A 571,830-nucleotide genomic window follows, 5' to 3' on the forward strand; every position below is an offset into this window, starting at 1 on the left:
AAAATGTAAAATTCACAAATTGATTTGTATATTTGTCAAGGGAAAATCTAAACTGGATAGCTATAAACAGCTTCTACAGTGTTGATACATTTTGAGAGAACATGAATAATTAATTATTACATTGTACTTCCCAAAATGGCAAAGTACACAGTAGAAACATGTTGGCTAGAAAATGCAAAAAACAAGTGTCCTCTGGTGGTCAGCACATGAGTTTGGCTTTCAGTTCACTAGAGCTCTTTTCCACAGTTGGTTTCTACTGTTAGCCCAGTACTGATGGGGTAGGCTACAGCACAACCCAACTTCAAATCGTGATAAACAGGTTCAGAATATGAAGGCATTGAGTTGATTGTATATTCAGTATTATGGGAACATGACAGAATAACCTGTCATTAAATCACAGCTCCATGGTCCTGGGCTTTTGTACATTTGTACATTTCGTATGTGTTTGTGTTAGTTTTTTATGATACTTCTTGAAGTTGTGTTTTAGTTTAATTGATGACTTTATACTATTGAATGAGTGGCTACTGTGGTGGACGTTTGCACACATCCAGAGTTCATTCTTGCCTTGATTCTAGTGCTGATTTACTTTGCTTTGGCTCCATGTGTTGTGAAAGTTTTCAGAAATAGGTTGACAACTTTATTGTGGATTTCCCTCAAATAATGGAAAACCTCAAGAACATGAACCAGGCTTACGGCCTGCTTCAGGATATTTTTTCATTCCAAACAAGGGCTCCATATAATAGACTGGTATAGGTGCTAGTTGGAAAAAGCACATAATTGTATTTTAAGTGTGTCCTTTACTGTGCCTTGAGAGTTGAAACAAAGCCCCCTGCAGAGTTATTTTTTTCCTTTTTCTGATGCTTCCAAAATAGTTTGCAGGCACCAGTAATCCAATGTCAAAGTAACAGGGTTCAGAAAATAAATAAATCAATGAAAATGTAGCTGGCTATGTTTACTAACCATACCCAAAAAGCAATTTTACTTTAGGGTTCGAATGGCTAAGCCTTAAGCAGGCATGATCAGGTTTACCAGATGCTTGACTCCTTGTGCCCCACCATCTTGAACAGTATGTAGTGCAGTTTGTAATATGCAAGACTAATTGCCTGTGTGAACCATGGAAACCATATATTTATTTGATACTTAAAAAATGTATATGAAATGATGCTTGCATGAAATAAAAATGTATTTTCTTAAACGTTTGTTGAATGTATTTAAAGCATGTAACATTCCATGCAACCAAGTCAAACTTAACAAAGCTAAATTCAATTCAACCCCCTAAAAATGTATATTTTTAACATTCTGTGTTCTTTAAGTCAGTTCCAATTTTGAATGAAAAGTGAATTCTTTCTTTATTCTTAATTGTTTGCATAACACCAATTTGTTCACTAGGTGAAAACTGAGTGTTTTTGTAATAATCTCTTCTCAAATAAAAAAAAAAAAAAATTACCATTTATTACTATCCCTTTAACTACATTATCAACTTTAGACTCTTTGCAGACTAATTGTGCCTCAGGGGAATAAAATGTGGTTGTTCATTTGCATATGAGGTGAAAAATAAAAAATAAATGTTAAAAAGTCGGCAAGCATGTTCAAGTAACTCAATTTATTTTTTGAATATAGTCAAGAAATAATCAGAACAGAGTGTAATGAAAGTTAATCAAACTATCAACTTGTAATTTGTCTTCACTGAATTTCTTTTTTTTTTTGTCATTTAGCATTGTTTGGAAGATTGTGAACATCCATTTTGTTGCCTGCTTTATGCTTGCTCTTTCATTTGTTTTGTTGTTTTCTTTATATAACCATTCTTACATAACCAGTCATGTCAGAGCCTAATGTTCTGTATTAAAGTGGTATATTTATAATTAAACTGCAGACCACAGGTGCTACTTGTTCATTTATATGTTCACAAATGAAATTCTGTAGGCTTTATGTTCATTGACCAGAAAAATCAATTAAATCTTCATACTTTTTGATACTAATTAAACATGAAAAAATATGTATCTGTAATACATGTGCCGTAAAAGAAAATAAAAATTCTTGTCATAGTTACAAGCTATAATTCTATTAAGATGTTAATGTTTGTCAGGAAGATACAGAGCCAACTTGTTCAACAAGCTTACATATAAAATCGACACATTCGGTCCTTAGGCTGACAAGCTTATTTTTTACAAAGCAGCTCTTTAGCTGTTCCTTTTCTGATTAAAAATATGAGCTGCTGTACTAAACAGAAGTGAACAAATGTTCATTGTCACAAGTGAAAAGAAATAGCTAATAAATTTACAAAAATAGATTTACAGTTGATAAAGCAATTAAACTTTACGCAACAATAGTTTTGCAAAGGTTTTTTTTTTTTCTTTTGTTTTTTTCAAATCAATGGGACAGATAATCACAGAACAAATTGGTTTTCAATTGCTTCTTAAATACATTGAGGGAGTCAGCAGTTCTACACAGGTAAAGAGTCTAGACTGAGACTTGATACTATGCAGAGGCAGCATAACCTGACATTGTTCCCTGGCAGACGTACATGGAAATTTATAAAGCAGATTTCTGTGAATAACCAGGTTATGGAAGCACAGACTGAAACATGAACACATTCCATGTTTGAACATTAAAAAGCCAAAACTACATTCTTTGCTGTTTGTCTTAGATTGTTACAAATTGAAATATGATTATTTACAATGGCAATTTAAGCAGAGATTGTGGTTTAATTGGTGGAAATAAAAATGATGGCCTCTGTCAGATTCTGCAAACAAGAGGTGTATATTCTTTATAAAGGTGTTCTTTAATCTGCTGGGGTATTTCACAGTTTGAATATGGCCATATATACAGTAAGTTCTATCCAGAATACCGTTGGAGTGACATAGGTCTACTGATACTCCGGTAGTTGCACAGATAGCACTTTATTCATGATTTCTGCTTTTTTTTATTTCCCATAACATAACTAAATATAAATGAACTATGGTCAGATGATTTCCAGCTGAGCAAAATTAGAATAAACGGCTTTAACCCTTAAAATTTGCTCTTAATTAAATTGTATTTGTCAGTTAAACAAACACATATGTTTATATTTTTGTTAATTTTTCTCCACTTAGGACCAGTATGGAAACTATGTCATTCAGCATGTTCTGGAGCATGGTCGTGCAGAAGATAAGAGCAAGATAGTAGCAGAAATCAGGGGAAATGTATTAGTTTTAAGCCAGCACAAATTTGCCAGGTAAATTTGTTCGCATTCCTATATAATATATGTTAACTGGTATGCAAGAAAATGTAAAGGAATATTTATATTGGTAATAAAACATATTCACTTGATAACCACACATTTAATGTACCTTTGATGAACATAGGTTTTTTTTCAAGGGACACTAAGCAAGAAATCATTGATTGCAAAAAAATATTTATCCTTCATTGAGTCAGTAATTTCTAGAAGCACATTTAACAGAAATGACATCCACATGTCATTAAGTGTGAGTCTCTAGCAGATTTGCCCACCTGAACACTCCAGGTTTTACCTTTACTTTGCAAACATTCTACTCAAACTTTCAGTCTGATGGTGAACAGCAATTTTAAACTGATATATTTTAGTTGAGCTAACTTGTGAGGTTTAAATGGCTTAATTTACTAAATAAACTTGAGGCATAAATCTAACCAAGCAAAACATCCTCTCCATTGTTTTTTTCCTGATATGGACCTTGTCTTGCACATCCAGGATCCTGGATTGGATTAAGCAGGTTTAAAAGTATTATGTTAAATTGAAATTAGTGTACATTAATGACATTGACCATAATATTTAATGCATAATATAATAATAATAGATAGATAGATAGATAGATATAGCTTCTGATGTAGGTGGCACAGTTGTACATTTCAGTTATTTACATAAAGACATCAAATATGGCCAGGTCTTGTTTTCATATAGCCATATACAGTTGAGGCTACAAGCTTATATGCATCTTGGCTAAAAATTTTCAAACTCAAAATTCCATAACATCACACTAACCTCTAAAATAATGATAAAGAGACAGATTTTATTCACATTTTTTACGCTTTTTTCAATAGGTCAGACATTTATCACGTAACGTTTGGTAAACTTTATTTACGTTTACCAACTTGACTGTCTCTTTAAACGGCATTGATGACTCTGGGAATTGATGTAATTATTTTTGGCATCTTCTGGGTTGGTAATTGTCATAGTGCTTTATTGGGACATAAATATGTATGTATGTATGTATATAAGGGCCTACAGTACCTGTAAAGTCAGTTCCATCTTGTAGTTAAGACAATGGAGAAATCAAATTCCTTACAGCAATGATGTGGATCTTCACAAGTTAGGTTCTTCCTTAGAAACCATCTTCATATGGCTCAAAGTATTACACGCAATTGCAATTGTACATAAATATGAAAAAATTTGGACCATACAGGCTTGACATCATTAAGGAATGAGGGACAAATTGACTACCGGGGTGAACAGAGTTTCTTTAGTAAGGTTCTACTGAACCCCAAGAAAACTAAGGACCTGGTGAAGGAGTTGAAAGCATCAGAAACACAAAGGGATGTTATCCACCATTTAAGAGACCACTTCATCGCCATGGCCTGAGATGATGATGACAAAGGAAGAAAATGTTACTTCAAAATTGACATAACAAATCTAGAGTACAGTTTGTACTTGCTCACCAGGATAAAGTTGTTGCTTTTTTGGAGGAGTGTTCTCTAGTTCAACAAAACACAATTTGAACAGTTTGGCCATAATCAAAAGTATGTATGGAGGCTGAAGGTTGAGGCTGTTAATCCAAAGAGCATCATCCCAACTGGCAAGCATGGGGGAGGAAGCATCATGTTGTGCAGATGTTTTCCTGGGAAACAGACTGGTGCAGTTCATAAAATAGATACCATCATGAATAAGGAGCATTAACTAAAAAATCAGAGGAAGCACCTCAAGGCCTCGACCAGAAAAGTAAAGCTTGGTTGCAAATGGGTGTTCCAATGAAACAATTATCCCAAGCATACTTCCAAAGTGGTAATGAAATTACTTGCATACAGCAGTGCGCCAGTACTGGAGTGATGGCCATCAAGTCATGACCTGAATCACATAGGAAAGCTGTGGACCAAACTGAAGAAATGTTTCTCAGCAAGTAGGTCCACGAACTTGACTCAATTACACCAGTTCTGTTAAGAGTAAAGGGCCAAAATTCCAGCCAGATAGCTCTCCACAAGTTTCTGAAGATATGCTAAGCATTTCATTTTTGTTTAAGCAATTTAAAGGTACACCACCAAATACTAGATGGATATAAATACACTTTTGACCCACTGAAAATCTGACATAGTAATTAAAAGATGAAATAAATCTGCCTCTTAATCTTTCTTGTGGAAATTAAGTAGATACACTAATTGACTATATCCATAAATTATTTTGTAACATGACATGTGAAGTTGGAGAGTTTTGAGTTTGAAAGTTTTTAGCCAAGGTGCTATGTAATCTTATGGCCTCAACTCTGTATATGATGCAAGATTCCATTGTGGTGAAATTGTGGGATTGTTCGACATGTAGTACTGTGTAGAAGCAGCTGGATTTAAATGCAGTTTTGATAATAGTGTATAAAATGTCATTAATCTCACACACACCCACACATATATATATGTATATGTACACATATGTATATGTAGCTTGTTAAGACTGCATTTTGTCTGCATCTAGTTTGTCAATGAAAGCTCGTTATGCCATTAAATAATAGGCCAACAGCCAATTATGAATTAATCCTTTAAAATACAGCTTAACACAAACATGGAACCTGTTGCCAAGCTTGACATTGAATGAACCCAACCCTTACTAACTACAAAATGAGTTTCTACCAGTAGATGGCAGTAGAGTTCTGTGTGTAATTGAAATATCTTCCCATCCAAAACGTCTAAATGCTTTCATTAAAGGTGGTAATCATGTATCCTGAATGCTCAAAAAGAATTGTAGGAAATGTTACGTTTTGTACTTGGTATGTGATGAAATCAGATATGTAACACTTTAGTTTTTCCCTTAGTGTGTTTACATCAAAAAGATGCATCTTTAATCTTTAATTTTAGTTAAATTATAATTGGATGATTAATTGGATTCTAGTTGAAATGCTCTAATGTAAAAGAGGTTATTTTAAGGGCTGTTTAGGGTTAAAGAGATTATAAGCAGGGGTAGTATGCTACATTGTCTGCATCCTTTCATTTAATGTTATCAAACTATCCACAGTAATGTTGTTGAGAAATGTGTCACCCATGCCTCCCGAGCTGAACGTGCAATGCTGATTGATGAAGTGTGCACTATGAACGATGGTCCTCACAGTGCCTTATACACTATGATGAAAGATCAATACGCCAACTACGTCGTACAAAAAATGATAGATGTTGCAGAGCCAACTCAACGCAAAATTGTCATGCACAAGGTAAGTGTTGTGACAGAAATAAAAAGTAATCTTTATAAGCATTGTTAGTTTTAATATGAAAATATTTGTGAGATAAATGTCTGTGATTTTTTTATGTAAATTTTATATTTGAAATGTTTACCTTATTAATGAGATCTTTTGTGTGTACCTAGTGGCTACAGTAAAGCACATACATATCTACTGTAAATTAATTATTAAGATTTGAATATTTCATATTAGCAATGAGTTTTTGTTTGCATATATTTTCAACTATGTATTAAAAATTGTGGTGCCCATGTGTGCTTTCCTATCATGTACATGACATGAGCAAGAAAACCATTCATGTTCTGTTTTCAAAATAAAGAAATTCCTCCCATGCATTTGTCAAACTATGTTAAATTGGCAAAATATGTTAAACAGTCTGGATATCAGTATTGATAAAAGTTAATTGATAACTAACCATTCTGCCATCTGTCTCAGGCTGATGTTTTTAATTGTTTTTGCTTGAAAGTGCTCCATATGTTTTACACAGGGGCTTCTTTCAACTGGTCTGGTCCAGGCTGATGACTGCTTTGGCAAACAAGAAGTGTTGATAGTTGGGGTTTGTCGCTTTGAGGATTAATATGAGCATTGCAATTCTGTTGAACCCTTTCATCAGCAATAAGCAGAACAGCTGTTGGTCACTTGTCATTACAGCGTGATTTATTTCCTTCATTTGTACTATTTGTGAAAAGACTAAGACTGCCTCTGTTTACAGTATATAAAATGTATGTCAGTGAAGGTAGTCATTCTAGTCTCTGGCATTGCAGAGCTGCAGTCTTTAAAAAAGTGATTAAGAGTTTGTGTAATGTTGTAGTCTGATTTAAAAAGAGAGAGAGAGAAAAACAAGCCCTTAATAAGTAATCGAACTACATTGCTGTAGAGCAGACCAACCAAACGGCCTTTAAATGTCACTTTAGCTCCAGGAGCTTGACTTTCTAATAACTGATAGTGGCACTAAACTGTATTTGGCACCAAGTGTGAAAGCCATAATTTCTACCAATTTGGTTGTGTGTGTTTTTTTTTTTTTTGTTTTTTTTAACTTAGCATTATGTGAATGTTTCCCTTGCATTGGAGTGATGTCCCATCATGTTGTATAGCCAGTGCTAACACAGTAGGCTTTGGGTCCTCACAAGCTAGTTGTGAAAATATTGCATTTTGCAGAAGATAAGATTGTAGAAGGATTTTGAAGCTGTATTCAGAGTGCTAATATGATATGATAAAAAAATCTTTCTGTACTGGGCAGTATGAGCTCAAATAGACATTGTGATTATTTTGACCCAGAATGCAATATTCAGTACATCTTGGTATGTTCGCAATCTGTAATCTGTAAGGGGGCACTTAAATTTCTGAGGAGGGCATTGATATTTTGGTGGAAATAGTGCTGTTTCAGTAACCCAAACAAACTTTACTTTAACATCTCCCCATTAAAATATGGCATTATAATTAAGATTTTTATTTTATTATCCTATTACTAAACTCTGCTTTCATAGTAGCATCATTGTAAATTTGACAGATTCAAATATCACCAGGCTAATGTGTATATATAAAGGTCAATTCAAACTTAATATGCAATAGATTGAGCTTCCAAACTACAATAATGGATTCAGTTTACCTTCCAAACAAAAATCATCATTTAAAATGAAAATAAATCATCCAGTAATACAATTTACCCCTTAACCGATACAGAAGCAGTGAATAATTGACATAAAAGGAATCTATGAAGGCTACTGTTGTTATTAATTTCCGACCCATATATGAACCTGACCAGAAACACATTTGATCACTTTCTTGTGTTTTATATCCTTCATGCTCCGTGAAGTAGTAACATCCATCCCCTTTTTCCATCCGCAATGCAAGCTCCCAACGAATCACGATGTGACTATTGCCTGCTGTGCCACAAGATGACACTTTTCTCCATATCTGTAGTAAATAGGTGGATCAGAACTGTCTATTGATAGGTTTTTGTTACTGAATTGCATGTGGCACACAATCTTTTCAGATTAGTTGTATGGTTGAGCCGTGCAGAGGACCGGCGTACTCTTCACTATGTTTGCTTGTGCTGCTACAGTAGTCATGGGCTCCCTGTGACCCTAAACTGGTCAGGTTAAATTTACTGCTCAGCAAATCCAGGGTTGAATGTATACCTATGACTTTTGTTAATTTCTTTTCTCTTGATTCTACACTATGCACATGCTTACCTCTTCCACAGCTGTCACCGCCACGGCTGGAGTGTGGGCTTGCATAAGGTGTCACCAACGAAATGGAAGGCAGCAGTACTTTTGTGAAATAACATGGCATTCCTTTTTAGTTATTTTGTGTGTGTTTGGTGTGTCAGGAATGACAGTCAGTAATGCTTATCATCTTTGTATTTTTTTTTTTCTTTTTAAGTAGCACAGGTATTTTTACTTTAATAAATTAAGTATTGCATTAGATTACTCGTTACTTTCAAAAGTAATCTGACTACACAATGCATGTTACATTTAATGCGTTACCCCCAACACATTTTTTTTTTTTTGGTTACCATGTCATGTCACATATCTTGTATTATGAAAATCTACCAAATCATAAATCACAAGCTTAATGGGTATCCACAGAAAGTGGACTTCAATACAGAAAAAGCTTACGTTCCAAATAGAGGTTTTGGGAAGGTAATCTACAGGCTGTCAGTGTTTATTATCTTCTCTGTTCTTTATTTTTAGATCAGACCACATATAGCAACTTTGCGGAAATATACTTATGGTAAGCACATTCTAGCCAAGTTGGAAAAGTACTACATGAAAAATGGAGTTGACCTCGGACCGATCTGTGGACCCCCCAATGGAATAATGTAAAGACCTGCATCAGCAACGACATATTTTGTTTTTGGTCACCTCTGACTAGAAACAGCCAACATCTGGGCCGTCTGGTCCATCAGCAACCTTCTCGATTCCACTGTTAATGCTAAAGAGTGTGAGTTTTCTTTCCCCCCTTTATTTTTAGGTTGCTATTTATTTTACTAGATGCCATTGTAAATGTATTTTAATTTGTTTTGCATACTGATAACTTGTAGTTTTTTTTTTAATTTAAATGACGCCAACTGCCCTGTTTTTTTTTTTTTTTTTTTTCTTTTTTTTAAATCTGTAACACTGGTGTATAGAATTATTGTACATAGGTTTCATGAAAAAAAAATGTACATGTGTTGAGCAGTGCATTTTCCTTCACTGTTGTATTTATAATCATTGTGAAGACTGCAGGGCAGCTTGGTAGAAATGACTTGCTTTGCTCAGTAATGTTGGTGGAAATTTTGTGGGGAGGGGGGCTACAAATCCTGACCTTTTCAAGAAATGTAATGTATAATAATTAGCATTCATAATAGGGGAAGAACAATCACTCTTAGATTCATCCTTTGCTGTGTGCTACTGCAATAGTCCAAGAAGTACATTTTTAAGTTGCTTTTTATGATAATGACATTTAAAAGCTTGCTAATTTAATTTATCTGTTGGTTTCTCTCCCATAATCATTGAGGAAGGGGTTGGCTTGGCGCATTTCTCATGTCTCTTCCTCGCTCTTGTGTTTGGGGTCGTGGGATGGGGAGATGAGCATTCAACCTAATCCTGAGAACACATTTTGATTATTTAGCATGGGAGACAAGTTAAACGAAAAAAAAATAAGTTTTGGTCTTGCTTCTATAAATATATAGTGTATACTTGGTGTAGACTTTTGCATATATATATAAAAATAAAATTTGTAGTTTTTTCTGGTTTTGATGTTAAATCTGTATCTATAATGTACCCTAGTAGTGAACACATACTTTTGATTGTATAATTGTACATTTGTAAACCTTCTGTAATGTAAATGTGGAAAACTTGGAATCAACTATACAACCCTTTTTGGTATAAAGAAAAAAAAATTCAAAAAAAATTAGAAAACTGTGCATTTCAGTGTATATTCACACTTTTTTTGGTCGTGGCATATAGTTGTTGTATATTGTAAATTGTAATATCTATCAAATATTTTTTTGTTTGGTTTTGAAGAAGCCCTTTATATACAGCGTAGTACTTGTAAAAAGAACTAAAGTTAATCAAAAAGTGTCATGATTTTAACCGCTCACTTTGTTGGTAAAACATGTTCTAAATGTGTTTAAACCCTGCATACTTCAGACTTATTTTTTACCCCAATACATCTTTTAAAAGTTACAAAGGTTTTTCTTTCAAGGTTATTTAAGGAAAAACTGACCGAACTGAAGCATTTTCCAGATTATCACCCAATGATTTCATCTTACACTGTGGGTTACACTTCCCTTTTGTACAGAAAATAAACTGTATTTTGCATTTTTGTCTACTTGTAAGTGATTGTAACATACTGTCAATTTTTTTTTCCTTGTTGAAATACAGAATTGTAACACTACGCGGTGTACATTTATGAAAGCCTTGTGTATATTTCCAAGAACTTTTTTGCAAGCACACTTGTAACCATATGTGTATAGTTAACAAAATCCTGTGTATGCTTATGCCTGGGCAACTATTTTTTGTAACTCTCTTGTTGTAGATTGTCTCTAAACAATGTGTGATCTTTATTTTGAAACAAAAAAACCCTAAAATTTCACATTTTTGTAAGAGTTTGTGTGTGTGTTTTTTAATTAGAATTTGTGTGGGTTTCATTGATTTCCTTTGAAAAGATGTATTATCGGTCTGTTGGACTTTTAACAAATGTCTCATTTAGCAAATGTGCGCCGGTCAAAGTGTGAAACTCCTGGGTCAACAGGGACTGCCCTGCCTGCTACCTGCGATGACAAGAGCTGAACATGATAGCTGATTGTAGTTTGACGTGCTTAGTCATTGTGTGTCCATTTTTATAAACAAAAGATAGTAATAAACTGGCACTATTTAACACTTACATCATTTAAATAGAGCTGCTAGAGACAGTCCAGAGAAGAATGACTACGTTAATTCCAGGACTATAAGGGATGAGTTACAAAGAGAGGCTGAAGGACTTGAGATCAAGAGAAAACATGACTGAAGTGTTTAAAATTATGAAAGGAATTAGTCCAGTGGGTTAAGACTGTTACTTTAAGACAAGTTTAACAAGAACATGGCGGTAGAGTCGGAGACTTGTTCAGGGTAAATTTTGCACTGACAGTAGAAGTTCTTTACACGGAGACCCACAGACGCATGGAATAAATGATTGAGTAGTGCGGTAGAGGCCTCGATGGCTTATTGTCATCTGTACGTTGATCTAAAGTTTAGGCTACCTTTTGGTAAATCTTTACTTCATTACAGATCTTGTAATATTGATTCCCCTTTTATGACTTCAGCTCGTCCGCTAAAGACATGTCCTCATAGAAGGTCTAAAACTTCATGGCAGAAGGTACAACACCTGAGATATTTACAAAGATAGGGTATACTGTGATGTATGTAGAGTCAGTGGAAATGTTTTTTTGTCCATAATTTACACCCGTGTGTGTGTGTGTGTGTGTGTGTGTGTGTGTGTGTGTGCGCGCGCGCGCGCAACTCCCTAAAGGTAGGTGTGCCCTACTGCTAACTTGGTGAATGAGTTGAAGGGTCAGGTGGCACTGCCACAGGTTTGACTCCCACACTTAGGCCTTGTCTGTTGTGGAGTTTGCAGATTCTCCCTGAAATATCCTTCATGTTATTCTTTCTGGTAATTCTAAATTGGCCCAACGTCAGTGTGCCCCCTGCTGTGGACTGGTGCTCTCTCCAGGGCTCGGCGTTCTGCCCATTGCTGCTGGCATAAGTAAACTTTGGGCTCCTGTGATCCTGTATTTAATTAGGCAGTTTTGAGACTGTTAAGTTTTATGCTGTTTTTCAAATAAACTTCATTAAAATAAGGTGTATGTTAACTTGGCTACATTTCTCCTCTATTATCTACAAATCATTTTAAAAAAGGAGCCAGAATGTAATTGTTGTATGTACTTTTAATCCACAAGAGGGCACTGATGCCTTCAGATTCAGCAGTTGAGTTGGCACTTGGCATGCCTGTGTTTGTATGTAGCGCAGACCCTGTTTGGGGGCTGTTTTAGGAAAAGCAAGTTTGAAATCATAGACTGGGATGGAATGGCTTAATGGACAAGTGTCTTCAATCATACTCGAGACCCCTGCTCTCTAATACTTGTGCGTATAGGCAGACACAGGTGGATGCTTTGTTTTGTTGAACTATTGTAAAACATTTTGGAATCCTGAAAATAAGTATTCATAATTGGTGCAATAGTTACTTTAAAAATATTGAAGAAGAAAATGAGCAGCTTACAACAGTTCTCAATTGAATCAATAATGCCATTGAATCCTAGACATTAAATAAATAAATGCAAGGGCGTTTGTTTGCTGCAGCTAATTTCAATCGTGAGTTCTCACGTGACCCCCACTGACTGGCCGGGGGGTCGCTTCGGCCTCACAGTGGATGCTCGTAACTTCTTCACCAGCCGTGATCCTTCCCTTCTTGGGCTGCGTGGCACCCATCATGTGACCCAGTAACCTCACGCCGGTCTCCTGACTAGGAGTGTACACAGCAGGCAGATATGAGGCTGTACCTTTGGGTTACCTGCTGCTTTGTATTTATTTGGACAGTTTAACTTCTGTTTTGCCATTGCTGTCTTTTGTTTGTGCCACATGCAGTTGGGTGTCACGTGATTGTGAGTGGCATTTTGTGTAGCTTCATCTGTTTAAAAGCCTTCTCGTCGATTTATCAAGGAGGCCGTAACGGCAGGTTTACTTCTGTTTCGATTTGCTTTTGTGTTTTGTTTGCTGCTTATTTACAGTCTTACAGGTCTGCGTGACATGACATCTCCTGGTCTGCTCCCACTTCACTGAAATATGGCAGACGCTTCTAGTAAATCCAAGGAATGAGGCTAAACTGTCGGCAGATTGACTGGGTGTGGACTCGGAGAAACAGTTCAAGTTCAAATCTACAGCCCAGAACTCTCCAAAGCCTGCTGATGTACGAAGAAAAAAAAGGTAAATCTTTTTAAAAAGTAAATTCCTTGTTTCTCCTCGCTGCAGTTTGCTTCACATCATTTCATCCTGCTTCACTGTAATATGGTTGAGGAGAATAAACTTTAAAAGAATGGCCTCCTTTCATCTGATCTGACTAGAGAGGATAAATGATCAACATTTACAGTGGACTGTGTTTTTTTTTTTTTTAGAGTTATATTTTCTTTTGGATAACAGATGAGGAAAAAGAGGGGCTTATTTAAAATATCTCTCTCTAGCAATCAGAAATGAACTCCAGAGGAGAGGACCACCCACGAAGTCAGGAATTGGCCACTGAATTTGAACTCGGGATGCGTCATGCCACCCCACAAAGACTCCAGGTGGGCACTGGCCAAAAAATGTCAACACTTTTCTTTAGAAGTTCAGGCAACTCTCGGCCAAGTGAAATTTATTTAGTGATGTTTCATTAAGCCACTTGTAAATGAACTGTGTATTCATCATGAAGATCATGTGTTCAGTCAGTGCTCAATGCTCAGCCTATTGAGATGTTTGCAGCTCTCCGTCACCACTGGATGAGAGCTTATCTGGCTTTTCGAGTGCTGTGGACTGGAGTTCTTTCAATCCTTAAAGTTGCATTTGCCATCTTTATGCTTTTTGAGCCACCTCTACTGCGCGGTCTGTTTTCACAGGACCAAAATTTTGCTTCCACTAACTACAGATGTTGCCAGACTTTATTATCTTCAGGCCATGGACTTCACAGTTCAAAAGCATTGATTTTTCTTTTCTTATCTTTGCTTCATTTTTGAATGCCTTTGCTTTGTGTTGCTACTGGCACGTTTGTTCTTGAACTGCAGTGTTTTTTTTGTCAGTTCAGCACCCCAATGCTATTCTTCTCTCATCATCTCCCTGTAATTCATTTAAAATTTAAGGAATGGCTGCACAAAAAGTACAACTTGCATCACGACGGCCACGGCCTGTGTGTGAAATACTGCATGGTAATGGGGGTCCCATTAGTGCTGCAGCGTTAAAGGAACACCGAACTCGTACTGTGAGTTTATATAACCCCCTTATGTCTCTGCTGAGAATTCGGAGTCCCAGGCACTCAAGAGTTCCAAAGTATGTAGTCTCAAACACTTCCAGTAATGCTCACTAGAGGGGGATATCACTGTGAAACCCTGGCTAGTAATGCTGTAAAGTCTGCTAACATAACGTGTTCTTCACATAACGAATACAACCACTAGAGAAGCACACACACAGGCACAATGGAATTACCTGTAAGAAGGCAATCTGAGTGGAACAAAGGCAGGAGCAAGAAATCCGAGATCCAGTGATTCACAATAAACGCAAGTACACTCGCCTGCTCCCTGGTGTATTCGCAGTGAACCACCAGGAGCTGTGAGAGACCCCCTGCAGTTACAGAATGGAGGGCACCTCCTGACGGTGACTGGCAGATGACCCCACCTCTTGAAGAACCACCCAGTAAATACGTGGAGCACAACAGCGACACCTACTTTAGGCACAGTACCTGTCAAAAGCCTTAGAACACCTCAGTTTTTATGGAAATGATGGCAGTTTAATGTCTTGGTGTTTCATGAAATCAAGGTATTGAACAAATAAAAAAAAGTCAAGGAATCATCAAGATTTCATTCAAATTTTTGATTCCTCAAAGTAGCCACCTTTTACTCAAATAGCAGTCTACCTGTTTTTATCAGAATGCCACTCACGATGCAAGTCACCAACTCAGACCATCACACTTCCTCCACCATGTTTGACAGTCGGTGTCGCACACTGAGGAACCCTCCATGCACCAACTGGACGGTGTACAAAAACCCTGCATGACGAAACAAAGATTTCAAATTTGGATTCATCAAACCATACGACTGTCTTCTTGTCTGCAGTGGTCCTCAGTTGATATTTCGAGGTCCTATTTCTCCTTTAAAGAATGGCTTTCTTACTGCCACTCGGCCTGTCAAGCCTGCAGCACAAAGTCTCCTCTTCACAGTAGAAGCTGTCGACCTGCACTGCTGATGTTGTTGGGCTGCGAGGCGCCTGTCACACAAGCTGGTGACCCTCACAAACTTGACTTTGGGTCTGCCAGATCTCTTCCTGTCCGAGTTTCCCATTGCCTTTAGATTGTGTAGGACGCCACTGTACTCAGTGATGATTTTATTTATTTTTTGCATTTTCCCCAAAACACTTCTAAGGGTAATAATACCGCTGTGTGCCATTTCTTTTGTTAATTGCAGTTTTCTCGCCCTCTTCACTGGACTTTACAACGTCCTACAGTGTAATATTGTCCAGTTAGTACTTCAGAGGGTGAGGTAAGACGAGACAGACTGAGGGGTTCAAGTAATCGACAGAAGTTGGGACACTCGAGCAGATTGTTTGCTCCAACTTGCAAGTCTTCATTTATTTTAATTGCTGCAGAACATCGGTGTGCTGTAACCTGTTAGTTGTTCCCTGAAGAGGGCCCATTTTGTAATATCCTGAAATTTGCTTTTTTTTTTCAGTTTCTGATAACTGAAACTTGACATTTAAACCTCTGGCGGTTTGCTGCTTACCTTGTTGCCATTTTAGGCCATTCATTGCATTTCAACTGATTACATTTGAAGAAAAACTGGAAAAGCTGAGCTGTTCTAAAGTGTAGACAAAACCAAAATGGAGGAAGAGAGAGACATAAAACTTACATTTGAACCCCAAGCCTTGCCTGAGACATGACAGTCTTAAAGAATCACACGTGTGACCAGCATCGTGCACAACAGCCGCAATTCACGACACGCGCAGACACACACACACAGACACCTAGGCGCCATCAACGGCTGACAGACTTTAGATTGAAAGTTCATTGGGACGTTTTCTTTGAATTATTAAAAAAAAATTTTCAGCCTATAACTTTTTCTTTTTTTTTTTTTCTTTTTCTTATTCATTTTGGAGCAGAGTTAACTACTAAATGAAACGTCACTGACTAGCGTGGCAGGCAGGCAGGCAGGCACTCACTTGTAGACGAGCGCAGACGGCTGAGGTGCGTCATGTCGAGTGTAAAGCCCTCTCCCAGGTTTATATCGGAGATGATTTTTCTTGCAAATCCAAAAATGTTTTATAACACCATACTTACTGTGTTTCTAAAATTTTATTTTCTGGGACTGCTTACAATTTTGATTATGACTCCCTCAGGGGGTCCCTTGTCGTAACTCATGTTTAGTGCATCGCTAATGTGTGTGAGCACAGCTATCTGGTGGCAGCTGCTCAATGATTTGCTTGTTCTGAGCGGAGTCACCGCGCCTCCTGGCAGCCGATGTGCTGCTCTGATGAAACAAACGGCATGCTGAAGCAGTTGGTGTGCCACAAAGTTGTTACGGTTTGCTGACATAATCATCTTTGGATACTGAAATGCTGCTAGAATTGATGGTAGATGCTTTTGATAAATCCATTTAAAAAATCTAAAGGGTTTAATAAAGGGAGTCTCTCCTGCGTCTCCGAGAGTTTCAGTTCAAATATACACTTGAGAAAACTAGAAAGAAAAGACGATAACAACTGCAAAAGGGAAATCGTGGGCTCATCTCGCGTCTCTTTACTTCTCTTGTGCTCCTCCTCTCTCTCTTATCCAGTGGGCTTCTTTCAGTTGGTCTGACCGGAGAGAGAAAGTAATCAATATTAAAAACAAAAAGAAGCTTTGTGCAGCCTTTCATTTTGATTTAGAAAGTTCTGTTTCCTCTTGACTGCGTTATGAAAAGTCCCAAAAATTTACAAAAATGCCCACTTTGTGCCGTAGCTAGTAATAAGGTCAAATACAGGACCCTAATAAAATTTTAAAAAAAAAGTTTATTTTCACAAAAAAATGCATTTTCACACAATGACACCGTGAAGAGCACAAAGGAGCTGCCAGCAAGGCAATCCAAGGTGACCAAAGTCCCAGCACAGGATCCAAAAAAAGGAACGCTGCAAATCCACAAATCCAAGAGTAACAAGAAACACACGTAACCCCACTGGCTGCCTGGCACATTCACAATGAACCGCCAGGTCTTATAGGGTGAGGGACCACCCACAAAACACATGGTGCTTAACAAAGGCAGCTTACATTAATAAAAAAATCTTGGGACGAGAGACGAGATGTGACTTTCATGTCCCGCGAGACGAGACTTTGTGCCAAGAGGTTTAACCAGCCCGGGGCCGGAAATAAAAGACAAAGAGTAGATGGCAACGTAGAACGTCGTAGAGAATTCAAACACATTGGTGCGATACACATGCAGAGCAGATTAGAGATAACGGAAGTCTCTAATTAAGGATAGTAAAGATCGCATTGGCGCAAACAAACAGAAATTATTACTCTGTGAAATTACGGAACAGTGAAAAGAGATCGAATATATTGTTTGGATTTAACTGTAAGTCGGAGACTTGTAGATCGTTTAAGTCGTGTTTCTTCCCAATGAAGAGGCTTATCCGTGAGAATTAAAAGATTTGTTGTTTGGTGAAAGTGAGATCCCGTGATAGAAAATTTCAAGCCCCCTGAGACAAGACTTTATGCAAAGAGATTTGAAAAAGTTCTGCGCACATCTAAAACATTTACAACCACGCACGCGGTTCAATCATTTCTCATTTGTGTGAATGCTATTGACAGACACAGATCGTGTAGAGAGGAAGAAATGATATTCACTCATGAGCAGTTACACATTGAGATGTCACGATGTAATTCCAAACATGGAATCTGAATTCAATGCGATATTGATGAAAAGGTAAAAGCGAAAAGAGATCGAATATATGAACGTAGGTGATATGACAGAAGTATGCAGAGGATGTCTGAGGAAGAAGAGAGACAAGGCAGTGAGACAAAGAGTAGGACGGCTGCTGTACAGACCTTTAAACGTTCAAAGTGCCGCACGAGGTGCAGATCACACAACACAGCAACAGCAACAAGCCAGCAGCTGATCGAGCAAAGAGGAGGTAAAAAATACTGTGTTTCCCATTGTATCACCGTTAAAGAGGGGGTGTCCGTGGGGCGACCGTGTCTCCCTGGGGTGCGCTCAGCTGGCACGTAGCGTAGGCGGAGGGGTTTGGCAAGCGAAGCGAGCAGGGGGCAAAGCCCCCTAGTATAAAAATAAAAATAAAGAATGATGCCAGTGCCATTTGGAGCCCTAGGCTGGCTTGACAGACATCAGCCCTCTTTGTCTGTAGTTGATATTTGTTATTATTAGACTTTGGTGAGCCGTGTTGCCCCCTTGTGTGCTTCATGGTGTTCGGAGCGGGTAACGGCACCCACTCAGTATTATCTGAGTTCAGTAGCTATGTGTCTGGAGCTGACGCGCCTTCAGAAACACAAACTGCACCCCTTTGTGTACATAACATGGAGACATTATAATCATACTTCTCATACACGGTGCCCCTCTGAAGATGGCGCCCTAGGTGGCTACCTATGGTCACCAATTGGATTGACCAGCTGTGCATGATGCACATAATCTACATCAGTTAAAGAATCAAAGAAAGAACAAAACAAAGCATGAATTTGAACCCCCCACGTGAAACATACCAGGCTGACAGATGGGGTGAAATATTTGCTCTTTTAAAACTTCTCTCTGACTAGTAATGGAAAACGAACTCCAAAGATAAGGCAGTGCTAGAGAAAGTCCAGGGAAGGACAATGACCAGGCAGCTTCTGGCTTAAGTGTTATGAGCTATGAGGAGAGACGGAAGGAGGGGAAGAGGTAAGATGCTAGAAGGGCACTGCCATGGACAAATATGTTTGGGGAGGGATGGTTGATCAAAGAGGGAGAAGGTTGGGAGTATGAATTGATTACAGTGCCATACAACACCCACCACATGACGAACCACCTGGACCGGGACCCGAGTGCAGCCGTGCAACACGCGATACCTCAGCACTACACTGAACAGTGGGAGGTTTTTTATGGTGGCTGGAGTGCCAATCCTGCCAGCAGCCCACGGGTTTTCCCTGTAACTTGGAGGACCTACTTTCAAGACGGGATGCAGATTAAAATCCCACCCAGGATGAGGCAATTGCAGGTTAAGGACCCTGCTCAAGAGTCACTTCTGGCGTTTACAGCATTCGAACTGGCAACCTTCTGATTGCTGATGCAGATCCCGCACCTCAAAGCCACCACAAAGTGTTTACAATTATATCAGGACCTCCCTGTCTCCTAGGTGAACTTCTGTGAAGAGCCAAACTTCTCCCTGCAAACAAATAAAATGATATCTATCGATTGTGAAAGAATACACAAAACAAAGTGAAAGGTTTGGGGAATCCACCATATATACTTGGAAAACAAGGTTTGATAGGCAGGTCCTTACAGATATGGGCTCAAAACAGAACTGAAGAAAAAATTAAACATGTCTGCCATACAGAGTTGGTAAACAGGAAGTGACGTAATGGGATAGTGGAATTCTGGGAACTGGAAATGACATCAGATGGAGGTGGGATTTTGAGGACTGGAAGAGGAAGTGATGTTGGTTGACTTCTAGGAAATGGAAGTGGCTTTAAGGTGAGGGAAGAGGAGAGTTACTGGGCAGCGGGGACATCCAGGTATTTGAGGCCATGAACTGTCTTCCAAGCACAAGTGTGTAACACTCTATCTATCTATCTATCTATCTATCTATCTATCTATCTTATAGTGTCTTTATCTATCTATCTATCTATCGTCCATAGCAGATTGGGGTGCCCACCACTGCTGCATCTTTTTGGGATTTACGAGCACATTTGTTAAAGATTGTGATCCTGAATAATCCCAAATGCAGCCTGATGCCTAACGGTTTCCCTAGTAAATGTGTTCATCATCCCCTCATTATGCAGACTCCATTCTATGTTAAAAATTCCCATTGGAAGTTTTGTTTCTGCACAAATTCCTGAACAATGCAAATAAAACCAGATAAATATTTTCCAATCTATGAAGGCACAAGGCAGTAAACTAATTAAGAGTGTACCTAATCAGCAAGCAATCCAAAAGTGGCCTGGCTGATGAGCTAAAGCAGACAGCAGCAATGCAAAGGCTCATTAGATTACTATGCTGTTGGCACCTAAGAAGTGCAGAAGAGAAGGGCACATTGCCATGGCGTGTGTGGGCACTGTCCATGGAAATGAAAGTTTTTGGCTTGGGGAGAGGATGGTGGCAGTAAGGATGTGGACATTCTTATCCTTGTCCCTCTAATTAGTTGGTCACTTCACTGGGCACTCTTGGCACGGAGATGCTGTTAGTATACCAGGTGCTTGCTTTCAAAACCACTCTATTAAATGGACTGGCTATGGCCCCTGGGATACAAGCCTGCCTGTTTTAGTTTTAGCTAAATTGAATCACCTCGTCCAATGCATTCTCTCCTAAAATGTCTGGCTCTGTTCAGTTAATTCCTCTGTGGCTTAGCAACACTTCACGCTGGCAGTTTAGACTGTGTCGCCACACTGCCATCAGCAAACTGCTATAGGCATCAGAGTTGACAATTTACACGACTACGCTTCTTCATGTATATTTTTTTTATAAAAGTAACTTACAAAGCACAAGCACACATTCTAATTGTTTTCTGATTTCCACAATGTGCTCATTGATAGAATAAACACAGGGCAGTAGGGGGCGCAGTGGGCTGTTTGTTCGTCCTTTTTACAGAAACAGAAGTTAATAAAATATTCACAAACTGCTACTAACCTTCCTCTGCTCTGTTTCTCTTCTCGTGTCTGGATGTGACACTTGGTGCCACTGCTCTACTGCCAGGCTGCTGTCCCAAATATGCGAAAGTCATCTCAGATAAATGGAGCGTTGGAATCATCGGATGGCAAGATTCTCTCATGGCCAGTTCAGACCCCACCATAGAAAACCCAGCAAAGGTAGGCGGTCAGATGGAGCAAAAGTATGTTTTTGCTTGAAATTTTACTTTAGTAAATATAAAACACGCTATTGTCAAAAAAGTGTTTTTTCTTTTCCAGAAGTTACTTATTAAATATGAGTAATTGAGTTAATGTAATATATTAGTGCACACCTCTGGTTAAGAGGCTGAAATATTGTCTGACCAAACTTTATAAAGGACAAGACGAGTGATCAGATTGATTTGGGTGACTGTGGTACGATCGTTGATGGTTCAATCAATCAATCAATCAACATTTATTTATATAGCACATATTCATACAAAACAATGTAGCTCAAAGTGCTTTACAAAATGAATAGAGAAATAGTAGACACAATAAAAGATAAACATAAGTCATATAATAAGAATAATAATAAGAACATAGAATAAGAGTAAGGTCCGATGGCCAGGGTGGACAGAAAAAACAAAAAAAAAAACTCCAAAGGCTGGAGAAAAAAATAAAATCTGTAGGGGTTCCAGACCAAGAGACCGCCCAGTCCCCTCTGGGCAATCTACCTAACATAAGTCAAACAGTCCTCTTTGTATTTAGGGTTTTCATGGAAGGACCTGATGATGATGGGCACGTAGACTTCTGGCTTTCAATCCATCACTGTTGGAGCATCATGATGCTTTGAGTAGGTGGAGGTGGCACAGGCCGCCACCACAAAGAAACCGGAAAAAGAAACAGAAGAGAGAGTAGGGGTCAGTATGGATTTTAGAGCCACTCTGAATAGTTATTATGATGAATTGAACATACAGAGTATCAGGATTAAGTTAAATTGAAGTTATAAAAAGGCCATGTTAAAGTAATGTGTTTTCAGCAGTGTTTTAAAGTTCTCTACTGTATTAGCCTGGCGAATTCCTATTGGCAGGCTATTCCAGATTTTAGGTGCATAACAGCAGAAGGCCACCTCACCACTTCTTTTAAGTTTAGCTTTTGGAATTCTAAGGAGACACTCATTTGAAGATCTAAGGTTACGATTTGGAATATAACGTGTCAGGCATTCCAATATATAAGATGGAGCGAGATTATTTAAGGTAACCAGTGTAGTGACATTAAAACTGGAGAAATGTGTTCGGATTTTCTTTTCCTAGTTAGGATTCTAGCAGCTGCATTCTGCACTCGTTGCAAATGATTTATGTCTTTTTTGGGTAGTCCTGAGAGGAGTGCGTTACAGTAATCTAGTCGACTGAAAACAAAAACGTGAATTAATTTCTCCGCATCTTTCAGTGATATAAGCCGTCTAACTTTAGCTATGTTTCTTAAGTGAAAAAATGCTGTCCTAGTGGTCTGATGAATATGCGATTTAAAATTCAGATTACAGTCAACGGTTACCCCTAAATTTTTTACTTCCGTCTTAACTTTCAATCCTAGTGCATTAAGTTTATTTCTGATAACCTCGCTGAATCCATTATTGCCAATTACCAAAATTTCAGTTTTCTCTTTATTTAGTTTGAGAAAATTACTATTCATCCATTCAGAAATACCAGTAAGACATTGTGTTAGTGTATCGAAAGAGTCAGAGTCATCAGGTGCTATAGATAAGTACAGCTGTGTGTCATCAGCATAGCTGTGGTAGCTCACGTTGTAACCTGAGATAATCTGACCTAACGGAAGCATGTAGATTGAGAAGAGCAGCGGACCCAGGATAGAGCCTTGTGGAACACCATATCGGATATCATGTGTCTTTGAGATTTGATTACCACAACTCACAAAGAATTTTCTCCCTGCCAGGTAGGATTCAAACCAATTTAAGACTGTGCCAGAGAGGCCCACCCATTGACTAAGGCGATTTCTAAGAATATTATGATCAATGGTGTCAAATGCAGCACTCAGATCTAAGAGGATGAGAACAGATAAATGGCCTCTGTCTGCATTCACCCACAAGTCATTTACTACTTTAACAAGTGCAGTTTCTGTGCTGTGATTTGTTCTGAAGCCTGACTGAAAAGTATCAAGAATAGCATGTTTATTGAGGTGGTCATTTAACTGCATAATGACTGCCTTCTCTAGAATTTTACTTAAGAAGGGCAGGTTAGAAATGGGTCTAAAATTTTCAAAGGCAGAGGGGTCGAGATTATGTTTCTTAAGTAGGGGTTTAACTACAGCAGTCTTAAGACAGTCTGGAAAGACCCCCGTATCTAATGATGAATTTACTATGTCCAGAATATTGTCAATTAGAACACCTGATATTTCTTTGAAAAAATGGTTCAGGCGTCTCGGAAACAAATCACCGTGTTGATGAGGGAGGTCAGTGAAGAACGGCCCGACTCGTTCAGACTAAACAAATCGCATAAACGGTGGTGTGCAGAGGGACATATCAGAACGTTCAGGGCCTGAGACCTGGAAGAGGATGGACAACACTAGCAGAAAGCTGCATCAGGTTCCACTCCTGTCAGCTAAGAACATTAAAATGAAGCTGCAGTGGGCAGCATGTGATCACCAAAACGTGACAACGTGATGCTTCTGGGTTTGCTGATCTCTGCTACAACTTTCAGATGGTAGTCAGAATTTGTTGGAAACAATATGGATCTGGCGCAGTGGTAGCGATGCTGCCTCACAGTTAGGAGACCCAGGTTCACTTCCCGGGTCCTCCCTGCGTGGAGTTTGGATGTCCTCCCCGTGTCTGCGTGGGTTTCCTGCCACAGTCCAAAGACATGCAGACATGGCGATTCGAAATTGTCTCTAGTGTGTGCTTGGTGTGTGTGTGTGTTTGCCTTGTGCCCTGTGTTGGCTGGGATTGGCTCCAGCGGACCCCTGTGACCCTGTGTTCGGATACAGTGGGTTGGACAATGACTGACTGACTGACAACATGGATCTGTTCTCCCATCCAGCCTTGAGTCAATGGTGCAGGCGGCTGGTGGTGGTGGTGGTGCACTGGTGGGACAAACGCTTTTTTGGGCAGCTTTACTCCTCTTAATGTAAATTAAAGGCCATCTGTTGCTGATCATGCATATTTCTTTATGGACAGACATGCTCAGCAGGTCTTCAGGTGAATAGTTTATAATATATAATATAATATCCCATATTACAAAGCTTGCATCATTTAAAGCCATAAATGTGACTGTGACTCCAATGGGCTACACTGGCCACAAATCTCAATCCTGTAGAGCACCTCGAGGTTGAAGTTGGACCAGGAGGTTCGCAAGATAAATATGTGGCCGAAGAAAGCAGCATGAGGTGCGTGGTGCGACTAAATCATGAGGTGTGCGTCTAGCACCTCAGTGAATTTGTACATTTGTGCTGACAAAGGGGGCATACGAGGAGCTTGGAGTTAGGCGGTGGATGGTGACAAGGGCTGAACAGGTGGGAGAAATGAAGAACTGGAGGAATGTGTGTGGTGAACTGAGTAAGGTGATGGTGGGTACAGGAACGAGACCCTCCATGGATTGGTCAGACGCTCTTCGTGTTCTTAGGGAGGCCAGTAGGGTTTTTATTTTTCCGCGTTTTTGTATTTGTCAAATTATTCACTTGATTTTTCTTAATAAAGTCCCTTTTCATTTCTTTACTTTGGTCTGGCTGGTCATCACGTGGGTTCAGGATTGGTGCCCCTAAAGTCCACACGACACGATACATATGGTTGTGTAACATCGCGTCATATTATTTGCGGCAGTTTACATGCCTGATCAGGACATTTTTGTGATTTTTTTTTCACATGCAAGTCTTTACCCAGAAATCATATTTGGTCTTAAATGGGGAAATCCATCCATCCATTTTCCAACCCGCTGAATCCGAACACAGGGTCACGGGGGTCTGCTGGAGCCAATCCCAGCCAACACAGTTCACAAGGCAGGAACCAATCCTGGGCAGGGTGCCAACCCACCGCAGGACACACACAAACACACCAAGCACACACACTAGGGCCAATTTAGAATCGCCAAAATGGGGAAATTGCTGGGTCAAATTTTCCATAGAATCAGGAGAGCATCCATCACACATTCACATCGAGGTGGCACACTGGGGAGTGTCAGGGAGTTACATCTAGCAAAGACATTTATGTGCTGAACCTGCATAATCCAATAATAGACTAGAACAGAACAGAAAGCCTTTATTGACATCTCTCTATTATAAAAAAAAAATCCTGGAAAGGAAAAGCAGGGCGACGAGACGCTTAAAAGACCTGCGAGATGCAAATAATATCAAATAAGAGAGCAGAGCCAGCAGACACTCAGTCGTGTAAAGTCACGTAGCACACACAGATCCTGTGCTTGCAGCACATATAAAGCGTATAAGGACAATACGTTCTAGAGATGAAACGTCAACGACTAAGCAAAGAAGAAAGAGCAACGCGGAGAAAAGAGACCCAAAAGCGTTGGAGAGAAAAAAAGGCAGATAAGAGATTATGAAAGCATTGGAATTCGAAAGGCTCAGACAAACGATGGCGCGATACACTTGCAGAGAAAGGTGCAGAATGTGAAAGCAGTAAAATTAGAAAGTATTTCAGTGTCCCAGCCAGGCTGAAGCCTTTTTTGTTTTACGTGACTGTTAGGTCCGATTGAGGGAGGGTGTACAGCACGGAAGACTGATAGTGGGTATTGATTGATGCGGTAAATTGGGCGAGACCCGGGGGATGAGGGGTTGGAGAGGTGCTAGAAAGTTGTGTTTGGGGTTCCGAAGTCAGCGATTGTTCAAATAAAACTTTTGTGACACTTTATTATGTCAGTCGCTACAGTATCAAAAAAAGATAGTAAAGATTGCATTAGCGCAAACAAACGGTGATTAATTATCAGGATCAGGTGTAATTGAAAAAATAGCAGGAGAAAGCGAAGTCAGAAATAAAAAGCAAAGAGCAGTAAACAAAGTCTTTCCACCTTTGCATCATTCAATGCACAAAAGGCAGATTTACACGATAATGGACCATACGCTATGAGAATCTGTGGTCACGCAACAGTTAAAGCAACGACAAGTTTCATTTCAAAGAAAACACAACTCGGTCAGGTGTAGATTTATGATCATGGAGAAGCGATCACAACACGAGCAGCAGAGACACGAAGAGGCAAAAAGGACAGCGGCTGTACAGGCTTTAAAATGATCGACGCGGCCCCCCTTCACACCGCGAGCAGCGTTATACACCCTGCAAGAAAGACATTTAACCACGCTCGGGGCCGAAAATAAAGGACAAGTATTGTTTTTACAACATCACGTGAGACAAGGCAGTGAGCCATCATTTAAAACAAATCCATGGACATCTAACCTAGCAGTTGTTGGATTACTTTTGGTAGACACACATCATGTGCTCCCGGCTCTTAAAACAATGACATGCGGCAAGCAGAACAGGCAGCTCGCCAGCAGCAAAAAGACACTTAGCTCGCGTTCAGGAGCGCCACTCCAACTTGGTACAACAAGCAAACAACACTACTTTTGTGAAGAAAAAAAAAACAATACTACAGCACAATCCACACAAGAAGAACAACATAAAATAATAAAAACAGGGTCTTTAGGTGCAATGAGGAGCGTAAGCCTGGGATGAACCGCGGACTGGACACAAGTGCACTCTTACACACACACACACACACACACACACACACACACACCGAGTCTCCGGTTTCCCTAATCTGTTTTCCTTTGGGATGCGTGAGAAAGCCCCACACAACATACAGTCGAGGTTTGACCAGTGGACTCTGGAGTTGGAGTTTCTACAGCTCAGTGACTGCCATTTTGTACCTTCTTTTATCACACAATAGACTCGTAATAAAAGACGCACTTCAGCTGACACATTAAAACTCAATGCAGTGGTGAGGGCTTTACTGACACCAAGCGTTTCCCACAGTAGTGAATTCCTGTTCAGTGTGGTCCCTGGGCCACTTTCATGTCTTGCATTCCTACCTCATAACAGGAACAGTAACCTTTATGGAAGATACTGTATGTGAGGTACTAAGAAGAGTGATGCGGTGTGAAGTGTGTGTGGCGTGTTCGGGACTTGCTTTATGGCATGGCACACCACGGTGGTGGCTATGAAGAGTGATGCAGTGCAGAATGTGGCACTCCGCGTTTGCTGATAACTCTCCAGACTCCTATCAGATTTGTAAGATGGCATCAGTGCTTGGGGTCCACCTATTTGTCACCCAGAGCAGGGGTCTCCAACTCCAGTCCTGGAGGACCACCATGGCTGCAGGTTTTCATTCTAACCCTTTTTTTTAATGAGTGCCCTGTGTGTGCTGCTCATTAACTTCTTGTGAATTCATTTTAATTGAATTCCTTTTTAAGATTTATTCCTCTTTATTGCTTCATTTCTTCCCTTAAATGGCACCCAAATAGAAATGAAATGTGAAGTGAGGGAGACAACAGAAGACCAACTAAGTCAGGGCCTCAAACTCCAACCAGTTTCACTCCAACCTGCTGCTTAATGAGGCGCCCATTCTTGTCATTAATTAAACCAGTTCTTTAATTCTGTGGCTTGTTGCTGCTCTCGTGGTGCATTAGCAGACATTTCTGAAATTGCTGATTTTCTCTTTCTAAGAGCACTGGTCAAATGTTTTGGGGACCTGAGCAGATCGACATTCCTGAGCCCTTCATCTTTCTTTATTTTCAGATATTATATGGTGGACACCGGTTGTTTTGGCTCATTTTGTATCTCATTATTGTTTGGCTGCTAATTATGGAACTAGAAACAACTAAGGGGTCTGAGTCTTCAAGAGCAAGTCAATTCAAATTAGTTAAAAATAAGTTGATTACCAGCAAAAACAGGTCACTCATTAAGAAAAGGGTTAGAATGAAAACCTGCAGCCACGGTGGTCCTCCAGGACCGGAGTTGGGGATCCCTGACCCAGAGACCCACACTCAATAGTTCCCAATAGACCGATAAGTACATAACCCTGGAGTAGGAGCTGCCTACCAGGAACTACAAATGGCCCGAGTTCCTACAGTGGGAATGCTACAAAACTATCTAAGTTTCTAAAAGGTCTCTGGTTCCTGAAAAAGGTTCCTGTGGTGGGAAAGTCCTAAGGGGGTCTGTGTAGAGGCTGTTGGGTTAGTCTGAACAGTCTGCATGTAAAGGCAGCCAGAAGGCCAGATTATCTGCCTGAACAGGCTCATCTGACCGTTTTTCCTCACTCTGGGATAGCTGGCATGGCACTCAAAGCTGAAATCCACTATCTTCCCACATATCTTCCTACATAGTCATGGATCAGAAGCCAGTGTTAGGGTTGGGGTTCAGACACCTAAATTCTTAATGTTGCTATAAATGAAAATTGAAATGAGCCTCCCCCTTTTCCTCCCCTGCTTGTAATTTTCCTGTCCAGGTAACCGGGACGCAAAAGCTCCGCTGACGCACACCAATGATGCATTCGGCTTTCCGAGGCTCCGCTTGGAATCGTCTCAACATTTCAGCACTGCTGCTATCTCCTGGGCAATCGGCAGCTTTAATTATTCGCATACATTATGAACGGGAATTAAAACTGCTTCGCCGCATTAGCAGTCCAAAAGCACTTTGAGTTTAGAATATTATGTTCCAGATTATTTTTAGCCACCTTTAAATCTTTGGGTATTTTCCCTTCATAATACCAGAACACTAACTATGCAAGTGATAGATATTGAAAGGTTGGACTGCGCCCGGGGAACACAGGACATCTTGTGGGTGTGATAAAGCTCAGTGACACAGATGGAGGCACAAATGGCTCCCCTCATTGGACTATTCGCACTTAAATAGCCCAAGACAAGGACTGTCGGCAGCTGCCCTCCCAATCTGCCGTGTCTTGTGCGTCGTCGGCTTGTCGGCAAAGCTACAGAATGAAGGCAGAGCCATCCTTTGGAGGCTCATTCAATATTTTCATTTGAGTGTTGGACACACATACAGTAGCCATCGGGTGCGCATCTGCCAGTCCATCACTAAGCATAACCTCTAGCAATTCTGCCCAAGGCTGTCTTGAGAGAATTCTGTATACAGGGGGCAGGATGTCCCAGGCTCCAGTTTCAGTTGCCACCTGGGCAGTGCACAAAACATGAACTACTGATGGCGCTCTACAGCAAATTGTTAATCTGTTAGCTTTTTGAGCCCACTTTTCCACTGCACAGCAGCAAGGAGCTGAGGACTATGGTGGCAGCGTGAGGTGCAAGGCTTGAAGCAACAATGCATAGAATGCCAGGCCACAGTATCAACTAAGAATCCCATATCAACGTCGTCCACATATCTTTGGGGTTCTCAACCCTGATAAAACTGATACAGGACTGGCAGCAGGAGGGGTGATAGGTTCACTCCATTTAGAAGTGCCCTGCCAGGTTTAGTTCAGATTGTCTAGTTAACCAAACACACACACACATAGAGACAGAGACACAGGGAGAGGATGAATATTCCACACAGAGAGTGACCAGGTCTCGGGAGCTATGAGGCAACTGCCCAAATCGCTGTGCTGCCATGATGCCCCCCAAATTATGTCTTACAATAGTTAGGACCATTACAGACCCACAGATCTTTAGACTTTAAGATAACTGGTCGATCATTCAATATGATGACCACTATTGACATGGTGAAAAATAACTCGCCTTCCTGAACTGAACTGATACCCTCCTTTACAGTTTAATAGAATATTTGTGTGTGTTTTTTTTTTTTTTAATATAAAATCAAACAAACAAACAATCTTGTATTGTCAGCTCAGGTAGTGTTCACATACAGATTTAAATCTAAGTTCTCTCTCTTTTTTTTTTCTTTTTTTCAGAGCTCATGGCGCTTACAGCAGCACTTACGTGGTGACCTTTGATATTCATTAGACCAGAGCTCGCTTTGCCTTGACCACTCAGACAAGATCAGCTATTATTTGCCTTTGCACCCTGCACTGGTCATTGTTCCTTGAAAACTTCAAACAGCTTTGATGTGGGAATGTCAGTCGTTGTCCAACCCACTATATCCTAACTACGGTTGGGGGGGTCTGCTGGAGCCAATCACAACTATCACAGGGCGCAAGGCAGTAACAAACTCTTGGCAGGGCGCCAGCCCACTGCAGGGCACACACACACACACTCACTCACACACACACACACACTCACTCACACACACACACACACACACGGGACAATTCAGGATCACCAGTGCACCTAACCTGCATGTCTTTGGACTGTGGGAGGAAACTGGAAACCCACGCAGACACGGGGAGAACATGCAAACTCCACGCAGGGAGGACCTGGGAAGCAAACTCAGGTCTCCTTACTGCGAGGCAGAAGCGCTACCACTGTGCCACCGTGCTGCCCATGTGGGAATGCTTGGGAGAAGAAGCATGCTCACGTGTGGTAATCTTCATGCCGATTTCGATGTTTAAAGGTGGGTTTCTAAAGAGACGTGCACGCCGAGTGTTTTATAAATCAAGAAATCCCTGAGTGCACACAGTTTGTCCATTTTGTTCTTATGCTCACATAGTGCATAAAATCCATGAACAGTTTTAGAAAGGAGGACCCTGGTCTTTAAAACGTCACCTGCTCCCTTCCATCTCTGCCACTCAATTTGTAGTGCCCCCTTCTGGTGTAACTGTACAAGTGCTTGTAGCCAGGCCTAGTTTACATGTGAGCTCAGCAAGATGTGCCAGAAAGAATGTTTGGTGGGCTGTGAAATGAGCATTTCTTTACCTTCTGATCAATTATTGATCATTTCTTACACATCTTCCTTTTGTATTTCTGGCTTTGCTTTAACTGCGTCCTTACTTTGGTGATGTCATCACAGTGCCACTTTGGGTATGCTGTGCCAAAGTCATCACCATGCTGTTTACTGCTACAACACCTGTTTGTTGGCCACTTGTTTTCCAGCGGCGTGATATTTGACATTATCAGTTTTTAAGTTCTGCTAGTTTTTCAACAGAAAAAGGTTTTACTGAACAAATTCCCTTGATTAACATCTTTAATGGTTTCTGAACCACTAGTTTTGACTTTTGACACACTTTTTCTAGTTCCAAAGCCTGTACTTTTCTGTCCAACCTGATTCCTTGACCTTTTGCTTTCTCAAGGACAGCTCCTTAGGATTTTTCATCTCCTGGTCATTCTTTACCATTTGAGTTCCTTTTTGCCTCTAACAAAATGAATCAATTTCTTTTCTAGCTAACACTGCAAAAATATGTCCCACAAATCTAAAATCTTTGTCACATGAGCTAGTGTTTAGCCATCTTCAATGCTGTGACAAAGAGAATGTTACCAGGTGCAACGGAGCCAGCAACAAAATGGCCGTGGCCAGCTAAAAACACACACCATGTAGCCATGACCACACCGACAATAAACAAGAACATAAATACAAATGACAATAAAAATGAGTGAATGAATAAGTAAAAAGCGAGAAAAAATCTATACTGTCCAAACTCCTAATTCATAACAAGCTTTCTCCTTTGCGATGTTCCATATAATTTATAAAATGTCCATGTCTGCACCTTTTCTCCCAAAATATTTTCAATTTGATATCTACCCTTTACATTTGATGTCAAACAGCTGCATAATCTTAACAAGCACTGGCTGATTATATCAGAAGGTTTTGTATATTCAAATAATTTCTATCCGTTACATCAATTCAAATATTAAATTGAATGCTCAAAAGCAGATGAACGGCTCCACGAGTTTCTTGGCAATCTGCCACTCCGTCTGCACTAATCCCACCTTTCAGCGATTGATTTGCCCTTTGCCGACTATCTCTCACCTTTATCCTTCCACGTTGCTCTCCATTGCTGCTACAAAGCCTTGGGCATTTCTTAGTGTCAGTTTCTCCGATGCAGCTCTGACATTTCCACAATCAATTTCTGATTTTGTTTGTCCCCGTGTATGTCAATAGACCATTAACTGGGGATTCAATGGTACGCTTCAAATCTGTCACTCGGCCTCAGAACACGTTTATAAACAAGTAGACGGTGCCTTTCTTTTGACAGCAGAGTCAAGGCCTCAATTTTGAATTCAATCATGAGACATATATCCCCTTCACCTGTCACCCAACACATAAGCACCTTCTTCATTCTTGTTGCTGTGAATAATGGTGTTATTCTAACTAGCACAAGTGCTTCAACACTCCTGGAGAGGACAAGTTCCAGGATAGCTGACCACAGATCAGTCTTTAAGAGGAGGGTGGCAGTTGTTGTTAACTGTTTCCTTGAGATAGACACAGACCATCTAGAATGTCTTCAAGAAATGTGGACAACATGGCAGCAAATGTAGGAGTTCTACCTAATGGGCCAGCGGTGGCACAGTTGTGTCTCGATCTTTGTGTGCGTGAAGATGACCTCTGTAGGAACTCAATGCTAATATTTTGATACTTGAAATTGTGATTTGCACTGTTGGAGCAAATGAAGAGGTGAGTTCCCAAACCTGCTAAGTACATTTTTTGGCAAATGTTAGGTGAAGCGTGGTTGTGACTCATCAAAGGGTCGGCTATGTGCGTGGTATTGAAGTGGGCTTCAAAACCTGCTAAGTACCAAAATATAGTGCTATAAATTTTGATGCGAGTTCCAAAACCTGTTAAATACATAACCATCTTAGTTCCAAAAGCTGCTAAGAACACCAGCCAATCATCTCAATATGCCACACTCACAGGTGCTTAACTACAAGTCTGCAACTGCAAAAGTCTGCAAAGAAAAGCTCCCATTTCACTTGACAAAAGTTCGAGTGGCGGAAATAACAAGAAGCGACATAAACATAAAGACCACGTATTTGGGCGACTTTTGCAGTCACACGATTGTGAAACGTGGCAGCAAAATAAATAAACTTGGCAGCTGACCCACTTCCACTGAGTTGTTGTGCTAATCCAGGAAAAGCAAAGGATGTCGAAATGTTGCTTAGCAAAATGGGAGTCAATATGGACAATCCACAATCAGAAAAAGTTAGAGTTCTACCTCCCAATCATTGGCACAGCCAACAAAAACACTAAACCAATGGCAGACAGTGAGACCGAAATATATGATGAAGTCGATGTAGAATATTGACATTCTAGAGATTGCTTATAACTTGTTTAATTTACTACTTAAATAATGCTTAACAGGAATTCATGACTTTTACCATTATTTTTTAGCTAAATAGTTTAGAGACTAAAAGCTCTGTATTTATTTTGTTATATAATAAAAAATATTTCAAGATCCAGAGCAGTTTCGATGAAAGTTTCTACTTATAGGTTTATGGAATAGCATTGATTTAGCGTCAAAACCTGCTAAGTACGTTTTTTTTCCTATTTTTTACAAAAATGTAAAATATTCAGATTTCTGAGATGTCCAGCAACTGACCTTCAGTAATGTAACAACCATCCATCCATCCATCCATTTTCTAACCCGCTGAATCCGAATAGGAGCCAATCCCGGCCAACACAGGGCACAAGGCAGGAACCAATCCTGTGCAGGGTGCCAACCCACCGCAGGACACACACAAACACACCCACACACCAAGCACACACTAGGGCCAATTTAGAATCGCCAATCCACCTAACCTGCATGTCTTTGGATTGTGGGAGGAAACATGTAACAACCAACATTCTGCAAAAAGAATTTTAAAAATATCATTTCAAATACTTAAAAATTATTTTTCTTCTTTTCACAAAAAGTTGTCTCCTGTACTTAGCTGATTTTGCAACTCAGCTCTTCAAATACACTTGACCTACTAGCATAAAACAAGAATAGCAAAAGACTGTGTGCTGGACCTGAAGCAAACATCATTTCATCTGAATTGGAAGTACAGGAAAGGTCTGGGAAGGCATGTTGGCACAGTGGTTACTGCTGCTGCCTTCAGGGACCCGAGTTCAGTTCCTGTCGGGGTCACTTTCTGTCTGCAATCCTGGTAGTTTTACTCCCACATCCCACACACATACATGTTAGGCTGATTTGCTACTCCGAATTGGCACAGCGTGTTCAATATGCCCTGCAAGGACAGGCACACTGTCAAATGTTGGCGTATCCCTTTAATATATTTTAGCCCCCATGATATCACAACAAAATTAGGCAGATAGAACAGATGGAGCTTGGATTCTGCCAAAGTGATGTACCACACCGGCACATTGTGGGTGGATAAGGAGTCTGAACAATGTACACAGTTATTCAGCAAAACAATCGGCAGGAAGCAGTCTGAAGACTGAAGACCCTAGTCACCATATGAGGAAGATGGAGGGGTGTGGAGTGGACTAGAGAAGGTTTCACCATGTACGCAGGACAAGTGGCCTTTAATGGACTGCTGCCTTCATGGGTGATTAGGACAAGTTAACTTTAGATATTAGCAGTTCTGGTGGTCTTCAGGTTTAAGCAGGATCCATAGCCTTTTGCAGTGGACACTTAAGCTGTACTCATATTTGAATACAACATATGTTTGCAGGGGACATTTGGCCTTGAGTATTGGGCAAACATCTGGTGTATAATTGTTAGCCAGTTAGGTGGTCTTCCTTTGTAATCAGGATGGGTGGCCTTTAGAATCAGGTTAGAGTAGAATGTCTGCCTTTCAGATGGACTTGTGACACTGAATTTCTCCTGGAGGCGTAATTGTCTGTGGCATGTTTAGGGTCAACTAAGCAAGCTTTATTAAATAGAGTTGGTAGAGACGACGATTCATGAGGACGTGCTGCTGGAATTAAAGAGAAAAGTGCCTCACGTTATTAACGTGTGCACACTTACTCAGCAAAGGCATTTCTAATTTTATCTTTTATTATGTTATTTTAAAACAATCTCCCTGAAGACAATTTGTTTGATTTTCACATTAATTCTCAACTTGTGATTTTATTAATTTATTTATTGGGTTTGACAGCAGCAAGATGAAATTTCAATAAGGAAGTGTAGACTTTTGTATATGTATTGTTGTTCGTGTGTGTTACGGGAATATAATGGACACTCTGCTCAAAAAGTAAAATGGGGGACAGGTTTGGGCAAAACGCAGTTACTGACCTCTCTTCCTCTTCCAGCCCTACAGTGTGAAAGGAAGTCCACAAACAAGCACTGACTTCATTTCTGGACCTTCTGGGAAGTCTTGCCCCTTCTGCTCCCTTCCCTATATAAGAAAAGAAAAGACTGAAAATCGGAGTTTATGAACACGAACATAATAGACTTGGAATCTTAATCATTTCCTTACCTTACCATTCTGATTTTCACCCTTCTGCCCATCCATTTTTGAAAACCTGAGTATCTGGTTAAAAAAAACAGCATGCACAGAGAAAACACATTCAGGCTTCACTCCACAAAAACATTTGTTGTGTCAGGAACTGAACCCGGTTTGCTACAGCTATGAGGTAAGCACAACACATAACATAAAATTCTCAAATGCACAATGCAGGAAACTAGCCTTGAAGAAGGCACCAGTCCATCACACGTTTCACTCGTGCAAATATCCACTCGGCCAATTTAGAACTGATAATTGACCTAAAAGTACATAGAAAATCCATGTATACACAGAATATACAAACTCAACAAAGACCGTGACCACCAATGAGATTTGAGCCCACAATTCTGGATGTGTAAGGCAAAGGAGTCAAAAAGTAATTGTTTTGTTCTGGTAGAATAATATATTACTCTACTTTCCCCTTTTGTATTATTAATATGTAGCCTTTGTCAGAATGCCTCAAATCTCCCAGACTTACGACTGTTTATAAGGTATTGTACCGTATAACTTCTCCCCACCTTCCCTTCTACATTTATAACCTCAGACAATTAGGTTTAGTAAAAGATAAGCAGGAGTTAAGTTAAACTTTAAATAATGTATTATTGATAATATTCATAAATAATAACAAAATGTAAAGTACATTTGAATACTGGCAACCATACAACCTGTTAAATGCTCATTGTAAATGTAAAGTCCTAATTTGCGGTCAGCTTTCTTCAGAACAGGCCGCATGCCTGTCTCAATATGGCTGCCGAGCTCTGCTCTTCATTGTGTTGTCCTTTTCAGTTCATGGTGTGTGAGATGGTCTTTCATCAGTTTGGTAAGAGAGAAAGTGAGGTAAAGCAAGCAAATTTATAGATTGTCTGTCTAACCCCTACAGCCAATAGGGTGTCACAGTACTTAAAGGCTTTTGATACAAGCCAATTCCAAACAGCCATACTTCAGACCAATGGGGGAACAGAATACCCTCATACCTGCCCTCCAAACCAAGTGTTAAGGTAAAGCTTGGCAGTTAGGCAGCCCAGCTTTCCTGAAGGGGTTGACTGAGAGACTCCAGCAGAGAAATATTGGCCAAACTTGTTCGAGGCAATTACCCCAACCCTGTCGTAAAATTCACTTTCCTGACTTAGTCCTAGGGGGCTAAACATGAACGCTTCTCACTAATGTAACACTAATATTACATTGCTTTGCCTAAGTTACAAATAAAGACATACAAAATATTTATCAACTTGTATGTAAAATTTCACATCACAACAGTCATGAAGCCTCAGCTGTTCATATCATATAAGGCTTAAGCGTCAGAACTGTTTTTGAACTTGTCTGGGCTTTGACGATGCTGTTTCTATAATGTACTGTGAGGCCAGGCACAGATATTACAAATGAGTTTATTTACGTCAAACTGTTCTTAGTGCTTTCCACTTTAACTTTTAAACAGAACTTAGTGGGAGTTTTTTTTTCATTTGATTCCTTTTATTTCGTAACAAGAAAATTATAACAGAACACAACTCAATCAAAAAATGGAAAGAATAGAGTAAGTACAACACTATGCATTGAAAGCAATCCATAAAGCTCAGCATTCAGCCCTCACCCAAAAGAAAGAGCTGAATGACTAGAAAGCCCAGGATGATGATTCTTTAAATAGGGTTAAAGCAACAAGTAAAATAAAAGGGTTGAGCACAGGCCCAGCATGCTTACTTTAAAATTAAATTTCATTAATTAGCTCTTCCCAGTTTCTCAAAACAAATCTACACAGATCATTATAAAGAATAATTGATTTCTTCCCAATTCAAGATAATTAAAACATTGCTGTACCATTGAGTTAGAGAAGGTGGATTGGGATTTTGCCAGTTTAGTAAAATTAAGCTTTCTCCAAGTAGTATGGTATTAGATATTGCAACTGATTTGTCATAGCACACTTTATTCCCATCTGGTATTGTTGCAGATATTACTCTTAATCCATTAGGAGTGATTTTAAATCCAAGTTATATGAGAAATATGCAAAAATGTTTGCCCAAAGTGCAGTACATCCCCAAAACATGTGACCTAATGATGCAGGCACTGATGGCATCTTGCCCTGGGTACATTTTAGACAATTTTAGATGAGACTGATGATGTGTGTGATTGATGAACACGTTTTAGTTGAATTAAGGAACAGTGCATTTAAGGAATGGCTGAATTCAGTTCTTTTCATTCAATTTTAATGGAGAGACTCCTTTCCTTTTGTTTCCTAAGATCATTAAGGGGTAAGCGCTGTCAAATGTTTGATATACTCTGGGCAGGCTGTCTGAATCTTCATCCACACTAGCCCAGTATTACACATAAGTGAAGGATGATGGAAGTCAGCAGGTTGCCTTTAATTAAGTTTCAAGCTTCTCTGACTTAAAATATGTTCAACATTGATTTTATATCTTTAATAAATTTAAGACTAAGGAGATCATAGATGCACATCCTGGGTCCTGCCTATGTGGGGAGTGCTTTGAGTAGTGTGAATGGCACAATATAAATATAAAGAATTATTACTAATATTATTACTATTATTAATAGTGCATATAAAGGAAACTTACAACAGAATATTCTTTACATTGCTTACCCAAAAAATAATTTCTGGAAGTTTCCAATATGTTACTGTATAACTATTTGCAGCCCAATAATGGAAATGAAAGTTAATAATACCATGACACCTTCTGCTTTATTTATTTATTTATTTTATTAATTTTATTACAATCCATACATAGCAATCAAGTTTTTACAAAAAAAAGAATTGAGTTAAGAACAGATCGATCCCCACCCCTGAGAGAGAGAGCAAGCCAAACAGCGTAAAATTTAAGGCTTGTAAACATACCTAAATTAATAAATTCTCTGTGCTTTATAAACTTATTTTAAAATATTACTGATTTGATCCTGCCATGTTTTGAAAAAAGTCTGTACAGATCCTCTAACTGAGTATTTGATTTTTTCCAATTTCAAATAATATAACACATCGGTTTCCCACTGACTTAAAAGAGGAGAGTTTGGGTTCTTCCAGTTTATCAGAATAAGTCTGCGTGCCAACAGTGTAGTGAATGCAATCACAATTTGTTTGTCCTTCTCCACTTTAAGACCCTCTGGAAGAACCCCAAACACAGCTGTTAATGGGTTAGGAGGGATTGTGAGTCCAAGGCTGTCTGAGAGGTAATTAAAAATTTTTGTCCAGAATAATGTTAATTTGGTGCAGGCCCAGAACATGTGACCCAGTGAGGCTGGGACTTGGTTGCAACGTTCGCAGGTTGGCTCATGTCCTGGAAACATTTTGGAGAGTTTTAGTCGAGACAGATGTGCTCGATATATAATTTTGAGTTGTATAATTGTATGCTTTGCGCATATGGAGCTCGAGTGAATTCTCTGCATTGCTACTTTCCACTCCTTTTCTGATATATTAATTGAGAGATCTTTTTCCCAGTGTCCTCTTGGATCTTTGAAAGGAAGGGATTGTGAAATGATTTTATATATTATAGAGATGGAGTCTAATTCCTTAAACTTGAGCAATATTTTTTCCGGCGTGGATGAGGGTGCAAGATGAGGAAAATCTGGAAGGTTCTGTTTAACAAAGTTCCTGATTTGAAGATAGTGAAAGAAATGTGTAGCTGGAATGTTAAATTTGGAATGTAATTGTTCATAGGATGCAAAGACGTTGTCTATATAAAGATCTCTAAGCAAGTTAATTCCAATTTTTTTCCAGATATTAAAAACTGCATATGTTTGTGAAGGTTGAAGGTTGACACCTTCTGCTTTAGATCAATGTACAGTCACCTTTTTAATGTGTGGCCACTTTACTTTCCAGAAAAACGATGTTACAATTAAATCTATCTTTTTAAAGAAGAATCTGTTGATGCATATCTGTGGATGCTTTGAATGAGATATTAGGAATTTTGGAAGAACAGTTATTGTGACAATACTAATTCTCTCAGCTAAAGCTTTTCTTCCAATAAACCATTTTGAAAAATGTTGCAGTGTACCTTAATCCGCCTTGAGCAGATAACTTTCTGAAAATTTTTTATGTAATTATGCTTTTTTATACTATCAGCAGCACATTCTGTCTACAATGAAATTATTATAATTGCTTTTGGAATATAAGAAAAATGTGGAGGTATAGTGAGTAATGCTGTCCCTTCACAGTGTTGGATACTAATTGGTTTCCTGCATAGGGTTCTTTCTGTGTGAAGTTTGTATGTTCCTCCTAAATTCTTCAGGGCTTCCTTCAGGAACTCTAGTCGATTAATGACTCCAAACTGACCATACAGAAATGTGTTGAATACAATACAATTGTACAAGCTACAAAGCAAAATGCAAGAATAGACTATATCACATATGAGGATTCGGACTTGTTCAGAGTCCTGGAGCCCTCAGCCAACAGGCTGCCTTTCCCCGACTTGCCATTTCACAGCTGAGTCAGTGCTGGGCTGGCCAATCAGACGAAAGGACCCTTCTACCCAATGATTCCAGTACTCCTTTATCAGAGATGACTTATCCAAGGCAGACAAACAACTTGGCAGTAGAGCAGTGGCACCAAATGCCACATGTGAGAACCGAGAAGAGAAAATGAGTACGTGAGTGTTAGTAGCAAATTGCAAATATCAGATTACTTATGTTTTACTACTAAGGACTAACAACAGAGATGCAATATGCATAGTTAATCAGGAGTTCTAGTCTGGGTATGCTAAACCAAAGCAGTCTTCAGCTGGGATTTAACAGCAGAGACTGAAGGGGCATATCTTATATTAGCAGGCAGACCATTCCACAGCTTCAGGGCCCTGTAACTAAAAGCTCAACCTCCGGCTGTTATTTTATTAATCCTTGGAATCATAAGCAGACCGGCATCTTGAGATCTTAATGTGCGCTCTGGTTTGTAAGTAATGATAAGCTCAGATAAGTAAGCGGGGCCTTGGCCATTTAAGGCTTTATATATTAAAAGGATAATTTCAGACCTAAACCTAACCAAAAGCCAGTGTTAGGGTTTAAGAACTGGAGTTATGTGTTTGTATTTTCTTGTTCTTGCAGTAGTAATTGCAGCAGCATTTTGAATTAACTGAAAGCTGTAGTGAGAAGTCAAGCAAAATGACGCCTTTTATTGGCTAACTAAAAAGATTACAATATGCAAGCTTGCGAGGCAACTCAGGCCCCTTCTTCAGGCAAGATGTAATCCATTATAATTACATCTGGCCTGAAGAAGGAGCCTGAGCTGCCTCGAAAACCTGCATATTGTAATCTTTTTAGTTAGCCAATAAAAGGTGTCATTTTGCTTGACTTCTCACTACCTCACTACTTCTCACTACATTCATAATGGCAAACACGGTACAACACCCTCGTACTGTATAGCTGTATAAAGAACAATTTGTACATCCAGTGAGCATTGAATTGCAGTAGTCTTTCCTACCAGAAATAGACGCATGAATTAATTTCTCAGTATCCTGCAGATTGCGGGCTGATTCAGTAAAACTAATGATGATTCCAACTGAGCTAAATAATAAGAAAATATTGTTGCAATCAGCATCAGGCCCTCCAATAATTAACATCTCTGTTTGATCTGTGTTTAAAGACAAGTAGTTTTCATCCACCCACTCTTTTAATTCAGTAACACATCTAGTTAAGGACAAACATCAGAGAAATGTCAATTTGGTCTAAAAGAAACGTATAACTGGGTATCATCTGCATATGAATGATGTTTTCTAATGATAGATCCTAGTGGAAGCATGTAAAGTTAAAACAGTAAAGGTCCCAGTACCGAGCCCCGCAAGACACCATATCTCATTTCTGTGTGTGGAATGGCCAACAGGGGGAGGCAGTTTGATGGCCAAGGTCTCCAAGACTCTGAACAATTCCAAATTATATTATGTGATATCATCTACTGTTGAATTCTGCTCTGTACTTGTAATATTTCTATATTTTGTTGAGGATTACTTGTGTTCTGTCCTGTGTATTGGATTGTAATTACCCCCTTTCTTTTGACACTACTGCATGCCCAAACCTACCTGCAAAGAGGTCTCTCTTTGAACTGCATTTCCCAAGGTGTCTTCCATTTTGTTTCCCTACTAGGGTTTTTTTGGGGATTTTTTTCTTGTCTTCTTAGAGAGTCAAGGCTGGGGGGCTGTCAAAAGGCAGGGCCTGTTAAAGCCCATTGCAGCACTCCTTGTGTGATTTTGGGCTATACAAAAATAAATTGTATTGTATTGTGTATAATGATGGCATACTGTCAGCACATTTCTGTATGTACTGGAATCGATTTGATAACCAGGCAAGAACAGTACCTGTAAGCCCAATTTCATTTTCCAGCCTGTGTAGTAAAATTGAATGGTCAATGGCATTAAATACAGCTCTTAGGTCTAACTTAATAATTACAGTGGAATTTCCTTCATCTGAGGATATCAGAATGTTATTTACAAAACACGTTAGTACCGCTTCTTTAATAAGACCAATGTGTAATTCAGACTGGAGTTACTCAAATAAATTGTGATGCGTAAGGTGTGACTGATGCTGATTGGAGACTACTTTTTCAAGTATTTTAGAGAGAAAGGGAAAATATGAAATAGGTCTATAATTAAGTATATGTGGTCTAGGTCTGACTTTTTAAGTAATGGTTTGATGACTGACACTTTTATTGCTTTACTAGTTTTGTTGGCACCACATCTAGGGAGTAGTAGGATTGATTCATTTTAAAATATAAAATTAAGATTTCCTGTTCTGTTACAGGACTAAAATTTCTGAAGTGGTGAATGCAAGTCAAGAACGGTTTGCCAAGCTAGTATGAGATTTGCAATATGATGTTGAGATCTGGAATCTTATGTTTTCAATTTTCTCATTCAAGACATTCATAAAGTCTGTACTGCTAACATCTGTTGGTATATTGCACTGTAGTTCTGAATTCCCATTTGTTACATTAGCCACCGTTCTAAACAGTACATGAGGATTATTATTGTTGTTTTCTATTATTTTAGAATAGTAGTCTGAGCGGGCTTTAAAAAAAGCTTTTTTATATTTTTAACACTTTTTGTCCATGTAATTTTAAAGACCTGCAGCTTTGTTGTTGTCCATCTACACCCCGGTTTTCTACATTCTAATTTAAAGGCTTGAGTGCTCTCATTAAACCAGGGTGAGTTTTTATGTGCTCTCATCACTTTTTGCTTTAACACTGTCTAGAACATATTTCAAGTTCATGTTATAAGTTGATGTTAGCTGATCTAAATTGTTTTACATGATTATACTTGACTTACCCAAAATATTTATACATTTTGAAGCAAAATTACAATCTGTCGCACTGTCTTTTTTAATCTGTGAATGTATTGGTAAGGGCAGAACCAAATCAAATATAATTAAACAGTGATCAGGGATAACTTCATTTAATGGAGTAATATTTCAATTTTGAATTTCTACCCTATGAGCTATAATTAAATCTAATGTGTAGTTATGCTTATGAGTTGGACCTTTGACAATCTGAGAAAATCCTACTGAATTTAAAAAATGTAAAACATTTGCTAAAGGTGCCCATTTCCACATCAGTGTGTATATTAAAATCCCCAATCAACACTACACGTTCATAATTTATAGCCAAATCAGATAAAAGGTTGCCAGATTCAGTCATGAACAATGAATATGGCCCTGGTGGACTGTAGACTAGCAGTACATTTGTGCTGGAATCTGTTTTAATATTTAAAATGAGTGTCTCAAAGGAAGTGAAGTTGCCTAAATTTTTAGAAGCTATTTGCATTTTGTTACAATGAATTATTCCAAGGCCTCCTCCTCGACCAGAATCTCTAGATTTATGAAGGAATGAGTATCCATCTGGTGACGCCTCAGCTCTGGGAGCAGTGTCAGTTTTACTAAGCCAGGTTTCAGTGAGAAGACACAAATCCGATTTTGTACTTAATATAATATCATTTACCAAAGCAGCTTTACTACCTAGAGAGTGAATGTTTAATAAGCAGCATTGAAATCTGCATAGTTATTTTTGAACTGGTCATATCTTTTTGTTTTAATTTAAGTTAAGTTACTATTAAAGGTGCCCCTGGTGGAGGATCTGCTTTTATCTGTTGGTCTCATTTTACACATTATTTTTTGGTTATCAAATAATTTAAGGCTTACATCAAGATTAAATTTATAATCCAACAACAGGGATTATGAGTTGCTATAAAAAGTGTGGCTATATGTTAATGTGCAGCATTGTGAGGGACAGACATTTTCTCCATGGCTGCTTTCCACCACAGGCTTATTGCAACAAGGATAGGCTTCAGCTGCTCATAACAATGTGACAGAAAGATCAGATTCAAGAAACAAATAAATTGTGTATATATATACATAAATGTAACAAAAACATTTTGAAGTCACTTAAAACTGTCTAATTTAAAAGAAACATGAGGGGAAAAGTTGAGGGATCATAGAAACTTAACAAACCTCCGCTTCTTCCTCCAGTCTGGAAGATCCTGAACAGCCAAAAGTGCTGTGAAGATGACCAGGCCTGATGTTCTAGCCCACCTCTTCTGGTCCCACCATAATATAAACCTGTTACTAATATCAGTGAGACATTATTAGACCAGTGATGAAGGAGCACTAGTGCTCTTAGCAATACCATTAACAAACCAATTAATTTGCTTAAGCAAAGAAAAGAACACCAACATTAAATGGGGTGCTCCACCTCTTTGAAAGCCTTTTTTGTGCCTTTTTGTAGGGAAATATCAATATTATAATAAATATAAGAATATGCATATACAAGGAATGGCTACTTTATTAGATTCACCACCTGTTATCATAACAGCCTGAATTAGTCAGAACATGGACTTGTCCGGGTATCCAAATTGTGGTGGCATGGGGATGTTGGGTCATGTGAACACTAATGTGTTCCACAGTTGCTGATGGATGTGTTTGCTGATTGGTGTGAGATCTGGTGATGAAAAGACCATCACATCAAGATGAATTCGCTGTCTATGTTGAAAAAGTAAAAGTTAGAAACACCATGTTCTGGCTGCACATGTAGAAGTGTGGCATAGTGGCTGAGGCTTTGGCCTCCAAACCCTGAGGTTGTGGGTTCAGATCTCGCTACTGACACTTTGTGACCATGAGTAAGTTACTTCACCTGCTTGTGTGGCAGATGGCAAATGCAAAATATATGTAACCAGTTACAAATAGCCTTGAATAAAGGTTTCAGGTAAATAATGATAGATGCAGGATACTAGTTGTGCCACCACTGCATGTGGTAAGAGAGTATGCACAGTAGATAATCTTTAGTGTATTTTGAAAAATGAGTAAGAAAAAACAGAAGGATTGATCTTTAGAGCATCAAGGATCTGCACTTGCAGCTTCTTGGAATTTACTGATTTATTTATTAAGACTTATACCAGTTTTGGCTATTTAGGGCATAACCTCTATGTAGGCTATTTAAACACCTGACACCTGGAGCAGGACTCTCCTTTAGGTATTAAAAATTTAGATGTGCCATGAAAAGTACAGCACATAGCTCTTTTAGATTAATCCAGATAAAATTTAAATTGCATATATACAGTATATAACCAGCTTTATTTTAAATGGTTTTATTTAATTGTGTTACTATTTGCGAATACATGCTATAATCAACCCTCTATATTTGAGGTAACCTGCCTTAGGGTGTGCGAGGCCGGTCACATCAAGCGCTGTTACAGGTATAAACTGTATAAACTTGCGCGGGAATTTAATAAAAATAAATGTTAACATATTTTCTCCTTACAGTAGTCAGCTAATTTTTTGAAAGATAACACGCAGACTTTATTCAGATATAATTAGGGAATATACCTTCACAAATGCGTTCGAACGGGACAGGCTGACCTCAAAAGCGGGGCCCCCTTAGGCGCGGGGCCTCTGGCGGTCGCCCCACTTGCCACCCCCCAAACGCCACTCTTGACCTGGGATCTGCATTACTATGGTGAAACTTCTTTTGCCGTCGCCTTATCCGAGTTACAGTTTAGTAATCCCCAGGATTTTAATTAGTTTGAAAGTTATAAATTAAAATTGACAGGTCTAGTTTTCGTTTACAGTTTGGACAACAAAAACTGGATGGATGTTGCAATTTCATCACTGCCACATCTAATTGATTTCTAAGAGTTATTTTAAAATTATAGTCGTTCATTCTCAGTGCAAGGAAGAAGCCAGTCCTGGGTGTGAGGCCCTGCTGTCTCATGCCACCTGCAATCACTCTGGTTCATATCCGGCCAACTGGATTAATTTGACAGAAGAAAAAATAGCTACGATTAAAACGCGTTTTAATTCCAAAAGTCCCGCACTGAGCGTGGTTTCTAAAAATTGTCCTGGCACATCCACGCTGTGAACGATTTCTTTAGATTTGTGAAGCTGTCGGGATTTGCGTTGATACGATCCAGGTGTTGCTGTTCACAGCGCCGGGCTGACGGTACAGCAGGGGGCATCACATCCACAGAAGGGAGAAGGGATCCTCGGCTGAATGGATGGAGGCGGATCTGCATTTTCTGCGCACTCGCACTCAAGTTCTCGTAGATCTCGATGAGAGGGAGAAGGGGGAGCGAGCGAGAGGCGGACTGCATCTTCTCACTCTCACTTAGAGGGAAACCCGCTTGTCAAGAATTACGAGAAAGTACACCGTAAGCGCAAAGGCAAGGCGCATACGAGCGGGAGCTGTTAAATAACGGGAATTTGCACGGGATCTGCAGGCTCACTGAACTTGGGAAGGGAAGAAAAAAAAAAAAAACACCGAGGAGCGATCACACCAAATCTTTCAACACGGCTCGATCGTCAGCTACTGCTCGATTACCATGAAACTGCCTTGTTTGATAGCTGTCGGCTCCCTCATGCTGATCCTCGGCGAAGCTGCAATGGTAAGTGCCAAATCTTGGGTTCAGGGGAGCGATTTCCCCTCGTGCACTGACGGCTGATGGTTTTTCTGGTACAGGAGGTGTTTATGAGTGAACCGCTCCCGCGAGCTGCTCCCAAGGGATTGCTCTCTGTGTTATTATTTTTTTTTTATAATGGATTCAGATTAACTTGTGAAAAAAGATCGTTCCTTTCGAGCCTGTGTCGGAGGCGGTTTGATTTTTATTCTGTATGGAAGACCAATTGGAATATATGTACAGATTTTGTAATTTAAAAAATATATATATGTATAATTTTGCGTGCTAAAGAAAGGCGTCGATAAATAATTCACATGGGCGTATAAATGCGTGTGGGGATTACCAGCCTGCGTTTTATTCGCTCCGGCGACAGTCAATTTGACTTATCCTTCAGGTGTGTGAGGTGGAAAGATTTAGCAAACACCTTCAGCCGGGTTATTAGCAATCCTGATGAAGCCGCCGTGCAATAACGAGTTATGTTTAACGCCCGAATTCTGCAGCAGGTTATTGTAAATGGCCGATACCGCCCTAAAAAAAGCCAATGGGAGAGATGTGTACCTGCTACCATGGACCCACGTTCCCTTGAGGGTAGCGATGTTGATAAGTACGCGTAACCCGTTGGGCTGTTTACAAGTGCGGGCTCAGTCTCTGAGGTCCCATACATAAAAGGAGGGGGGCGACTGAGCCAGTGTTAGAAGGCTGATGTCATGGTGCAGCTAATTAAAACACACCTCGGCTTTATCGGGATGCTGTGGCAACTGTCGTTCACATCTAACGGTGTTTAGTGCCTTGATCACTGCAGTGCTAAGGGTTCTGCCCGGCTTAATTTTGACCCTTTTTGTTTTAAGACTGATCGCACTTTGCTCATCGATGGAAACGTACTTAAACCAGCAACGGTGATTTAAAAAGAAGAGGTTAGCATTAGTACAATATCAACGAATAAATGGTACCGTATTACTAAGTGTCACTCTTCTAAAATAACATGGATGGCGAGTTAATAAAACAGCTTAATCCAATCAGGGTTATACTGTATATGGTATCTGAGCCTCGCCAGGTAGCGCTTATAGTCCCCTCATAACAGGATTCTTTTTATATCACCGGTTAACCTAGTTTATGACTTTGGGGTTGTGGATGGAGAAACTATACATAAACTACACGCGATCACAGCAGTAAAGACCAGAATGGTGGCTCAAGGAAGCGGCTGTGCTAATGACTGCGCTGCAGTGCTATCCCTTATTTACACATTATGATACAGTATCACCTAACTCCTACGTGAAGTGATGCGCAGCGCGACAATTCTTACATATTCACTACCCTAAAATGTGAAATAACTCGTGTGCATGGCACACGTTGTAAATGGATGCCCTTACCGTGGGAGTAAATGCACGTGTTCGACAATTGTAATCCGTAGGCTGAGGAAGTATGGAATTCATAATCTTAACAACTGAAGCATTGAATAACGCGAGTGCAAAAATGTCAGGCCAGCCTGCAACATGCAATATTTTTAACAGGGGACTTTTAAACGATGCCCACCATAACTTAACGTCGATTTCAAAAAAAGAAAATGTTAATCACATGCACATTGCCTTTCGCACTGCAGTTTCTACATCGTTTTCTTTCTTACTTCGGCTAAATCTACAGTGAGTCTCCCACGCGTTCCTGTGAGAGGAAATCTGTTTTTAATGTGTCTCCTTGTAAACAGAGGATGGATGATGTGATTGCAGGAAAGTGATTCGGCCACCCCTGTCAGCGACATTCTGGATGTCCGATTTGGGAAATTGGGAGGGGTGAGATAGGAGGCCCTGACCATTCTTCTCGAAGACTATGGAAATCAAAGCTGTCGCCAAAGGGGACTTGGTGTTGTCTAATTGAATGTAACGATACTGAACTGTTCAAGACGCGTGAAGCTGTGTGGTACTGTCATCTGGCTGTGGCTACAAATCCATTTTCTTGAAAATAATTTAGACTCTTTCTGTGCAAATAATCCGAGCCAATATAAGAGTGGATTTTGGCATTCTCACTGTACTATAAACACGTTCTCATTTATCCAGAAAAAAGGTCCAAATAATGAGTAAATTATAAATAACGGCTGCTAAATGTTTTAGTTTTGTATGAGACACCTAGCGACGCTCCCTCAGGATCAAATGTAGCTACTGGTTCCCAGTAATTTATTGTAAGGAATTATTTCGCGTATACTGTATTTTTTTCTTGTTTCTCCTAGATATTTATCAAATTCAGAAATTTAGCAAGCAAATTAAGTTTAAAATATAGAGTAGAAGGAAAAGGTTTAAAAAGCCTGAAGGTGAATGAAACGATTCATTTTGATTATAAATATAGTGTCGCTGTCAGAACGGAACATAACATTATGGAGCAAGTAAGCCAACGATAAAATAAAAGAAAGTTAAATACCTGATGAGAGCTGAATGGTTATTATTCGTTGTAGAACTGTTGGGCTCATCCATGTTATGAATGTTGTATTTATGATCATTTTAACGAATAAAGCAAGCCTGCATTGTGATACCGAAAGCAGTATACGTAAACTATAAGATGTAAGTGTAGACTGTGCAGAATACAAGATAGGCTGCAAGGAGACACGTCAGTTAGTGCAACCGCCTCTGCGTTAAAGATTTACGTCAACTTCGTGTTCACCCTGAAAAGGATTATGGGACGAGCGGGAAGCGCGAGTCGCGCAGAGCGGGAGTTTAGAAGAGAGGGTTGCTGGGTACGCGATGTGCGGACTGCTGCTTATCATCAAACGTCCTCTTAAACGTTTGTTTAGTTTGAGTTGCTGTACATTACTCTGATAAGTAAGGTATATTTATTTTTCTGTCTTTCTTTAACGTTTGATTATATTAATTGTTAAATGACCCGTAAGTAGTACTGTTATTTTAAAGTTCAGCAATTTAAAGTGACAAGAAAGCCTGACGTACCCAAATTCAGTCAATAAAATGGTAGGGAGGGTGAGAGAGAAACCTCCTTGTAATTGTTTCCCTGCTTCAGAAAATTCTGTCATCTCTCAGGCAGTCGCTGATGTATTAATGCATTAATATAACACCACATGCGGGTTATCTTTGTGGAATTTGCACAACATAGTTGATGAAGTTATGTAAAATGGTGGTTCCAAATTGTTCATGAAGTGGACTGATGCCATGCTAAGGGCAGGTCATTGTTTTTTGCCTGATGTTGCCAGGATAGACTAGAGACCTTTGCAACCCTGAATTGGGTTAAGTGGGATGGAGAATGTTATGCTATGGTAAAATATAGGATCATTCATTACAAGCAATGGTCTAAGCAAAAGTCACAACATCCTTTGTACAAAACTGGGCTAATTCCCACTGGGTGTATATATTGTTTTAAAATTGACATCAGTTAGTAAAGTGCATTTATGTTATGTGGCCAAGAATTGTACTGAAACGGTTCATTTGAGCAACATTAGTCCAGGATTATGTAGGATAATAAACATAAATCTTAGAATTTGTGCAAAGAGGGTTTATTCCAGCTTAATTCCAGTGAAGACAACAGGAGAATTAAGATCTACTGAGACCTCATGTGTGTCTAACAGCAAGGTAAAAAAGTTACATTGAATGGTCCATAGAGTACTTCCATGCAAATTACACTTTAGTGATACTGCAAGAAATTACTCAACAGAAGATTTTACAATTAAACAAAATACAACCGTTTGTACTTTACAGTAATATTGAAACAAATACGTACATTAACTTTTATCGTATTGATTATGTACAAAGATAAATGTAGACTAAAATGAAATGGAAAACTTAGATAATGTTTAATTTGAAACTAAACACATTGGATCAAATGAACTAAACAAGCCACGTAGTTAGACAGATTGGCACAGGGATGGCTTATTGCCACTGATCATGTCGACCTTTACACTGTATTGTGTGTGTTCATTTCTTTCACCTCATCATCAAGTATATGCACTGTAAGGGTAAATAAGTTGTCAGCCATCTTCACTTATAAATTTCTTTGAACGTCTGTGCATGCGTGAGCACGTTCATGATTGTGGTGTATCTGTGTGTGAGTACATGTATGTTTAAATAAATTATGTATCTCAAAACTACTTATGTAAATTTTTTGCAAATCAATAGGTCTGGATCAATGACTAAACAGAGCAGACTGCAAAAATCCTGGTAAAGTTAAGTTATTTTTGTGGCAGTTATTGTAGGGCATATGTCAAACTGTTTTTGAAAGATAAAGGAATAAGTACCAGACCAGTGGGATCAAAAGTAATAGTCCTTGGGCCTGTAACAAGACAAACATGGTGCAACATGTTTGAAGAACATAGATAAATTTTTTCAAAAGTTATCATTATGCACAGGTCTTGGGATCCAGGGTGAATATTTTGTAAACTAATACTCTAAAATGTTCTATCCTTGCTGGGATGTAGTCATCCAGGCGCTCTACGCAAGGAAAAATAACTCATCTTCTAAAGGAAAATTGCAGTTTTAAGATGTAAAAATCTATTTCAGTTTTCCCACACAAACAGATATTATGCTAAAGTCAGCTTTTCTTGAGTTTTTGAGCATTGTACAATAAGAATCCGAACTTAGCTCAACAATGAATTTTTTAAACCATCACCAGTCTTCCATTTACATGGAAGTAAAATGAAGATGCTGTACAGCATGAGTTGGGGTGAAGCTGTAATATTTAGCTACTGAAGGCACCTGATTACCTCTTTTGCAGACTGAATACATTTAGGGAGATGAATATGGCCTGTATTTTTAAGCTGTATTAATTTATGTATAGCACAGACAGAGGAAAGGCGTATTCTTAAGAGATTGTCTTCCCACTCACAATTTCAGGAAATAAATGTAAGAGTGTAGTGTCCACTTATTTGCTGCAGATACTTTTATATGGGGAATTGGAACTTTATAGGTTCCCAGAAATTATGGGTACAAACTGGATTTTGCTCAGGTGAGGATGCCATTCCAACACATCACACATTTCCCAGTTCATTTAATATGTAAGTCATTGGAACGTGGAAGGGAGACCAACTTGAGCATGGAGAGAACACGCAGGCTTTATTAATTTGTCCTTGAGGTGTAGACTGAGCAAGGGCATGTATGTTTCATCTTGTGTTTTGTTATTCTGGATTATTTGGCCTTCTCTACTTTGGGGACTATCACAAGTTTAAAATTTTAAGTTACATCTTTGGTATTAGGCACCCAAGTGAGCCTGATGTACAGGCTACCATTATTTGACTTGTAATATTTCAATCATGTTTTCAACATGACTTTCTCAAACCCACATGATCCAGATGAGGTTCCTGGGGTGTTGCCTATTCTTACAGCATTAGGTTCCAGGCAAGAATGGATCGTGGACCGGACAGCATTCCACCAAAGGGCCCATTTCTGTGCAACAAATACGAGACCAAATTAGAATGGTCAATTAACTTGACCTGCATGGCTTTAGGATTTGTCATGCTACATATTGTGTCCAATTAAATTGAATAATTGATAATAATTAATTACATACAGAAACTGTCTCTCTATGAAAGCCATTTTTCACATGCCATCATCAGGACAGAGTTTGTCACAGGGGAAGTTTTTAAAATGTCTGGTTGGCTGAGAAAATGGCAGTTTTACTCGGTGAAGTGGGAGGCTTTGGAGGCTGAAATGCAGAATGTAGTTGGGCACCAGGCAGGGTGAAGCTGCAGATTCTGTTTTAATGTTAGTGATAGCTGTTCTTGCTCCTACCCTGTTCAGTGCTTGCATGGACTGGGTGTTGGGCAAGGTCGTGGGGTCTAGTGGCTGTGGGGCATCTGTTGGTGATTCAAGGATCTTGACTTTGCTAACGATACTGTGATCTTCGCAGAGTCAATGGAGGCTCTGATTGGGGCTCTTTAGAGACAGAGAGAGGAGTCTGACTGTCTGGGCTTGCGAGTGTCCTGGATAAAAACCAGGATCCAGGCCTTTAATGACCTCTTGGGCACAGTCATCAGCAGTGTGTCTGTCTGCGGAGAGAGTGCTATGATTGCCCATTGAGAGATCATATTGGGGGCTCTGTTACCTTAGAATCCTCTACTGTTAAAATGGGTTCCGAAAACAAAAAAGAGAATTGAGAACTGTGTTCAGAGCACTTTAATAGATAACCAATAGCCTCCCTAGAGTTTACAATGTATGTGCCAACAACAGTCTGTGTTACCAAACTGGCATGGTGAGATGTCTGGGTGTTGACATTCTTGTTTTTCCATATATGCCCAAGATGGGGAGGTGTGGCTTTTTCATTTCTAGTTTCTTTTTCTTTCCTGAGATTAAGGATTTTGCTGATGGACTCTGTTTCTGTCCCTGTCGCTCTCCTCAAACAGTTGCGTGATTTGCTGACTCTTGGTTTCTCAAATCCCTGATTTGCCATGCCATCTGCCGGCACATTAAAAAAATAACAATAAACCCTTGTTGAGCAGGAAAGTCAGCAAACATAAATGACTTAGTGTTGAAACAACCCTAAAACCATGATCTGAGGAGAATTAATTTTTACACAACTGTCTGCCTCAAACCATCTCTCATTTGCAATGCTGAATGTTTTAATAACACAAATCACACATGGTGCTGGTGCTCATGTCTGGTGTCCCTGGAGCACAGCCTGGAGGCCTTTAAAAGCCTTAAGTGTTCATATTTGATGTCTCGTAATCACAAAACAGACTCTACGTACAATGAGTGGATGGCATGTATTTTAATCAATTGCACATAAATAATGCACTTAAGTACATATGCTCTTACATGTTTACCAGTTTAAACTCCTATTAAAGTGTTTTAGCTCAACATTTACTCAAGCACATTAACACAAACCTGAGACAATCAGCAGTTCATTCTTGACATTAGCTAACAGTTCTTGATTATCCATTTATCTGACAGCTGGCTAGAAGCATCCTTGGTATCTGTTAGTTCCATGCAGCACCTTTCATATCTATCTTTGTAGCTTTCTGTCTGTCTACTGCATTTAGTGACTTTCTTATCTGCCTTTTGTATATATTATCTTTTATGAGTCTGTCTCTTGTTGTCTTTGCAGACATGTTTTTCTCAGAGTATTGTGGATCCTGGTTTATTGCTGTTATTTGTGACTTAGACTGCCAACTAGTGGTTGGTGGCTTGCCTTGAAAAAGTACAATAAATTCTTCATACTTGCCTTTTCTCCTTTGTGTGTAGGAATCCCCTAATGAGTTGTGTGTTGTAAAGTTGGCATGGGTCATCTCAAGCAGCACCATTTATGAGTACACCAGTCTAACAACTAAGTCAATGAATTAACACTGCTTTCTGTTACCTGCCTGCCGCTGCCAACATCTAGTGGCTTTGTTTCTATCTCTGGACACCCTTTTCTATACATCAAAGCTGACACCAGTGAGCACAGCTGCTGTCTTGGCTTTTTTAATGCACATTTTCATCCTTTTGGACTCATTTGCACTGTTAATTGCACTTGGTTTATGCAAACACTGTTGTTCCATATGAACTGGAAAATTTTGGCAAGGAAGCAAATGCTAATTTTGTGTGTATGTTTCTTACACATTTTTTTGGGAAGATAAAAAAAACAAATTTACGTTTTGTGTTGAAAATTCATGTATATGTCAGTTCTTTTCCAAAGATGACTGAAGATCCACAAAACATGTATTTGCTTAATTAATGGGTTTATTGGTTTTCCCAATGCGGCACAGCTCATTGGACTTAGTGGCTTATGCTTTCCTTCATAGTAAGGTTGCAGGTATGTTGCCTTTCTATAGTTTGTAAGGTGCTAAGATATAAAGTGTATGAATATTGTTTCAGTTGCCTGCTGACTTGTGCAAGTCAGTTAACCTGACAGGAGGAATGAATATACTGTAGCTGTTTCATAAGGGATTCTCATGAATAAATGGACAATAATCCTCTTTAACCGTTTTTAGCTACACAGAGGCAGGTCCACCCTTTTTTTGTCTTTTTATATGATTATCCCAAAATTCCTCTGTGGTCTCCCCAATAATATTTTTGTTGTGTTTTGGGGTGCACAACATTTAAATATGCTTTCTTGACAGTTTATCTATTAAACTAATTATCATATTTGAGGTTTAGGTACTTTTTACTGTCTTTCTTAAGGCAAATTGTGTTCCAGAATTGTTTTGAGCTGTGGTTTTTTGAAATTTACTTTTTTTTTTGGTTTTGTGCTTAAAATACTGTAATTTTAGTGAGTTAATAGTGTTTATGAAATTTTTTTCATTGTGCTGGTTCTGAATTTCCATGAAATTTTCATGAAAGTTTATTAATTCATAGGTGAAATTATTCAACTTAGTGTTAGTATTTGTGTTAAATACTTATCATGTATGATTGGCAACACATGAACACTAACAGTTGGTAAGTTTGTTTTTTATTTTTACATGTTAATTTGTAAATGAAAGAAATTTGTTTTATCGGTAATTCCGGTGGTTGTTTGAACTAATTTAATAAATCATATTATGATCGATTAAATCATTTTTATAATTTTTCCAGTAAGAGATCATTTTTAATTATAGATATTCTTTAAAATTTTGAAATTTACATACCGTACCATTCTGATTTGCGCTACGCATTTACTTCTTTGTCCTTGCGTTTAATTCCATGAATTGTGTATAATTTATGTTTTGATCTTTCATCAGTTTTGTACTGTTTGTGAATCAATTGACATTTCTTCTTGTTTTTCGTATTTTTTGGATTACCTGAGCTTTTTTTTTATTATCCTCATTTAATTTTTTATTTGAAAATAAGAGTTAAAAATCAAACCGCTTCATAAAGGTAGAAGAAAATTAATCAGTTGCATACACGTTTATGCTCTGATTTTTCATATAAACAGAATGAAAGAGTTAAAGACAGGGCTAGAATAATATAGAATTTTAGGAATACCTAATTATTCATCTTATTTAGTAGTAGTTTATTAACTACGTTGCACATGTTATTTTCAACTGTTATTTAATTTATCGACAATGCAAAGAAATTACATGGTGCAAACACAAAATAACAACGTAAGTGGAAATTTATCAAATCAGGTAAAAGAACTATCAAATAAACTTGAAATTTGAATAGGTACATGTTATGGTTCACAAGTTGACATATCCATACAATTATTATATAATCTCTACTTATACGAGCAAGTTGAGTGGAGAACACTCCAGATTTTTTGCCAAGTAGTAGGCTGCAAACACACAAGCAAAAAAGAATCCTATTTTAAAAGGCTCAGTTTTATGAGCTAAACTGAAGGCTGCAGCCCATCAAACAACTTGTCACTTTGTCTTCTGAATTGCATTACAGTTTGGAATGTCTTGGTGGTTGCCAGTATTAATGGTGTCTAAGCCGAAGCAGTCCTCCTCCAGTACACTCACTCCCCACATTACATTGTTCCCATTAGTTGGGAGCTATGGGAGATGTGTGTGAAATTTCTTAAATTACATTTATTTAAGATCTCCATTCAAGCTCTGCCATATATGAACACAGATTCTTGTCCATACTCTACTAACACACTTACTGTAAGTGGATCTTAGATGTGGGTTCTAGATTTAGGACTAGAAATTTAAATATAGTTTGTCTAACCATCAATTATGACTCATAAAATCAGAATAGGGAAAGAATACATACGCAAGGAGATCAGAAAAGCAGTTTATTAACAGCTTCCACATCTCTACCTTACTCTTCCTTTCACTCTAAGAGCAACACCTTCATATATTATTCTTTAGAAGAAGTCACTTAGCCTCTTATCTTTTCTTTCAAGCATGGCCTACATGGATATATAGAGCTAGAGTTAAACAGTCTCATTGTTTTCATTTCAACTGACCTCTAAATCTCTGAGGAATAATAGTGTATTTTCTGAAGATTGTGCTGGGGAGAATAATAACATAAATTAAAATGTTTATCTGTGACTAAAATGTCATGGTGGAATCCTTCTTTGTCCAGGAAAGACAGGTAGCTTTAGTGCTGGAGAGTTGTAGACAATGGTTGTTGACATTTGATTTTAATCTTTTCATGTAAGTCATGCATGTTATTAAATTCTTGAAACTGTTTTTTAATCCATTTTCGTACTCACAAATAGCTGACAGCATTAAACTAGTTTACTGAATATTTGTGTTACTTATTTTTGATCACTAGTCTGTGTTCAATTTAAATTTCTTTGGGAATATTAAAAGATTGCACCTTAATATTTTTTTAGTATGTGAAATGTTAGACTAACAGTGTGACAAAGAGTACAACACTCCATATTTTCAACTTACTAAAGTATTTTTAGTGAGATATAAGTAACCAGCTGTTGTGTTAAGAGAGTGAACACTGCTTAAATATTTCAAATGGTAGAAAACAATATTGGTCAGTATCACCACAGTTTCTCTGAAAACAGTAACAGCAGAACAGGCAATCCAGTAAAAGACACTTGCCATAAATTGGTCTTTGATTGAGAGTTTTGTAGTAACAAAACATACATTTCCTATGTTCCTCAAGGACTGAATCTTCCTGAAGTGTTAAAGGTGTTATAATTGAAAAGGACTGCAGATGTTAGGACAATTATACTCCTGGTTTATTTAGCATGTGCTGATACAGCACATTACCTCTCCTCCTCTCTTTATTTAGCTGAACTGCCTTTATGGTTGTTGTAAGTTATCATAAGACACTATTCTTGGTAACCTCCAAAGTTGTGCCTGTGGTATGTAACATACTTTTCTTCTGTTCATGCATAAGGACTGTGATGGCACCCAGTATTTGTTTGTTCTTATCTTTGGTTTGCTGGATGATAGATTGTTCAGTATGTCTGGCTGCAGATTGAAGAGGATGGTTGGATGAATATAATTTGTTCTAAGATCCTAATCAGTCAGGCGACTGACTGCAGCTATATATCAATTGACTAGTTTTCCTTTTTATGGGTACATCCTGCCTTCTGCATGATGCTACCGGGATAGGTTCAGGAATGGGAGGTACAGATCCAAAAAATGGATGGATGGTACTGCATCAGAATATCCAAATATACTTTATATATATATATATATATATATTGTGAACTTGGACCCGGACACACACAGACGGACATCTTAAATTCACCACACACTGTTTATTTACAATATTTACACAAATAATTCACATGCACAAACCCCAGTGCCTCTTGCACCGATTCCCCCAATGTCCAGGCCACACAGTCCTGTGCCTCTTTTTCTCCTGGCTGCCTCCAGTCCTCACTCCAGCTCCGTCCTCTTCCACCCGACTTCTGCCAATGACTGGAGGGAGGCGGCCCCTTTTATAGGAACCCGGATGGGCTCCAGCTGCTTCCCGGCAATCTCCTGCGGACACACCCCTGTGTGGCGGAAGTGCCGGCTGCGCACCCGGAAGCCATCCGGGTGTCCCCTGTCGTCTTCCCCCCGGCACTTCCTGGTGTGGCGGAAGTGCTGGGCTCCCGGATAATAAGGCACTGGGCGCCGCCTGGCGGTGGCCACGGGCCCCTACAGGGCTGGGCTTCCAAGCCCTCTACCCGAGGCCTCCAGTATAACCAGGACGGACGCCCCCTCTCGGTCTGGAGGAGGCACAAGCCCTCCTCTGGTCTTCCTGGGAGCCCGGCCGGGGACCACACGGGATATACCGGCATCGGGGCGCCGCCTGCCGGTGGCCACGGGTCCCTACAAGGCTGGGCTTCCAAGGCTGGGCTTCTTGTCCTCCTGGGCCCCGGCCGGGCTCCAGCCCCAGCCGGGACCACAATATATATATATATATATATATATATATATATATATAATACACAGTTAGGTCCATAAATATTTGGACAGAGACAACTTTTTTCTAATTTTGGTTTTAATTTTGGTACCACAATGTGCAGACTTTCAGTTTTAATTCAGTGGGGTGAACAAAACGATTGCATAAAAATGTGAGGCAACTAAAGTCTATATACAGTATATATATCTATATATCTATATATATATATATATATCAGCACCTACTCATTTGGTGTTTGTGATCCTGATTTAAGCGTTCTAACTGTGTTTGCTGCTTGTTGTTTTGTAATTATGACTGCTTCTGCCTGTCTCTGTTGGCTCAGGCCAGTTCCCTTAGTCTCTCCAAATGACACCTATCCTTCAGCCTTATGGTGGCTCTGGTAGCATTTCTGTCTGGCCCTTTGTTTTTTAAGGAAGAACGTAATAGAAACAGATGACAGAAGTCCCATTAGTCTATTAAGCTTGTTTGGTTAAAATAGCTTAAATTAAATGAAAAAATGACAGTTGCTGAAGATCCCATTGCAGATTTTTCTTCTTTTTTCATTTTTAGGTTGCTAATGGAACATTACCTTTATACTTGCTTCTTGCCTCATTTGGTTTTAAGTGGTTTCATTTTATATGCACTACAATCCATATTCTCATTAGTTTATTTGTAAATATTGCTTTTCACTGAAGGCCGACTCCAGATTTTAGATTAATTGCATTTTTTCCTCTCAAACAAACCCCTTAAATACTGTAGTCTTACCTTGATTTGGACCCTTTTGTCACCTTTTACTCTTTCCAATAAATGGCATTTAGAGTATTTCAGTGAGCTCTCTTCAGATGGGATTTATCAAGTCTTATTGATTTTTGTCATTCCCATCCTCAAGATTAAATCACATGCAAGGAACAACACAATGCTTTTACACACGAGATTTTAGGAGAAACTTGCTGTCAACACCTCAGGAGTTATTGCCTTGATGTGGCAGACTGTGGGACATTGACAAGACGGGGCTGATTTGCCCTATATGACTTTATGACAGAATTTTAAAAAATGCTTTTTGGGACAGGTTTGGCAATGAATATGAGAAAAACCACGAGTTTGCATGTCTGTGAGTACTTTGGATGGACTCATTTTCCAGGGTTGATTCCTTCCTTGTGTCCAGTACTTTTAGGATGTGCTTTGTTGCTCTGTGACCCTGAAGTGGATTAAGAGAATCTGGCAATACTATGTCATATCTGATTTTTTTTATTACATTTTTATAAGGAGTTTTGTGACACCATATGTTCAAGATAAAGTGTAAAGTAAAGGTTAATGTTGATGGCTGTCAGTTGTTTCCAGTATTTCTTTTTGCGTACGTAACAAAGGGCAGGCCACACTTGCACAACCAGTTTGTCTCTTGCTGTGGACGCTGCCAAGTATTGATCAAGCAACTCAAACCTGACCCTTGGAACCTAATACTTATTTACCAATAGGTCAGTTCTCCTGACTGACCTACTGAAAATGCACTAAAATGAAATTGTCTCCATCCTTATTGTTGGGTTCAATTTAATATCACCATTTGTGTTATTTGCCTGCTGTCTACACTAACATGGAGTCACCCTGAAAGCTTTCTATTCAAGAGATATTTTTGTTAATTTATGCCTGCCCGCATACAAGTATAGGCTGTGCTAAGTTCTGTGTGTTCGGTTTAAGCTAGACATGCTTCCTCCCATCCATTGCCTTCTTCTTGCACTTCTTTGCTGTTCACCCTTCCTGTCTACTTTTGACCTGTCACTCTCTGTGTTTGAACTCTAGGCCTGCTGAAATTAGTTCTGGACGAAAGATCTTCCACAAAGATACTGATAGGTGCCACAGAGTACTGACTTTTAGGGACACAAACTAACTCTGTGCTCCTAAGTTCTTTAAAAGATAGCATGAGTAACATATTTATTTAACTAGCTCTGCACAATTTACTCTCCATGCATTTGTTTGCTTAAACTTTAGGTTCAGATGGAGCAAAGACCTTATTTTTCTGTCCTTATGCTTGACTGTGAATTGTGATATGGTCTTGAAAGTACATTGGACTAGTAGGCATAGCATAAAATGATGAGTGAAATCTAGGAGACCCCTGCTGCATAATTAGAGTTCTGTTCTCTTTTAGACATTACAGGAGCCCCATGGCATGTTTGCCTTCCTGTCTTTCAGAAGATGGATTAAATAAAAAGAATTCTGGCATGTGAAACTATAATGGGAGGCTTATGGTTTTTGAAGTTAACTTTGGAAATGTTTTTCTCCAATGTGCCTTGGTGCTTTCTCTCTCTCTCTCTCTCTGTTTTTTTATTTTTAAAGGCTTGGAATCTGAGTTGTTGCACAGAATGTTTTTTGATCTTTGCTACATAAAGAAAGAGATTCATTGGAAGCTTCACTTGTCACTGCTAGGGCCACAGAGGAACTTTTATTTCAGTTGTAAAGCCTGGGTGTTCATATGAAAAATCCACTTGCTGGATTTGGAACAATAAAATTCTTAGAGAGGAATTATAGAAGTATATTTTTATCTACCTCTCTCAGCTGGGGTGACAAATAAAAGGAATTTAAACCCTTTTCTGGATCACCTTTCATTGCACCTGCAGGGGTCTCTAAATTGAGTTTTTTTCATATAGTGCCTTTTGAGAACTGCAATGAAGTGTTATTCAGAAACACTGAAAAACTATTTCTGTTAGCTCACAAAGAAATTGTGCTCTAGAACATAAAGAATATTGCTGCTATATCACTATATCCTCTAGCTACAAAATAAAATATTACTTGTTGTGTTAAATTGACTTTTTAAAATGTAGCTATGGAAACATTGTGTTATGTACGCACTTTCAAGTGTTAATTGATTTACCATGTATATTCAGAATTCATTAAGACCTTTCGTCTTTATTTTATAATGGTCCTTTGTACTGACTCTTTGAATTTGTGATACTGCTGCCACATGTTTGCATTAGATGGTTTCATTTTGACTGTTTTAAGTAAGTTGCTTTGCAATGAGCTTTAATATTGGTTTAAGCTGAATAGTGTGTGACCTTGTTGTGCTGTGTTAAAGGAGTTTGAAAGAATAGATACTAGCCATGGACCAATGGGGTTGAATTATTTGTAAAACAAACATTGCTTTGTAGTTGTCATTTTATTTCCCAATGGCATGATTTCTGCCCAGATGAACTGATAAACTTAATTATGAATACATTATAATGAATGGAGATACTACAAGCAACCCCAATGATGAACCTGAGAGTTTATATGTAAAATATTCAGGTGTGTGTATTTATGTAAAATTGAAATATGATATTATTGCAACATAACCTAAGTGGAAGTTTATTACAAGAAATGCAGTGGTATTAAAGTCCTCCCGACACCCCCTGAAAAACCAACCGTAAAAACCTACTAAGCTTCAGAAGAATTCTTTTATTTCATCAGGATTTTGGTCCTAGAAAGACATTAAAGGGCTCAATGTATGAATTGGAGAGAAATCTGAGTAACCTGGAGTGAGATAGTTGAGAGTGACGGCAATGTGTATTAAAATTCCCTGTGTTAAATTAACACTTCAAAGTGTGGTTTCATATACAAAAAATGTTAACTTATGTGTGGAAAGGGAGAGAGAGAGGTGGCAAGCCCTCCTTACAGAGACAAGTGTTCTGCATAGATTGTCTTACCACAGCTAGGAAATCCTTGTGGAGAGTACAAATTTTTATTTGTTTATTTCAGGAGCAAGAAGGAGTGGACACTGCAGTTCAGATCTCTCTATACAGAGGCTAGCATACATGTATATTTATAAAGAAAGACAGAGTGTATGTTATGATAAGGAGAAGGTACCTTTTGAAAACTCGTCCATTAAAAAGGTGTAAATTTAAAAAGTCATGTGAAAGATACTTTATTTTTCTATTTATTATTTTCTCAATGATTTGTGTTATTTCTTTTCATTTGAATTATTACTTACAGCAGTACAAAATACATTCACCTACAGTGAAAAATGTTACATGTATCATAATCTGCATATATGATATGTAATATTTATATGCATATACAGTAGTACTGTGCAAAAATTGTAGGTCATCCAAAAAAATGATCTTTTTTTATCTATTTAGCTGTGCTGTTTATTTTCTCATTAAAACACATTGTAACATTAGAATGAACAGAAATAAACATTAATTCTATAAAATGTTTAGTTATGAAAATGGAAGCATTTTTTTGTCAATGTAAAACTGAAGGAGTTCTCTTTGGTACATTTTAACTGCTTTTTGTTCTTTTCCTTTTTATATTTTTGTATTTAAAGTCCAGCTATTTCCAAACCCATGGAGTCAATCATTTCAATTTGTTAAGGTTTTAGTATATCTGCTGTTGAAATTACCACTCCAGTTCAGCGATGTGGAGTAGTACAGGGAAGTACAGGGCCTGTCCTGATAGCACTGTGTGCAATGCAGGGTACAGTTCTATATACAGTTCTGCTTTCACATAATGATATAATGAGTGGTAATCTACTGACTGTGGATTTCACAGTTCTTACGCAATACAGCCATCCTTCCTAAAAAGTCCTAGTAAGTGGCCTGTAGTTTTATGTATTTTTAGGTGTTGCTCCAGAGGGTTGATTCGCAGAGCTAATGCCACTAAAGTGGCCAGCTTTGACTCAGGCCTTACATATACTGTCCCTGGTTCAGTGGTGCTACCAAGGAGACCCAGGGTGTCTAAGCAGTACTCGCTTGTCCGCTATTCCTCTGACAAATCGACAGTCTCCATGGCAACCAAGAAATGTGATTTGCACCTTTTGCACTGGAAGAAGTGCAGTAGAAAATCCTGGCAAAAAAGGCCTTGCCAATTTGAAACTGCCAGAGTGATGTATTGCAAAAGTAAAATCATCTTCTGGCTTATACGCAGAGGTATAGAAAAGAGCTATTTTTGCTCTCTTTCGTAGTGTGTAGTTCAGCACGTGCTATGAACAGAAACACACTTAAAAATGTTATGCTGCCAATTGGAGAATTCTTCCAGTATGCAAGTTGTCAAGTTGCAATATTATTTTAACTTCTGAATATGACTGTTCATCCATTTTCCAAATCAGTTTAATTCATTTGTAGTATTTCAAGACGCCAGTCCTTTCTGCCAGCATTGCTCACAAGTTAGGAACCAGAACTGGACTCTCACAAAGGATCATTGTGTGTGTGTGTCTAGGCTATATTTGAATTACCAAACTTGCTTCATCCACTTCAGGGTCATTGGGACTAAAAACAGCAGTGGGAGCAAGGTGGGAGGGCAGCCCTGGCAGGTGTTGTCTAGTCCATTCACTGGCATGCCCAAATGGCCAGTTTAGAATCTTTAGTTAATGGAAGAGGAGAGCCATATATGCCACACAAATACTGTAAATACCGAGCACTGGATTTGAACTTGACATGTGAGATGTATAAGTTAGCCACTATTATAAGGCAACTGTAAAATGCAAAGGAAAAAACCACTGACAGCTGCTCTGCCTTTAGCCACAGATTCTCTTATATTTTATTTAAAAAATGTAACATACTATTTCTTAAATGGTTACAATTAAACATTGGCATTATATTGTTTTAGATAATGCATTATAAATTTGATGTTCTTGTAGGTGTGTGTTTTGGAACCCTGAAGCTCCATACTTCTGAATTTTGCAACTCGAAAAGCCCAGCTGTTTGTCATTTTGCAAAACCAGTATAAGATTTAATTTTAGAAATGTACATAATTATAAAACTAACTAAATATATAAAGCATATGCCTGAGAATGCATGTTATTTAAATAAATATTTTTCACTTAGTCTGATGGCTTTCCCAGAATGACACATGTTAACACCAGTTCAAATGTGCTTTCATTAGTTTTATTTTATACTCATACAGCTGGCAGCTGGGAACAAGCAACCTGGTTCTATTTCTGGCTGTGATGCGATATACTGTACAGGTATATGCATTTTGTATGTGTCACCTGTGTTTACACTTTGTGGGATATGCTGCCAGATGTTTAAAAATGCCTTAGTGTGAGTGTAGGCATTGTGCTCAAGCACTTACAGTGATTGGCTGGCATCCAGCAATTAATGGATGGAAATGAATGGAAGGTTTCAAGGCTCACATGCTGCACAATTACTAGTAGTGCAACACAAAGATGGTGACTAGTGTATGAGGCTGGGTTTATTTGCTCATTCACCCCTAGTTGCTTGGAAAGTGCCAGTTAACTGTTATAGTTTGTCTCATCCCTTGAGGTGTGTGTGCACATGCCATGTTTGCCAATAAATTTAAGAAGGTGACCTGGCAAACTCAGAATATGGAATTTTTCTTTTTTGAATTACTTATTGTTGTGACATAGGGGTGCAGTTGTACCTCTGGTGCCATGCAGCAAGGAAACTGGAGTTCATATTCCAGGTGCTCCCAGCATGGAGTATACATGTTCCCCTCATGTATGCTTGCATTTCCTCTCGGGGGTCTGTTTTTCTTCCACAGTCCAAAGACATGCAGTTTAGGTGAACTGGTGGTGTTAAATTTTCCTCTGTGTGTTTTTGTGTTCACCTTGTGATGGACTAGTTCTCTGTATGGAGATTGCTCCTGCCTTGCACCTTATGCTTGCAGGGATAGGCTCCAGTTTCCTCATCATCCCTCCCTTGGATAATTGGGTTAAGAAGATGAATGGATAGAAAGATGGATTTGCTCAACATGCTTAATGACACAAATCAGTATCTATCTATCTATCTATCTATCTATCTATCTATCTATCTATCTATCTATCTATCTATCTGTCTGTCTGTCTGTCTGTCTGTCTGTCTGTCTGTCTGTGTATATATATACACACATATACTGTATATACTAATAAAAGGCAAAGCCCTCACTGGCTCACTCACTCATCACTAATTCTCCAACTTCCCGTGTAGGTAGAAGGCTGAAATTTGGCAGGCTCATTCCTTACAGCTTACTTACAAAAGTTGGGCAGGTTTCATTTCGAAATTCTACGCTTAATGGTCATAACTGGAACCTATTTTTCTCCATATACTGTAATGGACTTTAGCTCAATGGCTGTGGAGGGGCGGAGCTGCGTGTCACGTCATCACGCCTCCCACATAACCACGTGAACTGACTATGAACAAAGTACGTAGAAAAGAAGGAAGAGCTCCCAAAGAGCGCTGAAGAAAAACGCTGAATACTTTATTCGTGAGATACAAGTTTAATGAGAAGACATGAGGAATAAACAAGATTTTGGATCACTTTATAACGGAGTTAAAATTGCTGTAGCAAGAAACTTTTAAGTGCTGGGTCTTAGCTAACATTAAATAAAGCCGTGGACATCGCAACATCACACAAGAGAGCAGCTCACGTGAACTGACTGAACGCAGTACGAGTGATCACTTCCATGCATCAAACCTGTTCAAAAACGCATTACACAATTGACAAGGTAGGAAAAGAATATGCTCCGAGCTGAGCTCCACAGCTTACGCGGTCTTCGGAAGCAACTTCGTCACGCTGCCACCAAATACTCACAGAAAAATCCACAAGTTAATACACACGCTGTCTCTAGAGTTTCTCCAGACACTCAATGTATTCCTCGCATCCCCGTTATACCCTTTGATCTCCCATTTCAATTCAGATGCCTCCAATTTCCAGTAAGGCTCTGCTGCGCGATGACAAGTAATAAGTCTCAGGGACAGACCCTACAAAAGGTTGCCATTGATTTCAGGCAAGATTGCTTTTCTCCTGGACAACTATACATTGCATTCTCAAGAGTGAGCTCGCGCAGCTTCGTCATATTACAACCAGAGTGCTGAACTGACAACGTGATATATAAAGAGAAGTATAATAATCGTAATAAACGAACAATAAAACAGAGGAGAACCCGTGGATTAAATAAAAAGGCAGCTTCCTGGGCAAAGCAAGGAAAAAGGATGGCTTTATATGTCATTCGTTTATAAAACAGCGGAGAAGCTGTGTAAAGGCTGCTTCACAAAAAAACAGCGGAGCGCCTTATATGAGCAGGCAGTCAGCTAAAGAAGGGAATCAATAAATATCTATAATCGTAATAAACGAACAAAAAATAGTGTACAAGCCGCGGATTAAATAAAGGAAATGAGTACCTGAACAGTAAAGTAAGTCTTGAATAGCTACACAATAACTATAACAATTGTAAAAAATGAACAATAAAACAGTACAGAACCGCGAAGCAAGGAGAAATGACGGCCTTATATGGCGTTCGTTTATAAAGCAGCAGAGAAGCTGTGTGAAGGCAGCTACACAAAAAAACAGCAGAGCACCACACTCTGAATGTATTCCTCGCATCACCATTATACCCTCTGATATCCCATTTCAATTCAAATGCCTCAAATTTCCAGTAAGGCTCTGCTTCACGATGACAATTTATAAGTCTCAGGGACAGACCCTACAAAAGGTTGCCACTGATTTGAGGCAACATTGCTTTTCTCCTGGACAACTATACGTTGCATTCTCAAAAGTAATCTCAGTGCACAGCTTGGTCATATTACAACCGGACTGCTGAACTGACAATGTGGTATACAAAGAGATCCTTAACAGATAGTTATTGGTATATTTTCTCTCAGTGTAGAAAAGTTTTCTTTTCTTTTTAATAAATATTTAAAAGCAGTTCTTTGTCGCTGCGAAGCACGGGTATTTTGCTATATACAGTAGATTATATATATATATATATATATATATATATATATATATATATATATACTGTATATATACTGTATATATATGTGTATATGTATGTATGTATATATATATGTATATATATATATATATTTATATATATTTGTGTATATATATATATATATATGTAGATATGTATATATACAGTATGTGTATTTATATATGTGGATATGTGTGTGTATATATATATATATATATACGGTATATATGTGTGTGTGTGTGTGTGTGTATAAGTATATTTATCTGTATGTATGTATATACACTCACCTAAAGGATTATTAGGAACACCATACTAATACAGTGTTTGACCCCCTTTCGCCTTCAGAACTGCCTTAATTCTACGTGGCATTGATTCAACAAGGTGCTGAAAGCATTCTTTAGAAATGTTGGCCCATATTGATAGGATAGCATCTTGCAGTTGATGGAGATTTGTGGGATGCACATCCAGGGCACGAAGCTCCCGTTCCACCACATCCCAAAGATGCTCTATTGGGTTGACATCTGGTGACTGTGGGGGCCATTTTAGTACAGTGAACTCATTGTCATGTTCAAGAAACCAATTTGAAATGATTCGAGCTTTGTGACATGGTGCATTATCCTGCTGGAAGTAGCCATCAGAGGGTCATGAAGGGATGGACATGGTCAGAAACAATGCTCAGGTAGCCCGTGGCATTTAAATGATGCCCAATTGTCACTAAGGGGCATAAAGTGTGCCAAGAAAACATCCCGACACCATTACACCACCACCACCAGCCTGCACAGTGGTAACAAGGCATGATGGATCCATGTTCTCATTCTGTTTACGCCAAATTCTGACTCTACCATTTGAATATCTCAACAGAAATCGAGACTCATCAGACCAGGCAACATTTTTCTTCAACTGTCCAATTTTGGTGAGCTCGTGCAAATTGTAGCCTCTTTTTCCTATTTGTAGTGGAGATGAGTGGTACCCGGTGGGGTCTTCTGCTGTTGTAGCCCATCCGCCTCAAGGTTGTGCGTGTTGTGGCTTCACAAATGCTTTGCTGCATACCTCGGTTGTAACGAGTGGTTATTTCAGTCAAAGTTGCTTTTCTATCAGCTTGAATCAGTCGGCCCATTCTCCTCTGACGTCTAGCATCAACAAGGCATTTTCGCCCACAGGACTGCCGCATACTGGATGTTTTTCCCTTTTCACACCATTCTTTGTAAACCCTAGAAATGGTTGTGCGTGAAAATCCCAGTAACTGAGCAGATTGTGAAATACTCAGACTGGCCCGTCTGGCACCAACAACCATGCCACGCTCAAAATTGCTTAAATCACCTTTCTTTCCCATTCTGACATTCAGTTTGGAGTTCAGGAGATTGTCTTGACCAGGACCACACCCCTAAATGCATTGAAGCAACTGCCATGTGATTGGTTGATTAGATAATTGCATTAATGAGAAATTGAACAGGTGTTCCTAATAATCCTTTAGGTGAGTGTATGTATATGTGTGTGTGTGTATGTATGTATGTATATGTATGTGTATATATATATGTTGATATGTCTATATATATAACAGTGACAAAACAATTACATTGACAATCATGTTCCGCTATTTTTAAAATGTTTCCTTTTCTTTTTCATAACTTCTTTAACACACTACTTCTCTCAAGCTGGTATTTTGCTAGTATATATACTGTATATATGTATATGTATATATATATATATATATATATATATATATATATATATACACACAACACAATTTCCTTTCCTGTTGTTGCTTGTGAATAAGTAACCTCAGCCTCACCTTCAAAGTAAGCCTGACAAATCTGTGAAATATTTTGTTTTTATTTTTCTGACTTCTTTTTAGTTATGCAGGATGACTTTATATGCAGGGTGTTACTTGGGAACACTGTATGTACATTACTTGATATCTCTTTATTTTTCTCATTCAGGAATGATTTTAAGAGTTTGTTCCTCCTTCTCTATACATGTAAATTAAAAATCAAGCATCTACTCAGTCACATGATTTTCTTGTGTTCTATGGATCTTTATAACTAAGACTAGGGGGCTTTGCCCCCTGCTTGCTTCACTTGCTAACCCCCTGGCCTGTGCCATGCGCTAGCCTCTTTGCGGTTCTGCTGCTCGCGTATGGGGATGCGGATGTACAATTTAAACCGATTTTTATTTTCATGGGAATTGCTACATATGCATCACCGCAACGTATGACTGCCCGTGATTGAATTTCGTTTCTTTCTCTCTATTGAATAAAATGACTTTTTCGAATGTTTGGGTCTGAGATGTGTTAATTGTCTTTGCAAAAGCTATTCTAACCAGAAACTGTTAATGTTTTAATACAAATGGCATATCAAGATCTGCTTTGTTGTCTAATGTTATCAGCGGAAGATGTACTACATTACCTTTTTTGGATACATCCTTCATTCTACAGTAATTTGTGCGTTGTAAGACCAGATGTTGTTAACAGTTGTAGATATTCTTCGTGATATTGTAAACTGTTGTTTTCATCTTCCACACAATCACCACCACCTGTTTCAGCATAGTCTATTGATACACATATAACCAGTTTTCCGTGTAACCGTTTGACATTTTTGGACGTATTTAACCAGTTTGATGTGTAACCGATCAACATCTTTGAAGTTTTTCTGTTGATTCTTGATGAAATTCTTCGATGAGATTTGAACATAATATGACTTCTTTAATTGGGAACTTAAAGTGAGGAAAACATTAAAATCTATAAGAGCTGAGAGTGCAGGAAGTGTGTCTGACAAAAGCTTTCACACGAATGAGAGTTGAGAGGGCTGACTTGAAAAAAAATCTCAAGGAAAAAGTCTTGTTTTGCGGGACTTGAAAAAATCTCTTTTTTATAAAGTCTTGTCTCCAAAAAGTCTTGTTGCATCGAAGGATTTTTTTATATAATAGAGAGATTAATATAATTTTACAAGAAAGGTAGGCCCTGACACATTAACCTTATTTTGTATTGACCCAACCGCATAAATGTCAGTTTTTAATATATCCATCATCTTGACCTTTCATCACTCATTCTGTAACATCCTTCTTAATATTCACAATTGTAAAGAGCTTTATAAAGTACATTAAGTTCCATAGATCTGTGCTGCCAGTCTATGAGATGAATGCATTATGTTCCATATTTTTTGCTGGGAGTTAATTTTTCACCATATTCATGACCTTTGTATGGCATTTGTGAACAATCATGCCAGAGCACTGTCATGAACTGCTGAGCAGGTTTCATTAGTCTTTTTCATATTCCTTTTTCCCAAAATGTTTTGACATCTTTCCTGTTCACTCTTGTTTTTCACTTGTATGATTCAGTATTTACAAATACCACATTATATCTGTCAAAAGTGTACATGATGATATGATCGAATGTCTTTGTACTTCCATTCCTTGTGGATTGTCAAAATGTTAGTTTTGGAACAGAGCAGACTGGACTACTGTTTATTTTACACTTCATAATCTCAGTAGGAGAAATGTGCAGCTGGTCCTAACAGAAAAACCCACAATATTGGGCAAGTCTGACTTGACATGAAAAAAGTACCATGTGTTGATGCCCCTGCTGTTTGTCCTGCTGATTGTCATTAAGGATGAGGAAGGATACTCAAAAGTATCATTAACCTCTCTTAGTTAATAAAATTACACTTAACTCTGTATGATGTCCTCATGTTGTTTTGTTCACCTTGGTTGTGTAAACTTTTTGCCATGTTCAAATTACACATTCGGTATCAGTATTCTTCTTCCTATTCTGACTTCACAATGTTTGTAGCTTGATTTCAAGCTAAAATATTGGCATGGACTGGGGAAAAAAAAAATTAGTCTGCCCTAAAATTGCAGGTAAGCTAAGGTACTCTTCAATTAAAAAGCTCAGATTAGTGAGTTCATTTCTTTAAAACAGAAATGAGGTTTGTTTAATTGCACCCATTTCTATGTATTTAAAGCTATAAAACAACCATCTTTCTGACGTCTGTGCCTGGGCTTAAGGTCATCCTGCATCAACAAGCAGGCTGGAATGTCCAATGAACAATGGCAAGCACCATCAACAGCCCATTTCTTTTCTTTATGCTACAAGTTGGTAAGTGTAGAGGTGAGAGACAGATAACAAAGACCTGCTGGTGGACCTGCCAGCTGAATATATATAGAGAAGTTGTGCTGAGTCAATGTTAGAGACAAGTACTTTTACTGGCGCCCCTTTGTGTTTTTGGATGTGCTAAGAGAGAGTCAACATATGCAGCAAGAAGTATCTTATTCCCTCTAGCAGCTGGTTACCATTAAATACAATCATTCGAAATTATTGGACTAATTAGAAGAAAGATCCATAATTAGAGAGACATCAGCGTTTATTTTAGATTACTCCTTCTCTATTTAGTTCATGAAGGCCACATTTTGGTGGTCTGGTGAGTGCTGAAGGTGATTTCAGAATGTAACATGTATCTTTAAAAGTTTTTTTGTATTAGTTTTTTGCTTATACTTTGGATAAAACATGGAGAATATTTAGATAACTAATTTGTATGTGTTGGGGAATAGGCACTTCCTCCTTGTATCACTCCCTTTTAAGATCATAATATGGATATGAAGCCAAATAAAACCAACATAATATTCTCATATCCACTTAATCTAATTCAGAGGAGTGAGAAACAGAGCACTAGGTACAAAGCAGGAACAGTCTGTTTTCATACCCATACATTTGTGGTTTTATTATACTGTATATAGTGCTGAAGCAAACGCATTGTGTCATGGAAGTCCTGATCCTATCCTGATAGCACTTATGTACACTCTCACATGGGAGCCAGTTAGAAGCGATCAGTTAGTCTGGCATGCATTTTTTTAGGAATGTAAAAAGAAAACTCCTGCAGATGTATGGTGACCGTGCAAACTCTACATGGACAATGACTTGGCTAGATCCATAAGGCAGCAGTGCCAACTTCTCCAACACTATGATACCCTGTCAATCGTTTAAGCACAATTATGGCTATTGAAATCTATTATATAGTTTATAGTATATTCATATACACAGGACACCATTAAATAAACTACATAAAATAAATGGTCTGGGGAAGCACGAGATAGGCTAGAGGTTCAACTCATGGCTTGACCATTGCCTAAATAAAAATTTTAACTTTTTCCCCACATTAATTTACTGCAAATGGATATTGGATAATGGATATTTTTGTTGACTTTAAACTGTCATGGAATGACACCCCATTAAGGATTGATTTCAGGCTAGTGTGCCACTTGAGATATACTGAATGATCTCAAGTATAACAGAACATATAACAGTCTCAGAATCACTCAATTCAGTCCATGGTGGTAGATGGCTGGATCCTATCTTGAAAAAAAGTGATACACTCAATTGTAAGTATGTCCTTGTCTGTCCCTCATATTGGGTCCACTTCTGCCTTTTTGGTTACTTTGATTTGTGCATGTGATTTATAGAAAACATGCACTGCCCAGTCTCAGCTATGAAGATCATTCATAGATGTCTCAAGGGCGTTCTTCCCTGTGGTCCACACAACCAAACCAGCTATATTTTATACAGAGTCCTTTAATAGCCTGTGATAGGCTGGCAACTTATCCAGGATTGGTTCCTTCCTTGTGCTCAGTTAAAGTTACTGTACAGGCTGACAGATTTTGCACAGTTGTTTGTATGTAGGTTGGCATGTTTGCATAATAGGTAGCTTTGGTTTCTTATAGACCCAGCATCCTGGGTTCATATGCTGAACCCAGATGTGTGTGCAGTATAGCGTCATGCATGTTATCTCCATCTATATGTAGGTTTTCCTCAAACTAGTCTACATTTCCTTTCACATCCCTAAAGATGTGCTGGCTAGATCAGCAGGCGACTCCAAATTAACCCCTTGTGGTTGTATGTGAGTGGGTCTTACGATGAAATAGTTAGCTACCAGGGCAACTTCTTTCTTGCATTTAGGGCTGATAAGATATCTTCCAGTCCCCTGTCACCCTAATCTGTATAAAGCGGGTTGGCCAATGTTACGCTTATATGTATTTTGTATATTCATAGTTTCAACATGTGACTCATATTTGTGCACTGGTGGGGACTAAACCTGCAGGCCAGTGCTTTAGCAACCAGGCCACACTGCCTTGTGATACCTACAACCTCAGGACTGAGGATTGTTACTGACTGATCAATCAAGGGCTAGTAAGATCTACAGGAAGAAATTCAAAGATTATGTGCCATAAAGATAAACAGACTGGCTAAGAGTCAAATACCGTAAGTTGAGTTGTCTCATCCACTGACTCACCAACTGTTCAGTTTTCTGTAATTACATTTGCATTTTCATTTAATAAAACAAGCAGGATGCACATAGCAAACAGTCAACTCGCTAGGTGGATGAGGGGAAAAAAGAAATAAAACATAATTGAAATCGCCCACCCGCCCCTGGAGAGACGAGCTTTTGGAATGCATGTCTGACAGATCTCTCGCTTCATGTAAGTTCCTGGCTGTGATGCACAATAATTGGCCAGAAGGTTTCCATGACAACATGAAGTCTTGAAACGAATGATCTCTGTGTCTTTACCTCTGCAGCTGTCCTTCGAGTGCTGCTTCATATATTGACCACTCTTGTAAATTGTTGCCAACCTGACTCGGGCTCCTCAATATCCTGAATCCTTTTAACAAATAACAGGACATTTTCAATGTTTCTCTAGAATTGCCTGAAAGTATATGGAAGAAAAGCAGCAGGCTTGATCTTGTTGCTCTGTGTTTGTTCTGTAAAACACAAGGAGCAGTTGGGCGTGTGAACAGTTTGCCTCCCCTGTGTCTGGCCAGGTGCTTCTACAGGAATAACACTTGTAAATCAATGAATTTATGGACCTGGGGACTAGACACAATGCCAGCATGTGCTTTTCCCCGGGGCATTTTGGAATAGGCTATATGCACACTCTCTTCCGGGTTATGAGTCAGCCAGCTGCTTCACTTCCCATGTTGATATCAAAGCGTAATAGCTATGTCATTTTTCACCTGATCACTTGAAGATGTGCCCAGCCTTACAGTAAATGATGTAAGTTACATTATTCAAACATTATGCAAAACGTATGCTTAATACATATTAAAATGGGTCTGCAGGATATCTTACCTTGGAAAAAAGCGAAAGCCTCTGTCTGAGGCTGCAAAAGGGTGAATACCAAACTGCTGCTTCATTATAAGGTTCTCACTTTGTTTCCTCAGCTGGAAGATCTCCTGTTTGAGAGACATGTTTTCATCAAGCTCTACATAGGTTGACAACTGCTGGATCTGTAACTGAATTGTAGTCATGGTCCTCAAGGATTTAATCATCCTCTTTACCCAGTGTGTCATCCTCCATTGGTCGCTTTGTCCTCTTCCAAACATCTGGTCTTGAAAGTGGAATGGAGACATTTTCCACTTGAACAACGCAGAAAACACTACCATCTTCAGCTTCAGCTGAACCGGAGGGGCACCAATGTATTGAGGTGGCGTATGTGTAGGCTAGTCGAGGATTGTTTAAACTAGGGATTGGGGGGGCAGGGTGTTTAGGACAGGCCAGATTTAGATCTACTGTATACATGGAAGAACAAACAATGGTGTAGAAATAAAAATGCATAGTAATGTAAATTCTAAGCAAACCCGTAAATGTAGAGGGATTAACACATTAAAAATAGCTTGCCTTAATGCTAGAAGTATCAAAAATAATGTAAGTGAGTTGGAGTTGTATGTAGCAGAACATAATTATGATATTATAGCAATAACGGAAACCTGGCTAAATAACAAAGAGGGATACACATTTTTTAGGAAGGATAGACAGAACAGAAAAGGAGGTGGGGTTGCTGTTTATGCCAAACAGGGTTTAAATGTAAGACCTCTTCAGTTGGATGATGAGCCCCATCTTAGTGAGGACATGTGGTTTTGCCTGGAAAATATTAGGGAAAGAGGTCTTATTTTAGGAGTGTGTTATAGACCACCCAATTCAGACAGTACAGACAGTAATTTCAACACACATCTTTTTAGTAATATCAAAAAGACAAGTTTACAGGGGGATATTATAGTCATGGGGGACTTTAATTATCCAAATATTAACTGGGATAACCTTGCAGATGAAGGAGTTTTTAGAAGTAATCAGCGACTGTTTTTTAGCATAGCATGTTAAAGCACCAACATGGGGTGAAGCCTGTATGGATTTAGTATTCTGTAATAATCAGGATAGAATTGAGGGTGTAGAGGTGATTGAACCACTATGGTCAAGTGACCATAATGTAATACAATTCTCAGTATTTTGTAAGAGTACAGATGCAAAGACTAAAATTTTTATGTGGTCCTGATATTGGTCTTTTCTCATCAGTTTCTTCTATTTAAAAAAATGGAAACTCCATGTGTCTTCTTTTATCCATCCATCCCAAAAAATAGCTTGATCTGGTAACAGAACTGGTAGCTTGAAATGATAACTGAACAACCTCATACATACAACTCATTAAACTCCATGCAAACAGTGACTGGTTCTGACTGTCAAACCTAGTCTTCTTAACCCCTGTGGCAGCAGCTCTAACAATTGCTCCACCACATTGCCCAACAGTAAATCTGTAAGTGTGACTGGTAGATTGTGATGCTATTCAGATAATATTGACAAATTGGAGGAAAAAAAATCTGATTTTAGAATTTTAGTCCAGTCTTGATAGTAGATCGTAACTGAAAGCAAAGGCCCTGGAAAATTAATTTTACCCAGGTGCACTATTGCTCTTTTGATAGTAACCTGGAGGCTTCAATGAGTATTCAGTTCAAAGGTTACCTTCAGGTCAGTTCTGAACAAATAATCTCAGAAGTGCCTGGACAGAGAGGCAGGCAGTGTCCCTGCCGTAGATTGAAACCATATCAAAGAGCAGTTCCTGAGTTGTACCTGATGTTGCTGGGGTAGCCATTGACAACTGTGAACTTTATTAAGCGGATTTAAAATTGTAAATGTATTTACACAATGGCTTGGTTCTGGTCACATGACCACCGTTCTTGCACATGTGATATCATGCAATGCGATGCATAAATCTATACTAATAAAAGGCAAGCCCTGACTGACTGACTGACTGACTAACTCACTGACTCATCACTAATTCTCCAAGTTCCCACGTAGGTAGAAGGCTGAAATCTGGCAGGCTCATTCCTTACAGCTTCCTTACAAAAGTTGGGCAGGTTTCATTTTGAAATTCTATGCATAATGGTCATAACTAGAAGCTATTTTTCTCCATTTACTGTAATGGAGTTGAGCTCGAAAGCCGTGGGGGGCGGAGTTTTGTGTGACATCATCACGCCTCTCACGTAATCACGCATTACGTAGAAAACCAGGAAGAGCTACAAAAAGCACTGAAGAAAACATGCATTATATAATTAAGAAGGCAGCGAAACAATTAGAAGCGAGCGAGTGACATATAAAACCATATTCAGCGGCTCACGTGAACTGGCGAGTGCGCAGACAAAAAGCAACAGTTCCAAAGAGTGCTGAACAAAAACCGAATGACACTGCTATGCTCAAATAGACAAACCACGTGCCGTGGCGCAATAGTAGAGCCTTCGCCTGTAGCGCCGATGTCCGAGGTTCGATTCCCGAGAGGGGATGCACCAAGTATGTATGCGCGCTTCTCGATTCATTTTAGCCTCGCATCCCCTTGGTTTGAGGCGTATGAAAAATATGCGGTTAGCAGAAAGACAGATCACCAATTGAAGCTTTATGAATAATGGATACTTTATTAGCGATCAATGATTGTTTTGGTAAAGCCATACTCAGTGTATTCATTAGATGAATGGTAAAAAAGTAAGAGCGAGGGGAGGGTAACTTATTGAGGCACACAGGCAAAACCACAATAGCACGCGGGCTCGATGTACTGTACTGCGCGTCAACTCGATCTGAATTGCACGATCACATTCGAAAAAATATTTCTTTTCAAGTTCTATTTAGTCCATATGTGTCAAACTCAAGGCCCACGGGCCACATCCGGCCCGGCGTATAATTATATCCGCCCAAGATCATTTTATATACTGTATTATTGTTATTAATGGCCGGGGATATGAAGCGCTGGTAACACAATAAACTACAGATCCCATAATGCAGCGCTTGAACACTTACCGCGTTAATCAAGTCTAGCTTATGATGCTGCAAGTTATTGCGAAGCTAGCCCACACGATGCCAAGAGAAAAGGTGATTCTGAACATAGAGCCTTTAAAAACCGATGGGAGGCTGAGTATATGTTTACTGACATTGCCGGTAAACCCGTGTGTCTCATTTGTGGAGCTAATGTGGCTGTAATTACAGAATTTAATCTAAGGCGGCACTATGAGACAAAACATCAAGATAACCTGAAAGACCTGAATGCAATGCACAAGATACAGAAAGCAGAAGAGTTAAAGAAGAATCTGACACTTCAGCAGATGTTTTACCGTGCAAAATCACAAAGTGATTTCAAGTGAAGCTACTTTTATGGGAGACACAAATGCACCAGTGCAACTTGCCCCACTTTCCCTGTTGCCAAGTAATGTTGAACCAAGTCGGCACAACGGTGTTCCCAAATACGCACTTTGCTGATAAACTGAGCACACTGCGCACTGAGTTCGCATGGCACTTTGGTGACTTTGAAGAACAAAAAAAGAATTTTGAGTTGTTTCGCAACCCATTTGCCGTCGATGTGGAAACTGCACCTGTGCAGATTCAGATGGAGGTGATTGAGCTGCAGTGTAATGGCACACTGAAGGCAAAGTACGATACTGCACGGCCCGCACAGTTTATTCACTCCATTCCGCAGAAATGCTCCAGCTCCGTCTACATGCGGCTCGAACCTTGTGCATGTTTGGTAGCACATATCTGTGTGAGAAGCTCTTCTCAGTGATGAAGACTAACAAAACAGCACACAGGAGTCGCCTCACTGATGAGCACCTGCAGTCCATCCTGAGAATCTCCACAACACAGAACCTCACACCAAACAGAAACGAACTTGTTGCCAAAAAAAGATGCCAGGCATCCAGCTCTGATAAAATGACATAAGAGCAAAGACAACTGAATGATTTGATTTGTTATTGCTGAAAAGAACAAATTTTATTTATATTTCCAGGTTTTGTTATGCACCATGTTCATATTTGAATTTGTATAATTTTGACAGGATATATTTTTATGGAGAGCAAAATATTATAAGTTATTTAAGGTTTGAGTTGATTTATTCCGGAATAATATTCTGTCGACTAAATAAAAATTCCTTCTATTTAAAATTATCCATTTAATTATTTAGTGTATATATGTATGTATATATATATATATATACTGTATATATATATATATATATATATATATATATATATATATATATATATATATACTAGCAAAATACCAGCTTACAGCGGAGAAGTAGTGTGTTAAAGAAGTAATGAAAAAGAAAAGGAAACATCTTGAAAATAACGTAACATGATTGTCAATGTAATTGTTTTGTCACTGTTGTCACACACATTCACACATACATATATATATATATATATATCTATATACATATATATATATATATATATATATATATATATATATCTATATATCTATATATATCTATATATATATCTATATATATATATATATATATATATATATATATATATATATATATATATATATCTATCTCACACATACATATATACACACAAATACATATACAGTGGAACCTCGGTATACATCCTTAACCTGTTCCAGACCCTTTGACTTATACCAAACAGGACATATACCAAACAAATTTTTCCCATAAGAATTAATGGGAAAATGATTAATCCATTCCCATGGAAAAAAAAAAATCCTATTGCTATTGGCATATTATACATTGATGGGGTTGTATAAAATAATTTAAACACTGCTTAATACTAAAATACATAAATACAAAAGCAATTAGACAAAATAAATGAAAATTTTACCTAACTTTACTTTTTAATAACATCTTTGTTTTTCACAATCGTAGATACTGTCGTTCTCGGCAAATGGTATGCAACAGCCATGTCCCGGATACGCATGCCACCTTCATACTTTTCAACAATCAATTCAAATTTACATGAAAAAAACACAAAATCACGTTGTGACGATGCAGGTTTGCTGTATGCTCCCATCTGCTGCCAGGGGAACCCTTGAATCCTACACCGTCGGTAATGTGCCTCGCTGCTAACCTCATCGGTAACAACAAAGCAAGGGGATGGTGAAAAAGTGCAAAGTGCTTTTATTAAAAGAATTAACAAAACAATATATATATATACATACATACACACACATATATAAACATATATATACATATACATACATATCTACATATATACACAAACAGCTATTTCGTATCAGTGCAATACGCTGTTTGTTAAAACGGTTGACTCCCGCTCTTACGTGCAATAACAAATCAAATCATTCAGTTGTCTTTGCTCATATGTCATTTTAGAGCTGGACGCCTGGCATCTTTTTTTGGCCACAAGTTCGTTTCTGTTTGGTGTGAGGTTCTGTGTTGTGGAGATTCTCAGGATGGATTGCAGGTGCTCATCAGTGAGGCGACTCCTGTGTGCTGTTTTGTTAGTCTTTATCACTGAGAAGAGCTTCTCACACAGATATGTGCTACCAAACATGCACAAGGTTCGAGCCGCATGTAGACGGACTTTTTTTGTTCTTCAAAGTCACCAAAGCGCCGTGCAAACTCAGTGCGCAATAACTCTAGTAAGCTGTAAGTGTTCGGCAAGGCAGCTGAAGCGCTGCATTATGGGATCTGTAGTTTATTGTGTTACCAGCGCTTCATATACCCGGGCTTTAATAACAATAATACAGTATATAAAATGATCTCGGGCGGATATAATTACGCCGGGCGGATGTGGCCCTGCCCTTGAGTTTGACACATATGGACTAAATAGAACTTGAAAAGATATATTTTTCAAATGTGATCGCGCAATTCAGATAGAGTTGACGCAAGACTACAGCCTGCATGCCTCAATGAGTCATCCTCCCTCGCTCTTACTTTTTACCGTTCATCTAATGAATACACTGAGTATGGCTTTACCAAAACAATCATTGATGGCGAATAAAGTATCCATTATTCGAGTATGTAGAGCGGGATATATATATATACATATATATATATACCCGCGTATTGCAGCGGAGAAGTAGTGTGTTAAAAAAGGTAGAAAAAGAAAAGGGAACATTTTAAAAATAATGTAACATGACTTTCAATATACAGTATTTGTTTTGTGAGTGTTACTGAGTGTTGCTGTCATCAAGGATTTGATTATCATTATTTCTTTCAATCAGGTTCGTATTTGTAGGATGTGTTGTGTTCAAGTTACATTCCGTGTTTGTCAATCGTTGTAAAGATGACAGGTTTCATTCATCGATTCGATTCTTACTGCATCAATAAACAGCTCGTCTTCTTCTTTATCTGAGACCTGACACACTGCATGCACGGGTTTTTTACACTGTCTTCCTTTAGCGGGACATTGACTTTTTCCACCGTGTGCTTTGTTTCCACAGTAGCTGCATTTATGAATATGCTTATCAGGCGCTTCATATTTTTGCTGCCTTTTCAATTGTGTAATTCGGTTTTGTTCAGCTCTTTGGAACTGTTGCTTTTATCTGTGCACTGCGCCAGTTCACGTGAGCCACTCGGTGTACTTGCATCGAAGGTTCCCAGCTGTGCTGGTGCCATCTCGTGCTATGTCCATAGCTTTATTTAATGTTACCTTAGTCCTGGCACTTAAAACTTTCTCTCGCAGTTTCGCTGAGTTTGTGCCAAAAACCACCCTGACCATCTCATCTTCCTCTGCATAAGCACAGTCCTTAACCCGTGAATATTTAGTGGAGTTTGCTATTGGATTGCCGCTGACGGACGGCCTTATATGGGCAGGCACTAAATTACAAACGCCAGCGGCAGCCTGTCTATAAACTTAATTTAAAGTGTAGGTTTACATCGTGCTTTTTTTTCCGAAGTAGCAGAACTCATGAATATGGTTGTATATGTCACTCGCTCGCTTCTTATTGTTTCGCTGCCTTCTCAATTATATGTTTTCTTCAGCGCTTTTTTGAGGTCTTCCTGATTTTCTATGTGCTGCGTGATTACGTGGGAGGCGTGATGATGTCACATGAAACTCCGCCCCCACGGCGTTGAAGCTCATCTCCATTACAGTAAATGGAGAAAACTGCTTCCAGTTATGACCATTACGCGTAGAATTTCGATATAAAACCTGCCCAACTTTTGTAAGGAAGCTGTAAGGAATGAACCTGCCAAATTTCAGCCTTCCACCCACACGGGAAGTTGGAGAATTAGTGATGAGTCAGTGAGTGAGTCAGTGAGTGAGTGAGTGAGTGAGGGCTTTGCCTTTTATTAGTATAGATATATATATATGTATATATGTGTGTGTGTGTGTGTGTGTGTGTGTGTATATATATATATATATATATATATATATATATATATATATATATATATGTATATATGTATATATATATATATATATATGTATATATGTATATATATATATATATATATATATATATATATATATATATATATATATATATATATATATATGTGTATATATATATATATATATATATGTATATATATATATATATATATATATATGTATATATATATATATATATGTATATATATATGACAGAAACACTCATAACAGTGACAAAACAATTACATTGACAATCATGTTACGTTATTTTTAAAATGTTTCCTTTTCTTTTTCATTACTTCTTTAACACACTACTCCGCTGCGAAGCGCGGGTATTTTGCTAGTACAACAATATTTGGGTTAACCCTCTGCGGATACAAAACCCTTTTTTTATTAGCGGTAATTAGCATCAAAAAAAGTAAGCTCTAGTGTCTGGTTTTGAACTCTTTGCTCTTTGACTCTTGATCTTTGCTTTGCCCCCTTGATTTTGATTGCTTGTTTTCATTTTTGTTTGACGGTGTTATTGACCCTTATCTTCCCTTTTTTGACTATGATCCTTGTCTCTAATGTCATCTCCCTTTCCTTTTGCTGAGAATAATCCTTGACATCTTCAATGTCATAATACTTCTTTTAGTAATTTTCTTTAACAATGGAAAATTTTATGAAATGTCATTTTGCTAGCCAGTAGAATAGCAAGGGACATCAGAGCATCAATAAATCATTACATTTATGTTTGTTTTACTTTGCCTTTTTAATAATAGCTTTTCAATTCTTTTTTAATCTTGCTTATTTTCATTCAAGGGTTGCACTGTAGCACAGTGTTTAGCGAGATATGGTTATTGTGTGTGCTTTCTCTCACATCCCAAGAAACGTGTTAGTTTACCTGGGTAATCTTAAATGATCCATTGTAGGTAATGTGAGTAGACCTTGTAATGGACTGATTCTTTGTTTTTGTTTGTTTTTTGTGTTGCACCCATTGCTACAGAGCAGGCTGTGTCTCCCATTGACCTTTAACTGGATTAAGCATGTTTCTTTTTTGTTTTTTTTACTTCTCTAATGTAGGGGATAATGTAGGGTGGACGAAAAGTTGTATGACCCAAACAGAATAAAATATGAAAACAGCATTTTCTCATTGTTAGTATGAAGGCTAGCAGCCATCATTACATTTAATCTGCTGGCCTTGTTTAACAATGTACTAAATGTACAGGCCGGAGTGGTGGCTCTGAGGCTAAGGGTCTGCGCTGGTATCCAGAATGTTGCTGGTTCAAATCCCTGTCACTGCCAAAAAGAGATCCTACTCTGCTGGGCCTTTGACCAAGACCCTTAACCTGTCATTGGTCCAGGGGCGCTGTACAATAGCTGACTCTGCGCTCTGACCCCAAGTGGTATGCGAAAACTAACAAATTCCTAATTCAAGAAATTGTATAAGGTGAAATAAAGAACAAAAAAAAAAAAAATCAAGTAGCAAGACGGCATTAATCAGTGGTTATTTGATGAGAAGGTGATAGGGCCCTCTAGGAGTGCTTTTCAAATCTTCACCACTCAATTCTGACTGTGTGGAGTGAGGGTTGTTCTCACTACATGTGCTGGTACTCCCATTTCCATCCATCCATCCATTATACAACCCTCTATATCCTAACTATAGAGTAACGGGGGTCTGCTGGAGCCAATCCCATCCAACACAGGGTGCACCTCTTGAAGCTTGAATATTTGTAGTTTGAACTTAAAAATGCTACTTCTGGGCATTCAATGAAAAACACCCTCTGGAGTCAGAAGACTTTAAATTTTGGATTATTTATGTGAAATCTCAATAGTTAAAGCCAATGGGGTGCTGACGGTTACTTCAGGGACTACAAGTAGGAGGCTGACGCATGTTTTATCCTACTCATCACCATGGAATGAATACAGTATTTGAAAGGGCAGTACATAACAGTTAATCATTTGTGATGCAATCCTTTGTCATTACTATATTTGGTAGACAGAACAAGGGAGCTCATCCTATTAAATTTTTTCAACTGGAACTTTTTTAGGGCAATGTTAAAAATATTTGATCTTCTTGCGCTTGTTACACTCAACCTAGCTTTGTTGTGCAGGTTGATTTGTGTAAGTGTAAATAGTCTTGTCCAGAAACCATGGCCCAGTAATACCTTTCATAAAGTATTAGTGACAGATTGAGTAAAAATTATTTGATAACTTTTAAATGCAATAATGTACCATGACACTTTTCATCAAGCATTGTGCATCTGTACTCCATAGTGAAACTGAGGTACACAGGGGCTTATTGCTCGTATTGTGTAATGTCCTACACCAGTGTCAGAAACATTTATGGGAGATGGTAGTGTGTGGTGAAGCATTATCTCCCAAACAGACCTACCCTGCTATTAAAGGCCATACAGTGTCTAACTATTTCTCCTCAATTTACCATCATGAGTTCAAAATACTCTTAAAAAACAATGGAGACTATCATAGGAAATGACTTTTCACATACCCATGGCATTGTTTAGTTTAAGCATGATGGAAAATATTGTACTGCTGTCTGTGTCATCTTAGTGACAAAATTTATGCTGGGACTATGACCTGGCATTAGCAAGGCTATTCATGCTGCAGATTCGTTGGGGGAGGCACAAGTGGAAGGAAAAAAAGCATAGATGTCTGATAATGCCTGTTGCACAATCCACAGGTCATCCTGTTGTTTCATTTCTTTGGGCCTCACAGATTTTCCTGATGTGCAATCAGGGCCTAAGCCATCATTACCAGCATTATGTCACTATTACATTGGTACATACAACATGTGTTGTGATGCGTTGGGTGGAAAGAAGTGCAATTTAGACCCTTTCAACATGTATCAGTAACAAGTGGGTGTATTGTAAATCTTGTTTAAACATCTAGTTTTTATTGTTACAATTAACCAACTCTGTCTAGTTATTTTATTTTAGCAAGCTCAGAATGTACCTCTGTAGTGATGGTCATGAGGAAAAAAACTTGCACACCTGGCCAAACTGATCCCCCATGTTAGTTACACTACTCTTTGTGCGTGTGCAGTAAAACTCTTCACATCTTTTGGTAGGAGGTGCTGCAACAGTGTAGTGCTTGTAACAATGAGTATATCTTTATAGATTTATACACCTAGTTAAATGATATTGTGCATGTGGGTTTACGGGAGCCTGGGGCCTATCCTGACAATACCAGGAACAAATCCTGGTTGGAGATATCAGTCTATCACTGGGTGTGCACACATACCTACACTCACACAAACCCATCTGGAGGATTAGTATCTGGTGAAAGCTCATGCAGACATGTGGGAAAATATGCAAAACCAGCACAAACTAGTTGCAAGAATTGAACCCTGGATGGTGAATTGGCTAACCATTCTGCCATCATCTCAATTACTGCTTCACCTAATTATGATGAACAGGTCTTGGAGGATGGAGTATAAGTAAGAGTACCAAGGCATTCTGAAACCTTGGCATGGAGACAATGAATGTGACTCTGAGTGTGTAAACTTTGAACAGGGTTCCAAGCAATTTGGAATTCATTCTCTTCATGAAATGATTAATCAATGCAATCATGGCACAAGGAATTCTAGTTAGCTCTGCAGAATTAATTAGCAGAGTGCATTAGGAGAGAGAGGCTGCACTGTCAATCAGGCTCACAGACCCCCTGAGTCAGTAATTGCCAGATCAATCTGGGTTTGATATAATGAAGCTGTTGTCCAAACTGGGACCTGTGTGTTGCGGACATGGGCCTTACTCCCAACACTTTGACAAACTGTATAGGTTTCCTTTTTATTTCTGTTTGTACTCAGACTGTGCTCTAAATGCTTAGATTAATAAATTGCACACTTGCATTCATTTTTAATTGTTCAGTCTCAGATGTGCCTTTGAGTCTGGGTGCTCTTTGGAAAAGAAGCCAATGCTGGGTATGAAACTGTGAGGTTACTGCAAAGGGCCCCGACATTGGCTAGCCACTTGAGCATCCAAGTCATTGTGTAAGGATGCATGTACGCCCTCTTTTCAGTGTATTTGTAATCCTAATCCTAAACTCCCCAGACATGACACATCTGCACCATGATGTGTTTCCGGCATAATTCTGTCTACACGAAAGCCATTATGTCTTTAATGAAAAATCTAGTTTTACCTTTCATGTGCTGTTTAGTCTTCATCTATTCAGAAGTGGGTCTTTCAATGATGACCACTCTAAGGTTCACAACATGGATGAGTGAAAATGTTCTTGTGGTTTTAATATAAAAAATATTGATAACCACTGGACACCTATTCCCTCAAAACATAACTGTATTGATTGCACTGCCAATGAGCAGTGGCCTAATGTTCATTTACACTGTTCTATCCTCTTACCATCCACCTCTTATCTTATTTGTGTTTTTTAATACAGTTATACAGCATACAACCTTTGAGTGCCGGTTGACTAACAACATACTGCTTGAACCAGCAGCAAATGTGCCTGTTCTACACTGCCAGGAGTCAAAGTGGATCTCCCAGTAATGTAGAAAGAGGTGTGTACCCTTCTCAGTACAGGTTGAAGCAGTGTGTTTGAAAAGGGTGGTGAGGTTGGCCTCCCATGATCTCTGGTGTGAAGCCCCGATCTTCTGGATTCCCCCACCCTGCCCTCAAAATTTGATCAGTCATGCATGTATGACTTTTGTGAAACCTCTCGGACACACACTGGCTAAATCTCACAGTGGGCAGCTCCTCACCTTCCGACTCCCCCTGCTCTTCGATCTGACATATATGATCAACTCATGCAAGCACTGTGTTGCTTGTAATGGTCTCTTACTCATTAGTGTCTGATTTATCTTGTTCTTTAAATGCTACATTGTTCTTTTATTGCCCTGCATATCATCAGTTTAATTTGTTCCTTTCAAAAGTCACAATGGCATTTATTGCTGAAAGAGACAACTGCTGCCCCATATGGGCATTTGCAGACAAGGAAGCACTGCTGGGGGTCGTCTGCCATGTAAGTGACATACAGAGGTGCTGTAGACCTGGTCAGCATACAAGCTGCAGGTTTACAGTCTGTTTTTTAGGTATGTTATCCCAGTTAGTCTACAGGAAGACCCCCCTCTCACACACAGACTTTTTCACACTTTACACTTTAGAAAAAACTTCCAGAGACATGAGGAAAACCTGCAAACTTCACACAGACAATGACTGAAGTGGGAATAAAATTTGTGACTCAAAAGTTGGGAGACCGCACTAGTACACCACCATGCTTCCCTGTATGTGTATATGTATGTGTTTTTTTTTCTTTTTCTTCAAAATGTAAATTGTGTAAATTTTGATAATTTAAATTAATTTCAATTGTATGCAAATTATCATATGGGATACCAGTTGTCTGTTTCAGCGTTAACTGCCATTGTAACTTTAGAAAGTACCAAATTAAACTGATGATGTTATCACCAACTTGAGCACATCAGTGTGGCTACATGCAGGTTGAGGGTTTTTTCTAGATTACACAATGATCCTGCACCCTATCTCTGCTTGACCATCTCATTACCAATAAGGCAATTCCACCAAAGATAATGTTTGTATACATATAATATTGCTGATCGGATAGTGTGCTGAGTGATGGGAAGAACAATGAATGAAAGCCCATGTGAGGTGCATAGGTACTGCAATGCTGGCAATTACCTAATTATTGCATTGTCTTGCTGGTAGAGTTCAGGGGCCTCATGTATAAACGGTGCGTACGCACAGAAATGTTGCATAAGAACGTTTCCACGTTCAAATCGCGATGTATAAAACCTACACTTGGGGTAAAGCCACGCACATTTCCACGGTACCTCATACTTTGTTGTACGGAAGTTCTCCACTCAGTTTTGCAGACTGGTGGCACCCAGCATCAAAGCAGTGCTACTGTTCCTGTGTGGTTATCCTTTGCTTTCCTGATGTGGCTTTACAAATACACTGAAATTAATCGCATATTGTTTATTAGTGTAATGCATCTGATTGTAATTAACCTGTAACAATATAATGGTCCAGGGAATAGCCATAGTATTCCAAATAAAATAACTGCTTTAGCGTTGTTACTCTCATTGCACCTTCTTTTTCTTCTTCTTCTTCTTCTTTCAGCTGCTCTCGTTAGGAGTTACCACAGTGGATCATCTTTTTCCATATTACTCTCACTGCACCACTCGGAGTATTTACAGTATATCACTGTATCTGAGTGTGAATCACAGCAGCAGCTGATTGGAAAGAGAATTATCGGTATACAGCATCAAGCACATGCTGTCTCAGCCACGGCAAAACGTTTCAAAGCCTTTCCTGTACGGACCTCGCGGTTCAGAAACAGTTTCATTCCAAGAACTATAAATGCACTCAATCAGTTGCTCCTTGTAGAACTATCTGTACTTATACATAAAACTACCTCACTGTAAACTTGCACTACAGTTATAATATTGCACAACCTGAGCCACCTTATAAAGCGCGTATTTACATATGATGACGATATCATTTTTAAGATGAAATGCAGCAAAATATGTTTATTATATTATACAGATAAAACTTTAACTTCATTTAAATAATCTATATTCTTCACTGGGAGTGCCGTGAAGGATAGAATAATTAAACATGTACTACGAAGATATTTCAATGTTCCTTAAACGTTTTGAAGAATCAGCACTCTAAGCTTACAGATGGCTTAACTTCTATTACAGAGCTGATTGTATGGCAATCAGTTACTAGGAGGAAGAAAAGCAAGGACTGCAGGGGTGGCCACTCCAATATATATTGAATATAAAACAGAAAGAGAAAATAACGACACAGCTAAAAACGCAGCTGCAAATTTCGACAAAATTTAAATGCTTGTGTCATGAGCACGAGGCAGCTATGCAGTGTCCGCAACAGCCATGGCCATCCACCGTGCATAAGATACCATATTGACATTGGTGGGCGAAGGGGCCACCGATTCTTTCTCTGCCCAGGGCCGCCACAAGCCTAGAGCCGCCCATGAGTACTACTGCAATAAATAATTTCATTGACGCTCGTGCACAATCGCTGCGCTGTGAAACCCATGTTTAGTAACATGCTTTAACTTTTATCATCGTGAAAATTATATCACATATTCATCTCAGTATTTTAGTTATTCAGAGAGCTGTAATATCATAAATGTAATGGATTCTGTGTCCAGTCGGAGGAAGAGAGCCAGTTTAAGAAGCACTAGTGATTCACACACATAGAGCACATAGAAGATCACATACAAAACAAAGCATTTCATGTGCTACTTTAATTACAATGTGATTTGAGAAACTGGTTAATTAAACGATTTTAAGATGAAGTTTATGATGTTCTACTTTAATGACAATATAAACTACATGATTAAAGTGAAAATTTCAAGATTGAAGTTGACATTTTGTGCTTTTTCCCACTGTGTGCCTTTTTTTCTCTGTACCCTAATAAGCTTTCATATGAAACTCAGAAGGTGGGCTAAGACTTTTCACGGCGACTTTGATATCTGACAACTTCTTTTTTATTTCCGGCACTGTGCGACTTTGTGAACGTGAGCTTTCAAGTTTCTCCAACACACTATGTCACTCGATCAACTTCCTTTTGTTGATTATAACACAGTTTAAATCAACAAATAGTATGTTTTTCCTTTGCCTCCACTTGGTATTTGCTGAAATTCTGAAGGCTGAGCTTAAGGGCGATTTATATTGATTTGCATATTCAAAGAGGCGTAATTCTGGGAGGAATTGAAGCGGGACAGCACACGCGTGCACGAGCATTACTTTTCATGCTGACCGGGATTTATGTAGCGGAAGAACGCGGAAGTTGGAGTACGCACAGATTCCTGCAACTGGATTTTTCTGTGCGTAAGCGCATTTCGGCTTTTGTGCTTATGTCATGTTGTAGTGCAAATTCTACGCACGACGTTATGCATGTGGCCCTGGTCTTTGGGAGTTAGAGTAGTACAATAGCTTTTAAATTGAACTTCTAGAGTAGTGGTTTTTGAGTTCAGTCCTGGGATATTACTTTGTTTTTTGTTCCAACCAGTTTCATAAATCAATGTGTCACTCGTGCATCTAAATGATCTAATTGTTTAATCAGCTGTCTTTTTTTTTCTCTTTTATGCTGCATTCAAAAAAGTGAGCAGTATGATTATGTTTAGAAAAAAATCAGAAATGTGTATTTTTGGACATATTTTTCAACACTTAACTTTCTTCTTAACATATTCTTTAATTCACTTTTTTGTGTGGAGTTTGCTCCTTTAATTGTATATTCTGTGATTTGTAACCATACTATACATACTGTAGTGCATTGTATTCAATTTTTCTTCTTTAAACGTTTCTCTTGATACACTTACAATTCAATCTTACATTTTAAACTAATGTTCCCCACTAAAGTGGGTGAGAACAGCAACTTGTAAGTGTGAAGCTCCAAACTGATCACACAATCTGGTGCTACTTTTGTGGAAATTTTATAGGAGCCACTGGCTACATTTTTAACAAAATTTTCAGCAAAAAAAAAACTTCATAGGCAGTGGCACAGTGGTTAGCACTCCATCCTCACTAGATCTAAAAATTATGTCTGGTCTAGGGTTGGATTTAGAGTTTGGTAATTTCTTCTGTTCCCCATTTGGGTTTGGTTTTTTCTCCAGATATTCTGGTTTTCTGCCCATATCCCAAAGAATTTTGTTTGCTGGATTGTTGACTGTAAATTGGTTTGCCCTCAGAGAAACCGGTGTCCCATTCAGGCTTGGCTCCTGCCTAGTACTTAATGCAAGGAGTGGTTGCAGAAATTAGCTTTCCAAAAATGATAGATCAAATTTAAAATACCACAAGAAAGAATAACATATCTGTCCATATAATTCCTGTGCCTGATTAATCAACATTTGGGTTGAGGGAAGCCATCTTAGCAGTGGTAGATGGACAACAGGAGAAAGCCTTGAATGGGATGCCAGTTCATTGCAGGACACAAGTGTTTATATTAGGGCTAGTTGTAAACAGGTACAGAAATAAGAGTGTAGTAGACTAAAGTGGAATGAAAAAAAAAGAAATAAGGATTTATAGAAAAAAATAGAGATTAGACATGTCACAGCTCTGACCACTGTATTATTGTGTTGCCCATAAGTCATAATACAACAAAATAAAATTAGGTAGAGACATAATATAAAATTGCATACAAAAAAAACAAGCATTTAACATACAGACCCCAACCAGACTTGATTCCAGCATTGTGCCTAGTGCTAATGGGAAAGTCGCTACTCTTTTTTGACCATGGACTTGATACGTGGGCCACAAATGGACAGATGGAATTCATATCCTGATTAATAGAAAGATAGTTTTGTAATGGACAGGTGTCCTGTCTAACACTGGTCCATGACTTGTACCCTAAATAGGTAGGATAGACACCAGCCTTCTATGGCACTGAAGACACATGAATGAATGAATTTAATAGAAGGATTAAAATAACAAAAGTATTATCTTTTCCAGGGTTGATTCCTACAAAGAAGGACACTGGAAGGATATGCATTAGATAGATGCATTCAAATAACAAAGCTAATATAAGGCAAGAGCAAAAAAATAAAAACTACAGAAATGAATTTCCTAAACATATATATTGCAGTTTATTGAATATGTGCAATGTACTGTGTGGAATGTCATGCAAAGAAAGTAAAGTTTGCTATTTTTGTATCCTTTAATTATTTTTAATTTGCATCAATTTGCTCTGTGCTGATTGTTGCAAGTGTTTCTCTTGTCCTTAAAATTACTTTGAAGTTACCAAAAAAAGGAAAGTAGGAGGTTGTTTAAAAAAAGTGTCCTGCCACTTCCAGGACTTGATATACTTGTTAGCCAAGCACTCTTTGGGGTTATACATACTGTATATCCTTGCCCTAAATGCACCACTCCTGAGATTTAAACACAGTGGACCTTTCTGGGAGGCATACTTATTATGAGCATTGTCAAGCTCTCTAGAGGTGCCTTTGAACTCTTGGGATCGTCCTAGAAAAAAAAAATGTCACAAATTCACTGCATCAGCCTCAAGGTGTTCTTGGGCTGCCAAAACTTTATTACTGCCTGAGAATCTTGCTTTGGCTGTGAAAGGCACCTTGAATCTTGATGTACATAGAAAATGAGAAGAGACAGCATATTCTCGTGGAGGGCCTTGTGCATGAGTTGCACCAAAGAAGCTAGTGCTAAACTTAAATTAAAAATAAAATCAAAATCCTTAAAATTAAAGTGTCTTTGTTTACACTTTTCTCTTTAACATGTTACATGCATTTTGTAGAAAGACTCAGGAGTTAAAGGACCTTGACTTCAGAAAGTAAATGCTCATATCCCATATTTGATTTCTTTTTCCTCATTCTTTATTTTTCTTCTTCCTATGGGCTGAAAACTTCTTTTCTAGCTTCTCAGATATTCTTCAATCATCTCCATTTTAGTCATTCTATCACCTTTTTTCCTTTTCCTGGCCAACCTCCCAACCTAATCTCCTTATAAATGTTTTATTTCCTGTGTCATAAGATGACAAATAAATATGAATGAAGGCACCAAAAGAATTGTCAGCCAGTTTTATATGTTGGCCCACATGTGATGCAAGAAGACTCCACACTTATGTGGTAGTCATTCACAATGCCCAAGCACAGAAATGTGGACGCAGGAATTACCATGTCCACCTACAGTAAGTGAATTTTGGATCTGCAAAGGCCAGGGTGGGGATGAAGAATCAGATGCTTCTGGAATTACTGAGACCATGATTAAGATGAAGATTCAGATACTTCTGAATCTACAGAGTATAGCTTATGTCTGTTCACAACCCCTTTCACATACTGAGACAATTCCTACTGTCTAGTCAAGCTGCCTTAAATTTCTGGACCCCAGCTTTGTTTAATCAAAGTCTCAGTTGTGTATATGGTGTCTTTCTCATGGATAAGAGTCCTTAAGGTGCTTCACTGTTCATAGATATATGGAGATATCATATCCACAGGTCATTGGATCATCTTTCTCTTTCAACTCCCAGTCCTCAGCCCACTGGGCACCCTGTGTGAAGTTTAGGTTATTGGACTTTCTTTGTTGCTTTACTTATGTCTTAGAGGTGATAATTTTTACTGTGGCTAAAAGATGGTCTTCTCCTTTGTACGTCTTTTGCCTTGAAAAGGTTCTTGTAATAGTGTGCTTTAGAGAAATACCATGTAAAATTAGCATTATGCAATTTATTAAAGATAATTGAATGATTATTCTACAGATTGTTTCTCTCTTTTTTACCGTGAGGTGTGCCTGACCTTATGTTACTATTGATCCATCTCACACACTTTCGGATAAAGAATTGTTAAAGTGTAAATAAATTAGCATTAAATCAACATGAAATCATTTATCACTGTTAGCATTTATATAGGGTGATTGTAAAAATAAGAACACAGTAATAATAGTTTTAAAAATATGCATTGTAAACAACATTTTTTAAGAAAATTCCTAGGGATCTCATTTACAGCATAAAACAGAATCTCCTGGTATTAATCTATTAATAATTCATAATTACAAATGAGAGCATTAGATTCATTATTTTTATATGTTGAGATTTTAACCCATGGAAATTAGAAGCTGCATATTTAGAAGTCTGCACAATGTCAGCTGTATGATAGCTGAATACATGACTAGTGTTCACTTACTACCTACTTGTTCTTTCTGGAAATAAATGCACCAGGACATAGATTTGTATAACTGAATGTACCTCAAGGCATTTGTGGCTTTTGAAGGCTGTAACTTAAACTCTTTACTACTTCTAAAATGTCAGTGTGCTTTATTCATGTCACCCTCATTCATGGCAATTGAGCTTTTATACATGGGAATGCATTCAATGTGCATGTGTGTAATGGGAATACAGAGAAGCATGAAAAATGACAGTTGTTGCTCATAGCACATACACTTAGTGACTACTTTATTGGGTCTGCCTGTCCATTAATACAAACAACCTGCTTCATCCAAAGAGCAATAATCTGGCTACAACTCAGTATGTACAGAGTGTAAACAACCGTAGGAGGTTTAGTAGTTGCTCAGCCAAATAGTGGAAAGGGCAAAATGCATGATCTAAGTGCCTTTAACTATGGTGTTGTTGTTGGAGCCAGATATGAGATTTCTCTCATCTCTGAAATTGCTGCCCTCTAGGGATTTTCACACCCTAGTGTTTCTAGAGTTTGAAGAGAAATGCATAATGAACAAAAAACATCCAGTGAGTGGCAGTACTGTGGGGTAAAAACACCTTATCAATAAAAGAGGGCAGATGAAAATGGTCAAACACTTTTAAGCTAAGAGAAAGCCCTCTTTGTATAGGCTCTACTACCATGCTTTGCGTCCGTTGAAACTCATTCTTTAGTGTTTAACGCATTTACATGACATTGAACATATTTTTAAAAGTCATTTTTAAATTATATAGTATTATTCCTTAATGGTTAATTTCAGTTGAGTGATTTGCAAATAAAAAACTTTTGCTGAAAGTTAATTATGAAATCAATGTCAGTGAAAATGGATGGACAATGGATTTAAGAAACATTTGGTGAAACATTTAAAGGTTTCACATTGGTTAGCACTGCTGCCTCATAGCTCCTGTCCTAATGTCCTTGTTAGTCCATCAACACCCACATTTCAGACTCTTAAACTTTATATTGATTGAACTTTCTAAATTGATCCTAAGTAAGTGAGAATGTATCCTGTAATGGACAAGCTGCCCAAGATGCAGTGAACATGCTAAATTAATGAATGGTTCGGTGTATTGTAATCAAGGTATTACATTGGTGCCCCATTCAGAGTTACTTCCTGCCTTGTTCCCAATGTTACTGGGACAGGTACTGGCCCCTGACCATACAATATATTGGAATAAATTTGCTCAGTGAATAGTGTACATGGACATCTATTTATTCAGTGTGTGTAATTTTACTATATATTTTATACATAAGTTCAAACAAAAGCAGTACAACCTAGTGTGTATTTCTTCCATGAACATTTATCCACAAGTCCTTCCATTTTCTGTACTAATTTTTATTCATAACTAGGCTGCCGATTCTTGATGCCTGTCTTGACAGCATCAGATGCAAGGCATAGACAAACCCTGAATAGTATGTAATGCTGGACAGGTATTAAAGTTTTGAGTTTTGTATCAATACCAGCTTTCAGACCTTAGTATTGGTGCCCAAAAGGTTCAAAAACAAATAATGGATAACTCCAAACCCCCCGTCCTACTGCAGCCTCCCTGGTTCTGTGTGCAATAGCTTGCACACTGCTTCCCTTGCATCAAAGTGTTTACTTTTGTTTTGTGAACTCTACAAAATGGACCTTTTCCTACCATTGCAATAGTGAGTGTCAAGGAAAGGGGTGAGGTGTGAATAACAAGAAAGCTCATGTATTTTTCTTCCAATACTGAAAATCACGGAATGCTGATTGTGTAACATTTTAAAATCAGGGTTTTTCGTTACTTTTCCGATACCAGTATACTGTGCAACCCTAATAGGAGAGCATTCCATCACAGGATATGCTCATAAAGACTTTTACAGGAACAGCCTATGTGTTTCAATAACCTGATTATTCACAGAAACCTGATTTCTAAACTGCCATGTAAACCCTTATTCCTATTAGAGATATATCAGGTTATTAGCCTCTGAGAAACCTGATAAACTGAGTATATTTCTCTGCGAATAATCCAAGTATGTGGCCATGTAAACCCATCACCGGTTTACTGTTAAGGATTTTGTAGTCTGCAAATGTCCGTTGCACTCTTGTCAGCCTATGAATGTATTTGCTTCCCATACGCTTTCAGCAGCCTTGTGCAGAAGCATCCAGAAAATATATTTCAGAGACAAATATTTGAATGATTGTATTATTCCTTTTCTTGGCTGAAATAACCTGTCTCCATATTTCAGAAATCGCTAAATCTATGGTGATGAGCTGGATGTATAGGGGCTAAGCTCAGTAACAGTCTCGAGAGCAGTAGGGTAACACATTAAAAGTAATGTGTGTTAAGTAGTCTGATTACTTTTTAAAGTAACTAGTAACTTAATGCATATAATATTGATATAATGATACCTGCATTATTATTATTTCAGCAGCACTATTCCAGATCCTTTGCTGGGCTCAATCACATGACCAAGCAGAAAAGAGTTTGCAAAAACTCTATAAACTATAAATAAAGTGTCTATAACAAAAACCTATAAATAAAGTGTCAATTTAACTAAACATATTTGTTAAACACAAGAAAATTATCAGAGGCATCTTCTTATTTTCAGATTCACAGTGGCTGATGACTTTCACTCTTTTTTTCCACAGTTAAATGACATTGGAGCGTTTTGTCAAAGATAAACTACAGAAGAATTCTTGCGAGTATAAACATGGATTATTAGGAAGCCAGATTTCTGCCTTAACTGGGTTATTCACCTTAACCCAATTATACTGTATCTGCACATTTAAATGCTCTGAATGAAGCTCACAGAATGTATCTATATTTCACAAATACATAAAAAGCATAAGGACAGCCTAGAACTGGATTAGTACCCATTATTGCAGAAAACCAGAAGAGAGGGAGAGATCATGAGAATCGCCTAAATTGTAAGAGGAAATTGAAGCACCCATGTAGACCTCAGAACATGAGAACTCCAAGCAGACAGTGACCAGATTATAATGTTAACCAAGGTCACTGGACCTGTAAAGCAGTACTGCTAACCTCTGAGCCACCACATTTCTCATTTTCTTTAGTCATTTTTGAACATAGAATAAAACACAACCTTCATTATTATTTTTCTATTAAAGTGAAAAAAAGATATTTTTAATTCCTGCATGATGATAATTCTAAGAGAACTTGTTGCTTTCTTTGTAGCACCACCATAACATATCTTTACTGAGGAGGCAGCTCTGCATTTCAGTTAACTAATCTTGAAGCTCATTTCCCTCCTGTTAATATGGCTGAAAGGTTTTACTGCGGCTGCACATTAAAACAAAAGGCCTTAAAACATTCCCCCAGCCTGTAATAAGAAGTAGGCCACTAGGCCATAAACTCCATTAAGCCTGTAGTTGCTCATAACTCAAGCTGGCATGGAGTAACCCCTGACCTGAGTGGGGGTTGGGAGGTGGTGGTACTTCATTGGTTGCCTGGTGTATGAGCCAGCGTAAATCTGATTTCCACTTAGCAGATGCTTGCTGTGCTCAGGCCGCAGTACAAAATAAATAATCTAAACTCTCTTGGTGCACTGCAGTGTTGCAGCTCATTTCTGATGAGGTGTAAGCTACTAGCCTACAACCATTAACTGAAATGAGCACTGAAACAGCTTTTTACTCTGGTTGGCTTCAAAGTCCAACCCTTCTGTTTGCTACAGAGTTTTGCCACTGATGAGGTCTAACACAAATAAATTCACTTGTGATGCAGGTAATACAGGGGGTACCAAAGATGTGTCACTGTATTAGAGCCCAAAGTGCCACTGTAGGAGTGAATTAGCTCAGTGGCACTTTTAATCTCTTTTGATAAGTGGAGCAAGTAAGAGATTTCTCTAGTCAAGGTGGTGTTTCAGTGGTAGCCTAGCAGATTTTAAGCAGAGGATCTAGAATGGGGCTATCAGCACTGTTACAGATCCATTAATTCATTGTTTATCTGAGCAAACGTTTCAAACACCATTGTGGGGTTCAAAGCAGCAGCACTGGGTGCTAACAAACAATGGATGAGGTGCCATTTGATCACAGTATACACTCAAGTATGTACCCACTCTCATTAATAATAATAATTATTTCCTGTTGTCACAGTGCTCCTCCTGGCCAAGCAGGTATCCTACGAGTGCTATTAGACATACCTTGGAGCAGAACACATACTTTTTGGGTATTTTCTGTGCCACTAGCCATTTGATTCAAAGACTTTATCAAGCAAGTTAGAAAAATACCAAATTGATTAAATGTGTGCAGCCAGTGCTGCTCTGGTTTATCAAAGATTTCCTTGGGAGACAATATTGATATGCTGATAGGAGGTTGAATGCTTTTAAGAGTCTTTGATGTTGATTTCAAAAGAGGCCAGCCAGTGGTTTTACTTTAGTTTCATCTCAGGATTGATGTGTTGGACTTGATTAATTCATATAGGTGAAAATTAATTAAGTCTTCTGACCTGTCCACAAAGCTGTGAGTTGCTACTGATGTCTAGCTCAGAAAGGCCATGTGGGAGTGATAAACCTGGCTTCTGTGCAATGCAATCCATGATGTGCATGTCTCTTTTTCTGTCCTCCTCTTACAGCACACAGCTTCAAGTAAAACTCGTTCTTCTAAACCTAATGAAGTTGAGTGAAACACTTTGTAAAATAATTTGTTTCCCATTTGGAATGAATGATCCATTTGTTTCCTGGGCCTCAAATACATATTCAGATAGGGCACCTGTTTATTACATAAAACACTCACACACATAAACTTATAGTAACGAAAGTCACCAGTCAGCCTAATCTGCTCATCTTTGGAATGTGCAAGTAAACCAGTGTTCCCAGTGAAAGCCACATTAATACAGGGAGAATGTGCAAAATTCAACCCAGATAGTGGCTGGACTGTTATTTTTGACCTGGATTTCCTGAAGTTTGGGGCAGGAGCACTAGCCACTGTGCCACTATGCTACTAACCTGAGGGTATAATATAAATTGTGCCTTTAACATACAACAGAAGTACTGTGCCATTGTTTTAAAATGTGAGATTATAGGTTGTTCTAACTCCTGTCTCTCGTCTGATCAAGTAAGACACTACCTGGCCAACTGGCCTTGTCATTGTCAGGAGAGAAATATAGAATGCCTTGTCTAGGCTCCTTGATTCAAATGTAGTGCTCCCTGCTGTGATGATCTGGGATTTTCAGGTTGTCAACTCTTTTAAGATATTTTTCCTCAAACAAGCAGTGCCTTTTTTGTATTATTTTTTATTATCTTAATTAGGCAACTAATTAAGTAAGAAAAAATGTGCAAGCATCCGCAGAGGTTACAGCTATTAAAAGAAATTCACGCCTGAATTTCCGTTTCATTCTGAGCGGCAGGACAAATCTTTAGTGTAGCTTACGAGCATAATGGCAGAGGACAGGCTTTAAGAATCCCTCTGTCATCTGTTACTGTGCTGCACCTCCTTTGGCTTTACTTTTCACTCCAGGGTTTTTGTCCGGCTTATAGTGTAATGTGTACTTCACTTTTTAGGACACTCTTGTTCACTGGCTGACTTCCCTTTGCTGTTAACATTATCGTGTTCTCTTGCCTTAGTCTGTTCTTAGTCATTACCTCTTTCCTAATTTGACTGCTGCCCACTGGTAAGCAGTTTTTTTAGATATTCTGCTCCCACCCTATAATGTTGATGTGTTGCACGTTGGCCAGCCAACTTTCTCTGGTAGGCATGCAAATCAAAGCTTGTTTGTGTTCCTGTCTTTGGAATCCTTTATATTTAGAAATTGAATATGGGTCACCTTCAGATAGCTGTCAAGTCTGAAGTACTGTACTGAGATCAGAAGTTTGGCTTTCCTTTTCAACCTATTACATTGTAAATGTTTTATGTAATATGGGGTACCTTGGGAGAACTCCCGAGTATCCAGCACCAGCGGGGCTACATTTGTTTCCTTTGAAATCATTATATTGGAAAGGGAGATCAAAGATGGGTGAACCTCTGGCATCTCCCATGACTTGAGTAGCAGTATAGGCAGATGCTTGCACGTTGAGCCCATTATACTGTACCTAGTGAAACTGCATGGATTTTGGGTCCCAATTGGGTAGCTCATGTGTCTTGAGTATAAGGAGAGTCAGGTTTACTTTCTCTGGAACCTATCATTCTGGAGGTAGGAAGGATGGAAAATGAACATCCATTAGACAAATCCTCAATCTCAAGTACCAGAATAGACTGAATTGCTTTCCCAACTATTTTAAGAAATGTCATTTACTGCACATACCACTATATCAGGCAGGCTATTCCACTCTTCAGAACATCTAAAGGTTGACTCTTTTCTGCATACCTTTTGTTTAATACGACTGCATGGCTTGTATGATTTTTAGCTGTGGTCTCATTCTGCTGTATGCATTCATTTCCCCAGATAGGATGTACTGCTCTGAGAAATAAAAACAGAAAGACAGGATATTTTCTGTGAAGCTCAAAGTGGACTAAAGTAAGAAAGGAAGCAACAGTTGCTGAAATCCTTACATTTTTAAATGTTGCTCTATAGCCTTTCCTCATGTATTCACCAAAACATCTTCAGCTGTTTTTTTTTTATCATATTACATATGATTTTTCATACTATTTCCTAAGGAATATAAACTGCATTGATGAAGTGCATCACTATAGTATCTTTCAGGTTTCAGTAAACATAAACTGTAACATCCAGATTATTCTGTAATAGAGCAGCCCCACTGCTTTGACTTGGAGTCCTGGGCAGGAACTGGCCCTGGATCAAATGGGAGGAAAACTACATAACACAGGCAAGAATGAATAAAATAGTACATTTCACTTATACAAATTTTGAATTGGACACAGCATACTGAGTGCTACACCAAGGAAACCTTTTTATTGGAAATATTGGGCAGGTTTTGAAAAGCTTGGAATCCTCAATTTCTAACTCTCTTGAAATGACTGCAAAGAGCAGCTTTGGCGTAATATGCTGTAAATCAACCCTGTGCTTCCTTCTCTAAGTTTGAGTACTAAAGAACCCTGCTACAGTCCTCCATCACCACACCTGGTAAACAAGATTAGGTTACATCCAGATGATTATAACAAAGCAATGCTGAGGTCTGACAGGAGCTATTAAATGGAGGTGACGACATTTCTGCTTCTTCAGATATCCTTCCGTAAAAAGGTGAACAGGTGTTATGTTCAAAGGACATGTGGGGGATGGCAGATATTTTTGGGGGTCTCAGTCCCTAGGCACCTAATGTGGGAATAAATAGCAAACTAAACCTTCAGCAACAGTGCACTGCTTCTCCACCCACATTAGCTGTGATTTCATTACTTGGTTTCAAGTGTCTCAAAGTTGTGCAGTCTTTGCATTCAATTTCCTTTTTTCATTTTCATCCCTGCTTTTTCAAGAGCCTAAAGGAATACTATTAAGAATCTCATTCATAGGTTTATAGGGTCTTTACTGCCTAATCAGTGTTTTTCATTGTATGTGTGTGTGCATGTTTTTCAGTAACTTTTCAGTCTAAACAGAAGTCTCTTCAGTCCGTCTCATTTATTTGTCTGTTATGCTTGAACTGATATAATTGTATATATTGTGTTACTGAGGAAAAATGTTTTTTCCAATGGTACATATTGTGCATGTGTACATGCAATATGTTGGATTGGTTTGTCTATTGCTGAATAAGAATAAAGATGGCACAGGACAACAGAAGGGTCCACCAGACACCATTAAGAAAAACAGCTACTAATACCCTGCAGACACTGAAGTGAGAGAGGGGGTGTGAAGAGTGACCAGAACAATTTCTGTATCTTTTCATTCAGTAAGGTGCATCTCAGAGACTGGGATGCCTATTACAAAGGACAGACAGTGTGGCTACCATTTATGTCTTACATGTAAAGGCCTTAGGGATACAGGATCATGTCAGCATTCTTCTGGTTATCTCAGAGATGTTCTTGACCACAGAAATGATTCTGTGTATTCTGCTATAAGTGATTAGGGACAAAGGCACATCTAGCAGAGAGGCAGTGTTAAGAATAATCAAACTTTCAAGTATTTTTGTCCTTTCACATTGGGTGCTTGGTTACCATTCATGTCTACCATAAAACTCTTATCCTCTTCCTCCCAACTCTGGAATAAGACAGCCATTTTAAAGCCCACCTTAGACTAACATCTGGATTTCTCCCTGGAGTCTCTGGTTCTGCATGTGTGGTTTTTGAAAGCAATGGGGCAGCACCGTCACAGTGACTTGCAGTGGCCCCTGATATCCCCACACATTTGAGTCTCAGTATAAGGTTAAAGGACTGGAATCTTTGATTAATCCTGGACTACACTCCTTTGCCAGTGGACAACAGAATCTTAAGAGCTTTCCTTAGGAAAGGCTGCCTTTTAGAAGCATAGGCAAAGTAGATTTCCCTCTGGAAGATCCCTCCCCAGTTCTTCTAAACTTTGAACTTGGATATACTCTGAATAAAAATGAGATTATTACTCCAGGTGGATCCAGGGGATCTATCTACCCTGGCCTGAGATACACCCACATCAACATGAACCGTGGGACTTTGTTGCACTCATTCATTTACCAATGATCCCCCTTTCCAGGATTGATTTCTATCTTTCTTTCTCCCACTATACCTTGGTTATTTCCTCCTAGCAATCCACAGTGCTGTTTTTCCATGCCCTATAAATTGGCTGTACCTTGAACAATGTATATAGATGCCCCCTTATTTCCTGATCCTGCCGTTATCTGGTTTACAGTATAGTCTTGGTAACCAGAGACAGTGTTAGGTACAAGGCAAAAACTATCCCTTGATGGGATGCCAGTCCAGGGCAGAGCACATTCTCACACACAGTGAACCAATTTTGAGGTGTCTGTTACCATAATATAAATGTCTTTAGATGTGAGAGGAAATTCAAACGTACATTAGGAGAATATGAAAGCTTTGCACAGATATTGGGGAGTTGGGAGCTGGGAGTAGAACCTGGGCCCCTGAAGCTGTGGGGATACTAATACAGCAATATCTTCCTCTTTGTAAAATGTATTATATGTATGTATACTGCATATACGTAACTGAGTCCTATTGTCATTTACTTTCTAATGCTATTTATATTAATGGTAATTGTATTGATTCCCTTCAGACTCAATAAAAGCTTTCAAGGAAAAATAAATAGATCTTGTGCTCCTTGTGTGCAGGAGGTGGTAGTGCAACTGGAAGTTCACTTAACTGTTGTGAGTGAAATAAACATGTTCCTAAATGGATTAGGAGCTTTCTATTTATTGGCTTTTATGCTTTTATTTTTCTGAGTTCAGCAGTGTTTCAGTTAGGAGAGTGGGTGTCCCACCTTTCCTGTCTGCATTAAGAAAGAAAGAAGATTTAGTAAATATTGTGGAGTGTGCTATGTGCAGTGTATCAGCTGTTTTACAGTGCATAATTATATTTTATATAAATCATACAGTATATAAATGCATGTGCAAGTGTAAATTGCAAAAGTGTGGATGTGTCTACTGTTTTAGATAGGGAATCAGATATGGTTAAATAATTTTTTCTATGCATTAGAATTGAATTTTATGTCTTCAATGTGTTCAAAATGATACCTTGTATTGGCTAATTTGGGGCTATGGGCCCCTTCTTCAGTCAAGATTTGCATATTGTAATCTTTTTAGTTAGCCAATTAAAGGTGTAATTTTGCTTGACTCTCATTACTAAAATATGAACCATTTTTATTTTTCTTCCCCTTGTACAAGTTTTGTTTCTTAATTTATACTATATGTGTATAGGTGTGTGAAAGGGAAACGTTGCACCCAGACCAGTTAAATGATGACACACGCGCATAATAATTCATATCACCTAGCCAATATTATAATGTGTGTTAATGTGACAAACATATTACACCTCCAAAAAAGTGAGTATGTCATACAGATTCTATTTTTGTTCCTTTTTCTGAGGGATGTGTATTTGCATGGAAGAACTTTTTTGTTTTTTCTTCAGTTTATATTGGCTACCTCACTTCTCAGAGAACTGGCCGGCAGGTCATGAATATTTTCAGGTAAGTTTCACTCTGTCATGCCTGCTGTGCTAAAAGCCATTTGCACTACATCCAATTTTCGTGTTGTGTAGGTGCACATACATAAAACATAATTTGTTTTTGCCAATGTAAAAAGGCAATTTGCAGCAGTGTTTGGTCATTCTAATGCAATTAGTGCCATTTACTGCACTTATTTGCATTAATGGCACCTAGTGAAAACGAAGCTGCTTTTGTTAACCTTAAGCAGTGACATTCCATTAATGCGTGAGTCATCCGTTATGCCAAGATGAGACTGAGAAACGTCATGGCTCACTTGTCTGGGTCAATGTGTGATTCATTTATTTTGAGGCAAAGTAGGTTTGACAGACATGATGGTACTGTATGTGGTGCCTGACTTATTGGTTAGGTAACTGGCTGAACACTGCTTGTTTCGTATGGCCTGTACTATTCATTGTAACATTTGCCAGGTAATAGCGACTAGCCACTCAGACGCTGGTGCCTCAAGCCTTTTCCTGATCCCCAGAATGAAGAGGAGAGACACTATAATGCCACGCATAATCGTGTGCTCTCTGTTTTTTTCTGGCGTGCACATACTGTATTTTAACACTCTGTTTCAGGCAAAGTTTTAAGAATAAGGCTCCTGATCACTGTACATGACGAGTTTGCACATTTTCCCATAGCCTACATAGGTTTTCCTCTAGTTACTCAGGTCTTTCGATTGTTTGTGGAGAACCATATTTTTAGATTAATTGACAACTCCTGAGTTTGACCTGTGTGGATGTGTGCAGGACTGAGCCCTGTCCAGGGTTGGTTTGTGCTTTGCTCCCAAGAATGACTTGGGCTCCATGCAGATTCTGAATTGGTTTAAATAGGCTTGAGAATGGATAGGCAGATATGTAAGTGAATTTACCTGTCTGCGCTAGACAGAACTAGAACAGAATGGGTAAATGGGCAAATATGTTTAAAATTGGTCTTTTGATTGAAAAGCATGAAGGATGGATAATTGTAGGGTATAGCAAAAGTACACATTGACAAAACACTATCTGTTGAAATGTATAATTAATCTATAGGTACTCTGGCTAAGTAAAAAGATGATACTTTTGATATGTATTTCATTTACTTATTCAAGAACATTTTCAACACACCAGAGCCTATGTGAAAAAGGAATGACTGACTCCAATTACTATCTATAAACAGTGTTTTTCACCTATCTGTCTTGAATTTTTGCTGACTGGGAATTGTGACTATGGCTATCATTTTAAATTGGTGGAGACACAGAGTCTTGGAAATGAACTTGTAATTCGTTCTGACTGACATAAAGTAACAACAATTTTGGGAATTTGTAATAATACACTTTGGAAAAAATGCAAAAAATAAATATAAGATGCAGGAAATGCTTTCCAAGTCTATTATACTATATATACCCTTTTATAAAATATACAAATGAGGCTGGGAAAAATAATTTATAGAGTATGATACTTTCTGTGTCACAGAATATTGTGTATATTGATTCTTTTTTTCCAGTATCCTTTATTTCAGTATAATTGTTCTCTTAAATGCAACAGTTCTTTGCATGGCTTTTTCTGGAGTCCCAGGACATTTGAATGAAAAGGAGGAGTAAAGAACTACTGAGCAACCTTGCGGAAAAATGATTGAAAGAAACAAAGGAAAATAGGGATGGGACTGAATGTGCAAAAAAAAAAATAAGAGGAAGGGAGGGAAGGGTAAGCCATAGAATACGACAGAAAATGAAGAGAGGGGTTCAAACAACAAGCTGTGAAAGAAAGGCAGGAACATGTTTTAAGGAAGTATTTTGTTAGGCTTAGTATTCATGCAGAGCAGCACAGTACTTGTGCCTTTCTACAGAACCCGCACAAAAGACCAAGTGCAAGCTCAGACGACAAACAAAACAAAACACAGCAGTCAACTGCTTTTTTTTTTTCCCCGCCGCTGTGTCAATAGAAGCTCTGGTTGCAACTGAAGGAGCTCTTTCTTACTTTTCAAAAGCAGTGCAATTGTTACGGCAGGTTGTTGTGATCCAGCTATAATGCTAAGAAAGACTATGCTGCTTGCGTCACTCCATAAAAACTCGGGTTTCAATGACTGCATTCTCCTTCTTTGGATGAATCTCTCCTGCTGTGACATAGTCAGTGGACAACATCATTTCCTCTTGCCCAATTCATGTTTACCTGAGAATGCTACTGAACTTGGTGAGGCAACACAGACCACCAGCATCCATCTCACCTGATGAACTTGAGCCACATCTGGTCAAGACCACTCTCTCACCAAGGTGCCAACTCAGCTTGTTGTCATTCTCATAGTGATGCTTTCTGGTAATCGGGACTACATAGTTCTCCAGTCAAGGCTTACATCCAGTGTTCCAAAGGGAAAACAAATTTGTGTTTCAGAGCTCTTTATTTAAACACTTCCTTATAATGTGGCCTCTAGGTTCTCCCTAATTAAGGTGCCTTTGCAAAGAAGTGAGCTCCAAAAAAGGAAATTCAAGCAAAATGCATATTCTGACTTTTTAGCCTGGTACCCTGTGAAGGGGTTTTCACATTTCACTAAGTAGTGCTTCCTGTTAGTGAGGTGTCCACAGTGCTTTAGTGAAGACCCTTGCACTGTGTTGTCCAAAGTCCATGGGACTCACAAGTCCTTTGTTGACACACTGTTGTGATATAGGCTCCATAGTCCCCTAGTGAAGCTGCTTTGTAGTGATGTGGCCTCCAGCGTCTGACATGTTATCCATTTGATACTAGTGTGTTGTATCACCAGCAAACCACCCAACCCCTCCCCACCATGACCCTGATTTAGATGGAATAATGTTCAGTCATGTCATTTTATCCTGATATTCTTCTGTTTCCCTTCCTAATCCTGTTTCTTGGAAAATAATGTTTTACTCTCCCAGGATAATGAACCCATGATTAATGATTTACCATTGTGTGGCAACGTCAAGCCTTACTCAAACGTACTTTTGTTAAAATGAACAGATCAACCCCTTTAAGACATTTACAGACACTTTTCTCTTAATCTTTGCAGTTGCATCTTATAACCCAAAAAGCAGGTTTAAAGAGAGAACTTGGTTTTTGCTCTGTTGTTTAGAATAATGGCCACCTTTGCAACTACTTTTTTTTCTTACATCCTCGATTGATCTTAAAAAAAAAAAAAAAAAAGCCCTTTGACATATTTCATATCTAAAACAACTTCACTTGTCTGCATGATAATTACATGTATGGATCTTTGTGATCTTTTAAACGTCTCCCAAAGTGACTGCAGGGTAGAGGTTGATAGTCAGATAATGTGCTACATGTTTGTGAATGATTGTACCTTTTTCATTTCTTCAGGTAGGAAACAATAGTGTTAGGAGATCCTACTCCATTCCCACATGCTGCAGATATTCCAGTAAATGCCCTTCACATTGACTCATCCTGACATGCAGAGCCTCATCACTCCCCTTGCCCCCAAGTTCAGCACACTAGTTTAAATATTTGGCTTGTATGGAGCCCTGGAAGGCATTATGATAATGAAATGCTCCAAGGTGACCTTTAAACCAAAGCCCAACTAAATCAAAAAGCACAGGCTGGTGTGGAGGACTGGAAGGGGGTGGGGTGCAGTGCAGAGTTGTAGGGGCTGGGGTCAAGATTCAGAAAAGCACTTTTCAAGTCAAGGGGCTCCAGACATAGCAGCTGGCAAATAGACTGCTGACCTGCGTTCTCAACAGATGAAGTCGTCTGTGAAAATGGCGTGTGGTTCAAATGACAGATGGGTAGTAGAAGCTGAGTGGTGGGTCTCTGTTAGTTTAGTGATCACATGCTTTTGCTATAGTTATGTTTATATTCATTACTGCATCTGTTACCCCTGCTTTTGGGAAGTGTAATTGACATTAGCTTTCGTGTGTGGTATACTTCCCCTGCTTCAAGGATTGTATATGTAACTCATTTGGACTTTCTACCTGTAAGACGTTTCACATAGTGCCTTTCATATCTATCTATCTATCTATCTATCTATCTATCTATCTATCTATCTATCTATCTATCTATCTATCTATCTATCTATCTGTCTGTCTGTCTGTCTGTCTGTCTGTCTGTCTGTCTGTCTGTCTGTCTGAGATATCCATGTCTGATAGTTAGAGATATCCATAAGTATTACAATTGTGGCTATCTAGAACTTGTTAAACCCAGCTGTTCATCATCTATCTGTATGTTATATCCTTAAACAGCTTTATTCACTTGGCACTAGGTTCATGTTGTCAAATAATGAGAATAGTAATAATAGGAAGGATGATGGCGCACTAGTTAGATATAATGTCTCATGGATCCAACACCCTTTGTCATATCCTATGCCCAGTCATTGTGTGGAGTTTGCATATTTTCCCCAATACCTGTTTATAGTTTATTTGTGGGCACTTCATTGTTCCTCTTACAGACCCAAAGATATGTCTGTTCACTTAATTAGCAACTTTACATTTTCCCTGTCTGAGTCTGGATGTTTGCATTTGTGAGATATGATGTGGACATGCTTTTTATAGTTGTTTCTTGCCTTGTATCCAGTACTGCTAGGATAAGCACTACCCCCTGGCATCACTGATTTTAAAATTTACTGCATCTAAGTATTTGTGTATAGTGATTTTTATTTGTGTGTGTGTCTCAGTCTATCTGTTTCTGTACCTGAACCAGTGACTCTGTTCATGAACATCTTTATCTTGTTTACGGTAGGGATATGGCAACAGTGTACAGTAGTTCCTTTCTTCTTTCTTTGGCTGTTATAGTTAAGAGGGAGTCAACACCTATGCCAACAGCATTTGGCACACGGTGGAAATGAACCCAAGTTAGAATGTCACATGCCCATATTCTTTCATCTTGGGCCAGTTTAGATTCTCTATTTAACTTCCATCAGCAGCATTTCAATGGTACTGCTACAATTTATTTGCTATAAATATATAAAACAGAAGTTTCAAGTCACCCACAAGTAGCCCAGAATATCCACATCCACCCAGCATAATTTGTACTTGCACAATGATATCAAAACACACCCAAATGGATGGCATTTTTCTTGGTACTAAATTGCCTTTTAGTATGGCTGAGGACCTCGCCTTGGACCGCTATACTTTGGGTGTTTTTTGAACTGCAGCAATGTGTTGATATGCTGTTGGAATCGACCTACCTCTATCAAATGTCTTTTTGTAAGGATATGATACGGAAATCCATGAGAATGGATAACACTTTTGTAGTGAGGTATTTACTTGTAATGTTTAATGAGGTGGTGAAAAAAGATTGCAAGAGGTCTCCAAACCTGTGGCCACCTCAAAGCAAGCAGGCAGCTACTGTTTGTAAGACACGTTTTATCATTTAATCATCCGTTCAGAGGTTTGGGAGCGATTATGGATCATTTTAAGAGTGTGTAACAACATGGCTATTTGTAAAACAGATTGGCTAGCTCTCCTACTTCCCTCGGAGGTTGGTAGCTGACTGGTGATATCTTGCTAATGGGTCAGTGTTTCAACAATGTGTCAGATTATAGAAACCTGTGGCCTCACATTTTTTCACCTGTTTGAAGGGTTATAAAGTAAATGATAAAGGATTCCCTGCCTCCTAGTTGAGTGCTAATTGAAAACCACAGAAAATTTTAAAAGTGAGCTTGCAGCTTTTTGGAAGTGCTTTAAAATGAGGTAAACTAGAAGGCTATTACGGAAGGTTTTGTAATTTCTCCATTTTTCCATTTTTTGGAGGTGGTGTGTCATTGCAATTCAGTTGTTGGGTTACCTTGCCTCTTAATGATCAAATTCTTTTTAAAAAAGGCTATGGATTTCCTTCAAGGACAAAAAAGGTAGAAATGATTCACAAGTATAGAATACCTAATTGTGTTATCATTTTGAATATTATTCATAGCTAAGATAATTCATACCCAAATGCTGTTAGTGTTCTCTTTATTGAGATGCAGAAGTAGGCCAAGATATAGTACAATAAAGCTTTTGCTAGCAACTGGATAATGAGGATGGAATATTTTATCTATTCATTAAATGTTTGTTTTTGCATATTTATACCTGTAGGTAGTTGCCGTCTTTGAATCTACAGAGAACTCCAACAGGAAAGGGAATAAATTCAGAGAGTGCCACCCTTCCTATAAAGGGTGGTATACACCCTGTCTGCTGGCCAAACATAAACAAAAACAAACTTGGCTTTGGCAGCTGGAGAGCTGGCCTCACAAGAGGCCCTATGATGGGTCGCTCTGTGTTTGGCCATGTCTTATGTACGTGACAGACCTGGGAAAAAGGTAACAATTTTTGGCTTTGAAGGGGCAAGCTGTCTGTTGTTACCCTTTGCCATTGGTCAGGATAAACATCCAACCGTATCTAAACCTTCTTATTCTGTTACAGTGCTCAGGGGAACAAGACAGGAATTGAGTGTAGGCAAGATTCCCCTCTACTTCTGCTCACATATAGCCATATTTCCTAGTACCAGGTCAGCTTGAAGTCACCCATTATCTAATGTGCATGTCAATTGGATATTGGACAAAATGAAATCAACCAGGCAAAGAAAGGGAGAGCATACAAAGTTCACTAAGCCAGTGACTGTGCTTTGGATCCAAAACAGGTCTCAACCAACATCTGCCATTTTGTAATTGATAGGGTAATATAAATTTATATTATGTAGCATCTGTCTATCAATCCGTTATCCAACCCGCTATATCCTAACTACAGGGTCACGGGGGTCTGCTGGAGCCAATCCCAGCCAACAGAGGACGCAAGGCAGGAAACAACCAAACCTTATGTAGCATAAGGAACACTGTATGAATTTTCTTACTGTATTTTTCTTTTCATATTATTAAAACTAGATTCTGACAGAATCACACAGTATGTCAGGGCTGTGGAGTGAGACAGCAACCTAATAGTTTACTGTTCAACCCATTAACCACTAGTCTAAACCATATTGTTTCTGGAATTTATTTTTTCTTTAGCACCCTTTCTTCACTAGAGTGTTGCAAAGAGCTTGAAACACCAGGAGAAGGGCAAAAACACATCCTGGACAGGACAGGATGTTGGTGCATTACAATTAACTGGTTCACATGGGTCCTCAAGCGTCTTGAGATAATACAAAACAATGCCTCCCTTGGTGTGACACCATTCTCTAGTAAGTAAACTGTTTGTGATTGGCCAGAGTGGCAGGAATATAGTTAATAGAATGACGATATATTTGAGTTGTGAAGTTTACCTTACAGTACAGCGCATTTTAATTCAAGGTGGACCTGTGCTTTGTATTGGTGGGTGATGAAAGCACTGGCAGCTTGCTTTGGAGTAAGCTGTACTAGGCACTCAGGAGGAAATTCTCCCCTTCCGTCTCCTCTATCCTTTGTATCAGACTATTATTGTCCTGTGCCCTCATTTTTGAGCAGCAATTTTATTTACAGTTCTGAAAAGATAAGAAAAATAGTTGCCAGAGAAACATGTCAGTAGCTACATAGCTGAAGAAGTTGAGCTGCTGTATAACAGATTTTTGTTTTTAATTTCTAGAACAGAATAGAGTTGAGTAACTGCTGTCTACCAAGGCTGCTCAGCCACTAGATATGTCATTTTACAAGCAAGCTATACTGGCCTGCATTTGAATCTTTCTGAAAGCACAGATTTGCTCTTGATCTGCTTCATGCTGCTTTTGATCTGCTTCATGCTGAGTGTCTTTAAACCAGGTGGCTAAGAATGGCAGCATTCCCTTCTGAACACTTGAGGACATGGAGACCTTGTTTGTAAACTAGCAGTACTTGACTTTCAGACAGCAGGTATCAGAACAGGGAAAGAAAGAGTTACTGAAGATTGAACCCTGGAGCAGATTAACTGTGTGTTGCTAAGCATGATGGTTGTATGCAGCATTATGTGCAATATCATGATGTTCTTGTTAATTAAATTCTGGTCACAATTCAGTATTTGTCTAATTTTACATAAATAAAGGGAAGACATCACAAAGACAAATTAGTTTAAAATAAATTATTTTTCTTACAAAGTTTGTGATTTTGACTTCAAATGCTTCAAATTTAGCTTTGTCTCATGTATTTTGGTTGTTTCAGAATGTTTTTAAATCTCTGCCTACAAAAATTGTCTCAAAACCTTGCTAAGCATAACCATATCTAGTTAAAAGGAACTTTAAGCCCAGGCCAATAACTACTTAAAGGAGCACTATGGAGATAACTTTCTGAGTCAGGGCTTGTCTCTGGAAACCCTGGTGCCATTCTTATAGAACTCCGTATACTGGCACCATTTGTTGTGAGCCTGAGCTCCTAAATGAAGCTTATTCCATTATAATGAATTTGTAGAAAGGAGCCTCATTTTGTATATCAGATCTCCCTGCTGCCGCCTATTGGTGGTCTCCCAGCATATCCTAGAGCTTCCTTTAGTGGTCTCAGTTATTGCAGTTGTTCTGAGCCTTAGCCAATACATAAAGCACAAATTAAACTTCAGGAAACTTGTACAATACATGGGTAGAATCTTGGATAACAGGCCTCCCTGTTGTTGGACAGAGGGCCTCCTGCTCCTTTACTCATTGTCTACCAATGTCCTTGTATTTAATAATTTCTTCAAGTAAACAGTGTAGAGGCTCCTACACATCTTGGTCCAGTGCTGCATACATTGGTAAATGTGCAGTGTATTCTCCATCAAGTCATCGTACTAATCATAATTGCCTTCATCCATGATCCTCACTTGGTCCCTTTTCACAATGTACATTTATTGTATACAGTGGTGTGAAAAACTATTTGTCCCCTTCCTGATTTCTTATTCTTTTGCATGTTTGTCACACAAAATGTTTCTGATCATCAAACACATTTAACCATTAGTCAAATATAACACAAGTAAACACAAAATGCAGTTTTTAAATGATGGTTTTTATTATTTAGGGAGAAAAAATCCAAACCTACATGGCCCTGTGTGAAAAAGTAATTGCCCCCTTGTTAAAAAATAACCTAACTGTGGTGTATCACACCTGAGTTCAATTTCCATAGCCACCCCCAGGCCTGATTACTGCCACACCTGTTTCAATCAAGAAATCACTTAAATAGGAGCTGCCTGACACAGAGAAGTAGACCAAATGCACCTCAAAAGCTAGACATCATGCCAAGATCCAAAGAAATTCAGGAACAAATGAGAACAGAAGTAATTGAGATCTATCAGTCTGGTAAAGGTTATAAAGCCATTTCTAAAGCTTTGGGACTCCAGCGAACCAAAGTGAGAGCCATTATCCACAAATGGCAAAAACATGGAACAGTGGTGAACCTTCCCAGGAGTGGCCGGCCGACCAAAATTACCCCAAGAGCGCAGCGACGACTCATCCGAGAGGTCACAAAAGACCCCCAGGACAACGTCTAAAGAACTACAGGCCTCACTTGCCTCAATTAAGGTCAGTGTTCACGACTCCACCATAAGAAAGAGACTGGGCAAAAACGGCCTGCATGGCAGATTTCCAAGACGCAAACCACTGTTAAGCAAAAGAACATTAGGGCTCATCTCAATTTTGCTAAGAAACATCTCAATGATTGCCAAGACTTTTGGGAAAATACCTTGTGGACTGATGAGACAAAAGTTGAACTTTTTGGAAGGCAAATGCCCCGTTACATCTGGCATAAAAGGAACACAGCATTTCAGAAAAGAACATCATACCAACAGTAAAATATGGTGGTGGTAGTGTGATGGTCTGGGGTTGTTTTGCTGCTTCAGGACCTGGAAGGCTTGCTGTGATAGATAGAACCATGAATTCTACTGTCTACCAAAAAATCCTGAAGGAGAATGTCCGGCCATCTGTTCGTCAACTCAAGCTGAAGCGATCTTGGGTGCTGCAACAGGACAATGACCCAAAACACACCAGCAAATCCACCTCTGAATGGCTGAAGAAAAACAAAATGAAGACTTTGGAGTGGCCTAGTCAAAGTCCTGACCTGAATCCAATTGAGATGCTATGGCATGACCTTAAAAAGGTGGTTCATGCTAGAAAACCCTCAAATAAAGCTGAATTACAACAATTCTGCAAAGATGAGTGGGCCAAAATTCCTCCAGAGCGCTGTAAAAGACTCATTGCAAGTTATCGCAAACGCTTGATTGCAGTTATTGCTGCTAAGGGTGGCCCAACCAGTTATTAGGTTCAGGGGGCAATTACTTTTCACACAGGGCCATGTAGGTTTGGATTTTTTCTCCTAAATAATAAAACCATCATTTAAAAACTGCATTTTGTGTTTACTTGTGTTATATTTGACTAATGGTTAAATGTGTTTGATGATCAGAAACATTTTGTGTGACAAACATGCAAAAGAATAAGAAATCAGGAAGGGGGCAAATAGTTTTTCACACCACTGTATATTATATGTAGATAGGGAGTTGTTCTTGTTCAGTTGATTGATTTATTAAAGCTTTGCTTTATGCTGGACATTTAACCTAATGAAGCAGAATTATTCATTCATGCAATTCACCTTCCCATCTGCTGGCAAAGGTGCCTGCAGACAGCAGCAATCTGAGAGGCAGAAGGACAGTTTTCCAGGGTCACTGCTCTTGTAGACTGATTGAGATACAAAAATCTGCCTGTCAACAAGGCCCTTTCGTTTGGTCAAAGGTCAGATGCTCTGTCTTGGCATGTAGTTTGTTTCCCTTTGAAGTTACTCCCTGCCTTTAGGCTTCCTGCCGAGCATCAGGGGGTGTCATAGCAGGCAGTGGATTAGGAGGTGGGGGTAGCAGCTGCAAGACTGTGGACTTCTCACACTTCTATGGTCTCAATACTGGCCATTGAAATACCAGAGGCCCAAGTGTGGCAGGCATAAATAGCAGAACATTGACAGTTAACAAAGAACCTACTTAAAATTTTCCATTCTACTTGATATTTGAGGCAACCAAAAGCACAATTGTTAAACTAGAGGGGCAGATGGACACGTCTTTGAAATTACAAATTAATGTTTTCAGTTCTGTGGATGTCAAGTTATGTATATATGGTGGCAGACTTAAATTGTGGCCCACACACAAAAATCAGAATGGTAAATAATTGAAATCTTACATATTATATGTCATGAGTTTGACTGTTGATGTATTATAGATAATGGATACATTGTCTACATATTAGCTGAGTCAGAGGCTGGCATATTTATAGCCAATCATGAAGCCCTATTATGTGCCTCCTAGAATGTGAGCTGTGTCTATGCCACTAAGTGTGTTGCATTTTTAAGTTAATGCACTATTTTTAAAATTAAATAAGTTAAATGTTTTGTAGAAAGCAGGATGATAGTAAAACATGTTTGTCATTTTTTTTTAAACCTTTTGATCCACTCCCCCTTTTTCATGTCTAAATTTATTTATGTATTGCTCTATTGATTAATCACATAATATTCTCAAACCCATTTCAGGATATATTTTATATTTGAATATTTTACTGACTTAATTAAGTTTCACTATTCCAGAAGGCCAGAACCAAATTTGACTGAGTACATGTCAGGACCAATCCTGAATGGGCCACCAGCTCAGTTTTAAAAAATATTTGATTTATTTATTTGTTACTTTTTTTATGTAGTTTTAATATTTTTAGTTCTAATTTTGTAGTTGTTCACTTTTTGTTGATTTATTTTTACTTTTGTTGCTGTAGTTTTTTATGTGGGTTTAACTCAAAGGAAGCTGGCTGGACCATCAGTCATGACGATATGATGCAAGTAGAGCTGCTTAGAAATTAAATGAAAAATCAAGCTACTACACCAAGGAAAGCTGGCAACAGGCCAGAGCCGAGCAAACTCCGAAATCAGACCTTCTTACCATCTTATGGCTGCACATTTGTTAGGTATTAATTAAAAAAATTCATACATGTTTAATGTAACCATCAGGAAAAGTGGACACACACACACAAAACAAATCATTAGGGAAATGTTTTATACAGTGCCACCTTAAAGGCTTTTAAAGAAACTGGAATGTCATTTAGGCATGGGGACAAATGAAAGATATCAGATTTCTTGTATTAAGATTTTTTCTCTAGAAGTCGACTATAACACATAATGCTATTCGGACTGCATGAACAAATTTCCTGTTCTCATGTCACCCACTATCATTTTCTATTTTGTGATTAATTCCTCCCCTCTAAGCTAGTGACATTTTTGTTGTTTTTAAGTAACATACGCTACAGTCCTACAGTCTTCACTTGTATTTGTTTCTTTACTCTGCTGGGTTGTTTCTCAGATGCCCACATATTTTCAATGGAGACACCCAACTACAAAAGCAAGTCAGTGAAACTTTCTCATCAGCTGATTCACAGCAAAGTGTCAAAATAGAAATTTAACACCTTTATGTTGCAAGGTAAGCAGTATTGTGACCAGTTCAGCACCAGCATTAATAAATCTGTCTCAATGAATTCTGGCTCTGCGTTGACTTTGTCATTTTTATTGGAGATCTTTAAAGGTGTTTTAGGACCAAATCAATTGTTTTTACTTCCTACACCTGTTGGTAAAGGTTCCAGCGAATCATTAAACTGGAAACTAAGATGTGGTAAAATTACAGGTCTCAGGCTGGGAAATTAGGAACCCAATTTAAATAAATAAATAATTGAATGGCTGGCTTGATTTCCATGGGCTTGCATGCTCACGCAACTATGGGAGGTTGGTGAGGTTATTTAGGTGAGTCTCAGTTGCTTCATCAGCTTTCTGCATTGTGTGATTGAGGTGCTGCGCCAATGGAGGCATATAAGGGAGAGCCAGCACGATTAAAGAAGAAAAGGCGAGGAAGAAATAAATAGACTGGCCAGAGAGTGAAAGACTGTTGAAGGAGAGACAAAGGTTAAATGGAAGAGACAGAGAGAGCAAGTGAGTGAGGGCCTCTGTGCTACAGGGAACGAGAGGCTGGTGGTTGGGAGTGAGATTTCAGGGCTGAGGGAGCCTGAAGCTGAATAAAGGGCGCTCCTACTTAGTGATGGCCGGGCACTATGAGTGGCTAACATGCGGTGTCTCCCGCATGCGCCTTGGGATAGGCGGCAGGAGATTTGTTTGGTTTAGAGTGGCACGCCAGGATTGCTGAAGGCTGAGCAGTGGGGACCTGAGCCAAGATATGAAGGTTGACAACACCTGTCAGTGGGTGTCTCCTCCTTCTGTGTAGTCCAAACAGGATAAGGGGAGGGGGTGCCAGGTTTAAAAGGGCAGTATTCAGGGCTTACAGCTTTTAATCTCTGATTTTAATGGATGTTTATTGGAACTGTTTTTAACCTTCACTTTACACCATTTTTATGCATTATTTGTTTATTGACTTTTAATGTACTGCACTTTTTGAACATTTCAGTTTGGATTGATTTTAATAAAAGCACTTCTCACTTTCACACCTGCTCATTGCTTTGTGTGCTGTGTCCTCATCTGCTGGCTCATCCCTTGGGTATGTTATTGGCTGTGGCAGGTTCCTGAGGCTCCCGGGATGCAACTGGTAGTGTGCAGCCGACCCACACCATCATATAAGCTATCTTTAAATATCAGCGCAAGAGCAATTATGAATTCTGCTCTTCATTCTGTAGTTTGAAGATCATAGAATAGAAGCAAATACTCTGCAACATCAGCACTACTCAAGTAGGATTATTTTTATTTTTTTGGCACCTTTATCCAATATGATTGTTTGCATATTACGTCAATATCAGTTTATTTATATAGCACATTTAAAACAACATAGGAATGCTGTGGCCAAAGTGCTTTACAATAAAAGAAGAAAAAACATACAATTAACATAAATAACATAGAGATAAAGTAAATGAACATAAATAAAATAAATAATAAACAGAAGTCAGATTACATAATCACAATGAGGAAACCATCAGTATTACTGAAGGTCACGGAAAGCAAGTGAATAGAAATGAGTCTTTAATCTTGTTTTTAACAGTTCAGTTGAAGACGACTCCTTTATGTAATGAGGTAAAGAGTTCTACAGGCGAGGAGCAGCAGCTGTAAAAGCCCTGTCTGTCCCCCTTAGTTTTACACTTAGTACGAGGGACAACAAGAGACAACTGACCAGAAGATCTAAGCACTCTAGATGGCTGGTGTAAAGCACACAATTCAGATAAATAGGCAGGAGCAAGCCCATGTAAAGATTTAAAAACTAGCAATAAGATTTTAAAATCAATTTGAAAACTGACAGGTAGCCAGTGTAAAGAAGCTAATATTGGGGAAACAGAATCAGACTTTCTTGCCCCAACCAGAAAGTGAGCGGCAGCATTCTGGACCAACTATAACCTGCGTATCAGGGATTTGCTAATCCCAGAATGCAGCGAGTTGCAGTAACCAAGGCAAGAACAGATAAAAAAAAGCATGAGTAGCTTTCTCAAGATCCCTAGAAGATAAAAAAGGCTTGATCTTACCTAAAAGATGAAGCTAGAAAAAGCAACTCTTGACTACAGAATTAATCTGTTTCTCAAAAGAGAGGTTACTGTCAAAAATAACACCATGATTGCAGACTTGACGTTTGCAAAAGACAGAGAAAGAGCCGAGAAGTCCAAGACCAATTTGGGCTTTAGCTGATGGACCCACTATAAGCACCTCAGTTTTATTTTGATTCAGATCAATAAAATTATTAGCCATCCAGGATCTTAGTTCAAAAAGACAGTTGTGCAGTTGATTCATTGCAGAGTTGCAGACAGGAATATAGAGTATTAGAGTACAGTCAAACTAAGTCACAAAGTAAGTCCAGAGCATGAATTAAATTGGCATGCTAGTGGTGTAAAGTTTACTACCTTAGACACTACATCATGCTTCTTGTAGGTTAGTCTCCTTTGGAGGAATTTAACCTCACCACTAAAATTCAAGTGGACACAACACTAAAGTTAAACAGATTTTCTTACTTCTTATTCACAAATACTTTCAGCAGAGACAAGCTGTTCTATAACATAGTTTCTTTTTTTAAACACGTTGCTTTGACTATCTGAGTCAAAGCGTACTGAATTAAAATTTAACTCATTTTTTTATGCAGCACTGGTTAACACATGTTACCACATTAAAAGTAAATTATTAAATTATGTATCATTTATATACATAAACAGGGAGATTGTTATTTATACTAATAAAAGGCAAAGCCCTCACTAACTGACTGACTCACTCACTCATCACTAATTCTCCAACTTCCTGTGTAGGTAGAAGGCTGAAATTTGGCAGGCGCATTCCTTACAGCTTACTTACAAAAGTTAGGCAGGTTTCATTTCGAAATTCTATGCATAACGGTCATCACTGGAACCTACTTACGTGCATATATACGGCAATAGCCTGCTGCTCGGTCACCGTGTGAGGCAGAGTTGCGTCCCTCATCATCACGCCTCCCACGTAATTGAGTGCCTGCCCATATAAGGCCGTCCGTCAGCAGCAATCCAATAGACACGCTGTTGCTAAATATTCGCGGGTGAAGGACTGTGCTTATGCAAACAAAAATGAGATGGTCAGGGATAGACTAGTGTTTGGCACAAACTCAGCGAAAGTGCGAGAGAAACTTTTAAGAGCCGGATCTTAGCTAACATTAAATAAAGACGTGGACATCACAAGATCGCACGAGATAGCACAAGCACAGCTGAGAACCTTCAATGCATGTACTCCGAGCGGCTCCCGTGAACTGACTGTAGTACACAGAGAACAAGCAAGAGCTCCAAAGGGCGCTGAACACAAAACACATTACACAATTGAGAAGGCAGCAAAAGAATATAAAGCGAGTGACGTATACAAGTATATTCATAAATGCAGCTACTACGGAAACAAAGCACGGTGTAAACCTTAAGTTTAAATTAAGTTCATAGACACGCTGCCGCTGGCGTTTGTCATGCCTACGACGAATACGATATTTGCAAGATACAAGTTTAATGAGAAGATGCAGGGTATAAACGAGACTTTTGATCACTTTGTAACAGAGTTAAAATTGCTGTAATGGAGTTAAAATTGCTGGTGAAGGACTGTGCTTATGCAAACGAAGATGAGATGGTCAGGGATAGAATAGTGTTTGGCACAAACTGAGCAAACGTGCGAGAGAAACTTTTAAAAGCCAGGTCTGAGCTAACATTAAATAAAGCTGTGGACATCGGAAGATCGCACGAGATAGCACAAGCACAGCTGAGAACCTTCGATGTATGTACTCCGAGTGGCTCACGTGAACTGACTTTGCAGGGCTGGGAAAGGTAAACCCGTGCATGCAGTGTGTTATGTCTCAGATAAACAGGAAGACGAGCTGCTTATTGATGCAGTAGGAAAGGAACAACCCTCTGACGCTGAAAAAGCCTTTGTAGACATATCAATAGGAAAGCAAGGTGTAAAGCTTAAGTTTAAATTACGTTCATAGACATGCTGCCACTAAATATTCGCAGTCAAATCCACAACTTAATACCGGGAATGCCTGTTAAACATTTTAGATTCACGAGTACCGATTTGGGTAGTGATCACTTCGATGAATGAAACCTGTTATCTTTACAACGGTTGACAACGAAATTGAGATTGTCAGGGTTAGACTAGACAAACACGGAATGTAACTTGAACACAACACATCCTCCAAATACGAACCTGATTGAAAGAAATAATAATAATCAAATCCTTGACGACAGCAACACTCATAACAGTCACAAAACAATTACATTGACAATCATGTTACGTTATTTTTTAAATTTTTCCTTTTCATAACTTCTTTAACACACTACTTCTCCGCTGCGAAGTGCAGGTATTTTGCTAGGACAGATGATAAAACAGACTTCATCTCAATGAAGAGCAAACTATGCAAATATAAAGTTTGGTTAAAATCATAATTAACATATGACCAGTTGAGAACAGAGCAGAGGAAAACAAAAACTGCAGTTTAACAAAATTCCAGAGAAAATAAACATCTGTGAGGTCCACAGTTCATTATAACTGGCAAAATCACATCTCTGATGACCTAGGCTGACTGTGCAGGGATAGCAGCTTGGCAGTATACAGTATACCAAGTGCCACTGCAGGATATGGAAAGTGAAACAGAATAGGTGGGAATAAGTAACCTTTTATTATAATTTAAAAAGTTTTGTTTTGAAGCAAAGTACTAACAGAGTGACAACAAAAGAAGCTAATCTGCAGCTCTAATCAGGACATGCCAGTAGTAGTAGTACTGTTGAGTTTACAGAGTACAGTGAAATTCCTGTTTGCATCTCCAACCAACATATGAGTATGTACTCTTCATTATTTTGGCACTTGTATTCCTCAGGAATGGCAAAGACCATTTTATGACAGGATCTCATCTTGAATCTGGGATCAGCATGTTGTCTAAGCGGTCCAGATACTGGATACAAACTCCCATGCATCACAGCTCTTAAAATTAGCATTTTGGCCTGGTTCAGCTTTGTGCCCTGACCATGACTTCTCTCCCACTCAGCAAGTAGTCAAAGATCTTTAATTTTTAAATTTCTGTGAAGTGGAAGGAAGCCACATCTGAAACTAATTTTAGTGACATTTTCCAAAGCATGAGTATGATTACATCCCTGACATCTATCATTGGATTTTAATCATATATGTTCCTTCCTGATTTTGTTAGTCCCTTCTTCTTTAATTATTTGCTTCTTTATTGAAAAGTCCTTACATTACTTGATTTGTTTAATCTAATATTTAGTTATCTAGCTTGTTATAATGTATACACTATAATGGACTAGAGCATTGTCCAGGTTCACACCTGTTGCTGCAAGGATAGGTTATGGCACCCCGACCCTGAATTGGACTATGTGGGTTTGAGGATGTTAGCTTATGCTGTAAGCTATGTCTCAGTCAAGTTACAGTATGTAATTTCTTATACACATCATTACCATTACTGCGGTGGGCTGGCGCCCTGCCTGGAGTTTGTTTCCTGCCTTGCACCCTGTGTTGGCTGGGATTGGCTCCAGCAGACCCTCTTGACCCTCTAGTTCTGCTGGAAATCAGACGACATACGAGGTGTAGCAGAAAAGTAATGAGACTGATTTTTTATTTACCAAAGTTTTTATTTTTTTCAAACATCAATGTTATCCCCTTCAAAGTAGTTCCCTTGGGCAGCTACACACCAATGGAGATGTTGTTCCCGCTGTTGGTAGCAGCGCTGGAAGTCTTCAACCGGTATGGTCTTCAGCATGTACGTTACACTCTTTTGGATGTTTTCTAAAGTCCCAAAATGACGTCCTTTGAGGACATTTTTCAGTTTAGGAAAAAGGAAAAAGTCACACGGACTGAGGTCAGGTGAATAAGGGGGCTGGGGAACCACAGGAATGAGTTTTTTCGATTGTCCTTCTGCTCAACTGTGAGGTTTTTCGGCACCATTTTGGCACAGACCTTTCACATGTGCAAATGTTCAGTCAAAATTTGATGAATGGTAAATCTGTTCAAATTTAATTGTTCACTGAACATTCTTAATGTTAAACGACGGTCTGATCTCACAAGAGTGTACACACGTTCGATGTTTTCATTGGTTTTCGAAGTTGAAGGCCTCCCTGAAAAACTTGAGCTCGGGATAAAGAATGTTCCCCATAGGCCTGTTTTAACTTTTCAAACGTCACACTTGCCGATTCTCCAAGCTTAACACAAAATTTAATGGCACAACGTTGCTCCAAATTCGCTGTTCCATTTTGCGTGACGCACAACCAAAAACACAACTTCGCTAATAGCAGTCACAAAAATCATGTAGTTAACGGAAGGAGTTGAAACTCGCACTGAGCTATGGGAGGGTACTGATACACGTGCTCTTATCAAGGACAACAGCGCAGTGTTGCCAGATCGCTTGCAGTGTTGCCAGTCTCATTACTTTTCTGCCACACCTCATATTATACTGGGAAAATTTGTTATGAACGACCGCTCCAAAGTTTTAAAAATCACAGATGTGTCTTTAAGGACTGAAGTACATCTGACCCAAGCAATGGTATTTTAAGTCACCTCATATGGGTGCGAAAGCTGAACGATGAATAAGGAAGATCAATGAAGAATTGATGTTTTCGCGTTATGGTGCTGGTCAAGAATATTGAACATACCATGGTCTGCCAAAAGAACAAACAGATCTGTGTTGGAGGAAGTTCAATCAGAATGCTTGTTAGAAGCAAGGATGGCAAATCTTTGGCTCACATTCTTTGGACGCTTTGTCAGGAGGGAGCTATCTATGAAAAAGGACATCATGATCAGTAAAGTAGAAGGAAAGCAGAAGAGATGAAGGCCCTGCACATGGTTGGTTGGCACAGTGGTGAGAGCAATGGGTTCAAATATGGAAGAAATGGTGAGGATGGCTCAGGATCAGACAAGTTTTTGCTCTGTTGTACACAGGGTCACTATGATTCAGAACCGGCTCAATGGCACCTAACAGCAACAACACACTTCTTGTAAACAGTAAACAATTGTCCCATGTATTTTGATACTCTGTTTCATCCATGTCCTTTGAGTCTGTGCACATTTCTTCACACATCCTGATCTTGCTGCTCTAATCTCTCTCTTTAACTGTCCATCCTTTCTCTCTTGAACTCTCCACACTCCTGTTTTTCCCCTGTTGAATGTTTAAGTATTACCTACTTGTCTCCAGGTGGGAATCTCTATAATTGGTGTCCTTAAAGTTTTGTTGTACTCTATTTTGAAATTATAAGAACAAATTCTGGTTCTAGTGCTACCATTGATCTCTTGACTTGGTATGTTTGAATTTTTTCAACGGTGGTTTGCTTTTGTCACCTCACGAAGAGCAACACCACATATGTGGGTTTGTGGGTGGAAGACAGACTTGTTGATTGAGGCAGTGTCTTGTTTTCCTCTTTCTCTTGGGTTTAGACTTGCTGCTCCATGTTCTTGCCAGGAATCAATGAGACATGGAGGAATGCTTCAAACAGAGGTAGGAGAAGGTCTAGGTTTTCCTTGAAATTTACTGTTAAAATTTCAACTTTATTAATTAATGTGAATATGTACAGAATTACTTTGTTATAAAGTAATGATTAAACAATAAAAACAGCATCTTGGCAGGAAGTTTTTGTAATAAGAGCAAGAATAATTTAAGCTATTATCCCATGGAGTTTAAAGTTTTCTTTTTTTGTTTTTTTTATTCTAGTTTTTCTCTCAAACAGATATACATGTATTTTGAAAAATTGCTTACATTTATTAATATGGTTTACAATTTGGGGACCCAGGCAGGTTAAGTTTCTTGGTTAAGATAAAACAGTGGCTCAAAAGTAAGGATTAAACTAGCAACCTTGTTCCCTAACCACTGTGCTACACAATATATGTATGGCCTGATAGAAATTAGAACAATTTTGCAAATATCCAACTAGCATAGTGAATGTAGACCTAGAGAGGATGACACCATGACAGTCATTTCACCGAGATTTTCAGGTAACTTTCTAAATAATACTCTTGGGAAAGGACAATTTTAGAGCTTATAGTCTACTTTCAACTAGTAGGACTTGTCGTTCATGGTGCTGGAGAGAGATCATGTGTTGCAAGTTGGTCAGACAGGCATCTAAGAATTGCCCTGTACTCTGTACATGTAACAGTAAATTAGAACTTGCAGTCTTTAGCTTTTGTCATTTACCGAAAAAAGCGCAAAAAATTTGTTTCTTAAAATAACCCTTCAAGACTAAAGCATGCCACAAACTGAAAAGGTTTCAATTATACAGGCGACAGTGTCCTGGCACATTTTCTGACCTGACAGGGATACATTGTTATAAGGCCACTCCTGCTCAGTGACCCAGGCTCCATAAACTAAATAAACCCAGATGCTGACCCTGACAAATGAACCTTGACCAAAGTCTGGGCTCGCAGTACAATGCTGCGACCGCAGGGACATCCGGATATTGAGTTACATGAGCATGTGCTTAAAACTGACTGGAGGCTCCCACTAATACTGCTTTAAACATCCCCCTTGGAATGATGAGAAAGGGAGAACCAATAGTCTGGTGTATGATGGACATTTTTTGTTTTTAGAGTAGACTTTAATTCTGCCTGGCCGTCTCAGTGAATCAGTTAACCAAATTTATTTATGCTTTCTGCCCAAACCTAAAGCATTCTGAAAGGCTTTCCCAAATGCTCCCAAATTTGTTTTTGCCTAACGTTTTTTGTTGTACTGCCTTTAGTATTTGCCTATTTGACTTAAAGCCACTGGCTTTTAATAGTGCAGTCAGCAGAACCCTAGCCCTAACATCCACACTAAATGGCTGGCCTTTTCAAATAACACACATCTTCTGGACACACCAAGGCTTGGTTGTCATTTTTTTTGTCAAGTGAATATCTTCTCTTTGGGTGACACATACTATAGGGAGTTCCACTAAGCACCATGGCAGCTGAGCCTGTTCAGTGGACAGCTGAAAAAAGCTGAAAGTGGGAAGATGCCTTCCTCAGATGGTCCTTCACCTTTCTTCATTGGCGTGGCATAATTTCTGGCTTCTGTCTGTTGGCATAGGAACCTGGTAAAACAGCCACGCTGTATGTGTTGCCAGGGTCTGCTACTGTAGACTGGCAATTAAGACAGTTAATATCTGGGAGAAAGCTTTCTTTTGGTTAATCTTTGTAAACCACTGTAATAATAATCATAATAATTCTTTACATTTATATAGTGCTTTTCTCACTACTGAAAGTTCTGTCCACACAGGGAGGACCCAGGAAGAGAGCCCACAGCCTCCTTACTGCAAACCAGCAGCGCTACTACTGCACCACCACATTGTACCCCACGCTGGAACCTAAAAGTGTAAAGTAAAACCTTGGACTGATTTAGAGATTTACTGTAAAATATGTTCACATATTTTAGTCCTGTTCAGCGACGTTAACTTTTATGCACAGATGGTATTTCATTATGGGTTGATTTGCTTCATAGATTATGTTATCTTTACTTTAAGACAAAAATTTCAAAAAATTGGTAGGTACATCAAGAGAATGTGATACTTATATTTGTATGCATTTAAAATTTGTTGACTTTTATTTTTTTAATCTCTCTTGTTATAAAAAAAATCTTGGAAATAGACGAGGCGTGATTTTCTCAGAGAGATACTTTCACTTCCCGCGAGACGAGTCTTTGTGCCAAGAGATTTAACGATGCCCGTGGCCGAAAATAAAAGAAAAAGAGTAGATGACAAAGTGGAATGTCATAAAGAATTAAAAAATGTTGGCGCGGTACACATGCAGAGCAGGTTAGAGGTGATGGAAGTACAAAAATCCAAAGTCTCAAATAAAGGATGGTAAAGATCGCATTAGCGGAAACAAACACAAATTATTATCCTGTGAAATAATGGAACAGTGAAAAGAGATCAGATATATTGTTCAGATTTAAACTTTAAGTTGGAGACTTGTAGATCATCTAATTCGCGTTGCCAACAGATGGAAAAAAAGTAGTGTTTCTTCCCAATGAAGAGGCATATCCATGAGAATTAAAAGATTTGTTGTTTGGAGAAAGTGAAATCACGTGAGAGACAATTTCAAGCCCCGTGAGACAAAAGCTTATGCAAAGAGATTTGAAAAAGTCCTGCCCAAATAACCATGCACACAGTTCAATTATTTCTCATTTGTGTGAATGCTATTGTCAGACACTTTTCTTTTACAGAGAAAGAAATGATATTCATTCATGGGCAGTTACACGTTGCATTGTCAAGATGTAATTCCAAACATGGGATCAAAATTCAATGTGATATTGATGAAAAGGTAAAAGCGAAAAGAGATTGAATATATGGACATAGGTGATATGACAGAAGTATGTAGATATTGTTTGGCTTTAAACTTTAAGTTGGAGACTTGTAGATCGTCTAATTTGTGTTGCCATCAGGGAAAAGTAGTGTTTTTTTCTCAATGAAGAGGCGTAACTGTGAGAATTAAAAGTTTTGTTTGGTGAAAGTGAAATCCACATATGCGAGCGTCAGAGACACGAAGTTGCTGGCGCAAAGTGCAGGCGGCAGGGTTGGCAAGCGAAGCGAGCAGGGGGCAAAGCCCCCTAGGTTACAGTATTTTAAAGTTCAAAATACAGCATATGTACTGTACGGTACAGTTGTAGTTGATGATTTTATTAAGGGTAGGTGTTAGGAAAAGAGCAGCAGTTACACCCTTCAAAAACATATGCATATTTAGGATTTCAAGTTCTCCATTTATGTTTCTAGAGATCCTAGTGTCCTCAAGGGTGCAGCTCCAGTCCTAGCATTTCCAGCCCTCTCGTTACTCTGTGTTAAAATCCTGTGTGTAACCAAATACCTCTATGAAGATATTTTATCATCTAACAGAAGGAATTCTTCTGTAATTTGTCAGTCAACCAACCAGCTGACTGATTGACTAATTATTTTCACTTAATCAAAAAATTGATTGTTTAATTGATATTGATTGATTTGATTGATTTATTAGGTAATTCAAATTGAATCAATTTGTGTGATTTCATTTATGGATTTATTGGTCAATTTTAATTAACTACTTTACTACTATTAATTACTTTAAAAAATCAGTCAGTTCATTTAAATCTATCAAATAATTAATCAATAAGGAATTTCAGATCTGATTTATGTAAATTAAGTAACATCAATTTATTATAATAATTTGCTTAAATATAATCTTGTATTCTTACACAGAGTATCTTTGTAACTCCAAGTCTCCAAGTCTTTTTTTAAGTTACAGTATTGGTCATGTGCTTAACCATAAGGAAATGCACTACCTGGCCTTAAAAACTTATGCTGCACTAGATAATCTAATCACAATATATATAATTTATTGTTTACTAAAGTAATGCTATGGCATCTTCACATTTTTGTCTTCATTACATTTACAGGATGGTGTCTATACATAATTACCTACCTTTTGTTTCTCTTGTTTGTCTAAGTGGTAATAGTTCTTTTTTTCTGGAAATTCCACAAACAATTGCATCGCAAAGGTAATAGCAGATGCTGCTCCAGCATGCAACACTGTGAATGTGGGTCCTGAGTTGGCTGTTGCCTTGAGTCCATTGCTGCCAGAATAGACTCTTGCTTCCTGTAGCCTTGAATTAGTTTGCAAAGTAAAGCTATAATACAGTATTCATTTTTTGAGGCCAGTCCATTTCTTTTAGTAACTCAACTATGAAATAATCAAAAGTGTCATTTAGCCCGGCCTATCAGTTTTCCGAATTAATTGTAACCTGAATAAGTTGAATATGCCAACCCTAACTTATTAATGCTGATGTGTAGATATTCTTTCAAATGTTAGTTCTGCCAATCATAATCAACAAAATGCTTCTAGTTTTGATAGGCACAGAATTCAGAGTTTGGAGATGTAAATGCCAGAGTCAGAGTGGTGCTGAGATCAGGTTTTGCATGTACACAAATCAGTTACTGTTTTGGAACTTTATGTTTTCAAACCTAACCCTCTTCCATACCTTCTTTGGCATCACATGCTTAGCAGGCATAAGAGAAACACTAAACCACAGGTGAGCATTCTCCCCCTGTTTGGCACTTATATTTGAAAGCCATCATTTGTTTTCTTGAACAACATTCTTAGAAAGTGTTTGCTGGCAAGAGTGCTCTTGTAAATCATCCTCTGGTCAATTGAGTATATTAATTCTTTCATTACCCATGAAGAAGAGTGCTCCAATTACTATTTAAAAAAAAAAAAATTTTAGTGTGCAGCCAACCTTGCATAATGCTAGATCACAGAAAGTCAGAACAAAAATAGACATACAGAAAATGTGTTTTGCCTGTCACAATGCTATATTGCAGTCTTTTGGGTCGGTCGGTGGTCATTGGGAGTAATGCGCTTTGCTTTCATGTTATTTTTTGAAATATATATCATTAGTGCAAGAGCACTGTTATGAATGCTCAGCTTCTTGGAGCTCAATGCAATTATAGATTTATTGCTTTTCATTGGAACACGTTTTATATACAGAAAATGCAATTGACACATTGTATTGATGCTGCAGTTTTAGTGTCTTTCTTATTCTCATCAGAAACTCTTGCTTAAAGATTTAGAAGTAATGCTGTGTATAGGGGAAAAACAATTATAGCCTTAGGGATCTAATTCATTTCAAATGTAGAGTTTCTTCTGTGTGGAGTCTGTATGTTCTTCCTGTGTTTGTTTGGTTTGATTTTGCAATTGAATTACGTCTTCCTAGGTTGACTGGCCTAGGGTATGCAAGTGAGCTAGCAAACAAATGAGTGAAGGAGCTACTGAGTAAATAAACAAATGCGAGAAATAATAAGTGATCAGATAAGTGAACATCTTAGGAAAGTAGATTAATGTACAAGAATTAGTGGGTTTAATGGGCAAATTAGTGAATGAATGAGTGGAAGTGAATTAGTGGGCAAGTGAATGGATAAATGTGAGTGAGTGTGTGAATTGAGGTGTAAATGAAGCCTATGTGAGTGAGGAAATGAATCAGCAATTGAACAAATGAGTGAATTAATTAGTGAGAGAATGTGTGAATAAGTGAGAGTGAGTGAGTGAGTGAATGAATGAGCTTTTGAATGAGTAAGTGAAGAGGTGAGGCTGGAGGAATGAATTCATGAGCTAGTGAGCAAATCTGTGAGTGAATGAGCTAATGATAGGGTTAGTAAATGAACAAGCAATGGGTGAATTACTGAGAGAATGTATGAACGAAGAAGGATTATTGAATGAGAATAAGTGAATTAGTAAACGGATGTGTGAGATGGTGGGTAAATTACTTGAAGTGTGAATTAATGAATGGTGGGCTGGCGCCCTGCGCAGCGTTTGTTTCCTGCCTTGCGCCCTGTGTTGGCTGGGATTGGTTCCAGCAGACCCCTGTGACCCTGTAGTTAGGATATAGTGGGTTGGATAATGGATGGATGAATGAGTGTAATTAAGCAAGTGAGTGAGTGAGTGAATGCCAAAGAGTTAAATGACTGGGAAAATACGTAAGTGAAAGAGAAAATTATTGAGCAAATGAGAAATAAATGAATAATGAATATTACTGTTACTACATCCCTGTGACAGATTGGCATCCTGTCAAAGACTTCTTTCTGCCTTGAACCTTAGTTGTTACAATTGGCTTCAGAGAATAGATGATTTGCAGAAGGGATGGTTTATCCAATACAGTTTATGCAGGGAGATGACATCACAAACTGCCTCTGTGGAAGTGAATCAGTAAGTAAATGAGTGCCACAAGGTGGAATTCCATCGTGGAGGGCCTTCTATGACTCAAATATGAAAATAAATGGGCTTTCATACCAGTAACTGTAGAATCAAGCTGAGGTGAACATTACTTGTGAAGCATAGTCAGCCCACAAACATTTATATTCATATGTGTCTAATTGTTAAATTGATACTTTTAAAAATAGTATTTAGGACAGGACAGTGGCTCAGGTTAATGTTGTTACCACATACCTCTAAGGACCTGGGTATCAGCCTCAAACTTTTTGCTCTCTTTATAACATTTGAGTGTTCTGCTTGTGGTCAGCACTGCTAAATCACAGCTCCAGGGACCAGATTTAAACTACTGCATGTGCCACTGTCTTTTTGGCTTTTGCATCTTTCTTGTGTTCATATTTGGATTTTCTCAGTGTTCCAGTTATGCTGTTAGGTTGACTGTTGAATATAATATCCAAATGTGAGTGACTGAGTATGGATGGAATTCCCTTCATAGTTGATTCCCACCAAATGGCCGTTACCATTGTAATATATTCCTGTGCCTTGAATTCTTGAAACTAAGGTCCTAGTTTTGAAAATCAATAAGTTATTGAATGAACTAATTCAGAAGGCCCCCCAATGAACTGGTGCCCAGTCGAGGGCTGTTTTGTTCTATGGACTGAATCAACTAAGGTAGGCCCCAGCTCTCCATAACCCAAAACTGGACTTAGTAGACTTTGGAGGGAAAGAATGAATTAATACCAAAGTAGTGAAGAGTTCCTTTTTTGTATGCTTTTTAAATAAAATGTAGGAAATTAGCACTTTAAATAATTTCATCTTAACCTAACCTCTCTGAATCTAGTCTAAAATGATCAAACTTTCCGTCTGAACAGTCTGTGTCTTTTCTAATTAAAATTTCTTTAATTGTTGTTGTACAGCACGAGTTTACATTAGGACTTTTGTCACAGATTTGGCTAAACTTAGGAAGCTGGCCTTATGTACCGTAGCAGGTGGCCTCTCTAGCACTGCCTCTTATTGCTGACCAGATTTCCCTACATCATTGGAATTTGCCTTTGGTTGTCAGCATTGTCATTCACAAATTTCTGTTGAGTTAATACATTATGTGTGCTAGGCACCAAGGAGTGTACTGTATATTTGTATTTATTTAAAGCTGGGTTGAGCGATGAGTTTTGTTTGCTGTAATATCTCCATAGTGCACTAAGACTATATAGCCCTACTGACACACACATTCTTGAAGAAAAGGTCAAGTTAAGTTTGTCCCGGGCAGTAGCCTTGTTTTAGGTGATGATGTGTAAACTATCTCAATGGTTTCATTGTCATTGTTATTTTTATCAAATGGTAGGTCTTCAGAAATTCAATATATCTCGCTATAAATTCAAGTGAAGGCAGAGCTGTTCCGAATATTTGCTTGTCACTGCAGTCATTCTGTTTGCTTCAGTTTAATAGAATAAGTAGGGTTCTTGGTGAAAGCCACACAGTAATAGGCAATTAAGTACTGCTGTTAATTACACCTTCCAGACAAGAGACATAGAGCCAGCAAAAAAAGGAAAATGAAGACTGTTGTAAAAACAAGATTCACACGAGGTTAGCAAATAATTCATTTTGGAATGTTCTGAGTCTGTGGACATTAGTTCTCTTTATTCTGATGAATCTTTGAAACTAATTTCCTTCTGTCCATTTCCCTTTACACCTCCTGGGCTACCAAATTTCAGAAGAAAGATGTTTTCAAGTTTGAGTTGACAGCCAAACATAGAGGATAGAACATATGAATGTAGTATAATCAGGATAAAGTCATGGTCTTTGTAAGTTTAAAAGTAAACTAAATAACTTTTAGGCTTTTACATGTTGATAATTTCTGAATGTAACTGTTTATTTTTGTGATGCTTATGATATATGGCAGGTTGATGGAATTCATACCAAAATCCATCATTAATTTTAAATTTAAATAAATTAATTCCTTTATATGAATTTCATTGTGCATCACTCCATAATCTAAACCTGCTTATATAGCTCACCAGGGGCCTCATGTATAAACGGTGCTTAAGCACAAAAATGTTGGGTATTTGCGTTTCCACGCTCACTTCGAGATTTATAAAAACTAAACTTGGCGTAAAGCCAGGCACATTTTCACGCCAGCCTCCCCCCTTGCGTATGCAAGTTTCTACTCGGTTTTGCAAACTGCCAGCACCCAGAGTCAAAGCAGTGCTACTGTTTCTTTGGTCTGCTTTTCTTTTTTAGATTTACATCTGTGATGCAGGTTTTATAAAATATACCAAAATTAACTGCATATCATTTGCAAATTTAATTCACTTGATTGTAATCATTCTGTAACAATATAATGGTGCACAAAATGGCCAAACTATTCCAACTACCATGGCTGCTTCAGCATTGTTAGAAGACATCGCAAAAGGTAGAATAAGAAGAGAATGCGTATTTATAGGTGATGATGACTAGCTTCAAAGTTGATTTTGATTTCCAAGAGCTATCCTCTTGGAGCTGTTTGTTGAACCAGCGCCAGCTTTACAAAGGTGACTTTAAGGAATCGCTCTACCTGCTCCTTTGCAAGTTCTGTCCACTCTCTAGGTTTTTAGCCAATGGGGCTTTTCAACATGAATTTGCTGATGATCAGGTATTCCTCAGTCAACACTGAGTCGTGCCATGCCAGCTGTATAGAATGGCCTTATCCGCTTGTCATCCAGATATATAAGATTTCCTTACACTGTGATTGAAATGGGAAACATCAAAGTGCAATTCACAGCAACGTCCAGTTTCCCAAATGTAATTGGATCGGTCAACTGCACGTGCATTGCTATTGCAATGGCGCCAGACAAGTTACATCAGCCAAGGATGAATAACTAAAAGAATGAGCTGGCATTACATCATAAATAGCTGGAGATCGTATAAAAACTGCAACTCTGCATAGTCACATGTGCTTTTTCTAGTGCGGCAAAAGGCAAACGGTCCTTTTAAGATAAAGATCAGAGATATGATCTGTTATGGCACTCAGTGGTCGTAAAGACAACATCAGAGAATGAAATTGCTTATGTAAATAGAAAGCATTTCCACTCTATGTACTGCTCTATAGTGCGCAGAACATGTGTTGCATTGTGAAAGCTTGTAACATGCTTCATAATGTGGCACACGATCGTTGCTTGCCCATACCTGAAGAGCTGTGGTAGGATGAACCTGACCCACCAAATGATCTGCCAAATAGGACAGTGTTACAACTTCATTTGAATGTAATTAGCATTAGCAATTAGAATGTAAAAACAGGTTATCAGATTTAGCATTTATTTTTTAACCAATTCATTTGGTCAGTAGCACATAGTACAACCCTTATATTCCTTAGTTCATTGGCCACATCTCTACAGCATCTACCATTACATTTTGTGACTCCAGAACAGCATCTGTCAGCACAGAACCAGACAGTCTCCCAGTGGTTTCCAAGGCAGAGGTGTGTGAGCAGTCAGCGCCTGAAGATGTGCTTAGTAAAGCAGCACCATTACCACCTGACCATTGCACGGGGGTCAGCTTTTGTAATATTGTCTGAAACAGAATAAACAGACGGCAGGGTGCAACTTGCCTTTTCATGTCGACTGTGATATCTGACCACTTCTTTTTTTTTATTTTGGGCACTGTGCAATTTTCTGAACTTGAACTTTAGAGTGTCTCCACCACATTTTTGTTGCTTATACCACTGCGCAAGCCAACAAATAGTATGTTTTTCCTTGCCTCCACTTCACATGCACTGAAATTCATTTTTTCACTTGCTTTTACCATTGTCTTTTAACCAAACACTGAAAGGAAGGTGATATTTATATTGATTTGCATATTAAAATATGCACATTTCTAGGAGGAGTCATGGATGTGGCAGCAGGCACTTGCTTTACATTTCATGCTGACCTGGATTTATGTAACAGAAGTGCATAGAAGTTGGCGTGCGCACAGTTTTGTGCATCTGAATTTTTTTGTGCATACACACATTTCCACTTTTGTCTGTACACCATGTTTTAGTGTTAATTCTATGCACGGTGTTATACATGAGGCCCTAGATGATCCCAGCATCTTCAGTTATTAAGCATTCTGGAGTGGATCCTAGACCAACTCACACATGTACCCAGACAGTATGTCATACAGGGCCAATTCAGTGTTGACAACCTAGCTAATGTAAATCTTTGTTATATGGGATCGAAAGCAGACATGAGGAGAACATTCAGATGGTACACAGTGACCAGTCCTGGATTTGAATCCATTCTTTTGGAGCCATGAGACAGGTGTATACCTCCTCAAACTAAAGGGCAAGTTGAAGTGTTTTGCTGTTTGTCAAAGAAGTTGTCTTGTTTATTAGCGAGCGCTAATATTACATTAGGAAGAAGTTAATTGTGTACCATTGTAATGGAGTTTGGGAGGCCAACCTCTTGAACTGCTTTCACTACATGTTGGCATCACATGTGTTGCTATTGCTTGTTTCTTCCTTGTGAGGCCAGAGTCTCCACTGGGAGATGTAGACTCGATGACTTCCTTTGCAGACCACATGTCTCTGGGTAGTTTTGCTCACTGACCCCCGTGGCTGCTTTGGTGACTTGTGGCCTGCCCTTCTTGTTTTATCTCTTCTATTTAAGGATTTATTTGTTAATGGTTGCTTGGCATAAGTCACGGGAAGGCCGTGTGTGTTGTGGTGTTGGTGGGTAGGAGGGTTATGCTGTATTTTAACATCTGGTTACTGCTGTGGTCTTCAGAATTGCTGGGTTGGGGGATCACTGCCTTGTGCCACTTAATTACAGGAAAAAATACACAAGAGTTTGTTTCATATGGGCCAACAGTAATTGCTGCTGTTGATCTCTGAGCCTTCAACTTTTCTTCAGTGAAAGGGCAGCTATATACAGAATCAACATGCCCTTCATACCCAGCAAGACTATGAGAGGCCTAGTTTAACAAGCACAGAAGTTATTTATTTAAGAAATAACAGTCGTCATAAATACTCACAACACAGTATAATAATAAACAAGTAGCCTCCTTAAACCAACAAACTTAACTAAACCTGCATTAAGATCTCTATTTGATTTTGGAGGACAGATTGCTTATTTTCCCCATTAACTCCCAATCTTTTCTTACTTGTTTATCATCCCTATGTCTTTCCTTCCCCGACAATAAGTTGTTGCACTCTGAACGTAAAGTCACTAAAATATATTAAGCCGTTGTACTAGAATCAGTTGAGACAGTCACAAACACAGTGATAAGCTGCTGGTTCATCCAAATTATAGTTCCCTCTAGTGACTTGTGCTTTTTGTACACATAGCACCGATTTTAACACCAAGCACAAAGAAATGGTCCTGGGCTGTGTGTTGGCAACTGTTCTTATAAAAGAGACCTTTAATCCTTAGTTGGGAATAACTGGTGTCATCTGTATGGTCAAAGAAAGTAGTCAAATCCCTTCTGTAAAACATTTGTGTCATTGACTAGGATAAGCGAAAATCATCACTAGCATAGTTCCAATCATGCCAAAGTCAGATACTGGTAATGATGATTCCCTAATATTGCTAATGCTTATAAAAGGCACTATATGTCAATCTGTATCAAAGTACAGTACAGAATAAATATTTACAGATATTTGCTATGCTTGGCAACTCTCAATTGATCTTTTATGAACGAGTATGTTCTGTGAACTTGTGGCCCTTCTAGTTTTGGTTCCTGCTATGTAGCTAATGCTACTGGGATACACTGTGGACTCTCTGAACCTATAAACTATGGTAGGTCAGTCAGTCATTCTCCAACCCGCTATATTCTGTCACAGGGGTGTGCTGGAGCCAGTCCCCGCCAACACAGGTCACAAGGCAAGAACAAATCCCAGGTAGGGTGCCAGCCCACCGCAGACTATGGTAAGTGATGTCTTAAAATTAATGGAAGGATGGAGATAGATACGTACATATGCATACCACTTCTGACCTAGCTTGAATGATGAATGTTTATGCTTCCACAGCTGCCTTTAAGAAGCACTTAGAAATTTTACTGTTAACAAGTGTAGCTGTTTAAAATACTGTGAATAAATCTACCCATCTATCTACTGTATATACCTGTATCTACAGGTATCTATAAACTGGTGGAGCTGTCCTATTGAAGCAAATGGTCGAGGATTCAACTTGGGTCTGTGTTCTAGACAACAGGTTTTAATAATTATTGAAGATCACCACTTTCTGAGTTTCAAATCAATCACAGTTTTCCAAAAGACCTCTTTTATCGAGCCACATCTCCATCTATCATTCTTGACAGCAGTGCCTCTGATGGGCTATTATCTCCTACACATGGAAGTCAGCCCAGCTCATTGAAACTTCAGTGCTGTCACAATATTCACCTGAAATTTGGTAACCAGGATGTCATCTTGTGTCACTGTGTGAAAAGTGAAGGCCACGCTCTCTTCAATCTACTTGTCGCTTTGCCTCATTCGTCCGTGTTACTTCCTCAAATCTTCCTGTCTCCTTGGTCAGATCAATGAGGGTTATGCTGTGAAGCAAACATTGTGCTTTCTTTTAGTTCAGGGAAAATGATGCAGGACCTCTAGCTAAAAGCTCTTTTCCATTGTTGAAGCCTTGTAATCAAGTCTTTATTTGAAGGTGTACAAATCACTGCTTTTGTCTTCATTTTTTTTCAGTCACTTTAGATTTATTCATGCTTTATTATTTCTTGAAGATACAGATGGTTAGCTTGCTGTTCAAATGGAGATCATTATTTTTATAATTTAATCCATACAGTTATAAGAACCTAATATGGTTTATTGCTTCTTAACATTACTTGGACTCAAGTTTAAATTCTGGATGCTGTGTCTTCTGAGTGTCTTTTGTATGTTCTACCACAATCCAAACACATACTGCTTAGCTGACTGACACCTCTCTGGGATGTGTTTGAATTATTGTTTAAATCATCAGTTAGTCTGTGGTTTTTATCTTAAATCATCTGTCTCTTGAATTGCACTGCTTTTATATCAAACTGTCATTTGCCATTGCCTTAATATCAAGCACCACCTGAACGTCATGTCCTTTTAAATGTGTTATTGTGCTCATTCACTGTTTGTTGAAGTTTACATATTCTCCTCAGTTTCAACTTTGGTGTTCTTCAGTGACTCTCCCATACCTCAGAAATGTGCATACTTAGTCTGTGACTCCACATTGTTCTGGTGTGTAAGCAAGGCCTGTGTTCTATTCAGTTTGCTGCTGCTAAAAATGCACTCTTGCTCCCACTGATAGTGTAAATGTAATATGTGTTTGAAAGATTAATGTATGGGTGACATTACTATGATGACTAAATATTTTGCATAATATATTACTCAGTTTCGAAAATCTAACCTCACTTTGGAGACAGACGGATTTGGTATCCAAATCTCAGTTCCAATGTACTCCACCCATGTCCACAATTACAAATTAATTCTCTGTACAAGACATTACTTTTTCTATGTTCTCTGCTCTTGTCACTCTTTACTGTTCTTCTGAGGAATGAAATATTCAATAGTGAAGAAAATAATTACTTCAGGGTTGTTCTTGCCACCTGACAGAGCTATACTCTGACTAAATCAGGTCATTTGGATATCACTGCATAGCAACCATGACCTGGACGTGCAATGCGCTATTTTTAGTCCCGCAAGCAATAGTAATAAAGTAATATTCATCACAGCAATTCTTCAGATGTGATGTATATGTAACTCTTCACTGAAAAAATTACAGTGCACAATTTATTTTGTATGATACATCTTTTAATTATTTTAGGAAAACTGGTGATGCCAGGTGTAAGGAAGGAGCAATCTGTGGATGAAGCTTTTCTGTGTATTTTTGTAGTGTGTAGCAAATGGATGGTTTGCATGTTCTCTTTCCCTTTGTGTGTGTGTGTTTTTCTTCCACGTCCAATAGGCAGTTGCAAATTGGCCATGAGTGGTAGTATGCATGAATGGGCCATGTGATAGACTGGCACTCTGTCCAGTGCTGTCTTCTGCTTTCTGGCCAATATTGCTAGTACAGGCTTTGGCTCTCTGAAACCCTGAATATTATGTTATAAATTAATTTTTTAATCCCCTGCAATAGATTAGCCTCACACCCAGGACGGTTTCCTGCTTTGCACTTATTGCTATTGATCAGCATATATAAATTTTAGTATGTGAAGGGTGAATATTCCAAATTCTTCTACCCCATTGATACAGTACACTATGTGTCCCATTTTTACAAATTAAGAAATAAAGTTCAGATACCGCTGTATCAGTAACGTGTTTTGAGATGATGTTCTCTTTCCCTTTGTGTGTGTGTGTTTTTCTTCCACGTCCAATAGGCAGTTGCAAATTGGCCATGAGTGGTAGTATGCATGAATGGGCCATGTGATAGACTGGCACTCTGTCCAGTGCTGTCTTCTGCTTTCTGGCCAATATTGCTAGTACAGGCTTTGGCTCTCTGAAACCCTGAATATTATGTTATAAATTAATTTTTTAATCCCCTGCAATAGATTAGCCTCACACCCAGGACGGTTTCCTGCTTTGCACTTATTGCTATTGATCAGCATATATAAATTTTAGTATGTGAAGGGTGAATATTCCAAATTCTTCTACCCCATTGATACAGTACACTATGTGTCCCAATTTTACAAATTAAGAAATAAAGTTCAGATACCGCTGTATCAGTAACATGTTTTGAGATGATGTTCCCTTATTGAAAGTTTCTGAATAAAGTAAACTTTCTATTTGTATCGCTTGTTAAAGAATAAAAAAAAAGACAACAATTCTATTAAGTACTGTAATTTTTGTGATATCCATCTATTCTTTTCTAAAATACTTTTAATCCAGTTTTGGGTTGTGTCATGTGGTAAAGTGAAATTTCATAAATAGAGAAGTGTACCTTGTCACAGCTCACCTAGTCAAGTTGACATCTAAGAAGTCTAAAGCATGTCTGTTTATGCAGAATAAGTTATAACTAGTTTGGATACTGATTATAATTACTGATTTTAATGGTTATTATTAATAGTAATAATCAACATTCATGTATAGCAAACAATGGCCCAAGGCTGTTTGCAACTGCAGAAGAATAATACTGCTGTTTTCTTGTATTTAAATGATACCTTTCCATAGCAAAATCTATCTTATTGTGTTTTACAAGTACACACATATAATTCAATTGTTTCCTTGCATTTTATCTAGTCCTATTCTATAGCAAATGCCATTACAAAGTGAGTTACAAATACAGACACATAGTAAAATCATGTCCATGTATTTTTTTTCATTTGGAACACAGATAGGTTTAATGACTTGCTCAAGGTCACAAAGTGAGACAGAAGAGATACTCAGTGAGCAGCCATGAGATTTAAAGTCTAGTGCCTTAGCCACTACACAATACTGTCTGCGGTCACAGTATTCTTCTTTTTTTTTTTTTCTTTAAATTGCATTGATTTTATTGTAATCACTCCATACAAATAGATCAGTTTTTACGAAAAATAGGATTGAAAACAAATCAACCCCCACCCCTACACAGTACTCTTTTCTAATAACTTATTCATCCCTCTATTCATTCACTCTTTTATTGTTTTTTTATCCAAATCCATGTATTCCATTTCAGAGTCTTAGAGGTTTTTAACAACCACCATATTGAATTGCATAATCTTGATTCAACAGGTAAAACGAAAACACATTAAATAAAATCCCATCAGCTCCAGTTCTGATTTTGTTTATGCAGGTGATCATTATTTTGGTCTTCTGAGATAATCTTACTGTTTGTGGGTGATGCATAAGTATAGAAAGCCCAAATGTGGCAGACAAAATACATGGTAGTATGGAAAGCAGCCTTGAACCCTAGTAAGTAAGCATTACGGAGTAAGGATTTCCCCAGGAAGGCAGAACGTCCATCACCCACAATGCATTTCAGGCAGTTTAAAATCTGATTTAATTTTTGCCCATTTTTATAGATTGTGTTTAACGAGTATTTTCAAGCAATGTTTCATTTGAACAACTTATTGCCAGCAATCCTGATATTCTTGTCAGTTAATTATTTAGATAGAAATTTTGTTGGGATTTGCATTTGATGCTTTTATAGCTAAAAAATGGTTCTGGTAAGCAGTACCAGTGAGAGGGAGTTTTTTAATTTAAACATAATTTCTAGTTTTAATTTTGTGGTCATATTGGCTTACTCTTTTGGCTTATGTACAGGCCAGATGAAAGCATTTAATGTGATTTTATAACGTGCCACTTATTCAGAGTACAGTAGGTAAATGAAAACTTTGAATGAAACATGATGAAAGCGCAGGTTCAGAAGAGGAATCAAGAATTTATACTGAGTATCAATATGAAAGCTTTATTTTATGTGGTGCTACTTTTAGTGAAGACCGTCTCATTTCACTCCAGAAGTGCATAACTGTATGTATATGTATATATATATGTATATGTATATATGTGTGTGTGTGTGTGTGTGTATATATACAAGGTAGAGTTTACTTTGCTATGTCGTTTGCAGCAAATCTACACAGGTTTAGGACTCGCTGGCATGGCTTCTACTATGGGAAGAAAGGGTCAAATTCAAGTCTGGGAAAACCTAGCCTCTAACTCTAGACACAGGACCACCTTTTTTATGATTGACTGAAAGCAGTCGCAGCCTATCTGTAAATGGAAATGAAAGGTCAGGAAGGGGGAGATGATGTTCTGTGCACCCAGTTTACGTGATTATTTAGCTCCAAAATTATTGGTCAGTTTTTGAAGTCAGTGTGCAGAAAAAAAAACGAGCCGGGATGGGGAGTCATATTTAAAGTTATCATCCTTAAAATTGCACTAGCTTTACTGAAACCAAAACTGACATAGTAAAATCTATCCCTGGGGGTGTTTATGAACTATAAACACAAGATATTTAATGAGTTGTATCAGCTTCAGATCATAAATCCAAAATTACACATACTAAGTTTGTTTTGAAATACTGTGATTCCGTGCTGTCAGGACTGCATGTCCTTTAAAACAGACTGGCTTGCCACCTCAACACTCAGTATCAAAATATTATTTGGGAAAATTGTTAGCACTTTGACTAGCACATGCACACTGTCTATTTTCCAGTATTTATTTAACAAAAATAAACAAAGGGGTTAGTTTTAAGCATACTGCTTTGAAACAGGAAAGAGGACATTTCTTTTCTTTAGTGATCGTTTGATTGTAAGTTTGTGCAGTATTTAGTGCTGTTCCCCCATAGTGTTATGACCATGGCTTTTTTCCTGGCTAGACTACCTTCTTTGTGAAGGTTGCGTGCTTTCCCATGGTTTCCGTCACTTTCCTCCTACTTTCCTGCCTCTTGGTGAGTTGGGGTTACATCAAAGGTGGTTGCTGCCTTCAAGACAGTTAGGCTACCTCATAGTGTGCAGACCTCAGGTCAATTAATGGCTAGAGAGCCTTCTTTTTGGAATTTGCATTTCTGTCTGGTTTTAAGGATTGACTGCCTTCCTCCATATATATACTCTTAGTGTTTAAATTAGGCACAGTAAAAGGCTGTGCACCCTGTGGTAAACTGATGTCACATCCCTGGCTTGTCCCTTCTTTCAGGATAGCAGACGTCTGTCTGTTTGTCTGTATGTCTGCTTCTCACAAGAGAACTACTTAATAGGTTTAGATTGTTTTTTTTTCTATAATTTGCTTGAACATTCTGGCTGATTTTGCACTAAGTATTATAGTTCTCTTGCGTGAATCTGATAGACAGGCTGCAGGTGGAGGAGAGGGGGAAGGGGGGACTTCAAGAGTAGGGAGCCGGGCAGGGCCATCCTCACTCAGCCTCTGTTCAAGTTGCTCTAACTCTCACCACATGTTGGAGCATACCTGGCCTCCGTTTAGCTAGAGATACCTGTTTGTTCAGCAGACATCATCATCTAGAGATTGTTAAAGAGTAACGTTTGACATTTTTGAGAGAGAGATCATAGCTACGTGTGTTTTAGAGGGTAGGTGCTCATTGGCAGATATATCATGGCCACTTGCTCTTCTCCCCACGTGGGGGATGCTCTCCCATTAGAGCTGAACACGATCAGATACAGTGGCAATGTTTAATATTGGAGCGTATCTACCATCCGCCTGGCCAGAGATACCTTGCCAACTTTTTACATTTTTGGCAAAGAGATCTCAGCTACATTCTTGCCCCTGACATCAAAACCAAAAATATTATACATTAAGAGGCCCATGGATATGAAACCATTTCAGTATAGATTTATTTTTAAAGTTTGTCCTGTTTCACTATTACGCGGATGGAGCCACAGGGAACAACTAGTACAAATATATAACCTATTTAATCCAATTTAGCAGTTAAGGGACACGAAGCCCAGAGTATTCACAGCAGCATTAGGAAAGAACCAACACTGGATAGCGTGCCAGGCCATCTGTGGGCAAATGCATACATACATCCATACTCATCTGGGGAACAATGTAGAGCTGTCAGTGGGAGGAAAACCAAGAGTTCAGAGATTATTAAAAAAAAGAAAACAAAAGAATGTATAAGGTAGTAGTTCCAATCATTGTCCCTCTAAGTATCAGAGTATGATTTCTTTTTTAATCAAATGCTGGGGTCTTTTGAAACTTTAAAGAATGAAATATTTTATGTATAAGAATAGTATGTATTAGGCTGTTTTAGCCACAAAAATGGAGTTGGTACATTTTGGAACTTGCCAGTACGTTTATAATTGTTAACTAAATAAACAGTAAACGAAAATGTGCATGATTCTTTAGTCTCCAGTTGTTGGCTTCCCTGTGAGATGATGAGCTTGAGTTGGATACTCATATTTTTTAAGTCAAACCTGCCTCAGCTCCCTTGAGGTTCTGGGATACTGAATTGTATGTGTCTGTTGGGAAGGGTATGGTTCAATCACTCCTCATGCTAAACTGCTTACAAATTGATAATTAAGAATGGAAGTCTGGCTTGCCAGTCATTGCTGCAGCCCCCTCCAAGCACTTTCTCTGACTGGCCATCTGTTAGTGTCTCCTGACAGAGGAAAGTATGACTTTGAATACCCCTAGCGCTATGAGTTTTATCATTATTGAAATGTACCGTATATTCTTGCACGAGGTGTCATGATTGCACAGTAGTTGGCATTGGTTCTTTTTAAGCTCAGTGTTATGCGTTCCAATCCCTTGCCCAAGAATTCTTTCTGTGGAGTATGCATGTTCTCCCCATGTCTGCATTGTGTTTTCCTTTCACATTCTCAAAGATGGCAGTTCATTTTGAGTGCTTCTTGTGTTAACTGTGCCTTTTGCTTTTGCTTTGTGAATTCCTGGAGTTTTGAACCTGTGCTTTGTTTTCGACTTCTTCTTTGGATTCTGTTTTTGGACATTGTTTGCAGTGAATTGCCTTGCCTTTTCAGGAAATTCCTTTTTTGTGCTTGTAGGAGCTTTTTGGACTTTTAGATATTTTTTGTTTAAATAAACCTTTTATTTTATAAAGGTTTTTCAGTGCCCTTTATTCTCTGGTTTGGGGTTTTGATGGTATTCTCTCATGGGCAACCTTTGAAAGTGCTTTTGGGACTTCTGTGCTTTTGCGAGTCACAGCACTGCATACAAGTAGTCTTGCCTTGCCTGTGTGTGTGTGTGCTGAGCCACCTTCAATCCTGTTAGTTAGGTTACTTTCATGCTAGCTTGGAGTATATGTATTCAAGTGCTATTTATAATTCATGTAAGTCTTGTTTGTCAAGACTATATAAAAACAAGGAGATTGAAGAGGAAAACTGGGTGTGAACCCTGTAACGGCTGCCAAAATCACCCACCTTGTAAATTCAAACGTATCTGTAAAGGAAAAACAAAAATGTCTGCAAAGCAACAAGATATGTTATACAGCTAACAACCAGTCAATGGAACACAAAGTTGCTGCTGTCTTGTGATGTGAGCGAGAAACTAATTGACAGGTAGGGTGCTAATCCCTCTGAAGGCACTCTTTACATGAAGTATAAACAGTTGGGTAAAATAAGCATGCCTTCAAAGCCAAGGGCAATGAGAACATGAGAGAATGTGCCGTGCCAAGGCTGCAGCTTCAGGACTTCTCTTTGTATTGCTGAAGAACTGCTACTCATATAGCTCAGTGGTATCGGGCCAAATCTACTAGACTTCTTTAATTTCTTTTCTTCCCCTATATGTCAGTCTATTAACAATCCATCCATCTATTATCCAACCCGCTATATCCTAACTATGGGGTCACGGAGGTCTGCTGGAGCCAATCCTAGCCAACACAGGGTGCAAGGCAGGAAACAAACCCCGAGCAGGGCGCCAGCCCACCACAGTCCATTAACAGTTCAAGGTGATATACAAAAAGGGAGCCTTCTGTTTTGTGAAAGAAATAGCCTGCTTGCAGGACAAACTACCTACTCTCCATTCTCTGTCTCTAACCTGCAGCAAGCGACATTCAGCACATAGTAAATGGCCTGGCATTTCAATCATAAGTGACATTATGGGCATTTTTGTACATTTTATATTTATACTTAATGCACTGCATCATTTATGAAATGTTGCACTTTATTAATAAATTATTTAATATAGATACTGTTATAGTCAACACTATCATATATATTTGTGTTTGTTTTCAAGTTTGAGTGCTGCTATACTGAACATTCTTTTTCTAAAATGTTCGTCCAGGTCCGAGTCATAATGGGACATCTTTCTGTAAAGACATTATTGAGCATTAGAAGGGAACTAACCCTGAAAGAAATGTAAGTATATACCAAGGCACACTCACACACCCTCATTTGCATGTGAAAGCAAATCGGGAGCACCTCTGGCAAAAATTTATACAGGTAAAAGGAGGAGATGAAAGCTCAGCATAGACAATGACAAATTCAAAACTGGCACCCAGGGCTGTGGAGTTGAGAGGCAGTGATGCTGAACACTGTGCAATTCAGTACAGTATTGCTTAAATATAAAATTAAACGTTTACATTAAATCCTGGTTTAAAGTATCCTTATCTTGACAGTATTAAGAGCAAGGAAGGAAGCTTTCTTGAACAGGGTGCCAGTAATTAAAAAAAAAAAAGTGCCTCAATATTTATATTTAACTGTATAGTTTATAATTAAAACTAGCCAGTCAGTGTACAATGCATTGAATTTATATAGTGCCTTTTTCCTTTTGCCATACCTTAGAATGTTACATTATGTGCTATGTATGCAGTAGCCAAGTAGTTGTCTTATATAAAGGCAGGGTGCTTGCTTGCACTAGTGGATGGATGTTTGTAGAGGAAAAGAAGTCAAAGACTATCCAGTCATTTATTTCTTTAAAACAGTATATGTTTGTGCATTTGTATTTGAGGAAAGAGGAGGAACGACAACAAAAGTTTTTATTTCCTTACCAGTTGAGCACATAGAGGCCCAGCCTTCATTTGTAGAAATATCTTTTATTATTATACTGGATGTGCTTGTTTTCCTAACATCTCAAAAGCACACAGGTTAGTTTGATTGGTGATTCTGAACTGGAATGGTATGGATAGGGGTGTGTTTAGATGTCCTTTGTTATATTGACAGTCCATCCATGGTTGGGACTTGCTGAACATCACATGTTGCCAGGGTAGGCTCTTCCGATCCCTAAAACAGTATTAAACGGATAAGGAAGAATTACAGATTATGTTATATAGAAGTTATATAGAAATTATCTGGATTGGAATATAAGCAACAAGGTAGTTGCATTTGCCTGATGATACCAAGCTGGTGGAATAGTAAATAATCTAGAATCTGTTGAATCATTACAGAGAGATTTGTGTAGCATACAGGCTTGGGCAGATTTGTGGCAAATAAAATTTAATGTAATTGGATGTAAAGCAATACACTTAGGAAGTACATGTTAGATTAGAATACACAGTTGGAGGTCTAAACTTGAAAGTGCTTATGAGAAGGATTTTGGAGTTATAGTGAACTCATTACTATCAACTTCCATACAGTGTTCAGAAGCCATTACTAGTACTGCAGGGTATGAGTTATAAGGAGATATTAAAGGAGCTGAACCTCTTCAGTTTAAGCAAATAAAGATTAACAGTTGGCATGGTTGGAAGTGTTTAAAATTATGAAAGGATTTAGTACAGTGGATCCAGTCTGTTACATTAAAAAGACTTCAACAAAAACATGAGGGCACAGTTTTAAACGCTAGGAAGTTTTTCTTCAAACTGAGAAGCATAGACACGTAACAGCTTACCAAGTAGTGTGGTAGAAAGTAGGTCCTTAAGGATTTTCAATGCTCAACTTGATGTTATTTTAGAGGAAGCTGGTAGATAGGATTGGCAAGCTTTGTTGGGCTGAATTGTCTGTTCTCGTCAACATTTTTCTAATGTTCAAGCTTTTTTTAAAATTGGAGAAAAGTGAATCAAGGTGCAATCTATTAAAATGAAAAGATGCTAGGAGCTGCTGCATTCCTGATGCAGACATACAAAGGATTCATGCTAATAATATATTGATAAATAGTTTAAATGTAATCTCTTTTCAATCAGTCAATTGTACAGGGCCTTATTGTTAAGATTTGTGACAATACTTTATGACTTTGAAGCTTGTGTTGTGTGTCTGTGCTTTCCCGTACACTTTGACATTCATCAATTGGCATTTGGTGGCTTTCTTCTAGTTTGATATGTTGTTCCCTTAGCCATTCAATGAGAAGAACTCTACAAAAAACAGTATTTTATTTATTTTCAATTTATTCTACTATAAGTTAAACAAGGGATGCATGACAGGAACTGAAACCATCATACACACACATGTGAATTTAGTGTGTGCCAATTTAGAATTGCAAGTTAACCTAACCACAGCAGATTACTTGGAGAAGACCTACACAAGCACAGGGAGAATTTGGTTACAGAGTGGCAGAGCAGGCTTCCCAGTTAACATGTGTTTAATCATTTTCTGCATAAAGTGTTAAACACAAGTGGAAAGTAGATGAAAACTGACACCTTTTCTGTATATTTGATATCCTTAGAATCTATCTATCTAAATTTCACTTGGTGACTTATTTTTGTGGCAGCACCAATGCTATATATACAAAGAATGTAAGTACCACAATTGCCAAAAAGCCTGTTTTCATCTGGGTTGCTTGATGTGGTGAAGTCCTGAGTCACTGCAACGCACAATAAGTTATCCCTGGTGGTTAGTGACACAAATATATTGCACCCAGAGGTGCAGGATAAGAAAAACAAGTAGTTGTGTTGCAGTAGGCAGTTGCCCCAGTCTTTTAGTGATATACACTGAATTTATTGGGACAACAATATGTATTATGGTGCTCAGGTAATTTAGGTTTTGATTCCCAAGTCAGTGGGTGAGATGTTGGCATCCACAAACATTTTGTTCTTCTGGAATCTTGTCTGTAATTGGTTTTTGCCTTGTTTCTGATGAGCTCCAGCTCACCATGACACTATATTGGAATAAAGGTTTTAAGAAAGTTGGAAAAATTCATTTCTTTGAGAGATTGTTTAATTACATCTGTGCTAAAGCTCTGATATTTAGTCTACCTTAGGTGCTGACCTGTTCAGGTGTCTGTCTTATATGAAGTTCTCATCTAGAAATTAACTGGGTTTAATTTATCTCAATGGTTTAATGAAAAACTCACAGATCTGCAAACAAAACACCCAGACTGAAAAAGGATGGTGTATTTAGTATTTTGTAGGTAAATCCCCCATGTTTGATTTAATTAGTAAATGTAATAGAGGCGTGGAATAGCAATCTAGAAATGTCTTGCTGTAAATCAGTAAAAGGATCATTATTGAGATAATCTGCTGTGCCACATCCATGAAGCTGGACTTCCTCCACTTCATCATGAGGCCATAAATCATTTTCCATGTAAGCGTCATATCTAATAAAGCAATTTCCCTTTGAGAGCTGGAAAGTGTGAGGTTCAGCACATTTTGCTTGGAAATCATAAAGCCAGAATCATAACTCTTATCGGGTCAAAAGGAAATCGGTATCATTAAAAGATGAGCCTTCAGTACAGCTAAAGTCTTATTTCAAAGTCACAGAGTGTTCTGTTATGGCCTTGTGTTGATTAAGGCCACCAGCATGAAAGTTTGTTGTGTCTTTTAGTTGTGTGGTGGCATATTAGTTAGCACTGCTGCCTTGCAGCTCTGGAGTCTGTCATTCCCTGTGTGCAGTTTGTTTTTCACATTCATTTTTGCATGTGGTGGCTTACTGATCTGATAAATTTATAGGTTGTAGGCTGATGGTTCATGTATAGAAGCTAAAATAGGCTCCCTCTATTTTGGTAAACATACACACATACAAACCCGTTTAATCCAATTTTGAATTGCAGAAGCTTAAACTCATTTGAAGCAGTATTGGACTTTTTAATGTTGGACAACAATCAGCCCTACATTGGGCATCTGTCTATCACAAGACTCAAGGACGCAGGCCACCAACCCGTACATAGAGATTTTATAGTCACCATCTAACTTAACACACATCTTTTTGGATTTGGGAGGAAAATTATAGATCCTTGAGAACACCCATAAGATACAGGGAGAATGCCCAAGCTCCACACAGACAGTGACCGAACATGGAATTCAAACCTAGGCTGCTGAATCCTTGATGCAACAGTACCAACAACTGTGCTTCCATGTATATTCTTAGATTTTTTTTCCTTCAAATTACTCACAGCAACTACTTCAAATTTAACATCTAGAGGCAGAGATTGGCACAACCACCCTCAGTTTATTCGTGTCCATTTCAAGTTGTCTATCTGGGTAGACTAAGATTTTTGTGAGAACCTGGAGCTAAACTGTTGTCTTAATTTGTTTTTTTGTTTTTACATTTTTGTGAAAAAAATAATGCAGTGCAACTCACTTCCAGCCCATCTGCACCTGTGATTGAAATGAAAACATATATTTTTAGTCATGGATGCCAGTAGATGCCCAGCTCTTGAAAATGATACATGTTCCCTTTTGTCCTCATGAGACTAAGCTGAATTTTTATTCTTTATGGCTTTATGAATCAAAGTCCCAGCCTTTTGTCATCTTTATCTCTAGCACTATCTAAGACGCTTCTGCTCCCACAATGAAGCATGGTGTACATTCAATGCACTCCCATGTGGCTGAAAAGCAAATTAATTAATGTAGTTTGGAGAGGGAACTGTTCTTGGATTTGATAGAATGGCAGGAAGTGTTAGCCTGTACAGTAAGACTAGGAGTGCAACTAAACCATTTTTTATCATTGCATGGTCTTTAGCAGGGGTAGGCCAACTCTGGTCCTCGAGGACCACCGTGGCTGCAGGTTTTCATTCTAACCCTTTTCTTAATTAGTGTCCTGTTTTTGCTGCTAATTAACTTCTTTTGAACTAATTTGAATTGACTTGCTCTTGAAGATTCAGACCCCTTAATTGTTTCTTTTTCCTTAATTAGCAGCCAAACAATAGTGAGATACAAAGCAACTGGTATCCATCATACAATATCTGAAAATAAAGAAAGGTGAAGGTCCCCAAAACATTTGACCAGTGCTCTTAGAGAGAGAAAATCAACAATTTCAGAAATGTCTGCTAATGCACCACGAGAGCAGCAACAAGCCACAGAATTAAAGAATTGGTTTAATTAATGACAAGAATTGGCACCTCATTAAGCAGCTGGTTGGAATGAAATTAGTTGGAGTTTGAGGCCCTGACTTAGTTGGTCTTCTGTTGCCTCCCTCACTTCACATTTAATTTCTGTTTGGGTGCCATTTAAGGAAAGAAATGAAGCAATTCAGAGGAACAATGAAGAAATTCAGGGGAACAAATCTTAAAAGAGAAGTCAATTAAAATTAATTCACAAGAAGTTAATTAGTAGCACAAACAGGGCACTCATTAAAAAAAGGGTTAGAATGAAAACCTGCAGCCACAGTGGTCCCCCAGGACCGGACTTAGCGACCCCTGGTCTATAGTGACCACACATCCTCTCCTCCATTGCATTTTGACCCTCTGTTTGTTCTACAGAGATGTCATTTACAAAGTAGTAATATTTGTGTGCATGAAAGTGCTGTAGTCAACTGGCATCTCACATACTGTATGGTTGTTTCAAAATTGCATCCTGTGGAGGACTGGTGCACCATTAAAATTTAATTCTGAATGCTCCAATATTTGTGAGCATGTACCCTTTGATATTACAACGTTCCATTTAGGACTACTGGCAAATAGTGTATTATTTTTGCGAATGAGTGTGCACTGTGAAGAGCTGTCATCCAATCCACTGTTGTTTCCAGGCTGTGTGATATAGTGGTTAAGGAACTAGACTGTATATCACTAGGTAGTCAGTCCAGATTCTTCCTCTGACACACTTTGTGATCGCAAGTGTGTTGTTTCCTGCTTGGGCTCCAATTGTAGAAAATGCATATAAACAGTAAGACAATTTTTCTGTACTTGTAGAGTGCCTAGGAGTGATGTTCATTATAGCATGGCTTGTTTATTATGAACATTAGTGTGCACTGTAAATAATGGAGACCCATTCAGCATTGGTTCACATTGTCCTGTTGATTATGCCCATGAATATTTAGTATGACAGGATAGTGCCCCACCCCGGGTCCCAGCTCTCTGCAACAAACAAAATATGTTTTTGTTAATTATCAGGCATTGTGGACTACAAATGCCAAGGTTTGCAGTTAATGTCTTACAGCCTTACAGCATTTCTGTATGATACTGTGCAGATTAAGTGCATTTGTAGGACTTCAGCTTTAGAAATATGGCAACAACTGTTCTGTTGTGTTAAGTAGGTCTTTTTTGATTTAAAGCATCAGCTAGATAATAAGTACATAAATAAATAACAGATATGAAGTAAACTTACAAACCACATGAGCTCAGTCTCTTGGGTGGAAAATTTAATTGAAGGCAAATTCAAATTTGTACTCCAAAACATTGTCCAGACTCAAATCTCTGCTGAACACAAATTCATGGGGCTTGTGTGTGCTGTTTTTCTTCCTCTCTCAAATGGAGCTTGACATGTTCTGCCATAATAAATCACCTTCTGAGAAGCAGATGAACCTTTGTAAGGTTCACTACTTCCTTCTGCAGCAGACTTTGAGAAACATACTTTGCTTAGAACAAGGCCAACTGTTACAAGCGGTGAAATACCAAGTAGGGCTGTTGTCTTTGTTTGCTAGTACAGAGTTGTGGTCATTGTAGCCCAACATTTTGAGCTTGGAGGTGTTCATGGGTGACATTTAGCAGAGGCTGGTATGGAATGACAAATTCATTAGAGAGCTGTTACAGTAAGAGTGGTCTGAACTCCCATCTCCAAGCTCTTTGTAAAGGATGTAAGCACAGTCAAAACAACGAAGCATTGACTTTTTTAGGAGAATAGTATTGGGTTAAGAATTGTGAGAAGGCCTTCTGCTGAGATAAGCTAAAAGGTTAAAATAAGGTGAAGAGGAGTCAGAAAGTTAATCATCCACCAATCATCCAGTTTTCAATTGGTGGTAGTGGAGACTATTCAGGCAGCATTGAAAGGAAAGCCAAACCTGTATAGGACACCAATGAATTGCAGAAACACTTTCAATACTCTTATCATGGGGGAGGCAATGACCATTTCTGACAGGTCCATTATTCAAAGTGTTCTGATCTTCTTCATCACAATTTCAAATGGCAGCCTCTTGGCTGAGGACAGGAAGCTTCCAGAGGGGAGTGGAGTGTATTGCTTCTAAAATCTTTGGTTGCTGCTTCCTTAATGTTGATACACTTGACCTTTACAGCTGAAATGTAAAGCGATTAAGATATTTTCTGACGCATCCCTACCCATTCACCTTCTGCTCATTCTTCTTCCATTAGGTAAAGGTTTATGTCAATCAAGAACATGATTGCCAAATTAATCCACAGTTCTGACCAACAGGCTGTGTATGACTTAACTTAATATCTCACCCTGAGGAATTATCTGTAATAATTTCATGAATATTTCTTTATTGTGTTTGTGTTAAATTGGTAATTTGTGAGCAGTTATGGAATGGTGATTACTGTTGTCTATATATTGTGTGTACTGTATTTATGTGTTATTTGTATGAGCTTCAGCAATATACAGTAATTCCAAGCTGTTGACAAAACGCTAATTAACTCTTACTAACTAAGAGCATCTCAAATTGGGGGCTAATCATGACTGTAACTAAACTCCATTATTAGTCTTTTTTTCCACACAAATTGTCAACTTAATATTATACAGAAAAGTGATACATAGCAAAGCTGTGCATTGTTTATGTGGCAGGTTGGCCTATACGGTGATTTTATTCTATCCTGTACTGCTGGTAATGTGCATTTAACACACTCAGGTACTATTCACCATAAATATGCAGCTCCTCTAAAAGACTTGTTACGTGCTGCCTTTTCAGTTTATTGGAATTAGGCATTTTAAAATAAGTAAGCGTGCAAAATTCACAAAGGCACAACATACTTAAGTGAACTCTGTCTATTTATCTGTTTTCTATACTGTTTATCCAGTTGAGGGTGGCATGAAGCCTGAACCTATAACAGTGGCAAAATCTTAAATTTGACCAGTAAATACCATAGAATAATCAACTCCAGACTATATGCTCATTCAGAATCCTTTTAGTGAAATAAGAAACTGGGAAGCAAGGAATCTAATCAAGCATAGTATTAGGGTTACTGATTTCCTTTTGGGCTCTGTTTGCATTTGGAAGTATAAACCAAATGAGCTTCCTAAACAAAAGTAACCCCTCTAGTTAGTGGTAAATTCATGAGAATTTATTATTAATGTCGTTTATGTGGTAAAGCTAACTGATCACAATTTGTTGGAGGGTTTAGGGTGTTGGTCTTTTTAGTTGGTTATTAATTTGTTTTTTTTTAGTTATGATTTTAAGTTATGAATTTAGTTGTTTATTTTACCAGCCTTTTAAGCTACAGTTTTTACACCACTTAATCAGTGGTGGAACACAGTTGCAGATCTCATACTCTGAGTCCAATTTATTAGTAATATTTAACAATTACTTTTAATGTAAGTTATGAATTGATCATAAGTTATTATAATATCTGAGTTGGCGTTCACTTACTATTGTTTGTAAAGCTTTAACTTATAAACCATCTGAAAGAAATACAGTGGTGTGAAAAACTATTTGCCCCCTTCCTGATTTCTTATTCTTTTGCATGTTTGTCACACAAAATGTTTCTGATCATCAAACACATTTAACCATTAGTCAAATATAACACAAGTAAACACAAAATGCAGTTTTTAAATGATGGTTTTTATTATTTAGGGAGAAAAAAAATCCAAACCTACATGGCCCTGTGTGAAAAAGTAATTGCCCCCTTGTTAAAAAATCACCTAACTGTGGTGTATCACACCTGAGTTCAATTTCCGTAGCCACCCCCAGGCCTGATTACTGCCACACCTATTTCAATCAAGAAATCACTTAAATAGGAGCTGCCTGACACAGAGAAGTAGACCAAAAGCACCTCAAAAGCTAGACATCATGCCAAGATCCAAAGAAATTCAGGAACAAATGAGAACAGAAGTAATTGAGATCTATCAGTCTGGTAAAGGTTATAAAGCCATTTCTAAAGCTTTGGGACTCCAGTGAACCACAGTGAGAGCCATTATCCACAAATGGCAAAAACATGGAACAGTGGTGAACCTTCCCAGGAGTGGCCGGCCGACCAAAATTACCCCAAGAGCGCAGAGACGACTCATCTGAGAGGTCACAAAAGACCCCAGGACAACGTCTAAAGAACTGCAGGCCTCACTTGCCTCAATTAAGGTCAGTGTTCACAACTCCACCATAAGAAAGAGACTGGGCATAAACGGCCTGCATGGCAGATTTCCAAGACGCAAACCACTGTTAAGCAAAAAGAACATTAGGGCTCATCTCAATTTTGCTAAGAAACATCTCAATGATTGCCAAGACTTTTGGGAAAATACCTTGTGGACTGATGAGACAAAAGTTGAACTTTTGGAAGGCAAATGTCCCGTTACATCTGGAGTAAAAGGAACACAGCATTTCAGAAAAAGAACATCATCCCAACAGTAAAATATGGTGGTGGTAGTGTGATGGTTTGGGGTTGTTTTGCTGCTTCAGGACCTGGAAGGCTTGCTGTGATAGATGGAACCATGAATTCTACTGTCTACCAAAAAATCCTGAAGGAGAATGTCCGGCCATCTGTTCGTCAACTCAAGCTAAAGCGATCTTGGGTGCTGCAACAGGACAATGACCCAAAACACACCAGCAAATACACCTCTGAATGGCTGAAGATAAACAAAATAAAGACTTTGGAGTGGCCTAGTCAAAGTCCTGACCTGAATCCAATTGAGATGCTATGGCATGACCTTAAAAAGGCGGTTCATGCTAGAAAGCCCTCAAATAAAGCTGAATTACAACAATTCTGCAAAGATGAGTGGGCCAAAATTCCTCCAGAGCTCTGTAAAAGACTCATTGCAAGTTATCGCAAACGCTTGATTGCAGTTATTGCTGCTAAGGGTGGCCCAACCAGTTATTAGGTTCAGGGGCAATTACTTTTTCACACAGGGCCATGTAGGTTTGGATTTTTTTTTCTCCCTAAATAATAAAAACCATCATTTAAAAACTGCATTTTTTGTTTACTTGTGTTATATTTGACTAATGGTTAAATGCGTTTGATGATCAGAAACATTTTGTGTGACAAACATGCAAAAGAATAAGAAGTCAGGAAGGGGGCAAATAGTTTTTCACACCACTGTACATATACATACACACACACATATACATTTAACTAGCATGTGCTTGATAATGAAACTTCAGGAGCCAAGTATGTTTCTTGGTGTGTGTTGCACCAATTATAATTTCACATGCAACCTCAGAGGCTAAGTGCCATTCATTACTAAGTGGTTCATAATACAACCTCAGAGGCTAGGCAGCTTAACTTAACATGTGTTACATTTAATTCAAAGCCTAGCTATAAATGGAATACTCATCAATTATGAATATTCAATATGTCAATCTCAGAGGCTGAATTTTCAGCATGAGCCCACAGAGAGAAACCAGTATGCTTTAATCAGTGTAATTACTCTTTATAGTACAGTCAAAGGTCTGTCATAATTTACAGTAATTAAGAATTTATTAACTAATCAGCTCAAAATTATATACTGTATAATAACAGAAATAATACAGTATATAGTGAATAATTGCTAAAAACACAGAAGTGCATTCTAGGTGATTGCCTTAGAATCTTCAAAATTGCTCTTGGATTCCATACTTTTTATATTCTGTTGCACAGCCCAAGGCAAGTTACCCCACCAGTTATGTTGCACAATCTGGAAACAAAGGCAGTGATACAATTAGGTAAACCTTTGCAGATCAAGTTACCATGTGGAATGGGATGAGGACTCCTTGACTCCCAAGTAATGTGAAGCTGACATAACAGATTCAATCCTAATGTCAATAAACACCTAAAAGGTGATTTGTGTAACAAAATAGGTAATTGTCCTTGAGAAAGATTCAAAGGATAAACTAAACTTAGCTGATCTTCCGAGAAAGAGTTGGCTTTCTTAAGAGTCTTTTAAGGAATGATTACATGATTGTATTTAATTGTCCAGTCTCCTTTTTTGTAGCAGAAAAGAACTGTTTCTCCAATCAGATGGAAAGAAGTTCTGTCACTTTTAATAAATGACGTCAAAATAGACATCTGTATTCATTTCATTCATGGTGGATTAATTAATATAATATTTTCCTATACACTCTCACTCCAGTATACTAAATGGGTTTAAACCAATCATTTGACTCAGTTTATTGTGTGCTTCTATACATGGCTTGTTGTTTCTTTGATTGCCATCTTCAAATTGTTAAATTAATATGGAAATACACAAGTTTATGCAGCATTTTATAGTTTCTGTGTAAAACAAGCTGATGTTCATTTACTCACAGATTGCATAAGAACATTAAAAATAATCACACATGTGGCAGTCAGATTATTATGAGAGTTTAATGCTTGATGTATTGCCTGCAATTGAAAAGAAACTTTAATTTAACATATAACTCAAAGGGTAATTGCTTTATAGCTGCTGTTTAAGGTTTTAATATTTTTGGTTACTCTATTCAGTCCTCACCTCTTTAGTTATTATATAGGCTGTCAAATGTAAGAATTCTTAAGCCTTAATACTATTTAGAATTAGAATCTTTAAATGAGTCTAGAAGCAGTGGGATCACAACAGAAAATAGAATTAACAGCATCTATCCTAAACACAAACACTAAATGAACAGTGAACAGTAATGTTAATAGCAACTTTCTGAGTATCTATGTGAAGTTTGCATGTTTCCTTTGTATCTTAGGAGGTTTTACATGCAAACTCTGGTTTCCTGCCACATCTAGAAGATGATCATGTTAGGTTACTGTGCAACTATAAACTGGCCTAATGTGAGTGATGTCTGCTGTTTGCTGAAACCATATCCCTGCCTTGCAACTAATGCTGTTTCTACCTGTAGCCAAAAAAATGGATGAAACAGATTCAATAAATGAATGAATTTTAACTCTATTTTTACATTTGTAGTCTAATTTGCTTTCTAAAGTGCCTTGTTTTGGATTTCTGTAATCTACAGTATGCTGTATTAAATTAGGATTGCTTGATTGACTTCATGTGGGTGTGTAAATGAATAAATGCTACAATGGACTAATGTTCTATCCTAGGGTGATTCTTACCTTGCACTCTATGTGCTGGGATAAGCTGCCAATATGAGGTGCTGGGGCACTCTGTTAAGGGCATTACAAAAAATAAGGGTTTATAGATGTAGTGTGGATTTGTAAATGAGTGTGAGCAGTAGCGGACTAGTATACCATCCAGGGTTCAGTTCCTCTTTTGTATCTTATAAATTAAGATATAACAGAAAACATATAGACAGAAAGAATGAATTACCATATATACTCGTGGATGAGTTCTCCCGCGGATAAGTCGAGACTTGATTTTACTGTATAATTTCTGGTATTTTGTAATGTTGGTCATATAAGTCGAATGTGGAAAACTCACGCAATTCTTACAAGGGATTATGATATGCTAACGTCCACCTGAGAGAGTAACCACAGAGCACACTGCATGTTTATGAGGGTTGTGTGCTCCTAAACCCCCTCTCGTGCCTACGTGACCACACGGTAATACCCAAACTTTGTTTTCTGTTTTTTGTATCTCACACCCTCATACACCTTTATTGTAAGAGCATTCCTTATCTACGATGGAGCGTTTGATCAGAAGAAAATATGAAGCTGGTTTTAAATTAAATGTTGTTGAAGTAGAAGAACCAAACAAGATCTTCCATGAGTGGGTTGACTAGGTTTTTTTTAATTCATTTGCTCATACTGAATATGTATGGTTATCTAATGAAAGTTGTCATGGAGCCCTCTAGTGACAGAAGGTATTGCTTGTGACATTTACCTGTACATCCCTGTATGAAAGACCGCTTTGTGTGCTATCAGACCTGAAAACACACATCTTGAAATGGCAAGGCTTTTAGGGAGGACACAAATCTCAAGGCAAGTGCTGCCACTGCTTCTGTTCCCTTAGCAACGACTGCCAATTTCACCTTCTTTTGCCCCCTGCCTTTTAAGAGATGCGCTGAGCTCCATTGTTGAGAGACTGGCTATCACTGACAGAGTTGTCCTACATGTTTGCATTGTTTACCTACTCCCTTATTTCCTGGCATAATACATTAGATTTGCAGGAGGGTTGGACAGGCAGTGAAGAGGTGAAGATTATTTTAATTGTGAGTTCTCCTCAACAGGGGGAAGTTTTGTTTTGGTATTGAATAATAAAAGGATGACACATTTAACTTTGCTTGAATGACTTCCACTTTTAAATGTGTGCTAAGATCTCATGAATATTTTGTGATACCGTGGACTTCAGTTTACTTTGCTACTTGCTCTTTCTTTGTTCCCTTTGACTATTCTTCACAGAGTTTTAGTTAGGTGTATTCTGCCAAACGTCCTTCATTGTAATGATTTCTTTATATTGAAGTTGACTAAGATAAAAATTATTTTGCCTCACCTTTTTATGAGTAGAAAGTATTGTTTGACTTCTTATTGTGTCACAGAAGATGTGTTATGGTATAGCACCTTTTGTGATGTGTATGACAACACTGTTATCATGCAAAAATAATTAGAAAGGATTAGCATGCCCCAAAACATATAGGAAAGCTAAAGTGAGGACCCTAAAGAGAGAAGCCTTTATGAACAGTAAACAGTGGCATGCTTAAATTAATATAAATGTAATTATATTGTAATAAAGGATCCTAACTATCTTTAGATGGCTGGATGGGCACTGTTGTGGAGTTCATTCAGATTGTAAAAATATCCCACTGAATGTTTCCTGACCTTACTGAATTGAGTAAACTCCAGTACTCCCACAGCTCCTGATAAGTTCCTCTTAATGCAGCATCACTACTAGTAAGCAGCTGTCATTGTTTTTGCCAAGGATGCTGAAACTCCCCATATCCCAGTGCTTTCATTTGTAATCAGGCCCAATGAATGGTAACCTCGATGAAGGGTGGCACTCCCTCCAGACATGGTACAGGTGCACCTGACACCAGGGTTCGGCCTTTGTGGCCTATATTTAGAGAGACGATGTGTAATCTTATACACAGGAGCCTGAGAGCCGCACAAACAATGCTTCTGGAAGCAGCTGCTAGTTTCCAATGAAGGCACAACTTGCTTTGTGGCTCTCTGCTTTTTTTTCACTTATTTGAGTCCTAGAAGCTTAACAGGTAACAGAAAGTACCTGAAAAAAGTCCTTATTAATTTTGGATTTATTAATATATCAGTGTTTATATAGCAAACACTTTCACAGAACTCTTCACTTAAGCATCCAGTGGAATAAATACCTCCTAGTTGCACATGGTGGAAATGCGAGCTTTAAAAGGGGTATATAGAATGTGAAGAACTGTGCATCAATGCACTCTGAGATTTTTATATATTCTTTTAAAGCATATTCCTCTCTAATGATGTTCCTGTACCTCGGACTAATTTTTCCAGGAACCCCTTTAGATCGCCCAGTCAAGCTCCAGTGACTTTTGAAGCTTTTAAAAGCCACCCTTACATTCCAGCACAATTAGCATGTTTTTACTTTGATAGCTTCAGTCTGTTTCTCTCAGCCACAGGCCTTATCATTTACTCCTCCTGGGTTTATGGCCTGCTGACCACATCTGAACTACCTCTAGATCAGTACATTCTCTCTTAGTCAAGCACGTTTATTGTATTTATTTTGTTATATATACACACCATTCTTGGCTGCCATTACAGCCATAATCACACCTCAATTGAAGACAACACATACTGGCTTCAAAATACACAGAGGAATTCAGGTGGGGATCAGGGTTCTGATATTTTAGAGGTGAATAGCAGAGTCTAAATAATGGAATGGAATTAAAGTGCAGGTAGTCGAGGGGTTATATTCTCATTACACTTTAGGTGGCAAACTAATCCAAGGTGCTTATGAAGTGTTTATTCTTTGTTGTAGAACTGTTTGGTTGTAGTTTTCACTGAGGAGTCAGTCATCTTTTAATCCATTTTATGAATCTTCATTTTTAAGGCAGGAGCCACCACTTGATAGGACATTGATAAGGAGAGCTGTCTCAGGCTATAAAGACATGTGTTGGTTACACTCACACAAGCCCAGCAGGACAAAACTAACACACAAAGGCCAAATTTAGAGTTGATAATTAATAAAACATGCATCCTTTGTTTTCTGCTTGTACACAGGTGGAACATTCAGACTCCTCACAGGCGGTGTTGGTAATTCAACTCAAGTATTTGGTGGTATGAAGTAGCAGCTCAAACATTGTTTCGGCATGCTGCCCTTTTAAGGAATCATCCATTCATCCAGACTGTTTTTTATTTGAAGGCTGTACTAGTGTTTGCCACTATATTATGGGACACACTAACTCATGCATCTAGACAGTTGACAGTCAATCTAACATTAACAACCTTGGGCTATGAGAGAAAACCAGTCGCAAGAGAATGTTCATACATCACATTGAACCCCACAACTGAGGAATTTGGATAATACAATCCTAACCACTGCGTCACTGAGCCAACCACTTAAAAAAAGTTACTCTTCTTTGAGCAGTTAATTACTTCATTTTAACTTTGTAATGAATCTGGAATTAGATTATTTATGAATGTTTAAACTTCATCTTTGTCTTAACATGAATAATAAACGTAATGCTCATTTGAACAGATTTAAAAAATAAATAAGTAATGAAATTGCTAATTATCTAATGAGGGCATTGATCAGAGTACAAAAAAAAAATCCTGCAGCCCTCTAGGAAAACAGTAGAAGAAAGAGAGTTATCCTTTTGGAATGCAGCACTCAACATCCTACTAATGTCAACACTCTACATCCTACAACTAAATTGATTATTGTCTGTCAGCATTAGGCATTTTTACCATATACACATACCTATCAGGGTTTTCCTTCAGAAACTGCCATGGCAACTTAAAGAAGACTTACATTTGGGCACACTGTTATACTGAAAAAAAATGAATACTGATACTGAATGGAAGATGTTCAAGGAGTTTCAATGCATTTTGTGACAGAATAAAGTGGTTAACAAGGTTGTAGGGACACCAATGAAACCATTCATGGATAGGACACCGGTCCTTTACAAGACAAATTAATTAATAGATGCAACGGCATTAACTCGTACCAGGCCATCAACATAATCTATATGTCTATGGAAATGTAGGAGGACACTGGAGTACATTAAAAATAATACAGACAATATGCATTGTTTACATATGTTTATGGTTTAAGAATGTTTTTGTATAATATATTAATATAATAGTGTTATAGAGTGGCCACTAGGTTTCTGTATTTTAGCAACAGTCACTTTATTTCAAATTTTCCTTTCTTACTCTTCAGCAATTTACCAATCAGTGAACTATATGAAACGACAAACAACAATGCTAAAACAATAATTCTTTTCACCTATAAGAATATTGGGGGAGGAGATCTCCCATTATATAATTTACTGTAATTCACTAATTCATTAACTGTTTTGTGTCACTTTTAACATTTTAGGATGAATGAATTAGGTGTATTCACACTTTAAAAGGAGTAGTTTTATTTTATACAAATACATTTTTATTATAGTAATAATTTATGAAAGTAACTTTGTTTCCAAAATTAACCCAGAAATAGACATTTATTTAAGACCTTTACAAGTGCCCCAAAAACAAGGCTAACTGGGCAGAAAAATTGCTACATAAATAAAATTCTTCTTCTTCTTCTTATTATTATTATAAATACAATATATCCAGTGATTTCCTAGTTGCTACTTAGTAGGAAATAGCCATGAATGCTGAGTGGATGCCTAAAATGTCTATGTGCAAAATTCTATTTCAGTTTACTTAGCACCAAACAACCTTTAAACAGTGTGTGTGTGTGTGTATGTGTGTATGTATATATATATATATATATATATACTGTATATATATATACTGTATATATATATATATATATTATATAAAAACATCCTTCAACATGACAAGACTTTTTGGAAGAGAGATTTTTTTCAAGTCCCATAAGACAAGAAGTCGCACCTTCCTCTCAAACATTTTCAAACTCTCATTCATGTGAAAGCTTTTGTCAGTTACACTTCCTGCGCTCTCAGCTCTTATACATTTTAACATTTTCCTCACTTTAAGTTCCCTATTAAAGAAGACGTATTATGTCCAAATCTTATTGAAGAATTTCATCACGAAGGGTTACCAACAGAAAAAATGAGTACACGCACAATCCTAGCACAGAGAAACAAGAAAGTCAAATAAATTAACATCAAAAATGTCCATCAGTTACACATCCAATTGGATAAATGAGTCCAAAAACTGTAGAATGGTTACACAGTGAATTGATTAAATACGTATCAATAGACTATGCTGAAACAGCTAGTAGTGATCGTGCGGAAGATGAAAACAACAACTTACAATATCCCAAAGAATATCTGCAACCGTTAGCAACATCCGGTCTTACAACACACAAATTACTAATTACTGTAGAAAGAAGGATGTAGGAAAGTAATGTAGTACATCTTCCTTGTATAACATTAGACAACAAAGGAGATCTTGATATGCCATTCGCATTAAAACGTTAACAGTTTCTGGTCAGAATAGTTTTTTGCAAGGACAATTAACACATATCAGAGCCAAACATTTGAAAATGTAATTTAATTTAATAGAGAGAAAGAAACAAAATTCAATCATGGGCAATTGTATGTTATGTTGATGCATATGTAACAATTTCCATGAAAATGAAAATCTGTTTAAATTGTACATCCGCATCCCCATATGTGAGAGGCAGAACTGCAAAGAGGCTAGCGTGGAGCGTAGACTGGGGGGTTGGCGAGTAAAGCGAGCAGGGGCCGAAACCCCCTAGTATATATATAATATACTAGCAAAATACCGGCGCTTCGCAGCGGAGAAGTAATGTGTTAAAGAAGTAATGAAAAAGAAAAGAAAACATTTTGAAAATAATGGAACATAATTGTCAGTGTAATTGTTTTGTCACTGTTATGAGTGTTGCTGTCATATATATACACATACATACATACACACACACACACATTATATATATATCTATATCTATGTATATATATATATATATATATATACTGTGTATATCTATATATCTAATATCTATATCTATATATATCTATATCTCTCTCTCTATATATATACACATATATACAAACATACACACACATACACATTATATCTATCTATCTATCTATCTATATGCGTATATCTATATCTATATATATATAATTCACTAAGGCAAGACAACCATGGATTCACTAAGCCGCCGACAAGTGAGACACCTATGGCGCACACAGGAAGGAGCCACGCCCACCAAGTCCAAAACCATTGGATATGACAACAACTCGCAGGGCCACGCCCACCAACTCGGACGCGACGATACAGAAAAAATGGCATCATTTATGTTTGTCTGTCGTAGAGGCCACATGCAGTGCAGGTCAGGTTAATGTCATGTACCTCCGAGCTATGTTGACTGTTCATAGAGGCATGTTTCTCGCGGAGGTGAATCGCCATATGCAGCATGTGAAGCGGTTTGCGAGGGGTATCCCATGGGATCCTTAAAACAATCCTTTAAAACTGAGGTTAAAGCACAATGAAGGAATCAGTCTTTAAAAACCAATAAGCCCTGTGCCTCTGTTTCATTACCATCTCACCTGCTTCACCAATTCAGGCCCTGCAACAGTCGAGACGCTCTGTCAGCAGCTGACCTTCTCTGTGCCTGACCGGTTCACACAGAGGCAGCGCAAGAGAAAGCCGCGCCAGGAGACAGACAGAGGCACACAGGCAGCTGGTGGGCGGCTCTCCGTTAGTTTCTCTTGGGACCGGGCACATGAGCAGGCTTCGAGTGCGAGGGTGGACGCGATAGGACCATCTAGGAAAAATCATGTCGTGGATGTGATTCGCTGTATGCAATGTGTAAAACAGTTTGTTTGTCGCATATGTGAATCGCTGTATGCGGCGTGTAGAACAGTTTGCGAGGGTGTCCCTGTGTCTTTCCAGAAGTGTTCAACCATCAATAAATAATTATGCGGCGTTTGTTATGCCGCGGGTTCACTATTGTGTTATATTTTGCTCTCTCCAGAGTTCCATCTTTTCATTCACTTACTGTTGTATTCTCACACTAACCTGTTTTAGACAACCGTGTCTTTCCAGAGGGCGGCACGGTGGCGCAGTGGTAGCGCTGCTGCCTCGCAGTTAGGAGACCCGGGTTCGCTTCCCGGGTCCTCCCTGCGTGGAGTTTGCATGTTCTCCCGTGTCTGCGTGGGTTTCCTCCGGTCGCCTCGGTTTCCTCCCACAATCCAAAGACATGCAGGTTAGGTGGATTGGCGATTCTAAATTGGCCCTAGTGTGTGCTTGGTGTGTGGGTGTGTTTGTGTGTGTCCTGCGGTGGGTTGGCACCCTGCCCAGGATTGGTTCCTGCCTTGTGCCCTGTGTTGGCTGGGATTGGCTCCAGCAGACCCCCGTGACCCTGTATTCGGATTCAGCGGGTTAGAAAATGGATGGATGGATGTCTTTCCAGAAGTGTTTACCATTCAATAAATAATTATGCATGAGATTGAGAGTGTGTCTAGGCGTGGGTAAGCCGTTGAACCCCATTCGGGCTGCAAACCGTGGAATTGCCACTAAATGCGACTCATACGTTCCCAGTGTTTTCGTTCCTACCCTTTGTACACACCCCCCTCCCACACGTTGACTGTTAATAGAGGCATGTTTCTCACGGAGGTGAATCGCCATATGCAGCTTGTAAAACTGTTTGCGAGGGGTATCCCATGGGATCATTAAAACATTCCTTTACAACTGAGGTTAAAACACAATGAAGTGAGCAGTCTTTAAAAAACGAGTTTTCGGTTACGAGGCACGACCGCTGCAGCATAGCAAAGTGTTGTACACGCTGCATACAGCAATTCGCATCCGCGACAAACAAGCGTCTTCTTAGATACTCCTGCACTTTGTACACACCCCCCTCCTACCTCGCTACGCCGCACGGACGATTGTGTGTTGGTTCGTTCCGTGCATTGTTACAATGTTGCTTTTCTTGCTGATTTATTACATTACCGATTTTGCAAATGTAAAATTTTCTCCCTGTGCTTAAAAATTATTAAAAAACCTGCCTGATTATGCGGCGTATGGTACGCCGCGGGTTGGCTAGTATATATATATATATACTAGCAAAATACCCGCGCTTCACAGCGGCGAAGTACTGCCTTAAAATTTTTATTAAGAAGAAAAGTAAACCTTTTTAAACTGAGGGAAAATATACCAATAATTATTTGTTAAGAATCTCTTTGTATGCCACGTTGTCAGTTCGGCCCTCCATTTGTAATATGACAAAGCTGTGCGCTGAGCTTACTCTTGAGCATGCACGCACAGTTGGTCATGTGAAAAGCAATCTTGCCTCAAATCTCATAGCTTGGATTGCTGCTGTCATAATCAGTTTGAGTTTCATGGTTTATTTCAGTTACGTTAGTATTTGCTGGACTTGTTGTGTTGAAGTGACAATCGTCATCTGTCAAGCGTTGTAAGCATACAACTGGTGTCATCGATAACTTCGCATCCAGCTTTTGAGAGTTTATACATTCATAAACATCAAATGTCCACTACTCAAATTGTCACCTCTGAATCTAAGATGTTTAAGAGGCATTGGCGGTTGTCCAAAGGTGTAAAATATTTGGCCATTTCGGTACACTTGAAAGCGACAACCGAACAATTCAGCGGCAGCCATCAACTCACATGCAGATGCATAGGTGAAGGGCTTAAACATTTCACTCTTATAGTGCTCCTGTGTAGTATAATTATCTCCTGTACCATCATCAGTCCACGTCTTGAACCTGTCCCAGTCATTCAATACATAAGACACAATGTTCCTCCAGATATTAAGAGTTAGCCTGATATGGCCGTGCAATATGTAACACAGAGAATGGAAAAGGCAGGCGCCATCTCCGGTCATGGAAACCACTCGGTAAGTGACAGTTCTTTAATCGATGGTGATCACCTCGATAGACATGTTAATGGGGGTACGGTTGGAACGATAAAGGAAATGGGTACCTGAACAATGTAAAATAAGTCTAAAATACCTACAAATAACTATAATCGTAATAAACGAACAATAAAATAGCAGAGAAGCCATGGATTAAATAAAAAGGCTGTAGTTATCAGCAGGGAGACGTGCATCCCGTGGCGAAGCAAGGAAGGGAATGTAGAGACGGACGGCCTTATATAGGCAGGCAGCCAACAACGTGGGAGGCGTTGGGATAGGGGACCCAACGCCGCCTCACACGGTGACTGAGCTGCAGGCTATGGATGTACTGTATGTATGTGTGTGTGTGTGTATATGTGTGTATATATATATGTATATACAGTATATGTATGTATGTACTGTATGTATGTGTGTATATATATATACATACATATACATACATTATATACATATACAGTATATACATACATATACATATACATATATATATATAGCCTTTTTGTACGTTATTTTTTGTTCGTTTATTACGATTATAGATATTTATTGATTCCCTTCTTTAGCTGACTGCCTGCTCATATAAGACACTCCGCTGTTTTTTTGTGAAACAGCCTTTACACAGCTTCTCCGCTCTTTTATAAACGAACGACATACTAAAGCCATCACCTTGTCAATTGTGTAATGCGTTTTTTGAACAGGTTTGATGCATGGAAGTGATCACTCGTACTGCGTTCAGTCAGTTCACGTGAGCTGCTCTCTCGTGTGATGTTGCGATGTCCACAGCTTTATTTAATGATAGCTAAGACCCGGCACTTAAAAATTTCTGACTGCACTCCAGTTGTAATATGACGAAGCTGCGCGAGCTCACTCTTGAGAATGCAACGTATAGTTGTCCAGGAGAAAAGCAATCTTGCCTGAAATCATTTGGCAACGTTTTGTAGGGTCTGTCCCTGAAACTTATCACTTGTAATCACGCAGCAGAGCCTTACTGGAAATTGGAGGCATCTGAATTGAAATGGGAGATCAGAGGGTATAAAGGGGATGCGAGGAATACATTTAGTGTGGAGAAACTCTAGAGACAGCGTGTGTATTAACTTGTGTATTTTTCTGTGAGTATTTGGTGGCAGCGTGACGAAGCTGCTTCCGCAAGACCAGCTCGAAGCATATTCTTTTCCTGCCTTGTCAAATGTGTAATGTGTTTTTTAAACAGGTTTGATGCATGGAAGTGATCACTCGTACTGTGTTCAGTCAGTTCACGTGAGCTGCTCTCTTGTGTGATGTTGCGATGTCCACGACTTTATTTAATGTTAGCTAAGACCCGGCACTTAAAAGTTTCTCGCTACAGCAATTTTAACTCTGTTACAAAGTGATCCAAAGTCTCATTTATACCTCCACTATCCTCTGACCTTCTTCATTCCTCTCCTTGACACCATACCTACCCATCACCTCCTTGTCCCCACTGTTCCCTTCACCAACATGCCATTTGAAGTCCACTTCAATCACCAGTTTCTGTCCCTTGGGTACACTGTTCATCATTTCATCCAACTCACTCCAAAAATCTTCTTTCTCATCCATTGCACACCCAACTTGCGGTGCATATGCACTAACAATATTCATCATCACACCTCCAATTTCCAGCTTCATAATCATTACTCTGTCTGACACTCTTTTCACTTTCAAAACACTCTTGACATACTGTTCCTTCAGAATAACCGCTACTCCATTTCTCCTCCTATCCAAACCATGATAGAACAATTTGAATCCCCCTCCGATCCATCTGGCCTTAATCCCCTTCCGTTTAGTCTCTTGCACGCACAATATATAAACCTTCTTCTCTCCATCATATCGGCTAACTCTGTCCCCTTACCAGTCATACTGCCAACATTCAAAGTTCCTACCCTCAGTTCCACTCTCTTTACTTTCCTCCTGCCTCTGGACCGTCTCCCCCCCTTCTTCTCCTTCTTCTTCTTTGGCCAACTGCAGCCCAATTTCCGCCAGCACCCTGTTGGCTAACAGTACTGGTGGCGGTCATTGTTAACCCGGGGCTTGACCAATCCGGTATGGAAATTTGTATTGTTGTCCGCATATTGATTTGGCAAAGTTTTATATCGGATGCCCTCCCCATTTATCTGGGCTTGGAGCCAGCATGAAGAAACACACTGGTTTGTGCATCCCTACTGTTACTTAACTGGCTGTAGCTCATCTATTTTTGTGCCAGTCACATCAGTTGTTGACCACAGAATCACCATATTTGTTTTATGGTGGTCCAGTTTTGATATACCTGTTACATTTTCATACATCAGAATTCCTTCTGAATTGCTGATTCACTCAAAGCAGTGTATTTATTTTAAACCCACAAAGCTACTTAAATATTGGGTTTTGCAAAAATATTTGATTTTCTCTATAAATGTATAATATTGGAACAGTTATAACAAGAAAAGAGGCATTTCAGTCAAATAAGGGTACCAGTTCTGTTCACCTAACTGTACACACAGAAAATCTATTGCCATTTGCCTTTATGGTATTAAATAGTATATGATGCATGTCATGGCTTGAGTCTAGTAAAGTGAACACTCAGCATACAGTTAATTGCCATGTTAGTTAAAAATGAGCTGCAGGATTTTGATTTTGAGCTGCAAGAAAATGGTTTTGATCCCTGAGCTGGTTACTGTCTGTGTGAAGTCTGCATATTCTCCCACTGTCCACATACATTTTTTCTGGATACTTTGCTTTCCCCTTGCATCCCAAAAATGTGAACTGACATTTCTAGATTGATGTGATATTAGTGATTGTGCATAGGTAAACACTGTGAATGTGCCAAATGTCCCTGTGATCATGTACTACGAAAAAGCTGGTTAAGTAAATGTCACAAGTAACTTAAGAACAAAGTGAAATTAACTAATTAATTAAGTGAATAAAAAGCAAAAAAAGAGTAACTTTTCCAGCAAAACTAAAGAAAGACACCTGCCAACATGTTAAGCTATTATAGAAAATGCACTTTTTCAGCAAACTGTGCACTCTCTCTTACTTAGAAAGTCCTGTCAGCTTGAGAGGCCCTTAAATTCTTGGAGTTTTCTTCCTAATCTGCATTTTAATTAGAAATCAGCCTTTACTGTTAATTAAATTTGACATTCAAATTAGTTTTGATTGTCCTGGATCTCAGAATTTTTGGATTATAGTGTCTGTATGAGTTTTCCCCAGGAGCTCTCGCAAACTAAAAACACAAGTTCAGTTTCATGGTACTCACACTTGGTGTGCCTGAGGGTGTGCATTAATTTGCACTGAGATGGACTAGCAACCTATCCACAGCTAGTACTTGATGGAATAGACACAGAGCTCCTCACATACCAATAATGGAGTTGGCAGGTTAGGAATACAGTATTGATAAAATTAGGGAAGGATGTTTTTTGCTGTCACAACTTTTACAACAGAGAAGGTTCTTCTTTGATTCTTTTTACTTCATTTTACTTCAAAATCTTATTAATATTTTTATCTTTGTTAACAATCAGCCAAGTCAGCACTCGACCAACACATACTGTACTGTATAACTATTGTGGTGGACAGTAGTGTAACAGGCATCTTTAGTGCAATATTTGGCAAGAAATGCCCAGCATACTTTGGTAAATGACAATATGTCCAGCAAGGAAGTTGTAATGGTACAGACTTGAACCAGAGACATGCAGCATTGTTAAGTAAAAAGCTTTTCCTGGGATTAAAAACAGCAAGAACAGAGGAATACTAGAGTCGAACACCATACACATTATAACTTGTGCCATTCAAGGAGCCTCTTTTGACAAGCGCTTGCATGCTATATGTGAGTTATGCCTTTTTTACTGTCTGCATTCTGTGTGTAGTTTGCCCTCTGATGTGAATATAAAAGGATATTAATTCAGATGAGCCATCAGATCTACATCATTCCCTATCTTCTACTAGCACCGCAGTTAATGAAAAAATTTCTGATGAACAGTGGGAGAGTCATGTGAGGATGCTTTTGATGGGGCTTACCAGAGGGCCTCATTGCTTTTCCGCTTTAATGAAGTGATTGACACCTCTACATGACATTGTTTCTGAGATAATTGTAGTGTGCCACCAGAATTAGACTCTCTTGCTAGTTCATTAGCCCCCTTTTCTTCTGTTTCTTCAATAGTCACACTTAAAGCTGAACAGCTGAAGACCCAAAAAGTAGATCCGGGGCTTACTTTTGCCTGATTGGATTAATGTCCAATTTTCCATTTTTATGCTGTTGCTATTTTTGGGGGCTATCAATCTTGTGTTTCATCCTTAATATTCTTCTTCATCAAATTAATTATGGCTTCATTATCTCTCCCTCTCATTCCTGTCGGATGTTCTGCTGCTTCAAGACACAGTCATGAGATGTCCCCATGAAACTTTAATGAAATGGCCAAGACACTTTTTTTCTTCCTGTGCGAATCTGAGGTCCTTAAGACAAAAATTTGTTTGAAATTTGTTTCATTTACTTCCTTGAGACTGCTGTCTCTCTCTCCAAGAGAATATTCTGTTTCCCTTAAGAATGATCTTGTTTTTAAAAGTCAGTCTACTTTGTCCAACTTTTAGCTTATGCTTACTTATGCAGTTTTATTTGTACATTCATTAAGCAGGTTTGACAATGTTATACTGTATTGACTGAGTGTATAAAATATTTTAATTCAGGCAGTTTTGTTCCACGTTGTTGCAGCATACATGTGTTGCACAGATAGAATCTTGAAGCAAGTTGATGAACATTAAATAACCATTGATTCTGCATAAATCAAAGTGGAATTCATGGTTTATTAACTGTGCGCTCTTTATAGTGTTGTGGTTATTATTTTAAATATTTTTATTTATTTGCTTATGTTCTGAATAAATAGCATTTTTGCTCTAGAATACTCATTTCAAAGTGTTTAAAATATACTGAAATATCTTTAATTTACAGTGTACATGACAATGCGCTCAGTATTCCACATGAGATATACAAAATGTGTATTGTTAATAGTTTTATCAACATCTTTCAGAGTGTAGGGAAATTTCTTAATACAATGTCATAGCATCTGTCAGGAACAGGAAACTATTCTTGTGGGACTGCAGTCAACTATTAGACACACGCATGTTCACACCCACATGGTTAATCAGTGAAGACTATAAGCAAATCTTCTCAATACCAGGTTAACAATGTGTATAAAAACTGGGAGAATGTGTAGGCTCCACACAGCTTTTTGTTCATGGTTTGAACAGAGATCCAAGGAGCTGGGATGCAACAGCCCTTGAGACTGTGCTGGCTAATAAAAATAGTTATGCCTATGTGTAGGCCATAAAGTAAACATGCACACAGACATACACACACTTTGGCTTACTTTAGAATTCTTAATTAACGTAATACATGCATGACAAAACCAAGAGACCAGAAGAAAACCCTTGTAAACACAGAGTGGACAAGCAAACTCCACACAGATCGTGGATAGGGCGTAAATTAAACCCAGATCACTGGAGTTGTGATGCAGCAACAACACTAATATGCCACTAAGAAAAAAAGAGTAGGATTTTACCTAACATGCATGTCTTTAGAGTGGGGGTTTAACCCCATGCAAAAACAGAGCGATCATGCAAATATTAAACAGATGAAGAGCTTTGTCTCAAACTAGAACAATATATACACTTGGATATGGGTTGTTAAATGTATGGAAAAAGAAAACTTTTGAGCATGGCAAGAATCAGTTTTTTGTTTTGTTTGTTTTTATTTTTGATGTCAAAGTAGCCATTAATCTTATATATCAGCATCAAACAAAAATCTAAGTGACATTTACAACTTAGTACTGACTGTAGAATTTATAGCTGTATCCCATGCTTGTTTGGAGTATCTATCTATCTATCTATCTATCTATCTATCTATCTATCTATCTATCTATCTATCTATATATATATATATATATATATCTATATATCTATATATCTATATATATATATATAATCCTTATTTCTGTTATAAAAGAGTGAATAGGGTGTATTTCATTTACCCCCAAATCAAACAACAGCCTTTTTGGAGTATGGGAGTTTGGCAGCTTAGCTGAATTCCCACCAATTATCTGCCCCTACCACCTCCTGTGACTTTCACATAGCACTAGGTTTCTCTTGGAAGTTTTCCTGAATGCCTCAACCTAGCGGCAGGTTTATCATTCAGATGAGACATTAAAGCTGAAATACGCCTTTGTTTGTATGCATGGGCCTCTAAGCTCTCGGGTTTTTTTTGACTTGCCACAGTTTTAAAGGAAATCATGGCCTTGAAGGACAAAGAGTTTCATTGTTTGTGCTTAATTTGCAGAAGAGCCCAAGTCCTGCAGTTGCAAAGTTAAGGTTCTAAACCTGACCTACTCAAGGGATCATTTTAAAAATGAAATGGAAAAAGTAGCTTTCTGAAGAGTGAGCTGTCAAGTATTTATACTATGTAGTTCCTTTCATGCTGTCAGAGGCTGTATCACTGTTTATCTCCATAAGAGATGTTGGTAATTCCATTCTGTATCTACAGAGTGACAGATAATCTTTTTTCTTACAGTCACCCACTGGTATTATAAACAAAATTTAATTTATAAATTAGTAACAGTTATAAAATAATAATAAATCACATGCTCAGTGACATGGTGGTGCTTTGATTATCTTTGTTTAAATAAATGTGTTCTTTGATTGGCTGGCACCCAGTCAGAAGTTTGATCTTCCCATGTACTTATGGATGTTATGTTAGTTGTACATGGTCGGAGCCAACACTGAGCTGAATGCTTTTCCATTGAAGTGCATACTCGCACATCCCCACTCACTTACAGTGGATAAATTTATGGTTGATAACTACCCTCATTTTCCCAGTTAAGAGTAAGGGTTGCAAATTTAGTAGGACATGGCAAAAAATATTTGTGGGTACAAGATCATCGCCTGTATTGTAAGGAACACATTGAGATAAGGCTCCTCATATTAACCTTCCTCAATTTTGAAATTACAATTTGTGCTTTTGTGTTTGTATTCTCTACTTGATGACTTTTAATACACATATAGGTGGCATCATTAACTGGCAAATTATACAAGTTTTCATGAAATTCCTAGGCATAATAGCAAGAGAAATTAGCTCACTCTGAATGTATTGTATTGGTACTTTTTTTCAGGTTCTACTTCATTATAGGAGTGTCTATACTATTTTATATATGTTGCACATAACATCTGTTCAGTTAGAAAGTCTAGTTTGAAAAAGACCACACAAAATTCTTTTTTGGATTGTCATGCCATTGAGTGTGTGTGTGTGTGTGTGTGTGATATAATGGTGCCTTTTCCAGCAGTTTTTTTTTTGCCTTGTAATGGATGCTGCTAAGACAATCTGCAGCCACTACAGCATTAAATTAGAACAAGCTCAGAAAATACAGTAAATGGATGTTCAAATGGCAAGCTAGCAGTTTTGTTTTCGGTCCAGAATGGTAAAAAAAATCATCCACAGCCCATAAACAACAGCAGAAACTTAACATGCGTACTGCAGATACCTGTGTTTCTACAAGTATCTCAGCAAATAAAATGCATATTCTGAATTTGCCCATGACCATTATGCCTTGATCTTTCCTCTAAGCCAAATTTGATTGAGAGCCCAAGGAACAACGCTTCACTCCTTGATCCTACAAATTTGTTGTGCGTTTGTTTTCTTGCTATATTTGTACTTTGTGTGGTCCACATTCATATCTTACCTCAAGAATGTGGTGGTTGGAGAACAGAGAGACCAGAACAATGGAATCTCATAACTTGACAGGCTTCAACCTTCTCTTGACTTGAATGAAAAATAAAATCTGGTTTTCAATTCTGAAAAGAGGTATTTTTTTAGATTGTGTGTGTGTGTGCATGCTACTAAGATACATTCAGTGTGGGAGGATGCAAGTGATCTTTGTTCCTGGGTATGGACTTGGATGTGCTGCTTCTAGCTTACTGCACCGATCGATGTCTACAGATGGAGGAAGAGCTGGCAAAGTATTTTGCAGTGTAGTGGGAAGACAAACTAAGGGCCTGTTTCCTAATTTGTCTTTATTCAACAACCACTAATCTCTGTTATTCAAACACTGTCACAAAAAATAGTGGATTATATTTCAAAAGGAGCTCTCTCTAAATGATTAGCTGTAATGCTCATTACTAGTATATACCAAATAGTTCACGCAGCCAAGTGAAACACATCAAGATCACATTCTTGCAGGACATGCTGATGGTCTATAAATGTTAGATGAGGTAACAGTTGCATTGTATACTTATTGCACGCTCCTTGGATTTAGACTTTTTAGTCAATATAAATCCATTTAAATATTGAATATTTTACAAATACTTAAGTAAAAACTGTATTGACATGAAAAACTGTATTTCAAGTGTCACTGCTACATAAAGTAAACTGCAGTAAATGAAAACCATAGAAATAAACATGCCTTTAAAAAGAATAACTTTTTTGTACACACAGTTTTCAGTAATGCAACAACACCATGTTGAGAACAACATTAGACATGGAAAAAATGTTTATATATAATTGTAATAATAATGACAAATGTTATATGTATTATGTGGTCATAGGTCTATACAGCACCATTTAAGATTGATATCCTCTTCGTTTCAAACCATCGATGCTACTGCATGTCCTGCTGAGAAGCACCACTGGTGGGCATTCACTTTAAAAAAGGTGCTATGTAATATATGTTTGTGTGTATATGCTCTACATATACGCTTTGTATGTGAATCTGTGTACAGCTATTTTTGTACAGAGCTGTTCACTAATTGCATGCTCAGAGTACCTATACATACAGCATTAACAACTATATTGAACTAACAGTAAATTATAAAAAAAAATGCAACATTAATATACAGTTCATGAATACATATATTAAACACACAGCAAAACAGAAAGGATTTCAGTGATTACCATAATCAAATCAAGGCAATATACAGTAAAACCTATTAACATTTTAATTGAGATATAGCCAGAAGATAACGTAGGAGAAGACATCCCACAATATCATAAGTACATGTCCCAGTCTAGTTATTTTCTTTCTGGAGTGTGTATATTCTCTTGTGTCCAAGTGGGTTTGTGTTCAAGTTTAAATTGGCATAGCATGACTAAGTGAGAAGTGCATATAATTGATCTCTGTGATGACTTTTCACATAGTGTGGCCAGGATAGTCTATTTCCCCATTATGCTGAGCAATATTTAATAGAAGATTGGCAATAGTAAGGCTATACAAAAAAACCTTTTCTGTGCTGTTTATAGAGTAGTTAAATTCAGCAAATTCAAAGGAGACTTTTATGTAGGAAGAAATCCTAGTTGCAGATGCAAAAGGAGTGAAATAATGCTGCAGTATACAAATTTTTAAATTGATTATGAGAAACTATGGGATGCTGTTTTAAATAATGAATGATGTCTTCTTTAGATGACTTCTTTTTGTATATGATGGGAAAGTAAGCTGCAATAAAAGGCAGCTTTGGTGGGATTCATATATACAGTGAAGGTGTTCATTGTCAGTATGCTATTCTGAAGTACATACACTATAAATGTATGCTATTACTTGCAGACTATGGGGTAAAGACAGATCACATACTGTAATTCAGAAACATACATAACAGGATCTGTTGGACTAAGCAAAATTGAAATTTAAATAAACCTTAAGCAGAAGTAAATAAACATCAGGATATTTCAAACAAAAACCACCACACCATAGTATGGATTTTTGAGCATTGTAGATAGTAATAGACTAGCTGTGCAATCCTGCTGTGCCAATTGTGCTCTAACTGTGGGTAAGTCATTTGCTAGCACTGATGAAAAAAAATATAATTTGACAGCCCATGTTCATTTTCTTTCTGGTAAATATGGTATTGTGCCAAAGGCAGTGGACTGTAAAGTATTCAACTGCCATAGCTCACTGTGTCTCCCTGAGTGAGTTTCTTCACATGACAGTGATCCACTTGGAGAGACATGGAAGCAATTGTAATATAGTGGACCTAAATTTGGTAGAGTGTTTTCTATGAAAAGGCAGTATGAAAAGCAATGTTTAAAACTGGTAGCAGGGACCACTAGTGGCTAAAAGATTGAACTGTAAACTATATAAAATGTAGTTTCAGCTTCCACCTCAACCTCATTGTGTGGCCATTACTATAAATATAAGGGAGTTAGTGTGTTAGATTTGGTGTGGGAAGCAATGACATGACAGTCCTTCAGTGGAAAGGTTGATTGGAGAAGTAGAATATTGGCAGTGAAAAACAAAGGGAGTTTACATTTGTTTTTGGAATTGAGTTTGTGTCACAGGACCTAAATTACGTCACAATATTAATATAAAAAATGTATTGTAAGTATCAATTATTTTAACATACATAAAGCATCAATGCAATACTTTTATTTCAATGTACTGTACTGGCCACATTGAAAACTTTGCTTTGTAACAGCAGTCTTTTTTCAGTCATAAAAATACATTTGAAATTCTTATTCATAATTTTCTTATTTTGTTAATATGTATATTGCTGACAAGCAAGAAAGCGGAAATATAACATGATTGTAATGTAAATTCCTAAATTATTCCAAACAATTCCTAGCATCACAAAAATAGTGTTGTTTAGAGATATCCCCAGGAATCATTGAAAATGAGCATTTGATGGTAGTGCTAAACTAATAGTTCACTCTGCCTTTGAAGAACTAAAAGAATACCTACAAGTTCCAAGGTTTTTGCTGCTATTTAATGTATAATCCTTAAAATAACAAGCAAACATACTTTTATGTGGCAGCTTTATGTAATGAACACCATCCTGACACATAACTGCACTTACATTGGTGGTGATTGAACCAGCAACATTATGGTTTACACTTAAGAATATCTTACACACTATAACACACTGCCTAAAAAATTCTCAGCAATGAAAGTTATCTGACCCCAGCTAGAGGTTAAAGACATAGAAATGCTCCCTGAGGCTGCCTGGATGCTGCAGTTAAATTAGGTATTTTGAAAAGCAGTCTTTATTTTTTGAATGAGGTCACTTTCAGTTAATGGCTATGTTTCCTGTCTACGATCTGACACAGCATTCTGGAGATGGTACACTTGGGCAGGGTCTTTTTATAGCACCTCAAATGAGACAGCACACTTTGAATAATTTAAATCCCACCATTACCAGTGCTGCTTGGAGATACTCAGGCATTCATTTAATTTATGCAGCATTAATGTTGCCAGTTAGAATCAGTGAAGGATAACTGACAGATGCCTATAACAGTGCAACTTAGCATAAGTAAATACAGTAGTTTAGGTGGCTGATCATTTTGGAAAAAAAAAGAATCACAAAAAGAAGCTTCTGAATGAATACTGTTTCATCCATGACTGTTGCACAGCTTAAAGTGAACTACCTCAAGACCTTTTACCTATCACATTGGCCCATTTATCTATTAGACCTCATTTGATGGTGATGTACAGCCCCTGCTTCAGCATGCTTTATGGGATGTAAAAGTATTTCTGAAACATAAAAACTATAAGATACAATTACAAATTTCTGTGTATCACTGCTGTGTTTTCATTGCGTAGTGTAATTTACATCCATCTTCACACATGCCAGCAAGAATGTCCAACCATTTATATATTTTTTACATGTTTTAAACTTTATTTCTTCATAAATGATTAGAATTACGATAAACTATGATTGGGATTATAGATTAGTGCTCATAGGAAACATCTGCCTCCCCTTTCTCTCTGTTTCTTCACCCCTACAGCATCTGTCCTTATTTGGCACCTGTTCAAGGCCTAATCCTCACCTCATTAACCCTGGGAGAAAAATGTCTGAGATATTCATGTGGGAAGTTTGGGATGAATGAGGTTAGGTTTAATACAAGTGTGGTACAATGGATGGGATATGCCAGCCAGCGCAGGTCCTGAAAGTTACTCTGACTTAAAAGAGACAAGGAGGAGTCTGTATCTCACTCAGCACATCACGTAAAATGCTAAGGAAGAAGAAGGCATCAAGAGTTCAAATGGAATTTATCAACAGTAATTTTAATCGGCCTTCTTAGTTTTTCTTCTGGTATTAAGGAATTATGAAGTAATTCCAATACTATGTAGTTATGAAGGAATTCCAATGTTAAGAAAGAATAAAGGAATTCCAGAATTATCAGCATTTCAAAAATGCATATGCAAAATATAGTATTTCAGCTTTGATGGCATGGATTTATTTGCAGAAAGAAAGAAAGGAAAAATATTATTTAAATTGGTCATCAATAATTCAAGTGGATTAGCTAATTAGTTGAATAAGAGCAACATTTTGACATAGCAGTTAGAGTTGTTTCTCAGCAGTTGGATTTGTGGTTTGGTTCCTAGTAGGGATGCCTATTTTGTAAGGTTTCCATGTTCCACTCATGTCTGCATGAGTTTTTTATGGGTATTCCTGTTTCCTTCTGCAACGTAACAATTTGTGAAATGAATGTGTGACTGTATGTGTTTTTTTCTGTTTGTTTTGGATTCAAGGTGCTATAAAATGAAAAACTGTGAGATTGACAAGACAAGTGTAAGCCTAAATGTACATGGTTGCATGGTGGAGTCATTAGACATGGAGGAAAGTAAAGCTAGAGTTTCAGGTGGAAGCATATAGGTAAGAGGCAAGAAAATACAATGAGGCACATTAGTGGAAATTGGAGGGAACTGAAAGCATAGCAAATTGAGATCAAGTCACATACTCTTAAAGATTAAAATCTTAATTAGCAGGTATTCCTCCTACACCTCTGTCTGCTATTAAAAGTTTGTGTTGTGCCCGTGTTGGCTGAAAATGCCTCTAACACTTGCCTCTCATGCACTGCATTGTTGTGAAACTTGATGTTGAAGGGTACAGTATTCAGATAAAGAATCCACATGAACTCCATGTGGAGAACAGCCAGACACAGAATTAGAATCCATGAATTTATTACTTATTACTTGTACCTGATATTCTGACAATAGACAAGGAATAATCTCGGTCACAGTGACACAGCAGGTAGGGTTATATTCTGGATATCAGCCACTCGATAATACACTGTGTTTTTGGTCAGTAATATTTTATAGGTAGAGTAACTGTATTCCAAATCAATTCTAAGTTTCTGTTAAAAATTTTCATGTTTTCCCTGTGATTATATGGGTTTACTTTCCAGTTTACAGACATGGTGATAGATTAATTAGGATCTTTGATGAAGAGAAAGTCTGGAGTAAATTTTAATAAATACTGTAACTCCTGGCAACCCAGTAAATGTTCTTTTAGGATTTTCACCAGAAAGAGAACAAATGGAAAATTGTATGGAACAAAATGTGGTCTAATTCCTCTGCTCTATTGTCTTAATTGTGGGAAACACTGGATTTGTTATATTTACTGTATGCGAATAAAGCATTTTGGTTTCACTGTCCAACTGTAAATGGTTCTACATGTTAGAAGAACATCATGGCACTCAATATCAAGGAAAGTTTTTTTAGGACTGTGTATGAGCTCTGAGAGACCATATAATCTATTCAAATGAGCATTATTTAGTTACTTGACTCTTAGGTATAAAAGTTTCCACCTGTTACTTTAAAATCAGTTTTTCAGTGAGTATATGGGAGCAAAAATGGAAGTCAGTTAAGGGACATGTCCTCATAGATTATAGCTACACTAAGAACTAGAGATACAGTATCTGGAGCAAGCTCCTTGCCATGGACAAGACTCCATATCAAGTGTTTGTTCTTGCCTTGCACTTGATGCTTCCAGAACAGCTCCAGCTCTCTGTAATGTTGAAATGGAATAAGTGGGTCTGGTGCAGTTACAAGTTCAGGAAAGGTTGGTCTTTGCATCTATAAGTTGCATGTTGTATCAGTATGTTATGTAAGCAGCTGGTGGATTCCACCCCTATGGAAGTGTGTGAGAATAAGTGAAGATGTTTGGGATTTTCACAGACTGACTTCTTCCTCTTGTGATTGGTAGAAGGATATGCTGCTAAAGATGTAGAGCATAATGACATCTTCTTGGCATTTTTTAATTCTCTATTCTGTTTGAAAGTGCAGAAGAAAATCTTTCTGGGGGATTTGCTACACCACTGTCACAAGTCCTCCTTCATTGTTATATTAATGAATGTTCTGTGGGGGCTTCTTATCTGTTTTGCATTCAGTCCACACCCATTGTTTTGACATTGCCACTTGTGTAAAAGAAACCATCAACCTCAGCAAGATTTTCCAATTCATACAAAGGCACTTTTTAGTTTAGACTTTGGATTACAGCATTTTCTCTCGCTTTCCTCATTTCTTCTTGGTTTTAGGTGTACATCCATATCTTTTAACTGTTTGCTAATATTCTTCTGCTTGATTGATATTTCCAAGTTAATGTGGGTTTTTGTTTTCAAATTGCTAAGTGTACAATTCCACACATTAATTTACTGTGTAATGCTCAATCTGACACCTTAATTTTGAATGTCAACAAGCATTTGATTGCTGAATTAGCAGGCTTCAGATGTGCCAACATATAAAAAAGGGAGATACTTAAGAAAACCGGGATCAGAGTCCTTCATTAATGTTGAAACTCTGACATATTAACACTATGTTATTAAAAGATGGTTAAGTTGCAGAAAACTAGAAGACAACTGTATTTATTTTCTGCAAATAGTTGGATGTGTTTTTTTTACAAAATGTACTGTAAATAGCAATTGAAAAATGGCCATATCCACCATTAGCATTACCTACCAAAGATAATGTCACAGAAAAACAACTTATTCTTTCCCTGTAATTGTGTGTGTTCTCTTGACTCTTAGAATAAACTTTACTTTTGACTAAATTTTCAGTGGTGTGGAAAGTTGCATTGTATGATAAACTATAGCACTGGGCCTCAAAAGAATCTTCTATAGAACAAGTGCTATCAAAGAAGCCAAAGATGTGGTTAGGGATAGGCAAGGCCGATACACTGTTGGACAGATCCTAACATGGAGTCAAGAAAATTTAGTTGTTCAGATACATGGGAAAAGTCACGAAACATAGCTGGTAAGTTTGAGTCCAAGACATAGCTTTACGGCATGGGATATTTCAGGTTTCGATGTGCCTTTAACAAATGACTTTCCTAGAAAAAGTAAAAGTAACACATTCTTATGTTTCTAGCAGTATCCTGAACATTCAGTTGCACCTACAGTCTCATGATCACTTACTTGTTTGTTGGTGGCTTTAAAGCTCACGTTTAGATACTCTATTAAACTGTGACCGCCATTAAGAAACTTGTTAAGCAACAAAGTGTAACAAATACTATCTATATAGAAGAATAAACATGTTCTGCATTATTAAGTATAGTTTAGTTCACACTTGAGGAACTTAACAGTTAAGTTTCAAGTGCGGGGCTGACAGTGTTATTTTGGCCTTATGCATGAAGGAGAAACTGTTTGTGTGGCGCTTTCTCTCTGGCACATTCTCCATAGAAATATTCTGAGAGACTCTCATTCCTTCTTATCTGTTGTACTATGCATCGGGCTGGACTCCAGGGAAGTCATTTGGCAAGGAAGGAAGAACCAAAAAAAAACATCAGAAACAAAGTAAGTCTCTGTTCAGAGCAGTTCAGCGAGCTTGAGAATACTGAGCAATCCTCCCCCTCCACAAACAAACTTCATTTTCTTTTATATTCATATAGCCGTTAATGTCTGTTTTTTCCTCTTTCCAATCTGTTGCTTTCACGCTCTTTAATGTCCAAATGTTAATGATGTGATTTTCAATCTGCCCTCAGCCGACTCTTGTACTTTTTGTAATAAAAGTGTGATTTTTGTCCCTCACAGATGGCTGCAGAGCTGTAAGCGGAAGTGTGTCTTCACTCTTGGATCACATGTCCATGTTGGTTTACTCAGAAGGGCTCTATTTAAAAATTAAATGAATTAATTTCTTTTTCCTACCTCCTTACCCCTCCTCTTTGAAGATAGAACCCCCATGGGGTACTCAAGGTCAGCTCTCTGGGATGTGGTAAATTCCTTTTGCTGTCTCTGCCCATAGTGTTTGTCTCCAGAATGAGGGTGCTAACAGGCCACTTGAACTCGGATTGTCACCCTGAGGTGACAGATTCCATCTAGTCCTAGCCTGTTATTTAATGGATATGCAGTCCCATTGTGCCCATCACCACAAAACTATATGTGGTACTGTGTTGGAACTCTCTTGTGTCCAGCTTAACTCTGCACTAGAGAAAGTACTTCAACAACAAAGGCAGAAAGATTTCACATATTCTATTCTTCACATTCCAAGTATAGTACCACCTCTAAAATATAGGAGGGTTACAGAACTGCATATAAAGAGGAGAGAAAGTACAAAAAACAGCAATGAAGAGAATTAAACACTAATGTCAGAACATATATCTATCTAACCCACTTAATCGATTTCAGTTTTTTAGGTGCAAAAGCGTATCCTGACAGTGTCAGACAGAAATCAACTATACATGGCACAATCCATCACAAGGAAATTAAAAATCCAATCATGTTATTTATAAATATACAGTATATTTTTGAAATTGACACTGTGCTTCCCAGACAAATTACTTTCTCTGTATAGTTTGCATATCTGCATCATGTTTCCTGGATTACCCATTCTCCAACGTAATATAGTTACAAGTTTCTAAAGTGATTAGTGAGACTGTGGTTGTTGAAAATGAATGGATAGATTAATTTATAAGATATATTTTACTAAACTTACAGCTATATTTTTGGAAGAAAAAAAATCAGATTGAGGTATTACATGATCATTGCAATCTTCTAATTTAATCTGAATAGAGTATATGTTAGGTTAATGCTAACATACAGTAGTACACAGTACACCTCCCTGTGTTATGTATAAACTCTGAGAGAGACAGTAAGAGGTGACGTGGCATGCTTTCTAAAGCATTATATTGTAAACAACAGTAAAGTGGTTTAATCTCCACCACTAACCCTAACTCGGATTCTTCAACAGCAATTGAAAAAATAATTAAACAAATCTGTGATTTGTAAGCAACATTTTTCATGCATTAATGACCAGTTGCAGTCTCAGTGATGGTTGTAGTATATGTCACAGCATTAGGCACAAGGAAGGAATAAACTTTGTATAGGAGATTGGTTAACCTCAGGGAGAATACTCTCTTATCATGCTAATTTAAGATTGCTAATTAATCTAACTTTTACGTCTTAGGATAGGACTAAAAAAAAACGCTTTGCATGTGCAACATGTAAACCAAACAGCAAAAGTAACCATGATAGGACCTGAAGCCTGGTCCCTGGAGCTACAAGTCAACCTTGTTAATCACTGTTCTCATTTATAGATGCAAATGAAATGCTTGAATTTTAGTGTTCCATTTAGATGTCAACATTTTTTACTGGTAGATGCAGAAATATATATCACTTCTTATAAAATAAGTATTCATACACTGGATATATATGGGTTGAGGGAATTAATAAAACATGTTTAAATCAATTTAATCTATTTAAATGTACTAGAATTGTTTCAAATTTTTTTAACATTAAAAATATCAAACTTGGACTATTTACACCCTGACCTTCATGGGCCAGGTAGCTGTGACTTAAAAGATACAGATATAAGAACGAGATTCCAAACTACAAGGTTGTCAGTCCACTTCACACCTACAGTCCACTGTGTGATCCTAACCAAATGTTTTAACTATAGAAAAGTACACGTAAGTAGTTGTGTTGGATATCTGTAGTGCCTTTCGTATCTGTCTGTCTCAAACAGGAATATATGTTGAATTTTGGTATATATGAAGTCACATTTAATAGATTTGGCATAAGTTAAATTTGTCTTGTGTGGGGGTGTGGATGAACAGGGTTTGTGATGGACTGGTGCTTTGTCCTGGTTGTTTCCCAATTTGCACTCAGTGTTGCAATTAGGATAACTTTCAAGATAAAAACATAATGAACTGGTTGTTTTATTACTTTTTATGCCTAGGTGGGAGAGGTTTAAAATACAGTAATCCCTCGCTATATCGCGCTTCGACTTTCGCAGCTTCACTCTATCGCAGATTTTATATGTAAGCATAACTAAATATATAACGCAGATTTTTCGCTGCTTCACGGCTTCGTGGGTCTTTTTACTTCCAGTACATGCTTCCTCAGTTGGTTTGCCCAGTTGATTTCATACAAGGGACGCTATTGGCGGATGACTGAGAAGCTAACCAATCAGGCCATGCAGTTAAGTTCCTGTGTGCTGAATGCGATGTTAACCAGGAAGTCTCGTCTTGGTCATTCAGCATCAACGTGTTTCGCTGTGTAAAGAGTCAACTTTTGTGCTCTTTTGTGTTTATCTTTGTGCATAGTTAAGCCCTTCATTATGGCTCCAAAACGATCTGCTCCTGCTACTGCTTCAGGGGCCGTGCCTAAGCGCCAACGGAAGATGTTAACGATTGCTGAAAAGGTAAACGTTTTGGATTTGTTGAAGGAAGGGAAAAGCTACACCGCTGTAGGATGCCATTACAGCATCAATGAGGCTACGATTCTTTTTATTTAAAAAGTAGGAAAGGAATATAAGATCTACGGCCGCAGTGTCCTTTTAACCAGGGTGCAAAACGAGTTGTAAGTGGATGTAATAAGGCAGTAGTCTGGATGGAATTTGTTTTAGGGATTTGGATTGAAGACTGCCGGTTTGAAGAACAACGGCGGTGCTACACAGTCGCCTGAAGAGGCTCCTTTAGAAGGGCTGTAACACTCTCCTTTTGTTGTGCAGTAAAATTAAACTCATTGTTATCGGACAAGTCATCGTGTCATTGTTGGTGAGTAACCATAATTAATTTTCTACTTACAGTACTTAGTATATGTACGGACGTTTAGTGTCACTGTACACACATTTACTGTATACAATTTTTCTTGCATTGTACATATTTATTGCTGGTGTCTATCGTAATGGAAGTAACATATGTGATATTGGAGACACTCGATATCTTTAAAATAATATTTAGGTTTTACTGTATATAAACAGTGTGTTTACATACATAATTTCAATGAATCTTACCTAATATCTAAGAGAATACAAAGGGATTACGCTGTATAACTGTGCAGGGAATATTTATAAACAGTGTGGGAGAGTTTATAAGGGCATAAAATATATAAAAATAACCATACAAACATATGGTTTCTACTTTGCAGATTTTCACCTATCACGGGGGGGTCTGGAACACAACCCCCGCGATCGAGGAGGGATTACTGTAATAGCTGTTAGACTGGTAGTAGTCAATTGATGGGGCAAACCTTTGAAATAGGGCAAAGAAATCCTTGTTGAGAGCTAAACTGGAACCTGTAGTTCTTAATAAAAGGTATGCTTTTTATTCTTCTTTACAAAGGGTCCTTAATTTATTTTTTAAGTAAAGCTGAGACAATAAGTAGTGCCACCCCTCGGCCTTATGTAATGCAGCTTCTGACACATCATCAATCAACACATGCACCACCACAATAAAAAAAGACACAGCAAATGAAATGAAGTAATCAACATAGCAACAACAACACAAAAAACCTAAGCAATAAATAACAACAAATTCTTTAAAATAGGTTTTGTAAAAACATTTCAAAGCTCTAAAAAAGTATACCAAAGTAACTCAAGATCATGTGTCTGGGATTTGATTGAGTAGGTTTGAGTATGTATGTATTTATGTGTTGTATCTGTGATGTAAATTATGAAGTATAAAGAGTCAATTTTAACATGCAATTATTACATTTGACTCCATATAAACCAGTCTTCTATGAATTTCACCATTTGTCACCTTATAATATATTTTATACTCCCAACCATACATATAATACCTCTGTTATTTGACTTTGTGGCCTCATTAACGTTCCAGTAATTTCTTTTTCAGTTTCATTCATGTAATGTTAGATCAGCTTAAGCTTTTTTATTTGCTTTTCCTGGCAAAGTTTGGAAATATTTTTTTCCTTCCATCCTAAAGTTCAGCTGTATGCATACCATTTCAGTTAACTGTACTTGCAGAATTTGTTTTACAAGTGTTTCAAAGACTGACTGGGAAAATTAGACAGCTAAAGATTTTAAAGGTAAAAACTGTCTTCTGCAAAAAAAAAAAATCCACTTAAAATTTTTTGTGCTGCATATTTTTCCCTATGCACTTTTGGGTCATGAAAAAGAAGGCTTAGCTAAGAGAGCAACTAGTATCTGTTGTCCTGAACTCAGACAGAATGTATATTAATTCAGAGTTTGGGTGTTAGACATGGTAATTAGTCCCTGTACATTCCGCCATTTAAAAGCAGCTAAAATGTTCCTTTTTCATGGTGTTAATATTTTCTTATTAAGTGGGCTTTTTTTCTGTGGTGGGTTTTGTTTTGTTTGTCGGTTTTTGTGATTTCTTACTCCTTCTTAGTCCCAGCTGAAGACTATTAGTGACTGCAGTTGACTGAAGTGACCATGTTCAGTAGAGCTAGAGTCCTAACTGTTTGACTTTATTACATATACAAAGACAAGGGTGCAGTAGTATGCTGCTTCTGCACAAAAACATCTACAACAGGATTTCTTTCTTGTTTATTCTTATAATGATCTAATGGAGAGGCTTTAAGTGGCACATGTGCACATTGATTGGGAGCATATGTCTACAGCAGGGGTGTCAAATCAGCTCCTGAGGGGATACAGTGTCTGCTTGTTTTGTTCCACTGGCACTTGTAATCAGAGGCCATTTCCTGTTTCTAATTGAAATAATTTCTTGATTAGGCTATTTTTACTTGCTTCTTCCCCACATTGTGACTATCCTAGGAATTTGCCAGTATATTGCTGGTTCAAGACCATGGGTAAATGAAAGCTACGGTCAATACCCAATGACAATAGACCTGAACATTTTCAGATGAAGACCTAGTAAGACATGTCATAAAAAGTTAAAGGATTAAGCATTAAAAACAAAATAAAGTCAACCAGTCATAACACTTTCAGCCGATGACATAAGGCAGCCTAGCTCAGGAATGCAAAATATTTTCAGTAATTAAAGTTAGCTGAAAAATTTAAATTTGACATATTCCATAATAAGAGAGATGCTTCATATGTAACACAAGGAGGGAAAAATTATGTACATTTTAGGAACTGTAAGCAGTAAATCAATGACCAGATGGGTGAAAGAAATGTTTCCATTTTAAAGTAAAGGGATTATTTACAAACATTGGTGAGTGCTAACTTTATAGGGACCTCTATAGTCTCCTCCACCATGACTTGAGCCTCAATCATCATATACTTGGAAGTGTGAAGTAATAAATGACTTTAAATTAACAGGATAATTGATCCAGTATATTGACCTTGGTTGCATATGTGAAAGCATCTTAAGCTTCCAAATGCAATGGGTAGGTTTTAAGCAAGGGTGTTAAATTCAGTATGCTCTTAAATGAGAAATTTTCCCCACCTTTAATTAATTAACCAGACTTCTTTTTAACTTTGTTGGTAAGTGCCGTAACACTCAGTTTTGTGATATATATTGTATTAACTTGATGCATGATATTATGAATGCTCTCACAGGCTGTCTTTGATTAAAAGAACTTCTTTGTTTATGCTGAATTAGCCTTTGAAAGACAAATAACTCATGAATAGTAGAATGTCCTGTTACTTGCTAACAATTACGATGTTGCATTTTGTGTATGTGTGTATGTATGGCAAAAGTTGCCAAAAATCTAAGAAGCAACAATATATAAATAAAATTAGTGGGACAACCACTTTAACAAGAATGCTGAAGAGAGAAAGAGAGAGAATATGAATCTGTCTTCAAAAGTAAAACTTGTTAAGACATCTTTGGTTAAGAAAGGTGTTACGAGCTATTTTGAGCCCATCAGCTGAGATAAGAAGAAGATAAATAAAAATCACATTAAAAAAAAGATAATTTCACAATTAGCATTCAGAATCACCTACAGCAGGAAGTAAATTAAGGTGATATTAAGGCTGGTCCTCATGCTAGGAAGACTAAATTCAGAATGACTTAAGGGTTGCTCTACAACCCCCGTTTTAAAGGACAGGAGACACGTTTAGCTCTTTACAGTGACTAATTAATATGTAGTGCAGAAGTTGGTTGGCTCTGTGTTTCTTCCAATAAATAATGTTACTAGGGTGGAAATGAATAAATAAATTATATTCCAATAACAACTGCTGGTAGATAAAAGTAAATTCTTATCTTAAATTATACATAAGAAAAGGATTCGCCCATTTTAAAATTAGTTAAGCTAATTCAAAATTTGATCTTCATTTTGCCATTCTTGATTTTTTTAAATGCTGCAAAAAGTAACATTTTGGTTTAGATCAAACATGGAATTTTACCAATTAAACATTCCCAAGTATTTTTTATTTCACAACACCTATGCAGCTCTAACTTCCATTTCATAATTATTTAATTGTTGGAGAAAGTGACAGGAAGGTCATCTGTCTTGCCTGTGTGCCCACACACATCAGTTTACTGTTGGCTTCTAATCCACTTTGTTCTGTCCACATTTGCTGACCAATAAACCAGATGCTCTCAGCAAAACATTTAGAGGCTATCACAGTGTAAATGCTGGTTTCAGTCATCGAATAGAAAGTGAAATAATTATTTTGATGTGTTTCAGACCCTTCTGAAGGAGTATGCAAATATGAATCGGAAACTGTTTGAGATAAAGGAACATTCGTTTAGGTCCATGGGTGTGCGCTGCTTTTAACTGCTATTGTTTTAGTGTCACAGTTGCAGGCAGCACATACTAAACTGCCTCTTCCCTTGGGGCTGGGATGAGCCTAGGTTTCTCTATCTTCTTTAGTACCTAAAATATACCTCTTCATGCAGTAGTGGTGGAACAGTTGAAAAAAAGGTCTACGGTTGACCTTATGGTAGCCTGGACAAACAACACAAGACTTACTAGTGAGTGCTAAGGTTGTAGATCTTTTAAAAATGTTCTAGTAATATGTTCCTGTTTCCTTGTTTATGTTGTTATGTGGTAAACCTATGCTTGAATTAGTGTAGCGGGATGGTGGGTTGAGTTATTAAGTTTACATTTGATGGTCTTGGGTCAACATTCTGTGGGCAGCACATATCTGCTTCATAGCTGTCCAAATGATGAATGCACCTAGGATGAAGAGCAACACTATCATTCTCTTTTCCTCGACACAAATTGATGGGGGGTTGGTTAGCAGTTTAGCCACGATCATGTCCCCTGTCTTTCACTCATGATTTGTGGGCATGGACTTGAAAAGGGTGCTTTCAATGTGATACTTACTTGTTCTGGAATTTCTTTAGCTGGCAAGTGGTGAAATCTGTACACTGAAGGAAAGTTCTGTGGGCTTCTCTTTCCAAAGAAGGGCCCTGCTGTGTCACTCTTTCTAGTATAATACGCATTAAGAGAGATAAACAGAGAGAAGAGAGTGAGAGAGACACAGAGGGAAAATGCACCTATGTTGTTAACTGCAAAAGAGCCAGCAGGGGAAAGATGATTGATGTGGGAGTTTGCAAAGTGTGTTTTATATTTATTCCGTCTTAAAGAACCATCTCAGTCAGGAGCACAGCACTTTATATCATGTCAGGAATGGTGCATTTATTTCTTCATTTAGGTATATAGAGTAGGTAAAGTACAAAAGCTGCCAATCAACTGGTCCCATAGACTGCCTGTAAACTTGAAGTCCACCTGGGCTCCCAGTTATACGGGATTTCATTATTTCTCACCAGGCTTCAAAGAAATGCCAGGTTTATTAAATGCCATCTTTCTGATTAGACTATAATACTGGACTCTAGAACTGCTGCTTCATAATCGAAGTGCTTAGTGCCCACCATCACTTCATCTCTTTGTGACAGACTTTAGCAATTTCCTTTACTAAGTGACTATAGGTTTGTGCTGTCATAAGGACATATGTTCTTCTCATATCTGCTTTTTCCTGAAATAGGTCTTTTAGTCTGTGACTCCGATTTTTTATAATTGTTTTTTTTTAATTCTCCTGCCAAAACTGGACATCAAAAATAGTTGCCAGAATATCTCAATGGTGAACAGAATATCCAGCAGTGGGCAAGCCTAAACCAAACCTTTTACTTTCAATTACAATAATCTGACCTATACTTGATAGGCAGCAGACCAACAGCCTAGCTCACTCATTTGTTACATTTGTTACTGCTGTCAGCTATATTAAACCTAATGGTTTTGGTAGTGCTTCAATTCCTAGTCTAGGCACTACCTGTGTGGAATATGCATGCTCTCCTTGTCTCAGCATATGATTTTTATTTGGATACACTTGTTTTCCTTCTGATTCTCAAAGACATCCATTTTAGGCTAACTGGTATGTCTAAAGAGACACCTCTGGTTACTAGTGAGAGAAAGGCCGAGTGAGTCCGGGTGTTTTCATGGGTATGTGCAGTAATAATATGACACCCTGATTATGATGCTCCTGACATGATGTAGCCCCACATGAATATATAATTGGATTGAAGTGACTTGAAAATGTTTGAAAAATTTTTGATATTGTTCATATCATTTTGATTTAAACCTAGATGTCTGTTTTTTAAACATCATCCTCACCTGCTTCCTTTTTTCCTTATTATTTCTATCTGATGGCTACTGACCTTTACTTATCATGTTACCTATTCTGTCAGCTGTCTGCTTTATTAATATAAATCCATTGTTCAATATGTTTGAAAGTTCTGCTAACCCTCTTTAACATACTATGATCCCATGAGCAAATCTGACAAAGAAGACATGAACATCTAGTTTGGGCACAGGTTTCAGGCTTTATTTTTGATTACTGGCCTTTGGCATGGTTTTGAATTTTCAACAGTGGCTGGGTTGAATTCAAAATGGATATAACTTGCATGAAATTTGTTAGCTTTGAACATACAGTCTGACTGAACCCACTCCCCATTTGTCTTGATTGATCAGACCCTGACTACGTATAACATCCTTTGTAACAAGTTGCCTTTTCTGTATAGCTCATAGTATGCTTTGAAAGGGGTTGGATTTTGCATACCCTTTTCACCTGATCAATCTTAGATGTGTTGTATAACCAGAAGTCAATCAATCAATTTGCAGTCCATCAATGAATCTATTTGTAAAAACTGGGGCTGAAATCCTTCATAGTTGGACTCTAAATCCTACTCCCAAATATCACATGATTCAATCAAATGCATACCCACACTCTCATACTGGGCCTACTCACTTAACATGCCTATTATTAAGATGTGGAAGGAAACCAGAACCTTTGGAGAAAACCTGAATGGACATAGGAAAAACATTCAAAGAGCACATTATGACCTAACCAAGCATTAAACCCAGGACCCTGAAGCTGTGAGGCACTCTGATACTGCACAGTTCTGTCTTCTGAAGCCACAATAAATATGAAAGTTAATAGCATTTCTGATTTCTGAAAGCATTTTAGATACAGCATGGTCTGTTTTTGCTGAAAATACTTTAGTCGATCTATTTGGTTATGGGTGCCTGCTTGTCTTTATAGTGCTCTTAAGGGGTTCTTGGCCAAACTATGTGTTCAGTTAAGCTTATTATGATAATCACTCTAATTAAGCAGGCCTCACTGTCCAGATTGAAGTCCCAGTTGTTACAGTTTTTATAACTGCTGTTGTCTTGGCTATGTTGCTTGGCAGTTAGCATGGATCAAATAAAAGGTTTCAAGAGATGATGGATGGCAGAATAAATTGAGCTATTATTGGTAAAAGGAAAGGCAAAAAATATGTAAGCTTGACTTTACCATATTTTAAATGTCCCAGGGCTAGGGAAAAATGTACATTGTTACATGTGAAATATGGTTAAGTGTGCATTGATGCAACCTGTTTCTCAGCATTTCAGCTTTGGAGTACATCTGATACAACCTGTCTCACCTAATTGTTCATCAAAAACTCTTATTTTTACCACTGTTTGATTCTTTACCATTTTTTTGAACATAAGCGTAGGATTCCTCTGACTACTTGTTTTGAAATGCCTTCTTACTGAGTCAAATTAAAATATACTTGGTGGCAGGTTACTTTGATTTGTAACTTGATTTTTGTGTTCTTCCTTGTTTGATGCTGTCACACTGTAGACTAAATTATGTCACAGAGGCTGCTGGTTGGGAGTTGCTGAGTAAAACTTGTTTCCACACTGGGGGAAAAACAAAGCATAGCAATTATTAACCTAAACTTTAAGAGGCAGCTGACAGATGCTGAATGCGTGTGCAGAGTAATTTTTTTTTGTAATTGTTTGCTTCACTGAGGAATCTTGCATTTGCAAATTCACACACACACACACAATCTTGCCTGTAAATGTTGCCAAATTAAAAATAAGCTGTATTAATGAATTCAGAAGGTAAGAGGTTTATATGCTGCTCATTTACAATATGCAATCTTAGTGTTACTGTGATACAATCACCATACAATCAAAATAACTGTCAGAAGTGTTCAACATTTTCTTGGTTTAGAAAGTAGATTTTCTAAGAAGAGACAAGAGTGTTGAGGTTCTTGCAACTTTTTCGAAGGAGCTTATATTCCAAAGGCACTATAGCCATAGTCTTTATTCTTTATATTCATAAATGTTGTAAATCTGGAAAGAAGCAGACATTTTTGCCAGGTCCACAGAGACATGTTGTTCTTTAAAAATAAAACAAAATCAGGACCTTGGTTTAAAGCTGAGGGGAGGGGAGGAAAAAACCTTACTGCATCTGAAATGATTCAGGCTGGCAGGGCTAATGAATATATTCTACTGAAATGATTGTGCTGCAGTGTAAGCCAGAGGTCAACTTAATGCAAAAACAAGGCATCCTGTATATATGAGAAATCAATTGGTTGAAAAAATAATTACCTTTTGTAAATAAAATACTAAATAAGAGTGCGTGCAACTGTACCATATGTGCAGTATAAGCTCTGTTCTAGTGGACAGTGACTATTCAGTACAAAATGAAACTGGCCAATTAAACAACATCTCCAAAGTGTGCATTGGTGGGTACCATAAAAACAGAAACGAAGCAGGACAGCTGTGCCCATAACTCTTAAGTAAAAAAAGTAGAAATTCCTAATCCAGTTTTAACAAAACAACACCATTTTTTGCAATCTGTTAAAGAGTTTTTGAATCTCTATTTGGCTTTCCTATATTTATGGGCAAGCATAGTAGAGGCAACCTCTTTATTTAGTTGTTGCTATCTTGAAGATGTAATAATTTGTTTAACAATATGTGTTGCATCCAAGGATGTAGTGTTTCACTTGATAACATATCAGTTGTGGCCTATAGTCAAGGGATCTGCCTTTAATGGAAAAAAATAATGGAAAGGCTATTTTCAAATAGAATTTATAAGAAAGACTTTTTTTGTATTCTAGGGTTATAGACCTTAGACTATGATTTTGCCATTTAACCCTTACTTATCCTTGAGTAAGATTTCTGTTTTGCACTTTTCAATTCTCTAGAATCTAAGAAACATGTTTAGTAATGACTCACTCTTTATTTCATGGAAAGATGCTCTAACTGTGTTTGACCCACAATTTTGCAAGTCTGGGAGCAAGACTGAGCATATGGGGGATTTGCATTCTATAAGTCAGTAACTTGTACTGTTTGGTTGTCATTTGTCTTGCCGGATAAATATTACATTTTTAAATTTGATATTTATAACATTATTCAATGCTGTTTACTTGTTTATTGATATTTGTTACTAGTCACCATGAGGTTATTTCTAAATGAAGGTGGTGCAGGCAATGCTGTTCCTCCTACATGTGCATAATAATGTGTGTGGCCACCACCATTCTATGTTTACTTCTCTTGCTGGGCCTTCCTATGTAATCCTTTTTCCGCCTGCAGTCCTCATCAAAATATAGAAAGGGGCAAGACATTACATTACAAGACATTACATTACATTACATTATACCTACATACTAGGTATTTGTTTCATGTCATTCAATGCTTATTTCTAAGCCTACTGTGTGTGTTTTGTTTGATTTTTTAAAGAGCTGTTTTGTGTACATTACTTTTTGTATGTTTGTATTTTAAACATTCATATGACACTACAATCCATGTTCCTTTGGGGAAAATATACCCTTTTATATTATTTCTCAATTCCACCTAATCTGTTTCAGGGTTGTTGGAAGCCAGGATATATCACAGAGCCCACTCATGCTCAGGTTCTTACAGTAACTCATGGCCAGTTTTAATTTGCAGAATAGCTTAACATGGAAAACCATGATACTCAGAAAACAAAAACCATACAGACATGTGTAGGGTCTGCAAACTACACACAGACAACTAGCAGGTGCTATAATCAAATCCAGGGCACTGAATCTAAGAGGCCAGCTGTTCCTGCCCACTGTCTATTATAAAATATTTCATTTTTAGATGGGAAGTCATCGATGTGAAATGTGCATTTTCTCCTTGTGTTCACGCAAGTTTGTCAACTGAAAACTGACCTGGAGTGTAAGACAGTATGTCTTGTCCAGGAATGTGACCTTCCTTATATTAATTATTGCAGCCCGCTGTGAGTAGGGAGAAGGTCAATTAATCATTCAGTCTCATCTCATGTAGTGTCATTCACAGAGCACACTGTCATAAGGTGCTTTCCAAAGCAAACAATAGCATGTTTTAAAACTACAGGATATTTTCAATTTCATGCACAGAAAATAATTGTTTTAGTCAGTCCCTTGGAACAATTGTAGGGAGACAGGAATGGGACGAGTGAATAGAAAGAGGGGATTTGTAGGAGCTTGCATAGCACACTTTTAATAGTTCTCCTCTGGAATTACCCAAAGACAGTTTTAAAAAGAGAGAGGAAGCTGTTTAAGAGTGTTTTGAAATGAAACAAAAAAGTTGTTTATTGTGAGTGGAAATACAGGGTAGCACATGAGAACAAGGAATGCTGGCAGTATCCCCTGACAGATGTTTAAATTATGTATAACTGCTCCATGAGTGATTGCAATAGAGTCTCAGTGTGCACGTCTCATGGGACAGCTGGTATAGTGATTTGCTGGAGATTTCATACTAGTGAAAAAGGGACTGGACCATAATATAAACAGAAGAACCCATAAAAGCCAGCTCCTGAGGGAGTAATACAGTATTTTCATGACATTGGGTCCATCTGAGATGTTCTTAGTAACACAAGGCTTTAAGTAATTGTTTATACTCATTTTTGACTGTCTGTCCATGCAGTAGCTCTGGTTTGCCTAAGCTGTGTCTTTTTGGTACCTTTCAATAGCTGCATATCTGTGTACAACTGCCTATATCACAATGACTAAGAAAAGTATAAGAATGTTGATTTCTTCTTTTAATTAAGCCTATCCCAAGGCAGTTTACAAATTCAAAGCTGCATGATATTTTTTTACATACATGAGGTGCATTTGGAGCCCAAATAGGTCTTGTGACTCACTCAGGGACTACAGTGACATGTAGATGGGTATATAATTGGTAACCTAATGGATTCAAATCCAGTGCCTTCACAGGGCTCTTATGAAACTCTATGTAAAAAAGTCAAAGTTACATATATATTGTTAACCATGCAACAACTCTAGAGTACAGGAAGAAATAATCGTCTTTCAAAGCTTTTTGCCCATTATATTTTTATATTCATATATTAAATAATAAAAATGGGTCCTGGTTATAGACTGGGAATTATGCCAGATCTAAAGAGAAAGGAGAAGAGGTTAAATTAAATGAAACTGAATAGAAATAAACTGATAAGTAATAATAATAACAATAATAATTAAAAACCCTATGATTGACTGATGCCTGTCCAGGGTTAGTTCCAGCCTTACACACAGTGCCGATGGTATAAGCTCCACACTTCTGCATCCATGGACTTTATTATGTAGATTTGAAAATATTTTAATAATACAGTACTAAATTTTAAATATATCAAGTCACCAACATTATTTTAATATTTGTCCGGATGGCAGAACCTGTAGTTTGAATATAGCGGGTTGGATAATGGATGGATGGTATAGCATTTGAAAAGTGACACTGAAAAGTGCCAAAAGCAAACTCCAGAATGTCATTATTTCCAAGGTGTATTGCCTAGTTTTTATATATTGTGGATGGGTGAATAATTTCTGGTAGAGTCCAAAAATAATTGGGGAGCCAACAGGGTTAACCCTTTTAATCCTCTAATATATAAATCAAAATTCAGTGCTCAAGGGCACAAAAATGGAAACAAAATAAGCAGACTCTTGGATAGGAGAAAAAAACTTTGGCTCTTGAGAGCAGGTCTGTCACAGGGATTTCCGTCCTTCCACTAATACTGGGTCCAAATGAGACACCAACATCAGTAGGCATCGGACCTTTACAGTCCTGCTGCTGGAAGGGGTGGGGATTTTTCCCCGAAGGGGTGCCTTCTCACTGCTGCAATGGAGGAGAAAAAAAGATGAGGATATTAAAGACAGCACTCCTTCTTGTCCCAATGGGGAAATTGCATACCTGTGATGGGGAGGGAATGTTCCTCTGATGCACGTGTGTGAAGTATATATGTGAGTGTGTATATATATATATATATATATTATACTGTATATATACACACACATATATACTACACTACACTGAAGTCCTCTGGTGGGCCCTGTGCTTACTGCCCGGCACTGTGGAGCTCGATTGGCTTTTGCCATAGAATACCAGAATTGGCAGGTCCATCACTGGTGCCCTTGTGCTTCTCACATATGAGAGCAGGTTTACCCTGAGCATATGTGACAGACATGAAAGGGTCTGGAGAAGCCATGAAGAAGGTTATGCTGCCTATAATATCGTGCAGCATGCCTGGTTTGGTGGTGGATCAGTAGTGATGTGGAGAGGCATATACATGGAGGGACACACAGGCTAGACAATGGCACCTTGACTGCCATTAGATATCAGGATGAAATCCTTGGACCCATTGCCAGACCCTATGCTGGTGCAGTGGGTCCAGGGTTCATCCTGGTGCACGACAATGCCCAGCCTCATGTGGCAAGAGTTTGCAGGCAGTTCCTGGAGGAGGAAGGAATTGATACCACTGACTGGCCCCCATGCTCACATGTTCTAAATTCAATAGAACACCTCTGGAACATTATGTTTCGGTCCATCCGACGCCACCATGTTGCACCTCAAACTGTCCAGGAGCTCAATGATGCCCTGGTCCCGATCTGGGAGGAGACCATCCGTCATCTCATACGGAGCATACCCCGATGTTGTCAGGTATGCATACAAGCATTTGGAGGCCATACAAACTACTGAGTACGATTTTGAGTTGCTACAATGAAATTTCGGCTGTGCCGCATCATTTTTTCACTTTGATTTTCAGGGTGTCTTTGAATTCTGCCCTCTGTAGGCTGATAATTTTCATTTCCATCAAACAATGTGGTATCCTATCATACCTAACACATTACCCAGTCCATATCAGTAGAGATATCCAGCAGGATTTTTTTCCTTTTGAGATCTGATGTGTTTTCAAAGTGTTCCTTTAATTTTGTTGAGCAGTGATATATATATATATATTTCCTTGATTTTTCTGTCCTGTGACTGGCTTTATAAATGTATTTATTTAAGATCTTTAAATGTGTACAGCACAATAGCATGTTGGTTAGCACTCCTGCCTCACAGTGAGTTTTAATCCCAGTCTTGGCACGGTCTGTGTGGAGTTTGAATGTTCTCCTGTGTCTGCATAGGTGTCCCTCCTAGTACCCCGAAGACCTACAGATTAGGTTAATTGGTCACTCTTGTAAAGTGGTCCAGTATGTGTGCACTAATGGACTAGTGCCTTTTTTGGCACTGATTCCAGCATTGTGCTGAGTGAAACAAGGACAGACTCTGGCACTCATGAGCCTGGGTTGGATTAAACTAGTTTTAGAATGTTATTTTACTTTTTAATATGTCTTTAATGTCTGTATGAGATTTTTCCTGTGGCCACACCACTCACGTGGTGTTTCATAGTAGCAGCCATCATCATCATCACTATGGCCCATTTCTTTTCTGAGTGCTAGAATATGTTAGTATGCCCCTTACATTCCCAGACCCTCAATAATAGACTTTGCAGTATGCTTTTTCTTGTGGTCTTTGATCTCTCTCCAGCAATTTTTATTTTTTTTGTTGTTCTTTTTTTGTGTCTGTGTCCTCCAGCTACATGTCTTCCTAAATCAAATCCTCATTTAAACCCATGTCTCAGTTATCCTATGCTGGTCTTCTCATGCCTCATTTCTCCAGGATTAATGTTTCAGTATTCAATAGTATCAAAAATGGAAAAATTCAGAGATCCATTGGTATAAAAATGTGTGTCTTCTTTGCCCCCCAGTGTGTGTCGCATTTCTCTAGAGACTTGCAAAACGATAAGCCAGCAATAATATCCATTAGCAGACAGGAGAAGAGGGCATATTTGACCCACTGAGGTCAAGCTTGCAGAACAGTGAGTAAAATGAAGATGACTCAATGGAGCCCTTGACATGAGAGGCCTCATTGTCACTGGAAGAAGGCAGCTTGCCAGAAAACACCTGTCACTATGGTAACTGCGCTGTCTAGGGCGAGCTTCATGCCGTGCTCATGGTACCCTGGATGTCGGAATAAAACAGGCTGTTGCCTGCAATTCATGGAGGTTGTGACTTTTTCCTCAATGCTGTCTGATACATAAGCAATTATATCAAGAAAAAAATCAAATATAATTACAGGAAAGTAGTGCCTGTTTACTGTCAATGACCATTGTACTTTTTTTAACCTACTGATGTTTATATCAGGTGAATGGGTGACTATGAATTAGCTCTGAATGAGTGTGTGTTTGCCATGAGATGAACTGCACCCCAATCTGTATTGGTTCCTGCCTAGTTCCTTTTGTTGCCAGGCCAGGGTAGGTTCTGGTTTCCTGCCATCTCATAATAGAAACAAACATCTGGGAATGAACTGATAATCGAGCTATTCCTTATATTTCAGAAATACATTATAATAAAGGGAAAAGTGTTTAGTATACAGTATTTGAAGTGACCTCTATGGTAGGACACTGCCTTCCTCAACTGTATTAATTTGTGCTTGTTTTGGCAGCATGGTCTAGTGGTTAAAGCAAGTTGCTCTGATAAATAAGTCTTCTGGCTGAGTCCAAACTCTGAATAACAACCTTCAGCAAGTCACTTCAGCCGGTATTGTTTCAAGAGTAGAAATAATGAAAATGGCTTTACAGAGTCAGTTTGGGCAAAGGTGTCAACTAAATATCATTTCTAGTACCCCATAAACACCCTCACCATAAACAAACCTGTTTGTTTTCTAAACTCACTCTTTCCTTTGAAGAATTAAAAGATGCTTGATCCCATCTTGGCATCAACATGTTCTCATTCTGGATGAGATGCCATGTCATTGCACAGCACAAAAAGTCACAAACCCATGCTTACTCAAACTGACCCAACTGCAATACCTAAAGAAAAACCTATTCAGACATGGGCAAAATGTGTCAACGCCACACAGACCGTGACCAGCCTCTAAACTGAATCCTGGTCCTTGGAACTGTGAGGCAGTCAGTAACAACTTTCTGAAACACAGACGTTTGCAGCTTAGATGATGATCTGTTTAGATTCTTTAGAAATGCAAGGGCACAAATGGAACTCTGAATAGAATACAGTGGAAATGACATGCTCCTTTTTATTTCCCCTGTACTTCTCCTCATGTGACTGCTATGGTATGTAATTAGTTTTGCACAGCATTATACACAGTTAAGAGGTACCAGGTTAGACAGCATGAAAATGGGAGGGTTATAAATTGAGTCCCAGCTATGTCATGAGAGTATGGTGGAAATATAGGAATGCTGAATTTTATTTAAAAGTAGTATTTGTATTTATAAATCTATTTTGAATTTACAGATTTTTAATTTCTTATCATTTACACCTGCATTGCAGATATTAGAGGTCCCGGCTAGGGCTGGGTATTGGCACTGATGTCCTGATTTGATTTGATTCTAATGCATAATAACCCGATTTGATATCAATTTTATCTTTGTTTAATTAACATGCAGTGATATATTTGAAGTGCTGGCTTTTTAGAGATTACCTAACCATGCAGAGAGAACATTAAAATAATGTGACAAATTTCTGTAACACTTTATCTGAAGAGTGTCTTCATAACATATGCATAAGTATGGAATGACATTTAAGAAGAAATACTTGATTAATAATGAACAGTTAACATCAGTATTTGGAAACGATGTGGAACAAAATATCATTGCTCTTTAAGAAAAAAAAATGTTCACAGCACTGCACTTATTCAAAATTCACCATAATTTAACTACATATGTATTTGCCACACATATTATGGGGGTCTCCTTGTTTTAGTATAATGCAATGGCATCTACTTTATAAAACATCTATATCATCTTGTAAATAATATTTTTTAAGAATAATCAAATATTGCTTCTTAAGTAATAAATATTATTCAATAACCTATTTGTGTGTTATGAATCTCCATGTAGACACCCTTCAACTAAACTGTTAGCCGAATTTATTAACCTATTGGACATTTAAAATAATCTTGAATTAGTTGAAATGAAAGATACAGTACAAGTTACATAAGTGCCTTGAGCGTTCTATATAAATAAAATGTATGATTATTATTATTCTTACTACTGTATTTTTCAGTTACTTACCTGTGGCAGTCACATTAATTGGTCTCCTCAGACTAAAAGGAAATGTTTTAAAACGAGGATCTAGAGCTGATGCTTGTTGACAGCAGTGTTTGATGAATTTAATATGGAATATACTATCGTGACTGATAATGCCACTAATATGGTCTGCACCATACATCTTATGCAGTTACTTCATGTCGGCTGCTTTCTGCATATGCTTATTTTGGTATTGCAGGCTGGCCAGCTAAGGCGGGCTGGAAAATCTTTTCACCATAGCCGTATAGGGTGGTCCAGATCTAATTATGCAATTTTCATTACGCTATAACTTAAGTTTATTAAATAGAGAATTCACCAAAAATTCTTTTTGTTACCGATAGATGGCAGCACCTGCCCTGCATTCCAAAATGGCGGAGAGACGGTTCGTTTATTACCAGATATTCCGAACAATTCTATTGTCTTTTATTGTTTTCTTGCATTGCATTAAAAGTTGCCTAATTAGATCTGGAACACCCTGTACAGTTAGCTACAAGCCTAAGAGAAGTAATGTTTATTGGTCTTGCTAACACAAACACACAAACTTGTGATTGATGCGGTCATGCGATGGAACAGCATTTTGGAAATTCTAGGAAGGTTTTTGGAACAACAGCTATATATATATATATATATATATATATATATATATATATATATATATATATATATATATATATATACTGTATGTATACTGCATATGTAGTGAGGTTGCTCCTGGTGTGACTGGCATGCAGCACACTTGTCTGCAACACACCTGTCGCAATCTGCTGTCCTGGATGTTTAGCTGTCACAGGTTAGAGCCGCTGGAGCTCATGTTGAGGTGGGGCACACAGCTCAGAGGGATGGGGTACACAGCTTTGGGGGGCGTGCACATACACAGGCTTTCAGACTCACCCACATAACGTTATCTGCATTTGCATAATTAGATATCTGGGTTCACCCTTTTTTTCCATCTGATTAATATGATAAACGTAATAAGATCTAAACGAGGTTAATCAAATTAGCAGTCTAATAGCCTGTTTAACACCTCTGATAGCCACAGGCACCAAAACGTCTGAACATATTGCTTCTGGCTACCAAAAAGAGTAAAACTGAGCATTTTTAAGGAAGAATTGAATGATTTTTATAAGAAAAAATGTTCCCAGACTGTTTTATCCGTCCACTTCTTCCTTTATCCTAGTATCTAAATTTTCTTCAACATTAATTATTGTGTCTAATGTTCATTTATTTTTTTATGATCCTGATTTATAATGTAGGGATTTTTTGTTTTGCCCAGAGGCAAAGACTTTCCACAGATCTACTTTGTGACAAAACTGGATTACTGTGAAATTAATGCAGGGCAGAAGCACTCTTCTAAACATCTTTTACTCAAGTGTCAGGTTTATAGGATTAATAAGAAAGACTAATTTCTGGGTGTGGTTAATATTTTTTTCTTAGATCAGCTGTTAAAGTAGTAAAGATTATATTTTAGCAGCTTATTATTATGTGGAGGGCAGTGTAGCATGGCAGAGAAAACTGCTACATTTCAGTTCTTTTAATCCTACGTGATATATCCTATTATAATACATAAATTACATATCAAAAAGACATATATTACTACATTTTATTTGTATTAGAACCCCCATTTCCCAAATATCTAAAGGACATAAATTACTGACAGAAATATTGAAATACTAAAAATGCAACAATGGTTCATTATGGTCAAATAGTTGTGGACAATACCTTAGATTCTAAAAAATATTTTGGAATATAAATGTAGTTTTTCTTATTTTATATAAAATAGGCAATTTTTCCCCAGTTTGTTATAGTGGGTGGTGTACAATATTCCTCCAGTTGAGTGAGATAAGATGGCATACCAGCAGTACTGCATAAGTTGTCACAATAGATTGTTCACCAAGGCCGGTAGCACACTACACAATTTCAATTCATTGACCAAATGTCAAATGCAACAACTACAGGTGTTATGTCTCGTCAACTTGAGAATGTCAGATTACATCACTATGAATCACAGAGGACATTGGATTACGGGACTCATTCATGACTTCAGCACAGTTTCAAATTTCCAAAGTACTGGGAGATGCGGCATTTTGACAGCCAATTAACATGCTACCTGATACCACTGGTGGCTGTAGAAGTGTGCCTGAGGTATAGAGAGTTCAGCCACGGTCTTGGCCTGTCTTTTTCCTTTTTCCATTCTGTCATGGTATGAGAAACAAGAGACAGTGGATGGACAAGCCTTTCTTCTGTTTCCTTTTTTCACTGAGTTCATGTTGTATACATTGTACTGCTAGCTGGGTGTTCATTGGTTGTTGACTGTTGATTTCACAGGAGCCTTCCCCTATGACTTAATATATAATAAAACCTGTTTGATTTTTGCCATGGCAAGTTATTGAGTCGCTGGGGATATCATACTTGACTTGCAAATGCAAAATGCAAATGCTAAAATGAAAAAAATCTCTGAAAACGTTATGTAGTGTGACACCGGAATAAATAGTAATGTCCTTTGTCATTTTACCCCAAGCAGAGCTGTTGGGAGATGAAAAAAGCAGATATTTTATTCCAGTAGAATCTGGTGATTGGGGGGTGGGGGGGTTTGGGGTGGCATTATGTGTAAACAGTTGTCTAGCAACCTAGATTTTTTGAGTTTGAGTCAGAAGAAATGTGTGCAGTGGATAATTCTGAGTTGGATTAAACCATGTTTTAGATTGAGGCAGTGTATCTAAAGTGTTCTAATGTATTTAAGTGTATCCTGCATTCATTCAGCATCTTATACAGAAATAGGTCATGGAAGTTAGCCTGGTTGGCATTCAGGTTTTCTCCTTTACTAGCCTTTTGGGTGAAGATGAGTGCTACTAAATTCATGTTGTCATATTCTGGTCTTGACATTTGTGTTTTTTTCATCTTTAGCCTCAAATACGTCCAAAGAGTCTCAGGTATTCTACAGGTCTCATAATGATAAGCTGTGGTATAAATATATCACTTTCTAAAGTCATGCATGTTACCATAATTGTCACAATCATAATGTACAAAAACTATTGAATCTGATAGCTGGCTATATGACGTGTTGCAAGGTGTCTTCTGTAAGCCTCTCTCTGGATCTCACTGTACATGTTTGCCTGCTTGTTAAGTGATACAGTTGCATTAAAACTATACAGGGGGTCCTCAGGTAACGATACAGTTCCGTTCCTACAACAGTGATGTAACCCAAATTTTGGTGTAAGTCGAAACACACCCTAGCCTAAGTCACTTACCTATCCTAACACATTTGCAAAATTATAATCTAGAACATAAAAACACAACTAAGCCACAGAAAAAGGAAAAGTACATAAATATACTGTACTGTACACTGTACTGTAGTAGAAAAAATGTATAAATGGGGAATACTATATATATAGTAGCAGTAGGGGGCGCTATTGCTCCCTTGAACCCTTAGGTACCATGCCAAACAGCAGGAAGTGTTTCTCATCCTTCAGTCCATAATTCCTTATCACTTCCGGGTCAGATAAAAGTCCTTTTTTTCACCCTGGAAGTACATCATTCCTTCCGTTCATGTGACTTGGAAGTACTTCTGGGGCGTAGGGGAAATAGCAGTCCCTGGTTCTCCCTGGAGCGACCCCTGGTGGTCCCAATGTTATCGAGCAGGGCTTAACAGGAAAACTCCATAGTCCATGATGCCCTGCTGGAATCTGAAGCATCTCCATGTCGTTGGGATGGCTCCCTCTGGCGGCCTGGGGGTATTGATCGGGATAAAAGGCCGGCCATGGACCACAATATATATCTATCTATCTATCTATATATATATATATATATATATTGTAAAAGGCGCTATATAGCGCCCAACCCAGCACAGACTTACGCAGAGGCACGTGTAAAACAAATAGGCTTTTATTTTTCTCTTCAGCCGTGGGGCATGTCTTCCCCGTGTCCCACAGGCCCAACACAGTCCCACAAGCACAAAACACAGACTTTAAACAACCCTTTCTGGCACCACCACTCCTCCCAGGCAACCTTGTCCTCTTCCTCCCGATTCTGGCCCTTATTCATGATTCAGTGGTGGAGGCTGGCTCGTTTTATACCCCACCCGGAAGTGTTCCAGGTGCTTGACCACCTGGTCCTAATTGCACCTCAGGGTGAGGCTGAAGATCGTCCAGCCAGGCTCTTGAGTCGCAGCGCCCTAGCGCCACCCCTCTCCCAACCAGGCTGTATAGGACTCCATGTCCCATGGAGCCATGTGGGAGAGCGGGAAATGAACATTGGCCAGGGAGGCTGCCACCTAGCGTCCCGGGGGAGGTATTGAGCTGTCCATGATGGCTCCCCCGGAACATATGCAGCAGGGGCGTCCCGACCGGGCATGGGACCCAGCTGTCCGTCACAATATATATAAATATATATATATATATATATCTATATATATATATATCTATATATATATATATCTATATATATATCTATATCTCTATATATCTATATATATATCTATATATCCTCTTTAATAAAACCCCTGTGTACATCCAGGTGTCCGTCCAGGTGTCCGTGTTTGTGTGTCTTCTGGTTAAGTCTGCATGCGCGGGGCCACACGGCACGTTCAGTCTCTTCTTGTCCATTCTCTGTGCAGAGAGAGAGAGAGAGAGAGATGCACACAGGTGCATGCCCGCGAGAGACAGACACACACACACAGGCGCGTGCGACAGACACACACACACACACACACACACACACAGGCGCGCACGAGACAGACAGAGGTGCGCGTGTGAGACACACACACACACACAGGCGCGCGCTTTTCAGACAGACACACACACACACACACACACACATTGCATTGTTGCAATGTTACTTTTCTTTGTTGTTTATTAAGTCGTAAGGCTATAGCGTGAACTCCTGCAGTGTTAGTTTTCTCTGTTGTTCAAGGTTTTCTTAGTGTTATTCAGTGTTTTTACATTTAGTTTACTATTACACTGTGCATTCAATGGTATAATTAACTATATTTGTCATTAAAAACTTAAAAAAATATATATCTACATACAGTTCATACAGTCTGGAACGGATTAATCGTATTTACATACAATCGTATGGGGGAAATTACTTTGGTTCATGACCAAATCGGGTTACAACCAGAGTTTTGGCATGAATTATGTTTGTGAACTGAGGTTCCACTGTATTACTGTCAGACAAAATTACAGGCATTTTACGGAAATACAAACCAGTATTACTAAGAGAGAAAATTAAAGGCACACAATACAGTGACGCATATTACAGCCACATACAAGGTCCCTTGCCATTTAATATAGACTGTTCCTACTAATGTTTATGCACTACTGTTCTAGCACCCGTTATTGTAACAGGCTTAATGTGTAGTATATATATACTAGCCGAAGCCTGCTGTAGTTTACCTCTCTGTCAAGATGCTCATGTACCCTGTATGTGTGTGTGTGCTAGACCATCAATTGTGTTGTCTGTTAGGCTTTTCTCTGAATTTACTGTCATAATCTTCTTTATTTATTTATTTGGTTTGTACAATGCTATATACTGTATACCCTGCCGTTCTCTCTTAAACTCTGTGAAGTGCCTTGAGCATGGGAAAGGCGCTACATAAATAAAATGTATTATTATATTGTTATTATTATTATTATTATTATTATTATTATTATTATTATTATACGGCGGTGTAAGAATAGGAACGGAAAATGGTGAGAATGGAATTCAGAAATCACGAAGAAATAAATACTTCTTGAAAGAAGCAGGTGTGAATAGGTGTTTTGGTGGTGACGACAGATAATGAGTCGAAAGAGCTAACCCTTGAAAAAGCCACGTACAACTGACCGTGGCTGAAGACTGGTTATTAGAATTATTGTGAAGAGTAAACAGCATGTGGGTATGAGGAAGGCCGCGCTTCTGAAATTCGATTACGTAAATATAATCAATAACAACCTCAAAAAGATGTTGTTGTAGAATGTCTCTAAGTATTTCCTGCAGCTAAATCCAAAAGACTCGTACTGCAATATCAGGTCTGTGCTCCGGTCTTTGGGTATCCGACAGTGCATGTAGAATTTCCGGCCAAGCAGGATTACTTGTGAAAGTGATAAATAAATTGAGGCTGTCCGAATTTCCGTACTATGGCCATGGCATCTTGCTAGTTTTGTTGCATGTATCTTGGACTTCCTGGAAATGTGGAAGGTAATATAATCATTTTGCCTAGACGTACGTTATTTTCAGTGTTTGCTTGAAGTGCGTCTGACAGTCCTTTGTATTGTTCCACACGCAAATCTTGTTGATCTAATCTCAGATAGTTGAGACGTGTGCCCTCTGTTTTAACATACGCATCTATGACGTACTGTTGGAATAGTTCTCCGCTGGAGTGCAAAATACTAAATGTATTCCTCATTGCTAATCTGTACGCATAAAATTGGCATTGAATAAGCCTTATTCGCTTGGCAGTTCTTTTATCGGGAACATGTTGTAAATCTTTGTGCCAGCCAATGTCTCCGTAGGGAAATAAAACCATAGGATCGCAATTCATATTGAGCATGGAAATCTGTTTACAGAAGATGCCTATAGGACAGATGCAAATGTCCCTTTCGGCAGGCGGTTCACCATCTTCTCCGATGGAAATCGCTGCAACATTGGTGTGACATGTCGGGGCATTAATAATAATAATAATAATACATTTTATTTGAAGCGCCTTTCAAAAAACTCAAGGTCACTGTACAATCAGATAAAAATTAAACATTCAATAACTTAAAAATTTTAAATCCAAATAAAACAACACAAGTAACAATTACAGTGAATAAGCAATTTTGAACAGATGAGTTTTAAGATTAACCTGAAATTGGTGAAGGGTAGTCATGTTTCTAAGGTAGGTAGGTAATGAGTTCCATAAGAAGGGTGCCAATCTGCTAAATGCTCGATATCCCATCGTGACAAGACGTGCTGGTGGATTATTTAAGTTGATGGAAAAAGAGGATCTGAGCATGCGAGAGGGTTGAGTGACTTGTAGGAGCTGTGAGAGATATGTAGGGGCAAGATTATGAATAGCGTTATATGTAAGGACTAAAATTTTATAGTTGACCCTAAACTTTATTGGCAGCCAATGAAGCTGCTGAATAACAGGTGTAATGTGATCAGATTAGGGTGTTTTAGTAATTATACGAGCAGCCGAATTCTGAACAAGTTGAAGTTTATGTAGTAACTTTTGGGGCAGACCAAAGAGAAGTGAGTTGCAATAGTCCAGGCGGGAGGTGACCAAACTGTTGACTAAAATAGCAGTAGAGTGATTTGACAAAGATGGACGTAGGCAATTAATGTTACGCAGGTGGAAGTAAGCTGCTCGGGTAACAGAACTAATGTGAGACTGAAAAGACAACGTGCTATCCAGAATTATACTAAGGCTTTTTATCTGATCTGTACAGGTAACAGATGTGTTGTCTATTAATACTGAGATCTTTGATGCCTTCGCAATTGCAGATTTCGTGCCCATAAGAAGTACCTCAGTTTTATTAGAGTTCAACTGCAAGAAGTTAGAAGAAAACCAAGGCTTGATCTCAGCAAGGCAATCAGTAAGTGAGGATGGTGGAAGCGATGCAGATGGTGAAGTTGAGATATATAACTGGGTATAATCTGCGTAACAATGAAAGTTTATCTTCCATTTACGAAAAATGACACCCAAAGGGAGCAGATAAATGATAAACAGCAAGGGGCCAAGGACAGAACCTTGAGGAACCCCAGATACTACGGGAGTGGGAGTAGAGGTACATGTGTCCAGCTGAATGAATTGAGTTCTGTCTGTAAGATATGACTTAAACCAAGTTAACGGAATGTGAGAAATACCTAGTGCAGATAACCTTTTTAGTAAGGTGGAATGACAGACAGTGTTGAATGCAGCACTGAGGTCAAGAAGAACAAGGATTGTGATTAGGCCTGAGTCTGCAGCCACTAAAAGATCATTAGTGATCTTAATTAGTGCCGTCTCAGTGCTGTGAAAACGTCGAAAGCCTGACTGGAATGGTTCGTATAAACTGTTAGCAGATAAATGCTGGTGTAGTTGGGAAGCCACAGTTTTTTCAAGAACCTTTGAAATAAAAGGAAGAGTAGAAATTGGTCGAAAATTATTAACGTCAGTAAGGTCAGCCCCAGGCTTTTTCAGTAAGGGGTTAATCACTGCAGTTTTCATAGCCTGGTGAACAATTCCAGTGGAAAGTGACGAGTGAATAATTGAAACAACAAGAGGAGCTAGCAAGGAAAGGCAGGCTTTAACCAGAACAGTGGGAATTGGATCCAGGTGACAGGTCGAAGGCTTAGAGCTATTGATGAGATCCATGATTTCTGAGGTGGAGGGAAGCTCAAACATAGAAAATAAATGAGTAGGAGGAGGAAAATCATCAATGGTGGAGTCAGTAGCAGCAGAGCCTAAATTATAATTATAATGTATTGCCTGGATTTTATCATTAAAGAATGTCATTAAGGTGTTACAGAATTCGTTAGAAAGGCAGTGCAAGGAAAGAGAGTCTGGAGGACTTGTTAGCGATCGGAGCAGGGAAAAAAGTGTTCCAGAGTTCCCCTTGTTGGAAGAAATTAGGGCAGTAAAATAGGCAGCTTTAGCATGCAGTATGCTGTCCCTATAGTGATGCATATGGCTGAAATACATCTCTTTATGAACATTAAGACCTGTCTTCTTGTACAGCCGTTCTAACTGCCGACCTTTAGATTTTAAAATGCGCAAAGTTGGTGTAAACCATGGGCCAGTATGTGTAAATGAAACTGATCGGGTTTTGAGTGGGGCTACCGAATTCAACATGTCAAGAAGTCCTTCGTTATAAAAGTTAACTAAATCTGACGGAGAAATAGTTTGTAATGATTCCACAAATGTATCAATACCTAATTGAAAATTGTCCATGTTGATTTTTTTAAGATTCCTAAAAGTTATTACACGTTGAGGTTTGATGGTGTAGACAGTAAGAGTCATATTAAATGTAAGAAGAAAATGATCTGAAGAGGGAAATTCTTCCGCAGTACAATCATTCGGAGTGAGTCCAGTACAGCAAATCAAATCCAAAATATGTCCTTTGAAATGTGTCGGGGTTTCCATAAACTGCTGAAAGTCAAAGTTATCAAGGCAAGAAATAAAATCTCTGGTCGCCAAGGACTTACTGTTATCCAATTGAATGTTAAAATCACCCATTATTATTATGTTTGAAGATAACGAGGACAAATAAGCTAAAAAAGCAGAAAAGTCATTCAGAAACTCTTTGTTGAATTTAGGGGAACGGTAAATAGTTGCAACAATGGTGGGAACAGAGCCAGGTAGTTGACAAACAAGAGACTCAAATGAACCATAGGAAGAAACTGTCAGCGGCGTAACTCGCATTGTCTCGCGGTAGAGTATCGCGAGAACTCCTCCACGAGGTTGCGCCATGTAAACAAACCCAGGAGGTGTTGCTTCGTTGAGCAAAGTAAAGTCCTGGGGTTGCTGCCACGTCTCATTTAGAGAAAGAATGTCGATGTTACGATCCGTAAGAAGATCCTGAATGAGATGAGTCTTTCCTGTAAGGGAACGGATGTTAAGATGAGCAAAGTTGATGGTATCCTCGCTGAGATGAGCAGGAGCGCTAGCCACCGTAGCTAGGCTGGCTAACACACTCGAATCCGAGGCTCTGCCAGATGGCCTCAGCAGTGGACGAGAAGTGGACCAGTAAGAGGTTATTGGAGCTCGAGTATCCTGTTGAAAATTCTGGCGGGAGCCTCTGTGGATATATCTCCGTCGTGGCTGAAAAAGATGTCCGGGAAGGTTAACAGGACGTCCATAGGAGATCTAGTCAACCTTGATCGGAGTCGAAGAAGATCCGCTGCCGAATATTGATACAGGCCCAAAACCGGCTGAATCATTGTCGACAGGCGGCAAAGGGCTAGCACAAGACAGGTAAGAGCCTTGCATATCCAGTTTCCTTGCACTGATCCTGCCATCGTTAACCGCATGTTAACCGCATGTTAACCGCACCCAGCAATCCGATAAGATTTCAAATCGAGTTCAATTTGATCAAAAAGTTTAAAGCTTACTTGAAGAGTTCACAGAAAGTCCACAAAAGTTGTTATGAATTGTTCAAAATATGCTTAAAAGAAGTTAATTAAAAAGTATTTAAGAATTCAACCTTTAAAAAAAGGGGGGGGAGGCAGCGGCGAGCAGTCACGCCAGCGTTCACCACCACCATACAGAGTTCACTTCAATATTTAGTCGGTGTACCTCATTGTATCGTCGTAAATCCTGCCTTGGGTTTTCCTCGAAAAGCATTTGTACAGATGCTGTTGGATTGGACTGAGTGATTTCATGCATGTGTTTGTATGATTTAGCGAAGGGGTTGATGGTTCTGAGCATGGAATCTAGCTGGAGAAGTAAATTTTGCTTTATTTTGTAAGTGTACTTCAGTAGCTTGGCGAGAAATGCTGTGACGGCTGCGTGTGGGCGAGACCAGTTTTGAAGAGGAGCCGCTGGCAGCATGGGGAGGGGTTTGGAAGAGGATGAATAGGAATCGAGAAATGCCGTGTCGGCTGCGTGTGGGCGGGACCGGTTTTGAGGTGGAAGCAGGACGAACCAGAAAAGAAATATATATATATAATGTATAGTCAGTCAGTCAATCATTATCCAACCCGCTATATCCTAACACAGGGTCACGGGGGTCTGCTGGAGCCAATCCCTGCCAACACAGGGCGCAAGGCAGGAACAAATCCTGGGCAGGCCGCCCACCGCAGTATATATGTATATACTAGGCTGACCCGCCTTTTAAGGCAACCGACTTTTAAGTTGACCACTTCTTAAGGCAATTCAATATGTAGATCAATTTGATATTTTATACAAACTCATTAATTTGGTTATATTGCATTTGAGCGATATTACTTTAACACTCGTAGTTTCTGTTATTTTTGTGATGAAATGTAAACTTTTTTTCTATATTGAGATCACCCTTTTGAACCACCCTGATATTTATTACGCGGTACTCCATCAACATTAATTATTTCCAGAGACATAATTTTGTCTATTTTTCCAGCGCATCGCGTACAAAAGCAAGGGAACGATGGGAGCGCCAGAACTCTGCTCACATCATGTCGCTTCGTACCGCAAGCTGCAAATAGTAAGTCTGTGATAAGCGGAATACCGCTACGCTTTCCACTCACGGGACAGAAGGATAATCCCGACCACTTTTATATAGTAAGAAAGAAGAAGAAGAAGATATCGTATAGTCTGGAGTAGAAAATCATCTTTTACCTGGAAAAACGAAACTACAAATCCCATCGTGCATTGCAAAATGGACGGGGCGTGTGTGAAACTCCGCGCCTGCACTCACGGAAGGACACCCGACCGCTTTTATATAGAAGGATATGCACTATATAAAATATAGTGACCACCAGGGGGTGCCAGAGAACCCTAAAATTACAGACACAATAATATAGTATATGTTTATAGGAATAAAATAAGGGATTTTATTCACACAAGGCACTTTTTTTCTCCAACAATCTGCCAAAATTAACCAATAAATTAACAATCTATACTAATAAAAGGCAAAGCCCTCCTTCACTCACTCACTGACTCACTCACTCACTCATCACTAATTCTTCAACTTCCCGTGTAGGTAGAAGGCTGAAATTTGGCAGGCTCATTCCTTACAGCTTACTTACAAAAGTTGGGCAGGTTTCATTTCGAAATTCTACGCGTAATGGTCATAACTGGAAGCTATTTTTCTCCATATACTGTAATGGACATTAGCTTGATGGCCGTGGAGGGCGGAGCTGCGTGTGACATCATCACGCCTCCCACATAATCACATGAACTGACTGTGACTGCAGTACGTAGAAAAGAAGGAAGAGCTCCCAAAGAGCGCTGAAGAAAAATGCTGAATACTTTATTCGCGAGATACAAGTTTAATGAGAAGACACGAGGTATAAACAAGACTTTGGATCACTTTGTAACGGAGTTAAAATTGCTGTAATGAGAAACTTTTAAGTGCCGGGTCTTAGCTAACATTAAATAAAGCCGTGGACATCGCAACATCACCCAAGAGAGCAGCTCACGTGAACTGGCTGAACGCAGTATGAGTGATCACTTCCATGCATCAAACCTCCTCAAAAAATGCATTACACAATTGACAAGGTAGGAAAAGAATATGCTCCGAGTTGAGCTCCACAGCTAATGCGGTCTTGCGGAAGCAACTTCGTCACGCTGCCACCAAATACTCACAGAAAAATCCACAAGTTAATACACACGCTGTCTCTAGAGTTTCTCTACACTCAATGTATTCCTCGCATCCACTTTATACCCTCTGATCTCCCTTTTCAATTCAGATGCCTCCAATTTCCAGTAAGGCTCTGCTGCGCGATGACAAGTAATAAGTCTCAGAGACAGACCCTACAAAACGATGCCATTGATTTCAGGCAAGATTGCTTTTCTCCTGGACGTTGCATTCTCAAGAGTGAGCTCGCGCAGCTTCGTCATATTACAACCGGAGTGCAGCCAGAAACTTTTAAGTGCCAGGTCTTAGCTAACATTAAATAAAGCCGTGGACATCGCAACATCACACAAGAGAGCAGCTCACATGAACTGACTGAACGCAGTACGAGTGATCACTTCCATGCATCATACCTGTTCAAAAAACGCATTACACAATTAACAAGGTGATGGCTTTATCAGGGCCGTTAGAAGGAATTTGGGGGCCCCAAGCAAAATGGACATGGAGGCCCCCCGCACGCACGCACACACGCAAAGGAACCACAGCATAGCCATACTGTACATATTTCTGCTAGCCTACCTGCTGCAAAATTGCACCATTTGTACAAGACAAGTAGAGCTATTTTATGTGTGTAATTTATCACTTACCACTGTCTTGTTTTTTCTTATCCTCCTCTTCCTTTCTCTTCTTTCTTTTTTGGCTTCCTGAAGCATAATTCCGCTTCATGACTGCCGAGGAAGTTTTGTATTTTGCCGGCAGCAGAGATCGCGTGGTTGGCTGGCTGCTGTCAGCGAGGGGGGCCCCCTTGAGGGGGTTCCCGATAACAGTGTCATTGCACTTTACTGCATTCACTATCAATGGGGCGCTCACACAGTTTGTTGCTGCATTTTATTCTTAACCAGTCGTTATCTTGGGGCCCCAGGCCAGCTCGGGGCCCCAAGCAATTGCTTGGTTTGCCTGCCTTGTCGCGACGGGCCTGGGCTTTATATGTCATTCGTTTATAAAACAGCAGAGAAGCTGTGTAAAGGCTGTTTCAGAAAAAAACAGCGGAGCGTCTTATATGAGCAGGCAGTCAGCTAAAGAAGGGAATTAATAAATATCTATAATCGTAATAAACGAACAAAAAATAACGTACAAGCCACGGATTAAATAAAGGAAATGGGTACCTGAACAGTAAAGTAAGTCTCGAATAGCTACTTAATAACTATAAGAATCGTAATAAACGAAACGATGGCCTTATATGGCATTCATTTATAAAGCAGCGGAGAAGCTGTGTGAAGGCAGCTACACAAAAAAACAGCAGAGCGCCACACTCTGAATGTATTCCTGGCATCACCGTTATACCCTCTGATCTCCCATTTCAATTCAAATGCCTTAAATTTCCAGTAAGGCTCTGCTTCGCGATGACAATTAATAAGTCTCAGAGACACACCCTACAAAAGTTTGCCATTGATTTGAGGCAACATTGCTTTCCTCCTGGACAAAACTATACGTTGCATTCTCAAAAGTAATCTCAGTGCACAGCTTGGTCATATTACAACCGGACTGCTGAACTGACAATGTGGTATACAAAGAGATCCTTAACAGATAGTTATTGGTATATTTTCCCTCAGTTTAGAAAAGTTTTCTTTTCTTCTTAAAAATTTAAAAGCAGTTCTTCGTGGCTGCGAAGCGCAGGGATTTTGCTATATACAGTATATATATATATGTAGATATGTATGTATGTATGTATGTATGTTTATATATATATATATGTAGATATGTATATATATGTATATATGTTTCTGTGTATATATATATATATGTGTGTGTGTGTGTGTGTATATGTATGTGTGTATATATATGTGTATATGTGTATATATATGTACATATATGCAGATGTGTATATGTATATATATATATATATATATATATATAGACATGTGTATGTGTAGATATGTGTATATGTAGATATGTTTATATGTATATATGTATATATGTTTATATGTGTGTGTGTCTGTGTGTATATATATACATATATGACAGCAACACTCATAACAGTGACAAAACAATTGCATTGACAATCATGTTACGTTATTTTTAAAATGTTTCCTTTTCTTTTTTATAACTTCTTTATCACACTACTTCTCTGCTGCGAAGCGCGGGTATTTTGCTAGTAACCCTATAAATCTTCCTCTTCTGACATCCATTGAGAGCTGTCCGCTGCCACTCTGACTCAACTGAAGTGAGGCAGCAGACCCCTTTTACGCGTATATCAGACATGGAAATACTTCTGGTGTCATGACATGACTTTCAGGAGGCACTTCCAGGCCATAGGAAAAATTAGGTGGTCCACCCCTGGCAGTGCCCTCTAATTGTAGCCAGGGGTCCCACCAGGGCTGCACTTCCAGACTCCAAGTCCCAAGTATCCCTGTAGGTGTCCTGATTGGGTTCCCATACGAGGACCAGTGCCATCTAGCATATTGGGAATAGAACAACTCCTGATTCTCTGCTTTTGCTGGTCTGTCCATTATTTTATACCAGCCGGGAGCAAAATTATTTTCTCATACCACTAGTCAATCCATTCGTTGTTCTTCTCTGGCTTCCTGTCTGGTTAATAAACCATGCTCCTTCATGGCTGCGATGCCAGTTTTTATCATACTATATATATATATATATATATATATATATATATATATATATATATATATATATATATATATATATATATATTTTTTTTTACACAAACACAAACATGCTGTATGGTTTGAACACACACCAGAATGACTAAAAAGAATGAAAATTAAAAAATATATATATCATCTGACTTGGCTGTCCCAGTGAGGCATTATGCAGGCATATTGCTCTCGGTAAACAAGGAGCTCCCATAGTGTTTATTCACACACTCCTGCTGAATAATTTGTTGGCTGAAAGTACTCCGTGTTATTGTTTCATGGAGAGGATGTTCATCATTGTTCATAATGTCACTCAGTTTTGCTTTAATTCTCTTTGCTACCACCTCCAGGGGGTTGAGAATGCGTTCCATAACTGAGCCTGCCCTTTTAATTAGCTTGTTGATTTGGTGGGCCTCTCTTGAACTGATGCTACACATCAAGAGCACAGATGCTCTTTGGTACAGTGAAAGTCAATGACTAGTTTTTATGTTTTGCTGATGTTAAGATGTAAACAACTCTATTTACACCAGGAAATAAGTTCTCCACCTGACTGCTATACTCTGTCTCATACTGGGCCAATTTTGAATTGTTAGTTAACCTAATGTTAACTTGTTCAGGAGGACAAAAGAAACTGGAGTACCTAGAGTTAAATACAAGTGAACATGGGCAGAATGTCTGGACTCCACACACAGGTGGAGTGTGCACCTAGAAAGGTTAGACAGCATCACTGAGAGTGGCTTTGCATCACCATAAATATAGATACACACAAATTTTTTAAAAATGAAAAAAAGAAAAATCAGCAATGAAGGAAAAAATACATTCATAATTTATTCATAATTTGCATTTCTTTATTAACCAGTGCCAGCATCCCTCAGTTTTTCTAGGGAACAGCAGGCCTGCCAAACATCCCACCTCCTCCACCTGTTTGCCTTTGTTCTTTGCTTGTAAATTCTCATTTCTTTCTCAATGCTGTAGTTACCTGTTGTAAGTAGTTTTATGTACTAAAGCATTGGCTTGCTTATTAGATCTATATGCAAAATTAGTCCACTTCAACCTCCATTGGATAGTGCCCTCAATTATACACAAACTTCATGTTAGATCCCTGGTTATATTTTTTCAATGAGCCAGACACTCTGGTCTGATGGTCTTCATACTAAGCCGTTTCTCTGAGGCTTAAAAGAGGATATTGTCCACACTGAAGGAAGGTCTATATACATGTCCTCCTTTGCCCAAACTTGAGAACACTATGCCCTCAAGTTCATGGCCTATTTGCAATAATTATGCGTTTCTTCTGGAGCTACTTTGTAAATTATACCAGTTTTACTGGGATAAGCTGGTCATATGATTGGTGGATGGAAAAACAGAACAAAAGATATTGGAATTTGATCAGTATGTATGTAATTTGAACTTTTTTATACCCTCTGATTGGAATTGTCTTTGCCAGTAAGTTTGAGCTACACATTCTGAAATTGCCTCATAAACCCTTCAGGTCAATCCAGTTACTGACATGCTATGTAACCTTAAGTGTCCATGTAAGCTTCTAGCAAGAGAAGCTGCACGTGAATATATAGGAATATAACCATGTCACATGTTAACCCCTCTTTTTTTTTAAGGCATATGTAGCACATATCTTCCTGTGTTTCTGTCATTTGTTTGTCCATGTATACAATATACATGTGTGTACAGCATATACAGTATGCAAGTATATATTAGGGTGTAATACCTATGGTACTCGGTATTTATATAAATACTTGTGAAGTATAGTTACATTTATTTAACTCAGAAAATGTATTTGGTTGGTCTTTTGCATGTTCACCCCCCAAAAAAAACTATGATCTTGAGTAGTATCTATTTCTAATCATCTTAATACTTAATCTCTACATGGCATGAGTATGATTTTAACTGTTGGGATATATCTTGGACTGAGATCAATATATTAAAAAGTAGAAGTATACCAGTTGCATCAGCCATGCTTCAATTATTAAGAAATAATAAATACATCTGTAAGTCGGACAAAAAGGCTCAGCTAAGAACATAAATAAGCAATAAACATTTAGTAGACATGCTGATAATTTTGGGGACAGACAAGGGCTAAGTTAGACCAATGAATATTTAAAAATGGTAATATTTGAATTCAATGTAACGCAGTAGTGAGTTGTGCAGCCGAGTGCTTTATTTTAAACTGCAGCTCTGTGCACACAACAAAAGGGTAATAGTGTGCTTTAAAAGTAATACTTTCTAGAAGTTTTTTATTGCGTTTCTGAGAAAACAGAAGGCTCCTTTTAGGTTAAAGTGTCAGTCAAGCTTCAGTTAGTGTATTTGTCTGTTTATGTTTCTGCAATAGAATCAATACAACCTAATATGTCTTCATGTGCACAACTGGCACCTTCATTTATTAGTAACTAAGTATCTATCCAGGATCTTCATTAGTTCCCCAAGCCCCACTGTGGCTATTGCTGTTCTTTTTAACCAGTTTATTTATCCATTGTACTGGTGAATTGTACTCCTGCTTAACTTAGCTTAGTTCTGCTCTCAGTCTCAATATGAAATATGTCACAGGTGCTTATGCATACACCTCATTTAGTTTTTTATATTATTTGTTTTCATATGAATTATTTTTTATTCCTCGCATTCATTTTGTATTGGTAAATTATTTAAATTTTTTAAACTGCACAGCCCAGTCAATACTCTTAATGTGATTTACACAAGCTAATCTTGATTATGCCGTATAACAGGCTTATTTGCCAGAATGTATGTGAGAAATAATAGTAGGCTGACAGCAATCTCACTGCTATGTCCTTGTCATGCTGGCTTTTTTAATAGAATCACTATGAAGAAACTGCAAAAATGTATTTTCTTGTTCTGGTATATTTTGCTTTGAATATTATGACACAGACATCTATTTCCATTTACAAAATGCAGGGGCTTGAACTTGCAGAGTACTTAATTTAAAGATAAATATGTAAAAACCTATGTAGGCCTCACTAATGTGACCCTGTAAGATGATTGGATAATGGATCAATATATATCTTAAAAATGTATTTTGTTTAAAATCATATGATTTCATAAAATATTAGATGTTTACCAAACTGTTTCAGTTATATTATAAATTATGCTCCCAGTGTTATCTCTTAAAAACAGCTATTTTAAATGATGTCATGCTTATCCTTTAAGCTAAGTGATACTCTAACCTAGCTAACCCAGACTACTTCTGGTGATAAATTCACATGGGAGCCTGGCCCTAGTCTTAGCCTGAAAGACCCCACTCAGTCAAATAGCTTAGGAATGTGATGTTTCTGTACTTGATAAAATGAAAGAACTTTGGCAAGAGCAGCTGTTTGCTGAATGAATTATTGGAGAAGGTCCTAATGTGGGAGCATTCATTGTTCTAGATGTCGGAGCATTGCATTGAAAGACTGCCTTTGAGTTACTACAGTTGTCTTGAGTTAAACAGACATGGATGCCATACTCAACTTTATATCTGCATAGACAGTGTAGGCTGTGAATGCAGATGTGAAGCAACTGTATTCACTTTGCGTAATCTCTTCTTCACAGCCTGCCAGATGCTTGTTTGCACAATAATTGTCAGTTAGTTCTTAGTTTCCATCAAACCTTTCACTGGTGACCCTTTTATAAGGGGCTTTACAAAAGCATCAAAACAATCATACATCCACTAAAGAATAAAAATGCATTGAATACGCCAGTTTGTATATTAACTAGGTCACTGAATGAAAGCAGGTAGCACAAGTAAAGCCATAATATCCTTTATATCAGATGGGATGAGTTTCCTCTTACAACTTAGAATAAACTTTCTATTTCAGGGTGGTGTTTGGCATAAACTCAGCGAAACTGCGAGAGAAACTTTTAAGTGCCGGGTCTTAGCTAACATTAAATACAGCCGTGAACATCGCACAAGATGGCACCAGCACAGCTGGGAAACTTCGATGCATGTACACCGAGCGGCTCACATGAACTGACGCAGTGCACAGAGAAAAAGCAACAGTTCCAAAGAGTGCTGAACAAAAACCGAATTACACAATTGAGAAGGCAGCAAAAAAATATGAAGCATCTGATACATACAAGCACACGGTGGAAAAAGTCAATGTCCCGCTAAAGGAAGACAGTGTAAAAAAAAACCTGTGCATGCAGTGTGTCACGTCTCAGATAAAGAGGAAGACTAGCTGTTTATTGATGCAGTAAGAAACGAATCGATGAATGAAACCTGTTATCTGTACAACGATTGACAAACACGAAATGTAACTTGAACACATCACATCCTACAAATACAAACCTGATTGAAAGAAATAATGATAATCAAATCCTTGATGACAGCAACACTCATAACACTCAAAAAACAATTACTGTATATTGACAATCATGTTACGTTATTTTTAAAATGTTCCCTTTTCTTTTTCAAAACTTCTTTAACACACTACTTCTCGCTGCAAAGCGGTATATATATATATATATATATATATATGTATATATATATATATATGTATATATATATATATATATGTATATATATATATATGTATATATATATATATATACCCTGATCTACATACTCTGAAATAGACAAGCCACACGCCGTGGCGCAATGGTAGAGGCTTTGCCTCTAGCGCCGACATCCGAGGTTCGATTACTGAGAGAGGATGCACTGAGTATGTAAGTGCGCTAAACAATTCATTTTACCCTCGCATCCCCTTGGTTTGAGATGTATGAAAAAATATGCGGTTAACGCAGAATCATGTTACGTTATTTTTAAAATGTTTCCTTTTCTTAGCACAAGCACAGCTGACAAGCTTCGATACATGTACTCCATAACGCATTAAAAAAAATAACGCATTTAATCACACTTTCAATTCCAAGCAAAGGGGAACTTTTGTCAATGCATGATTTCTTGGTACATCGATTACATTGATGCACACATCAGAGCTACAAAAATGTTAGAGTCGGAATAAAGCGCGTTCCTACGAGTGATCGGAGGAAAATTTCATTTCAAAAGACTACCCAACGGAATCCTTGATAAAAGCGTGGTTTTGTGCAAACTGAAAAGAAAGCAAAATTAGATGCATTACAGAAAGCGGACTTTGTGGCTCTTACTGGGGATCATTGGACCGTTAGTAATTCTAATTACATCTAATTACAAAATGTTCAATGATCACACTGTTTTAGCCTAATGTACAAAATAATTTTGGCTAAGGTTACTCAGAGTTTAAAGATGAAGCTGGTCAAATTACCTTTTATGTTTCTGACTTATTTTTTTAAGAAGAAAAACTGCACTTTATGTTGAAATTTTGGTTATTATTATTTAACACTAGAATTACCAGAGCCTACGAAAAAACTCGTAATTCCGTCCCACCTTAAATCGCTTCTTAAATCCCTTCACACCTCTCCGCCAGCGTCCTTTGTCCTCTAAATGTGCTGATAAAGAGAAGCTAGCAGCAGCCGGCTATTCCATCCCCCCACCAATTTAGAACGTGCACGAACTTCAGCTCATGCCTTGATTGAGTATCTGGGAGTGAAGTGGAGTTTTAGAGTGGAAATAATAGATTGTTATTTGGAACACACGCATTTCATGTCTGTTCCGTTTCTACAGTAATCTGTGTCAACACATTGTTAAAACAGAAACGTTTTTTTATATTCTAGTACTAGATGACCAAATGTAGGCATAAACTATATAGTGTATGAAGCCTGAAGTCCAAATAGCAAAGAAACATTTTTATAAAAGGTTCAAATATAACACAACAATTGCGCTTTTATTCAAAAATATAACTGCAGAAACAAAAAGCCGCTTTAACATGCGACATTGACAGCAACTTATTGTAACTGCTTCCATGGTGCAATGGAATCAGTTCTCGCCTTGGAATCAAAAGGTCGTGAGTTTGATCCTGCACCACTCCGTTTTGAGAAGTAAACTGCTCTTAGTCTTACTATTTTAGAATAAAAGCATACATTTGATTTCAGTCTGTAACAGCCGGTGCAATTTATGATCCTTGTAAAGGTTAGCTTTTTTTTTAATTCACTTTTCATTCTCTCAGTCGCATTCAAAATCAATCCATACAACCCCATCTGACATGGCTGTTTTCACTAAAGACGCGCTATAGCTCTGCAGTGTACCACGATGCATACTAACGCCCCATAAGGGTTCTGACACACAAACGCTGGCGAAGCTGCCTTCTTCGTATCTCACCGTCACTTGATTTTCTTTTTATTCAGTTTTATTGAGTGTTCCTGCCAGTCCCCGCATGTTGCTGTATGCTGTTTTTTTTGTACTCCAGGACATGCAGAGGAAAGAATGGTAAAGAGGAGTAACTTCGGCGCTATGTGCAATAATCAGACACTCCCCATCTGCCCGAGTCGTTCAAACACAGGAACATATATTTGTGTAAAAGTATAACAAAAGTGCACTTTTATTCAAGTGCACTTTTTCCATCGCCTTTTCCTGTAAGAAGCAATGTACACACTTCTCTGTGCTGTGGTTTCTATTACACACCTGAAAGAAAGAGACAATATATATGAAAATATAATCGCACTAATGCAATATTATTTGAAAACGAACAGCGTCAGATCGGGTGTGAATTTATGCAGGAACTGGAAATTCTCTGATGCGGGACCTTCCCCCAGGGAAGAAAGTACAGTGTCAGGTACTCATTCAGTGTAATAGGAACCATAGCACAGAGAGTTGTGTGCACTGCAACAAGTACACGTGTTGTAAATGTAGGAAGGACGGTCCTTGGGTGTGTGGGAACTGTTAATATTTGAATGTGATGATTTTATATAGCACGGAATGAAAATAAGCACTTCTTAGCATTGCACCATGCAAGCTGTCGTATCAATCGCCTACTGTAACTTGCTTTCTTTTTTCTTCGGTTCTACAGGTAGTCTTGAATAAAAGTGCACTTGTTTTGTTTGCGAAATAAAGTGTCTGCGTGCACTTTTCGTGGCATTACACGTGTATTTTTTCAGCATGCCCGTTTGAGCATGCTCAAACACAGGAACATAAGTTGGTGTAAAAGTACTGTCTAACAAAACAATGGGCAGATGGGGAGTGTCTGATGATTGCATATAGCGCCGAAGTTACTGCTCTTTACCATTCTTTCCTGTGCATGTCCTGGAGTACAAAAGAAACAGAATACAGACGCACTATAGTTCTGCGTTGTACCACGATGCATACTAACGCACCCCCCACAAAGGGTTCTGACACACAAACGCTGGCGAAGCTGCCTTCTTCGTATCTCACCATCACTTGATTTTCTTTTTATTCAGTTTTATTTAATGTTCCTGCCAGTCCCCGCATGTTGCTATATGCTGTTTCTTTTGTACTCCAGGACATAATTATTTGTTAAGGATCTCTTTGTATACCATATTGTTAGTTCGGCCCTCCGGTTGTAATATGACCAATCTGTGCGCTGAGCTTACTCTTGAGCATGCAACGTACAGTTGGCCATATACACACACACACATATATATATATATATAAACACACACACACACACACATATATATATATATATACTAGCAAATACCAGCAGCAGCTAAGTACTGCCTTAAAATTTTTATTAAGAAGAAAATTAAACCTTTTTAAACTGAGAGAAAATATACCAATAATTATTTGTTAAGGATCTCTTTGTATACCACATTGTGAGTTCGGCCCTCTGGTTGTAATATGACCAAGCTGTGCGCTGAGCTTACTCTTGAGCATGCAATGTACAATTGGCCATGTGAACAGTAATCTTGTCTCAAATCTCACAGCTTGGATTGCTGCTGTCATAATCGGTTTGAGTTTCATGGTTTGTTTCAATTACGGCAGTATTTGCAGGACTTGTGTTGAAGTGACATTCGGCATCTGTCAAGCGTTGTAAGCATACAACCGGTTTCATCGATAACTTCACATCCAGCTTTTGAGAGTTTAAACATTCATAAACATCAAAGTGTTCACTACTGAAATCGTCATCTGTGAATCTAAGATGTTTAAGAGGCATTGGCGGTTGTCCAAAGGAAAATATTTGGCCATTTCGGTACACTTGAAAGCGACAACCGAACAATTCAGCAGCAGCCATCAACTCACGTGCAGAACCATAGGTGAAGGGCTTAAGCATTTCACTCTTCTAGTGCTCCTGTGTAGTCTAATTATCTCCTGTACCGTCATCAGTCCACACCTTGAACCTGTCCCAGTCATTCAATACATAAGACACAATGTTCCTCTGGATATCAAGAGTGAGCCTGATATGGCCGTGCAATATGTAACAAAGAGATTGGAAAAGGCAGGTGCCATCTCCGGGCATGGAAACCATTACGACTGTTACGTCATGACCGTTACGCGTAGAATTTCGAAATGAAACCTGCTTAACTTTTGTAAGTAAGCTGTAAGGAATGAGCCTGCCAAATTTCAGCCTTCTATCTGAATGTCACATGTTACATTCACTTACCCACTGACAGACAAGGGGTGTGCGGACGTCATTTCAATTTTTTTTTCTGATGATTTCAATAGTTTCTAGGAGTCCAGGCTTTTTTGTATTGCAGCTTGTTTTTCTTGTATACGTGATGCTGTTTTGATTATGCAGATTTAGGAAATGAAAAGATGAAAGCATATTTTATCTTCACAGCTTCTCTGCATCACTGAATGTTTCCATTGTTTGTTTGTTGGTCTATTTTACTTTTAAATTTCTAGTTTTTTTTTATTTCAAGTACCCCTTATGATAAAACATCAAAATGTGAGAAATTTGAGTTATACCACATGTACTGTACACAGGATTTCTAATCAGACATTATTTATATTACTGAGTATTAATTTATATTTGCTACTCAATTTCTCATATAATACATTACACACTCATCATAGGCAACTTTTTCACATGAAACATTTTCATTTTGAAAACAGATTATAGGTATTTTGAAATGAACTAAGAATCTATAACAATGTGTAGGCTATAAAGCTTTATTCTGATAATATTATGACTGCACCTTGTTGTGACACTCCTGTATGCACTTGAAAGTTTATAAGAAAATATATTTTTGACTAAAACACCTTAATAATGTTGTAAGTTTTGAACTAGATTACTATTTCAGAGCCATATAAATATTATACTGCACTTATTTTCTCTAGTATTTCCCATGTCATATGCTAGTTTAATTAAAAACTCATTAATCTACTGCATTTCTAGGATATTGGGGTCTGGACTCTACCCTAGCAGGTTTGAGCTCAACAACCCCCTATACAATGCCAGTCAATCAAAGGGAAAACTCATACACATACCCATACTATCTCATTTTGGGACAAATTAGAGTTACTTATCTGTCTATCATGTATGTCTTTGGGGTATGAAGAGACTGAAGGAAAAGATAGAGAACTATGGAAGAAATGCAGATTCCTGACTCTGCCATCATGGTCTCCAAACTACATATACTTAAATGTTACAGAATTATTGGTATACAGAAATAATTATAATATAAAAAAAATGACTATCATTTCAATGTGGCATCCTGATCAGAATTGTGAAACAGGCTGATAGATATTAAATTTGTGTCCCAGTATGTTTTATTGTGCTCAGTTTTGGCTTGGCTTCCCATTTAATTTGGCATTCCCAATTACCATATTAAACTAATCATGTTTAACAAATAAATGAATTACCCCTTCATTCTTACACAGAATGATACAAGTATTATTATTTTGTTTTGATTTGGTGCGTTGCCAGGTTCAACTTTATATCTCAGAAACTAAATACAAATTTAGAAATCACAATTTCTTTAGTGCTTGTCATGTTCATATTTGTTCATATATTGAAGAGATTTTAAAAGTTGAAAAATGTCTGCAACAGGGATCGTTAACAGAGCAATACTTGAAATTGCAGAATATGCTGTTTTATTCCTACGGGAGTCTGTGAAGGAAAAATCCTACATGTTAAAGAGGAGAATTGAGGGACAATTACATTTATTTACAATTAAGAGAGATCTATTTCAAGAGAAAATGAAAGAGTTCTTTGAGGATTAAAAATGCTTTCAAGTGATACATAGTTACAATAAAAAGTTATGAGAGGTCCTCCCTCTGAAGAAGTTCACAGTTTTTGTGAAATGTCCTCTTCCTCCTAAAACATCAGCAAAAGAAATAAAAAACTATCAGCTGAGCAGGAATAAAAAGACAAGGGTCCAGTGGCTTATTTACATAGATTTTGTATCTAAACAGTACTGTAATTCTTTATGCAACTAAAAGGCCAGTGCACTGTTTTGGTAAAGTTAAAAATGTTCTCTCTTTCAGACTTTGAATTCCACTAGGTAGTACACTTGCCAGCTGTTTATAGTTCTTTTTAATTGCTCTTGGATCCCTGTGAACTCTAGTAATTATGATGTAAATGTATGTATTGTGTACAGCCTCCTGCTGCAGTTTAAGTGACAATGCTATCTCAAAGAAAAGGCCTTTCAAGAAGGTACCCAGTGTAGGTTTTGTATATAATAGCAATGTGATGCTGTTGTTTATCTACTGAATTTTCTTTTGTCTAGTGGAAAGAACAGTTTTAGTTCATTAAACTTCAATACATTAAACTGACTTTACGATGCAGATATTCCTCAAAGCTAGTATTCCTATAGAAAGTTAGACTGATTTTTTCAGATATCTGAAAATGCAGTTACTCGTACAGACATAGGATTCTGTCCTATTTCCACTCTAACAGAGATGTTGGGATTTTTCTCCGAGTACACTGGCACAGGATAAGTTAATTAAGGACTCAGCCCTGGCCTGGTATAAATGTGTCTTATAATGGAATGGCATGTGAAATTACCAGCAGGATTGCTGTACTTGATATATTCATGCCAATGTATCAGGTGCCCACTACTATGTCATGTTCAAAGAACCCCAATTATTTGGTGTTTACCTCTGAACTGTGCACACATACACACATAATCCATTAACACCTGCCTACTCACATTGTCCAGAAATTGTGAGTTATAACTTAACAGAGTGATCACCCTATATATGCAGTATATGTATGTATGTATGCATGTACAATATACATGTTTATGTTTATATTTATATTCATTTACCATGTCCCATCATTACTTCCTTCACTATCAAGCATGGCTTCACAATATTTACTGAAAATTATATTTCAATAATATTTAAATCAAAAAATGTAATGAAGTAATGAAAATTGAGAGGCATTATCTTCTTCCTGTAAGAGACTGAAATAGATGATCAGACTGCAGCCATTAGCTTCCACAGTATAATTATATTAGTGGGAGCGGGTATTCATGCTCACATGTTCATTTATTTTCTCGAATTCTTTTTTCAAAAGGAGCTATGGTATGATGTTAATAGTTCTGATGAAAGCAAAAGCTGGCCTTATTCCATATTACTTTTTAGACTCTGTCAGAAAAGCTTTCACAGTGAGTTTTTTTTGCATTCTTCTTTTTTTTCTTAATTGCACTGAAAAGCACTGTGCTGCCGCAAATTTTGAACTTAAAAACTTCGCAAGGCAGCTCATATTCTGTAGTTAAAACAGAAATGGTTACAGCTATTTGACACTCTCAACAACATTACAAAAACAAGCATATGTGCAAGCATAACAGTCATTATCACAATTTAATGTATGTCCTCCAAGCCACTCCATGATTTTTATGGACACCATGAGAGAAACAGTGAATGCCTGGATGACACAGTTGATGGGCAGACACACACCTTTCTACTTAGAAAAACGTGAAGAATAACAATCTGTGTTCTATTTAAATGATCCTAAGTATGTCCTAATTTCCTAACTGCTCCCAGCTATTCTTGAAATATGTGTTAATGACAGCAAGATCGAGAGCCTCGGCAAAATTGAGGATTTGTGTACCTTCATCATTCCGAGTACCAAATCCGTATCCCCATGTATGGCATTGTATCCATCTCTCAAGGATTCATTAAGATCTCCTCAGACAAAAAGGTGTTCAGCTGCTGGATGCATTTCTACATGTACATCAAAGGCCGCCCAGAAGTAGTCTTTCTCATTATTGGGGCACCCCACTTGTGGGGCGAGGTGCATATGATCCACAAAGCTGGTTAAGCATTGATTTTGATTGACATGAGGCGATCATTGATTTGGGAGACTTCCAGAACAAGACTGTGCAGGTGATCACTGACTACATTGCCTTTGGTATTGGCCACTTGATCGTGGTAGAACAGCTTGTAGCCTGCACTGATCTCCCAGGCCTTACTATCTTCCCAGCACGTTTCTTGAATGCAGGCAATATCGACATGTTGGCGCATGAGGAGATGAGCCAGCACTCATTAACAGCCAGTTAAGGTGTTAATGTTGAAGTTGACGAGCTGGAGCAGGGGTAGTTGATGTTGGACCATTCCATCCATGAGTGGGGAGACCTTCCCTACTTCTTATGCCACTTAGGTAAAGGCGATGCACATCTTACATTGTGGGGGACACTCAGACATTATCCAATATCCGTACGTACAATGCCATTTGAGTTTGATACGACCAATGGGATGTTCTGTTGTAGGAGCTAACTGATGCACTGTATCTGTCTGACATTAGTGAGATGGAAGTGATTGCTGTTAGCCAAGGTCAGCCATTGATTGACCTGATCCCCGGTACCCAGTCGACAAAGTAAAATTTGATACTGATTATTAAGAATTTCACTTCTCTTGTTGCCAAAGGCATCAAATAATCTTTTTCAAGTCTTTGAATTTCATACAGTCAGACAATTTAACACCTAGTTTTTGCATTTGTAATAAATTAACGTGAGATTACAGGCTTTACCCTCATTACAAAAACACACTTTAACATGATGCATCAGAAAGAGCTAAATACAAGAGTGTTTACAGGAGATTGGTGCTTTTGTTAGGTAGAATATTCAATGTGAATGGAAGAGTTTAAAAAGCAACCAGCAAGCTCATGGAGTATGCAAAGGGCAAATGAATGTTGTCTAAAACTACATCAGTGCCTTCATTGTGAAGTACTATTTTTTTATGAATCTTGGTAACAAATTGGTTGTTTCAGAGAAACAAGGCATTTTACTGTTCCACATGCTCCAGGTATTTATGCATATTGTTTAGATCTACTGGTTATTTAGTATCTTCAGTGTACGCTATGCTTACCTGAATGTGCCTGTCATTTTATGAATTCCTCCTAGTGATAATTGAATTGAATGGCTGAAAAGTATGATTTATGGTTATGATGAACAGCTTTCATGAGGTACCCCCATTAGAATCTTCCTCTCCCTAACCAAAGACAGAGTCTCTACTTATGTTGATACTTTCATTGATTTCAAGCAAAAAGTGAATTCTTTTCATTTAGTAGCCCTGGGACAATTCCAACAGAGAACACCAGTACAGCCTCTTGATAACTTATCTTACTGCTTTTGGACTTGGCATATCTTAGCCTTCAAACAAATCCACTTCTTTATTTAAACTGTGAATTACTAATGGCATTCAAAGTTTTAAAGCACATGCAAAGCACTAGTTGAGTGTCTATCTTGATCAACTGCTGAGCAGAAATATTTCTGAAAATCCTTTTAAGCCATCTTGCCTCCAGCTAAGAAGGCTGCTCTAGCAATGCTTTTGCTCTCTTCTATAGTTTGATGATGATCACTTACATTTTCCTGGCAAGCACTTCTAATTTCTTGTTGCGGAATTGCGTTTTTTTTGCTACTTGAACATAATAGCTTAATGGGTGCCAAGTGCCTTTTAGTTCTTCTTGTTTAATTCATCTTTTATTTTTTTCAATCATGTTTTGTTAATTCCATTGTTTTTTCCTATCTCTCTCTCTCTCTGCTTCTGAGTGAGGCTAACGCAACTGATCCCCATAAATGTAACAATGTATGTGTTATGCAGGAACCAGCCTTGGAAGGAAAAAAAGTCCACTTCGCACAAACTGTCATATCTATACATCCATCCATCCCTTTTAGATTATGATCTTTTTTATTACACAGTCACACAAACATGGAACTTGCACCAGAAGAACAAAGCAAAAGCTTAACCTAGATGAGATTAAAGTCTCACACACATAAAAAACATATAATTTGAAAAACAAGAGGAGACTATTAAGTCACTCAGGCTTGTTTATTTAGCTAATATCCAAGTTCTTCCAAAAACCTCATCCAGATACTTATAAGATTTTCAAGGTTTCTACTTCAACTACATTTCTCTGTAGTTTATTTCAGATTCTCACAACTATTTGAATAAAGAGGTGCTTCTTTGCCTCAGACCTGAATGCACTTCACCTTAAATTCCACCAGTGTCTTTTAGCAGAATTCTTTAAACAACAGTGAATCATGTACTCAATCTACTTTGTACTTTATTAATACCTTTAGGAATTTTGAAGATCTGGATTAGGTTCTCATGCAGTTTCCTCTGCTTGAGACTAAATAGGCTTAATTCTCTGAGTATGTCAGTGTACGACATGTCTTTAAATCCTGGGATTCACTTAGTTGCTATTCTCTGTACAGCTTCAAGTGCTACTATGTCTTTTATCTAGCATGGTGACCAGAATTGCACAGAATACTACAGATTTGGTCTCACTAGTGCATTGATCAATTGATATTCCAGTTTTCATGACATAACCTAACATTTTGTTTGCCTTTTTAAAAGCTCCTGGGCATTGCTTAAATGATGAAATTACTGTGCCAACATAAACCCCCAAATCCTTTCCAACGACTGCTACCTTTAGGACAGTATTTTCCATCTTGTATTTATAAATGACATACTTGGCATTCCTTTTGCCAACATATGGTACTTTGTATTTTCCTACCTTAAACTGCATTTTCCAAGTATTCACCAAGATCTGAAGCTTATTGAAGTTTTCTTGAATTGTTTTTGCTGCTTCCTCAGTGTCTGCTGTTCCTCAAATGTTGGTATCATCTGTGAATTTCACAAGTTTACTAACTATACTTGTAAGAGCCAATCCTAGAAAGTTAAAGTTTTGAGTTAAACTCATATTAATGTTTGCTTAACTTGAATAGAATAGAAATTCCTTTCATAGTCATAACTTATGGTATAGTTTTTTCCCCCTATAGTTAACAAGAGATAGAACCTTCTTACTATAACTGAATAACAGTGTGATAATAAGCACAGTTTGTTTGGAACAGGTCCCATTAAAGAGGGACTTGAAAGATCCATTTTAAGCTTAGGAATGGGATAAGCATACAGTTTTATGACCGTTTTGAAATGGTTCAGAAATGTTAAGTAAGAAGTAACGATTTGAGATGTAACAAGATTAAGCTTAGAACTGAACTTTTCTTAACATTCATTTTTCCGTTTTTGTTATTTTAATTTTCCTTTTTTTTTGTGTGAACTGTTTTACTTCAAAACTTAACTAAACTTTCAAAAATCAAGATATTTTGTCTGTGGAATCATTTCTGCGCGTCAGGCTTTTGTTGAATGCCATTTTTTGAGTTGAAGCTGCAGAACTTTGGTAATTTTGGGAAAACGCAGCTACAATACTGAAATCTTTGCTATTAAAATAAATAAAGAAAAGTAACAAACCAAGGACAGACCCCTGAGGAACTTCACTGGTGACCTTACACCACGTGGAGCATTCACCTCTTCTCTGTACTCTTTGTCTCTTGCCAGTTAACCAACTTGAGATCTACTTTTGTAGGTTACTCCTGATGCCCACAGCTTCAGGGTCAATCTTCAATGTGGGACTGTATCAAATGATTTTTGTAAGTCTTAATAAATGATGTTGTATGTTTTGATTTTTGTCATCTATTGCAGTTGCCTGTTCAAAAAATCTAAAAGTTTGGTTTGACATAAAACTGTCAAACCTGTCATAAAACCTTGCTGTTTATTATTTGGTATATTATTTTCATATAGATACTTTTCTAACCTATTTATTATTTTAGTTTCCATATTTGTGTATGGTACTGAAGTAACACTTATTGGTCTGTAATTACCAGGATCCATTTTGTGTACCTTCTTGAAAATTAAAGTCACATTTGCAACTTTCCAGTCCTCCAGTACTTCTCTTTATTCAAGTGACTGCACAGGTATCTCTAATAAGGGTTTTAAATAATGTATTTCATTTCTTTCAATACAATTGGTAAAATTACATTAGGCCTGGGAATTGTATTAGGTTTTATTGTGTTGAGGGCTTGGAGCATTTCTGACTATTCTAATTCAAAATCTGTGAAATCTGAGTCTGTTTTGCTTCTGTATGGGGCATTCTATTTGTTTATTTCTTTATGAACACTAATTTGCAATTTCCTTTTCATTTTCAATGATTTCTTTTTTTGTGTCCCTGGTGTTTCCAAAATTATCTTTTATTATGTTTTTACTGGAGTAGTATTCAAAAAATTGCTTGATGTTTGTTTTGGCTTCATTGGCAATTTTTTTTGTTCCAGTTTCTCTTTTGACCTTGCACATTTTTTGCACATCTTTGGCTGTAGTATCCAGAATTCCCCTAAGTGAGAATCACTTGGTTTATACACCCTTACGTTCATTTTCCAAACCTGTTAACTCCAGTACAGATTCAAGGAGAGCTGAAGACTATCCAGGTAGCATTTAATGTAGTATATGAACCAATAGTGGATGTAACAAAAGCCCATCACAGGGCACATTTCCATTCATCCTTTCTGGACCAATCAACCTAACCTATATGTCTGCGTACACTGGGAGAAAATCTGTTTCCTCATATAAAAGCCTCATAGATGAATGCAGACTCCATTTAGACAGAAGCTGAGCCAGAAGAAAAAATGAAGTAAGTACTGCTACAAAGAAACCGTTCTAATCAGCACACTGTCTTAAAATTAATCTTATAGGACTTACAATGTGTAAAAATGAGCTTTTTGGCATCCTATGACGCCTGACATAAAATGTTTTAATTACATAATGAATAGACATTTAGCCATATTTTCACCATTTGTTAGGATCTGTGAGGACTAACCTAAAGTTTACAATTTTACAAGTACACGTGGTTCCTGCAGCTCTTTTGCACTTGATTGGTCCTTATATTATATCTAATATAGTTTATCTTTTTTTTTGATTAAAGTTAAATTATCCAGGAAGCAAGGGGATTTCTGCAAATGTAATTACTGCCTCAGTTGTAACCGAATTTTTCAAAAGCTTAATAATGCATTAAAAGTGAAACTGAATATGCTCTCCAGATGTATATTATACACTAGATTATGGAGAAGACAATTCCATACAAATCTCTTGGGAAAACAAATTGCAAAAATTGATCATCACAGGTTTGAACTAGGAGCCTTGTTTGTACAGAATTTAAACATGGGGGAACAGTTTTCAGCACTCCTTTATTAATCACTTGTATATGGCAGACATACTGTATAATAGTTATGGGTCATGTGACATTATCACTAAATGAGGCAATGAGTATTGAACTCATATTAAGACAAATATTAAATATTAAACTTTTCCAAGAAAAATCTTGTATTGTCTTCAGGATAAAACAGTGAATTATGGATTAGTAACATATCAAACTTCCTTCATGTTAGAAAAGTGCCATTTTATTTGGTGAATGCAGTGCAACTGTTGTTTTTATTTTACACAGATGGAACAGAGACTGGAGCTCCATCCATTTTTGTTTTTATTTTTTTAAATTCATTATTTCCATTTTTAGGCCACTGTGAACTAGTCCTGGGTGGAAATCACATAAATAATTTAGAATCATCATTCTTCCTAACCTGCCTGTAGGAGATTTTGGTGGAAATTGTAACAGGAGAAAACAAACATAGACAAGGGAAGATAAATAAACTACAGCGATGGGACTGGAAATCAAACTTGGGTCTGTGAGGCTGTAATGCAGAATATTAACCACTTTGCCACCTAACCATAAGTAATCCTATATTATATATTAAAAATCCAACCAATATTCTCAGTTGTAGTAGACAACAGTGCTTTACCATTGAGAGTTTATAAGAATGGATATCAACTCATTTTTTATGTGGCACACTAGAAGACGATATCAATACGTTATAATGACGGGGAGAGTTATTATGAGAGATGGAGGAGATAATATAAGATCAAAAATGCCTGTTGGGACAAAGATGCTTTATCATACATACCATTAAAACCTTCTTCAAATTTTTATAACCATCTGATTCTGAATCCTGAAATTGTAATTCTTGAGGCTCCTGAGAAAGAGTACCAACCATGTAATACCTGATAATGAAGATTTCTTATATCATAGTTTCTTGGCAGGGATGCACTGCACAGTTTAAAGGAAGTGTACTAAATTACAGATTTTTACGGTGATCAGAAAAGGTTTTGTGAATGATTCACAGCAAACAAATAATAGTATATTTCAAGAACCACACAAAGAGCATCTGGATATTTTCTGTTAAGATTTATGTGAATAAATAAATGCAGCAAAGCATGGCAGAACATGAGATCACAAGAGAGAGATGCAGCTGAGGCCAGAACCTTTGCCTTTATGGAGGGGTGGGGGCTTGCTCTTGGGGGAGTTTGGTTGGGTGTCTCATAGCAATGACAGGATTACTAAGCACTTAGACCTGAGTGCAAGGTACTACTTCCATTTCCATTCTCAGTGCAGTAGTCAACACATGCAGTGAATATTTTTGCATTTATTATATATGCATGTGTATTTATAATTTCTATTGTAATTCAAGCTGCCTCTACAGTTTGTTCACTTTAACTGTTATTGTCTAAATATTTTTCATAAGTGAAAGTGCTTAGTTCAGCTCCTTTTCTTCTAACAGTGATTATCATTTTTATCGTTTGCCTTGTTAATAGAACTATAACCCATAAGGTGGTTGGTTCAAATTTCAATGGATTGCTCATTTTGAATTTAGGAAAATGATATAGGGATATGTACAAGATTGCGAATACAAGCGGCCGAAATGAGTTTCCTCTGCAGGGTGACTAGGCTTTCCCTTAAAGATAGGGTGAGAAGCTCAGTCATCCGGGAGGGGCTCAGAGTTATGCTGCTGCTCCTCCACATTGAGAGGAGTCAGATGAGGTGGCTCGGGCATCTGATCAGGATGCCTCCTGGACGCCTTCTTGGTGAGGTGTTCCGGGCACGTCCAGCCGGGAGGAGGCCAAGGGGAAGACCCAGGACACGCTGGAGGGACTATGTATATATATATTGTTATGGTTTTACCTGGGTTTCCTCTCTGGCTTTAGTTTCTTTTGAACTATTTTATGTTACTGAATATGTTGTTGTTTTCTTTTTTATTGAATTGTCTTGTTTTTTTATTTGCCTGTTTCTTGATTTTTCATCATTTTGTAGATTTCTAGTTCCTGTTGTTTGTAGTTTTTATTTTTATTTATTACATTTATTGTTCTCTGTATGTTGAGTTTTTTAATTCTACTCGGAAACCTTTATACTCTTTTGGCAGTGACCTCAAGCAACACAATTTTAAGTTGTCTTCAGGCAGCAACCAGTCTGGCAATAAACTGTCAAAATGTAGGAGCTTATATGAAAAGCAAAATGATGGCACAAAAAGACATTAACAAAATTTAGCTTGCTTAAAACACTGTTCTACCTTAAAAATATTTAACAGATTTAAATCTATATATTAAAAAACCCAAGGGAAAAAAAATATGTACAAACATGAATTAAAGCCATTTTCTAACACAAAATCATGACCTTTTCATTATATCAAAACTAGGGGACTTTGCTCTCTGCTTGCTTCACTTGCCAACCCCTCCCCAGCCAGTGGTATGGGCCGTTGTGAGGAGGGGGACTGAACACACCCCAGGGAGATGTGGCCACCCCTCCGAAACCCCTCTTAAACATTGATGCAAAAGGAAACAAATAACAATTGTTTTTGTTACCTCCTCTTTGCTCGATCAGCTGCATGGGTTGCTGCTCCTGCCGTGTCGCGTGATCTGCATTTCGTGTGGTGCCATGATTGTTTAAAAGCCTGTAGAGCCCCTTCTTCTCCCCTAGACATCCTCAAACACTATGCAATCTCGTTTCGCTGTTACAATATTTTACCGAGTAATATTTTCTGTTTGTTTGCATTAATGTGATCTTTACTTTCATTGTTTTGAGACTTTCAAATTTTCCTACTTCCATTATCTCTAACCTGCTCTGCATATGTATCATGGGAATTTCTTACAAAGGTTGTAAGTATGACTTGACTTGTCCGTCTCATGGGGCATGAAAGTGTCTCTCTTCAAAAGATCTCTCTTCCAATGATTTTTTTTTTATAATAGAGTGATATTGTTATTACCCGTTAATTTAGGCACCAGATATGTGCCTATGAGCATAGGCTCAAGCACAAAAAAGTAGGTCATGATGTGAGGAGCTTCTTTTCTGAACTGGGTCATGTAAAAAGATGTGTTTAAAATTTACATAAATGACCCACCCTTCTGTCCATGCATTTTTAGAATCAACTTGATCCATTACAACATAATATGTCACACATCCAACCCTACCTGATATCTTTAGGTTGTTTTCTTCAAGGCAGATTTTACTGACACCAGAAATCTGGAATTTCACATAGTTTAGTGTTTTTTCTTTATTTTGTATGCAGGTTTTCTATATAGACAATCCATCCATCCATTATCCAAACCGCTATATCCTAACTACTGGGTCACGGGGGTCTGCTGGAGCCAATCCCAGCCAACACAGGGTGCAAGGAAGGAAACAAACATACACACACCCACACACCAAGCACAGAATGTACCTAACCTGCATGTCTTTGGACTGTGGGAGGAAACTGGAGTACCCGGAGGAAACCCATGCAGACACGGGGAGAACATGCAAACTACATGCAGGGGGAAGCAAACCCAGGTCTCCTAACTGTGAGGCGGCAGTGCTACCCACTGCGCCACCATGCCGCCCTATATAGGCAGTGTGACCCAAAACTGAATTAAAGAGGATCAAAAATTTGTTCACTGGGAATGTCTCTTGTGATGGTGATTAACTCTCGGCAATTCTTAAAATCTGTGTATATAGTCATTGGCTCTGTACACTACCACAACAGATTTAAGTTAAAACAGTCATTATGAGATTAAAGTGTAGACTTTCAGCTTTAATTTAAGGGGTTAAAGTGGGACAAGTGGTTCCATAGCTAGGTGGGAGTAGTTCCCTCATTATTTCATTAACTGTTTTGTAGGTGAAAGGTCTAGAATTGATTCCAAGTGTGGAATTTGCATTTGGAAGCTGTGACTGTGAACTCTCCATAGGGTAATTTCATGTGAAATCATCACACCATATTTTCTGGAGATGTTCATGACATTATAAGCTAGCTTTATAAAAAAAAAATGACCGTCTTCAAAATATATATTTTTTTTGTTATTCAAATTTTAATTTTACAATCACTCATGGTAATTTTCCATTTTCTGGATAGCATAGTATTTATGCAAAATATAGAGCTAGAAAAGAGCTCCATTTCTGGGCAACATATATTTACGGAGACACAGCCAGTCAAAGTCATAATCCTCAAAATAAGTTAAAACTTTGTCATTTGGTATATTTTTTAAAAAGAATGAATGCACTGGTGAACCCAGCAATATCTGAAGGTCTCTAAAACCACAGAAGAGAATTGTTCTGGATGATTGCAGAATTCTGTGCTTGGTGAAGAGAAACCCCTTCACAACATTTTGCTAAACTAAGAACACTCCCTGAGAGGGAGATCTACCATTGTCAAAGTCTACAATCAAGAGATGACTTTATGAATGTAAAGACCAACGGTTAACCACAACCTCAAGCACAGGAAGGATAGATTAGACTTTGGCAGAAACATTTTTTAAATGCCTCTCCAGTTCTTGCACAATTTACTTTGGACAACGAAAAGTAAGATCAATATACCAGAATGTTGGAAAGAGAAGAGTATGGAGAAGAAGAGAAGAAATGTCTCATGATACTATGAATACCACATCATTTGTGAAACATAGTGGAGGCTGTTTTATTGCATGATCATGTATGGCTGTGAATGGAAGACAGTCACTGGTGTGTACTGATGATACATATGACTGCTGGCAGAAGTAACAGGATGAATTCTGACGAGTCTAGGGCTATACTTATCTGTTCAGATTCTGCCAAATGCTGCAAAACTGATAGGACGATGCTGTACAGTATAGATGGACAATGATCCAAAGCATACTGTAAAAGCAAACCAAGTGCTTTTCAAGGCAAAATAGTGGAACATTCTTTAATGGCCAATTCAATCAGCTGACCTCAACCCACCTGGACATGCATTTCATTTACTAAAGACAAAACTGAAGGCAGAAAGTCCAACAAACAAGCAGCAACTGAAGACAGCTGCAGCAAAGGACTAACAAAGCATCACTAGAGTGGAAAGCCAGCACTTGGAGATGACGTGTGTTCCAGACTTTCAAGGATTTTCAACCAAGTATTGATAGATAGATAGATAGATAGATAGATAGATACTTTATTAATCCCAAGGGGAAATTCACACAATCCAGCAGCAGTACACTGACACAAAGAAACAATATTAAATTAAATAGTAATAGAAATGAAAAAATGAAAAAAAATGAAAAAAATAAAATTAATGTTAGCATTTACTCCCCCGGGTGGAATTGAAGAGTCGCATAGTGTGGAGGAGGAACGATCTCCTCAGTCTGTCAGTGGAGCAAGACAGTGACAAAAGTCTGTCACTGAAGCTACTCCTCTGCCTGGAGATGACACTGTTCAGTGGATGCAGTGGATTCTTCATGATTGACAGGAGTTTGCTTAGTGCCCGTCGCTCTGCCACAGATGTTAAACTGTCCAACTTTACTCCTACAATACAGCCTGCCTTCTTAACAAGTTTGTCCAGGCGTGAGGCATCTTTCATCTTTATGCTGCCACCCCAGCACACCACTGCGTAGAAGAGGGCACTCGCCACAACCGTCTGGTAGAACATCTGCAGCATCTTACTGCAGATGTTGAAGGATGCCAACCTTCGCAGAAAGTATAGTCGGCTCTGACCTTTCTTACATAGAGTATCAATATTGGCAGTCCAGTCCAATTTGTCATCCAGCTGCACTCCCAGATATTTATAGGTCTGTACCCTCTGCACACAGTCACCTCTGATGATCACAGGGTCCATGAGGGGCCTAGGCCTCCTAAAATTCACCACCAGCTCCTTGGTCTTGCTGGTGTTAAGGTGTAAGTGGTTTGAGTCGCACCATTTAACAAAGTCTTTGATTAACTTTCTGTACTCCTCCTCCTGCCCACACCTGATGCAGCCCACAATAGCAGTGTCATCAGCGAACTTTTGCATGTGGCAGGACTCCGAGTCATATTGGAAGTCTGATGTATATAGATTGAACAGGACCGGAGAAAGTACAGTCCCCTGCGGCGCCCCTGTATTGCTGAACACAATGTCAGACCTGCAGTTCCCAAGACGCACATATTGAGTTTTGTCTGTAAGATAGTTCATGATCCATGCCACCAGGTGTGAGTCTACTCCCATCTCAGTCAGCTTGTCTCTAAGGAGCAGAGGTTGGATGGTGTTGAAGGCGCTAGAGAAGTCCAAAAACATAATTCTTACTGCACCACTGCCTCTGTCCAGGTGGGAGAGGGATCGGTGTAGCATATAGATGATGGCATCCTCCGCTCCCACCTTCTCCTGGTATGCGAACTGCAGAGGGTCGAGGGCGTGGCGGACCTGTGGCCTCAGGTGGTGAAGCAGCAGCCGCTCCATGGTCTTCATCAGATGTGACGTCAGAGCAACAGGCCGGAAGTCATTCAGCTCACTAGGATGTGATACCTTTGGGACAGGGGTGATACAAGATGTTTTCCAAAGCCTTGGGACTCTCCCCTGTTCCAGGCTCAGGTTCAAAAAGCGCTGTAGAGGAGTCCCCAGTTCCAATGCTCAGGCCTTCAGCAGTCGTGGCGATACTCCATCTGGACCCGCTGCTTTGCTGGCATGAAGTCTTTTCAGCTCTCTGCTCACATGCGCTGCTGTAATTGTGGGTGGGGATGTCTCACCTATGCTGGTATCAGCAGAAGGATGGTTGGAGGATGCAGTACTCCGAGGTGAGAGTGGGTTAGGGTAATCAAACCTATTAAAGAAGGTGTTCATTTGGTTTGCTCTCTCCACGTCTGTCTCGATGGCGGCACCCTGCTTCGAGCTGCAGCCAGTGATAATCTTCATCCCATCCCACACTTCCTTCATGTTGAAAATGTTCACTATATTTATAATTATGTTAGTTTGTCGAAATACTTTTGATCCCCTGAAAATAAGGGGGCCATGTATATAAATGTCTGTCTTTTCTAAACAGCTCATATAATATTTTTGTTAAACCCCTTAAATTAAAGCTGAAAGTCTATGCTTCAGTCACATTTTGGTTGCTTTGTTTCAAATCCATTCTTGTGGTGTACAGAGCCAAAATTGTGTCACTGTCCAAATACTTATGGACCTGACTGTATTAATTAGTCTTTACCTCATATACCAGTCACCACCATTCACAGCATCTCAACTCCTTTTACAAAGCAGACAAGTTAAATTTAAACAAATGCCTGTACTCAAGTCAAGCTCTAGGAAGACCCAAGTGATGTAAAGACTTCCTAGTGTTTTGGTCTCACTCCTGGGACTTCTGATATTTCACACATCTGTAGTGATTTTATTGTACACTTCAAAGATATGCGACTCTAGCCATTTCACAAGGGCATTATCAGCACCAATTATAAGCGAGGTTTCGTTACAGTGTTCTCTGAAAAAATTTAGATTAGTAGTACATATAAAAATAGTGTTTGGTATTAAACGTAAGATTCATTTATTTGGAGATGCTGACATCTTTCACATGACTTACAAACTGAAAAGCTCTTTCCATCATCCTGGGATCTTTTCATATGTTATGGATTAATTGTAAACAACACTGTTTGTTTACAATTAAAAATGCTTGCACAGTGAAATGTCCTTATAAACTGAGGCTGATTTTATAAGTCCATATATTTGCAAATCAATTTACTTAGCATATGTATACTTTGACTTGGGAATGAGTGTGCCTGTTATGTTGAACAATATTGGGCAGTGTCTGGCTGTTGGTTGCTGTGAAGTCTGCTTTGTAAAAATGTCAGCCATGGTGACCTACATTTTATTGGTCTACACTAAAATGATTTCTCACCTCTTGGGAATTTATTCAGCTATATTGTTTTGTCGCTGTCTAAGTAATGCACAGACTATATGCAATTTTACAGTGCTGCCATTGATGGACAATTTGCATATTATTAGATATACTGTGTCATTAACAGTAATCCCTGGAGTATGCATCTTTACAAACTAATGCACTAAAAGAAAAATAATGCTGAAAAGACATAAGTGCTGTTTCTTTTTGCCATGATTTATAAAAAAATGACGCAATAACTGATTTTTAATTTTTATTGCAAAATGGAGATTCCAATGGCTAACTCTGATGGAAAGTGTCCAATCTACTGTATATGTTTAAAAAAAAAAACAACTTTATTGTTCTTAATATTATTATACCCATGCCTCCTGTAAACATTTCAAAAGCAACATAGTGTGCATCCAAATAAGCAGCTTAATAAAAATTGAAAGGCAATTGGTACCGAATGTAAAACTAACACCCCACTGTCTTCATTTCACCGAATGAAACATCCAGTACAATGTTAGCTCAGTATTTATGCATAAAAGATTTAAGTGGCAAAGACAGGACACTAAACTAAATGAAAACATTATGATTGAAAGAAGCAGTGGTCACTAAGGAGAATAGTAATTAAATCTACATACAGTATTTAACAAAACTGGCAAAACCAAAATCTAAGTTGCAAGGTCTTTCACTTTTTTGCACTGAATTTCTTTGCTTATATTGGTCTGTAAAACACAGTTAACACAATGCTGCAGATCTCAAATAATTATTCAAAATGAAGTAATTATTCAAGATGACACCTACCAGCACTCATACACATGTAAATAGCAATTGCATTACTGACAGTGGAATGTACTGCCTTTCTAATCACATCATTAACCATGACAAACTAGAAAAATTAACAAAAGTAAAAATGAGCCAAACTCATAGATGTGCAAAAAAAGATACAAAATAAATTTACATTTTTATGCTCATGTTAGATCATGCATCCTAAGTGATCATACCTACTACACCATTAGATAAAACCAGATGTGACATGTATCACCATTAAATTGCTTTATTTTTTATTGTGCTATTAAGCTTTACTCGTGTTAGCATTATTGTGCAGTTTTATTGTTAATTAATATAAGAACATAAGAAAAAGGTTCAACAAGAATGAGAACGCAGCTTTGTAATTGCATTCAGCCAATTAAAACTGTTTTTTCAGGTACAACCTTGGGAAATGCTGCACCCTACTGACAGGAGAAAACTAGTCCAAAACAGGATACCAGTCTATTACAGAGTGTACTGACATACACACATGTGCACACACTCATATCCACCAAATGGCCCTTTGAATTGTGGAAGGAAAGTCATTTAAACACCACACTAAAGGAACTGCTTTTGAAAATTAAGCTGGCCTTAGATTCCTTTGCAATGGAAATGCTACCAGCTCTTTTGGTGTGCCCCCTTTGACAAGCCCTTCTCACGTAATGGGTCCAAAATAATATCAAATCCAGACTTAACAATCCCTTAAGTTATGTAATGAAACTTAAGTGATAAAAATGGTGCAAACTGTCAGATCTACAACATGAATATAATATAAAAAAATGAAGAAAATTGTATTGGTGAAAAAAAAAACCCAAAACAAAACACAGAAGCATTACAATATAATAATAATAATAATAATAATAATAATAATAATAATAATAATAATAATAAGCAGTTATGATCATTAATGGCATTAGGAATCAGGTAGAATATTGGCTGAAGCTTTTAGAGAATCAGAGGTATTATTTTGGAAAATATGTTAAAGTTTTTTATATTCTTTTATTAAACTAATTTGCCTTTGATTTCCATTGAATACATTTTTTAGATTTTAAGGTCAGAATAGATTACAGAAATGATTTCCAGTAAATGTATAATTATGATTCAGGAATTGTTCTCTATATCCAAATGTCAAAATTGGGGTTCAAAAGAATAATGGGGGAAGAACTATCAAATATATTTTTAAAAAAATGTGTGAAATAAAGCTTGATGAATTTGGATAGAAATCTGACAAACTATTTAGCAGTATGCCTAGTCCCAGATCAGTATAGCTATGGCACCAGAGAAGGCATTGGGGCAGTAAAAATCACAGGCTCATGCTTTGTTTATTCATTCAAATAGATTTCAAACTAGCTGTTTGTCTTGAAAGCCAGCTTTGAAAGTGAAGCTCAGAGAATATCTGCTTTTTAAAGAACTAGAAATTACTTTCATGTGTATGATAATTTGATGATTTGAGCTTTCTGACTGCAAAACTTTTTTTGCCTGAAAGTGTTAAATTAGAAAACAATTTCCTTAAAAATACAACATTAAGGTGCAGCGGTTAACCCTGGTGCCCCATGGAAGCAACATCCTTGGTTCAAATCCCATGCATAATTTTCGTGTATATGGAGTCTGGTGATTCTCCCCATATCCACATGCGTTTTTCTCTGAGTACTCTGGTTTTCCTCATATGTTTTCCAAAGACATGTGTATTCGATTAACTGGTGTTTCTAAATTGCTCCCTTATATTCTGCTCAGTCTAAAGAAGACAAGACACAATCCAATGCATTACAGATATCACAGCTAGACACTCTCAGAGCAGGGGAGTTAGATAAACCTCTAACACTCTCAGAATTACTAGATGCTATAAACTCACTTCAGAGTTGGAAAGCAGTAGGCCCTGATGGTTACCCTACTAAATAAAAAAAATTCAATTAAGTTAGCTCCCCTTTTTTTAGCAACATTTATAGAAGCCAGAGACAATAAAATTCTATCTTAAACATTTTGCCAAGTATTAATTACCATCTTTCCTAAGAAAAACAAGGTCTTGTTACAATGTGCATCATACAGGCCAGTCTCACTTCTGAATAAATGATATTAAGATACTCTCCAAAGTTCTAGCTAGATGGATTGAGATAGTGCTTCCTTCTGTAATATCAAAAGACCAAACCAGATTTATTAAAGGCAGACACTTAGCTTCTGAGCTTCGACATCTGTTTAATGTAATATATTAACTGATAAAGTCTTAACACCCTGGAGATCTTATTATCTTTGGATGCAGAAGAACCATTTGATATGGTTGAATGGGATTACCTATCCACTACATTGCACAAATTTGGGTTCGGCCCAAACATATGTGCATGGATCAAACTATTGCATACCAGTCCAAGAGCTTCAGTTTGTCTTAACAACATTATTTCAGACTACTTCTAATTAGAACATGCTACTAGACAAGGAAGACCCCTGTCACCACTGCTATTAGTAACCGTCATTGAGCGATTGGCTTTTCACTTTCGAAATGCATCTGAGATAAAGGGGATTATCAGAGAATGACTTGAACAGAACAACAACTAGAAGAATCCTAGCCCTTTTAAGTCAGTGGGTAACCAATGTTCTATACTGTTCAAATTGGAAAAAATCTAATTCTCACTTAAAGGATGGGTTCAGAACTTTATTAAAAACATGTCAGGATCTAATCAGTAATTTTTTAGGATAAGATTTTAAATTAGGGAAAATAATTCTCTTCCCTCTTTTCTTCTCTTAAAGTTTTACTCTGGCTGTTGGTCTTCCTCTCCTAAAATAAATTGCCCCCATGTAAGAGTGGGTACTTCAACAATTGGGCCCCCTAATAGACTGGTACCCTGTCCACTATGCTCCCAGAGCTGCCAAGATAGGCTCCAGCACCTCATGACCATACATTGGATTAAGCATGTCTGAAAATATGAATTTGTTCAGCATTAAGAAAGTAAGGCAACCAGTTGTCCCTATTTACATGGCTTCTTATTATGCTCACCATGCTGCAGGTCGTCTCAAAGTAAACTCAGATTATTCTTCACCTATTCTGTCTAACCAATTTACTATTATTAACTCTAGACGTTATTTTGAGGTCACAATGGGGCAACCTTCAGGGCCATGTAAATATTTCATGCTGTTTACATTAAGTCATTTGTCTTGTAAAAGTCATTTTCAAGTCTCTGAAAGGATGTCTTGTAACTTGATCAGCATGAGAAGTTTTTATTGTGCTTAAAAATGCATAGCTGCCAATAGTCCATATGTTTAAAATGCTTTGAAGTGTGATTAAAAAGAGACAGAAAAAAACATTTTGTGACCTTTTTCAACTATAATGATCTGCTGCAGTAGGTTAAAATAAATTCTTTATTTTAAACTGCTTATTACAGAAAGTTCTGCTTTAATTAAGAATATAAAAATACATTTTAAAATGTTTCCGGATTGTTCTTAGATTTAAAATAACTGCTGTTCCATCACATATTTCATAAATGCTATATTACCCAAAAAACAATTATTTGCCTTTAGCAAAACCTTAATATATACAATGTACGTTGCATTCTAAAAAATAAATATATTTTATATATAATAAGAGATACCTTTAGGCAAATTCTGTAAAAGAATGGATGGATGTTATATAAAGGAGTTTAAGAGCATTAAATTCATATCTGCAAGATTCCTCCAACATAAGTAATCAAACAAACTTTTATATGATTATAAAATGTTACAAGTATTAGTGTGTTTGATAATATTTATTATGATATATTCTCATTTTTGGAAATGGTAGGTTTAAATGAACTTATTCCAAGAACTATAGACTTCCCAGATCCACAATTCTAGTTTGTTCAGGTACTTTCTAAGTAAAGTTTAGGATCCATTTTCCATATTTTCTGTTAAGGTAACTTAATTTATTGTATGTTAATACTGTTGCTTAATTTACTAAATTGCGTTGATATGTTGCCAACCTGCCAAGCGAAAAATCACCTCAGGTTCCCAAATTAGGACTTGAGTGCAGCCAGATCTATTTATTATAATATTACTGTTAATATTAATAAATATGAGAGCTTTTGCATGTAGACATAAATTTTTTTTTTTTTTCATTTCAGACTTACCGTTGGCCACGAGGCTCTGATAATGGAAATCCGGAAGATCAAGAAGGTTCTGCTGATGTCTCTGATGATGAAGACTATGGGTTCTCTGGCTCAGGCTCTGGTTGTAAGTTAAATCCTTTAATAAAACTTGACTCCCATCTCATCAACGTAACAATAAGTAGAACTGGTATTGTTCCACATCAATATTGCCATTGGTAAAGTAAGTCTTGTAAAAGAAAACAAAAAAATCCTCCACAGAAGAGGTGTTCATCCATTTTTTTGCTGATACAGCAAATTGATAATGAAATATATTTAATATAGCACACTTACTATCTATCTATGTCATATAATGTCTTTTTGTATCTGTCTAGCTATCAATTGTTTCAGATTGAAAATGCAGGCATATTGTGATCTAGATATCCATATGATGCTATGAGGTCCTTATTCCTGATGCAAGATATTGAAGAGGACCAGTTCTGAATATTTTTTGAGGCTCCATTGTTTCCAATGGCTGATAATTCAAGACACAAAAGTTTATAAAAGGAGTAATTCCACAGATTGAAAATATTTTCATCTAGAGGGTGCTAAAAGAGAGGAAAAAAGTTCCAAAACTATATATATACAAAGAAAGAACAGAATGTTTGTAGCCAGAATTGAGCAAACAGAAAGGGAAACATGAGATTAGTACTGAGCAATTGAAGGGCAGCTCCAGAACATGTGGAGAAACATACCAGGGATTTTGGAGGTGCAGAACATACAGAAAAGACCAGGAGATATTTCCATACAAAAGCACTTATGGGTAGGAGGGTTGATATATTATTGATGTACAAATTGAAATTGAGTGTGCAGATAATTTGTATTTCTATATATACGAATGCTATATTTTTAAAAATGGTGTCCCAAGGTGGCAATGAGAAAGGTATCATTGCCATATTGAGATTAAGGGAATGGGTCTTAAAGAGTTTGTGTAGCTCAGCATAAAGAAAGGAGGCAAGCATTTCAGAAGGGAAAAGAGAGGAAAAACCAATGAGAGGATGCGCAGGGTGAGGAGTCCTGAGAACTGACCTAAGCTGAAGAGTGCCATCAAAAATTTTTAAACAAATATTGCTACTCATTTATCAATCTAGGCAGAAAAATAAATTTGGTGCCCCCGTCTCCACTTGCAATTCAGAGGGCAACATTATGAAAAATTGGGGTGTTGGAATGCCAGACGAGAGCTGGAGAGTAGTTGAACTTTATTCTGTAGTTTATTTAGCATTAGGGAAGGAAAATAAAAACAACTGGACAACAAATAATTTGACCCACAGAAGGTGAAGTCTGTTAAAATGACATGATATTTAGGACTGCTGACAAAAACCATCAGGAATTTGAGTTCATCCTCTGGCCGGATCACTGTCTCTGTTGATTTTTGTCTGTATGACTTTTCTCAGAGGATTCTAGTTTTTGTCCCATTACAAAGACACTTGTTGGGTTAACTGTGGAGGCTGAATTTCTTTAATGTACTTGAATATTCCATCTAAGAATGGTTCATGTCTTGCACCTAAAGGTGCCAGAATAGACTTTTTGCAACCCAGTCATAAAAAATGAGGCCCTGAAAACAAATATCACAGAAGATTTGTATTAAAATAGAACAAGGCAATTCGCTTAGTGACAATTCTTATTTCCAGTTACATTGCAAAAACTGTAATAACAATCTAACACACATTGTATAAGCAAAATAAAACTTAAATAAAGTTAAATAAATATTCTTTATGAAATTGTTATTAGCTTAATGTTCATGTTATACTTGCAGCCTTTTCTAATTTATATAAGTTAAAAATATTTATTAACAATAATAAATAATACAATTATTGTCATTTTTCACATGGCTTCAAGTGTAGAACTGAAATTGCTATTTAAAAAAAAAAATCATGATATTAATATCTTGCTTATTGCAGTCAGGCCTCTGGCCTACTAATAGGCTGTTCCTCAGGTGAGAAGCATGCCATGGCGAGGCAGCATTTTAATTTGCTGAATTTGGATTAATCATCAGGCTGTCAGAAGGACATTGTGATAGAGCAGTTTAATTGTGGCAAACTGAATGAATTGCTTCAAATGTTGCTGGCATGTGTCCATGACTAATACGATTATCACAAATGTCAAGTTCTGTCATTTTTAACAAATACGGACTCATTCATCTTTTCCTTCTAGAAAATACATCTGTTTAAATGTCTAAGACTTTTCCTCCACCGCTAATGCAAGAGAAATCATTTTAGATTAGGAAAGCCATAATGTGCAGTAGTAGAAGTTAATGTGGAAACATAGCAAGATGCAATTTTATATGGAGCATTTGGCAAGTTTTACGTTCATGATGTCATTATTTAAAAGTCAGGTCATTGCTTGAACTAATTTAAAAGACTAGCTATAAAAATCAACATGAGAAAATTTTTGTGGCACAGCAGAAAATTAAATATTTTATATTACTTAAGGTAGTTTTAAGAGTTACTGTACAATTCACCCTAAACGAATACCAACAGCTATGTAGAAAATTATACTTACATTAATAATAATAATCTTCAGGTGTTAGAGCCTCTCAGACATGAAAAACTATGTTTTCACAACAAATTAGACATTAAAACCAATTGTATTGCTTTTTAAATGAGAAGTATTTAATGAGAGCTGATTATCCATAAGCTGAATTTGCAGTGATTTGTATGCCTTAAATAATTTGCTTTGTATCCTTAGATAGTGATCCTTTCCATTAAATCTGGAATAAATTTGGGCAAACCTGGAAATATGTCAGTTTCAACAAAAAAGCAAATATGCACATATGTAATATATATTTCAGTTTTTGACATTCTCAGTAAGATTCAATCATAAGAACCAATTTATTAACCTCAATTAAACTAAAATACACCTTTTTAATGATGTGGGATGAGACTGGATTACTTTCACTAAAAACAGAAAGAGAAGGTCCAGACTTCACTGCATCAAAAAGGGAACCTAGGTCTCTGGAGGTGTGAAGCATAAGTGCTAACGTCTGCATCACTTCTCTGCATAAAATGAATTTATGAGTATCTGAACAGTTTAATTGTTCATGCTGCAAAAAATGCTGCATTTTGGCATTCATAGAGGGATTATAATAATTAATTATATGGTGGATTATTAAATGTTACACTTCTGGCCAAGTGAGAATGAATGAAGTGTCATTTATACTGTAAAAGCTTCAACTGTTCCTTCCTACTCCCTAGTTCTTCCTCCAATTGCACCAAATTTAAGCAATGCAGAAATTTTCCCTAAAATGGGTAAGAGCTGAAGAATATATTTGACTTAAGCTAAAGTCAAACTGACCTTTACAGCATGCACAATCATAAAAGAAAATGTTTATACATAAGGCGAAAATTGCTTAACATTTATAAAGCTTTACTGTAGCAACAAAGCAGTAGCAAAGTATGCCAAGAATAGTTAAAACTATTCACATTTGATTAATAGGTACATTTTATTTTTCACACTGAGCATACACTGAGTGACCACTTTATTAGGCCCCATGCTTTCCCTATATGACCACCACATCACTGTGCAGACAATACTATTTAAAGCTTGTGGGCTGATACCAAATGATCATTTGTACATGCAATTGAGAGAGTGAATGGGCAAGGCTCAGCACATAACAGTTGTGCCAAAAGGGGCATACAAAATGCACACCTTGCTATAGTTTATGACACATGGTGTATGGACACTAGAGACATACCTAGCTTATGTTTTACAAGGTTATGGACAGACAAAGGCTATTCAGGGACCAATCAGAAAAGTTTTCTTAATTATCTGGATACTGTATAATCCTAATATGCATGCTTTAAGGAAGTGGGCAGAAACCAGAATACCCAAACCAAACCCTTGTGGGAACAGTGAAAACGTGTATGCTGTAAACTGTGATTTGTTGAGAAAGTTAACCCAAATCCTTAGAACTATAAAGCAGCACCCCTAAAATCTGGGCCACCATGAATTTTGCTAGGTTGCAGACATTTCAGAGTACTTTCAAGAATGACACAGGCTCTTGTTCCATTAAATATTTATAATAATTGTGAATACTACCAAGAATAATATGCATCCAGCTATACATGTTTGTAATTCCAAATTATAGTAAAATAAATTATAGTATTGTAGTATATTAAAAATACAGTAATTAAACCTTAATATATTATAATAATTTATTAATACAAAAATGTATAATTGTATTATTTTCTATCCGGTAGTCCAGGCTAAAATTAAGATTAGGCTATGATCTTATTTTCTGGACACAGATTCTTATGGTAGCACTTTTGTTAAACTTGTTTGCTACTTTGCAGGACGTTTAGGACATGTTTATAAATAAAACAGTCGACTGTAACCAGTAGGGATGTCACTTTATTTCCTGCCTTTGATTTCACTGTGTGACTTTGAGTGAGCCGGTTAACTCTCTTGTGTTCCAACTGTCAACATTATAAATTATACACTTGTACTAAAGTTATGTTCTTATATACTTTTGTGCCTTGAGATGTTACACTATATAAAGAAAGGTCATCTACTTAGTTTAGATAATCTTAATTAGATTATAAAATTTGAAAGCACATTGTGCTGAAAAGTTAATTACAGAGTTAAAGTGGGTCTGCAGAACATTTCTCGCCATCATGCATTCTTTATCAAACTGAATGACTTAGACTTATTCATGAATAGCACAGACTTCCTTGTATTTTGTTGAAATTGGGTATTAGTTTACATGTAGGGTGCCCACACTTTTTCAGCTTGCGAGCCACTTTTAAAATGACCAGGTCGAAATGATCTACCTACATTAAAAATGTTATATACAGTATATATATATATATATATATATATATATATATATATATATATATATATATATATATATATAACTGAATAACCTTTATGGCACAATAACAATTCAATACATTTATGGTCATTACAGTATTTGGACTTAATATTCTTCATGTGAGAAAAGGCTGACTCGCATAAATAAGTACCGTAGAGCCGAATAATGCAGTCAAGGAGGTAGCTCTTGGAAAGACTTCTTATGCTTAATGATCGAGTGATTCACCCGAAATGATCCTTCGGTGTGTCTGCCTTTGCTTTTGAATTCAGCCGAGTGAAAAATGACGGCAGTCTGATTAACTGTGTAATTTTAGTTCCCTCTCCTTTCTCTTTCTCAGGTCGCTTTTCGGAATGAAGTCAGTTCCGTAGTTTTTATGAACAGTTCGAAAGTGCCTTTCCACATTTTCCTTCTTTGGAATAGCAATGATAGATTGACAGATCAGACAAAAGAACTTCGATTGTGACATTGTGAGAAAAAAAAAAAAACTCTTCCAATTCCACATCCAGCCCATAAACAACAATTTTTTTTTTTAAAATCCCTTCTTTAGTTGATATAAATTGGAAGGTTAACTAGATCACTTAGATAGCCGGAGTTTTGCAGTAGCTTGCGCGTTTGATCGTGCGTGCGGGATGACCAGTGTGTTTGAAGAGAAGAGATCTCAGACTGGCCGCCCTGTATGTCAATCAAGTGGCAAATGCCATTGGGAGGATATATGATAGACTAACATTTAAAAAAAAATTTTTTGAATGCACGCGATGTTCCCTGCACTACCTTTCCGATCTACCGGTCGATCTCGATCGACGTATTGGGCACCCCTGGTATACATTGTTAACTGTACCACCATTTACAAAGAATTACGTTTGTTTGCTTCTAAAATTTACTGGATATCTCCAGATAGGTAACTTTATAAAGATCCTAACATATGCTGGCCTACTTGCTCCAGACTTTTTGCAGTGCTTGGCAAAACTGGTAGACAAAGCTAAATTAACCCTTTATAGCTTTTTTTTTCTTGAAAACCCAATTTTACTGAGTTGTTATTAATAAAACGATCACATGTCTTTTTGCAGACCCAGTGCAGGATATTGAGATAAGAAGCAAGGCACAATTCAGCACAGAGCCTCCTCCTTCTGTTTCTACAACTCAGGCCATGTCATCTGCTCCTTCAGTAGCACCAGCAGCAGTCCCAACGCAGCCTGCAATATCCACAGATGACTGGGAAGATGAAAAGGAAGAGGCCAGCACTGTCCGTCTTACCCCACCTCCTATCACTGAACCCGTTCACCGGAAGCCAACACCTGCTAGAGCCATTCCCATGGCAACAACTACCTCTCTAACTACAACTGTCCATCATGCCCTGCCTACAGTAGTAATGGCTACAGAAATGATTACCACAGAAGACGTTACAGAGGAGGATACAACAACAGAGCAAACAACAGTATTGCCAACTACTGAGTCCACAACGGCCACTACAACTACAGCCTCTGTTCCACGCAGACGCACCACAACTACAGCTATTACTTTACCAACTACAGCCATCACTGCCACCGCCAGACCCAGAGCTGTCTTCACTAGCCGAACAACCCCTGAAAGCAGTGCCACCACACAGAGCAAAAACATCTACATAGAACACACCACCAGCCAGCCTATGCCATTAGCACCTGAGGTATGTTCTTGACCTTCTTTTTTAATAGTTTTCTGACATAGTGTTATTCTTGTATTTTAGATCATTTAGTAAAGTGATTAAGTACATTTGTTTTATATATTGTGTATATTGGATCTTAAGCCATACTTGGAGGAAGAAGAAGTTGTTTTGGTTGAAATGTCTTCAGGGTTTAGCAAAATGATACTCCTTCTTCTCTATTGACTTATTCTAACCTATGGTCACGGGTAGCCAGTCTATCCATGCAGGATTGTATGCAAGTAACAAATCAGTGCTTGAAGTGGATTATGTAGGTTATGTCAAAAGTACACAAAAACAAACCTTACAGAACATAATCAGATTCGTATAAAATACATACATACGATACAGCTTATTGTGTCCTTTTCATTCTTTGTAAATATCTTCTTTCTTGGTGACATTTTCTGACTGGCTCTTTCAGCACTGCTGTGTGAGACAATATACACTCCAATCATTTGGCAGCTTAAGTCTTGTCATTGATGAGCCAAGCAAATTCAGTGATTTACGTATTTTTTGCTGCATTACAGTTTACCGTTAAGAACTAGTAATGACAGATTTTTTTTTTTTTAAATAAGTGAACTGCTCCTTTGTCCATTCCAGATGTTTGTCTTGCACAGGACAGGTAAGGTTGGGGAGCATGCACTGGTACAATGGGTTGTCGCACCCCCCACACAACAATCAGCTCGGGATCCCAGTTCACAACCCCCTAGGCAAATCACATGGTCCAGTCCCACCCTCCGGAAACAACCATCTATCCGCCTCAGCCAGGTGTTACGTGGGTGTCCCCCTGGCCTGGTCCAGCTGCTCAGATCCTCAACAATGGCTGTAATGCCGAAACTGACGCTGCCTCACAATGCAGGTAATGTGCCTAATTAAGGACTCTGTGAGCAACTGCTCATTCGACACTTGCACAGATATAATGTTATTTTTGTTGTGGCTTTCAGAATTTTCTGCATCCACACCATGATAAATTGTGAGATGGTGTGATAATGGGTATCTGTGGTTTGTGATAATATTGCAGCTTGGCTTATTAATGTGGTAATTAAAGGCTAATTTTTACTTTCATATCTCTATCATTTGAAAGACAGAAGAAAAGAGCTCATAATCATAAAATTGCAAAGGTACATGACCAGCATTCCGCTTACCATTGGAAGGTTATAAAGTAAAGTGACAATATTACATGTGAGGGAACTTGTAGGAAGTGGGTAGGAACCAAACCTGAAAAACTACAAATATAACCTTACCCATTCATATTTAGACTTAGTCTACAGTAAGATGAACACATTTGACAACTTTTGTTTTGTTTATTTCAACTTGGCCTTCCACTTGCACTAAAACCGTGTTTTCAACCACCAAAAATAAATAATTTTGAAAACGCTCATCAGTGTATAAATGTCAAAACATTGTGTTTCATGTAGCAGTGTGGATGGGGTAAACAAAGCTTTTCAAAAACCCTGATGTATGATTGTCATGTGCTTATCTCACTTTTTTCTACTGTGACCTCACCTTTACTGTGGACATAGGTCTTTTCTAATTTTTCTGCATTAGTTGATATGATTTGTGCCTTGAAACACTCAAATATCTCAGAGTTTATTTTGGTAGGACTTCCCATCTACAGTATATCAATTCACAGCAGTATGCCTTTCACAACAGTAAACATTTAAAAACAGTTATTTTGAATTGTCTGTCCACACAAAGAAGTCCATTTTGTTTTTACCTCATTCTTTTGGCATTTTTATTTACTTCAGGTTTGCTCGTAAACAAACAGCTTTCTTGCCTGATATTACACATGGCATAGGAAAGATGACCTAAAATGTGGGTGGAAAACTTAAAAACAAAAATAGTGTTTTGAAATGTACATATATGTTACAAACACAGGGGAAAACATGCAAACTCCACACAGGGAAGACCCAGGAAGCAAACCCAGGTCTCCTAACTGCGAGACAGCAGCGCTACCCACTGCGCCACTGTGCCGCCCTTAGAATCCAATTGTTTAAAAAAAAAGAGAGAGAGACAGCAACCGCATTAGAGATATGTACTTGTAAAGCATATATAAAAGCTATATAAAAATTAAGTTCATTATATTATTTAAAATATTTAGAAAACGAATGAATAAAAAATGTACATAAGAACATCATCAGCAAGTCAGACTTTGTAACTTTGTAGTAAGAATGAATCCTAAAAGATCTAAATTTGTATTAAATGTTTGATTGATTAATACAGTAGATTAATTAAATATGGACATCTTCAAATGTAATTCAGTTTACTCCTGGCTTTTGACTAATGGGTACAGGTTCTCGTATGCTAAACATCTGAAAAGAAGTGAAATAATCAGATTTAATATAACATAATCAGTCAAAGATATTTAAGCTTCTAAGATTATTAGAGGTTCAACATCCATAGTAAATAAATGGCAACCTTAATATATTTCTGCTAAATTTTAAAGATGTTTTTAAAGAAGTTCCTCATAAAATTCATCAACTTTTTCTAATTAGAAGTAAAATGGGACATCCTTTTTGCACTCATTATGGCAAATAGGTAAAAACTTTTCTATTCGATTAAGAGATGGCAAAGAGCAATTAGTGGAAGTTATCACAATATATTGGTCATTTAGCAAAGCTGGTCTCAACAGAACTGTTATAGTTTAAGGGATTATTTTGAAATGTTTATTCCTTTAAAGTCTAATAGTTGGATAATCCCAAAAACACATAACCTGTGAATTTTAGATCAAGGTATATCTTAGATAATATGAGTTCATGTTAAAACTCCAAAATGTGTTAGAACGACTTGGGGTTGTTAAGTTGATAAGCAGACATGGATCATCCAATTAGGCTGCAAGTTTGTTTATTAATATTTTTATATATGATAGTCATTCAAAATTAACAATGATAACAGGATGTGGTTAGTATTCATACAGCACGTAAAATACATATGTTCAAAAAATCTTTTGCACTTTCATGTCGTTAAAAATAGAACCTAACTGGGTGGTGGTAAAATTGCTTTCACAGACAGTAAATTCCAACTCAAGTAATGTACTGTACAACTGATGCAAAATTGTTAATTATGGAGGTTTATGATTAATTGTAGTTGGTATTTCTTAAACATAAAATTTTTGAAAGTGTTACCCCCATGGAGAGTAAAATCTACAATATGTAGCATAGTATGTTGAAGTCTCAAGCTAACATTGTTAGCAGCAGCAGTATTGACTGTGATGGAAAAGCAGTTCATTGTGGCATTTTCATAGAAAATTACAATATCAGTAAAATACTGAATCATTAAATCTGCAGTTAATAAAGTCATGAGGTTGTTTTAATGTCATGTAAATGAGACATATATGGATATTACTTTTTAAATAATGGCTTACAGAGCTACACTTAGGAAGCATCTTTCTTTTTCCATTCCTTTCTAGATTTAAGTATTTTGTTTTTTTTTTTGCTTTCCTTGGGTTTAGTTTTTACTTTTATGGTTACAAAGATAATTGAACTACCAGCACAACTTCAAGAAGTAGGTGAAGTGAGTTGGTGTGGATGGAGGTTTAGGGGGCATGTAAGCCTCAGATGCAAAAGCGAGATTGAATCCATGAGCAGGACTCTGCTGGTATTCAAAACTTGCACTGGAGATCAGATTTTCCATCTGGAAGCTTTTAGACATTGTCGCAGTAGGGGGCAGTAGTGCTCCCTTGAACCCTCAGGTACCACGCCAAACACCTGGTAAAAGTGCTACAATTATTCTTTTTATTATAACAATGTGCACTAAGCACCCTCCACTCCACACTATTCATAAACCACAACAACAATAATAAATCAATAATAATCACAATCCTCCAGTCCCAGACGCGTTGCCCTCCTACCACCCAGCTCAGCTCGTTGTCTGGGAGTTCCCAGAGTCCTTTTATTCCCCCTGACCCGGAAGTCTTTCTGCCCAACAGTTCCACAAGTCCTTATTCCTTCCGGGTCAGGGTAAACAGTACTTTTCTTCACCCCGGAAGCCCGTCGCTCTTCCTGTGACGAACTTCCGGGTCATGATGTCCAAATGAGTCTATTGGCCTCCCGACAGCGACTCCCAGTGGCCCCCAAGGTATCCAGCAGGGCTGTGTATAAAAACTACATAGTCCATGAGGCCCTGCTGGAATTGGCCCGTATATGCTCTCGGGAGAGCTCCTCCTAGCGGCCAGGGGGTGAGGGCCGGAGTAAAATGCCGGCAATCCACCACAACATGTAAAAGAAGGAATATACAAGATGAAATAAGTCCTCTGAAGGTAAATCTGAAACAGTAAATTAATTCATATTTGAGGTAACACAGAATGTTCTCTGTTTTAAGATATTGAGTTTAAGAAATTCACCAATGTTTTCAGATGAGAATTTTAGAAAAGCAATAATTTGTATGTGTGCTCTATTAAAGGTGTTTTCAATGAAATTGGACATTGCTGATAATTTCTTTGAAGAATATGTGTACTAAATTCCAATAAAATTGGTCCACTGGGAGCCAAGTTGTTTCAGACAGACAGACAGACAAGCCAATGTTTGATATTTGTAGCATTTTTTGCAAGCACACGTTTGAAAGTGTTGTATGGAATCAATCTTAAAATGCTCACCAGTGCCTTTCTATCACTTAGCTATGCTAAGAATGACTTTCGCCATATAGTATGTAATCTTTGGTCTTCACAAAGATAATGAAGGTGTGAACTACTAAATTAATTATAACTGGAAGAGGTTTAGAAAAAATGACATCTATTGAAAAAAACTAAACAAAAACACAATGGTATACTGCTTTTTTTTTTTTTTTTGCTTTCACATTACTAAGCCTTAGGCCTTAATAATTCACGGTCAAAGACTAAGAGGCGTCTGTTATCTGTAAAAGACCATTTATCTATTACATTGTATGCTCTTATTTATGTTTTCTGTGTTCAAATACTTATGACCTTCAGTTAGCTTCTGTCAAAGCTTAGCCTAACAATACATTTCTGAAAAATCAGTCATGCGTACAAAAGTTAAAAATCTCCCCTTGTATTTTCTTATTCATAAAATAGAGAGAATGTTAGCAGCAGAAAAATTGGTGACAGTTTGCTAAAGGCATTGAAAAGATATTATTTGTTATACCTAATCTGAAATAGTCAAGCTCCTGCCATTTACAAAGGTTAAAATTAAAAAAAAGGTTGCAAAATGGGTTACTAAGCCAATAAAGATGTTGCTGTTAATTTGTTACAATTCTCCCAAAATATGAAATTTTTCACAGCGAGAAAATGCAGATAAATCATTACATATAAATCTCATACTCCTATTAAAATTATATTTCTTAAACTTATAAAATTCAATATTTATTAAAAAAATCTTATTCTAAAAGAATAGCAGGTTCTACACTTCAGATGTCACTATAGTTAGCACTCTTCAATTTAAACGAGAGAAAAAATGATAACATTTTAAAATGGAAAATGACTAGCACTTCCTAATCCTGTTCACCCCTGATGGTTTTCATAACAAGACAGCTTTAATTCTGTTAATAGAAACAACAACTACATGGACAATATATGCATTTGACAATCAAGTAAATATCTTTAAGTAGCTGTCTACAACAGAGAACATGTTTAGCTTTACAAAGCACCTTGTAATTGTGTATGTTGTTAGTAGTGCATTATACTGTAGAATTACAAGCCACTGACTGAGACATTGATTAATTGATTAAATGTGTATGGAACCAGCTGTGTTTATATTAATTTTATGATGAACTGGTATTCCAACCTTGTGGATCCCTGTCTTGCACCTATCTTACCTACGTATAAACCTTCTGTTTCTGTGAATTGAAATAAAACAAAGCTGAAAATGGTTGAATTACCACTTTAATTGTTAAAGAAAAGCAGTTCATAGTATTAGCAATCATACAGTTTGTCTTTTTTTTCCTTTACCAATCCACTTCAGCAAACGGAGACTTTGGAAACCATAGTAGATACAACAGTCAGTACGGAGATGGGCGGTGTCGGACCCAGTGGAGACTTTGAGATTCGAGAAGAGGAGGAGTTGAAGAACAATGAGATCCTAATTCCAGCCACCAAGCCAACAGTTAGAAAGATAGAACCTGACTTAAATGGAAACACAATTGACTCGGGAAGTTCTGCTGCCCAACTACCACAGAAAAACATACTAGAAAGGAAGGAAGTCCTAATAGGTAAGATCTTGACAGTGATTTTTTTTAAGTCCACAGGAGACAAATGTACTATAAAAAAACAGAACTGACTTAAAATGTGTTGGCAAGAAATATTTTACAGTGGCTCTGTACTTACGTACATCTTGTCAAAACAAACTGCTGCATGTTTTTTATAAGATCATGTTCACTAATTTGTTTACTGCTGGGATAAGTTCTTGAATATTGTAATGTTACAGCATGCTGGTAGAATGAATGGTCAATGGTGCTTCTTCACAGCTCCAGGAGAATGTATTCAAATTCAGAATGCAACCTGCGTTTACACACTCTCCTCATGCCCTGGGTGGGTTTCTTATGGTTCCCCAGTTTTTTCCCATTTTCTAAAAGTGTGTGTGTGTGTGCGCGCGCATGTTAAGTTGATTGGTAGCTCTAAGTCTCAGTGTGGACATGTCCTTGCAGGTGCCATGGGATAAACTGGCATCCTACCCATAGATGGTTACTGCTTTGAGCATGATGCTGCTGATAGTTAACACTGGCTTTCATCAATCCTGAATTGGATTAAGCTGGTTTGGGGGTTAATGGATGGATATCAATTAAACTAAACATTCTCAACATCAGTTACAAAAATATTATTATTGTGTTAATTTGGATAATTGAATAAGCAAAACAGTGATGCAGGGACCTCTTGGCTGGACAACTGCTTAACACAAGCGCTTTTTCTTAATTGCTGTATTAATTAATTTTTATTTTAATCCGCGTACTTGCATACAGTAATAATGCATATTAAATCTTTGTATTACCAGTGATACCATTACATATTCAAACAGGTTTTTCCACACTTTTAAGTAACTTCATACATTTTTTTCCAAACAATGAAACAGTGATGACTATGCTTTCAGTGATTTTGTGGCAAGAGCACCACAACTGAAATGCATTTTTTTAGGTACAGATTTCAAACTAATACACAAAGACAAATCACTGTTCACTGTCCACATAATACAAGGTTGGAACAATGATTGTACAGTAGTTCTCAAGCTTGGCAAGTAAAGTTGCCACGTAAGAGCTTTGGCAGGTTGCTCTCTTTCAGTTTTCCTCACACACCAGTAAATCAATTCACTGATCAGACTTGTAATATCTAAATGACACCAATGAAGTCTTCTAGTTTCTTATTTATTGATTAGGGTTCACCTTTACGTAAAACGCAAAAACCATTACAAGAACCTTACAAATTACTGTATACTTATGTACCTGTTGTTTTAATGCATATCCTATATCTATACTATCTAGAAAAACCATCATAAATAAAACATTTCTGAATAGTTACTGAGTGACACATAAAAAATACTTGGGTCATTAAATAAGCAGGCATGGGAAGTGCTAAGGACCCCTCAAAACTATATTGTCAGAATATTAATATTATGATTTATTAAGTTGCATTAAGTATCACATTTTGATTATGTGAGAGAAAGCAACTCGTATCTGTTTTTTAATTTATTAAATATTAAATTAAATAGTAATCCTAATGGCAAAATGCTCATAGACAAACCTTTGAATATCAAAACCGCTTCCACATCAAGATTAAGAATATTCGATTAGGGCAACACACATTAGCTCACTGACTGAACTTAACTCTGTTGAGATGCATTCTCTCATAAGCCCTTACAGAGTACTGTATACTGTATGTGCAATGTTGCTTGGAGCCTTTATCTTCATACAGCAGTACTTACATGTTGCATTTTTCATGTCAATCTCTTTCACTATAGTAATGCAATGAAAACAAAAAAATCACCCTAAACACTTTGGACATAGCGTATATGGATCTTTTTTTATTGGAATTTCAGGTTATTGCTTTGATAAGAGTTGCTCTTTTACACAAAAACTCATTTGCTAAAAGAGAGAAAAAAAAGTTAAATGTGCTATTTAAAGGATTTTAAAAGCAATAAATGTTGTAAGTGCAAGCACAAAATTCCATTAAAAATGTTTATAACATCTTTAAAATCTGCTTAATTCAGTACAGGCGCCAAAGCTTAAATCAGCAGCATCAGGCTCAAGGCATGAATCAACAGTGGATGGGACATCATAACTGTAAAATGCAAAAATAAATCCTAAACCCTGATACTATACCATTAGTGTCATGAAGAAAAAACACTGTAATACTATACTGATTTTCCTGCAACCTGGTTTAATCAGTATACAAGTGCTATCCTATCAGAACTTTGTGAGGGGCAGCTGTCATCCTCTAAAACAATAGCAGCAAACCATGAAATCATAGCTAAAACATAGCATATCACATCCCAAAGGTCCAGTGTCCAGGATTCAAATGCCACAAGTGGACAATATCTGTATGGAGTTGGTGTGCTCTCTCCATGGATGTGTGGGTTTTTGATTAATTGTTGATTACAAATTGATATAATGTGAATATCGATGTGTGTGAATGGGTCCTGCAATGGCTGGACATCTTATCCAAGGCTATTTTCTGCTTTATACCCAGTGATGTAGGGTTTATGCTCTGCAATGGCAATCCTGAATTTGATTTAGTGGGTTATAGAATGATTGGAATAAGGAAACCTGACAGAGAGTATAGCAACCATAGCTTCAAGATTTATGCACACATACATTACCTGGAAGCTGGTATCACAAGTATTAGTTTTACATTTTCTTTTACAGGTATACCATATTTTGGAAAACTGCAAAATACTAAAAGTCAGTTTGCCTGTCTGTTCTGGATGTGATTTAATTGACATAATATTAAACTGTAGTACTGTAGCCCTCAAAATGTTACACTAAATTTGGAGAGCATTAATGACTTTGGAAATACAAAAGTTAGTGATTTAGGAAATCTTCATTTTTAGGCTACAGTGCATTTAAACAAAACGTCAGTCAAGGGTGCATGGTTATATTTATTCTCTATGTGTACTGCTTCAAGATTAAAAGTATTATGAAAGAGGGGTGAAAAATTCTTGACTGGGATTTCCAGCTTTCTTCCATGGTGCTGGTCCCTGTAAAGTTGTTACTTGTTAGTAAGGCTGCAGCCAGTTATGTTCTGTGCCAGATTCATGGCCCTTTGTATTCTGTAAAGAATAAACACTGTCAATATGCAGCGATATAAGTTAACCCATACAGCCATTCCCTGTTGCTTCAATTATGTCATAAAATAAAGGTGGTGCTAAACTTTTTTTTATGGAATCTGTGTTCCAGTACAAAGTTGTGTTTTTATTATTATTTTCCCAGAAACCTGAATCTGCTGTTTCCACCCTGATACCAAAGATGTAGTTTGTTCTGTGAGTGCCATTAGTTTTACTGAAGTTAACTATGAATTTATATTTCATCCCTGTACGTAGTTTTATCATTGCTGACCAGACTAATTATTGTAGTGTCATCTACAAATTTAATGATGCAATTATTGTTATACACTGCTGTGCAGTTAGTTGTGAGTGAACAAAGAATACAGTCATTAGCTTAGAAAGCATCCCTGCTGAGCCCCAGTATTTAGTTAAACTATGACAAGGTTTTATTTGCAATCCTTATAATCTGTGGTCTCCCTGTCAAGAATTTACCTGCCAATTACAAACAGAATTACAAGACTTTGGCTCCTGAGCTTTATCATCACCTGGCAGGTACGCTGGATAGTGAAGTGTAATACATAAGTACCTTCTGTCCAGATGCTTAAAGGCTACATACAGTATAGTGCTCAAGAAGTGGCATCACCTGCCAGTCTGTTGTGGTAGGCACATTGGAGAGGTGCCACTGGGTGTACTCATTCAAGCATGTCATCTTGTTTTCTTAGGTAGTGGCACTATGGTGGTTTTCTTAAAATATCCTGGAACTACAGCATTGCCTGTGATTCTAATCTTGATTTATAGCTCTATTTTGCATCCTTGAAAACCTTTTTAGTGGATACTTTGATTTATTGTATAAAAGTTTGTTCCACCGTTTGTATTCAGTGAAACTTCATTGATTTTACTGCAGCTCTTGTTATTAAATCATAGTTATTGGTTACAAAATATAATAATTTTCTTTTCTGAAAAACAGTATTTAATTGATTTTAATGCAACTGCAAACAGTACAGTAAATAAACAAGAATATTGTATGTTATTTTGTTTAAGCTGCAGAAGACAGGAAAAATACCTTAGAACAGCTGGTCTTGTAGCTGCTTGTAATTATGTGTGCACGCCTATTTTTAGGATTCAGCTTTTAAAATAGCAATAAAACAGCCCAAGTTTTGTACTGGGATGCTTTCTAGGCTCTCTACTAAAAGAGGGTTTTAAAAATGTAAATGTAATTCGTACTTAGCTATTGTCTGTGCCTAGGCTTCATCCCAGTCAACACCACTAAGAGGGTATCTCACTTTTTATATTTAAGCCTGGCAATTAGTACTTTTTTAAGAAAAGATTGGACAAAAAAAATCTTGGCTTCCATTTATTCCTTTTTTAGTACCTGTATTTCACAGCATATTTAAAGATAAGTATTATGTTAAGAATGTGCACTTGACTAATAACATAGCTCTCTTACACACAATTGCTTTTGAAAGAGAACATTGTATTACATCCATTTTTAAAATATAGCTGAGAGAAATTAAAATCATCCAGAAGAAATTAAGCTTAAGTTATTTTTGTATTGTTAAAATATTTGACATGAAGAGCTTGTTTTGCTACAATGCATATGCTTTTAATAGTGAGCTGTGGTTACATTTTTATGGACTTATTTTTGCATGAATTAAAATTTTTCAAATAGAAAATATAAATTTACTGCAGTTTACAAAAGATGGTTGTTTTGCTTGAAAGATAATAGATTGAAATAATTTCGCAGTGCTTTACAGAATTTTTAAAGAAATAAATTTCTTCAAACATTTTTTAGTAATAACTGCCCCTCACCTTATGCATAGCTGGTCCTGCCATCTTCTATTAGGTGCTAGCTTTTATTCCAACCAAAGCATAAATAAGGACCCTGACTTTCATTTTCTCTGTTTATGCAATTTATTGGTTTATTTCTGCTCTCATTCTTCTGAGTCAGCAGTAAATATCAGTGTGCAATTAAACTTCAAAGCAATGCTGACTGGTATTGTTGAAACACACCCCGTCTACACAAAAACAGGAATACAAAGAGACAAGTCACTGTTTTTCTGTTCTACAGTACATTTACTCAAGTAGGACTCTTTAGTTTCTATTCATTCCAATATTCTGCTTTTTTATTAAGTCTCCTCGTAATTCCTTCTACTGTACCCAATTTCCATGAAAACAGCAATTAACAACAACAAGTGCTGGTGCAAATTGAAATATCTTCTAAATGGAGGAACTTACTGAATTACATTCATATCCATGTGCTCATGATCCAACAGCTGCATTGATGACAGACTTATCAGAAAGAAACAGGAGAGGTTAACCAGAAATTAACCATACGCTCATCAAAATCTGTTGCAATGAGTGAGGCACACAACTTTCGGTAAATTCTTTAAAAAATCTACAAATTTTAAAAAAGTAGAAACCAGGAAACAGAAACACTTTATGAAGACAGAAATTCAGTTAAAGCTATGACCCTAATTAATCAATTGGTTTGAACAAATACCAGCATGTGGAGGGAGTCCCAAGACTACCGTTGGGATACAGTGCTTTTGAAGGAAGCAATACAATTTCAAACTGTTTTATGCTTCAAGAAAGGCATCACTGTTTAGGTAACTTCGGCGCAGCCAGCACCCCAGGTTCAAAGGTATGGTTTCATCTGTGTTTGAGCTTCATTTTCATGAAAGATTAAGGACTTATATGATGTTATAGGACTAAATAATAAGAAATCCACCCAGCTCCAAAGACTTTGATTTGATAGTCTTTATACTGACAATTGCTGTCTTTTTGACATACACATTTTCTGCTTGTCTTTAGATGAGGCCAACAGTGCTTAATTTCTTTCAGAGTGCTGTGCCTTCTTACCACCTCCAATTCAAGTTTAACTGGTATCTCTAAAGTGTCTTAGTATAAGAGAGTGTGTGTGATGTTTCTTCTATGATACACTATGGTGTCACTTGCAGGATTCAATCTTTCCATATTTTGAAATTTGTCATAATAGGTGTATGGTACCCCCAAGATGTTACAATGGAAAAAGTGGTTAAACATTGATGACTTGATAAACATAAATTAAAAAACAGAAGTTAAAATGTGTTTAACCACTGTACATGTTGTACATGTAAAGTGTACAGTATTGGTTCTTTTCTTAGCATTTTGCTCAGGAGGTTAGCTGTTCCCACTCAGGCCCTATTTTAACTGAATCTCCTCTTTCTTTCTCTTTCTCTCTCAGCTATAGTTGTGGGAGGAATGTTGGGCATCATCTTCGCAGATTTCCTGTTGATTGGTAAAAAAAAGAGCTGGAAAGCTAGGCTTGGAGCTAGATAGCTACTCTTTTTATAAGACAGAGTCCATCCCCGTCCCAAATGTAGTGCTCCTATGGATTCTTATGCAGAAACAAAGCAGATGAGGCCAAAACATCCTTCATTCTACTATTCATTCTGACCCTTACTTGGAAAGTGGTGAAATTTCAAATATTAATAACTAAATAATTTAACAATTACTTGAAATTAGAGGTAATTTGATGCATTCTATTATTGTATAACCAACACTCTTTCCTTCTGTTACAACCTTAGTAACTTTCATTCATACTCAAGTTCATATATAATTGATTCAGCCATAAAAAATATTCAATTACTGTTGTCTAAAACAATGTTTCTCAACCTTTTTGGTGTCATGACCCACTTTGTCACATGTAAGTGTCTTTGTGACCCACTTTGGTCCTCCTTAGTAGATTGAAGATGATCATCAGAGCATTTACCACTTGGTAAATCAAAAGGCAGTTATCAGACTTGGCGATCAAAAATGATCATCCCAGTGGAGGCGAGGGGTTTCAGCTGACAGAAAGCGTGGTGTGTGTCCAAAACGTTGGTGAACTGAGCGCATCTGAGATGTGAGCTGAAATATATCATGCAGCAATGACCATCATTTAGGCAACTCACTGAAACCCAATCCACGACCCACCACCATTATAAAGAAAATGGATCCTGACCAGGTGATTGGGAAACACTTCTCTAGAATGTGATTGTACTTTCTTTTCCAAGGACCAAGCCATATGGCAGACTATGCTTTTGCAAATTAGCTGTACACAATTTGAATGGAAAACACATGTGCTGATACTGTATTTCTTAGTCTCTGATGTTTGTAAGCAAAGCACAAATGCAAAAGAGAAAACATCAAAAAATATTTTTTAAAAATTCAGCTGGTGTCTAACACAGGGATATCAAGCTGATTTCTAAGTCTGTTAGATAACTCTAAAATAGCCCAAACTCCATTTTGCTTCCACTGTTTAATTTTCACATTGGTAGCTTAGTTGCCTAAACAAAAGAATTTTGAAAAAAATACGCCAATCACCTCCAACCTCCACCTCCTATTCACATGAAATATCCTAGAAGATATAAGGTGGTAACAAGGAACCACATCCAGCTTTACTACATGGTAACTTGCTTCATGTACTAAGACATACACTCAGTAACAAAACAGAATTGTACCCTGAATCAGTTGTCTGGTTTACATGAAAATTACATGGTAGATAAGCAGAGCCAACTGATCTGTTAATCTCATGGCTATTGTAAAGTAGCAAACTTGTTATACTAAAGATCATGACTGGACAGGGTTTAATCTTGGAATGGGTGTACTGTTGGTGCAGCCCATAAAATCTGTCTGAATTAAACATGTACACCAAGCTTAATGTGTGAAAGGATGTTACAGCACCATGTCAATATTTCCACCGGAGGAGGTGTCTTGCCTATATTGAGATGTAAAGACTCAGGTCTACGGTGAGATCTTACATTATATTAGTCACTGGCTGCATCTGAACAGAGGCTGGGTTCAAGGAAGTACAAATGGTGTGAACCGGCACTGGGTCATCTTCAGAAATAAATTTCACTTATTTCTTATGGATGATCACCACTTGATATACTTATGGAGACAATAATGCGTTCCAGGGAACAATCTAGAACAGCTGAAGAACAGTGGATGTCATGATGTAGCCACAATTACACTCAAGGATTTTTCATCTGTTCAACAGCATGACTATACACCATGGATATACTGTCACACACAAGCTGTCTTGCACTTTATGTTATCCTTTAGTACACATTATGGTATAGATTACTGTCTTGCTCTAAAACACTAAAGAGACTTTCTAAAACTAACCTGAAAAATGGCTACTAGTCCAGCAACCACTGAACCTGCAAGAAGACAAACAAAAACTGTAGGGTCAGATCAGCTGTTATTGGAGGCATTTTAAAGGCCCTTTATGACTTTTTCTCCAATTAAGATACAGTTAGCTCCATAAGTATTTGGACAGTGACACAATTTCCATAATTCTGGCTGTATATGCTACCACAAAGGATCTGAAATGAAGAAATAATTACATGATTGAAGTTTAGGCTTTCAGCACTAATTCAAACGGTTTGTCAGAAATATTGTATGAGCCATTTAGGAATGACAGACATTTTTATACATGGTCTCCCCATTTTCAGGGGCTCTAAAGTATTTGGGCAATTGACTGATAAACTATTCCATAGCCACTGCACTGGATACTTGTGGTATTCTTTCTTTGATGAAGAAGAACACCTTCATAACATTTTGCCAAACCAGAAACAGTCTGTGGGAGGTAGGCCTATCATTGCCAAAGGCTACAATCAAGAGAAAACTTCATGAAAGTAAAGACAGAGTTTACTTGGTGCAAACCATTTGTAATCCTCAAGCATAGAAAGGCCAGATTAGACTTTGCCAAGTAGATATTTATAAAAAAAAGTCCAGTTTTGGAACAGTTTTCTTTGGACAAATGCAATTAATATCAATATGTACCAGACTGATGGATGTAGATGAGTATGGAGAAGAGAAGGAACAGCTTGTGATCTGTAGCATACCACATCATTTGTGAAACATGGTGGTGGTGTTTATTGCAGGATGAATTCTGAAGTGTACAGGGCTGTACTGACAGGACAACACTTCATGTTATAGATGGACAATGAGCCAAAACATACTGTGATAGCAAACCCCAAAGCTTTTCAATGCAAAGAAGTGAAATATTCTTCAATGACCAACTCAATCAACTGACATCAACCCAATTGAACATGCATTTCACTTACTGAAGACAAAACTAAAGGCAGAAAGTCAACAAACAAGCAGCAACTGAAGACAGCTGCAGCAAAGGACTAAATGGCTCATACAATTTTTTGTTAAATGCCATGAATTAAAACTGCAAGTCTACAATCACATCTTGACTGCTTCATTTCAAATACGTTGCGGTGGCTCACAGAGTCAAAACTATGAAAATTGTATCACTGTACAAATACTTGAATCCAACTTCAACTGGAAGGTTCAAGATTACACACAGTGAAGAATATTATCTTTAATAAACTCATGGCTGTCATCAACAAGCTACATAGCAAATTTCTTAATTTATGTTTCAAATCTGCACAATCACAGTAGCCTCTTTACATGAAAATAAGCAATCTGTGCACTGCACCATAAAACATATAGGGAACAATCAATATACTGGTGTTTCTCATCTGCTCTGCTTCAGCATGAATGCTTTTTAGAACCTGCATGTCCTCTTTTTTGCAGTCTGTAATCCTGAACTGTTTCTACCCTTGAAGCTCTCACTGCTTCTCCTAAACACAAATTATAACATACTAAATAAATCATTACTAGAATGGGTATTGTGCAAGTATATTATTTTAGGAGTGTTAAGTGCTAGAAAAAATTGTTTGCTTAAGAAGAAAATTTCAGCAATACTCTTAATGTACAAGTTTGAAGAGGCTCACAAACAGCTGGGAGTGTTTTGATAGTCTGTACCTTGTTATTGTAGTTTATTTCTCGTGTATCATTTTTCTTTTTTGAGCTATGACAGAATGTAGTATAAAATGTATAATCTTTATAATCACATAATTCTACTATTGGGTGTGACTGTTTCTGTCAGAGTGACTATGGCCGGCTTATTCTCAAGTTAACCCACTTTCATCTCTTAGCCCAGAAACATGACAAATAGGTTGATTTGCTCTTCTGAACTGGCTAAACTTGTATAAATGTTCATGTTCTATATGAATGCCTTGCAATAAACTAGTGTGTTAGGTAGTGTTAATTGTTGCACCCTGAATATCCTCTTCTACAAAGAACAGTCCCCAAAAATTGGATTATATGTGTTTAGTAAATGGATGGGGCAGACCTATTATTTGTATGATGATATGCTATTCTGAAAATCCTAAATTACACATGTTGCAATTTGTGTTTCTCATTATTCTTCTTCACTTTTCCTCTCTCTTTTCACAGCTGTAATTGTGGGAGGAGTGGTTGGTGCTCTTTTTGCAGCTTTCCTGGTAATGCTCCTTATTTATCGTATGAAGAAGAAGGATGAGGGAAGCTATACCCTAGAAGAGCCCAAGCAGGCAACGGTCACTTACCAAAAGCCAGACAAGCAGGAGGAGTTCTATGCATAATGGAAGCCCATGTGACCAGAGTGCCTACCCGCTCAATGGACTGTGAATACGAGAGATCTTTCTTTTAAATTAAAACAATGAACAAATGAAAAAAACTAACTCTAAAACAAAACAAAAAAGGAAACTCAAAACCTTTTCCAGCACAATTTCAATCATCTTCCCAGCACTGAGACGACTTAAAAGAGGGAGGCTTTTTTATTTTGCTTTTCTGGCTGTGTGTTAAAAGCTTGCCAGCTCATCATTCTTCTGTAACTTGCATAGAAAAGAAGAGGAGAATCATAGTCATGTTGGAGACTGCGATAGAGCTCAATTATTTTGCAGATACTGACTGGTATATTAACATTTTACTTGGTATAGCAAATCTTTCACATGTGGTGAGGCAGTCCTCCAAAAAAAAAAAAAAGATACTGTAAAATTTGAGGCAGCATGCACATTCATGCTAAGGATACAAAATTTAGAAATAATCACAGAGCACTTTGAAACCTTTCTAGATGTAAAAATCAGTATGTCACAATAGATGGAATATGTCACTACTTATCCACATACAAACATTTAGTATCTACTCTAGCCAAGTTCTGTATTGTCATTTTTGACACATGATAATACCCACTTGTTTTAAGCTTTGACCCCTCAGTTTTACTACCAGTGCCATAGAACAGTCAATCCTACCTAGCCTGTCTTGTTTTTTGTTTGGAATAACTTGTAAAGTCATGAAGACTTTATAGCTGACATTTTTCTTCGATTTTAACTTTTTTCTAATGCTGTTTATTATAACTGCAATAGGCTGACCTCCCATGCACAGTTGGTTCCTGTCTTGAATCTGAAGCCACTGAAATAATATATGGCCATTCTTTAGTCAAAAAAAAAAACAGTTCAAGAAACAAATGAATGAATAATACGATATAGTAAGTTCAATGGCACAGCAGTTGCTGGATACTCTGCTTTCCTCCTACAGCCCCAAGATATAAAGGATAGGTGAATTGGCACCTCTAGATTGGTCAGACATGAGGGAGTATAGGTGTGTACAGCAAAGAAAGTGTGTCACATCCAGGTTTTTTCTTTCTTTCTTAAAGGTGCTTGAATTGTGTCTAACTTCTGAAGACCATGTGATAGAAAAATCAGGTTCAGAAAATAGATGGATGGATGGATACAATATTTAATACAGGGTGGTACAGTTTGCAAAACTGCCCAGTCACTGGGTGTGGAGTTTGCATGTTCTGTGTGTTTCTGTCAGCATCACAATTACATGCATGCCAGGTTAACTGGTATTTTTAATTAACTTAATATCTGTGAGTATGGGTGTGAGAGTTACTGTGCCTTTTAATGGACTGTTTGTTGTCCAAGCCGGGGCCAGTTCCTTTCTGCACCAAGTAGTGCCGGGTTTGCCTTTGTCTCCCAGCAACCATATGAAAGGAAGAAATTGGTCACATATCCATAGTGGTTCCGTATATCTGGTTTCAGTTATTAGGTTTTCTACTGTCTCTGTTGAGTTTCCATTTTTACCTGTCTCCCTTCTAGGTATCCTCCCAAAGTAAGGGTGTGTATGTGTGTGCTTCAAGATGGACCAGCCTCTCCTTACGGGTTTAAGCCAGGGTATTTTCTAACTCCCTCTTAGGTTATTCATTATACATACTGCCTGCATATGATGTTTTTTGAAATGAATGAAAGCAAACCAACACTTTGTTTGTGCTTTACTGACCCCTGCCTTTTTTAGTAGTCTCTCAGGTACAGAGTACTTAAACTATAAATTAGTGTGCATTTATACTCAGAGCAACATCATAGCTTAGCATAACTGATATCAGAAAACATAAGATATTTGCTCTGGATAGAAATAAAAAACAACAACAAATCTCTTTTCATCAGAAAAAGTATCTCTATGAGAACCATAAGTGGACAAAATGAAAAGAGACGTTAACTGAAAACTCACCTGAGTAGCCTGCAACATATACAAATAACTAAAATAGATTTTTTTTAAACCAGAAATTTACATTTTGGAACACAACTTTAAATTTGATTATGTAGTCAGTCATGTATGTAGCCTCAGGTTTAATCAATTTATTTATACATATAAAAAAATCAAGAATAATGAAACAAAGGTGTCTACCATTCACAATGATACCCATGCTTATATATTTTACTTTAGTGCACAATGAATGTAGACATGGAGCTCTAAGTACAGACGCGTAAGTCTCCAATTTATTTAGGTGAATGTTACTCACTCTCTCTCTCTGTGTAAATGTTCGCTGTGATGGGTTTGATTCTAACTGGCTGGGAAATGTTGAGAGATCTGTTATAGAACAAAAAGAGCTGTGTTGTTCCAATGTCTTGTAATGTGTAGATGGGGTGGGGGTGGGGTAGTAGGGTTGGGATAATGGGTTTAAAATTTTGTGCAGCATTTACACTTTTAAATTATATATTAAAAAATGCAAAGAGGGCCAAATGTGTATGCTGCTACTGTATCTCTCCCATATTTACTAATACTGTATACATTCTTGAAGGGAAACACACAAACTTTTTAAAGTATTTATTGATTGGGAAGCAAAACATTTTATTTCATATGCAGTAGGGCCCGCATGTGACATTGCAGTTAACTTTTAGGAGGTGCTGCATAATCCTAAAATTCTTTAAAAGCAGGGCTACCTCTTAAACCAACAATAAATACACATGATAGAATGAATTCTAAATGAATAATTCATATTACAGTCAGTTTCTTTTGTAAGTCTCTTTCCTCCTAGATTCAAACCTATAACCCAGCCAAATTAACCTGTAGAATTATGCTACCCAGCTCAGTTCTGTTGCACGGTGTTTACAGTATACTGTATATTACAGAGCTAGCTAACCTGGGATACATTTGGTACATTTTAAATGAAAAATCAATCTTAAAGTAATATAAGAGTAAGACTTTAAAAAAATGCATTAAGAAAGATGTGCCTTCTTCCCCACATGGGTGGTAAACAGGGCAAACCATGTAACCTTAAAACTACTCAAAAAATGTTTTACGTGCGGGCCTACTGTATTTGAAACATTGTTACAAGCATTTACAGATAAGTTTTTCTCCTCTTTTCTTTTGTAATATTTCTAGGGTTAAATTTTAAATATTAAAATTATTCTTAATGATAGACATTTAACATTCATGCAATTTAAAATACAGATATCCACTTCCTATACATAACTAATTCTGTTCTCCCTTTGTGCATTCTGTTTTTATTTTGACAATTCCATTATGAATTGATGTTTCAGAATAATATTGTCTCCCATCTTGTTTTATGTTTAAGTTATAAGAGGAAAAAAGTACTATTTTTATGGCAAATATCCCATACAGCTCTTTGAGGCCCATGAATGTATGCTATTTTTTCCCATCAAAGTTCTTCTAAAAAATAAAAGACATTATTGCTGCAGAATACCAAAGGATCTCCCACATTGCCTTTGGAGTACAATATTTCAGCGGTTTGAAAAATATGGAAATTGCATGTTGAACAACTATCACTTTTTTACTCCCATGTTATTTTTTTTTCATTTCGTTCCCACTTGCTGTACATATTCATATTTCCCATAAAATAGGAATAATAAAAAAAAAACAACTCCTGAGGCAAAAAATGAACACTTCTGCTTCTGTACAGTATATTCATGTCAGAACTTATTCATATAGGGAGAACATTCAAATATGTGCTTTTCTTATTAAACTGAATAATGCAGGTGATTATGTGAATGTTAATCAGTAATGTTTCAGCTACAAAATTAGTACTCTTTGTCAAATATTGTATGACCCTCTACAGGATAAACAGTTGCAGAAAATGGTTAGGAGGACAAATGAGTGGAATACTCTTCAGTTACAGTAGTAGCAGCTGCTTCTTCTTTCCAATGCCTATCACAGGAGAGAAAAAAAAAAGATAAAAAATAGAGAAGGATCAGTTGGTAAGCTTGAGTCTGACTTTAGGAGAACCACTTTATTTTTTGTCAAAAGATAATTAATCTTTAAAACTCACCTTTTACTTTTGTCATCTGCTTTTCCAGTAGGCTGTTACAGATACACTAACCCAGCGTGATTGAGCACATACCACACAGTAAAAATAGATGGGACTCGAGTCCATCGCAAGTTGTACTAACACTCAAGCAGCCACTGTAGAGTATGAAACCTGGGCAGCAAAGCCAGAGTGCCAGGAGAGAGGTCCTGCAAACACAAACAACATGCCAGCATCATAGTGGCCATCTAAGGATCAAACCCAGGTCCTCAGATCTTTGAGGCAGCATTGATTAAAAACCCTTCGCCTACCTAAATTCAGTTCTAGAACGTCTGTCGAAAACAAGAGTATCTTTATAATTTACAATAACTTTCTTAAATATCTGGAAAACTACAACTCTAATAGACAGGTTTAATTATAGGCTCAAAAAAATTATGAGGTATGGTTATACCTTGAAAAGATGTATTTAATTGCCTCAGGTATATTGTGAGAATTAGCTAAGATGCAGGTTATACCACAGTTCAATACCATAAATTATTTTTCTTTGCATAAAAACAATGGTGAGCTGCACACTGGCAATTAATTACATAAACACATGATAAATGCAGATATAATGTTTTAACAGTTGCACTCTAAGCTTAATTTGTTTTAAACATCACCTAATTGTTTTTGGACTGAATTTAGCATGTTTTTTTTGTTCTGTTTATCCAACTTTAGCTTCTGCTAGTGGCCTAGAGAAGAACAATGGAAAGGACCTCAGTGGCTCAGCTTCCTTCATTTTTAGTACTTGCCTTACATAAAAATAACATTGATATTTAAATAGATATTAAATAACCATGTTTCATGAAGCAATGCAACATACAGAAAAAGGGTAGAAAATGTGTTCAGCAGCAAGGACAGCCTTTAAAATACCTAAAAGTGCAAGCGTTTAATAGCCCAGCATCCAAGGATATTGAAAACAAATGGCTTGGCACAAATTGTTTGATAAACCATGATGAATAGTCTGTTAGCTATCAAAGTTTCAAGACAGGTTAACATAAGAGCTAAACATCATCTCAAAATATGTAAAATATGAATGAAAAAAATATACTGTATTATGTTATTATAGATAAAGAATAAATAAAAAATATTCTAGATGTAAAAATATACCTAAACCAGGCAAAAAAAGGCTTAAATTTAATGTTCCTAATTTCTAAACGAGTGAAAGGTAATTTATAGACTTCTAAAACAATCACTTGACTCATGAATATAATACCAGAGACAATTCTAAATTTCAGATTGAGGCCTCCTAGAGCTGTCATATCAGGGAAGGTTGAATTGTGGGTGTTTTCATGTTCTCCTCCCATACAGGTTTCCTCATGCATCCAGGAACAGATTGGTTACTGAAATTGACCCAGTATTAAAAAAGAGTGATGGTGCTCTGTGATGGGCCAACTGCACCTGCTGCGGCCACAACAGGTTTTGGCTAAGGCTTCCTAGAATTCACTCCTGGAAAATAAGTTATCGGATGGACATCGGATATCATCAGTCAAGATCCAACAGCAAATCTTTCTTCAGTAGTTTTTGCAGGTGCTTTAATCTAAAGTTGTGGGATTCAATTCCCAACAAATGACAGACATATTTATAAATATAGCCTGTAATTATGGCTTTAAATGCTTATTATTCTACGCAGTTTTTATATTTTTAAAATAATCTCCCTGCCCTTTTTACAATAATACTTAAGGCCATTCATTTTTCTTAATTTGTTCTGATAAACATTTTGTTGTTCTGTTATTTACGACAGGGAATACAGACTAATTGGGAATCTTGTTCTGAATTTTCTATCTTTTAAACAAGAATTACTTATGTATAGGAAAACACAGGAAGTACTGAATGAAAGACAGTAGCATATAAACGTTTTAAGCATTTCTCATTTTCTTTAGTACAGTTTTTTCCACTTCCCTGGTATCGTCTCATTAGTTAATGATTTTTTTGTTTAACAGGTGGAAATTTTAGAAGTACAGTCTTAAGTTATTGCAGGATTTTTGTTGTAACTTATTAAGATTCAGGTATCCTGGTGGCACAGTGACTAGTACTGTGTTTTTTTTAATACTAGGTACCTGGGCTATACTTCAGGCCCACTCACAATGTTTACACAATCTCCTCGTGTTTATATGGGTTTCTCGGGTTTCCTGCCCAATAGGTTTCACCTCCCTACAGTTACTGTTTAGAAAATGAAAAGTAGATAGATGGATAAAGAACTGCTGGGTTTTGTTTAAAAGCACAATAAATACACTGTTTTAAAGTAAGTGGGGTGTGAAATGATATGAAAACACAAACTGCACTAATAAATAAAGATGCTCATTTGCAAACCTGGAAGGTAGGTCACATCGAGGCTCAACTTAAGTTACAGTAAATATAGCCAAATATGTTTTATTTTCACCATCTATTACGAAGTCATGTTTTTCCGGTATTATCTGCCAATTCAAAAACAGAAAAGTTTGGCAGAGTCAGATTTTTAAGAATACTTGCAGCAAATTAATAAATAGCAACTAGAATAATTTCTTACAAGAAATATGTATGTTGTCACCTTTAAGTGTTTATTTCACTTTTACAACTTTTTAATGCTTTTACACCCACAACTACATTTAAGAAAGCATGGTGTAATAAATGCACATTGCCAACTGAATGTTTTTTAGCCTTTCTCTGTGACACATTTCTCACCATCATATACAGTTTAAGGAAAAAGATACACAGGTCTTGAATTTGTTCGTGTACTGATATAAAAAAGTCCCCTATAGTTAACTGCTTCCTTGAAATATGTCTGACTGAGAAGCATTAACACATATCATAACAAAAACTTGAACTAACGGACAGAAATGGTCATTTATTCAGATGCAAATATTTGCCCAACTATGTGATTAAAGGAATGCCACCTGCCAATTGATCTACAGTACATACATTAAATTAGGGAAGAGAAAAGGAGGAGGTGAGGAAGATGGGGAAGAATGTTGCAAATTGACAAATATACATATTATGTGAAAAACAATACATTGTCTTAAAGCACACAGGTTCATACTGTATTCCTAACAGATCCAATGTTTTGGATCTAAAGTTAAACATATAAAAAATGTAGGCATGGTCTGTTTTTCTTTTTTGTTTTGACTTTTTTAATAAAAAAATCTTTTAATATTATCTTTGCACAACCTGTGATTATTCAATTGTGTAATTTCTTTGCAATGGTGTCATTCTTATTCACACATGTCAGCCAACACTTTAGTGCCACAGATTGGTATCAAACACTTGAAAAATCCCTTTACATTAGTTAGTTCTAACTGACAAAAAGGGTAATAATTGTGAAATAACTTGAATAAAGTCAGCCTTATGTAACACACCCATGACACAGAATGTGTACTTTTCATACGTTTGTATCTCAATATTGAAATAGACAAACTTTACTTTTAAATCAGAAAAGCCAAGTAAGCAATTTTGGCAATTTTCAGTACAGTTTCATGCAGTCCTTAAAGTCCTTGAGTTATATTATTGATCATTCTCTAACATAGAGCGTCAATGCTTTATAAGAGCTGCGGTGGTTTGGCACCCTGCCCGGGATTGGTTCCTGCCTTGTGCCCTGTGTTGGCTAGGATTGGCTCCAGCAGACCCCCGTGACCCGGTGCTCGGATTCAGCGGGTTGGAAAATGGATGGATGGATGGCTTTATAAGAGCTGTTTACCTCTTTAAAATAAATAGATACTACAAATTTAAGAATAAAAGACTGTAAATTTACTAGCAGTAGAGTGTTGTACTGTGTTAGCCATAGATTGATACAGGAGAAAGTAGGGTGAAATGACACCTTTTATTGGCTAACTAAATAGATTACAAATGCAAGCTTTCGAGGCAGCTAAGGGCCCTTTAGCCCATCAGGCTAGATCTTTCGCTAATCTGTTTTATGGCATTTGCCACTTTGGACAATGCTTGAGTGAGATCATTTTTAAGTTATAGCAAAATTAATTATTTTAATAATATAATTGTAATGCTGTTCATATAAATTTCTTTGTACATGAGGTAACATTTGGAAATTGTTTTATGACAATAAAGTAGTAGTTTGGTTTGTGTGTCTTCATAACTGAACGAGACTGATTATCTGTCACTCAGTAGATGATGAGAATGTCTTAACAGATGTGGCACTCTGCATCTTTTAATTTGTGTGTTGACTGTTCAGGGTGTGTCTTTAATGATATACTTGTATTTGCTTTTTAAATAGAAAAAAAAATATTTGTTTAGTTCTAGATTCACTCCTTTGATAGAGAATCAAACTAGTTACTTTATTAAAAAAAAAACAATTACATACGAGTCATTTGAATGATGTAGGTTTAAAAATTGAATAAAATCACAATATTAAAAGAAATTAACTTGCAATAAAAAAAAAAATTCGGCATTCCAAATAATTTAGTAATAATGTTGTTACATAGTATTTTTCAACCCCAGTAAAAATATATTCTCAAAATATTTGACACCATGGCCAAATAAAGGAACATCAGTCATAGCCAATTACATAGAAAAATCAAATAAATTAATATTTACCCTTCAAATGCAATCTAAAGGAGAAAGTATTATCTGTATCTGATGGAGTTTTTTATTAGTAGGGAAAATATTAAAACCAACCCTTTTTGTATCGATATCGATAAGTATGTATGTGTATGTATGGTGTAGGTTGTTATTTATAAGCCTGGCACATGACACATTGGTAAGAATTCAACACCCATAATACAAAAACACGCAATGTAGGAGAATGTTTCAAAGTCTAATTTATTGACAAAAGCACTGTGCAGAAAATCTCAACAGAACACATCATAAAAGAATATTGTAAAACATCAACAGAAATCACGTACCTTTGCTGCATGTGCGATGTCCAAATCAGGTTTCCGGTCCAAATCGGATAGTGACAGTATTTATGTATATAATTAGATGGACAATCCGATTTCCTCCCACACCCTAGGAGACACATGTTACGTTGACTGGCGACACTGGTGGTCTGGTTTGAGATTGCTGCTTCCTTTGACAGACTTACTTCCTGTCCTGGGATTTGTGCCTGGTGCCAAATTTTATTGGGACAGCCTTCAACCCTCTAGAACAAACAAGTTCACAAAAAGAATGACTGAATTCTGGCTTTGGTTGCCAGTCTGCTCACTGTCTCTGTGAAGTCTGCATGTTCACCACGTATTCACTATTTCTTCTGGCTATTTTAAATGTACATATGTATTAAATGAACTGGTGTCTGTAAATTGGCCAAGTATATGCATGTGCGTGCCCTTTAAAATGCAGACATCTAGTCCAGATCTGATTTCTTCATTAATCCTGGAACATTTTAGGATAACCTTCAGCTGACAAAGACAAAAGAAATTTCAAATTGGACTCAAGAAATAGATGGGTAATCATATTTTTAACTGTATCCTTATAAAAGCAAACTATTGAAAATGAGAAAAACAAGATTTGTAGAGACTGTTCTTAGCAAAACAAATATATTAAATAAAGCCTTGATGAGGTGCCTATCTGTGACATTTTATAACATTGGGTGGCTGGTGCACGAACAGCAGCTATGCGATCTTAATGGGTCAATAACCTTGATCTGGTGAAAACAGGTGGCCACTACAACTGGAGGTCACTGTTCTGCAGCAACCTTCTTCCAGGACCACAGACGCTGAAATAATGTCCATCTCCCTCCACCTGTTCTGCCATTAAGATGCATGTTGGACAGCAGAATCTTCATAAACCACGAGTGACGCTACCAAAATAACAATCCAGGCAGTAGTGCTTTAGGGTTCATCAGCTGTCATGGGGCCCACAATTGCACCATGATCACAAAACAAGAAAGGACATTTTACATTACCTTACAAAAGCGAGCCCTTGTATTTAATAGCTAGTAGCCGCACCATTAGTGGCGAAATGAGGACTGAGCAGCCTTAGTGTTAAAGTGACATGGCATCTGTAGGTTTTCTTTGAAATCTGTGCCTTCATCTGAGATTAACCTTTGCTATTAAAGTTTTGTTTAGAAAGAGTCCCTCAACTACAATAAAAGAAACCTGTTGATTTTGTTCATCTTTAAATTTCTAAAAGTCGTGTGCCTACATGCACATTTGCAATTTTTTCCATATTTTTCAAATTATTTTAAAACTCATTAAGATTCCAAGTTTATATTTTTTTCTTAATAAGGTCTGTTTGTCAAGATGTTTTAAAGTACGTACAAAGAAATGTTGGAATGTTTACATTTATTCACCTAGCAGGTGCTTTTTTCCAAAAATGACTTACAGATGAGGTCAACATAATCAAATTAACATTAGTCCTGGGGGGCAGTTTTGAATCAAGTGTTGCAGGACAAGGGTACAAAACTGACCATCACAAGTGAAGAGCTCTAAAGCAAACTGAGCAACACAATAAGACCCCTTGAGCTACAAAAACCTTGCATCAAAACCATTCTTAATTAGAAGGATATTCACAAAAGTGAAACTTCAAACACTTTTTGAACAAAGTGATGGGGTCAGCAGTTCCGATGGAGGTGGGCTGCTCATTCCAAGGGCTACACATGAAGAGGCTTGATTGAGACTTGATGCCACGTGGAGTTAGTATCACCCGAAACCTTATATTAGTAGACCCGAGCGGGCGGGGAGGAGCGTAGGACTTCATGAGTGCCTCCATATACATGGATGTTGACTTATTGATTAAATTAAACTTCATGCATCTTACAACATGGGGCCAGTGTAGTGACCTGAAAAGAGGAGTGACAGACACCTATCATGGCTCACTGAACCTAAGATCTGTTACTGCATTTTGAATCACCTACAGTGGCTTAGTAGCACATGCAGATACCACTGCCAGTAAAGTGTTGCAGTATTTCAGACGTGACAAGCCTAGTGTCTGAGCCAAATGTTGTTCTGTATACTCCATATCTGGTAAGGGGCTGATCTTGTGGATGCTATAATGTGTAAATCTGCATGAGCAAAAGGCAGTTTGCAATGTGATCAGTGAAGTATAGCTGGTCACTGACCACCAACACAAGGTTGCATACTGACTTGGTTGGTGTTATTTATATTTAGCCAAGCTTTACAGAGATGTTATATTAACTGAACTGCTCCTATACAGTATAGAAAAAAAACAAGCCAGTGATTTACCCGATCTGACAGAGATCTTGGCATTTGGGAGTTGCTGGGAGCGTGCATTAAAAGCTATAAAATCCAGATGCTCTGAAATTCTGATTCCTGTCATTTTCACAAACCGTAAAAAGTACAAGTTAAACAAAATCGTTTGAGAATTCAAATTACATATGTTGCCACATTCTATACAACTTAAGTATTAAATTACTTTGAACTTATTTGCATAGTTTATGGCTTAATAAAAACCCAACCGTCTGGCATTTCCACACTACCTTTTTAAATAAACCACAAATGATAAAGATTTTTTTCTGGTTCATGTATTAAAAGCAAAGTAAACCTGCACTACCTCCGAATATACTTCCTAATCATCTTATGTACCCTGAGAAAGGCATGGCCGCGTTCTCTAACCGCAGATTGCAACCTTCACAAAAGGACTTTTTTTTTTGTCGTTCATGAACATTTTACGTACCTCTTCCTGACTGCATTTAGGACACAACACTATCGTTTTGTTTTTTTCTTTCCATTTCTCGTTACAACTCTTAAGCGGAGCTACCTACCTAACGTGCAGTCACGGTTGCAAAGCGCGAATGGCGTCCACTCGTAGCACTGCACACGACACACCTCACGCGTTCCCGCTCGCGCCTTCGCCTGATGCGCTGCAGGTGCGCCTGGGGTTGCAGGTGACCCCCAAATTGGAAGACACCACCTTTCCATCTCCTGTATTCTTTTTACCAACTTTTAAGCCGCCCTCCCCAAAAAAGTAAAAGCGTGCCACGTTTTTCTCGCGCGCGTCGTCGGTCCATATGATAATTCACATTTTCTAAATTGTTCGTTGAAAAATTAAGACAGATCAGTGGCCCCTTTCCCTCATCCCACCTTTCGGTGGATTATCCCACGACTTGTAACAGGTACATTCTCCAGATAGAAGAGAGAAAAATAAAGTTGTTAAAGGACCTCCTAAAAAGTTACGGCAATGGACTCCAGCGATGTAGAGCCTAGTGAAAATGCCGACGAGCCGGCCAATTTCGGTAAGACATGAAACCTTATTGTTTTACTCCATGTAATTATTGCATTAAGTTAATATAGAAGCCCATTTCGCTTTATCAGTGTTTTAAAATGAGGCCAATTTATCCTTGTTTTTAATCCGATAATAACCCATCAATCTTTTCGAATATGGCCATAGTTTAAAATACATAATTAGCCGGGATAATTTACGTGTTCTCTTTCTGTTCTACCTGCTTTTAAATGGAGGCATATTAAAATGTTGTTTTTTCAATTATTGTGTGCAATTTAAGAATATTGTTCATTTGCTTTGTTTTAATCCATTGCGAGTTAATGAAATTCGGCGAGAATTCTGCAGTCGGTGTTTTTTTAAGAGCGTTACTCTTAATTTTCGTGTTTAGTAAATGTTTATTATATATTTGCGTATAATAATTTGTAAATAATACGCGTATTTTTGTATAATTAACTCCGGTGAGATATTGTAATGGCGCAGACATTATATAGGGTGGTCCAGATCAAGTTATGCAATTTTCATTACGCTATCACTTTATAAGTTTATTACATAGAAAATCACCCGACCATTGAGAGGTGTGCGAACTGACGACATGAAGAATCGTCTTCGCGCCGAACTGGAATCGTCTCCACATAAATCAAAGTCATCCAGACGATCTGGATCTGCATAATTAGATGTGGACCACCCTGTAAACGTTAACAGTATTATCCTGTAAAGGCACATATGTCCACTCACTGCCTATGTACAGTATATTCGAATACATTTCTTCGTCACAATAACACTATAAACACGGATCTGCAGGAGTTATGGAACTTGAAAACCGGACTAGGCTGACCAGATTATCGATTCACTTCCTGAACCCCACTTAAACTTCAGGTCCCATAGACCCCACCTTGGGCTTTTATTTCAATTAGGCAAACTTGATTAACTGCTTTCTTGTTTCATGCCAGGGCTTATATGATTTATTCAATTTGTAGGAATTTAAAAAGTTTGAATAAGTTTTTATAATTTTACCTGTTTGATATTTTGCTCTTTAGTTCGTCTGAAATGGTTTGGTGATTTAACTCGTTGTTTGCTGCTGTTCACACAAATGTTTTTAACACTGTTGGGGTTTTTATAATTTACATTTATGACACACAAGTAGCCAAAGTGGTTAGCACTTAATCAGTACCAGCATGTACTATTGAAACGTATTTGATTATCTGACATTTTTCTGCTCTTATTCTGTAGACAGAATGGCTTCACAATTTGTGTTTTGTGTTTGCATTATGCATTTTAATAGGTTACACTTGTCTTCATTCTCATCTTTACAATTCACTTCTTTTCATGCATTTTGCTCCTTTAATTAAACAGCCACCATTTAACAAAGAGCTCACCCAGGTGCACACAGTGCTAGGAGATGGAGGAGCAGCTATTTCATTGATATATAACCTTGTTTGATCTTTAGCAAGATCTTTAAATTCATACAGTGTGAATACATTTTAATGAGAATTTTTGAATTGACATGATTAAAGGGTAAAACTATTGAAATAACTGTGTTTAGTTGACGTTGAAATAGGAACTGGCTACTGTAATGAACACTTGCAGCTACTCCAACCCTCTTTGAAAAGGATGGGCACCCAAACATGCACCATGCTGGATAAAGTTAATTGTCTTTTCCATTGTAAACTGGGATTTAGACACAATGAAGCGTTTATATGCACCATTGAAATAAATGCGCCATATGGCTGTAGCTTTTATCATTTTCTCCATCCCTATCCCCAGTGTGCTCTCAGTCCTTTTGACCTGCAGTTTAATAAAAACAGAATGTGAATGGGTAGATTTTCAAATTATATATGTGTTATTTAAACAACATTGCAGTGCTTACAGAGAATTTAAATGCGTTTTAATAAATGTTAATATCATGATTTTTATTAGTTTCTCTAAACTAGATAAGAGTGGGATCTTAAACAGTTGTCTCCGTGTTCTTTAATTTTAGTGCTATGAGGGTAGAAACTACACTTTTTGAAGAGATTTTTAAGTGTACATTTATAAATTAAATTTATGTAACAGTCCAAGGAAGTAGGCAAGTGTACTGGAATTAATGTTACCGTTTACAAAATGATCTTTGTGGAGTGAAATTGCATAGTAAATGGCAGATTCAAGAATGTCCGATTGAAAACATGGCAGTGGGAGTAGATGAGTAGAGTATGGAAGAGGAGTGTGTGGCAGCACTTCTGGAACTTGTCTGCAAGTGAGTTTTACAAAGTTGTATTGTTAATGGTGCTTATGGAGAGGCTATGCAGTACACCAATCTAATCTGTAAAGCTAATTATTTATTTTTGTGTGTGTTTGTTTGGGATGCAAATCCACATTGTTGAACCTTTCTCTGCCAGACTCTGCACAGATTCCCCATTTGTGCAGGTGATGACTGTTGGCTGTGTTTTGGTCCGATACTTCCTAACCCCCTGCCCCCCACCCGATTGGTTAACTTTATTTTTGTGACTTCACCTACTCTTTATGGGAAAATACTCCCAAGAGGAATTTTTGGCACTTGACACGGGTATGCAAAGTTGCTCTGCACGTTGTTGCTTACTCAGTGAAATTTTGGTTTGGGGCCGACATTTATCATCCTGGGGAATTTACTTAGTGACCCAAGTACTATTAAGTGTTAAATGCAACATTCGTTTATGTGCATATAGTACTTCCCAACATTTTCTCTTTACTTAGACTCTCAAGCATATTTAAAGGATCATGCACAATATATAGGCTCCATGATGGTTTCATCATTTTTTGCATGTTTTTCTTTTTTTCTTCCATTATCATATGTATTTAGTTTTAGAGATTTTAAAATGTTGCCTTCAGGCTCATTAAACAAAGGTATTAGTAATCCATTGAAATAAACAAAAAGAAACTGGACTGTGGCTTTTATTTTGCTGGTTGTACCCCTTGGAGGTTTCCCTTTTATCCTACAGCATTAAACTGACCCGGTCCACTGGCGAGTGGTTGCTGCACTTGTGCCACATTGATGCACTCTTGGGTGCAAGTCATTCACATTTTCTGCAACAACAAAACTACATGTTCAAAGGATACATGATGAAAAACACCCCAACTACTGCCTAGTGACAAAAGTAACCTACATTTTGGTACATCTCGCAGTATGAACATCATTTTTTGGGTTAATGGTCTTACTATATTATGCATTGCATATTATATTATACTCTTGTTATTCTTGTAAATAATTATTGACAAATGAAACTGTCCCTCTCAGTCAGAATTGATTGTAGGATTCTAGTTTGGATTGTTCATTAAACAATATATCTGTATTCCGGTAAATACAAACACATTTTATAGTTATGTCACTTTATGTGAAACTGGGAAAGGAATCTTCTTCAATTTAGACCATAAGTGAAAGTGTTAAAAGAAAATAATATTCTTTAAAGCACTTTGTGAGACGAAAAAATTGCTACAAGCAAATGTGGCAGCCATTGTATATATTGTATCTAGGGTCGGAGCTAAATGTGATGCCTCCTGAACAATTAAGCATTTTACCGCTGGTCTGCTACACTGCTGGTTGGGCTGAGTTGTGTTAGATCAGCTTGAGCTTGACAAGGCTGAGAAATATAATAACAAAATCACGATGGTGGCCATTTTGAATATGAAGTACATCCTCATCCAATGCTACTTTTGCAAGTGGAATTCTTACTGTAATCAAACATCTTAACCAATACAGGTGACTTGAGTTAGTAGACATTTGCAAAAACATTGGCTTTTTGTACTTCAATCATAAACGTCATTTCCATCTTACTCTGCTCTTATTTGCCAGTACTTGATGCCCCCAAAACACACAAGAAGGAGTAAACAGTTGATATTATAAGTTATTAGCAAGGAATCTGGTGATTTCAAAACAAATTTCAAGAGGACTCCTGAATCACTGCAGAGAATGAGGTAAAGGATTCTGTGACTACACAACAATTTGGAGTTGCTGAACGATACAACACATTTCCATGTGAGCAATCAGCAAATAGTTAGCTAACTGAGGTCTATATGGACATTGAGGAACTCCTTCCTTATTTGGGATATGATTGGAAATTCTTAAAATTCTATCTATTTCCATTACTGACTATTACATAAACCTCTGTGTTTTAGAACTGTTTATCTATCTATCTATCAATTAATGTGAAACAGCTTTTGTATGTGTTTCTTACATATAACATGTAATCACTGCATTCATTCATAAGTGAAATAATGTTCAGTTTTGATATCTATTTTTCTTTTAATATATCATCTGAATCTTTTTCTGTTTTCAGTGCCATTATTAATAACCATTTAAATCCCAGGTTCAATTATTGTTGACAAGGAGAAAAGAGAAATCAAACGGCAATATGTGTAATGTTTCTGTACTAATATAGTTATTTCCAAGTTATTGCATCACCATGCACAGCATCTCATTATAGAACAGACATTGACGTTATGGAAACATAACACCCCATAGCTGACCTGCCCTAGTGTGTGAAAACTCAGAAGCAGGTACATTTTTTTTGAGAAGAAGGAATCAGGGTTATCTTCAAACCCTGTTTCTAAAGAATATTTTAACACAAAAATACTGGTCCTGGATCTAAAGATTGCATTTTGACTGATAAGGTGGGGCCAGTACAGGGAGAAAGTCTTAAACAGGATTAACCTGAATAGCTTCTAGACTGCAGATATCTACATTGGATAAAACCGTTAGTTGTGATCAGCTCACATTAGTCTGTACTTTTTTAGGCTGGGTTTTCTAAAGCATTTGACTCTCAAAAACAGAATATCTGAAGTTTGTTAAAAAGACACTGTTAGTATTGACATTAAACCTCTTGAGTCATAGAAAACCCATCACTTCTCTGCTTACTTCCTGTCAGAACTCGTGGTTTGCCTCTGAGAAGCCTGTGGCAGACTGGTCTCAGTTCAAGAAGGTCTTCTTGGAGGCATTTCTCTCAACAAACTACAAGGCAGATAAGTGAAAGAACAAGCATCTTCATTATGTGTCCAAAATGGAAATCTGAAACGGTGAAAGAGAAGCTAGTTAAATGCTTCCTCAGTGCATGCAGTCTGAGACTAGCAGCAGGAATGCAAGGTTTTATGAAAGCCTTTTATGGAAAATTCTAAGAAGCTCTGACCATCCAACGAAGAGAGGAGCTACAAGAAAGACCAAAGCAGTTTTGGGCAGAATCCTCTCTGCTTTAACTGTCCCAATACGGCACAGTGATGATACTACAGTTGATCTTTGACTTGGATTCTATGTTTACATGAAAGCAATGGAGTCTGTGGACCGTTGTGGCTGGTAGTTCTAAGAAACTCCAAAAAAAGAAGGACCTTGCCATTCTGCTTGCACATAAGCTATAGGAGTGACCATATTTCTCTATAAGCAGAATTGCAGAATACAAAATCTAGTGAAATACATTCTGGAAGACTCCATTCTTGCCATATCTCTGTTACTGAGAGTGGACATCAGGGTACACACTGACAAGTACAAGGTAATTGACACTAGTCTCTTCCAGCAGCCAAAAAAGATATAACTGCTCTTTCAATGTTGGCCTGAGGTGCGAACCTTAAAGAAAAGTGCAATGGAAATAATCGGACAGATATGAGCAACTTCAAGTGCTTCAGTATGTCTATCAAGCTTGCATACTGCAGAGGCCAATCATTAGCAAATATACATAACCGATGAAAGAAGAGATCATCATTTGGTACACAAATTTCCAAAGGCTGCAGCCATGATCTTGATGATTCTCTTGTGTGGACTATTGGGAAGAAATGCCAAGATCTGCCACATTGCAGACCCAGTGTCTTGTGTTCTTGCAAGTTCCTTCAATTTTCAGCTCCTTGGACATATAAGTCATATATTGATAACTGAAAATGGGGAACAACAGTGTGGTGAAGACTTAAGTCATCACTTCCAAGGGACAGTTCCATTTCAAGGTCCTATGTTTTCAACTGGGGAATGCTGCTACTGCATTTCAAAAGCTAATAGTCCTTGGAGAGATAAAAGTCAAGATTTGAATATATTAATAAAACCATTGACTTTTATGGAACAATATCTGAAAGACCTGGAAAGTAGGTGTGCAGTGCTATATAAACCTTACAGTAAAGTAATATATATTTGGAGTTTTGGTTTCATTACAGTCATATAGCAAACACAATCAGGGTTTTAAAGGCATCATGAAAATTTTTCAGGCAAGCTGATTTTATACCTGAGCTTGACACTAATGTCCGTAATCATCCATCCATTTTCCTAACCTGCTTTATCCAGGGCAGGGTTGTTGGGCAGCTGGAGCCTATCCCAGCAATCACTGGGTGCAAGGCAGGAACATCACTTCAGCAGTGTGTCAGTCCATTGCTGGGTGAACCCACAGACACATTAGAGACAATTTAGCAACACCATTTCACCTAACTTGCATGTCTTTGGACTGTGACAGGAGAGCAGACCACCTGGAAGAAACCCACATGGACATGAGGAAAACATGTAAACTCCAGACCGGGAGCACGCAGCATGCTCCTTACCTCTCTGTCTGTATTCTGTGATTGTTTGTTTCTTTTTTTTTTTTTGTTTTTTATTTTATGGCCGACAATTATTGCTACTAATTTTATGATATGTATTGTGGTGTTTTATAAGTGAATTGGACCATTTGGTTCAGTTAAATGAAGATCTGGATTACTAACTTATTGATTGGTTGTGGGCTGGAGGTTCCAAAACATTTTAAACTTAAACATGGGCATTAGGTAAACTTGAGGGATTATCAAGTATGGGAAAAAAATTAACAGAACCGTCAAAACCATGATAGCACATCTTTGTCGGAGACCATTACCCAGAACAAGCAAATGGCTTCATCAGTTGTAGTTGATCAGTACTCTGGTGCAGGAGACTATATCACTACTAGTGCTACACGCTGGTAGTAGGTTGGTCAAAGAACCATTGCGTGCCTCTTATCCCCCCATGCACTCCACCCAACAATCATCAGTTAAGGTACTAAGAAAGTCAGCAATATGTTTAGAAAGGAGTAGTGGTTTGTAGTTGTAGATAAGTAAGATCTTGCAGGTGTTAAAGAATTAAAGCACACTTCTCTGAATCTGAGCTCATCATCTTTAGAGAACCTGTGAAAAAGTGGTGAGTGGCAATAGCTAGAGAATTGGGTCCCAGTGATTAGAGTTCCCTGGGAGAAGGCAGGAGAAACTTAAAGGGTAATGATGAACTCCTTCTAAACATGCAGAGTTTTTAGTCCCCATCTCAGACATGTCCTTTGAAAATCTGTTCTAATTTTTTACTTATACAAAATTACAACATTAGGACAACAGTATTCATCACATCCCAACAGCCCGGAAACAGACAAGTTAAACACTCATCAGTTTTAATTCAGAAAACTCTAAGATGAAAGTGTTAAGTTAATGAATCTTGCAAGTAACTATGTCTGAGAAACACAGTAGCCTTGAGTCTTGATGGATCTGAGCCATTTACCAGATAGACAATGAGCGACTTTTCAGACTTCACATTTCCGTTTGGAAGGTTAAAATGAGTCCACAGTTTGGAAATGACATCCTGGGATTCTAGACTCCACCTGCCACTCTATCTAGCTGCCTCTTGTCCACTGCTGAAATATTGCCATGCCACACAATGACAGTAAAGGTCACAACATGGTTTGCAACTTGTAAAACAGGGAGCCCTCTTGACCATAAGGAATGTGTTGATCTTACATGTTAGAGTGTTAAGAATGGTGGCACAAGTGAAATTTTAAACTTTTCACTAACTCTAAATTCTTCCCATTGATATACAAAGGAGTGAGTGTTTTTTTTTTTTTTTTGCTTACTTAAAGTTTATATACCACTACTTTTTATTTTTAGTTTCACATTGTTTAGGCTATACCATTTGATCAATATGACTGCCTGACTAATATATGCAAATTCATCACAAGTAATTTCAGATCAGCCCTATAATAACAGCGATGTTATTAATAAAATTAACCATTCTTGCAGCCTATTCGGTTAACCAAAAATCTTCATATTTGAGATATGGATTGAAAAAAAAAAATCCAGAGAAAAGTGGAATATGGAGAGAACATTCATGCCTGTTCCACATGACATACATAATATTCTCAAGTCTTCTTCACCCAATTTAGACACAACGTTGTTCGAGGGGGGTGGTTTGCTGGAGCTTTTCCTGTCAATATTGGGTTCAAGGCTGGAACCTCCTTGCACGGTCTGAGAAATCTGCTAGCCTTTTCCTTTATAGTTCTAAGACACTTACCAGTTCGATTGTGAGTAATGTTGCAAACAAACATTACCATTTTACTAAAAATATGTAAATATATTGATCATTTGCACCTTTTGAGATACACTGTTCAATGATTCTTAAATGTTTTCAGGATAGATTAAAGTAATGGCTTCTGCTTATCTAGACAAATACTGAATTTCTAAAATTCTTTAGTTGACAATGTAATATGATTATTCATTTGGGCAATATGTAATTGCTCATTAAATTAAATTATTAAAATGGCAGAGTATTTTAGAGCAGTTAATGCAGGCTAAGAAAATGAGCATTAGGGGGTATTCAGAAATGATGCTTTAATTATTGCTTAATTAGAGTGGTTTTCTGCAATTACCCATCTACTGTACATTCAAGCATTTATATCAGGAAGACCGAAGTTTCTAGGATAAGTGTGCTCTGTTTACTGTGCCAGAAGGTGCCTAGCCAATGAATGTTAATTAACACATGCAAATAAGAATGTTACTAGATTCTACACTTGACAATAATGAGTCTATAAATGTATACATGTATTTCCTATACATGTTTTATAAAACCACTTAGAATATATTTTTCATTGTAAATAAGATTTATTGCCACAGATATATATATGAACCTGAATACCTTTCTGCTATTTTTTAGAAAACAACGATAATATCCTTACAGAGCTTTAGATACTTAATGGTTTTTGCTGTTTTCTAGACAATCAAACATTGTTAGGCACCCTGGCTGTGTAATGCAAGTAACCAGCTCCTCTAAACAGCAAATCATGGGACTAAAAGTCAATATATACAGTATGCAGACATGGTAAAGAGTTTGTTTTATGAGCATTCTTTTGATTGGAGAAGATGTGAACTCGATGACTTTGGTGACATTAGTATGATTGTTGGTGCCAGGCGTGGTGGGTTTCAGCATCAGAGGCCACTGTGTTGACTGAGATACAGTATTCCTTCACTACAATCTCTAGAATTTACAGAGAATGGTGCAGTAAGCAAAAAACTTACAGTGATCAGCAAATTCAGAATTACCAGATTTGTTCAAAGAAACAAAGGCTATAAATACTCAAATAATTGAATTTTGCTATAGAAGTGTGATGATTACAATCTTAAACGTATAGCACATTGCACCTTACAGAATGCTTGGTCCTGTTCCTGTCACCTAAAAATGGGAGGATGAGGCCTCAATGGCCATGTTATTTGCAAAACTGGATGAGTGAAGTTTGGCAAAGTAATGCATTGCCTGTCAAACCTTTATTTATTTATGCTACACTTTGCAGATCCTGGAATTGGTGAAGGGTTGGCATAAGCAGCATGAACCAATGGATCCATCCTGCCTTGTGTCAATGGTATAGGTGGTTGATTATAGTGAAATCCATCCTTTTTTCCCAGTGTGGATCACAGGCATGATCATGTAATGGTGTAGGAAATGTTTTCTTCGTACACATTTGGCCTTTTCCTACAAATTGTGTATCATTTAAATGTCACCATGTTCCTAACCATTGTTGCTGACCACATGTATTCCTTCATAGCTTTTGTCAACCTTTTTGAACATAGGCACTTGCAGCAGGAAAATCCCATTTTCCATGTATGTATGTATGTATGTATGTATATATATGTGTATGTATGTATGTATGTATGTGTATAATAATTTCAGGTTAAAGTCATTCTAATTATATTTTGCTCTGGTTTTTCTGAAAGTTTCTCTGATTTCTTGTCTTGCTGTCATTCCTATTATGATGTGTTTTTTTCCCCTCTCTTTTTATAGGCCAAGGTGATTTACTTTGCAATGAGCAGCTGGAAAGTGAGGAGGAGAGTAGCAAAGTGAGAAATGAGGTCTTGCAAACATCATGTGAGGAACTGCAAGAGGATGAGGATAAGGAAGAGGTAGATGAGGAGGAGGAGGACGACGAAAGAGATGAGGAAGTGGAAGTAAATGAGGATGATGAATGTGAGGTTATACAGGATAAGGAAGAAGAGGCAGAACAGCTAAACCAACCTCAAAGGACTCCTGTCACAACTTTCCATACTGTCATTATTAATAGTGACCCCACTGAAGTTCTTGAGACAGGTGAGGAAGAGGAGCCTGCTATGGTTTCTTCAGAAGAAGGCTTTTGTGTACTTCAGGTTGAAGATCCAGCAACTCCTCCGGAAACTGAACAGTTTCAAGCACGAGAGACTGTTCCACCTGAGTGCCATTTAAATTATGTGACAGTTTGTAATCGCATGCAAGAGTTCTTTGACAGGAATGATTCTACAGAAGATGCATTTTCTCACTTGCCCACATCATACTCTTCACAGTCTTCTATAGGCCTGTACACTGAACAAAATGAAAAGCAGGAGATGATGCAAGGTGTCAAAAGAACCTACCAGAACTTAGAAAGTGAGCATGAACAGGAGGACGATAGTCAAAATGTTAAGCTGCAACCTCAAAGCACCACAAACAGCAGCTCTTTGATTATTCCTTCTAAAGTGATCAGCCTGGCAGAGTTTCAACCAGTGGACCTTAAAATTAACCCTGTTTATGCCACCCGTCGCTACACTCGCTATGCTAACAGAATTAAGGGTGGTTACTCCCACTATAGAGCCACAGGTGTTAACTCACTTTTAGAGGAAGGATCTCTTGATGAACAGAGTGACACAATAAAGCATGATGAAACAACAGAAGGTGTACCTATGCCTCCTGCACCAAAGAAGAAAACAAGAACATTATATTCACCTGGTAAGATTTTAAAATATATAACATGGGCATTGAGTTGCCCAGTTTTGTACTGGTACACTGTACTTTATTGGATTTTTAAGTGAAGTTTAAAGCAACTGTAAACTTTATTTATTGCTTTGATTTCCACCCCCCACCCCCAATTACTCTGACTATGTCGTGTTAGGTTTTTGTATGTTTAAATTTGTTTGGGGAATGAGGAAAGTTTTCTCACAATATCTTCAGGTTTGTTTTGAACATCTAACAATACTTGACAGTTTTTGCTTCTCTTTCTCTTGACCAAATCTTTTTGTGTAGAACAGTTAGAAGAGCTTGAACGGATGTTTCAGGAGGATCACTACCCAGATGGAGACAAGAGAAAACATATTGCTGCTTCCATAGGTGTTACACCACAAAGAATTATGGTAGGATTGTAAAAATCTCTACATGCCTATGCCTATTTCTTTCTCCTCTTATTAGGAATCATGAACTACAGTTACAAACTGTGCTGCTTACTAGTACATTTTGGTTTAAATCATATGCTAAATGGTGTCTTTTAAATGATAGCTGTTTTTTTTCTAGCAGATTAATAAAGCACTTCAGTATAGTGATCCTGGATTTCAGAGAGGACTGCACAATTTACATCATTTTTGGGGTGACTAAAGATTGTTTATGTTCGTGCATGTGTGGATACTGTGCTATCCGCTGCTGGTGTGGCAACAGACATGCCTCATTATAGTATCATCTGTGCATCGTTGAATTGTCACTGACTGTGTACCTCTACTAAACCTGCTCCAGTTTTGCAATATGCTTTCAGACTTTTAACATATTTATATGTTCACATATATTTAAAATCCTACTCTAATAATGTAATGTTAGTTCAATTTTAATATGACATGATTGAGTGGCTGGCTCAGCTGCATCACTGCTCCAGAATCCTAAATTCAGATTCTGGCTTAGACACTGTGTATGTGTGTGGAGTTCGCACATATCTTCCTGTGTCAACATAGGGATTCTCCAGATATCTGAGTGTCCTCCCACATCCCTAAGGTGCTAGTAACTGGTAACTGGTGACTCTGAATGGGCTCAGTAAATGGGAGTACTCATTATTAGGGCACATTGTCAAAAGAACCTACCAGAACTTAGAAACTGAATGAACAGGAACACACCAGTTAAAACATTTAAGCTTCAGCCTCAAAGCACCACAAACAGAAGCTTTTGATTATTCCTTCTAAAGTGATCAGCTTGGCAGAGTTTCAACCAGTAAACCTAAAAAGGAACGCAGTTTATGTAACTTATCAATAATCTAGCTAAGCTAATAGAATTAATGATGGATACTGTCACTATACAGTAGATCCATGGATGTTGCATTTATTGGAAGGCTTTTATTGAATAGAGTGATAGATTGAAGCCTGAGTATGCCTTGCAACCAACAGAAATGCCACCCTGGTTATTTACTTCTATATGGCCAATACAGCAAGGACAGCCTGTGACTTCACATGAATCTATAATGGAAAAAAGCAGGTCTGGAAAATAAATGTATGAATATATAATATATTAAGCATAGACAGTAGGTAAAATTAAATTGCAAAATATTTAGTACACTAACAATGAATAAGTGTCATGTGATGAAGGATGAGGCCAGTTTGTATATTTTGTATGTATCCAGCTTCCAGTAAGGTGCAACCATAAGTCTTATCCACCTTTTAACTTTAGGTGTGGTTTCAGAACCGGCGAGCAAAGTGGCGAAAAATTGAAAAGACCACATTGAAGCAAGAGAAGAAGTACTCTGGTAGTACCATAGTGTCTACTTTACCCACTAATGTCCTGCCAGCCCCTCAGATCTCAACTCACATTCAGCTAACTGCACCACCCAATGGGTAAGAACACAGTTTGTCTAATCTCAAAATATGTGTATATGGCATTTATTTATTTAATTTTGTATGTTCACCTGGTTTTTCAGGAAATTTGGACAAGAATGTAAAATTAGAATCTCATCATGCATAGAACTGTTTTTATTGGTTAAATATTCATAATTTATGTGTCTTTTTGTAGAACTATATTAAATTTGTGCAGTCTTACTGCAATTCTCAGTGTAGTGTCAAATAAAAAAATCTTTTTAATCTATTTCTTAAACCTGTATATTATACAAACCGTATTCCAAAAAAGTTGGGACACTATACAAATCGTGAATAAAAACTGAATGCAATGATGTGGAGGTGCCAACTTCTAATATTTTATTCAGAATAGAACATAAATCACGGAACAAAAGTTTAAACTGAGAAAATGTATCATTTTAAGGGAAAAATATGTTGATTCAGAATTTCATGGTGTCAACAAATCCCAAAAAAGTTGGGACAAGGCCATTTTCACCACTGTGTGGCATCTCCCCTTCTTACAACACTCAACAGACGTCTGGGGACCGAGGAGACCAGTTTCTCAAGTTTAGAAATAGGAATGCTCTCCCATTCTTGTCTAATACAGGCCTCTAACTGTTCAATCGTCTTGGGCCTTCTTCGTCGCACCTTCCTCTTTATGATGCGCCAAATGTTCTCTATAGGTGAAAGATCTGGACTGCAGACTGGCCATTTCAGTACCCGGATCCTTCTCCTACGCAGCCATGATGTTGTGATTGATGCAGAATGTGGTCTGGCATTATCTTGTTGAAAAATGCAGGGTCTTCCCTGAAAGAGATGACATCTGGATGGGAGCATATGTTGTTCTAGAACCTGAATATATTTTTCTGCATTGATGGTGCCTTTCCAGACATGCAAGCTGCCCATGCCACACGCACTCATGTGACCCCATACCATCAGAGATGCAGGCTTCTGAACTGAGCGTTGATAACAACTTGGGTTGTCCTTGTCCTCTTTGGTCCGGATGACATGGCGTCCCAGATTTCCAAAAGAACTTGAATCGTGACTCGTCTGACCACAGAACAGTCTTCCATTTTGCCACACTCCATTTTAAATGATCCCTGGCCCAGTGACAACGCCTGAGCTTGTGGATCTTGCTTAGAAATGGCTTCTTCTTTGCACTGTAGAGTTTCAGCTGGCAACGGCGGATGGCATGGTGGATTGTGTTCACTGACAATGGTTTCTGGAAGTATTCCTGAGCCCATTCTGTGATTTCCTTTACAGTAGCATTCCTGTTTGTGGTGCAGTGTCGTTTAAGGGCCCGGAGATCACGGGCATCCAGTATGGTTTTACGGCCTTGACCCTTACGCACAGAGATTGTTCCAGATTCTCTGAATCTTCGGATGATGTTATGCACAGTTGATGATGATAGATGCAAAGTCTTTGCAATTTTTCGCTGGGTAACACCTTTCTGATATTGCTCCACTATCTTTCTGCACAACATTGTGGGAATTGGTGATCCTCTACCCATCTTGGCTTCTGAGAGACACTGCCACTCTGAGAAGCTCTTTTTATACCCAATCATGTTGCCAATTGACCTAATTAGTGTTTATTGATCTTCCAGCTCTTCGTTATGCTCAAATTTACTTTTTCCAGCCTCTTATTGCTACTTGTCCCAACTTTTTTGGGATTTGTTGACACCGTGAAATTTTGAATCAACATATTTTTGTTTTAAAATGATACATTTACTCGGATTAAACGTTTGATCTGTCATCTATGTTCTATTACAAATAAAATATTGACATTTGCCATCTCCACATCATTGCATTCAGTTTTTATTCACAATTTGTTTAGTGTCCCAACTTTTTTGGAATCCGGTTTGTAATTAAATGTTGTAAAGAAGCAGAATCTATCTTGGTGGTATCAAGTGCACAGCAGGAATCAACACTGAATAAGCATTCATTACTGGACATGCTTACTTGCACACTCATACAGGTACAAATATGATATAGACTAAAAATAATTTGTTTCTACAAATAAACAAACACACACAAAATATTGACACTTTAGGTAAAGGAAGACATCAGAAATTATTTAGCATAATGAAAACCAAGACATCTGCCAGATGGGTTTAAAAATTATATCTCTTTGTATCTATCATATTCAATATAATGCTGTATATTTTATAACTAAAGTCTTCAATTAAGGCAAATAGCTTTAGTATTCTTTTTTACATTTATAGTTTGTTATTTTGATAGGGCTTTTTAAAATTAATTGTTGTCTGGCAGAAAATAAGTGTGTGGGTGTCTGAGGCTGGTTAGGAAAAATATATAGTATTAAAAATAACAGCTGAAAAAATAAATCTAATAACGAAAGAGCTTACTAAACTCGACAGACATTTTCTCTGCAGCACAGCAGAAGACATTTATTTGGCAGATAGCTTTCCTATAGGCAATTTACAAAATTAGGGTACATAGAGTAGATTAGAATGCTGGCCAAGAAAATGCAAAGTTAAGAGTTAATTGAAATAAATAATAGCCTTTTTATAATATGTTAGAATTATACTATTGCATTTACCACAGGATCTGTATGGTAGAGACACATACTATAACTGACTCTATGTTAAATTTAGCCCACAATTGAAAAGGGATCCAAAGTAGAGCCAAGTGACTAAAAGCTTAATCTGCCCTAAGGTATAAGGGCTTTCAAAGGGTACATAAAAATTCCTAGTCTAAGATCAACTTTTAGTAATGAGTGAACATGAGCTGAATTCATAGTTACTCCAAGATCTTTACGCCTATTGGGGGAAAACATCAAGTTGTACTGTACAAATTCTGGGATTCATTTTAAACAAGTATATGATCTTGTCAAATCTCCAGATTAGCAATGTAAGTATAAGAATATCATTTAAAAAGAGGAAAAAACAATGCTGTTTCACCAAGTACCTATCAAGAAACCTTGTAAAATCTCATGAGAACATTGGATAAAAATTGTGGCTCAACGTTAAATAAATATTAAGACCCACTATTTTCAGATTCTTGAGTGTCCATGCATTCACAAGCTTTTTTGCTTGTTTGTTTATTTTCTCTAGACCAAAGTTTATGTGTTTTTTTTTTTTTCAAAATACACCTATAATCAATAACGTATAAAGCAGTTTTACAAATGTGTCATAACACAAGACTAGTTTCACAGAGCACTTAATTGCTGCTGTTACATTCATGTGATTTCTTAACATAGATTCTTGAAATGTACATTTTTATGGTAATTATGATGAACTCTGTTATACTTGGTTATCTGAGGTCATACTTTATGTTTCATATAAATCATTTTAATGCAGGCCAACATGTTGAAACAGTGTTTACTAATGACCTTTTATACTCCTGAAATAAGGAGACATCACACAGTGAATAACTGCGTTGAGTATGCAGCCACTACCTGTGTTATACAAGCTTTCTTGGAATACTTTGTTTTTCTTCCATGTCCCAAATACTAGTGTGCATGTCTGTGTGTGTGGGCCCTTTAAACCAAGACCCCATGCATGACTGTCTCCCACCTTTCAACCAGTGCCCCTTTCATTTGACTCTGGCTGTATTCAATGCTTAATCAAAAACAGTTTAAGAAAAGAAAGTGTAATAATCTATATGGATCATTTAAAGGTATACAATATGTGTTTTGCTGTTAAACCGATCATATGCTTTTCCTTTCACTTCATTCAGAGGAGGAATACTAGCATCTGTCCATCCCCAGCCAGCTGTGTCACGATTGGCAGCTCCGCACAACCAGACGCATTTTTCCAACATGGTAAATCTGTCTTCTAGCCCCTCAGGTGAGCAAACTATTCAGAAATTATCACAGTTCCTTGTAGTATATAAAGTATATTTTCAAGATGTCTGACTGTTACATGCAATTAAAGTATACAAACGCAGAATATCTTGCAAAAATACTCACAATGTTATTTGTGGGACACAAATTTGAAAAATTATTTCTTTACATTTTTTTTTATGCAACACCTGAATTCTAATGTTGAGAGAGTTTGAAAAATTAGAAAAAAAATTTGCAAGCTAAACCTAAAGATAAAAACTTAAAATATGTTGAATACTTGAGTATTGACGCCTATGAACTTATTTAGCAGAGCCAACGTTGATAGTGTGCTGCAGACAGATTTAGGAAAGTCGACCAGTGGTGGTTTTTGCTGCCTTTTCCTGGCACTTTTTGGTCAGATTATTTGTGCCACTGAGAAACTGCTTACTTACAACAGTTTTCAAATCTTTCTACAGATTGATGAGCAAATTCAAACCAGAACTTCAACTTGGCTACTCAAGGACATTTATTGTCTCATGTTTAATCCAAAAAAGTATATACGAGTACCTTCGTAATCTTGAATTTCAGTCCTTGAATTTTCATACCTTTTTTAAAGTCTGACTGAATAAATTATTTTATTCAACCATGGTTACTTGTATTTCAGTCCAAATTCCCATCCTAACATGCTTTATAGACCTAATTAATGGGAATTCACTGCACACCCTATTGATACCACCACAATGGTTGACAATACTTGGTAACTGATTTCTTCGAGTGGAAAAGCATCTTCATTACATGTTGGAGAACGTCTAGAATTTCTTTTAAATTCCTCTATATTATACTTTTTAGAGTCCTATATCCAAAAATCTCTGAATTAGGTGTAAGTATTGTGTTACTGTTGGTAACAGGGCTTCTTTAACAGTTTGTTTATCCTATAATTTCCTTAATGAAGCAATATGTATCTATTCAAAAAGATCATGTTCACAATCTATAGCAACACTACAAACATCGTATCAACTGCCAGCTATGTCCACAAAAAATAACACTACACAAAAATTGATTGCAACATTGAATCTCTGCAATACGATTGATCTGTGAACAAAATTGTGATCATTCTGATGAGCTGTTACTCTAAGGAGGTAGAACATCTAGACAGACTGACCATCCGGAACATTTACCGTGTAGTGGAGTAATCTTCCTGATATGGAAAGTCTCTCCACCTCTTGACAACAAATATTAAGGTTGTATTTTGGGCAAGTGTACAATTTAGTATATCTGCCTAGGGGCAGACCAGTGGCATAGTGGTAGGACTGCTTTCTTGCAACAAGGAGGCCAGAGTTTATGTCCAGGCTGCTCCCTGTGTGGAGTTTTTTGTTCCCAAATGAGGTTCCTCTGGATGCTCCAATTTTCTCAAACAGTTCAAAGACACATAGGCTGGGTACATTGGCGATGTTAAATATTAGCTCGGGTATGTGTGTGCATTCAAGCTGTGATGGACTGAAATAACTCTTTCCAGGGATTTTTCCTGTCTTGTGCCTTATACTTGCTGTGATAGGCTGTATGGATGGATGGATGGAGATGTCTTTCCAGGCAGGTACATTATAGACCAAATAAATAAGGCTGATTGTAAAACTTTGCTCCAACCTTTTGAAGTAATTATGTTCAATCTTGATTCCCAGGAAAGAACTATATAAGTTAGAAACCTATATACTGTATTTGCTAATAGCAGAAACATTTCAGTTTAGACCAATGTGACATGTACATTGAAACAGTTACTCGCATGGCTGTTTTCCTCCCCAAAAAAATGTGATGAACATTTCTCTAGCTAATAATCCATATACTCGGTCCTTGATGAGCTACTGAATTGCCTGTATATACTGCTCTGGAGAACCTGTCATTTTACATCAGCCACAGCCATACTTCGGTCATTTGACTTGATTTTCCATCCACTGTATGCCAAAGGGTGATTTTAAAATGAAGCTGAAAAGTCCCTGCCCTCCAAAGCAGTCCCATCCCATGATAACAACTGGACCATCTATACACCACTTATTTTGGTTTTACTTCAAAATCTATTGTAGAAAACTGCCCCCTAAAATGTTCTTAACAGGTTGGGGAGTGATAAGTCTTTTCCCTTGCTGTGGTCTTCTTCTGTAAGCTCATCTTCCTTGCAGTTCTGCTTTTGCCAGCATATAGACTTGCACATCATTCTAATTGTGAGCAATTCCTGTACTTACTCTTAATTTATTAACCTACCCAAATGTCTATGAAAATTTCATGTGCTAGAGTCCAATAAGCACCAAGTAAGCATTTTTTAACAGCCTCAAAAACGAGCTAGTGTTTTTCTCGTAACTCAAAAATGCAATTATCTGTACCACATCAAGTGTCGATATGAGAATCATCATATGTGTTTGAGTTTATTCTTCATTACTTATAGCTGCAAGTTTCTGTGCTCAACTAACAACATTCTGTGTCATCTCTTTGTGTGGTTCTCGCAAAAACATTTTTTAAACCTGGTCCTTGTCCTTGTTCTTTATGCACAGACCACTCGCTTTTCTCCAATTGTATTATTAAGTTGTGTTTTACCGAATGCTGCTTGCCTGACAGCATTATGTCATCAAGACAATCGTAGCAGCAGGGATGTTCTGTTACTATGTTTAACAGGTATCAATGTATGTGACTTTGAAACCTCAAAGCTCTCGAATTTTCATTCATGCATACCAATCTATATTACATACACAAATCATACAGTATGTCATATGGTGACTTCTGGACAGAATCAATCCATTTTACAGTTGTATATTTTCTCTTTGTAATATTGTGACAAATCCTTTTTTTTTTTTTTTTTAGTTAGACCCAATAGGTTAAAATCCTAAACAACTTTAGATGACTATTTGTTTTTCTTTTTTTTTTTTTTTGTACCTTTCAACCCTTCATTTATATGTTCATAAGTCTGTCAATATCAGACAGTAAAAGTTGAAATTGGTGCTGTTTATTATCCTTGTTTTACACAAGAGTGGTTTGGTAAATCAGTGGATAACACAACATACAAATTTTATTTATGACTATGCAACACTTCACGGTTCTTATGATTAAAATATATGTTTCTGATTAGTTGCATGAATAAGTGACTCTTTTCAGCTTCAAATTGAATATTCACTATGCCATAACTTTCACCAGTTTGAAATACATTTTTTTTTTTTTCATTTTCCAAAAAAATAATTTTTACTTTACACCTACTATGGCAAGCATTTTGCAAAATGTCTGTGTGATAGAAAGTTACATTGCTGTGGGGCTTCCAGTTTAATTTTTTAACAGTAGCTGTTTGCTTCCTTAACAGATAAAAGCATCCCAGCTCCAGGGACAATGGTGGAGATGACACAAGCAGCCCTGAACCAACCAGTTTCACAGAGCTCCCAAGTGGAGTACTTGCTCACAATTCCCAGTCCACCTCCCCTGCGTCGTGCAAGCCTGCCAATGGGCACCTCCTTCAACCCCACTAACCATCTTGTCCCACTGATGCTTGACACTCCTGAAAGTACTTGTAACCAGTCTGGACAGGAGGGCTCTTCTCGTGAACTTCTCAATTACTCTGTGCAAAGTGATGGTTCTGGGTGAGTAAACCTTCTGCTCTTGATGGGGTTTGGAATGTCTAGCTCAAGTCAAATGTTGTTATTCACATGTTCAACTTATTAAAATTAACAATCGGTGTATTTAGTTAGCTAGGCATCACTGAAAAATGGATAGCTTTGCCACTACATATCACCAAAATTTTCATTAGAAAAACTGACTATTGTGGGACATAGAGCACTGATATTATAAGTACCTGTAGTTGGAGTCATTGCTTGCTAAATACTACAAGTGTTCTCTCCAAAGACTCATAGATTCCTTTACGCCTGTGCAGTCATTAGTAAATTTAGTGTGCATCCAATCATTAAGTTTTTTTTAAACATTTGACTTTGCAAAATTTGTCGTTTAGAAATTTGCTCACTGAAACATATCTACATATTCTGTGAAGTCTTTACATTAATAAAATCATGCACGTCTATTTTAAGACCTATAAGCTAAGCTGCACTACAATAGATTGTTGCCCCACAATGAAGAAAAGCTATATGAATCACTTTAAGGTGACTACAAAATAAAACATTTAGATTGAAATGAAGCAGGTTAAATACATTTAGCTGTACAGTATACAGGGCTGGTTCTGAAGTGCTGCAGTGGCTGCATATTTTCTTTTAAAATAGATTGTTGCAGTCAGTTACTGCTGTTGAACATGCATCTAATTTTTCTGGATGACGTGCCTCTGCCTTCAGTTGCTTTTTCAGAGGTTGCTAATATTGTATTTATCAACCTACAGAGAGCAGAATTCAAAGACACCCCGAAAATCAAAGTGAAAATATGATGCGGCAGGCTAGTCCATTTTGCCGAAATTTTGTTGCAGCAACTCAAAATCGTACTCAGTAGTTTGTATGGCCCCCACATGCATGTCTGACAATGTCCTAATGATGGTGTCTTGGGGGATCTCCTCCCAGATCTGGACCAAGGCATCACTGAGCTCCTGGACTGTCTGAGGTGCAACCTGGCAGTGTCGGGTGGACCGAAATATAATGTCACACACAGAGATGTTCTATTGAATTTAGGACAGGCGAGCATGGGGGCCAGTGAATGGTATCAGTTCCTTCATCCTCAAAGAACTGCTTGCATACTTTCGCCACATGAGGCCAGGCATTGTCATGCACCAGGAGGAACCTAAGACCCACTGCACCAGCATAAGGTCTGACGATGGGTCCAAGAATTTCATCCCGATACCTAAGGGCCGGGGTTATACTTCATGCATCGCATGCTGCAGTGGATGCTCCTGCTACGCAAGCATTGTACTGTTTATACTTGCGCGCATACTTTACGTAAATCTGGAGGAATCCACCAGGTGGCAGTGTGAGATATTATTACGGTGAGAACAGATTTGGCTTCGGTGTGTTGTGAATTGCCTGGAACACCTATTAAATTCCAATGACATTTTACCGCAATATCGCTAATAAGGATGTTTAATGATTAAGTCCATCACTCCAGGGATTTGTCCATTTCAGCTAGCATTGAATAAAAGGCAGAAGCAATCACTGGACAAGGCATCAGCTCATTGCAAGGTGAATACAGTAAACCCTTGTATATCGCGGTTAATCCGCTCCAGACTCTACCGCGATAAATGAATTTCCGCGAAGTAGGATTCTATATTTATAAATCTAATATTTTCGCAATTAGAGCAATAGAAAACCTGTTTACGACCTTCTAAATACGTGTTTTAACATTATTAGAGCCCTCTAGACATGAAGTAACACCCTTTAGTCAAAAGTTTAAACTGTGCTCCATGACAAGACAGAGATGGCAGTTCTTTCTCACAATTAAAAGAATGCAAACATATCTTCCTCGTCAAAGAAGTGTGCGTCAGGAGCAGAGAATGTCAGAGAGAGAGAGAAAAGTAAACAATCAAAAATCAATAGGGCTGTTGGGCTTTTAAGTTGAAGCACCGCGATAAAGTGGCTGCAAGTAAGGGATCAATGTGAAGGTAGTCTTTCAGCATTTTTTAGAGGAACGTCCGTATCTTCTAAGCAAACAGCCTCTGTGCTAACAGCCCCTCTGCTCACACCCCCTTTGTCAGGAGCAGAGAATGTCAGAGAGAGTGAGAGAGACAGAGAAAAGCAAACAATCAAAAATTAATACGTGCTGTTAGAGCTTTTAAGTGTACGGAGCACCTCGAGGGAAGCATATCGTATATCATTGAGGAGTTTTATTTAATACATAATATAGCTCTAATTGGGTAGCTTTTCAGCCATTCGCCAATAGCGTCCCTTGTATGAAATCAACTGGGCAAACAAACTGAGGAAGCATGTACAATAAATTAAAAGACCCATTGTCCGCAGAAATCCGCGAACCAGCGAAAAATCTGTGATATATATTTAGATTTGCTTACATTTAAAATCCGCGATGGAGTGAAGCCACGAAAGTCGAAGCGTGATATAGCGAGGGATTACTGTACAAGCACTCGCATACACTAGTGTCATTTTAGTGTAACCAAATCTGCATATCTTTGGAAGGAAACCGGAGCACACTGAGGACACCCAGCAGGAAAACGTGTAAACTCCAGGCAGAGAATATCAGCAATGTAACTCCCTGCAAGACAGTACCACTAACGCTCCCCGACCGTGTCACCCCCATGTGTGTAACTATTAACAGTATTCATTATTTAAACAAAATTACAGATTTATCTGTAACATACATACTTTAATGCATTTCATCATGAAAGTGATATCTTGTATAAATCTAAGGATTCTAAATGTGCAGAGAGTTGGAATATCATACATTTAATGTGCTCGATATGGTGATCTCTAGCTAGCGATTCGCTGCTGTCAGGACCAGATGGAAGCCCTAGAAGAAAAGACGGCACAGAAGACAGTATGTGAGACTTTTAAAATGTATCACGTCATTACAATCGGGAATATGCAACGCTGGAATATAAAAGCATCATGAATACATCTGTATGTTGGCATTTTGCTTCACCACATTGAACCATTCATCAAATATCAAAGCGCACACACCGATCTTGTAGGATCCGCAAAGCGGCTTTGTGTCACATGTAGATAGTAAACAGAGACTCTGACGTCACATTCCAACTTTTAGCACACTGCGCCCCCCGAATTTTTGCTGGTACTGCAACTTGCATACGCGTTAATTGCTGAGGACCTGGGGCCTCATGTATAACGCCGTGCGTAGAACTCTCACTATAACATGGCGTAAGCACAAAAGCCGAAATGTGCTTACGCACAGAAAAATCCAGATGCAGGAACTTCCACATTCTTCCGCTACATAAATCCCAATCAGCGTGAAAAGTAACGCTCGTGCACATGCTTTATGTAACGCCCCAACTCCTCCCAGAATTACGCCTCTTTGAATATGCAAATCACTATAAATCACCCTTAAGCTCAGCCTTCTGTGAAAAGACAATGGGAAAAGCACAGGGGGAAATATAAGAATTTCAGCGAATACCAAGTGGAAGCAAAGGAAAACATAGTATTTGTTCAAATAAACCGTGGTATAATCAACAAAAGGAAGTTGGTCGAGTGACATAGCGTGTTGGAGAAACTTGAAAGCTCACGTTCACGAAATTCACAAAAAGCTCACGTTCACAAAGTCGCCGTGAAAAGGCGAGTTGTAGCCCACTGTCAGAGTGTCATATGAAAGCTTATTAGAGTACAGAGAAAAAAGGCACACAGTGGGGAAAAAGCTCAAAATGTCAACTTCAATCTCGACATTTCCACTTTAATCACGTAGTTTATTTTGTCATTAAAGTAGAACATCATAAACTTCATCTTAAAATCGTTTAATTAACCAGTTTCTCAAATCACATCGTAATTAAAGTATCACGTTAAATGTTTTGTATTCGATCTTCTATGTGCTCTATGTGTGTGAATCACTACTTGCTTCTTAAACTGGCTCTCTTCCTCCAGCTGGACACAGAATCCATTACATTCGTGATATTACAGCTCTCTGAATAACTAAAATACTGAGATGTATACGTGATGTCATTTTTATGATGATAGGAGTTAAAGCACGTTATTAAACATGAGTTTCACGGCACAGTGGTTGTGTGCGACCTTCGATGAAATCATTTATTGCAGCAGTACTCAGGGGCGGCTCTAGGCTTTTGGTGGCACTGGGCAGAGGAAGAATCAGTGGCTCCTTTGCCCGCCAATGTCAGTAAGGTAGCTTATGCACGGTGGATGGCCACGTCCGTTGCAGACACTGCATAGCTGCCTCGTGCTCATGACATAAGCATTTAACTTTTGCTGAAATTTGTCGCTGTGTTTTTAGCTGTGTTATTTTCTCTTTCCGTTTTATATTCAATATATATTGGCGTAGCCACCACTGCAGTCCTTGCTTTTCTTTCCCCAAATACCCAATCACCACACAATCATCTCTGTAATAGAAAGGAAAGGCTTTGAAACGTTTTGCCGTGGCAGAGACAGCGTGTGCTTAATGCCGTATACCGATAATTCTCTTTCCGATCAGCTGCTGCTGTGATTCACACTCAGATACAGTGATATAAATACTCCGAGTGGTGCAATGAGAGTAATATGGAAAAAGATGATCCGCTGTGGCAACTCCTAACGGGAGGAGCTGAAAGAAGAAGAAGAAGGTGCATTGAGAGTAACAACGCTAAAGCAGTTATGGTATTTGGAATACTATGGCTGTTCCCTGGACCATTATATTGTTACAAGTTAATTACAATCAGATGTGTTACACTAATAAACAATATGTGGTTAGTTTCAGTGTATTTATAAAGCCGCGTCAGGAAAATAAGGTGTAACCACACAGAAACAGTAGCATTGCTTTGACGCTGGGTGCCGTCAGTCTGCAAAACCGAGCGGAGAACTTGCGTACGACAAGGTATGAGGTACCTTGAAAAAGTCTGTGACTTTACGCCAAGTGTAGGTTTTATACATCGCGATTTGAACGTGGAAAAGTTCTTACGCAACATTTCTGTGCATACGCAGCGTTTATACATGAGGCCCCCGCTCAGAGGACGCATCAAATGAACGGTGAGAACATGTGGCAGCCATGATGTGGGCACCTATGCGTTCTGAGCGTTAAGTATAAATGAGCCCTAATGGCAGTCAAAGTGCCTCTGTCTAGCCTGTAGAGGTCTGTGCATCCCTCCATGGATATGCCTCCTCAGACCATCACCATACCGGTCCTGCTGAATGATGTTGCTGGCTGTATAGCTAAATACATATTTTAAACCTCTCAAGAACAATGCTCACACCCCCAGAAAAGGTGTTTTTTTCCACTGCTGAGGCTGTATGCAGTCCAGGTTAAGAACAATCAATTTTAAACAATGATTCACAATAAGATAACATTTTTAAAATTTAAGGTTTTTTTTTTCATTTCATTCATTGTATCTGTAAAATATTCATAATTCAGATTTTATTTTACAAATGTACAACTTAGCAAATAAAATTTCCAAAAACATTTTAAGGTGAATGCAAAAAATATAGCTGATATTAGTTTCACTGCATTTTTAATTTTCATGCTTACTAGGTGATGGGATTTTTAAAGTGAAAATTTTAAAGATACAGTAATCCCTCCTCGATCGCGGGGGTTGCGTTCCAGACCCCCCCGCGATAGGTGAAAATCCGCGAAGTAGAAACCATATGTTTGTATGGTTATTTTTATATATTTTAAGCCCTTATAAACTCTCCCACACTGTTAACATTATTAGAGCCCTCTAGACATGAAATAACACCCTTTAGTCAAACGTTTAAACTGTGCTACATTACAAGACAGAGATGACAGTTCTTTCTCACAATTAAAAGAAAGCAAATATATCTTATCTTTAAAGGAGCGCCGTCAGGAGCAGAAAATGTCAGAGAGAGCGCTCGCAAAGAAAAGCAAACAATCAAAAAATCAATACATGCTTTTAAGTATACAGAAGCACCGATAAAGCGGCATTTTGTAGAGGAGCGTCCGTGTCCTCTGTGCAAACAGCCCCTCTGCTCACACCCCCTCCGTCAGGCAGAGAGAGTGAGAAAGACAGAGAGAAGCAAGCAAGCACCGCGCGGAAGCATATCTTATAGCATTGAGGAGTTTTAGTTAATATGTAATACATGCTCTGATTGGGTAGCTTCTAAGCCAACCGCCAATAGCATCCCTTGTATGAAATCAACTGGGCAATCAAACTGAGAAAGCATGTAACCTAAATTAAAAGACCCATTGTCCGCAGAAAGCGGCGAACCAGCAAAAAATCCATGATATATATTTAGATATGCTTACATTTAAAATCCGCGATAGAGTGAAACCGCGAAAGTCAAAGCGCGATATAGCGAGGGATTACTGTAATATCAAATTTGCTCCTGCTCAATGTGTTGCATCACATTGTGAATATTGGTCAGATCTTAACACTGAATTTTCCCCATAGTCACACTTTTTCCGTTCCTAGTTTACCTTTTCATCCATTACTAGAAACCATATACTTGTTCCAAGTCCATCCATCCATCCATTATCCAACCTGCTATATCCTAACTACAGAGTCACGGGAGTCTGCTGGAGCCAATCCCAGCCAACACAGGGCGCAAGGCAGGAAACAAACCCTGGGCAAGGCGCCAGCCCACCACAGGGCGCGCATACACACCCACACACCAAGCACAGAATGTACCTAACCTGCATGTCTTTGGACTGTGGGAGGAATCCGGAGTACCTTTTTCCAAGTCTCCTTACAAATTTTACATTTCAATTCTAAAGTAAGCAAAGGCAATATTCAGATGTAGGGTTGACTGAAAGTTGGTGATAAGGGAAGTGTAATATTCTTCTTTGTTTTTTACCTTAAATGTAGGTACCTTTTTGTATATAATTTTTATCTAATGTAGTAATGTCCTTTTACACAGCGAATTGTGTAGACTATTGTAAAAGTGTTTTTCTTGTACTTCTTACTAGCATGGATAAAAAATGTATTTATTTTTTCTTTCATAGCTCTCTTTGTGATTACACTGATCATCTCACCACTTCTATCAAGGTGGAACCGCAGCACTATATGCAAGGTCCACAGAATTCCACTCCAATGGCTTCTTACCAGCTAGGACAATTTGCACAGCAACATGCTGGGCTGCTGCCAGCCCATAGCTTAAATCATGGCCAGCTTTCACAATATCAGCGGTTCCCCTTCCTCAACACCAGCTATCAAGCTAATGTGAGCCTTGCACCAACACCTCCAGTTGATTCCACTGCATCTTTTCTTAACTTTGGAGCTTCAAATGCCATTACCAATTCTGGAATCCTGACATATACTGCTGGAAATGGCCGTGGATATTATCAAGGCCAATCTGGAAACCAAATTCTTTTGCAGCAAGGCATGCACGGTGGGTGTGTAATTTGAAAGTGCCTTTTAAGTTGCTTCTTAGGACTATTTGTGTCACATGAATTTTTCATGAAATACAGGTAAACCTATTGGAATGAAAAAATATACTGTATAGACCAATGAAAAGGTAAATGCCAAATTAACATGTTTTGGGCCATTGTACATTTCATATCCAATCCATGAGTGTCATGTCAACTCTAGATGATAATAGTATTTTAATATTTAATGTAAACATTCTAAAGTACTAGGGTGTTGTACCGTGTTAGCCATTATGAATGTAGAGAAAAGCCAAGCAAAATGACACCTTTTATTGGCTAACTAAAAAGATTACAATATGCAAGCTTTCGAGGCAACTCAGGCCCCTTCTTCAGGCAAGATTTGGCTTTTCTCTGTTATCATCTAAGTAATTAATGCTTTTACTTCTCAAACATGGTCTTAAGTTTCCACAGTATTCTCCTATATTCTGCACGTACATAAATTCTGAAACAACCGCATTGATCTTCCTGGTTTGCACTGACATAGTTTGGATTCTGATGTGCCCTTGTCACATGAAAAGGCATTATATAAAATACAAGCTAAGCTGATGGTCTGTTAAAAGTTGGCTACATTAGGGTACAAGGTTCTCAAATAATGATAATGCTTCTGAATAAGAATGAATTTTTAAGAGAAAAGCTTTATGCATTTAATATTAACAAGACTTTGGGGATACAGTTCTCCAGATTTGACATGGTTGTGTGTTTTTATTTTTCAAAAATATTTTCATTTTCTAGAGTACTGGCCTCTTTTTTTCAATTGTGTTCATCTGTACTTTTAAAAGCTCTTTGTAATGGAATGATATGTAAAGATGCTATGTAAAATAAAGTTTGAATAATTTTTTCAAACTTGTAAATAGGAAGTAGGATTCACAAATACAGGACAAACCTTGACATGTTCTCTAGTCCTCCTAACAGCATGTTTAATTGCTATGCTGAATTAAATTACAGGCAGAGAAAATTAGCGATTTAGGAGGCAAATAAACTGTTTATCAGTTAAGTACCTACCTCTCAGTCTGTGAACATGAGCAAGTCACTTAACTGGCCTGTATTGCAGTTTTCAAAGGAAATTTATACACTAGCTTTGTACTTCTAAAGTGCATTGAGATGGTTCTGTTATAGAAAGACTCAATGAAAGAAAAGTGTTAACATAGACAACTGATTAAGTCTATTTGTATTTGTTAATTAGACAGTAATTGTTGATCTCCATGTAACTTAACAAGTTAACTTGTTTACTAGTAGTAATAATAATAGTAACAACATTAATAATAATGATATGTGATTCTACAGACTGTTTAAAGAGGGGTTAAATAGATTATATTATTATATGTTTTATGCACTGAATATATCGGTTGTCATTTTTCTGTATTTTTATTCTTGTTTATGCATTGCTGCTCTAAATTTATAAAGAGATTTGGTTGCATTGGTACAAAGAGTAATTCAACCAAATATGATATGCTTTCAGAATATCCATACTTAAATTCTTATCCAAATCTGTCAAGACTATCATAATAGCACACTTGTCAACTGATGCAAATGAATACACAATCACATCTCTAACAACTCTGTACTTATTTGCCTTAAATCCACTAAATAAGATTAAGATATCTGTCCAAACAGCTGTGGCATGTTTGTGAAGACAGGCAGTAGAGAGGAATGGGGAAAAAAATAATATAGACACAAATTATTGTGTCCTGCTATAAGAAGTAAATTGTATTTGGCATAGTCAGCAATGCTTAATCAATTAGAATCACAATAGAAAATTGGCAAAATAATGCAAGTAACTATTGTTCTGACTGACCCCATAGTGATTACCGTATACAGTCTTAAAAAAACCTACAAACAAAAAATGAAAAACAATATTGCAGTTGTTGTTGTTATTATATTACACAAATGATTGCTGGATCATTGTCATAGAAAATTAAAATTCTACTTTAAATTATTAAATAAAAATATGTTAAAAAAAAAAAAAAAAATCCAAGACAAATATTAGTTTCAAAACTGACAATGTTTACTCAATAAATCTCGATTTCGTTTGTATTTAGTATGAATTATAATATTAAATAGACTTTAGTATTATGATTAAAACCTTTCTATTTCAACTATCTGTTATATAAGTTAACACATACTGGAAGCATTCCTCTATTTTATATACATAAATACATTATACTTCATGATCTCTGGAGTTTGCATACAGCTCTCCAGTTGTAAAAAGTTTTGTTACCGTGTTTTCACAAGGTTTATGTATATGAAGCTGACAATATTTCACCTTTCTTCAGTTTATGGTACAGTATTTGGAATCCACAAGGAAAAAAAATTATCAGCCCAGATGTAAATGTATTGAAAATAGTGTGTATTTGGCAACTACATTCTGATGTGTGTGGTACTACTCAAGGGGCATTTTTGTTTGTTTTTTATAAGCTAATAAGCACAAGTGTTTCTAGACAACAGTAATAAGTAACTACTGAATGCAACATTTTAGGCTAGTGAAAACTGGTGATTGTACAGATGAAGAGATAATGACACACTTGTAATAGTCCAGGTAAGGCTAGCTGACTCAATTGCAGTCCCTGTGGATAACACAGTGTTATCAAGCAGGCCTTTAAGGCCTTTAAAAGTCAGTAGAAATTACTGCTGGTTGTCCTTAACAGTCCCAGGCTGTGGTAAATCTGCTGTGTTTTCACTCTAAAATGTTCACCAAATGTTAGACTGATAAAACAAAAGCCTAATGTGCAAAAAGTATGTACATTTTTCCTGGCCCATTATCCATAAGATCAACATATGTATTAAGCTGCCTTTACATGTCAGCATCCTCTGATTTTAAAAGTGTCTTTTCTCTCTCTATACTTATTAACTTTCCTGTAAGTCTAATGTTTGATTAAACATGCAGACTAGCAACATCCAGAAGTAAACAGGAAAGAAAAAAAAATAACCAATCTGGTGCAAATTTTGAAGTTTATTAACACATTTAGTTTGAACATAAATTAAAATATCACTTTCGAAGATTTTTTTAATCAATTTTGGTCCATTAGTTGGGATGTTACCATATTTCTGGTCTTTAATAGTTGGATGACATCCACTTCAGCTGTGTAATATATTAGTATGTGTCAAAGGTTCTTTCACTACTTTATGTGAAGTATGGTTTTTCTGGTTTTGGGGAATACTAAACTTGTTTCACTATTTAGAGGGAAGAATTGTGCTGCCTCAGTGTTATCCATGCTTCTTGGAATTTTTAGATTCTCTCCTTTTAGTCTCCTGAAGTTGATTTAACCAGCATGATGTCTTCTGGCTTGTTGATGTGTTATTCTTTTTATTTATACTTCTTTTACAGCTATAATTGAAGTGTATTTTTGTTTTTGATGATGTTACAGCATTTCAGACATTTCCTTGGAGTGACATGTACAGCCAACCCAGCCAGTTTACTTCATCATTGTATCAAAGAGGTCTGTATCCAGGGCTAACCCGTCCTGCTGACCCAAGCCTGTACCAGCCCACATCCAGCCAACACTTCATTCAAGTCCAAAGACCTACCTCTTCAACTGCAGCCTCTCAGAGTTTATTCCAGGGGGCCCAGAGGATTGTTCCCCCACAAAATTTGTACCAGACTTCCCGGAGCTCACGAACAGAGTTCCAGTCAACTGAACACTCCGATTGCCAGGGTGGGAGTGGTGTTAAAAAGGAAGCTGACTCTAACAACAGTAAGTGTGATTATGATACAATAGAACATCCCTTAGCAGAGAGCACTGAATGTCAACCATCCCAAGAGTCAGACTGGCTAAAATGGAGTCCTGATTTTGAGGAAGACTTCTCTCCTATATGTTTTTAAGGTTTAATTTTTTTTCCCTTTTAATGTAAGTTAAAAATCCAAAGAAACACACCTTATTCTGTTTCTAATTGTGTCACACCTTCTGTGACTTAGTTAGGATTCTTGCTTTTTTTCCCCCCTCCTATTTCCAGAAATATTCTAATGCCAAGAAGAGTGTAAGAGTTAGGGGGATGGAAGGTGTTGTGAATTTAGTTCAATTTACAGTGCACACATAACAGAGGGAGCAGCTGATGTTAGAAAAATACTGAAAATGCAGTCATTGTCTTGGCACATTAACAGTATATGTTTATTCTAAGAGTTTAATCCGTCAGGTATTAAGCATCCACAAACTTGAACTGCGCAAATCAAAAAATGTATTTGTACATTTCTAAACCTGTTTATATATTTGTAACATAGTGTGTGTGTTTGTGTGCATGCGAGATATACAAATGTGTACATCTGTGCGTACATTGTGTGAGTGTGTGTAGTATGTAGTCTGTATATGTGCATAAAATGACCAATACAACACATGTGTATACATATTTCACATGTTCAAAAATTAATTTTCATTTGAAATATTATTTTATAGTAAATATATTTTTTTCAATCAGAAAAAATTATTTATTCCCCCTTAAATCTTGAGTGACACTAGCAAAATGCCAGTCCAATAGCAAGTATGGTCCTTTTCTTTTTTTTTAGGAACACATCTCTCTTACTTTAGACCTTTTCAGTTTGGTACAAGTATAGTTATGAAAGGTAGAAGATATTATGTGTTGGTGTGAGCAGATCCTGAAGCCATTAATCCTGAATATGGGCAGAGTATAGATGTGTCTGTGATTGAAGCACTCTTATCTTTTTATCTTTATAGTCTCTCAATTGAAATTTACACATTTTATTGAGTGTTTAAGTGGTGGGACTCTTGACCATTTTTTTTAAGTATGCTACCATTTTTCCTCAGTCATTTGCCAGATTTCAGGCTTGCTTGTGAAAGAGAACAGCTTTCTGGTAGATGTTTTTTTGATTTATAGTTTTTTTTTGTAAGGGACTGAAATGTATAACTTCTTCTATTTTCAGTTTAACAAAGTATACATCATGACTGATATTTCTTCACATTCTTAAATGTTATTAAAGTTAACTATTTTTGTCCTGTTGTTGAGAAGGATTTTCATAGAAATGCTAGTATTGTGAAGCAACATTGTTTCAGCAGAAGACACCTTAAGAGTTTACTTAACTTGGTCTCTCTTTTTCTTATCTTCACTTCTTTATTTTCTCAACAACACTTAACTAGACAAGGAGGCACTAGTCTGAGTACATTACTACTGTATCCCACTTTTTCCAACATTTAGATTACTTATTTTTTATGGTTCTTTTGTGCGATTTTCCTTTTCCTTTATCAAAATATATATATATATACTGTTTGTTCTCCTATTTGTTATTTTTTAACTTTGTTTGTGTATACCTGCAACATATTTATTAATTTCCTGCCATTCCTGCAAAGGAGCAAAGACGTTGACTGATAGCTGGTTGTGTTTTTGTTTTTTTTTGAATTGCTGTGTACTGGCTCATGCAGAGAAATAAATATGTGCATTTGGTTAGATGTTAACAGATGAGCTCATTATTTAACACACATTAAAGGGTCAAACATTAATTTTAATCCACAAACTGTATTTTTATTTAACATTTATACCACGGACTGAAGTGGGGCATTGCTTTTGCTTGTTGTTGTTTTTTTTTTTTTTTGGGGTTTAGTTCTGTGCGTGTGTGAGTAATCAAACCTCACTGATGTTTTGATAAAGCTAGTCCAGTATTTTAAATATGCTGGTAAATAATACTACGTGTATTCTAGTGGGTAATGGAATAATCTTAAAATTAATCTTTTCCTGAAAACATTTCAGATATACATTTATGTATTGCCCTGATTGATTATCAATTATCAGTAAAGGATGTGGGGAAAAGAGCATTCCCCATTAGATTTTTTTTTTTTTCAATAAAAGACAATTTCAAAAAATTTTTAATGATCAATGCATACTGCTGATGCGGTAAATATTTTGATATGGAGTGCAAAATGGCTTTTTTCACAGGTTGGTATTTGAAATAGCAACCTGCACATTTAGATTGTGGAGCAGTTTTTTATGTTCAGTTCAATATAGACTTTACCCAGAATTTAACACGTAGACATCGCCATATGTCATATGGTCTTGCAAGAGAGTACACTTAGCTAATCCTTTGTTTCTTTGTTTTTTTTGTGTATTTTTTAAAAATTGTTTATAGGAAGAATCATTTCTGCAAGCCTTGGCTACTGCATCTGTAGGCATTACATTCTAAATTGCAATTTCTGGGTGCTGAGCTATTTATATCTGAAAACAAAATTAAAATGTGTGTGCCTCTTCTTCCTTTTTATAATCTTTTTTTCCATTGAAGACTTTTATTTATTATGTAAATTTATACAATTGTTTGTTTTCTTGAAGCTCCTGTTTAGTGCTGCCTGAGTGTAAATGTAATGACAAATGTCAATGTGTTCTCTTGCATCAATAAATGCTAAATAATAAACTATACATGGTTAATATTTTTCCCCTTTATTATAAAGTACTTTTGAAATGTATTCCCTTTCTGTATACAGTTAGTTGTAGCTGAGGTTATAGTGAATTTCCAATGTAGGAAAGTTAATCTTTTATAATGTAGCTGGATTACTATTATTATATGCTTTACTTTATACTCTGAATAATACAGTATATTGGTAATACATTAACCACACTGTTCTCACAATGGGAAAATGCCATATCTGAAAGTTTGTTTCACCTAGTCCACCGTTTTAAGGAATCACTCCTGCTTTCCATTACATTTGTCCTTCGTAGCCTCCTTTAATTTGCTCATAAAAACTAAGCAGTTCCTCACTAAACTGTACTTCTGTAAAGTGACCAATATTTTGGCCCTCTAGTAGAGACAGATCTAAACAAAAATCAACTGTGCCTGTTTTTGTAGCTAAATCCATCTCTTTTACGGTCCTTATTCCATAGGCAGAGCTGCATAAGTGAATGTAGCTATGTAAGAACGCGTTTGGCATTGTGTAAAGGTTTCAAATAGTGCATTGAAATAATAAAGAAATGTTAGCAGTAATTGTGTTTGTATGCTACTGTAGCTCATACTTGAACTACATTAATTGCTTATTGTAAAAACATTTTTATGACTTCGCCACTTTGACATGCTGTTTATAAGAACAATTGACCATCTTTTTTTGACATCTTTATAGCTGCTCATTTTAAGTTCAGCTTGACAGAGCTGACAGACTAGAGGTTAACAATCATCAAAAATAAAGAAATGAGAACGCATACACAGAGTACATATTTTCGGCAGTGCAAACTGATCCGATTGTTACTTTTTCTCTCTTTCTCTCTCAGATTTCAATCAAGAAATGGACAAGTAAGTCCACTAGAGTGGTGGAGACGTACAAGCTGTGGAAGGCGATGGGCCATTGTCTTTGTAAAGATGCTTATTGTCTTTCTTTTGCGTTTGCTCACACGTTTAGCACTTGATGTGCAGGTTTATTTGTGTGTGTGTGTGTGTTTTTTTGTTTTGTTTTGTTTTGAATTGTTAAAAATGACTGACATTTATTTTGAAATTGTGACACCTGAAAACCAAATCATAGGCAGGATGTAGCTGATCTGAGATCTGACTACAGGAGAGTTGCACTGACACCCTGAACTTGCTGTTTTTGGAATAAAATATGTATGATTAAGTAAGGAAAATATTTTCTGAGTATTGTTTACTAAAGTGAACTGGAGCAATAACAAATAAAGCTTGGACATGGTTTCTTTGTTATGAATCTTAGTGGCAAAAGTGTCATTATTTTATACATTGTTAGAAGAATGAAATATATTGTTTTGTTGGAATATTGAAGTCTACTATGTGGTAAGAGTATTAGTCATTCATCTCCATTTTATTTTTTCTTAAAGTTGACAATTTATGAAGCTGTCACAGAATTATAAAAAATTGTGTCTTCATTTAGATACAAAATTATTGAAGATATACCTGCATGTTATAGGATGGCAAGATTGATTCAGTACGCTCTGCGCATGAAGCATCAAGAGCTTTGAATGTGAGTTAGATCTAATCATACATTTGAAAGATCACAAACTTGCATCATTTTTCCTTCCAGTTAGTCCTGGCATTGTCCTGAAATTAGGTAAATCTAACCTTGTTGACAAGCAACAATGAACTGAAATAAGTCGGTCAGAACTTGGGTGACAAAAGATAAATTGTGTTTCTGCTGTTAAGGGTGATTATACTGCATAAGGGGCCTGGGTCATGGTGAGAACTTTGTTTTTCACATGTTGGTATTTGTTGAATTTGAATAAATAATCATTTATTATTTAAAACATCATCTGTTATATGTTCTTTTTCATATGAGATAGGATTTATTTAATTTTAGAATATGGTGAAGAATTGATGTTTGTTTTTTCTATTACGGTAGGTTAAAGCATATAGTTACATTTTCATATGAGTAAACTCAGTAAAAGTAAAAACAGGCAAAAAGGCTGATGTTTTGTATGGCTTACAATTGCCATTCTTAATGTTGTCACAATTTGACCAGCCCAATAAACGTATATCCTATTTTATGAAGCTGTATGGCAAATCTGCTAAAAATTGCTGAAGTGTCTCAGTCCAGGGGTGCAGTTTGTCAGTAGAAGCAGAAATTGGCCCGTGTGCTTTATTTTGTAGTTTGCTGTTGGCTTTTGAGGGCTAAAAGCTGTTCTGAGTTACCGTGTGGTGTAATCCCCTGCTTGCTGTATGTGTGATATGGGAACCCCAGAGATGTTTTCATGATGTACACATGAGCCTTTATGCATGTTGTGGTGCTTTTAATGATCAGTGAAAATTGTCTCTAAGTTTTTGTTTTCAGCACTAGTGTTTTCTGCAGAACATGGAATCATAAATATGGCCTGGCAAGGTGTTCACAGAGAGCTGTTTTCAGAACCGTAAAGCTTGAATGGTTTGACTCGGCTGGGACTGGTTTTATGAAGTTATTTACTGCTTTCATTGTTTGTTATTGTTTTTATTATTTTTAAATAATGCTTATTTATTACATAGTTTACCATAGCTTAATATAGCCGTTAGATTCATCTTTATTTTTTGGCATACAGTTCTGTCCATGAGGTTAAATGTGCAAATGTGCTGAAGTAACTGATAATCTTGTCAGCTAAATGACTAGAAAGAACAAACCCTGCATACTCCATCCTGAATAACGGTTAAGATGTTAAAGCTGAGGTCCTAAGGACGTCTGTTTCAAGTCCTAAATTCTTGTTCACTACCTGGCCTAAATGTTACTGACATATCGGCTCATTGTACAAGGTAATGAATATCATCATGTACAGGTAGCAGTGAATTATTTTACAAAAATGTGCTGCTTAACCATATTTACTGTGAAGAACACTATATATATATATATACTAGCAAAATTGCGCAGCGGTGAAGTACTGCCTTAAAATTTTTATTAAGAAGAAAATTAAACCTTTTTAAACTGTGGGACAATATACCAATAATTATTTGTTAAGGATCTCTTTGTATACCACATTGTGAGTTCGGCCCTCTGGTTGTAATATGACCAAGCTGTGCGCTGAGCTTACTCTTGAGCATGCAACGTACACTTGGCCATGTGAACAGTAATCTTGTTTCAAATCTCACAGCTTGGATTGCTGCTGTCATAATCGGTTTGAGTTTCATGGTTTGTTTCAATTACGGCAGTATTTGTAGGACTTGTGTTGAAGTGACTTTCGGCATCTGTCAAGCGTTGTAAGTATACAACCAGTTTCATCGATAACTTCACATCCAACTTTTGAGAGTTTAAACATTCATAAACATCAAAGTGTCCACTACTGAAATCATCATCTGTGAATCTAAGATGTTTAAGAGGCATTGGCGGTTGTCCAAAGGTGTAAAATATTTGGCCATTTCAGTACACTTGAAAGCGACAACCGAACAATTCAGCGGCAGCCATCAATTCACATGCAGATGCATAGGTGAAGGACTTAAGCATTTCACTCTTCTAGTGCTCCTGTGTAGTATAATTATCTCCTGTACCGTCATCAGTCCATACCTTGAACCTGTCCCATCAATTCAATACATAAGACACAATGTTCCTCCGGATATCAAGAGTGAGCCTGATATGGCCGTGCAATATGTAACAAAGAGAATGGAAAAGGTAGGTCCCATCTCCGGGCATGAAAACCACTCGGTAAGTGACAGTTCTTTGATCGATGGTGATCACCTCGATAGACATGTTAATGGGGGTACGGTTGGAACGATAAAGGAAATGGGTACCTGAACAATGTAAAGTAAGTCTAAAATACCTACACAATAACTATAATCGTAATAAATGAACAATAAAACAGCGGAGAAGCCGTGGATTAAATTAAAAGGCTGTAGTTATTAGCAGGGTGACGTGAATCCCGTGGTGAAGCAAGGAAGGGAATGTAGAGACCGGAGCAAAGGATGGCCTTATATAGGCAGGCAGCCAACAACGTGGGAGGCGTTTGGATGGGGGACCCAACGCTGCCTCACACGGTGACCGAGCTGCAGACTATGGACGTATATATGTATGTAAGTAGGATTCTGTTAGCGTTGGGAACCCGCATACCAAATTTCTTGAAGATGGGCCCATAAGTAACAAAGACCGTTGAAAAGTTCAATATGACGGCCGACAGTGGCGTCATACCACCGAAATAAGTACGTACATCAGTTTTGGTTAGCGCAGGGAAGCCACCTACCAAATTTCGTGAAGATGGGGCCATAAATAAGAAAGTTCAACATGGCGGACGTAGTCGACTGTTATGACCGTTACGTGTAGAATATCGAAATGAAACCTGCTTAACTTTTGCAAGTAAACTGTAAGGAATGAGCCTGACAAATTTCAGCCTTCTACCTACACGGGAAGTTGGAGAATTAGTGATGAGTGAGTGAGTCAGTGAGTGAGTGAGGGCTTTGCCTTTTATTAGAATAGATGACTAAATTGACATTTAACAATTGGAAAAGTGATGTTTATTTCATTTTATTGCCTAATTTCATTGCATATGTTGACATCTGCTGTTATTTCATGTTACACCATAAAGTGTAGCCCCTTTCTCAACGAATGCTTCACTGACAGAGGTGTATAGATACATTCTGAAAACTGCTTAGTGCAGTCTGGGGTTGTATGTTCCCGAAGCAGTACAAGGCATAAGCTGGGAGACACCCTGGACAGATGCACAGCCACCCTGGAGTCTGTCATTTATCCTTATCTGAGTCTCTTTGGGAAGTAGGAGAAAAGCCCAAAGGTTCAGGATTTAAACCCAGAATGCCAAGTCTATGCCATAGCAGTCCCCTCTGTTTAGGACATACCATACACACCACTCGCTTCCTGCAAAGACAAACTTTATAATAAAAGACCTCTAAAACCCTGCATAGCCATTTTTCTCACTTCTTCTTTCTGGCAAACAGTTCAGGACTATCGACAGATTTATCTGAGTAGTCACCATAAAAATCACTGAACTGTACGTGTGTGTGTGTGTGTGTGTGTGTGTGTGTGTGTACGTGTGTGTGTGTGTGTGACACACACCAATCGGCCACAACATTAAAATCACCTGCCTAATATTGTATAGGACCCCCCTCCTGCCACCAAAACCGCTCTGGCCCATCGTGGCATGGACTTCAGAAGCCCTTGATGGGGTCTTGTGGTATCTGGCACCGATATACCTGACATTGCTTATAAAAATGAACGGGACTCTTAATCGTCACCGTCTAACACCAAGTCATTTAATTTTCAGGGATGTCAATCTGTCCAGTTAGAGAGTGTAAGTGATTCTGAGCCAACTTTATCTGCTTTGGCACAAACGAAAGCAACAGCCGGTACACTGGACAGGTAAATACAAGACAACCCTCAAAAGGGGAATAGTTTTGCATTCCACAGACAATTGCTCTTTCCTTATCCTTCCTGACTGACGATTTTCTAGATTTGAGTTGTGTTAGTGTCATTGTCACTACTAGTAGCATGAAGCAGTACCTGCAGCCAATTCAGGTTGCATAGGTAGTTCATATACTCCAGGATGGCATACCCATATGTGCCGTCACAAGAAGGTTTGAGGTATCTCCTGGCACAGTCTCAAGAGCATGGAGGAGATACCAGGAGACAGGCCGTTGCATGAGGAAATCTGAACAGGGCCATAGAAGGGCATCAACCCAGCAGCAGGACACTGGTATCTGCTCCTTTGTATGAGGAGGAGCACTGCTAGAGCCCTACAAAATTACCTCCAGCTGGCTACTGGTGTGCATGTTTCTGACCATACTGTCACAAACAGACTGCGTGAGGGCTTCACATCCTTTAGTTAGACCTGTGCTCACAGCCCATCACTATGCAGCTCGATTGGCATTTGCCAGAGAATACACGATTGGCAGCTCCGCGATCAGTGCCCCAGTCTTCTCACAGATACAGTATGTGTAGGTTCATATTGAGCACATGTGACGGATGTGAAAAAGCCTGGAGACGCTGTGGTGAATGTTATGCAGTCTGCTACTTCATCCGACATGACCGCTTTGATGGTGGGTCAATGTAGTCTGGGGAGGCCTCCCTTGGAGGGTTTCACAGACCTCCACGTGCTAAGCAACAGCACTGCGACTACTGTTAGGTATTGGGATGAAATCCTCAGACACATTATCAGACCTTAAACTAGCGCATTGGGCCCTGGGTTCCTCCTGGTCTAGGACAATGCCCGTCCTCATTGCCAGATTGTGCGTGCAGTTCCTGGATGACAAAGGCATTGATGCCATAGACTGGCCCTCCCGTTCCTCAGACCTGAATCCAAATGAGAACCTCTGGGACGTTGTGTATTGGTACATCTGATGCTGCCAAGTAGCTCCACAGACACAGCCCCAGGGGCTCACTGATGCCCTGGTCCAGGTCTTGGAGGAGACCCCCCAGGACACCATCCCATCAGGAGCATGCTCAGACATCAGGATGGGGGCCTTACACACTGCTGAGTCACTTTATGAGTTGCCGTGATGAAAATCAAGCAAGTTAGATTAGCCTGTGACTTCGGTTTTTGACTTTGATTTTCGGTGTAATGTTGAATCCAGACACCAGTGGGTTGGTGATTTTGGTTTCCAATGACTGTTATTACATTGGTTTGCTCTCAAAGAATTACACAGTATTACTCGGTAAATATTTTCCACCTGAATATTTTGTTCATTGAGATCCAATGTTTGATTTAAGTGTTCCTTTAATGTTTTTAAGCAGTATGTTAGCAGCAGATCCTTTAAGTGCTGTAAGTTGCGAGGTGCTGTCCCCATGGATTGGACTTGCTTTTCCAGGACATCCCACAGAAGCTTGATCAGACTGATATCTGGGAAATTTGGAGGCCAAGTCAACACTTTGAACTCCTTGTCATGTTCCTTAAACCGTTCCTGAACGTTTTTTTCCCCCAGTGTGGCAGGGTGTGTTATCCTGCTGAGAGAGGCCACTGCCACTCCCATCTCACTTGGGAATACTGTTGCCATGAAGGGGTGTCCGTCTTCTGCAACAATCCATAGAGAGGTGGTACATGTCAAAGTAACATCCACACAAATGCCAGGACCTGAGGTTTCCCAGCAGAACATTGCACAAAGCATCACACTGCCTCCGCCAGCTTGCCTTTTTCCCATAGTACATCCTGCTGCCAACATACAGACAACAGGCTATCCATGTCACCCCAAAAAAAACCAAAACGTGATTCATCAGATAAGGCCAACTTCCTTCATTGCTCCATTGTCCAGTTCTGACATTTTCAAGCCTGTTGTAGACACTTTTGGCAGTGGACAGCGTCAGCTTGGTCATTCTGACCGGTCTGCAGCTAAGCAGCCACATGCACAGCAAGCAGCAATGCACGGTGTGTTCTGGCTCCTTTCTCTCATGGCCAGCATTACGTTTTTCATCAATTTTATACTACAGTTGCTCGTGTGTGGGAATGGACCAGACAGGCCTGCCTTCTCTCGCCATGTGTATCAGTGAGCCTTTGGTACCCATAACCCCATTGCCAGTTCACCAGTTGTCCTTCCTTAGACCACTTTTGGCGGGTGCTAGCCACTGTGTACCAAGAACATCCCACAAGACCTGCCGTTTTGGAGATGCCCTGACCCAGTCATCTAACCTCCACAATCGGGCCCTTGTCAAAGTCGCTCAGATCCTAAGGCTTGTCCATTTTTCTTTCTTCCAATACATTACCTTCAAGAACTAACTGTTCTCTTACTGTCCAGTGTATCCCTGCCCCTAATGTGAGCTCCGCTTTCGCGAGGAGTTGAATTGGTTTAGAACTTCCAGAGTGAGTGAAACGTCTCATTGTTCTCTCCTACTCTTTAGTCAAATTTACTCATGGCTGTCTACAGATGTGTTTTATATGTCTGGCCCTGTGAGACTTTGGGCAGCCAGTAGTTGTTTGCCATTCCTTTACAGGAGCTTCATTCTCCATTTTGGTGAATAGCCTGCTCTTTAGGTTTGTGCATCCAGCTGTGCTCCACATTTCATTTCATTAAGATTAACACAACATTAAGGTGAACTTGTTCTTTATGTAACACTAGGGGGCTTCGCTCGCCTCTCCCCCGTGTTTGGTTTACCGGATATACAATACAATACAATTTGTTTTTGTATAGCCCAAAATCACACAAGACGTGCCACAATGGGCTTTAACAGGCCCTCCCTCTTGACAGCCCCCAGCCTTGACTCTCTAAGAAGACCAGAAAAAACTCCCAAAAAAAACCCTTGTAGGGAAAAAATCAAAGAAACCTCAGGAAAGGCAGAAAGAGAGACCCCTTTCAAGGGAGGTTGGGCGTGCAGTGGGTGTCAAAAAGCAGGGAGTCAACACAACACAACACAACACACAGAGCATACAAATCCTCAATACACTAGACCAGCGTTTGTCAACCTTTAAGTATTTACGACCGAGTGTTCATAACAGTTTTAATCGCGCGTCCCCCTAACATTGTTTTGAAATGTAGATGCGTATTTTATTACACCTACTTAACTTTTATCGACATTTATCTAACTCTATATTTATTGTCTGCGGTGGGTTGGCACCCTGCCCAGGATTGGTTCCTGCCTTGTGCCCTGTGTTGGCTGGGATTGGCTCCAGCAGACCCCCGTGACCCTGTATTCGGATTCAGCGGGTTAGCAAATGGATGGATGGATGGATGTATTTATTGTTCTAGTATCAGAATGTAGTTGAAGTTCATTTGTTTTGGTTTCAGCAGACGTTTTTTTTCATATTTTTGATTCTTGTTTTCTTTTTTTCACATCTTCGCGCCCCCCTTTTTGTTACTTCGCTCCCCCCATAGGCCTGCCCCACAGGTTGAGAACCACTGCAGTATACAAATAAAAATTGTAGAAGTACGGAGTAGAATTTCACATGAGATGATATCACATAATATGAGTTGGATTTGTTTAGAGTCCTGGAGACCTCATCCGTCAAGCTGCCTCCCCCATTTGGCCATTCCACAGCTGAAGTAGCGCTAATCCAATGAAAGGACCCCTCGTTCCCACAACTCCTGCGGTCCTCCATCAGGGATGACTTTAGCTTAGGCAGGCAACATACAATTTAAAGAGTTATTGTTACATACGCATTATTTTCACTTTTACTTTGAAAACTTTTGTAAAAACAATACTTGTCTTTTATTTACGACCCCGGGCGTGGTTAAATTCTTTCTTACTGGACGTAACAGGCTGCTCGCGCGCTGCGTGTGTCGGGTGGCTGGTTTTGGGGGCTGCTGTCGCGCTGCCCTTCGATCTTTTTAAAGGCTTTACAGCCGCGGTCCTTTTCCTACTCCGTGTCTCTGCTGCTCGCGTTGTGATCGCTTCTCCGTCATCATAAATCTACACCTGACCGAATTGTGTTTTCTTTGAAATTCAACTTGTCGTTGCTTGAACTGTTGCGGGTCCTCAGATTCCCACAGCGTGTGCTCCATTATTGGGTAGATGTACGTTTTGTGCATTGAATGACGTGCACTGAGACCCCTGTATCTGTCTGCCCCTTCCCTTTACACTACTGTGTTTTGTTTTTTTATTGCCCATTCTTTTTCATCTCGCGGTTCTTTTATTTGTCTTTCGTGATCTTAATGTGAAGATCACGTGTCGTCTACTCGTCATTCATTCCACAGGATTTTTTTTTATAATAGATAGATAGATAGGATACTTGGATACTGATTAGAATTTGCATACACTTTTTAACTTGTTTTGTTGGTGCTCATGATGTACCTGTGCCATATGCAACCTACAGGAGCCTTCCGTGCCAAGGCTTACCTCATTGAGGCACACAGTTGTGGTTCCTTATGCCAGGTGCTGGCAGCTTAGACTCTTCTTCTCCACAGCATTAAACTGAATGGTGCAGATGCAGAGAGTGGAACAGACGTAAAGGTGAGGCTAACAAGAAGACGGATCGAGAGATTACATTGTAATGTATTGTACATTTTTGAACAAAGACTGTTGACTAGCAAAAGGTTTAAAGAGGTTAGCACTTCTGATTAGCAGATCTTTGTGGCTGGAACACACCCTCTGGTCACATTAGTGAAACATGGGGACCACCATACCAGTCTGCTATCCCAAGGGTGCTCTACCCAGTTTCATGAGGGGTGGAAAAAGGGAACATGAAATCGATAAGCAGCTGTTCCGCGGGTGCCGTACTAAGTTGTGGTGGCACAACAGGACTGGAGTCTAAAGACAAAGCCTCATTTACTGGTCTATCTACATCCCTGTCTTCAGCTGCACATGTGGCAGAAACAAGAAAGGCGTATTCATATTGATGGTTGGCTGACGCTACTTAATGGAGTGATAAGTTCAGCAATTCATGAGAGCCTCAGAACAGAATCACTGCTCCTCCAGACCAAGAGAAGCCAATTGAGGTGGATGGGCATGTTGTAAGAATGCCCTCCTGGGTAGTTCCCCCTGGAGCTACTCTGGGCACATCCCACTTAAGGTGGAGACCCTCTGGCAGTCCCGGGATGTGTGAGAGTGGATAATATCCCTCAGCTGGCTCGGGGATGCCTGGGAACCCTCAGGAAGAGGGGCAATGTTTGACTGGGGACAGTGAAGTCCGGGCTGAACAGTTTGGCCTGCAGCCACCTTGACCCTCACCAGGTTAAAACAGTTTCAGAAAATAAGATGAGACTGTATGCTTCTTCTGGGCAAATCTGGTTCCCTTCCCATCACCCAAGTCAGATCAATCATGACTCCGAAGCGCATGTTTCAGATCGTTGCCATAGCCAGCTAGTCATAACTGGTGTGAAGTAAGGCTATTGTTATACTTTGACTGTACAATAACTTCATTGTTGCTCTTTCAGTTGTAATAAAACTACAAAGCACGTCATGGCTGCCCCATCAGGTGAATGATAACATCCCTCCTGGGGATCCCTGCTTATTTCCCTCATTCAGGCTGACCAGCTGTAACTTCTCCAGCCACGTCACCTTCAGGCTTACCACATGAGTCGCACCTTGTGAACAGGAATCACACAGTCGGCTCGATCTGTCGTCCTCAGACTGACAAACATATGTAGCTTGCTCTTTATTAGCACCATAGATCATCTGATGCCTTCATCTTTTAATAGTTAAAAGGTCAGTCTAAAAAAAGAAAAAAGAATCGTGGAGCCAATTCAAGTGGGCCACACTGACCTAAATGTCTTTAATAGCCCATGGGAATGAAGAAAATATTAAAGTCGTGGCCTGTCAAGAGGCAGTGCAGAGCAAATGGCTTAGAAGGCAAACTGAGACGCAAACGTACTGAAGGAGCTTGGCGAGGTACAGCCATATTACCAACACTAGCTCTCTTCTTCACCCTTGAACCTGGCGCAGTAAGTGCCACCTGAGGAAAAAAGCAGGCGGATTCTATCTATCTATCATATAGTGCCTTTCAATATCTATCTATCTATCTATTATATAGTGCCTTTCACATCTATCTATCTATCTATCTATTAAACTGTTATATAGTGCCTTTCATATCTATCTATCTATCTATCTATCTATCTATCTATCTATCTATCTATCTGTTATATAGTGCCTTTCACATCTATCTATCTATCTATCTATCTATCTATCTATCTATCTATCTATCTATCTATTATATAGTGCCTTTCACATCTATCTATCTATCTATTATATAGTGCCTTTCACATCTATCTATCTATCTATCTATCTGTTATATATAGTCCCTAGCGTGTTTTGTGATAATGAACAATAAAACCCGAGTACACCTGTGGATGCCATGCACATGTTCTCCTATAACTGCTAGTATAGTTTCACTATGGGTGTCTAGTTTTTAACTACTAGCTGATCCTTTCTCCTAATTTGCACCCGGTGTTGTTCTTTATAGCGCCTTCATGTTATACTCGTGCCCCGTTTTGACGATTCTTTAACAGATTTCAAGTAAACTGCTGAACCCTGAAGGTAATGTGAAGCTGAACAGAAGTGCAGTGTATTCTGGGAAGGCTGAAAGGCCAAACCATGTCCAGAGGATTTTGCTAACTGTAGCTTTTTAATGCTATGGAATTGAACCTTGAGCTTGTGTGATAAATTTATCTGCGCTGCTAGCAGAAAGAAACTCGGGTGCTGATGTTGGGCAGGAAGCGGCGGGAGGAAGTCGCTTTGGTTTATTGGAGATTTTCTCAACTTAGTTACATTTCTACTTTGTTGTAAAAACGGAGCATTTAAGGTTAGTTGCCTTCTGACACTTGTGTAAAGAGCTGAGCTCAGTTGCAAATATGGACACTTAAATGGAGCTGACATACTGTATGCAGTGCTGACCACTTGGCTTCAGGAAGTCTAATGGCTTGGTTGCTCTTATTCGTTTATTTTCTATTCCTGCTTACACAAGTCCGGGCATCACCAGGGCACTCTCACTGGTGCAGGAACCATTCTGTTCATTTAAACGGCAGGTCATCTTTGCTGGTTGTAGCAGTAGTATGGGTCTCCTGAGGTCACAATCATCTGACTCTGCCCTTTCATTGTTGTTTTGTCTGGCCTCGTAGTGGCAGTCATGAACGTAAACCCAAGTATGTGTTCACCTGTCCCTGCCAATGTCCCAGTCTGTTTTTCATGTATACTGGACCACCCAGGACCAAGCAGAAGCCTCCTGTTGCCTTCAGACCAATCCATGTTCAATAAGGTGCTAGAACCATTCATTGTGGATTTTGGACCATGCTGACTCCACTTATAGTGTCACAAGAGGGGCTGTGACCCTCCGGCTCTGCCTCACCTCAAAGGCGCTCTATGGTACTGAGAGCTGAGACCTGTGCAGGTCTTTGGAGTAAACTGAAGTTGCCATCATATTTGTGGAGCGATCTTTAGTGGAGGTGTACTTTGTAACATGACACTTGATACTGCATGAGGAACTGTTTACGGTCAGACAGTGGCCATAAGAAGGTGTCCATATGGCACTCACATGATGCTCATTTGGCATTAAGGGGCCTGAAGTGTCCCAAGAAAGCAGGCACCATGCCATCACACAGTCACTGGTGTTATGATGTCCAACTGTCCAAATGTTTTTTGTGTGAATCCGTGTGCAGTTCTTATTGATCTCGATCAGATAATTCCAATACCCGAGGAGTTCAAATATAGAGTTTGGTTTTGTTGAGAACCTGTTTTGAGAAAGTTCAAACCCATTTAGGAACCGTTAGGTGCTGTTAAGTTTCTGTTTCGACTTCCTCCATAGAGATCTTGACAAGAATTCCCCAGGATGCGCTCATTTGTGATTTTAATTTAGCGATAATACAAAGGTCACCCAGGCCCTCCAGGGATATCCAGCATTGTTTTGCTGCATTAAAGATCTATTCAGTCTTTCAGATTTTTCATATCCCTGCTGTTGCTTTTCACTCTGATCTGCCCAATTGTGTTTTGGCCTTGACAAAAGAACTCCTTGACTGCCTCTTTTGACCTTTAGCCCATTCTTTAACTTACAGTTGTCCTGGTCATTTTAATTTCCGTTTTACTGTCCCCTGAGTCCCAATACCAATGGCCTGTTAGGCTGACACAGGGCACGATTGATCCATGGAGTCCTGCTCCTTCCACCATCAGCACTTCATAGCTAAAATGGAGATTTGACAGACCAGGCAAATTCTGGTGATCACAATCCAACTTCTCTTCCTGTTCTCCACCGACAGGAGTGAAGCCTGATGTGGTCTTTGGCTACCCCTTCGACTTCATGCTGCAATGTGCTGTGCATTCACAGATGCCCCTCTGCATGCCACTTTCTGTCGCTCTGAACAAGTCTGGCCGCTCTCCTCATTAACGACATTTTTTCATCCACAGAACTGTCTCTCCTTGGATTTTGTTTTATTTAGCACTGCAGACTCCACAGATTAAAGGAACAACAGAAGCAACCATCATAACCACAGTCAGCGTGGCCATTCCGAGGTTTGGTCTCTTGGCCAGGCCTGCATGTGCTATAAGCTGACTTGCAGTCACATGATTGGCTGTTCCTGTTAATGAGCAGCTGGACCTAATGAAGTGGCCACTGAGGGATCACCTGACATGAAGATGGATACTCAAAGGAGCCTTCATTTTTTTTGGTATTTATTAAGGACAGAGGAATCCTCTAAAACGCTTTGCACTTCTCACGCTGGCTCTTTGTTCCATTTAACACCTGTGGCTGCTGTGGGCAAAGAGGCAATCGCATACACTTAGGTCCATAAATATATGGACAGAGACATCTTTTTTCTAATTTTGGTTCTGTACATTACCACAATGAATTTTAAATGAAACAACTCAGATGCAATTGAAGTGCAGACTTTCAGCTTTAATTCAGTGGGTTGAACAAAAACATTGCATAAAAATTTGAGGCAACTTAAAGCATTTTTTTAACACAATCCCTTCATTTCAGGGGCTCAAAAGTAATTGGACAATTGACTCAAAAGCTATTTCATGGGCAGGTGTGGGCAAGTCCGTCATTACGTCCTTATCAATTAAGCAGATAAAAGGCCTGGAGTTGATTTGAGGTGTGGTGCTTGCATGTGGAAGATTTTGCTGTGAACAGACAACATGCGGTCAAAGGAGCTCTCCATGCAGGTGAAAGAAGCCATCCTTAAGCTGCAAAAACAGAAAAAACCCATCCGAGAAACTGCTACAATATTACGAGTGGCAAAATCTACAGTTTGGTACATCCTGGAAAGAACCTGGTGACCTGGTGAAAAAAACACCTGGACGTCCATGGAAGACAACAGTGGTGGATGATCGCAGAATCATTTCCATGGTGAAGAGAAACCCCGTCACAACGGCCAACCAAGTGAACAGCACTCTCCAGGGGTGGATGATCGATATCCAAGTCTACCATAAAGAGAAGACTGCATGAAAGTAAATACAGAGGGTGCACTGCAAGGTGCAAGCCATTCATAAGCCTCAAGAATAGAAAGGCTAGATTGGACTTTGCTAAAGAACATCTAAAAAAGCCAGCACAGTTCTGGAAAAACATTCTTTGGACAGATGAAACCAAGATCAACCTCTACCAGAATGATGGCAAGAAAAAAGTATGGAGAAGGCATGGAACAGCTCATTATCCAAAGCATACCACATCATCTGTAAAACATGGTGGGGGCAGTGTGATAGCTTGGGCATGCATGGCTGCCAGTGGCACTGGGACACTAGTGTTTATTGATGATGTGACACAGGACAGAAGCAGCCGAATGAATTCTGAGGTGTTCAGAGACATACTGTCTGCTCAAATCCAGCTAAATGCAGTCAAATTGATTGGGCGGCTTCATGATACAGATGGACAATGACCCAAAACATACAGGCAAAGCAACCCAGGAGTTTATTAAAGCAAAGAAGTGGAAAATTCTTGAATGGCCAAGTCAGTCACCTGATCTTAACCCAATTGAGCATGCATTTCACTTGTTGAAGACTAAACTTCAGACAGAAAGGCCCACAAACAAACAGCAACTGAAAACCACTGCAGTAAAGGCCTGGCAGAGCATTAAAAAGGAGGAAAACCAGCATCTGGTGATGTCCAGGAGTTCAAGACTTCAGGCTGTCATTGCCAGCAAAGGGTTTTCAATCAAGTATTAGAAATGAACATTTTATTTCCAGTTATTTAATTTGTCCAATTACTTTTGTGCCCCTGAAATAAAGGGAATGTGTTAAAAAATGCTTTAGTTGCCTGACATTTTTATGCAATCTTTTTGTTCACCCACTGAATTAAAGCTGAAAGTTTGCACTTCAACTGCATCAGAGTTGTTTCATTTAAAATTCATTGTGGTCATGTACAGAACCAAAATTAGAAAAACGTTGTCTCTGTCCAAATATTTATGGACCTATTTATTTATTTGTGTGTGATGCACACTCAAGCTCCAGTGATGTGGAAACACAAAAAAATTGCAGAGCAGAGGAAGGTGCTGAGAAAACTCGAATCATCTGACGCATTTCATATCACGTTAAAAAGAGGGGGAAGCAAGCCGGACATCAGTCTCATCGCCAACTGACCTGGGGGGTGAAGTTCAGGCAGCAATGCCTCCCTTTGTTTCCCTTCAAGCATTTGAGAATGATGGTCCACATTTTGCTGACCATGCTGAAAATATGCCACATTTCAGTAAACCAAAAAATCAGACAAGCAGTGGGTGGCGAAATGAAGCAGAACCACAGTGCAACACTTCAATGGAGGTCCTGCAAGCCCTCAGATAATAACTGGGCCTTCACTGAACTTTTTGCTCCACAACCTGCAATAAAATTACCCAACCAAGCTGCAGCTCACTCTGGCAATGTCTCTACTGTCTCTTCCATCCATGAGTTAAAAAAAAACAAAAAAAAACCCCAAACATGAGAAAGGGATGGCCTGTATGAAGCTGCTGCCTTACAGCTCCACTGTCCCGGGCTGAAATCCTGGCCTGCTCAGTGTCTCTGTGCGGTCTGCACATTCTAGTTGTGTCAATGTGTGTATTACTCCTGAACACTTAGGTCTGTGCTTTAACCTCCTTGACATTAACCCCACGGATATCTTTGGCTCAGATTTCTGTGTAATTACGATTAAGTCCGACTCAGACTCAGGGAGGTAGCGTATGTAATGATCCGCTTTATAGTGTTAAGAGTGAATAACTCTCAAGACAGCATTCTGCTGCCACCAAATGGACAAAATAACATCACACTGCAAAAATCATGAATATTCAATGCATTTTGCCACTTTAAGGTAACTCATCAGTATTCATGAGTGGGGTGGAGCCTTCAGCCGAAACACAATAGCGTGTAAACAAGAAGCTGTAAAGCCAGTTTTAGAACAAACTGAAACAGAACCATTAGATGAATCAGGAGATAAAGGTGACGACGTGAAATGGTCCTCAGATGTAAACAGTGTGGAGGACCGCCGGCTTCATGCTCCAGCCCTCACCCCCAGGCCGCCAGGAGGAGCTCTCCCGACAGCAGGATCGTGCCCCGAGTTCCAGCAGAGCCTTATGGACTATGTAGTGTTTTTACACAGCCCTGCTGGATACCTTGGGGGCCACCAGGAGTCGCTGTGGGGGGGCTTATGGGCTCTTTGTGCCTTATGACCCAGGAGTACGTCACGGTCATGTGACGGGAAGGAACGACGTGTTCCCGGGTTGAAGTAAAGGACTAATTGCCCTGACCCGGAAGGAATAAGGAACTGTGGACTGTTGAGACAGGAACACCTTCGGGTCAGGGGCTATAAAAGGGCGGTGCCTCAGTCCAGACAACGAGCTGGGAGCTGGGAGGTAGAGGAGCAAGTGTCTGGGCGAGAAGGAGAGTTTATTGTTGGAGAGAATAGTGTTGTTTTGAATGAGTAGTGTGGAGGGTGCTTTGTGCACATTGTTATTAAACAATAAAGAGTCTTGGACTTTTACCTGGTGTCTTGAGTTATACCTGAGGGTTCCAGGGAGCACTAGCGCCCCCTACTGCCACAACAGAAATAGTGAAACTGATGAGAATGGCACTGTATGGCTGAACCACTGTCATATGCCCAGTTAAACTGGTCATGTGGAGCTTCAGCGTGGTGCAAGTAGCTGCGTGGCAGATTAAGAAGGAGGACAAGAAAGACATTAGCCCCCCAAGTACTGTTCACAATGCACCAACTGTCTTGGCAGCCTGCAATGACACAAATGACACGTCGATCATACAGATCAGACACTGACGTTCTGCCCTCTTGTGTGTGAAGAAAGGGAAAAATATAAGACAAGTGTACAAAGAAACTCTCTTCTACTGTCCCAACTGCAACATCAAGCTGTGTGTTTTAAATCACGTCACACAAAGTACTAAATGTGCATTGGTGCAGCAGCAGACACATGGCGGACCTTTCCCACTGTATTTATGTTGATGTTTTGGTATTTTCATGTTTCTATTCATGTTCAAAAAATTCCACGTTTCTTTTGTTCTGGGGATACACATAATGTTAAGGATGCAGCAGTGCTACCGGGCAGTAAAAACTCCCAGCAGTCCCTGTAGTTGATCTGATTGGACGCCTGCTAAGGGTGCTAGGGTTGCTGGGGACAAGAAGGCCAGCGTGAGTTATAAAAGGGAGTCCGTTCATACAGAGGGAGGAGAGGCTGTTTTGTGTCTAGAGTTATCCATCTGTTGTGTCTTCCCGTTCATGGCCTATGGATTATTGTTCTTGTCCTGGATTATTTACTGTTCATGTGTGTGGACTGTCTGGTGTCTGCCTGCTGCACGAGGACTGAATTGGATTGTTTGTCGACCTTCGGAGAAGGAGCGCTCCCGACCCCATCACTCTTCATCATCAGGATATACCGGTAGAACTGTTCTTTACATATACTTACAGAGAGCTGATCTCTGGAGTATTCAATCTCCGTCATTTCACTACATTGGTTGCCGTTTCCTGTGGACTTTGTTATGGACTTCATTGTGAGTGTTTTTTGTTAGTTGTTTGCTGTTGCTTAATTTGTGTTTATTGTGTATCACCAGAAAGTCAACTGGGGTGGGATTGTTTTGGTTTTCTTTATTATTGTTTAATACATTCATGAAGTTCTGTTTTAGTTCTGTTTTTGCTTTTTGTGAGGGAGTGTGTGTGAGTCGGGCCAAGGCTGGGTGCCTTCTTGGGATCCCCTCAGAAAAAAATAAATAAATCACCATCTTGTGAATCTTAGCTGGGTTTTAGACCTACAAGGAAGTTATGGGCAGGTGAGGCACTGACCCCTATCCCCCAGCAGATGGTGCTGTTGTGCACAAATTAAATAACTAACTAGCTCTCCTTAGTTTACAGCAAATTCAACTGTGGCTATATCCACACCAGTGCCTTTTCATTTCAAAATGGTGTTTTTAAATAAAAATAATCTCCATCCACAGTAGAGTTTTCATATCGTTTACGAAACTATCTCCATCCACAATAAAGCAACTAAAAACACATAGATATTCACCTATACTGGTCATGTGCATGATGGCAGAAAATTCCCTGAGGATGACAGCGCTGCTGACCACAGGATTTATTGTAAAACTGTAGGGAGCGGTAAATTGTTTGCCTTTTGTGCACGTAGGCAGCATTCAAAGTTTACAAAACAGATGCATAAGCAGCACAACAAGCACCATGGAAAGCCACTCTTCTTCATTTGCTGTGTTTGGTCTTCTTCCATGGCGAGTGACCAATCAGGGAGGAGGTGTTGTAATGAGCAGGATCCAATCAGGGGAGAGCTACGTAATCAATCCAAACAAGTCTGTGCTATTAGAAGTCTGCGTGTTTGCACGTCCACTTTATGGTGCTGAGCTGGCGTTGTCAGAAGTATGTGGTTCTAGACAGCATTTTCAAAAGTCTCTGTTTTCAGGCGTTAATATCGCCAGGTAGTGTACGTGAAAGGTGAAAATGGAGACTAATGTCTGTGTTTTCAAACAAAACCGTAGTAGTGTGGATGTAGTCTTGGTTGTCGTAATCTTTCCAATTTTATGTGATATGCTTGATGCCATTTCTTCTCTAGAAGTGTTTTTCTTTATGGAGTACATGGCATTCTCTTTGTTGCGATTGCTGCCAGCCTGATTTCAGGTGGCTTGGGCCTGGCCCTTTGACCCACCGGTGTCCTGCCTTACCTGTGTTCAGATGTGTCCTTGTGCACCTTCAAATGTTCAGCTCCATCCAGAGCCCTTTACAGTGTCCCATTGGCTGACTTTTGGCTGAACTTGTCTTCATCATTTTCATGGCTCTCATCAATTACTGATGTAAACACGATTTAGCACTTTGTCCACTGAAATAAAAATGAAAATTTCACCATTTGTTCATTCGTGGTTTTGCTTTTGGTGTCGAGTATTTGATGATGATATTGACATTTCCTTTAATAAAACCTCTGGTGGCCGTACTATGTGACAGTATCTTGATAGATTTTCATTTTGTGCTTTGTGGCATTATTTGGCTGACATTTCATGATCACCGCTGTTGGTAGCCTTACATATTTTTTCTTTCTTTCTCCCTCTCACCCTCATGCTGGGCTTACTGGGGTCCGTCTCCATGCTTGACCACCCTGCTGCCACTCACATCTTTGAGGGCTCGTTCTGCTCCGCTTCAGTGTTGTTTTCTACTGCTCCATTTTTTGACATTTATGTAACTCAGCGTTTTTCGACCTTTAAGTATTTGCGACCCGAGTTTTCATAACAGTTTTAATTGCGTCCCCCCTAACATTTTTTTGAAATGTAGATGCGTATTTTATTACACCTACTTAACTTTGATCAACATTTGTCTAACTCTGTGTTTATTGTTCTAGTATCAGAATGTAGTTGAAGTTCATTTGTTTTGGTATCAACAGATTTTTTTTCATATTTTTGATTCTTGTTTTCTTTTTTTCACATCTTCGCGCCCCCCTTTTTGTTACTTCGCACCCCCGTAGGGGGCCTGCCCCACAGGTTGAGAACCACTGATGTAACCCATTTTAGGAGTTTTCTGCCTAAAGAATTCATTTTTGGTATTAGTTTATTCCTAGAAGGTTGCTGTAAAAAGTTATCATTTTTTTTATTACATCACAACCAATTTTGCATTATTTTGGCCACTGTCATTTTTAGCACTATAGCTTCATGATTACCATGACGATCGTACCCAGAAGGCACTGGTACTGGGTGGCCTGTGATGTCACCAGAATGACCATATAAAGGAGAGCATTTGCATTCCTTAATTATCCAAAATTGCATCGATGCTGCATGGTTTAGCAATTCTTAAGGATTCACCATCTTTTGGTCTACAAAAAAAAATTCTGTTTTAACGACTTTGATTCTTGATTGTGGCTTTGAAATCATTGACTCCGCTTTTGACCGTTTAATATACTGACTTTCACGAGACAATAAAAGAAATAAAACTGACCAGGAGAATCAGAAGTCTAAAAACGGGCCAAAGATCAAAGCAGGGAGACAGTGAGATATTTCATCAAAGCCAATCAAAAATCCATAGTCAAAAACAATATTGAGCAGGGATTCAAAAAACAGGAAGGACTAAATAAGGAGGCAGTGAAACAAGGTTTACCATCAAGCATGGATACGCCAGACATGCCCACAGTGACCTTTATAGGTCGCCACAAATGAGTGCACCCCAGGGAATCCTGGGAAAGATCTAAATGGAGACAGCAGAAATAGAAACCCAATATAGTGGTGTCCAAAATGAAATTAAAATGGTGATGCAATAAAATGTAATTAAATAATAATGTACTTTTTCAGAACAGGTTCTAAACAAAAATAAATCCTGATTTTGAATTCCTTGACTCTCAAGACCTTATCAAGGATCTGCACAGGAATTTACACAAGAAATGTATAAAAGTTGGGATCATAGCGTATATGTCTCCCAGTCTTCTGACATTACACATCCTCTCTGCCTTGGTAACGAGTCTGCACTCACTACCCCAACTCCATGAGCCAAACCAAGATGGCCGCCTGGCGGTCACATGCCCAGGCCAATGGACTTAAACAGAGGGGTGGGTCTGGTAAGTGCTGCCCTTTAAATGCTTGAGTTCTCCTTCACACACACAAACTCTGCAGGGTTTCTCATGATGGCTCTCTTCTGCCCCACTAGAGTTTCTGTTCTAAAGACTCCGATGCTCTGGCCACTTCCATTTCCCTCCCACTTCCCAAAGACTTTGAATTAGTGGGCCCAGTATGAGTGAGTGTGCCATGTGATGAGTTGGCATTCTGTCCAGGGTGGGCTTTTCTCACATGCTCTCCATTCTCCACAGTTGCAATAAGCTCTGGCTTTATGTGACTCAGGGCGGCATGGTGGCGCAGTGGTAGCGCTGCTGCCTCGCAGTTAGGAGACCCGGGTTCGCTTCCCGGGTCCTCCCTGCGTGGAGTTTGCATGTTCTCCCCGTGTCTGTGTGGGTTTCCTCCCACAATCCAAAGACATGCAGGTTAGGTGGATTGGCGATTCTGAATTGGCCCTGGTGTGTGCTTGGTGTTTGTGTGTGTCCTGCTGGCACCCTGCCCAGGATTGGTTCCTGCCTTGTGCCCTGTGTTGGCTGGGATTGGCTCCAGCAGACCCCCGTGACCCTGTATTTGGATTCAGCAGGTTAGAAAATGGATGGATGGATGGATTTATGTGACTCTTGTGAAAATGCATGGTTGGATATCCCATGATGAGTCATTGAGGATGACCCTTCCATACTGGTTCCTCTTTTTTAGCCAGTAGTGCTGGAATGAGCTCCAAGCTTTAGGCTGCATGGAGTCTGAAGCCTTGTGGACTGTATAGTGACCTGTGTGAGTTGATCTATGAGGGCTTCAGGTCTAAAGCACACTTTGGTTATCTCACAGTCAAGATGTCCTGGTATCTTCATCTCCTCCAGCCCTCCTTTTCACTGTATTTCTCCTCTCTCTCCTCTAGGTTGTGCCAGTACAGCTTTCAGCTCTCACCTGCGTGCCTTGACTCTCCGGGTCACTTTGAGTTTTCTGTCATTTCTTTCAGGTATTCTTACTTACAGTAGATAACTGGCCGTGCTCAGTCTCACTCGGAGCTGTCATTCCCACTACAGTAGTCCAGCTTCAGCCTGCTAGGGTGCACTCGAGTTCACAGCTCTCCACTCAGGGATAAAGAGGTAAGGGACTAGGCACTGGATGAACGTCCTACATGATTAATTCTGCATTTTCTATCCCTTATAATCTCCTGCTTTTTTCTTTAATCCATTAAATTCCCTTCCATTACCACGTAACAAATAAGAAGCTCTGGTGTAGGTTTCAAATGTGGCTGTCGGCTAAAGCCAACAAATGTAAATAGAAAAAGCCTCCACTTACACAACTCTAGTGCCTTAGCAGATCTGTTTATCTTTCGCTTTTTATTTATATTTTATTTTTGCACTCAATCAGTTAGCCTTTATGTTACATAAAACTCTTAACTGGGTACCCTGTCACAAAGTGCTTTTCTAAAACAATGCACAGGTCAGGAAAACAGGATCTGGTAATCTATGACCTTGCTGTAGATGAAGCAGCCTAGGAAATGGACGAATTTATGCATAGAAGAAACCATGGACTGCATTGGAACAAGAGCACCAAAGGAGTACATGTGACTGCAAAAACAGAACAAACAGAGAGCAGGCGTTAGAGAGCAGAGAAGAAGATGGGACCTTAACATGGACTAACTGTATATAAGCACAGACCTGCTCGCCTGTGGAGCATGTCTGGGCAATCAGTGGACCAGCGAATCAACAAAGTGACGTCCCACTCAGGGTTTGCTCCTACCCTGTGCCTGGTGTTGCTCACTGCGTGATGTGGGATTAGAAAATGGAACAGAAAAAGACACTATGTCTGAAAATGCCATTGGGACAAATCAGCCAATTACTGTAAATAACAAAACATAACATAAGAGTCTCAGATCTGCTCCTTCCAATTCAGGCTTGCGATGGGTTGCAGCCCATCACAACAGCACTGGACCCAAGGCAGGAAACAGACATTTCATTCAGTCATTTAGCATTCTCTACAAACTAATGTGGAGTTAAGACTATGAGAAAACACTTTCCAAGAAAGGAAGAAGGAAAACAATTACTATCTAATACGTTCCTCTATTTATTTTCTAGATTTGCTTATTCCAGTATTGAGAGGTAGTGAAGTGCACAGGCCATCCCAGAAGCATCAGGTGTTTGGAGAGAGTTAACCCACCGCAGCACACCCCATCATAATACTCAAAGTCAGGCTCACAGAGACAGTAAAGGGCCACTAAAATCACCCAACAGCAACTGGGATAGGTTTTGAACCCAGGAGCTATGAGGTGGCAATGCTGGTCTATCCAGATCACGTCACACGCAAGAATTTAGGTGGCACCTTCAGGGCTTCAGTGAGGTAAGCTGATGCACCCACAAGGCGAGAGGGATGTCGACCACAGGATGACTGATATCACTTTTCATTATAAAGTATACAAAGTATCTGTCTATCTACTGCAAAGTGCCTTTCATGTCTGTCTGTCTGTCTGTCTGTCTGTCTTTGTCTCATGCCCATTGCTGCCCTCTTTGCTTGTGTTCAGTTTTGTTACAAAATAAATATTCATGGATTTTTTTTTCATTACAAATATCCTTTAAGGGCTGAGTTCCATCTGCACCATTATAGGTTAAGATTCTCTTTATAATAATACTGCATGTTTTCTGCATTTTTCCTTAGCATTCTCTTGCTAATTTCCCTGTGACCATTTTTAAAATTGGAGCTGCTGTTCAGTGACCCTGTGCCCACAAGTGAGGCCTCGCCTGTTGTGTGAGGACGTCTGAATAATGAAGTGTGGGGTCCCAGGAGGCAGCAGCCTGCACATCGCCTGTCCACTGGGGACAAATGTTAGGGCACAGCTGGTGGTGACCTTCATGTCAGTAAAGAGGAGATGCAGAATTTCTGCTGCTCATTGTAGGGCACTAAGTGCTGGAATATCATGAGCACACACACAATAGCATCTGTGCCAAGGCTTTGATGAAGGTTGTGTGTTCAGAAGAGTTTTTGTTGAAGTGATGTGAAGTGGGCGATGATGTAAATATCACAACCATTAGCACAGTGGGCACCGACGAGAAATGAGTAACCTCCTGTAAGACTGGACTGTGTACCGAAGGATGACATCTGCAAAAATCTTTCATATTTGTTCTTTGGTTTACCCAGGGTGAAGACCAAATCTGTCAACAGTAGTGAAAGCTGGCACTGGGAGAAGAAAGCAAGAGAAATCAAGGGGCTGTGTCTCTGTGTGTGCATCCAGGAGGACTGCAGGGGACCCTTGGTCCTGCAACAACACCTCACAAGATGAGAACCCAGTGCCATCCAGGTGATGATCTTGTAAAGTGACATTCTGCTCACATATTTTTAAATCATGTTATTATTATCGTTAATCAGTCCATCACCCTACAGTGCCAGTCACCGCCTGGGAAGTTATCACATTTTACTGTTTTACAACATTGACTCACAGTGGCTGTAGTTTCAGCTTTTTGGGTTCTGATTTTAACTCTTTGAGGGCTGAATATTTTTTCCAAAAAACAGTTTTCCGGAAAGCAATGGTTTCACACAGAAATCAACATAAAAGGTCTGTTGCTGCATGCTGTGGCTGCCAGTTTGCCAAGAATATGCGGCAGGCTTGCTGCCAGGCCGTCTTTGCGTGGCTGGGTCAAAGTCACAGTGCTTTGCAATCTGGTTTCTACCTCTTACCATTGTTAAGTGGCAGTCCTCCCTGGCGAACATTGTCAGTACAACGATTAGCTGGGGACCAGTGAACTGAAGCTGGAACCTCACATTCGTTTTCAATCATTTGTATCAAAATCTGAGTCCGACAAATCATAGTCCAGTTCAGAGATAACAGGAAAAACGTCGTCCACGCAGTGTTTTGCTTTACTTTATGCATTCACTTTGTTCTCTCGCCAGATGTCAGTGCCATTTTTGACATTGTTTGCGCCTTGCTACTCACACGAGCTCAGGAAATCTTGGTCAGACCAATAAATCTAACTTTGCTTCTAGCAACGAGTGTCCAACTAAAACAGAGCGGTTGGTTTTGTCAAAGTTTACAATCGATTACCGTCGTCAACTCCTCCTTTTGACAAAAGTCGACATCAGCCCTGAAAGAGTTAATATGACACCCCTAAATCTTCACTGGTGCAGCTAATTGGTTTAGAAGTCCCATCATTAGTTCATTGGAGACTGCCTGTCTGGAGTTTCAAATGATTGTTGTCAAAATGCTCCTGCATGTGGAAGATCCAGCTGGTGGTGAGTCAGTCTGGTGAGCTAACCCACACAATGAAGACAAAAGAACACTGCAAGCAACTCCATGAAAAAGTGAATGAAGAGATAAGAAAATATCCAAGTCATTGAATATTCCATTAAATCCAGTTGGAGATTTTCCACAAAAACTGAGTGATCATACAAGAAGACGAGTGATGAGGGCCTCCGAGAGACCTGTGAGGACTCTGAAAGAGTTACAAGCTACAGTGGGTAAGATCGGAGGGGCTGGCCTGTAAATCAAATAACTGGTTTTCAAGTACTTTTCCAATTGCAGCTTAATGGGTGAGAAAAAAAAAACCCAAAAATGCACATGACATTTCAGCTAGAGTTTGCCAAAAGGCAAAGGAGACTCTGAAGTCAACTGGAAGAAGGGTGTATGGTCTGATGAGACCAAAATGGAGCTTTGTTGGCCTTCAGGTTAAACACAATGTGTGGTGAAAGCCCAGCACTGCACATGATCAAAAACACACCTCCACCACCATGAAGCATAGTGGTGGTGGCACCAACATGCTGTAGGGGTGCTTCTCTGCAGCAAGCTCTGGAAGGCTTGTGAGGGTGGAAGGTAAAATGAATGGGAAAATCTTGAAGAAAACTTGATGTGGTCTGGGCCTCAGGGAAAAGATTTGTTTTCCAGCAAGATAAAAATGCCAAGCATAAAGCCTAAGCCAGACAGGAATGGCTTCAAAACAATGTTAATGTCCTGGAGAGGCCAAGTCGAGATCTCAGTCCAAATAAGAATTTCTGACTGGACCTAATAAAGGCTGTTCACTCACAATCAACATGCAGCCTGGGACATTTTAAGAAGGGGCGAAATGGCAGATGTGAGAAAGAAAGTGTGCAACCAGACTTAAGTATGCTATGGCTGCCAAAGGTTCATCTATTAAATGCTGACTTGAAGAAGTGAGTACTCACATAATCAGTTGTTGTGTGTTTTTTATTTGTAATTAATATAGAGCACTTTGCTGAGATCTGTTTTCGCTTTGACATTAAAATGTCATTTACTGCTAATCGATGTCAAAAAATCCAAATTAAACCCACTGTGATTCAATATTTTATAACAATAAGAATATGTGAAAACTGCCAGGGAGTGAAGACTTTCTCACATCAAGTCATAGCAGACGTCAGGCACATCTGCAGTCAGGCCAGATGATTTCTTGTCACCCTGGATTTGCTTCCTGCATATGCCCAGTGCTACTGGGAGAGGCCCTGGCTGCACCTGATCCTGAACTGAACAAGCACAATAAGAAGGATGAATGGAAATATTGAGCAGTTATGTATGAGAATGATGGCAGATGACAACAAAGTGTCCAAACTTAATAGTACATGGCTGGGGAAAAGACAATCTATCCACAACAATGAACAATTCTGTCAGTTTCTGGAAAATTAACTTTTATGTGAATAAGGCAAAAGGCAAGGCACCCTGACTTCATAGCTGTACACGTTTACATGAGGGGCACAGTAAAGAATACAAAAAGTGCAGCATGTGAGGCAAGAAACCAAAACCCACTGACTACAAAGGAAGGCTGCGACTGTGCTATAGGTCGTTGGATGCTGCTGGTGGACATTTGTGAGGAAATAGTGTTTCTGCTTCTGTGCGTGTTTCTCAGATCCAAAGTGTGTGTTTGTCATTCAGACATTCTGTATTTATGCTCTCAGGCAAAGTACAATATGTGAATTTCCTCATGGGATTAAAAAAAGTTTGACTATATAGTGCCATGCACTAAGCTTGAGACTGACTGTGTCCTCTCATCGTCTCCTCCAGGTGTCCTTCAGACCAGCACAGCAGGATGCTTGTCTTTGTCTCCCAATTGTTTCTTCCTGTCAGTTCGTTTTTGTTCAGTGGCAAAAAATTGTCCTCCTTCTAAAAACCCAATTGTGCCTCAGCATGTTGTCCTATTATATCTCAGAAAAGCCAACTGTTGTGTTAGCCTTCATATTTGTGTCCCTGATGAATACTGAAGTTTGGCAAACACCCGACTGCTTCTGTGTAATGTGACGTGGATACAATGGCTGCCCCACAACTCACAGCTCCACGGTTCTGTTTGCCTTTGGTGAGGGCCCACCTAGAGATGCTCACAAGAAATTCAGCATGTGAGCTTTTATTACTCTGGTGTCCGTGGCCTATCAATACGAGAAGGGAGTGGCTGCAGACCTCTGGTGGCAGACCATCTTGTGGCCAGTGCTGCTTCAGGACCCTGGGATTGACTCAATGAAATAATCACAGTATATTTAACACAGGAGTTTATTTAAATAGCACATTGAGGCATCACCTCATTTAAATATGACAGTGCCTTGAACATGAGAGTACCTAACAAATATCAGTGGACTAAATGCACACGAAATGTGACAGGTTGAACAGAGCAGCAGGGATTTTACTGAGGACCAGAAGATGACATGTTTGTCTAAATGCCGGACTACTTTGTTACCAGAAGGTCAAATCAATCTCAAAAAAGAAAAAAAAAAAACACGACCCTAAACTTGTAGTTTTTAAATCCCTGTTGATCATTTAATTACCAGAAAAGTATTAAGCAGATTCTCACAACAACGACCAAATCCTGGAAGTCCAGGCAATGCACGACGTTGACCTTTTATCCCATCACACACCATGTCTTCTAGGCCAATTTCTGTAGCAGCATACAAGCAACCACACCACAAAATAATGGCATCATAATAAGAAAAAATGGCAGGGGAAAAAAAGAGTCAAAAATATTGTAACTACGTATTAGAAAACACAACCAAAACAAACAACTGGTGTCAGAAATGGATTCAGCAGCTCTCAAAACCATAACAACTACATACACTGTTTTGAAAAAGACAAATGTTCAGAAAGTGAGTAAGAAATTAAAAACAAAATACAATCATAACATTGTGGAGATTTCATAAAGGGACAATTGTATAAGTAGTATGCTGTCTTTTGTTGTTGATGTGGCACACTCATTCATTTGATAAAATGTATTAGCAAAATGCAGCTACACTTTTTGTTTATTTATGCTCAACATCCATGTCTGTCTTCACATGCAATCAGTGAGTCCATCAGACAGTGAAATGCAGGAAATCATTTTGGAAGGAACCAGAAGATAAGATGTTAACTGGAGACAGGCGAGGATTTACAACAAGGATGTCACAATACATAATCAAAAGCCAATCTCTCTGTAAACTCAGATGATCTAAGAAGTATACTGTCTGGCGGGTGACATCACTTCCTAAGTAACTGCTCTAAAAAAATGACATCAAAAAAGACATAAAAATAAGTTAACTAAAATTAATTCCAATAAAAAAAAGCATTAAGAGAACTGGAATCAACATACTACAAAACCTAATATAAACAAATAAAAGTCCTTCAAAGTACCACAGGAAGGCCAAAAAAATGTGAATCGGTACCAAACCATAACACGAACATTTATTCACAAAGCCAATGTTTTAGTCCTAGTGGCCCGCTAAATGGCACATTTCTAAGAGAGGCCTGTGGCAGGACTCCCCACTTCACACCTCCAGCTGTAGGCCCCCCGAATGACTTCACAGCCACAGATGGGTCTGTCACTGGAGGTCTCCAGTCAGAGTGCATCGAGGGATCAATATGGAGTACACACACCCTGCAGCTGCCTCTCAGTTTGTTTCACAGATTTATTCATATTCTGTAAAATACTTGAAAGTCTTTGTAAAGCTTTGAGTGTAATTAGAATTGTAAAAAATATATATTTAACTAAACCATCCATTATAATTCTCACTCCTTCAGTCATATTGGACTAATTCTTACTCACCAATTGAACCTTTCTACAAATGTTTGGGATGTGGAAAAAAATGACAGGTGGCAGGAATATAAAAAACTTGAATGAGGGAGAAATGTCCATACAGATAGTGACCAGGCTGGGGGCTGAGAGGCCGCAGTGCTGACACCGCAATGCCAACGTTAAAGTATGGATGGGACACTAAATAGACAGCTGAAACACAAAATGAAAAAACCTTATAATATGAAAACGTGCTATACAGGCACTAATTGTCCACATAGCCGTTTTATTCGACCCACTGTACCCAATTCCTCCAAAAATGGTGAAAAACACTCTCTCACCCTCAATGAATGTCCTCTCTTGAGCAAGAATGATTATTTAACATAAGCCTGATCTTTTTCCTCTTCATTTCCAGCTCTTGCTCTGCATCCATTTAGTGTCTAAAATCCTTGCATTTCCCAAAATAGACCCCACCGAGCTGTGATCAATAGCAGGCAAATACAAATCCGTCAATCATCTCCCATCAGCTTATTTGAGGTGTCGATGAGGTGAGCAGGCCTGAGTCAGCCCAACTGCAATTTACATTCCTGCCTGCTGAGCCTAGAGAGCTGAACGGAATTTAAATCAGTAGCTGGCTAGCATTTCTTTCTTTCTTTGTTACACTAAGCATGTATTTTCCTTTCAAGAAGGTAGCAACTTAAAGTATTTGGCATTGTTCAGTTTTACTCCTTACTGGTACTTCTCCCCAGTGACACCTTGGAGGGGTCACAACTGACAAAGGGCCAACTCCCACACTGAAATGTCCACACAAATGACACATCTGAAGGAGACATGAGCAGTGATTGCTCTCATCAGGTCATGTTGCTTGAGCACTATGCTCATCAGAAACTCTGTTTCCACCTCGGCAGTCTTTCTCAGTCTGTGTTGTTTCTCTTGTGCTCTTTGTTTAAGCTCTCAGTGGGCTGATATTTACTTTTTAAATCACCTTTCATTTATCTATTCTCAGCTTCATTTAACTCAATTCTCTCCGGTCATGGAGGAGCCAGTGTCTATGCTGGCAGGATCAGGTGCCAGTCCATCTCAAGGCACACTAACACTCACTCATGGTGGTCCATTGTCAAGTTGCCAGTGGTCACTTGTATGGAGATGCTTTAACCTCTTCAACTGACAGATTTCAAGTAAACAGCTGAAGCCTAAAAAACTTGTCAAGATGCATTCTGGGAAAGCTGAAAGGGAAAGCAAGACCCCCAGAGTGTTTTGAGGGCCTGTCTGTTTGCAGCTTAGTGCAGTTTTTGATTCCCATGAGAATCAACCTTGAACTTCTGTGCTAACTTTACTGGGTTTGAGAGCCTGCCAGCTGTTTTAGATGAAGAAAGTATGTTGGGTGAGAAGGGTGGAGAGAGTGGCTGTCTTTTTCTTAAAACTTTTCTCAGAAAGAGTTATCAGTGTAGTTTCAGAGTAGCTTTCTGTTCAGTTTAATTAGTTTTAGTTCAGCTGGACACTTGGAGAGGATTCATGAACATTGTGAGGGTGCTCGCTGTCTGCTTAGTTGCTGGACACTCACCAAGCAGCTCTATCACTTTTCACTTAAAGATATATTATCAATAACTAAGAAATTGGACAACCTGAGGTCTCTCATTTGGAACAGCATAAAGACAGCATGAACCACCCAGATTGTACAATTCTTTGTATTGTTTATATTTGATGTTATTGGTTATTACGTAAATAAATATATCATTTTTAAGTAAAAGCTGTCTACTGTATGTCTGATGATAGCTACGATTGATTAATCCTGGTCTAGCTGCAGTCCCTTAAAAGCAAAAAGGATGCTTTATAAAGTCCTCTGTTGGTAGTATACTGGGTTAAAGTGAAGGAGTGAAATAGTCAGCAAGCAGCCTGCCATTAGTAGTCTGTGGGGTGCATAAAGGCCAGTGAAATGCAAACAGTTAACACTTGCACAGCTGACTTTGACTTTTCTTCCTATCCCCCATTAAGAAAAGAATCCAAGAGGTTTACTTTGGTACCTTTGGTGTTGGGCGTTCGTCACAGGTGACCTGATAACACGATAAATATTCATCCTTTTGTGTGAACTTGAATATTGCATTTCAGTTGCAGATAACTGACTGGGACGTCTACAGGTAACCTGAAATGACAAGGATTTGACAAAAGAGGAAAAATAAAATTATTAAATCCTCAGGTTTAGAGACATCATAATTTTATTTATCATTGTTATATTTTAGGTACTTTCTCAAACATGATTAATTGAATTTGGGTCCCAGCAACTGTGGACTGGGCACCAGTCCATCACAAGACCCACACATACAAAGTACATACACACACACACACACACAGACACTCACACACACACAGACACTCACACACACACACACACACACAGACACTCACACACACACACAGACACACACACACACAGACACTCACACACTCACACACACACACACACACACACACAGACACTCACACACCAGGGCCTGTCTATGCTCTATGATTAACCTAGTATGCATATTTTTAGGGAGGTGACAAGAAGATCCTTGCAGAAACAAGGATAATGTGCTGACTTCATATGGAAACTAGCTGGGAGGGGGATTTGAAAACCAGGGTGTTGGATCAGTGAAGCAGCAGCTGTGACCACCACAGCACCTTTAAATCTGTTTCATACAATGCAATTGATTTTAACTTTACTGTAGCAGTAATAAGAGTACAGTAGTGTCAGTTAACAAATAGTGTCAAGAAGTCAAGTAAAATGACACCAATTATTGGCTAACTAAAAAGATTACAAGTTGAATATAAATATATATACATATACATATACAACATTGTATATTGTCACAGGAGGCTGGGGGTGGTACCCAGCCGGGCCACCCAGGAGGACCAGAGGAGGGTTTGTACCATCCCCAGACCACGTGGGGCAACCATCCTGGTGGCTTTGGGGACCACGGGAACTGAGCTTGGAAGCTCAACCCTATAGGGGCCAGTGGTCACCGCCACGCGGCACCCCAATGCCTGAGGAGCCCTGGCCCTCAGCACTTCCGCCAGACCTGGGAGTGCTTCCGGGTGCGCAGCCGGTATTTCCGCCACACTGGGGAGTGCTGACGGATGATTATCGGGAGGCATCTGGAGCACGTCCAGGTAGGGATAAAAGGGGCCGCCTCCCCCCATTCATTGGCTGGAGTCGGGTGGAAGAAGGACGAAGTCTTGGAGGAGAGGAGTGGAGGCGGCCTGAAGAGAAGAGAGAATCATTGTGAGGCTTGGACTTTTGGGGAGTTTTGGGGTTGTGGTGCACTATTGTAAATAATAGGACTTGTAAATAAACGTGTGTGGGTGAATTAAACATTTCTACCTGTCTCTGACAGGGCCATGTTCCACAATTTATATATATATTGTAATCATTTTAGTTAGCCAATAAAAGGTATCATTTTACTTGACTTCTCACTACATCCATAATGGCTAACACCTTAGTGCAACAAATAGTAGCAATAAATGTACAAAAGAAACCTCAGCAAACAAAAAGCTGAGCTACAGACTGATGGGTACTGCAAGTACTTCCATGAGGGAATTGAAGGATTTTAAGAAGAATAAGGAACTAAAAGTCCTCCTAACTGTCGGCTTCTGTAGAGCGAGCGTGTCCTCCATTAGTGAGGTGGAGGAGCATAGTGTGTGTGTGTATGTTTGTAGGGTGCACGCTCTGCTGCTGGTGCCCGACTTATCCCAGTGGATTCCACTTACAATGTGCATAATAACTACAATGAACACTGAATTCAGACTTGTGCATTAAGCTGAGGAGCAGTGAGAAGTGATGGGATCAACTGAATGAGCAATTTGTAAACTACAAGTTCAGTCTCAGTTGAAAAATACAAACTCACATGTATTTTTGAAAAGACATTCATTATAATCTGAAATACAAAAAACTACGCATAACTCCAGCAATTAAACAGTAACTGCAATCATTCACTCTTTCTTTTATTTTCTAATGTATCTTTTATTACTTTACTTTAAGTAAGACAGTACATTACACACCTTTGACCTTTTTGCCCCAAAATTTTGTTTGTTTTGTTCTTTTTGACATTTTGAGGTAGTGAGTTCTGTTTGCCTTTCAGTGTTACTATCTCAGCCATTCAACTAAAATCTTTTAGATCCACAGACCTTTTCCCTGTTCATGTCCAAACTGATAGATCTCTTTTCTGGAGACACATCAGGAATCTACAACCTTGGGTTCTCCAAAGTTGTCTGTGTATCGTCCTGTTGCTATGTTTCTGTCATTCCAACAGATGGTGCATCACAAACAATTAACACTGCCTTCATGAATCCCATACCAAATGGCATATAACAGTGACACAAGTATTGCATGATGTACTGCAAACAGTATCACTGAGTTCTACTTGGATTTCAACTCATCTTAGACAGGAAGCACAACTAGTGTGTGAATAAAGCCATAAAACTACACCGTCAAACAGGTGACTTTTGCAGTTCCCTTTGTTTTACTGAGTTATCAGACCACCTGTGACATTCATCTAACACAAAAGGTTTTGGGGAGGACACAAGGAAATGTCAAAACTATCAATGTATTGGTTACTTTAAGTGTGGTAGTTCTCACTTTTGATTTTGGCATTGACCATTTCGACTTGTTAATCTTGTGTGTTTTTCCCAGATTTCTAACATGGTAGCAAATCTTCTTCCCTTCAGTCTCAGTTTTAATTTGGGGACAAAAACATCACATTAGTGAGATCTGGCAAATACAAGGGTACAAACAAACAATTGCATTGTTTGACTTTGTTTGCTTTAACTGACAATGCAGTATGTGCAGGTGTTTTGTCATTCCGCAAAATCCAGGTTTGCATGTATCACTTCTCCAGTTTTATTTCACTGACACTTTCCGGGAGGTGTCTCAGCAGTTCATTGTAATATCGCAGATTAACAGCCTTTCCACGGAGAGGAAACTTTTTATGAGCAAATCCATCAATGCTAAAAACGTGATCATCATTGTCTCAAGACATTGTGGCTTGGCGAAAAACAAATTATCCATGTCACATGCATGACTGTGGAATAAAAGCAAGAAAAATGCATCAACTCAGCACAATGCCACTCTGCAGACTATTGGAATACATACTTAAAAATCTATATAAATAACCTGGATAGGAATATAAGTAACAAGCTGGTTAAGTTTGCAGATGATAAAAAGATAGGTGGACTGGCAGATAATCTGGAATCAATTAAATCATCACAGAGGTACTTGGACAGAATACACCCTTGGGCAGATGAAATTTAATGACAGTAAATGTAAAGTGTTACATGTAGGAAGTGAAAATGTTAGGTTTGAATACACAATGGGAGGTCTGAAAATTGAGAGTACACGTTATGAGAAGGATTTAGGAGTTGTAGTGGACTCGACTCCATCAACTTCCAGACAGTGTTTAGAAGCCACTAAGAAGGGTAACAGAACATCAGGTTATAAATCCTTGATGTGTAGAATACAAGTCCAAAAGGGGTTAAGCTCAAGTTTTTTACCTCACTGGTGAGGCCTCATCTGAAGTACTGTTTGTGGTTTTGGTCTCAAGGCTACAAAAAGGACATAGCAGCACAGGAAAAAGTCCAGAGGAGAGCAACTAGACTGATTCCAGGGCTACAGGGGATGAGGTTTGAAAAAAGATTAAAAGAGCTGAGCCTTTTTAATTTAAACAAACTGAGATTAACAGGAGACATGAGTGAAGGGTTTAAAATTATGAAGGGAATTAATACAGTGGATCGAGACTGTTATTTTAAAATGAGAAACTTGTTAAGGGTAAATTTTGCACAAACAGTATGATGTTTTCCTTTACACATTGAACCATAGACATATGGAATAAGCTACCGAGTAGTGTGGTAGACAGTAGCAATTTAGGGACTTGATGTTTTTTGGAAGAATTAAGTGGATAGGACTGGCAAGCTTTTTTGGGCTTAATGACCTATTCTTGTCTAGATTACTTCAATGTTCTAATTAACCGATTTTGGTATTTTTGGGTCACCCCTTGTAAATATTCAAATGGGCATTTAGGGTAATTTGAAAATTGTAGTGCATAATTCTGTAAACAGCTTGAAAGTTTTCACAAACAAGGACTGATCTCAATTTCTAACGTAAAGTTAGCTTCTTAAAATGTGTCTGGAAAATTGAAGTTTATGGTCAAGTTCAAGTTTATTGTCAGAGTGAAATTCTTCTTTGCATCTCAGACCAACATGTGACATGTCATTTCTCCAGCAGCATCAGCATTATGAGTCAAATGTGGACCTTAACTCAATTCTTCCTTTCCCAGATACTGGATAGAACCTTACAGAAAGGAGCTGCCCTCAATTGGAGCCAAGTAGGGATTTTTTGGGTAACTTTTGGAAACTTAAGTCATATAACAAGACAATCATCCATGACGTTTGATGTAGTTCAGGGTTGTGAGAGATCAGGTGCAAAACAGGAAGCCATTCTGCATTATGAGAGAATGTAAGAGTATTATAACATCCTGAATGTGAGAAAAAGGCCTCAATACTGTAACAACTAAACTGAAAATTCCTCACAATGTTGCTGGCCATGTACTTTTTATGTAATTTCTAGGATCTCCTCCTGCTGAGTGCACCTCAACACCTCTGTCTTCTGTTAATGCTATTGATGGGGAGAATGAATGGTTGTCCTTGTGAGGGTTATGGGTGAATGTCATTAAATTGTTAACCCAATGTTAATGTCCCCAGATCAGCCTGGGAAAGTGCAGGACATCTTAAAGTTTGATTGATGGATTCTTCTAAAGCAGTCCGATGAAAAGAAACCTCGGTTCAACACTGGAATACTAAAATCAGCAAGACTGCAATTTGCTGCTGCTGTGAAATTGAGCGGTCATCTGCGACATGACACATGGTGTGCCATATGAAGTGGCACAATCAAGACCTTAAGAAGTCCCAGTTACTTCTAGCAGGATGCTTGCTGCCCCAGTGAACTCCTGTATCATTTACTTGCTAGCTTGGTGAATGCAAATTCTTTGAGAAGACAGCAGCTTGGCTGGCATCTCATTGAATGGGTTGAAGATTTAGATGTTCTGCTTGCCATAAAACAAAGACTCACTACAGCTATAAATTAGTCCACACTAAATAACAGTGTGTGCACAGGAGCATCAGTGGAGGGAGTAGGTTAGTGAGGCAGCTCTCATATTTATCTCTTTATTATAAATGTCACATATGCATGCATGGGAGACATCTTCAGGGCTTGTCAAATTGTAACTTCACTCCAAACCAGTGGTTGGTGCTGCATCATAACCTTTCTACTGTCTTTCCCTCTGCAGATCTGGAGACCAGCGTCTGGAGGGCATATGATATCACCTCTGTTCCTAGAGCTCCTTGACTTGCCCCTTCAGCCTCACCTCTTTTATAACTGGCATAACCACCATCTTTTTCCAGTCTAAAGATAGACTCACATCTATGAACATGTTTCTTACATTACATGTTAAATTGTGTTTATTATTATCTCTCATAATATACTGGTTTGCCAGAGGGTGACCCGAACCTTTATTTTTGCTCCTTGTTTCATTTTAATAATATAAAAGTCCTTCTTGTCTTGCACCTTATCTGGGAAGAATTTAGTTTACAGTATATCACCTGACAATCTGTATTGTTGTCTGCATCTTGATCTGGCAGAATGTTATACTGGATGCCTTTCCTGATGTAACACTTCCCATTTATCCAGAAACACACTGGTTTGTGCTTTCCCCCATGGCTGGGTTCCTCCCATCAGGAGTGATTTGTGACAGTAAGAGTGAAAGGATACAAGATGGTAGTGAGACTAGATGTGTCATATGGGTTGCAAACGGTGGCACTGACCAAAAAACAGGAGAAAGAACTGGAGGTTGCAGAGCTAAAGATGTTAAGATTGACATTGGATGTGACGAGGATGGACAGGATTAGATATGAGTACATTAGAGGGTCAGATCAGGTTGGACAGATGGGAGACAAAGCCAGAGAGGTGAGATTGTGTTGGTTTGGACATGTGGAGAGGAAAGATGCTGGGTATATTGGGAAAAGGATGCTAGGGATGGAGTTGCCATGCAAGAGGAAAAGAAGAAGGCCTAAGAGGAGGTTTATGGATGTGGTGAGAGAGGACATGCAGGTGGTGAGTGTGGCAGAGCAAGGAGGACAGGAAAACATGGAAAGATGATCTGCTGTGGCGAACCCTAACGGGAGCAGCCAAAAGATGAAGAAGAAGATCACCTGACACAATGAACAGTGAAAAACAACTGCAACACAAGTAACACAAGGAGCATTATACAGCTGACAAAGCTGCAAAGCGAGGTACGAGACAAAGGACTGCACAATTATTTCTATAGTGTGTGTGAGCGTGCCAGCACCTATGTAATGGTGACCACCAGCAAAATTGATCAAGCGTGAGTCACTTCAACTGTCTGCTTGCCAACAGTAAGACATACTAATGGAGACAATTGTAGCATATCTTGTATAGAGCCTTGAATATGTATTTACTATCTGTAAAAAATGACAACCACTCTACCTCCTGATCAGTATGGTGTCAAACCACGCTTTCAAGTTTAGCCCTCATGTGACTTCAACTGTCAGTTGACCAAATGAAGGAACATGGAAAACACCGGTGTGTGTGATTTGTGCTCTTGTTAAAATACACACATGCACCCACACTGGCACACTTGGGTTTTTTATTAGATTTCAGAGTAAGTGCTCTTTGACAGGACTCAGTACCCTAGTCTGGACTCCACAGGGTTAAGCAGGCAGAGCAGTGGCAGGATGTGGGAACAGCGGCTACAGGGTCTCCAGCTGACCGAACATCATTGCAAGTAAGTGCACAGTAAAGGTGTTCCTTGAATATATTTCAAAATATAAAACAGAAGTTCTGCGGTGGGCTGGCGCCCTGCCCAGGGTTTGTTTCCTGCCTTGCGCCCTGTGTTGGCTGGAATTGGCTCCAGCAGACCCCTGTGGCCCTGTAGTTAGGATATAGAGGGTTGGATAATGGATGGATGGAAAACAGAAGTTAACAAAACCAAACTCACAATAGACTGAAGGGCTAAGACAATATAATAAAATCACCAGCTGTTTAGCCACATATTCCATTGCATTTACTCAAAGTGAAGAACTCCATTCTGTTACTGTCATGGCAACCAACATGAAGCTCAATTAAATAATGAAAGCAGTCCCAGAGGATGCGCTTTAAAGCCACCAGAACACAAAGCAATTTCAATCCAGTGAGCTGAGCCCATCAAGGAGCTGCTCATTTACTTATGCTGCTTTATGAAGGAAAAGGGTGATGAGGTGACCATCGAGAAAAAACAGAACATATTTATTAAAAAAGATGTTTAAGAAAACATGCATGATAAAATAACAATAACCTGTCTTTATACAGTGCCTTTCATATCTATCTATCTATCTATCTATCTATCTATCTATCTATCTATCTATCTATAAAATTAAATGCTAACATTAATTTAAATGCTAACATTAATTTTATTTTAATTTTTTTCATTTTTATTACTATTTAATTTAATATTGTTTCTTTGTATCAGTATATTGCTGCTGGATTATGTGAATTTCCCCTTGGGATTAATAAAGTATCTATCTATCTATCTATCTATCTATCTATCTATCTATCTATCTATCTATCTATCTATCTATCTATCTATCTATCTATCATATAGTGCCTTTTAGATCTATCTACCCTACCTCTCATATTTATTTAATAAAGCACCTTTCATATCTTTAGACTGCTTATTGAACTGTTTTGTTGGAAGCACCCGCACTGACACAAAGAGTTTTCAAATTGTCTTCATAGATCCGATTTATGAATTCAACAGACACAATCTTAGTCTAACAAATGGCACTTTTGTCTGCCATGAGATTTTTCAGGTCAGCTCATCCCATCTCTGCTAGTTATTTGCATTAATATGTTTCCTCCTCTTTAAAAGTTAAGCAGTGAATGTGCGCCGAGGGCTTGTGACATTTTACTCGGCGGCTCTATTCAATTCACTTAACTGCGATTATGATTCCATTGTGCCCGCAATTATTGTAAGCCCCTTTTCCCCTTCTTTCTTCCGAAAGACTTTTTTTGTGCTCATCACCGGGGTTTTGTCAACAAGGGTCTTCTCGGTTGGAGGATCTGGGTTTGGCTGTGGGTGATATAGAAAACCAGTCAGAATGATCAGACCTGAGGATAATTACTTCGATGACTCCGATTTTCAAACTAATTTAAAACGCCATTGTGTGAAAAGGATTAATAGTGTGGTGTGCTGCAGTTCTCCTATGATGGTGCCTTAATAATATTCACGGGTATCTAACTGATGAATAGGAAAGCTCTTTGCAGCTTAATAGAGGATGTTCTAAAAAAATCTCCTGCTAAAAATCTCATTATTACTGCAGGTCTCAGCACTGTCAGAAAAGATGATTTATAGTCGTCAGAGATTCCAGGATCATCGATGTTGTAAAGGAGTGACTTGAGTTCAAGATGCTATGCCTACCAGTGTGTCTTTGCATCTTAAGGATATTTTCTGACTTACTAGACTTCTTAAAGACAAGCATAGAGTACAGTTGCAGGTGGCACAGTGGCAATGCTTCTGCCATACATCCTTGGAGATCTGGGTTCCATTCCTCACCTTGTAAAGCTTCTGTGTGTAGTTCACATGTTCTTCTTGTGAGTTTTTTTTTCTCCTGTTTCCTTTTACATGTCAGGTTGAATGCCCTCCTATTCATGAGAGGACTTTTATCCTATACAGGATTGGTTCCTTTTGTTGTCCAGTTCTCCAGTTTGTCCATCCTAGAATAAGCTGCAGTGTTTCACAAACACCTAATTGAAAGTGCACATTCAAGTAATGGATGGATGTGTGTATTTAATTAGTCAAATATAGACTTAAATTGTGAAATGTGAGGAGTATTTGTAGGACTTCACTATAAGTTATTTCTACATTTTATTTCCTTAATTAATGCTTCTCAGGACTGAGTAGTCCTGCAGCTCTGGCTTCTTCAGTCAGTTAAAATTTAGTGTTGTTGAATTGGCCCGTAATGTATGTGTGTGTGTGTCCACTCTACGATGGACAGGCACTCTGTCCAGTGATTCATCCTGCCTTGCACCTTATGCTTGCTGGGATAGGCTCCAGCTGCCACACAAGCCTACCCTGCACATAAGGGTTAAGAAAGTGGATGGATGGATGGATTGACGAACAATATCTACAATATCCTAATGGTGTCAGTGGCTTCACAGAGCTTTGTCCCTGCAGACAGACAAGGCTGGTGAGGGACGGACTAAAACAGATATGGGGGCAGGTCAGTCAGATAAGCAGACAGAAAGATAGACAGACAATAAAATGAATGGGCAGACATGCAGTGTCAAAAGGACAGAAAGATGTATTTCAGATTACTAGGCAGAAATGGTGCACAGAGACAATCAGAGAGAAATAGCCAGGGTGATGGGTAAAAAGGCAGACCTGGAGAACAACAGAGAAATAACCACAGAGACAGACAGACATTCACTAGGCAGACAGACAGGCCGTTGGGCTTTCAGGTATGCAATGAGGTCACAGAGGCTAATGGACAGAAAAACTGATAGAGACACAGCTGGACAGACAGGTGGGCAGATACACAGATGGATGGACAGATAGTCAGCAGTTAGTCAGCTGTGCCAGGACAAACACATAGACAGGGGCAAGTATGTAGGGCGGCAAATGGACTGACAAGGAAGAGCACAGACAGAGGGTCAGACATGGCAGCAGCAGACCTCCGCAGCATTGACTTTTGTCCATTGGGACTCTGACTGCTTCACTGCCGGCAGGTGAGCACTGCCTGGGGTTAAGAGGCAGCTGTACCATTAATTACAACGCAGATCAATGCCTTTCAACTGGCGGACGCAAAGGCTAATGTTATAAATGCCAACATGGGGCCAGACAGCAGAATTAGCAGCAGCAGCCCATGGATCTGGGATTAATCACCTTTGCCGTCACCTGAGGTGGGTTGTGAGTGCTGAAGGATTTAAAGGAGAACAAGCAGAGCAACAGGTGCCATGCTGTGCGGCATGAGTGCTAAAGCCAGTCATTCTGAAGAGGAACAGAGAGACAGACAGACAGACAGACCTGAGCACCCTATTACAGATCTCTTAGTCCTAGAAGGAGCCTGAAGAGGGCATCATTTCACCACTATTTATTCTGTAAGTCAGTAAACGTTGAATGGGAGAAAAGGACTTGTTTGTGTTAATAAGCAAAATGGTTTAGGTTGTGTGACCTGAGATCAGACATTATTTTGTTTTATAATCTATAAAATATGTGCTAAATACAAATGGCTGCAATTTAAATTCTCTATAAACTGTGTAATGTCATTTTGACCAGGCTGGCTCTGGCTTACACACTTGTGTTTAAAAGTTTGGAATCACCCAGAGGTTTTCGGACTTTAATAGAAATTATATATCTTTTTTATCAAATCACAATTTAAAATACAGACAATACATTACTTGTGCTTCTAATGGCTACTACTGCTTGAAACAACTGATTTTAATTTATTATCTGCTTATGACTGCTAGCCCCATTTTCATCAGCCATTCCTTTAGTCTCTTAATGATAAAGTCCCTTAGCTCATCCCTATTCGTTCATGTTTTAACACTAATTGGTTTTTAGGAAAATCTTAATAATTCTTTTTTTCACATTTGCAGATGATACTGGCATTATTTAAGGAAGCTGCCACATGAGGACCTGTAAGGCGTCAGTTATGCAGTTTGTCTATAAGGCTGGAGTTAGTAAAGCGCTGTGTTAGCGAGCATCTGGTAAAGAAGAAAATGGGTGAAGGTTATTAGCAGTAGAAACTATATGAGACACAACATTCCAGTTGCATGCCCATCATCAGCATGCATATGGCAAGCAGGTACACATGGTACTTCTGAGGTGCTTGGGGTTTAGCCGGGAAAAGGTATAGGCAGCTATACCTCCAGATTTTGGGGCCAGTCTTGTGCACGGGACATGGAGTACCTGGTGATTGTTGTTGGTCACAGACTAACGAAGATGGAGCAGCCATAGCTGACCCTGTTATTAGTGGGAAGCTCACGTTGTTCATCCTGAAAATGAGGCTTGAGGGTAGGACGAGGCACCAGTAAGTAGAATTGATGTGTGTTGCCAGGCTGTCACCAGGCTCAAGATATCAGGAAACCTTGAGGGTCAAAATCAAACACAGATGAAAAGCAGGCCTTTCTTCACTTTTTTGCCGTGTTACATATGAAATGGGAATGTCAGGTTAGCACAGACAGGTGCCTGAATCAAATCAATTTTTTAATCAAATTAAATGTTATTTGTTGCATAGAAGTTATACATCTATATATATAATTCACTAAGGCAAGACACCCATGGAAAGCACGTTGGAAGGGACGTGGATTCAGTAAGCCGCCGACAAGTAAGACACCTATGGCGCACGCAGGAAGGAGCCACGCCCACCAACTCCAAGACCATTAGATACGACGACAACTCGTAGAAAAAATAGGCATTATATTCGTCTGTCGTAGAGGCCACGTTGACTGTTCATAGAGGCATATTTCTCGCAGAGGTGAATCGCCATATGCAGCGTGTAAAACGGTTTGCGAGGGGTATCCCATGGGATCCTTAAAACAATCCTTTACATCTGAGGTTAAAACACAATGAAGTAAGCAGTCTTTAAAAACCGAGTTTTCGGTTACGACGCACGACCGCGTGCACCATAGCAAAATGTTTTACACGCTACATACAGCAATTCGCATCTTCTTAGATGCTTCTGCAGGAACACGGAAAGTCTCCGTGAGTCACAGGTGCATCTGGACTGTGCATAGACGACAACGACTCAAGTGACGAGTTGGAGGTGGGCACATGAGCGATGGCGGTCCGCCAGTTTTCAGTCACGGACGATTGTGTGTTGGTTCGTTCCGTGCATTGTTACAATGTTGCTTTTCTTGCTGATTTATTACATTACCGATTTTTCAAATGTTAATTTTCTCCCTGTGCTTAAAAATCATTAAAAAACCGGCCTGATTATGCGGCGTATGGTACACCGCGGGTTGGCAAGTACATTACAATGTTTAGAAGGAAGATAATGTTCTGGCAGGCAACCTTGTACGTGGGCCCTGATTTGACTTATTTATCAAGGTTCACTGAGTTTATGAATCACATTACTGCGATTAGAACAGCATGGCGCTCCACCGGTAGAGCTGCTGTCTTAAAACATGGAAGCCTGGGTGCTTCTTTCATGAAGACTGTATGTTGTCCTCATGCCGACCCAAGGTCCAAAGACATGCAAGTTAGGTAGATTGGCTTTGTTCTTGGAGTGTGTGTGGGTGTGTTTGTGTCTTTTCACACTGTGATAGACTGGCGTCCTGACTAGGGATTTTTCATGTCTGGTGCTTGCTAGGATAGACGCCAGCTTCCCTGCAACCCTGCTCTGAGTAAGTGCATTGGAAGATGGATGGATTACAATAAATAAAAAAGTTCAGTCAAAACTACACTCAATACAACTTTTCAAATATTAAAGTTTAAATTTAAATTAAACAACTCTGGTTTGATTTGCATGGCACTTCCAAATTTACCCTTTCTGAAGCCATTTTGGTCTATGCAGGAATAACTTAAAACACTTTAACTTATTTAACTGAATTATTCACTAAACTAATCTGCAACTCATCAGTGTGGAAATGCATTTGAACAAATTACTGATGCAGCCAAGTTATGGATGTTAGCCTTGCGACTTCAAAACTTTAGCCACTAGAGGGCCACAGAGCTCTGTATGGTGGAGCTCCCACAAGTTAAGTGACTGGTAAATAATAATAATGATAATACTTTTTTATTTTTATAGCGACTTTTCCATGCTCAAAGCACTCAACACAACACAAGGTTCACAGGCCCGTAAAGTGTCATTACTTGCTGGGTTCAAACATTACTTCATACACCATTGTTTTAAGGTGATCAGCCATAGAATTTTAGCACAATGTTCTTTAGAAGTACGTAGATGTGAGCACTGCCACTGCTTAGGGTTACATAGAAGGTCAAAAGTCTGGACAGAAATGTTACTTACAGCCCAGCTCACCGGCCACACACTACCCTCCATTAATATACTTATAAGTATATGAATTTTAGTAATACCAATGGTAATTATTCCTGAGGCGTAATTTCTTGGTATGTTCAAGGTAAACGTCCTTTTAATAGCACTCTTCCGTGGTGATAGCCTTACCAAGGCTTTGTATAAATACAGAGCTCCATGAAGTTTCTTTATATGGGTTTGGATCAATTCATCACTCATCTATCCTTATCTAAGGCGCCAAGAGCAAAGGACCACCAGCAATGGAGGTACAGCTCTGGATGGGATGTACAGACATAGGAGTATTAGTAATAAAATACAAAGGAAATATGTACAAGTATGGATGGATAGTAGGACAAAATTAAGTAAATACACAAATAAATAAAAAATTAGTGAAATGTGAGATACATTAATAATAACAAAATGACATGTGAGTATAATAAAGGTGTCACAAAACTTGTTTTTGTTGTTTAGTTCTTTATCTATGTATTTCATTATGGCTTTATTTTTCTCAGTGAAATCACAAACAGCATGAAATACACAATAAAATAAAAACTGTCATCACCGCCTGTCAAAGTTAAGAGGGTGGGCTCTAGCGAGTACTGTGCTTTGATTGGTGAATCGTCAGTGAAACGCATACTCAATCCTATAACTGTGAGTGTCCATGACATACACGAGTGCAGGTGGCCAGAATTACTGCACAAAGCAACTACTTTAATTCAAGAAGCTCTGAATTCATCATCCACTCTGGTGTTTTCATCTGAGGTCTCTGCTGCAAATGTGGCCCTGGATGGCTGTAGATTTAACTCAGCTCTTTGATTATATATGCTCACATATAATTGTGTTATTATTTATTGTCACTTTTCACTTAAATACTTGTATTTATTTATTTAATTTTGTCTGAAATAATTATCATACATAAACCTACAAATTAATTGCAAATGTCCTCAAAACTAAATCCTTTATTTTATATGGCATCTTTCTGTCATGGACAAATGCAGTAACACAGAAGCTAGTGCTGCTTTTGCATGTCCCCAGTGTCCTTGGTACACCTCTCAAACCTTCTTATTTTCTGTGTGGAGTCAACATTTTCTCCCCATGTCCATGAGGGTTTTTCTCTGACATCAGTGCAGACGAGCGTGTTTAGCTAATTGAAAACTCTGTAATGACCACTGCATTGGAATGTGAGTGGGCCCTGCAGTAGACTGGCACCATGACCTGGACTGTTACCTATCTTTTGCCCAGTGCTGCCAGAATTATCTCTATCCCCCTGATTTAGATTATTGCAGACTGCAAATGTTTTATTGCTTTCTATTATGAATCTGATGCTAAGGCATGCAGAACTATCATACAGTTGGTCAGGTCCGACAGCAAGCCACAAGCGGGGTAATTCAGTTCAGCTTCACTTTCTAAATAAGCAGCCATGGTGAGTGCTTTCCCATGTAGAGAGTTCTATATCTTTTGTGTACTGTACTGTACACATTTCTGTATTAAAGGATTTGATGGTGTGGACAGAGCAATCCAGTGTCCCAATGGCTTGACCGCAGCACACTGCCTGCATTGTAATGTAACTAAAGAGGAGTGTTTCAAAGAGCACTTGTCGTCTGAGCATAACAAATGCAATTATTATGCAAGCCACCCCCCTTCAAGACTGATGTGCTGTGGCTTTTTAAGAATCAAGAGTGCGTGGCATTTCTCTCCTCAGAAGTCAAATGCTTCTGTGGATATTTTGTAGTGCTCCTTTTTGATATCACACATTCTTTGACTCCTCCTCGTCGAAATTAGCTCCCGAGCTCTCACGTGACAAGGCTTGGCCTACATAAACAAGAGACACACATGCAGCAGGACAATCGAAGTCAGGAATGTACCACTGATTATAAAACACACACCTTAGGATGTGCAGGCCTCTAAAAAGAAAAGATCAATATGCTACAAGAAAAAGAAGCAGATCTTTTTGTTAATGAGAGGATGCCTGCATAAAGGTAGAGGATTTCACTCCAGGGCTTTTAGATGATTTGTAACTTGGAGACTGTCAAGTTCACATGCCTGTCATGTTGCTGGCCATCTTGACTAAGAGCACGGCTAATCAATTGACGAGAGGCCCTGATACTGACCACACAGATTAAGTCAGCAATTAAAAGTAAACGGTGAGCAGATCGAGGAAGCTGGTGAGTGACAGTGTGAAAGGAGACATGTCACTGGGGATGGCAACACATCACTGCGCCACACGTTGAGACAATGAGTCACTCAGAAGGTCTGCTGGGCACCACTGTCACTGAGCACTTTGGTGTGAATTAGCTGACTAATAAAAATATGAATATAAAATATGATATTATAGTTCAAGGCTTATTTTTGTTTGTGATTAGCATACATGATGTGAAACTGATTTGTAGGAGCAGAAGATGACATCACAGTGCATACACCATACACCACATACAGTGAAATGCTGACAGCTTCAGTATGTGTGGTCTGATTGAACACCAATGGAAGTGACTGGCTGATGGAGGGCATGTGGGTGCTGTTTTCATACTGGAGCTGCCACCGAGCAGCATGGGTCACAGCTCTAATCCCAATCCAGTCAATGTCTATGTGGAGTTTACATGTTCGCCTTGTGTATGTATGAATGGCTTCCATTTGTAATCTCAAAAATGTTCTGCTTACGTTGACTGGTGAAGCTAAACTGGCCCAGTACTACTGAGCGAGTATGGCTCTTGGAGTGAATTCTATCCTGGCAAGTCAGCAAGTCACTGATTCAGAATCAGTGGTCAACTGGTTTTCTTTTCAGATTTGGGAGGTAAACCAAAAAAATAATAAGGACACAGAAAGAACATGAGACTCCACATAGACAGGGTCAGAGTGAGCAAAGAGGAGGTCCACCCAGCCTTTGCATACAACAGACTGCTAAATCAGAATCAGCAGAGGCAGTAAGTGCAATTTAAATCCAGCATTTGGCTACCACTAAAATCTTGGACATGGATGAATGCAAAGCAGCTGAAGACCCAGCCAAGTCCTCCTACTGTTAGTGAGAAACCAGAAAATGCAGTTATGGTAGACATCAGTGGACTGGCAAATCATTGCCTTGTCTGAGAAATTCGAATTCCTGCTGATTCTCACTGGCGGGGGAAACCACAGAAGTCTATGAATCCATCCTACTAGATGGCATCAATGCAGTCTGGTGTTGGCATTGTGGAGAGGCATTTTATGGCAAATACTGGGTCCTTCATAGAAGCAGAGACATGCCTGAGTACAACAGGATAGCTGATCATCTGTATTGATCAGGTGCATCCCCTCATGTCAGTGGCATCCCCATATTTATCATTAGTGTGATGTGCATAAGGGCAGGAGAGTCCTGAAATGAATCAGGAAGGTGAAAGTGATCTCATCTCAGTGCAGATGAGCATCTGAGGGAGTCAATTTAATTAATTTTTTAACTGAATGCTGGCATATGGTAGACCAAAGTCATCAGAGCAGAGAAGTTCAATCAGCCATGAGACACTTGGGCATTCACATGGGCCAGCAGTGCTGCACTGCACTTTAAGTGTTATATTTGGACTATTCTATGAAAAATGAGGATGCACATTAAAGAGAGAATCTGAGAGGAGATTGCTGTAATGGCCCCTAAAAGATCCTTTGGTCAAAAAGCTAAACATTTATAATGTGGACGGAAAAATGATGGAATGTGTCAAATGCTGGTAAAGAATGACCTTACACAGACACAGCCACTACCTGTTAAAATTTACACAACATTGATAAATATGAACATGTCAATGGTGTGCAAAACCTAAAAGAGTCTGGCCTTCAATCAGTTGTGTGCCATGTCCTGTATTCTTTGTTCAGACAGTGGCTGGATAACCTGTAAGGGCTGAGGTGCCCTGGACAGTTATATGCTCTTGGAGAAATCCATCATGAAAGAATGTTATGAGTGCTTACAGCTACTTGCTGTTCTCTCGCTTTCAGAATCTGCAAATGAAAAGAGACAGAAAATAGAAATGCACATGAGTGAGATGACAAAACAGAATGAGTGAAGCATTAATACACATATAATTAACCAGCCCCATCATAATTGGAACCTGAAAATGAACGGGTGAGAGACTTGAGGTTTCTTTAATTGACAAGATGAATATTACATTTTATCAGACGCCTCATAAAGCCATCGAATGTCTTCTGTTGCTACTACATGATTTGTGCTGCTGAGACTGGGCTTGCCTTCGCTTTCTGACAGCTGTGTTTCCTGTACTAGGAGTGCCCTCTGTTGGACACAACAAGGACCTACACATGACTGATTTCTTTTATAAAACTGTCTGCTTTAAAGGATGTTAGGCATTTTTCAAGCTGAAGTTATTTCTTCATGCTCATTGACCCCAGCCCCATCCCATCCATTTTAAAATGAAAGAACAAGCTAGGTATCTTTTAACATGCATAAAAAATGCTTCCCTGTACAACACAGTTTCATATTATAATGAATATATCTTCTTCTTCTTCTTCTTTTGGCTGCTCCCATTAGGGGTTGCCACAGCGGGTCATCTTCTTCCATATTTTTCGGTCCTCTGCATCTTGTTCTGTTATACCCATCCCCTGCATGTCCTCTCTCACCACATCCATAAAACTTCGCTTAGGCCTTCCTCTTTTCCTCTTCCCTGGCAGTTCTATCCTTAGCATCCTTCTCCCAGTATACTCAGCATTTCTCATCTCCACATGTCCAAACCAACACAATCTCGCCTCTCTGACTTTGTCTCCCAACCGTCCAACTTGAGCTGACCCTCTAATGTACTCATTTCTAATCCTATCTATCCTCGTCACACCCAAAGCAAATCTTAGCATCATTAACTCTTCCACCTCCATGCTCTGTCTCCTGCTTTCTGGTCAGTGCCACCGTCATCAACCATATAACATAGCTGGTCTCACTACCGTCCTGTAGACCTTCCCTTTCACTCTTGCTGATACCCGTCTGTCACAAATCACTCCTCACACTCTTCTCCACCCATTCCATCCTGCCTGCACTCTCTTTTTCACCTCTCTTCCACCATCCTCATTACCCTGTACTGTTGATACCAAGTATTTAAACTCATCCACCTTCTCCAACTCTACTCCCTGCATCCTCACCATTACACTGACCTCCCCCTCATTTACACACATGTATTCTCCTCTTTAGAGCATATCTCCACCTCTCCAGGGTCTCTTCAACCTGCTCCCTACTATCGCTACAGATCACAATGTCATCAGCGAACATCATAGTCCACGGGGACTCCTGTCTAATCTCATCTGGCAACCTGTCCATCACCATTGCAAATAAGAAAGGGCTCAGAGCCGATCACTGATGGAATCCCACCTCCAACTTGAATGCATCTGTCACTCCTACTGCAGACCTCACCACAGTCACACTTCCCTCGTACATATCCTGTATAACTCTTTCGTATTTCTCTGCCACTGCTGACTTCCTCATACAATACCACAGCTCCTCTCGAGGCACCCTGTGGCTTTCTCCAGGTCCACAAAGACGCAATGCAACTCCTTCTGGCCTTCTCAAAACTTCTCCATCAAACATCCTCAGAGCAAACATTGCATCTGTGGTGCTCTTTCTTGGCATGAAACCATACTGCTGCTCACTAATCATCACCTCACTTCTTAGCCGCATTTCCACTACTCTTTCCCATAACTTTATGCTGTGGCTCATCAATTTTATCCCCCTGTAGTTACTACAATCTTGCACATCCCCCTTATTCTTAAATATCGGCACCAGTACATTTCTTCTCCATTCCTCAGACATCCTCTCACTTTTCAAGATTCCATTCAACAATCTGGTTAAAAACTCCAATGCCATCTCTCCTAGAGACCTCCATGCTTCCACAGGTATGTCATCTGGACCAACAGCCTGGCCTTTCCATTTTTCATCCTCTTCAAAGCTGTCCTTACTTCCTCCTGGCTAATCTGTTGCACTTCCTGATTCACTATCTCCACATCATCCAACCTCTTCTCTCTCTCATTCTCTTCATTCATCAGCCTCTCAAAGTACTCCTTCCATCTGCTCAACACACTCTCCTCGCTTGTGAGTATATTTCCATCTTCATCCTTTATCACCTCTAACCTGCTGCACATCATTTCCAGCTCGGTCCCTCTGTCTAGCCAATTGGTATAGATCTTTTTCTCCCCCCTTAGTGTCCAATCTCTCATACAACTCATCATACACTTTTTCTTTAGCCTTCTTCACCTCTCTCTTCACCTTGCACCTTATCTTCTTGTACTCTTGTCTACTTTCTGCATCTCTCTGACTATCCCACTTCTTCTTTGCCATCCTCTTCCTCATTCCACCTCCAGATTTCCTTTTCCTCCTTCCTCTTTCCAGATGTCACACCAAGCACCCTTCTTGCTGTCACCCTTACTGCATCTGCTGTAGTTTCCCAGCTGTCTGGTAACTCTTCACTGCCACCCAGTGCCCATCTCACCTTTTCCCTAAACTCAACTATGCAGTCTTCCTTTTTCAACTTCCACTATTTGATCCTTGACTCTGCCCTCACTCTCTTCCTCTTCTTGATCTCCAACGTCATCCTACAGACCACCATTCTATGCTGCTTAACTACACTTTTCCCTGCCACCACTTTGCAGTCTTCAATCTCCTTCAGATTGACTCTTCTGCATAAGATGTAATCTACCTGTGCGCATCTTCCTCCACTCTTGTACGTAACCCTATGCTCCTCCCTCTTCTTAAAATACGTATTCACCACAGCCATGTCCATCCTTTTGGCAAAATTCACTATCCTCAGACCTTCCTCATTCCTCTCCTTGACACCATACCTACCCATCACCTCCTTGTCTCCTCTGTTCCCTTCACCAACATGCCCATTGAAATCCGCTCCAATCCCCACTTTTTGTCCCTTGGGTACACTGTTCATCACTTCATCCAACTCACTCAAAAAATCTTCTTTCTCACGCATTGCACACCCAACTTCTGGTGCATATGCACTAACAACATCATCATCACACCTCCAATTTTCAGCTTCATAATCATTACTCTGCCTGACACTCTTTTCACCTCCAAAACACTCTTGACATACTCTTCCTTCAGAATAAATTCCTCCCCATTTCTCCTCCCATCCACACCATGATAGAACAATTTGAATCCCCCTCCAATCTATTCCATTCCATTTAGTCTCTTGCACGCACAATATATCAACCTTCCTTCTCTCCATCATATCTGCTAACTCTCTCCCCTTACCAGTCATACTGCCAGCATTTAAAATTTCTACTCTCAGTTCCACTCTCTTTAATTTCCTCCTTTTCTCCTGCCTCCAGACACATCTCCCCCCTCTTCTTCTCCTTCTTCTTCTTCGGCCAAATTTATATATTATAAATTAAGAATTAATAACATTGGCTTGAAAAATACCAAACTTATCTTTTAAGATTTGAATAATTGGATTAATAAAATGCATAATAAAATAATTCAATTTAATAAGATCTCTCAATACATCTATTGATACTACAACTTTTTACGACAACTACTACTACCACTGCTACTAACATTACCACTATTATTACTGCAACTACAGCGTATGCCAATACTACAACTATTACTAAAGCTACAAAAATCACAACTGAAACTACTGATACTCTTAATACTATTTGTATATGTCACATTGTCACATGTACAGAGTTCAATGAAACAACATGCAACACTTTGCCACTGTCCTGTGCCATAATCAACAAGAATTAATGCTATCCCCAGCACTACCACCACTACTGCTACTGAGACAAATAATGTTTATTGTCACGTGTGCATGTTAAAATAGAATTTGTAAAGTACTTGCATGTCTACACAAAAATGCAATACAAAACTAAATTATTTATATATTAGCATGTAACATACACTGTATGTATAATTCTAAACAACTAGCTATGTTACATACCTCTTGAAGAAAGGCCATTGAATACATTTAAAAATGTTTGATAGCTCCTGCCTTACTTGTACCATCAACATTCCTCCTATGCCTTTCCCCAGAGCCATTGTGTGTCTCAACCTGACTTTGCTGGCGCTTCCACACTTGAACGCATTCCCATAAAGCCTACTTCCTGTCTTTCAAGATGATTTGTGTTGTGCCTTCCATGCCAAAACGTTTGCTTTATACGTTATTCTCTTTGCTGTCATTAAAACATCATTTTAACTCCTTTTTTGTAAAAATAAAAAAACAGTTACAATCAGCAATTGGACGTTGCAGCCATAAAGTATCATGTCATCATCCTACCACTGAGTCACCAAGCCAAACTGACAAATCGGATTGCTTGGAGGAACCACACAAACACACACACACACACACAGAGGCAGTAGTATTTTATTCTGCAGTTGATATGCATTTGCAAATTTTCTAGGTATATTATATATTGTGAGGGACAGCCGGCATCCTTACTGAGTTGGGACACCCTCAAGATGGAAGGATGGGGGGAGACAGCATCTATGGGGCATTGTCTCCCCCAGTTTGCTAGATGGCAGCCTCCCAGGGTTGTGGCAGCACCACAGTTTCCCACAGGACATCATGGGCAGTGGAGTTCTTGGACGGAGTCCTGTTGAGTCCCGTGGGTGCTGTCAGGGGGTGCTACAGAGACTGAGGAGCTTACCTGGAAGTGGTCCTGGGCCAAGTCTTTGGAACACTGGGAGTTCTTCTAGGGACAAAATAAAAGGAGCTGCCTGCCACTGCTTGGGGAGCTAGAGTTGGGAGGATGGAGGACAAAGCTTGCTGGGATGAGTGGGGGCAGAGTGGAAGAGAGAAGGACAGAAGAGGACAAAGTATTGCTATGTGCTGTGTATTTGTATTGAGCTTAATTGCTGTGGGAAACACTTCAGGAAGACTTTCCTAAATTAAAGCCTTGTTTATGCTGGACTTTTGGCTATGTCTGACTGTCTTGGGTGTTTTGGAAGCATGAGCGCCCCCTAGAGTCCACAGTGTAAACACAATTTGTTAGGTTGCAGTATTTGTTCCCATGATTGACTGTTCAGCCATCTTTAAACTTGTGGGTAGAATTTTTAAATCTAATACAGACTTACGCTACTATTAAAAGTGTATCATGCCTCAGATGTTACTATTCAGCAGGCTGGTTCTGACCCTTTGTGACAATCCTGCTGCAACAAGCTAATCAAAAGGGCAAGTTCAGTTATAGGATGCAATCTGGATCCCATGGAGGTCGTAGTGAAGGACAGAATTAAAATAAAACTGAGTGTCATTATGAACAATGCTGCACATCCACTCTCTGACACACTAATACTGAGCCAATTAATTATTCAGTGGAATTGTGTCAAGAAACACTACGGAGGGTCAACAGTAATACGTTTGCATAATCTCTCATTGTGACTGTGATAACCAAGTCAGAACTTTCCATTTTCTTGCTTTACAGTCATTCAGGTGTGTGTTCAGACCAAAGTGTGTGTATAAGTATCCATCTGACTATCAATCTATATCTATTACTACACTCCTAAATCTAACATCACACTTACCAGTAGCACAGCTCCTTCTGCCCCTATTAATAGTAACACTAGTGTGTCTGGTTAATATCCAACAGAGACAATCCCAGGCTTTTCCAGTTCCCTGCCATGTACCAAAGACATGTGTCAGTTTGGCTGGTGACTCTAATCTGTCTGTCTGTAATGCTGAGTGTGAGTAGGCACCCAAATGTGCCCTGTGATGACCCTGATTCCTACCATAGAGTAATGTTGTAGGGATTGGCTCCGTCTTCCCACAATTCTATAACTCAGTGTTTCTCAAACTCAGTCCTGGGGACCCCCTGTGGCTGCAGGTTTTTGTTCCAACTGGATTCCTAATAAGTGACAACATCTGATAACACTGAGCTTATTTAATTAGCTGTTTTTTTTTATTATTTTATTCGACATTCAGAAAAGGATAGCAGCATGATTTTTACATTTATAAGACACTAGCAAAATACCCGCGTTTCGCAGCGGAGAAGTAGTGTGTTAAAGAAGTAATGAAAAAGAAAAGGAAACATTTTGAAAATAACGCAACATGATTCTCAATGTAATTGTTTTGTCACTGTTATGAGTGTTGCTGTCATATATATATATATATATATATATATATATATACACACACACATATAAACATATATATACATATACACATATACATATATACATATACATACATATGTACATATATACATATACACATATATATATATATACACATACATATATATACACACACACACATACATCCACATATATATACATATATACATATATATATACATATATACATTGTGGAGGACTACCGGCTTCATACTCCAGTCCTCCCCCCCAGGCCGCCAGGAGGAGCTCTCCTGACAGCAGGATCGTGCCACGACTTCCAGCAGGGCATCATGGACCTTGGAGTGTTTATACACAGCCCTGCTGGATACCTTGGAGGCCGCTGGGAGTCGCTGTAGGGGGGCTCGTGGGATCATCTGTGCCCTATAACCCGGGAGTACGTCACGGTCACGTGACAGGAAGAAACGACGTGCTCCTGGGTGGAAGAAAAGGACTGTTTACCCTAACCCAGAAGGAATAAGGAACTGTGGACTGATTGGGCAGGAACACCTCCGGGTCAGGGTGTATAAAAGGACTCTGGGAAAACCCAGATGGTGATCTAAGCTGGGAGGTAGGAGGGCAAAGTGTCTGGGCGAGGAGGAGAGATTATTGAGTTTATTTGGTGGTTAATTAAATATATGAGTAGTGTGGAGGGCGCTTGGTGCACTGTGCTCAAGAATAATAAAGAATATTGGACTTTTATCCAGTGTCTTGCGTGGTACGTGAAGGTTCAAGGGAGCACTAGCGCCCCCTACTGCCACAACATATATATACATATCTACATACATATACACACACATACATACATACACACACATATATATATATACACACACATACACATATATATATATATATATATATATATATATATATATATATATATATATATATATATATATATATATATATATATATATATACACTGCTCACAAAAATTAAAGGAACACTTTAAAGAAACACATTAGATACATCAGATCTCAATATGAAGTTGGATATCTATACAAATAACGACAGGGCAATGTCTTAGGAACAAAAGGATGCCAAGTCTTTTAATGGAAATAAAAGTTTTCTGCCTACAGAGGGCTCAATTGTGTAGACACCCTAAAATCAGAGTGAAATGAAGATGTGGCAGGCTAGTCCATTTTTCAAAAACTTAATTTCTGCTACTCAAAATGCTTTTCAGTATCTTGTGTGGCCCCACGAGCTTGTATGCATGCTTGACAACGTCGGGCATGCTCCTAATGAGACGACGGATGGTGTCTTGTGGCATTTCCTCCCAGATCTGTATGAGGGCATCCCTGAGCTGTTGTACAGTCTGAGGAGCAACCTGGCGGCACCTAATGGACCGAAACATAATGTCCCACAGATGTTCTATTGGGTTTAAGTCAGGGGATCGTGAAGGCCATTCAATTGTTTCAATTCCTTCATCCTCCAGGTACTGCCTGCATACTCTTGCCACATGAGGCCGGGCATTGTCGTGCATTAGGAGGAAACCAGGACCTACTGCACCAGCGTAGGGTCTGACAATGGGTCCAAGGATTTCATCCTGATACCTAATGGCAGTCAAGATGCCGTTGTCTAGCCTGTAGAGGTCTGTGAGTCGCTCCATGGATATGCCTCCAAGATCATCACTGACCCACCACCAAACCAGTCATGCTAAACGATGTTACAGGCAGCATAATATTCTCCACGGCTTCTCCTGACCCTTTCACGTCTTTCACATATACTCAGGGTGAACCTGCTCTCATCTGTGAAAAGCACAGGACGCCAGTGGTGGACCTGCCAATTCTGGTATTCTATGGCAAATGCCAATTGAGCTCCCCGGTGCTGTGCAGTGAGCACAGGGCAGTAGACATTTGGGCCCTCAGGCCACCCTCATGAAGTCTGTTTCTGATTGTTTGGTCAGAGACATTCACACCAGTGGCCTACTGGAGGTCATTTTGTAGGGCCCTGGCAGTGCTCATCCTGTTCCTCCTTGCCCAAAGGAGCAGATACTGGTCCTGCTGATGGGTTATGGACCTTCTGTGGCCCTCTCCAGCTCTCCTAGAGTAACTGCTTGTCTCCTAGAATCTCCTCCATGCCCTTGAGACTGTGCAGGGAGACACAGCAAACCTTCTGGCAATGACACGTATTGATGTGCCATCCTGGAGTAGTTGGACTACCTGTGCAACCTCTGTAGGGTCCAGGTATCGCCTCATGCTACTAGTAGTGACACTGACTGTAGCCAAATGCAAAACTAGTGAAGAAACAGTCAGAAAAGATGAGGAGGGAAAAATGTCAGTGGCCTCCAACTGTTAAACCATTCCTGTTTTGGGGGTCATCTCATTGTTGCCCCTCTAGTGCATCTGTTGTTAATTTCATTAACACCACAGCAGCTGAAACTGATTAACAACCCCCTCTGCTACTTAACTGACCAGATTAATATCCCATAAGTTTCATTGACTTTATGCTATACTCTGATTAAAAAGTGTTCCTTTAATTCTTTTGAGCAGTATATATATATATATATATATATATATATATATATATATATATATATATATATATATATATATATATATATATATATATATATATACACATCCTTTGGGGTGCGAGCAGCTGTTGCTGGGCGTGCCAGAATCCATTGAGGAAGAAAACAGAAAAACATTATTTGTACAAAATCTTAATTTATCTATCCATTCCTAAATAATTAAATGGGCAGGCTATTTCGTATCAGTGCAATATGCTGCTTGTTAAAACGGATGAATTCCGCTCTTACGTGCACTTAGTGCTGCATGGGTATTATGAACTATCGTATCTGTTCAAGTTCTATTTAAATTTTAAATATAAGTAATTTTTATTTAGTCGACAGAAATATCTTTGGTAGGAATGTTAGTTAAATTTAGTCATCATTGCATAAATTTTTCTTCACCATAGAAATGTAAAGACTAAATTCAACTTACAGTGGTGTGAAAAACTATTTGCCCCCTTCCTGATTTCTTATTCTTTTGTAGTTTGTCACACAAAATGTTTCTGATCATCAAACACATTTAACCATTAGTCAAATATAACACAAGTAAACACAAAATGTAGTTTTTAAATGATGGTTTTTATTATTTAGGGAGAAAAAAAATCCAAACCTACCTTGGCCCTGTGTGAAAAAGTAATTGCCCCTTGTTAAAAATAACCTAATTGTGGTGTATCACACCTGAGTTCAATTTCCGTGGCCACCCCAGGCCTGATTACTGCCACACCTGTTTCAATCAAGAAATCACTTAAATAGGAGCTGCCTGACACAGAGAAGTAGACCAAAAGCACCTCAAAAGCTAGACATCATGCCAAGATCCAAAGAAATTCAGGAACAAATGAGAACAGAAGTAGTTGAGATCTATCAGTCTGGTAAAGATTATAAAGCCATTTCTAAAGCTTTGGGACTCCAGTGAACCACAGTGAGAGACATTATCCACAAATGGCAAAAACATGGAACAGTGGTGAACCTTCCCAGGAGTGGCCGGCCGACCAAAATTACCCCAAGAGCGCAGAGACGACTCATCCGAGAGGTCACAAAAGACCCCAGGACAACGTCTAAAGAACTGCAGGCCTCACTTGCCTCAATTAAGGTCAGTGTTCACGACCCCACCATAAGAAAGAGACTGGGCAAAAACGGCCTGCATGGCAGATTTCCAAGACGCAAACCACTGTTAAGCAAAAGAACATTAGGGCTCGTCTCAATTTTGCTAAGAAACATCTCAATGATTGCCAAGACTTTTGGGAAAATACCTTGTGGACTGATGAGACAAAAGTTGAACTTTTTGGAAGGCAAATGTCCCGTTACATCTGGCGTAAAAGGAACACATTTCAGAAAAAGAACATCATACCAACAGTAAAATATGGTGGTGGTAGTGTGATGGTCTGGGGTTGTTTTGCTGCTTCAGGACCTGGAAGGCTTGCTGTGATAGATGGAACCATGAATTCTACTGTCTGCCAAAAAATCCTGAAGGAGAATGTCCGGCCATCTGTTCGTCAACTCAAGCTGAAGCGATCTTGGGTGCTGCAACAGGACAATGACCCAAAACACACCAGCAAATCCACCTCTGAATGGCTGAAGAAAAACAAAATGAAGACTTTGGAGTGGCCTAGTCAAAGTCCTGACCTGAATCCAATTGAGATGCTATGGCATGACCTTAAAAAGGCGGTTCATGCTAGAAAGCCCTCAAATAAAGCTGAATTACAACAAATCTGCAAAGATGACTGGGCCAAAATTCCTCCAGAGCGCTGTAAAGACTCATTGCAAGTTATCGCAAACGCTTGATTGCATTTATTGCTGCTAAGGGTGGCCCAACCAGTTATTAGGTTCAGGGGGCAATTACTTTTTCACACAGGGCCATGTAGGTTTGGATTTTTTCTCCCTAAATAATAAAACCATCATTTAAAACTGCATTTTGTGTTTACTTGTGTTATATTTGACTAATGGTTAAATGTGTTTGACGATCAGAAACATTTTGTGTGACAAACATGCAAAAGAATAAGAAATCAGGAAGGGGGCAAATAGTTTTTCACACCACTGTACATTCCTACCAAAGATATTTCTGTCAACTAAACAGAACCTACTTATATCCAAATAGAACTTGAAAAGATGTATTTTTTCAAATCTGAGCGCGCACTTTAGATCGACTTAACGCGCACTACATCGAGCCCCATGCTATTGTGCTCTGGCCTGCCTGCCTCAATAAGTCACTGTCGCTTCGCTCTTACTTTTTTACCGTTCATTTACTCATGGGCCTCTCTACAGTTTTGTTTATTTTTGGGTTGTAATGTTCATTAAATTTATATATGATCTGGTCCATTGGCGGACCGTGCATCTCACACCTAGGCCTTCAGTAGTGCTCTGTCTGAATCAACCCGCCCCTCAAAAACTAATTTATGGTTATAAAAACCATCTTAATATGCAGAAATACAGTATAAAGAGCCGCTGCATTGCAGATAGATAACTCCTGCAGCAACAATAAATGCCTTTATTGAATAGACAAAACAGGGGTGAACAAGTTCCTTTGTACTGCAGCCACAGCCGAGACACACATAAAAAACATCAATAATAACTCATAAACTTGCAATATTATTTAGGAAAATCCCAACATTTTACTCACCAAAAATTCGGATTATTTGTAAACAAAATCCATCTTCCTCTCTTACCTCAAAAACAGTTCAATCACTCTGTCGTACGGATTATCCAAGCGCCTCAGTTCCATTAGAAAGTCCCTTTCTATCGCCATTGAAGCTAATGCTGAAGATTGAACCTGCGGCTTCTATCCAATCAATGGGTCTGAATACGGTGATGTCGTCGTACACCTGCTAGAGGGCCGTACTGACACCAACTCAAAATCTGATTGGTTGAAGCAACAGGTTAATCGACATTTATTCTGTGTTAGAGTGCCTGCACAACAGATTGTAAAGTCCTCCCTGCCTGGCAACAAATGATGGCTGAAATGTGATTGGTTAAATGCTTTAATATGAAAATACATGCCTGGAAGCAGCACAACCATCGGAAAAGCTATGAAAGGAAGCGGACAGACTATTTGGAATTATTTAATAAGTATTCATGGACAAAATATAATTAACATCAGTTTGTGATTCAGATATTTTTACTTATGAATATGCTAAGCACAGTCCTTCACCCGCAAATATTTAACTGATATGGGCAGGCACTCAATTACGTGGGAGGCGTGATGACACGAGACACAACTCTGCCTTCCACGGCCATCGAGCTGCAGTCTGTTACAGTATATGGATGAAAAAATAGGTTCCAGTTATGACCATTGTATGTAGAATTTCGAAATGAAACCTGCCCAACTTTTGTAAGGAAGCTGTAAGGAATAAGCCTGCCAAATTTCAGCCTTCTACCTACACGGAAAGTTGGAGAATTAGTGATGAGTCAGTCAGTGAGTGAGTCAGTGAGTGAGTGAGTCAGTCAGTGAGGGCTTTGCCTTTTATTAGTATAGATTTATAAATATTTCTGCTTTTGCTAGAGATTTCTTTTGTTGATTTCATTATACTTTGCCCTTTCTCTGTGCAGTTTTTCCCCTTTCATTGTACCTTAATGACAACTTAAAACGAGCAGAGCAGACACGCTGGCAAACATCACTGAATAATCAAAGGCTGAAACTACTTTAGCGTCAGAACCACTAATTAGTAAATAATGAATTAATTAAGCAATTGGAACACCTTGAAAAGCAGAATGAAAATCAAGATGAAAATACTGTTAAAATGAAAAAAAAATACATTTTTCATATATAACTGCTTGGTACATTTTAATATTTTTTTTAGCAAACTTAGTTTTCTAATTTCTATATTGTTCCCTAAACACAGCACTTGGGAAATATCAGCTCACTTAATTAGCCCAGGAGTTCAATTCAAAAACAGAAGCTGTTTGGAACAAAAACCTGCAGTGACAGGGAGTCCCCAGGACCGACGTTGAGAACCCCTGCTAAAACTGAAAAGGGAAATTAAAACATTTGCTAATCCATTCATTATTTTGGGTTCTCATTTTTTCCTGGTGCAATAACCTCTTGGTTCATAGTACACAAGTTCATCACATTGTGCACTCACATATTTACCTGATTTCAGCTTTTTAATGAACATAACGACATGTTTCTGGACTGTGGGAGGAGATATGGGGAGAGCACACAAACTTCACAAAGAAGAAAACCACGTAGTGAATTCAGTCTTAAATGCAGACCCCACATTGCAGAACAGTAGCTTGAGAGCCTCTAACAATGTGGCTCAAGGCACAAGTTCAGACACTTTACTCAGATGTCCCTGGAAATTCAATTCACATAATTGTATTTCAGCTCTAGGACACTACAACCAACATCCATTACTTCAGAATGATAATTGAAACATGGGTTTCTGCTTCAAAAATATAGCATCCTATACTTCAATCTTCACTCTCTATTCAGATGCCACTTTGTAATAAATAAGTAAGACAGCACATAAGTAAAGAATGTACAGTAAATGTATGGCTTCTTTGTGAGAACAACTTCAAAGCAATTCAAAACTCCCTTTCATGGTCCTGAGTTCAAAGAAAGCTCACATGACAGGCAAGATGGGCTTTCATTTTAGAGGAGACAATGAGAACAAATCAATGGTGACCACAAATGTTCAGGGTGACCGATATGCTTTACTGAAAAGATGAGAACATCCTGACCTTGGATAGAGAGTGACACTGCTGTGCACCTGATGTACCACCAATTTACCACAAGGGTGAGCCATTCCCATTTCTGGGCTCCTCTGAACCAAAGCATCATCTTCAGCAACCACAAACCACTGAACACAAAATGGAAGACGCAGGTTTGCCTTTTCATTTTTTGATGCTTAAAATATGGCAGAAGCCATTGGACTATAAAGCACAAACCTTTCAGTTCAAGCTTCGCCATTAACTCAATTAAAGCTGCCTGTGTTCTTGTAATGTGTCTTAAGGAAGTGTTCACCATGGAAAGGCGCTGTATAAAACAAAACGCATTTATCAATATTATAGCAGGTGAACTCAGTATCTAAAGTCCCAGAACAATTACTTTAAATCTTCCCCTGGTTAATAGTCAAAAAACATACATAAAAAGTGTACCATGCCTGGGTACCGCCAATGTACATTTTGCTTGCTCTCCTTGTAACTGTGTGGATTTTTCTCCAGGAACTCAATTATATCTTACCGCATTCCCAGACATGCTAATCAGGCTGACTGGTAAAAGTGACCTTGCGTCAGACAGTGTGCCTGTGTATGAGAGTGCCTAGGAGCTGGCCTGGCATTCCATCTGGGGTTGTGTTCATTTAACATGAGGAGTTTGCATCCAGGCTACTTTTCTAAATAACTTATCTAAATAGATTTTTCTTTCCGACACCATAAATGTGTGTATGAATGAGTGGATAGATTTAGCTTACCTTGCAACCAAGGCTGTCAGGATTGACTCCAACCTTTAGACAGACAGATAGATAGATAGATAGATAGATAGATAGATAGATAGATAGATAGATAGATAGATAGATAGATAGATAGATAGATTACATCACATCAAGAAAGGACCACCAAATTTACAAGCTGATTAAAAGGGGGTACTCAGTTATAGTTATAGGACACACTCTGGAGCCCCTGGAGGTAGTAGTGATAGAGAGAATGAAAACAAAACTGAGTGCCATTATGAACAATGTTGCATGTCCTCTCTCTGACACACTAACACTGAGAACTTTCAGACAAAGAATTATTCATCAGAAGTGTGTCAAGGAAAGCTACATGGGCTCTTTTACGCTAACAGCAATATGCCTGCATAGTGCTTCACTGTAACTGTCAACACCAAGTCAGATATTTTCCTTCTTTTTAATTTTCTTCCTTTTTAGTCATTCTAGTGTGTGCTCATACCATAGTGTGTGCATCTATCAATCTAACTAACATTGTTGTTTAAGGCATTCTGGTGCATTTTTGTGTTCATGCATGGGCTTCTTGTCTTGATGGAAAACAAATATTCTCCTAAGGCACAGGTTTTTTTCAGACTGCATGAGGTTTTTATCCAGCATTTCCCTTTATTTGTTTATCCTTTTTTCTCCTTCCGGGTCCTGATCTGATACATAGAACCATCCAGCTAGTGTGATGCTGCCACCACAAAGCTTAATGGTGGGGATAGTGTGTTTTTGATATTGTGCAGTGTTCAAATATTCAGTTTAATCTGATGACCAAATACATCATTTATAGTCTCATCAGAACAAAGAGCTTTCTTCCAGCTAACGTTGATATTTTCCCATCTCCAAACCCTGACTTGTGCTTTTCAATCATGTTCTCATGGAGATCCTTGGAGTGATCTTGTGTCTTTATTGTATAGATTGGACCACCATGCTTACTCACCACAAGCTGGTTCTTCCATATATAGGTGTATTTAAACTGCAATTAACTGAAACTTGAGGCAGATGATCTCCATTAAACTAATTCTGTGACTTCTGAAACCAACTGACTGATGATTTAAGTATTAAAGATGGGGATACTTATGAGATGAATTATCTTGTATTTTATATTTGTAATTCATTTAGACCACTTTGTAGAGATCTGTTGTGACTTTGCAATTAAGGTGTCTTTTTTAGTATCAAAAAGGCCAGATTAAATCCACTGTGACTCAATGTTGTATAACAATAAAATGCGAAAACTTCCAATCGGGTGAATACTGGCAGTGTATATCATAACTATTCTACCACAAAGCCTCTATGAAAAAGCAGAATTTTATTAAGTGGGTCAGAGAAACGATACAGTGAAGGGAGAACAGGCCATCAGCAGCTTGTCAAGTCTGCCAGTGCAGAGCGGCATGTCTGCTGTCACCTTTGTTGCTCTCTGAACTCCCACTCACATGCCTCAGAAGGCACCTAGAGGGGCACGACAATGCCGGCAATAGGAATTGAGTGTAATTGGCAATTGCAGTCTTAGGTTCATTCTGAGCCCCGGCATGTCGGGCTGCAGGAGTAAATGGCATTTCAATCAGTGGCCTATAAAAAGTAACAGTAATGAGAATGAAGGCCTTTGATAGTGGTGGGTACCTTAGCATGAATAATTCATGGCTGTCTGAGTAAAGAGAAATAGTGCAATTCCTCTGCACACTCCACATTTTCCTGCATGGCATCTCTTGGGGCTTCATGAGAAAAGACTATGCTTATTGGAGAGTGTTTTCATGTTTGGTGAAACAAAATCACTGTTGTACCAATGCATTCATAAAAGGAAAAGCCTTTCTCACGTTTAGGAAAAAAATTGATTCTGTGGTGGCTGTCTATTTAACAGATTGCTGTTTTGTTTTCAATGGGGGGCGGCAGTGCTTAGCACTATAACCCTGGGTTCACCTACATGGCTGGTGACCGTCTGTGTGAAGCACACATGTTTCCCCATGACTGTGAAGGTATGCTGGACTCTAATTAAGAGGAGGAGGAGGAGGAGGAGTGCTCCCTGCTCAGCCACTACGCTATATTTTTTTTCATATACACAATTTCTATAAGGATTTCTTTATGTTGGAAGGAAAAAAAGTGTTTTCTCCTGAATGCCACATGGATGTCTAGGCAGAAACCCAAAAATGCTTATCCTGAACACATAAGCTCTTAACATATGGTACCTCTGGGAAAAGAGTTCAACATTTTGGATGTCTGAAAAGATGTTTAATAATAATAAGTAAAATAATAAAAGGTTTCATTCTCTGTGTGGTTTGGGCGTTTATGGCTCTCTGGTTGCTTATGTGGTGTCTGCTTCTCTTGCTTCAATAATGTGAAGGTTGTTCACTTTAAGTCAAATTAAGTCAAGATCTGACGGCTCCACGGTACAGCTGCCCTATCAGTTAAAATAAAATCCCCCTCAGCTGGGCAAACAGCAAGCACAACACTGAGAGCAGGCAGGCAGTCAGAATAGGAGAGACAGAGGCCCCACTTTATATAATCCACAAATGTGAAATTGTTAATTTGCTTATTTATGTAATAAAGTGGCCCGGAGTATTACTGTGTAGTGTGGCTGGCCAAGTCGGGCACCGCATTAGGGAGTGAGGAAATGGATGGACAGACTAATGGATGGACAGAGAGAGGAGAAGAAGTGTCTTAAGCTGGGCAATGAGAAAGAAAAGAAAAAAATCTGTTATTCAGTGACATTGAGTGTTAGGAAAAGCAAATAGATCAATCAATTATTTAACTATTAATTAATTCAATTATTATTGTTATTACTGTACAACATAACATTTCATGCTGAAAACTTCTAAATCCAGTTACTTGGTCTTGAGGGGCCAGGGCCTACACAAGGCAGGCGTCATGCTTTTATCATTTACAACAATATATAATTCATCAATTACTACTGTTTATGATAATGTTGCTATTTGTTTGTATTGTCTGTCTAATTATTTGTCTAACTTGTTCTCTGATGTTCGTTGTCTTTTCTGGGTGGACCTTAAAGAGATGGGGCCACCGTAATCTCAGTGCAAGTAACTGCCCCCAGCATATAAAGGCAGGCTGGGAAAGCAAGATGCTAGCAGTTAATTTTAATGCGCTTTGATAGGGGAGAGTTTTGCATTGTGAGTATAGTCCTTATTTTGATTTACTTTGAGTATTACTCTGAACTTTGTGAAACTTACCAGGAACGTTTACTAGGTTCCTCTACTCACCCCCTTCAAGATTAACACAAACACACATACAGATACAAAACACATACAAATAAAGATCCTATCCAGATAAAGTCTCGAGTGGGGGCCAGTTGCCAGTCACTCCGCAGTATTCCGCATAGGATTCTACATAGGGACTCATTATCACCAGCACTAACAAACATGCAGATGTCCTCACGACACACATAAAAACTCAGATCTTTTGGTTATATGCCACTTACCAACCAAACAGTATCTTACTTTTACCGTAGTTGTTCTAATTATTGAGGAGTAACCTCAATACCCTTGATAAACACTGTGGGAAAGAAAGCAGCAATCTTCCCACATATGGTGCACTTGTATTATTTTAATCACTTTATAAATAAAAGACAAAGTGAAGAAAATCTAAAAACTATGTTATATTTGTTAATGTATAACAATACTAAATAAAAGAAAATATGCTAGAAAATAAAATAGACAGCAACGTCTGGAAATAAACAGTCTAGAAAAGCTTACTAAAATCAGAAATGTCAAGAGCAGGATATTGTTCTGGGCTGCTTTTGATATACCAATCAGTGTTACTCATAGATTACTTTCTTCAACATGCAAATGAAATGCTTACACATGTCTTGAACTCTGATATCGTTTCCTCTGTCATTGCCCATTTGTTGTCATCTCTTTGGCCCCTTAGACAAGCCATGTTTACGCTAAAATGTACATGTGGGATTCCAGGACATGTGACATTGTATACACATTTGATTGACTATCTTGTCCTTATGATTAATGACTCTGATTAGAGTGTTTCATCTTTTAAGAACCTCCGTAATTCTTCCTTTCTCAAGATATGCCCTACTTCTGTAATTTCTAGTCCTACAGTATCTATCCGTTCCCAGATTATAAACAAATTTACATAGGTTATGTGGCTCTGTAGAATGTATTTGCCTCTTTCCTCTCCTCCATTCAATTTTAAACCAATTAGCACAGATACACAAAGGTTATAATTTACAAGTACAATACAGGAAGAATGTACCAGAAAAGATGCTTGCAATGCTTGTAACAAAATTCAGGCATGAACTCATCCTGGTTCATTTAAGCAATACAATTAAAACTTAATGTAATCAGTCTGCAGTTCAAAAATTGAAGATTTTCCACTCCAGGACTATTGGGTTGCTGGGACATTTCCCTATCTTTAGATTTGACTACTGGATTTTTGTACTGGAGCTTGGTCACTGTGGACTGCCTTTTTGGAAAATTCTTTAGTCTTGTTATAGTTTTGAACATTATGTTATTCTTTCCATTATTGCTGATGGGTTAAGGACCTTCTACAGCCTTGTCCAGCTCTCCTAGAGTAACTGCCTGTCTCCTGGAATCTCCTCCATGCCCCTGAGACTGTGCTGGGAGACACAGCAAACCTTCTGGCAATGACACGTATTGATGTGCCATCCTGGAGAAATTGGACAACCTGTGCAACCTCTGTAGGGTCCAGGTATCGCCTCATGCTACCAGTAGTGACACGGACCGTAGCCAAAAGCAAAACTCATATATATATGAAATGTAATTTGACTGACTGACTGACTGACGCATCAATGTAAACACTATTTCATATTTAGTTGAAAACATGAAATTTATCAAGATGGTACATTTAGGGCAGTAGACATACAGTAAGAGAGGATATTTTAGTATATCAATATTTGAGAATTTACACACAACCTACAATAGAAAAACTAAATACCCTAAAATCTTAGAAATGTTTTGAATTATTTGATTGAAATGTGGTGACATTATAGAAAAAAAATAAGCTGACCTTTTTGTTTTTTTTATTTGTCAATATGTATTAATATTGCACTAATATTCATGGTTTGCGATGTGCATAGAGAGGGCTTTATGCAAATGAAAAACAGAGCAATCGATTGATGGGCCAAGCCAACAACACCATTAACCAGTAGGGTGGATGGATGACTGAAGAAGGGGCAGTGTCCTGTACAGGAAAAAAGAGACGTGATCACTGTTGATGTGTACAGTGAGGTGTGAAAAGGAACAGTTAGCAAACAAACTATAAACCTTGAGTGTCAATACCAGCTGCTGTGGCCATGAGTGTAGGTGTTGCTGCACTAGAAGCAAAATGGGAAGGAAAGAGAATCAGAGGCAGAAGTGGTTTTCTTAGATCTAAGACAAGCCAAGATGAATGGCACAAGTTTTAACTTAACTGGTCCTCCATAGCTACTCCATTGTAATATACATTCACATCTATTGACTTTAAAGGAGACCTCTACCCTCTAAAATCGTTAACATTCACATGTGCATCGGCTTACTTTGAACAGGGATGCCCCAAACTCCTGCTTATCCAAAATTCTTTACATATATATTTGCACCTACACATTTTAATGGCAGACAACATACAACTGCTGAAAAACATGAAAAGAAATACTTGAGAGAATGACATAAATAAATGAAAGTCATAAATATCTGATAATGATAATAATGCATACTCAAATTTCACATTATTCCTACTGATTACCCACTTCAATTTAAGAGTAGACACTTTCTTTTAAAACTATGTTTTGCAATGAACATCAGAAAAAGCCAAGTCATTAGGAAAAGTAGGAATTGATCTATGGCTGGAATATTTTACTTTTATGCAATTGTATATAGCATGTTCAAGAACGAGAAGCTCAATTAACCTAATAATATTATTATTACTTCTTAGTTTGCTGACACTTTTATCTAGGGCAACTTAAAACGTGAGATACTGTACATTAACATTTCTTTTGTTATTCCAGTTGGAGTACAGGCAAGTTGTTACTCTTTGCACTTAAATGCAAATAAAACTGAGGTACTAAGGAACTAATCTTAATTCTCTATCTTTAAATTCCACCACTTAAGTAGGAAACTCTTAATGCCAATTTCTGTAAAATTTTAATTTGTTGGAACAGCTAGTGAACTCAATTTATATAATTTTAGTACTATATAATACATGACATCAATATCAGCCAATAATTCCTTGTTTTCTTGTAAAAATTAGAAAAATTGATACTATTATGGGTTATGTAACTTTTAATGCTCTACAGTTTCTGCAGAAACCATTGATGCAATCCCCATCAAATTCTTGATAATGAGTGAAACAGGCAAGCTTTGATTGACATAGAGCTTCACAAAACTGATATTAAAATCCATTTCACATACAATTTTTTAAAACTCTCTAAAATGGTTTGGGGAGCTTTAGAGGTTATTTTTTTTATTGTCGCTAAAAACAAGGACTGCTGCTTCCTTTAGCCTTGTTCACACTTCCATGTTTACCTGTGTTTTTAATTAAGAGACATGAATCAGTCTGGCAGCAGGAGAATCCAAGCCCAATAGCTGTGAAGTGGCAGGTCTCTCTGTTACTCCATCATGTCACCTATCATTAGCTCCATAGACTTCAGCATATAACTTTGCAAAACACACAAGCGGTGTTTAAGCTTATTCTTACTGTTGAATGAGGTTGAATCAGGAAGTGATCCAGTCCTGCCACTTTACAGTGACTTAAAGCCAAGCATTAAGAGGAGACAAATTGTAATGACAAAGAGCTGTGTAGCATTTTAAGGAGTGTCTTCTGAATCATCTCTGAGACAAAGCTGCCAACCACTTGAGTGGCTAAAAGTCCTTTCAGCGTGCCGATCATGACAGTGGGGTGGTCCAAAGCTCATATCACATGTAACACAAAGCAAAAAGACGCAGAATGAAAGAAGCTTGAAAGTCCTTGAAAGCTAATGCCCCCCTCTCTCCCCATTTTGCCAGGTTGCTTGATGAGAGGACTTGTTAATCATCATTCTATTTAAAAAATGAAACGCAATAGCTCTGTTTAGCTGCCAGGTTTCTTCAGGTTCTTCATATGGTTTTCATATTTCCATGAAGAATCACTGTAATCCCTCCAAATCCATCAGGAAATCAATACTGTCGCAAAATATTTTTTGCTGGACTCTGGCCCAGGCCTCCTCTTTGTTTGAACTAGTCTGTAATAGGTACTGTAAGTTCCCAAGTATAACAGGCCTGTGTCTTTCTGTGGCCCACTGTGCTTTGACATATTCAAGTAAATGACAGTACTACAAGCCCCTTGGGTGAAAATGTGTCACTGAAGGTCCAGAGCAGCCACATACTGATAGCCATGGGTACTTCAATTCATCCACCCACTTTCTAATCAGCTGTAAAATTGAGGATGGCAGGCAGCCAGTGCCTATCAGCAACAGGCACAACAACATTTATTTCTATAGCACATTTTCAAAAACGGGTGGCGCAGTGGTAGTGCTGCTGCCTCGAGGTTAGGAGACCTGGGTTCGCTTCCCGGGTCCTCCCTGCATGGAGTTTGCATGTTCTCCCCGTGTCTGTGTGGGTTTTCTCCCACAGTCCAAAGACATGCCTGTTAGGTGAATTGGCGACTCTAAATTGGCCACAGTGTGTGGTGGTTGTGTTTGTGTGTGTCCTGCAGTGGGTTGGCACCCTGCCCAGGATTGGTTCGTGCCCTATGTTGGCTGGGATTGGCTCCAGCAGACCCCCACGACCCTGTGTTCGGATTCAGAGGGTTGGAAAATGGATGGATGGATGGATTTTCAAACACAAAATGTAGGCCAAAGTGCTTTACAAGATGTCAAAGAAATAACTAGAAGAAAAAAACAAATTAGATAAAAACAATAATGAAAAAATAAAAAAGTCAGTACATAAAACAGAATTTGTACAAAGGTAGAGTCTTTATATAGTATTGCTTTTTGAGTCTAATGATAAGGTGAAATGGTTGGGAGGAGACTACAGAGAAGCTGGATCAAAAACAAAATCTACAGGGGCTCAAGGTCAAAAGACCACCCAGCCTCCACTGGCATTTTACCTAAAATAAATGCACTTAATTCGTCCCTTACTGTTTTTTAGGCTTCATCCTAGAGGATTCGACACAATGAGTCTTGTGGATAGTTGGATTATTTACTTTCCTTCAAGCATCACAGGTGGCTGCATGGTACTTTGATCAGGAGATGGTGGCATTTTAAAAACTGGAAAAGAATGCAGAAGGAGTAGAGAAAATGACTGGAAATCAATGAAAAATAAGGTAATTCTATGAATGTATAGTTTATTAGGAACAGAACTAAAATGCAGCTATGAAAAAAACTAATGAAAAAAGTGAGTGTGAAAGAGTTTTTAAAATGTTCCATAGTAATAGCCTTGTGTATCACTATTGGTTTTCCAGATATTTAGTACATAACAGCAAAGACTGCCTCACCCATTCTTTTATACATACTGTAGCTCTTTGAATAATAAGCAGACCACTATAAGAAGATCACAGGTTACAACTTGGTCAGGCATTTCATAGTACAGGAAGGAGCAAGGTTATTTAAAGGTTTATATGTTGTTTGTAGTGTTTTAATGTCAATTCTAAAGGACACAGGTACCAATGTAGCAATATTAAGACTGATGAGATGTGCTCATATAATTTATATTTACTTTTATTTGCTTGTCAGAAGCTTTGATTCAAAGTGACTTACAATAGAGGTAAACATAATCAGGTAACATTAGCTAGGGCCTGTTTATTCAGCAAGTGTAATAGGACAGGTAACAAAAGTTGATTGCCACAAGTGAAAAGATGTAATAACTAATATTTTACAATCATAGACTTTAATCAATATAGTAAATAAACTTAAACAGCAAATTAACCAATAATATAGATATAAAGATCACAGCATATTTTTTTTTCTTTTCTCTTCAATCAATTAGACATTAGATATTCACACAACAGATGGGTTTTCAATTGCTTTTTAAATACATTGAGGGAGTCAATAGTACAGATGGAAGTGGGCAGCTTGTTCCACCAACTGGGAACTACACAGGAAAAGCGCCTGGATTCAAACTTAATAGCACACAGAGGCGGCATCACCGCACACTCTGCCCTAGCCGACCTGAGTGGGTGAGAAGGAATGTAGAGCCTCACCAGTGTCTACATATACTCAAATACTGATCCACTGACTACTCTGTAGGCAAACATAAGGGATTTGAACTTAATGTGTGCTGCTACAGGGAGCCAATGTAGTGACCTGAAGAGAGGAAAAACATGTGCCTGTCTTGGGCCATTGCATTCTGGATCATCTGCCGCGGCTTGATAGCACATGCGGGTACTCCTGCCAGGAGTGAGTTGTAGTAGTCCAGATATGACAAGACCAGAGCATGGACATGAGGTTGTGCTGCATACTCTATCAGATAAGGTCTGATCTTGCGGATGTTGTACAGCATGAACCTGAATGAGAGACAGTAGAAATGTGGTCAGAAAAGGTAGCTGCTCATCAATCACCACCCCAAGGTTGCATACTGACTTGGCAGGTGTAAGCGACACTGAACCAAGCTGTACAGAGATGGGGAACTGAACAGACTGCCTGGCCAGGATCACAAAAAGTTCAGCTGTAGATGGAGGTCCTTCATCCAGATAGAGATATCAGTAAGACATGCAGAGACACTAGCTGACATCATATTGTCCTCCGGAGGGAACGACAGATACAGCTGTGTATCATTGGCATAACACTGATAAGAGACCTTTAGGATTGGATGTTGGAACCCAGTGAGGAGGTGTACAGAGAGAAAAGTAGATGACCTAGCACCAACCCTTGGGATACTCCGAGAGCGTTTCCAGTGAAGACAAGGTCAGATAGGGTGTCAAGGAGGATGTTATGGTTGATAGTGTCCAAGGTAGATGACAGTTCTTACAAAATCATGATCAATGACATGTTGGTAGCTCTAACAAGTCAGAGCTGGTGGACCACTTTTAGTAGAGCTGTCTCAGTCGAGTGGTTTCCTCTTGAAGGTGGATTGGTGTTTTGCCTTGGTAGGTTTCTATATTACTCTACTTTTCCCTTTTATATTCTTTATTGTGTAGACTTTATCAGAATGCCTCAAATACCATAGACTCACCATTGTTTATAAAGTACTAACCTTCCATCGCGGCTCCACATGCGTAGCAGTGAAACAGGACAGTGAGAAGGGCCCTACCCAGCTCCCTACTCCTGACGTCATGCTTCCCTCTCCCCTTTGCCTGCAGCCTCTGTCTTGGATTTGCGTGAATAAATCGCTCCTACAAGTGAACTATGATACTTAGCACATTGAGAGTAGTTGCAAAATCAAATGGAATATTCAAGCAAATTATAGAAAAAAAACCTGATCTAAATCCATTAAGTAGTTCTCTTGTGAAAAGCGGACATACAGACAGATGTTGGATTTTATACAGTATATATAGAGATTGTACTTTATAACTTCTTCCCACCTTCCCTTCTACATCTACAACAATTAGGCAGAGTAAAAAGACAAGCAGGTGTTAAGTTACAACTTTAAATAATGAATTGTTGATAATGTTCATAAGTTTAATAACAATAAGCAAAGTACTTGTGAATACTGGCAACCACAAAACCTGATAAATGCTAGATGTGTAGTTTCAGGCAGCACACAAACTTGTAGTTACGTATTTAAATGTCTCTACTTAAGGCATCATTTCTAGTCGGCTTTCTTAGGACAGGCCACACACCTGTCTTAATATGGCTGCTGAGTTGTGCTTCTCATTGTGTTGTTTTTCTGGCCATGGTGTGTGTGACAGAGAGAGAGAGAGACAGATAGAGAGGGGTAAAGCAACCAAATTTATAGTTTCTCTGTTCAAATCCTTTCACTAGTATGGATGGCATTAGTAGTACAGAATAGCCTCTGATTCAAAACCAAATCCCAAATAGTCAACTTTCAACCAAGAGAATTCTGGTACAACTCACTCCCCCCACCAATTACTGGCTTATAAGCTCTTGGTAGTCCAAACACAGTCATTATTCCCAAACTTTTCTGCTGGTCCATCCTCCACACTGTCTTTTCATACCTGCACCCAAAGACCAACTGTTGAGTCGAAGCTTTCCAGCTAGGTAGTTTGGTCACCTTGCAGGGGTTTGGTTGAGAGTATATCTTGCATAGAATCACTGGCCAAACTGGTTTTGGGCACTTCCCCCAACTCTGCCATAAAGGTCATATCCTGAGTCAATCCTAAAGACTCAAGGGGCTGGATATTTAGATGTGAAAGCATTGCTGTTCTCATCAATGAAATCCTGAAACACTAACACTACACTTGCTTTGTCTGACTCACAAATAATGACATACAAAATATTTATCAACTTATATGCAAAATTTCACGCCACAAAAACTGGTTGGTATCAAGCAATCCATTCTGCACAAAGAAGAAAGAGATTGTTAACTTGGGATGGATTGAGTGTTGGTTTTTTAAAAAGTGGAGCATGTTTGAAGATGTTAGGAAATGTGCTTGAGCTGAGTGAGGTGTTAATGATGTGTGTAATTGTGGGAATAGGTGAAGGGGAGATGACTTGAAGGAGATGTGAGAGCAAAGAGTCAAGTGGACAGGTAGTGGGGCGATTGGAGAAAATGTCAGAAACACCTTGTTGGATAACATGATGTTTGTAATGTTAATTGCATGCGCGCATGGAAAGTGAGCGCATATGTTTTTGCGCATGTGTGAGAATAGCGTGCACCTTCGGTTGTATGTTTTCTAGACTTGAAAAATAAATAGCATTTTAGCAAGTGAGAAACGGTGTACTTTGTAGACACATTTGGCGACGAGAATGGCCGAACTTTCGCTGCCTTGGACTCGCTGGTTTGAATCTTTTCAAACTTATCTGATCGTGCTTGGTTTGGACTCCGTACCTGACGTATGCAAGCGTGCCATCTTGCTTCATTGTCTGGGCGCAGAAGGGCAGCGTGTTATTCATACATTGGGGGCAACCGATTCATACGACGCGGCAGTTCAGGCCCTCAAGAAGCACTTTTCTGGAACACAGAGCGTCCTTTTATGGCGGTTTCACTTTCGTCAGCATAGCCAGTTGGCGGGTGAGTCAATCCGACAATATACAGCCCTGCTACGGGAATTAACAGGGCACTGCAATTTTGGTCCGCTTCAGAACGAGATGATAAGGGATCAGCTGATAGAGAAAACGCATAGTGCACCTGTGAGGGAGAGGTTATTGATGGAACCTGACGAACTCACACTAGAGAAAGCGATTGAGATTGCGTGCCAGATTGAATCAGCAGTGCAGATCGCAGCGCAGCCGACAGCAGCTCCTGCTTTGTTAGCGCAGACGTTACAGCCCATTTTCAGTGATAACTATGCCGAGACAGCTGCCCCAGTCCTGCAAGCGTGGAGAAACCCCAATATTTCAGGACAATATTGTGGGAATTGTGGATCTAACCATCACCAGCACAGGGATTCAAGTTGCCCAGCAAGAGGTCAGCGATGTAGAAAATGCAACAAATTAAACCATTTTGCAAGATGCTGTTGTTCGTCCCAACTGCCTGCATCGGGGCAGCCCTCACCTTCACATTCAGCACCAACATCTATCCATGCAGTGCAGTCTGTTTCTTCTAACTTCAAGACTTGTGCAGTATATATACAGGATGTGTGCATACCTTTGCTTTTGGATATGGGCGCTAAAGTGTCTCTTCTTAATTATGCTATAAGCAGTTCTATTCTCACTTACCTTTGCAGAGGCCATCAATAGCTCTGGCTGGTTATGGGCACACTAAGATTGATGTTCTGGGAACGTTGCTGTTACATGTTCGTTATGGAACAATAACAACAACAACAACATTTATTTATATAGCACATTTTCATACAAAAAGTAGCTCAAAGTGCTTTACATAATGAAGAATAGAAAAATAAAACACAGTAAGAAAATAAAATAAGTCAACATTAATTAACATAGAATAAGAGTAAGGTCCAATGGCCAGGGTGGACAGAAAAAACAAAAAACTCCAGACGGCTGGAGAAAAAAATAAAATCTGTAGGGATTCCAGACCATTAGACTTGCCCAGTCCCCTCTGGGCATTCTACCTAACATAAATGAAACAGTCCTCTTTGGATTTAGGGTTCTCACGAAAGGACTTGATGATGATGGTCACGTAGACTTCTGGCTTTTAATCCATCCATCACTGTTGGAGCATCATGATGCTTTGAGTAGGTGGTGGTGGCGCAGGTCAAAAGGCCATTTTAAAGTAAGTAGGGGTCAGTTTTAGAGCCACCATGATTAGTTTTTGATGAATTGAACATACAGAGTATCAGGATTAAGTTAAAGTGAAGTTATGAAAAGGCCATTTTAAAGTAATGTGTTTTCAGCAGTGTTTTAAAGTGCTCTACTGTATTAGCCTGGCGAATTCCTATTGGCAGGCTATTCCAGATTTCAGGTGCATAGCAGCAGAAGGCCGCCTCACTACTTCTTTTAAGTTTAGCTTTTGGAATTCTAAGGAGACACTCATTTGAGGATCTAAGGTTACGATTTGGAATATAACGTGTCAGGCATTCCGATATATAAGATGGGGCGAGATTATTTAAGGCTTTATAAACCATAAGCAGAATTTTAAAGTCAATCCTGAATGACACAGGTAACCAGTGTTGTGATATCAAAACTGGAGAAATGTGCTCGGATTTTCTTTTCGGAGACAAGATCTCTTTCTGAATTTTGCTTTTACGTTACAAAGCAAGGAGCCAATATCTGGGTATTGACCTTTTCCTCAGACTCGGATTCACTGTTCTCGATTACGATGGTGCAGAAATCCTGCAAGTCACTTCTCCATGGGTGCAGAAATGGCCTGCTCTGTTTAATGGCCTAGGATGCCTATTGGAGTTTGTGCACAAGCCCAGACTTAATCCGTCCATACCTCCTGTCATTCAGCCACTGCGCCGAACACCACTAGCACTGAGAGATGATGTTAATGCAGAGTTGAAACAGCTTCTGGATGAAGGGATTACAGAACCAGTTAGTGCATAGTCCTGGATCTCCAATCTAGTAATTGCTCGTAAAAAGTCAGGCGGGTTGCGTCTTTGTATTGACCTTCGTGCAGTTAACAAGGCTTTGGTCCCAGACAGATACCCACTACCAACAGCTGAGGAGATTACATCTCAATTTCATGGTTCCACTGTTTTTACTAAACTGGACTTACGACAAGGCTACTTGCAGATACCACTACATCCTGATAGTAGAGCTCTCACTGCATTTGTCACACACCTTGGGGTGTTCCGTTATATCCGCATGCCATTTGGGCTTTGCTCAGCGCCCAGTTGTTTTCAGAAAATAATGTTATCACTCTTAGCTGGGATGTCAGGCGTATGTGTGTATCTGGACGATATCGTAGTGCACGGACCAACACTCTCTGTCCATAATGAAAGGCTACAACGTGTGTTACAGCAGCTTACAAAACACAACCTCACCTTAAAAAAAGAGAAGTGTATCTTTGCAGCATCAGAAATTGATTTTGTTGGGTTCCACTTATCAGCTGAAGGTATTAAACCATTGCAGTGCAATGTGGATGCTGTTTGCAGTCTCCCTGAACCCATTTCAGGTGCACAAGTTTCTTCATTTTTAGGCATGACATCCTATTACTTACGCTTCCTGCCACAATACTCAGCTATCACAACCCCACTACGCGAGCTCATTAAAAAGGATGCACCCTGGGATTGGACCTCTGCATGCGCTGAAGCATTCCATCTCCTGAAACAACAACTCACGACTGCACCAGTTCTCTCTCATTTTAACCCAGAGGGTATGGCCATTGTTACTTGTGATGCCTCTGCCTTGGCCTTGGAGCTGTTTTGTCACAGATGGAAGAAGGGTGGAAAAGCCAGTTGCATTTGCCTCCAAAGCACTGAGCCTGACTGAACAAACATACTCTGCATGGGAACATGAAGCTTTAGCATGCATTTGGGCTTGTGAGCGATGGCATATTTATTTGTATGGAAGATCATTCACTCTGAGGACAGACCATCAGGCTCTCACTTCTTTGCTGTCAACATCTGGAACAGGACACAAGCCCCTCCGGTTACATAGGTGGTCTGATCGTCTACAACAATATAATTACCAACTGGAGTTTAAGCCAGGATGGGAAAATGTAGTAGCTGACCTACTGTCTCGCTTTACACCAGCAGTGGAGCCACTTCACAACCAAGCTGCTGACGCAGACAATGACCTAATTCAGCTGCTGCGTGGACCACTACAGGATACTGTATCACTTACAGAGATTCAGCAAACTTCAGAAGAGGATACTGTTTTTGAATTATTACGCACTTATATTAGAGAGGGCTGGCCCAAACATGAATCCGATGAGCTGATCCTATTTGCATGTGTAAAAGAGGAACTATCATGTTGGAATGATACCTGCATTGCTTGGGGTTATTGTGCTGTGGTGCCACAAAGTTTGCCGTCTCGTATTTTGGCGATGGCTCATGAGGGTCACCTAGGAATTGTCAAAATGAAACAGAGGTGCTGAGATTGGGTATGGAGGCCAGTTATTGACAACGATATAGAAGTCCTTGTTAAGGATTGCTCTGCTTGTCTGGTTAGTGGAAAGACAGGGTTACCTGTTTCTCCACCACTTCAGCCCCTTCAGTGGCCAGCACACCCATGGGATAACCTGCAGGTAGACATTTGTGGTGAACTTCACAGCGCTCCTCCCCATCATTGTTTTCTTGTGGTTATATATGATCTACACTCTAAGTGGCCTGAAGTTGTTCCGGTGAGTACAGTCACTACAAAGACTGTGATCAACGTACTGAAGGCTCTGATAGCCCGTTTATGACTTCCACATGTAATCACAACTGACAATGGGCCTCAATTTATCTCGGCAGAATTCACATCATTCCTAAAGAATTATGGCATTGAACACTGCAAGACAGCTTATTATAACCCACAGGCAAATGGAGGGATAGAGAGATTTAATCAGTCACTTAAGAATGGTATCCGGGCACATCTTGCTCAAGAAGGTTGCAATTTTAATACTGCCCTCAACCAAACCCTACTTCACTACCGGGCAACTCAACACTCAACCACTGGGAAATTACCAGCTAAGTTAATGATGGGTCGGGAACTCCCACTTCCACTAGATCGCCTTTGCCCAATGGCTTTAAGTCATTCTGCACCCTCAGCAATTGTCAAAGTCAGACAAGGGCAAAAGAAAATAAAAAAACAGCAATTTTATCAGCGCTACAGAGTGAAGTTGACTAATATCAGTGCCGGTGACTGGGTGAGAGTATGGAAGTTATATCGTGCTGATAAGCTATCCTCCTTTCTTTCTTCACCTCTTCAAATTACTAGGCAATTGGGGCCAGCCACATTTCTGTTACAGGATGGCTCTCGCTGGCATGCCCATCGCCTGCATAAAGTGTCAGCACCTGACTTTACCATACCAAGGTCTGAGTTTATAATACCCTTTTTAGGTCAGCAGCTCCATCAGATGACAGCTGTAGCAATGCATCTGAAGTGGCACCCCAGATATCCCAACCATCAGTTGCTCAACAGCAACGACCCCAGTTGGTCCGTCAACGTCTAGGTCATTTATGGGATTTTGTCACATCCTTTAATACTTGACTTTTGGGAAGGGGGGGGGAATGTTGGATAACATGATGTTTGTAATGTTAATTACATGCGCGCATGGAAAGTGAGCGCATATGTTTTTGTGCATGTGTGAGAATAGCGTGCACCTTCTGCTGTGTGTTTTCTAGACTTGAAAAATAAAGAGCATTCTAGCAAGTGAGAAACGGTGTACTTTGTAGACACAACACACCTGTGGCAGAAAGTGAACAGAATCTGGAGAATGTTGGGTGATGTTTGGAAGGAGGTATAATGGGTGGCAGGGAGGGTGTGAACTAGCTGCTAATGACTGCCTCCCTTCATCAGCAGACAAAGAGGTTGGGGGAGGAGGTGGAAGAGGGTTAAGAAGGGAAGGGAATGCGGAGAACAGAGAGCATTTGTCAGTGGTGCTGGTACCGTTATTTCTAGTCTGATAGAACTTTGGTGTTGATGTGGGCAGAAGAAAAGGATGCAAGAAGCAAGGTTATTATAGTTAACGAAAACTAAAGTCAAAACTGAAACTATTATTAAAAAAACATTTTCGTAAACTGAAACAAAATAATTAACAAAACCGAAGTGAAAAACTAAAACTAAGCAAAACTATTAAGGTAGCTGGAAAGACTAACTGAAATAAAATAATAATTTACTAAAAATAATTTTAGTTTTCATTTCTGAATGAATATTATTGCTGTTAGTTTTTAAACACATAACTTTTAACTCTAAAACTGAATATCATCCACCACGAGCCGCCCGCACATATTCATCCAGTGATTTTCATGGTCAGACCTGTCAGAACACAGTAGATTCTGCTTTCTAATTTTTTTATATCTTTTCAGGCCTGCAGGTAGCAACATTTTGTCTATAAATTGTTTGTGCCTGAGATGGAATCAGAGATCAATATGGCTGGTAGAAAATAAAGGCCAGTATCTGAGATTTTTGAATACAATGTTGAAGGCATTCATTATAAGCACATTGTCGTTGGAGCAGGATATGTTAATTGCTGTAGACATTTAGAGTAAAAAACCCTTACACCTTAAAATTAACCTAAATTTCATTACAAATTGGCCCATTCTGGGCAATAAAAGGAAAATAAAAAAAAAAATGCCAACAGTCAACGCAGATTTGTTCAGCACAAATGACATAGAAAATATTTTTAAAATTGTAAAATTGTTCATTCAGTACTTGGTTTTGATTATGCTTGTTTTTATCAGACAAAAACAAAACCAAATAGTAAACTATGTTGTGTAGTGTAGTAAGCTTCCACTAATGATAAACTCATATCCAAACCTGTTAAGTATACAGTTCTGCTTCATTTTGACACAAACACTAAACTCTATAGTAGCTCTTTAACCGTACCATAATTACTAAAACTAAAACTGAAACTAATATATATAAAAATAGAATAGAAATATCTTTGTGAAATAAAAACTAAATTAAAACTAAAAATACACAATGAAGGAAAACTAAAACTAAATTGAATTTCCAAGTAAGGTCAGAAAAAATATAGAAATAAAAACCTTGGCAAGAAGGGACTGCTACTTAGCCTGGACTGTTTGGACTTTTGAATTCCTCCATTTCCTTTTGGCTGTCCTGAGGTTGTATTTTTTCTTTTTCTGGTTAAAATTCTTGTTGATGCATTCTGAACTAACTGCAACAATTGATTTATTTCTTATGAAGAGCAGTAAGGGGTGCATTACAGTAACCTAGTAGATTTAAAAACACATTAATTTTTAATCATCTTGCAAAGTTATAAGGGATCTAACTTTTACAATGTTCCTCAAACGTTAAAAGTTCCGCACCGAGAAGTTTGCTTCTGGCACATCTGCAGAGTTCTTCTTTCTCCCCATCAGGCACAGACGACACTTCCGTGGACTCTAGGCAGCCGTTGGGTGAGTCACTCCTACTCACGGGGTTGTGCGCAAACCGCTCTAACGCGGTGCATGAGTCGGGCTGTCAACAAAATTATTTTGTTGACAAGTTCCCACCTTGTATTGGAAAGTCCCATCTTGGATGCCATTGTGGAGAACCAGCCCCAGCACAGACAGGCAGACACCAATAAATTAAGCACACACATGTTTATTTACACTATTTACAATAAATATAGTCCCGCACACAACCCAGTGTCTCAAACACCAAACACCCTCAATTCCGGGTCTCTCAAAAGTCCTGTCTTCACCACCTCCACTCCTCTTCTCCGAGCTTCGTCCTCTTCCACCTGACTCCGGCTGACAACTGGAGGGAGACAGCCCCTTTTATTCCCACCCCGATGTGCTCCAGGTGCCCCCTGAAGAGCTTCCTGCAGCACCTCCGGGTGTGGCGGAAGTGCTGACGTCCAGGGTTCCTTACTCGTCCGGGTGCCCCCTGGTGGTCACCACAGGCCCCTATAGGGTTGAGCTTCCATGCTAACCCTAACCCTCTTGTTGTCCGGGGAAGGCACAGTCCCTCTCCTGGTCTGTCCAGGTGTCGCGACTGGGCACAGCCCCCCAGCTGACCACCACATCATCCATTCATAAATACAAGTAAAGCATTAGATCAGAAGGCCCAGACTGCCAGGGTAGTCAACTGCTATAGGAAAGTAAAGTTGTGCATCATCTGGATAGCTGTGGTAACTCACCTTGTGTCTTGAGGTAATCTGGCCTAATGTAGACTGAAAATAATAGCGTGCCCAGAATAGATAAGGTGCCAATCCATTATAGGCATGCTTTATACACCCAAAATCAGTTGCTAGTTAAGCTAATATGTACATATTTTGGATGGAATATCAGAAGAAAGACCTATTTTTTAGAGTTTGTAGAAAGTTTGCATGATCGCAGTACAGTGGCACAGTGGGTAGAGGTTCTGCCTCAAAGCCCCAGGCAATGGGCATCTGTGTGAATACATTGGAAATTGTTAAAGAAAAGAAAGCTGTCAGTTTTTGTAAAGTTTTTGGAGGAGGTGGTACGACAGTAACCTTTTGTTAACTACTATTTTGTAAATTTTTAATTTGAAGTTATTCTCCAGATGCACTTCAAAAACAATTCACTTCTTAGAGTATGTTGCTTCTTTTAATTAAACTCTTATGTGCTTAGCAAATTACGTTCTTATTCTGTACTTAGTGAAGGCCACTATGTCAAAATAACATTTGATTGTTTGTGAACAACTTTTAATGGAGAGAATAAAAGAGGTACAAAAAGAAACAGGATATGTGAAATTAAATGATAACCCCCCCCCCACACCAGTGCCAACCCTCGAGCCCAACCATGTGAGAAACAATAATAAAGCATAAATGGAAAAAGTGAATAAACAGAGCATGAGTGACTAATCAAAAAGTGCAGCAGTCAACCACCACTGCTGAAAAAGAAAGGCACAAAGAGGATGAGTTGCTATCATCACTAGCCACAAGATAACCAATCACTCACACGCTTGGTGACCGAAAGACATTCCTTGAGGTTGGCAGAGAAAAGTTATTTTATAGAAAGAAGATAACTACTGTAGAGTCAATAGAAACAGAACAGGGGGTTTTCAGTGAGAGGCTGGTGTTACTGGAGCAGCAATGGTTCCTAGAGAGAACACACTTTGGATTGGGCTGAGAGAGAGTGTGGAAAGGCCTTGGAGAAGAAAAATATGAGGAGAAAGGAATTTGGACAGGGAAGATCAATGAGAGGGAATTCAAAACACTTGGGATCTCATTTATAAAACTTTGCATGGATTAGAACGTGAATATATGCATATGACAAAAAACAGGAAAATGCATGCACCAAAAACATTTAAAAAACCTGATGTACATGCACTTCTACCCAATTTAACTTTATAAATCACAATTATCCCGTAAATGTGTGTATGTGAACACTCCTTGAATTCCACTTGGTTGCAGCACTCAAACAACCATATATGGAGCATGCTAATCAACTTTACACATACACAGTCACAATGTTGGTAAACTTCACTGGCTGACAGAGCAGCTTCTCTTGAGACCCATCGAGATACCACCACCTGCATTCAACAGTATCTGGCTGTTCTGCGCAACTAAGCATACAAGGTCATGCATTATACAATAGTGCCTCTGCTTTGTGTTCCAGGGGTTGGGGAAAGGCATAAGGTGCCAACGTTTAAGCAGGTAGCCAAGATTACCTGGCACATTTCCCAGTTTCTCTGAAATGTTGCATATGGATGGGTCAGAGCTGCCATTCTCCTATTATGTTTGAATCCTTGGTTTGAATCCTACCTGACAGGGAGAAAATTTTTTGTTAGTTGTGGGAATTACAACTCGAAGACACATGATATCCGATATGGTGTTCCACAAGGCTCTATCCTGGGTCCGCTGTTATTCTCAATCTACATGCTTCCGTTAGGTCAGATTATCTCAGGGCACAACGTGAGCTACCACATGCTATGCTAATGACACACAGCTGTACTTATCAATAGCTCCTGATGACCCTGATTCTATTGATTCACTAACAGAATGTCTGACTAGTATCTCAGAATGGATGAATAGTAATTTTCTCAAGTTAAATAAAGAGAAAACTGAAATTTTAGTGATCAGCAATAATGAATACAATGAGGCTATTAGAAATAAACTGGATACATTAGGATTAAAAGTCAAGACGGAGGTAAAAAGCCTAGGGGTGATTGTTGACTGTATTCTGAATTTTAAATCACATATTTATTAGATCATTAGGACAGCATTTTTTCACTTAAGAAACATAAGTAAAGTTAGACCGCTTATATCACTGAAAGATGCTGAGAAATTAGTTCACGCGTTTGTTTTCAGTGGACTAGATCACTGTAATGTACTCCACTCAGGACTACCAAAAAAAGATATAAATCGTTTGCAACGAGTGCAGAATGCAGCTGCTAGAATCCTAACTAGGAAAAGAAAATCCGAGCACATTTCTCCAGTTTTAATGTCACTACACTGGTTACCTGTGTCATTCAGAATTGACTTTAAAATTCTGCTTATGGTTTATAAAGCCTTAAAAAATCTCGCCCCATCTTATATATCGGAATGTCTGACACCTTATATTCCAAATCGTAACCTCAGATCCTCAAATGAGTGTCTCCTTAGAATTCCAAGAACAAAACTTAAAAGAAGTGGTGAGGCGGCCTTCTGCTGCTATGCACCTAAAATCTGGAATAGCCTGCCAATAGGAATTCGCCAGGCTGATACAGTAGAGCACTTTAAAACACTGCTGAGAACACATTACTTTAACATGGCCTTTTTATAACTTCATTTTAATCTTAATTTAACTTAATCCTGATACTCCATATGTTCAATTTCCTCAAAATAACTATTCATGGTGGCTCTAAAATCGGTACTGACCCTTACTCTCTTTTCTGTTTCTTTTTCCGGTTTCTTTGTGGTGGTGGCCTGCGCCACCACCACCTACTCAAAGCTTCGTGATGCTCCAACAATGATGGACGGATTAAAAGGCAGAAGTCTACGTGACCATCATCATCATCAAGCCCTTCCATGAGAATCCTAAATCCAAAGAGGACTGTTTCATTTATGTTAGGTAGAATGCCCAGAGGGGACTGGGCGGTCTCATGGTCTGGAATCCCTACAGATTTTATTTTTTCTCCAGCCGTCTGGAGTTTTTGTTTTTTCTGTCCCCCCTGGCCATTGAACCTTACTCTTATTCGATGTTAATTAATGTTGATTTATTTTGTCTTATAATTGTGTCTTTCATTTTTCTATTCTTTAACATGTAAAGCACTTTGAGCTACTGTTTGTATGAAAATGTGCTATATAAATAAATGTTGTTGTTGTTGTTGTTGTATGTTTTCTTATATAAATCCCATAGTGTTTCCATAGAAAGCTGTGTTATGCACAATTCACGCCTCTTTTGTGCCATACACAAGTTTTATAAATCTGACCGCAGGCCAATAGGGAGTGACAACGGGACAGTTCCAAAATGTGTGGAACAAGATTCTGGGAACAATAAATGAGCTGGAGTGAGGATGAGGATCAGAAGATAAACCAATAGCTGATTGTTTACTTAGGGTAAGGTACAAGCGATGGACAAAATTAAGCTGAATATGCTCATGTTGATGATTGGGTCTCCTGGGGGCCAGAGTGATATTCTTAAACACAGAGGTCCATGAAAGGCAATGGACAATGGGATATCATATTTCACAGTGAGTACAAGGGCAAGGGCTTGTGGGAGGCAAAGAGTGACAACTGTTTTTATGTGATGAGAAAGAACAAGCAAAGACAAACAATGGATAAGTAGTAAGAGAGGAGGAAAGAAACACAACTAAGAACTGACATCAGCTATAGATAAAAGAACAACGAAGAGGAAGGGATAAAGAACCAAGACATTAATGCCTGAATGTTTGGAATCCCGAGTCATCCCCTAGACTGTTAATACCGAAACATGGGAAGGAAATGGGGTGTAAATAAAGGTTTATTTTTAAAACAATAATACGCTGAAATGGTCAACTGGTTTGATAGAAATAGTTAATTGTGTAGTTAACTGTGTAGCCATAGCATCTGTAAGTCAGCCTTTCATAATAAACAACTGAGAAATAATGGGCGGGCAAGAATAGCTTATATTAAATAATAGCTACATATGATTGAATTTTAAAAGACCAAATAATTATACTTTAGTGTTATAAATAGTATTTAAAAGAAAACACAAAAATAAGCAAGAGGAATTAAAGGTGTACATTGCACTTTACTTATGACTTTCGGCCTCATCTGAAACAGCAGCATCTTTAAAGATAGCCAGACTGGATGAAGAGTTATTAAGGATACACACACATTCAAACAGACAGACAGATGTGATTTTTATTGACATTTTTGTGGAACTGTAATCAGAATATTCCAAAACATCAAGAAAAATGACATGATCCAAAAGAAAAAAAAAAACAATGGATGCAACTTTCTTTTCATGATTTCAATACTTTTGTTCTGCTGCTTTCATTGCTGCAAAGGGCGGTTCACTTTTCGCGGATTCACGACTTCGCAGGTTTTTAAATATAGTAGTAGTATTTCCTAGTCTAAGAACAACAAAACAAGTTCGGTGACTTAATGCGCTGTAACACGGGCTGTGATTGGTACATGGGAGGGAGACGACAAATCACAGCTTCCCGCTTTCTAATCGGGCCCGTGATTGGTGCTTTGACTGATGCTCAGATCCCACAGACTGGCTAAGGATCTGCAAGAGCGTTCACAGGAATGGGACGACGATATGGTTCGATTGGTCCAATTTTGCAACAAGGTCGACGACGTCATGACCTCCTACAAGCTGCTCTTCGACCGGAAAAAGAAGCAGCGGCAGCAACTGCCGATCAAAATGTTTTTGCAGCCTCGCAAAAAAGAGCCAGTTCCTATTACTACTACGGATACACCTTCGGAAACCGTGGAAGAGGTGCCCCAGGAAATGGCACCACCGTCTGAAGAGAAGTAAAATACAGTCAACAGCTGCGCAGTAAAAGTCATCATCACCTTCATCGTCATCATTTTTACTGCACAGCATATTCATCACCATCATCACGTCATATATAGCTACGTGTACTTCGCTATACAGTAACTGTAAACTTATCTACCGATTTCATATTGCTTAACAGTTGTCCCTGTTATTTATAGAGTAAAGGGTGGGTTGTAAACAGTACAGGGAGGGTTTAAAAACGTCCAAATACACGATAAATAATTAAATAAATATGGTGTCCCTACTTCGCGGAAATTCAGTTATAAATGAGGGATTACTGTATTACAACATTTACATTACCAGTACAATGAGCAGTCTTCTGCATTACATAAATCAGTCATTTTCTATCATATGCTTATTGCAATTTCTTATCTAGAAAAATATTACATCTTAAAATATCTGAAACTACTGGGTGCTGCAAGCGTATTTTTGGTTGAGGGGTAGACCAATTGACTCTGCAGTGTTCTCTATACCCATGGCTGTGTGTGTGCATGTGCAACCTGAACTTTCCAGTTTAACGATAGAGCTTGAAGGTCATCACTCATATTAAAATGAGGACCACCTTTTGTGGTTTATTTTTTTGTTATGTCCGTATTGTTGTGGTTGGTTTTCTGCATATTCTCTCCATGATATTCTGGTTTGTCGTCTGTGTGTTCTGTCCGTGTTATGGTGGTTTGTCATTTTTTCACCCCAAAGTTGTTTGAGTACAGGCTTGAGGCATTGCTTTTTCAAATTAGGCAGTTTTAGATTTTAGAGTTTATAGATTTTCCTGAGCCACAGGTGATGTGTAGCTCTCACTTTTTCTTTTGTTGCATTTAAATCAATATTTCTGTATTTTGTCATACAATGACAATGTCAGAGGGTTTAGGATAAACTAAAAAAAGTTTTCATTTGTTTCTAGGTTGTGAATAATATCTGTGGCTGATCCTGTGCCATATTCATTGACTGTTTACTTGATAGTGAGCAGCCACTAGATAGATGAGGGTGATAATTGGAAGGGCTGGCCTTGGAGTGAATAAAATAAATATTAATTACTTAAAATGGAAAGCTGACCCATTACTCTGATGTACAAAATGCCACTGCTATTTGAAATATGCATTGTACTGTTGCCTAAAGAAATAATCTCCCATCACACTCTTTTTATCAATATTTGCACAAAATTATACTGCTAAATAAAAAGCCTGCACTGTTCCCTAACTAGCCAAGTAAATATACGGATTTAAGCTCCATACATCTCCACTGGCGACCACAAGAATTTCAACCATTTTAATCCACAGTCAAGCTTTTCATATCCCAGGACTGTGAGCTGAGGTTCAAAAGAAGTGCAGTTTTCAGGGTTGTGGCAGAGGAAATCATATCATAAAAGTGATAGGAATCTTTCTTACTAAAAGCACAGAGAGACTAATTTTAGAATAAAATCAAACACAAATATACAGTATATTTCTTGAATGATCTCTAACCAGCATGACATATTTCACAAAAAAGAAGAACATTCAGTCGTTAAGGCTTTGTGGATAGCTATACACACATACACACACGTGCACACACACACACACACACACATATACTGTGTATATATATAATATATATATAATATATACATATATACTGTACATCCACTTAATAAAAGCAGATACTGTAAATATTGACAATAGTTGTCTGAAAGTAGGATATTTGGATAGACAGCAAAAGAGACAAATGGGCACTATATTATATGGGGATCGATAAAGTGCCTATAAAAAGTATTTGCTCCCCTTTTAAATTTTTAAATTTTATTGTTATATAATCATAGTGGATTTAATTTAGCTTTTTTTTTTAATTAAAACAGAAAAATACTCTTTAATGTTAATGTAAAAACATCTCTGCAAATGGGTCAAAATTAATCACAAACATAAAACACAAAATAATTGATCACATAAGTATTTCCCCCTTTTAAGTCAGTATTTAGCAGATGCACCTTTGATAACCATGATAGCCTTGAGTCTGTGTGCTCCGGTCTCTCTTTATCAGCTCTTATCCATTCTTCTTTGCAAAACTGCTCACACTCTGTAAAATTTCCTTGAGATCATGAGTGAACAGCCTTGTCAAGTCCAGCCACGAATTTTCAGTTGGACTGAGATTTGGACTATTAATCATCTACATTGTTTTTAAGCAATCTCTGGGTAGCTTTGGCTTTATGTGTGTGGTTTTTGTCTTGCTGAAAAGCAAATCTTCCCCCAATATGCTTTTTTCCGGATTGCAGAAAGTTTTTCTTCAGGATTTCTCTGTACTTTGCTGCATTCCTTTTATTCTCACAAGATTTCCAGGGCCTGCTGTAGAGAAGCATCCCCTACAGCCTGATGCTGCCACCACCATGCTTCATGATGAGAATGGTGACTTTCTGATAATGTGCAGTGTAATGACTTATCAGACAATCTGATGACTTCAGAATCTACTATGTTCCTTCTTGCAAACTCTAGCCGAGATGTCTTGTATGTTTTCTTATCTTTGCCACTCCCCCATAAAGCTCTGACTGGTGAGGCACCCAGGGAATAGTTGTTGACCATGCAGTCTCTCCAATCTCATCCACTGTAGCTTGTGACTCCTTCAGAGTTCTTACAGGCCTCTTGGATGCCTATCATACTAGTCTTCTTCTTCCACAATCACTCAATTTTGTACACTCCCTGCTCTATGGAGATTTATAGCTCTGTGGTTCAGTGACTTGGATATTTTCTTGTCTCCAATCCTGGACATGTGCTTTTCCATCACCTTTTCACAGAGCTGGTTGAAGTGTTCTTTTGTTTTCATTGTGTAGGTTAGACCAAAATACTGACTTACCACAAACTGGACCTTCAAGCTACAGTCAGTAGCATTTATTTTACAATTAATTGAATCCCCAGACAGATGATCTCCATTTAACTAATTCTGTAACTTCTAAAACCAATTGGTAGCATAAGTGGTGATTATGGTTCATTTTACGAAAGGAGTGAATACTTATGGGATCAATTATTTTGTGATTTATATTTATAATTAACTTAGACCACTTTGCAGACATCTGTTTTTGCTTTGATATTAAAGTCTTTGTCTACACTACCTCAACACTAACCAGGCTAACATTGAAACTGACGAATATGAACAGAGGTAACTATAATGTTAGCCATTTACTGATTTGGGCAAGCTTTCTTTCTCCTTATGTTTCCAGGTTGCTGAAAAGCACCTTGGTGGTTGTAAGGGTCGACCTCCAAATCCAACTTTTTCACCATTGTTTCAAATTTATCATGGCCTTGGGACCCTCATGTACAGTACACTAGTTTATTCTTTTGCAGAGACTTTCCTTAGAATAAAATAGTTTGGATGCCTTATAACATGTGACTTGACTTTAAATAGGATAGCCACTACCAGGTAACATACCAGTGACAATGTTTTGCCTATGAGTCTATGAGTGACCTACTTCAAAAAATGTTATTAACATCAGTGATGTCAAAATAAAATAAAAGTAAAAAAAAAATAAAATAAAAATTTCAGGTGTTCAACTTCAGTTTCCTTCTAAGTCTAGAGTTTGAAAAATATAATTACTCTGTTGTGATAACACCACAAAATGGCAAAAAATGATGAGCAATTCACCATCACATAACTAGGCTTCAAGACCTGCACAGTCCAAAAATTGGGCTCAGGCTAAAATATTGTTAAAAAAAATGTTTAAATGTCCTAAATACATCAAATATCACTCAAGGGTGAGGATGTTTGTGGACCTCTAATTTAAATAGACTTTGTGTTACTTTGTGAAGAAATAATTCATATAAGCAACAAGAAGCACAAAAATGGCAAGGCCCAAGAAAAAATGTAAAAAGGGCCTAAAAATGCTTAATTCAGTGAGCAATAATCCAGAAATAAAGCAAAACTGAGCATAAAGCAGGAGACACAAGACAGTATTTTATATAAAGCCACAAGCCACAACTAGCAATGATGCTTTGTGCACCTTGAATTTAAAGGCTGAAGGTAGTTCCTTAGTAATCACATCAGAGTGGACACACTTCTTGGAGTTCAACTTACACAATATAAGGTACATCGAAAAAAATCCATCTATCCATTATCCAACCTGCTATATCCTAACTACAGGGTCACGGGTTCTGCCAGAGCCAATCCCAGCCAACACAGGGCGCAAGGCAGGAAACAGACCCTAGGCAGGGTGCCAGGCCACTGCAGATAAAAAAAATATATATACAAACTACTTGCATCATGAATAGTTAACATGAAAAGTATTCAAACAATGCAATATCAAAGAAAACATAATACAACATAAAAACAAAACCAAAAACAGAATTCATATCAAATATATTACATAAACAAGAAATACATTTAAGCCAGGGGAATAAATGGGGCTGAAACATAACATACTCAAACAAAAGAATAATTAGCACAATTCAAAAAGGGTTAAAGAATTTTTATTCATAAGATTATAAAACTTCAAAACTACAGCAAATCCAAACTCTTAAAACAAGCACAAAAATTTCCTAAATAATGAAACATTTAAACGGCAGTAAAGTTAAAGCCTTAATTGAAATCGGCAAAAACTTTGTCTATGCCCGCACTACTACGTTTTCAAAATGATCACCATCCATACCTGCACTTTCACCTCATTTAAAAAAGTAAATGCCCACATTATAAGGATGAAAACACATATCATGTAGATGCTCATCTATACTAGGCATGTGCGCATCAGCAGAAACACAGAAAGTGTCTGTCACGCTAAACATTCAATTCCAAATGACGTTTGTTTATACATGGAAAGAAGCAACTGTGAAAAAAAAAAGATTTTTTTTGGACTGATGATGAGGTGGAATTGTTTTGAGAATAACACAAGTATAGGGTGAGCAAAACGCCAGGAAAATGAAATAAGCAGGATCCAATGAAGGACATTCCACATAATAAGCACAAACCAATCAGAGCGTGATCACAGAGTTTCAAAACTCTTTGATTTCACCAATCCACACTGCAATGCTGAGTCTGTGATTTTAGAAATATATGGCTATGGAGAGTGTTTTCAAAAGTCTATGTTTTTGGAAGTTAAAAATGCTGAGGGTGTAGTGCGGATTAAAAGTGAAAATATAAAATAAGTAACATAAGTTTATGTGGCTTAACATAAAATAAACATGATAAAACCAGTCAAAAAATCAAAAACAACTGGAAAATCAAAATTAATATAAAAGTAGAATTTCCATATCTCAATACCCCAGGAAAAAAAATATAAAGCCATCAGAAAAAAAGTATAATGTTAAAAAAGTGAAGTCCAAACGCAGAATCTTAACTCTAACCTACTTATAATTTTCAGGGTTTACTGGACAACAGGAATCAACACTGGATGGGTCATTAGTCAATCACAATCATTGGGCCAATGTTACAGTCATCCACTAACCCAAAAGGCATATATTTGGGGGTCTCAAAGAAAAATAACAAAAAATGCATACAGGCACAGCTAGAGAGTGCAGACTCCACACAGTCAGTGAATAGGCTAATAATATGATTTCAGCTTTTTTTGTCTTTTTTTATTACTTTTATTTTGACAATGTTTGTTGTCCATTTTTTAATTTTGTATTCTTTAAAATTAAATTAAACTAGAATCAGGATCTCTGCTCCTGCCAAGACGAAGGTTCCAGCCAGAGTAATTCATAAGTACCAGCAGGTTGGTGCGCTGCCTGAGCTTGATGCTTAATGGATGCTGGGGTCTGTCACTCTTATTCCTTTCACATAATTGGTTTTTGAAATTTGCTTTACACTCAGCAGATGTCACTTCTCTTATTTTTCTTTCTACCATGTCACCTTCTTGATAAGTTTCCCTATGCACTTTGCCATAGGAAAGATGCAAATCTCAATAACTTTGTGAAGAATACAGCTAGCCACATTTTTTGCTTCACCAGTGTGTATCACATCATAAGCTTTCGATGAAGACCAAGATCAAGTTTTAGCCCCAGTGGTTTGTGAGTAATTGCATGATAGACAGATATAACTCTTTACCATTTTTCCTATGTATAGACAGTTGAATTGTTTAGGTTGGACATGGTTTTTTGGTGAAATTTTTTTCAAGATTTGAACATGGCAGGCTAGTGTTGTGACAGAATTGCTAAGCAGTGTGCCACAGATATGAGCACATTGTTCTTTATTTATAATTTAATTTGGACCTCCTCTCCTTTCATTCTTTATTTGTAGATACCTGTGATTAAAGTTACATAAACTGTCAGTAATATTTAAACCCGAAGCCAGCTGTTGCCATATTCAGTTAAAGGGCCATTTCAAGGCTGCATATTGTTGGTCAATGCACCAGTTATGCTATAGAGTTTTAGTTTTAGATTTACTTTCAGAGGTCACATGCTGGCATGGACAGCAGTTTTGGTTTGCAAAGTTCTCTTCCCTCATGACTAGATCAAAAGGGCTGAACGTATACAAACTGCCAATTTTGCACAACTCCCTGTTTTTAGGGAGAGCCCCGTCTCCATTCTTGGTGTTTCCCAAGAGAGTGGCCTGAAAGGCACCCTACTCAGTAACCAGACTGAGAGTTGCTTGTCCAGAAGGAGGCAGCGGTGTTTCCTGTGCTCAGAGGCCCACGTTTCTCAACTCAAAGAGCTTTAGCAAAGCAATCATTTGCATGGAAGTAGAAAAAAAAACACTGCAGCAGTGCCAACCTGCCAGATCAATGGACTGACTGAGGGAAACTGGAATGGAATGAGGAAATGTAAACACATTTATAATTCATATTGGCAGCAGTGGCAGAAAAACATTGATCACATTTCTAAAGAAAAAAAAAAGGCCAGACAGTAGATTAAGGACGGTGTTATATGTTCTGAGGAATAGTCTGCTTGGCACGTTCACTGACTTTGGTCTGTCCTGACATCTTGTCAGCAAACAGGTGTGTTGATCTATTTAATGGAAAAAAAAATATTTTTGAAATGGTCAAGAGCTGGTGTTGCAGCCAAAAGATATAAAAACCTGAGGGTGGGACTCATGTGGGTGAGACTCTGGGGCACTCTGCACTTAGTAGATCATGTGGCCTGCCAGGATGTTCAGCAGGTGTCATAGTCAGTGAGTTTGTCTCTTTAGACATTTTGAACTTGAACAGGACAGTGCCAGTTAGATTTTCAGCTATCAGCAACTTCTTAACAGTGTTGGTTAGGGTCAAATCTACAAAGTCAGCTTTCTGTTTCCTCTTTTTTTCCAAGCAGCTAAAAAGACTCAGTGAACACACTTCTTATTTCAGGAGGAAATGCCATCTGTTCATGAAATGTCCTTTATGCATGGTTGCGCATACTTAAAAAAGAAAACATGATTGTTGTTTTAATTTGGGCCATCATCAAAACAAGAAAAAGACTCACAGAAATGAATGTATTCTAAGGCTCAGGAAAACTTCAAAAAATTGAAAGTAGACAGTGTGAAGATTACAGTTACCAAAGCTCTGTAATTAGTAGCTTCATCTTATTCTGTCTATGAGGAAGCAACAAACGGACACGATTCAGAATAGTGCATGTGATATTATTTATGTTGATTTTTAGAAAGCATTTGATAAGGTCCTACATGACAAGTTGAGCATTAAACTAAAAGTAGTGAGAGTTCTGGGTGTAGTGTGTAAATCGATGCAGAAGTCGGTAAAACATAGGACACAGCGGCTATGATGTGATAAACCTTATCAGAATTGGCTGATGTTAAAATGTGTGTGGTGTCCCTTGGAATCAGTGTTTGGGCCGTTGCTGTTTTTAATATACAGTATATATAAATGACCTGAATAAGAATATAATCATTAAGCTGGTTATGTTTACAGAGGATACCATGTTAGCTGGATTGCCAGATAATCTAGAATCTGTTGAATCGTTATAGAGACACTTGGAGAGCATAAAGGCTTCGGCAGATTTGTGGCAGATGAAATTTAATTAAGTAAATGTAAAGTACTGCATATGGGAAGGAAAAATGTTAGTTTTGAATACACCATAAGAGGTCTGAATATTGAAAATACACCTTATGAGAAATGAGGAGTGAGGAGTAACAGTGGACTCACCAATATAGACATCAAGACAGTAAACTGAAGCAATCAAAAAAAAGGTTAATAGGCTGTGTATCATGATGTGTGGAATAAAAGTCAAGGGAGGATATGTTTAAGCTGTGTAACACACTGGTGGGGCCTCACTTGGAGTACTGTGTACAGCTTTAGTCTCTGGGCCACAAAACAAACATAGCAGCACTAAGAAAAGTCCAGAGAAGAAGGACTAGGCTGATTCCAGGTCTGCAGGGTGTAAAGTATGAGGAAAGATTTAGTTTTAGCAAGCAAAGATTAAGAGTTGACATAATTGAAGTGTCTACAATGGTGAAAGGAATTGGTAAAATGAATTTAAAATTAACTCAACAAGTACATAGAAGCACAGTTGGAAATTTGTTATGGGTAAATGTCACATAAATGTTAGGATGTTTTTCTTCACACAAAGAATCATTGACTTGTGGGATAAATGACCAAATTATGTGGAAGACAGTAGGACTTCAAGGACTTTCAGATTTTGACTTGATGTTATTTTGATGGAATTAGATGGAAAGGATTGGTGAACATTGTTAGGCTGAATGGCCGTTACTCATCAACAATATTCTAATGTTCTGTCAATAGAAAAACAGAGGACATCAGAGTTTGGTCTGTCCAAAATCACACTCTGTGCACCCCATATTGTGCATTTTTGGACTTCTCTGTAACCTACATTTTCTTTACTTTTTATTTCCATTCTGATTATTTAGGCGCTGTGATGGGCTGGTTCCTAAGATAGATTCAAAGGTTTGGAAAATGGTAGGTTATGATCGGGTTGAACTAATCATTCACTTATCACCTCTGATAAAACAATTTAGGGTCACAAGAACCAGATGCTGTGCAACAGGGAGCACAAGGCAAAAATTGGTCCTAAAAGGGATACCCATTCATAGCAGGGCTCCTTAGGTTATATGGACTGTGGTGAGTGGCTGGGGGTGGTACCCAGCTGGGACGCCCAGGAGGACCGGTGGAGAGCTTATGCCTCCTCCAGACCACGAGGAGGCGACCGCCTTGGTGGCTTTGGGGACCACGGGAACAGAGCTTAGAAGCTCAACCCTATAGAAGCCCGTGGTCACCGCCAGGGGGCGCTACAATGCCTGAGGAGCCCTGGCCCTCAGCACTTCCGCCACACGCCACAAGTGCCAGTGGAAGCTAATCGGGAGGTACCTGGAGCTCATCCAGGTGTGGATAAAAAGGGCGTCCTCCCTCCATTCGGGGGCTGGAGTCGGGAGTGTAGAAGACGAAGTCTTGGTGGAGAGGAGTGGAGGCGGACCTGAAGAGGCAAAGACATTGTGAGGCCTTGACTTTAGGGGAGTTTGGGGTTGTGTGTGCACTGTAAATAATAGGGATGGTAAATAAACATGTGTTTGGTGATTTAAAATCATGTCAACCTGTCTGTGTCCGGGCCATGTTCCACAGGATCCAATTTTATATTGCCAGATACACTAAAATAGATATTTGGGATGTGTGAGAAAAAGTTGGAGTACATTTAATACATGCAAAACAAGGAACAGCAAGATCAATTAATAAACATCTTTGATCATATATTAAAAGTTTCAGTTACCCTAAAATGTATGCAGTTCAAGTCCAGTGAATACCTTATTCATGGAATAAATAATGACTTAACAACCTACAGTTTTATGTGGCAATAGAGGTTACTTAACACTTGAAAGTTGATGCAAGCAATTCTAACAGATGTTCCAACTTTGCTTAATTACTTATAAAAGTAGTGTTGGAATAAACTGTGTTACTACACCCACTTAAGCATTGTTTTATAGCATATACACCAGCATTGTATATTGCTATCAAAATGGCAAGAAAAAGGCAATTAACAAAGGAAGACAGACAGAGCATTATAACACTTAATTGCAGGCCTTTTCCTTTAGAGAAATTGTGCCATTGAGTACAGATTCCTACACCATGAGAAGGAACTTGGAAACTGAAGAAAGCTCTGACAGGAATAGATCTAGCAGGCATAAAGCCACAAAAGAATCAGAAGACAAGTTTATGAGAGTCAACAGTTGCATGACAGATGCCTCACCGGACAACAACTTCAAGCACAGCTCAACAGCTCTTACTTTCAGCTATAAAGTGAAAACGTCAAGCTGCAGGTTTGACAGGTTGAGTGACAATAAGAAAGCCACTGCTGAAAATTGCAAAATAAGAAAAAGCACTCTATCTGGGCCAGGATCCACTGCCAGTCTCAATGTCCACTGAAATTAAAGCATAGAACAAATAAACAATTTGAGTTATATATACTGTACTGGGAGTTTGAATGTTCTCCCTGTGTCTGCGTGGGTTTTCACCGGATGCTCCGGTTTCCTCCCACAGTCCAAAGACGTGCAGGTTAGGTGCATTGGCGATTGTAATTTGTTCCTAGTGTGTGCTTGGTGTGTGGGTGTGTGCCCTGTGGTGGGCTGGCACCTGCCCGGGGTTTGTTCCTGCCTTGCGCCCTGTGTTGGCTGGGATTGGCTCCAGCAGACCCCCGTGACCCTGTGTTATGATATAGCGGGATGGAAAATGGATGGATGGATATACTGTACTGTTGTCCTGTGAGGCACCTATCATACAAGTAGTTGACTCTCACAAACATGTCTTCTAATCATTTTAGTCATTTTTCTTTTCAATTTCTTTTTTTTTTTTACCATTTTAAACTTATAATTCTATGTTTTCAGCACTTGCACTGAAACTCAACATAAACCTCCATTGAGGGGTATACAGTATATAGTACTGATTTGTATAGAAGGGTATCACAAAACAAGTGGCTTTTATGTTGGATAATACCATTTTATTTTCCCATTTCCACACTGCATTCCACCTTAGGCCAACAGATGCTTTCCCTTAAATCTCAACACGCATTTTATTTTTCTTTCCAGTCCACTTATTTTACTTCCAAATCAATGTCCATCATTATTTATTTGCAATATTTTCTGAACAGACACACCATTAAATAGAGCTTCATTTTGAGCTCCAAACCATTTTAAAATGTAATCAAATAATGAGCAAACCTAACAAAAATTACATAACAACACAAAAAAACAATAAAAAAAATAAAATCTAGGGCAGGGAATACACCCTGGTTGAAACATAAAAAGAGGTCAAGTAAAAATTAAAATGTAAGAATAATGCATTTGCAATCGTGATTGGAATAATTTTGATCACTCAACACTATCAGCTCTAACTAGTATGGAGGTGTCTCTTAATGGGAAACAGATGGTGGTGGGCAGGGGTGACGGGATACTTTCCCTCTTAATGACACCTGTCAGTATTAGCCTGCCCATTCTCTAATTTGTCTTTCTTTAATGATTTATTGATCAGTCATTTGTGTTGACTGCTTGCTTTACTTGATTACTTATCCTCCAAAATATATAGGGTGGTCCAGATCTAATTATGCAACTTTTAATGCAATGCAGGGAAACAATACATATAACAAACAAAAATTGACTTACATTGAATTAATTCACTGATTTTCCATGTAATGTCCCATTTGTCCTCCATTCAGTTGGAAACAGGCTCGGAGTAATCAACTTAATAAGTTATAGCGTAATGAAAATTGCATAATTAGATCTGGACCACCCTGTACAAAAGCAGTCTTTTACTTAATCCCTTGTTTTTTTGCTTTTACATCTTGCAGATGATTAACAAGAATAATAAGCACCATGCTTTATGCTGACAGGTCCTATGTAATTTCATTTATTAATGTTTTAAACTTGTGTTCAAGCTGATCAATGGTAGTATTCCACAAAAGGACTTCATGGTAGAAAGTTGGAAAACTATCTAAATTCATTTAAGGTTCTAAACAAGACCAATCACTTCAAGGTACTTTTAGATTTGAGCCTCACATATTTATGGTGGATCAGTACCAACTGCTGCAGCAGATCCAAAGTACACAGATGAAACATTTGTTGATTAATCAGTGTTCTTGTTAGCCTTCTGTTGATGGTGTTTGCTAATTTTGATGTTTTCAGCTTTGTATTTTGTTTGTTTCTTTCCTTATTTGTATCCCTGGAATCTGCTCTACCTCATAACTAGTCTGCCAAGTCTCTCCTCTAAGGTTGTGGACTTTTGGAATTTAATATGATGCAGTTGCAGTAATTTTCCAAGGGCGGCAAGAATTATTTGTACAAAAAGGCACATGTAGTATGCTTAAATGGTCTGCTGTTTCCCAATTCTAAACTAGCATTCAGGAGACAGAAGCTCAGAACTAGCATTCAGGAGACAGAAGTTCAGAAAAAAAAAACATGACTACGTTTAGAAATAAAAAACTTTAAAACTGATTTTCTGTGTATACATATTAGCCCGACCAAGGTTCATCAGTATCCAGCCATTTTCTCAACCCACATTTTTGGAACAAGGCTGCCAAGTACTGGAGTTTATCCTGGAGGCAATGGGAGCACAGCACGTCACACTCACGCTCACATCTAAGAGTCCAGTTTAGAGATGTCCATCAACCTAACAATAACATCTTAGGGAAAAAGACTGGCGCATCTGGGGTAAAAACATGCAGACAGTGACTGACTCCAAAATCATACCCAACCTACTGGAGCTGTGAATCACTTTGATGCAACTCCATGCTGAGATATGCTGTGAAATGCAACTCACTGATTTCTGTGCTTCTGAAAAGACAAAAAAATAATTTAATGCTCATTAAGCATCAAAGGGAGACTAGGGTGGCTCAGTGACTGCGTAGAATAGCTACCTTATCAAATTTAAACAGGCCGTCTATGTTCCTTCAATTGTCTCTATTAACAAGTACAAACTCACGTTATCCAGATAATAACATCCCTAAATATGCTAGAACAATCAGCACAATATTTTCATTCATTTTACAAACAAGTTTATGGGAAGCTGAATCTATCCCAGTAGCATCAGGAATAAAAAAGGAACCAACCCTGGATGGGATGCCAGTCTGCCACTGGGCACATTCACAGCAAACCAACTTAGAGACAATTAACATACACCTTTATGTAATGAAATGAAGAAAGAGGACATGGGGAAAATGTGTAATTACAGACAGCAACCTTGAAATACTTTAAAAGTTTGTAAATGATTGTGATATGTACATGTAAAACAAAACAATTATTGCAGGAGCTTCTATTATTTGTAAAATAATGATATATATGATATATGATATATATATATAGATAGATTCGGCCATGAAAACAATGGTATAAGCATCCTTGAAAAGGGAAGCAGTCCATTGTAGGACTATTATCACAAATAATGTAAATATTCTAAAAGATATTTAACTTATTGTGGAGTTCAAAAGTCAAAAGAGAAACACTTCAAGTGGTTGATTAGGAAACTGTATCGTATCTAAATTTCATTTGACTTCTTATGCAAATTTGCTTCTTATTGGTATACTGCTATCTTCACTTTCTGTCCCTCACATTATCTCGGAGGGTTTTGAGATTTGAGTGTAGACGGCAGGGTCAGGCTTACCTTTATTTGGTACTACCCAAAGTATAGTACAAAGTATAGTATATATTTTTTGTATAATTGGTAAAGGTAAGAAAGCAACTACTGTATTTATGTATTTTTTTAATGTCAATCCTTTTGTCATTGCTGGTAGAAATTCAAGTGTCTCACCTGTTAAGTACATTACCTCTCTATCAGTTTGTCTGCTGTAATAAGTTAGGAGTTTGTTCTTTTTGTGTATGATTAGATTCTACCACTGCAGTAACCCATTGATGTGTTGGAACCATGAACACTACTTCTTTGTATTTCCTGGTTTACTGTGGTTAATAGACTGAATGGCTTATTGAATAATTGAATCATCAGATAAAGCACATAAGCTGGGAAAACTACTGGTTCATGTGCCATTCTCTTTATTGAAACCCTATACACAATGAAACTGCTGCAACTCCATTAAATTCTTTATACTGAGTTGAGTTAACTGTAATAAACTGTATATGCAAACTTTCATGAACATCCATTCAGCTGTTTTAGAGTAATGCATGGTTTTCATGGTTGGCCATTCCATTATGACTCCCCAGTGAAATTCTTGAAATGCCATGAAGCTTACATTTTAAATTACATGAACAGTAATGTAAATGCAGCATTTTGTGAAAGTAGATGAAGACAATTTTGAGTGATGTACAATTTTTAAGTAGGTGCCCACCCAGGTGTTGTCTGAATTGAGTCACTGATGTGGAATGCTGTCTTTACTGTATGTAAGCCGGGCCAAACCTAAACAAAATGAGAGATTCATTTTCATTGGCTAAAGTGGTGTGGTGCTGGTTTTATGCAACCCATCATCGCAAACTTGTTTCTCAATTAAACATTTTACATGGTATCAAAAGTAACATGCAAACAAAATTTCCTGAACTTTGACTCAGCCTCACCTTTCTGATGACACTTTTGAAATACCAAGTAGCCATCATTCAGCTTTATTAAACATGCAAAATTTCAAATGATTGACACAGCTACTATGGAATAAGTTTTTGAGTTGCGTCCCATTACGACCCCACATCCTTGATGAAATTTTTGAAATGCCATATAGGCTCTACTTTAATTTGGACCTGCATGCAAAGTTTTGTCAAAATTGGCTCAGCTGTTTTTCTGTGATTGGAGAACAAACAAACAAACAAATAAACAAACAAATCAAACAGACAGTCTGAAGGTAAAAAATTGATAAATAACATTAGAGAAGGCCAAAAAATTCAAAAGATGGATAGAGGGTATTACAATTTTATTTATATATATTTGGGAAGAGACATTATATTAAGCCATATAAATCATCACCATCTCCCGTGCTTTAGTCCAGTTGTGTTATTCTTATTTATCTGATCTAAAGAATGTATTTGCCTAAGACAAAGGAAAGCCCTGAAAGCTGAACATGCTCATCCTAAAGCTACAGAATGAACATTTTAAATAGAAACTCAATTAGTAGAAGTTTTTGCTTGATTTCCACAATATATTAATAAAGTTATAATAATCGGGTGAAATATTGTAAGAGACCTGAAGAGTCCAGTGCACTGAAAAGTGCATCAATGTCACCATTGCCTAGCTCTGAAGAAAAGTGTCTGAAGTTTCCAGGGATACAAAACTGTTACTTTAGCTTGATATGTAAAGTTGATGACGTTTGGACTGAGCTGGACAGCATAAAGTTATTTATTTGACCCTTTGATGAAATGACCAGTAGCAGGTGCTTCAGTAATCCTGCTACAATATAGATAATGTAAATTCCTAATGGCCTCTCACCAAAACATCTTATGATTTTAAAGTAATTTAGTCTTCACTAAAGCTGGAGAAATAATTACCTATCAGCACACATTTTTTCAATGTTATTTATGTAGTTTTGAACAGGGTGTAAGAATGTGACAATGTCTATCAGCATGAACAACCAGAGATTTCTGACCAAACATTACTTCAAACAATTCACAGTAATAAAACAGAACAATAATGAAACTTCTTTTTCTAAGTGGTAAGTCAAAGTAGTTTCCAATAAAAAGTGAAGAAAAAGAACCTTTACAAGTCTTACAGCCCAAAGTTGCCAAACTGCTGTTACATTGCAATCTCTTGTGAGTAAGACCGGAAAGAAAAAAAAAGGAAGGAAGTTTAACACAGATAAACTGCACTAGTACTTTCTTTGTGAAACAGTCACACATCAGCAGTCAACATGATCGCTAAGGCATCTCCTTCAGAGTCTGTGGAGAGACACTTAACTTTCTGTTGCCATGTGCGGACAGCATCCATGGTCATCGGGGTCTACTATCTGGTAAGCTTTCTGCTATCTCAAAAGGCTCTAGTGGGAACAGGTGTTGGAGATTGGACATGTGTTGATGCCTCATTTACTGTGTTACTGATCAGTTAAAAGTAATGAGAGGTTTGTGAATTTTGTCAAATTGAGAAACATATGTGCTGTTTTCTCTGAAGATGTTTTTATTTGTCTTCTTTGGCCACTGCTGCATCCTGTTATGCAGGCACCTTGTAAGTACACACCTGTTAATGTTGGCACTCATGAGGAATATATAATATATATTATATATGTATGTCTGTGAATATTTAATGGATATGTTTGTTCAGATTTATTTCATATATTTCATCCATTAAGCCATTTGGTTAACGACAAGCTGTATGATTTTTTTTGTTGGCCATATGCATTCATTTAAATTTGTCTTTTCCTGAATAAAGAAACATTTCTTATCTGTCTATTTACACATTTTCTGTTAGGCAAATAAGCAAGACATACATGGGAGCCAAACCATAGTGTAAAAATATTTCACTTCTTTAAATTATTTTGTTCACCAAGGAGATTTTTTTCTCACTACTGCATTTAACTTGAATTTTATTCCCTTTTCTGTAGCAAAGGACTCTTTGCCTTAGGATATGTATGTCACAATCTCTGAGATTTCTGAGTTCATTAAAATGGCAGAAGTTCTTTACAAATTGCTAGCGTCACTTTGCAAATGACTGGTGTTTAGTTCAACAAGCTGATGTAGGGAATACGCTGTGCCATTTCTTTGCACCCTCAGTTTCCTATACAGTGCATCCGGAAAGTATTCACAGTGCATCACTATTTCCACATTTTGTTATGTTACAGTCTTATTCCAAAATGGATTAAATTTATTTTTTTCCTCAGAATTCTACACACAACACCCCATAATGACAATGTGAAAAAAGTTTACTTGAGGTTTTTGCAAATTTATTAAAAATAAAAAAACTGAGAAATCACAAGTACATAAGTATTCACAGCCTTTGCTCAATACTTTGTCGATGCACCTTTGGCAGCAATTACAGCCTCAAGTCTTTTTGAATATGATGCCACAAGCTTGGCACACCTATCCTTGGCCAGTTTCGCTCATTCGTCTTTGCAGTACCTCTCAAGCGTCGGTGCACAGCCATTTTAAGATCTCTCCAGAGATGTTCAATCGGATTCAAGTCTGGGCTCTGTATGGGCCACTCAAGGACATTCACAGAGTTGTCCTGAAGCCACTCCTTTGATATCTTGGCTGTGTGGTTAGGGTCATTGTCCTGCTGAAAGATGACCCGTCGCCACAGTCTGAGGTCAACAGAGCTCTGGAGCTGGTTTTTATCCAGGATGTCTCTGTACATTGCTGCAGTCATCTTTCCCTTTATCCTGACTAGTCTCCCAGTTCCTGCCGCTGAAAAACATCCCCACAGCATGATGCTACCACCACCATGCTTCACTGTAGGGATGGTATTGGCCTGGTGATGAGCGGTGCCTGGTTTCCTCCAAACGTGACGCCTGGCATTCACACCAAAGAGTTCAATCTTTGTTTCATCAAACCAGAGACTTTTGTTTCTCATAGTCTGAAAGTCATTCATGTGCCTTTTGGCAAACTCCAGGCGGGCTGCCATGTGCATTTTACTAAGGAGTGGCTTCCCTCTGGCTACTCTACCATACAGGCCTGATTGGTGGATTGCTGCAGAGATGGTTGTCCTTCTGGAAGTTTCTCCTCTCTTCACAGAGGACCTCTGGAGCTCTGACAGAGTGACCATCGGGTTCTTGGTCACCTCCCTGACTAAGGCCCTTCTCCCCCGATCGCTCAATTTAGATGGCCGGCCAGCTCTAGGAAGAGTCCTGGTGGTTTTGAACTTCTTCCGCTTATAGATGATGGAGGCCACTGGGACCCTCAAAACAGCAGAAATTTTTCTGTAACCTTCCCCAGATTTGTGCCTCGAGACAATCCTGTCTCGGAGGTCTACAGACAATTCCTTTGACTTCATGATTGGTTTGTGCTCTGACATGAACTGTCAACTGTGGGACCTTATATAGACAAGTGTGTGCCTTTCCAAATCATGTCCAATCAACTGAATTTACCACAGGTGGACTCCAATTAAACTGCAGAAACATCTCAAGGATGATCAGGGGAAACAGGAGGCACCTGAGCTCAATTTGGAGCTTCATGGCGCAAAGGCTGTGAATATTTATGTACATTTGTACATGTTATGTACAAAATTTCTAAATTTTTTTATTTTTAATAAATTAGCAAAAATCTCAAGTAAACTTTTTTCACGTTGTCATTATGGGGTGTTGTGTGAAGAATTCTGAGGAAAAAAATTAATTTAATCCATTTTGGAATAAGGCTGTAACATAACAAAATGTGGAAATAGTGATGCGCTGTGAATACTTTCCGGATGCACTGTACATCCTTTAAAATTTAAAACTATTTTCCAGTGAAATGAGCATTATTGCAATTTTGTCATAAACTATTTTTAATTACGTGTTTGTGATGTCCTGCTACTCCTAATATTGGCTTGTTATGAACTCTCCTATGTAGTTACAGTTTTTCCATAATACCAATGAAAGTAAGGAAGAATTTAAATGATTACATCATGTCCTCGTGACCCAGAAAGCCATCTCGCATTGATCACCCTTGGAAAAAAAGGATGAACAAGTGATTTATACTGTAAGAGGCCATCACAAAAAGGTTGTCAAAGTAATTCTAAAAGCTGTTACACTAATCATTACTTAAGCTCCTATAGATTCTGCAGATTCCTGTATTGGGTTATTACAAAAATAAATAAACCAATTATTTAATGTACTTGAATAATTGGCACTCAGTTAATAGTTGATTCCAGTCATAACACAACATCCCTAATGTTTTTGTAATAGCTTTGTTTTTTTCAAACTTTTACTCTGTCAGAATATGTGAAACTATCAGTTTCAAATTTGCCATTAGTCCTATGTAGGTTTATAAAGAAAAACACATCTTTTTACTAATTTCTCCTATTGGATGCATAGTGATGTGGGATTAGTGCTGCTACCTCATTCATGTAGTATTCTATTTTGAACCCCCTATCTGGTCATTGTTTGTGTGGAGTTTGCCATTTCTGTGTTGGTTTATCTCTAGGCACTCTACAATGCCATGTCCAGGTCTGCTTTCAGTCTTGTGCCTAAAATTTCCGGAATAAGCTCTAAAATCCCAGAATTGAATTAGGTAGTTTCAGAATGTTATGTTTTGGTCATTTCTCCAGTTTGCTTTTTGTTTAATTCATTTAAATTCCTCCATTGATTTTCTGTATTGATTTCTTCAATTTACAGTTGTTTTGAATCGGAGCCTATCCTAGTATCATTAAGTACAACATAGGAGCCAGCCGTAGAAGCAGTGCTAGTCCACCTTAGGGTATGCTCACACTCAAACCCACTATTGCTCATATGGGTTATTTTAGGGCCTGCTACCATTCTTACAAAGATATCTGTGTAATGTGGAAGGAAAACCTGAGTACCTGGCAGCCACAGGGAAAACATGAAAACCATGATGGAGTTCCAAATTATTTTAATTTATTGTCTTAAAGGTCACAACCAAGAGTAAGCCAAGCATAATACTGTATATGCTATTACAAATACAGTAGAGTTAAAGGTAAAGAGTTGAGTATAACACAAAATGACATATAATAAACAGAAAATGCAATTGCAATGCAGAACACAAAACACCATGTTATATTTACACTGAAATATACATACATATCTGGAAAAGCAGGTTTAGAAAGTGGATGGATGTTCAAACTAATATTTTTGGTAAAGAGTTAAGAGTTTATCCTACAGAATAAAAATACCAACCTGTTGTTCTGCTGGCTGCTTCTATACACCAATTGTATGTGCTTTCTGAGTTGCTGTGATACACATGCTTTACTGGGAATACATTTTATATTTTTTAAATATGAGACATGACAATCTAAGCCAATGCATTGTTTTGAGGCTCTACACTGAAGGAGTGTGCACAAAATGTATTGCAACTGTGTTTCATGTTTTGTTTGTTTATCCAGTCAATACATTTAAACATATTTCTTTTTTTTGGTATTTTCAAGGTGGCTTAAATCGATTTAAAATATAAAGGCAAACACATATTTGTAGCTATACACGTTGCTATTGAACATATTTGTAAGAAAAACATAATATTTTATGAACATTTACAGTTATCCTTTCTATGCAATCATCATATTTGACTGAGAAATGCAATCAATCGTCACTTTTCAACTGCATCCTCAAGTTCCTCCAGTGAATTCTTTGTTATGGTGCATGAAGTAACTTGTTTTGTATAAAATAAAGACTTAATGATATAGTGCCTATCACAATACTAAAATAATGAGTGATTGCAGGAATAGTTTATGTTCTCATTATTATTCTCTTAGGAAAAGGAAGTAGCAAGGCAATGGCTCAACCTGCCATTTGCCATATATCATAAAAATTGTATTATTTTTGCTGTTTCTTTTGGTGTATAAAATGAACTTTTTTTCTTTAATGTATTATTTTTCAGGTACTGTTTTTGCTTAATGCATTTAAATGCATTGCAACTGTAAATTTTGAGGGACTCCCATCAAACTTACTTTCAGGTTTCTGGGTGATATATTTTCTCTTTGATTATAAGGCAAATACTGTGATTCAGGGCAGAATTTCACTACAAACATGTATTTTACAATAATGAACAGATATGTCTAACCCCATAATTTATACCTCATTTCAACTTCGTTCCTACATGCAATACATGCATAATAATCAAAACACTTAAATGCAACCCATATTGTATTACAGTGCCTTCCACACAGAGCACCATCACAGAGTGCTTCCTCAAGTAAATACCTATATTATTGCTTTGTAAAGTCAAGAGGTCAAGATGTTATAAGCGACAAGGTCAAACCATTATATTTAAGAACTGTTCATTCTTAAGACATCCAGTGCTCAGTCTGCGTCATACAATTAGTCAGCCGGAAAAATGAGCCATCAGTTTCTTAAGAAAAAAACATTTTGCGCAATATCTGGTGACAACCAGACTCTCTTCAGTGAGATCCAACTTTATTTATTCCATTTAACCTTTTTAAAGACCCCTTAATGATGTCATGTTCTTTGCTGCTCACATTCTAATCTGTCAAAGTGGTGCATATATAAAAGTAACTTATTTTATACAGTGCCTTTCTATATGGAACACTATATCAAGGTGCCAGAAAACACCATTTCAAAGTGTTCACTTAGTGAAATTTGTGTATGAGTATGTTTAGAATGAAAATGGGGGAATTGACTTGTATGTGGCATCCTTGCAGTGGCTCTGTGAAACATGGTGCTAAAATTGAGACCTATGTGTTACAGGGTGCTAGGAATACAGGAGGAGTGTTAGCTAGAACCAGCCTGAATACCATCACAAATGCTGTACAAGTACAGAACTATAGTAGTTTTGTTCAGAAATACATATTTTTTGAGAATATAGCAGGTAAAGTGACCCTAGTGTATCATACAATGACTCAGTAGTGGGAAACAGAACCAACAGTCTAGTAGTTTTGAAGCTCAGTATCTCAGCTACTATATCACACTCTACCTTTCACTAAACTCTGTAATGACACTGGGAATGTACCTCTCTACCTTCTCTAAAATATGTTATTATGACATGGCTCTTAAAATATCACAGGCACAGGCTTGATATCTGCTAGAGGCTGGAGACTTTGATACAATTCATTTTCAATTTCTGGCCTAGCATACCCTGTATAGAGTTTTCCCTGTGTACTGGTAAAGAGGTGCCTGACTGGTCCAATGTTGGTGTGTACTGCATTCATCTACCACCCTTCCTAGAGTTTTTTCCTGCCTTTTTGATCCTTAGCAACAGAGTAAACGTATGAGAAATTAATTACTAATTCAATCATCTTATATACATTCACCTTTTTATGTAACTTGCTTATTTGGCTCAGGGCCATGGAAATCCAGTGACAGCAGCAGTGCTCACAAACAGGAACCATACCAGTACAATACATTTTCAGAAAAATCCATGCTCACTTACCATGGGTCAGTTCAGAGATGTCAATTAACCTGTTTTATATGTCCATTGCCTCATAAAGTGCCATATGATGGCACGATTATACTGTTAATGCTTGATCTAAATGCTTTTTTGGTTATAGTAATGAACTACATACAATTACTTTTACATTAAACTACTGGCCTTTCCGATTGTAAATCTAGTTTAGTTGTTTCAACACTTGTTCCAGTATTTTCAATGGCAGTAAAGCATCACACTAGAGAGGTGATTGTGTCAAAGTACTGTAATTTCTCATTTTGATTTAGCGTCTTGTTAAAAAAAGACCTTTGTTTTCCTGTTTCAGTTACATACTTTTAACACCAAACGCCTTCCTGAAAGTCAAGAGTTTAATGGTCAGATTATTTATTTGCATCTGGTTGTCAACCACCTTTACTTACCGCATCTATTTTCTAATTTTAACTGTTAGCTGGTTAAAGATTGTGTCTCCATTGTCACCTTATATTCCATACATATCATGCTAATTTTGTGAACTGGACATAAGTTCAATTTTAAATTTATTGTCAACAATGTAAAACTAAATGATGGATGACAAAACAGAGGAAAAAAAGTAACTGCCCAAGTAGTGTCTGCATATCATGCAGTGTCCATGTATTTCCAGTACTTGAATATTCCTCACACATTCATCCAGAGAGGGAAGGTAATGTTTTTCAAAAGACACTCCATTCATCCTCGAACAAACACAAGGCTATGATCAAAAGGGGCAAGACAGATGGCCTCTTGTCTGAAAAGATCTTATATGCATCTAATTCTTTGATCTGGTACTTTAAAAATTTGAAACTGACAATATTACTTGATTGATCAATAATTCCATAGTTAGAGAATATTCCTGCAATTAGGGAACAACTAATTCAGTACTGGGTGCACATCCATTGCAAAAAATGAACGATTCTGTAAGTATGCAAAGTATTCACTGACACTGGAATAATTTTTTTTTTGAAGAAATAACTGGATAGGACTGGCGAGCTTTGTTGGGCTGAATGGCCTGTTCTCGTCTAGAGTGTTCTAATTTTAATTTGCCAGTCAGCTTAAAGTCATGGCTGTGAATTGTTGGAGGACATCCATATGGATACAGGTTAAACAGGTAACATCAATAAAAAAGCACTTTAGCTAGGGTCTAAGCACTCTAAAATTGTTAATTCCAAACTTCAGCAAATTAATTCTGAAATTGCTCTGTTAATAGAATGAAACAGATGAAGAGGAATCCAGGATATTTTCTGTCAGCATCAAGAATTTATACTATTTCTGCATTAGCTCATCTTACCTGCTGGCAGTAGAGGCACCAAGATGCTTACAGTATACTGCTGATGTCTTGACATTAAAGTCTGACCATTAAACCCTTTAGATGTAATAAATATAGTAGTATCTTACAGGATTGACATGGCTTAGCTTTCTATAGAGCTTGAGTTTTTTCAGATAGATTTAGTAACTCAGATGTTAAAGGTACGCAAGCAGATAGACGTAAGAAATGTACTATATATGAGTAATGCGTCATAAAAAGTGGAACTAAAATGTAACAAGGATCCATCTACAGAGTTCAAGAATTTACCTTCAGTTTCATAATTTATAGACTTGTTGTGGTTTAGGTAGGGTTAACAAAGGACAGTTAGCATATTTTAATTCAACGCTCATCCATTTTATTTTTTGGTTCTGTCATGATAAGATTCTTAGAGAGAAGAGTAAAATGGTGTAATAGCAGCATAATGTTCCTTTATACTATACAATTACATTAGCTCAAATATATGTCATTTTGTAATAATAACCTATTTATTATCTAGTCATTCATTTTCAATAATAATTAAAAATGTATCACTTCTTTGGACACAAACACATTTGCTTAATATATGCATATACTATTTGAAGTAGATCTACTGTAACGTACCTAATTTTCAGTTTTACATAAGCTTTAAAAAGTGATGAACAATTAAATGTAACATACTAAACATAAAAAATGCCCCCCCCCCTTTTCCATATCATGTTTATTTTAGTAGGGGCAGTGGGCGAAGTGGAGCCAACTCAGAAGGACAACATTCAATTAATCTTTGCATCTGTCTATCTACTCAAACCACACTATATAATATGTTTGTATCTTCATGCACAAATTGCATGTTTTTTTTCAGCATGTGTAACAGTATATAGTGTGCTGTGTTTATAAGGAGAAGTGCCAATTTTAAGAATAAACTAAAGTGGATTGAATTAAGAAAGTTCAGAAATAAATGAACAGGCTTCAGAAGATAGACAGATGGGAAGATTAGTTGAATGTTGTGAATTTTTATATTTGTAACTAACTGGCTGTTCAGTAAAAAATGGCTCACTGAGAGTTCTAGCCTTGCTTCCTGCTCAATATATGTATACAGTACACTCACATACACCAGACATATTAGGATGTGTAACTAGCTCTTTCCAGGGTAGAATAAAGGTGTGGTCACTAGCCCCAAACCACAATTTAACCAACCATACCCACCATGTTGAGCATACCTGTACCAAATCTCAAAAATGCCTCTGGGGTACATCCTTAATAAAGTGAAGATGTAGTCATTAAATAAAGTTTTCCAAAAGTTTTCCAAAAGTTAATTTGTGCAATGTTTGGTGAAGATAAATCCAACAGGGTGGATTGGCATACACATAAACACATATTCAGCTTTATATACTGTGTTAGATTAAAAGATTATAAGATATACACATATTCAAATATATGTGTATATCTAAAGATTTTATCAAACCAAAAATGTCCTGAAAGCATCCAAATAATTATAAAGAGAAATCTGTTTTCTAAATCTACCTTTTCTCAGTCAGCATCAGTGAGATAAAAAAAAATTCAAAAATTAGCTAAGATTTATTGGTAACTCTTAAGTTTATCACTTAAATCCCTAATAAGCAGCAACTAACACATTATGTATTATATATTTTTTGTAATTCTTTTTAACTTAATACAAAACAATGAAAAAGTGTAGTAACATAAATGAACAGTCTTATTATTATTATTCGTAATGTTTTCTTATCACTAGCATAGTTAATAAAATGCCAACAGACTGTTAATAGTTGGTTAGCAATGGATACCTAAACAAAAGACCAATATAACTACACATAAACTAAATATTGAGTATATACTGTATACATTTGCCACTATGGCGCCAAATTTACAACTCACAACTCCAGAGTCTTGATATTTAATATCCTAGTCTGATGACTGTCTGTGTGTAGCTTGGAAATACTCCCTGTGTCTGTGTTGTTTTTTTTACAAGGCATTTTATTTTTTATCTTTGTCCCAAATTGATTAATTTCTATAATTACTATAAATATGTCAAATGTGAATGTGAGGATGTCTTGCAGGAGGCAGTGTTGTCTTGCAAGCCCATAATGTCAGTCAGTAAGTCATTCTCCAACCCACTACAGTGGTGTGAAAAACTATTTGCCCCCTTCCTGATTGTCTATTCAATAAAGGCATTTATTGTGCTGCAGGAGTTATCTATCTGCGATGCAGCGGCTCTTTATACTGTATTTCTGCATATTAAGATGGTTTTTATAACCATAAATTAGTTTTTGAGGGGCTGGTTGATTCAGACGGAGCACTACTGAAGGCCTAGGTGTGAGATGCACGGTCCGCCAATGGACCAGATCATATGTAAATTTAATGAACGTTACAACCCAAAAATAAACAAAACTGTAGAGAGGCCCATGAGTAAATGAACGGTAAAAAAGTAAGAGCGAAGCGACAGTGACTTATTGAGGCAGACAGGCCAGAGCACAATAGCATGGGGCTCAATGTAGTGCGCGTTAAGTCGATCTAAAGTGCGCGCTCAGATTTGAAAAAATATATCTTTTCAAGTTCTATTTGGATATAAGTAGGTTCTGTTTAGTTGACAGAGATATCTTTGGTGGGAATGTACAGTGGTGTGAAAAACTATTTGCCCCCTTCCTGATTTCTTATTCTTTTGCATGTTTGTCACACAAAATGTTTCTGATCATCAAACACATTTAACCATTAGTCAAATATAACACAAGTAAACACAAAATGCAGTTTTTAAATGATGGTTTTTATTATTTAGGGAGTGTGTTATATTTGACTAATGGTTAAATGTGTTTGATGATCAGAAACATTTTGTGTGACAAACATGCAAAAGAATAAGAAATCAGGAAGGGGCAAATAGTTTTTCACACCACTGTATATCCTAACTACAGGGTCACGGGGGTCAGCCAGTCAACACATTGCGCAAGACAGAAACAAAATCCTGGACAGGGTGCCAGCCCACTGCAGGACACACACCAAGGACAATTTAGGATCGCCAATGTACCTAACCTGCATATCATTGGACTGTGGGAGGAAACCGGAGCGCCCGGCAGAAACCCATGCAAACATGAGAAGAACATGCAAACTCCACACAGAGAGGACCCAGGAAGCAATCCCAGGTCTCCTTACTGCGAGGCAGCAGCACTACCATTGCGCCACCGTGCCGCCAGCCCACAATGTAATAAATGACTTAGGAAATTGAATAAATATCTATTTCTTTGGAGAACAATGCATATTTAAATATACTTTAACTGAAGAATTATAAGTGAAATGAAAATACTGTGTTAGTTTTATTATGATTATTATAATTTTAGTTTTGCCTAGTCATACATGACTTTTATATGCTCAGTTTTATTTTAGACTGTATTGAAGTCCACATTTCAATATCACTACCTCATAATGTTCTAACCTCCACTAAAGGACTCTTAAGGAAAAGGTTTGTTGCTCCCAAAAAAGTATTTTTAAAGAAAGACACTAAATCTTAAGAACTTGGACATATCATTAACACTTTAATAAACAGAAATCCTGAATACTTAGTTATAGTGTACTAGGGAAACAGTACTGAATTTTAAATTCAGTTATAAAACACCCTACATGTATGTATTTGTTTTGACAATTAACACAGCACTGCCACATTTTAAACTTCTAAAATAAGTTCAGCAGAAAGCTTTGTTACCAAATGTAGTTCCAAAATATTGTTATAGTTTCATGTTTATTCATCATTAGATGCTGGCTTAGAAGCTGCATTTTATCCACAGTCATTTCAGAGCATTTGAGCAATTAAATCACGTGTTCTTCATTAAGAATGCAGATACAGCAAAAGTTAAAATGACCTAAAATTTGCTGATCAGCGATTTCATGGAATGTTCCAAACCTCATCAGTTGAAGATGAGTATCGCTGAGTAGGGGTCCTGTTTGCATAGATCTTATTTATTGCACACTCTTGTAGAATGGTGAAGCATATAACCTTTTCTTCTTCAAACTGCTTTGCAGATTATTTCTGCAGATTAGAAAAGAAGCAGATAAAGCATGCAGCTGTTAGCAAAATAGGGGAAGTGCGTCAGTAAATCTGCTCACCACAAAAATGCTATGTGGACCATATAGAACTTTCAGCTAGCTTGCTTTTCATAGTGATTGTAAATTTATTTTTAAAATAAGCAACCAACTGCTGCTGCATAACAACTCAGTTGAAACTGTGAGTCATAATGAATAAAATCTAAATTAAAGTAAAATCTACAAGCTGATTAAAATCTTGCAAGGAACTACAAACTAGGCAATTTTAATTTCCTTGGTGTTGTTTTGACTCCTGTAGATCTGCTATGGTATGCTATCTCAGTCGTCCACTTCTACTCAAGTCTCATATCACCCACTTCCAGCATACTTTAGTCTGCTTTTGTCAACTCTTTATCACCCAGTACTACCCTATTCTGCTCAAATTCTCTCTATAAAACCAAGTTTTATTGTAGTTTTCTCTTATGCAGTCTCTGTCACCCAGTTACACTGTACTTAACGTTCATCTCTGTCACACAATTACACCAAAATGTGTTATCATCATATTGTGAGAAAAGTACTATATAAACATAAAGTATTATTATTATTATTATTATCATCTCCTTATAAGCTGGTTATACTCTACTTATACTTTATCAACCACTTGTACTGTTGTCTTTTCTTATTATACTTCACTACGTTATAGTTTTGTCTACATTCATTCTTTTATATTGGTTATGCCTCTGCCTGCTCTCATGTTCTCTGTATCACTCAAATACGGTCTAGTCTGTTTTAATGTGAAGCAAATTACCTGGTCTTATTCTGGCCATTTTATCTTTAACACTCAGTTATACCCTATGCAGCTATCATATCTTATCATATCATATTTTGTGAATTTCCCCTTGGGATTAATAAAGTATCTATCTATCTATCTATCTATCTATCTATCTATCTATCTATCTATCTATCTATCTATCTATCTATACAGTATTAAGATCTAAGGGTATGCAAACTTTTGAACATGGACCATCTCGTTATTTTCCTTATTACTATGTTTTGTTTAATGGTTGTTCTATTTTGTGATGTCTTATAGTTTAACTTGGATTCCATTAATAGTAAATGAAATATCTTTTGCTTGATCAGTCATCTTTTCTTTAAAGTATGGTACACGTCTTACAACTGTATATATTGCTTTTCTAATCCACTCAATGCGCTTTACATTGACAGTAGGGGATCCACTTCAAACACCGCTATTATGTACCATCTACCTGGATGATGCTTAGGCAGCAACTCTTGTACCAGCACACTCACCATACATTATCTGTTAGGAGATGAAGCACTGAGAGAGTTAGCCAGGGCTGGATTAACCATTAAGCAAAATAAGCATGTGCTTGGGGCATCAAGGGAAGGGGGGCACCACAGAAATTTTCCATTGTCAGATTTACCATGAACCATATGGTGCAGATGATCCAGGTTCCACAAAAATCGGCTCCCGTGTGAAATGAAAAAATTACATACATACTGTCAACGGCACCCGAGCACAGACAGGCAGACATCTTGTTTTTCGCAACCACCACACGTTTATTTACACTATTTACAGTTCTTTGGTCACAAAGACCCCCAAATAATGGTCACAAAGACCCCAAATAATGGTCACAAAGACCCAGTTCAGTGCACAAACCCCAAATAACACAAAGTCCTGGCCACAATGCCTTTCTTCGGGCCGCCTCCACTCTCCACTGCTTCGTCCTCCTTCCACCCGACTCCAGCTCTGAATGAAGGAGCGGCCCCTTTATAGCTGACCGGATGAGCACCTGGTGTTCCCGGCATTCCTTCGTTAGCCGCGCCCCAGCGTGGCGGAAGTGCCGGCTGTCCTCCCGGCTGCTCTCCGGGCGGCGTTATAAATCTTCCCCCCAGCACTTCCTGGTGTGGCGGGAGTGCTGGGGAAACAAGTCCCCAAGGCATTGGGGCGCCTCCTGGCGGTGACCACGGGCTCCTACAGGGAAAGGCTTCCATGCCCTTGACCCGTGGTCCCCAAAGCAACCCGGAAGGCGAACCCCACGTGATCCAGGCAGGGCTCTGACCCTCTTCCGGTCCCTCCTGGCGTCCCGGCCGGGTCATGGCCCCTGGCATCCCTGACAATATATATATATATATATATATATATATATACATATACATATATATATATATATATAATAATAAAAATAATGATAAAAAGTAATGGCAGAGACAGGCTGGATGCCTTATCTCTACTAAGTATAGAAGTAGATATGCTACGTTAGATTAGTTCTGAGAATCAAAATTCTTTGAAGTTAGAAAAAGTAAGGGAACATTTTCCACATATAAATAAACTGGAGGTATACAAATATAAACATTATTTTCCATCTCACTGTAAGCTTTGTTCATTAAAAAATAAAAAAAATATTTTACAATTTATTATCATTTATATTTTGAATTAGATATATATGGGTTTACCAAAATCTTTTAAGTGTTTAGGGTTTTCTAAAGTTCTTAATCCGGCCCTGGAGATAGCCCAATTAGACATAGGAGATAATTAGGAGCTTTAATGGACCAGGACAGAATGAATATCGGGAAACACTCCACTCTTTTCGAAGGATGCCCAAGAATCTTTTAAAACCAGAGACTCAGTTCTTCAGTTTTACGTGTCACTCGAAAAACAGTGACCATCTTTTTAGCACAGTGTCTCTGTTATTGTCCTAGGGCATTTGTTCCACAAACAGACCACATGGTAAGCACCCCGATGGCCTCAACAACACCTCTTCCAGCAGCAACACAATCTTACTAGATGGTCTCCCAATAAAAGCACTGGCCAGACCCATCGTTGTTTAGCTTCAGGAGGATTACCTATTTTGCAGCTTCTGCTTCATTTTGTGTATTTCTTTCATGCAGTTTTACTGCGGTCCTGTTTCAATTTCTGTTTGTCATCACTGTATACCCTGTTTTGCTCCAGTCTTATTTATTTCTATCACTCAGTTTTATTGTAATCTACTTTCATCTTCTCAATATTACTCCGTTTTACCCTAGCCTAAACTTCTCTCTCTCTCTCCAAGTTATACCCTGCTCTGTTGTCATCTTCTTACTCGGTTTTAATGTAATATACTTCAATAATCCCCATATAGCCATCTGGTTTTACCCAAGTTGGCTCTCATCTACTTGCTAACACCTAGTTTTACCCTAGTCTGTTGTCATCTTTTCTCAGTCACCCAATTTTACCCTATTCTGCTCTCCATATCTCCATTATCCAGTTATACTGTATTTTGCTTTCCTTTCATCTTCTCTGTATTTTGCATTCATCTTCTCATTTTTAATGTAGTCTTCTCTTGTCTTTACTCTTTAGTCTAGTCTGCTACCATTTGATCTAGGCATTTTTTCTTATTTCCTCTGTATGAGGCTGACTCACCTCAATAACAGCAGATTTTTTTAACTTTTCGCTTAGTCTGAGGTTGAGAATGAACTAATTGTCTTCCTGTTTACTCCTAATAAAATTCTGAAATACCCTGTTGTGTGACAAACAGTGTACAATTATTCAAAACATTGGTCCATAATGGAACATAAACCTTTGTGCTGGAACGTTGGTAGTCTGTGCAATGTTCCAAGAAAAATAGGGAATTCCTAACCAGTGCTAGAATAATATTCCTTTCAAGAAAAAGTCAACCAGAAGCTTTCTTTCAGTATTTTAGTAACACAATGGTCAGAAATGGGGGGTGAAGAGTGTAGAAAAAAGCAAGGAGGAAATGCAATTAATACACAAATACACTTCATTTTCAATTTTCTGATGTTTTTAACAGTGAATGATAAGCAAGTAACAGTGGGCAGGTATTAAATAATCCAGAAATTAGAAATACTTCTGAACTACAAATATTTAAAACACCAAGTAAATTGCTTGGAACAGACAACAGCTCCTGTATAATAATCAAAGACATTCATGATTATGAATATTTTAGGAGATAATTAAAAGGTAAAAATAAAGACGGGAACCTAGCCATTGTTATATCAGTGTACAAAATATAAGATTTTTGCCAACACTGATAATCAGAAGGTCATCCCTATCCATCCATCCATCCATTATCCAACCCGCTATATCCTAACTACAGGGTCATGGGAGTCTGCTAGAGCCAATTCCAGCCAACACAGTGCACAAGGCAGGAACCAAACCTCAGGAAGGGTGCCAGCCCACCACAGGGCACATTACCTATCATAGGTAAATTAATACAAGGAATTAAAAAGACATAATGTATAAGAAAGCTGCTTACAGCATGCATGTTAACAGAATGTCTGAATGAATAGCCTAAACAAGGTAATAATATTTTACTAATAAATTTAGTTTTAAGAGCAAAACACAATTGAAAGGGGACATGACTTTCAACAGACTTTTTGTTTCAAACTTTATGATAGACTACTCTACTACTTGTGCTGCTACACCACTGAATGTGGAGGTCAACCAGTTTCAAATTTTCATCTCTTCTTTGGCATTCATGGTGGCTCCCATTTGGGAGTGGGGCTTTTTGTGAGCACAGAAGATTTTACTAAACACAAGGTATAAAAGAGGTAGCTACAATAATAAAGTGTGCATACAGAGTTTATTAGTCATAAGAAAAACAACATGTCAAAAAGACATTAATGCGTAACAATAAAGACAATAATAATTAGTAACAAACAAGCAGTGGAGGATAGAGAAATAAACTGGTGAAAAGTCAAAGCATGAAACTAGCTAAAACACATTAGGAAAGTTACAGGTCCAAAGCACAAGTATTTAAAAAAAGAAAAAGATAATGCACATGACCTTTTAAAAAGAACAGGCAACACATGCAAGAAATCCTATGCAATGCAAAGGGGAGACGTGATGAAAGGTAAAATGGACAGATGGGCCCGATCAAGGTCAAAAAGTAAGTGGAAGGCAAAGTGAATGGCAAAAAACATGTGTAGTGCATGGTTAATAAACATGTGGAATGTGTGACAAAATTAAACAAAAAAAAAGAGGAAGGTGTGGCCAAAGGCAACTATTATCTGAAGTGTTTGACAACAGGTAAAAAGATTCTGGAGGGCAGAGTCAAAAACTGAGAGCATGTGGAGTGTATGGCCAAATTCCAAAACCATGCGAAGGGATGGAGAGAGTGACAGCCCATAATTGGAGCAGCGCACACCTACATGCACAGACATACACACATTTGCTTACACCAAGCTAATTTACAGTTACCTGTCAACCAAATATTTACTACATACATGTAACTATTTAGCTCATTACACTGTCATGCTGAGCTTATTGGATGCAAACCTGAAACCAACTATGGACAGAATGCCAATCTACCATAGAACACACTCATTCAAAACAGGTCGGTCACTTTAGACATGGCAGTTAAATTAACCTCACATCTGTGAGATGAAGGAAACAAAACTTTTTTTATAAGGTGAAATCTTAATAAGATGAAGAGAGAATGTTTAAACTCCATAACAACCTTGATTGGATTAAGGTTGAAACCCAAGATTAACTCCTGCATTACAGTCATTCAAGTCACTATTAATTCCTTATGTACTAAACATCATTATTTTTGTAAAGGTTGCACAATGAATAATGCACTCCAATAGCCTGGAAAACAATGCAAAAATATTTTTAAACAAATTCCAAGCAAAATTTAGTATAATCATTTCACTGAATAATTAAAACTCAATTATTTATTTATGTGACATGAAACTATATACTTTACTGACAAACAAAATATTTCTTCTTTACTACTCCATACTGGCCTCTAACATAAGCCAGAGGTAGTTGCCTTGGTTTCCTAGAAAAGCACTCCCAAACTACTCTTATATGCACTGTTTTATTCATTTTTCAAAGTAAGATATTCTTCCTTTTTACCAAGAGAACAATTATCCTTTACTCCTATTATTTCTGAAGTTAAGTGAACTCACCCATTTCACAGTCTCTGCCAGAGGTCAACAAAGTAAATAACTTTGGGAATAAGAAACTGGTTTAGAATATACCAATGCCACATGACTACAGTGATAGAGGAAGGCCCCATGTGTGTTGATCTCTCACTACCTACTGTACCAGTAAAGGTTTACAGTATACACTACTCTGCTTTGTTTTTTCTCAGTAGTTCAGCTTAGAGTTCCACCTGCTGACCAGAAAGACTGCTTGCAGCTTCAGTTGGGGAGACAAGGGTGCCTTTGTTGACCTGCTTTTTTCCTATGGTTCCACTGACTTTCAATCCTAAAAGGTGGAAATTCGTAAAATTTCAAATCTTAAATAATCTTTATATTGAAGAGCAAGTAAATGAAAAAAGATAATCTGTTATTGTCCTCCTGTAGCTGTTTACCCCAACTGATTGTCCATTCATGGATTTCTGATCCCAACTTAGAGATGAAAGTCCATGTGACATTATTCATTGCAATGTTGTTAAATTGAATATGAATTTCCAGTAAATTTCCTAGAGAAACCACAGATAGTTATCATTGAAAAATTTAAGTCTGGTTTATCCTACTCAGGTTATTTCCTCCACAGCCTTCAACAGGACAAAATGTTACAGAAATATTATTCTACGACTGCATTCACATTCTTTATTTATTCCACTTTGTACAACTGAACTAACTGCCACTGGGGGACCCACATCCTTTATTGAGAGCATTGGTCACAAGGCAGGGCAGGACAGAACACAAATGCATTCTCATATGTATTAATTTATGGTCACAGATTTTAACTATATCATATCACTAGAAAAACAAACACTTTTAGAATCCTCAGTGCAAAACTTAACCATCTGAGCATAGCAGCTGGTTCTGTTTGAATTCCACATTTTTTCTTTTGACTAAGGAGACTTTCTCTGGCTACTCCAGTTTCACCCCAAAAGACAGTGAGTACAACTTGAATATTGCTTGGTAATAAAGTGCTATCTATCTATCTATCTATCTATCTATCTATCTATCTATCTATCTATCTATCTATCTATCTATCAGTGTGTGTGTAGTGTGCTGAGTTGGACTCTTATTGATAAAGATATACTGTCATAATCATATTTTTGTCAATATATGAATAAATAAATGAATAATTTCTAATATGCCATCTCTAAATTATTACTCTTTATGATTTTTCTTTTAGTTAGCCAGTGTCATGCTGTGTGTAGATCAGATCTTGGATGTTGCCTATGGAAAGAATATCTGTGGCTCAGCATATAAAGAACAGCTCCCTGCAAAGGAACGCATCAGTAAGACATGAAGCTTTACTTTTATGTCAGGCAATCAATTTTTTGTCTTATGTTATATCCAGTTTACAGATCACAGAAATATTACTGTTAAATGTGGTGACCACAGACAGTGAACATGCTGTATTCCAGTAGTAGGCTACTGATTTGAAAAGTCTGCAGAGGTTTTTTTTTTTTACTGAAAATAAGAAGAGTGTCTTTTTCATTTTGTGGAGAAAATCTTCAACAAAGTTATACTGGGCATCCTACTTTAAAGTACAGAAAATAGACTCCAGCGTACTATATTTGTGGAGTTTGCATGTTCTTCCTTGCCTTTGTGTATTTTTTTCGGAGCACTCTAGTTTTCTTCCAACAATCCCTCATACATGCAGGTTAGGTTAATCAGAAATTAAATTGGCCCATGTGTAATAGTGTTACACAGGGCGTCTGTGTCAGCAGAGACCCTATGATAACCGCTTTACCTTTGAAAAACACATTTTATTCATTTATCCAGTCATTTTCCAACACCTTTAATTTGGTATATGGTGAAACCAAAGCCTCTTCTGATAGCACAAGTCACAAAGCTGCAAAACATCCCATGCAGACGGTGGAAGTGGATATAATAAAATTAAACAAATTGTAATTTCCAGAAATTCATTTTGAAATTGGGAAGTAACATACAATGTTTGGAGGGGTAATGTTAAGGTGTTTTTTTTTTGCTAGGAAGAAAGGTGTAATTATAAATAAAATTAATGACACCCATGTATCTTCAAATTCACTGATGGAGTAGTGAAGGCCAACAGCATTGAGTGAAAGGCTGAAGCCAACCTGTGCACTCATGCAAACACCATACTCTCTTACATAAAGGCCAATTTAAAGACACCAATTATCCTTTTAACAAATATACAGGGCAAAAACTAGAGTATCCAGAGAAAATCTTACACAGATACAGGATGAACAAAAAGAGAGTGCCAGAGCCAGGATGCAAACCTAGTGTCTTGGTGTAGTGAGGATTCAGCCCTAAGCACCATGCCACCTTGTTAAGAGCAGTCCAATGCTGATGTTATTGTCATTTTAATCTTTTAAGTTGTTGTTTTCAAACATGAAATGGAAAAAGTGACTGGTGACTGTTTGGTTTTGTTTTTTTCCCAGTTGATGTGACCACTGATTTCATCCTCATTGCGGTGCTTTTCATTTCCAGCCTTCACATGCTATATGGCATCATTAAGGTAAGTGTTTCTCTCTTTTACATAATCTCCCTCATTTTGCAGCTCTTGCTGTATGTTTTTCAACTGTAATGTACATATGTACTAGGTAGGCTGCTAGCTCACATACAGACATTTTCCATGTGTGAAAGGGCTTTTTCAAGTCAAATTTGATTGCCCTTTTACACACTAGTTCACACTAGTACACACTAGAGAGCTACTAGAGTATTTTCAGAAATGCTTAAACAAAAAACATGGGCCTCTAGTGGAAAATGAGGATAGAGACACAAAAAACGAATATTATTTTATCATCTTACAAAGTGTTTATATTGATTTCACTTTTAATTGGCAATCCAAATAAAATCTAACCAAGATGAAAAGGTGTACATAAAAATTAACATTTAAGTACCTGAGAGCTTCTCTGATGTGCATAATATTCTTTGCCCTCCTGAGGACTACACTCTTTACTGATGCCTCTAGACTTCTTTCCTAATGGGAAACACAAAAAATGAAACTGGTTTTAATGTCAATTAAGCAGGAAGGAATACAGACCTAAGGAAAAGTCAGAATCTTTTAACAAAAGGCCAAAAGAAAAGAAGGCTAGCAGTAGAAACCAAATGAGTCATTATTGTCATTTTATTGAGAGCCACTGAAAAGCATACTTCATGATCAAATCTTATATCCATATATATCACAAATCCACTTAAGGATACAACAAATGTGAACAAATGCATTGCCATGATGGGCACTCTTTGTGAGCTCAGCAGATTTGTCTTACAAGTGCAGATGTTGTGTATAGCTAAGAAGTAATTTACTTACACATATTAAAATGAGTTAGGATGACCAAAAAGGACTTCATTTGGAGAAAGATTGATTGATAAAAAATAATGTTCAAATATACAGCCTGTCTTTTTATTCCAAAAAAACTATGTTTTTTTCTTATAGTGCCTTTCTGTTGTGAAAACTATTAAGGGGTATTTTGCAAGTACAGAACTATATGTTCAATTGTTGACATACATGTTTGACTTTTGGAACAATAGCAGGTTAAGTGACTTGCTTTATATATTAGTATATTATTCCATTGTTGAAACACACCTATGAGGAACAGTTGAAAGAGGAATGCAATTATTAATGCCGTCCCGAATTAATTAGGCATGTTGAACCATTGGAAACATTACGTATGTTTATGTATCTTTAACTAATTACTTAACATTAAGCCTCTTTCTTTTTCTTCTGTTTAGATGTTTAAAGGAAGGAACATCTTTATTAATATAAGTAAAATATAGTACTGCATGTCTTTTGATTTATAACCAACTTGTCGTAATGTAGCACTAAAAACCAATAAAATGCAAGGACAAATACATAAAGCTTGAATACATATAATGCTAGAGTCAGCTGGTAAAAGAGAAGTGAAAACCATTTACCTCAGATAGCAAATAAACCCCTATTTGAGGTACTTCCATCTTGCTGACATTTGTATCCTATAGAGTACTACAACTAAGGCATTGATTGACATACACACCATGAATGCCCGTCAATTCATAAGTCTTCAGCCTTTATTTAGATTTTGAGACCAAAGGGTATCTTTTATGGTGGCAGGTAGATTTTTCAGAGTTTGCGGGACCATACACCCAAAATCCATTGCCTCCTACCATAATTATATTTATCTTTGAAGTTAAATCAAGGCTTGCATTTAATTATTACGTTTCACAAATCGGAATATACATGTTAATACAATCTGCAAAATGAAGGCATCTACAACATTACCACTGATCCATATGCTACTTTATATGAGAGAAACAAAAGCATAATTATGGACTCAAAAGCATTATAGTTTTGTTAAGTAATACAGTATAGTATCATCAACATACAAATAGAGATACAGATTTTATTTCCAAATTACTAATGCAAACATATATAGAATAACAAACCATGTGTAACGGAATATGGTTTGAAGAATGAAAGGCTGCACTTAAATCCAAAAGGTAATTAAAGCATTTCTTGTATCGGGGGCACTATAATATAATTTTTAATGCATATTAAAACTATTTCTGTGCTGTGATCTGGGTATCCCTCTTCTAAAGGAATTAAAATAAGACAGGAGTTTCAAAGATACAATTATTTTCAAAGACTTTAAAAAAATAATTAACTTCAATTTGTTTATTAATTCTTAAGAACATTCATGTCTAACTTTAATATCTTTAATAAAGTACTACAAATGACCACTTTAGAAGAATCAAGGGGAAACCTGCTCAATAAATGTGTGTTAATGGTAATAAATTTTGTCCATACATAGCATTGCAAGGTTTTTTTCTTCCATCTACTTACAACTGAGTATAACAGTCAAGAGGAGGTTTTCATGTTACAATCTCCAGTCCTGTCTTAATCTAAAATTAGTAAAAGCAAACGGTACAAGGGATGACATGTTGTAAGCCACCAGTGGTAGATCTAGAATGTGATTTTCAACCCTCTAATGATTTTTCCTATTAATAGTAGGTAAGATTTCTGAGAATTTGCAACATCTTTATCATCTGGTTAAGTGTTGTTCTAAATAAAACAGAAGGGTTGTTGATATTTTCACCAATTCATATGGAGTACTATTTAAGGCATTTCACTATGAGGGCTGTATTAGACTTTTTAAACAAAAAAGTCTTAAGGATGGAAATGAAAATCGCTATTTAGAGAATGGAAATTGGTGGCTTTATTATGTACATGTGTGCATGTTTTCTGCATTTTACCACTAAACTCACTATTTTATTAAAATTGCAACATTCAAAAAAGGTGTTTAATGCGAGACTATCCAACCTTTATGGATGGAAGAATTCTCTTTCTTGCATTTGTCTTATTTGGTTTACTTCTCTTACATTAGACAAAAGTGTGTATAATACAACACCAGAAGAAAATAAATTCTTTAAAGCAATGTTTAAAACTAATCCACCTTTTAATGAACTCACTTGTTTTTCTAGTTCCGAGAGCGACTACTTTTGTCATTCCTGCTCCTGCAATGTTTGGATATTTTCCTGAGTGTGCTGTCCCTCTTCAGCCCTTCTTGGGGGCTACCAGGAACCATTAATTATGACAAGGTTGTCACGCACTGGGTATGTTGTAAGATTAAAAACAAATGAATGAATGAAACTGAAATTGCATGTACAGGTTAAAAAATCATTAATATACACTTTTCATGTACCTATATGAAGTTTTATTTGGATATTTTCTTCATCATTTAAAGTTAGAAAATGCATACTTCTGTAATTTAATAACCAATCAATTTCACATCTTCAGCTTTATGCTTTTGAGCAGCTTGAGACTGAAAATGATAAATTCTGCTACTAGATAAAGAATATACTAGAAGAGGACATTTTAAAGAGTTTTTTTAACAAACTTTAAAGCTTGGTAACACCATGCCTTCCTCATGTCTACCAATGGTATATGAATTCAATCTATACTAATAAAAGGCAAAGCCCTCACTGACTGACTGACTGACTGACTGACTGAATGACTGACTGACTCACTCACTCACTGACTAACTCATCACTAATTCTCCAACTTCCCGTCTAGGTAGAAGGCTGAAATTTTGCAGGCTCATTCCTAACAGCTTACTTACAAAAGTTGGGCAGGTTTCATTTCAAAATTCTACGTGCAATGGTCATAACTGGAAGCTATTTTTCTACATATACTGTAATGGAGTTGAGCTCGAAAGCCGTGGGGGGCGAAGTTTCGTGTGACATCATCATGCCTCCCACGTAATCACGTGAACTGACTGTCAACGCAGTACGTAGAAAACCAGGAAGAGCTCCAAAAAGCGCTGAAAACATGCATTATATAATTCAGAAGACAGCAAAACAATAAGAAGCGAGCGAATACGGGATACAAGTTTAATGAGAGGACGCAGGATATAAACGAGAGTTTTGATCACTTTGTAACTAAGTTAAAATTGCAGGTATGGGGCTGTGCTTATGCAAATTCCAAGAGACTGTGTTTGTGGGGGATTGACAGTTAAGGCGGGTGGGGGAGTCACGTCATCATCTCCCCTCCCATTCACCTCATTTCGCTCTGAGCTGAGCTCCGCAGCTAACGCAGTGTTACGACTTTGTGACGCTGCCACCAAATACTCACAGAAAAATCCACAAGTTAATACACACGCTGTGTCTAGAGTTTCTCCACACTGAATCCTCCAGGCACTACTTACAAAAGGTTACATTGACAATCGTGTTATTTTTAAAATGTTTCCTTTTCTTAGCACAAGCACAGCTGAGAAGCTTCGATGCATGTGCTCCATGACGCGTTAAAAATCACGCATTTAAACACAAGCAAAGGGGAACTTCTGTCAATGCATGATTTCCTGGTACACCGATTACATTGATCAGCGCTTCCCGATTCATTTTAGCCTCGCACCTTGGTTTGAGAAGAAGTATGAAAAAATATGAGGTTAACACAGAAAAACAGATCACCAATTGAAGCTTTATGAATAATCGATTCGCCATCAATAATTGTTTTGGTAAAGCCATACTCAGTGTAATCCTCCTTCCATTTTATAATTTTTCCGCCACTAGCCATGATTAAATGAACGGTAAAAAAGTAAGAGCGAAGCGAGGGTGACTTATTCAGGCAGGCAGGCGACAGCTCAATAGCTCGAATTTGGATATAAGTAGCTTCTATTTAGTCGCCAGAAATATCTTTGTTAGGAATGGAAGTTGAATTTAGTCTTTAAATTTCTATGGTAAAGAAAAAGTTATACAATGATGACTACATTTAACTATATAAAGTCAAAACTTGTATATATAAAGTCATTCCCGAATATATAAAGTCACTGTCGGAATAAATAAAGCCAAAACTTTAATAAATAAAGTCAGCATCGGTATATATAAAGTCAATACTTGTTTCTGAATATATAAAGTCAAAACTTGAATATATAAAGTCAGCGCTGGAATATATAAAGTCAAGATTTGAATATATAGCCTAAAGTCATTCCCAAATATATAAAGTCAAAACCTGAGTATATAAAGATGGCGTTGGAATATTTCGGAATATATAAAGTAAGCGCTGGAATATATAAAGTCAAAACTTAAATATATAAAGTCAGCGTCGGAATATATAAAGTCAGCACTGGAATCTATAAAGTCCATCCATCCATCCATCCTCTTCCGCTTATCCGAGGTCGGGTCGTGGGGGCAGCAGCTTAAGCAGAGAGGCCCAGACTTCCCTCTCCCCGGCCACTTCTTCTAGCTCTTCCGGGAGAATCCCAAGGCTTTCCCAGGCCAGCTGGGAGACATAGTCCCTCCAGCGTGTCCTGGGTCTTCCCCGGCCTCCTCCCGGTTGGGCGTGCCCGGAACACCTCACCAGGGAGGAGTCCAGGAGGCATCCTGATCAGATGCCCGAGCCACCTCATCTGACTCCTCTCGATGCAAAGGAGCAGCGGCTCTACTCTGAGCCCCTCCCGGATGACGGAGCTTCTCACCCTATCTTTAAGGGAAAGCCCAGACACCCTGCGGAGGAAACTCATTTCAGCCCCTTGTATTCGCGATCTCGTTCTTTCGGTCACTACCCATAGCTCATGACCATAGGTGAGGGTAGGAGCGTAGATCGACTGGTAAATTGAGAGCTTTGCCTTATGGCTCAGCTCCTTTTTCACCACGACAGACCGATGCAGAGCCGCATCACTGCGGATGCCGCACCGATCCGCCTGTCAATCTCACACTCCATTCTTCCCTCACTCGTGAACAAGACCCCGAGATACTTGAACTCCTCCACTTGGGGCAGGATCTCTCCCCCAACCCTGAGAGGGCACTCCACCCTTTTCCGGCTGAGGACCATGGTCTCAGATTTGGAGGTGCTGATTCTCATCCCAGCCGCTTCACACTCAGCTGCGAACCGATCCAGAGAGCTGAAGATCACGGCCTGATAAAGCAAACAGGACAACATCATCTGCAAAAAGCAGTGACCCAATCCTGAGTCCACCAAACCGGACCCCTTCAACACCCTGGCTGCGCCTAGAAATTCTGTCCATAAAAGTTATGAACAGAATGGTGACAAAGGCAGCCCTGGCGGAGTCCAACTCTCACTGGAAGCGGGCTCGACTTACTGCCGGCAATGCGGACCAAGCTCTGACACCGGTTGTACAGGGACCGAACAGCTCTTATCAGGGGTCCGGTACCCCATACTCCCGAGCACCCCCACAGGATTCCCCGAGGGACACGGCTGAACGCCTTTTTCAAGTCCACAAAACACATGTAGACTGGTTGGGCAAACTCCCATGCACCCTCCAGGACTCTGCTAAGGGTGAAGAGCTGGTCCACTGTTCGCGACCAGGACGAAAACCACACTGTTCCTCCTGAATCCGAGGGTCGACTATCCGACGGACCCTCCTCTCCAGAACCCCCGAATAGACTTTTCCAGGAGGCTGAGGAGTGTGATCCTCTATAGTTGGAACACACCCTCCGGTCCCCTTTTAAAGAGGGGACCACCACCCGGTCTGCCAATCCAGAGGCACTGTTCCCGATGTCCATCCGATGTTGCAGAGACATGTCAACCAAGACAGTCCTACAACATCCAGAGCCTTAAGGAAATTGGAACACTAAGGAGTTTTTTGACCACCTCCGTGACTTCAGTCCCAGAGATGGGAGAGCCCACCTCAGAGTCCCCAGGCTCTGCTTCCTCATTGGAAGGCATGTTAGTGGGATTGAGGAGGTCTTGAGTACTCCCCCACCGACCCTAGCGCCCCGAAGTCGAGGTCAGCAGCGCACCATCCCCACCATATACGGTGTTGACATTGCACTGCTTTCCCCTCCTGAGACGCCGGACGGTGGACCAGAATCTCCTCGAAGCCGTCCGAAAGTCGTTCTCCATGGCCTCTCCAAACTCCTCCCATGCCCGAGTTTTGCCTCAGCAACAACCGGCCGCATTCGCTTGGCCTGCGGTACCTATCAGCTGCCTCCAGAGACCCACAGGACAAAAAAGTCCTATAGGACTCCTTCTTCAGCTTGACGGCATCCCTCACGCCGGTGTCCACCAATGGGTTCGGGGATTGCCGCCACGACAGGCACCGACCACCTTGCGGCCACAGCTCTGGTCAGCCGCCTCAACAATAGAGGCACGGAACATGGCCCATTGGACTCAATGTCCCCCACCTCCCTCGGGATGTGGTTGAAGTTCTGCCGGAGGTGGGAGTTGAAGCTACTTCTGACAGGGGACTCTGCCAGCCGTTCCCAGCAGACCCTCACAACACGTTTGGGCCTACCAGGTCTGACCGGCATCTTCCCCCACCATCGAAGCCAACTCACCACCAGGTGGTGATCAGTTGACAGCTCCGCCCCTCTCTTCACCCGAGTGTCCAAGACAAATGGCCGCAAGTCCGACGACACGACCACAAAGTCGATCATCGACCTGAAGCCTAGGGTGTCCTGGTGCCAAGTGCACATATGAACACCCTTATAACAAAACACCGCTCGGGTTCAGATCGGGGGGGCCATTCCTCCCAATCACGCCCTTCCAGGTCTCACTGTCATTGCCCACGTGAGCATTGAAGTCTCCCAGCAAAACGAGGGAATCCCCAGAAGGTATGCCCTCTAGCACCCCCTCCAGAGACTCCAAAAAGGGTGGATACTCCAAACTGCTGTTCGGTGCATACGCACAAACAACAGTCAGGACCCTTCCTCCCACCCGAAGGCGGAGGGAGGCCACCCTCTCGTCCACCGGGGTAAACCCCAATGCACAGGCTCCGAGTAGGGGGGCAATAAGTATGCCCACACCTGCTCGGCGCCTCTCACCGGGGCAACTCCAGAGTGGTAGAGAGTCCAGCCCCTCTCAAGGAGATTGGTTCCAGAGTCCAAGCTGTACGTCGAGGTGAGTCCGACTATATCTAGCCGGAACCTCTCGACCTCGCGCACTAGCTCAGGCTCCTTCCCCTTTAGAGAGGTGACATTCCACGTCCCAAGAGCCAGTTTCTGTAGCCGAGGATCAGACCGCCAAGGTCCTAGCTTCAGAGGGGGGCCCCGGTGACCCGTGTCCGGGCAAGGGAAAACGTCGTTCAAGGTTTTTATTCTTCATCGGAGGTTTGTTGAACCGCTCTTTGTCTCATCCCTCACCTAGGACCAGTTTGCCTTGGGTGGTTCTACCAGGCATAAAGCCCCGGACAACATAGCTCCTAGGATCATTGGGACAGCAAACCCCTCCACCACGATAAGGTGACAGTTCAAGGAGGGGTCTATAAAGTCAAATCTTGAATATATAAAGTCAGCGTCGGAATACAGGCTATAAAGTAAGCGCTGCAATATATAAAGTCAAAACTTCAATATATAAAGTCAGCGTCGGAATATACAAAGTCAGCGCTGGAATATCCATCCATTTCCCAACACGTTGAATCTGACCACAGGGTCACGGGGGTCTGCTGGAGACAATCCCAGCCAACACTGGACGCAAGGCAGGAACCAATCCTGGGCAGGGCACATGCATCATTTTCAAAACATTAACCGAACAGTGTTTTTTTAATCTATTTTTCTGAATACGTTTTTGTTCACTTAGTTCAGTTCAGAGTCGTTTCAATCAATAGATTTTGACTTTCACTTTATATATTCAGGAGTGAGTTTATATACTCCGATGCTGACTTTATATAATCAGGAATGACTTTATAAATTCCGACGCTGACTTTATATATTCTGACGTTGACTTTATATATTCAACTTTTGACTTTATATATTCCGACAGTGACTTTATATATTCAAGTTTTGACTTTATATATTCGGGAATGACTATATATTCAAGTTTTGACTTTATATATTCTGACGCTGACTTTGTATATTCACAAAATCAATTTATTTGCCTGTTTGGCACCCCATATCCTGGGTGTCCCGCCGGGAAATCAGGCACTGGGCGCCGCCTGGCGGTGGCCACGGGTCCCTACAGGGCTGGGCTTCCAAGCCCTTCAAACGAGGCCCCCAACATAACCAGGGCAGACGCCCCCTCGCGGTCTGGATGAGGCACAAGCCCTCCTCCGGTCCTCCTGGGCGTCAATGGGACCACAATGTACACATGTATGTATATATATATATATATATATATATATATATATATATATATATATATATATATATATATATATATATATATGACAACAACAGTCATATCAAAGACAAAACAATAACATTAACAATCATGTTACGTTATTTTTAAAATCTTTCCTTTTCTTTTCCATAACTTCTTTAACACACTACTTCTGCGCTGCGAAGCGCGGGTATTCTGCTAGTAGTATATATTAGGCAGACTCAAGGCACACAATACTGACACTCGGGCTGTAATAAAACATGTGCAAAAACAATTGCAGTTTACAACAGTAAATAAAAACAGTTTCACAAATGTCCAGTGGTAGGTAGCAGGCAGTGGGGTGCCTTTGAAATATGGAACACAAGCATGTAATTATGTTTCATTGACTCATTGATGATTGCAAGTAGCATACTCAGGATTCTGTTTAACTTTTGTGTCTCCAGCAAAAGCTGAGTGGGAAAAAGGAGTTTACTTCCAACGAGATGACAAAGCTCTTCATCATCTTCACTGTTGTTTTCACATTGTGTATTCTGATTAAGGTATGAACTTCTTTTTCTATGCCATGCTTAGACTATTTGTGTTATCAAAGTCGTATAGCTTATTACTGTGAGCACCAGTCTAACTTTTACAGTTACACACATCAATTTCACTCTCAAAGGATACCCTTATTTAAAACATCTCAAGCTACTTGCTTTTGAGGATGGACACCATCAAATTTAAATCCAGGTACTGACTGAACCTAGTAGTATTTCAGCGTTTTTCATTTTGTTTTTGTGCATCAGAATTATGATTTTTTTAAGTGTTCTACTTCACATGTCTTATGTTAAATATATCATTATAGAGACATGGCAAACTGCCCTGAGCAGCAGTATTGTTTTGCCATATATGTGTGTGGCAACAACTGACATCACAGACACCCATTTTGTATCCAAGTCTGACTGCTGTGTGTCTCTTTTTACAAAGCAAAAAAACATTTGGATGGTTACACCAAAGCTTAGCAGAAAAAAAAATCTTAATATTCAGATAGGATAATCTTGGAGTTCAGGTTTGCCCTTTGTGTTTAGTTATAAAGGTTTGCTTATTTAGACTTCTTAGTTATGACCACTGTCTGAATTAAGGATGCATTTTGATTTACTACAAAGAAATACCAGTTACTGAAACTCAATTTAAAATAATTTTTGCATCACATTTAATTTAATTTATTAGATTATAACAATTATTCTTACTATTATTCCATAAAATGTCTCATAAAAATATGAATTCTTCCTCTACAGATCCCATAAAATGTTTTAGGGCTGCAGAATGTCAGCCATATAACTTAGATTGAAAGCACATAGCATAAATCATGACCTAATGATTCATTTGATAAATTGAAACTTTAGTTATATTTGAATTTATTTCAGGTGTATGTGGTCAACTGTGTGATCCGCTGTTATCGCTTCATAAAGGCTCATGCTGAAGCAGCTAGAGATGTCTCTTGCAAATATGATATCAACCCAATGGTAAGAAATACTGTGTGTGAAATTACAGTACTGTATGGATATCCTTCAAATCCATTTTAGAACAGTTCTACGTCATCAAATGTTATCTAATTTTCATCACTTTGTTTTTTTTTCACTTCATACTTTAAGAATACTTTGTCACTAATTGATTTTAAAATTTTATATTACTCAAACTTTATGTAGGCATTTTGAACCAAGTATCATTGAAATACTATTTAGTTATTAACCTTTTTTCTGTCATAGATCACAACAAGCAATTCTGTCATAATTCATTCACATCTTTGTCACTTCATATCTGCTGGTATTTCATCAGTACTAGGAGGTGCTAAGCCAGCTGGGAGAGTGGATGGGCAACGCAGATGGGTTAAAAAAACAAATTCAGCTTCCTCAAATATCAGTCAAAAGATATTGCTAAAAATGATTGTGCAAAAGCCACAGATGTTGCAAGATTGCGCTTTAAGCCATTTTCACTGAATGACATTACCTAAAACATCCATCCATTATTCAACCCGCTATATCCTAACTACAGGGTCACTGGGGTCTGCAATCCCAGCCAACACAGGGCGCTGGCAGGGAACAAATCCCAGGCAGGGCGCCAGCCCACCACAGGACACACACACCCACCAGGGACAATTTAGAATCACCAATGCACCTAACCTGCAAATCTTTGGACTGTAGGAGGAAACCCACGCAGACATGGGGAGAACATGCAAACTCCACACAGGGATGACCCGGGAAGTGAACCCAGGTCTCCTAACTGCGAGGCAGCAGCACTACCCACTGCGCCATCGTGCCGCCTACCTAAAATATATTCTGATAAAGTGATTAGATATAATTTCAGCAAAATGTATTTAGTTTACTAGTAATTTAGGAATATTTAAACTGTGATTGGCATAACAGAAGCGTAAGTTACCCATAACCAGCCTTATTCAAGAAAAGGTGAACCATTTTACTGACCATGTTTAATCTGATTCAAATCTATCCTGAGAGCATTGGACACAAAGCAGGAATCAATTTAGTACAAGAAGACACTCCATCATAGGGCACACTCATTCGGGTCAAGTGTGGAAGTATTTCAGACTTTTTAAAGAATTTGTAGTTAATCAATATATCAACTTTATTGGAAAAAACATTAAAGCACCTTGGCAGGTTGATAAGCATTTCTGATCAGTTCAACACTTTCATGATATCTTCAATTTCCAGCTTCATAATCAAATCTCTGTCCGACACTCTTTTTACCTCCAAAACATTCATGACATACTGTTCATTTAGGATAACCCCTACCCCTTATCTCCTCGCATCCACACTATAGTGAATAAATGTGAACGCGCCTCTGATCTACCTGGCCTTACTCCCCTTCCATCTGGTCTCTTGCACGCACCATATATCAGCCTTCCTTCTCCCCATCATATTGGTGAACTCTCTTCCTTTACCAGTCATACTGCCATCATTCAAAGTTCCTAACTTCACTTCTAGTCTCCTAACCTTCCTCCTCTCCTAATGCCTCCGTGTATGCCTTCCTCTCTTCTTCTCCTTCAGCCAACAGTAGCACCCTGTGGCTAACAGTACTGTTGGCGGTACTGTTAACCTGGTGCCTTGACCGATACAATATAGAAATCTCATATCAGATACCCTTTCTGATGCAACACTCCCCAATTATGTGGGCTTGGGACTGGCACGAGGAAACACACTGTGTATCCCCCATGGCTGGGTTACAGAAGATCAGAATCAGATTTCACTTTATTGACCAGGTACACTAATGTGTACTATTTGTCTCGATAGTACTGGTAACTTAGACAAGAAAATTAAAAATAAAATTTTACAATTCTAAAACCTCCAGGAGGACAGACACTATTAATTTCACCATAATTACCAGAAGATACAAGAATTTAATTGTTTTACAGCGTAGCCTTAGACCTAATTTTCCTATTCCTTTTTTTTAGTAGACAGCTGTGCAAGCACTTTTAACATTAGCAATCCCAGAAAGCATTGCATACTCAATGTACCTTTCTTGACATGTCTTTAGTCATCTTTAAACCATGCAGTTAGGCCCAAAAGCCTTGCAATAATAAGTAAAAACCTCTTTTCTTCCACACTGGCCATTACTGAGCTGTTATTCAATCTATACATTGGCCCTGTTTGAGGCCTGGAGTAGGAGAAACGTAACCTTCTATTCCTATTACCTCGAAGCTGCTAAATAAACTATATTCAGATGGGAAAGAAGCAGAATTCTGTTCATTTACCTGTATACTACTTCATCAAAAACAAAGTGCTCAATAGAAACCATAGCTGGATACAAAAGTGTTTGATTCTGCTCTGATCTGAATAAGATGTGATACTATATGACTTAGTAGTTTACAACTTACTCAAAGTACGGTAATCCTTAAAATTAATACAACATGAAAAAGAAGCATCTTAATGTTTAAATAGTTAGAGAAGTGATGACTGAGGGATAAAACATGTATAAGGCAGATGGAAAATGTTGTGTGGGTTACTTGCATACTTGGTGATATCATTAGGTTTGTGCTGGGAATATTAGTAGCATTCAGAGCTAAAAGAACATTATTTAGTGGAGTAAAATGTTGCTAATTTTTAAATTAGAAGACTAGTAATCCAAAAGTCATAGGCTCAAAGGAGGAAATGATCAGCATAAAGTGGGCTATGAGCCTGTGTGGACCAGCAGTAAGCTGTTGAACTGCAAATACAGGCTTGTGTCATGCTGAACAAGTCATTTAACTGGCCTGTGTTCCATTTTCTGAACATATGAATTAATGTTCTTCTCCACAGATAAAGCTGCCTTCCTATGATGAAGCCCTAATGACGCCTCCAGCCTACAAAAAAGTGTGATTGCTTCCACCTCAGAATATAACTTTTGGCATCTGTTTTTCCAAGCCAAATACTGATGTATCATCTGATTAGCATTTGTCTCGCAAAAAGTTAATCAAATATCTTGGTAATACTTTGCTTGAAATATCTGTTATTATTCTTCTGAAATATATCTAAAAATGTTAGATGTTTATAGTCACTGTTCATGAAAAGTAAAATGGCAGAATCCTGGAAGCAGATTTGCAGTTTGACAACATTATAAACTCTTTTCTTTGCCTAGAGCTGTCTGCATCCTTAGCACAGAATAGTAAGTACCAGATTAACTTAAATGTTAGGTTTCATTCAACATTTTCCTGTATGTACAGATATTAAATTAATTTTGTGTTATTATTTTTACCATGTGTTATTAATCTTCCTGTGTTTGTATTGGTTTTCATTGACATGGAAATACTCAAAACAGAGAAAATTCTTTCCAGTGATATTTGTTTATATTAGAATAACTTCTTTGTGCATTGACTATAAAAGAAGTAATTACTCTGAGTACAAGTTACCAAGTTAACATCTCCCTACAATTAAGAATATCATTGTGATATACTTTACATGTAGTTCAAAACAGTTTTCTAATGGAGATTTTATACTAATTGGCTACAAAAAAGTTGGAGCATATTATTGCTCAGAGAAAGAGAAAATTTGTTATCTTCTAGTTTATAGAAGCCTTAAAGTAATTACTTATATGAAAAATAAATCACAGACACTGTGCTTTAGGCAAGTTACTTTTTACGATCTTACACATTTGTAGCTGATTTGACACTGATGTTATTTACCAAAATATCATTTTTTACAATAGCTGAGGACTATTTATCTTTCAACAGCAGGAAAAAGATAAGCTAGCCAAGTTATTACTTAATTATAGTATTGCTTTTGTTTGCTCATAATAACTGAAACTTCAACTAATGCAAACAGCCTTCGTAAACACAAGTAAAAACCTGTCACCTTATAATATATTTAAAAATGACAGAATTAAGCATCTATTATTTCTTTTTACTGAAATAGGCCTTATGTGCTAGAAATGTCACATGATCTCCAAGAAAAAAACTTAAAAGCTATGTGTTTACATTGCTTGCTTTTTAAATATTTCTGTAAGTTATTTTTAAGATGTTATGACAAGCAATAAAGATATTCAATGAGTAGACTGTGTAAAGCACATTTATTTATATATACGGTACTATAAAAGTGCCTCCTAATGAGCATTATGCTTCCAAAATTTAAAACAAACATGCTCTTAATAAATGTATTCACATGGAAGGAATGTATGATGAGAAAAATAAAAGAAACAAGCAATGAAACACAAAGGAATCTTATGACTGGGGAATCTGGTTAACTACAGGTCAGCTGCCACTATCTCTACAGTAGGCTGAGGCTTCTTCTCTTCATCTACTCCAAAATGCCACAATAACACTTAATTTCTCTTTGCTGTTCCCTCTCTTGAATTCTGTAGTTATACTACCACCCTGCCAGAGAAGATTTTGACCCAGCACACATACAGTATATGGACCAAAGACTCAGAATGGAGTGGCCTTTAAATACTAACAGGAGTTCAATTCAAGAGTCGAGAATGTCTTCCTAATTCCTAGCGCTACCATGTCACCAGTCCATCCATCCATCCTTCCATCCATTATCTATCATTTATTTACATCTATCAATTACAAGTTTTTTTTGGTGTCAGCGCCCAGTAATTGTCCTATTATTGTGTCTAGAGCCACTTAAACTCAGGTAGAATTACTTCTTTTTTTCTCAGTCTACAGCTAATCTCCAACTTCCAATCTGAATTTAGATGCCTGTCTGTAAGCATTTGGAACTTTCTCTTCCAGACAGGCTCAATAGGAACAGAATGTTTTTGTTGTATTGTACTTGGGTGGTGGAGGGGCAAAAAACACAATATACACTTACTTCTAATTAAATTCAGAATTGATATTTACTCCTGGTTTTAATATTTTTTTTTCTCCAAAAACGAATTCTCGGAAAAAGTGTCACTTGTAAATTTCTCTTTAGAATTCCACCCATTGTTGACCTTCTTGGGTGTCTTTCCTTAAGATTTCAACTGATCTTCTGAGCTGAGTTTTTAAGGACAATGGTTGTGGCACTTTCCAAGGAGAGGTGTAACAGAAGCTCTTAAAAACCTTTTCTTTTACTGCAAGATAAAAATGCACATACCACCAGTACTAAATTTATTTATAACCACATGACTCAGATGCTTGGTTGGGATTCTAATGACTTCTTGTGTGAAGAATGGCTACCTGGTTTCAGTCTTAAATGCACTTCCCCTTAATTCCCAGTGGTGTCTCCAAGCATGCGATTGTGATAATTGAAAGAATTCTATTGAATGAAATTTACTGATGCCATTGTAAATTGTGATGACCTGGATTAGGTTAACACCCATCTATCTGTGCTGATAACACAAAGGGAATTTAATACCTTTAGTCCATGATTGTATGTGGTTTCTCTTCTCTGTACAGCTTTTAGTGCTGCTCTGTCCTTTTGTAGAATGGTGACCAGAATTGTACACACAGCATTCTACATGCAGTCTCATTAATGTATTATACAATCTGAGTGTAATGTTCCTAGGTTTAAATTAGCTATTACAATACAACTGTACATTTTATTTGCCTTTTTAATTGATTCTACAATTGATGAGAATGATGTATGTCCATAAACCCCTAAATCCTTTTCTGAGGTTGCTTCCTATAAAGAGGAGTCTCCCATTTTGTATTTACAACTAAATTCCCTTTTGTCTATATGTAGCATTTTCCAACATTAAACTGCATTTCTAAGACTCCCATAAAAATTTCAGCTCACTTAGAATGTTGTCATCTTATCTTATTCTTTGCCTCCTGCTGATTAACCAAGTTGAAGTTGAATTTTATAAGAAACCTCTGACACGAACAGCTTCTAGTTTCATATAAATTTTTGGTGTGTAAATTATGTAACATGTATTGCAGTTGTCCACTACTCCATGTACCTGCTCAAATGAGTGTAATATATTATTTGGGAAGGATCTTCCTCTCATGTTGGATGTTGAAATTTGTGTACTTGAAAATTTTGCTTGTGTTTAAATATTTGCATGTTGAGCTGCCTGTATTTCAGACTACAGTCAGCCGATATTTTTAGTGTTTTCTAGTCCTCCCACTGCCATTCTTACAATTACGAATCCACATATCAAATGTTATAGCTCTGGATTTGGAGTAATTTCTTAATTATGTAATTTTGTTTTGTATACCACTTTTCATTCAACTAAAACATTTCTTCTAGGTCCAAATATTTTTTGTTAAATAAGATAAATGATTTGCTAAAAATATCTGTCTAAAATATGTGCCTTTCTTCTTAAATATCTGCTGTGTTGTACAGGTTCAGAACACAATGGCATTATAAAAAAATCAATTGACTTCAAAATAAGCATAGCCACCAAATTCCAAGTTTTCAAATAATAACTACTATTTATTTCCAAATACCTGCAACATTCATTCATTCATTTTTATTTTTCAAATCAGCTTTAATGGTTCATACAGAGTCTGAGTTTATCTTGGTAGCATTAACAGCAAGACAACAACTAACTCTGGATGGAACGTCAGTTCATCACTGAGCACATACCTATACGTTTTTTATATAACATTTTCTGTTTTCATTAGGCAAACAGAAGAACGTTTGTGGTCCTGTTCTTTACATCTTTACAGTAAAATTTTGATTGGCCATGTTTTCATATTAAGGCAAAGTACTCTACTGCCTGAAGTAAAAGAACCAAGTTTGTCTGTTTTCTTATCGGCTTACATTGGCAAAATGTCTATGTGATGAGAAGAAGTAAAAGAGCTGGTTTGTGGTGTCACTCTGGAATGTTCTCCCTGCTCACAAGCAATAAATCTATTCCTCATTGGAAAAAAAATACCAACACGGCAGTTATGTAAATACCAAAGTAACAGTGTAGCTAATTCACTTCTTTCTACAAAAAATCCCTGGTGCTCAGAGTTTGCTGTAAGTTAAATGTTTAGAATTTCCCTGCAGGCTACAGTATATTACATTAACCACAGTCATTAAAAGTGGAACAACAGACAATGAATAACAGGCACAGTGTAACTTTTCACACAAATTGGTATTTATTAAAGTCTTCTTAATTATAACGGGACTCTCCAACACTAGTAAAGAAGAAAAACAGCAGTCTGTTCAATATCCATTGCATGTTGCAAGCAATTTTTACATCCATTTTTTTACAGCCATTGCCCATTATCTCCAGGTCAGGACAGCAGAGTAGTCTAGTGGTTAACACTGCTGCCTCATGGATCCGGTGTGTAAGTTTTGAATCCTACACGCAGTCACTGTACCGAGCCTGCATGTTCTCCCAGGAGCTGCATGTTTTTTTTCCTCCTGGCACATTTTCCTTCTACATCCCCAAAGGAGTGCAGCAAGGTAAACTGGGGTAACAAATTGTGTAAGTGTGGACATTTATGTGTTTGAGCCCTGTGCTGGACTGGCAACCTGTTCAGGGCTGCTTAATGCCTTGCACCCAGTGTTCCCAAAATAAGATACAGGCACGTGTGATCCTGAATTGTAATAAACTGATTTGAAAATGTAATTCAATTTTGATACATCTATCCTTCCATTCATTCTATGAATGTTCTTATTCATATTTCAGGATTATAATGTGCCAGAGTCTATGCTAGTCACACTGTCTGAAGAAACAGGTACCAATCCTGGATGGAATGCCAGGGCACTTTGACTTATACACACACACACATACACGCACACACCCACGCCCACACACGCACACACACAAACACACAGATACTCATAAAAGACCAATTTCAATTTGCCAATTAACCTATTTAGTGTGTCTTTGGAATGTAAGAAGCAATCATTTTATATGGAAAAAAACACACAAACATGGGAAGAGTGTCCATCAAATGTATGTCCCTGGAACTATGGAAAGCAACATTAACCGCCTTCATACTCATGCAGTATGGTAATAGCAAATTTCGAAAAACACCACATGACCAAAATACACTACACTTATATATTAATACTTTCTTATTTTTGGGAACTTCCAAAACATCACTAAGTTCATCAACATATAATAAAATATTTTTTATGGGAGTTTTGGAAATTTTACAAATTAAGTAGATTGTTCAAAACAAATGCTTAGTACCATCTAGTGCAAGTAAAAATACATTCCAGGAACAAATATCTAGTATCATTTGAAAATTTACTTTTAATTTGGTAGGGCGTCTGACTGTCATTTTCACAGACAGGAGACTCAAGGTGTGAAAGTAAATGGTTGTTTGTATGACTTGCTGTCCTCATTTGCAGGGTCCCCTCAGGGGTGTGTTCGTTCACCTCTTCTGTACAATCTCTACAATAACAATTATCACAGTAAATTTGAAAGGAAGTTCATTTTAAGATTTACTGATTACACAGTGATTGTAAGCCTTTTTAAAAAGAATAAAACCAGTCATGTTTATTTAGTTAACTGGTGTGATGACTCTTCTCTACACCTAAACATTAGAAAAACGTAACAACTAATAACTGATATTGCAAGAAACACCATTCAACCACAAGAAATATTCATCAAATACCATGAGGTGGACATTTATAAACATCTTAAGACAATTATAGACTCAAAGCTGACTTTTAATGAAAATGTAGAAGCTGTCTGCAAAATTGGACAGCAATGCTACTACTATCAAAGAAAGATGATTATTTTTAATGTGTCCTACCATTACATCAGTCTTTTATAAATCTTGTATTGAGCCAGTCTTTACTTAATTTCTGCTGGCCTGGTTTGGAAATCTCAACATCCACACAAAAAAAAAGTAATCAAAATGTAAAATGAAGCAGTAAAACAACTAGGTCTAAACAATCAAACCTGACAAACCTGTTTAATAAGCAAGTACTACAGAAAGCAGAGTGTATTTTGTCAGACAGGACTCACCCACTACATTTTCAATTCCACTTGTTGCAACCAGGTCATAGGTTCAAGGATAAAAAGCAACTGGTTTAAATACCACTTCATTCCAACTGTTATTAACTTCCAAAAAATGTAAAACTTAATAAACACCCCAGGCTCAAATCATAGTAGGGGCAGCTATCATGTGCAACAATCATTAGTGAAGCCTTAATGATGGGTTAATTTTGTATGTATAATATACAGAATCTGATGTTATACCAAAGGTGTTATGTTTACTGCTTTATTTTATTTATTTGTATAAAGTTTATGGTTGATGGTGGTGTTCTTTGTGATATGTTTTTAATATTACATTGTGGTCTCACTGTAAAACCTGATGACAAAGCAAACTTTCCTGTTGGGACATTAAAACTGATTTCAATTAATCAAATGTTTCTGTAACACTGCTTTATTTTCCATCGGATTACCACTGAATGGTCATTGCTTTGACCTTGTTAAAGTAAGCATCAAATGTGCCATGGACACTAGAGATAATGAAACAATTTAGTACAGACTATACTAACATATAAAGCAAAAGCAAAGTTTGTCTAAGCTGAATAATTAAAATTTCTGAGGACCAGAACAAATATGAATACACAACTTGCTCACCAAGCAAAATAACCCATTTGTTCATCCATTCACTAAATCAATTTTAGGCTTACAGAATGCCAGACAACATTCTTGCTACAACCAAATGCAAAGCAGAAATCATCCCTGGATGGAGTGCCAGTCTACCACAGGTCACACTCATGTACACATTTATATCACTGACCTAATTCAGATCCAGAAGGAAACTCCAGTATCTGAGAGAAAAAAAGCACAAAGACACAAGAACAACATGAAAACCCAGGAGACAATAAGTAGGCCAGAATTAAACACACGTCACTAGAGTTTTAAGCCAGCACAGTTAATTGCTCTCCCAACATTGTTATTTTTTTTTAGAAAATTAACTTAACCATTCATCCATCCATCATCTAACTCTCTTATCCAGTTATCCCAGCTCAAGGCAGGATACAAGTATAGGCTAGACAAACTTAGCTTACCTATATATTAGTACCCTTTTCATGACAGTTTATTTCAACACAAAAGTGAGGCTTCAATGCTAACCTGGTCGTACTGACCACAAGGTGGGAACAAACCCTGGATAATACAAAAAAAGTCCATCATAGAGTATGACCAATCAAATTAAGAGCTCATCTTATAAATGGGGCAAACAGGTTTTCATTAAAGAAAGTCATTCTGTCCTCACATGTTTACTCTGTTGACCAGCTTCTAGGCCATACACAAAAAGCACAATTCACTTAGTGGAAAAGTTATTTTACGAGTTTTTAATTATTATTTGATTTAATGATTATGCTGCTGTCCCATCATTATTTTTTTACTTTCATGAAATGAGTGAACACTGAAATGAGTGTTCAGCAGCAAAGAGACCACAATTTTAATAGCGCTAGACTAATTATCACATTGAATTGGCCAGACATGCTACACCTAGGTGACAAGCATTCAAAATGTGAACAATGTGTTGCAGAATAGTCCCAGTAGCTGGCAGACTTTCTACAGTAAATATAATAATATCTCAGGCAGGCAGTATGCAGAGTTTACAACCAGGCTCCTAATCTCTATGGAACAACTTGTAAATTAATATTTTAAACAGTTAACTCTATATCAGAAATCACAAATGCCTTAGAACATTTTTTTGTTTTTTAAGTTCCTGAACCCGTATTTTCCAGTCCTGTTACAAAAAATTAACGTGTGCTGGACTCTGCCTATGAAATGTGAGCTGGGCTTGTATTTGCCTTGCCACATTAATTAACAGAGACATTACACAGAGTAACCTTAGATGCTGGCCTGGAACACACATCCAAACAGAGCCTGCTTCTTCACCTGCCTGAAAGGGCTTTATTCAGGCTCAAGTTATGTCTCTCCAACTCCAAGAAGCAGAAACACTGTGGTCTGAGTGCTTCTGCAGAAGAATTCTTTCATTTAATGTAGACCAAGCTAACTCGCCATTAATGAAAGATCGTTGCAGCCCTCACCCACACAAAGAAGAAAAATGTTACATGTATGTTCTCTAATATCTATAAATACTGTATGAATATGTAGTTTACTCTTTCCATTTTATATAAATCTGTGTACTGTGAGCTTGTCCTTGGAGAAGGGAGCTTAGTAAGAATGCATTTTATTGAATTTAAGATAATTGTTTTTCCAGCAAAAAATTAGAATATTTTAGAATACATACAGAAATGGAAAAAAACACAGCACAGAAAACTTAGGCAATGTGCTAAGTGTGCAAAGATGGTGATTGAACTTGGAATTCAAAGCAAGTCCTTAAAGAGGTGCGGCTTCAACGCCAGCCGCTGTGCTGTCTACAAAATGTGCTTTAGATATACATGCAAATAATGTACAACAGCAATAAATACAAAAGCTGACAACAAGCAAGTGCCTTATAAGGGTATGGGAACAAGGGGTGGGTCCAATTGATATTAAAAAATATTTTAGAACTGTAACTAGAAAAACCTTACAAACACTGATGATTCCAACCATGAATAATTAGTAAAGTCCACTCATTGATTCATAAAATCAAATAATATAGTTTCAGGTCATGGGAGATCAGAGCACTTTTCAAATGTGGCCTAGAAAGAAAAGTGTAACTTCCTTGCAGTCATAAAATAAATAAATATCTGCTCAACTACCACCTCGCTTATTCTATTCTGTACCACAAAGTGGGTTTTGGTCTTGTTTCAAAGTAGATGAAACTCAGGTGGATATGGACTTCTTTAGTACTTAAACTGCTTATAGAAATCAAATATTAAAGAAAAAGGGAGAAGTGATTAAGAATACTTTTTGGCAGTAGTGCAACAAATTATCTGAAGAATCATTAGCATCTAAAATGTTTTTTGTAACTAACGAATTTTAATGCTATTGTTTATTGTTCTGAGATTCTCAATTGTTGTGATCTATTTTGTAACTTTGTTCTGTAACACTTGGTCCCAAATACTGTAGTCCCAGAGACTGATGTTTACCCAACTTTGTTGACATCTTTGTAAGTCACTTTGGATAAAAGCCTCTGCTAAACAAATACATTAAAATGTGTGCATGTGACTAGCTTATCATGGACTGAACTGCTGAGAAGTAGCACTTGTTATTTGTTACAGTATGTATGTTTCATGATACAGTATCATAATAACTCATCACTTTATTTTTATGCAGTCATTGTCAACCTTAAACACAATTTAGATATCTGAATGGATCACACAATCATACTAACTGAACACAAAAATGAAAAATAAAGCCAAATAAACACAAAACTATACATCACATCCACACATTTTAAAAAATACTCAGCATATATAAAAGATTTTGTGGCAATCACAAAGAAAAAAAGGTTGCACCATAATGTGACTCTGCAGACAATATGGTGGCGCAGCAGTTAATGCTGCTACATGAATGTGTTAACTTTCAAATCCCATCCCTGTATGTGCATCATTTCCACGTTCTCCTAAAATATTGTATTATCTTCTACTATTTTGATTTTCGTATCTCTCGACAAATACAGTATACATAAATTGGATGGATAAATGCAAAATTTGAGTCTAAAATGAAAAGAATGTTGTACAGAAACACATTCACTCAATACGGGGAATCTTTCTGGGCAGCCTGACAGTCTATCAACAACACAAATTATTCTCAAGTTACTAAGTGAGACAATGCAAATGACTATGTAAGCACTCTGGCTTCATCAAATCTAGCACAGTCCCAGTTCAAATGCCATTTTGTTATCAAAATTTTTAAACAGTCTCTGATTTATTCTTGCCGTGGAGTATTATTTCATTCTGTGTCACAGCACCTTAGACATTAATCTCTGTGACGGAGATGTCAAGCCTGCACTGAATTAAGCAAAGTCTGGCTCACAAGCCATCACAGAGCACACTCATGCAAACAAACACACTCAGTCATACAGAGCTAATCTGAAATAATATGTACTTCAATAGGATGCTGGAAGAAACCAGAGAAGTGGGAGAAAACTCCTTGAGGCATGTGAGGAGGTACAAATTTCACACAGACAGTGGCCAGGCTGGGAACTGAATTTGGGTCTTGGGGGCTACTTTATTTAGTTATTTGCTTTCCAAACCTTCTTAATTCAAAACAAATTCAGGAGGGGGTTAGAGCCTCAGAAGTATGAGTCCCAGAGCTGAAATTAAGATTTCAATTCAAGCTCAGTTTTCCTAAGCACAATGAGACACACAAACACTTAATGCTGTAGTAATAAGAACACTAACACAGCCGTACGATGAACAGTGACCCCTTAAAGGCATTTTATTTTAAAGACACATTTCTGGGAGTTTCTAGTTATTTTAGCAATACTGAGCACTTCCATACACAAACCATGATAAAGAATTATTTTCCAAGACATAGTGTTCTCATTACATTATATTAAGGTAAAGATTTTGCCTGACAGACTTGTATGCCTGGCTGAGGTGACTATAATTTTAATCATATTTTTTAAATTAAATCTTAACTTTTAATCATATTTTTACCTAAAAGAAGTCAGATGCTTTAAACCAGCAGCATGCTGCTTACTAATGTTTTCTTAATCCATTCTTTCTGTGTTTGCTGCTCTAATTTCTCCCTTTACCTTTTCAATGAGTTATTGAGTTGTCACAGGCTGCCCCCTCCTCTCCCCTCTCTCTCCCTCTCTCTCTCTCCCTCTCCCTCCCTCCCTCTCTCTCTCTCGCTCTCTTCCTCTCTGTCACTTTGCCTAGACAGACTTTTCCCCCCTTCACTGAAACCAAACTTGTGGTCCTCAGGTATTTCCCTTATGTCAGGGGCTGGGTCCATACCTCATCAAAGGAGTGGTATATTCTTATGTCTTAGCTAGGCCTCCTGACATTCACTCTGTAACCTGTCTTCCTCTGTCCTACAACCATGGGGTGCTTACGTTCCGGATTTCTACTCTGTGTCTTCTTCTTGCTCTGCTTGGAAAGCAAAGCTCTGGAACAATCAAGAACAGCAGCTGCACATGCAGGTAAGAAAGGATCAAATTATTTAAAACAATTTCGACTTACTTGCTTTGTCAGGTGTATTTTGGAAAAACTTGTTAAAACTCTTCCCATATTTTCTTTTTTACTCTGTTTTTTGGAGGCAAGAGAAAATAAGATTAAAAAAATGGGTCCATGATGAAGATTCAAAACACTGGTGTAGATGATGAATAGGACATAGAAGGAAGAGTTGCACAATTCGGTAGAGAAAGAAAAGATTTCATTTAAGCAGAATTTCATTAAATTGATTAGCACATTTCTGCTAATATACTGTGTTTATTTTATATAAAAGCAAAGAAACTAACAGACCTTTCTTGAGAGATCCAGTACTTTCAGAAAAATCTGCAGCATGCAACACACTTCCATCTATCCAGCTTTCCATCCACCCATTTATTGAATCCATTCAATCCAATCCTAATTAACTTGATTTTACTTTCATTTTCACTTACTCTTCCTAAAACTCTTTAATTCATTAAATATGTAAAACAATGAATTTATAAATATTTCTAATATAGCTTTGTACTTTATTTGAACATTTGATTAATAAAAACACACATTATATGGCTTTAAGGATTTGTTTTAATTTTAGGCAATTAATTGTTATAAGAGAGACAACTATGAAGCATTCAGAAAACATAAATGTTTGGAAATTCAGAAACAGATATGAAATTTTGTATATATTTGCAATTTGATTTTTTTCCATATTTTTCAATTTCTCCTTGTATACTAAAGATGTATATTAGGTTATTAGGCAACTCCAAATTGGCTTGAGCTGGGCATGCAAGTTAGTGTGCCCTACATATGGACTGGAGTTTCATCCAGGGTTAGCTCCAATCTTCCACATCAGTCCATAATGAAAGGCTTCAGCTCACTGCAGCAGTTTAACAGAAAAAACAGGCTCAGGGAAATGATGAATGAATAAGTGATCATGTTAGTGGTCTTCTGCAAAGTTTAGTCTCCATTCGAAATATGTTTTCTAAATTTTTTTAACTGAATCACAAAACCATTTACCAGACACACAAATATACTCAATATATGAGTTACAAGATGAGCGGATGAATGGAAAGTATAGTGTATAATTCACATCCAGATATTTTCTTTTAAGCATAAGATGCAAAAACAATAATGTATTTAACTTCAATTTTGTAACAGAAATGGAGACAGACTTGTTACTCTCAAATGCTTTTCAGACCACCACAAATCTACTTAGTGAGAATGCACAAAAAAGTTTTTCTTGAGTATTTTTTCACTAATAAGATCATATCAATATTTCATAATTTCATTTACTATTTTTTAATTCACGGTAGCAAGGTAGCAATGAGGTCTGAGCTTCTGTCTCACAGATGAAGTTGATTCACAGAATTGGTCACTGTCTGTATACAGTATATATATTCTCTTCAGGTTCTTCTGTTTTCCTCCAACGTTTCAAATGTGTAGGTTAAATTGAATGATGACTTTAACTTGGCAAAGTATGAATGAGCATGAGTGTTTATTGTTACTCTGTCTTATGAGGAACTGGTGCTTCCAGGATTGGCTCCAGCATTCATACTAGATGAATAGGCTATAGTCATCAAAGCCATATAATTAAAAGGACAAAAATTTGATACAATGAAAATGTATACATGCATTTTAAAATATCTGACCAATTGCTTAGTGGTGAAAAATATTCATGAAATATGTACAAAAAAGTGTTTACATCTTTCATTATTAAACATGGAAGTTCAACTGTTTCCATTATTCTTAGTGGAATTTCGATTGTGCTTGTTTGACTTTCCTCTGGCATATTCACATTCTTTCAAAACGTGACTTTAGGATTGATTTGAGATTTTAAATGGTTCATTGTAAATAAGCATTGGTTTCTGTCTTGTTCTCAGTCCTGTCGTGTTATGCTATAATCATGTTCAGAAAATGGAACGATGGATGTAGGGTCAGATCAATGACAGAATGTTACATGGGAGTGGAATGATGGGTACATGAATGAATGGGTTAACAGTATTGACTAACATTACCTGACCAATAATAAGAGATTTAAGAAATAGTTTTATTGAAGCTCCTGCAGATCCAGACAATAGGTTTTCAGTTTCATTATTTTTCTTACTCAAGTCAGTTTTAAATTGAAATATGAAAAAGTCAAAAATTAAATAATTATAATAAATTATATGACCGCTTTAAAATGTGAACTTTCACTAAGTGTACCTGATTCACTCTGCTGGAAAGCAATTAAGAAATACTTAGTTGTTCTCAGCATGACCCCTGAAATACTTTCAAATGGCACTTAAAAAGTCACACTTAAATGGTGAAATAAAGAGCAGATGACAAGTAATAATTATTAATTTATAATATGAAACAGTGAAAAGCTCATGCAATGCTCCACAGAGTCCTTTTGTAGTTTAGTGATTTTATTGCATTATCCATCCATCCTTTACTACCTCTTTTTTAATTACCGAATCACAGGGAGCCAAAGACTATCCTGGTAGCACGATACACTTGGCAGTTACCAACCCTAAATATATCACAAGGCACAGTCATGAACAGACTCACAATCTGTTATTCATGCCAGAAAAATTTAAGGCCACCGGTTAGTCTACTTTTCATTTATTTTGGGTGCAACAGAAACACAGAGACCAAGGAGCAGAAACCGCTGGAAAACAAAAAATTCCACAGACAGTGAGTGGGTCCGATCCCAGTTTCAGAAGACAACTTTCTCTAGTCAAATTTAAAAAACATAGCCATTAATTTCTTACAAGGTGATGTAATTTACTTTGAAGGCCTTCCAAATCTGTACTCACCAGGTCATATAGGTTTTACTTTTCTAATGACCTGTACACCATTAGTGTTTAAGCCTTCAGTCAAACAAAACCTTGCTTGAACCCAGTGCACTTTTAAATTCCCAGAATAAAACACAACAATCGTACCTTTATTCATAATCAATCACCCTTTCTGTATAATGTATTGATTAAAAAAGAACAAAACAATCAGAAAATGTTTTATATTCATTTAGTAGGTCTAACGTATGTTTTTAATGTCATCATTTGAAAAATCCAAAGAGTGATGCTGGTAAAATAGTGAATCACTCAAACAATAAATGTAAGCATATGACAACCTAATATTTAATTGTCCTGGACATTAAAGTGTTTACAGTTTTGGCAATTACAAAAAATAGGGCTATGTTCAAACAAAGAAGACTGTTCTAAGAAAATCTTATAAAAGTCACAGCGTTTATTTTCCTTTAAACAAAATTCTAACGTGATTTTCATAACAAAGTGAGTTAAATGTTGAGTCTGTCCGAAAATGATGCCTTATTTATCACAGAAGTCCCATGATATGACCACAAACCTAATTTCTAAATACAGTTCCTTCTTGAAAGCTGCAAACAAATTATTCAGCAAGATCAATAAAATGTGCTATTATGCTGAAAACATCTGATCAGCAGTGATGTAATTAAATGTGTGCTGAGTCTGCATGGTTGTCCTATCTCTTTGTGGCTTTTCTTTGCAGTTGCTGAAGTCCTACCACATCTCAAAGACATGCATGTTGGGTCAGCTGAAGACTAAATTAGCTTGGTGGTAGTGAGTGCTGGTGTGTGCATGTGTGTATATTGTGACGGACTGCTATCTGATTCAGGGTTTGCTCTTATCTTTTGACCATTGCTGCCAGAGATGGCCAAGGATGCCCATGACACTACAATATTAAATGCAGCTTTGGAACTGAAATTGATAATCTGGTTCAAATGTCCTGCTTCTGAAACTACTTTACCCATTACAAATTCATAAGTGAGCCTGAGCTATACTAAAAGCAAACTGCTACCAAATACATTAGAAATAAATCCTTCATTCACCCATTTTCTAATTATTTACATGTTTTCAAGATGCAGGAATCTGGATCAACCTCCACAGCAATGAGCACAAAATACACCCACTTTCACTCCTACCAGACCAATTTAGAAGCCCACACAAGATTAGGGTGTGGCAAGATACTGGAAAATGCCAGTGAAACTCCATACAGACATTAACTTGCCTGAGATTTAAACCATGTCCCTTACAGATGTGAGGCATCAGTGTTAAACACTTGTAGAATTACATTTTATTTAAGATGGTCACAGCAATTTTAGCATGGAACTACCAAACATTTTTCTGAATATATGAAAGTACATAGAAGACATAAAGGGTCAGGTTCAATGCACTGTTCTGCAACAGGAAATTAATTTGACCATGTGTAGTACTATTAAATAAAACAAATATCTGACAATATTAAAGAGAGAAAAAATTGTACCCTATAAGTCACTTATTTACAAATATGCAAGGAATCTGTAAGAGATTTGGTGATAAACTAGATCTGATTCTTTTTAAAAACTGCTGATAAATCCAATCATTGTCAAAGGCACTTGTGAGGAGGCTCTGGATTGTTTAAAGTGAAGTGTGCAGATAGTTTTCGTTTTCCTATGATGGTGCAGTAGCTGTGCTGTGATGGAATGGTTATCATCTTCAAATGAAGCTATGGAAAAGTGCTAAGAGTCAACCTCGAAAAGCAAATATCTCACTTTTCTAAAAATCCAGAAACAATACCCAGGTACAGTTTTTATTTTCAGGAGCAGAAACTCTAAAACAAAGCTTAAACACAAATGTTTGTACACATCCCAAATTGGACCTTGAATTAAGTCTGATTGTATCTACCATATGATATTTTTAATGGGAAACCTTTAATATAATGGCACAAATTTGAATTAGAGACTATCCTTCCTTAGGAAATCTAGTTTTGATACACACTGTTCTGCCATGTTATCATATCTTAGTTGGGCTTATCATGTCTGCTTGAGCCTAGACCATGACTTTAGAAAGGGTTGAAATATAAAACATGATTGAGATTAGAGTGTCTCCTTCACAGAATATGGACCTGATTTAGTGATAATTCCACTTTCAGCACAGGCTTGTGTTTTTCCATTATATGTGGATAGATCACTCTATATATGCTGCCCATTACAACACCTGTCCTTAACTGTTCGCCAAAGTAAACTGTGAAGCCCTGATAATGGTTCATTGACTGATGAGTCTTCCTACTGTTCTGTGGTTAATAACTGCCTGATTCATACATAGAGATGGAGTAGAAAATAGTGCAATTTGGATGAAATTTCAATTGGCAGGCCATAGAAAGTATTGTTGTATGTGGTGCCAATGCCTATTATTGACAGTTGGCTCCATTGTTACAGAGGATGTATTTAGGAGATCTTGTTACCCAAAGTACTACTTTTCATAACAAGCCTGCCAACTGCCAACTTCCAACAAATCAATGCCAGACCAATCAAGAAACCTTGGAAATACAACTGTGACATAAACACTTTTCACTGGCCAGCAAGGTCCCTGCTCCTGTCCCTAAAAGAGTATATATGGGCCATCTGGGGTGCAAATGTTATTTCATGTGTGATATTACAATGAAATTCTTACTAGCATATGACCAGCATACAAAAACTGTCTATGAATCTGCTGGTGTTAGTGGTGACAGTTCTGTGTGGTTTGAAAGAAGATAGAAAGGAGAAAAGTGACTGTGTAGAATGGCTGAGGTCTTTAATAATGTAATTTTTCCTTTCTAAGGCAGTGTGTGGTAGATTCCCTGAACAGAGCTGTTTCCAGTAATGGTCTTAGTTGACTTCAACCTCTGCGGGTCCTGAAAGAAACAATCTCTTGTGAAGTTAATATACTAGTAGGAATTTTATATTTTCACTCATATGAAAATTTGATCTTCCCCTGCACACCAAAGTAACTAAAGCCAGATAAGTGACATAATTACTAAACCAATAAACAATTTTCACATTATTTATTCGTTTCTTAGATGGGGCAGCAAAGTGGAACAGCAGTTTGCAATTCTGTCTCATAGCTATAATAGATCAGATTGACTCGCTGCAAAGTGTCAGGTTTTGTGGTTTTTGCATCTAATCCCTGTGACCACATAAGTTTTCTACATGTAATCTAGTTTCCTTATACTGTACATCCCAAAACTGCTCAATTTTGGTTGATAGAGACCCATGTTCATAGCTAATTCCTGCTTTCTCTGACTCTGTTGCAGAACACGTAAAGAGAATCAATTAACAGAAATTTGGTTCTAATTTATTTGTGAACCGTAAGCTGCCCAGACTCTTGCTCACATTCCATGGGTAACACTAACCTAATGAACTTAACATGAAAAGAACACAATAAACTCACGTATATTCTAACCAAGTACTTATGGTTGTATAAACCATAAACTTTTAATCTTGAGTATTGTTTCTACAGCACGGTGCACAGTCAAACTTTACTACTTTAAGAACTAACTATAATGCAGACATATTACTAACTACTTCTGAAAACTGGGCATATTTAAGAAAAAATCTATATATATATATATATATAAATTGTTTATTTGGAATTATGAATTTAAAGTGCATCACTTTACTATATTCATATCAGGATAAAGAAAGCTTGTAGTGTTAATGAGTATAAGCATCCTTATCACTAATTACACTGCAATTAGTAAAATCTAAACCTGTTCACTAGGTGCTTTTTGGCTCATTTCAGCATAGTTTACATTCAGTGATGGACACCACTCCAGTGGTTAATGTAGTGAAAGATCATTTTGCAAACCTGCAACTTTAGGATTCATTTATGATCTGGGAACGTAAAAAGTAGCATGGGAGAGACACTGTCCTTTATCATTTTGCCCAGTACTTTACAGGCCACAGTATGGTCAGACAGGAAGAGGTCAAACAGCCTTGGATGCAAATCACACAGGTACCTGTACTTGCTGTCACAGTATGAATATATTGTAAGGTTAAATATACTCATTAGAGTGAAAAATAGCAAATAACATTTCAAAAATGTTATTAAATAAAAGCAGAAAGGCCAGGCTCTAAATGAGTTCTAACAATTTAGGATGAGCCTTTGATTGTTGATGACAAACTTGCTTCAAAAACAGTAAATAATGAGAATAAATTGACAGATCTTGGCTATATAGCCAAAAAGGCCTAGTGAACAAGAGGGCTGGGATTTTATTAGACAAATTTAAACATATTTTAGTTTCAGTGAAAGAACATAACACAATTACTGTCCAACTCAATACATACCACACACAAAAGACTATAAAGGCATAAGACTATAAAGTCTTTATGTCTGAAATCAAGGTCCTATGTACTGTTACCATTCACTACAGCCTGAAAGGAATCATTCTCATTACCACTGTATGACATAAGGATAAAAGCTTAAGGGAAAGCTTTTCTATCTCTGAGTGTCATGATGAATTGATTACACTTTAAATAATCTCTCTTCATTTACGAGAGTGTATGCCTAAGCAGGACTGTGCACTTCATGATAACTAGAATTGGCTGCTGTTTTCCTGGAAGCTTAGGTTTCACAGTTTCATTGTGCTCTCTGGAAGTGTTCTGAGAAGAAATACATTTTCGTTTTAGTTTATTTGGTGAAAGAAAAAAAAATGAAATATAATCTAGGTTGGAGGAGCAGAAAGGGCCACCAGAACAATGTCTTTTTTCACCCTGTACTCCAACAGACGTTTATTTGGCTACTTAGGAGATTAATCTGACAGGTTTTTCAATGATGTTAGCTGGTAGTATGTTATAAAGGCTGGTCTCAGGGAATCATTTGAGCTGTGCTCCATTGTGAATCATTTTTCATTGTGTAAGAATAATATTATCATGACGGTTGACTCTTGATTTTAAATAAAAATCCTATCTAACTGCATTCATACTTTAAAGACAAAGCTGCTACTCTTTCACTTGTAAAGAAGTAATGTTTGTAAAAGAAGTGAATGGATAGGACATATCTTTCCATAATCAAAGTGTTTCTCTGGCTTATTCTTAGCATTTAAAACTAATGTCTCTTTCACAACTTTCAACCAAAGAGTAAAGTTTTTAAATTCAGCCAGGTAAAGCACTTTCACTTGGGTATTAGAGTTCAGTCTTTAAGGTACTCTTTGGTTTCACCCAAATCTTCCTTTACTAATCACAATATATCTAAGTGAATTTCCATCCATCTTTTTTTTGAGCCCATTGTTTCCGTTACAGGGCCACAGGTGGGCTACACAAACATGCAGACTTAATTTTACATACTGCCTTCCTAGAGTAAACACCATTGCAAGGCACTTGACAAGTATAGATGAATAATATGACCATTATTATCTTTTCTATACAGTCTGAATATCTGCATTTTAAGACAGTTGCTCAGAAAACAGATCCTGCAACTTGGTGGTTTAGAGTCCAGCTTTTAGCCACTGCAATCAGCCCACTGCAAGGCATATTCATTTACATTTGGCCAATTCAAAATTAAGAAATAGTCCAATTTACACTTCTCTTGGATATGAAAGGAAAGCCAATGTATATAAAAAACAAGCAGACAGAGGACAAACATTCAGTTACAAACAGACAAGGATCGGACTTGAATTCATAGATGGTCCCCTGGCCAGGGATATCACTAGCAGGGTACGAGGGGTGCAGATGACACCATTAGAGGGGGTGACATCAAAGTGACAAATGACTGTCTATAAAATGTTTGTGCAGTGCTTTGGGCTGAAATCATCAAGGAAACATACCCTAAGCCTATCCTGGAGGACACGATTGAGTCTCTGCGAGCTGCCCCACAGTACAATCCCACTATAAGCCCCCATACCCCCCAGCCCTTGCAGGATAAAGCAGTCAAGTGTCCGGTGGCCATTAATAGTAGGAATTACCATGCTGCATTAAACGGCCAAGAGTCAGTGTACTGCATTAACAGTCTGTTAAGGAGCTCTGTTCGCTAAGACACCCAGGGGCCTGTGGGGATCTTAATCTAGCCCTGGTACCAGATTGGGTGACACCATCATGTATGTGCCACCATACCAACCTATTATTTAACCCAATTTTATGGTCATGGAGGCTGGAGTTTGTGTTAGCAGGACCTGTCACAAGGCAGAAAACAACTCCAGATGGGCACCAGTAAGATACCATTGCCTTTAGGTTGAAGAAAATTAATGCAAGACTTCCCAGTGGTTCCTTAAAACATACAGGTAGTAACTTTATATAATCATAATAATGCTGAATATCCTTGTCTTTTGAAAACATTTTCCATTACAGAGTTGTGCATTTAAATTTTGGCAATACAGTTAAAGTAAATTAAGTATTCACAGAGCAAGCAGGCCAAAATCTGAACAGAAATCCCTGGAGTTGCAGGGTAACATCAATAGCCACTGAGCCATTGTTCATGAATGGCAATGGTGTCCTGTTTAGCTCTTTAGTGTTTTAAGTAACTTATTCATGAGTCCATAAATTAATAAGAATGAACTGTGTTAACAGTAAGCTGACAAATGTTACTATTATATATTAGTAATAATAATAATATTATAAGAGTTCGTTCATTACTGTCAGCAGCCTACATTAATGTTTGAGTGCTTACTGTCTTAGGTACAGTGAATCACTGCTTTAAATAAGCTACAATAAGGAAATTTAAAAAGTATTCTAATTTTGCACTTTCTAACTGAACAGCGTTTATCTCAATTGCAAACAGGAAAATTGAATTAGAGGAGTGACAGACAGCCAACACATTTTACTTCATTCAGTAGCAATGGTGCAGCATAGAACTCTGGGCTCCATACATAAGCATTCTCTGTGGGTCCCTTCCTCTCAAAAACAAACTTCATTCCAGGCTTTGAGCCCCACCCAGAGTGCCCTGGGTAATCATTATACTATGATACCCATGTCTAGTAAACGCTGCATTTATTATCTAAGGTGCATGGCTCTGATATAATAACATGCTTTTACTAAGATTGTGCCATGTTTGATAATGATTTATGGATTTTTTTTTCTTTAATGATTTATGAATTTTCTTTTTTCTTTCTGTAAACAGTAGCATGCACATTTTCTGGCAATAATATGCATATATATATATATATATATATACATACAGTATATATATATATATATATATATATATATATATATATATATATATATATATATATATATATATATATATATATATTGTCAAACCTTCCTAATCCAGTTCAGTGATTAGTTAGCACCCATTCCTGGGATGATTCCTACCTTGTGCATGATTATGCTAGAATTGACTCTGGGCCTTTGTGACCCTGAATTACAAAAAGTGATTGTAAGATATATGTACTTTATAATATCAATAAAGGTGGACACAGTCTGTACTGAGAAGATGTGTTTACAGCCTGGACTTAACAATAAGGGGTGTCTTAAGGGTCCAACACATGAAAACATGAATGTTCGAAAGGACACAATCCCTGTATGAGACCACCCAATCACTTATTCCTGTTTAATTCTGTCGTGAGACCTTAAACACAGCCAACATCTGGTAAGAATAGGAATTGAGATAAAGTAAATTCAATGATATCTTCTTTAGAAAATTTTGGTATTAAGCTATATAAAATGTAGCCGCCGATGTATAAGGCGAAGTCAGGCACGGGTAAGACGCGTGTCAAAAAAATCTCTCAGTCCAAAAGTTTGTTTTAAAAATATTTAGTGAAAATTAAAAGTAAATAATCCATACAAGAATAAAAAGAAAAATAGTTACACACATAGAATAAAGGCAAAAAAAAAAAAGAAAAAATGCATCTTCTATAAACTTAGCTTTTCTTAAGAAGCTTTGGTTATTTCTATACTTAAAGATTATTTATTTCTTCTTCTGTATGCCTTAAACATACGGTTCAACTCTTAAATCTTTTATTTTACGTATTATTTCACACTCAAAAGGCCCGTAGGCCGTTGGCACATAGACATGCGCCCAGGCACGGTCACGTGCATAAGCACGAACGCGAGCACAAACAAGAACACGGTTAAAAAAAACGTATGCCTCTGTACCTTACACAAGGCGAGGCTAGACACTAACTGGAGAACATTGTTTGCTCAATTCTGTTAGAAAATGACGGGAAAATACCAACTCAGTTCTAGTCACGGGGGTTATAGGAACCTCCCATATTTTATGCATTATCATCTAGTAAATATTCATACATTTTATAGAACTAGGAAAATGGCTCTTACATAAAACTTTAAAAATAAGAGTTGTTATGGTCTATTCTTACTGATACTCTGAGACAGTGTAATTCTACCTACAAATTTGCAACATCAGTCAAGAAAAATCAGTGAAAACAAATATACAGAAGGTTATGAACAGGATCACGGGTTAGTTTCCAAATTAAATTGATAGGGGAGTGATAAAGAAAAACTTATTTTTGATACACAACTTAACATTTACAGAATTTCTTTAGCGGCTGAATGTGGCAAAATATGGACCTTAAAGCATCATATGACTTACATAAGGTAATTTACCTTACCTGAAAATACATTAGGTAAAATCAGTCACCTAGGATAGCAGTAATTCTGTAAGCAGCAATACAGTAAAAGTGATAATGAATAAAAAGGAGAGCACATAGCTTAAAAATCAAGGACAGAAGTATAACATACAATAATGTGCACTACACAGTACAGTGATAATTTGTACTGTAAATTCAACACAATGTATTCTGACAACTGCAAACATTATTTACATTTGTTTAAACATTTGACAAAAATATCAAATTAATTAAAAGTAATTTAAAGTAAATTATTAAAAAAAAGATTCAAATTTTACAGTATACCAACTCATATACAGTAGACAATTCATGCAACATTTATTCAACCAAACAAGAAAATTGAAAACACTCCAGTCAATCAACACCACATAAAAGTAAACCAGGTCAAAAAACTAAGTCACATTTTCATTTAGGATCTGCCAATGATTATGTATTCATAAAGATGGACTCGTAATTGTTGGGTGACTGGACTGCATAGAAATATTTTATTACAAAGAAGGAACTTATTTGACCAATGAACTATTTGTTGAAGTGGAACATTACAATGGCACTGTGGGTAACACTGCTGCCTCACAGCCCATGGAACCTAAGTGATATTTTCAGCCAGATCACTGTCTGATCAAAGTGTGACCCTTTTTTCCTGTAACTAATAAATCAGTAAATTTTATCAATCACAACATAATTTTATACTGAATATGGAAGTTTTACTGAAGTCTTAGTGTACAGTGTAATTTGGGAAAAGTAATATTACTATGGTACTAAGACAAATTATAGACACTAAAGTAATGTAAACAGCAAAGGCATTGTGGTATAATGAAAAGTGTAACACCCTGTACAATTATGATGATTTGGGCACAGTAAAGTACAGAGAGAAGTAAAAGGACAGTGAGGCATGAAACTTATGGTACTCTGAATGCCTCATCATATTGAACTGAGTCAAAGAAATCATAGTAATATGAAAGTCAATGGTACTATGGCACTGTGAAGATTAATTTAATTTTCAGAATCTGTCTTATTTTTCTTATCCCTTCTTTCACACAGCAGGCCTGTGCCAGACACGTCCCACTGACTTGATCTTCATCGTCGACAGCTCCCGCAGTGTAAGACCATCTGAATTTGAGCAAGTCAAGATCTTCTTGTCAAAAGTGATTGAGACTTTGGATGTTGGTCCCAATGCCACACGTGTTGGAGTGGTGAACTATGCCAGTGCTGTCAAAAATGAGGTGTCCCTCAAGACCTACCGCAACAAAGCCACCCTTCTACGAGCAGTGGCAAAGATTGAGCCATTGTCCACAGGAACCATGACAGGGCTTGCCATCCAGTTTGCAATGAATGTAGCATTCAGTGAGGCTGAGGGAGCCCGTGTTCGTTCACAAGGAGTTAGTAAGGTATGACACTCATTTCACTCATTGGCATAGAATGGTCAGTACTGTTTTAACAGGATTAATGTTATTTAGTGTAAAAAAAAATTTTAATGAGTTAAAAATAACATTTGAAACAGGGGAAATGTAATACTTTTAAAGAATAATATGCCATGCATATGAATAGCTTTTTATGTGTCATAATAATATGGAAATTATTTAAACTTATGTATGTAACATGATTTTTTTGTTGAAAAGTAGCAATTATATATCCATCTACTATATCCATTTTTTGAGTATGCTATTTCCATTACTGAGTTTAAGGGAGCTGAAACCGTTCCTTGCAGAACTGGAATTAAGGCAAGAACCAGTGCTTGACTGAATGCCTGCTATTCATTCTGTTCTGAATATGATACCCATCTGTCACAGGCACTCACTCATACCAAGTTATTCATAACTACCAATTTATGTAATCCACATGGATTTGGGACGTGAGAGATAAATATAGTCTCCTAAGAAAACCCATGTGGACAAGGGAAACAATTAGATATACATAAACAAAAGACCTGTGTGTGTGTGTGTGTATGGTGTAGTCCATTCTGCTCATGCTTAACTACAACCACTAGATGGCGCATGCATGCACTTTTAAATTTTTTGGAGCTGGAATGCAGCTTCACTTCTCACTACGAAAGAGTGTATGTGTGTGTGGACCAGTCCGCTCTGCTCATGCTCAACCACAGGCACAGTAGTTGGTGTGAATTCTACGGAAGATGTAGAAGCTTATACAAGTGTGACATGCACTTGGTGAGATGGCGCATGCATGCACTTTTTTCTGCACTTTTCATTCAACCCAAGCAGACAAACTCCCAAAGACACATGCAGCTATCAATCCATCCATCCATCCTCTTCCTCTTATCCAGGGTTGGGTCGCGGGGGCAGCAGCTTGAGCAGAGAGGCCCAGACTTTCCTCTCTCCAGCCACTTCTTCCAGCTCTTCCGGGGGAATCCCAAGGCGTTCCCAGGCCAGCCGGGAGACATAGTCTCTCCAGTGTGTCCTGTGTCTTCCCCGGGGCCTCCTCCCAGTTGGACGTGCCCAGAACACCTCACCAGGGAGGCGTCCAGGAGGCATCCTGATCAGATGCCCAAGTCACCTCATCTGACTCTTCTCGATGCGGAGGAGCAGCGGCTCTACTCTGAGCCCCTCCCGGATGACTGAGCTTCTCACCCTATCTTTAAGGGAAAGCCCAGACACCCTGCGGAGGAAACTCATTTCAGCCGCTTGTATTCGCGATCTCGTTCTTTCGGTCACTACCCATAGCTCATGACCATAGGTGAGGGTAGGAGCGTAGATCGACTGGTAAATTGAGAGCTTTGCCCTACAGCTCAGCACTTTTTTCACCACGACAGACCGATGCAGAGCCCGCATCACTGCGGATGCCGCACCGATCCGCCTGTCGACCTCACGGTCCATTCTCCCCTCACTCGTGAACAAGACCCCGAGATACTTGAGCTCCTCCACTTGGGGCAGGATCTCTCCCAGCCGCTTGACACTCAGCTGCGAACCGATCCAGAGAGAGCTGAAGATCACGGCCTGATGAAGCAAACAGGACAACATCATCTGCAAAAAGCAGTGACCCAATCCTGAGTCCACCAAACCGGACCCCTTCAACACCCTGGCTGCGTTTAGAAATTCTTTCCATAAAAGTTATGAACAGAATCGGTGACAAAGGGCAGCCCTGGTGGAGTCCAACTCTCACTGGAAACGAGCTCGACTTACTGCCGGCAAGGCAGACCAAGCTCTGACACCGGTTGTACAGAGACCGAACAGCTCTTATCAGGTGGTCTGGTACCCCATACTCCCGGAGCACCCCCCATCAGTATTCCTCGAGGGATACAGTCGAACACCTTTTCCAAGTCCACAAAACTCCCATGCACCCTCCAGGACTCTGCTAAGAGTGTAGAGCTGGTCCACTATTTTGCGACCAGGACAAAACTAGTTTAATATAAATATAAAATTTTATATAAATATAAAATGCAACTAGTTAAATATAAACAGGGTAATCATTCTGGGCTGTATCAAATAAAATTGTGCGGTTTAAAGAGGACTCAGATGAAAATTTGATAGTTTCAAATGTGGATACTTGCAAAACTACACACTGACATAAAAAATCAAAGTGTAAAGTTCAAAGATCGTAAAATGAAATGAGTGATTTATTTAGGTACAATGTGGGCTAGAACTGTCCACTTGTTTTTTGGTAAATGAGATTCTACAGATTTGCCACTATTAAGATAAGGAATAAGTTCAAATTAATTGATAATATTTTGTAAGGTACAAATACCCATTGTACACCTCATGATATATTATCCTGTAGCAGTGAAGGGTGATAAAGTATTACCGTCTATAGTAAAACTCTACAGTGAAATTGAAGGAAGGGTCTGCTTTGACACTACACTCCACTAATGAGGCATCTTTAGTGTATTGTGTTTAATTCTGACCACGATGTTGCAAAACAGATAAAGTCACACACAAACCTGTTAATAGCAGAGTATTCTGTAGGACGCACATGTTGCTTGAGGATTTTTTTTTTTTACTTGAACACACACAAAAATAAATACCACACTTCTCTGCCTACCAACTTCAACCAGTATTGAAAGAAAATCTCATTTAGGTTTAGTTTAACGTTTCACACACAAGCATCTGCAGATGATGGACAAAGCAGCATGTAATCAGAACACGAGTCACCAGGCTACTATAGTGAGGGTTAGAAACAGCCATTCCTCTCATCCATGCCAAACTCATCAGACTCTGCCAGATGCCTTAAGGTGCCTTGCTTCAGAAAACATACAATGGGCTGGCTAGAACTGCAAAACAGTTGCAATACAGAGGGAGTGGGTAGTTACTGCCATAAATAACTGAAACCCCAATAAAATGGCTGATGGCACCCTTGAAACAGTTATCTAACCTGTAAATTTCAAAACAATTTCATGTGCACATGGATGTAATTTAGAATATGAATGGCTAAAAGTGAATACACCTACAACTAGAGATGAGTTAAACAGCTATGTTTATTTTTGCATACAGTTTTATGACATTCACAGTAAAATTTGATTTGAAAGATATTTCACAATCACAAAATGTGAGGTTTGCTTAAAATGTGTTTCATAATTTTTGTTGTGTGTAAAACAAGGAATATTTCTCCCTAAAGTCTTGTTCACACTTCTGTGGTCCGCACATGTATAAGACAGGCAACAAAATGCATTTTTAAAAAAATATGACATATTGTTTATTTGCTGTAAGATGACATACCAAAATGCACTATCGTGCACATTACTGAGTCTTGTCTGCAGGAACTTCCTCCTTACATTTCCTAGAAGCTGCCCTTCCTTGTTTCTTGATTCCTGCAGATAAGGCTGAAGATTTGCATGCTGTGTGCACTGCGATGACATGTACCAGGTATTGTTTCTGCCTCTGACGCACCTTTATGACATTTATGGCTGAGAAGATTATAAAAACAGCCAGGCACAGCAGGCATCACACTACCAGAACAACCAGAACATATATATCAGGACTCAACAAAACGTGACAGAAAATTATTCTGGTCTTTTTTTTCCACTGAAGAACTATATTTAAATACTAAATGACAGGCATATACAAGTGAAATTAACTTCCAGATGGAATTTAAAAACTTTCTTTCTGTGCTAATGCATGAATTTCACTGGTAGTGAAGCAAATGGTGCTTTCTTTGATGGAAAAATTCAATTGTGTGCAAATTGTTGTGCTTACTCTTCATGCAGCCTGCATTAGGTCTTTGTACATTTACTACAACTAAGTCACTTAAAGGTTTTTGTTTTGTTTTAATTATATCGTAAAGGGGTCTGTTTTGTGGTTTTTGCTTAATTCTTGTTGATTATGACACAATTGCTCTTGATTTTAACCTTTATCTCACCTAACATGAACCTTCTGTAGTTGAAACATAGTGATGTATGGTGTGATATATTCTCTGCCAAACTCATGAAACATTCACCTTGATCTGAATGGCATACAATTGGTAACAAAATGTACCTAGGGGACGTTTTTGCACTTAAAAGGGAAACACAACCTTAAGCATAATATTAGATTTTGAGGGGTTCTGCACTGAAAAACAGAAAACAGGAAACAATTTTGATGAGGAACATTCAAAACATACTATATACAATGTGCCAAAAATTCCACCAGAAAATGTATAATTTATTAAAATTATTCAAAGCTTCCCTTTCAGGTTGCATGAATTGACTACTGTATTTGGAAGCTGGAGTGAGGAATCTTGTATACTGCAAAGCACGGCTCATTTGTATGCCCGACTCTATGATCAGGTCATCTTCTTCAAGATATTCACTCCAAGCTGCCACTAGCTGTGTTGTCACTTTGTGACTCAAGTAATTGCACATGCCTATAAATCCAAATTCAGGCCACCTACCAAATAATACCTTGACTTTAGGGTCAGTTGATACTGTCTGAGACATTATTCTTTAGTCTTTGAAGGGCTTTGTGTCACTTATGGGTTGAGTCTCTTTCTTTTTGCGGTTTTGCCCCAATCATTGCGTGGATCAACATACTGTATAGCATGAGATATAAAATCACAAATGCAACATAAAAGTAGTGGTCAGAGTTTTTGAGATAGTGGAGGCAGGGCAGATTCTGTTATAGGGATTTCTTTCTGAACATACAATACTGTATGTTACTCTACCTATCTCAACCTTAAATGTCATGTCTAAGTCTCTGTCTAATACAAGTGTCTGACAGGTTTTATACATTGAAGACTGCTTTCTGCAATTTCATGTCTTTTATAATATACAGTATAGGAATGAATATTTGTTAGGGGCTGAATATTTTCTCTTGCCCCTGAAGACTGCAGAAAAACAAGGGAATGGGGTCAAAACCAGGCTAAGTTAGTAAAAGTCTGTGTAGGCTGTATGGTCTTGTGTTGTCAACACTCATTCAAAACTCAACAATGTCATAGTCTTTCACAAAGGGAACAACATTATTGCACAAAAGGTAGCAAGTACTGGACTGGATGGGAATTATGTAAATATAATTGAATTACACAATGGAAATGGTAACAATAAGAAGAAAGAAAAACTAAGCTGCAAAAGGCTGAATATAAAGTAAAAAAATCTCAGACAGAGTGTAATGTAAGAGAAGCAATGATCATAGTATATCTGGACTTAAAGGGGATCACGGATGAGCACAAAGCTTTGTTTCTTGGTAAAACTGCCTTGTGAATAAATCTTTATTTGATGTAGTGTCTTTTCAAGATGAGCATATCTATTTTACATAAAATATAAGGAAAGAGATTAATACTGTATGTCAGTTTTGCTGTTTTTTTAAATTGGTGGCTGAGCTCTCCCAATACCACACCAAATGGTTTTCTTCAACTATGACTGGGTGTATGTTCATTAAAAAAAAGTCTAATGCTAACAAACCAGTGCTAATAATGGGTACAGTATGAAATAGTCATACAGTAAGTGTCACTTAATTAGGGCAGGCTTGGTGGTTATCACTGCTATCTCAGATTTGGCTATTACCTCTGAGAATTAGGAACATCTCCTTATGTCTGTGGGGGCTTTACTTAAGGTGCTCAGATCTTCCTCCCACATTTCAAACACAGGTAGGTCAGACTGACAGGTGACTCTAAATTGGCTAAGTATGCGTACAGTATGTGAATGTAACTTACAGTGGGCTGGTGTTCCATTCATTGTGAGCTACTCATAATCTCAAGATTATTCTGTCATTCCCTATACATTTGTAGTGGAGTAAGTAGGTTTGTTAGATGGATGGATAGATGGGCATCTTATGTGTAATTAAATTACATGAAAAACTAAATGGATTTAAATTTAGAAATGATGGAGCAAGAAACAAGAAAGAACTGCAAGTGAAAAAAGAAGGGTAAAGTACATGAAAGTTCTGAATAGCTGTACCAGTTCTGTCATTTTCAGCAGCAGAAAGAAACTGTTCACCACTGCAGTAGTGCAGGCACTAACAAGAGGTATCATGCTAGCGGACCATTTTCCTTGAATGTTTACATTTGTGAGCCTATAAGTATTTATCTTTTCAGGCAGTCACGATGTGTGGAGAACTGACGCCATCTGCTGCCCTACAGCAATCCTGCAGTCAAAATAGTTGGTTCTGAAAAAAGATACAGTAATGTCGAACAATGGAGTAAAAGGATAGCTCTGTTGTCAAAAACACATCCCAGTCACCTAGCTTAATCGGTAAATAAAAACTGGCCCCATATAAGCCATTAGGGGTGTGCATGTGAATATTTTATACTTTGCACTTTTCATGTGATGCTTCTGGGGATAGCCTTCACCCCAAATGACCCTGAACTTGATTAAACTGGTATGGTAATATAGAAGAAAAATATATAAGCTAAATGTTATGTTATATTGAAAAAGTTTAATCAATACGTGAAATATGTGCACAAAAATGTGCAATAACAGAGGAAACTGTGATGGGCAGACATTTAAACATGATAGATAGATAGATAGATAGATAGATAGATAGATAGATAGATAGATAGATAGATAGATATTGAAAGGCACTATATGATAGATAGATAGATAGATAGATAGATAGATAGATAGATAGATAGATAGATAGATATTGAAAGGCACTATATGATAGATAGATAGATAGATAGATAGATAGATAGATAGATAGATAGATAGATAGATAGATATTGAAAGGCACTATATGATAGATAGATAGATAGATAGATAGATAGATAGATAGATAGATAGATAGATAGAATGAAAGGCGCTATATGATAGATAGATAGATAGATAGATAGATAGATAGATAGATAATGAAAGGCGATATAGATAGATAGATAGATAGATAGATAGATAGATAGATAGATAGATAGATAGATAGATAGAAGTCCTCACACCCTTCTTTTAAATTTCATGTGTCCCACTTTAGATATCCAGCCCCAAATGCTCTTTTGCCTGATGCTCACACACGCCTCGTTCTAACCTGTTCCCTTCAATGTCTTCTGCTCCTCTTTTGTCTCCATCAACTGGCCAGGTTGCCATCATTGTGACCGATGGCCGACCGCAGGACAACGTGAAGGACGTTTCGGCGCGCGCCCGGGACGCCGGTATCGAGCTGTATGCCATCGGCGTGGGGCGCGTGGACATGAACACGCTCAAGCAGATCGCGAGCGAGCCGCTCGAGGAGCACGTCGACTACGTGGAGAGCTACGGCTTCATTGAAAAGCTCACCAAGAAGTTCCAGGAGGCATTCTGTGGTCAGTATTACACAAAGTCGGCCCATTTTTGTTTTAAAGGGTTGTAATTTCTGCAGTTTGGTGGCGCAGATTTATTCGGGGAGGGGTTTGCCTTTCGCGCCCACTACAGCGCGTTTCCCGCCCGGTCAAACTGCTGTGACCGCGCGTAGTAACAGGCAGGCAGGCCATTCAGTCGAGCTGCTGTTCACCCGCTCCTTATTACCGTTAACGGTGGATAACAGAAAACGGGTTCACCTTTGAGCGTCAGCAACGGCTTGGCACCCAGGCCCGGTACACAGGACAGAGTACCATGGTAAATTTTATAGTGCCGGATGAACGGTAGCCCGTATTTGATTTCACCTGTAGAAAAATTGCCATCGATATCAGTCATTGCTAGCCATTACTCGAACACACAGGTCAAACCCAATAATAATAATATAAATCAAACAAGAAACAGAGCTAAAAATGAACGTTTCAAAAATGGGTGACAAAAATGACGAGCCCTGCAAAAATGAAATACGTTTGGAATACTGTATATTTAAACATATTACTATGTATATAATTATATTTTAAAATATGATGTAAAATATTTCAAAGATAAATACACAGTCAGGCCGAATGTTTGTGGACACCTGACCATCACATTTTTTTGAGCTTGTTGGACATCCCATCCCAAAACCATGGGCAATAAATACGGAGTCCAGAGAACCTGGCACCCGTCTCTCCCACCTTGTGACTATAACACTGGTCCCAACCCCCTTCTTTCCACAAGAGTTTGTAAGTGTGACTGTGGGAATTTGTGCCCATTCAACTAAAAATGCATTTTTGAGGTCAATAAGACAAGAAGACCTGGCTCAACATTGCCATTCCAGTTCATCCCAAGGGTGTTCATTAGAGTTGTGGTCAGAGCTCTGTGCAGGCTGCTCGAGCTCCTCCATGTCTTCATGGGCTTGGTTTATGTCTACAAGTGCACAGTCATGATGGAACAGAAAAGGGCACTCGCAAAATTGTTGTTACAAAGTCGGATGCACACAGTTGTCTAAAATGTCTTTGTATGCTGTGGCATTAGCAATGTTCTTCACCAGAACCAAAGAGATCAGCCCAGACCCTTATCCCTCCTCCACCAAACTTTACAATAGATACAATGCAGTCCAGAAGGAAGCATTCTCCGGGCATTCGCTAAACTCAGATTCGTCCATCAGAATTAATAAAAACCCAGCACCTTTTTCCAAAGGGACTCACCATCCTTTTCTTGATCCATGTGAGGTGAAGTCAAGAGCAAATTAAATCTGTTTCAGGCTTCTAGAGTTATGGTAGGTGTTGCTGGGCTTCATCTACACTGATCTAACCTGTTGATGCACTTATAGTTTCAGACCTGTGTGCCACTGGGGACCATGACTGTGAACAGATCTGCATCAGTACTCCAGGGTCTTACAAGTGTGCCTGCAATGATGGCTTCACTCTCCAGGAAGATGGCAAAACATGTAGTGGTAAGTGTGGTGCATTTTGGGAGTTACAGGTAATCTTTATTTACACCCGTGTAGAATAACCAACCAACCATTGTCTAACCCGCTGAATCCGAATAGGGTCACGGGGGTCTGCTGGAGCCAATCCCAGCCAACACAGGGCACAAGGCAGGAACCAATCCTGGGCAGGGTGCCAACCCACCGCAGGACACACACAAACACACCCACACACCAAGCACACACTAGGGCCAATTTAGAATCACCAATCCACCTAATCTGCATGTTTTTGGAATGTGGGAGGAAACCGGGGCGCCCGGAGGAAACCCACGCAGACACGGGGAGAACATGCAAACTCCACGCAGGGAGGACCTGAGAAGCGAACCCGGGTCTCCTAACTGCGAGGCAGCAGCGCTACCACTGCACCACCGTGTCGCCCCCCGTGTAGAATAACACTATTTAATTTTCCTCTTGACAAAAATTAAACCATTTGAAAAAGAGCTTTCAGAGGTGATCTGTGCATAGTGTGATTTGTCTATACTGTATGTTCATTTTACTGTTTTTGGGAAGCCCCGCAACAGGACCGTGATTGGGGCTTAAAGTGTCATGGCTATGAGCCACTGCATGGTCACATCCACAACTATTATTATATTAGTCAAATGCCTTTATACAGGGCACCTCACCAAATCAGGATATATTACTATGTTTACAGATTTGTTTTCCCCCTCAGTTTGATTGAGTTGCACAGAATCACACTTTACAACCAAGGTAGGAAATCAGTGAGCACTGGTATGATATGGTTTTGTATGTTTTTGCTGCTACAGCCTTAGCCACCACACAACACTGCCAGTACTGGCTGTTATATAGCACTGGTAAACAGGATTCAGCTTTGCTTTAGTTTTACTACAGAGGCAGGGCAATAATAAAATTACCACAAGTAAACGTTAAAAAAAAGCACTAAGGATTTCTAATTTATGAGTAACAGAGCAAAAATATCTTTGTGGATTTGTTTGTGATAATTTTTTATTGCAAAGGGGGTAAGCTATGGAACAAAAAAAAAACAACAAATAAAAATATGTTCATATTTAAAGGTAAAACCAAACTTTAATCTCTGGGTTGATTATGTGTCTCTCAACTGACTTGAGAAAGTCTGGAATTCTTCTGAAGTTACCAGCAGAAGGATAAGAGAAAAGGTTGGATCAGACAGCCCTGTTCAGCATGTTGCCACTGCAGACCTCATTAGGATAACTGAAGTTAAGAATAATGATGAGGATTGCAGTAAAATGATCCTTGGATTCATTTTAGGTTTTTAAATATTCTATAATTGGGGTGGTGTGAAAATTTCCAAATTAATATTATGATGCTTTGTTGTTGCTAATTTTATTATAGAAATAACTCATAGTGACTATACAAATTGTTTTTCATGTAGCCTGCACTAGTTCCACTGATGTGGTTTTTTTGATTGATGGTTCCAAGAGTGTCCGTCCTGAAAACTTTGAGCTGGTCAAGAAGTTTATCAACCAGATTGTGGATAAATTAGATGTTGATCACAACAAAGCGCAGGTGGGCCTGGTGCAGTACTCCAGCTCTGTGAGGCAGGAGTTCCCACTTGGACGCTTCAGCAGCAAGAAAGATCTGAAAGATGCAGTGAAAAAGATGTCATACATGGAGAAGGGTACTATGACTGGCCAGGCTCTGCAATATCTAATCAGCAACAGCTTCAACCCCAGCCATGGAGCCCGTCCTGGTGTGCCCAAAGTAGGCATTGTCTTTACAGATGGTCGTTCCCAGGATTATATCGGAGATGCAGCAAAGAAAGCCAAAGAACATGGTAATTTTTATTTTACATTCATACATTTTAAAAAATACATTTAAAGAGCATTTTGGTGTGCTTATTTTGTTCTTTTATTTTTTTTTCAAGAAAGACATCAGCTGTTCCCCCATCAATTGTCTAAAATATTTTATTCCATTCTGCTGTTGCAGAGAGGCAGAATCTGTGTTGGTAGCATCAAACTCAAGGCAAAAACTAATACTGGATGAGGTGCCAGTTAATTGCCTGGCACACACATGTCTGTCATGCTAGTCAGAGTTTCAGATACTGTAGATGGTACTTTTCTAAAAGCCGAAGGAAATTTAAAGATGTGAAAGGAAACTAAAGTGCTAACCATTAAATCACCATGCACCAAGCTTAAGAGACACACCATAGGTTGGATAAGGAATTTGAATCAATAACCTTTCGATGTAATCCCAATGTTTTAGCCACAAGCAGGCAGAGAATAAATGCCAGCTTGAAAAATGTCATATACTGTATGAGAAATTTAATTTACAACTGCATGTCTAGCTCTTTTAAGAAAACACCCATTGCATAAGTATTAAGCTGAATCTTGGCCAATTGCTAAAGTATGCTATTGTTTTTCTCAGACTCCAAAAATGTGTGTGCTGACTCTTCATTCTCTCCACATTTGTGCTTACTCACAACTGAATATTTTAAGGCACTAGGCATTCCTTAGCATCTCAACTTTTATAAACATTTAATTTTAGGTTTCTATCAGAAACATAGTTTAGTGTTTACCTTTTCAGGCCCAGAGACTTTGAGCATAGTTTGTTTACATCTGTGTTACACAACGTTTCTAATTTATAGCTGACTCTTTGTTTGGAGAATATCCTGCAACAACACTCTCCTTCCTGAAATTGTAAAGCCTGTGTACACAAAGCTCCATCTACCTGAAGTAACAGAATCAGGATAGTTATTTAAAGAATATTTTTAAATATAACTGCACTTCTCAGTGGTATTTGACAGAACCCATGCCAGTATTCAGCTTCAGCTTGAACAGTTAGGTATCACCTGTCAAAGATTTGTAAAAGCACAATCTGGAGTGAATATTTTTACCTGTCAATTTGTTTAGCTTTCTTTAGGCTCTTAATAGGTTTCCATAACATTCTTTATTAGTCACCACACGCACTGGCCTTATAAAGAAGCAAAAATGACTATTTCTCTCATTAGTGTTTTTATACTGCTGCACATTTAACTAAAAAGGATATGATATGTAGACTGTTACAACACTCTGCAGTGAAAATTGTAATGACCAGTGACACCACTTTAAAATTCAGAATCACCTCTCATCATTTGCTGATTTATATTGTATGCATAGTTGATCATTTAATGTTGTTGCTATTCTCTAAACTGGATAAGATGTTCTTTGAGGCTCCATTAAAATGGAAGGGGAAAAAAGCAGAGACAAAAAAGTGAGTTAGTTGACCTGCTGCTTGGCTATGTAATAGATATATGGAACATTCTTAGGGCAATCTGGAACCATGTTTGGGGAGTTACAGCAACAGTTCTCAAGGGACACATTGGCAAAAGGTGTAACTTAAATGTCAGACACAACACTGAACACATGATGAACTCTGCTCTTGTTTGCTTCTTTCCACATTCAGTAAAATCTGTTTGAATTTAGAAGTATTCTTAAAAACCCACTCAGATTAACATTATATTTGAAATAACGGGACTGGTTTAGATGATTGCAATCGGATGAAGCAGTTTAACCCATACACTGTGGCCTAACTTGAGTACAGAACAGGTGAAACACAAATAATAAATGTTGATAAATTCAGAGCAAAGGGATAATTTGTTTGCCCAAATTGAGGCTGTACCTGCAGGGTTATTTGTGTTGAATAAACCCTCATCATTGGCAATTCAAGTGACATTGTGTCATACAATTGCAAAATCACATTCTTTGCCACATCGTTCTGCAGTTACCTCTTCAGAGAGGCAGTGCCACTTGGAAGGTATGGCACAGATTTTTCTGGCATCCCAAAATATCTCATGCATGATTTTTTTCACCTTATTTTTTGGCTGGCATCTTGGCGAAGGCAACTTGAGACATTTGAGATACAATTGGTTACATTTCCTTTGTTTTTACAATTGAAGCACAAGCAGGTGAAATGACTTGCTCATGGTCGATCAGTGTCAGAAGTAGGATTTGAAGTCCAAAGTCTTAACAACTGCACCTCATTGCCAATGTTGCATAGTCAGAACCATGAAGTGTAAGGTGTACGAGGGGTGGCAATGGTTTGTGAGAAAGTGGCACAACACAATCAATGACACCGTATTGTATCAATGTATTTTTGTATGGGATAACTGTTCCTGGGAAACAGTACCATGGCTTCTGGTGGTATGTTGTATCCAATTAATGTTTAGGTTGTAAATTTGTCCTTGTATGGATTCAAAGGTCATTGACTTTATATTAATATAATGGATTAATAAAGTATCTATCTATCTATCTATCTATCTATCTATCTATCTATCTATCTATCTATCTATCTATCTATCTATCTATCTATCTATCTATCTATCTAGTAAGATGTCCTAATGCTAAAACATAGTAGTCCAAGCCGTTCAAGCTTCAAACTGGTCAGTTGTCAGAGGTAAGCAGTTGTAGACATAGTAATGGATGCTGCAAATCCAGCTGTTACCTCTGTTTGTTGTTAGTCCATGGTGATCTTAGAAAAGTGACATATTTTTGTAAATGCTGGAAGTGACTGACATAAGTAGACTGATGATGTTTCACATACTCTGCTGGTCCTCCACTGTTGTTTCTACTGTCATCCTCTTTCCAGATAGTTCTTGATAGATGGGAGTCATTCTACATAAATCATGTCTCTGTGACTTGCACACCTGTATGTACAGCAAATATCAGAATGCTTCAAGTTGATGCCCCATCTTTACTAAAAAAAGACCATATTAAGCTCACGACTGACAAAAGCCATATTTAGGCGTTGCTGGTGTGCTTATGGCCACAATGCAAGTGCCCGAGTATTATAAAACATGTATTTCATATAGAACATAATTCAATCTGACATTAAATAACACAGGACTTAATGAATTCCATTTGGTCCTATTAAATTTTGATCAAAATGTTATTTTTTTTGTTTTGAAAGACTATATGATGTCTTATTGTTACATCTGTCTTTAATGGGTACCACATATAATGATGTTTTAAATATTAATGTGACTGACTTATCTTTCCACAAGGGTTTAAAATGTATGCTGTTGGTGTGGGCAATGCTGTGGAAGATGAACTGAAGGAGATAGCATCAGAGCCGGTTGCAGACCATTATTTTTATACAGCAGATTTCAAAACAATAAATCAGATTGCAAAGAAGCTTCATGTAAAAGTCTGTGAAGGTGAGCAAAAAGCTGAAGAACAACTGTTAACTTTGCTTATATTTTTGTCCATTTGAAATTTTCACTGCATTTTATTTAGCACTCTTCATGGTAGGTTTTAAATACTTCAGAGGTGTTTAAGAAAAGTTGCAAATGAACACAGAAATAATCAAGTAACAATAATGTAAAATATTGTTAAAGGCAGGAGAACAACAGAGAAATAACCTCTTTGGGACCAAGTTCACAATGAAAAAAATGCTCTTAGAGTCTTAAGACACTCTTTGGATATTCTATTAAAAATAAAAGTGTATAGTAAAGTGTATAATCACGTTAGTGTTTTGTTAAAGCTTCCTATTGGTCAAACCTTAATATTCGTCATTAATGTCAACTCTGCCTTGTTCAATGATTTAAAAATGTAATTTTTTCAATTCAGGAGTGGCAGTGCAGCACAAAGAGAGACTAAGAAAATACCAAATAGTATTCATTATTATTAATACATGGATCAAGGACAGAAAACATTTTCTTGTAAAGAATAAAGTTAGTGGAGATGTTTAGGCAGAATCAGCTCTTTGGAAAATATACTTCAACATATCAATAGTTGCTAGATTTCAAAATGTATAAACAACAGAAAACACGATTAAGCTTGGAAATACTGGAATAACTTAGGAAAATAATATGCCAAATATGCTTAATTTAGAAAAACTTGTACTGCCACAGAAAAGAACAAGAGTGAGTTTACAAGGAATGTTCGATGGATCTTGACAAAATAAAATTAAATGTTGGCATACAGAATTATTAAATAATATCTTCATACTGTACAATGCAATGAATTTTCAGTTAGATAAATAAAAAGTATGAGTTATAAAGCAAGCAAAATGGATTCAATAAGGCTATTAATTTTGCTTATATCTTGTTTTTCTTTTGCAGAAGAGAATCCTTGTGAATGTGAGTCTATTGTAAAGTTCCAGAAGAAAGTAGATGATGCCATACAGCAAGTAATGAAAAAATATATCCTTTTTCATTAAAACATTCTCACACATAGTAAGTATTTTCCAATATCCATTTTGCTAGAAGCATCAGATACAGAGCAGAAACAAAGTGGATGACGTGACACATTGATGGGTCACAGGGCATACACAGTCATAGTGTGCCATTTAGGAGGGTGCCACCTAACCTAACCTGCACATGTGTGAGGTATGACAGGACAACCAGAGAGTGTAGGAAAAAAAAAACAAATGGACAAGGAAGTATTTGTCATCCCAGCAGACAGTACTTGGCTCAGAATATGACCCCAGGCCTCTGAAACTTTGAGGCAACTGTGCTGAAGCACAAGGCCTTATTGTCCACTAATTGTAATGAACTATAAAAGTAAGACAATGTCACAAGTGTATATGTTATGTACCATCCTGAATGTGACCCTGCCTTGTTTTCATTTATGATGCTGTGGGGAAAATGGATTGAAAACTGATGAACAGAAAGATAAATGGCTGATAAAAAAATCAATACACCACTTGTTAGCATAGATTTGTTTTCTTTTTTGTTTAAACGGCTTAAAAATCAATCTTAGAGTTTTCAAAACAATTTTTATCTCACTTGCTGGACTGGCCATATTCACAATATCAGTTTAACAAACACATTTGTGCCAGATTGATGAAATTCATACAGATAAGTTTTTCCTAGGAATTCCATCATACAAACAGAATATATATACAGTGGTGTGAAAAACTATTTGCCCCCTTCCTGATTTCTTATTCTTTTGCATGTTTGTCACACAAAATGTTTCTGATCATCAAACACATTTAACCATTAGTCAAATATAACACAAGTAAACACAAAATGCAGTTTTTAAATGATGGTTTTATTATTTAGGAGAAAAAATCCAAACCTACATGACCCTGTGTGAAAAAGTAATTGCCCCCTTGTTAAAAAATAACCTAACTGTGGTGTATCACACCTGAGTTCAATTTCCGTAGCCACCCCCAGGCCTGATTACTGCCACACCTGTTTCAATCAAGAAATCACTTAAATAGGAGCTGCCTGACACAGAGAAGTAGACCAAAAGCACCTCAAAAGCTAGACATCATGCCAAGATCCAAAGAAATTCAGGAACAAATGAGAACAGAAGTAATTGAGATCTATCAGTCTGGTAAAGGTTATAAAGCCATTTCTAAAGCTTTGGGACTCCAGCGAACCACAGTGAGAGCCATTATCCACAAATGGCAAAAACATGGAACAGTGGTGAACCTTCCCAGGAGTGGCCGGCCGACCAAAATTACCCCAAGAACGCAGAGAGGACTCATCCGAGAGGTCACAAAAGACCCCAGGACAACGTCTAAAGAACTGCAGGCCTCACTTGCCTCAATTAAGGTCAGTGTTCACGACTCCACCATAAGAAAGAGACTGGGCAAAAACGGCCTGCATGGCAGATTTCCAAGACGCAAACCACTGTTAAGCAAAAAGAACATTAGGGCTCGTCTCAATTTTGCTAAGAAACATCTCAATGATTGCCAAGACTTTTGGGAAAATACCTTGTGGACTGATGAGACAAAAGTTGAACTTTTGGAAGGCAAATGTCCGTTACATCTGGCGTAAAAGGAACACAGCATTTCAGAAAAGAACATCATACCAACAGTAAAATATGGTGGTGGTAGTGTGATGGTCTGGGGTTGTTTTGCTGCTTCAGGACCTGGAAGGCTTGCTGTGATAGATGGAACCATGAATTCTACTGTCTACCAAAAAATCCTGAAGGAGAATGTCCGGCCATCTGTTCGTCAACTGAAGCTGAAGCGATCTTGGGTGCTGCAACAGGACAATGACCCAAAACACACCAGCAAATCCACCTCTGAATGGCTGAAGAAAAACAAAATGAAGACTTTGGAGTGGCCTAGTCAAAGTCCTGACCTGAATCCAATTGAGATGCTATGGCATGACCTTAAAAAGGAGGTTCATGCTAGAAAACCCTCAAATAAAGCTGAATTACAACAATTCTGCAAAGATGAGTGGGCCAAAATTCCTCCAGAGCGCTGTAAAAGACTCACTGCAAGTTATCGCAAACACTTGATTGCAGTTATTGCTGCTAAGGGTGGCCCAACCAGTTATTAGGTTCAGGGGGCAATTACTTTTTCACACAGGGCCATGTAGGTTTGGATTTTTTTCTCCCTAAATAATAAAACCATCATTTAAAAACTGCATTTTGTGTTTACTTGTGTTATATTTGACTAATGGTTAAATGTGTTTGATGATCAGAAACATTTTGTGTGACAAACATGCAAAAGAATAAGAAATCAGGAAGGGGGCAAATAGTTTTTCACACCACTGTATATTATTCTTCCATTTTCCTAAGCAAGTTAGTCCAGTTGAGGGGTGTAGGTGCCAGAATCTATTCCTTACGCATAAGACAGGAACCAGCTTGAAATAGGGTGCCACTGTTTAGATTTACAATCACGTTAAGCTAATTTAGTGCCACAGTTTCACCTAATTTGTCTTACAGATATGAGCAAAATGAAAAGCTAAATAAATAAATAAATAAATGAACTAACCTTGCAGGATTATATTATCCATCAATTTTCTAATATGCTAGTCTAGGGTTGTGGGTAACCAGTGTCCATTAGTGCAACACTGGGCATAAAGTCTATTATAACATTCTCAACCCTGCATAATTCATGGAGAGAACTTATGAACTAACCTTGCTAACCAAGTACTGTCCTAGATTATATTATCCATCAATTTTCTAATATGCTAGTCTAGGGTTGTGGGTAACCAGTGTCCATTAGTGCAACACTGGGCATAAAGTCTATTATAACATTCTCAACCCTGCATAATTCATTTCGGGGGTCATTGGATCTGGAGCCACCCTGGCTGTATTAAACACAAGACAGAAATAAGCCCTTGAAAGACTGCCACAGTCCATGGTAATGCCAATTTAAAATCACCCATTAACTTTGTTGAAATGAGGGAGGAAAACCCATAGAAGTACATGCAAGCTATTCATAGACAACATCTGGGTATGTGATCCAAACACAGCATGCTGGAAGGTTACTTCCACACTGAAATGAAATGATGGTACAAGACAACTTTTCTGCCATATAACCTTCAACAGATGTGTAGCAGACAAGGTAACTGCAGGTCACATGTATTGGAGGGGCAGGAAGAGACAAATCCACAGCAGATGAAAGGAAAGGTGACAGTAGGTGTGAAAAAGCTGCTATTAGAAATGATTGGGGGCTGGGATGTTAGTCGGATTTTGGGACCAGGAGAAATATGTGATCCCAACCCAAGAATGAGTTTATCTTCTTTTGATTTTCTTTGAAACGTGTCTTTGAAGCCTTGTGAAAGAACACAGACTGAGACATCAGCATGGCTGTGAACAAGGGATTTCAAGAGTTCTACAATAGGCTTTGTGAGGTCTTTGATCTTGATATCTTGAATGCGCCCTGAAAAGTTCTGCTAGCCATCTCCCCATTTCACCCTATGTAGATGGCCAGAAACCTCCAACAAGCAATGCAATAAGTAAATGTTTTTGACTGGCATTTACCAGAGGGGTCAGATATAAGGGTATTGTTGGTGACATATTTACAACTGACACAGCAACTACAGTTACAGCTCAAAGTGCCTGATGGGGAATGTATACATGTAGCTGTCCTCTCTGAAGCGAGTTGCGAATGAGTGGTTTGTGTAGGTTAGGTGCCTGATGGAAGGTGATCAAGGAAGGATCAGTCTGCAAAAAAAAGCCAAGTGATCTAGAAAACATGCAAGTGAATGTTACATTTCCCAAGCTTTCCTTCCATTGATAACATGCAAAATTAAATAGTAACAGTCCAAGTACTGAGCCCGGGGCACACTACAGCCAAGTGCATGCCATACTGATTGAGTATTACCATTACACTTCATGTGTACTGAATCAAGTTGATATGCCAGGACTGAGAGCCCAACAGAAGTTAAACTTGTGCAATAGAATTGAGCAGTTGCTCTTAAATCTTTCAACTAAGACATTTGAATGCTGTTGGTAATAGTAGACAAAACCGTTTAAGAAAGCTGGTCTGAGTGAAGGCTTTCTCAAGTACTTAGGAGAGAACAGGTGAAGCTGAAGTTGGTCTGTATTTATACAGTATACACGAACCTAGCTCTGAACTTATTGAAAACGTTCCGACGTCGTACACTCTAGGTCCATTAGGAACAATGCCAGCCACTAAAGATCAATTGATAGACTGCCCCGCATCCGTGTGTTTCACCAATGGCAGACTCAGTCAGTATGAGCTAGTGTGTGTGCTTGCACTTGTATGAGTCTCATGCTGCCACTGTCTCCAGGGTTGGTTCCTTATTTTATACTCAATTGCTACTTAGACAAGGAAGGAGATTCAGAAGATGCATAATAGATGTGTGGATGTTTTAGAAGAAATACATGCATCAAGGGAAGACACAGCAGCAAAACAAGACATTTAAACATTTCACTGTTAGATGTCGTGTGCCAATGAAGCCAGGTGGTTAAAGGAACTGGACTTGTCAGTTCAGTGCTAGCGATTTGATCCGCCTGTCCTCCATTAGTAGACAGTACAAGGAAACTCTGTAGAAAGGCATTATATAAAGTGGGATTATTTTGTTTCCTAAATGTGCACAAAGTGGAAATTCTGTGTTTCTGAGTCAGATGTGGAATTTTGTCCTTAACCAAGCTCCTTACTAGATGCAGTGACAAAGAGGATTGCAGCCCTGGAAAACAAAATTGTATAAAGATGCCAGTGACTTTGTCGATGCCCATTCACCACTCAACATGATGGATCAGTGCCCTCTTTAAACTTCTTGTAACACACGAAGATGCCAAATGTATTTATGGGATTGGGTGGCTGATGCTGTATGTGATGTATTTAATCAGGTACCTGTTTTCCAACTGGTTTAGAGGATTTCCAAGAAAGCCGATTGTGACTAAAATAAAAATGCAAGGTATGACATAGTGTCTGTTACCATAGAGATTAAAGTCTGCCTCTGTATGTCATATACCTGTGACACTGAGCATATGGAAAGAGTGCTAGAGAGACAGATAAGATTATGCATGTCTTAAGCAATAAAATAACACATTAAGTATGCATTTTCCACTTTTAAAAAACTGTTGCAATTATGACATGTGTACAATATAAGTCTAATATAGAACCAAATATATTATTTTTGTTAAATTAAAAAAGTAATTATTTCAAGTTCAGCATAAATGTTTAACTTTGTACTGATGGGCTGCTGTTCTATAGCATTAAACCCTTCTATTTGTTTTGCCCTTGTCAATAAGCTTTGTAAAATTAGTTGTCATCTATAAGGCATTTGTTGTCATTTATTTGTGTGTCACTTATTTTTACTGCTAAATTTTAAAGTTGTTCAGGATTTATCTAATATCACATCAGGTGTTGTACACAAAAGGCCTCTTAGACAGGGAGCTGTGTGTAAAGACAGTAAAACACAACAACTGTGGAGTGTTGTGATTCAGTGTGTTTCTCTCCATGTCCCATGAAGTGCAGGTTTGCTTCTTTTAACCTTTTCATAGATGGGAAAGTAAAGGCTTGGAGGCTCAGTGGGTAGGGTTGCAGGCCTGACTCCTTTGAACGGACAGCCTCCAACATCCCATATGGCAGGTAAACCAGGGACTCTGAACTTGACTCCAAGTGCCCTGCAATGAACGGAGATCCCAGGCAGAGTCCTCGCATGGTCATCTCTAGCAGGCTTCAGATGGGTGGCAAACCTTAGGGAGATTTTGAGAGGCTTGTGTACAGCTTTTAATTAAATAGTGTTGTATTTATCAGCATCTGGAAATATTAAATGCAGAAGTTCTAAAGTTCTTAAAAGAAAATCTGATAACTCCAGATGGTTATTGCACTGCCAAGCACTTTTTAATCACCTAACCCCTGATATGTAGCACATAAGCAGAGCTGTTATTTAGAGGAATGCCAACTCAAGATAAATGTAAAATATAACAAGCAAGACAAGAACACCAATCCCTCACAGACACATGCAGTCATTAGAATTTGTTCAAGTAGGATTTAAAAAGCATGACATTGCATAATAAAACGTATTAAAAATTAATGTGTTCTCACGCCCTACATCAGGGGTGTCAAACTCCAGTCCAGGGCCGTAGTGGCTGCAGGTTTTCATTCTAACCATCTTCTTCATTAATGACCAGTTTCTGCTGCGAATTCACTTTTTTTCCTTTAGTGTTAATTCACTTGACTCGGGGCCCCTTAGTTGTTTCTTTTTCTTTAATTAGCAGCCAAACAATAATGAAACACAAAACGAGCCACCCCAAGATCAGCTCACCTGTGCCCACCACGCAATATGTGAAAATAAAGAAAGGTGAAGGTCTCAGTAAGGTTGATCTCTCAGGTCACCAAAACATTTAGGAAAAAAAAACAGAAAACCAACAGTTTTGGAAATGTTGCTGCTCTCACTCTGCCACAGCAGACAAGCCATGGAATTAATTAACGGGTTTAATTAACAGCAAGAATCGGCTTCTCATTAAGAGATTGGTTGGAGTTTGAAGTCCCAATTTAGCTGGTCATCTGTTGGCTTGTTTCACGTCTCATTTCTGTTTGGCTGCCATTTAATGAAGAAAAGAATAAATTCAGAGGAATCCTTAAAAACGGCTGTTAAAATGAAGGGAGAAAGTTAATTAGCAGTAAAAACGGATTAGGAAATTAGGTTTAGAATGTAAACCTGCAGCCACAGCGGCCCTCCAGGCCTGGAGTTTGACACCCCTGCCCTACATGGCTTTATTGTACAAGGAATCAGACGAGGCAGAATCTGGACCTGGAAAGCCCCCACAGCCTGTCTTGAGAGGAAGCGAACTCCACAGACCCAAATCCTTGACCCCCCAACATTTAGGAAGTCTCTTATTTTCCACAGTGCAGATTCTTCCATTGAGACACGTGGTCAACAGGGAAAACATTCGCTTCCAGTTTGCTTACATTGCTACACAGGCCAGGAGATCAACAGCTTCACACACAGCCATTAATTGCAATGATTCCACACTTATCTGCTGGAATTTGTTTTGGTAAAGAAACTGAAGCCCGTGGCCTGCATGGCTGCTAAATGGTGAAACAACGGACATGACCCGAGCTGTGGTGACCCCATTACTGCTCCTGTGTCTTCTGTGCTTGTGGACATCTGTGAGCAACAGCAGGCAACTTCATTTTTATGCAGGCCTCATTTTTCATCTGCACAAACATTAAATGAGTGCGGACGTGAGCTATGAGCCCAACCTCCAAATTCTAGATGTGACCAAACTGCCAAAGCTAAAAGCAAGGTCAGGGGTCAGTTCTTTAAGAAACACAAGCTAGGGGCCCATTTACCAACACACTTACCCAGAAAGAAGTATTTGGAGCTGAAGTGAGAGCACATGACCCGGGGCATGCTGCTCTATGCCTGCCTAGTGCCAGCAGGTCTGTACCACACCCCCATGTTTTACTTCAACTAAACATGGCATTGTATCAAATTAAATATCACAAATTGGACTACATTTTACTGAGGTTTATTCTGAAATCCACTAAGCCGTATGGTACACATGGAAGTAATGAAATGGCTGCTCCACCACAGTATCAGTTGTCACTCGCAGTCTGTTTGTTAGTGGTTAGCATACTGAAACATGATCCAATACAGGGGGCACACTGCAGTGACAAAAAGGCCATATGATGAACTGGATTCACTGGCTGGCTGGCGGTGCGACCTGTAGACTACAAGGATAAGGGTCTAATGCGTGACCCCAAGTGGGGCTCCAAATGAATCAAAATGTCATCTGAAAACAAGAAACTCTTTTTTTTTTGAAGAATATAGAATTTATTTATTTTAAAGATTATAAACCTTTAAAACTGTACATACAAATTACAAAGGAAAAAATAAAACTTCAACATTAAACAAAAACTGAAAAGCAAAACAATGGACTCTGGACACAAAAGAGTCAACTGACGCACTACAGACAGACCTGCAGAGGAGCAAGAAAAAGTCCGCAGCATCTAATTCCAAAAATGATACAATTAACACAATTTAATTATTATTAATATTCCAGTCATAACAGAGACATGCAAATCCCCTTCGTGGAACTTGGTGTGCAGTGATAGTGCAGTAGCTTTAAAATAAAGACATGGAGCTTGGGGGGATTCAACTGGCAATACTTAAACTCCAGAAGCAGGAAAGGTGAGCAGCAGCTTTTAAAAAGAAGGCAAATAAAATAAACAAATATACAGAGTGTGTGCTATGGCAGAACAGAATCATGTAGCCTAAGTGTAACACTGCAGTTACAACATTTAGAAAAGAAAGAAAGAAAAAAAAGACTCGCCTGCCACAAAGACAAGACAGTTATTTGATCTGCAAGACTTGGCTTCAACACTGTGCCACTTTACTCGTCTACCCACCTGTCATGGTGGATGGTTTCCAAAAGCCCATCATAAAGCTCAAAATGACTGAAGGCTGGTATAATACTTATTTATCCATCTTTGTAGGTATAATAAATATACACAAACAAACTTTTATATACAAATACAAAAACACCTCTCTCCATATATTTTCCAGAAAAACACATCTTTATATTTCTCAAACCTGTTTGCCAACATTCAAGCCTCAGGCACTTCAGCAGTCTGTCCCAGCACGACTGGAACCCAATCAGTAAATTCATGATTTCCCAGAGTCACCTTGCGTCTGACTGAAGTTAACATACACACCCCTTTAATATATAATCCAAGTTTAACAATTGTTATCAGGCACACAAGAACACGTGCCTGCCATGTTCAAACTCCTCCAACTGCTAGAGTGCCAATTCTCATTTGGTTTTCCACCCGGTGTATATGTCACCACACACCTCAAGGAACGGTAGGAGTTTTAATATTATTTTTTAAAAAAAATAGTAATTCTCCAGTTGCTAAATTACTTTGAGAGTCAAGCATTTCAATCCCAGGACCTGTCGGCTAAAACTGAAGTTGTGGAGGGGCCCATTTTGCGTGTATCGATTTGGCTTTAACCAAGATTCAAATTTGTTTCAATGTAACATTGGACACAATTCCACAAGAGCAACTTTCCTGCATTTGTGATGCTTTACAAGCCAACATTCAGATATTACAGTTCTTATAATTTTATTACGCACACCAAGACAGGCAGATGGAAATCACCACATTAATATAAAGAGAGTCGAAAGCACAAGTAGAGAAAGAGCATCAGCCAGCACTGCAACTCCCACCTCAGAGCCCAGTTTACTCTCGTTATTGTCACACAAAATGCTGTTCAAGCAAACTAAATCCTAATATATTTTCAACTATTAATGCTGTGTTAATAATATTGTCACTAACTATAGCACCTCACAAATTAATGCTTCAGCAAACTGCCTTCTTATCATACGTCAACAAAGCCAGAGGGGTCACCTCTCCATGATTAGAAGTTAAAAAGGATCAACACAGTAAACGAAGCAGCAAGTCCTAAGGTCAAGAAAGCATCAAGAATGAACAATGAGGTCATAGCAGACAGAGGTCACCTAGGATGGACACCTGTTTGGAGACCTCACCTAGCTCAACAATCACTTTTATTATTGCACAGTCAATAAAAGAATGAAAAAGAAAAAAAAAAAAAACCAAAAAGGATATGCAACCACAAGACGTCACATTCTCGGTTACTGATTTAGCACACAAAGGAGTGGTCAGCAATTGCATATTACAGTTCCCCCGACTCGGAGTGCAAGTAAACAGTCTGGCTGACCAGACATAATCCACCAAGTCCAGATGTTAGTGTGACTCGGCTTCTTTTTTGGTACTTTGTTTGACCTCAGTGAGCTTTGTCCTTTGACAGACTCTGAGTAGGAGTTTCACTTTGTGTATCGAAACAGCCAACAACCACCTGTGTGCTAAACTGTGGTGCATTTATGAAATTATAGAAAAGAATGTAAACAATCGACTTCACAGAATCATAACCCACAAGAGCTCAATACTCCTGCTCAAAATCAGAAACATCATGCCTCAAAGAAAAAATAAAATATACACACACATTGTTGTTTATATAGTACATGGGACATTTGTGAATTAGGCACGCTACAAAAAAAAAAAAAAAAAATCATATAGAAAAGATCACCTGTTTTTTTGTTTAAAAAATTCCTCAGCTTTACAATTTGAGTCCAACAAAAAAAGTGCAAAAAAATAATAAAAGTTAAAACATAAACTCACTACAATGAAGAAGAGACACACAAAATTAAATACCATCACCAGTGCAAATACAAGGTAAGAGGACACGTCCCCCAGACCCAGAATGCTACAATCAGCGTCCATATTGGTGAACATCCTGCAGACTGTTATAAAGTTTGATGAAAGTGTAATAAACCAGAACTAGCATGACAAGTTGCTGAGTGATTCCTGACTAAAACTTAACATCAGGATTCTTTATATATAAAAAAAACCCACAAATACCCATGATGGCAGCATCCCGATTTTAAACGCAGGCAGTGTGCCTTGACACACTCTTGGACAAAACAAAAACGAAAATGGAAAACTTGGAAACAAGAGAGTGCCTTAATTATGACAAGAAAATTCAAACCACCGCTCCAAATCTCAGCATTGCTCATTACTTACAAGTCTGACTCCATTTGCCATCATTAAAGTGTCGGTGATTAAAAAAAGAAAAAATGAAAGGAAAAAAAAAAAAAAACGTGGCTAACAGAAATACCAGAGAGAGTCCCTCATGGTGAAGTGATGGACTCTTCAAAGGGACAGGCCTGAAATAAATGCCATTGAGACGACGCCGTCCTCTGCCCATCACAAGAAGGTTTTCATTACTCTTATATCTTGGCAGACTTGGTAAAAGCCCTCACAAATGTGCCAACATAAAGACCCTTCCACTTAACTGTGATAGCTACTGACATTTTTTCCATGAATGGGCCTTGTTAATAACTACTTAAGTCTACTTCCAATAAAGCTGTCAAATGCAAAAGACCAAATAGGGTTAAACACAAAAATAAAATTCTTATCTTCCACAATTAAGAACAAAAATGATCACAATAAAAAGGAGTGTATCCAAACAGCAAAGAAATCCCACCACAAAGGGAAAAAAAAAAAATTCTAACCCCTCCAGCTGCTTATGGGGAAGAAAATTTAAGGTATGCCAACAAACCCCTTTGTGCATTTTAAGACTCCCAAACAAACATTCAAGGCTCCTGGACTACCCCGGGACTGATCAGGCGACCGAATGAGAATGTGAAAAGAGCCAAGAAAAAGGCCAGAGTCCCTCCTCCTTTAAACCCTGCTGCCATCGTGCAGTCTGTCCCACCAATCCAGCTGCAGAGTAGTGGATCTGAGGTAGGTGCAAACTGGTAGAAGCCCGGCTCACGTCATGTAGCGGGTGACGGCACGTAAAGCATAGAGAAGGGCAGCCTGCATGCGGGCTTCCAGGAGCAACAAGTTGACGTGCACCTAGAGGGGAGAAGAACAACAACAATGAAATTGCAGCGCCTTTTAACACAACATGGCTATATTTACTCCTGCGATCTACAATCCAAACCTCAAACAAGTGGACATTCTACTATTTGAATTGAAATCCTCAGAGTCTCGAGGTCAAACTGTACCTGTTTTTGTGTTTCAAATTGCTTGAGGTGCCTGAAGTTTTATCTGTTCAGGATGAACCTTTGAGACCTTTCTTAGATCTTCCCATCTTTAGAAACACTTTACTTGCCACTGCTTTCAAGTCATTTTTGATCCACTTTTGACATTAAAGGATTTCCCACAGCATTTAGGGTGGTAAATTTGTCCACAACCCAAAAAAAACCTACCTAAAATTCTACCTTTTCAGTTCAGAGCAGTAAAGGCTTTTAGTAAACCTCCCTAAAATTTTACAAAAAGCAAAAATCACATTTTTAAACACTGCCACGTCCTTAAGAGTCTGTTCTGAACCGCCATACCTCAGTTATTTCTTGAGCTTCTGTACAAGCCACTTCTGTCTGGGACAAACAAAGTTAACCAACCATACTGTATACCCATTGAGTTTACTCTTCATTCAGGGTATCATTTGTCTACATCCCACAAAACCTTCCTAAGTGTCATCTGTTCTAAAACTTGGACCAACTTAACTTGTAGTAGTGATGATCCTATCAATAGAAATTAGGATCAGGATGAAAATCTGATATGTGGGGCGCATGGAAAAGGGGTATCTGAATCGGGTCACAGAAGGACCCCAAGGCACAGTACGGAGTCATCACTCAAAGACAGACATTGTGGAGATTTAAGAGAAGGCAGCATTTGTTAATTTTTATCAATTGTGTCATTTATGTGAATAATTAAAGAGAAAAAAAATCCCAGGACTGAACTTGGGATTCACCGATTTAGAAGGAGCAAGCAAAATCAAACTCCATCACTGAATGAAGCGTAATAAGATGGTCATTCCTGCACTTTATTCACTGGACAATGGCCAAGAATGCTGCCTCACACATCCATCGGCAAAGGCTGGAATCCTGTGGCCAGCTATCATCTGTGTGCATCGCCATCTGCTCGCTATTCTTCTTGTGGTTGCCATTCAGCGTTTCCCCAAAGATTTGCAGGTTAGTCTAACAGCCAGCTTAACAAAATTTCAACCGTCTCCTTTTCAACTTCTACATGTGTGGACCCTGTGATGGACTTGCACCCCAGGCAGGAATGATTCCTCCCTTGCGTCCAGTGGTCCCAAAATGGCTACTAGAATCCCCCTGCCCCCTGTGACTGTAAATTAGGTTAAATTAGGATTGGAGGTGTCATAAGACAACTTGCGGGCGCAAAGGGGGAATGTGAGGGGACAAAAGGTGGATGTATCCTTCGAAGGCAATGAGCTGTGCTGACCTCTAACCCTGACCATTACATTAATGGGCAATTAAAAGCCTCACTTTAAAGCAGAAATAGCAAGAACTTTCCTCATCCCAAGGGGGACATAACAATCCACCGCCACCTCCAAACACACACACACGAGAATTACAAAAATACACGACTTGGCTAACAGTAAGAGAGCAGGCAAGAATGGTGCACTGCAAAGTCATATTGCCGTAGGTATGAAGAAGCCCCAGATGCATTTCTTGACGCACTATTGCTGAATAATTAGTGGGCTAAAGGTACTCGATAACAGAAGATCACATATTAAAAATTTGAAACGTGGAAATGAATCTCTTAAACTATTTTATGTAGTCAGTAAGATGGTAATTCACTAACTTGCCAAATACAAAGGAGTTAAACAGCTCCACTCACATCGACACTCGGGGGGCGAGGGGACGGCCTGTAATTGGGGTCTATTCATTCAAAATGAAAACGTTCACACTTCTCTGACCACTTCATACAGGATGTGGATTGAGTCGTCTAGCACTTGCTGTGCCCGGTCTGTAATCGTCCAGAATCGAATGCAAGGTATGGGCTGTTGATGTCATTACAACTCTAGGGGTCTCAGCATACCAGCTGCACTTCAGAACAGATCACCCTCCTGAAGCTAAGCAAGTCGTCTGGGCCAGATCATCTAGGAGAAGTGAAGTGAAGGCTGCTGCAGGAAGAGATGTTGGTGAGGCCTACCCCAAAGGTCTGTGTGGGAAGCAACGGGACACTGTGCTGTAAATAGGGTCTGGTCCTTTGGATGAGGACTTGCAGTCTCCCTGGGCACCTTTCTAAAGCACTTTGACTTGTGAAAAAATCTTTATATAAAATGTAATTCACAAAATATTCATAATAAAGGATGAGAACTAAGATTTCAAGACAATCCAATGGACCCAGTTTTTACATTCCGTTTTGCAAGCAGAGCAGACTTTACACAACATTAGACAAAAAGAATGAAGCACCCCTGCATAACAAGTCGGTCCATTCCAAGGTATGCTCACTGATTCACCCACGATAACTCAGCCACTCGTTTACTCCACCTTGACTAACCTGATGTACGGCAAATCATCATCATCCTCCTCCATTCAAGACTTAAACTAACCTGGGACTGGGACAACTCACACGCATGACACTCTTAAGTACACAACCACACTGGGCCAGTTTAGAAGTGGCAATGTCACTGTGATATGAAACAAATAACTAAACTATCACCCACCAGTGATGACTGGCCCCAGGATTTGAACCCAGGTCTGCAGAGGGGTGAGCCAGCCCTACTAATCAGCTCAACCCCTGACATTTCTATTTACATCGCCTAAAGTACAATAAAAGCTGCCAACCTTTTCCGAATGCCGGAAGTGCCTCCAGAAACTGTTGTACATTCGGCGAGTCGTCTTCTCTGGATAGCAGGCCACCGTTTTAATATAGACCTTTAGGCTTCGCTCTAAGAGCTGGTTCACATCACCATAGTCGTAGTCATCATAGCTGTTGATGGGAAAATTACACAATGAGCTTTGTGTTTGGGATCATTAAGCAGTGTAAAACAACATTTTACTAATATTGAAAAGAAAACTTAAGACTTGATGTTTGTATATTCCAGTGTGCTAATGGCAAACATAAAATTCCGTACACACAGAACTAAAAAACAGTTAAAAGAATTTTTTTTTTTTTTTTATAACCTTCATAATATAGTCTTCTCTAAAAACATGCCTGCCAACCAAAAAAAAAAAACCAGGGTGGCAACCAGGCAGTGTGGGGCAACGAAGTAATGTTGGTTTTTTGTTTTTGCAGCAAGGGGGTCAAATTCCTAGATCCTTTAAAAAAAGTGCAGTGATGCTCCTGGCCAGCACATACAAAACTACTTTTGAACGCTGGACTTTGTGTCATATTATATAAGATCGGAGGTAAAGCATTGGCGCAGCTCATCGAATTAAAAGATTACACATGAATGACACGGCTCGAGTACAAGAGTGAATTACCAAACACTGCTTTGAGCTAAAATGAGAAAGTCACACACACCTTCGCTCAGTCCAAGAATGGTGGACTGCCACATAACACCATACCCATAACCAGCACACCACTTGCTAAAATTAAAGTCTGGCATTGTCCTATGTGATCAGCTGACAGCCACTTCCCCTCTCGTCCGTACCCCCAACATTCGTGAATACACTCCACCTCGTGTGTTTGCAGTTAATTTTTTGGCCACCAAAAAGGCACATTCTGTATTCAGACTAAGAAGTTAGAATGCCAAATTTGCTCTCATGTGCTGGGTATGGATGACCTTTTCCAACAGTGCCTCCTAATGTATATGGAAGGAGTGACTCGTCAAAAGGAATTGCATTGTGGGGTGTGGACATCACCTTTGTTGCGCTGTACTAGTTTACTTGTAATGAAAACAAGCAGTGGTGACATACGTTGAAAAATTGTAAAGCTTTTAAGAAAGCAGAAGTATAAAGACCAAGGGAAGGAGGAGGAGAAGGATTATACTGTGACAAACAAAGTGACAATCTGTACGACGTGCTACCGGAGGAATGGACAAAGCACCTTGACAAGCCAACTCAGCAAACATTTTGCTACCATTATATCTCTTCATTCATTCAATGTGTTAAATATATGTCCTCTTTGAAAAGAGTTGCTTCCGTAATAAAAAGATCTGTCAGCTAGCAGCTTCATAATTCAGGTTCAGTGAAAAAGCTTAACACACGGCTGGGATTGTGGCTCCAGCAGACCCCCCGTGACCCTGTGTTAGGATATAGCGGGATGGATAATGGATTCAAATTTAGCCCTAAAAATGACACAAAACACAAAATGTGTGGAGGAAAAAAAAAAGGTTATCTATTCCAGTGTTTTCCAAAATTTGGCTTTGGCCTACACCAAGAATTTTCTTTTCAGGGCATCAGTATTTTATATAATGTTAATGCCAGACAAACGATGCCAGGGTAACAGACTCCATGATATGCCAGCCGTGTTGTTATGCAAGTCATCTAAACAGGCAGTGTGGTTAAGGGGCTGATCAATGAAACTGCAGGGTCTTTTCCCACTTACTGAGCATCTATGAGCCTCTTGCCCTGTGAAAGCCTCAAATATAAAACAAAAGGAAACAATTTGTTTAAATACGTGTGATATGAACGTCAACTTGAATTAACACTCCACCACAACATACACATTTTACACCGCAGGTCCTTATTACCCAAGGGAGTTGGGTCAATGCTAACCTAGCATTCTATTAAAGCATGCAGAGGTCAATGAAAGGGTGGTGGCAAGTGGACATGAGGTCTGGAAATTCACAAGAGTTGGGGGACAGAGAACTAACCAAGAGAAGCATTACAAAAGGGTATCTCTTTTGGTTTCACAGGAGAACGACTTTTCACCCCAATTGTATTTTTAGGCTTGTGAGCAGCTGACTTACCGGATTCCAAACACACAATGGATATAATTCCACACGGCTTTGCGCAGCATGCAGGTATCCACACCGCTATGCATAGCCATGGTGTTATATGTGAGATTGCAGACAACCTGGAACTTCTCATCCAGAAGCTGACCAACATCAGAGTAAAGGCGGTTTATTAAGGAGTAGCCGTGATCCTCCCAGGAATAGTCCTGTAGAAAGAGTCCAATCAGTGACCTGCAACATTTTAAACTCAAACACTCAAAATTTCAAGAAGTTTTTCAGTATTCAGGACCAAATGTGGAGCTAACATCTCCCTAAAACATCGAGGTTCATTACTGAAAATGGGGGCTCATCTGAAAAAAATTAAAAGCTGTTTAAACAAGATATAAATAAGAAAGTACCAGGGCTCTGAAGGTAGGTGGGCCTTGCTCACCACGACGAGTGAAATCTTCATACCCAAAGTCTGGATCTTCCACAAAGCAGGAGACGTTGGCAGAGAGCAAATGTCGATCTTCATCTATAAAAGATGAAGTACACTTTCTTGATGTTAAGAAGTTTCAATAAAAGTGTTTGACATCACCACAAACACTAAAAAAAAGTCATCTCCTACAGCCACAGTGTCTTTAAACATTAAAATAAACCCCGAGTTTGTATTGACGTTTTTAATCTACACAGCGGCTAATGCTGTGGTCTTAACTTACAGCCAGTCAGATTTATAACTTCCCCAACAAATGTTGGGATTTATAAAAGAAAATGTAACAGGAGAACTTGTGTATATTTGCAGCAACTTTGAGCAATTCATGTGATACATTTTAGAGAAACTGGGAAATGACAACACCCTAATCAAGTAGGGAAATGCAGCAAAACTAGCTAAATGACTCACGCACATAAAAAAATAAACTTCATATCACTGCGCTGTTAGTATAATGTGTGCTGACGTAACAAACATATTAAACCTTGACTGATGATTATGATGTACCGACTGTTAAGTGGGCCGATGCGGCTTATTTGCACTGAAAAACATTTTTGGTTTTTCAGCAGATTATAAAGACTACCTGTTATTACTTCTTCGGGAACTGGCTAAAAAAGGACAGGAATAGCTCCGCCAAGCTTCATTCATTCCATCATGTCTACTGTGCTGCAAGTGATTAACCAACTGAAAAGACACAACATTCAGTTTTTGTTTCGAGTGGGTGCACATACATAAAACAGGTTTGTGCCAACAATAAAAGGTCCGATTTAACCAACTTGATTAGAGCAATTTACTGCACTTGTACTGCAATAAGGGAACCCAGTGAGAATGAAGCTGCTTAGGTTAATTGTAAGTAGTGACAGTTCATTAAAGCAAAAGTTATCTGTGATGCCAAGATGACACTGACAAGCATCATGGCTCACTGGCCTGGGTCAACCCGTGGTACGATTATCTTGAGGCACAGTAGCTTTGACGGATGGGATAAGTTTACTGGTGAATTATCTGCCTGAATCCTCAGTTTATCATACATCCTGTACTATTCATTTAGTATGTGTGCCAGTTGATAGTGGGTATCCCCTCAGACGCTGGTGCCCAACGCTTTCCCAACCTCAAGAGTGCACACAAGATGCACTACAAAGCCACACATGCTCTAGCCACAATCAGTTGTAGAGCGCCCTACCAGCCAATGAAGATCTGCCGAGTTGAGACTGCATAGTATGAGGTTCATTAGCATGGTCCACGCATGGTTCTTTCAGGATGGCAACAGGGTGGGGTTTGAGGTGCATTAATCTACAAACATTTACAAGATGATTGCAAATTATAAAGATAATCTGCACAAAAATATGTACGGCAGAATTTTTTTTTTTTTTTGTGCTGTGAGCAGGATTTTATTCTCAAATCTATGCAGTTTTACAAAGGAGACCCCGGTCTGCTCCATATCTGTGGGGGGTTTCCATGATCTCCTCTTATTGGCATGGCTTTTGTTCTAAAGATATGCATGTTAGGTTAACTAGCAGTTCTAAATGGCCTTAGCATTGTCGTGGATGCCTCTGAAGTTGCCACGTGACGTATTTCTGGGATAAGCTCAAAGTCTTGAGATGCTGACGTGGATTATTTATGTCTGATAATAGTGGAAGGAAACAAAAATTTGTTGGGCAGTATGGTACTGTATTACTGTTTGCCCTGTTTAGCAATAAGTGAAAACAAGGACAGTTTAAACAGGATGAGAAAAATAGCTGAATCAGAAATGTACACTGAACAAAAAGTGTGAAGGCAAAGTCTTAAATGGTTGTAATGCACGTAAGATACCTTCAGGAGTAACCAGCAAGCTTTCCCTCTTCTCTTTCTCAAATCGTGTTGCCATCTCTTCTTGGCTGGCCTCTTCCTCTTGCTGCTGCAGGAGCCTCATCTTCCTCATGAGAGCCTCCACCTCTTGCAGAGCATCTCCTGACTAAACCCAATAAAAAGAGAAAAAATAATCTAAATAAAACAGGATGTTTCTAAGTATAGAAGTTTATCTGACTTAAAGATTCAATGTAAAAACTTGATTGCTATGTATGGATTGTAATAAAATAAAAAAAAAAAAAAAGATTCAGTGTTTAGCTTCCTCTTCAAGTAAACAAAAGCCCTCAAGGTTTTACCTGCTGCTTGAGCTCAGAACTAGGGAATCCAATCCCGGGCTCCTGGATTCCCAGACGTTTTTCATTCCCGGGAATGAAACTGCTGGAACACCCGGCTGAACAGGAACAGCCAAGCTTGCATATATAGCATGTAAAAACCGATCAAGAAATAACAGAGTTATAGTTGAAAATAATTAAGTGGCACGGTTTTTCGGCCTACGGTGTAGTGTGTTGCTCATTAATTCAGTCAACAACCTACCAGAAGTCAGTCTCCCGGCTCCCACTAAGACTAAGCACAGTGGACTGGGAGGTGTCTGCACTCTGCAACTCACGAATGACGGAGTGAAGGACTGACAAAATGAAGAACTAACAGCCACCTACAAGACCTTCTAAATAGATAGTAATGGGCAATTATCAGCTGCTCTAAGCATGTCATTTGACTGTTTGTGTGCACACATGTGTGGGGTGGGTTGTAACTTACTTTACATCTTTTCACAGGATGTTAGCCATCACTATTCTTATTGTTGCTCAGGTTTCAAACAACCACCTCACCCCTGTCCTTTCTTCTTGTAGAATACAAGGACTCTTCCCAATTAACCTGTGCTCAGCCCCAACATTTGAAAGGAGTGCTGGGACCATCCACAGTATCAACTCAAAACATTAAGTGGCACTTCGGTTTCTTGTTTAACCAGCCACAGTTAGCTCTACTTTTAATGGGGTTGAGTATTAAGAGGTAATGCTTAGAACTCTTCATAATTCCACTTCCAACTGCTCGTAACTCCATTATCAAGTCATCTCTGGCAACTTCTGAAATATATACTTTAGCCTAATTATTTATTTCACCTCCCAGTTCCAAAATAGTATGGATTCAGCTATCAACCAGCTTACATTATGTGTGAGGCCTGCACCTTCTCTCCATATTCATGTTGTCCATTAGGGTACCTCAACAAATCCATGTGTTAAGTTACCTGGCAGCTCTAAATTTAGCTTTCAAAATTAAGCGTGCATAATTATCTCAGGCTTCTCAACAATAAAAATGGAGTAAGTAGATTTCTATATTAACCTCCAGCTTTACCTGTGGTCACGAGATCTAGGTAATAATGACTTAAAAGAATAAGACCGTGACGAAAAATTAGGATGCATCACAAGGTTATTAAGCTGCCACTATGCAAACAGGCTGAAGAAGTTAGCAATATGGGAGGACAGCAGAGTATAACGGCTATTTCTTTGGATATGGGGAAACCAGATGAGAAAGTTTCAGAATGTAGTTAAGGAAGCCTTCTAGGTAACTTCTCTCAGGAGGAGTACAAGGCTCAGCACACTGGAATAAAACCTATGGGCAAATCCAGGACACCCAGGAGGGATTCCCTAGATGAGAAAAAGTAGGAATTACCCAGTGGGAAGAATTTGATGGGGACAAGGTGGCCTGGTCTATCCAACTCACCATGGAGCCACAGCATTCCCTCCTCAGTATAGGTGGGGTGAAACTTTAGTCCAAAGAATATGTACAAATCACACATGGTTGCTACACCTACTTCAACATGTATACATTTGAAGGTTTAGACAAGTTAGACTTCTTGAAGGTGGCAAAGTCACACAAGGAGTTCCCCAGGGCTCTGTCCTCAGCCCTCTTCTCTTCTGTATTTATTTTCTTCCCTTTGGCCATATTATTCGTAGCTATGGACTGGGTTATCATTTTTAAGCAGATGACACTCAACTCTATTTCAATGTCAAAAGTGCAACTTTATCAGCTCAAACCTTGCCTCAGTGAAATTAAAACCTGGATGGAGCAGAACTCTTTAAAATTAAATTGCAACAAAACTGAACTCCTCCAAATTGGCACTAAAGCGCTACTTAAAAAAATGAGCTCCTTTACAGTCACTCTTGACGGTGATCTCATCAGACCTTCTTCTGATGCAAGGATTCTCTGGTGTAATTTTTGATTCCTCCCTTTCTTATGCCGCCCACATAAACCACATTAAGAAACTTTCACCTCTATAACATATCCCATATTTGCTCATTCCTCTCCTTTTCTAATGCCGAGAAATCTGTCCATGCTTTTATCACATCCCGCATTAATTATTTTAACTTGCTGCTGGCAGATGCCCTTTTAATCTTATATCACAGCTCCAGTTGATCCAAAACTCTGCTGCAAGAGTCCTTACTCGAACCAGCAACAGCGAGCACATCACACCCATCCTGCTTTGCCTTCATTGGCTCCCTGTGCCTCACTAACCTGCACACTATGGGTGACAGGGCCTTCAGCTCCATAGCACCCAGACTTTAGAATGACATCCCGAAATTAATTAGATCAGCTGACTCCATTCATTCTTTTAAAAAAACAACTTAAAACTCATGTATTTAGGAAGGCTTTTAACTTAACTGCCCTTTCTTTTAAATTTACCTCTCTGTCCAGGTGCTCAGGATAATTTGTATGTCTGTTATATCACAAATTAGGTTATTTATTTGTTAGGTTTTTCTTTTAGTATTTAACTCTGGTTTATTGTCCTTTTTTATTTAATGCTCTGTTATCTGGTTCATTGTTCTATTCAGGAAAACACTTGTATCCAATGTTACATATAACCTGCTGTTTTTTTTTCTAAGACTCTGTGAAGCGCCTTGAGCATGGGAAAGGTGTTATATAAATAAAACTAGCGACTAGGAGCCCAATCGAAATAGGGCTATAAATTCTACGTTTGTGAAATCCATACTTACTCTGCAAAGAATTTTATTTTTAAGTCCTTGAAATGATTTTGTTATCATGGCACTAATTTGTGCTTAAAATAAACCTTTTCGGCTGATGTAATGAAGAGCTTCCTGTTTAAACGGGGCTGCAAGACGTGAACTCAGCTCTTCGGCGCACCTCATTTGATTTTTTCCAGCAAACAAATTTTCAAAACAAACCATATTTTACGACTCTAATCAGAGTCGGAGCAATAATTATGTTGCCATGGTCATTTTAGATCAGGGATCGGCTAAAAATTAAACAATGACCATTGTTAATACCTAGCCGTCATTACTCAGTTTGCCAATAGATGTCAGAAGGACGGATGCCAAAACCGAACTGCCCAAAGATGGATTTCGACGAACCAAGCAAATGGCAATACGTTCTAAATTACTTACGGTTCCGGAGCTGTTGAAGGGTTTAAGTCAGTCAACGACGTTAGTCCTGGAAAGTATGCCCCACCAAACCAACGTTCCAAAAACCAACCGATCTTACTGTTATCTGCTCGAACCAACACCGACTTACTATACTCGGTCGTCCAGCGGCGTCACTGAAGCATTCGAACATTCGTAACCAATCATGCAATACTGCGTCCGCGTTTGCCACGTTATGTTCTAACTACAGAGGCAGAGTCCCATTGCATGGTTCTAACTTGTATTGAGTTGAGATATTGATGCGAACACCATACATACGGATAGTATCAGATTATATATAAGGATGTATTATTATTATTAAAGTAAATGAGTAGTGTAATGTTTGAAATCTAGTGATTTTTTGCATTGAAAAAAAATCAGTCGTGGGTGTCTGTAATGCACGTCTCATCCATCTCCTGCCATACAGCTTCAGTAGGATGCGACAGCAGAAAGTAGGCAAATCTCAGAACAATTAGCTGTGTGAATAAATGGGCAGGATCTGATGAAGGCTGGAAGAGTCTGTAGACTGAGGAAGGTGAGGAAAGAAGCTACAGTACATGCATCCACTTCAACCAACCATGCAAATTGCACTTTTCAGCAGAGTGAGGTCTGGTGCTTTCAATAAAAAAATTGGGCTGTTAGTCATTAGTGCAACACAAACTCAAGACCAGCTCTAGGTCTTAATTTCAAAGGAGAAATAAATGTGCGGATTTAAATAAATAAATAAATAAATACAAAAAAAAAAAAAGACACTGATCAGGCTACAACACACAAATAATTTACTTTAGTTCATGTAATATTCCAGCAACACATCTCTAGATAAGCGGTTGTTTCCACTCAGAACAATGGTGCATTTAAACCACCACTCACCCTTGGTCCTCCACCCCCTTCCTCGGCTCCAGGGCTATCAGTCTGGCAAGGAGATGGGGGACGGAAGGCAAAGCCCCCTTCTTGATCAGGTTCAGGGTTAACGCCACAGCCAAAAACGAAGGAGCACATTGAGTGGTAGTGAGTGAGAAGAACGATGGCATGGATCAGCTCAGCCAGGGACCAACAACTCTCTCCACCTGGTTTTAAAAGGGCCTGCTCAGAAATGAGGAAGTTGCGAGTAAAGCCAAAATGTAATTTCCAATATTCATGTATCAAAGTAACAACACTCACGAAAATAAAAACCAAAGCATGCTTTTTTCACCTCAATATGATCCTTGGTGATGAACCATGGCCGGTGAGCAAGTAGTTTATTCAACTCATTTAGATTCTTCAGCTTTCTTGGACAATATTGTAGGCCATTAAGCCACTGGGGATCACCTCCAACTTGAAGAAACTCTGATGCATGTAACTGAACCAAATACAAGCATTGGTGTCGGGCAGCAGCCTGATTAAAAAGAAGGAAATGCCAGTTACAAATGGCAACACTGAAAAAGAGCTAACTTTTCACACACGCCTTGCTTTATATTGACACAAATTTAACATTCATATTATCTGAAGCAATATCTTGGAGAAGAAGAGACACTACATTGGTGTTGTGGACAAAAGAAATGAAGAAAAACTAAGCAGCAAAAACTGAACTATTCAAAATTTGTATTACAACTGTCATCATCATTAATCAGAATTCCTTTGCCAGGGTGAGTTTATCTGAACACATCAATATTTATTTTCTTATGGTCATCTATTATTCATACTGTTTAACCCTGCCATATTCAATACAAAGTAGAACAGACACCATCCACGTTCATATGTACTCCATTATGTTTGTAAGGTTGTTTTTGTCACATAGGTACAAAACTAATATAGAGTCACCAGTTAATCTTGTGCGTAGAAAGCAGAAACAAAAATACATGTGAAACAAAGAATGAAAAGTTCAGATAATTTACAAAGCTGAGACTCAAGCACAAGTGCTTGCTTACTATTTTTTAATTAACGTATTTTCATATATACACACAGTATATTCGGCATTATATATACCTGTATATACACTGCTCACAAAAATTAAAGGAACACTTTTTTTTATTGGGCCTGGCATGAAATCAATTAAACCTGTCTGATAATTTTCTGGTTGGTTAAGCAGCTGAGGTCATTGTTAATCACTTTCAGCTGTATTGGTGTTCATGGACTTAACGACAGGTGCACTAAAGTGGCAACAATTAGAAAACCCTCAAAACAGGACTGGTTTTACATGTGGAGGTCATTTCAAGTTTCTCCCTCTTGATCTTTTTTGGCTGGTTTTCCACTCGTGCTAGTTTTGGCTTGAGTAATTATCTCTACTGGCAGTATGAGGCGATTCCTTAACCCTACAGAAGTTGCACAGGTTGTCCAACTTCTCCAGGATGGCACATCCACACGTGCTGCAGCAAGAAGGTTTAATGTGTCTCCCAGCACAATCTCCAGAACATGGAGATTTCAGGAGACTGGCTGTTATTCTCGGAGAGCTGGACAGGGCCGTAGAAGGTCCTCAACCCATCAGCAGGACCGATACCTGCTCCTTTGTGCAAGGCGGAACAGGCTGAGCACTGCTCGTGCCCTACAGAATGACCTCCAGAGGGCCACTGGTGTGAATGTCTCTACCCAAACAATCAGGAACAGACTTCATGAAGATGGCCTGAGGGCCCGACGTCCTGTAGTGGGCCCTGTGCTCACTGCCCAGCACCGTGGAGCTCGACTGGCATTTGCTCAAGAACACCAGAATTGCCAAGTCCGCCACTGGCCTGTACTTTTACAGACGAGCAGGTTCACCCTGAGCAGCTGTGATAGGCGTGAAAGAGTCTGGAGAAGACAAGGAGAATGATATGCTGCCTGCAGCGTCGTTCAACATGACAGGTTTGGTGGTGGGTCAGTGATGGTCTGGGGAGGCATATCCATGGAGGGACGCACAGACATCTACTGCGTAGGAAATGGTGCTCTGACTGCCATAAGGTATCGAGATGAAATCCTTGGACCCATTGTCAGACCCTACGCTGGTGCAGTAGGTCCTGGTTTCCTCCTAATGCACGACAATGCCTGGCAAGAGTATGCAGGCAGTACCTGGAGGATGAAGGAATTGAAACAATTGAATGGCCTTCACGATCCCCTGACTTAAACCCAATAGAACATCTGTGGGACATTATGTTTCGGTCCATTAGGGCGCCAGGTTGCTCCTCAGACTGTACAACAGCTCAGGGATGCCCTCATACAGATCTGGGAGGAAATGCCACAAGACACCATCCGTCGTCTCATTAGGAGCATGCCCGACGTTGTCAAGCATGCATACAAGCTCGTGGGGCCACACAAGATACTGAAAAGCATTTTGAGTAGCAGAAATTAAGTTTTTGAAAAATGGACTAGCCTGCCACATCTTCATTTCACTCTGATTTTAGGGTGTCTACACAATTGAGCCCTCTGTAGGCAGAAAACTTTTATTTCCATTAAAAGACTTGGCATCCTTTTGTTCCTAAGACATTGCCCTGTCGTTATTTGTATAGATATCCAACTTCATATTGAGATCTGATGTATCTAATGTGTTTCTTTAAAGTGTTCCTTTAATTTTTGTGAGCAGTGTATATATATATATATATATATATATATATATATATATATATATATATATATATATATATATCTACTCTGAGACACAAAAGATGTCAGGGGAAGGGAATGAACTTTTGTATTGTCCTAGTCACTACACTGGAGAGAACACATCTGTTGGAACAAGTGTTAACAGCAAGGCACCAAGAACAGATTCAGCCAAAATTAAAAAAAAAAATAAATAAATAAATCCTGCCACACAAGCTGCACCAGAACTCATTGCCCATCGTGAATCACATAATTTCATCTGCAAGTGCATAAAATACACGCATTTTCTCCTTTTGTCAATGATCACGTGTGGCACTGAGATCATAATAGGACTTTAAAGTTGGTACACAGCAGCTAGAGTAATGCGTCAGCTTTCTCCATAAAACCTTTAATCTGCGTACTTCTGAAATACTTCACTCACCATGATTGCAATATAGTGGCGGCATGGGTATGGCAGGGGGCCATCCATCTGCAGAAGGTAGTGCCGGGTCCGGAGGAAACAGGCCAGATATTTAGGGTGCAACCCCATAATTGAGGTAATGTTGTCCACTCGTCCCATTGAAACAAAGGCCTCTATGAGAAGCTGATGATCACTTTCAACACCCTCTTCCATGATCTAAGAGAAAGTATATGTCATTTATCAATTAATTAACTGCCAAAATTGTGTGGCCATAAAGGTTGTGGCTTCCAACAACTAAAATTAAAAAAAGGACAGCAGACATGATATTACTACAGTAGATACACATGTACTGTAAAATCTCTGTAAAAATGACATCTACTCAGTAGATGACATTTTGCGGATATTTTATTATTTTGAATTGGACTCTGACTTGTCAGGCTCAGATTTTTCTGCAAGTGATCAGGAGATCAAGATCTAAAATGAGTGTGGTACTTGCCTTAACTGATTGTGGTGCTGACACACTTATGGCAAAGTTTGCCTGGGAGGACAGCCACGAACAAGGACAACAGTTATGAACCAGATTGGTTTGCACTGCAACAGCCCCGGCCAGAGACAGCGAACAAGCAGCAAGAGTGGCCACAGAACCAGCAACGGACGTTTTGTTTATTTATGTGCGAACCCGTTGCTTTGTGTGCTTTTCAGAAAACAACCAAGCAGCCACTCACCGCCTCCGCCTCCCCATGCTACCGCAGTAACAGACATTTTATGTTGAATTATGTGAGAAATTATTGCTTTGCGTGCTTTTCAGAAAACAGTTTTTTGGAAAAATATTCAGTCCTGGGAGAAAAGGAAAAGGGGAAAAACCTATTAGCCCTAAAGGAGTTAAAATTACCGGCTACAGAAGGAAGATGATGACCATATACCTACTCCTATCAAGTCCGTATTACCAACTATAATGCAGTATAATATGCACACAAACTGGCGTTTAAAGAAAGAGGAGCACCAATCTTTAACACAGCTCCACCCAACAGCGAAGTGGTACCTCAGACAGAACCAGGCGCTTTATACACATAATGACTTCAAGTACCAACATTCCTATTGTGCAGGCTTTTTAAAAATACCAAATTTTAAAATGATGTCTCATGTATATTAGCACACCCCAATTTTTAGCAAACTGAAACGAGTGAAAATTGCATGCATTGTGCACGAGATTTTATGGAACACATCTTTCATAGTACTTTTCTACAAAGAATCACACCAAGTGTACAGTATTCAAGCTACTTAACAAGCCAGGTAAATATACAACTTAAGAATCCATTTAAATTGACTGTTAATACTCCCCTCAACTTAAAACATATCTGAGAAAATGTTTTACATGTTTTAAGAAGCTCAGTAATCTTTCAATTTTCCTTTCCGACTACAAAATTTAGTCAAACTACAATACATTCTTACCTGTTTTAAGGGTATAAAGAAGCTTGGTCCTTTACCCAGAACACGTGGGACCTGTATTCCTCTGTCCTGAGGGAGGAAAAAAGAAACAAAAAATAAGATTAAATACGTGATCTAACAGCATATATAAAAGCATAATCACCAATGACATATCACAGTCCTACCATACGTGTGATATCTCACGTAGTGTTGGCTTATGTTGACATCCTGTTGATCTGTCACAACGCTTCAGGCTGAAATACTGAAAAGGGCATTCCATGCTACCTCTCAACCTGCGTGCTAGTCATTCAACTTGCTATTAGGCTTAGTCATTACGAACGCCTTGGCAAATGTGATGAATATGAGGGCTGCCAGCTGGTAACCATTTTATATCCAAGCACTAAAACATGAACAATTTCATATTGTCAGGCTTGGAAGAGGCACACCATCATTAAAAAACAACTTTAAAACTCCTTAATCCACCTTAAAGGTCACGACACCACAAGCTGCAAAGTACAGAGGGGATATATGCTAGAACTGGCAAGTAACCAAATGTTCATGTGACAGGAAATATATAGGACCCCGAGAAAAACCCAGGCAGGCCCAGGGAAAAATAAGAACACTCAAGCATGTGCAAGCACAGTTTAAAACCAAACAGGAACAGACACAGATCCTCACTGCTTTACAGAAAACACCGTTCCAAATAACTCATCATGAAATCTAGTTTACTTTGTTCACAGAAATGCTTGAAGTATGCTCTATAAAACAACGGGCAGGCAACTTGAAAAATGAAAGGAGTGAGTGGTGGAACTCCTACAGCCAATTCCATTACAAGCTTGAGGGGAGCTGCAGTCAGCCCCAGAAGTAAAAGCTGCTAATCTGTGCCTTGGTTTAAAAGGGAATCTGCTTTTATGACAAAGGACTAACTACTCTGTTGACAAGAGCCAAATAGACTGGTTTCAAATGGATGATTTGCTACAATGTGCCAGGTCAACACTGGCAAGTATGGCCATTCAATAAAGATAACTAACAATTGGCTTGCACAATTACAGGGCTTATCTGTAACTTGAAGGAAAACAAAAATAGGCTAAAAGGACAAAAACTTGAAAAAACAAGACATGTCTCCCTTGGCACACAAAATGATGACTTCATTCACACAATGGACCTACAGTGACTGATTAACCAAGTCTCATTGACCAGAGCAGACTCGTGAAGTGGAGTCACCTTAGTGTCAGCAATAAGTTTAGTTCTTTCGAGAAAGGTATACAATATCCTTGAAATATGGCTTTGCTAATTCAGTGGTAAGCCAAGTTTTTAAAAAAATAAATTGAATTGGTCAAATTAATACAGGTGGTCAGTTGCTTGAAGCAAACTAAAACATGTTGTGCTTTAACTGAATTTGAAACTGCAATGAAATAAAAGATTGTATTCTCAAAAGCAGCAATTAAGGCTGGTGAAAGCAGTATGGCACATCTTCAGTCTCCAGCCTACATCGGACATAAAAGTCCTTACTAATGAATTCGCCCACTTGCTAAACCGGACGAATGCAATTCTAGGGTCATGAGGAGCAGTGGGAGTAAGCTGGGAACCAAACCTTAAGGCAACCACACTCATTCACTTCTGGCTAATTTGGGGTCTTTGACCACCCTACTACAAAAGTGTTCGTATGCGAGACAAAAACAGAATCCTGGAACAAACTCTACATGAGTGCAAGGACAACATACCAATTCTGCATAGACAGTAACAGACTGGGATTCAATACTTGGGCATTAAGGTGGCAGAACTAACCACAGTGCATCTGTGCCCTCCTAGTGCGAGAATTTTGTCTTACTGTAACAGTATATGCGTCTTAGCTACCTGAAAACATGCTGACCGTGTGACTTGAACCCAGTTAATATTTCATGTGTCCAAATGTGTGTGAAGAAATGCATGACAAAAAGGGACTAAAAACGTAAGTGCACCAACTGAATTAGAGTAATATTCTTCTCAATCTCCATTTAAAAAGTGGGGGGCATGTCATGTAAAATGTAGACCTTAAACAGATGAGAGCATCTCATTGTACACTGTTTGCTTTCACAAAGTGATAATCTAATGTCATAAATTGTTATTTGTTATTAGCATTTTTATTCTGGTCTATCATCTCTTACTCCAATTCAAAGCTTTGTTGCTTCCTGTATTTATCTTTAGGTTTATGTTGGTGTTATTTATATTTTTGAGAAGCACTTTGAGCAGAGAAAGGAACCATAAAATAAAATGCATTCATATTATTGTTAAGACACAAAATGGATGGAAATGTACTTGCTAATTTCAAAAGGAATATTTTCACTATGACTATATTTAAAGCAATTATTGGGAGAAGGATGTTAATGACAGAGCTGTTAGGAAAGAGGAAGGCCTAAGAGAAGGTTTATGGATGTGGCGAGAGAAGACATGCAGGTGACAAGTGTAACAGAACAAGAAGCAGAAGACAGGACGATATGAAAGAGGGTGATCCACTGTGGCAACCCCTGACAGGAACTGCCGAAAGAAGAATTACAATTTTTATTTCAAAAAGAGAATATATTGTGTATTTATATTGTATTTTAAAATTTTAGCCACCAGCAAAAATGCATTAACTCCTTTGTCTGATTAAAAGTGCACTACCACATGTGCTTGCCTTCTCTCCTTAATATATGTGAATGTTTCTGCACGGAAATGCACAGAGTGTAAATCGGAGCTATATAACTGCACACTGTTAAGAACGATGGTGACAAAATGATTATCAGCTGCAGGGTAAAACAGAACATTACATAGAGGAAGTCCTGTAGCCAAAAAAAACCCAAAAAAAGCCACAGGACAAACAAAGCAGGATACCTGAAATTAGACAGAACCTTTCAGGTCTTAATACTATTTCCCTTAGCCATATTTATGGCCAACGCTGATGTTGAATTACACAAGTCAGAATTCCATATATAAGTGAATACATACACACCCCTATAAAATATATAAAGGACAAGTTTCAATTATTGATAAATCTATACTTTGAATTGTAAAATTATAAAGTAAAAATGATTGCATGTAAAGTCTTTTTAAAAACACTACTTCTGCATTTGCCACCAAACAATTTCTGAACTCTGAAAGGCAGATTCATCAACTGCCATCTTACACACCCTATCTGATTCAAAATGTCGACAGGCTCCTTAACTAAACCTGCTCTTTATGTTCAGTTACTTTGTATTATATTCTTGTTTTGATTGGTACATTCTGACAAAGCCCACTTGGGAAGCTAATATTAACCTAAAGTTTCCTTAATCGATAGGCCACACCATCCATCCATAGAAGCAGATAATGTTTTGGTGGTTCAGTGGGTGAAACTGGCAGTAAAACTTCAACCAAGTCTGTCTGGAAGAAGCTTTAAAATTTAAGAGATAAATGTAAAGGAAAACTGTCAGGTTTTGATTTCTCTATTCTTGAATTTAAATAAAGGACATACAGGTATCTCACATCACTTTTACCAAAGTTGATCAAATTTAAACATGGAAATTTTAACATTTACACTGCAAGGCCTGTGTGTTCATGATGAAACTGGTAATCTTGCATTGAACGTCACTTAGTGACATGACATGAATCTGAGAGCGGATCATTCCACAAGAAAGTTGATGGAGATAAAACAGTTTTAAAGCTCATGCAATATTGTATTTTACCCCTACTGGTTATTCATATTATTCATTGCTACACTGAGGACACTTGGGGGCTACTCCAACAGGGCGCAACATAAATAAAACCTTTAGAACTATACAAGGAAAACAGGAGATACATTCACTTAAACTGGGGAGAACAGAAAAATACATACAAGACTAACCAGGACTCCACCCTACCCACTGCACCCATGTGCTGCTCTAAAGGAAAAGGATTTTGATTGAAATACAATAGCAACATAATGTATTACATTTATATAGCGCTTTACATGTGACAGAGCCACCAACAAGTCCCATCATCCAGGTGGATGCTACAACAGCCATTACTGCGCCAGTACCCTCACCACATTAGTTATTAGTGGTTAAGGGTTGAGAAAGAGCAAGAATATTAGAAACAGGATCATTAGGAGGCCAGAATGGACAAGGCCATGATCTTGTCATTCTGCATCACCAGTCTTGGAGTCCACAAAACAGCAGGACTACACTACCTTCGATACTGTATTATCTTTAAAATGACATATAAACCTGCAAAATGCAACATGCCCATTACAGCTAATAGAAAATATTCTCTAATTCTGGTGCTCTCATCATTTTAAATCAACTTCTAATTCTCTGGAAGCCTCTTACCAGGTCTCTGTCAGCTACAACATGAAAAACTTCCCATTTTCTTTATTATTATTTATTAACTATTTTGGTTTTCATACAAGACTCCTATGATGATCTATACTACTCAGGTAATTTACTCTGTCAATATACTAATAACACTCAATTTGTTCTAACATTGTTGATTATTAAATTCCTAGTCTGCCTTACCCAGTATTACAAAAAAAAGTCATTTCAATTGAATCTACCAAAGCCAATTTAAAAAAAAAAAAAACAGACTGAAAATATGCCAAAATAAAAGGTGCTGCTTGTTCAAAACATGCAACATAAAGGAGTACTTAATGTTCACTCATAAGACTATTAGAAAGATTTGGACAAGAACAGGCCATGCAGCCCAAGAAAACTCGCCAGTCATATCCACTTAAGTCCTCTAAAATAACACCAAGTCAAGTTTTCAAAGTCCCTAAAGTCCTTCTGTCCACCACACTACTTGGTAACTTATTCTGTGTGTCTGTGGTTCTCTGTGTAAAGAAAAACGTCCTAATGTTTGTGTGAAATTTACTCTTAACAAGTTTCCAACTATGTCCGGGCATTCATGTCAAACTTATTTTAAATGAACAGCCTCTGTCCACTGTATTAATTCCTTTCATAATTTTGAACCCTTCAATCATGTCACCTTTTAATATCCTTTTGCTTAAAGATCCAAGTGCATTAAAAACAAAACACACACACACTCAGACAGACATATCAAACAGTTTAAAATAAAGGCACAATACAGGGCCTGTGCTTCCAGGTTACATTGCTTATATTCAGTACTTGGTATGCAAGTGGATACAAGCTGTACAGAAGGATGAACTCAACACTAATTTGTTATTAATTGATCTGCTGAGGCAGTCTATAAACAGTGAACTGATGAATCTCATCAGTTTTTCCTACAGAATTAGTGACTGGACAATCAAGCACAATGTACAACCAATACTTCAGTTCAACAGAATTCTGAAGCAAGCACTACAGCAGTAGAGATGTGTCTATAGAAGCACATGTTAAGAAACTTTTACTATTGCAATGTTTGTATTATTTACTGGCATGCAAACACAATATGCTGTCTGTGTGCTAATGTTCTTAACTTTCATACAAGTGTTTAAAGTGAAATATAACAACTATGTGATGTTCATATTTATTGAACTTTCTAGAAACTCGTGCAAGTTTTTTTTTTTTTTTTTAAACTTGTATGAAAAGAATGTTACTTTTATACAAGTGCACTTTTACAACTTAAGGAAGTTTACAGTCTTTGTAATTAATTGCATCCCTCCCCAAAAGTGGAAGCAATTAATCAAGGAAGGTCTGGTCACAGTGCCATATTATCTCTCTCTCTCATACACACGTCTTCAAAGAAAACAGGAAACTGAAAAACTAAATGTTAAATATAAAGTAAACCTGAAAAGTCGCAAGTAAAAGTGAGTATTTGCGTATCATTTATGATGCGTTCTGGATTGTGAAAAAACAAAATAAACTGAGACATATTTTAGTAATCAAGCCGATGCCGTTTGCTGCTTCAACATAACCCAAAAGTCCTTAAAAAAAAAAAACTAAGTTGCTTTTGCGATTTAAAAAAAATCCAAAAATATGAGTGTGAGGAAACAAATGAAAAGGTTTTATTTAATGTATGCAGTCGGATTAACAACGCTAAACAGAAAAAAAACATTTCTCCTGTACTGAGTAACTGATGTCACAAAATTAACGATCCTCTAAAATATTAAAACGTCAGGTTGAAAAATACAAATCAACGCACATTCATTCCCTTAACGTCTTCCATGACTGTAGCTGAATATTACGAAGCGTCTTCCTCGGCCTGAGGAGCAAACGTACTGAACCAACTAAAATCCAGTGGACGGCATTTAGTTTTATACAACCTGCCATAAAAACAGTAAGCACTATAAAAACGATCTTGTAAGGGCTCTGTGCCATTTATATCTCACAAATGCGTAGTTCACCTCTCTCCTCCGTGTGATGCAACACGAATAGCGACCAAGTCACTGGCGCACCAACTTCAGCTTTGTCTGCGTCAGAAGTCCCCAAGTCTACGTGCAGCTTTAAATCTACTTCTCACTACCAATGCAGAGATGCCTGCCGATCACTAGCCTAGCAGCAACGGACACCGGGAGAACGTAAACCGGGCCGTGTTGCACAGACCTCCGAGAAGCCCCCCAACTTCTGAACATTCAGAGAATATCCACATTGGAAGAATAAAAACAGGCATACTGGTGCTAAGTAAACATTTCCATTCACATTTTATCAACCAAATCCAAGACAGGATTTACACGTTATTTAAACTGCGACTGTTAACAAAACTTCAGATTCAAACAGTAAATATTACTCGCCTCCTACCTATTTCGGGAATACGGAGGAGGACATGCCCAAGCATATGCATGTAGTACCTTTTGGCTTCCTTAGCCGTCGAACATGCAAACCTAAAACCGCCGCAGGTGTGAAACCCCACTGCCCGTTAACTTCTGCATGCGCCTCCTACCTGGGCTTTGCATCGCTCACAGGTCATGCCGTCACTTCTGCTTTCACTCCAGTCGTTCTCCGCACCAGACACTCTCATTTCTGGTTGATTGGATTACTCTTCCCGGTTTGTTCTCTTCGTTTGTGCCTATGAGCAAAACACGTCCAACTCCGGACAGCAAAACAACACTTCCCAGCTGGGCGGCCTAAAGTTAGCAAGAACAAGTAAGCACTCCACGGGAGAGGGGCGGGGCATCAGCTGCAGACACATCCTAATCCTGAAGCCTTTTTTCAAACGTTTCACAGCCCCCACCCTTTGCCCACTCCCCAACAATCAACCCTAAAACAATCACAACAAGGCCAGGCGTGGATCACGCTACGAGTCCATACGATGAATCTTTGCTGGGTTGGAGAATCCAATGAACGGTGAACCTGTGATGGGCGTGTTCACACGTTCGCTCTTGCCTAACGTCACATTTGATTGGACTTGTGCAAATCAGTGTTCACATGAGGACTTGCCCAACTCTTCGAAGGCAAAAAAGAAATATTTTCCAAGTCAGAAAGTCGTGCGGAATCAGAAATCAGAGCATGAATCATTTCATGAAAAGGTTAAAAAAATACACATTATACAGGAAATCCAGTTGTGTAATAGAATTGAGCAAATAAACCTAAGGAAGAGTGGCTGGTTAGCACTGCTCCCACACTGATCTAGGAGGAGTTAGAATCCTAAGGACTTTAAGTAGAGTTTAGTTTGTACTCTTCTCCATTTGTCTGATCCCCCCCCCATGTTACTCTGGTTTTCCTCCTTCATTTTCAAAGATTAGCACATTAGTTTAAGCAGTAGCACTAAACTGTCCAGCTATGAGGGACTGCCACAGTGGGAGTATAGGTGTCCTGTGATGGAACTAGTGTCCATTTTGTGCTTGATCCTGTTAGTGAAGGCTCCAACCACACCATAATATTATTGGATTAACTGTGCACCTCTCTAAGATGGGCTATTAATGTTTGTGACGTGCCATCTTTTAGAACGACCGAGACATAGCAACTGGACAGACACACAAGGTGGGGGATAAATGATGAATTGATGTTCAAAAATGTACTTCCTAACCAACTGCAGTTTCCTAAGGAATTTATGGCCTGAACAAAGCTGTGATTTCCAGTTTCTATGATTATTTACTAACATGGCTATTGTCTTTATCCAAAATGACTTGCAGCATTTCAGATAAAACTAGTTATGTTTCTTTTATTTTTCCAATTGATGCAAAGACAGGTGAAGCTACTTGCTCAGTCACACAGTGTCAGTAGCAGGATACGAACCAACGACCACAAGATTTGAAGCTACAATTTAACATTTTACCCACATCAGGATTCAAATCCAATACAAATGGAACAACTAACAATTGAACCATCGGAGAGTTCCAAAAGGCCATTTATATTTGCAAACTTGCAATAAATAGCCTATTCTGCATTGCTTTTATATTATAATAGTTTTTTTTTTTTTTACAGTTTATACAATGTACATCTTTTAAATACTAAACGAGAAAACAACTCCATTTTTCCCTGTAAAGAAATGCACTTTTTTTTTTTTTTTTTTTAAAGTCTAAACACAAAAAGCTGTCCTGACACAAATGCTAGCAACAGACAATTCTCATTTCTGTATAATAGTGGAATATAACTGCGTGAATTTAAGTTGCTTTGAATACAATGAAAAATCTTTGACTATTAAAAATACTACAACTGCAGAAGAAGTGTTTAAAAAAAGGTGCAACAATGGCTTAGCTATGGTATATGTACATTGTGGAGGTAAAGGTCTCAGATTTCAAGCTACATGACTAATAACCAAGGCTAGCCTGTTGCAGATCATTTTGGTTTTGTCCTTGTCTCCTATGCAGTATTTTATCTGTTACTATTGACTACAAAAACTCAGGACCTCCTTGGCCCTCTGCAGTTTGCATACCAGGAGAATGTGGGAGTGGAGTATGCTATCATCTATATGCTACACCGATCCCTCTCCCACTTGGACAGAGGCAGTGCTGCTGTAAGAATTATGTTTCTGGACTTCTCTAGCGCCTTCAACACCATCAACCTCTGTTCCTTAGGGACAAACTAACTGAGATGGGAGTAGATTCACACCTGGTGGCATGGATCATGGACTATCTTACAGACAGATCTCAGTATGTGTGTCTCAGGAACTGCAGGTCTAACATTGTGGTCAACAGCACAGCAGTGCCGCAGGGAACTGTACTTTCTCCGGTCCTATTCAACCTATATACATCTGACTTCCAATACAACTTGGAGTCCTGCCACATGCAAAAATTCGCTGACGACACTGCTATCGTGGGCTCCATCAGGAGTGGGCAGGAGGAGTAGTATAGGAACCTAATCCTGAACACCAGCAAAACCAAGGAACTGGTGGTGGATTTTAGGAGACCCAGGCCCCTCCCAGACCCTGCGATTATCAGAGGTGACTGTGTGCAGAGGGTGCAGACCTATAAATACCTGGGAGTGCAGCTGGATGATAAATTGGACTGGTCTGACAATACTGATGCTTTGTGTAAGAAAGGACAGAGCAGACTATACTTTCTTAGAAGATTGGCGTCCTTCAACATCTGCAATAAGATGTTGCAGATGTTCTACCACACGGTTGTGAGGAGTGCCCTCTTCTATGCAGTGGTGTGCTGGGGAGGCAGCATAAAGGAGGATGCCTCACGCCTGGGCAAACTGGTGAGGAAGGCAGGTTCTATTGTAGGATTGGAGCTGGACAGTTTGACATCCGTGGCAGAGCAACGAGCGCTGAGCAGGCTCCTATCAATTATGGAGAATCCACTGAACAGTATCATCTCCAGACAGAGGAGCAGCTTCAGCGACAGACTGCTTTCATTGTCCTGCTCCACTGACAGACTGAGGAGATCATTCCTCCTCCACACTATGCGACTCTTCAATTCCACCCGGGGGGTAAACGTTAACATTATTCATAGTTATTGTCTGCTTTTACCTGCATTTTTATTATTCTTTAATTTAATATTGTTTTTGTATCAGTATGCTGCTGGAGTATGTGAATTTCCCCTTGGGATGAATAAAGTATCCATCTATCTATCTATAATGCACTTTAAAAGGATGCACTTTATTAGGTCAGGTATTACCACAAAATATGGGTTGTTTGAAGTCAACCTACTGTAAGAATTGGTTATTTCCTAGTGATCATGTCATTGCTAATTGTTAAACGTTTAATTTAATTTGAAGTTTGTTGTGGTGGTTAGCACTGCTGCCTCGCCCAGGGTTCAAATCCTGTCCTGCTCAAGGTCTGTGTGCAGTCTGCACATCCCAAAGACATGCATAATTAGTTAGTTGTCAACTCATAAACTGACCCAGTTTTAAAATTGCCAATACACTTCTGCTCCATCCAAGGTTGGCTCCTGCTTTGTGACCAATTCCAGACGACATTAATTTGGCTAGATAATGAATGGATGCGTTATAGGTACAGAGTGTTTGTGCCAATGAGTGCTCAGATGTTTTAAAGAATAAAAAAATGTTTATTACTACATAAAGAGTTTCTGATAGATTCTGTTTTTAATGCTGCTTTCTGCAAAAGGAAGATCACATATCTATTTAAAATATACCATAACCTCTGTTAGTTTTCTGTTGTGACATTTACATTGACAATCAGCAAGAACAATCATTTAAAAAAGTAAGGCTGATTTTAAACAATCAAGTGTTTGGACATCAACAACTATATTACAGTTTCTCGATTCATGGAAAACAAAACTTATAAAACTATACTAGCAAAACTGATAGACTTAAAAGATTTTTATGTACATGTATTTAAATTCTTGATACTCAACAGATTTCAATTTATATTTGTTTACATATATTGGCAAGGAGTTGCTCTGGTACATATCGTACACATAAAGTTAAAACATTTTAGCTGTTTCACCTGGTAGCAGGGATTCACTAGTGTGCAGGTAAAACTAAAATGCTGTCTGTGTGTTTGTTACACCATCATGCAAAAAACACCCCCTAAATTTCATAAAAATCTGTCCAAGCATTTGTGGGATACCCCAAATTAGAATATGGGCAACTGAAATGTTTTAACTGCCACCTTGAAACAAAAGGACTGCAATGAATTTGCAATGACTTAAAAAAACCCACACAAAAAACCTGATGAGGCAGAAAATGTCACCTGCAGAAATTTAAATGAACCACTTGGTGAGAATGGGGGAAAAAAGGCAAGCATGTGATCTAATTTAGGTATGCTGTGGGGCCAGAGCCTATCCTGGTTGCAGTGAGCAAAAAAGCAGGCACAAACTGCCACACATAATCGCTCGCCAATCCATGTGCTTCTGGGAATATAGGACAAAAACTGGCGTATCCTGCTAAAAATCATGCAGACACAAAGAGGACATGCAAACATCTCACACACACAGCAACTGGAACTTGGGATTTGATTCCAACCTTGACACCACCTTTCTACCTGTTTTATGTCAGTCAGTCATTTTCCAACCCGCTATATCCTAACACAGGGTCACGGGGGTCCGCTGGAGCCAAAGTACACACTAGGGACAATTTAGGATCGTCAATGCACCTAACCTGCATGTCTTTGGACTATGGGAGAAAACCCATGCAGACACGGGGAGAACATGCAAACTCCACGCAGGGAGGACCCGGGAAGCGAACCCAGGTCATCTTACTGCGAGGCAGCAGCACTACCACTGTGCCGCCCCACCTGTTTTATGCCATTTCCAAAATGCCATATTACAAGTTCCAAGTTTAAATCCTTAATGAAAATGACATTGAGACAACAACTATAAAAGGATGTGGAAAAGGATACTAATAATCATGCCTCGATGTCTCTTAACAACATCTAAATTAAACATTTCAGTTCAAACAGCTTCAGCCCCTTGTCAGAAGCAGCTCTGCCATTATTAAAGCACACTGCCAGCGTTGGAGAATAGCATACTTCAGCTTAGCCTCAAACTATTTCTTCTATGGAAAACATAGTTGTATATACAAGTATTGTATTTACTTGTACTAACAAAACTAAAAATAAAGTTTACCATAAAGCGAGAGCTACACTAACATACAGTATATTACCTTTTGCACTGCACATTTCCCACAATTTAAGTAGACTTCAGCTGCTTTGAATGCTTAAATATGTGGTGCCTTAGGGAAGATACTCACTGACCTGAGTACATGTTTCTACAGTCTGATGCCAAAATGTAAAAATGGTTGGCACAGTGTTTCTTTTAAATAGGTTTACAAAGTGTAACCTGGGTGCCTCAGTTAGTATAGTAATTAATTCAGATTAATTTGGGAAACTTCAGTTTAGTAAATGGGTTAAACAAAGGGATACAAAAGAGATTAATCTAACAAGTAATAGATATTTGGTATGACAGGAGATGAAACAAAAGGTCAACAGTCCAAATTCAGGCCTAGATGACCTGCACTGAAAGGCCACCAGACATGACCATACAGGAAAATATAGCACATGCTAGTGTCAGCAACTGCACTCTGACGTTATGCCTGCCACCACTGACGACAATGGTTTACATCCCCCTGACATGTCAATCCTTCACTTTGAAACCTCTTGTAAATGGTTTCTTGTCTGTAACAGGGTCAGAAACAGAAACACACACACACACACACACACACACACTTGACCTTAATGGTTGCAAGCCTGGCTTGAGGATGGATATGGCTTTGAGTACACGGTCTTAAGGTTACTTAATGGGAGCATAACGAGTATTCCAATAGCAGCAGTTCTGTCCTGATCCATGCACATTACCTGGTCTGTACTCACTCACCTCCATTCATCTATTTTCTGACATGATTATCCAGTACAAGGCTGCAGTCAGTGCCTATCCCTAAAACACTAGGCAGCAAGTGTCATCACATAGATTAACATTGCCTATCATCTTAACCATTTGAGATGTGGCAGAAAAATGAAGATTACTCTGAGAACAAACCCTGCAGAGAGAGTGAAAAAAAGCTTCAGATTGTTAAATCCAGAAAGCCGGAGATGCCAAAAGATTTTTGCAACATTTTCTATATGTCTGTCAAAATTAACAGGAAATGTTTGCAATTTATTCTGTGGTTAACTGAAAATGACTCACTGGCTACTGCTGTGCCACAGAACTGTCCATTTCTTAGTGCATGTGCAGTAGGCCCATGTGAGGTGGGTTGCAGTTTAAGCAGTGGGCTAAATGTTTTGTGGCAGAGAAGCAATCACTACTGTGAGTAAAATTAACAATTTCCACTTCTTTGATTTCTGAAAAGATGGCATCTGCAGGAAAAGGCTTGAAAGTGCTGATAAGGTTACTTAAGAAATGGCTACAGGAGTACGATTTAGATAAGTACAACAAGGGGATATGCATCATTTCTCACGGGTACACGGCTGTTGAAATTATAGCTCCTATATAAAAAAAGTGTTCACCCTGTTGGAAAGATTCACATTTTACTGTTCTATAATACAGAATCACAATGGAATTAAATTCATTATAACAGAAAAATGCATTTTTATGACAATGTGGACACATACAACTTTCAAGTGGTCTAAATTAAGTACAAATATAAAACACAAAATAATTGATGGAATAAATATTCACCACGCTTAACATGACACACCTAAATCATCACTGGTGCAGTAAACTGGATTCAGGAGTCACAGAATTAATTTAAAGATGATCACCTATCTGGGGGTTTCAGTTGGCTGCAGCCTAAATAAATATGAATCTAGAAAGTCCAACTTGATGCGAGTCAATATGGTGGCCTAACCTTCATAATGAAGACACAAGAACACCCAAAGCAACTCTGTGAAAAGGCAATTTTTTAAACTCAAGACAGGGGAGGGAAACAAGAAGATATCCAAGTCACTGAATACCCTGTGGAATCCAGTTAAATTCATAAGAAATTAAGAAACGGAAAGAGTATGGCAGAGCCATACATCTACCTAGAGCAGGCTATCCACAAAAAATGAGTGATTGTGCAGGAAGACAACTACTAGTGAAGGAAGGACACCAAGAGACTTGCGAGAACTCTAAAGGTGTTACAGACTACAGAAAATAATAATAACTAGCCAACCCGCGGCGTACCATACACCGCATAATCAGGCCGTTTTTTTAATGATTTTTAAACACAGGGAGAAAATTAACATTTGAAAAATCGGTAATGTAATAAATCAGCAAGAAAAGCAACATTGTAACAATGCACAGAACGAACCAACACACAATCGTCCGTGACTGAAAACTGATGTGCCCACCTCCAACACGTCACTTGAGTCGTTGTCGTCTTTGCACAGTCCAGATGCACCTGTGACTCACGGAGACTTTCCATGTTCCTGCAGAAGCATCTAAGAAGATGCGAATTGCTATATGTAGCGTGTAAAACAGCTTGCTATGGTGCACGCGGTTGTGCGTCGTTTTAAGTTGTAAAGGATTGTAAACCGTTTTACCCGTTTTGCATATGGCGATTCACCTCCGCGAGAAACAGTCAACGTGGCTCGGAGGTGCCAGGAGTTGGTGGGCATGGCTCCTCCCTGCGTGCACCATAGTGGTCTTACTTGTCGGCGGCTAAGTGAAGCCACGCCCCTTATTATTAGAATTATATATAATTCTTTGCATTTATATAGCGCTTTTCTCACTACTCAAAACGCTCAGCAATTGTAGGTTAAGGGCCTTGCTCAAGGGCCCAACAGAGCAGGGTACCTATTGGCATTTACGGTATTTGAACCGGCAACCTTCCGATTGCCAGTGCTTATCCCTAAATGGCTACAGGAGTGGCAGAGAATGGAGAAACTGTGCAGATAACAACTGTTACATAAGTGCTTCACCAGTTGAGGCTTTATAGGAAATTAGCAAAGAGAAAACCATTGTGTGTTTTTAAAAAAAAAAAAAGACATAAAAAAAGAAATTAAATCTGTTATGATTTAATGATGTATAACAATAAAATGAAAAACTTCCAAGGGGGGTCAATATTTTTTAAAGCCACCGTTTGTAAGAAAAGTAACAAAAGCAGCCAGTCTTATCACATATGTATGTTCAAGTAACTCTCTGGACATTTAGACATAAAACAGTATGTGTAATAAAGATGAAACTAAACACAGATGATGAAGAAACAGAATCAGGAGGGTAACAGTAAGACAATGGTACAGGTCAATTAGTTGCTTAGTCTGACATGAAAGTGCACTTGGTGTAAATAATAAGAATCAGGAGTACATCCGGTAAGATAACTAAATAAGCAGCTCTCATGCCCATCATGTAATGCACACCTGGCAGAGTTGTCGGAGTAAAAGAAGATGACGGAGTGTGACAAGTGCTGTCAAGCACAAGCATGCCGCAGCCAGCTGGCTCGGCTGGGCTTGGCGCACCCTTCCTCTGCTTAGACGTCAGCTCCGTTTCTGCCCTCACCCTGGTTGCTCTAGAAGAAACTGCTCAAGTCTGGTGTTAACTTGAAATAAACAAGAGGCCTGAAGAGCACCCATATAAGCCGCCACACTCCTAAGTGTCAGCACCAACACTGCTAATCCCCTCTGTGTGTTCTAGCTCCACTTCTGAGTTGTCATTCCCCAGCCAGTGCAATATAATTCACAATCGTTGGGGGTGCCGAAACCTATCCTGGCAACAAGGGGTACACGGCAGGATCTCCTCACCTGTAAAGCAGATCAACGTAGAATTTGAGACCATTCCGTATTTAAAAATGGCATTCCTGCAGTCCCGATTCTTTCTGAATTGATCATAGTGGGAACCTGGAGCCGGTGTGTACAAAAATGTATACAAAAATGGCAAAATGGAAGAATTTTTGTTTTGCTTCTCTGCAAACACTTAAATAGGTGTCAGTGTCACATAGGATATTATTGTATAGTATGAGCTGTGCTGACGCAGACAGTCTCACAAGCTCCCTGGCACACTCCCATTAGTCCCAGCCAGTGGTGTGAGGCAGTACAAAAGCTCTCGCCAGGAGCAATAACCACTGGCAACTCTCCAGGTTTCTTCCAAAGGTTTAAGTCAAGAGTCCAGTCACTGGTTTATCAACAGCAACAAAGTCTTGACTATCCCTACTTCTTATGTGAACTCCAAAGCTGTGTCAGCATGTAGGACTGCAAAAGCAAAGAGTAAGTGTTTAAAAAAAAAAGAGGTCAGATAAAGAAGGAGTTAGTGCAAGAGGAGTGTGGCATTCAGCTTTTTTTTTTTTTTCTTTTCACACTGGCATGACAACTAGCTAAGTAAACAGCTCCGTTTTTTTCTCAGATATTAAAAGAAAAAAATGCATCATGACCATTTAGATGTCACCTACAGCACTTGTACATTTCAATAAATCCTGCCGTTTCTGTACTGCATTTTATCCTGATAATAATGGTGCTTCACAAAAATAATAAAATTAAGTTGTTCAGTCTGTTGGTGAATCTGAACTTGCCTGGTCTGTCTGAATGTACCCCATGACAGTCTGTCGTGGGCACAGGCTCCCCATGACCCTGAAGTGGATGGATAGAACTAGAAAACAAATAAAATAAGACAGCCAAAAACTAAAAATGGGTCAAAGAGGCAAAGAATTATCACACCATCTCTTCAGCAGTTGGTGGCAACACTGTAGCCATACAGCTCCAGAGGCCTGGGTTCATATCCTTGCTCAGTCCGTGTGTTCTGCATAGGTTTTCTCTGAACATTTCCCCATCCTACACAAAGATGTGCACACCAGGTGGACTGGCAGCTCTAAACTGCTATGAGGGACTGCTGGTGTTCCCAAGTGTACCCTGATGAGCTGGCATCCTGCCCAGGTTTGGTTCTCACTTTGCAGTGCTGCTGGGATGACAACCAGCCAGAACTGTGTATTTCAAGAAGTCTGTTCGGAAAATAGATGAATGTGAAATGCTACAGTGCACTTAATTACACTTATTGTCATCATAATGCAATTCATTTTCAATACAATGAAAAGTCTCACTGGTGCAGAAACACAGCAGAAATAAACTACAAAACAAAGCATTGGCAATAAAAATCTATAAATATTTACGATAAAGCCCCAAACCTGCTTAAACCATTTATGGATCAATTAAAGTCAAATAAATATTTATTGGTTTGACACACTCGCATATGAGACATACACATGTAGTAGTGGTAGTACTGTATTAGAGACAAGAGCAGAAAATATTCTGTGCAGGGCATTGTGGAGATTCAGTGCCCAAGAAAACTTTGATCATACTTGATCCTTCAAAGCCACCTAAAAGCTCAGCAGAGGAAAGAAAAATGAAAGACTACGTGTCGACTTTTTGAGTAGAGAAAAGACCCATCAATAGCACTGTGATGTGTACAGTGAAATTCTTATTTGCATGTCCAATGAAAATGCCACACACTGATAATCTCCAGCTTCATGATAAAGAAGGATGAATTAGAATACAGAACTTTATCAAACAGAAAACACTAAGCAGCTTACCTGATGTACTGCTTACTCTGCTTGTGGGCTCCCATGGACCACACAGGAGTACATGCCAAGTTGCGCTTGACATCAGATTAAACAAGTGAGCTGTGACATCATCTTGTTGTTGCTTGTTCAGAGCGTCCAGTCCTATCACTATCCCAAGTGTACCTACTTTCATCCATATATGCATGGTTTATGCCCCTTTTGTTATGACAAGGTTAATGATTATACTTACAAAATACATCAGATAACATTAGAAATAACTGACATTTCATAGTTTTAAATGTCTTCAAAACATGAACAATCCACTGCTGAATCCAGTTAATTCAATTCAGGGTTGTGGGGAGGATCTGAGCATATTCGGCTAACCTTCAGCTCTGGAGAAGATGCCAGTCTATTGTAGGGCACCCTCAGGCACACTCGTTCATTCACACCAGGCAAATTTAGAGTTGGCAACTGACGCAACACACACACATCTTTAGATATTCTTCTCCAAGGCAGCACTTGAAGTTGTGCAGAGGACAGCAAGGATTTAGGGACATGCCCTGTTGGGATTAAATTTATTTAGTTGGTGTTGGGACCTAATCCTCGTCTTCAGAATTTTCAAAAGCACAGCTAAAGTAGATCCAAATTCTTTCAACTGAACAGTGAATCGTGTATGTGAAGATAACAATGGAAATTAAGGAGAAGTGCATTTAGGACTGAAACTATGAGGCACTTCTTCACTCAAAGAGTTATGAGAGTCTGGAACAAGCTATTGAGTCATGCAGTTAAAGGTTTGCAAGGATTCTTCTTAAAGAAATATCTGGGTGAGATTTTGGGGCAGCATGATGGTCTGAATGGTCTCCTTTCATTTTTCAATTATTTTGTTCTTAGGTACAGTTAGATTTACTTTATAGAAATTCTTCCCATTTATCCCATCTTTTTCCTGTAAGTGTTCTAACTACTTATTAAAGTACCATCTGCATAAAAAAATAACATAAATGTGGATAGAAAAAAAAAAAAAAAACATCCTTTATTTGTTTTTGCTCACTATCTGTGAAATGCTGCAGTTCAGAATCAGATGTTTTGCCCTACATTCTGCTGAGAGCTGTTAAAAATAGCCAGCTAATCCCTTTTTGACAGATATGCAAGCCTGGTATCACAGCTTGGCTTCAACAGAATTCCATCCCCGCCTCTCCTAATGCTCCTAGAGCTCACCTCATGTACAGACACACATGAGGACATCAAGGTCCAAGGGGCAGCAGATAGTAATATTAATTCATTGTCAACTAAGTACACACTTCATGCGATTTGGATTCTCTGTCTGCGTTTTGCTTTTCCTACACAATATTTTGCAGTGTTTTCAGTTAGAATATACAATTGTTCTAAGAATATTTCAAGAGTTAAAAAAAATACGAGGTGTGGCAGAAAAGTAATGAGACTGATTTTTTTATTTACCAAAGTTTTTATTTTTTTCAAACATCAATGTTATCCCCTTCGAAGTAGTTCCCTTGGGCAGCTACACACCGATGGAGATGTTGTTCCCACTGTTGGTAGCAGCGCTGGAAGTCTTCAACCGGTATGGTCTTCAGCATGTCCGTTACACTCTTTTGGATGTTTTCTAAAGTCGAAATGGCGTCCTTTGAGGACATTTTTCAGTTTAGGAAAAAGGAAAAAGTCACACGGACTGAGGTCAGGTGAATAAGGGGGCTGGGGAACCACAGGAATGCCTTTTGAAGTCAAAAATTCTGATATGGAGAGGGCAGTTTTTCGGCACCATTTTGGCACAGACCTTTCGCATGTGCAAATGTTCAGTCAAAATTTGATGAACGGTAAATCTGTTCAAATTTAATTGTTCACTCAACATTCTTAATGTTAAACAATGGTCTAATCTCACAAGAGTGTTCACACTTTCGATGTTTTCATTGGTTTTCGAAGTTGAAGTCCTCCCTGAACGGTGTTCATCTTCAACGTGTTTTCTGCCTTCCAAAAATGATTTGTGCCAGCGAAAAACTTGAGCTCGGGATAAAGAATGTTCCCCATAGGCCTGTTTTAACTTTTCAAACGTCACACTTGCCGTTTAATGGCACAACGTTGCTCCAAATTCCGCTGTTCCATTTTGCGTGACGCACAACCAAAAACACAACTTCGCTAGTAGCAGTCACAAAAATCACGTAGTTAACGGAAGGAGTTGAAACTCGCACTGAGCTATGGGAGGTACTGATACACGTGCTCTATCAAGGGCAACAGCGCAGCGTTGCCAGATCGCTTGCAGTGTTGCCAGTCTCATTACTTTTCTGCCACACCTCGTACATCAAGAACAATGAGTTAACCATACAATTTAACAAAGTATTAAAATATAATAAAAAAAAAAAAATACATACATCCATTCTCAACCCAGCTTAATGCAATTCAGGGTCATAGACAGATAGATGGTACCTATTCTAGAATCACAGGAACCCTCCCTGGGCACAGAGCCACACACACTGGGCCAGTTTGAACTGCCAGTTAACCTGACCATCTCCTTTTCTGCATTCAGAATACAAAGAAAACTTTACAAACATACATGGAGAACATGTAAACTCTGCATAGGTAGTGCCTGAGCCAGGATTAAAATACAAGACTTCAATTTCTGAGGTGGAAGAGCAATCCGCAGAAATTACAACTGGTCTATTAGGCACAGAGACACCCGAAAGAGTGGACACTGTGGGCATTTTATAGATGTCCCATATCACACATTTTTGGTAATGGATGGATATATTACTATTTTTTCCTCAGCTGTAAGGCTTTTTATTTGATCTCACTGTTTTCTGAGCTGTACATGTTTATTCTCTTGTTGTACTGGGGATTGGCTCCAGCTACCCAATAATCCTGCTCTCAATAAGTAGGTTTGGAATTCTGAAACGTGTATTTTTGCCACAAATTGTTAAGTTTTGTTTCCCATTTCTATCAGGTTTGCTCCCTTAACGGTATCCAAATGCTGAAAACTCTGAATACTAAAGAGTGCCATGGTTGCTCTTGTCTGCCCTTTCATAAATATTTTTTTTTTCTTTTTAAATCAACAGACATGTGAATACTGTATGGAAGTCACAGGTCACCTTTACCATTCAGTGTAGTTTGCACCCGTGTTTGCAATGCTCATTGCTAATCATCAAAATTTCGAGACAATTAAGGGAGCCCACTCCACAGAAAACAGTAAAGGAAAACGAAACACAAGCATTTAGTGCTATAGTAAAGAAAACAAATACTTGTAGACCAGTTAGACCAGACTCATTTGTGCTTAAGATGGAGACCCCTTGCATTTACAATAACCTGATTGTGATATGAAGTTGAAAGGCTTCCACTAATCAAGCTCAGTTTCAGTTGAACTAGATGACTCCCTCTACCAGTTCCTTCACATTTGCAGATGTTCATCAGAGATGTGATGCTTCATCAGATTAATTGAAAGTAATCTAACTCTCTAAGTTTAGAGCTAGCTAAAAACAAAAAGGCCCCATTTCGTCACTGTGGATTTTGCATGTTCTCCCTGTGTCTACATAGAATTTCCTCCTACATCTCCAAAGAGGTTTAGATTGCAGGTTAGGTTGACTGACTGCTCTAAACTGGCACATTCTGAGGGTGAAGTGTGAGCCCAGTGATGAGCCTGCCATGTCCCCAGTGTTTCCCCCTAGACCCTGAATAAGATTGAGTGGGTTTGACAATATGGTGTGCCAAATCTGCTAAAAAAATAAAACAACTCACAAATTATGCCACCCTGCCAGAAGAAGCAAAGAGTCCCCTTGCAAAAGTAAGAACTCAATAAAATTCTACAGCCACTCAAATTTGGCCACCCCCTACTCTCCAAATGGATGCAATTTTAAATTGTACATTCATGCTTAACATCTGAACAATGCACCCAACACAAACTACACTAATGAAGAAGAAAGAAAAACTGTAAGGTTAGAATAGTAAAAAGAAAATCTCATTTAAATCTCACTTCACTTATCTCTCACCTTACTTATACCACAACTATCAAAGGTCAGCAGTCGAATCCCCGCCACCCGCCCGACCTCACCCATTCATTCGCATTGCAATATATGGCTTGATGATGACATCTTCGTTAATACCAAGAGAGCAGGGTACGGTTTATCTGATAACGCTTACTTTATAAAAGAGCTTTAAAAGGTTTATTGCATGGGCATTCAGCCAGTCAAGCTCTACCAGTTCCTGATTAAATCCATGTAAAGTCTTTCTACATCCTGTACATAATGCGGGAATAATTATTCCAAATAATAATCATATCTTCTTTTTTGATACCCAAAATTTGTGTGAAGCACCTAAAACTAAATATCAATACGAGACACGCCAGTACCAGAGAACGTACAGGGATCACTTGCCTACCTGTGCAATCCGAAGCAACAGCGCCGTTTTTTCCCGGATGTCTCTGAATGGACAGCTAAGAGACAAGCGCAGAAGTAGGACCAGCATCTTCTGGTGGTCCGGAATGGACTCGCTGTCACAAAGTGTGACGGTTCCTTCTTCCTCTTGACAGCTCAGAACGGTCTGCGACAGTAGGTCCATGGCTGACGCTCGCTCCTCCGGGTCGCGGCTGCAAACGCAGTCAAACTTCCTCCAATTCCAAGCAGTTTCGGAGACCATTTGTATCGGTCACTTCAGAGTGAAATGCACGACAGCTGTTGCTATACTTTAAAGTTATACGGCGTCGTATTACACTATAATCTTATTTCTAGGAACTAACGAAATAAACCAAGCTAACTCGTATCCGCCGTATAGTTTTATCTAAAAACGGCTGCATCTTCACGCTCAGTTGATCAGCGCGCTAAATGCTCACAGACATGGCGTTACCTCGGACTGTTCTGCTCAACAGCACTTCGAATCATCAAGAACTCACGACCAAGAAGTATTTAAAAAGTTCCAACAACCGCGATCCTAACGTTTTGCACTCGTGTGAACTGCGCATCCTGGAGAGGGTAGACACTCACAGCTGATGCAATTTACAGCTAACCGATTGTAATCACAGGAAACTAAGGTAAACAGTGTTCGAAACATATCGGGATTTGTAGTTTAATAGATTGCTTTTAGGTAACAGTAGAAAACATTTCCGCTTTGGCTTTGACTACACTACCCAGAATTCCAGGCTTCAACAGGCACTGCTTTGTGTGGTTGGCGGGTACACTTACAGGAAGTAACCAATCACAACCTTCCAATTACACGAGGGTTTGGTTTAATCTTGTACAGTTTACAACGGCTTCATTTGCATTTAAATCTCAGGGTTGTTCTTCATATATATTTGTTAAATAGCTGTTTTACACGGAGGGAATTCGCAATCCTCGGTTACATTGCATCAGAAGTACAATATAACTAAATAAGTACTTTTTTGTGTACATTTTTTTTATTTTTTTTATTTCACCGGGGCTAATATTATTAGTTCATTGGAGCTGCTGGGCTGAGCATACATAATGTGACACATACAACTGTCCATCAGGAAAGCATTCCTGCTATAGATAAGTTTTTGCTTTTCCTACTGACTGCAAAAACAATTAGCGGAAATTATAGGCATTTTTGAATATAAGAACGCAAGAAATTTGACGAACTAGAGGAGACAATTGAGTCCATCAAGCTTGTTTGTTTAAATAATAGCGGAGCTGTCCCAATGTCTTCTCCAGATCCCTATTAAAGGTTGTGAAGATTTCTGCTTAAACTACATGGCTCGGTAGTCTGATTGAGATTACTGTAAATCTACGCGTAAACAAGTACTTCTCGGGTTCAGTCTTAAATGCACTTCTCCCTGATTGCCACTGATGGTCTCGACTACATAGTTTACCCTTAAGATGAAAGAATTCTGCTGAAACGACTTTATCAATGACTTGTGAATTTTGAAAATCTAGATTAGGTCCCCACTCCTCTGCTTGAGACTAAACAGGTTTAATTCTCTGAGTCCATCAAAGTTCCACATGTCCTGGAATGCTCCTGGTTGCTCTCCTCTGCACTGCTTCCGGTGCTTCTATGTTATTTTTTGCAGCGTGGTAACCAGAAACTGTGTACAGTACTCAAGATGTGGTCTCACAAGCACATTATATTGTCTGAGCATTGGTTTATATTCTACAGTTTTTATGATGTAACCTAACATTTTATTTGCCTTTTTAATCACTAATGCACATTACCTAAATGATCAAAATCTTGTATCAACATACGCCCCTAAATTCTTTTCAGAGGTTGCTCCCTTTAGGACAGCATCTCCCATCTTGTATTTATTATTGCCATTCTTTTTGCCCGCATTTAGTACATTGCACTTTTCTGCATTAAACTTCATTTTCCAAGTGTTTACTCAGTTCTGAAGCATTTTCAATTCTTTCTGAATTTCTGAATTGTTTTTGTTGCCTCCTGAGTGTCTGCCATTCCTCCAAGTTTAGTATATCTTCAACTTTCACAAGTTTACTACCTATAATGAAATCATTAATGTAAATCAGAAGAAACGGTCCAAGTATAGACTGCTGAAGAACTCCACTGATGACCTCACCCCATGTGGGACATCCTCCTCTTTTCTGTACTCTTTGTCTCCTATGGGTTAACCAACTTGAGATGAAGTTTTGTAGGTTACCTCTGATGTTTCTAGTTTTAAAATTAATCTCTGGTGTTGGGCTAAGCCAAAGGCTTTTTGAAATTGTAAGTAAATTATATCATATGCTTTGGTCTTGTCAACAATTTTGTAGTACTCACTAGAGCCTGTCCTCACAGCTTCGATAAGTGAAAGTGACAATTTTCATTTAAGGGCTTATTTCACATTGTGTGTGGTGTCACTGAAAGAAATAAATGAAGAAATAATTAAATACATAAAGAAAAAGCAACAAAAATATTATATAACACATTTAATTATTTGTACTCATATTTCATGTTATTATTTGTTTATTGTCATATTGTATTCACAGTACTTTTATTTATTTGAGTATTTATTTTGTCCAAAACATTCCTCCATAGCTTATATCCCTTTAGCTGATTCAGTTAAGCTTCCTGCTTTTTGCTCACAAGAGACTTACCACAGCTTCATTTCCAATCCATCTGCTCTTAAGATTTCAGGCTTTTCTGTTGTGAATGCTTTGAATGTGGGATGACCCCTAAGAGACGTTTGCCTGAAGTTTGGGTGTGCCAGTTTACTTGGGACCTTGGCATTATGAGACAGTCCAAAGTATTTGGTAGCCGGAGTGATGGCTCTGAGGTTAGGGATCTGCACTGGCAATCGGAAGGTTGCCGGTTCGAATGCCAAAAAGGGACTCTGCTCTGTTGGGCCCTTGAGCAAGGCCCTTAACCTGCAATTGCTGAGCGCTTTGAGTAGTGAGAAAAGAATTATTTCATAAACATGCCATTTAAAGAAATATACTTTGGGGGTATTTTCAAAAATGGATGGATGGATGATATTTTGGACTACCAAAAGAACTTGGGAGAGTTTCAAATTAGAAAATCAATGTTCATTCCAAATATATCCTGAATGTATGAGTAATATTTTTAAATATTTAATGTAAAATACAGAGAAACACAGCAGTAACATAAACTGATACAAAATGCCACATGTGCTAACAGTGCATTGTTGCCTAAAATGATTTATTTTATTGAGCAAAGTTTTCAGTGTTTGCCGGATATAGTTCTATCATTATTGTACTCTATGTGAATATACTGTATGCTTCAACCCAGCCATCCATTTTTGAAACAGCTTTGTCCAATCCTGGGTCAAGGGCTCCAGAGCATATCATTGATGATAAGCAGTATACCACAAACATTTACAAATGGTTGTAATATTTTAGTCAACAAAATTCCAATTTGACTTACAGTACATGAGTTGCCACAAAGGTTTTTTTTGTTCTTCAGCGAGTCTAACCTATAAGGTACAATAAGAATGCCCATCCGTCCGTTTTCAAATCTCTCTATATGTAAAATGCAAAGTCTTCTGCACAGGAAAAGAGTTGGATCACCTTTGACATGTAGAGGTTGAGGAAGCATTGAACTGGAAGGAGGACTGTTTGGCAAAGCTAAAGGAAGATGTGGTTAGCAAACACTCTATAACACTTGAAAGCAGGTGCTACTCGCTGTGGCCGTGAGCGTAGGTGTTGCTTTACTAAAAGCAAAAAGGGATGGAGAGAGAAGTAGAAGAGGAAGTTGTAACCTCAGGCTCAAGACAAGCTGGGAGTGTCATTTCAAACACTAGTGTTGCTCAGTTTGCGGGTCTCTCGTGACCAGAAGAGAGAGGGAGAGAGGAAGAGGGTGGTCACTATTTATATAGTGTCTGCCATTCCTCCAAGTTTAGTATATCTTCAACTTTCACAAGTTTATTACCTATAATGAAATGTATGTCATTAATGTAAATCAGAAGAAACGGTCCAAGTATAGACTGCTGAAGAACTCCACTGATGACCTCACTCCATGTGGGACATCCTCCTCTTTTCTGTACTCTTTATCTCCTGTGGGTTAACCAACTTGAGATTAAGTTTTGTAGGTTACCTCTGATGTTCACAGTTTCTAGTTGTAGGATTAATCTCTGGTGTTGGGCTAAGCCAAAGGCTTTTTGAAAGTCTAAGTAAATTATATCATATGCTTTGATCTTGTCAACAATTTTTTTTTTTAGAAGAGGAAGTTGTAACCTCAGGCTCAAGACAAGCTGGGAGTGATGGCGTCCTTTGGTCATTTCAGACGCTAATGTTGCTCAGTTTGCGGGTCTCTCGTGACCAGAAGAGAGAGAGAGAGTGGAAGAGGGTAGTCACTATTTATATAGTTGATCATTTGATTTCTTTTCACTTGTTCTTTTCTGTTTAATCCTTACTTCTCTCACTTCTTCTCAAAAAGTTCTCCCCTAGGGTTGTCTACATTTCAGACTCTCCCATATCTACTTTCCAGTACCCACAAAAAAGTCACTACAATATAATTACAGGGAGGAGACAACCCCAAAATTGAAGAAAAACATTCAATTCACTGTAGGGGTCATGTATATGTGCAGCCTATAAACATCATTGCTGTTTGTAAAAAGTTAGCATGTTTCAGTGTTTACAACAACAACAACATTTATTTATATAGCACATTTTCATACAAACAGTAGCTCAAAGTGCTTTACATAATAAAGAATAGAAAAATAAAAGACACAATAAGAAAACAAAATAAATCAACATTAATTAACATCGAATAAGAGTAAGGTTCAATGGCCAGGGGGGACAGAAAAAACAAAAAAACTCCAGACGGCTGGAGAAAAAATACATTTCAATAAAGTTTATTGTCTGGCTTTGTAAATAAATACATATTAATAAAATTACAATAAACAAAATACAAAAAAAAAAGAAACCTGAACATACAACTGATGAAAAGACAAAACGAAATGCTTGAATGAACAATGTAAACAAATTAAAATAGTAAACATTTAACAATGATAATAATATACAGTGGAATCTCGGTTTGCAAGAATAATTCGTTCCAGAAACGTGCTGGCAGTCCAAAGCACTCGTATATCAAAGTGAATTTCCCCATAAGAAATAATGAAAACTCAGATGATTTGTTCCACAAACCCAAAACTATTCATATAAAAATGATTAATACAAAGTATAAAATAAAAATACATAAAACAAATTAACCCCTCCTTGAACCGTCACCTTATCGTGGTGGAGGGGTTTGCGTGTCCCAATGATCCTAGGAGCTATGTTGTCCGGGGCTTTATGCCCCTGGTAGGGCCACCCAAGGCAAACTGGTCCTAGGTGAGGGATGAGACAAAGAGCGGTTCAATAAACCTCTGATGAAGAATAAAACCTTGGACGACGTTTTCCCTTGCCGGACGCTGGTCACGGGCCCCCTCTGGAGCCAGGCCTGGAGGTGGGGCTCGATGGCGCCTGGTGGCGGGCCTGCACCCATGGGGCTCGGCGGGCACAGCCCAAAGAGGTAACGTGGGTCCTCCTCCCCATGGGCTCACCACCTATGGGAGGGGCCAAGGAGGTTGGGTGCAGTGTGAGTTGGGTGGTGGCGAGGCGGGACCTTGGCGGTCTGATCCTCGGCTACAGAAACTGGCTCTTGGGACGTGGAATGTCACCTCTCTGAAGGGGAAGGAGCCTGAGCTAGTGTGCGAGGTCGAGAGGTTCCGGCTAGATATAGTCGGACTCACCTCGACGCACAGCTTGGACTCTGGAACCAATCTCCTTGAGAGGGGCTGGACTCTCTACCACTCTGGAGTTGCCCCCGGTGAGAGGCGCCGAGCAGGTGTGGGCATACTTATTGCCCCGACTGGAGCCTGTGCATTGGGGTTTACCCGGTGTGGAGAGGGTGGCCTCCCTCCGCCGGGTGGGGGAAGGGTCCTGACTGTTGTTTGTGCGTATGCACCGAACAGCAGTTTGGAGTATCCACCCTTTTTGGAGTCTCTGGAGGGTGTGCTAGAGGGCATACCTTCTGGGGATTCCCTCGTTTTGCTGGGAGACTTCAATGCTCACGTGGGCAATGACAGTGAGACCTGGAAGGGCGTGATTGGGAGGAATGGCCCCGATCTGAACCCGGCGGTGTTTTGTTATTGGACTTCTGTGCTCATCACGGATTGTCCATAACGAACACCATGTTCAAGCATAAGGGTGTTCATATGTGCACTTGGCACCAGGACACCCTAGGCCTCAGGTCGATGATCGACTTTGTGGTGTGTCGTGGACTTGCGCCATATGTCTTGGACACTTTCGGGTGAAGAGAGGGGAGAGCTGTCAACTGATCACCACCTGGTGGTGAGTTGGCCGATGGTGGGGAAGATGCCGGTCAGACCTGGTAGGCCCAAGCGTGTTGTGAGGGTCTGCTGGGAGCGGCTGGCAGAGTCCCCTGTCAGAAGTAGCTTCAACTCCCACCTCCGCAGAACTTCAACCACGCCCCGAGGGAGGTGGGGACATTGAGTCGAATGGGCCATGTTCCGTGCCTCTATTGTTGAGGCGGCTGACCGGAGCTGTGGCCGCAAGGTGGTCGGTGCCTGTCGTGGCGGCAATCCCGAACCCGTTGGTGGACACCGCGGTGAGGGATGCCGTCAAGCTGAAGAAGGAGTCCTATAGGACTTTTTTGTCCTGTGGGTCTCTGGAGGCAGCTGATAGGTACCGGCAGGCCAAGCGAACGCGGCTTCGGTTGTTGCTGAGGCAAAACTTCGGGCATGGGAGGAGTTTGAGAGGCCATGGAGAGCGACTTTGGACGGCTTCGAGGAGATTCTGGTCCACCGTCCGCGTCTCAGGAGGGAAGCAGTGCAGTGTCAACACCGTATATGGTGGGGATGGTGCGCTGCTGACCTCACTTCGGGCGTTGTGGGTCGGTGGGAGGAGTACTTCAAGACCTCCTCAATCCCACTAACATGCCTTCCAATGAGGAAGCAGAGCCTGGGGACTCTGAGGTGGGCTCTCCCATCTCTGGGACTGAAGTCACCGAGGTGGTCAAAAACTCCTTGGTGGCAGGGCCCGGGGTGGATGAGATACCGAGTTCCTTAAGGCTCTGGATGTTGTAGGACTGTCTTGGTTGACACGTCTCTGCAACATCGCATGGACATCGGGACAGTGCCTCTGGATTGGCAGACCGGGGTGGTGGTCCCCTCTTTAAAAGGGGACCGGAGGGTGTGTTCCAACTATAGAGGGATCACACTCCTCAGCCTCCCTGGAAAAGTCTATTCGGGGTTCTGGAGAGGAGGGTCCGTCGGATAGTGAACCTCGGATTCAGGAGGAACAGTGTGGTTTTAGCCCTGGTCGGAACAGTGGACCAGCTCTTCACCCTTAGCAGAGTCCTGGAGGGTGCATGGGAGTTTGCCCGACCGGTCTACATGTGTTTTGTGGACTTGGAAAAGGCATTCGACCGTGTCCCTCGGGAATCCTGTGGGGGTGCTCGGGAGTATGGGGTACGGACCCCTGATAAGAGCTGTTCGGTCCTGTACAACCGTGTCAGAGCTTGGTCCGCATTGCGGCAGTAAGTCGAGCCCGTTTCCAGTAAGAGTTGGACTCCGCCAGGGCTGCCCTTTGTCACGATTCTGTTCATAACTTTTATGGACAGAATTTCTAGGCGCAGCCAGGGTGTTGAAGGGGTCCGGTTTGGTGGACTCAGGATTGGGTCACTGCTTTTGCAGATGATGTTGTCCTGTTTGCTTCATCAGGCCGTGATCTTCAGCTCTCTCTGGATCGGTTCGCAGCTGAGTGTGAAGCGGCTGGGATGAGAATCAGCACCTCCAAATCCGAGACCATGGTCCTCAGCCGGAAAAGGGCGGAGTGCCCTCTCAGGGTTGGGGGAGAGATCCTGCCCCAAGTGGAGGAGTTCAAGTATCTCGGGGTCTTGTTCACGAGTGAGGGAAGAATGGAGCGTGAGATCGACAGGCGGATCGGTGCGGCATCCGCAGTGATGCGGCTCTGCATCGGTCTGTCGTGGTGAAAAGGAGCTGAGCCGTAAGGCAAAGCTCTCAATTTACCAGTCGATCTACGCTCCTACCCTCACCTATGGTCATGAGCTATGGGTAGTGACCGAAAGAGCGAGATCGAATACAAGCGGCTGAAATGAGTTTCCTCCGCAGGGTGTCTGGGCTTTCCCTTAAAGATAGGGTGAGAAGCTCAGTCATCCAGGAGGGGCTCAGAGTAGAGCCGCTGCTCCTCCGCATCGAGAGGAGTCAGATGAGGTGGCTCGGGCATCTGATCAGGATGCCTCCTGGACGCCTCCCTGGTGAGGTGTTCCGGGCACGTCCAACCGGGAGGAGGCCCCGGGAAGACCCAGGACACGCTGGAGGGACTATGTCTCCCGGCTGGCCTGGGACGCCTTTGGGATTCTCCGGAAGAGCTGGAAGAAGTGGCGGGGAGAGGAAGTCTGGGCCTCTCTGCTTAAGCTGCTGCCCCCGCGACCCGACCTCGGATAAGCAGAAGAGGATGGATGGATGGATGGATGAAACAAATTAACCTGCACTTCACCTTTGAAAAGAATCATAGCTGGTGTGAGTGAGTTTCTAAACTATTGTGGGATTCCACGCAACGGGACGACACGCGGAAGAACGTCCCAAAGCAATCGCAGTCTCCCAGCGCTGTAGCAGTTCGGCGTATAAGCGTATCCAAACAGATCGTGGACATGCTATAAGCGCCTGCCGTCGATGGGTGATACAAGGAACATTATAAAGATCCCGCTACAATAAATAACCGCGCTGTTGCTGTTTCAAGCTGAATAAAGCTGGTGTTGTTAAAGTACTGAGACTCAGCTTCGTGTTTTGGGGCGCAAGACGGGGACTCGCACTTCACAGCACACACATGCGCGCGCACACACACACACAGTCATAATGCTGTAGTAAACAGTATACACTTGTACAGATGTTGACTATATGAGTGTGGACCACAGACTCAGACGGAGAATAGGAGACAATTGCCCTCAAGAGAAGAGACAGCGAGAGAGAGATGAGAGATGAGAGAGAGAGACGTGCGCGAGCAAGAGAGATAAGGAGAGAGAGAGAGATGCGCGCGCGAGAGAGAAGGTCAGTCATGATTACATGACGCTCAGCAGACAAAGTGTATCCATACTACTCGTATTGCAAGACATCGCTCGTTTATCAAGTCAAACTGTATTAAAAAAATGTAGCTCGTCTTGCAAAACACTCGTAAGCCAAGTTACTCACAATCCGAGGTTCCACTGTGAAATTCACATAATTACTGCTGATTACCTGTTTCCTGTAAAATTGTGTTTTCCAATGACTATCAACAAAAGTCAAAGTCAGTCAGTAGGAAAAGCACAAATTCAGCTGTGGCAGAAATGTTTCACTCTTGTGCAATTGTATATAGCACATTCACGAGTAACGGCAAGCGAACTGTGAACTAATAATATTACCTCCTTGTGAAAAAAATATGGATATTGTATACATTAGAGGCGTCCAGCTTTGATCTGGTAGGGCTGCAGGTTTTCCTTCCTGCCACTTTCTTAATTATTTACTGATTTCTTCTTGACTTCTTTTCCCTTCATTTTAATCACCTTGTTTTTCAAGACTCTGCCCTATAAACTACATCTTTTTCCTTAAATGGCAGTCAAATAAAAATATAATTTGAAGCAAGCGTATAAATGCACCTTCTTTGGAAGGGCCAGCTTGATTGAGTATGTTGGCCTAACCAACACATTTAATAAACTAGAAGAGAAAAAAAAACACCTGACACACTTCAAGCAACTGAGTGAAAAGGTGGTTGAAAAGTCAGGGGATGGAGACAAGAAAACATTCAAGTTGCTGAAAATCCTATAAAATCCATCATTAAGAAATATAATGAGTATGGCAGTGGTAAATCTGCCTTGAGCAGGCAGACCATAAAAACAAAGTGATTGTGTAAGAAAAAGACGAGTAATGGAGGCTGCCAAGAGACCTAAGAGAACTCTGAAGGAGTTACAAACTACAATGATTCAGATTGGAGAGACTGAGAAGACAACAAATGTACCTGGGTGCTTCACTAATCTCAGCTTTTAGGGAAAGTGGAAATGAGAAAAACGCTCATGACGTCTTGGCTAGAGTTTGCTAGAAGGCACATGGGGGACTCTGAAGTCAGATGGAAAAAAGTTCAATAATCAATAAAACTAAAATTTAGCTTTTTGGCCATCAAAATAAACGCAATCTTTGATCACTGCACATTGTTAAAAACACACCATCTCCACCATCAAGTATGGTGGTGGCATCATCATGCTGTGGGATGCTTCTCTGCAGCAGGCCCTAGAAGGCTTGTGAGGGTGGAAGGCAAAATGAATGTGGGAAAATTGAGGAGACAAACCCGATGCTGTCTGCAAGAAACTTTCAAATTGGGAGAAGATTTGTTTTCTAGCAAGATGACAACCCCAAGCATAAAACCAAAGCGAATGGCTTTAAAACAACAATGTGATTATCCTGGAGTGGCTGAGTGCTCCTTGATGAATCGACTGCAATCGTCTGAGCGGCCACCCACTGCCCAATCCATTGTAACTACTACCATTATAAACAAATTGAAACCAATCGACGGAAACCCACAACTCAAACGTGGGTTGAAACCCAGTAGTTGGGAAACACAGGGATACATTACTTTGTGCCCTTGGCTTGGAGGGCTTTATGTGCTTCAGTGATCCTAATTAAATATAAGCAATCAACTCTTGAATTAAATAAATGATGATTTGTACCGTAAATGTGGTGATGCTGTGTAGGTACAGAAGTTGTTGTTAAATTTAGCCCTGGGAAAAAATATGAGCAAACACATCAAAGAAACCTGTGTGTACTAAATGCTGCTTTATGGTGAAAATATGAATATACGTTTTTTAAAAATAAATCTACATTGTATTTATTACAAAGAAAAATAATCATAAACATGACTACTAAATACATTAGGGCCCTAAGTATTTGAACAGTGCCCCAATTTTAATGATTTTGGCTCTTTATACCACCACAATGGATTTGAAATGAAGAAATAATTACATGATTGAAGTATAGACGTTAGCACTAATTCAAAAGGTTTACCAGAAATATCGTATGAGCCATTTAAGGAATGACAGTCATTTTTATACATGGTCCCCCATTTTCAGGGGCTCTAAAGTATTTGGACATCTGAGTGACAAGATCTAGCCAGGTGTGAGCCACGGTTCCCTCCTTATTTCATTAACTATTAAGCAGGTAGAATGTCTGAATATTGATTGGAATTGCCATTTGGAAGCAGTCACTGTGAACTCTTAATATGAGGTCCAAAGAGCTGTCCATTCAAGTAAAAACAGTCCATCATAAGCCTTAGAAAATGAAATAAACCCATGTGAGAAATACAGGAGTGGTCGTATCAACCATCTGGTACATTCTTTAAAAGAAGGAATACATTGGTGAATTCAGTGACACCAGAAAGTCTGGACACTCATTAGAGGACATCTGTGCTGGATGATCTCAGAATTCTTTCCTTGCTGAAGAAGATCCCCATTACAGCATTTAGCTGAACCAAGTACTGTACACTCTCTGGGAGGTAGACCTATCATTGCCAAAGTCTACAATCAAGAGAAGACTCCATGAAAGTAAAGACAAAGGGCTTACCTCAAGGTGCAAACTACTGGTAAAGTTCAAGCATAGGAAGGACAGATGAGACTTTGCCAGCATATCCAGTTCTGGAACGACAAAGGAAACTAAGATCAATATGTACCAGAATTTTGTAAAGAGAAGAGTATGGAGAACAGATAAAATACCCCATGATCCAATGAATACCTCATCATCTTTGAAAAATGGTGGAGGCAGTGTTATGGCATGATCATGCATGGCTGTGAATGGCAGTCAGTCACTGGTGTTTATTGATGATATGACTGGTGGCAGAAGTGGCAGGATGGATTCTGAAGTATACAAGGCTGTACTGTCTGCTCACATTCAGCCAAGTGTTGCAAAACTGATAGGATGACACTTAACAGTAGAGATGGACAAGGAGCCAAAACATATTGTGATAGCAAACCAAGTGCTTTTCAAGGCAAAGTAATGTAATATTCTTCAATGGCTAAGTCAATCATCTGATGCCAACTCAAACTGGACATGCATTTCACTTACTGAAGACAAAACTGAAGACAGAAAGTCCAACAAACAAGCAGCAACTGAAGACAGCTGCAGTAAAGGACTAACAAAGCATCATTAGGGTGGAAACCTAGTACTTGGAGAAGGCTATGGGTTCAGACCTCAGGCAGTCATTGACTGTAAAGAAATGTTAACAAAATATTGAAAATGATCTTATATTTATGATTATGTTAGTTAGTCCAAATACTTCTGAGCCCCTGAAAATATGGGGACTATGCATATACATGTTTGTCATTCCAAAAACGGCTCATATATTATTTTTGTTAAACCCTGTAAATTAAACCTGAAAGTCTATACTGTACTTCAGTCACATCTTGATTGCTTTGTTTCAAATCCATTGTGGTGGTGTTGTACAGAGCCAAAATTGTGTCACTGTCCAAATATTTATGGACCTGACTGTAAATATATAGGAAGCTTAAACCTAAGATTAAATAGCAAATTTCCCAGGACCCACTGGCACCATTGAACTGCAGAAATTTCCAAGTTTCACCTTTTATGTTTTTTACATTTTTTTTCCAGCAGAGGGCAGTATGATATTATATCTAATTTGTACAGCATTCAAAAATAAAATCAGAATAAATCCTGCTAGTTAAGAAAGGATTTCTAGATTAATTCCAAAATTTCTGTTTCATAGTTAATATTTTCTTCATGCCTGTTATGTTGTCTAGTTTTGGTTCCTGAATGTTGCCATTATGAAAATACTGATTTATCTTTCACACTAATGAGTATAAAATATGGAAATCTATCTATCTATCTATCTATCTATCTATCTATCTATCTATCTATCATATATCTATCTATCTATCTATCTATCTATCTATCTATCTATCTATCTATCTATCTATCATATAGTGCCTTTCTATCTGCCTTTCCTATCTATCTATCTATCTATCTATCTATCTATCTATCTATCTATCTATCTATCAAACTGAATGTGATTACATGTGTGTGTAGACTACATTAAATCCATGCTCGCTCACAGTACTTTAAAACATCACATAATTAAAAACAGAGCCCAAATAGGATTGCGATGGCTCAATAGCTTTACTAGACAGCAGACTGCAATTCAAGTAATGTGAAAATGCCTTTGATGGATGTGCTATTGTTAGTTGTGCAGAGTCTGTGACTAAGTTTTGTTCAAATGTATTAAAGATAACATTTTTGAGAGAAGTACCTGGTGGAGAGTGACATCTCTTAAGGTAAACTTGACACAGTGAACTAATTCACAATGGAAGTCACACAGAATATTGCTCTGTTTTAAGAGAGATGAGCTTGCAGTGCTTTTCAATGGGAGATTTTGAAATTTCAAAACTTTATAAAACACCAAACTTGAGCTTTCCAAACAAATTACTAAGACTAAGCGCTCCACATTTTAACAAAATCACTCCCCAAGGAGCCAAGTTGTTTCATGCGGACAGACAGGGCAATCGCACTAGGTGATTGTTGCATTAAATAGAAATATAAAATCCCTGAGCTGGTTTCAGTGGGCTTGTAATGAATGGATCAATGGATGCTTGTTTGTTTGCTTGTCTTGTGGAGCTTTTCTTTTTTTCTCTTTCAATTGCACTTCATGTACAAGGATTTCTGCCCTTTTTATTTATATTTCAGTATAAAAATTCCATTGATCTATTAATTGAACCTATCCTGGCAGAATGGGGTTCAAGAGTAGAAACAAACCTGGACTGGATGAACACATAACAAATACTGTCAATTCTAAATGACTGAGGATTCAGCCAAATGGATGGCAGGTGTTTGCAGGCTATTGTAATACTAGAGAATGACCAACAGAGGGCAGGATTTGCCAAGAATTTACCGGTAAATTACCCAGTCTAGGCCATGACATCATTAGGTGATTCAACTGCTTTGGCTTCTGTGAAGAACACTTTTGACTAAGAACTTCATAAGATGCCATGATATTAATGGTACAAGCATTTCACAGAACATTGTTCTCTTTTATAAAGTAAATGGTTTGATAAACATCTGGGAAGTGGATGGGCTCTGCAATAAGGGATGATTCAAGGGAGAGGGTCATCCTGGTGTCGCTCTTCCTTCAGAAACGTACAAATGAAGCCAAGAACATCAACACAGGTGTTTGCTTGTTTTATATTGTAACATGAAGGACTGGGATTAATAAGAATACACAATTAAAACAGGTGAAACCCTGTTACCACCTCTTTGTATTTCTTCATGGTGGCACTTGCCCACCTCCCAGGCACTCCCTTTTCTCATTCTGTCCTGCTGAACTCTTCATCCCACTGAATGGAAGAGTTTTCAAGCCCCGGAGTCCTTTCTTTGCCCATAGACACACCAGGCCAGAGATACCTCTAGTTGCTCTTGGTGTCTCTTTCTCTGAGGCTTCAGGGGTCTCCATTCCCACACCACCCCACTTGACCATTATCTTAAAGAGTAAAAAGAAAGTGCCATTCCTCATAATCAGTGGCTATGTCCTGCCTTTAAGCAGTCCAACATTAAAGTGTTAGCCTTCTGGCAGCCCACCCTGGCCTTGTCCCTAAACCTGGCCACAGAAACCTGAACTGGGGACTGCATGTTGCCACCTGAAGTCCTGTGACATCTTGCCAGGTCTCTATGGCTTCTCTAAGCTAATTAAGCTGTTGAGGATTCAGTAACTGCACAGTCATAATGTGAATTTCTGAACTGTGTGAGTCAAAGTGACACTAGAAATCTGAAGAGGCCGTACAGCCTGAACGTGGCCATGTTAAAGAGAGGTGAAGTGCCAGGGCGGAGATTGAATTAGCAGAGGGCTGTAAGGAGCCTGAGCGGTGCCAGGGCGGGTGAGGGCCCATCTCAAGTGTAGGCAGGCGTCAGTCAGGAGATGACTGTTTAGTCTAGGGGTCTCCATTAGAGAGGGTGGGTCATGTCACAGGTTGTTTATGTTCTTTATGGCTACTTACTGTAGCTTTTCATTTTTCTTCAACAGCCTAAAAACACACACTTCAGGCTAAATGTCGAACCTAAACTGGCTTGGTCTGAGCAGTCTGTCCAGGGTTTGTTCCCAGCTTACACCTGATGTTCTCAGGATAGGCTCTGGCCCCCTGCCATCCTAAACTTCACTGGGCAAGCCTGACAATGGATGAACAGTGACTTGAACAGGATTGTTTAATTTTCATAGTGTAACTTGAAAAGCAGCACACCACGCTCGTGAGAAAAAGTTTACATAATAGAGAAGGAGTTTATGACAAAATGATATTCTGGAGAGATCATATGCGGCGCACACTGACTGCTGGCACAGAATCAGTTTGCCATGAGTCTTCTTGGATGCCCGTGCTGTAGATTTCAGGCTATGGCAAGACCTCTTTTTTCAGCCTTTTATCTCCTTTAAACTTTGGTTCATCTCACTTTCGCCTCAGCTGTGCAGCATTTGGTGGCTTATCTCGATGGGAGGAGTTTTTGATGTGAAGAGTCTTCATCGACACCCAGGCTGTAAGTTTCAGGTTTTTTTTTTGTTCTGCCATTTATTTATCTATCTGCCTTTCAAAGTTGGTTCATGGCACTTTCACCACAGCAGTGCAGCATCTTGAAGTTCAGCTCGAGCGAGCTGATGAAGAAATACTTTCAGTTGCTTGCAACATTTTGCACAGTTGTTTGCTCAAGCTGCTCATGCTGCTAAATTATGATTTGTTATGGCGTTTTATCAAAGTAAAAGTGAAACGTGGCACAACAAAGCACAGAATAATACTACAGTGCTTGCTTTGGTAATGCCTTCAGCATCTTCACCCTGTGAAAGCATGCAACAACTTATCTGTTTGCTTCTTATGAAACCTGGCCAAACATATTCCTGTCATGATCAAATCCTCGTTGTTTTCAGTAAATCAAGATTGACAATGTGGATTTCACTTTTAAACCTGCAAAATATGCTGATAACTTTGAATTTTCTTCATGTGGGCTACTAATGTTCTTTGTAACCAAAGGTAACTTATGTCTGCTTAATCAGACTGCTTTCATTCTGTTTTGTAGAGTCTGCATGAGATTCAAAGTCAACTACTTTGTTAATAGGAACAATAATAAAAAAAATGAATGTGAGAGCTGTATGGTGGCACAGTGGTTAATTAGCACTGCTGCCTTCTGGCTCCAGTGTTGCTTCACCGACAAAAGCACGATAGACAAATGAGCGCCGACAAACCCGCTACCTGGTTTTCGACAAATGCGCGCCGACAAAATCGCAACGACAAAAGAGAGTGGCCATGAGAGTGGGACGCGTACGTGCGCATTATGTACACATTATATGCTAGGTTTTAACTGTTATAACTGCTGATGGCATGCCGCGAACAAATAACTCAGTCGAGGGTTGGCATAACGCGTCGTATACAAAGCGGACTTACCAGCAGTCAGGCAGCCAGCAAGTCTAAATACGCTCAACTATCAAGACATCTTGCTGCAATTCTTCCTACATATGCAGGGCGTGATCTTAAGGACTATCTGCGTGCCGTGCTGATGGCATGCCGCGTCTCATAATATTGATTTCTAAAATAAACATTATTATATATGCTTTAAACTAGTAATTCATATTTAATGAAAGTTTCGCGATTTTGTCGGCGCGATTTTGATGCCGTGTTTTAATCGGCGCTATTTTGTCGGCGCTCATATGTCTATCGCACAAATGTCGGGTCACACCAGTGTTCCGGTTGTCACCCATGTAGTGTTTTCACACTCACCCCGTGTCTTCATTCATTTTCTTTCAGTTTTCCTTCCACATTCACAAACACATATAAGTTGAGCTAATTGCCAATTACAAACTGACCGAATGTTAAGTTTGAGTGTTTACAAGATGTTCCCACCAGGGTTTTTTTTCCCTGCCTTGTATTTATTTTCTGTTTTATTATTGTTTTTGTTATTTTTGAATTATGCTTTTTCATGGTTTTGTGTCATTTATGTTTTATTTGTTTATCATGTGCTATTTGTGCCGTGTATCTTCAAATGTGTAGCCATTGCTTGTGTTGTGTTTGTGGCAGAATGCTCAGAGGTGGGTAAATTGGTCAAAAAGAGAAGAAGAAAGACACTCTTTAGATGAGAGCAATACCATTGGACTCTTTGATATTCACAGCCTCAAACAGGATCCAGATTTTCCCACAATAGTTCCAAAGAGCATTAAAAAGTTACTAATGAAACTGATTATAACACAAGAGAGAAACTAGGAACAAAGCAAAGAGTCAGAAGCCATAGGAGCAAAACAAAAACATCCATGTGACCATCAAAGTTACAAAAAGAAAGGGTAGCACAAAAAGGAAGCTGAAAGCTAATTAATGCCACTGCAAAGAAATAGTGGCTGTTGAGAATTAACAACACAAGATGTTGAGAAGAGGAGAGCAGGTGTCAAAATTGATGAAAATGTGACCAGGACCTCACCAGCCAGCCTCAGGAACAGGCCTCCACGTACTGTAGGTGTTCTGCCGACTGAGAAATACGGGAACACGCAGGACCAGGAAATGAAACAATCTCATAGTCAGATGACTAAAAAGGTCAAAATCAAGAAATCAAAAGACACTTTTTAACAAAAGTCAAAATGCTAACCAGAAACTGTCCTCAAAAGAAAGAGCAAGAGATCATTGCCTGAAAAACTAATAAACACGAATGCAAGTTTGAGTTTTTTAAGGTCAGCCAGTCAGTCATTTCTCAACCCGCTATATCCTAACACAGGGTCACGGGGGTCTGCTGGAGCCAATCCCAGCCAACACAGGGCACAAGGCAGGAACAAATCTTGGGCAGGGTGCCAGCCCACCACAGGGCACACGCACACACACCCACACACACTAGGGACAATTTCGGATCGGCAATGCACCTAACCTGCATGTTTTTGGACTGTGGGAGGAAACCCACGCAGACACGGGGAGATTTCAAATCACGTGTGATCGATACTGTTAATAGGCAAAATTTACTAAAGTGTTTTCCACAGGCTCACCGGTGGCCTTAATTTGTCAAAATTTTCCCCTGAAAATGTCCCTTGTGGCTGTCCTGGACAAGTTTTTTTTCTTTTTTCCCAGTGCCCTGTGATGCTTTGCAAGGTCAACGTGACATCAGAGAGCAGTAGCCACCACTGTTGAGTGGAGATGTCAGATACCGATCTCCATTACCTGCCTGATTTGTGTTGCGCATGCATAGAACTTTCACTCGAGTGTACTGTAAGCATCAGATTTTACGCCATTCCCTGATCTGCTTCTTGCATGTGTGAATAATGTCCCGCCCCAGCCGGGACGCCCAGGAGGACCAGAGGAGGGCTTGTACCTCCTCCAGACCGCGAGGGGGCGTCCGTCCTGGTTACGCTGGTGGCCTCGGGTAGAGGGCATGGAAGCCCAACCCTGTAGGGACCCGTGGTCACCGCCAGGTGGCACCCTACTTCCAGACCATCATCTGCCATATCAGGACGCCCAGGAGGACCGGAGGAGGGCCTGTACCTCCACCAGACCACGAGGGAGTGTCCGCCCTGGTTATGTTGGTGGCCTCGGGTAAGGGGCATGGAAGCCCAGCCCTGTAGGGGCCCGTGGCCACCGCCAGGCGGCGCTCCCCTGCCTGACCAGCCCTGGAGCCCAGCACTTCCGCCACACCAGGAAGTGCTGGGGGGAAGATGACAGGGGACACCCGGACGGCTTCCGGGTGCACAGCCGGCACTTCCGCCACACAAGGGCGTGTCTGCGGAGGAGTGGCGGGAAGCAGCTGGAGCCCGTCCGGGTTCCCATAAAAGGGGCCGCCCCCCAGCAGTCGAGGCGAGAGTCGGGAGGAAAGACGACGGAGCTGGAGTGAGGACTGGAGGCGGCCAGGAGAAAGAGAGGCACAGGACTGTGTGGCCTGGACATTGGGGGATCGGTGCAAGAGGCACTGGGGTTTGTGAGCACGGTAGACTTTGTAAATATTGTAAATAAACGGTGTGTTGGGTGAAACTATGTTGTCCGTCTGTCTGTGTCCGGGCCAGCGTTCACAACATGCTTATGCAAATTCACTGCCTGAGCAATACTCAAGCCAGATTTGCACCCTGCACACATTAAATAAAATATTTTCATTTCAGAGATACATTAGATGGCTACCATAAGAATATTTAAAAAATATTTTGTTCTTCTTCATAGATTCATTGTATGTTGTGTCTTCACTTCTGGATTAAGCATGTTCTACTCTTTGTTATGTAGTGCAGATCGGATAGTGACGAAGACAAACTCTCAAATATATAACACTGACACCTTGCATGACAGGCTCTGCGGGTATTAGTCAGTTGTAGTGATAAGAGCTCAGGAAATGCAGACAGACATAGAGGACACGGAGTATTGTGGGCTCAGAGTGTAATTCTGTTTTACAGAGGCACCATAGTGCAGAGCTTAGCACTGAGTCTTACAACTCCGGTCACATTTTTGGTCAAAATATGTTCTTTAGGCAGTGGGAAAGGCACTGGGCAACATTACAAGCACTGCATAACACATAACAGAGAATAAGCAACATTTACCAAAAATGAAAATTATTACAAAACAAAAACAGAATCCTAACAAGGAACACTTGTCACCCTGACAAGAACAATGCAAGGCACAAAAAATCTTGTTAGGCTCCTGCTTAAATTTCTTTTGTCCCTCTCACCAAATGATCCTAAAACAAGTTGTGTTACTAAGCTGCAAATCGATAAAGGAGGTTTAAAGAAGGGGCTTTGGACAGAGCAGGGCAAATATTGGCATAGAAAAAGAGGCAGATGCAGGTGCCAGGGACAAAGTCAGGTTTAAAAGGGGCAGAGTTCAGACCCAGTCCTTACACCTGACACCTGCTGGGCTTCCCGAGTGCCAACAAATCAGAAGAATCTCCTCAGACTCGCTTTTGGCCATTCTCTCCCTCTCTTTGCTTGCCCCTGGGCATTAACCTGACATCTGAGCTTAATGCTTCTTGTGATTTTGTTACTTGCAACTTCCTAGCATTCTTGTGCACGTTCTACCTTTGCCTACCTGCTGTCCATTCTGCTTCTTGCCAGACGTGCCAAGACTGGACAACAGTTCTGTTTTTGGAGCGATCTCCCTTTATCTGTTCAAACTGCACACAATTTAGGAGTTTTTTGAAAACACACTAATATTGCACTGACAAAGATTTTAGGGCACTGATTTTTGTCTTAGTCAAGCAGCAGGTATAGTTATATAGTAGGCCTACTAATCCCTGGTTTTTGATTTTTTATCTTGTTGCTTTTGATGCTTACACATTCATTCTTGTATGTGCTATAACTTGCTTTGTAAGTCGCCATAAATGATAATAATAATAATAATCCAAAAAGCTTAAAGAAACAAAAGAGACAGTGTTGACTCTATAAATTAATGAGAGGAGTGCAGAATTTGGAGAGGATTGAGAGCAGATTAGCCAGGGAAGATTCAACTGTCAGTCAGTGCTGCCCACAAAGCCTCATTTTTCACATTCAGCCACTAAAAGGCTTAAGGCTGATTGCTGCTATGGCGTCTTATCTGCCAGCCATTCACTCTGACACTGTTATGAAAAAATAAAAAGTCCCTGCCAGCAAGATCACTCACTAAGCCTATCACCCTTTGCTTCAGGTTTTGTGCCTACATCGCTCACATCCCAGAAGTGAGCCCCCCAGAAAAACAATTTGACTCAGGCATTGCAAAACCAGTGAGAATAAACCAAGTGATAAAGGCCTTATCATGGCACCAGCCATGGGGTGATAGTAAAAATCACCAGGCTTTCTGAGAAACTGTTCAAGTTTCTCGGCTAGGATGCTTACTCAGCCTCATACTGCACTATAAAAGGCAACTTGATAACATAACACATCATTTTCAAATCATTTAAACTTCCTTCAACTTAAAATGATGGACTAAAATAATGACTTTACTTTTGAATTAATTCATTTTATATTCACAGTTGTGTTTCTAAAAGTAAGGGACTCTCAGTGACCCACTAGTGAGAAATGAGTTGCTGTGGTTGTGATTCCGAGTTCATTGCCGTAGTTGTCAAGCCCCACAGACTTGGTCTCGTATTTTCTTAAATTCATCCTGAGCTCACTTTTTCTGTTTACATATAAATTAAATTTTTAGTCATCCAGAAACCCAGAACCCAGAACAAAGCATGCGACTTCTGTAAGAAAGAAGGATACTGAACAGATATAAAATACACAAAGATGCAAATAAAAATTAACGTGATAAGGCAAAGATATCTTTGGGAAAAAAGAATCTATTCATCCATCCACTTTTAAGGCAGCCTAATCTGATTTGGAATTTTGGGTAGCACAGGCATGAACCCTGGTTATGGTGCAAATAACAAAAAAATTAGTGTATCTAAAAAGGTTCAACTGCGGCAGTAGGGTGGCATGGTGGTGCTGTATGGATCCAGCACCCTGGATTTGGATCTGCTGCCAGGTTGTTGTTGGTATGATTTGTACATGTCCTGTCAGAGAGGATTTGTCTCTGGTTATTCTGACTTTATTCCAAGTACATGCATTTTAGGCAGATAACCGTGGGTATAGTGGCTCAGTGGGTATAAGCATGCGACTTGTGATGTCCTGGCCAAGGGCTGGTTCCTGCCTTATACCTGATTTTGCTTGGGTTTAAAAATGTTAGGTTTTATTATGTAATAGGTATTAAGTGACAAAACAAGTCTGAATTGTAGATTATAAGCAGAAACATGGGGTGTACATACAAACACCTTTCAGAAGAGACACCATCTGGGAATGCAGAAGTGCTGTGCGGTGCCACCACTACCTGCTGTGTCGCCATGATGCCCTGTTTAATGTTATTTCAGAAATGGTAGCTTCGTCATTAATTAAGCAGAACAAATCTGAGCTGGGAGCAAAATGCGGCGAGACATTGTGCCACTGTAATGTCATTGCTCCATGGCATTGCAGAAAACACTAGCTGGGGGTTCAAGTCCAGTGAGGAGGCGGCCCCTGTGATGACACTCCATTATGACTTTAGAGAAACTGTCAAGCATGTTGTTAATTGCATCAAAGTTTAACACATTTCCAATATTTGATTCTTTTACGAAAGTTCCCTTCTTCACCATGTGAGTTATATGCTGCTTTACCACAGTGCATGCATGGGTCATCTTTCTTATTTTATTGAAAGATCAGGCAGACATGTGACTCCATAAATATCTTTTGTATCTCTGTTTATGAATATTCTTTATTAAATTCTCTAATTTGAAACACATTTTAATACCTATACTTTCTAGGTGTTATGAAGTGTCTGTTTTTCTGTGGAAGCTTATCCTTCTGTTTTGAATGCCTGCCCTGATTGGATGGTGACCCTGCAGTCTGATTGGCTGGAAGCAAATGACTGACACATAAAGTTGTACAGTCAATGCCTACACGTCAGTGGAGGGTAGAATACGGTGGCAAATTTTAGTTTGTTTTTATTTCAAAGTTAGAGCTATGTATGCATGTATGTACACATTTAATTTAGTAACCAAAATAATGTAAAGAATGGGACCTTAAACAGAAAATCAACGTACAATATATATGTACAAACATCCAAATATGGACATATGTCAACATGGTGAGACAAAACACATTGGTGGAGTGGGTACGGGGAAACGAGTATCTGTTTAAAGTACTCCATCCATCCATCTTCCCACCCGCTGAATCCTAACTACAGGGTCACGGGGGTCTGCTGGAGCCAATCCCAGGGCTGGGTGCCAACCCACCGCAGGACACACACAAACACACCAAGGCCAATTTAGAATCGCCAATCCATTTAACCTGCATGTCTTTGGACTGTGGGAGGAAACCCACGCAGACACGGGGAGAACATGCAAACTCCACGCAGGGAGGACCCGGGTCTCCTAACTGCAAGGCAGCAGCGCTACCCACTGCGCCACCGTGCCACCCAGTTTAAAGTACTACTTACTTGTAATTCTTTTAAAATAACAAGTCTAGCTTTGAAGGTCTCTAAAGTCCAACAGTTTATGACACTACTTGGTAGCTTATTCCATGTGCAATCAAGACTGGTGAATAGTGCCCATTTCATTGATTTATTACTTTCTTGTACATCAAATGTAGCATCCTTTGGAAGCCCTGCTCTTTATTTGCCTGTTTATGTTCTTCATGTATGACATACTTTATACACTTGCCATGCGTTTGCAGAATACAATAGTCATCGGGCAGAACCCAAAAGGTGAATAACTTCAAACAAGACTGCTGAGCATTACTGTAACCACTGATAAAAATGGACCTGTGAAACTCAATTGAAAGTCCTCTTCACAAGGAGGCCATCTATTTTTGAATCGCCCATAATGTTTGAGACTGCAGCGTTTCATTGGTTCCTTTTGGGTTTCATCTGCCTTGAAGTGGCTTTCTTATTGTATCTATCTTCTTGTTTCAGAGAAATGTTTTAATTTTCACCAAAGAGAATATTTTTGCTTCTCAAGCATTTAGAAATGTAATTACCTAGAGATTTGGTTTTTAAGATGTACCCAGGGGACGGCTGCTGCATATCACAGTTTGGACTAAAATGGATGAAGAAATTTCAAGAGCACTTTTAAAAAGGAGCTCCCTACAGTAAGTGCATTTATTAGACAGTGACTGTTACTTAGAAAGAGCTTAACGAAAGCTTATTTTGGTATTAATGAGACTTAAGAAGCACTAATATCAACATCTGAGAATATTGGTCATTCACTGCTATGTAACAAGACTGTGATTTGCAAGCCATGTGTCATATAGATGCACAACAGCGAGCCTCTAAAAGCCCAGTTCGAAACTATTACTAATATGTGTCACTTGCAAAGTCTATTTAGGGCAACATGATATCACAATGGTTACTTTCACTGCCTCACGGCTGCAGAGACCTGCGTTAATATGAGAGTCATGTTAATTTATATGTGGAGTTTGCATGTTCTCCTTGTGTGGGTACTCACGTTTTCTTCTCACAATCCAAAAACACCAGTATTTGGTTTACTGGCAACTGCAAACTGGCACTCTCTCCATGGTTGAGGCCTGCATAGGCTTTTCTGTTGCAATCCTGAACCTGACTAAATGGCTTCACACATGGATGAAAGGATAAAATCCACTGATCATAGACATGGAGTCTACTTTGAAAGTTCGGTGCTGCTTATCATTAGAAAATATGTTTTGTAAGATTAGCAAGAAAACAACTTGCTGTTCAATCCTATGCTTTGGTTTTTTGTGTATCCCCAAAAGGAGACAGTTTTTGAACAGTGGGCAACAAATTTAATTTCCATGTATAGCAAATCAAACATTGTATTTATAATATATTTACAGCGCCTATAAAATGTATTCACCTCCTGGGAAGTTTTCACATTTTATTATTATACCAGTAACGGCGCACTGCACAATAACGTTCAGCGAGTACACTTGACTTGAGCATTCCTGGTTTTCATCCTCTTCCTCTGTACGTTTAGCATTCGTTTGCTCAGAGGCTGATGCGCTTGCTGCTTCCTGAGCAGCTCTTCTTTTCTCCACCCTAGCGGCCTACTTCTTCTCTTCTTTTGTCAGCATCTTTTTGCATTAAAACTCATTAAGTCAGGGTTTGTGTTGCAATTACTTTGTATGTTTTCCTTAATTTTTCACTTAAGCTGGCACTTGAAGCAGATTGAAGACTTAAGAATGATTTAAGATATGAAGAGGTAGGGGAAGTGACGGTGAAGGTGATAGGGAATGAGATCGGCGCCCTCCTGGCGCTGCCGAGAGTTGAGTCTACAAATAAATAAAATAAAAATAAAAAGAGGAATAACCTTGGAGGTCAATCATCACCCCAAAGCGGATAGTAGACGTCACGTAGTATGTGTACCAAATTTCAGGTCAATAGTTCAAACAGTTTGTGAGCTATAAGTGGTTTAAAATCCTGGAGAGACAAACGACAGCCATGGTAGCGTATTATATAAGAAGACAATATTAAATCACAGTCGAGTAAACTGGGCTTTTCTGGCACTGATCAACAGAAAAAGACTCATGTTAATGTCAAAGTAAAAACAGATCCCTGCAAAATGGTCTTAATTAATTGCAAATATAAAACAGAAAATAATTGTTTGTATAAATATTCACTCTCTTTAAGCAGGGAACAGATCTACTATGAAACTAACACAGCTTATGCTTCAGGGCCCCTAAACCCAAAGGATCCCCTGAAGTGACTTTAGTCAACATTGCTTAAAAATTTTGGGTGTCTACTATATGAGAATGGGTTTTTAAAAAATACAAATATTGATAATATGGTGTAATTCAATACAAAATAATAGTTAAAATAAAGGAGACTGGTAGGAGAGACCACTATGGCTATGCTAGCATCGCGACGGGGATGAATCGGAGACCCTTACCTGGCAGGGAGGCCAACATAATGGAGACTCTGTGGGAGACGAGACATCAAGAATACATTCTAGCCCGATACATTAGATGGCAGCATTTCTTGGCTTCAGTACACATATGGACACCTGCAGGGCATGATGGGAACTGTAATGTCGTGCTGTTAGGTTCTTAGGCGCCACCAGAGGGTGCTGCAGGGATCTGTGACCCCTACTTTGTGGGGCTTTCACCTGATCCGGAAGTGCTTCCTACTGGCAATGCCCTGACATCAAAGGACTCCAAGGTTTTGACAGAGGCTTCTGGGGTAAAGGTCTTGTGATGCTTCACTCAGATTTAACAAAATCAAGCCAACATTTTCTTATTACACTCAAGATGTTATCCAGGGCATCCAAAAGGTGTTTTATGGGGTTAAGGACAGGAGAGAAGGCAGGCCTGAGCATCACCAGCATACGAGCAGTGGTGGTCTGGCAATCTTGTGCTGTAGGGTCAGGTCATCTAAGAGGTATGAGCAGAAGGCCTCTGATAGGTCACCTTCTTCTAAGGCCAGCAGAAAAAAGTCTGTCTCTCAATATCCTCTCAATGACATGTGCATTGTGCCTGCTAGCAGTTTCAGCAACAGATATGAAATGATCTCTCAGATGGACCAGTCTGATATGTGGTCACTTGAGGCGACCATATCTCGGACAGTCTTCTGACTTGCCTGCTTTCTGAAGACCTGCCTCCAGTCAGCGCACAGTGGGGCAACTTAATCCGTAATGTCTGGAAACACTGGCATGTGGCATATCTGTACAGAATATGTCAATGGCTATCTCCTTGGCTTCTGGCCACATCTGAGGCTTTACAGAACTGACACAAAACTGTAGCTTTTATTTGGCTGTGACCTAAACCTTGAATGAAGGCATTGATCCCCCTATACCTGAGTAAAAGTGCAGCTAGCTACCTTTTGTGTGCTTATCAAGTGTAATGGCTCACTGCATAAGCTGTATGGCTGTTCAGAGGGTCTTAAACAAATGGGAAAGGTTTTGTGAAAGTACTCAAGCTACAGTACGACTAGAGTTATCTCAGTTCAGAAAATGTGGTTCTTTTCTTCATCTGTGTGTGTACATGCAGAAATAAGCGTGCATGTCTCTGAAAAAGAACGAACAGGATTGTTTCATAATGAGTCATTGCAACTAAATCATCATTTACTAATGGTGCCAAGGTCATCTTCTCTCTTAGTGAATTGGGTAACAATTGCACATTTCCGCAAAACAGCACAATGCGTTCCTGATGGTGACGAATGTGTCTAAGTGAGTGTGCCATGGTAACCAGCTTCATCCATCCATCCATCCATGTTCTTACTTGCTTATCCAGTTCAGGGTTACTTGTGCTTCTTATGGCAGCAGTGAACTCAAAGTGGGCACCATTCTATCCTTTGCAGAACACATTCTTACATGCTTTGCCAATTTTTAGCAGGCAATCTACATTCTTATTTGTTAAAAATTGAAATAATAATTTGATTGCTCCACTTTTTACATTATTCTGATCTATCTTTCATATATGTTTGTGCTGTTCTAATTTAAAATAATTAAGTCTCAGAGAAATAAAAAAAAAACAGGCAAAAAAAACGGGAATGGAAACAGTTCATTTTAAAATAATAATAAATATATATACCGTATATATTGCAAGTGTCAGATTGGATGCACTGGCATCACAACTGGGGTTAGTAATGAATGCCTTATTGCCTAAATACCTGGATCGTCCTCAGTTTCTATCCCAGCCGGAACCCAATATGGACACTAGAAGGGTTTCCTGAGTATTGTAGTTTGGAAGGGCGAACCTGTTGGGGTCCTTAAATGTGGCAAGGGGGTGCTGTGGAGAATGGGCATCGCTATAAAGGGGATGGAAAAGGAAAAGGGAGCTTTATTAACAAAAATATACTGTATTGGATTATTAAAGAAAGCCGTGAACATGTCTCTGAGTAATAAAAAACCTTTTAATTAATCCTAAAATGTGTTTGGTGTAGTTGTGTTTGGCGTTCAGGGCTCTATTGCGCCCCCTGGTGGTCACTCTCTCTCTCTCTATATATATATGGTTGAAATAGTTTTACTGTCAAATAATGCAAAGAGTATGTGACCCGTGTTTGACCCTAATTCTGGGCTCATCAGGCGTACACACTCACTGCACCCCCTCTCGGGAATCGAGCCTCGGACGTCAGCGCTAGAGGCAAAGCATCTTGCTTGCATATAGTACGTGTGTGTGTGAATGTGGCTTGAATGTACCCAGCCGGGACGCCCGGAAGGAGTGAAGGAGGGATTACGCCTCTAGACAATGGGGGGGTGACCGTCCTGGTGGCTATGGGGACCATGGGAAAGGAGCATGGAAGCTCAACCCTATAGGGGCCCATAGTCACCGCCAGGTGGTGCCCAGAAGCCTGGAGAATCCTGGTCCTCAGCACTTCCGCCACACCCAGAAGTGCTGGGGGGACAAAGACCAGGGACACCCAGAGTGCTTCCGGGTGTACAGCTGGCACTTCCGCCAGACCAGGGTGTGCCAGTAGAAGCTCATTAGGAGGCACCTGGAGCATGTTGTGGTGAATATAAAAGGGGCCGCATCACTCCATTCGATGGCTATAGTCCGGTGGAAGAGGACGGAGCTCGGAGCAGGGTGGTGGAGGCGGTAAGGAAGAGAGACAAAGGCATTGTGAGAGGCCTGGACTGTGGGTGATTAGTAGGGGAGTACTGGGTTGTGTGCGTCATTGTAAATAGTGTAAAATATGAATAAACGTGTGTTGGTGCTTGAACCATCGGTGTCTGCCTGTCTGTGTCCGGGCCACCTTCCACAATATATATGACTATGTATATTCATTTTATCTGTTAAAGGCCAGGCTCATTTGTGAGATGGACACAACATGAGAGCGTCATACTTCCTTCATAAATAGAGCTGCACAATTTGAGTGTAAGTTGGCAAAGGTTTCATTCCAGATGTCTTCTGAGAAGAGCTGCACAGAAACGCCTTGCAGCTGTTAAGTGCTGTAATGGACTGTCCCTGAGCCAAAGGAAGAGATGGCTCTGTATGCAGCTCACGGTGTGTGTTCTTTTAATCAAAATACAGAGTTCTGTGTGACTGAAGTTATCAAAAACACAAAGCTGTGCTCACAAAAGTCAACCGTATCATGACAGTGGCTTCTTGAACAGTCTGGGCTGAAAGATTTACTATGCTTTGCTCAGATTTAACAAGAAAAGGCAGCTTTTCTTATTATACTCAAGGCATCTGTTGTAAAAGGAAAAATTCGTACTTGTACTAATCCTGTTACTTTATCGCATACAGCACCATAAAGCCATTTTACGTAGCATGAGTCACATCATGACAACACATAAAAAATGATAACTCTTAGTAGTGTGATAGAATACAAAATCACTCAAAACATAATACTTTTAAAGGAATTCAACTGAAGTCTACATTACTGTTCAGGACCTGTTGGGAACACTCTTAGAATTCCTTCACTATAATTAAAATCCTGATACTCTGTATATTCAACTCATTATAATAACTATTCATGGTGACTCTAAAATCTATACTAACCCCTACACTCTCTTCTGTTTTCTTTTCCGGTGTCCTTTAGGTAGTGGCTTGCCCCACCACCATCTACTCAAAGCACCGTGATGTTCCAACAATGATGGATGGATTAAAAGTCAGAAGTCTATATGACCATCAACATCAAGTGACTCCATAAGAACCCTAACTACAAAGAGGACTGTTTCATTTATGTTAGGTAGAATGCCCAGAGGGCCTGGGCTGTCCTGTGGCCTGGGACCCCTGCAGATTTTATTTTTTTTCTCCAGCCGTCTGGAGTTTTTTTTTGTTTTTTCTGTCCACCCTAATCATTGGACCTTACTCCTTTTTTATGTTAACTAATGTTGTCTTATTTTAATTTCTTATTTTGTCTTTTATTTTTCTTTTCTTCAATATGTAAAGCACTTTGAGCTACTTTTTGTATGAAAATGTGCTATATAAATAATTGTTGTTGTTGTTGTTGTAGAAGTGGGAATGAATGAACAGACCGTGCATTGAGGTATCGTGTACCAGCCTCAGCCTTTCGATAGCTGAAAATGTATCCGTTTTCAAGCACAGGTCATGCCACCATACCACTATGAGGGAGAACATGCAAATTGCACAACAGTAGTGGTCAGGCCGAGATTTAAATCCATGATTCCGGAGCTGTGACTTTAGTCTTTCTCTCTTTTAATCTCCTCCGGTTTTGTTCCCTCCTTTCCCTTCTGTATACAGCAGATTCAGAAAGTATTCAGACTCCTTCACTTTCTGCCCACTTCACTGTGTTGTAGATTTATTTTTAATTGATAAATTTGCTATTTTTGGCCCATCAGTCTACGTTTGTTATCCCATAATTACAAAATGAAAACATGTTTTCAGAAGGGTATGCAAATGTATTAAAAATCCAAATCTGAAATCTCTTGTATATAAAGTATAAGTATTCAGGCCCTTTGCTGTGGTACTCCATATTGTGCTCAGGTGCATCCTGTTTGCTTTAACTTTCCTTGAGATGTGTCTAGAACTCGACTGGAGTCTACCTGTGACAAACCAAACAGATTGTACATCATTTAGAGAGGCACATGTGTACCTATGTCTATAACATCATACAATTCACACTGCATGTCAGGATGAAAACCAAGCCAGGAAGTCCAAGGAACTCTCTCTAAATGTCCGTCAGGCATGGTGAGGCGCAGATCAGTGCAAGGGAATGAAAGCACTTTGAGCACAATGGCTCTAATAAGTTTGGAACCACTAGAGTTAGCCATCCAGCCAAACTGAATAACTGAACAATAAAGGGCCTTGGCCACGGAAATGACAAAGAACTCAATGGTCACTGTAACAGAACTTCAGAAGTCCTCTTCTAGGATGTGAAAAGCTGTTGGAAGGACAATAATCTCAGCAGCATGCCATCATTAAGGTGGTCATTGTTTGGAACCAACAGGACTCTTCTTAGAGTTGGCTGTCCTTTCAAACTGACTAATCCGGCAAGAAGGCCTTGGCCAATGGTAATTGTAACATAGCTTTAGAAGACCTCTGGTGACATAGGAGAACCTGAAAGAAGGTTGACCATTACAGCAGCACTCCAACCATTTCGAGTAAAAGGAATTTGATAGTTTAAATGAGTTGAAGAAGGAAAAGATTCTGTGGTCTAATAAGACAAAAATTGTGGACCTCCAAGCACTATGCACAGGAGGCCAGGCACTGCTCATCACCTGCCTAGGGTGAAACATGATGGTGGCAGTATCACTGTATAGGGGTGCTTCTCAGCGGCAGGGACAGGGGGACAATAACTGATCTAAGGATGAAGGCTGTCCTTGTCCTTGAAGAAGACCTGCTGCAGAGTACACATGACCTCAGACTGGCGTGACGGTTCACCATTCACCAAAACAATGACCTTGAAACATACAGCCAAGACAATGCTGGAGGGGCTTTTGACTTTTCTTGAGTGGCCCAGCCAAAACCCAGACTTACACCTCACTGCACATGTGTGGAGAAGCCTGACGTTTACAGAGGCTTCCTATACAGTCTAATGGAGCTTGAGAGGATCTGCTAGGAATGGCATAAACTGCCTAAATCCAGTTGTGCAAAGCGTATATAGACTTAAGAAAGATGTCTGAAAACTGTCAAAGGGGCTTTAACAAAGTACTGAATTAGGGGCCTGAATACTTCATTATTTAAAATGAAATCTCCAACACAATGAAGTGTGCAGAAAGCAAATCTGCTGGACGTACCTTTCAAGCCACACACCCAATGAAGGCTACACAGCTGAACCTTTGACTCTCTGAATTTCTTTTCTTTTTTTTTCAGCACAACGACTACCTTTACCCTTTTTTCCTTTTACTCCTCTACTAACTCCAATGCACAGCTCATTTTCAGACAGTTTTGATTATAAATACAGCAGTATACTGGTCAGGTTTTACCTGATTTCTCTGGCCAGTTTCCCTCACTGTCAGTCCAATAATGCTGCTAAACTACGCTGCACACATCTGGGAGATGATCACATTTCTTTGCTATGTTCATCCATTTTCTCCCATGTCGACCTTTCCATTCCTTGTACTTCTCATTCTACTGTTTCCATCCATCCCATATTGAGTGATTAGGTCCATTAACGCTTGCACCTCAGTGACTGTGTTTTGATAATACTGATTTTTGAGCTTGGTACGTTACAAGTCAGTTCTTCGTACGTACGTTTTGACTGATAAAGGTTGTGTGTTGTGAGAGCTGTGAGTCAATTTTAGCAAATAATGTTTAATCAATCGGCCTTTTGCGTGACACCAGAAAACCTGCAATGATTATGATTTAACAAATATATACATGAGCTGAACTTTGTTCAATGTTGTTTTAGGACAGGTCATTTTTTACACAAGTTAGAAATATTAAAAAATCTACTGAAAGCCAACTGGCTCACAGTTACCTTCTCTACAGCTCCTTCCATCCCTGGCTTGCTAAAAATCCTCAACCTTTTCGAATGTGCCTTAGACTCCATCAGCACTTCAGTGATGACGACGACCTCTGTAATGAAGCTCTCAGGATGAGGAGTTTCTTAGTTGATAGAGGAGACCCATCTCATATTGTGGACTTGGCTTTCAATCACACCAGGAGACTTCATAACATCCACTCTGAAAGGAACCTCAAAAATCAAACCTGCATCCCACTGGCCCTCCCATTCCGTCATAACACTGTCTCCCTCACAGGTCATCAAACACAATTTCCCCATTTTACAAACTAATCCTTCCACAGGAATCATTTTTCCTAGCCTTCTGGTGATCACGTAAAATACACAAACTTCTCGCCCTCAGCTCTCATCACAGAGGAGAGACACATTGCCCATTAGTCACTTGGAGCTGTAACAGGAACCACTCTGTCACTTGCAAATATGTCACCAACAATCCCCCTGTATTTGGCCCTTCTGGTAAATTCTAAATTAAATATCAGACCTCTTGGCAGTGTAAAAGTCTGATTTACTGCATATCTTGTAGAAGGTGTCCAGCCATTTACTTAGGTGAAACTGGGAGATGGCTGGCAGAAGGTTTCAGGGAGCACCTTTGAGCTGTGAAGATCAAAGACCTCACAAAGCCTATTGTAGAACACTTCACGTCTCTTGTTGACAGCCACACTGACCTCTCTGTTTGTGTTCTTTCAAAGGGCTTCAAAGACACTTTTCTTAAAATAAAATAAAAAAAACCAAAAAAACAGAAGAATCTAAGCTCATTTTTCACGCTGGGGTCACATATTGGCTGACTAACTTTTTAATCATTCTTTCTAATGGCAGCTTTTCTTACCTACTCTCACCCTTTCTCCTTTCATCTGCCCTGGCTTTCTTGTCTCCTTTAAAGCCTGCCAGTTAAAGCCCACTTGAAGCCCAAAGCTGGGCTGACAGACATCACCCCTCATTGTCTTTAGTGGGTAGCCAGTTTTATTAGGCTTTGACAACCTTTGGGGGAGATGTTGGGGATCCCATTGGGTGTCCGGAGCGCTTGCCCCTTCAGTAGCACAAATGGCACCCCTTTGTGCTTTGCAGTTTAAGGAGAGCCCTCCCGTTGGCGTAAGCAGCTTGAGCACTTTTACTTTCAGTATAATCAGAGTTCAGCGACCAGGGAGAGGTGGTCCCTTGAAGTGCGTTTCCCTTAACTTTCACAAATGGTACCCCTATATTGCCTAATGGATTGACCAACTCAGCCTAAAATCTGGAATAGCCTGCCAATAGGAATTCGCCAGGCTGATACAGTGGAGCACATTAAAACACTCTGAAAACACATTACTTTAACATGGCCTTCTCCTAACTTCACTTTAACTTAATCCTGATACTCTGTATGTTCAATTCTTCATAATAACTATTCACAGTGGCTCTAAAATCTGTACTGACCCCAACTCTCTCTTCTGTTTCTTTTTCCAGTTTCTTTGTGGTGGCGGCCTGCACCACCACCACCTACTCAAAGCATCATGATGCTCCAACATTGATGGACTGAAAGCCAGAAGTCTACGTGACCATCATCATCATCAAGTCCTTCCGTGAGAACCCTAAATCCAATAAGGACTGTTTCATTTATGTTAGGTAGAATGCCCAGAGGTGACTGGGCGGTCTCGTGGTCTGGAATCCCTACAGATTTTAATTTTTTTTTTCTCCAGTATTTGGAGTTTTTTTTTTTTTGTTTTTTCTGTCCACCCTGGCCATCGGACCTTACTCTTATTCTATGTTAATTAATGTTGACTTATGCTTATTTTTTATTGTGTCTTCTATTTTTCTATTCATTTTGTAAAGCACTTTGAGCTACATTTTTTTGTATGAATATGTGCTATATAAATAAATGTTGATTGATTGATTGATTGCATATGTTACCTGCTCTTTCTTTCTCAGATGCAATACTGATGAAGACTATACAGTCAAAATGTTGAGTCTTTAACCTTCTTTCCTTTTCAGCATGGATGCAGTATGATGCAGCCCCTCACTAAGTCCTTAATAAAAAAAGTGCTGCATTAATATTGTTTACGTGCTGAACGATGGGCTAAAATGATCAGCATATTACAGCATACACAAAAAGATTTTAAAGATAGCCATGTAATAATCACAAAGGCTAGGAATATTTCATGAGCATTATCACTACTGTGAAGATTATTATGACACTGTCACCAACAATACAATGGCATTGTTTTTAATAATTAACACAATTCACGACATTATTGTGAACCTTATGACTTTGTCAATATAAATATTTTCTCAATTTCACGAAGATATTAACATTCCCTTCAACACTAACATCAGCATGAACTTTATGACATTATGAATACTAACAATAGTTTGACATCTCTATATATAATCTTCATTTGGATCTTGATCTTTGTTTGTCCGTAAATGAATTAGAAGAAGCACTAAATGGCAGTAGAGAGACAGCTAAAACATAGGCATTGCATTAAGAATCTCCTCCAGACTTATACTACTGAAGACTGAAGTACACCAGTCACCCCTCAAAACACAGACATTCAAACTAAACAAATTGTTGTGCTTTAAATTAACTAAAGAGATCTTCATTTAGATCTTGATCTTTGTTTGTCCACGAATTCCACGCATGCGTAGACCACCTCCCAGTTTAGTACGTTGTTGTTATTCACAGATGTCAACAATGTGCCGGAATAACGAAAGGGGTGATGGACAGTGTTACGCTGGTTAGCTCCTGAGGCCTGGTTAGAGAATGAGATTGCCGAAGATAAAAGGTACGTGCCTACGTAAAATATGAATGAAAGAAAGACAGTGGGTAAAATGAATGACAACGTAACAGCATGTTACAGAAATTATTATTGTTACGTTGTAGCCGGCAAGTGCTGCGCGTCTCACAGTTGTACCGTGGCTTGCTCACATGTCAGTGAAGTGATCCCTATTTATGCTTTAAAGAGCCTGGATACCTATGTGTCCCCCTTTTATAACCATTGCTCCGTGTATATTGCCTTACTCTTTGGATTGCCACAAAGCAACCTGCGAGATTGGAGAAAGGTTGAGAAGACATCGTGAGAGGAAACGATAGCGTTGTGAAAACGAGACAGACTGTGAACGGACAGAAGCAGAAATGCTCCTACACCACCACATAATTACTATTTGGACAGTGATTCTGAGTAGGCCGTTCCTATCGAATCAATGTCCAAGGGTTTTCTTTTGTAATTTTGTTTCCCTTATAAAAAATCATAATGCTGTGCGACGAAGGGCCCAGTTCACGACTGGCAGCCACGTTTAAACAGGAAGCCCTTCACAGACAACTTTAACACGCGCAACGTAGTTGGGCGCACATGGCTAGTTAGTAATAATAATAATAATAATCAATTTTATTTATATTGCACTTTATATTTTAGCAATCTCAAAGTGCTACAGAGTAAAAATAAAAATAATAAAACAAGAAAATCTATTTATACATTAACAAAATATCTTTCTAAAAAGATGAGTTTTTAGATTCCGTTTAAAAACATCAGTCGACTGTGGGGCTCTCAGGTAGTCAGGGAGGACGTTCCACAGTCTCGGCGCCACAGATGAAAAAGCCCTGTCACCCATACTGCGAAGCTTGGTTCTAGGGACTTGGAGAGTGTTGGTGTGTACAGAGCGGAGGGTGTGTGAAGAGGTATGAGGGGTAAGGAGTTTCTGTAAGTACAGGGGGGCATGTCCATAAATGCACTGATGGGTGAGGAAAACGACCTTGAACTCTATTCTGAGTGGGACAGGGAGCCAGTGAAGGGTTTTCAGGGTTGGGGTGATATGGTCATACTTTCGCACCCTCATCAGGATCCTGGCAGCGCAATTCTGAATATACTGGAGTCTGTGAATACTCTTGCCAGGATTACATTACTGCTATATATAAAAATAATATGACACTGTTGTGACCATTATTATTATGTCTTTTGGTAATAATTGCCAATATTAATAATTCATGTTAATAATGATTAAAATCATTATGAACATTATTTTGACATTGTCAGAATTAATAATATTATAACAACATTGATATTAACATTTACTTGCTAAATGTAGAGTTATCCCCGAATGCCATCAGAATGGCAAAAAATCTGCTTCAAAAGCATAAGAACAGAAGACCACCACTTCAGATGAAAGCAGGCTCTTCAGCTCATCTGAACTTTGGCTGAATATCATCCAGTGGAGTTTTGAAAGTCCCCAAAGTATCAAACATCTGTGTGATTCTCTGTATGAAGAAAACCCTTTCCTAAATTTGTGTAAAACGTACCTTTAACCAGCTTCACTCTCTTCTCCCATGTTCCTCTCGAAGAGCTCATGCAAAGTAACAGCAGGTGTCCGCTCTACTAATTCTATTCATGTTATTTATCATTCCATCCTTAAACTCCATTTGCTTAAACTGAAGACTCTTTCAATCTTTGATTACAGCTCATGTCTCACGGTCCCTGGATCAGCCTGGTCACTCTTCTCTGGACTTTACTGCTAAGCCTTTTTTTGTAATATGAAGATCATTTATCCAGATGAGGTCTTACTAGGGCGTTAAATGTCTTAAGCATAACCTCCCTTGACTTGGACTCTGCACATGGGGCTATATAACTTAAAATCCTGTTAGCCTTCACTTCTGTCAACTCTCTGAATGTAGAAAATGAGGCGTCCACCACAGCTCCTTGGTTCTACTCATAAGGTGTACATTTGATGGTGGGCTGAGTCTGACATTTGGGCTGGGGAAGCCCAGTTGTGCCATAACCATACCTACATATTTACACCATATCCTAAGTATCATAAATTGTTCATAATACAAAGTTACACTACAAACTGAGTCTCATTTACATTAACGAGTTTAAAACTCTACATTTACAAAAAAAATACACAAGTACTGATAACAACATTTAATTGACAGAATTTTTTTTTAAGTTTGTCTTCTTTTTACAATTGTGGCAATTTCTAATAAATTTGTAAACCTTTCTCAAAACAT

The 571,830-nt window shown here is 38.6% G+C and overlaps 6 protein-coding genes across 25 annotated transcripts in view; 5 read left to right on the plus strand and 1 right to left on the minus strand.

Moving 5' to 3' along the window:
- Positions 1–11,038, plus strand: part of pum1 (pumilio RNA-binding family member 1) — a 132,727-nt gene extending 121,689 nt beyond the window's left edge. For all 16 annotated transcript variants that reach the window (XM_039740624.1, XM_039740628.1, XM_039740625.1 and 13 more), the window contains exons 20-22: positions 3,093–3,214; positions 6,230–6,422; positions 9,143–11,038. In XM_039740624.1, the coding sequence (XP_039596558.1) occupies positions 3,093–3,214; positions 6,230–6,422; positions 9,143–9,274 (447 nt within the window). In that variant the 3' untranslated portion in view covers positions 9,275–11,038. The remainder of the gene's footprint in view (positions 1–3,092; positions 3,215–6,229; positions 6,423–9,142) is intronic.
- A 34,692-nt stretch (positions 11,039–45,730) lies between these two features.
- Positions 45,731–272,957, plus strand: sdc3 (syndecan 3). Of its 2 annotated transcripts, XM_039740051.1 has the most exons (6): positions 45,731–46,081; positions 243,127–243,235; positions 249,028–249,623; positions 255,554–255,800; positions 262,065–262,118; positions 266,117–272,957. In XM_039740051.1, the coding sequence occupies exons 1-6, from the start codon at positions 46,019–46,021 to the stop codon at positions 266,281–266,283; spliced, it is 1,236 nt and encodes a 411-aa protein (XP_039595985.1). In that variant the 5' UTR covers positions 45,731–46,018; the 3' UTR covers positions 266,284–272,957. The 2 variants fall into 2 exon arrangements, with proteins under 2 accessions (XP_039595985.1, XP_039595986.1); XM_039740052.1 differs by lacking the exon at positions 262,065–262,118 and having other exon boundaries at positions 45,732–46,081.
- A 5,365-nt stretch (positions 272,958–278,322) lies between these two features.
- LOC120517998 lies at positions 278,323–313,518 on the plus strand. Of its 2 annotated transcripts, XM_039740544.1 has the most exons (9): positions 278,323–278,403; positions 288,409–289,362; positions 289,657–289,763; positions 291,055–291,218; positions 294,911–295,020; positions 298,333–298,606; positions 305,514–305,899; positions 309,302–309,628; positions 313,134–313,518. In XM_039740544.1, exons 1-9 carry the CDS (start codon positions 278,349–278,351, stop codon positions 313,157–313,159), a joined length of 2,403 nt encoding a protein of 800 aa, XP_039596478.1. In that variant the 5' UTR covers positions 278,323–278,348; the 3' UTR covers positions 313,160–313,518. The 2 variants fall into 2 exon arrangements, with proteins under 2 accessions (XP_039596478.1, XP_039596477.1); XM_039740543.1 differs by lacking the exon at positions 313,134–313,518 and having other exon boundaries at positions 309,302–309,872.
- A 100,728-nt stretch (positions 313,519–414,246) lies between these two features.
- Positions 414,247–448,675, plus strand: LOC120517241 (lysosomal-associated transmembrane protein 5-like). Its single transcript, XM_039739432.1, has 7 exons — positions 414,247–414,381; positions 432,832–432,937; positions 434,066–434,142; positions 437,085–437,216; positions 443,601–443,696; positions 444,561–444,659; positions 447,447–448,675. Exons 1-7 carry the CDS (start codon positions 414,283–414,285, stop codon positions 447,504–447,506), a joined length of 669 nt encoding a protein of 222 aa, XP_039595366.1. The 5' UTR covers positions 414,247–414,282; the 3' UTR covers positions 447,507–448,675.
- A 9,551-nt stretch (positions 448,676–458,226) lies between these two features.
- matn1 (matrilin 1) lies at positions 458,227–491,400 on the plus strand. Of its 2 annotated transcripts, none has more exons than XM_039739431.1 (8): positions 458,227–458,500; positions 470,889–471,232; positions 478,271–478,493; positions 479,840–479,962; positions 481,365–481,766; positions 484,971–485,123; positions 486,030–486,110; positions 490,780–491,400. In XM_039739431.1, exons 1-8 carry the CDS (start codon positions 458,401–458,403, stop codon positions 490,827–490,829), a joined length of 1,476 nt encoding a protein of 491 aa, XP_039595365.1. In that variant the 5' UTR covers positions 458,227–458,400; the 3' UTR covers positions 490,830–491,400. The 2 variants fall into 2 exon arrangements, with proteins under 2 accessions (XP_039595365.1, XP_039595364.1); XM_039739430.1 differs by having other exon boundaries at positions 458,229–458,500; positions 470,886–471,232.
- Positions 491,401–494,278: 2,878 nt separating this feature from the next.
- On the minus strand, positions 494,279–535,587 carry sesn2 (sestrin 2). 2 transcript variants are annotated; one of them, XM_039739646.1, is made up of 10 exons: positions 534,978–535,587; positions 513,445–513,510; positions 512,014–512,208; positions 509,236–509,418; positions 508,914–509,126; positions 504,595–504,736; positions 502,715–502,830; positions 502,332–502,522; positions 500,263–500,407; positions 494,279–497,515 (listed from the first exon to the last, which is right to left on the minus strand). In XM_039739646.1, exons 1-10 carry the CDS (start codon positions 535,233–535,235, stop codon positions 497,429–497,431), a joined length of 1,596 nt encoding a protein of 531 aa, XP_039595580.1. In that variant the 5' UTR covers positions 535,236–535,587; the 3' UTR covers positions 494,279–497,428. The 2 variants fall into 2 exon arrangements, with proteins under 2 accessions (XP_039595580.1, XP_039595581.1); XM_039739647.1 differs by lacking the exon at positions 534,978–535,587 and adding an exon at positions 520,231–522,205.
- Positions 535,588–571,830: the final 36,243 nt, after the last annotated feature.

Source organism: Polypterus senegalus, chromosome 17, assembly GCF_016835505.1.
Source record: "Polypterus senegalus isolate Bchr_013 chromosome 17, ASM1683550v1, whole genome shotgun sequence".
Classification (NCBI taxonomy): Eukaryota; Metazoa; Chordata; class Cladistia; order Polypteriformes; family Polypteridae; genus Polypterus; species Polypterus senegalus.

Coding starts and splice junctions, on each gene's coding strand:
- matn1 (XM_039739430.1), top strand. CDS start 458,401: ATGGGGTGCTTACGTTCCGGATTTCTACTCTGTGTCTTCTTCTTGCTC. Junction 471,233..478,270: donor GTTCACAAGGAGTTAGTAAG/GTATGACACTCA, acceptor TCAACTGGCCAG/GTTGCCATCATTGTGACCGA. Junction 481,767..484,970: donor AAAGAAAGCCAAAGAACATG/GTAATTTTTATT, acceptor TCTTTCCACAAG/GGTTTAAAATGTATGCTGTT.
- LOC120517241 (XM_039739432.1), top strand. CDS start 414,283: ATGATCGCTAAGGCATCTCCTTCAGAGTCTGTGGAGAGACACTTAACT. Junction 432,938..434,065: donor CCCTGCAAAGGAACGCATCA/GTAAGACATGAA, acceptor TTTTTTTCCCAG/TTGATGTGACCACTGATTTC. Junction 443,697..444,560: donor CATTGTGTATTCTGATTAAG/GTATGAACTTCT, acceptor AATTTATTTCAG/GTGTATGTGGTCAACTGTGT.
- LOC120517998 (XM_039740543.1), top strand. CDS start 278,349: ATGGACTCCAGCGATGTAGAGCCTAGTGAAAATGCCGACGAGCCGGCC. Junction 291,219..294,910: donor CTAACTGCACCACCCAATGG/GTAAGAACACAG, acceptor CACTTCATTCAG/AGGAGGAATACTAGCATCTG. Junction 298,607..305,513: donor GTGCAAAGTGATGGTTCTGG/GTGAGTAAACCT, acceptor TTTCTTTCATAG/CTCTCTTTGTGATTACACTG.
- sesn2 (XM_039739646.1), bottom strand. CDS start 535,235: ATGGTCTCCGAAACTGCTTGGAATTGGAGGAAGTTTGACTGCGTTTGC. Junction 504,737..508,913: donor AAGGGGGTGGAGGACCAAGG/GTGAGTGGTGGT, acceptor TATTGGGTTTAG/TCAGGAGATGCTCTGCAAGA. Junction 502,831..504,594: donor CTTGCTGGTTACTCCTGAAG/GTATCTTACGTG, acceptor CATCTTTTATAG/ATGAAGATCGACATTTGCTC.
- sdc3 (XM_039740051.1), top strand. CDS start 46,019: ATGAAACTGCCTTGTTTGATAGCTGTCGGCTCCCTCATGCTGATCCTC. Junction 243,236..249,027: donor CTCTGGCTCAGGCTCTGGTT/GTAAGTTAAATC, acceptor GTCTTTTTGCAG/ACCCAGTGCAGGATATTGAG. Junction 249,624..255,553: donor CTATGCCATTAGCACCTGAG/GTATGTTCTTGA, acceptor AATCCACTTCAG/CAAACGGAGACTTTGGAAAC.